The sequence below is a fragment of the Ranitomeya imitator genome, chromosome 2 (assembly GCF_032444005.1).
Source record: "Ranitomeya imitator isolate aRanImi1 chromosome 2, aRanImi1.pri, whole genome shotgun sequence".
NCBI lineage: Eukaryota > Metazoa > Chordata > Amphibia > Anura > Dendrobatidae > Ranitomeya > Ranitomeya imitator.
The window spans coordinates 510,602,566-511,057,565 of record NC_091283.1 but is presented as its reverse complement, the minus strand read 5'-3'; the positions used below and the strand labels follow the sequence as shown (position 1 = coordinate 511,057,565).

Genomic DNA, 455,000 nt, shown 5'->3' with positions numbered 1-455,000 from the left:
GGACTAACGGATCCAACAACTCCTGGACAGTCTGTGGTGCAACGTGACGCTGGTGGATGGTGCGAGACATGATGTGTTCAATCAGATTCAGGTCTGGGCAACGGGCAGGCCAGTCCATAGCTTCAATGCCTTCATCTTGCAGGAACTGCTGACACGCTCCAGCCACATGAGGTCTGGCATTATCCTGCATTAGGAGGAACCCAGGGCCAACCGCACCAGCATATGGTCTCACAAGGTGTCTGAGGATCTCATCTCGGTACCTAATTGAAGTGAGGCTACCTCTGGCGAGCAAATGGAGAGCTGTGCGGCCCTCCAAAGAAATGCCACCCCACACCATTACTTACCCACTGCCAAACTGGTTATGCTGAAGAATTTGCAGGCAACAGATCGCTCTCCACGGCATCTCCAGAATCTGTCACGTCTGTCACATGTGCTCAGTGTGAACCTGCTTTCATCTGTGAAAAGCACAGGGTGCCAGTGGTGAATTTGCCAATCCTGGTGTTCTGTGGCAAATGCCAAGCGTCCTGCATGGTGTTGGGCTGTGAGCACAACCCCCATCTGTGGATATCGGGCACTCAGAGCATCCTCATGGAGGCGGTTTCTAACCGTTTGTGCAGACACATGCATATTTGTGGCCTGCTGGAGGTCATTTTGCAGGGCTCGCATTGATGTGCCATCATGGATGAGCTGCACTACCTGAGCCACTTGTGTGGGTTGTAGAGTCCATCTCATGCTACCACGAGAGTGAAAGCACAACCAACATTCAAAAGTGACGAAAACATCAGCCAGAAAGCATTGGTACTGAGATGTGGTCTGTGGTCCTCACCTGCAAAACCACTCCTTTGAGTGTGTCTTGACAATTGCCAATAATATCCATCTGTCGTCTATTCTATTTGCACAACAGCATGTGAAATTGATTGTCAGTGTTGCTTCCTAAGTGGACAGCTTGATTTCACAGAAGATTCCCTTTATTTTTTTGTGCAGTGTGTGTATATATATATATGTATATATATATATATAACACACACACACCATTCCAGCTGTGAATAATAAAAAGAAAACAATGCCTTGCGCAGGCGTGTACTATGGAGGACAGAGAATGAACTTCAATCCAATATTGCAGCCAGCGGGTAAGGAAAGGGTGAATCAAACACCCGAAAACCCCGCCTCTATGGCTGAAAATTGTTCCCTCCAAATTCAGGTGACAGAGTCCCTTTAAATGGGATGACCAATTGTTCATGCAGTCTTCTAAAACCCCACAAATTAGCGTGTATTCATACAAATAGAAAGAACAACATAGGCGTAGACTATGCTGTTGTCCAGTAAAAAAGATGGATGGGAACTGCTGGAAAGAAGGTCAAATGGAGTCCAAAGTTTCATATTTTAGACTCCGTTTACCAGATGAATGGCTCAGTTGCGCAAACAACTGAATAGAGCAGAATATTATGTGAACCTGCTTGACCACCTTTAGACATCTGATAATGTGTCACCTTCTCTTAAAGAATATGTACACCTTTCCACATTGTTTTATGATTCATTTGTCTCCTGAATGAAAAGATGACGCTTCGCTTCAGGTAAGGGGCAGGTGCTGCGGCAGTGACCACAGCCTCTGCTCTCAGATGACGCTTCTTTTTAGTAACCCAGCATGCACTGTGAATCTCAAACAGTATGTCGTCAAAAAGGAAGTAGAAAAAGAAAAAATATGTTAGTGTAGTTAGGGAGCCATAGTGAATTTTTAATGCAAGTATATTAGAAAATAGTTTAGATCATGGCATCAAATAGATATGGATTTAGGATCAGCCCTTTAACTAAAAGTAACCACTGACATTTAAAAAAAATGCTTTTCCTTGTCAGAGGTGTCCATAACCTGTTAAGAGATTTCAAAATTTGATCCTCATGTTTTTAGTTTGTGTCAGCAACAAAATGCTAGTGTATAGTGTATTTGCAAGTGTAATCACAAAGATTGTTCCTACAAGAAATGAAAACAGACTCATTGATCACACTTCGATCCGACTGTCATGTTTTTCTTTTAAGTGGAGAAAAAAAAATGTTTCTCCACATTCTCCTTTGTTGCAGTCCGCGAAAATTGAACCTCACTCAGATGGCATCTGAGTGCAGTCTGATTTTTTGCACAGATCCTCCATAGACTTTCCCATGACCCCATAGACTATCATAGGTATGAGTGCTATGGATAGCACTCATACACAAAAATCGGACTTCTGAATGAAGGCTAACCTCAAACTGTGGGCCTGCAATGTACTCTAAATGATCTCATACATGGTTTGGAAAATCATTAAGCTATGTAATGCACAAAATTACCACACGAAATCCGACCTCCTAGTGCTTTACTTAAATCAAAACATACACTAAAATATTTTTAAATATGTACAAGCTAATTATACACTATATAGTACACATGCATTATGGAATCATACTTGTAAATGCTAAACAGGAAATAAACAGTAATTATTTTATTTTAGCAGCATGGGATTAATTAATGGATGTACATTGGATATAAACCCAGCCTGCCTGAGAAAACAGCTCTCTCTAGTGTCTAATCCTGCACTCTACCTCCTTGTATGCTGCCCTGTATCTCATTAGAAGCTATCTTTGGGGAAGATTATAAATTTATGACTAACATAGCTGAAGCCTAAAGGTACCGTCACACTAAGCGACGCTGCAGCGATACCGACAACGATCCGGATCGCTGCAGCGTCGCTGTTTGGTCGCTGGAGAGCTGTCACACAGACAGCTCTCCAGCGACCAACGATCCCGAGGTCCCCGGTAACCAGGGTAAACATTGGGTTACTAAGCGCAGGGCCGCGCTTAGTAACCCGATGTTTACCCTGGTTACCATCCTAAAAGTAAAAAAACAAACGCTACATACTTACCTACCGCTGTCTGTCCTCGGCGCTCTGCTTCTCTGGTCTGGCTGTGAGCGCCGGGCAGCCGGAAAGCAGAGCGGTGACGTCACCGCTCTGCTTTCCGGCCGCTGTGCTCACAGCCAGACCAGAGAAGCAGAGCGCCGAGGACAGACAGCGGTAGGTAAGTATGTAGCGGTTGTTTTTTTTACTTTAACGATGGTAACCAGGGTAAACATCGGGTTACTAAGCGCGGCCCTGCGCTTAGTAACCCGATGTTTACCCTGGTTACCAGGGAAGACATCGCTGAATCGGTGTCACACACGCCGATTCAGCGATGTCTACGGGGAGTCCAGCGACTAAACAAAGTTCTGGACTTTCTTCCCCGACCAGCGACAGCACAGCAGGGGCCTGATCGCTGCTGCCTGTCACACTGGGCGATATCGCTAGCGAGGACGCTGCAACGTCACGGATCGCTAGCGATATCGTCTAGTGTGACGGTACCTTAAGGCTAGGTTCCCATTGCGTTAATGGGACCGCGCTAACTGACAGCGTTGCACGGCGAAATTAACGCCGTGCAACGCGTCCGTTAGCGCGCCCATTATCCGCAATGGAGACGTGCATCACTAGCGCGTGCCATTTTCGGCAGGTGCTAGCGATGTGCTGGTGTTTTGTGACGCGCCGTGGACGCTGCTTGCAGCGTCCGAGGCGTGCCCGAGGTCCGTTCCCCGCTCTCGCAGATCGGAGATGTGCACTAGCGGGGACGTTTAACGCGACCCCTTAAAAAACATTGCGTTAGCGCAATCCGCTAGCGCTAGGCGCTAAACGGATTGCTCTAACGCAATATGAACCTAGCCTTAGGCTATGTGCACACGTTGCGGATTTTGATGCATTTCCACAGCGATTTTGGACACGCCGAATTACAGCAAATCCGCAGTGTAGTGCACAAGCAATGTTTGTCAATGGGAAATTGACAATTGGTGTGCACATGCTGCAGAAAAAAACACGTGGATTTGCTGCGTTTTGTTTTTCACAGCATGTCAATTCTTTTTGCGGCAGCTCCCTTGGACTTCAATAGATTCAGTCAAATCCACAGCAAAACTGCTGGTTTAAAAAGATCTGCGGTTTTGCTGCGGAGTTGGGTGCAAGAAACGCTGCCGATCGGGAGAAGGAAGAGTGTGTGGGCGGAGACTGTGTGTGTGGGCGGAAACTGTGTGAGCAGAGAAGATGTGTGGGTGTGTGTGTGGGGCTGTGTGTGTGCGGGTCTGAATGTAGGCAGGCATCGTCCGATGGGACTACTAGTCCCATCCGGCTATGCCTGCAACAGTGACAGCTAGCCAATGATGGGACAGCAGTAGTCCCATCATCCGGCTACTGTGTTCAAGTGTAAAAAGAAAACAAACACATACAGTACATACAAATAGACATACAGTACATATAGTTCATACCATACAGCTAATCCCCGACGCCCTCAATCACCTGTAAAAAAAAAAAAAAATAATAGATCAACAGTATACTCCCTGTTCCGATGTAATCCATTTAATAATGAGTATCCCACGGCGATCTCCCGTGTAGTGCTGTCACATCGGCTGATGTGCCGCTCTCCAGGGTCTCCTGTGATACAATGATGGCAGGTATCCTCCCGCACTCTATCACTCCGCCGTCAGAGGTCGTTGTCACTTGCGGCACCGCTGCATGAGAAAATTCTCACGCAGGATAGCTGTAAAGTGAGAGCCTGAACTCAGGTAACCTCTTCAGTGATGCACTGTAGGAGCCATTACCTCCTGTCAGTGCATCGCGGGAGGTCTATAGAGCAGTCACATCTCCTGAAGTGACAGCTCTATAGGGGAGATCGTCATGAAACACTTGTTATTAAATAAACTACATTGGACCAGGGAGTATTTGGGTTGGTTTATTATTTAAATTTTTTTGCAGGAGATCCAGGGTGTCGCAGGAATTAGGCGTACAAGATGGGAAAAATGTGTAGTGTTTTATTTCATTAAATACTTTATTCTAACTGTGTGGTGTTTATTTAACCCTTTAATATCTATAGGCGGGGCGGCTATGAGCTGGTGTTTGTATCCATGGCCCCTTCCTAGGCTATGAATATCAGTCCACAGCTGTCTGCATAGCCCTTTCTGGCTATTTTTATAGGGAGACCCCACTTCGTTTTTTTCGGGGGGAGAGGTCCCCTTATTTTAATAGCCAGTAAAGGCTAAATATACAGTTGCGAGCTGATATTAATAGCCCGGTAAGATCCATGGGTATTAACCCCTTCCTAGGCTATAAACATTGGTCCACAATCGCTGGCTTTCCCTCTCTGGAGCAAAAAATTTCACGAGTGCCCATGCCATTTTTTAAAAAAAAATTACCGTAAACAGATAATGCTTTTAAGGCCAGGGTCACACTTGCGAGAAACCTCACGAGAGTCTCTCGCATCAATACCCGACAACACTGTTGCCAGCACTCGGGACTGGAGTGTGCAGCTGCATGTATTTCTACGCATCTGAACGCTCCGGTCCCAAGTGCCGGGTATTAATGCGAGAGACTCATGCGAGTTTCTCACAAGTGTGACCCCGGCCTAATGCAGATTTTGTGTGTCTCTTTATTTAACAATTTATGTACCATTTTATTCTGTTTATTACTAAACATCGGGCTTGGTATTATCTATCTATTTATCTATCTATAGATATAACTAGCCATCTATCTAACATCAAAAAAAGATAGAGGCAGCACACCATATTAATGTTGAAAAAAGGTGCTCTTGCACCCTACCTTAACTGTGCTGTTCTTCTTATCTATCTATAGATATATCTATCCATCTATCTATAGATATATCTATCTATAGATCTATCTATTGATCTATCTATAGATAGATATATCTATAGATAGATAGAATATCATCAACAAGTTAATTTATTTCAGTTCTGCAATACAAAAAGTGAAACTCATATTAGAGACATTACAAATAGAGTGTCTATCAATGATGGTTTCAGGAGCCATGTCATCTGTTGGTGTAGGTCAAGACCAAAGTCAGCACAGCCGTCTACCAGGAAATTTTAGAGCACTTGATGATTCCCTCTGCCGACAAGCTGGACATGGCACCTGCCCACACTGCCAAAAGTACCAATATCTGGTTTTAAAACAACAGTATCACTGTGCTTGACTGGCCACCAAACTCATCTGACCTTAACACCATAGAGAATTTATGGGGTATTGCCAAGAGGAAGATGAGATACACCAGACCCAACAATACAGACGAGCTGAAGGCTGCTATCAAAGCAACCTGGGCTTCCATAACACCTCAGCAGTGCCACAGACTAATCACCTCCATGCCACACTGCATTGATGCAGTAATTGATGCAAAAGTAGCCCCGACCAAGTATTGAGTGCATTTACCAAACGTACATTTCAGATTTTTAAATCATTTTTCAAGCTGATGTTATAAAGTATTCCAATTTACTGAGATAATGACTTTTGGGCTTCCATTGGCTGTAAGCCATGATCATCAACATTAATAAAAAGAAACACTTGAAATAGATCACTCTGTTTGTAATGACTCTATACAATATGAGATTCACTTTTTGTATTGAAGAACTGAAAAAAAAAATAAACTTTTTGATGATATTCTAATTTTGGGAGATGCACCTGTATCTATAGATAGATGGATATATCTATCTATAGATAGATAAATAAATCTATCTATATATCTATCTAGAGAAAAAAAAACAGCACTCCTAATGTGAACACGTGCAAGCTGCAATATAGATAAAATAGAACACAGCAGGACATGTACAGGAATCTAGGCCATGTGAAAAAACAAACAAACCTACAATATATCATATATTGTAGGTTTAGCCCAGAGTGACATGTTTTGTCCATAGTTGTAGACTGGTGGCCCAAAAGTGGCATGTATGGTAGAGTAGGACCCATCAGAAGGAGATCACCTTGCCGTGGTTGATGGGCACACATGAATTGGCCAATTTATGCGCTAAGAATCTTCATTTCATCTATTACTGTCAGTTTTATGAAAAAAATTTTTTTTTAAAAATTTGTGAAAAAAGTATTTTTGATAATTATAATTCATATTGAATATTTGTCTGTGTTTTCACATGGCCTAGATTCATGTACATGTGCTGCTGTGTTCTTTTTTTATCTATAGATCTATCTATAGAGCTATCTACTTTATCTATATCTATCTGTGTGTAAACATTATTCTTCAATGGAGTATGTAAAAGAAGAGGTTGGACAAGGAAATTACATCACAAAGAATTGAGCGTTCTGTAATTTTTATCATGGGTACGCTTGAACTGCGAGAGACAGAATCTTAAAAAAAAAATCCTGAAAATCACATTGTATTATTTTTACATAACTTGCATTTTGTTGCATGAAATACATATTTGATGCAATAGAAAAGCTTAATATTTGTACAGAAACCTTTGTTTGTAATTACAGAGCTCAGACACTTCCTGTAGTTCTTGACCAAGCTTGCACACACTGCAACAGGGATTTTGGCCCACTTCTCCATACACATATCCAGATCTTTCAGGTTTCGGGGCTGTCACATTGGGTTTCAGCTCCCTCCAAAGATTTTCTATTGGGTTCTGGTCTGGAGACTGGATAGGCCACTCCAGGACCTTGAACTGCTTGTTACAGAGACACTCCTTAGTTGCCCTGGCTACGTGTTTTGGGTCATTGTCATGCTGGAAGACCCTGTCTTCAGTGTTCTTATTGAGGGAAGGAGGTTGTTGGCCAAATTCTCACGATACATGACCCTATCGATCCTTCCTTCAATACGGTGAAGTCGTCCTGTCCCCTTTGCAGGAAAGCATCTCCAAGGTATGATGTTTCCTCCACCATGCTTCACGTTCTGGATGGTGTTTTTGAGGTTGTACTCATCCTTCTTCTTTCTCCTAACACAGCGAGTGAAGTTGATACAAAAAAGTTCTATTTTGGCCTCATTTGACCACATGATCTTCTCCGATGCCTCCTCTGGATCATCCACATGGTCACTGGCGAACTTCAAACGAACTTGAAAATGTGCTGGCGTAAGCCTTGAATGTCCTGCTGGATTTTAATCCATGATGCCAGTTCTCTTCAGGTAATTGACCAGGTCCTCCCGTGCATCTCTGGGCTGATTCCTAGCCTTTCTCAGAATCATCTTAACCCCACAAGGTGACATCCTGCATGGAGCCCCAGACGGAGGATGATTGGCAGTCATCTTGTGTTTCTTCCAATTTCTTATAATTGTGCCAACAGTTGTTGCCTTCTCCCCAAGCTGCTTGCCTATTGTCCTGAAGCCCATCCCAGCCTTGTGCAGAGCTACAATTGTGTCCGTGGTGTCTTTAGACAGCCCTTTGGACTTGGCCATGGTGGCGTGGTTGGATTGTGATTGAGTGCGTGCACAGGTCTCTTTTATACCGGTGATGAGTTCAAACAGGTGCAATTAATACAGGTAATGAGTGCAGGGCAGGATGGCTTCTTAAAGAAAGACTAACAGGTCTGTGAGAGCTAGAATTCTTGCTGGATGGTGATCAAATACTTATTTTCTGCAACAAAATTTCATTATTTAAAAATCATACAATGTGATTTTCTGGGTTTTAATTTTTTATTCCATGTCTCACAGTTGAAGTGTACCTACATTTACAGAAACAGGTGGGAAAACTTGCAAAATCAGGTGTGTATCAAATACTTATTTTTCCCCACTGTATATAGCACTAGCCCCACATATCCTCCCTATACACAGCATAACCCTCCCATTGCCTCCCAATATATAACATGAGCCCCCTATACAGTGGCGTAACTACCGCGGTCGCAGCGGTCGCCAGTGCGACCGGGCCCGGCAGGTCAGGGGCCCGGGCCCGGCAGGCAGGCTCGGACTGGCAGTGCCTCCCCCCGCTCCAGGGCCCCCCCCGCCGCCGCCGCCGCCGCTGCCTTGAATACTCACCCTGCTCCAGCGATGGTCTCGGCGTCTGCACTGCAGCTCGTTCCTGCTTGAGCGGTCACGTGACACCGCTCATTAAGATCATGAATATGCGCATATTCATGATCTTAATGAACGGTGTCACATGACCGCTCAAGCAGGAAGAAGGTGCTGCGCCGGCGCCGCCGCCTGGAGTCGGGACAGAGCGCGAGGGATGTCGGCACGGCCGTGCAGTGGGAAGACAGGTGAGTATGAGGGCCGGGGGGACGGGGGATGAAGGAGGACATAAGCCGGCGCGCCGAGCAGGAGCGGAGAGATAAGCCTGCATACAGGGGGGAATATAAGCCATGCAGGGGGGAATATAAGCCATGCAGGGGGGAATATGAGCCATGCAGGGGGGAATATGAGCCATGCAGGGGGGAATATAAGCCATGCAGGGGGGGATATGAGCCATGCAGGGGGGGATATGAGCCATGCAGGGGGGAATATGAGCCATGCAGGGGGGAATATGAGCCATGCAGGGGGGAATATGAGCCATGCAGGGGGGAATATGACTATGAGCCATGCAGGGGGGAATATGAGCCATGCAGGGGGGAATATGAGCCATGCAGGGGGGGATATGAGCCATGCAGGGGGGGATATGAGCCATGCAGGGGGGAATATGAGCCATGCAGGGGGGAATATGAGCCATGCAGGGGGGGATATGAGCCATGCAGGGGGGAATATGAGCCATGCAGGGGGGAATATAAGGCATGCAGGGGGGAATATAAGCCATGCATACGGGGGGGGGGGGGGAATATAAGCCATGCATACAGGGGCGGAATATGAGCCATGCATACAGGGGGGGAATATGAGCCATGCATACATGGGGAGATATGAGTCATGCATGCAGGAGGGGTAATATGAGCTATGTATATGGGATAGGAGGGAGATGAGCCATGCATACAGGAGGGGGGTCATTATACAGTATTGAGCATCATGTGTGGCCGTTATACAGTATGGAGCATCATTTGTGGTCATTATACAGTATTGAGCATTATGTGGGATCATTATACAGTATGGAGAACTGTGTGGCCGTTATACACTATGGAGCACTATGTGTGGGTGGTCATTATACAGTATGGAGCACTGTCTGGCCATTATACAGTATGGAGCAATGTGTGGCCATTATACACTATGGAGCATCATGTGTGGCCATTATACACTATGGAGCATCATGTGTGGCCATTATACACTATGGAGCATCATGTGTGGCCATTATACAGTATGCAGCATCATGTGTGGTGGCCGTTATACAGTATTGAGCATCATGTGTGGCCATTATTCTATGGGGGTTACATTGAGTTGTATGGCAGGGCTGCAGGGGGGGGGCCCCATTTGGAAGTTCGCACCGGGGCCCCTAACTTTGTAGTTACGCCACTGCCCCTATATACAGTGTGCAAAAAATATTTTCCTGTACACAGGGCAAATAATGGGCCTGTCTGATGCATAATTTGCAGGGGGTTTTCTTAAAGGGAATCTGTCACCTAATTTTTTGCATATAAGCGGCGGCCTCCACCATTAGGGCTTATCTACAGCATTCTATAATTCTGTAGATAAGCCCCTGATGTAACCTAAAAGATAAGAAAAACAAGTTCCAGGTGCGGTCCGGGTCCGATGGGCATCGCAAGTCCAGGTCCAGCGCCTCCTATCTTCATACGATGTTGTCATCCTCCTTGTTCGTTTCACGCTCCTGCGCAGGCGTACTGATTTGCCCTGTTGAGGGCAGCGTAAAGTACTGCAGTGCGCAGGCCCTGGGCCTCTCTGAGCTTTCCCGACACCTGCGCACTGCAGTACTTCTATCTGCCCTCAACAGGGCAGAGAATTATGCCTGTGCATGAGCCGCGACAGAAGCAAGGAAGAGGACGTCATCGCATGAACATGGGAAGCGCTGGACCCGGACCGCACCAGACCGCCCCTGGGTGAGTATAATCTAACTTTTTTTTCTTATCTTTCAGGTTACATCGGGGGCTTATCAACAGCATTATAGAATACTGTAAGATAAGCCCCTAATGGCGGTGGCCGCAGCTTATATGCGAAAAATGAGGTGACAGATTCCCTTTAAAGGAAAGGTGCCATAAAAAAAATTTGTCTTTCAACAATTGCCAAAATGTAAAATATTAGTTTTTTTTTTTTTTTAAATATTTGTTTTAGTTAAGTAAAATATGAAGAATAATTTTGAAAGGTTTTATATTTTCACTTTTAAACACTAGGGGGAGCAGCTGCTGAAATTTGCCATGAAAACCTAATATACAACAAGCTCACAGTGGGACTACAGTAAATGTGGACGGGATCTACTCTTGTGTGTGTGTGTGTGATGTCACCCCTCTCCTTCCCTTCTGGGTGTTTGCAAAAGGACAAGAAAGGACGAAGTTTAAGATCACAGTGAGGAGCCATTTTGTTGGTGACTACAAAGTGATACTGACAAGCAAACAGTGTCACAGAGGACGGCTGGCAGCACCGATTCTGTTTGTTGGTGCTTCTCGCTGTATCATAAGCTGGGGTTAGATTCGTGGAGTGTATCACATGCTGGGATTAGATACAAAGCTCAGCGCAGTGTATCACATGCTGGGATTAGATCTTGAGCTCAACGGAGTGTATCATATAGGATGGGATTAGATACACAGTAACTGTGTGACACCTTTCCATCTAGTTCTATGGGAGCAGTGGTGTAATGTGTGATGCTGCTCCGTTCACTAGAATGCTACTCCCATAGAAGTAGACAGAGCAGAATCACACATTACACCACTGCTCCTATAGAAGTGGACAGAGCAGCGCACATGTTACACCACTGATCGTATAGAAGTGGATGACATTAATTCCCCCCGTCACCATCTGCGAACATGAACAAGAAACTATTCAGTGGGGTCACGGAAGAGCATATCACATAACTTTGCAGTGATTACAAAGTAATTTTCATCCAATTGAACCACCTAGATTCCCAATATAGTACACTGGGCCTCACATTGCCTTCCATATGTACAATGGGCCTAAAATACTGCTCCACAGTATAATTGCTCCATATATATAGTAAGAATAGACAGATATCCTGTAGGTATATAATTTCACAATCCCCTCTACATATAATAAACTTGCACCCTTTAGTGCCTTTCATATGGCACTAAAGGGTGTTTAGCTTTGTTTAACCTAATAAATTAAATAAATAAATGAAAACAAAAAAAAGTGTTTTTCCCCCCAATTTTGATAACCAGCAAAGGTAACCAGCTGTAAGTTGATATTATCATGATGGAAAGGTCGTTTGATTATTAGGCCCTTCCCAGCTTAAAAATAACAGCCCGCCCAACCACAGAAATGGTGCATCACATTAAACGCGCCAATTCTGGCATTTTTCCCCGGCTCATCTCAATTGCCCTGGAGTGGCAATCGTGGTAATGGTAGATGAGGTTGATGGCAGCTGTAAAGTGTCAAAAATCACAGGTGGCATCAAGCCCTGGTGTTAGTAATAGAGAGGTGTCTATCAGACACCCCCATTACAAACCCAGTAATTAGGGGGAAAAAACAGCCAAAATAAATTTCTTTGAAAACCACTTCCCACACTTTCCTTGGTCCCCCAATTTATTTATTTTTTTAAAAAGCCATGCAGGTCTGTCGTAGTCCAGGGAATTTGCCATCGTCCACAAATGGAAACCTGAAAAACATACAAAGAGTGAAATAAAGACAAGACACTCTCTCTCGTTCACCAATTTATTAAAAAACAAAAAGTTGTCATGCAGGTCCGACGTAGTCCATGGCTTCCCAAGACGATCCCCAAATCCGTTGTCCAAAGGCTATGGAGCCTTGTTCAGAGAACAAATCTCCAAAAGCTGTAACAGCAGCTACTCTTGGTCCTACTGTGCTTAGCGAGACCCGACGTCTCTGATGAGCGGTGATGTCAGTAACTACACCGCTCATCAGTCGTGCTGCCCTCTGTATAGTGGCCCCACATAGTGCTCCACAGTATAATGTGCCCCACATAGTTCTCCGCAGTAATAATGTACCCAATATTGTGCTCCATACAGTACAGCGCTCTAATATATTAGTTTATACTGCAGAGCTGTGTGAACGTGTTCAGAGCACAGCAGCGTGATGATTTCCCTGCTGTGTTCTGAACACGTCGGCGGTGAGCGATGAACAGCACAGGCTGCGATCACCTCACCCCAGCAGCTCCTCTCCTCTGCAGATTGGAAAGTGTAGCCCACAGCATATGCTGTGGGCTACACAAAGATGGTGCTGCTCTCTTCCAACAGATGTGACCTGGACAGCTGTGGGGGAGTGCTAATGTTACAGCAGGAGGCAGCACAATACAAGAGATGCAGTTGGATGGCGACTGCAGACTCCCATGTACAGGGGCTGCCGTATTTGCAATCTGTCATTACACACCAGCAAATGCAAATGGCAGCTCCCGATGGTTGCAGAAAATAATAATTAAAAAATAAACTATTAAAACAGTGAATTTAATTTTGTATTAAAAATAACTGATTATATAATCAACAATTATTAATACAAAAATAAAAATTGTGGCACTTCCCTTTTTAAATCCCTTTTCTCTTTTTGCATTTGCTGATATTTTTTGTGCCGAATTCATGGCATATGATGCACATGGTTCATGTTCTTTTAGAGCAAAAAGTCACATGTTTTGCAAAATGTTGTTCTGTACATAAAATCACTCCAGGGGGGATATTGAAGTACATTTGCAACAAATTTTGTGACTTTTTGAAACGTCACAAATAATTAGGTGAAAACATCTGAAAACGCTAAACCCTGTCCACAGTAGTGAACTAAAAATAAAAACAGGCTAACACATAACGGAGACTAAAAAATAAAAATGGTGCAAATGGAAAGATTAATTTGTTTAAAACCAAAAAAGGTGCAAAACACCAAGAACTAAACAAAAAAATAAGTTAGTCCCAATGTCCCTATGTGTTATTACAACACTGGCACACCTTACTCTATTTTTGTTATACAGCTCTGGCAACAATTTAGAGACCACTGCAAAATGTTCAGTTTGTCTGATTTTTCTCTTTATAGATATATTTTTATGTAAAATGTAAATTGTTTATTTATTCTATAAACTTCTGACAACATGTCTCCGAATTTCCAAGCAATAAATTTTGTATTTTTTTCTGAAAGAAGTGGTCAAAATTACAAAAAAAAACCCCAGTGCTTTCAGACTTCAAATAATCAAAGAAAACAAGTTCATAATCATTTAGAAACAACAATACTAATATCTTAACTCCTAAAGAGTTCAGAAATCAATATTTTGTGGAATAACTGATTTTTAAAAACGGCTTTCATGCGTCTCAGCAGGCTTTCACACTGCTTCTGGCGCAAAAATGTAAGCAGTGACTTATGTAAATGTAAGCAGTGACAGTGACTTTGTTTGATGGCTTGTGATGAGGGCTGCCACTAGAAATTTCAGGGCCCCATACTGGCAAAATTTTCGGGGCCCCCTTGAGACTCCGCCCAAGTTCCACCCCAGCCCCGCCTCCACGCTACACCCCTCGAACTGTCCACAGTCCCACTGCTCTCTCTTGGAAAAACTCCACTTCTCACCTATCACACATTAACAGTTCCCATCACCAGATCACACATATAGCCGGCAGCTTTTCTTTTGGCCAAAAGATTTTTTTAAGCCGCCACCATAACACAGTATGTATGTAAGTAAAGAAGCTGCGGAGACACCATCACGTGTTTCTCGACGCAAGCAGTGAATAGCTAGGCCTTTCCCCGGGAAGGAACAACCACGGGAAGGGCAGCATCCTATGAAGGAAAGCCACCTATGCCAAGCATGGTATCCATCCACAGACAGCTGTTTCGGGGTTTTTGCCCCTCATCAGTGTGGAGTAGGAATCTGGCTATTAGGAGCAGTGCCTAGTAAAAAGGCTATAAAGGCACAGATGATTGGCCTCGGGGAGACCAAAACATCCAACACCGCGGAGACACCATCACGTGTTTCTCAACGCAGTGATTCCAGAACACTTTATAACCATAACACAGTAGACACCTTTGGCCGGGCCCTACACCACTGTAACCTATTAAATATTTGTTAAAATATGCAATACAATTTAGGTATATTTTTATTTTTCAATTTTTAAAATGGCCAATAATATCACATTCAAAGAACAAATACCGCTACACCATGTCCAGACCAAATATTACCACCATAGTGATCGAATAATATCAAATACAGGGATCAAATACCACAACACCATAACCAGACCACATATTACCACCAATGACGGAATAATATCACATACAAGGAACAAATACCACCGCACCATGACCAGACACCACATTACCACCACATAGTGACCAAATAGCACATACAAGGGACAAATACCGCATCACCATGTCCAGACCACATATTACCACCACATAGTGACTGAATGCTACAATACTGATGAGTAATAAAAAAACCAAAACACAATACTATCACCATCAGTGCCATTATACACAGGAGATCTGTACTTAGTATGCAGTGTCTGTGTACAGGTAATAGTGATCACTGGTGGTATTATGCACAGGAGCTCTGTATATAATGTATAGGTAATAGTGATCACTGGTGACATTATACACAGGAGCTCTGTATATAGTATACAGTGTATGGTGTCCGTGTATAGGTAACACACTGACTCACCAGTGACATCTCTAGGTGAAGTCCTTCATCTTTGTTTTTCATCGAGCACAGATCGCCATCACTTATTCCAGCCAGGACTTGTCTCTGCAGGAAATAACACAGTTATCTCGAGCTCCGCTTGTAGAACACATTAATTAATTTTTCCCAACTTCTACCTTACACCACATGAAGAAAAAAAGGCGACATAGTATCACTCTACACCGTAACAGGACCGCCCCCATTTAAAACAGTATACTCAAAAAAATAAAATAAATACATCACTGTAGTAATAATATCCATTAATTAGCCCCTATGGTAATAACATTCGCCATCCTAGCCCCCGTGTGTCTCATTCCTGGCGTCAGATATATGTTCTCCCATCCTGCCCTCATGAGTATCCATTCTGCCCCATATGATCTCCCCATCCTGCCCCATCTGTCTCCATCATATCCATCCTGCCCCATGAACCAATCATGCCCCGTATCTCCATTCTGCCCTCTGTCTCCAGCATTTTGCCCCAATGTGTCTCCTGCATTCTGCCCCAATGTGTCTCCAGCATTCTGCCCCAATGTGTCTCCAGCATTCTGCCCCAGTGTCTCCAGCATTCTGCCCCAATGTCTCCAGCATTCTGCCCCCAGTGTGTACAGCATTCTGCCCCAGTGTGTCCAGCATTGTGCCCCCAGTGTGTCCAGCATTGTGCCCCCAGTGTGTCCAGCATTGTGCCCTCAGTGTGTCCAGCATTGTGCCCCAGTGTGTCCAGCATTGTGCCCCCAGTGTGTCCAGCATTGTGCCCCCAGTGTGTCCAGCATTGTGCCCTCAGTGTGTCCAGCATTCTGCCCCAGTGTGTCCAGCATTGTGCCCCCAGTGTCTCCGGCATTGTGCCCCCAGTGTCTCCAGCATTGTGCCCCCAGTGTCTCCGGCATTGTGCCCCCAGTGTCTCCGGCATTGTGCCCCAGTGTCTCCAGCATTCTGTCTCCAGCATTCTTACCTGGCCGTGCTCCTGCGGCGAAGGCGAAGCTCCCTCCACTCAGCTGAGGCGCGCACTCGCCGGTGACTGACAATGACGTCAGACGCCGGCAACGTGCGCGCTGCGGCTGACGTCAGCTGCCAGCCTCCAATTGGCTGGCGGCTGTTAACTATTGAAATGCAGGCACGGGCCCGCACATCAATAGCTTTGCTGCCGCAGCGCCGCTAGGGGCCCAGTTTAGCCTGCCGGTAGGGGCCCGTTGAGCAGATGAGACGGGGCCCGATGCGGGCCCCCTCTGCCCACCGGGCCCCATACGCCAGTCAGGGCAGTAATGCCCTGATGGCGGAACTGCTTGTGACTATCCATCATCCTCTTGATTACATTCCAGAGGTTTTCATTAGGGTTCAGGTAAGGAGATTGGGCTGCCCATGACAGGGTTTTTGATGTGGTGGTCTCATAATTCTTGCCAGAGTTGTATAATTAACGAGTTATGGACTCGATATTTAAGGTTATGAGTAATATAGATTGTGCAAAGGGACTATTGAACTAGGCTCAGATTTTGCCATAATATTTTCTAACTTATTTTAACATGGATAGACCTGACAAAAATTAGCAGTGCAACTATAGCCTCTTTCATAGCAGCTTGTGTACAAAGTGTTTTACATGTGAGATAAGATATTGGCAGACTTCAAGAATTTAGATGCTGATTTGCAAAGACTAATCTTTACAATATGGCTACTATTTAAGTTTCCCATTTTTTTTTTATTTTTATTTTGTAGGTAAACAAATGTGCCAACATCACCAAGACATACATGCAGTACCTTAATCCACTGTGTGTTAGAAAAGTGTCTGGAACACAGCAGGATGATGGGAGTTGTGGACTAAGAAAAACAAGTGACCAAGATGAGTGTAAAGCAGGAGATAGCCCAGTGATTAAGCCACATCTAAAATGTAAAAGTTTACTACATTTCATGGATCGATGACCATACACAATAAATGCAACTAAAAACAAATGTTTTTCTACCTGAAAACTGCAATTGAGCAAACTGCTGCCTGGTATTATATATGTTGCTGACATACGGTAATTTTGGTTTAACCCCTTAGTGACAGAGCCAATTAGGTACTTAGTGACCAAGCCAATTTTTACTATTCTGACCATTGTCACTTTGAGGTTATAGCTCTGGAACACTTCAACATATCCCACTGATTCTGAGATTTTTTTTTCATGACATATTGTACTTCGTGTTAGTGGTAAAAATTTCTTCGATATAACTTGTTTATTTCTGAAAAAAATGGAAAAATGTCAAAAATGTTGAAAATTTGGGAATTTTCAAACTTTTAATTTTTGTACCCTTAAATTAGAGAGTCATATCACACAAAATAGTTAATAAATAACATTTCCCAAACGTCAACATTACATCAGCACAATTTTGGGAACATAATTTTTTTTTGTTAGGACGTTATAAGGGTTAAAAATTGACCAGCGATTTCTCATTTTTCCAACAAAATTTAAAAAACCATTTTTTTAGGGACCACCTCACATTTTAAGTGAGTTTGAGTGGTCAATATAACAGTAAATACCCAAACGTGACACAATTCTAAAAACTGCACCCTTCAAGGTACGCAAAACCATATTAATAACCCTTCAGGTGCTTCACGAGAACTAACGCAATGTGGAAGGAAAAAATGAACATTTTACTTTTTTCACAAAAAATTTAATTTGAAACCAAAATCTTTTATTTTCATCAGGGTATCAGGAGAAAATGAACCATAAAATTGGTTGTGCAATTTTCCTGAGTACGCCAATACCCTGTGTGTGGGTGAAAGCCAATGTTTGGGCGCATGGCAGAGCTCAGAAGGGAGGGAGCACCGTTTGACTTTTTGAACGCAAAATTGGCTGGAATCATTGGTGGCGCCATGTCGCATTTGGAGACCCCCTGATGCACCTAAACAGTGGAAACCCCCAATTCTAACTCCAACCCTAACCCCAACACACCCCTAACCATAACCCTAACCCTAAAACACCCCTAAACCTAATCCCAACCCTAGCCCCAACCCTAATCCTAGCCTAACCCTAACCCTAATGGAAAAATGGAAATAAATACATTTTTTTATTTTATTATTTTTACTTAAGGGGGGTGATTAAGGGGGTTTGATTTACTAATTTTGTTTATTTTGATCACTGTGATAGGGTCTATCACAGTTATCAAAATAAACAAATAGGAAAAATTTCCTATCGTTGCCGGGTGCCGGCCGGCAGATCTCTGCAGGCACACTGTGCATGCGCCCACCATTTTTTTCCTGGAAGAAGACGCCGGGGCACAGGACTGTGGGAAGACAGAGGAGGGTCCAGGGACACCAGAGGTACCGGGTGGGGGGATCGGGGGACCCAATTTCTCTCTCCTTTGATGTGCAAATGGGAAATTGGACTTTTTTTTTTTTGCAATACTGGGGTTGGTAAAAACCAACCCGAATCATGTTCTCTGGGGTCTCGGCTACCCCCGGTAGCCGAGACCCCAGAGAATTTCCAATGCTGGGGGGCGCTATACACTTATTTCTCAGCACAGTTAAAAAGCAGCGCTGTTGAATAAGTAACTGCCACCGTTAAAAGGCATATAAGCGATCATTAAGGGGGTAAAGTATCAGTAAATACTCAAGCCTAAATTCATAATACATTTTTGGGTCATGTTTTCATATATACTGGGAAGTTCTCCAAATGTACCAATATAATTGACAAACTTATGCCAAAAAGGTTTCCTTTTGACATACATTTTGTCAATATACAGGTGCTTGTCACAAAATTAAAATATCATCAAAAAGTAAATTTTTCAGTTTTTGAATACAAAAAGTGAAACTCATTATATAGTCATTACAAACAGAGTGATCTATTTCAAGTGTTTATTTCTGTTAATGTTGATGATTATGGCTTACAGCCAATGAAAACCCCAAATTCATTGTCTCAGTAAATTAGAATAATTAACAAAAAACACCTGAAAAGGCTTCCTAAGAATTTAAAAAGGTCCCTTTGTGTGTTTCAGTAGGCTCCACAATCATGGGGAAGACTTCTGAATTCACAGATGTCCAGAAGGCAGTCATTGACACCCTCCACAACAAGGGTAAGCCACAAAAGGTCATTGCTAAAGAAGCTGGCTGTTCACAGAGTGCTATATCCAAGCATATTAATGGAATGTTGAGTGGAAGGAAAAAGTGAGGTTGAAAAAGGTGCACAAGCAACCGGGACAACCGCAGCCTTGAAAGGATTGTTGAGAAAAGGCCATTCAAAAATTTTGGGAGATTCACAAGGAGTGGACTGCTGCTGGGGTCATTGCTTCAAGAGCCACCACAGACAGATGTATCCAGGCCATGGGCTACAAGTGTTACATTCCTTGTGTGAAGCCACTCATGACCAATAGACAACGCCAGAAGCGTCTTACCTGGGCCAAGGAGAAAATGAACTGGACTGTTGCTCAGTGGTCCAAGGTGTTGTTTTCAGATGAAAGTAAACTTTGCATTTTATTTGGAAATCAAGGTCCCTTGAGATCTAGTGTGAAGTTTCCACAATCAGTGATGGTTTGGGGAGCCATGTCATCTGCTGGTGTAAGTCCACTGTATTTTATCAAGACCAAAGTTAACACAGCCATCTACCAGGAAATTTTAGAGCATTTCATGATTACCTATGCCGACAAGCTTTTTGGAGATGGAAATTTCATTCTCCAGCTGGAATTGGCACCTGTCCACACGGCCAAAAGTACCAATAAATGGTTTAAAAACAACAGTATCACTGTGCTTGATTGGCCAGCAAGCTCGCCTGACCTTAACCCCATAGAGAATCTGTGAGATATTGTCAAGAGGAAGATGAGACACCAGACCCAACCATGCAGACAAGCTGAAGGCTGCTATCGAAGCAACCTGGGCTTCCATAACACTTCAACAGTACCACAGGCTGATCGCCTCCATGCCACACCGCATTGATGCAGTAATTGATGCAAAAGGAGCCCTGACCAAGTATTGAGTGCATTCAGTGAACATACATTTCAGTAGGCCAACATTTCGGATTTTAAAATAATTTTTCAAGCTGTTGTTATAAAGTATTCTAATTTACTGAGATAATGACTTTTGGGGTTTTCATAAGCTGTAAAGCCATAATCATCAGCATTAACAGAAATAAACACTTGAAATAGATCATGGTTTGTAATGATTCTATATAATATGAGATTCACTTTTTGTATTGAAGAACTGAAATAAATTAACTTTTTGATGATATTCTAATTTTGTGAGAAGCACCTGTATATTAGGATCCCTCAGCCATAAATGTATTACAAAATGCAGTTAAAAACTGTCTTGCCAATTACACTCCCTTCAATACACTCCTAAACATTAAAATTGCAAGGAAAAGTCATGTAATTATGGAAATCACCGGATCTGTAGACATGTTAATGATGAAAATGAAAACCAAATGTTTATAACTGATTTATTTAGTACAGAGTATGACCACCAACTTCAGAATTCCCCCCCCCTTACGTGCATTTTGCTGCTTTCACTAGGGTTATTAATGGCTGTCTGAGGAATGTTCTGCCTCGCTGAATACACTTTGGTAGCAAATCATCAAGATCCGCTGCTGACAGCTCCCCAATGCATTCCCAGATGCGCTCAATGGGAGACATCTTGCTTCTGGGACACTTTGGAGAAAAGGCCATGCTAGTAGTTTCATGAGCAAATCAATGTAACACCAAGCTGCTAGTGTACCTTGAATAAAGACTACAGGGGTCCTGCTACTGCACATGATGCCACCCCACAACATAATCATGGGAGTAGGATTACTGTAAGTTTCCCCATGAAGGTCTCTTCATGGCGTTGTTCACATGGTCTCCAGACCAATCTATGGCTATCATTTTGTCCAAGACAAAAATGGGACTCGTAGCTGGAGGACAGACCTACATTCCAGCCTCCATTGCTGTCTTGGCCTGCACCATGATAGCCTTTGAAAGACCGAGTCAATGGAACACCAGTGGTAGGACATCTGGCTCATAGCCCAATGTCTGTTGGTTTGTTCAGACACTGACAAATTAGACTTGGTATGTAACATGCAAAAAAGCAACAATTGTGGAACCAGTGATACGTCCCTAATACACAGCTGTCAACTGATGATAGTTTGGCCAAAAGCTATCTTCCCGACTCCTTCTTCTCTATGAAAGAGCTGCTACCAGAACAAGAAGATCAGCAGTCCAAATTGTACATGATATAAGGTCCTCTACACATCAGACTGCTGGACAAGCCTGCTGATATTGGCAGGTTCAGTGGATGTTAATCTAATGTATAGAGGGGCCCTTAGGGTACCGTCACACAGTGCAATTTTGATCGCTACGACGGCACGATTTGTGACGTTCCAGCGATATATCCGTGACGTTCCAGCGATCTCGCAGTGTCTGACACGCTCCTGCGATCAGGGACCCCGCTGAGAATCGTACGTCGTAGCAGATCGTTTGAAACTTTCTTTCGTCGTCTAGTGTTCCGCTGTGGCGGCATGATCGCATGGTGTAACATATATCGTATACCAACGGCTTCTACATCGCACATACGTCATGAAATTATCGCTCCAGCGTCATAGATTGCAAAGTGTGACAGCAGTCTACGACGCTGTTGCGATATTGTTACGATGCTGGAGCGTCACGGATCGTACCGTTGTAGCGATGAAAATTGCACTGTGTGACGGTACCCTTAGTCTAAGGGGAAATGTTTATCCTTAAATGGTTATTCCCATCTTTGTCAGGAGCACACCTCAACAAGCAGGCTCTCCATGCATGTGTTGCGACTGTTACATAGCCGCAACATATGCAGCTGCGGCGCCGAGCAGCTGATTATCGGGACTGTTCCAAGTATCCAGGTGCCCGATGCAGCTATTCGGTAAATGCTACAGCTATTCAGATAAGGAGTTATCCAAAGCTATTCGCTCATCCCTACTGAACAGCATAGTCATAAGCAGACTATGTAACAAAGAGGAAATTCGAATTCTGGACAATATTTTCTAAAGAATGAAGCTTTGAGTAGTTCCTCTACGATTCCTCTTGAAAATGTATGAATAAAGCTGGAGATCTTGGCAGCATACTGTGTGTTGTGTTCAAAGTAATAGTGTGCCCACAGCTTTAACTGACCATTATCATTTTATTGTCAAAGGGCTGTATCCTTACATGCTGACAAAAGATAAGATAACGCCAGCGTATTTAAGGCTAGGGGGTACAAAAAACTATTTGTATAAATACTGATTGATTTAACTATTGAGTGACAACTACTGTACACAAGACAGCAAGCAATTCAATATTTTCTGTGTACAGCAGCTGCTACTTAGTTAAAATTAATTAGTCGTCCTACAAAAAATCTCTTTGTAGGCCAGGCCTTATTCATATCTTTCTAGTAGGGATATCACAACAGAATTATTATCTAATGGATAATAAAAGGATTTCCTACAATAGACATGCCAGGAATATAATAGGTCCAGTATTCTACAAGTTCTGTCTTCAGTGATTATTTATTATAGCACCATTTATCCCATGGTGCCTTACATATGAAAAGTGGTATACATAATAAAAAAGTACAATAATCATGAACTATTCAAGTCACCGACTGATATAGGAGTAGAGAGAACCCTGCCAGCGAGGGCTTACAGTTTACAAAACTGTAGATATCATCTTTCCTTTTCTTCTCCATCCCGCCCAGACAGTGATTACGACCACAGTGTTTGATGCACATATTTGCTTCTGCATCTATTTCAAGCATATAGCAACATAAAAATTCAGACCCCCGATAAGACACTAAAATTACGGTAAGTCAGAACGTCATTCAGTTGTCATGGTTGTGGGCAGGATTCCCTTTCCTGTCCTCTCAGGGTTAATTTTGCATGGCCTCCTTTTGGTTTGGGGAGGGCTATATTTACCCGCCTCAATTTGGGGATCCTTTTCAGTGATACATTCGTTCTTGACTGTGTGTCTGACCCCTGGTGTGCTTGCATACTGTTTCGTCCATTTGCCTTTTAGTGTATGATCCTGGTGTGCTTGCATACTGGTTTGTCCATTTGCCTTTTAGTGTATGGTCCAGTTTGTTTTCTTGTCTGTGCATTTGCCTAGTGACTCTGTCCTTGTTACCAATTTCTGGCTCTGATTCTTGGCTTGGTGCTCTCTCTTCCCGTCTGCCTGCCCTGTTTGTACTGCGTCGCTATCTCCGGCTATGTGACCTCTTGCTACATCCTGACCACCCTTTACCTCTCACCCTTTTGTACTACTCTGTCCTGCCAGATTGACTTCGGCCCTATCTGACTACCCTCCGGCATCTATAGCCACCGCTGCCACTCGGTGTTTCAGGTCCTGCACGCCGGCAGGTATGCTTGCCGCAGCTCTCCGCACACACACTCGGTTAGTTTGGAACACATGCGCAGACTCCTGCTGTACATCTGCAGCTGGGTTCCTGATATTATCACTGACCTACCAGTACTTCTTCCTTCTCTGGAGTGGGAGTTCTGTTTTGCTATGCACCCGTTGCATGCACTTTCTGAGCAAGTGAGTAATCTCACTCAAATGATGCAAAAACTGTCTGTGGAACAGAGAACCCTGGTTCAGTCGCATCAACAGGTTCAGAAAAGAGTTGCTGAAGCCATGCAGGGTTCTTTTTCTTCTGGGGCTCGGGATGAGGGTGCCACAAATGTTTCCTTAGTTTCGCCCGAACCACCTGTTAAGTTACCCAACACCTTTTATGAGGATAAAAAATTATTTAGGGTATTCAGAGAGGGGTGTAAATTGTTTTTTTTCCTCTCCGAGCACGTGCCTCTGGGAATGAAAGCCAGAGGGTGGGGATTATTATTTCTTTATTAAGGGGGGCTCCACAAGCTTGGGCTTTCTCTCTCCCGCTGCTCTGGAACGCATGTCTGTGGATCTGTTTTTCTAGGCTCTTGGGCATATTTATGATGAGCCTGATAGAGTTCGTCTGGCTGAGTATATGGTGAGTGTGACACAGGGGAAGCACTCAGCAGAATGGTTTTGTTCCGAGTTCAGATGCTGGGCAGCTGAGATTTCCTGGAACAATGCCGCTTTACGAGTGTTGTTCCGCAGGGGCCTGTCCAACCATTTGCAGAATGCACTGGCGTTGCATCCTCCCCCGGTTACCCTGGAGGACGCTATGACTCAGGCTGTCCCTAAGGACTGTAGGCTCCGTGCAAGAAGGGTGATGCAGCAGGAAACCCCTTAATACTTCAGCCCAGGGAACACCCCGTCTACTATGGAACAAATGTCAAGGAGAGAGAGAGGAGATGCCGCAGAAATAATCAGCTGTGCTTTTACTGTGGAGCCTCAGGACACTGGAAAAAAGACTGTTCTTCTTGTCCCTCTCCATCTAAGATGTCGGGAAACACCTAAATCTGGGTAACAATAGAGGAGGTTGCCCAGACTCCCAGATACAACTTTCCTCATTTGCTAAAATCCTTCTCCAGGTGGAGTTGGAGGCTGTTAGTGGCCCATTTTTGACTACCACTTTTGTTGACTGTGGATCTACCATCAATTTAGTTGACTCTCGTATTGTGACTCTTTATCACATAGGGACAGTTAGGCTTGAGTCCCCAGTCAAAGTGGTGGCCATTGACTCCTCTCCTCTCACCTGAGAGGGAATCTGTTTTGTGTCTGAGGTCTTCTCTCTAAGGCTGGTTTCAGACTTGCGTACGGGAGGGCTGCGGATAGCAGAATACTTCCTCACTTCTTCCTCACTGAAACCCTGCACACGCTCAGCCTACTTCTCTTTGCGTACCTATCTTTAACATTTGGTACGCAGAGACGTGGGCTGTATGCGGATGCCTCCGCATGCGCCATTTGGACGCTGCGCAGAACTGCGCCGAACGAAACATGTTGCATTTTGTTGCGGTCGGTGCGTCAAAACGGCGCATGCGGAGGCATCCGCATACAGCACACGTCCCTGCGTACCCAATGTTAAAGATAGGTACGCAAGGCACCGCAGGACGCAAGGAGAAGTAGGCGGGGTTTCAGGGAGGAAGAAGGGAGGAAGTATGCTGCCATTCGCAGCCCTCCCGTTCACAAGTCTGAAACCAGCCTGAGAGTGGGCTCTGCTCATGTGGAAAACATAAGCGGTTTTGTTTTGAATAATTTGCCTGCGGGTCTTGTTTTAGGTGTGCCCTGGCGTCAACGCCATAACCCTGTTAGTGATAGGGTAACTAGGGAAATTGTCCAATGGGGGTCCAATTGTTCCAGTCTGTGTTGCAATTCTGTGCCGTTGTCCACCTCTTTAAAATCTCTCTCTGTGTTGTCTGTCGGGCTGGAGGGTATTCCAGAGTACCTAAAAGACTTTGTAGACATGTTCTCCGAAAGCGGCTGAGGCTGAGGCGTTACCACCACATAGACCTTTCATTAATGCCATTGACTTAGTTCCTGGCGCTAAACTGCCCAAGGCTCGTTTGTTTAATTTGACTGGGCCTGAATGCCAAGACATGAAGGAATACATTGCAGAGAGTCTCCGCAAGGGGCATATTCACCCTTCTGTCTCGCCTGTAGCCGCTGGGTTTTTCTTCATTAAGAATAAAGATGGTGGTTTTCGGCCGTGCCTCGACTTTCGGAAACTCAACAAGATTACCATGAGAAACACTTATCCACTCCCCCTCATTCCAGATCTGTGTAACCAACTTTCTGGGGCCAAATGGTATTCCAAGCTTGATTTACGGGGAGCCTGTAACCTGATAAAGGTTCATGAAGGGGATGAGTGAAAAACGGCGTTTCTCACGTCTTGGAGGACTGTTTGAGAACCTGGTCATTCCCTTCGGGCTGAGTAACTCTCCTGCTGTTTTTCAAAACTTTATTAATGTCATTTTTTTTCTGATCTGATTGGGCTCTTTGTGGTCATTTATCTTGATGACATTTTAGTATACTCCTCTGATAGTCAAAACCACTTGCACCATCTGCGTACTGTTCTTCTGAGACTTGGAGAAATCCATTTGTATGCTAAGCTGGAGAAGTGCTCATTCTTTGTACAGGAATTATCTTTTTTGGGTTTGTTTCTTGTGAGGGTTTTCGTATGGATCATAAGACGGTCCAGGCTATTACTGAATGGGTTCATTTTCATGATTTAAAGGGTTTGCAATGCTTCCTAGGCTTTGCAAACTACTATCAGAAGTTCATTAACCCCTTTCTGACCTTGGACGTACTATCCCGTCTGCAGATCCCCTGCTTTGATGTGGGCTCCGGCGGTGAGCCCACATCAAAGCCGCGACATGTCAGCTGTTTTGAACAGCAGACATGTGCGCGCAATAGCAACGAGTGGAATCGCGATCCACCCGCTGCTATTAACTAGTTAAATGCCGCTGACAGCAGCATTTAACTACCATTTCCGGCCGCACGGCCAGAAATGCGCTCATCGTCGCCCCGTCACATGATCGGGGTTAGCGATGCGTCGGCATAGTAACCAGAGGTCTCCTTGAGACCTCCATGGTTACGGATGCCGGCTTGCTGTGAGCACCACTCTGTGGTCGGCGCTCATAGCAAGCCTGTAATGAAGCTACATAGGAGCGATCTGATGATCGCTGCTATGTAGTAGAGCCGATCAGGCTATGCCAGCTTCTAGCCTCCCATGGAGGCTATTGAAGCATGGCAAAAGTAAAAAAAATGTTTAAAAAAATATGAAATAAATAAAAAATATATAAAAGTTTAAATCACCCCCCTTTCGTCCCATTCAAAATAAAACAATAAAAATAAAATCAAATATACACATATTTGGTATCACCGCGTTCAGAATCGCCTGATCGATCAATAAAAAAAGGATTAACCTGATTGCTAAACGGCATAGCGTTAAAAAAAATTTGAAACGCCAAAATTATGTTTTTTGGTCGCCGCGACATTGCATTAAAATGCAATAATGGGCGATCAAAAGAACGTATCTGCACCAAAATGGTATCATTAAAAATGTCAGCTCAGCACACAGAAATTAGCCCTCACCCGACCCCAGATCACAAAAAATGGAGATGCTACGGGTATCGGAAAATGGGGCAATTTTATTTTTTTTTTGCAAAGTTTGGAATTTTTTTTCACCACTTAGATAAAAAATAACCTAGACATGTTTGGTGTCTATGAACTCATAATAACCTGGAGAATCAGAATGGCAGGTCAGTTTTAGCATTTAGTGAACCTAGCAAAAAAGTTAAACAAAAAACACTCATGGGATTGCACTTTTTTCCCCACACTTGGAATTTTTTTTCCCATTTTCTAGTAAACGTCATGGTAAAACCAATGATGTCGTTCAAAAGTACAACTCTTCCCACAAAAAATAAGCCCTTACATGGCCATATTGACGGAAAAATAAAAAAGTTATGGCTCTGGGAAGGAGGGGAGCGAAAACGAACACAGAAAAACGGAAAATCCCAAGGTCATGAAGGGGTTAAGAGTTTTTTGCAGGTGGGAAGCCCCTGACTGATGTCATACTCAAGGGAGCTGATGTTAGGAATTGATCAGCGTCTGCGAAAAATTATTTTCTGACATTAAAAAAGTGTTTTATTTCTGCCCCAGTGTTGGTCTAGCCAGATTTGTCTAGACCTTTTATCGTGGAAGTGGACGCTTCTGAGGTGGGAGTGGGGGCAGTGTTGTCTCAGGGGCCCGCTACTCTGACCAACTATAAACCTTGTGCCTTCTTTTCCAGAAAGTTCTCTTCTGCCATGAGAAATTACGATGTGGGTAATAGGGAGCTTCTGGCGATTAAGTTGGACTTTGAAGAATGGAGGCATTTTTTGGAAGGGGCTGTTCATCCTATCATCATGGTCACCGATCACAAGAATGTAGCTTACATCGAGTCTGCCAAAAGGCTGACCCCCAGGCAAGCCCGGTGGTCGCTTTTTTTTCCCGATTTCAATTTTCTATCACCTTCCGTCCAGGATCAAAGAATGTTAAGGCAGATGCTTTGTCCCGAAGCTTTGATCCAGTGCCTCTTCCTGAACCTCCATCCTCCATTCTCAACCTGGGGTGGTGGTGGCCGAAATCTCCTCTGATTTGAAGAGAGATATATTTGAGGCCCAAACTCTGGCTCCCAGTAATAAACCTGATGGTAAATTGTTTGTCCTGTAACATTTCCATCTTAGACTCCTGCGGGAGTTTCATGAGTCTTTGTTGAGTGCTCATCCTGGGATTTCGGTCACCCAGGAGGCAGTTACTAGAATTTTCTGGTGGCCCTATTTGGTTGCGGATGTTAAAAGGTTTGTGTCTGCATGTGGAGTTTTTGCCTGCTCCAAGAGTTCTCATTGTCGGCCGGCCAGGGAATTAGTGCCATTTCCATATAGACCATGGACACATTTGTCCATGGACTTTATCACTTATCTCCATCCATCCAGTGGTAACGCTGTGGTGTGGGTGGTGGTGGATAGATTTTCCAAACAGGCTCATTTTGTACCTCTGCCCGCTTTACTGTCTGCGGAAACCTTGGCCAGGTTGTTTGTGCAGCATGTGGTTCGGCTGCATGGGGTGCCTATGAATATGGTGTCTGACAGAGGTGTGCAGTTTGTGTCCAAGTTTTGGAAGGCTTGTTGTAAAAAGTTGGAAATTACACTGTCTTTTTCCTCTGCTTACCATCTGGAGTCTAATTGGCAAACCGAGTGTATGAATCAGTCCCTGGAGCAAATTCTCAGATGTGTGGCTTCTTCGAGACAGGATGACTGGTGTGATGCGTTGCCAGTGGCAGAATTTGCTTTCAACGGTTGTTTTAGTCAGTCCACAGGAATGTCTCCCTAGTCAGCTATGGGTTTTACCCTCATTTATCCTCATTTTTCTCGCATGGACTCAGGTTGTCCAGGAGCGGAGGGTACTGTGCGACGCTTAAAGACTCTGTGGGGGGAGGTTCAGCAAAACATCACCAAAGCCCAGGAAAAGTACAAATTTTTTGCAGACGAGAAGGTGGTTGGGTCCTGCGTTCTTAGTGGGCGAGAAGGTATGGTTATCCACTCGCAATATTAAGCTCAAGGTCCCTTCAGCCAAACTGGGTCCTAAGTTTATTGGCCCATATAAAATTGTTGAGGTGGTCAATCCGGTGGCCTACATGTTGCAGCTTCCCGCTTCCTTCAAGATATCCAATGTTTTTCCCAGGTCCCTTTTGAAACCATTGGGAGCAGTCGAGGAGGATTCCTCGTCCATCACTTCTCCTGTGTTGGTAGAGGGCTATCTTGAGAATGAGGTAGGGCGCATCGTTGATTCTCGGTGGGTCCGCCGGAATCTGCAGTATTTGGTACACTGGAAGGGATATGGTCCAGAGGATCGGTCTTGGGTCTCGACCAGTTCGGTGCATGCCGATCGGTTGGTTCGAACTTTTCATGCCAGGCATCCTGAGAAGCCTAGGGTCCAGTGGCCCCCATTAAGAGGGGGGTACTGTCATGGTTGTGGACAGGATTCCCTTTCCTGTCCTCTCAGGATTAATTTGGATGGCCTCCTTTTGGTTTGGGGAGGGCTATATTTACCCGCCTCCGTCTGGGGATCCTTGTCAGTGATACATTCGTTCTTGACTGTGTCTGACCCTGGTGTGCTTGCATACTGGTTTGTCCATTTGCCTTTTAGTGTATGGTCCAGTTTGTTTTCTTGTCTGTGCATTTGCCTAGTGACTCTGTCCTTGTTACCCGTTTCTGGCTCTGACTCTTGGCTTGGTGCTCTCTCTTCCCGTCTGCCTGCCCTGTTTGTACTGCATCACTATCTCCGGCTATGTGACCTCTTGCTACATCCTGACCACCCTTTACGTCTCACCCTTTTGTACTACACTGTCCTCCCGGCTTGACTTCGGCACTTTCTGACTACCCTCCAGCATCTACAGCCACCGCTGCCACTCGGCATCTGGCTCCGCCTCCAGTCACTCCACGGTGGTCACGTGTTTCAGGTCCTGCACGCCGGCAGGTAAGCTTGCCGCAGCTATCTGCACACACTCTCGGTCCGTTTGGAACACGTGCGCAGACTCCTGCTGTAAAGGTACCTTCACACATAACGATTTCGTTAACGATATCGTTGCTTTTTGTGACGTAGCAACGATATCGTTAACGAAATAGTTATGCGTGACAGCGACCAACGATCAGGCCCCTGCTGGGAGATCGTTGGTCGCTGGGAATGATCAGGACCTTTTTTTTGGTCGCTGATCACCCGCTGTCATCGCTGGATCGGCGTGTGTGACGCAGATCCAGCGATGTGTTCACTGGTAACCAGGGTAAATATCGGATTACTAAGCGCAGGGCCGCGCTTAGTAACCCGATGTTTACCCTGGTTACCATTGTAAAAGTTAAAAAAAACAAACAGTACATACTCACATTCCGGTGTCTGTCACGTCCCCCGGCATCAGCTTCCCTGCACTGACTGTCAGCACTGGCCGGCCGTAAAGCAGAGCACAGCGGTGACGTCACCGCTGTGCTCTGCTTTACGGCCGGCCGGCGCTGACGCAGTGCAGGGAAGCTGACGCCGGGGGACGTGACAGACACCAGAATGTAAGTATGTACTGGTTTTTTTTTTAACTTTTACAATGGTAACCAGGGTAAACATCGGGTTACTAAGCGCGGCCCTGCGCTTAGTAACCCGATGTTTACCCTGGTTACCCAGGGACTTCGGCATTGTTGGTCGCTGGAGAGCTGTCTGTGTGAAAGCTCTCCAGCGACCACACAACGACCTAAACAGCGACGCTGCAGCGATCGGCATCGTTGTCTATATCGCTGCAGCGTCGCTAAATGTGACGGTACCTTATGTCTGCAGCTGGGTTCCTGATAAGTGTCAAAATAGGAAATTGGGCCAAATGGACATTTTTCTCTTTTCTGCCCCTCCTCCACTGTCTGCAAGCAGCATTCAAGTTGCATTGCTTGCCCTTCCTGACTAGATGCAGAACTTACCCTCTTTCTCTATCCCACTCAATGCAGTATTTCCCCTTTCCCATCGATCTCCTAGTGGATGCAGCATTCTCTCCATTTCCACATCATTGCATGCAGCATAATTAATTCACTTTCTTTACCGTAAGAAGAATTCTCTCCCAATACACCACTCCCCCCATTGGTAATAGCTTAGTCAACACCTCAACTGACAACTGATTTAATTTCATTACTATCCATCTCTCCCACTAATAGTAGCATGTTTCACTTCTTATCCCTCACAAAGGCAGCAGCTGTTTCACTAGAACGACCCTTCCAGGATTCTCTCTTATCTCCTTTATGGTGCCACTTTCTAAATGACAGATTGCTGTTGTGTTCAGGAACTGTGTACCTATGGACATATAACCATGATGTCGTAACAGGTACTCCACCTGTTCAAATTACTGATTTCTGAAGTCCGGGAAGAGCTCTGCCGGCTCACATGCTTTTGCCCTTCTAAGGCTACATTCACATTAGCGTTGTGCGGGGCAGCGTCAGCGACGCAACGCACAACGCATGCGAAAACGCATGCACAACGCAACGTTTTGTGACGCATGCATTCATTTTTGCATGATTTTTGGTGCAGAAAAAACTGCATCATGCAGCGTCCTCTGCGCCCTGACAGTTGCGCCAAAATGACGCAAGACAACGCATGTCCATGCGCCCCCCCATGTTAAATATAGGGGTGCATGACACATGCGTCACCGCGGCTGCGCCCGACGCTGCCCCGCACAACACTAATGTGAACGTAGCCTAATGCCCCCTTCTTGTGCTGCACCAAGCATGTTCCTGGAGAGAATGTGCAGTGTGGAGATGTGTATTTGGTAGGTCAGGTCCTGAGAGTGTTGGATTTGCACAGTTAGACAGCCAGAATCAGTATGCAGTATAGTGGAGAATTCAAGAGGGTAATTGGGATAATTAGGCCACATCCATAAAGTTTAAATGCATGAATCATGGAATCAAATACCTACAGCATATCTAGAACTAAGGATGGAGTAGTGTCACTTTAAATACACCTCCTGTCATTCTGTTGGAGGAAAGGCCACTATGCATCAAGACTTATTGGCAATGAAATGTGGATTGTTAAGTACAGGACACAACAGTTGCCATTCATCCCTAGATACACATTGGTGGGTTTAATTAACTAATATATACGAGAAAAGTCAACTGTCCATTGACATCTGGCATATAAATATGCCTCAGGCTTATTCACTCATCATTATTTTATTCAGTGTTTCATTATTATTTGTAAGTCAAGGAAGGAGTGGGTAGTGGGTACAAAACATGGAAGACAGGCAAATCATACCAATTGTGGTTTACAAATATTGATGTGTAGACAAGGCTTTAGTCTGACATTGCTGTATCTGCTAAGTGTTTCACAACCAAATAAAACACAGCAAAATATTATTTACCTTCAGTTTACGGATTGGGATTTCTGAAATATATATTTTTATGCAACCCTCATATCTTTGAAAAATAAGAGGAAGTTTTATTTGCCTTTTTTAACTGCTGCCTTAGGATGCATACGTACACTATCATCTATATCTTATAAAATGTATCCTTTTTACCACATAATTATACCAAAGTCATCAGTAAATAAAAAAATTACGTTAGAACGTTTCATAGTCTTTATTTTGTCTCCATTGACAAGGCATACATTTTCTGAAAGTGATGATACGCATACACTCATATAGCTATATATTACTATACTTCTTATGAAATGCAGGCTATTTGTACAGTGCAAATGAAGTAGTTCAACAACCAAATGACACCAAAAAGAGCAGAATAACACTGGTATTAACATAGCTCCATTAATAAATACTCATAACTAAGCTTTGTGTTCATTGTAAATTTACCCGTTCTATTAATCAGTGTAGTTGAAATGCCTACATGAAAAACTACCGTACTTAGAAAAAAACCTCAATGCTAACATTAAAGAAATTCTGAATAGAAGTTACCTAAATAGACAACTCGCTATTAATAATTAAAATATTGGGAAATTTTATCTTTGCATTCACTTTAAATTCACCAATATAAGGAAATTTTGTATTGAGTAAAAGTTGGCCAGAGAATATTAAAAATATAATAGTTTGTGCCTCCAGCTACTATTCTAGGAAAGAACCTGTGAGTTATTCACTTGCCCCATATTGATATAAGGGTATGTATCATGCTTATGAAAATGTCTCTACATTCTGCCATACTGTTCGATCTCCGGCATAAGTGGCAATTTCACCATCACATTACAACTGCTGGAAACCTTTTATTTAAGAACTTGCAAGGATCTCAATTTTTTTCTCAGACAGAAGTAGAGTTTAGTGTCAAACAGAGGACCTCTTTGTGGAAGTTTGCCTGAGCATTAACCAGATGGAATAGATTTAGAAAGCCACTGTCTTCTTCATTGCGTTCCCCTGCAAAAAAAAAAAAAAAAATCTGCAGTACTGTGGTGTATACATTATTTAAAGACACTTTCTTAAATTTGAAAGTTATACACTATCAGTGAGATAGGAGATAACAGCCGTCAACTGGGAACACCATCGATCCCTAAAAAACCCTCATGTATATGGGGCAGAGTTCAATCGTGCGCAAAGCATTCCTTCTTATGGGAGTGCCGAAGACCAGCTTAGTGCAGATAGCTTTAGGGTATGGGCACATGTTTCGGATTTGCCTGTGGATCTGCAGCGGATTTGACGCTGCGGATTCGCAGCAGTTTTCCATCCGGTTTACAGTACCATGTAAACCTATGGAAAACAAAATCCGCTGTGCCCATGCTGCGGAAAATACCACGCGGAAACACTGCGTTGTATTTTCTGCAGCATATCAATTCTTTGTGCGGATTCCGCAGCGTTTTACACCTGTTCCTTTATAGGAATCCGCAGGTGGTAAAACACAGGTGAAATCCACCCAAAAAACGCTGGAAATCCACGGTAAATCCGGGGGGGGGGGGGGGTAATCCGCAGGTAAAATACAGTGCGTTTTACCTGCAGATTTTTCAAAAACTGAGCGGAAAAATCAGCACAGAAATCCTTAACGTGTGCACATAGCCTTAGACCCCCAGTGATCAGGAAATTATCCACACTCTAATTAATGTGGAATAACGTTCAAATTATAAAATATACGTATTCTATGATGATACCTGGTTTTGGAACAAATAGACATTAAAAGTTAGGCAAAAAAAAATTTTCTTCAGTGCACAAAGTATTGAAAACTTCGGAAGACACCAGTACTATAAGTGTTGGTCACAGTTACAGATTTTGCATGAAGGCCCAGGATCTTTTTGACTCTGGCTCTAACAATAATTGGCAATAAAGGCATAGAAAGATGATAAAACAATTGTTTATATAATGTGTATATTGTTATGCCTTTCATTTATTTCAGTGGTCTTAATAGTGGCTATTCCCACTTCACATACATGAGAAAGTTTCAACGTTATGGATAGGCAGAATTCAATGAAATTCTAAGGTTAAGTTCCCATAATGAATTGTTTGCTGAGTTTTTGATGCTGCTTATTTTCACAGAATCTTGTAGTTCCAGCAAATATGGGATGGGATATATAGTAATATTCTGCAATGCGTGTTTCAAATCTGCATCATGTCAATTTCTCCTTTGAGTACGTTGAGTTTCATGTGCAGACTGCAGAATTGCATTAGATGCGTAAAATCTGCAGGCATAAAATACATGTAATCCACAAATGACTGTATCAATAAAGTTTTGTCATAGCCAAATACTAGGAAGTATCAAAAACATTTAAAACATGATGTATCAAAAACAGAAAAAAGTGTCAAAAACATTATAAAAATGCCATAAAAATGCAAAGAATAAACGCAAGTAAGCTAATTTATCTAATTGATGCATAAATGCTGCAAAAAATCTACATCAAAACTCACCAAATACTCATGAACGAAATGAAGCCCATTTGTTTTCAGAGATAAATATAAGGGATTGAGGGTAATGGATGTTAGTTAACCCCTTACCGGCATCGGACGTACTATACCGTCCGATGCCGGCTCCCCTGCTTTGATGCAGGGCTCCGCGGTGAGCCCGCATCAAAGCCGGGACATGTCAGCTGTTTTGAACAGCTGACATGTGCCCGTAATAGGCGTGGGCAGAATCGCGATCGGCCCGCACCTATTAACTAGTTAAATGCCGCTGTCAAACGCAGACAGCGGCATTTAACTACCGCTTCCGGCCGGGCGGCCGGAAATGACGTCATCGCTGACCCCCGTCACATGATCGGGGGTCGGCGATGCTTGTGAATGGTAACCATAGAGGTCCTTGAGACCTCTATGGTTACTGATTGCCCGTCGCTGTGAGCGCCACCCTGTGGTTGGCGCTCACAGCACACGTGCAATTCTGCTACATAGCAGCGATCACCAGATCGCTGCTATGTAGCAGAGCCGATCGTGCTATGCTTGCTTCTAGCCTCTCATGGAGGCTATTGAAGCATTGCAAAAGTTAAAAAAAAAAAGTTTAAAAAAATGTGAAAAAAATAAAAAAAACATAAAAGTTTAAATCACCCCCCTTTCGCCCCAATCAAAATAAATCAATAAAAAAAATATCAAATCTACGCATATTTGGTATCGCCGCGCTCAGAATCGCCCGATCTATCAATTAAAAAAAAGTATTAACCTGATCGCTAAACAGCGTAGCGGGAAAAAAATTTGAAACGCCAGAATTACGTTTTTTTGGTCGCCGCGACAATTGCATTAAAATGCAATAACGGGCGATCAAAAGAACGTATCTGCACCGAAATGCTATCATTAAAAACGTCATCTCGGCACGCAAAAGATAAGCCCTCAACCGACCCCAGATGATGAAAAATGGAGACGCTACGAGTATCGGAAAATGGCGCAACCTTTTTTTTTTTTTAGCAAAGTTTGGAATTTTTTTTCACCACTTAGATAAAAAATAACCTAGTCATGTTTGGTGTCTATGAACTCGTAATGACCTGGAGAATCATAATGGCAGGTCAGTTTTAGCATTTAGTGAACCCAGCAAAAAAGTCAAACAAAAAACCAATGTGGGATTGCACTTTTTTTGCAATTTCACCGCACTTGGAATTTTTTTCCCGTTTTCTAGTACACGACATGCTAAAACGAATGATGTCGTTCAAAAGTACAACTCGTCCCGCAAAAAATAAGCCCTCACATGGCCAAATTGACGGAAAAATAAAAAAGTTATGGCTCTGGAAAGGAGGGGAGCGAAAAACGAACACGGAAAAACGAAAAATCCCCTGGTCATGAAGGGGTTAAAATAATTACTAATCAACATTTTGAGTCTGTGAGAATAAAAGAAAGAGACACTAACCTGAGATGACTGATTGCAGCAAATCCATGATAATACGAGCAAATGAGTTTTCTATGTTCTGCAGGAAGGTTTTTCTCTCTTGCTGAGTGCTAAAAACTTTACTAATTCTCTGCATCATTTTCACTGCCCAGTCCATACAGTACAAATCCTTTTCACAAACCTGACTTGCACATAAAAAAAGAAGTGTGCTAAGAAATGGTTGGGCTGATGAGGGGAGCTAAGGAGCAATAAACATCTTTAAATAACTTATACAATCTAGACATTAGCCAGCTAGCATACTTGCTTAACAGTGCACCAAAACTCCCCTTCACTAAACCAAAATACAGCACATGCTATATGGAAACCTCTAAGGAATAGTTCCATACATTTTTTCTGACAGGGCATCTACATTAGTTGTCTTGTTAATGTTGCACTAATACAATTAGTTCCTCTTTAACCAGTAGCATAGCTACCGGGGGGGCGGAGGGGGCCATCGCCCCAAGCCTCGCGCTCTGAGGGGGCCCACCCAGAGCTATGCTACTGTACCGGCACGTGCAGAGTGCCAATACAGTTACATTCTGCGGCAGAGCAGGGAGAATTGATCTCCCTGCTCTGCCACCCAGTTGCTATGGGGCCCCTGAGCAGGTGATGGGGGGCCCGGTGCCAGCTGTGGCCCCCCCACCCATCATCGCAGGTTCAGCTGTGTCGGCATTTAGCCGATACAGCTGACCGCATTGATGAGAGAGGGAGGGTTACGCTCCCTCTCCCATCATCCCCCTGTCAGGATCTGACATCACCGACGCCGACACTGACAGGGGGTTGCGATGACGTCTCTACTCAGTGCCCACGGTCCGGAGACATACGGGCGCTCAGAGCAGCGGAGGAACCAGGAGGAAGAGAGGCGAGTATTGGATTTTTTTTTTATGGGGGTGCATCATGCTATAGAGTCTGCCTTTGGGGGTGTTTTATACTGTAGAGGCTGCCTATGGGGATGCAATATAGTATACCGGCTCCTATGGGGATGCAATATAGTATATTGCACCCCCATAGGCAGCCTGTATAGTATAATGCACCCCCATAGGCAGCCTGTATTATACTATACAGGCTTCCTATTGGGGTGCATTATACTATACAGGCTAACTATGGGGGTTCGATTTACGATACAGGCTGCCTATGGAGCTGCATTACACTATAGAGGCTGCCTATGGGGGTGCATTATATTAGGGGCTGCATTATACTATAGAGGCTGTCTATGGGGTGCATTATATTAGGGGCTGCATTACACTATAGAGGCTGCCTATGGGTAGTGCATTATACTATATAGTCTGCCTATCGGGAGTGCATTATACTATATTGAGGATTGTTTGGTGCATTATACTATATGGAGGCTATCTAGGGGGTTATCATACAGTGTGGAGATTAGTGTTAGAGCTATCAAACCGTTTGGGGAATACTAAGGGGTCAGTGTATATATATGTAGTGAGGGCATTAGACTGTATAAGAAAGCATCATATTGTGTAGAGGGGAGCTTTAAAGGGGGTAGACTCGGGACATTATTAAATGTAAAGTGGGCACTTATTGTTATAGGGGAACCTTCAGGTTACTGTAACTGTCAAAGGAGCACACAGGGCATTATTACTTTTTAGGGGACAGAACGTGGGCACTATTTTCTAACGCAATTGCACCCGGCATTACTACACTGCTCAAAAAAATAAAGGGAACACTAAAATCCCACATCCTAGATATCACTGAATGAAATATTCCAGTTGTAAATCTTTATTCATTACATAGTGGAATGTGTTGAGAATAATAAAACCTAAAAATGATCAACGTAAATCACAACTAACATCCCACGGAGGTCTGGAGTTGGAATGATGCTCAAAATCAAAGTGGAAAATGAAGTTACAGGCTGATCCGACTTCAGTGGAAATGCCTCAAGACAAGGAAATGATGCTCAGTACTGTGTGTGGCCTCCACATGCCTGTATGATCTCCTTATAATGCCCGGGCATGCTCCTGATGAGGCGGCGGATGGTCTCCTGAGGGATCTTCTCCCAGACCTGGACTAAAGCATCCGCCAACTCCTGGACAGTCCGTGATGCTGGTGGATGGTGCGAGACATGATATCCCAGATGTGTTTAATCAGATTCAGGTCTGGGGAATGGGCGGGCCAGTCCATAGCTTCAATACCTTCATCTTGAAGGAACTGCTGACACACTCCATCCACATGAGGTCTGGCATTATCCTGCATTAGGAGGAACCCAGGGCCAATCTCACAGCATATGGTCTCACAAGGGGTCTGAGGATCTCATCTCTGCACCTAATGGCAGACAGGCTACCTCTGGTGAGCACATGGAGGGCTATGCAGCCCTCCAAAGAAATGCCACCCCACACGATTACTCACCTACTGCCAAACCGGTCATGCTGAAGGATGTTGCAGGCAGCAGATTGCTCTTCACGGCATCTCCAGACTCTGTCACGTCTGTCACATGTGCTCAGTGTGAACCTGCTTTCATCTGTGAAGAGCATAGGGCGCCAGTGGCGAATTTGCCAATCCTGGTATTCTGTGGAAAATGCCAAGCGTCCTGCACGGTGTTGGGCTGTGAGCACAACCTCCATCTATGGACATCAGGCACTCAGACCATCCTCATGAAGTTGGTTTCTAACAGTTTGTGCAGACACATGCACATTTGTGGCCTGCTGAAGGTCATTTTGCAGGGCTCTGGCAGTGCTCCTCCTGTTCCTTGCACAAAGGCTGAGGTAGCGATCCTGCTGCTGGGTTATTGCCCTCTACGGCCCCCTCCACGTCTCCTAGTGTACTGATCTGACTCCTAATAGCGCCTCTGTGAAGAAAACTGGTTCCTCCCACGTCACCAATACGTGACGTATCTACACAGGCACAGCTCTCCGGCACCCCCTTTGTCTCTCAGGTCAATAAGGGAACTGCACCTAGAGCAAATGGCCGCCGGGGAGACTGCCCTGTTACCCACGCTGGGTATCCTAAGATTCGCGATCAGAATAAAAGGATCACCCCAAATTAATTTATGGTTTAATTGCCTTAAGGGCGCACTAGATAATTACAAGAAATATACAGTAAAAATATACCAAGAGTTAGTCAGAGTAAAATATAACAATAATAGTACAAGGCTTAGAGGTATAAAGCTGGAAGTCAATTTACCAGGTTGAAGGTCGCTTGTGGAGGCCGGGGAGCTCTGCGTTCCACAGGTACAAGACTTCTGGTTTCCGGGCAGCCCCCAAAAAGCATGTGCTTGCTCCCCTCTGGCTGGCATATGCCCTGTTCCTTATTTCATCATCATTTTCTTCTATTGTGTCTGACTCTCCATGTAGCTCTTAATCCTTCTGTGTCCCTCCCCCTGTACCTGGGTGGGCTAACAATCTCCACCCTTCAGCTTCCCTGTAGAATCTATTCCCAATACCTAATAAATGGAATAACTTCTCTCAAGATGAACGGATCAGTACACGGGCGGTACCAGCGCATGTGGTTTGTTCTTCTGGTTGTACAGAGATCAAACCTGGACCCATTCGATCGCTGTGGGAGGCTGATCTCTATATCTCAGTTTCCAGAACTCTCACTGACCCGGGAGTTGCACTGTCAGATGCGCAATTTCTTCAGGGTTATGAGGATATTTTTTATGAGCCTGTACCTCGGATGATGCGTCCATAATTCATAATTTCATGTTGTAGACAGTCCGGCTGGGAAGACAATAGATGTGTCCTCCTGTAGCCATCTGACATGTATGCTTTAATTGAGCCCCCAGGCACCTCCATGCCCCCTGCTGGCATGGCTTCCTTATTCAAGCTTTGAAGTGCCCTCTGACTGCTACACTGGTCTCAGTCCATTACCTGTTGTGAATTCCGCTCTTGGGCTCCCTCCGGTGGTTGTAAGTGGCACTTTTGTGAGTTCTGCTCTTGGTCTCCCTCTTGTGGTTTCTAGTGGTATGGCTGCTCCTTGGAGTTAGCTGTCTTCAGCTGCCTCCACTTATTGTCCGCTATTTAACCCCTTCATGACCCAGCCTATTTTGACCTTAAAGACCTTGCCGTTTTTTGCAATTCTGACCAGTGTCCCTTTATGAGGTAATAACTCAGGAACGCTTCAACGGATCCTAGCGGTTCTGAGATTGTTTTTTCGTGACATATTGGGCTTCATGTTAGTGGTAAATTTAGGTCAATAAATTCTGCGTTTATTTGTGATAAAAACGGAAATTTGGCGAAAATTTTGAAAATTTCGCAATTTTCACATTTTGAATTTTTATTCTGTTAAACCAGAGAGATATGTGACACAAAATAGTTAATAAATAACATTTCCCACATGTTTACTTTACATCAGCACAATTTTGGAAACAAAATTTTTTTGTTAGGAAGTTATAAGGGTTAAAATTTGACCAGCGATTTGTCATTTTTACAACGAAATTTACAAAACCATTTTTTTTAGGGACCACCTCACATTTGAAGTCAGTTTGAGGGGTCTATATGGCTGAAAATACCCAAAAGTGACACCATTCTAAAAACTGCACCCCTCAAGGTACTCAAAACCACATTCAAGAAGTTTATTAACCCTTCAGGTGCTTCACAGCAGCAGAAGCAACATGGAAGGAAAAAATGAACATTTAACTTTTTAGTCACAAAAATTATCTTTTAGCAACAATTTTTTTATTTTCCCAATGGTAAAAGGAGAAACTGAACCACGAAAGTTGTTGTCCAATTTGTCCTGAGTACGCGGATACCTCATATGTGGGGGTAAACCACTGTTTGGGCGCACGGCAGGGCTTGGAAGGGAAGGAGCGCCATTTGACTTTTTGAATCAAAAATTGGCTCCACTCTTTAGCGGACACCATGTCACGTTTGGAGAGCCCCCGTGTGCCTAAAAATTGGAGCTCCCCCACAAGTGACCCCATTTTGGAAACTAGACGCCCCAAGGAACTTATCTAGATGCATAGTGAGCACTTTGAACCCCCAGGTGCTTCACAAATTAATCTGTAAAAATGAAAAAGTACTTTTTTTTCACAAAAAAATTCTTTTAGCCTCAATTTTTTCATTTTCACATGGGCAACAGGATAAAATGGATCCTAAAATGTGTTGGGCAATTTCTCCTGAGTACACCAATACCTCACATGTGGGGGTAAACCACTGTTTGGGCACATGGTAAGGCTCGGAAGGGAAGGAGCGCCATTTGACTTTTTGAATGAAAAATTATTTCCATCGTTAGCGGACACCATGTCGCGTTTGGATAGCTCCTGTGTGCCTAAACATTGGCGCTCCCCCACAAGTGACCCCATTTTGGAAACTAGACCCCCCAAGGAACTTATTTAGATGCCTAGTGAGCACTTTAAACCCTCAGGTGCTTCACAAATTGATCTGTAAAAATGAAAAAGTACTTTTTTTTCACAAAAAAATTCTTTTCGCCTCAATTTTTTCATTTTCACATGGGCAGTAGGGTAAAATGGATCATAAAATTTGTTGGGCAATTTCTCCCGAGTACGTCGATACCTCATATGTGGGGGTAAACCACTGTTTGGGCACTCGGCAGGGCTCGGAAGGGAAGGCGCGCCATTTGACTTTTTGAATGGAAAATTAGCTCCAATTGTTAGCGGACACCATGTCGCGTTTGGAGAGCCCCTGTGTGCCTAAACATTGGAGCTCCCCCACAAGTGACCCCATTTTGGAAACTAGACCCCCCAAGGAACTTATCTAGATGCATATTGAGCACTTTAAACCCCCAGGTGCTTCACAGAAGTTTATAACGCAGAGCCATGAAAATAAAAAATAATTTTTCTTTCCTCAAAAATGATTTTTTAGCCTGGAATTTCCTATTTTGCCAAGGATAATAGGAGAAATTGGACCCCAAATATTGTTGTCCTGTTTGTCCTGAGTACGCAGATACCCAATATGTGGGGGTAAACCACTGTTTGGGCGCACGGCAGGGCTCGGAAGGGATGGCACGCCATTTGGCTTTTTAAATGGAAAATTAGCTCCAATCATTAGCGGACACCATGTCACGTTTGGAGAGCCCCTGTGTGCCTAAACATTGGAGATCCCCCAGAAATGACACCATTTTGGAAACTAGACCCCCAAAAGAACTAATCTAGATGTGTGGTGAGGACTTTGAACCCCCAAGTGCTTCACAGAAGTTTATAACGCAGAGCCATGAAAAAAAAAAAAAATTATTTTCTCAAAAATGATCTTTTAGCCTGCAATTTTTTATTTTCCCAAGGGTAACAGGAGAAATTTGACCCCAAAAGTTGTTGTCCAGTTTCTCCTGAGTACGCTGATACCCCATATGTGGGGGTAAATCACTGTTTGGGCACATGCCGGGGCTCGGAAGTGAAGTAGTGACGTTTTGAAATGCAGACTTTGATGGAATGCTCTGTGGGCGTCACGTTGCGTTTGCAGAGCCCCTGATGTGGCTTAACAGTAGAAACCCCCCACAAGTGACCCCATTTTGGAAACTAGACCCCCAAAGGAACTTATCTAGATGTGTGGTGAGCACTTTGAACCCCCAAGTGCTTCATAGAAGTTTATAATGCAGAGCCGTGAAAATAATAAATACGTTTTCTTTCCTCAAAAATAATTATTTAGCCCAGAATTTTTTATTTTCCCAAGGGTTACAGAAGAAACTGGACCCCAAAAGTTGTTGTCCAGTTTCTCCTGAGTACGCTGATACCCCATATGTGGGGGTAAACCACTGTTTGGGCACATGCCGAGGCTCGGAAGTGAAGTAGTGACGTTTTGAAATGCAGACTTTGATGGAATGCTCTGCGGGCGTCACGTTGCGTTTGCAGAGCCCCTGATGTGCCTAAACAGTAGAAACCCCCCACAAGTGACCCCATTTTGGAAACTAGACCCCGAAAGGAACTTATCTAGATATGTGGTGAGCACTTTGAACCCCCAAGTGCTTCACAGACGTTTACAACGCAGAGCCGTGAAAATAAAAAATCATTTTTCTTTCCTCAAAAATTATGTTTTAGCAAGCATTTTTTTTGATTCACAAGGGTAACAGGAGAAATTGGACCCCAGTAATTGTTGCGCAGTTTGTCCTGAGTATGCTGGTACCCCATATGTGGGGGTAAACCACTGTTTGGGCACACGTCAGGGCTCGGAAGTGAGGGAGCGCCATTTGACTTTTTGAATACGAGATTGGCTGGAATCAATGGTGGCGCCATGTTGCGTTTGGAGACCCCTGATGTGCCTAAACAGTGGTAACCCCTCAATTCTACCTCCAACACTAACCCCAACACACCCCTAACCCTAATCCCAACTGTAGCCATAACCCTAAACACAACCCTAACCGCAACACACCCCTAACCACAACCCTAACCCCAACACACCCCTAACCATAACCACAACCCTAATTCCAACCCTAACCCTAAGGCTATGTGCCCACGTTGCGGATTCGTGTGAGATATTTTCGCACCATTTTTGAAAAATCCGCGGGTAAAAGGCACTGCGTTTTACCTGCGGATTTTCCGCGGATTTCCAGTGTTTTTTGTGCGGATTTCACCTGCGGATTCCTATTGAGGAACAGGTGTAAAACGCTGCGGAATCCGCACAAAGAATTGACATGCTGCGGAAAATACAACGCAGCGTTTCCGCGTGGTATTTTCTGCACCATGGGCACAGCGGATTTGGTTTCCATATGTTTACATGGAACTGTAAACCTGATGGAACACTGCTGCGAATCCGCAGACAAATCCGCACCGTGTGCACATAGCCTAATTCTAAAGGTATGTGCACACGCTGCGGAAAACGCTGCGGATCTGCAGCAGTTTCCCATGAGTTTACAGTTCAATGTAAACCTACGGGAAACAAAAATCGCTGTGCCCATGCTGCGGAAAAACTGCACGGAAACGCAGCGGTTTACATTCCGCAGCATGTCACTTCTTTGTGCAGATTCCGCAGCGGTTTTACAACTGCTCAAATAGAAAATCGCAGTTGTAAAACCGCAGTGAAATGCGCAGAAAAACCGCGGTAAATCCGCAGCGGTTTAGCACTGCGGATTTATCAAATCCGCAGCGGAAAAATCCGCAGAGGACCAGAATACGTGTGCACATACCGAAACCCTAACCCTAGCCCTAACCCTACCCCTAGCCCTAACCCTACCCCTAGCCCTAACCCTAACCCTAGCCCTAACCCTACCCCTAACCCTAACCCTAACCCTATTCTAACATTAGTGGAAAAAAAAATTTCTTTATTTTTTTATTGTCCCTACCTATGGGGGTGACAAAGGGGGGGGTCATTTATTATTTTTTTTATTTTGATCACTGAGATATAATCTATCTCAGTGATCAAAATGCACTTTGGAACGAATCTGCCGGCCGGCAGATTCGGCGGGCGCACTGCGCATGCGCCCGCCATTTTGGAAGATGGCGGCGCCCAGGGAGAAGACGGACGGGACCCCGGCTGGATCGGTAAGTATGATGGGGTGGGGGGGGACCACGGGGGGGGGGGGATCGGAGCACGGGGGGGGGGGGAATCGGAGTGCGGGAGGGGTGGAACGGAGCACGGGGGGCGTGGAACGGAGCACGGGGGGGCTGGAATGGAGCACGGGGGGTGGAACGGAGCACCGGGGGGGGGGGTGGATCGGAGTGCAGGGGGGGTGATTGGAGCACGGGGGGGCGATTGGAGCACGGGGGGGAGCGGAGCACTGGACGGAGGGGAGCCGGAGCAGTGTACCGGCCAGATCGGAGGGCTGGGGGGGTGATCGGAGGGGTGGGGTGGGGGCACACTAGTATTTCCAGCCATGGCCGATGATATTTCAGCATCGGCCATGGCTGGATTGTAATATTTCACCCGTTATAATGGGTGAAATATTACAAATCGCTCTGATTGGCAGTTTCACTTTCAACAGCCAATCAGAGCGATCGTAGCCACGAGGGGGTGAAGCCACCCCCCCTGGGCTAAACTACCACTCCCCCTGTCCCTGCAGATCGGGTGAAATGGGAGTTAACCCTTTCACCCGATCTGCAGGGACGCGATCTTTCCATGACGCCGCATAGGCGTCATGGGTCGGAATGGCACCGACTTTCATGACGCCTACGTGGCGTCAAAGGTCGGGAAGGGGTTAAGTCTGGCTCTTTATTCAGCCTGTGCCACTTGTCAATGTTCCTAGCTGGATTCACATCTCTGCTTGGATTCTCCTGGTTTCCTGACCAGTTCTGCAAAGATAAGTTCTGGCTTTGCTCATTTCAGTCCACATGTTGTGGACTTATTGTTCTGTGCATTCTATATTTGTCCAGTTGTCATTATGGATTTTTTCTGTTAGCTGGAAGCTCTGGGAAGCAGATTTACCCTCCACACCTTTAGTCAAGTGTGGAGATTTTGTAAACTCTGTGTGGATTGTTTTGTAGTTTTTATACTGACCGCACAGTATCCTTTCCTGTCCTATCTATCAAGCTAGACTGGCCTCCTATGCTAATATCTGATTTCATTTCTGCGTATGTTATTTTCCCCTCTTCTCACCGTCAATATTTGTGGGGGGCTATCTTTCCTTTGGGGATTTTCTCTGAGGCAAGATAGGTTTCCTGTTTCCATCTTTAGGGGAAGTTAGATCTTAGGCTGTGCCGAGGGTCTAGGGAGCGTCAGGTACCCCCCACGGCTATTTTTAGTTGCGCTGCTAGGTTCAGGGTTTGCGGTCAGTACAGATACCACCTCCTTCAGAGCTTGTTTCATGTTGTTCCTAAACCACCAGATTATAACAATTACCATACTAAAGGGTCTTCATTCAAGTAGGGAAAAGGTGGGGGCCAGGAGTGATCATGTCCCTGCAGACGAGTGACCAGGTGAATTCTGATATGAGACAAAATGGAGTCAGGCCAATTTTTGATAGGAGGCCAGCATTATGCCCCATATCCAAGATGGCGGCTGCTCCCTCTTCACACCTCCAGCCTCTGGACACTATGCTGACAGACACAGCAAACCTTTTAGCCACAGCTTGCATTGATGTGCCATCCTGGATGAGCTGCACTACCTGAGCCATTTGTGTGGGTTGTAGAGTCCATCTCATGCTACCACGAGTGTGAAAGCACAACCAACATTCAAAAGTGACCAAAACATCAGCCAGAAAGCATTTGTACTGAGATGTGGTCTGTGATCCCTACCTGCAGAACCACTCCTTTATTGAGTGTGTCTTGATAATTGCCAATAATTTCCATCTGTTGTCTATTCCATGTTAATTTGATTGTCAAACAGTGTTGCTTCCTAAGTGGACAGTTTGATTTCACAGAAGTTTGATTTACTTGGAGTTATATTCTGTTGTTTAAATTTTCCCTTTATTTTTTTGAGCAGTGTATATTCTAGAGGGTTGCTTTAGAATTTAGAGGGCACAGAGAACCACACAGCAGGTGCAGTAATATGGACACATACGGCAGCAGAGGCTCAGTATTTGGGGTAAGAGCAGGATGACGAGTTTGTGCAGGTTGGAAATAGTCCCATTGGGAACAGTGCTGAAAATGTTAGAAGTGAAATGTGTCTTTGTTGCATTCTCTGCAGCCGAGTCCTGGCTGGAAGAAGTTGTCATGTTGGTCTGGGCCAGATGGAAAAGTGAACGATTCCATCAGAAAGAACCTCAGCGGTAAGTCACAATCTATAAGTGTGCTGTAATCTTACATGTTCTGACTAGTATCTACCAATGACCATATGGCAGTAATATCATTATTGGTCTTTATATAGAGATTATTTTCAGCAACAGCATGGTCATCTGCTGAGGTTCTCCTCCACTATTAGGGTGCGTCACCCAGTTGTAATCAGGGTTACCTGGTTAGGGGCCCTCTCAGAAGTCCCTCTCCCCCCGAACCAAAACCCTAGCTACGCCTCTGTCTGTAAGAAACTATGTTTAGAAAAATTAAGGTAAAATAATCCATAATTCCCTTCTATCCCATACAGCTCTAACTACAATTCATTTCTATGGCAGTGACTGAAACAGAACAGTCAATTAGCTCTATTAAACTATTGGAGTGACTCAGAAGCCGAATTTAACCAACTCAAATGCCCCACGATACTTTTACATACTTCTCTTATACTTTTACTCTTCTCTTATTAATGCACTACCCCAGCAGTTTTTTTTTTCACCGCTGGAGTGGTGCTTAAAATCCACATCCCCTGCCCTGTTGTGAATTCTGTTGTCGAACTCCCTCCTGTGGTCGTGAATGGTACTTCGGCGAGTTCTGTCTATGGGCTCCCTCTGGTGGCTATGAGTGAAGCTGCTGCTTCTGAGGTTCCTTACACAGGTGACGTGGTTTATCCTTTGGTTGGCTGCTCTATTTAACTCCTCTCAGATCGTTACTCCATGCCAGCTGTCAATGTTTTTGCATTGGTTCAGTTCGCTCCTGGATCTCTCTGGTGACCTGCCTTCTCCTGCAGAAGCAAAGTTCCTGATAGTCATTATTTGTTCACTGTTTTCTTGTCCAGCTGGTTATCATGATTTTGTCTTGCTAGCTGGAAGCTCTGGGATGCAGAGTGGCCCCTCCGCACCGTGAGTCGGTGCGGATGTTCTTTTTGCATACTCTGCGTGGTCTTTTGTAGGTTTTTGTGCTGATCGCAAAGTTACCTTTCCTATCCTCTGTCTATTTAGTAAGTCTGGCCTCCCTTTGCTGAAACCTGTTTCATTTCTGCGTTTGTGACTTTCATCTTTACTCACAGTCAATATATGTGGGGGGCTTCCTTTACCTTTGGGGAATTTCTCTGAGGCAAGGTAGGCTTTATTTTCTATCTCTAGGGCTAGATAGTTCTTAGGCTGTGACGAGGCGCCTAGGTCTGGTCAGGAGCGCTCCACGGCTATTTCTAGTGTGTGTGATAGGATTAGGGCTTGCGGTCAGCAGAGCTCCCACATCCCAGAGCTCGTCCTGTATGAGGTTTAACTATCAGGTCATTCCTGGTGCTCCTAACCACCAGGTCATAACACTGCCCCATGTCTGATACTCACCTTCCAGTGTTGGCATCTCTCTCTCTCCACAGCTGCAGCGGTCTGTCTCCTGCAGTTTGTGACCTGCTGGCTGCTCCAGAGTTTCATGGAGTGAGCAGGATGTCACTAATCAATGTAAGTCTAAGGCTACTTTCACACTTGCGTCGGTACACGGCCGTCGCTAAGCGTCGGCGCGACGTACCGACAAATGTTGTGAAACTTCGGCACAACGTGGGCAGCGGATGCAGTTTTTCAACGCATCCGCTGCCCATTGTAAAGTCCCGGGAAGGAGGGAGCGGAGATTCGGCCGCGCATGCGAGGTAGGAAATGGCGGATGCGACGTTCGAAAAAACGTTACATTGAACGTTTTTTCGTGACGACGGACCGCCAAAACACGATGCATCCAGTGCAAGATGGACGCGACGTATGGCCATACAGCACATCGCGATCCGTCGGCAATACAAGTCTATGGGAAAAAACGCATCCTGCGGGCACATTTGCAGGATGCGTTTTTTCCCCCAAAATGACGCATTGTGACGGATCTAAATGACGCAAGTGTGAAAATTGTAGTTACTTACCGATAACGGTATTTCTCTGAGCCCATGATGGCACCACGGAGAGAGAGGGGATCCACCCACCAAGGACAGGAAACCTACAGATAAAAAGGCGGTACCTCTCTCCCGCATCAGTTGTTTACAGAGCATGATGGGAGCTTAAGTTAAAACAGAATCTAAATCAACGGTACTTGAGGACTTTAGCCGAGATACAGCGTGACTATTTACTTAGGTGTTTAGCATAGGTACATTCTATCAATGTGTGCACTCCTATGTGAAGGGAGGGAATGTACGGGTGCCGTCATGGGCTCAGAGAAATACCGTTATTGGTAAGCAACTACAATTTTCTCTGTCCCCCATGACGGCACCACAGAGAGAATTGCAGTGACTGTACATTTAGGGAGGGACCACAGCTTACAGAACCCTTTTCCAGAAGGTGAGATCTGAGGAAGAGATAAGGTCCAATCTATAGTGCTTATAGAATGTTTAGGGTGTAGACCACGTAGCAGCTCTACATATCTGATCAATTGAAGCACCGGCCCTCTCCGCCCAGGAGGTCACTACGTCTCTCGTTGAGTGTGCTCTGATTTCTTCTGGAATTGGTACCCCACTTGATGAGTACGATAGGCTGATGACATCTCTGATCCATCTTGCTATGGTGCTTTTTGATGCTTTCTTTCCCTTTCGGGGACCCTAGAAACAGATAAAAAGAGATCCATCCTCCCTACACTCCCTAGTGGCTTCCATGTAGTGTATCAAGCATCTCCTAACGTCCAATGTGTGTAAGGATTCTTCCTGCTCGTTTTTGGGGTTAGGGCAAAAGGAGGGAAGGGATATCTCCTGAGCTCTATGGAATTGGGAAGCTACTTTTGGGAGGTAGGCTGGATCACTTTTGAGGACTATCCTGTCGTCCAGGATTTGAGTGAAAGGAGGGTTGACAGATAAAGCTTGCATGTCACTAACCCTACGTGCTGAGGTGGGGGCAAGCAATAGTGAAGTTTTAAGAGATAAGATTTTTAATGGGATATCTGCTAAGGGTTCAAAAGGAGGTTTAGTCAGGGCCATAAGGACTAGATTTAGATCCCACTGAGCGATACTGCGTGAGGTCAGAGGTCTTCACCTCCCTGCTGCTCTGACAAATCTAGAAACCCAACGGTTCCCTGCCAAGTCGTAGTTAAACAGTGCCCCCAAAGCTGCTATATGTACTTTTAGGGTGCTCGTGGCCAGACCCCTTTCTAACCCTTTTTGTAGGAACTCCAGAATGGCATTCAGGGGAATTTCTTCACTTATTGAGGCGCCTGAGGATGAAAGGAATTTTTTCTAGATTTTCCCATATTGTTTAGTTGTCACAGGTTTTCTACTTTGTAGTAGGGTAGATATTAGCCCTGATGAAAACCCTCTGTGTTCTAATAGCCCCCTTTCAAATTCCAGGCTATCAAGTGTAAACTTGCAACCGGTGGGTGTTGTTCTGGTCCCTGGATGAGGAGATCCAGAATATACGGAAGTACCCAGGAGATGGAGACGGACATCCTCCTCATCCATGCAAACCATGGTCTTTTATGGCCAAAATGGAGCTATCAGTATTACACGAGCTCTGTCTTCACGAATTTTCTGGAATTCCTTAGTATGTTTTCTGTAGGTCTCCCACCAAGGACAGGAAACCAAACTGATGCGGGAGAGAGGTACCGCCTTATTATCTGTAGGTTTCCTGTCCTTGGTGGGCAGATCCCCTCTCTCTCCGTGGTGCCGCCATGGGGGACAGAGAAAGTAGCCTAAAGGTACCTTCACACATAATGATATCGTTAACGATATCGTTGCTTTTTGTGACGTAGCAACGATATCGTTAAGGAAATCGTTATGTGAGACAGCGACCAACGATCAGGCCCCTGCTGGGAGATCGTTGGTCGCTGAGGAAAGTCCAGAACTTTATTTCGTCGCTGGATCTCCCGCTGACATCGCTGGATCGGCGTGTGTGACGCCGATCCAGCGATGTCTTCACTGGTAACCAGGGTAAACATCGGGTTACTAAGCGCAGGGCCGCGCTTAGTAACCCGATGTTTACCCTGGTTACCAGCGTAAACGTTAAAAAAACAAACACTACATACTTACCTTCAGCTGTCTGTCCCCGGCGCTCTGCTTCTCTGCACTCCTCCTGCATCCTGTGTCAGCGCCGGCCAACCGGAAAGCAGAGCGGTGACGTCACCGCTCTGCTTTCCGGCTGACCGGCGCTGACAGTGCAGAGGAAAGCAGAGCGCCTGAGGACAGACAGCTGAAGGTAAGTATGTAGTGTTTGTTTTTTAAACGTTTATGCTGGTAACCATGGTAAACATCGGGTTACTAAGCGCGGCCCTGCGCTTAGTAATCCGATGTTTACCCTGGTTACCTGGGACCTCGGGATCGTTGGTCGCTGGAGAGCTGTCTGTGTGACAGCTCTCCAGCGACCAAACAGCGACGCTGCAGCGATCGACATCGTTGTCGGTATCACTGCAGCGTCGCTTAGTGTGAAGGTACCTTTAGAGATACTCGTTCTGGCTCTCATAGACCTGCATTGAGAGCTTGTGACATAGCTTCTGAGTTTCGGCCACTCAGGAGCTGCGCTCACAAGAGGGTGCTGTGGGATCAAACCGGCGCATAAAAACAGTGAAGATGCCAGAGGGTGAGTATATGACCGTGGGCAGAGGACTTACGTTTAAAGCACCACTCCAGCAGTGAAAAAACCCCCCGCTGGAGTGGTGCTTTAACAAAAAACTAATTCTTAAATGTTTGTTAGAACTGATTACCCCCTCATTACAGGAATTAATAACTAAACTAAAACACCTTATTGAGGTGAAGCCAGATGATTCTATCAGCAAAGAGTCACAAGCAGGCAAATGTCTTCCAATATGGAAGCAGTTTATTATAAAGTTTTGTACATCTGAGAAATTAAGAAATGTTGTAGAACCTTTCATCAATACTGCATGGTATATCTTAGAAGACCTAAAAAACAACCCAGGCCAACTTCGCATTAATATTTACTGTAAGCACTAAAGGGATTATAGATCTAATGCTTCAACTGGAAATGTTCTCCTTGCACCCTTTTCTTTGATGATGGCTTTTTATATATTTTTGAATTTTAATTTTAATTTTTTTTAAATATTTTACCTCCCATACATATGTTAATTGACATTTTCTTAATAATTATGGTCATCTTTAATCAGATATTTATATATCATATTAACAATACCAACGTGGTTAGTTGCCCAGTCTGCATACTGGATGTGGTTCACTCACTTTGAAAATGTTGTTATTTAGCAAAAATATCAATAAAAATGATAGATTTAAAGGGAACCTGTCACCAGCTTTGGCTGATATGAGGTAAGGCCACCACCTTTCACTGCTTATATACAGCATTCTAAAATGCTGTACATATGCCCCAACCCGACCTTTTATTATACTCACCCGCGGGCCGGTCTGGTACTAGGGGTGTTGCTGGTCTTGGTCCGGCGTCTCCCATCTTCCTATGATCGCTGTTCTCCTGCTTCCTTCATGTGGATGATGCATCCCCTACGTCATCCACACAATCTCCTCAGCATCGCACTCCTGTGCAGGCATTACTGACTAGGGTAGAGTTAAGTACTAGTTTTACCAGAGTAGTCCAATAATTGCTATACATAAAGGCACTTCATAAGTCATAATTTAAACAGTTTTCGATCCAATAAGGGTCGAACACAGAAGAGATCCTTTTTAAAAGATATACAGTGGGGAAAAAAAGTATTTAGTCAGTCAGCAATAGTGCAAGTTCCACCACTTAAAAAGATGAGAGGCGTCTGTAATTTACATCATAGGTAGACCTCAACTATGGGAGACAAACTGAGAAAAAAAAATCCAGAAAATCACATTCTGTTTTTTTTTAACAATTTATTTGCATATTATGGTGGAAAATAAGTATGTTACTTGGACCCTCTTCCTTATTATAAGTACTATATTGGGCAGGGCCGCTTGCTAGTGCTATATCCGAATGCACATGCACTTTATGATTAGATGGATTATTTTGCACTAAGGGACAGACTCTGTTTGTGATTCCTGGTTCCCCCTGTTTTGTATCTGCACATGTGTCACTTTATTTGATTGCTGTATTTATTAAAATCTATTATATGTAATATGAATTATCAATAAATTTTGACCTTTTTACTCTTATTACCCAAGAAAACTCGTTTTCCTCCTTATAAATATGTATGTTTGAGTGGGTATATCCTTTCTCTCCTTTCTTGGGCTAACTGTAGCCTTCTATGTTGACAGAATTATGTCAAAGAGGTTGTGGTGGTTACTAGTTATTATTTACAAAAAATGTAGCCAAAAAATGTATAATTTAACACCAAATGTATCCAAATACAATACCAATACCACTATTTTAGAAAGATATCAATAAATCATCCATTTTGTCAAAAGGTATTATCTAATCATGCTTTATATATAGTTAGTAATGTATCCAATAGGTGCCAAATACAAAAATATGTAGTTCTAAAATATATGTCCCAACATGGGTAAGTATCAACAAGTTGTTTTTTATTTTAATGCTCGGTAAATAATCTTTTGGATAGGTACGGCAGCAAATATTCTTTATGACAAAATACAATTGTTTCTTGGTTTTACTCCAATCAAAGTTACTGCAGCCATGTATATACAGCAAAGAAACTTTTGCTTCAGTGGATCAAATGCAAAGGAGCTACAGAAAAAATATGTAAACATATACTGGTACCGACATGCTATAATGAGATGCCTTCTGGTATGACTAAGTTGCTGTAAATCCTAGCCATACTAAAGTGCCGTCCAAAAAAAGTGCTGTGCATCAATAAATACCTGAGGGCTCTGTATGTCTCTATCGTTCCGGGTCCATGTAGCGATATCCCTTCACCCCGACCAAGCCTATGGTTCTGACACTTCCCTCGTTTATCAAGGATACTAATCAAGCACTACAGAGAATGGATCAAATATCCTTGGAGGACAACATGATACTCGTTACAGCCGATGTCGAGGCTTTATACACCTCTATAGGACATGCGGATGGATTGGAGGCTGTCTCTTGGTATCTACATTCTAGCAATTTGGATGGTGAGTTGGCAGACTTGATTATAACGCTCTTGGAATTTATATTGAATCACAATATTTTTATTTTTGATCAGAATATTTACTTACAATTAAGAGGTACTGCGATGGGGGCCTCTTGTGCCCCCTCGTATGCAAACCTCTTTATGGGATTTTGGGAAAGGGAATTATTTTTGGGAGAACAGATACCAGAGGTCAATAAAGTCCATAACTGGATTAGATACATCGACAACGTCCTATTCATATGGGAGGGTACTACGAATGAACTGTAGTCCTTACCATACTTACCTATGTTGGGACATATATTTTAGAACTACATATTTTTGTATTTGGCACCTATTGGATATATTACTAACTATATATAAAGCATGATTAGATAATACCTTTTGACAAAATGGATGATTTATTGATATCGTTCTAAAATAGTGGTATTGGTATTGTATTTGGATATATTTGGTGTTAAATTATACATTTTTTGGCTACATTTTTTGTAAATAGTCCGGTTCCTGGCGGTATTCCTTACTGTGACACATTTTTTGCTTTTTGTACCATTTTAAATTTCGCTTAATAAAATATATATCTTTTAAAAAGGATCTCTTCTGTGTTCGACCCTTATTGGATCGAAAAGTGTTTAAATTAGAGTTAAGTACTGCAGTGCGCATGCGCCAGGGCTCTTTGACCTTTCTCAACACCTGCGCACTGCAGTACTTTGCTCTGCCCTCAACAGGTCACAGAAGTACACTTGTGCAGGATTGTGGTGCCGAGGAGATTGTGTGGATGACACAGGGACGTGTCATCCACATGAAGCAAGCAGGAGGGCGGCGATCGCAAGAAGATGGGAGGCGCCAGACCAAGACCTGCTACACTCCTCGGACCGGACTGCCCCGCAAGCATAAAAAAAAGTTATTTTTCTTCTGTTATAGGTGGGGTTGGGGGCAGATATACAGCAATACAGAATGCTGTATACTAGCCCTGAAAGGTTGTGGCCTTAGGCTACGTTCACATTAGCGTTTCCCGACGCTGCGTCGGGAAACGCAGCGGCGACGCACGCGTCATGCGCCCCTATGTTTAACATGGGGGACGCATGCGTTTTTCTTGTTGCGTTTTCCGACACGTGCGTCGTTTTTGACGCTAGCGTCGGACGCAAGAAAATGCAACAAGTTGCATTTTTCTTGCGTCCGATTTTCGTCAAAAAACGACGCACGCGTCGAAAAACGCAGCGTTTTTGCGTGTGTCGTGCGTTGCGTCGCCGACGCAGCGGCGCGCAACGCTAGTGTGAACGTAGCCTTACTTCACATTGACCAAAACTGGTGACAGGTTCGCTTTAAAACGATTCTGCTATTGGAATTTCAACAGTCGATACTTTTGTTTGGTAGGGAGATAAGCTGCTGTCATGAGTCTCCTAGTACCTCTTTCAGAAAACCCAGGCGCTTGGCTGAGCATTCCTGTGTATGAGTGAGACTGGAGAGATAGCAGTTTTTCAAGCAACAGTTATCTAATATGTACGGGAACTTTTAAAGGGAACCTGTCAGGTCCCCCCTGGCCTGCAACCCAGCAGCATTGACATATGTATTATTACATATTATTCCCTGGCTGACAGGCCCTTTATAAAGTTATTCCCTTACATCCATGTTTAAAAAAAAAAAGTATTTAGAACCTCTGCTTTTCCTATGCTAATTAGGCCTTTGACTAGTCGATGGGGTGTAAAGGTACCGTCACATTAAGCGACGCTGCAGCGATATAGACAACGAGCCGATCGCTGCAGCGTCGCTGTTTAGGTCGCTAGGAGACGTCAAACACCAGCAACAGCAGAACGATGCAGGAGCGATCCAGTGACGTACTTATCGTTCTCGCTGGTTGTTAGCTCCATGAAAAAACATTGCAGGCATCGTTGCTTTTGCTGTCAAACATGACGAATCACGCCGACCTGACGACCAAATAAAGTTCTGGACTTTCAGCTCCGACCAGCGATGTCACAGCAGGATCCTGATCGCTGCTGCGTGTCAAACACAACAAGATCGCTATCCAGGACGCTGCAACGTCACGGATCGTTGTCGTTCTCGTTGGAAAGTTGCTCAGTGTGAAGGTACCTTTAGTTTCCCCAGACTATTTGGCCCTCTTTGTATGTTATCATGCCCCTGTGGGTGTGATAACATGATTTGCAAGAGCCAGTGTCATTACCAGCTCCCTGCAAATTTTTCTCATATGCGTGGCTCTATTACGCAGCATCATTACGCCTCTGAAGCGAGGTATACGCTTCCTGGCTTCAGAGGCGACCTGTGCATGACTGAAAGTGCAGAAGATGCAGTCTTCTAAATCTCTGGTCATTTGCAGTGTGCCTCTGAAGCAGGAAAGGATAGATGCAAAGAGGAATGACTAGTCTAGAGAAAACAACAGTAATACCGCATCAACTAGTCAAAGGACTAATTAGCATAAGAAAAGCAGAGGTTATTATGGATTTAAGTGAATAACATCATAAATAGCTGGTTAGGCAGGGAATTTAGTGATACATAGTTGCTGGGATGGAGGGCATGGGGGACCTGACAGGTTCTCTTTAAGATGTGGTGAGACCACATAGAGAGTTGCATCTTATTTTAATACCCACTGGCAAAAAATCCTTTTTTTAGTAGTAGTAACATGCTACTTATACTAAGCACTCACCAGAGCAAGAAAGACTACCATTCTGGCTAGATCTGCTGTCCACCCATTTATTGCCTTGCTGGCCATGAAAGTAAAACAGATACTGTTTCCGCTTAGGATGAGAAGGCGGGCATCGTTTTCTAGTAGCCATTCAGCAGGAAGCACTGACGATGGAAAAAATAAGTAATGTTAACAATAGAAGTAAAGCTTCAAGTCTGCTGCCATATGGTGATCCAGTTTGTATGAAATTGAAGGCATATGAGGGTACAGCAAGGCCTCATATATTCCTATGGGCGCTGTATTATGGCTTCAAGCAACGTGGAGATTCACAATATAGCCATGTGGGGCCCAAAGATCCATTCACGCTACAAGATTATTGTGAAGCCACCTTGCTAAGAACACTTGTTTCATGGTAATCTTGCAGTCTTAGGCCTCTTTCACACGTCAGTGTCTCCGGTACGTGTACTGACAGTTTTCTCACGTACCGGAGACACTGACACACGTAGACCCATTCAAATGAATGGGTCTATGCACATGTCTCCGTGTTTTCACGGACCGTGTGTCCATGTTGAAAACACGGAGACATGTCCGTTTTTCGCCAGCAGCACGGTCCGCAAAGCGTCCCGCACACGTGCACATGGAGAACAGTGTGCACGTACCACCCGCAGGAGAGACAGCGCTACAGTAAGCGCTGTCCCCGCTGCGTGTGGTGTTGAAGCCGGAATACATTCCTTCTTCCCAGCAGCGTACGCTTTTTTTTCTTTTCCCTTAAAAATAGAGTTTGTGCATCCCCTCCCACCTCCCATCCCCTGTGCGCAAACCCCCCCACCCCCCGCTTGCCAGGAAATACTCACCGACACCCAGCTCCAGCGATGTCTCCTCTCAGCGCCGGCAGCAGGCCCTGTGTGAGCGGTCACATGGTCCCGCTCATTACAGTGAGGAATATGCACATATTCCTCACTGTAATGAGCGGGACCACGTGACCGCTCACACAGGGCCTGCAGCCAGCGGCCGCTGAGAGGAGACATCACAGGAGCTGGGTGAGTATTTATTTCCCGGCAGGCAAGCGGGGGTGGGGGTGGGGTTTGGGGGGTGCACAGGGGATGGGAGGCATTTGGGGATGCACAAACTTTATTTTTAACCCCTTAGTGACAGAGCCAATTTGGTACTTAATGACCGAGCCAATTTTTGCAATTCTGACCACTGTCACTTTATGAGGTTATAACTCTGGAACGCTTCAACGGATCCCGCTGATTCTGAGATTGTTTTTTCGTGACATATTGTACTTCATGTTAGTGGTAACATTTCTTCGATATTACTTGCGATTATTTATGAAAAAAAACGGAAATATGGCGAAAATTTTTAAAATTTTGCAATTTTCAAACTTTGTATTTTTATGCCCTTATATCAGAGAGATATGTCACAAAAAATAGTTAATAAATAACATTTCCCACATGTCTACTTTACATCAGCACAATTTTGGAAACAACATTTTTTTTTGTTAGGGAGTTACAAGGGTTAAAAGTTGACCAGCAATTTCTCATTTTTACAACACCTTTTTTTTTTAGGGACCACATCACATTTGAAGTCATATTTCTATATGATAGAAAATAACCAAGTGTGACACCATTCTAAAAACTACACCCCTCAAGGTTCTCAAAACCACATTCAAGAAGTTTATTAACCCTTTACGTGCTTCACAGGAACTGAAACAATGTGGAAGGAAAAAATGAACATTTACATAACATAGTAACATAGTAACATAGTTAGTAAGGCCGAAAAAAGACATTTGTCCATCCAGTTCAGCCTATATTCCATCATAATAAATCCCCAGATCTACGTCCTTCTACAGAACCTAATAATTGTATGATACAATATTGTTCTGCTCCAGGAAGACATCCAGGCCTCTCTTGAACCCCTCGACTGAGTTCGCCATCACCACCTCCTCAGGCAAGCAATTCCAGATTCTCACTGCCCTAACAGTAAAGAATCCTCTTCTATGTTGGTGGAAAAACCTTCTCTCCTCCAGACGCAAAGAATGCCCCCTTGTGCCCGTCACCTTCCTTGGTATAAACAGATCCTCAGCGAGATATTTGTATTGTCCCCTTATATACTTATACATGGTTATTAGATCGCCCCTCAGTCGTCTTTTTTCTAGACTAAATAATCCTAATTTCGCTAATCTATCTGGGTATTGTAGTTCTCCCATCCCCTTTATTAATTTTGTTGCCCTCCTTTGTACTCTCTCTAGTTCCATTATATCCTTCCTGAGCACCGGTGCCCAAAACTGGACACAGTACTCCATGTGCGGTCTAACTAGGGATTTGTACAGAGGCAGTATAATGCTCTCATCATGTGTATCCAGACCTCTTTTAATGCACCCCATGATCCTGTTTGCCTTGGCAGCTGCTGCCTGGCACTGGCTGCTCCAGGTAAGTTTATCATTAACTAGGATCCCCAAGTCCTTCTCCCTGTCAGATTTACCCAGTGGTTTCCCGTTCAGTGTGTAATGGTGATATTGATTCCCTCTTCCCATGTGTATAACCTTACATTTATCATTGTTAAACCTCATCTGCCACCTTTCAGCCCAAGTTTCCAACTTATCCAGATCCATCTGTAGCAGAATACTATCTTCTCTTGTATTAACTGCTTTACATAGTTTTGTATCATCTGCAAATATCGATATTTTACTGTGTAAACCTTCTACCAGATCATTAATGAATATGTTGAAGAGAACAGGTCCCAATACTGACCCCTGCGGTACCCCACTGGTCACAGCGACCCAGTTAGAGACTATACCATTTATAACCACCCTCTGCTTTCTATCACTAAGCCAGTTACTAACCCATTTACACACATTTTCCCCCAGACCAAGCATTCTCATTTTGTGTACCAACCTCTTGTGCGGCACGGTATCAAACGCTTTGGAAAAATCGAGATATACCACGTCCAATGACTCACCGTGGTCCAGTCTATAGCTTACCTCTTCATAAAAACTGATTAGATTGGTTTGACAGGAGCGATTTCTCATAAACCCATGCTGATATGGAGTTACACAGTTATTCTCATTGAGATAATCCAGAATAACATCCCTCAGAAACCCTTCAAATATTTTACCAACAATAGAGGTTAGACTTACTGGCCTATAATTTCCAGGTTCACTTTTAGAGCCCTTTTTGAATATTGGCACCACATTTGCTATGCGCCAGTCCTGCGGAACAGACCCTGTCGCTATAGAGTCACTAAAAATAAGAAATAATGGTTTATCTATTACATTACTTAGTTCTCTTAGTACTCGTGGGTGTATGCCATCCGGACCCGGAGATTTATCTATTTTAATCTTATTTAGCCGGTTTCGCACCTCTTCTTGGGTTATATTGGTGACTCTTAAGATAGGGTTTTCATTGTTTCTTGGGATTTCACCTAGCATTTCATTTTCCACCGTGAATACCGTGGAGAAGAAGGTGTTTAATATGTTAGCTTTTTCCTCGTCATCTACAACCATTCTTTCCTCACTATTTTTTAAGGGGCCTACATTTTCAGTTTTTATTCTTTTACTATTGATATAGTTGAAGAACAGTTTGGGATTAGTTTTACTCTCCTTAGCAATGTGCTTCTCTGTTTCCTTTTTGGCAGCTTTAATTAGTTTTTTAGATAAAGTATTTTTCTCCCTATAGTTTTTTAGAGCTTCAGTGGTGCCATCCTGCTTTAGTAGTGCAAATGCTTTCTTTTTACTGTTAATTGCCTGTCTTACTTCTTTGTTTAGCCACATTGGGTTTTTCCTATTTCTAGTCCTTTTATTCCCACAAGGTATAAACCGCTTACACTGCCTATTTAGGATGTTCTTAAACATTTTCCATTTATTATCTGTATTCTTATTTCTGAGGATATTGTCCCAGTCTACCAGATTAAGGGCATCTCTAAGCTGTTCAAACTTTGCCTTCCTAAAGTTCAATGTTTTTGTGACTCCCTGACAAGTCCCCCTAGTGAAAGACAGGTGAAACTGTACAATATTGTGGTCGCTATTTCCTAAATGCCCAACCACCTGCAGATTTGTTATTCTGTCAGGTCTATTAGATAGTATTAGGTCTAAAAGTGCTGCTCCTCTGGTTGGATTCTGCACCAATTGTGAAAGATAATTTTTCTTGGTTATTAGCAGAAACCTGTTGCCTTTATGGGTTTCACAGGTTTCTGTTTCCCAGTTAATATCCGGGTAGTTAAAGTCCCCCATAACCAGGACCTCATTATGGGTTGCAGCTTCATCTATCTGCTTTAGAAGTAGACTTTCCATGGTTTCTGTTATATTTGGGGGTTTGTAACAGACCCCAATGAGAATTTTGTTACCATTTTTCCTTCCATGAATTTCAACCCATATGGACTCGACATCCTCATTCCCTTCGCTAATATCCTCCCTTAAAGTGGACTTTAGACAAGACTTTACATAGAGACAAACCCCTCCTCCTCTCCGATTTTTACGATCCTTTCTAAACAGACTGTAACCCTGTAAGTTAACTGCCCAGTCATAGCTTTCATCTAACCATGTCTCGGTTATTCCCACTATGTCAAAGTTACCTGTAGATATTTCTGCTTCTAGTTCTTCCATCTTGTTTGTCAGGCTTCTGGCGTTTGCGAGCATGCAGTTTAGAGGATTTTGTTTTGTTCCAATCTCCTCACTGTGGATTGTTTTAGAAATGTTCTTACCTCCCATCTGAGTATGTTTTCCTGGGTCGTCTTTGTTCGAGTCTAATGTTTTTCTTCCCGTCCCCTCTTCTTCTAGTTTAACGCCCTCCTGATGAGTGTAGCGAGTCTTCTGGCGAATGTGTGTTTCCCAGGTTTGTTGAGGTGTAGTCCGTCTCTGGCGAGGAGTCCATCGTACAAGTAATTCACACCGTGGTCCAGGAATCCGAATCCTTGTTGTCTGCACCATCGTCTTAGCCAGTTGTTTGCATCAAGGATCCTGTTCCATCTCCTGGTGCCATGCCCATCTACTGGAAGGATAGAAGAAAAAACTACCTGTGCATCCAGTTCCTTTACTTTCTTCCCCAACTCTTCAAAGTCCTTGCAGATTGTCGGTAGGTCCTTCCTTGCCGTGTCATTGGTGCCAACATGTATCAGAAGAAATGGGTGGACGTCCTTGGAGCTGAAGAGCTTTGGTATCCTATCGGTCACATCCTTGATCATCGCACCTGGAAGGCAGCATACTTCTCTTGCAGTTATGTCCGGTCTGCAGATGGCTGCTTCTGTGCCTCTCAGTAGTGAGTCTCCCACCACCACCACTCTTCGTTGCTTCTTGGCTGTACTTTTTGCTGTCACTTGTTGCTGTGTGCCCTTTTCTTTTTTGCTTGCTGGTATTGCTTCATTCTTAGGTGTGCCATCTTCATCCTCTACAAAGATTTGATATCGGTTCTTCAGTTGTGTGGTTGGTGATTTCTCCATGGTCTTCTTGCTTCTTTTGGTCACATGCTTCCACTCATCTGCTTTTGGAGGTTCTCTGACACTTTTTGCACCTTCTGTGACCAGTAGAGATGCTTCTGTTCTGTCTAGAAAGTCTTCATTCTCTTTGATGAGTTTCAAAGTTGCTATTCTTTCTTCCAGACCCCGCACCTTTTCTTCTAAAAGGGCCACTAGTCTACACTTCTGACAGGTGAAATTGGATTCTTCTTCTGGTCGATCTGTGAACATGTAGCACATGCTGCAGCTCACCATGTAGGTTGTCACATCTGCCATGTTGCTCCTAGATCCTGCTGACTTGCTGTGTGTTTTCCTTCTTGTGTAATCTACTCAGCCAAGCTCTCTTGCAATAATGTCCTACAGGCAAAAATTCGGCGCGCGGTTTGGTGATGCTTTCGAAGCAGCTGGTCCCGGCTGTACCCAACGATCTTCTTGCTTAGGGAGACTTCGCTTCTCCCAGAAGGCACCTGGAATATGCAAATTAGCCTCCTGAAGCTTGAATCCCTGGTTTGGTGATGCTTTCGAAGCAGCTGGTCCCGGCTGTACCCAACGATCTTCTAGCTTAGGGAGACTTCGCTTCTCCCAGAAGGCACCTGGAATATGCAAATTAGCCTCCTGAAGCTTGAATCCCTGGTTTGGTGATGCTTTTAACATTTAACATTTAACATTTAACTTTTTTTTGCAAACATTTTAATTCAGAACCATTTTTTTTATTTTCACAAGTGTAAAAACAGAAATGTAACCATAAATTTTGTTATGCAATTTCTCCTGAATACGCCAATACCCCATATGTGGGGGTAAACCACTGTTTGGGCGCACCGCAGAACTTGGAAGTGAAGGAGCGCCGTTTGACTTTTTCAATGCAGAATTGGCTGGAATTGAGATCGGACGCCATGTCACGTTTAGAGAGCCCGTGATGTGCCTAAACAGTGGAAACCCCCCACAAGTGACACCATTTTGTAAACTAGACCCCTTAAGGAACTTATCTAGATGTGTGGTGAGCACTTTGAACCCCCAAGAGCCTCACAGAAGTTTATAACGTAGAGCCGTGAAAATAAAAAATCGCATTTGTTTACACAAAACTGATCTTTTCGCCCACAAATTCTTATTTTCACAAGGGTATCAGGAGAAATTAGACCACAAAAGTTGTTGTGCGATTTCTCCTGAATACGTTGATACCCCATATGTGGGGGTAAACCACTGTTCGGGCGCACCGCAGAGCTTGGAAGTGAAGGAGCGCCGTTTTACTTTTTCAATGTAGAATTGGCAGGAATTGAGATTGGACGCGATGTCGCGTTTGGAGAGCCCCTGATGTGCCTAAACAGTGGAAACCCCCCACAAGTGACACCATTTTGGAAACTAGACCCCTTAAGGAACTTAACTAGATGTGTGGTGAGCACTTTGAACCCCCATGTGTTTCACAGAAGTTTATAACGTTGAGCCGTGAAAATAAAAAAATCGCATTTTTTTCTACAAAAATGATTTTTTTGCCCCCAAATTTTTATTTTCACAAGGGTAACAGGAGAAATTAGACCACAAAAGTTGTAGTGCAATTTCTCCTGAGTACGTCGATACCCCATATGTGGGGGTAAACCACTGTTTGGGCGCACTGCAGAGCATGGAAGAGAAGGAGTGCCGTTTTACTTTTTCAATGTAGAATTGTCTGGAATTGAGATTGGACGCCATGTCGCGTTTGGAGAGCCCCTGATGTGCCTAAACAGTGGAAACCCCCCACAAGTGACCCCATTTTGGAAACTAGACCCCCCAAGGAACTTATCTAGATGTGTGGTGAGAACTTTGAATGCCCAAGTGCTTCACAAAAGTTTAGAATGCAGAGTCGTGAAAATAAAAAAATATTTTTTTTCCACAAAAAAGATTTTTTAGCCCCCAAGTTTTTATTTTCACAAAGGTAACAGGAGAAATTGGACCCCCAAAGTTGTTGTCCAATTTATTCCGAGTATGCTGATGCCCCATATGTGGGGGTAAACCACTGTTTGGGCGCACGGCAGAGCTCGGAAGGGAAGGAGCACCATTTGACTTTTTGAGCGCAAAATTGGCTGTTGTGTTTGGAGACCCCCTGATGTAACTAAACAGTGGAAACCCCCTAATTCTAGCTCCAACCCTAACCCCAACACACCCCTAACCCTAATCCCAACCCAATCCATAATCCTAATCACTAACCCTAACGATAATCACAACCCTTAACCCAAAACAACCCTAATGTCAACCCTAACCATAACCCTAATCAAAACCCTAAATCCAACACAACCCTAATCCTAATCTCAACCCTAACCTCAAACCTAGCCCTAATCCCAATACACCCCTAATCACAACCCTAACCTTAACCCTAATCCCAAACCTAACCCTAATCCCAAGCGTAACCCTAATGCCAACCCTAACCCTAATACCAACTCTAATCCTAACCCTAATCCCAAATCTAACCCTAACTTTAGCCCCAACCCTAGCCCTAACTTTAGCCCCAATCCTAACCCTAAAGCTACTTTCACACTTGCATTGTTTGGCATCCGTCGCAATCCGTCGTTTTGGACAAAAAACGGATCCTCCAAATGTGCCCGCAGGATGCGTTTTTTGCCCATAGACTTGTATTGCCGACGGATCGTGATGGATGGCCACACGTCGCATCCGTCATGCACTGGATCAGTTGTGTTTTGGCAGACCGTCGGCACAAAAAACGTTCAATGTAACGCTTTTTTGTATGTCGCGTCCGCCATTTCTGACCGCACATGTGTGGCCGTAGCTCCGCCCCCTCCTCCCCAGGACATAGATTGGGCAGCGGATGCGTTGAAAAACTACATCCGCTGCCCACGTTGTGCACAATTTTCACAACGTGCGTCGGTATGTCGGGCCGACGCATTGCGACGGCCCCGTACCGACGTAAGTGTAAAAGAACCCTAACCCTGAATTTAGCCCCAACCCTAACCCTAGCCTTAGCCCTAACCCTAGCCCTAACCCTAGGCCTAACCCTAGCCCTAGCCCTAACCCTAGCCCTAACCCTAGGCCTAACCCTAGCCCTAACCCTAGCCCTAACCCTAATTTTAGCCCCAACTGCTGTTCTCCTGCCGGCCGGCAGATGGAGACAGATGGCGGGCGCACTGCGCATGCGCCCGCCATTTTCTTTTGCCGGCGGCCAGGAGGAGCAGCAGGAGGACCCAGGGACACAGCTGAGTATGGCAGGGTCCCCGAATCCCCCTATTTCTCTGTCCTCTGATGTGCGATCACATCAGAGGACAGAGAATTACACTTTGACTTTTTTTTTTTTTTTTTTTTGCGGTCGCCGGTAAACAGTTAATTACCGGCGATCGCAAAACAGGGGTCGGTAAAACCGACCCCGATCATGCTCTTTGGGGTCTCGGCTACTCCCGGCAGCCGAGACCCCAAAGATTCTCCCGGGGCCGGCCGGCGGGTGCACTGCGCATGCGCCCGCCATTTTGAAGAAGGCGGCGCCCACCGGGAGCCACGAGGAGCACCGGGGGAGATAGGTGAGTATCGGGGGGCGATCGGGGACCCCCTTTCTCTGTCCTCTGATGTGCGATCACATCGGAGGACAGATAAATTAAAAAGAAATCGCTTTTTTTTTTGCGATCGCCGGTAAACGGTTAATTACCGGCGATCGCAAATGCGGGGTCGGTACAAAACCCCCCGAATCATGTTCTCTGGGGTCTCGGCTACCCCCGGCAGCCGAGACCCCGGAGAAAATCCGACTCTGGGGGGCGCTATTCACTTTTTCCACAGCGCCGTTAGTTAACGGCGCTGTGGTTTAAGTACCCTTAGCGGCCGCCGTTAAAAGGCGTATCGGCGGTCGCTAAGGGGTTAAGGGAAAATAAATAAAAAAACATTGATTTTTCATTCCTTCTCTCCATCGAACGCTGCTGGGGAGAAGGGATGAATACCGGCTTCAGCACCGCACGCAGGGGACAGCGCTTAACTGTAGCGCTGTCTCCTGCACGGTCCGTGTGGTCCTCAGTCGGCACACGGGCAGCACACGGCTGCCGCACGTGTGCCACACTGATGTGCTAGGTGAGCACACGGACACGGATAATTCCGGTACCGATTTCTCCGGTACCGGAATTATCTGGACGTGTGAAAGAGGCTTTAACAAGCTGCTGATCACTAAAAGAACACCCAAACACTGGTTCACTGCATGAAATGATGTTTTGTGCTGCACAAACATGATAAACAGAACTCACACTGCCAAGAACAATGGCATCCTATGTGCACTGAACGATCTTTTACTGATCATTCAGTGCACATCTGAAGCGCAGTCTTCTGGGTAAATATTTACTGATCAATGGTCATTTTGCAAAGCAAAATTGGTTGATTTTGTCAAATCCGTGAATTGACAAGAAAAACTTATCAGAATGTTAGATTTTTGTTACTTTCAAATGGCATTTGCAGATAAACTTTAAAGACATTGGGGCAGATTCATCATTGCTTTTGCACTTTTTTTGTCTAATTCTGTGTATTTTTCACCTGCTTTTCATTTGTGTCATATTAATCCTTTAATTTGCGCCTTCTTTTTTTTACGAGTTCAACTGTTTGCTTTTTTTAATTTGCCATTGTAGTTTAGGCATTCTAGGTGTACTTGGTATATGTGTACTGCCCAATAGCACATTCACACTGTGGCCATTTTACAAAGTTCAAGAAAAAAATCAATCTTAGCCTGTCTCTAGTATTAAAACCTCATCTTGTGTCAGGCAACCTCAATGTGAATAAGGGCAGAGCAGGACAGGGGTCCTAACTGTTCAGCCACCTGTGCATAGCAAGGTTTTAGGCCATGTTCACACGTAGTGGTGTTTACCGAGGATCCGCTGCATTTTTGACGCTGTGGATCTGCAGCAGTATTCCATGCGGTTTACCGTACCATGTAAACCTATGGAAAACCAAATCCGCTGTGCACATGCTGCGGAAAAAAACGCATGGAAACGCAGAGTTGTTTTTTCCGCAGCATGTCAATTCTGTGCGGATCTGCAGCGTTTCTGCACCCATTGACTTGCATTGAGTCGGGCACATCCGCAGCAAAACCGCAGATGTAAAAAAGATCTGCGGTTTAGCTGCAGGTGAAAACGCTGCAGATAGGGATGGGGGAGTATGTGAGCGGAGTGTGGGTGGAGACTGCGTGTCTGTGCGGACTGTCGGGGTCTGTGCGAACTGTCGGGGTCTGTGCGGGCCTGTCGGGTCTGTGCGGGACTGTCTGGGGTCTGTGCGGGACTGTCTGGGGTCTGTGCGGGGGTCTGTGCGGGCCTCTCGGGGGTCTGTGCGGGTCTCTCGGGGGTCTGTGCGGGCCTGCCGGGGGTCTGTGCGGGACTGCCGGGGGTCTATGCTGGCCTCTCAGGGGTCTGTGGGGGTCTGTGCGGGCCTGCTGGGGGTCTGTGCGGGACTGCCAGGGGTCTGTGTGGGGCTCGCGGGGTCTGTGCGGGCCTGCCGGGGGTCTGTGCGGGCTTCTTGGGGGTCTGTGTGGGCCTGCCGGGGGTCTTTGTGTGTGTGTGTGTGCAGGCATCGTCCGATGGGTTATGGCTGCTACAATGACAGTGATTGACACATTAGCCAATGATGGGACAGTAGTAGTCCCATCATCCGGCTAATGTGTTGAGTGTAAAAAAAAGCACAAACATACAACAAACAACATATAACAGAACATACAACATATAACAGAAATATAACATACAACATATATAACAGAACATACAACATATAACATACAACATGTAACAGAACATACAACATATAACACACAACATATAACAGAACATACAACATATAACACACAACATATAACAGAACATACAACATATAACATACAACATATAACAGAACATACAACATATAACATACAACATGTAACAGAACATACAACATATAACACACAACATATAACAGAACAAACAACATATAACATACAATATATAACAGAACATACAACATATAACATATAACCTATAACAGAACATACAACATATAACAGAACATATAATATAACATACAACATATAACTGAACATACAACATATAACTGAACATACAACATACACCAGAACTTATAACATACAACATACACCAGAACATACAACGTATAACATACAAAATATAACAGAACATACAACATATAACAGAACATACAACATATAACAGAACATAAAACATATAACATACAATACATACATTACATACAATACATACATATAGACATACAGTACATATAACAGAGTACATACTCACCATCACCTTGTCACTTTGATCCCCAAAGCCAGTGTCACCTGTAAAAAATATTAAAATAATAAACAAACAACATACTCCCTGATCCGCAGATATCCAATTAAAACGAATGTCCCACGACGATCTCCCTTGGAGAGCAGCAGCATCAGCTGATGCGACCGATCTCCAGGGGCTCCAGGAATACAATGATGGAAGGTATCCTTCCGCACTGTATTCCTCCGCCACTGTAAAAAATAGTCCCTACTCTCACTTGTGGCACTGCTGTGTGAGAAAGTTCCCACGCAGCAATGCCATAAAGTGAGATTCTGAATTCAGGTAACCTCAGTGATGCACTGCAGGAGCCTATGTCTCCTGTCAGTGTATCACTAGAGGTCCTATAGAGCAGGGGTCCCCAACTCCAGTCCTCAAGGCCCACCAACATGTCATGTTTTCAGGATTTCCTTAGTCTTGCCCAGGTAATAATTGCATCACCTGTGCAATGCAAAGGAAATCCTGAAAACATGACCTGTTGGTGGGCCTTGAGGACTGGAGTTGGGGACCTCTGCTATAGAGCAGTGACATCACCCGATGTCACTGTTCTATAGGGGAGATAGTCGTAGGACACTCGTTATTAATTGGATTGCGTCAGACAGGGAGTATACGGTTTATTATTTTTAATTTTTTTAGAGGCGATCGAGTATGGTAAGTATGGTTAAATTAAGAATATTAAAATACTTTTTTCTGACTGTGTCTTTATTTTTTTAACTCTTTCACTTCTCTAGGATTAATAATGGATAGGTGTCTTATTGACACCTCTCTATTATTAACCTGGCTTAATGTCACCTTACAATAGCAAGGTGACATTAACCTCTTATTACCCCATATCTCACCGCTACTCGGGAGTGGGAAGAGAGGGGCTAAGTGCCGGAATTGGCGCATCTCATAGATGCTCCATTTCTGGGGCGGCTGCGGGCTGGTATTTGTAGCCTGGGGGGGGGCAATATCCATGGCCCCTCTCTAGGCTATGAATATCAGCCCGCAGCTGTCTGCGGAGCCTTTCTGGCTATAAAATATAGGGGGATCCCACGTCATTTTTTGGGGGGGTCCCCCTATTTTAACCCCTTCCCGACCTTTGACGCTGCGTATGCGTCATGAAAACCCGTGCCAATCCGACCTGTGACTCATCATATGCGTCATGGCCGGATTGGGCTCCTGCAGGCCGGGTGAAAGGGTTAACTGTAATTTCATCCGGCCTGCAGGGACAGGGGGAGTGGTAGTTTAGCCCAGGGGGGGTGGCTTCACCCCCCCGTGGCTACGATCGCTCTGATTGGCTGTTGAAAGTGAAACTGCCAATCAGAGCGATTTGTAATATTTCACCTAAAAATCTGGTGAAATATTACAATCCAGCCATGGCCGATGCTGCAATATCATCGGCCATGGCTGGAAACACTTTTGTGCCCCCACCCCACCGATCGCCCCCCCAGCCCCCCGATCTGTGGTCCGCTCCCCTCCGTCCTGTGCTCCGCTCCCCCGTCCTCCTGTCCGCTCCCCCCGTGCCCCAATCCCACCCCCGTGCTCCAATCCACCCCCCCTGCACACCGATTCACCCCCCGCACACCGATCCACCCGCCCGCACACCGATCCACCCCCACGCACACCGATCCACCCGCCCGCACACCGATCCACCCGCCCGCACACCGATCCACCCCCCATGCTCCGATCCACCCCCCCGTGCTCCGACGCCCCCCCGTGCCCTGATCTCCCCCCCTTATACTTACCGAGCCTCCCGGGGTCCGTCCGTCTTCTTTCCTGGGCGCCGCCATGTTCCAAAATGGCGGGCGCATGCGCAGTGCGCCCGCCGAATCTGCCGGCCGGCAGATTCGTTCCAATGTGAATTTTGATCACTCTGATAAAACCTATCACAGTGATCAAAATAAAAAAAAACAGTAAATGACCCCCCCTCCCTTTGTCCCCCATAGGTAGGGACAATAATAAAATAAAGAATTTTTTTTTTCCACTAAGGTTGGAGTTAGAACTAGGGTTAGGGGTAGGGGTAGGGTTAGGTTAGGGTTACGGTTAGGGGTAGGGTTAGGGTTTCGGTATGTGCACACGTATTCTGGTCCTCTGCGGATTTTTCCGCAGCGAATTTGATAAATCCGCAGAGCTAAACCGCTGTGGATTTATCGCGGTTTTTCTGCGCATTTCACTGCGGTTTTACAACTGCGATTTTTTATTGGAGCAGTTGTAAAACCGCTGCGGAATCCGCAGAAAGAAGTGACATGCTGCTGAATGTAAACCGCTGCGTTTCCGTGCAGTTTTTCTGCAGCATGTGTACAGCGATTTTTGTTTCCCATAGGTTTACATTGAACTGTAAACTCATGGGAAACTGCTGCGGATCCGCAGCGTTTTCCGCAGCGTGTGCACATACCTTTAGAATTAGGCTATGTGCACACGGTGCGGATTTGGCTGCGGATCCGCAGCGGATTGGCCGCTGCGGATCCGCAGCAGTGTTCCATCAGGTTTACAGTACCATGTAAACATATGGAAAACCAAATCTGCTGTGCCCATGGTGCGGAAAATACCGCGCGGAAACGCTGCGTTGTATTTTCCGCAGCATGTCAATTCTTTGTGCGGATTCTGCAGCGTTTTACACCTGATCCTCAATAGGAATCCGCAGGTGAAATCCGCACAAAAAACACTGGAAATCCGCGGTAAATCCGCAGGTAAAACGTAGTGCCTTTTACCCGCGGATTTTTCAAAAATGGTGCGGAAAAATCTCACACGAATCCGCAACGTGGGCACATAGCCTTAGGGTTGGGTTGGAATTAGGGTTGTGGTTAGGGTTAGGGGTGTGTTGGGGTTAGGGTTGTGGTTAGGGGTGTGTTGGGGTTAGGGTTGTGATTAGGGTTACGGCTACAGTTGGGATAAGGGTTAGGGGTGTGTTGGAGTTAGAATTGAGGGGTTTCCACTGTTTAGGCACATCAGGGGGTCTCCAAACGCAACATGGTGCCACCATTGATTCCAGCCAATCTTTTATTCAAAAAGTCAAATGGTGCTCCCTCCCTTCCGAGCCCCGACGTGTGCCCAAACAGTGGTTTACCCCCACATATGGGGTACCAGCATAGTCAGGACAAACTGCGCAACAATTACTGGGGTCCAATTTCTCCTGTTACCCTTGAGAAAATAAAAAATTACTTGCTAAAACATCATTTTTGAGGATAGAAAAATGATTTTTTATTTTTACGGCTCTGCGTTGTAAACGTCTGTGAAGCACTTGGGGGTTCAAAGTGCTCACCACATATCTAGATAAGTTCCTTGGGGGGTCTAGTTTCCAAAATGGGGTCACTTGTGGGGGGTTTCTACTGTTTAGGCACACCAGGGGCTCTGCAAACGCAACGTGACGCCCGCAGACCATTCCATCAAAGTCTGCATTTCAAAAGTCACTACTTCCCTTCTGAGCCCCGACGTGTGACCAAACAGTGGTTTACCCCCACACATGGGGTATCAGCGTACTCAGGAGAAACTGGACAACAACTTTTGGGGTCCAATTTCTCCTGTAACCCTTGGGAAAATAAAAAATTCTGGGCTAAAAAATTATTTTTGAGGAAAGAAAACGTATTTATTATTTTCACGGCTCTGCGTTATAAACTTCTGTGAAGCACTTGGGGGTTGAAAGTGCTCATCACATATCTAGATAAGTTCCTTTTGGGGTCTAGTTTCCAAAATGGGGTCACTTGTGGGGGGTTTCTACTGTTTAGCCACATCAGGGGCTCTGCAAACGCAACGTGACGCCCGTAGAGCATTCCATCAAAGTCTGCATTTCAAAACTTCACTACTTCACTTCCGAGCCCCGACGTGTGCTCAAACAGTAGTTTACCCCCACATATGGGGTATCACCATACTCAGGAGAAACTGGACAACAAATATTGGGGTCCAATTTCTCTTGTTACCCTTGGGAAAATTAAAAAATTCTGGGCTAAAAAATTATTTTTGAGGAAAGAAAACGTATTTATTATTTTCACTGCTCTGTGTTATAAACTTCTGTGAAACACTTGGGGGTTCAAAGTGCTCACCTCACATCTAGATAAGTTCCTTTCGGGGTCTAGTTTCCAAAATGGGGTCACTTGTGGGGGGTTTCTACTGTTTAGCCACATCAGGGGCTCTGCAAACGCAACGTGACGCCCGTAGAGCATTCCATCAAAGTCTGCATTTCAAAACTTCACTACTTCACTTCCGAGCCCTGGCATGTGCCCAAACAGTAGTTTACCCCCACATATGGGGTATCACCGTACTCAGGAGAAACTAGACAACAAATATTGGGGTCAAATGTCTCCTGTTACCCTTGGGAAAATAAAAAATTGCGGGCTAAAAAATCATTTTTGAGAAAAGAAATTTTTTTTTTTATTTTCATGGCTCTGCGTTATAAACTTCTGTGAAGCACTTGAGGGTTCAAAGTGCTCACCACACATCTAGATTAGTTCCTTTGGGGGTCTAGTTTCCAAAATGGGGTCATTTGTGGGGGATCTCCAATGTTTAGGCACACAGGGGCTCTCCACACGCGACATGGTGTCTGCTAATGATTGGAGCTAATTTTCCATTTAAAAAGCCAAATGGCGTGCCTTCCCTTACGAGCCCTGCCGTGCGCCCAAACAGTGGTTTACCCCCACATATGGGGTATCTACATACTCACGACAAACTGGACAAGAACATTTATGGTCCAATTTCTCCTATTACCGTTGGCAAAATAGGAAATTCCAGGCTAAAAAATAGTTTTTGAAGAAAGAAAAATTATTTTTTATTTTCATGGCTCTGCGTTATAAACTTCTGTGAAGCACCTGGGGGTTTAAAGTGCTCAGTATGCATCTAGATAAGTTCCTTGGGGGGTCTAGTTTCCAAAATGGGGTCACTTGTGGGGGAGCTCCAATGCATAGGCACACAGGGGCTCTCCAAACGCGACATGGTGTCCGCTAATAATTGGAGCTAATTTTCCATTCAAAAAGTCAAAAGGCGCGCCTTCCCTTCCGAGCCCTGCCGTGTGCCCAAACAGTGGTTTACCCCCACATATGAGGTATCAGCATACTCGGGAGAAATTGCCCAACAAATTTTATGATCCATTTTATCCTATTGCCCATGTGAAAATGAAAAAATTGAGGCGAAAATAATTTGTGAAAAAAAAAGTACTTTTTCATTTTTACGGATCAATTTGTGAAGCACCTGAGGGTTTAAAGTGCTCACTAGGCATCTAGATAAGTTCCTTGGGGAGTCCAGTTTCCAAAATGGGGTCACTTGTGGGGGAGCTCCAATGTTTAGGCACACAGGGTCTCTCCAAACGCAACATGGTGTCCGCTAACGATGGAGATCATTTTTCATTCAAAAAGTCAAAGGCGCTCCTTCCCTTCCGAGCCTTACCATGTGCCCAAACAGTGGTTTACCCCCACATGTGAGGTATCGGTGTACTCAGGAGAAATTGCCCAACAAATTTTAGGATCCATTTTATCCTGTTGCCCATGTGAAAATGAAAAAATTGAGGCTAAAAGAATTTTTTTGTGAAAAAAAAGGACTTTTTCATTTTTACGGATCAATTTGTGAAGCACCTGGGGGTTTAAAGTGCTCACTATGCATCTAGATAAGTTCCTTGGGGCGTCTAGTTTCCAAAATGGGGTCACTTGTGGGGGAGCTCCAATTTTTAGGCACACGGGGGCTCTCCAAATGTGACATGGTGTCCGCTAAAGAGTGCAGCCAATTTTTCATTCAAAAAGTCAAATGGCGCTCCTTCCCTTCCAAGCCCTGCCGTGCGCCCAAACAGTGGTTTACCCCCACATATGAGGTATCAGCGTACTCAGGACAAATTGGACAACAACTTTCGTGGTTCAGTTTCTCCTTTTACCATTGGGAAAATAAAAAAATTGTTGCTGAAAGATCATTTTTGTGACTAAAAAGTTAAATGTTCATTTTTTCCTTCCATGTTGCTCCTGCTGCTGTGAAGCACCTGAAGGGTTAATAAACTTCTTGAATGTGGTTTTGTGCACCTTGAGGGGTGCAGTTTTTAGAATGGTGTCACTTTTGGGTATTTTCAGCCATATAGACCCCTCAATCTGACTTCAAATGTGAGGTGGTCCCTAAAAAAAATGGTTTTGTAAATTTCGTTGTAAAAATGAGAAATCACTGGTCAAATTTTAACCCTTATAACTTCCTTGCAAAAAAAATTTTTGTTTCCAAAATTGTGCTGATGTAAAGTATACATGTGGGAAATGTTATTTATTAACTATTTTGTGTCACATAACTCTCTGGTTTAACAGAATAAAAATTCAAAATGTGAAAATTGCGAAATTTTCGCCAAATTTCCGTTTTTATCACAAATAAACACAGAATTTATTGACCTAAATTTACCACTAACATGAAGCCCAATATGTCACGAAAAAACAATCTCAGAACCGCTAGGATCCATTGAAGCGTTCCTGAGTTATTACCTCATAAAGGGACACTGGTCAGAATTGCAAAAAACGGCAAGGTCTTTAAGGTCAAAATAGGCTGGGTCATGAAGGGGTTTCTGGCTACTTTCACACATCAGGTTTTTGCCGTCAGGCACAATCCGGCGAGTTTTGAAAAAAACAGATCCGTGTTTTTTTCCGCCTGATCCGTTTTTTTCTCATAGAGTTATGTTAGCACCGGATTGCGCCTGATGGCCTCACGTTTCATCCGTTTTTTGCCGGATCCGTCAGAAAAGCAGTTTCCAGTGGACGGAGAAAACATACAGAAGAACAGTTTTTCTGTCCGACAAAAAAACGCGCAGCGATGGATTTGGCGAAAAACGTATGAAACTGAGATGTGACATGATGAATCCGGCCTCTGAATCCGGTTTTTCATGCATTTTTTTCCATTGAAATCATGCACATTTTCCATTCTCTCTCTCTCAAAAAAACGGATCAGTTGCATCAGTTTTTCACTATTTGCAACGGATCCGTTTTTTCAAAAATTCACCGGATCCTGCCTGATGGATAGATGTAGATGGATATATGGATAATTAGGCTACTTTCACACATCAGTTTGTTTCCGTCAGGCAGGATCGGGCGAATTTTTGAAAAAACGGATTTATTGCAAATAGTGAAAAACTGACGCAACTGATACGTTTTTTTTTTTTAGAGAGAGAGAACGGAAAATGTGCATGATTTCAAAGGAAAAAATGCATGAGAAACCGGATTCGGAGGCCGGATTCATAATTTCACATCTTAGTTTCATATGTTTTTCGCCGGATCAGTCGCTGGGCGTTCTTTCACCGGACAGTAAAAACTTTCCTCTGTACGTTTTCTCCGTCCACTGGAAACAGTTTTTTTTTTATGGATCCGGCAAAAACCGGATGAAACATGAGGCCATCAGGCGCAATCCGGCGCTATTACAACTCTGTGAGAAAAAAACGGTTCCAGCAAAAAAAAAAAAAACGATTCTTTTTTTCAAAACTCGCCGGATTATGCCTGACGGCAAAAACCTGATGTGTGAAAGTTGCATAACTATCTATCTACATCTATCTATCTATCTATCTATCTATCTGTCTGTCTGTCTGTCTGTCTGTCTGTCTATCTATGTGTGTAATTGAGTGTGGGTTGGACAAATGTAAAAGAGGAGGTTGGACAAGACATCACAAATCTTTTTTTTTGTTCAATAATACATCTTTATTTAGCTTTCAAAAATGCATACAAAACCGCATCAAAACCACTCAAAAAAAACGCATCAAAAACGCACCTGCGTTTTCTGCCAAGAGCTGCGGATTTAGTGCAGAAAAATCCACAGACAAATCTGCAACGTGTGCACATAGCCTCAATACTAGACACAGGCTAGGACCATCCCGATTTGGTACATCTTATAGCAGTGGGATGGCTTTTATGATTTTTTTCTCAAAATAGTGTTAACTAAGTACCCTATGCTATTTACATCTACTATCAATGTTCACTTATTTACGTACTATAGTACTATATGGTATATACTCAATTTGTATTTTCTTGGGATTTGTCTGTAAAATGACAACAGCAATACCAACTTATGCTCTGGCTCATTTCTTGGGTTTTGCTGCATTTTTTTTGTACTGTGTACAAACAGGGGCATGACCCTCCTTTCTGAGCTAGGCATGTATCTATATATAGCTTCTCATGGACAGGTGGCTAAACAGTCGGACCCTGTCTTGCTCTTCACTTATTCACTTTTAGGTCGGCTGACACAACGTAAGGTTTTAATAAAAGAGACTGGCTAGGATCACCTCGATTGGGTACACATTGTAGCAGTGGGATGACTTTTATGTTTTTTTAAAATCAAAATAGCATTAACTATGTACCCAATGTTATTTACATGTACTATTACTGTTTAATTATTTACTTATTATAGGGTATACTGTATGCTCAATTTCTTTTAACTTGTTTTTTTTCTAGAAGTACTTGCCTTATTCATCATTTGCAACAAGGTACTCCAGTTCCCCAGAAGTTACTTTATGCATGCCAAAATATTTTGTGAAATATGCAATGCTTTAGTGCAAAAAAGTCACATATTTTGCAAAATGTCACACGAATTGTGCAAAAAATGAGTTAGACAAAAAAAGACAATTTCTTTTTACTTTGCTCAAAATTCACAAATTGTGAGCATCCATTAGAAAAATTAGGGGCAAGAAAAGTCAATGGAGGACAAGACATGATAAAGTGACTTAAAAAATAGCAAATTATGAATTGCGACCTATATGTAGTGTTCTGTGGAACAGTAAAACAGCCTAACTTTTCTTACGTTATTTTTTTCTCTGTGAAGCCAATATTAATAGGAATAATTGTTATAAAGATTATCCAGTTTATTTTATAATTATATTAATATAATGGTATAATGAGTTTACTCTGTATTGTCAGCATTCATGATTGCCAAAAGATTAATGATATTAGGTATACTGACACTCAAAGATCATAATCGTCAGATCTGATTGTTATTGAGAAATTATAGAGCAGAGGACATCTATCCCCACACAAGCAAGGCCCAAGCAGTGCAAGAAATTAGTAAAATTGATATAGTTCTGTCTTCAGTCTCTGGGATCATTAAATGCTGGAATCCTTGATTGATCATAGTCTGATATTTTAACATAGAAATATAATCCAGTCCTATTATAAAACTTGACTAGCATCTCGATATTATTAGGAGTTATTCACATTTACAATGTTGCCTTTAGCCAAGCCAAAAAAAAAACAAAAAAAAGTATACCATGTTTACTACACTTCTAGAAAATACCCTTTTAGGGTTTATAGACGTTCTAGACATGCTTGCTCAGCTGATGCAGACATTGTAGTGTGACCAGCCCGCTGCAGTGTCCACTGTAGTGGAGGAGACTCGTTCATGCTGCCGTTATAATACCGTATGTGTACATCAGCTATACCATCCACATGTGATACAGAGCATCACTACTAACCTCAGCTTCCAGCACAGAATTGTGCAGCATGCATCATTCACAAGTACACATGCTATTTTGCCTAAATTTGGGGAGGCAGTGGATGACACACAAACATCACCTAATTGAGTGAACCTGTGTATGTTACTATACCTGACAGTTCATCCACCAGACTGATGACATCATCAGCGGTCCACTCTTTGGACACTGTGTCATGTAGCAGTTTAATGGCATCAGCTAGACCCTTAAGACTGTTCTCATCTGCCAGCCCTTCTGTCATCTTCAGCCATGATATATATCCTAAAGACATATAGAGAGCATATTAAATGTAAGCAGCGACCAGATGTCTCAGAAACATGTATATGCTGTTTCTTTGGAAAGTAGGTTATTTTTGTGAAGTACTTTTTAACCACCTCTAGGTGGTGATAAGTGCATTGCTAAGTATGAACCGTAGTTTATAAGCGCCAACATCTTAATAGTCAATGTCAGCCTCATAAGAGCATGTCATATGTCTCACATATTTCTACAGGTACATGTAGCAGTAGTTGCCTTTGAAGGTAAATCTGCTTTTTACCTACAGAAAAAAATACTGCTATTGCCAGTGAATATAGCTGAGGTCTGTTTTTTTTTTTTCCGGCTGCTATTCATAATAGTACTGGATTAACTTTCTGACCCAAAAAGCAGTAGGGACATTTTTACTCTACAATCACCAACATTTAGAAGGTTACGTTTTCTTTCTAGCACAAAAAAAACCCCAAAATTTAGGGTAGTAAGAAAATACAGAAAAAAAAAAAAGAAAAGAAAAGAAAAATTAAGATTGAGTCTGGTGCGACCCCGGCCACTACCTATGTGCGCATAGAACTGTCAATCAACTGGGGAGCAGGGAGAAAAGGGCTGAGACGGCACAGGACCAGTCACGTCTCTTACTATGGTCCCCAGCCTGCTTTTCAAAGTAAGTTTTTAAGTTTTCTCTGAAACAAAGGCATGACTTGCTGCAATCAGGCAGTCAAAATCTGATTCATGCTGCTCATGGTTCGTGCAGCGTGAATTTAGTGACAGGTTCCCTTTTAAAGCCAGTTTAGTAAATCAGAAAATAGTATCAAGTGTAAGTTGCAAGAATATTTCTAATTGCATACTTTAAGGTGCCTTCACACACACAATCTATTTTTTTTATTTAGAAAACACATTTTATAACATTTTTCATAACTGCCATTTTATTTTGCGGCATCTAAATCATTTTTTTGTTCCAATTATAGTCACCTATTTGAAAAACATCAGTAAATTACAGTAGTGCTTAAATAAATCACAGTAGCTGTTGTGTAAAATTGCAAAGTGCTTGTAAAAATAAGCAAGGTATTTGTTATTAAAAATCCTCTCCATTCTCAAGAATGAAGGGATTTTTAATTTTGTGTACAGCTTGTTGCCCAGACTATCGGTCACTTTTGCAGTCTATTATTGATGGCCGGTCTCCTAGGCAAGAAGTGCAGCACTTGCACACTCTTCACGGCCAGTCTCACACGTCCAGATAATTCCGGTACCGGAATTATCCGTGTCCGTGTGCTGGTGCGTTTCTGTCGCACATCAGTGTGGCACACGTGCGGCACGTGTGCCCACTGGGTACCACACGCACCGTGCCAGAGACAGCGCTAAAGTTTAGCGCTGTCCCCTGCATCTGGTGCTGAAGCCCCATTCATATCTTCCCTGCAGCAGCGTTTGCTGTAGAGAAGATATGAATAATTGTGTGTAAAATCAAGATCCAGGTCCCCATCCTCCTCCCACCCCCTGTGCGCCCCCTCCCCGCTGTGATTAAAATACTCACCCGGCTCCCTCGCAGCGTCCTGTCCTGGCCGCACCTTCTACTGTATGAGCGGTCACGTGGGGCCGCCGATTACAGTCATGAATATGCGGCTCCACCTCCCATAGGGGTGGAGCCGCATATTCATTACTGTAAATGAGCGGCCCCACGTGACCGCTGATACAGTAGAAGGTGTGGCCAGGACAGGACGCTGCGAGGGAGCCGGGTGAGTATTTTAATCACAGCGGGGGGCGCACAGGGGGTGAGAGGGGGGTGGGGACCAGGATCTTGATTTTACACACGATTATTCATATCTTCTCAACAGCAAACGCTGCTGCAGGGAAGATATGAATGGGGCTTCAGCACCAGTGGGGGGGACAGCGCTTAATGTAGCGCTGTCTCCTGCACGGCACACGGACTGCACACGGACAACGTCCGTGTGCGGTAGGTGTTTTACACGGACCCATTGACTTTAATGGGTCCGTGTAATCCGTGCGTTCCCACGAACACTGATATGTCTCCGTGATTGGCACACGGAGACACGGTCCGCAAAAAAAATCAATGACATCTGCACAGATGCATTGATTTTAATGTGTCTACGTGTGTCAGTGGCTCCGGTACGTGAGGAAACTGTCACCTCACATACCGGAGCCACTGACGTGTGAAACCGGCCTACTATAGAGCCTGTAAGCACTGCTCTGAGGCTGGCTGGATCCCTGGAGGGCACTGTTAGCTCCAGATCCCAACCAGCTTCAGAGCCTCTGTGCTTCTCCCGTGCTGTAGCAACAATGTTGATTTAGCCTGCACAATCGGATAGCACACACTTCAGATCAGCGATGCTATAATCCATCTGGTGTGCACCATCCTCAGACAAGCTGGTAGTCAAAAGGCAGGGGAGCGGTTCGCTCCTGATTGAGAACCTGGTACAAACCCATTAAAGCAGCAATTTAGAAATCAGTTTGGTTGGGTAATATAAGAATCAAATGGATATTATATTAGTTTGCAGGGCCTTATATGCAGAAGCCAGACATATCAAAGACTATTTCATTAGTTGTGATATATCCATAACTAACAATATGTGTAGCAAGCAGGGATGATGTAAATTGTAACTGAGTTAGTTAGGGGACGCTACACCCTTGCTCCAGAGTTGGGAAGTTACAAGCATGTTAACTCATGTAAATCACTCTACAACATTTAATAAGAAAACTTAGTTACTTTTATACCAAGTTTATGTTATTGGTACATATCATAGCAGTTTCTCACCATCTAGAGTAGAGACTGGTCCAAAAAGAATGTAAAGTAGGCGAGCCTGGTTAACCATTGGCCATGGCTTTAATAGTCTAGTAAGCCAAAAAGCTGAGTCAGTGCGTTGGGTCCAATGGTCCAGTAGTACATGACGACAAAAAAGACGCACACAAAGTTCCAATTTATATGATGACCCTGAAATTGTTACAAGTCCATTTAAAGTAATGTGGAAAGTAAAGAATATCTGCTATAGAAATTTTATTTATTACTAGATGGAGGCCCGATTCTAACACATCGGGTATTCTAGAATATGTATGTAGTTTATTTATGAAGATTTAAGAATAATGCAATGAATACACAGGATTCTCCGGGTAAAATATATACATTATCGGTGAAGCGGTGTTTAAATCCTGCACCAATATCACTGTCGCTTATTGGTCGCGGGCAGTTGGCGAGACCAATCAGCGACGTGGGATTTCCGTTACAGACAAATAGAATTAGACGATTATATAGTAGATACCCGATGCGTTAGAATTGGGCCACCATCTAGTATTCATATAAACATTGGTGCTTACATTTATGTTTTAACTAGTGATGAGCGAATATACACGTTACTCGAGATTTGCCGAGCACGCTCGGGTGACCTCCGAGTATTTTTTTTAGTGCTCAGAGATTTTCATCGCCGCAGCTGAATGATTTACATCTGTTAGCCACTATAAGTACATGTGGGGGTTGCCTGGTTGCTAGGGAATCCCCACATGTAATCAAGCTGGCTAAGAGATGTAAATCATTCAGCTGAGGTGAGGAAAACTAAATCTCCGAGCACTAAAAAATACTCATCACTAGTTTTAACCCATTGGACACACTGCCATTGTTTTTCTCCTGTCTTTATTTTAAGAGTCAAAACTTTATTAGTCATCTATCGCTGTATGACAGCTTGTTTTCTACAGGATGACTTATAGTTTTCAAAGACACCATTTATTTTACCATATGATAAACTTAAAAACGTGGAAAATTTTTATTCTCTCCCTTACACACTGTCCTCCATTTTATTCTCTCCCTCACAGACTGTCAATGTTATTCTTGCCCTCACAGACTGTCCTCCATGTTATTCTCTCCCTCACAGACTATCCTCCATGTTATTCTCGCCCTCACAGACTGTCCTCCATGTTATTCTCTCCTTCACAGACTGTCCTCCATGTTATTCTCTCCCTCACAGACTGTCCTCCATGTTATCCTCTCCCTTGCAGACTGTCCTCCATGTTATTCTCTCCCTCACAGACTGTCCTCCTTGTTATTTTCTCTCACACACTGTCTTCCATGTTATTCTCTCCCTCACAGACTGTTCTCCATGTTATTCTCCTTCTAGAATATGTATGTAGTTTATTTATGAATGCTGATTGGTCGAGGTCAGCCGGGCGCGAACAATCAGCGACGCAGGATTTCGGTTACAGACAAACAGACCCTTAGACAATCTAGTATATAATTGTCTAAGGGTCACTTCCGTCTTTCTGTCAGTCTTTCTGTCTGTCTGTAACGGAAATCCCAAGTCGCTGATCGTGGCAAAACAGCCACGACCAATCAGCGACGGGCACAGTCCAGCGGCAAAATGGCCGCTCCTTACTCCCCGCAGTCAGTGCCCCCTCCATACTCCCCTCCAGTCAGCGCTCACACAGGGTTAATGGCAGCATGAACGGACCGCATTATGCCGCGGTGTAACGCACTCCATTAACGCTGCTATTAACTATGTGTGACCAACTTTTTACTATTGATGCTGCCTATGCAGCATCAATAGTAAAAAGATCTAATGTTAAAAAATAAATAAATAAAAAATAGTTGTATACTGACCGTCCGTCGGCCCTTCGGATCCAGAACAGGCCTTTCCCGCTCCTCGCGACGCTCTGGTAACCGCTCCATGCATTGTGATCTCACGAGATGATGATGTAGCGGTCTCGCGAGACCGCTACGTTATCATCTTGCAAGACCGCAATGCACTCTTGAGACCGGAGCGCGCGAGGACCATCGGTAAACGCTTCGCCTGGATCCGGGGGCCAACGGAAGGTGAGTATGTAACTTTTTATTTTCATTCTTTTTTTTTAACAGAGATATGATGCCCACATTGCTATATACTACGTGGGCTGTGCAATATACTACGTGGGCTGTGCAATATACTGCGTGGGCTGTGCAATATGCTGCGTGGGCTGTGCAATATAATACGTGGGCTGTGCAATATATTGCGTGGGCTGTTTTGAGTTCCGTTCTGGAGCTCCCTCCTGTGGTTGCTAATGGTATTTTTGCGAGTTCTGCCCTTGGGCTCCCTCTGGTGGTTTCAAGTGGAACTGCTGCTCCGTTAGGTAGCTGTGGCAGCTGCCTTCACTAATCGCCATGCCTGGGTTTGTTATTTAAACCTGCTCTGGGCTCTAGTCCATGCCTGCTGTCAATGTTCTTGGTTGGATTTGATTCTTCCCTTGGATTTCTCATATGGCCAGTCCTTGTCTGCAAAAGATAAGTTTTGCTAGTTTTGTTTGTCCATTTGCTTGGACTCTATTGCTTTGCGTTTTGTCTCTTTTGTCCAGCTTGTCACTATGTCTTATTCAGGCTAGCTGGAAGCTCTGGGAAAGCAGATTTGCCCCTCCACACCGCGAGTCGGTGTGGATTTCATTTTTGTAAACTCTGCGTGGATTTTGTAGTTTTTAATACTGACCGCACAGTATCCTTTGCTCTCTGTCTATCTAGTTTAGTTTTGGCCTTCCTTTGCTGAAATCTAATTTCATTTCTGTGTTCGTCATTTCCCTCTCCTTTCACAGTCAATATTTGTGGGGGGCTGTATTTCCTTTTGGGGGTTTCTCTGAGGCAAGATAGCTTTCCATTTCCTTCTTTAGGGGTAGTTATATCTGAGGCTGTGACGAGGTGTCTAGGGAGTGTCAGGAACATCCCACGGCTATTTCTAGTTGTGTTGTTAGGATTAGGGACTGCGGTCAGTAGAGATACCACCTTCTCAGAGCTCGTTCCATGTTGCGTTTTAGCCACCAGGTCATTTCAGTGTGGCCTCTTAACCACCAGGTCATAACAGTACAGCAGGCCAAGAATGACTTGAATGCATCTCAAAAGAAGGAAAAAAGAAGAGTTCTGAACCATTTTTTTCTGTGCTCTGTTCTGTCTTCTTTTTCCTCTTGATATCTGGGTGGTGCTGGATATATGCTCTGGTATGGAGGTTCAGGGTTTGTTTTCTCGTGTGGATCAACTTGCTGCAAGAGTCCAGAGTATCCAAGATTATATTGTTCAGACTCCGGCTCTAGAGCCAAGAATTCCTACTCCTGATTTGTTTTTTGGAGACAGATCCAAGTTTTTGAACTTTAAAAATAGCTGCAAATTGTTTTTTGCTTTGAAACCCCGTTCTTCTGGTGATCCCATTCAGCAAGTGAAAATCATCATATCCTTACTGCGTGGTGATCCTCAAGACTGGGCATTTGCTCTTGAAACAGGGAATCCAGCATTATTGAATGTAGATGCATTCTTTCAGGCGCTCGGATTGTTGTATGACGAACCTAACTCTGTAGAGCATGCTGAGAAAACACTGTTGGCCCTGTGTCAGGGTCAGGAAGCGGCAGAGTTATATTGCCAGAAATTTAGAAAATGGTCTGTGCTCACTAAATGGAATGAAGAGGCGCTGGCAGCTATTTTCAGAAAAGGTCTTTCTGAAACCCTTAAAGATGTTATGGTGGGGCTTTCCTACACCTACCGGTTTGAGCGAATCTATGTCTCTAGCTATTCAGATTGATCGGCGCTTGCGTGAGCGCAAGGCGGTGCACCATATGGCAGTGTCCTCTGAGCGAAGTCCTGAGCCTATGCAATGTGATAGGATTTTGACTAGAGCAGAAAGGCAGGAATTCAGACGTCAGAATGGCCTGTGTTTTTACTGTGGTGATTCAGCTCATGCTATTTCTGACTGCCCTAAGCGTACTAGGAGGGTCCCTAGGTCTGTTACCATTAGTACTGTGCAGCCTAAATTTCTCTTGTCTGTTACCCTGATTTGCTCATTGTCATCCTTTTCTGTTATGGCATTTGTGGATTCTGGCGCTGCCCTGAACTTAATGGACTTAGAATTTGCCAAGCGCTGTTGTTTTTCCTTGGAACCTTTGCAGAGTCCTATTCCCTTAAGGGGGATTGATGCTACGCCATTGGCCAAGAATAAACCTCAGTACTGGACACAGTTAACCATGTGCATGGCTCCAGCACATCAGGAAAATATTCATTTTTTGGTGTTGCATAATTTGCATGATGTTGTTGTGCTGGGTTTTCCATGGTTACAGGTACATAATCCAGTGTTGGATTGGAGATCTATGTCTGTGACTGGTTGGGGTTGTCAGGGGATACATAGTGATATTCCTTTGATGTCCATTTCCTCGTCCCCTTCTTCTGAAGTTCCTGAGTTTTTGTCGGATTTCCACGATGCATTTGATGAGCCCAAGTCCAGTTCCCTGCCTCCTCATAGGGACTGCGATTGTGCCATTAATTTGATTCCTGGCTGTAAGTTCCCTAAGGGCCGACTTTTCAATCTGTCTGTGCCAGAGCATGCCGCTATACGGAGTTATGTAAAGGAGTCCTTGGAGAAAGGGCATATTCGCCCGTCTTCGTCACCGTTGGGAGCGGGATTTTTTTTTGTTGCCAAGAAGGATGGCTCCTTGAGACCCTGTATAGATTATCGCCTTCTCAATAAGATCACTGTCAAATTCCAGTATCCGTTACCTTTGCTTTCTGATTTGTTTGCTCGGATTAAGGGTGCTAGTTGGTTTACTAAAATCGACCTCCGAGGGGCGTATAATCTTGTGCGTATTAAACAAGACCATGCCCCAGTTTTGCTCTCCCTTCGGCTGCCGAGCCTTTCTCCGAGAGAATGGACCTGGTCCTTAAACCCTGGTCTCCTTGGAGATCCAACGTGTCAGGCGGCCGTGCGAACAGCAATCTCAGACTTTCTAGATTTTCACAAGCATGACCCCACGGCCATCCCATACCAATGGGAGGCTCTGAAGGGAGTAATACGGGGAGTATTTATACAACAGGGGGCCCGACTGAAGAGAGAGGGAGACTAACATTGTGGGTTTGTTGACTCGTATCCAAACTCTGGAGTTGGATCATAAACGGACTAGAGATGCTGGGGTGCTGGCTGATCTCCTCCGGGCACGCTGTGAGTTGAGTGCCTTGTTGGACACGACGTTAGCACGACAGAGGGACCGCTTTCATAAATTTCTGTATAAGTACTCTGATAAACCCGGGAGAGCTCTGGCGAGGTTTTTGCACCCCCGTGCCCCCACCACTTATATCCCTACCATGAGGTCTGCTACGGGTGAACTGGTCCATTTTCCTGAGGAGATTGTGGACTCATTCAGAGCATATTACGACTCTCTCTACAATTTAAGCGGCCCGCTGTCTGATATGTCCCCTTCCGAGTTTCAAGCACGGGTGGACGACTACATCCGGGACACTGAGCTCCCGCCTATGTCGGTGGAGGAGTCTGAGGCCCTGGAGAGTCCTCTCTCGGAACAGGAGGTTTTAGACACGATAAAATCTTTGGTAAAAGCCCTGGTCCTGACGGATGCTCCGCCGCCTTCTATAAGTTATATGCGAATTCCCTGGTCCCCTTCATGACCAAACTGTTTAACTCCATCTCGGCCAGCTGCCCCTTTGCCCCCCAAAAGCTGATGGCCACAATCACCGTGATTCCTAAACCGGGAAAAGATCCCCTATTGTGTGCAAGCTATAGGCCCATATTCCTCATTAATGTGGATGTGAAGGTGTTCGCGAAAGTGTTAGCTGGTAGACTGAACCCTATTCTCCCTGGGTCCATCCATAGTGATCAGGTGGGCTTTGTGCCGCACAGGGAGGCCAGGGATAACACGGTGAAGACGTTGCTTCTGACCTCGTACATGCGCACAGGAAAGGTACCAGCATGTTTATTATCTATTGACGCTGAGAAGGCGTTTGATCGCCTAGGCTGGACCTTTCTACGTGCCTCCCTGAAGCAATTGGGAGTGGGACCTAACATGTTGGAGAGGATTTTTGCTCTGTATCATAGGCCTACGGCCCGTCTTAAAGTGAACGGTACCCTTTCCCCGCCCATTGACATAAGAAACGGGACCCGTCAGGGTTGCCCCCTTTCCCCCTTACTTTATATCCTTGCGATGGAGCATCTGGCAGTGGCATTACGGAAGACTCCCGATATTGAGGGTCTGCGGATTGGCCAACATGAGTTTAAGATATCCCTGTATGCGGATGATTTATTGCTGTACATTACCAACCCGACCTGTTGTGAATTCTGTGGCCAAGCTCCCTCCTGTGGTCGAGAGTGGTACTTCGGCTGGTTCTGTCTATGAGCTTCCTTTGGTGGATGAGAGTGGTACTGCGGCTTCTGAGTTTCCTTCCTCAGGTGATGAGGTTAAGTCATTAGGTGCTGCTCTATTTAACTCCACCTGGTGCTTTGATCCTGGCCTCCAATCAATGTTCTAGTATTGGTCTTGCTTCCTCCTGGATCGTTCCTGTGGCCTGTCTTTCCTGCATAAGCTAAGTTTTGCTTGTGTTATTTTTGTTTGCTATTTTTTCTGTCCAGCTTGCTATATTGGTTTTTCTTGCTTGCTGGAAGCTCTGAGACGCAGAGGGAGCACCTCCGTACCGTTAGTCGGTGCGGAGGGTCTTTTTGCCCCTCTGCGTGGTTGTTTGTAGGTTTTTGTGTTGACCGCAAAGCTATCTTTCCTATCCTCGGTCTATTCAGTAAGTCGGGCCTCACTTTGCTAAATCTATTTCATCTCTGTGTTTGTATTTTCATCTTACACACAGTCATTATATGTGGGGGGCTGCCTTTTCCTTTGGGGAATTTCTCTGAGGCAAGGTAGGCTTATTTTTCTTTCTTCAGGGCTAGTTAGTTTCTCAGGCTGTGCCGAGTTGCATAGGGAGCGTTAGGCGCAATCCACGGCTACCTCTAGTGTGGTGTGTTAGGATTAGGGATTGCGGTCAGCAGAGTTCCCACGTCTCAGAGCTTGTCCTTTGTTTTTGGTAATTGTCAGGTCACTTTGTGTGCTCTGAACTTCAATGTCCATTGTGGTTCTGAATTACCTGTTCATAACAGTACTGGAGGCCCAAAGTACTAATGCTTCTCAATAGAGGGAAAAGAGAAGTTCTGAGACCATTTTTTTTTTCTTTGCACTGTGTTCTGTCTTTCTTTTCCCCTTTACATCAGGGTGGTTCAAGGTCTGTTCTCTTTGATGGATAATCTCGCTATAAATGTACAGAATATTCAAGATTTAGTGGTTCAGAATCCTATGTTAGAACCTAAAATTCCTATTCCTGAGTTATTTTCTGGAGATAGAGCTAAGTTTTTGAATTTTAAAAATAATTGTAAACTATTTCTGGCTTTGAAACCCCGCTCCTCTGGTGACCCAGTTCAACAAGTTAAGATCATTATTTCTTTATTACGTGGCGACCCTCAAGACTGGGCATTTTCCCTTGCGCCAGGAGATCCTGCATTGTGTAATGTTGATGCGTTTTTTTCTGGCGCTCGGATTGCTGTACGACGAACCAAATTCAGTGGATCAGGCAGAGAAAAATTTGCTGGCTCTGTGTCAGGGTCAGGATGAGATAGAGATTTATTGTCAGAAGTTTAGAAAGTGGTCCGTGCTCACTCAATGGAATGAATGTGCGCTGGCAGCTATTTTCAGAAAGGGTCTCTCTGAAGCCCTTAAGGATGTCATGGTGGGATTTCCTATGCCTGCTGGTCTGAATGAGTCTATGTCTTTGGCCATTCAGATCGGTCGACGCTTGCGCGAGCGTAAATCTGTGCACCATTTGGCGGTATTATCTGAGCATGAACCTGAGCCTATGCAGTGCGATAGGACTTTGACCAGAGCTGAAAGGCAATAACACAGACGTCAGAATGGGCTGTGTTTCTACTGTGGTGATTCCACTCATGCTATCTCCGATTGTCCTAAGCGCACTAAGCGGTTCGCTAGGTCTGCCACCATTGGTACGGTACAGTCGAAATTTCTTTTGTCCGTTACTTTGATCTGCTCTTTGTCTTCCTATTCTGTCATGGCATTTGTAGATTCAGGCGCTGCCCTGAATTTGATGGACTTGGAGTTTGCTAGGCGCTGTGGGTTTGTCTTGGAGCCCTTGCAGTGTCCTATTCCATTGAGAGGAATTGATGCTACGCCTTTGGCCAAGAATAAGCCTCAGTATTGGACCCAGCTGACCATGTGCATGGCTCCTGCGCACCAGGAGGATATTCGCTTTCTGGTGTTGCATAATCTGCATGATGTGGTAGTGTTGGGGTTGCCATGGCTACAAGTCCATAACCCAGTATTAGATTGGAAATCAATGTCTGTGTCCAGCTGGGGTTGTCAGGGGGTACATGGTGATGTTCCATTTCTGTCTATCTCATCATCCACTCCTTCTGAGGTCCCAGAGTTCTTCTCTAATTACCGGGATGTATTCGATGAGCCCAAGTCCAACGCCCTACCTCCGCATAGGGATTGTGATTGTGCAATCGATTTGATTCCTGGTAGTAAGTTTCCTAAGGGTCGACTGTTTAATTTATCTGTACCTGAGCACACCGCTATGCGGAGTTACGTGAAGGAGTCTTTGGAGAAAGGTCATATTCGCCCGTCATCGTCGCCATTGGGAGCGGGGTTCTTTTTTGTGGCCAAGAAGGATGGTTCGTTGAGACCTTGTATTGATTACCGCCTTCTAAATAAAATTACGGTCAAATCTCAGTACCCCTTGTCGCTGCTGTCTGATTTGTTTGCTCGGATTAAGGGGGCTAGTTGGTTCACCAAGATAGATCTTCGTGGTGCGTATAATCTTGTGCGTATTAAACGGGGCGATGAATGGAAAACAGCATTTAATACGCCCGAAGGCCACTTTGAGTACCTGGTTATGCCATTCGGACTTTCTAATGCTCCATCAGTGTTTCAGTCCTTTATGCATGACATCTTCCGAGAGTACCTGGATAAATTCCTGATTGTATACTTGGATGATATTTTGGTCTTCTCGGATGATTGGGAGTCTCATGTGAAGCAGGTCAGAATGGTGTTCCAGGTCCTGCGTGCTAATTCTTTGTTTGTGAAGGGGTCAAAGTGTCTCTTTGGTGTTCAGAAGATTTCATTTTTGGGGTTCATTTTTTCTCCTTCTACTATTGAGATGGACCTTGTTACAGTTCAGGCCATTTATGATTGGACTCAGCCAACATCTTTGAAGAGTCTGCAGAAGTTCCTGGGCTTTGCTAATTTTTATCGTCGCTTCATCGCTAATTTTTCTAGCATTGCTAAACCGTTGACTGATTTAACCAAGAAGGGTGCTGATGTGGTCAATTGGTCTTCTGCTGCTGTGGAAGCTTTTCAGGAGTTGAAGCGTCGTTTTTCTTCTGCCCCTGTGTTGTGCCAGCCAGATGTTTCGCTTCCGTTCCAGGTCGAGGTTGATGCTTCCGAAATTGAAGCAGGGGCTGTTTTGTCGCAGAGAAGTTCTGATTGCTCGGTGATGAAACCATGCGCCTTCTTTTCCAGGAACTTTTCGCCTGCTGAGCGAAATTATGATGTTGGCAATCGAGAGTTGCTAGCCATGAAGTGGGCATTCGAGGAGTGGCGTCATTGGCTTGAAGGAGCTAAGCATCGCGTGGTGGTCTTGACTGATAACAAAAACTTGACTTATCTCGAGTCTGCCAAACGGTTGAATCCTAGACAGGCTCGTTGGTCGCTGTTTTTCTCCCATTTTGACTTTGTGGTTTCGTACCTTCCGGGCTCTAAAAATGTGAAGGCGGATGCCCTGTCTAGGAGTTTTGTGCCCGATTCTCCGGGTTTGCCTGAGCCGGCGGGTATTCTCACAGAGGGGGTGATTTTGTCTGCCATCTCCCCTGATTTGCGGCGAGTGCTGCAAAAATTTCAGGCTAATAGACCTGACCGTTGCCCAGCGGAGAAACTGTCCCTGATAGGTGGACGAATAAAGTTATCTCTGAGGTTCATTGTTCGGTGTTGGCTGGTCATCCTGGAATCTTTGGTACCAGAGATTTGGTGGCTAGATCCTTTTGGTGGCCGTCTCTGTCACGGGATGTGCGTTCTTTTGTGCAGTCCTGTGGGATTTGTGCTCGGGCTAAGCCCTGCTGTGCCAGTGGGTTGCTTTTGCCTTTGCCGGTCCCGAAGAGGCCTTGGACACATATCTCTATGGATTTTATTTCGGATCTCCCCATCTCTCAAAGAATGTCGGTCATTTGGGTGGTTTGTGATCGCTTCTCTAAGATGGTCCATTTGGTGCCCTTGTCTAAATTGCCTTCCTCCTCTGATTTGGTGCCGTTGTTTTTCCAGCATGTGGTTCGTTTACATGGCATTCCAGAGAATATCGTTTCTGACAGAGGTTCCCAGTTTGTTTCGAGGTTTTGGCGAGCCTTTTGTGCTAGGATGGGCATTGATTTGTCTTTTTCCTCGGCTTTCCATCCTCAGACAAATGGCCAGACTGAACGAACCAATCAGACCTTGGAAACATATCTGAGATGTTTTGTTTCTGCTGATCAGGATGATTGGGTGTCCTTTTTGCCTTTGGCTGAGTTCGCCCTTAATAATCGGGCCAGCTCGGCTACTTTGGTTTCGCCGTTTTTCTGCAATTCTGGGTTCCACCCTCGTTTCTCTTCAGGGCAGGTTGAGTCTTCGGACTGTCCTGGTGTGGATACTGTGGTGGATAGGTTGCAGCAGATTTGGACTCATGTAGTGGACAATCTGACTTTGTCCCAGGAGAAGGCTCAACGTTTCGCTAACCGCAGGCGCTGTGTTGGTCCCCAACTTCGTGTTGGGGATTTGGTTTGGTTGTCGTCTCGTTATATTCCTATGAAGGTTTCCTCTCCTAAATTTAAGCCTCGTTTCATTGGTCCACATAGGATTTCTGAGGTTCTTAATCCTGTCTTTTCGTTTGACTCTTCCAGCTTCTTTTTCCATCCATAACGTGTTCCATAGGTCATTGTTGCGGAGATACGTGGCACCTGTGGTTCCATCTATTGATCCTCCTGCTCCGGTTTTGGTTGAAGGGGAATTGGAGTATATAGTGGAGAAGATTTTGGATTCTCGTGTTTCGAGACGGAAACTCCAGTATCTGGTTAAGTGGAAAGGTTATGGTCAGGAAGATAATTCCTGGGTCTTTGCCTCTGATGTCCATGCTGCCGATCTGGTTCGTGCCTTTCATGTGGCTCATCCTGGTCCGCCTGGGGGCTCTGGTGAGGGTTCGGTGACCCCTCCTCAAGGGGGGGGTACTGTTGTGAATTCTGTGGCCAAGCTCCCTCCTGTGGTCGAGTGGTACTTCGGCTGGTTCTGTCTATGAGCTTCCTTTGGTGGATGAGAGTGGTACTGCGGCTTCTGAGTTTCCTTCCTCAGGTGATGAGGTTAAGTCGTTAGGTGCTGCTCTATTTAACTCCACCTGGTGCTTTGATCCTGGCCTCCAGTCAATGTTCTAGTATTGGTCTTGCTTCCTCCTGGATCGTTCCTGTGGCCTGTCTTTCCTGCATAAGCTAAGTTTTGCTTGTGTTATTTTTGTTTGCTATTTTTTCTGTCCAGCTTGCTATATTGGTTTTTCTTGCTTGCTGGAAGCTCTGAGACGCAGAGGGAGCACCTCCGTACCGTTAGTCGGTGCGGAGGGTCTTTTTGCCCCTCTGCGTGGTTGTTTGTAAGTTTTTGTGTTGACCGCAAAGCTATCTTTCCTATCCTCGGTCTATTCAGTAAGTCGGGCCTCACTTTGCTAAATCTATTTCATCTCTGTGTTTGTATTTTCATCTTACTCACAGTCATTATATGTGGGGGGCTGCCTTTTCCTTTGGGGAATTTCTCTGAGGCAAGGTAGGCTTATTTTTCTTTCTTCAGGGCTAGTTAGTTTCTCAGGCTGTGCCGAGTTGCATAGGGAGCGTTAGGCGCAATCCACGGCTACCTCTAGTGTGGTGTGTTAGGATTAGGGATTGCGGTCAGCAGAGTTCCCATGTCTCAGAGCTCGTCCTTTGTTTTTGGTAATTGTCAGGTCACTTTGTGTGCTCTGAACTTCAATGTCCATTGTGGTTCTGAATTACCTGTTCATAACACCGACCGTGGCTTTTCCTGTACTCCTCCGAGAGTTCCGTAGGTTCGGGGAGGTTTCAAACTTTAAAGTCAACTACTCCAAGACGGAGGCGCTCAATATCTCCCTGCCTGATTATCTAGTCTGTCAGCTCCAGGTGTCCTTCTCTTTTAAGTGGAAGACCGATGCCTTAAAATATTTAGGAGTCTTAATACCTGCTGACATTAGCGCAACATATGCTCTGAACTACGTCCCGCTCCTGCAGAAAACTATCTCGGACCTTAAACGGTATGGCAGACCTCAGCTATCTTGGTTCGGACGGGTGGGAGTGGTCAAAATGGATATTTTACCCCGATTCCTCTATCTTTTTCAGACTGCTCCAGTGCAGGTTCCGGATTGCTTTTTCAGGCGCCTGCAGTCAGCTATCAATAGCTTTATTTGGGGAACTAAGAAGCCGCGGACTCGATTCTCAGTGTTAGTGAGACTGAGACCCAAGACTAAAGGGGGGGTAGGCCTTCCTGATTTTAAATGTTATTATCAGGCAGTTTTGCTCTCTAGGATTGTCGACTGGAGGTTCGGTGATGCTCATAAACAGTGGGTGCTCCTGGAGAAACTTTTATCGCCCTCTTCTTTGTACTGGCTGCCTTGGCTGGGGGGGACCGGATGCCCACCTGTGTCGAGTTTTGCTCCACTCACACAGATTGTTTTGAGGTTCTGGGATAGATCCTATGTGAAATTACGCCTGACCTCCCGATTGAGCAGACTGAGTCCCCTTTTTGACAATCCGGCCTTTCCCCCAGCAGTGAATAGATCTACGTATCTGTGTTGGTCACGACTTGACGGGGTGGGACTGGGTCAGGTGAAGGATAAGCTTGCGGGGCTCTCCGGCATGCGGGGGTTACGAGGTTCTGATCTTACGACTCCGCTGTCCTGGCTGGAGTTTCTGCAATTGCGGAGCTTTCTTTCCAGTCTGCCGATGGGGGCGCTGACACCATTTGAGTCCCTGATGCTCCCTACCGAGGGTCCCTCCCACGTGGTTTCGGTGCTCTATGGCCTGGTCTTGAATTCACTTCCCCCTACTACGCTTGGATTTATGGAGGCTTGGGAGAGGGACCTGGGGATCACCTTTTCTGAGGTGGATAGTCTAAAAATCTTCACTCTTGCACATAAGATGACAATGTCCAGTCAGGCACAGGAGAGGAATTATAAATTACTGACACGCTGGTATAGGTGTCCCGTCCTTCTCCACAGGATTAACCTGGAGATCTCGGACGCCTGCTGGAGATGTGGCTCTGCCACGGGCTCTATGCTTCATGTTTGGTGGTCCCCTGCAACCCTTCTGGAACTCAGTCTTCGATGCCTTTCATTTGATGACTGGGGTCCGCCACGAGCCCTCCCCCCAAATGGCCCTACTGTCCCTGATACCCAGTTCGATAGCTTCCGTTAAAAAGGGGATCCTGAGATTTTGCCTCATAGCTGCTAGGGCAGTTATTCCCCGACATTGGAGGTCCACTGAGGTCCCCTCCACGGAGGAATGGATAGCTGAAATGGATAGATTACATCGTCTAGAGTCGCTGGTGGCGGGTGATGGTGATGCTGCATATGTCCAGGGACGCACCTGGTTCCTCTGGCAATCCTTCAAGGAAAGCACAGGGTTCCTGACTTGGCTGCGTACATACTCATAATTCTCAATACGTGGGCGTATACATTGCTGGGTCTCTCTTAATCCCCCCTTCTTCCCCATTCCCCCCCTTTTTTTCTCTCTCTTCTTCTCTTTCTTTCTTTTTCTCCTATCTCTACAATTGCTTTTCTTACAGGTTCTGTATCCTGTATCCATGTCCCGAGGTGATTCTCAAGATGAGAAGCATGTACCCTTTATGTGCCAGAGTCCTTGTTCAACTACACTTGTGCTGTGTTCTCAGAGGCGTAATGTATAGCTCTGGACATTGTAATGATTCGTTTTATTGTTTTTCCTGTTTAAAATTTCAATAAATATATTTACTGAAGAAAAAAAAAAAAAATTAAACAAGGTGATGAATGGAAAACAGCATTTAATACGCCTGAAGGCCATTTTGAATATCTTGTAATGCCATTCGGGCTTTCTAATGCTCCATCGGTATTTCAGTCCTTTATGCATGATATCTTCCGGAATTATCTGGATAAATTTATGATTGTGTATTTGGATGATATTTTGGTTTTCTCCGATGATTGGGAGTCTCATGTGAAGCAGGTTAGGATGGTGTTTCAGGTCCTTCGTACTAATGCGTTGTTTGTGAAGTGGTCTAAGTGCCTCTTAGGAGTTCAGAGGGTTTCTTTTTTGGGTTTCATTTTTTCTCCCTCGGCTATTGAAATGGACCCTGTTAAAGTCCAGGCCATTCATGATTGGACTCAACCTACATCTGTAAAGAGCCTTCAGAAATTTTTGGGCTTTGCCAATTTTTATCGTCGCTTTATTGCTAATTTTTCTAGTGTGGTGAAGCCTCTGACCGATTTGACGAGGAAGGGCGCTGATGTGGTGAATTGGTCCTCTGCGGCTGTTGAGGCCTTTCAGGAGCTTAAACGTTGTTTTACTTCTGCCCCTGTGTTGCATCAGCCAGATGTTTCTCTCCCTTTTCAGGTTGAGGTTGATGCTTCTGAGATTGGGGCAGGGGCCGTTTTGTCTCAGAGAAATTCTGATGGCTCTTTGATGAAACCTTGTGCCTTCTTCTCCAGAAAATTTTCGTCTTCTGAGCGTAATTATGATGTCGGCAATCGGGAGTTGTTGGCTATGAAGTGGGCATTTGAGGAGTGGCGACATTGGCTTGAGGGAGCCAAGCATCGCGTGGTGGTCTTGACTGATCACAAGAATCTGATTTACCTTGAGTCTGCTAAGCGGTTGAATTCTAGACAGGCTCGGTGGTCTTTGTTTTTCTCACATTTTGATTTTGTGGTCTCGTATATTCCTGGATCTAAGAATGTGAAGGCTGATGCCCTTTCTAGGAGTTTTTTGCCTGATTCTCCGGGAGTTCTTGAGCCGGCTGGGATCCTCAAGGAGGGGGTGATTCTTTCTGCCATCTCCCCTGATTTACGGCGGGTACTTCAGGAGTTTCAGGCTGATAAACCTGACCGCTGTCCTGTGGGGAAATTGATTGTTCCTGATAGATGGACTAGTAGGGTAATTTCTGAGGTTCATTGTTTGGTGTTGGCTGGTCACCCTGGGATTTTCGATACCAGAGATTTGGTGGCTAGGTCCTTTTGGTGGCCTTTCTTATCGCGGGATGTGCGTTCGTTTGTGCAGTCCTGTGGGACCTGTGCTCGGGCTAAGCCTTGCTGTTCCCGTGCCAGCGGGTTGCTTTTGCCTTTGCCTATTCCTGAGAGGCCCTGGACGCATATTTCCATGGATTTTATTTTTGATCTTCCTGTTTCTCAGAAGATGTCTGTCATCTGGGTGGTTTGTGACCGGTTTTCTAAGATGGTCCATTTGGTGCCGTTGCCTAAGTTGCCTTCCTCTTCTGATTTGGTTCCATTATTTTTTCAGCATGTGGTTCGTTTGCATGGTATTCCAGAGAATATTGTGTCTGACAGAGGTTCCCAGTTCGTTTCTTGGTTTTGGCGGTCCTTTTGTGCTAGAATGGGCATTGATTTGTCTTTTTCTTCTGCATTCCATCCTCAGACAAATGGCCAAACGGAGCGAACCAATCAGACCTTGGAAACCTATTTGAGATGCTTCGTGTCTGCTGATCAGGATGATTGGGTGACCTTTTTGCCGTTGGCCGAGTTTGCCCTTAATAATCGGGCTAGTTCGGCTACCTTGGTTTCACCTTGTTTTTGTAACTTTGGTTTTCTGTTGTGAATTCTGTTGTCAAGCTCCCTCCTGTGGTCATGAATGGTACTTCGGCTGGTTCTGTCCATGGGCTTCCTCTGGTGGTTGCGAGTGGAGCTGCGGCTTCTGAGTTTCCTTCCACAGGTGACGAGGTTAATTCGTTAGCTGGCTGCTCTATTTAACTCCACTTAGATCATTGCTCCATGCCACCTGTCAATGTTCCAGTATTGGTCTAGTTCTCTCCTGGATCGTTCTTGTGACCTGTCTTCCCAGCAGAAGCTAAGTTCCTGCTTGTTTTTCTCTGGTTTGCTATTTTTCTGTCCAGCTTGCTATTTTGATTTTTGTCTTGCTTGCTGGAAGCTCTGGGACGCAGAGGGAGCGCCTCCGCACCGTGAGTCGGTGCAGAGGGTCTTTTTGCGCCCTCTGCGTGGTCTTTTTGTAGTTTTTTGTGCTGACCGCAAAGTTACCTTTCCTATCCTCTGTCTGTTCAGTAAGTCGGGCCTCACTTTGCTAAATCTATTTCATCTCTGTGTTTGTAATTTTCATCTTTACTCACAGTCATTATATGTGGGGGCTGCCTTTTCCTTTGGGAATTTCTCTGAGGCAAGGTAGGCTTTATTTTTCTATCTCTAAGGCTGGCTAGTTTCTTAGGCTGTGTCGAGTTGCATAGGGAGCGTTAGGAGCAATCCACGGCTATTTCTAGTGTGTGTGATAGGATTAGGGATTGCGGTCAGCAGAGTTCCCACGTCTCAGAGCTCGTCCTATATTATTAGTAACTATCAGGTCATTCCGTGTGCTCTTAACCACCAGGTCCATTATTGTCCTTACCACCAGGTCATCTGTCATGATCCCAATGGCAGGGGATTACAAAAAGGACAAGCACAGATACAAACAAGCTCTAGGGCGATGGAACCTGAGCTGACCGCGACCCTGAACCTAACACACAAATAAAAGTAGCCGGGGAACGTGCCTACGATGATCCTAGACGTCTCGCTCCAGCCGAAGATCTAACTTCCCCTATCAGAAGAAACACAGACCTCTCTTGCCTCCAGAGAAATACCCCACAGCAAATAGCAGCCCCCCACATATAATGACGGTGAAATGAGAGGAAAGCACATACGTAGTATGAAAACAGTTTCAGCAAAATGAGGCCCGCTAAAGCTAGATAGCAGAGGATACAAAAGTGAACTGCGCGGTCAGCGAAAAACCCTTCAAAAAACCATCCTGAAATTACTTGAACTCATGTGCCAACTCATGGTACATGAAAAGCAATTTCAGCCCACTAGAGCAACCAGCAGCAGAGAATCACATATCTGCAGGCTGGACTAAAAACCAAATAAAGCAAAACAGAAAACAGGAAAATCCAAACTTAGCCTGTCCAGAAGGTTCTAGGAGCAGGGAGCAGAGGTAACAAGACACACTGGATACATTGATAACCGGCGAGGAAATGCCAGCAAAGCCAGGTTAAATAGGAAACTCCCATATGCTGATGGAACAGGTGGAACCCAGAAACCCAGGAAAGACAAGTCACCCAGTACCATCAGTAACCACCAGAGGGAGCCCAAAAACAGAACTCACAACAGTACCCCCCCCCTTGAGGAGGGGTCACCGAACCCTCACGAGAACCACCAGGGCGACCAGGATGAGCCCTATGAAAAGCGCGAACCAAATCATCAACATGAACATCCGAGGCAACCACCCAAGAATTATCCTCCTGACCATAACCCTTCCACTTGACCAAATACTGGAGTTTCCATCTGGAAACACGAGAATCCAAGATCTTCTCCACAACATACTCCAATTCTCCCTCCACCAGCACTGGAGCAGGAGGCTCAAGAGAAGGAACAACAGGTACCTCATACTTCCGCAACAACGACCGATGAAACACATTATGAATAGCAAACGATGCCGGGAGATCCAAACGAAACGACACAGGGTTAAGAATTTCCAAGATCCTATAGGGACCGATGAACCGAGGCTTGAACTTAGGAGAAGAGACCTTCATAGGAACAAAACGAGAAGACAACCACACCAAGTCACCAACAAGAAGTCGAGGACCCACGCGGCGACGGCGATTAGCAAACTGCTGAGCCTTCTCCTGGGACAACTTCAAATTGTCCACCACATGACTCCAAATCCGATGCAACCTATCCACCACCATGTCCACTCCAGGACAATCAGAAGGTTCCACCTGACCAGAGGAAAAACGAGGATGAAACCCCGAATTACAAAAGAAAGGAGAAACCAAGGTAGCAGAACTAGCCCGATTATTAAGCGCAAACTCGGCCAGCGGCAAAAAGGTAACCCAGTCATCCTGATCAGCAGAAACAAAACACCTTAAATAAGTTTCCAAGGTCTGATTAGTTCGTTCAGTCTGGCCATTCGTCTGAGGATGGAATGCAGACGAAAAGGACAAATCAATGCCCATCTTAGCACAGAAAGTCCGCCAAAATCTAGACAAACTGGGATCCCCTGTCAGAAACGATGTTCTCAGGAATCCCATGCAAACGAACCACATTCTGAAAAAACAGAGGGACCAACTCAGAGGAGGAAGGCAACTTAGGCAAGGGTACCAGATGAACCATTTTAGAAAAGCGATCACACACAACCCAGATGACGGACATTTTTTGAGAGACAGGGAGATCCGAAATAAAGTCCATGGAAATGTGCGTCCAAGGCCTCTTCGGGATAGGCAAAGGTGACAACAATCCACTGGCCCGAGAACAGCAAGGCTTAGCCCGAGCACAAACCTCACAAGACTGCACAAAAGAACGCACATCCCTCGACAAGGAAGGCCACCAAAAAGACCTGGCCACCAAGTCTCTAGTACCAAATATTCCAGGATGACCTGCCAACGCAGAAGAATAGACCTCGGAGATGATTCTACTGGTCCAATTATCCGGAACAAACAGTCTCTCAGGCGGACAACGATCAGGTTTAGCCACCTGAAACTCCTGCAAAGCACGTCGCAAGTCTGGGGAGACAGCAGACAAAATCACCCCATCCCTAAGGATACCAGAGGGCTCAGAATTTCCAAGGGAGTCAGGCACAAAACTCCTAGAAAGAGCATCCGCCTTCACATTCTTTGAACCTGGCAGGTATGAAACCACAAAATTGAAACGAGAGAAAAACAGTGACCAACGAGCCTGTCTAGGATTCAGACGCCTGGCAGACTCAAGGTAAATCAAATTTTTGTGATCAGTCAAGACCACCACACGATGTCTAGCACCCTCTAGCCAATGACGCCACTCCTCAAATGCCCACTTCATGGCCAAAAGTTCCCGATTACCAACATCATAATTCCGCTCAGCCGGCGAAAACTTTCTAGAAAAAAACGCGCATGGCTTCATCACTGAGCCATCGGAGCTTCTCTGTGACAAAACCGCCCCCGCTCCAATCTCGGAAGCATCAACCTCAACCTGAAAAGGGAGCGAAACATCTGGCTGACGCAACACAGGAGCAGAAGAAAACCGGCGCTTAAGTTCCTGAAAGGCCTCCACAGCCGCAGGAGACCAATTAGCAACATCAGCACCCTTCTTAGTCAAATCCGTCAAAGGCTTAACAACACTAGAAAAATTAGTTATAAAACGACGATAGAAATTAGCAAAGCCCAAGAACTTCTGTAGACTCTTAAGAGATGTAGGCTGCGTCCAGTCACAAATAGCCTGAACCTTGACGGGATCCATCTCAATAGTAGAAGGGGAAAAAATATACCCCAAGAAAGAAATCTTCTGGACTCCAAAGAGACACTTTGAGCCTTTTACAAACAAGGAATTGGCCCGCAGGACCTGAAACACCTTCCTGACCTGCTGAACATGAGACTCCCAGTCATCAGAAAAAACCAAAATATCATCCAAATACACAATCATAAATTTATCCAGATATTCACGGAAAATATCGTGCATAAAGGACTGGAAGACTGAAGGAGCATTAGAAAGTCCAAAAGGCATTACCAAATACTCAAAATGGCCCTCAGTGTTGTGAATTCTGTGGCTGAGTTCACTTCTGTGGTCACAAGTGGTATTGCAGTCTCTGGGCTTCCTCCCTCAGGTGTTTTGGTGAGCTCGTTGGCTGCCTTGCTATTTAGCTCCACCTGAGTCTGTCTTCCTTGCTCCTTGTCAATGTTCCAGTGTTGGATCTGAGCTACTGCATCTTTCCTTGGGCCTGCTGCTCTGCTAGATAAGTGCTTCTAGTTTGTTTTCTGTTTTTTCTGTCCAGCTTGTTATTATCTTTTGCTGGAAGCTCTGAGAAGCAAAGGGGTGCACCGCCGTGCTGTTAGTTCGGCACGGTGGGTCTTTTTGCCTCTTTGCGTGGTTTTCGTTTTAGGGTTTTTTGTAGACTGCATAGTTCTCTTTGCTATCCTCGCTCTGTCTAGAATATCGGGCCTCACTTTGCTGAATCTATTTCATTCCTACGTTTGTCTTTTCATCTTGCTAACAGTCATTATATGTGGGGGCTGCCTATTCCTTTGGGGTATTTCTCTGAGGTAAGTCAGGCTTGTATTTCTATCTTCAGGCTAGTCAGCTCCTCAGGCAGTGCCGAGTTGCATAGATAGTTGATAGGCGCAATCCACTGCTGCTTCCAGTTGTGTGAGGATAGATCAGGTACTGCAGTCTACAGAGATTCCACATCTCAGAGCTCGTCCTATTGTTTTGGGTTATTGCCAGATCTCTGTATGTGCGCTGATTACTGCACGCTGTGTTGCCTGATTGCCAGCCATAACAGTACAAGGAGCCATTCAATGATTTCCAATAGAGGGAAAAAAGAAATCCTGACATCATTTTTTTTTCTTAGCTCTGTCTTCAGTCTTTTTTTTCCCCTAGACATTAGAGTGCTTCAGGACACAGCTGTGGACATGGATATTCAGGCTCTGTGCTCCTCAATGGATAATCTCGTTGTAAATGTACAAAAGATTCAAGATACTATTGATCAGAAATCGATGCTAGAACCAAGAATTCCGATTCCTGATTTGTTTTTTGGTGACAGAACTAAGTTCCTGAGCTTCAGAAATAATTGTAAGCTATTTTTGGCCTTGAAACCTCATTCTTCTGGTAATCCTATTCAACAGGTTTTGATTATTATTTCTTTTTTGCGCGGCGACCCACAGGACTGGGCGTTTTCTCTTGCACCAGGAGATTCTGCATTGAGTAATGTTGATGCATTTTTCCAGGCGCTGGGATTGCTTTACGATGAGCCTAATTCAGTGGATCAAGCTGAGAAAAATCTGCTGGCTTTATGCCAGGGTCAGGATGATGTAGAAGTATATTGTCAGAAATTTAGAAAATGGTCAGTACTCACTCTGTGGAATGAATCTGCACTAGCGGCTTTGTTCAGAAAGGGTCTCTCTGAAGCTCTTAAGGATGTAATGGTGGGATTTCCTATGCCTGCTGGTTTGAATGAGTCTATGTCCTTGGCCATTCAGATCGGTCGTCGCTTGCGCGAGCGTAAATCTGTGCACCATCTGGCGGTATTGTCTGAGAGTAAGCCTGAGCCTATGCAGTGCGACAGGACTATGACTAAAGTAGAACGGCACGAACACAGACGTCTGAACAGACTGTGTTTCTATTGTGGTGATTCTACTCATGCTATTTCTAATTGTCCTAAACGCACTAGGCGGTTCGATAGCTCTGCCGTTATTGGTACTGTACAGTCCAAATTCCTTTTGTCCATTACCTTAATGTGCTCTTTGTCATCATATTCTGTCATGGCGTTTGTGGATTCAGGCGCTGCCCTGAATCTGATGGATTTGGATTATGCTAAACGTTGTGGATTTTTCTTGGAGCCTTTGCGGTGTCCTATTCCGTTGAGAGGAATTGATGCTACACCTCTGGCCAAGAATAAGCCTCAGTACTGGGCCCAGCTGACCATGTGCATGGCTCCTGCACATCAGGAAGTTATTCGCTTTTTGGTACTGCATAATTTGCATGATGTGGTCGTGTTGGGGTTGCCATGGCTGCAAACCCATAATCCAGTATTGGATTGGAACTCTATGTCGGTAACCAGCTGGGGTTGTCAGGGAGTACATGGTGATGTTCCATTTTTGTCTATTTCGTCATCCATTCCTTCTGACATCCCAGAGTTCTTGTCGGACTTTCAGGATGTATTTGAAGAGTCCAAGTCTGATGCCCTTCCTCCGCATAGGAATTGTGATTGTGCTATCGATTTGATTCCTGGTAGTAAATTCCCTAAGGGTCGTTTATTTAATTTGTCCGTACCTGAACACACCGCTATGCGCAGTTATGTGAAGGAGTCCCTGGAGAAGGGACATATTCGCCCATCGTCGTCACCATTGGGAGCAGGGTTCTTTTTTGTAGCCAAGAAGGATGGTTCGCTAAGACCGTGTATTGATTACCGCCTTCTTAATAAGATCACTGTTAAGTTTCAGTATCCCTTGCCATTGATTTCTGACTTGTTTGCTCGGATTAAGGGGGCTAGTTGGTTTACTAAGATTGATCTTCGTGGTGCGTATAATCTGGTGAGAATCAGGCAGGGAGATGAATGGAAAACGGCATTTAATACGCCCGAGGGTCATTTTGAGTATCTGGTGATGCCGTTCGGACTTGCCAATGCTCCATCTGTTTTTCAGTCTTTTATGCATGACATTTTCCGTGAGTATCTGGATAAATTCTTGATTGTTTACTTGGATGACATTTTGATCTTCTCAGATGATTGGGAGTCTCATGTGAAGCAAGTCAGAATGGTTTTCCAGGTACTGCGTGCTAATTCCTTGTTCGTGAAGGGATCAAAGTGTCTCTTCGGTGTGCAGAAAGTTTCATTTTTGGGGTTCATCTTTTCCCCTTCTACTATCGAGATGGATCCGGTTAAGGTTCAGGCCATCCAGGATTGGACTCAGCCGACATCTCTAAAAAGTTTGCAGAAATTCCTGGGCTTTGCTAATTTTTATCGTCGCTTCATCTGTAATTTTTCTAGCATTGCCAGACCATTGACCGATTTGACCAAGAAGGGTGGTGATTTGGTTAATTGGTCTTCTGCTGCCGTGGAAGCTTTTCAGGAGTTGAAGCGTCGTTTTTGCTGTGCCCCTGTGTTGTGTCAACCTGATGTTTCTCTTCCGTTCCAGGTCGAGGTTGATGCTTCTGAGATTGGTGCAGGGGCGGTTTTGTCACAGAGAGGTTCTGGTTGCTCAGTGTTCAAACCATGTGCTTTCTTTTCCAGGAAATTTTCTGCTGCTGAGCGTAATTATGATGTGGGCAACCGAGAGTTGCTGGCCATGAAGTGGGCATTCGAGGAGTGGCGTCATTGGCTTGAGGGTGCTAAGCATCGCGTGGTGGTTTTGACTGATCATAAGAACCTTACTTATCTTGAGTCTGCCAAGCGCTTGAATCCTAGACAGGCCCGTTGGTCGTTATTTTTTGCTCGTTTTGATTTTGTGATTTCATACCTTCCGGGCTCTAAGAATGTGAAGGCGGATGCTCTGTCTAGGAGTTTTGTGCCCGACTCTCCGGGGTTATCTGAGCCGGCGAGTATCCTCAAGGAAGGAGTCATTGTGTCTGCCATCTCCCCTGATTTGCGGAGAGTGTTGCAGAAATTTCAGGCTAATAAACCTGATCGTTGTCCGGCCGAGAAACTGTTCGTCCCTGATAGGTGGACTAGTAAAGTTATCTCTGAACTTCATTGTTCGGTGCTGGCCGGTCATCCAGGAATCTTTGGTACCAGGGAGTTGGTTGCTAGATCCTTCTGGTGGCCATCTCTGTCACGGGATGTGCGTGCTTTTGTGCAGTCCTGTGGAATTTGTGCTAGGGCTAAGCCCTGCTGTTCACGTGCCAGTAGGTTGCTTTTGCCCTTGCCGGTCCCGAAGAGGCCTTGGACACATATTTCGATGGATTTCATTTCTGACCTTCCCGTTTCTCAAAAGATGTCTGTCATTTGGGTGGTCTGTGATCGCTTTTCTAAAATGGTCCATCTGGTGCCCTTGGTTAAATTGCCTTCCTCCTCTGATTTGGTGCCTTTGTTCTTCCAGCATGTGGTTCGTTTACATGGCATTCCTGAGAATATTGTTTCTGACAGAGGTTCCCAGTTTGTCTCGAGGTTCTGGCGAGCCTTTTGTGGTAGGATGGGCATTGACCTATCTTTTTCCTCGGCCTTCCATCCTCAGACTAATGGCCAGACCGAACGAACCAATCAGACCTTGGAAACATATCTGAGATGTTTTGTTTCCGCTGACCAGGATGATTGGGTGTCATTTTTGCCGTTGGCTGAGTTCGCCCTTAATAATCGGGCCAGCTCGGCTACCTTGGTCTCTCCATTTTTCTGCAATTCTGGGTTCCATCCTCGTTTCTCTTCAGGACAGGTTGAGTCTTCGGACTGTCCTGGTGTGGATTATGTGGTGGACAGGTTGCAGCAGATCTGGACTCAGGTAGTGGACAATTTGACCTTGTCCCAGGAGAAGGCTCAGCTTTTCGCTAATCGCAGACGCCGTGTGGGACCCCGACTTCGTGTTGGGGATCTGGTTTGGTTATCTTCTCGTCATATACCTATGAAGGTTTCCTCTCCTAAATTTAAACCTCGTTTTATTGGTCCGTATAGGATTTCTGAGATTCTCAATCCGGTGTCTTTTCGTCTGACCCTCCCAGACTCCTTTTCCATACATAATGTATTCCATAGGTCGTTGTTGAGGAGATACGTGGCACCTATGGTTCCATCTGTGGAGCCTCCTGCACCTGTTTTGGTGGAGGGGGAATTGGAGTATATTGTGGAGAAGATTTTGGATTCTCGTGTCTCTAGACGGAAACTCCAGTATCTGGTCAAATGGAAGGGTTATGCTCAGGAAGATAATTCCTGGGTTTTTGCCTCTGATGTCCATGCCCCAGATCTTGTTCGTGCCTTTCATGTGGCTCATCCTGGTCGGCCTGGGGGTTCTGGTGAGGGTTCGGTGACCCCTCCTCAAGGGGGGGGTACTGTTGTGAATTCTGTGGCTGAGTTCACTTCTGTGGTCACAAGTGGTATTGCAGTCTCTGGGCTTCCTCCCTCAGGTGTTTTGGTGAGCTCGTTGGCTGCCTTGCTATTTAGCTCCACCTGAGTCTGTCTTCCTTGCTCCTTGTCAATGTTCCAGTGTTGGATCTGAGCTACTGCATCTTTCCTTGGGCCTGCTGCTCTGCTAGATAAGTGCTTCTAGTTTGTTTTCTGTTTTTTCTGTCCAGCTTGTTATTATCTTTTGCTGGAAGCTCTGAGAAGCAAAGGGGTGCACCGCCGTGCTGTTAGTTCGGCACGGTGGGTCTTTTTGCCCCTTTGCGTGGTTTTCGTTTTAGGGTTTTTTGTAGACTGCATAGTTCTCTTTGCTATCCTCGCTCTGTCTAGAATATCGGGCCTCACTTTGCTGAATCTATTTCATTCCTACGTTTGTCTTTTCATCTTGCTAACAGTCATTATATGTGGGGGCTGCCTATTCCTTTGGGGTATTTCTCTGAGGTAAGTCAGGCTTGTATTTCTATCTTCAGGCTAGTCAGCTCCTCAGGCAGTGCCGAGTTGCATAGGTAGTTGATAGGCGCAATCCACTGCTGCTTCCAGTTGTGTGAGGATAGATCAGGTACTGCAGTCTACAGAGATTCCACATCTCAGAGCTCGTCCTATTGTTTTGGGTTATTGCCAGATCTCTGTATGTGCGCTGATTACTGCACGCTGTGTTGCCTGATTGCCAGCCATAACACCTCAGGCGTATTAAATGCGGTTTTCCACTCATCACCTTGCTTTATTCGTATAAGATTATACGCACCCCGAAGATCAATCTTAGTGAACCATTTAGCCCCCTTAATGCGAGCAAACAAATCAGTCAACAATGGCAAAGGATACTGATATTTTACGGTAATCTTATTCAAAAGACGATAATCTATACAAGGCCTCAAGGAACCATCTTTCTTGGCCACGAAAAAAAAACCTGCTCCCAAAGGGGACAAAGATGGACGGATATGTCCCTTTTCCAAGGACTCCTTAACATAATCCCGCATAGCAGTATGCTCTGGCACTGACAGATTGAACAAACGACCTTTAGGAAATTTACTGCCCAGAATTAAATTTATAGCACAATCGCAATCCCTGTGAGGAGGAAGCGAACTGAGCTTAGGCTCCTCGAAAACATCCCGATAGTCAGACAAAAACACAGGAATCTCAGAAGGAGTAGATGAAGCGATAGAAATCGGAGGTGCATCATCATGAACCCCCTGACAACCCCAGCTTAACACAGACACTGATTTCCAGTCAAGGACTGGATTATGAGTTTGTAACCATGGCAGACCAAGTACTAGAACATCATGCAAATTATACAGTACCAGGAAGCGAATCACCTCCTGATGAACGGGAGTCATACGCATGGTCACTTGTGTCCAGTACTGAGGTTTATTCATAGCCAAAGGTGTAGAGTCAACTCCCTTCAAAGGAATAGGGACTTCCAGAGGCTCCAGACTAAACCCACAGCGATTGGCAAATGACCAATCCATAAGACTCAGGGCAGCGCCTGAATCCACATAGGCATCGACGGAAATGGATGATAATGAACAAATCAGAGTCACAGACAGAATGAACTTAGACTGTAAAGTACTAATGGCAACAGACTTATCAACCTTTTTTGTGCGTTTAGAGCATGCTGATATAACATGAGCTGAATCACCACAATAAAAGCACAACCCTTTTTCCCGCCTATACTTTTGCCGTTCACTTCTGGACTGAATTCTATCACATTGCATTATCTCAGGTGACGGTTCAGACGACACCGCCAAATGATGCACAGGTTTGCGCTCCCGTAAACGCCGATCAATCTGAACAGCCATAGTCATAGACTCATTCAGACCAGCAGGCGCAGGGAACCCCACCATAACATCTTTAATGGCCTCAGAAAGGCCATCTCTAAACTTTGCAGCCAGAGCGCACTCATTCCACTGAGTAAGTACCGACCACTTCCGAAATTTTTGACAATAAATTTCTGCTTCATCTTGCCCCTGAGAGAGGGCCAACAAAGCTTTTTCAGCCTGAATCTCTTGGTTAGGTTCCTCATAGAGCAAACCCAATGCCAGAAAAAATGCATCTGCATTAAGCAACGCAGGGTCCCCTGGTGCCAATGCAAATGCCCAATCCTGAGGGTCACCCCGCAGGAAAGATATAATTATCTTGACTTGCTGAGCAGGGTCTCCAGAGGAGCGAGATTTCAAAGAAAGAAACAACTTGCAGTTGTTCCTAAAATTCAGAAAACGAGATCTATCTACAGAAAAAAACTCTGGGACAGGAATTCTAGGTTCAGACATAGGAGCATGTACAACAAAATCCTGTATATTTTGAACCTTAGTGGCAAGATTATTCAGGCTGGAAGCCAAACTCTGGACGTCCATGATAAACAGCTGAGATCAGAGCCATTCAAAGATTAAGAGGAGGAGGAAGTAGCCAGGCTGCAATAAGGCTAGGCAGCAAACTCTGAGGGGAAAAAAAAAAAAAAAAACTTCCTCAGACTACTTATCCTCCTACTTCAGCCAATACAATTAACACTTTGTGGGCCGGTTATACTGTCATGATCCCAATGGCAGGGGATCACAAAAAGGACAAGCACAGATACAAACAAGCTCTAGGGCGATGGAACCTGAGCTGACCGCGACCCTGAACCTAACACACAAATAAAAGTAGCCGGGGAACGTGCCTACGATGATCCTAGACGTCTCGCTCCAGCCGAAGATCTAACTTCCCCTATCAGAAGAAACACAGACCTCTCTTGCCTCCAGAGAAATACCCCACAGCAAATAGCAGCCCCCCACATATAATGACGGTGAAATGAGAGGAAAGCACATACGTAGTATGAAAACAGTTTCAGCAAAATGAGGCCCGCTAAAGCTAGATAGCAGAGGATACAAAAGTGAACTGCGCGGTCAGCGAAAAACCCTTCAAAAAACCATCCTGAAATTACTTGAACTCATGTGCCAACTCATGGTACATGAAAAGCAATTTCAGCCCACTAGAGCAACCAGCAGCAGAGAATCACATATCTGCAGGCTGGACTAAAAACCAAATAAAGCAAAACACAAAACAGGAAAATCCAAACTTAGCTTGTCCAGAAGGTTCTAGGAGCAGGGAGCAGAGGTAACAAGACACACTGGATACATTGATAACCGGCGAGGAAATGCCAGCAAAGCCAGGTTAAATAGGAAACTCCCATATGCTGATGGAACAGGTGGAACCCAGAAACCCAGGAAAGACAAGTCACCCAGTACCATCAGTAACCACCAGAGGGAGCCCAAAAACAGAACTCACAACAGTCATCACAGTACAGGTGGCCCAAAGTATTAATGCATCTCAATAGAGGGATAAGAGAAGTTCTGAGACCATTTTTTTCCTTTGCAGTGTGTTTTGTCACTTTTTTCCCCATTACCTCTGGGTGATTCAGGATACAGGAGTAGATATGGACATTCAAGGTCTGTTCTCTTGTATGGATAATCTCACTGCAAGGGTACAAAACATTCAAGATTTTGTGGTTCAGAATCCGATGTTAGAGCCTAGGATTCCAATTCCTGATTTGTTTTTTGGGGATAGATCTAAGTTTCTGAATTTCAAAAATAATTGTAAATTGTTTCTTGCTTTGAAACCTCGCTCCTCAGGTGACCCTGTTCAACAAGTGAAAATCATTATTTCTTTGTTACGTGGCGACCCTCAAGACTGGGCATTTTCCCTTGCGCCAGGAGATCCGGCATTGCGTGATGTTGATGCGTTTTTTCTGGCGCTCGGATTGCTTTATGATGAACCTAATTCAGTGGATCAGGCAGAGAAAATTTTGCTGGCTCTGTGTCAGGGTCAGGATGAGGTAGAAATATATTGTCAGAAGTTTAGGAAGTGGTCTGTACTCACTCAGTGGAATGAATGTGCCCTGGCAGCAATTTTCAGAAAGGGTCTCTCTGAAGCCCTTAAGGATGTCATGGTGGGATTTCCCATGCCTGCTGGTCTGAATGAGTCTATGTCTTTGGCCATTCAGATCGATCGACGCTTGCGTGAGCGTAAAGCTGTGCACCATTTGGCGGTATTATCTGAGCATAGACCTGAGCCTATGCAATGTGATAGGACTTTGACCAGAGCTGAACGGCAAGAACACAGACGTCGGAATGGGCTATGTTTTTACTGTGGTGATTCCACTCATGCTATCTCTGATTGTCCTAAGCGCACTAAGCGTTTCGCTAGGTCTGCTACCATTGGTACGGTACAGTCGAAATTTCTTTTGTCCGTTACTCTGATTTGCTATTTGTCATCCTATTCTGTTATGGCATTTGTGGATTCAGGCGCTGCCCTGAATTTGATGGACTTGGAGTTTGCTAGGCCCTGTGGTTTTTTCTTGGAGCCCTTGCAGTGTCCTATTCCATTGAGAGGAATTGATGCTACGCCTTTGGCCAAGAATAAGCCTCAGTACTGGACCCAATTGACCATGTGCATGGCTCCTGCACTTCAGGAGGATATTCGCTTTTTGGTGTTGCATAATCTGCATGATGTGGTCGTTTTGGGGTTGCCATGGCTACAGGTCCATAATCCAGTATTGGAAATCTATGTCTGTGTCCAGCTGGGGTTGTCAGGGGGTACATGGTGATGTTCCATTTTTGTCTATTTCGTCATCCACCCCTTCTGAAGTCCCGGAGTTTTTGTCGGATTACCGGGATGTATTTGATGAGCCCAAATCCAGTGCCCTACCTCCTCATAGGGATTGCGATTGTGCTATCAATTTGATTCCTGGTAGTAAGTTTCCTACGGGCCGACTGTTCAATTTATCTGTGCCAGAGCACGCGGCTATGCGGAGTTATGTAAAGGAATCCTTGGAGAAGGGTCATATTCGCCCGTCGTTGTCACCATTGGGAGCAGGGTTCTTTTTTGTGGCCAAGAAGGATGGTTCTTTGAGACCTTGTATTGATTACCGCCTTCTTAATAAGATCACAGTCAAATTTCAGTACCCTTTGCCGCTGCTGTCGGATTTGTTTGCTCGGATTAAGGGGGCTAGTTGGTTCACCAAGATAGATCTTCGTGGTGCGTATAATCTTGTGCGTATTAAACAGGGCGATGAATGGAAAACAGCATTTAATATGCCCGAGGGCCATTTTGAGCACCTGGTTATGCCATTCGGGCTTTCCAATGCTCCATCAGTATTTCAGTCCTTTATGCATGACATCTTCCGAGAGTACCTGGATAAATTCCTGATTGTATATTTGGATGATATTTTGGTCTTCTCGGATGATTGGGAGTCTCACGTGAAGCAGGTCAGAATGGTGTTCCAGGTCCTGCGTGCTAATTCTTTGTTTGTGAAGGGGTCAAAGTGTCTCTTTGGAGTTCAGAAGGTTTCATTTTTGGGTTTCATTTTTTCCCCTTCTACTATCGAGATGGACCCTGTTAAAGTTCAGGCCATTTATGATTGGACTCAGCCGACATCTGTGAAGAGTCTGCAAAAGTTCCTGGGCTTTGCTAATTTTTATCGTCGCTTCATCAGTAATTTTTCTAGTGTTGCTAAACCGTTGACTGATTTGACCAAGAAGGGTGCTGATGTGGTCAATTGGTCTTCTGCGGCTGTGGAAGCTTTTCAGGAGTTGAAGCGTCGTTTTTCTTCTGCCCCTGTGTTGTGCCAGCCAGATGTTTCGCTTCCGTTTCAGGTCGAGGTTGATGCTTCTGAGATTGGAGCAGGGGCTGTTTTGTCGCAAAGAAGTTCTGATGGCTCGGTGATGAAACCATGTGCCTTCTTTTCTAGAAAGTTTTCGCCTGCTGAGCGCAATTATGATGTTGGCAATCCAGAGTTGTTGGCCATGAAGTGGGCATTCGAGGAGTGGCGTCATTGGCTTGAAGGAGCCAAGCATCGCGTGGTGGTCTTGACGGATCACAAGAATTTGACTTATCTCGAGTCTGCCAAATGGTTGAATCCTAGACAGGCTCGTTGGTCGCTGTTTTTCTCCCGTTTTGATTTTGTGGCTTCGTACCTTCCAGGCTTTAAGAATGTGAAGGCTGATGCCCTGTCAAGGAGTTTTGTGCCCGACTCTCCGGGTGTTCCTGAGCCGGCGGGTCTTCTCAAAGAGGGGGTAATTTTGTCTGCCATCTCCCCTGATTTGCGGCGGGTGCTGCAAAAATTTCAGGCTGATAGACCTGACCGTTGCCCAGCGGAGAAACTGTTTGTCCCTGATAAATGGACTAGTAGAGTTATCTCTGAGGTTCATTGTTCGGTGTTGGCTGGTCATCCTGGAATCTTTGGTACCAGAGATTTGGTGGCTAGATCCTTTTGGTGGCCGTTTTTGTCGCGGGATGTGCGTTCTTTTGTGCAGTCCTATGGGACTTGTGCTCGGGCTAAGCCCTGCTGTTCTCGTGCCAGTGGGTTGCTTTTGCCCTTGCCGGTCCCGAAGAGGCCCTGGACGCATATCTCTATGGATTTTATTTCGGATCTCCCTGTCTCTCAAAAGATGTCGGTCATTTGGGTGGTTTGTGATCGCTTCTCTAAGTTGGTCCATTTGGTACCCTTGTCTAAATTGCCTTCCTCCTCTGATTTGGTGCCATTGTTTTTCCAGCATGTGGTTCGTTTACATGGCATTCCGGAGAACATCGTTTCGGACAGAGGTTCCCAGTTTGTTTCGAGGTTTTGGCGAGCCTTTTGTGCTAGGATGGGCATTGATTTGTCTTTTTCCTCGGCTTTCCATCCTCAGACAAATGGCCAAACCGAACAAACTAATCAGACTTTGGAAACATATCTGAGATGCTTTGTTTCTGCTGATCAGGATGATTGGGTGGTGTCCTTTTTGCCTTTGGCTGAGTTCGCCCTTAATAATCGGGCCAGCTCGGCTACTTTGGTTTCGCCGTTTTTCTGCAATTCTGGTTTCCATCCTCGTTTCTCTTCAGGGCAGGTTGAGTCTTCGGACTGTCCTGGTGTAGATACTGTGGTGGATAGGTTGCAGCAGATTTGGACTCATGTGGTGGACAATTTGACATTGTCCCAGGAGAAGGCTCAACGTTTCGCTAACCACCGGCGCTGTGTGGGTCCTCGACTTTGTGTTGGGGATTTGGTTTGGTTGTCGTCTCGTTATGTTCCTATGAAGGTTTCCTCTCCTAAGTTTAAGCCTCGTTTCATTGGTCCGTATAAGATTTCTGAGGTTCTCAATCTTGTGTCGTTTCGTTTGACCCTTCCAGCTTCTTTTGCCATCCATAATATATTCCATAGGTCATTGTTGCGGAGATACGTGGCGCCTGTGGTTCCATCCGTTGATCCTCCTGCCCCGGTGTTGGTTGAGGGGGAGTTGGAGTATGTGGTGGAGAAGATTTTGGATTCTCGTATTTCGAGACGGAAACTCCAGTACCTGGTCAAGTGGAAGGGTTATGGTCAGGAAGATAATTCCTGGGTCTTTGCCTCCGATGTTCATGCTGCCGATCTGGTTCGTGCCTTTCATTTGGCTCGTCCTGGTCGGCCTGGGGGCTCTGGTGAGGGTTCGGTGACCCCTCCGCAAGGGGGGGTACTGTTGTGAATTCTGTTGTCAAGCTCCCTCCTGTGGTCATGAATGGTACTTCGGCTGGTTCTGTCCATGGGCTTCCTCTGGTGGTTGTGAGTGGAGCTGCGGCTTCTGAGTTTCCTTCCACAGGTGACGAGGTTAATTCGTTAGCTGGCTGCTCTATTTAACTCCACTTAGATCATTGCTCCATGCCACCTGTCAATGTTCCAGTATTGGTCTAGTTCTCTCCTGGATCGTTCTTGTGACCTGTCTTCCCAGCAGAAGCTAAGTTCCTGCTTGTTTTTCTCTGGTTTGCTATTTTTCTGTCCAGCTTGCTATTTTGATTTTTGTCTTGCTTGCTGGAAGCTCTGGGACGCAGAGGGAGCGCCTCCGCACCGTGAGTCCGTGCGGAGGGTCTTTTTGCGCCCTCTGCGTGGTCTTTTTGTAGTTTTTTGTGCTGACCGCAAAGTTACCTTTCCTATCCTCTGTCTGTTCAGTAAGTCGGGCCTCACTTTGCTAAATCTATTTCATCTCTGTGTTTGTAATTTTCATCTTTACTCACAGTCATTATATGTGGGGGGCTGCCTTTTCCTTTGGGGAATTTCTCTGAGGCAAGGTAGGCTTTATTTTTCTATCTCTAGGGCTAGCTAGTTTCTTAGGCTGTGTCGAGTTGCATAGGGAGCGTTAGGAGCAATCCACGGCTATTTCTAGTGTGTGTGATAGGATTAGGGATTGCGGTCAGCAGAGTTCCCACGTCTCAGAGCTCGTCCTATATTATTAGTAACTATCAGGTCATTCCGTGTGCTCTTAACCACCAGGTCCATTATTGTCCTTACCACCAGGTCATAACAGTTTTCATCCTCGTTTTTCTTCAGGGCAGCTTGAGCCTTCTGACTGTCCTGGTGTGGATTCCGTGGTGGACAGGTTGCAGCAAATTTGGACTCATGTGGTGGACAATTTGACGTTGTCTCAGGAGAAGGCTCAGCGTTTTGCTAACCGTCGTCGGTGTGTTGGTCCCCGGCTTCGTGTTGGGGATTTGGTCTGGTTGTCTTCTCGTCATGTTCCTATGAAGGTTTCTTCCCCTAAGTTCAAGCCTCACTTTAATGGGCCTTATAAGATTTCTGAAATTATCAATCCAGTGTCTTTTCGTTTGGCGCTTCCAGCTTCCTTTTCCATTCATAATGTGTTCCATAGATCCTTGTTGCGGAGATATGTGGTACCTATGGTTCCCTCCGTTGATCCTCCTGCTCCGGTGTTGGTTGAGGGGGAATTGGAATATGTGGTAGAGAAGATTTTGGATTCTCGTTTTTCGAGGCGGAAGCTTCAGTATCTGGTCAAGTGGAAGGGTTATGGCCAGGAGGATAATTCTTGGATTGTTGCCTCCGATTTTCATGCTCCTGATTTGGTTCATGCTTTCCATTTGGCTCATCCTGATCGGCCTGGGAGCTCTGGTGAGGGTTCAGTGACCCCTCCTCAAGGGGGGGGTACTGTTGTGAGTTCCGTTCTGGAGCTCCCTCCTGTGGTTGCTAATGGTATTTTTGCGAGTTCTGCCCTTGGGCTCCCTCTGGTGGTTTCAAGTGGAACTGCTGCTCCGTTAGGTAGCTGTGGCAGCTGCCTTCACTAATCGCCTTGCCTGGGTTTGTTATTTAAACCTGCTCTGGGCTCTAGTCCATGCCTGCTGTCAATGTTCTTGGTTGGATTTGATTCTTCCCTTGGATTTCTCATATGGCCAGTCCTTGTCTGCAAAAGATAAGTTTTGCTAGTTTTGTTTGTCCATTTGCTTGGACTCTATTGCTTTGCGTTTTGTCTCTTTTGTCCAGCTTGTCACTATGTCTTATTCAGGCTAGCTGGAAGCTCTGGGAAAGCAGATTTGCCCCTCCACACCCCGAGTCGGTGTGGATTTCATTTTTGTAAACTCTGCGTGGATTTTGTAGTTTTTAATACTGACCGCACAGTATCCTTTGCTCTCTGTCTATCTAGTTTAGTTTTGGCCTTCCTTTGCTGAAATCTAATTTCATTTCTGTGTTCGTCATTTCCCTCTCCTTTCACAGTCAATATTTGTGGGGGGCTGTATTTCCTTTTGGGGGTTTCTCTGAGGCAAGATAGCTTTCTATTTCCTTCTTTAGGGGTAGTTATATCTGAGGCTGTGACGAGGTGTCTAGGGAGTGTCAGGAACATCCCACGGCTATTTCTAGTTGTGTTGTTAGGATTAGGGACTGCGGTCAGTAGAGATACCACCTTCTCAGAGCTCGTTCCATGTTGCGTTTTAGCCACCAGGTCATTTCAGTGTGGCCTCTTAACCACCAGGTCATAACAGTGGGCTGTGCAATATACTGCGTGGGCTGTGCAATATACTGCGTGGGCTGTGCTATATACTATGTGGGCTGTGCAATATACTGCGTGGGCTGTGCAATATACTGCGTGGGCTGTGCAATATACTGGTGGGCTGTGCAATATACTGCGTGGGCTGTGCAATATACTACGTGGGCTGTGCTATATACTACATGGGCTGTGCTATATACTACATGGACTGTGCTTTATACTACATGGGCTGTGCTATATACTACGTGGCCTGTGTTATACACTACGTGGCCTGTGTTATACACTACGTGGGCTGTGTTATATACTGCGTGGGCTGTTATATACTACGTGAGCTGTGTTATATGCTACGTGGGCTGTTATAAACTACGTGGCTGTGTTATATGCTATGTGGGCTGTTATACACTCCATGGGCTGTCCTATATACTACGTGGCTGTGCTATATACTAAGTGGGCTGTTATATACTACGTGGCTGTGCTATATACCAAGTGGGCTGTGCTATATAGTCCGTGGGCTGTGCAATATACTACGTGGCTGTGCTATATACTACGTGGCTGGCCACGAACAATCAGCGACAGGCGCAGTCCGGCCGCGAATTGGCGCAGGATTTGAACCACGCTTCGCTAATTGGTCGAAGCCGGCCAAATCCTGTGTATTCAATGTATTATTCTAAAATCTTCATAAATAAACTACATACATATTCTAGAATACCCAATGCGTTAGAATCGGGCTACCATCTAGATATATATATATATATATATATATATATATATATATACACATATTAGCTTCAGAACCAATTTGGATTTAGTCTGGATATCACATTGCCTTTATTACCACTTTCTGTGAAAGAGTGAGGATGAATTAACCAATTCATGGGAGACCAAAGCTAAACATATACACACTAATTACGGTAGCAATAGTTGTGCATTCTAGTGCAAGTAATTATGCTTTTTACATAGGGAAATCGTGTTTGACATTGACACAATTTACTGTCACAGGATCAGACTGATATACAGATGCGCTTTGCTGCAAGTGCTTTGTGATGAAATATCATCAGAGAGGCTTCTGATTGGCTCCAAATGTATTCCACAGTAGGACAATGACCCCAAACATACAACCAATGTCATTAAGAACTACCTTCAGTGTATACAAGAACAAGCAAGTCTTGAAAGTGATGATATGGCTCATACCTAGCCCTGATCTCAAAATTAGTACGAGTATCTCTGGGATTACATGAAGAAACAGATGGAATTGTGCTGTCTACATCCACAGAAAGCTCACCAAGATATTTGAAACAACCTCTATGCTGAGTTACATCAAAAACTGTCTACAAGTGTACATAGAATTGTTGCTTTAAAGGGGTTGTTCAAGTTTGGGATGATAGTCTGCAATCACCTTAAATAACTACAGGCTTAGGAATCCATTGCACGCTGTCAGGATTCTCCGGTGCCATCAACGAAAGCAAGCAGTTACGTGACTAAAAGTTTGTCATTTCAATACATGCGGTTATGTGCTGGACCTGCATTGAGTAACGCTGCACAGGTCTAGTCAGAATGTATCCGGAAATATGCAAATCGCAAACTTGCGGTTGCTTGACCGTCCTCTTTCACCACCGCGACTGGAGAATCCTGACAGCATGTGATGCACACTCTAAGGATTCAGAAATCTGCAGTCACATAGAATGACTGCAGACTTTCATCCAAAGGTTGGACAAACCCTTAAACCCCTTCCCATTCATATATTGCTCTGCAAGAGCTCCATTCCCGCAAAGAGAAGTATATGTACGGTGCCGCTTACACTGAGTGCCGCGGCGATCGGGTGCGGGTGTCAGCTCTATGTGAGAGCTGATAGTAACATAGCAACATAGTAAGGCCAAAAAAAGACATTTGTCCATCCAGGTCAGCCTATATTCCATCAGAATAAATCTCCAGATCTACGTCCTTCTAAAGAAGGATACCCTGCAACAATGCCCACGATCGTGATAGCACCGAAAGCAGGTGTTTAACCCTTCTGATGTCAATAGTGACAGCGACATTGAGGAGCATCACACAGGGAGTGGGATCCCCGTCTGCTCCCATCAGCACAACGCGATGCAATAGAGCTGTACTGATGGTCTCCATGGTGACCCCCCGGCTGCCAGATGGCTGCAGGGTCCTGCACGGAAGGTGGTTTGTGAGCACCAGCTAAGAGAAGGAGCTGACACGTCTCCTTCCCTGCCTGTCAGAAGTGGATCTGATGCTCTGAAGTGCAGAAGCATTGCACAGGATCAGCTCAGCGATCTGTTACTATACAATGATGTCCCATCATGGGACAATGTGTAAAAAAAAAAGTTATTACACAGTGTAAAAATATATACACTGCGTGCAGAATTATGAGGCAAGTTGTATTTTAGAGGATTATTTTTATTATTGATCAACAACTATGTTCTCAATCAACCCAAAAGACTCAGAAATATCAAAGCTTAATATTTTTGGAAGTTGGGGTGTTTTTTTTTAAATTTGGCTATCTTAGGAGGATATCTGTTTGTGCAGGTAACTATTACTGTGCAGAATTATTAGGCAACTTAGGCTACTTTCACACTTGCGTTGTTAGGTGTACGTTGCAATGTGTCATTTTGGGAAAAAAAAACGCATCCTGCAAAGTTGCTCGCAGGATGAGTTTTTTCTCCATTGACTTGCATTAGCGACGCATTGCGACGTATGGTCAAACGTCGCATCCGTTGTGCGACGAATGCGTCGTGTTTTTGGTGGACGCAACGCACAAAAAACGTTCAATGTAACTTTTTTTGTGCGTCGTGACCGCCATTTTTGACCGCCCATGCACGGCCGAAACTCCACCCCCTCCTCCACACTCATCGCAATGGGCAGCGGATGCGTAGTAAAACTGCATCTGCTGCCCACGTTGTGCTACATTTAACACAATGTCCGCCGGTACATCGGGCCGACGCATGGCGACGGCCCCGTACCGACGCAAGTGTGAAAGTACCCTTAATAAAAACCAAATATATTCCCATCTCACTTGTTTATTTTCACCAGGTAAACCAATATAACGGCACAAAGTTTAGAAATAAACATTTCTGACATGCAAAAATAAAACCCCAAAAATTAGTGACCAATATAGCCACCTTTCTTTATGATGACACTCAACAGCCTTCCATCCATAGATTCTGTCAGTTGCTTGATCTGTTTACGATCAACATTGTGTGCAGCAGCCACTACAGCCTCACAGACACTGTTCTGAGAGGTGTACTGGGTCATTCCACATCAAGTGGACCAGTTTTAAAAATCGTCCCCACTCGACCTTCTCCGATTTTGCTGAAAATTTATAAGGATGTACATGTATGTTTGAAAAGAGGTTCTGTAAATTTTTAGGGCCAGATCTCAAATACATTGGGCACTGTTGACCTTTCACTGGAGGTTCCACCAAGCCTGCGGTTTCAGCTAAGTGGATTTTGCAAACTTTGGCACATAGCCATTAGAGTTCTATACTGGCTATGATGCTGAAATTTGGCATACTAGCTCAACTTTTGGTGCTAAATGCGATAAAATTATTACCGGCTAGGACAAAACAATATTTCGGCCGCAATTTTGTGTCAAAGTAGCTTGAAAAACGCGTTGCATAAAATTTATGCCGAACTTTGCCCATATATAACTCAAGACCAAAAACCAATAGTAACTGGTGCTTTGCCCTGTACACCAAACATGTACATGACTTTGCACTGCTGCAATATCACGGTCAAAGCATATGTATTTGTGGAAATATTCACTCACATATGATGAAAAACTTAAAAAACCCAAATTTTACCTATTTTTAGGTCAAATTTCTCAAAAAGGGTACCCCTAAAATATATTAATTCTGATATCATTAGAAAGAGCACATTTTTCTCTACAAGGATCATTGTTTGTTTTTTTGGAGTCTCTCAGTTTAAGAAATGAAAAATGCCACTGAACATGGTGTTATTTATTAATACGCAATGAAAGGTAACTGCACTATTCAAACCCTTGCGTTGGTCCATGGTGGTTATACCACAACCAATTCCCTAAGAATTGGTATTATAATCCTATTAAGGTTTGTAATAATGCTGTCTTTCGAGAATTGGCAGCCCCATCGCCTAGGAGCCATGGCTGATAGCCGTGCAAGGCGAGCCTCGGGTGGTCTCTTTATCGCAGGTTCCGAAGCCTGAGGGTGGGTGTCTTTGCCTAGGATCCCAAGCCTAATATTGGGTATCTTTTGTTGGTTCCCTAGCCATAATGTTCAGTCTAAGTGGTCTGGAATTGTTGCTGAATTTGCAACATAATCGGTTCAGAGAAGCTGTATTGTCGGCCCATTGCTGTTGCAGCTGGTGCTGAAATTATTGCAATGATTGACTGCTCGGGAATCCAGCATGTATCATCTCTCACAGGCCAGTGAAAGAAGCTAGCTGGTCCATGAGGATGCATAAAATTTATTAATGCATCATGCTCGCTGACTGAAATTTCAGAAATATTTCCAATCCACCAGTTCCTATCGTAAATGCAGGCAATGTATTGCCCTGGCTGGAGGTTTGCAATTGGCACAAAAGGCATTTCTGATCTGACAGATCTATCTACATGGGCAATGAAAGATGATGGGTCATTTGACACCCTTGAAATGCGAATCTTTTTGTCATCAATTGGCACAAACTGGTGATTTTCTCTTGTTCCAGCAATTGTATGTCCATCTTTGAACCTTTCCTCTTGAACTACCCGTATTTTGTCAATTTTTTCTTTTGAAACAAAAAAAAACTTGATTCCTTGCATTTGCTCGTTGCAAAAGTTGAATAAATCCACCGGGGTCAGTATTTGGTTTTCAGTTGGGTGTTGAAGACTGGCACGAGCTGCCAACCTCTTTGCTGTCCCTCCAATCCCATCACAGGGCGACTTTCCATGACTGGTACCAAAAAAATTCCATTCAGAGCTGATATTGAAATCAGCATTGTGGTGGCACAAGTTGAGAAAATTTTTGAAATTTTTGTACTGGGCTGCAGATCCATCACTGAAGTAGTGGATATGACAAATCCCATAGATGAGAGTCTTGAGATACTCCACAATTACGGTTAAGAAAGTGTGGACTGCAATTGTGTCATGTCGTGAGCAATTACTGATTATGCACAAGCTGATGTTCTGCGCAGCTTCACCATTTAACTCCTTGAAGTAAATTACAAATGGGTGTACTGTAGCGTGACTATTTTCCCAGTGGCATCTTCAATAATAAATGAGTAATTTTCAGCAAAGTCCATAAGGATCACAAGCTCTCCAGGTCTCAGATTTTTCTTCAACGAAATACGGGTAGTTCAAGAGGAAAGGTTCAAAGATGGACATACAATTGCTGGAACAAGAGAAAATCACCAGTTTGTGCCAATTGATGACAAAAAGATTCGCATTTCAAGGGTGTCAAATTACCCATCATCTTTCATTGCCCATGTAGATAGATCTGTCAGATCAGAAATGCCTTTTGTGCCCATTGTAAACCTCCAGCCAGGGCAATACATTGCCTGCATTTACGATAGGAACTGGTGGATTGGAAATATTTCTGAAATTTCAGTTGACGAGCATGATGCATTAATAAATTTTATGCATCCTCATGGACCAGCTAGCTTCTTTCACTGGCCTGTGAGAAATGATACATGCTGGATTCCCGAGCAGTCAATCATTGCAATAATTTCAGCACCAACTGCAACAGCAATGGGCCGACAATACAGCTTCTCTGAACCGATTATGTTGCAAATTCAGCAACAATTCCAGACCACTTAGACTGAACATTATGGCTAGGGAACCAACAAAAGATACCCAATATTAGGCTTGGGATCCTAGGCAAAGACACCCACCCTCAGGCTTCGGAACCTGCGATAAAGAGACCACCCGAGGCTCGCCTTGCACGGCTATCAGCCATGGCTCCTAGGCGATGGGGCTGCCAATTCTCGAAAGACAGCATTATTACAAACCTTAATAGGATTATAATACCAATTCTTAGGGAATTGGTTGTGGTATAACCACCATGGACCAACGCAAAGGTTTGAATAGTGCAGTTACCATTCATTGCGTATTAATAAATAACACCATGTTCAGTGGCATTTTTCATTTCTTAAACTGAGAGACTGCAAAAAACAAACAATGATCCTTGTAGAGAAAAATGTGCTCTTTCTAATGATATCAGAATTAATATATTTTAGGGGTACCCTTTTTGAGAAATTTGACCTAAAAATAGGTAAAATTCGGGTTTTTTAAGTTTTTCATCATATGTGGGTGTGAATATTTCCACAAATATATATGCTTTGACCGTGATATTGCAGCAATGCAAAGTCATGTACATGTTTGGTGTACAGGGCAAAGCACCAGTTACTATTGGTGTTTGGTCTTGAGTTATATATGGGCAAAGTTCGGCATAAATTTTATGCAACGCGTTTTTCAAGCTACTTTGACACAAAATTGCGGCCGAAATATTGTTTTGTCATAGCCAGTAATAATTTTATCGTATTTAGCACCAAAAGTTGAGCTAGTATGCCAAATTTCAACATCATAGCCAGTATAGAACTCTAATTACTATGTGCCAAAGTTTGCAAAATCCACTTAGCTGAAGCCGCAGGCTTGGTGGAACCTCCAGTGAAAGGTCAACAGTGCCCAATGTATTTGAGATCTGACCCTAAAAATTTACAGAACCTCTTTTCAAACATACATGTACATCCTTATAAATTTTCAGCAAAATCGGAGAAGGTCGAGTGGGGACCACTGGTCCACTTGACATGGAATTACCCTACTGTTTTTCCTCCCTGTAGATCTCACATTTTATGAGGGACCACAGGTTCTCTATGGGGTTCAGATCAGGTGAACAAGGGGGCCATGTCATTATTTTTTCTTCTTTGAGACCTTTACTAGCTAGCCACGCTGTGGAGTAGTTGGAGGCATGTGATGAACAATACCGACTTTTTCCTGTACCACTGCTTGAAGAAGTTGTCTTCCAGAAACTGACAGTAGGTCTGGGAGTTGAGCTTCACTCCATCCTCAACCTGAAAAGGTCCCACAAGTTCATCTTTGATGATACCAGCCCATACCAGTACCCCACTTCCACCTCTGAGTCGGAGTGGAGCTCTCTGCCTTTAACTGATCCAGCCTCTGGCCCATCCATCTGGCCCATCAAGTGTCACTCTCATTTCATCAGTCCATAAAATCTTTGAAAAGTCAGTCTTAAAGGGAATGTGCCATCAAAAAATTTTTTTTTCAGAAATTGTAAAAATGTAAAGAATTAATGATTACATTTTCTTAAAAAATATTATCATTTGTTTATAATTTAGTAAAATATGAAAAATAATTTGAAAAGTTTTGGAATTTCCACTTTTAAACACTAGGGGGAGCAGCTGCTGAAATTTCAGAAAAACCTAGTGTACAACTAGCTCACATTACTGCACTGCAGTAATTATGGGCGGAGTCTGCTGACCTGTGTGATGTCTCCTCTCCTCCCCTTCTGGGTGTTTGCTAAGGGATTAGAGAGGATGATATTCAGGAACCCAGTGAGCAGCCATTTTGTTGGTGACTGCAGAGTACGGCTGCCGTCACACTCGTAGTATTTTACCTCAGTATTTGTAAGCCAAAACAGGAGTGGAACAATTAGAGGAAAAGTATAATAGAAACATATGCACCACTTCTGTATTTATCACCCACTCCTGGTTTTGGCTTACAAATACTGAGGTAAAATACAAACCAAATAATGATAGTGTGAAGGCAGCCTTATACTGACAAGTAGACAGTCACCAAGGATGGCAAGCAGCAAGGATTCTGGGAGATATGTGGTGGAGGGAGCAGGGTGACAGCAGCACAGAGTATTTCAGGAGAGCAGTGTGCTGGTCTATGGGGGCCCCCTGTTTGGTGCGCGAGCTGCCAGGGATTGTACATAGGGCGCTGTCTTTTATACACATGGATGGACCGTCTGCTCCACAGAAATCCAGGAAACATTTCTGCGGATTGATGGCCTGGTCTGATCCAGACTTTGCATGCAGACCCCATTCCCCTCCTCAGATCCTGTCTTCTCCATCCTGTCCTGGCGATGTGTGAAAGCGAGGCGACAGGCGAAGTACGGGGTGACGCTGGGAAGGAAATGTAGCCATATAGTAACGATAAAAATGAGACCCCTCTCTTCAGCTGCCTCACCAGCCCTCCCCTGACTGCACCTAACTGGAGGTCATGCTGCCCCCTCTATTACCCCAGACCCGCGTGCAGGTGCTCAGCCAGAACCACCATAGAATGGGTCCGCTTTCTGAAGGTAATACTGCCATAGTGTTCTCAAATAATACCGCCATATAGATCACACACAATACTATCAAATAGATCACACAATACTGTCATACAGTTCTCACATAATACCACCATATAGATCACACATAATACCGCCAGTGTTCTCACATACCGCCATATAGATCACACATAATACCGCCAGTGTTCTCACATACCGCCATATAGATCACACATAATACAGCCAGTGTTCTCACATACCGCCATATAGATCACACATAATACCGCCAGTGTTCTCACATACCACCATATGCTTCTCACATAATACCGCCATATAGATCACCCATAATGCCGCCACATAGATCTCACATGTATTGTAAATAAAGACTCGGCCAGAATAAAGTCCTTTATTAATCTTTTTTATACCATAACGAACGCATAATCCTCAACTCCCTCATCTCCCACAACAAAAATAATAAACCACAATGGGGAAAGACACGCAGGGGGGAGAGGAGTGCATAGGAGAGGATTAGATACTGACTGCTGCGCCGTGTATCTAATCCTATCTTGTGTGATACTGTACACAGGACAGGATTAGCTACACAGGACTAGATTAGCTACACAGGACAGAGGTAGCAGTGGTAGATGGTATATAGAGGCAGGCAGCAGTGGTAGATGGTATATAGAGGCAGGCAGGAGTGGTAGATGGTATATAGAGGCAGGCAGCAGTGGTAGGTGGTATACAGAGGCAGGTGGCGGTGCTATACAGAGGCAGGTAGCGGTGCTATACAGAGGCAGGTAGCGGTGCTATACAGAGGCAGGCAGCAGTGGTAGATGGTATATGGAGGCAGGCAGCAGTGTTAGGTGGCATACAGAGGCAGGTAGCAGTGGTATACAGAGGCAGGTAGCGGTGGTAGGTGGTATATAGAGGCTGGTAGCAGTGGTAGGTGGTATATAGGGGCTGGTAGCAGTGGTAGGTGGTATATAGGGGCTGGTAGCAGTGGTATATAGGAGCAGGTAGCAGTGGTATATAGGAGCAGGTAGCAGTGGTATATAGGGGCAGGTAGCAGTGGTATATAGAGGCAGGCAGCAGTGGTATTTAGGGGCTGGTAGCAGTGGTATATAGGAGCAGGTAGCAGTGGTATATAGGGGCAGGTAGCAGTGGTATATAGGGGCAGGTAGCAGTGGTATATAGGAGCAGGTAGCAGTGGTATATAGGAGCAGGTAGCAGTGGTATATAGGGGCAGGTAGCAGTGGTATATAGGGGCTAGTAGCAGTGGTATATAGGGGCTAGTAGCAGTGGTATATAGGGGCTAGTAGCAGTGGTATATAGGGGCTAGTAGCAGTGGTATATAGGGGCTGGTAGCAGTGGTAGATGCATAAGAAAATAAAAACTCTGTACTTACCTTCAGTCCTCTTCCAGGAAGTGCTGAGTCATGTTCAGGGCAGAGCAGTGTGACGATCTCCCTGCTCTGCTCTGAACAGGTCGGCAGTGAGCAGTGATTGCAGCCTGTGCTGTAATAATAAGTACAGGCTGCAATCACAGCTCCTGGCTGCAGATACTCACCCCCTACCTCGCTCCCAGCAGCAGCTTCTCCCTGGCAGCTCCTGCTATGATCGCACACACTGAGCTGTGTGTGCGATGACAGAGGAAAAAACAAAATGGCCGCGATCTCCTCTCACAGCTGTGACGTAGCAGCCCAGGGGGCGTGCCCAAGTCACAGCTGAGAGGCAGGAGGAGCGGTCGGAGTCCGACTGTTGGCTCCTATGCCCATGGCTGCCGTAAGTGAGGTGTGCAAGTGTCGTGCCCAGACACTTACACCCACACTAATGAAAATGGCGGCCTCCAGTGGCAAAAGTAAAAATGAATAAATAAAAAAGTATTAAAGTAGTACATTTACTTTTGTATTAAAAATAATTGATTATATAATCAATAATTATTAATACAAAAACTAAAATCACGGCACCCTCCCTTTAAGATATTTCTTTGCCCAGTCTTGACGCTTTATTTATTATTATTATTTATTGTTATAGCGCCATTTATTCCATGGCGCTTTACATGTGAGGAGGGGTATACATAATAAAAACAAGTACAATAATTTTAAACAATACAAGTCATAACTGGTACAGGAGGAATGAGGACCCTGCCCGCGAAGGCTCACAATCTACAAGGGATGGGTGAGAATGTAGGTGAGGATAGAGCTGGTCATGCAGCGGTTTGGTCGATCGGTGGTTACTGCAGATTGTAGGCTTGTCGGAAGAAGTGGGTCTTCAGGCTCTTTTTGAAGGTTTCAATGGTAGGTGAGAGTCTGGTATGTTGTGGTAGAAGGTTCCAGAGTAGGGGTGATGCGTGAGAGAAATCTTGTATGCGATTGTGGGAAGAGGAGATAAGAGGGGAGTAGAGAAGGAGATCTTGTGAGGATCGGAGGTTGCGTGTAGGTAAGTGCCGGGAGACGAGGTCACATATGTATGGAGGAGACAGGTTGTGGATGGCTTTGAATGCCATGGTAAGGGTTTTGTACTGGAGTCTCTGGGTAATGGGGAGCCAGTGAAGGGATTGACAGAGGGAAGAGGCCGCTGATGAACTACTGCTTGTTTCTGGAAAACACCCATGAAGTCAAAATTATCACTACAACTGTATATAATGTCCCAAAGGGGAATAATTTCCAAAATGGTGTCACTTGAGGGGGAATTCTGCTTTTCTAGCACTTTGGGTCTCTATTTATGTAGTACACAAACTATTATAGGAAAATCTACGCTCCAGGAGGCAAATAGTGCTCCGTTCCTCCCGAGTCTCGCTGTATGTCTAAGCAGTACTGTACAGCCATATATAGGGTATTTCTACATTCAGCAGAAATTGTGGGACATATTTTGGTGCCATTTTTACCCATTTCGCTGTATGAAAATGTAAAATTTGGGGCTAACACATAATCTTGGTTGTAAAAATGTTAATTATTTTTTCTTCACTGCACAATGGTACACAATTATGTGACACACCTGTGGTGTAAATGAGCACTGCACCCCTAGATTAATTCATTGAGAGATGCAGTTTGCAAAATGGAGCCACTTGTGGGGGGTTCTGCAGTTCTGGCACGTCAGGGGCTCTGCCAATGTACATGGCACCCTCAAACCAGTGCAGCAAAATCTGCACTGTAATAAGGCGCTCCTTCCCTACTGAGCTTTGCACTGTGCCTCAAAAGTAGTTTTCAATTACATGTAGGGTATCAGTGAACTCGGGAGAAATTGCACAACAAATTTGAGGGTCCATTTTCTCATGTTACCTTGTGATAATACAACATTTGTAGCTAAAAAACATTTTTGTGGGAAAAATTTGTTTTTGCTTTTTTATTTTCACGGCTCAACGTTATAAACTTCTGTGAAGAACCTGTGGGTTCAAGGTGCTCAATACACATCTTGATAAGTTCCCTGAGGGGTCTAGTTTCCAAAATGGTGTCACTTGTGAGGGTTTTCCATTGTTTAGGCACATCAGGGGTTCTCCAAACGAGACATGGAATCCACTAAATACCGTATATACTCGAGTATAAGCCGAGATTTTCAGCCCAAATTTTTGGGCTGAAAGTGCCCCTCTCGGCTTATACTCGAGTCAATGTGGGTGGCAGGGTCGGCGGGTGAGGGGTTGAGGGCGCTGAGGTATACTTACCTAGTCCCAGCGATCCTCGCGCTGTCCCTGCCTTCCTCCCCGTCTTCTGTGCTGCAGCTTCTTCCTCTCTTCAGCGGTCACGTGGGACCGCTCATTAGAGATATGAATAAGCGGCTCCACCTCCCATAGGGGCGGAGCCGCCTATTCATTCCTCTAATCGGCGGTGCCGGTGACCGCTGACAGGAAGAGCTGCGGCACCGAAGACCAGGCAGAGGGACAGCGCGAGGATCGCCAGGACTAGGTGAGTATGTCATATTCACCTGTCCTCGTTCCAGCCGCCGGGCGTCGCTCCATCTTCCCGGCCGGCGCCTCCATCTTCCCGACGTCTGCGCTCTGACTGTTCAGCCAAAGGGCGCGATGACGCATATAGTGTGCGCGGCGCCCTCTGCCTGATCAGTCAGAGCAGAGACGCCGGGAAGATGGAGGCGCCGGAACGAGACGCCGGGAGCTGCAATCAAGGGAGGTGAGTATGTGGTTGTTTTTTTTTATTGCAGCAGCGGCGGCGGCAGAGATTTCTATGGGGCACAATGAACGGTGCAGGGAGCAGAGCTGTGTATATATGTGGGACATGCAGGGAGCAGAGCTGTGTATATATGTGGGACATGCAGGGAGCAGAGCTGTGTATATATGTGGGACATGCAGGGAGCAGAGCTGTGTATATATGTGGGACATGCAGGGAGCAGAGCTGTGTATATATGTGGGACATGCAGGGAGCAGAGCTGTGTATATATGTGGGACATGCAGGCGGCAGAGCTGTGTATATATGTGGGACATGCAGGGAGCAGAGCTGTGTATATATGTGGGACATGCAGGGAGCAGAGCTGTGTATATATGAGGGACATGCAGGCGGCAGAGCTGTGTATATATGTGAGACATGCAGGCGGCAGAGCTGTGTATATATGTGGGACATGCAGGGAGCATATGGCACCGTATATGGCACAGCAATGGGGCACAATGAACGGTGCAGAGCACCGTATATGGCACAGCAATGGGGCACAATGAACGGTGCAGAGCACCGTATATGGCACAGCAATGGGGCACAATGAACGGTGCAGAGCACCGTATATGGCACAGCAATGGGGCACAATGAACGGTGCAGAGCACTATATGGGGCACAGCTATGGGGAAATAATGAACGGTGCAGAGCACTATATGGCACAGCTATAGGGAAATAATGATCTATTTTTATTTTTGAAATTCACCGGTAAATGCTGCATTTCCACCCTAGGCTTGTACTCGAGTCAATAAGTTTTCCCAGTTTTTTGTGGCAAAATTAGGGGGGTCGGCTTATACTCGGGTCGGCTTATACTCGAGTATATACGGTATGTCAGCAAATTTTACATAAAAAAAAATCAAGTTGTGCTCCTTCTCTTCTGAGCCCAACAGTGTTTTCCCCCCACATATGGGGTATCAGCATACTCAGAAAAGATTGCACAACAAATTGTATTGTACAATTTTGGAGCTGACAAACATTTATGTTGGAAAATTATTTTTTATTTTCACAGCTCAACATTATACTTTTGTGAAGCACTTGGGGGTTCCAGATGCTCAATACACATCTAGATAAGTTTCCTGAGGGGTCTAGTTTCCTAAATGGTGTCACTTGTGGGGGCTTTCCACTGTTTAGGCATGTTAGGAGCTCTCCAAATGCGACACAACGTCCACTAATTATAACAGCAAATTTTACATTCAAAAAGTCAAATGGTGCTCTTTCCCTTTCAAGCCCTGCTGTGAGCCCAAGCGAAATTGCACAAGTAATTGTATGGTCCATTTTCTACTGTTACCCTTGTGAAAGTAAAAAAAATCGGGTCTAAAGGAATTTTTTTTTTTGTGAAAAAAGTTAAATGTTTATTTTTTCCTTCCACATTCCATTAATTCCTGTGAAGCACCTGAATGGTTAATAAACTTCTTGAATGTGATTTTGAGCACCTTGAGGGGTGCAGTTTTTAGAATAGTGTCACTTTTTGGTATTTTCTGTCATATAGGCTCCTCAAAGTAACTTCAAATGTAATGTGGTCCCTAAAAATGGTTTTGCAAATTTTGTTGTAAAAATGAGAAATTGTTGGTCAACTTTTAACCCTTATAACTTCCTAACAAAAAAAATTGTTTAAGAAATTGTGCTGATGTAAAGTAGACATGTGGGAAATATTATTTATTAACTATTTTGTGTGACATGACTCTGATTTAAGGGCATAAAATTTAAAAAGTTTGAAAATTGCAAAATGTTCACCATTTTCGGCAAATTTCCATTTTTTTCACAGATAAATGGAAGTAATATTAAAGAAATTTTACCACTATCATGAAGTACAATATGTCACAAAAAAAAAACTTAGAATTAATGGGAACCAATGAAGCTTTCCAGAGTTATGACCTCATAAAATGACAGTGGTCAGAATTGAAAAAATTGGCCTGGTCAGGAAGGTGAAAACAGGCTTCAGGGGTGAAGGCAAACGTTTTCAAACCAAATATTGATTTGCTGTACATTTCTCTTTTGTTAATTTAATTTGTATTTTGATAATTGATAAAATAAACTATTAACACTTCTATTTTTGTAAGCATTCTTACCTCGCAGCATGTTTTCCCCACACCTGCCTAAAACTTTTGCACAGTGCAGTATAACCAAGCATTTTCACAAACCGTTTATTTCAGGAAATATTTTACGTTGCATTTAAAGGGGTTGTTCACTACACGGCAACCTCTTCTTAATCACCATATTCCCCCATGTAAAACAAAAACAGCTTACACACATTTCCAGCGCCAGCACCATATCAATGACTTCAGAGTTTGGTCTGCCGGTACATTATGTCTCGTGAGCCCTGCAGCCAATCAGCGACCACTAACGGGTCTATCCACCCTCACTTTTTTGGGACAAAACTGACATCCAGAAAAAGAGCTGCTGCTGTTCTCAAACTTCCTATGGATGTTAGTTACAGTACATCTGAAGGAAGTTAGAGTGAAGCGACCCATTAGTGGTCACTAATTGGCTGCAGGGGGGTCATGTGACATAAGAAAGTCATGCAAGCCCTGGCACTGACATCGATGAAAAAGCTCCATCACAAGAGGTGAATAGAGGCTGTTATTATTTTACATGGGGGAATACGATGATTGTGAAGTCGTTGTTAGAATAGACCACCCCTTTAATTTTCTGGGGTGCCAATAATGGTCACTACAATTATAATTAAAGCAAATCTGTCAGCAGGATTTTGCTAAGTAAACTTCAGTCATTGTCATGTTGCAGCTGTTACACTGATTAAAATGATAGATGCTGTGAAGACATCTGTCTTGTGGTTCTTGTGTAAACAGTATTAGAAGTTTTCATTTAATGATATCCTGGTGCTCCGGGGCGGGACTATAGGCAGAGCCTTATCCTTCCTGCTCTAAACTGGAGAAACCTGCTCACAGGCTGCCCAAAAGCACTAACAGTCTGTCTCAAGGTTTTGGGCGGCCAGTGGGCAGGTCTTTCCTTGGTTTCTCTGGCCTAGTATACCAAGTTAAGACTCTGCCTACAGTCCCACCCCGGAACATGAGGATATCATTAACTAAAAACTTCAAACACCGACTACACAATATGGATTTATTCACCCCAGGTATCATTTTAATCAGTGTAACAGTGGCAACATGACAATGCCTGTAGTTTAACCTTCACTTTATACAGCACATTATTATACTATAAAACTATATGGCAATAGGGAGAATGATGTCTGGTAAAAATTACATTTCTTAATTATTATTACATATTTGTAAAACTGCAATAAAAAAAAATAATCACAACACTGTTCACTCCATGGCCCCAATTTATCAAAGCGTTTACGCCCCAAATAAGAGGTGTTGAAGCTTTGAAAAGTTACTAAATTTTGGCACAACTCAGACTTGGCCTAAAATATTGTGGCTTTTGACATTTTCATGCAAGTTTATCTCAGATCCACCAAAACAGGCAGGGCTGGAGCAAGACTGGAAAGCGGCGACGGTAAGGTCTTAATGAGTCAGGAGTATTTGACTTCATAAAATCCCCCTCATCAAGACCAGCGAGAAAATCACCAGTCAGGATGAATCAGGATCCATATCTAATAGATAATAACAATAATGAAAATTCATTATTAAAATATGATTATGATGCGATAAAAATGGATGTCCCGCCTTTTTCCTGTATATTTTCTAGACCATTCCTCTAATTCCTCCTCCTTCTTCCAATCAGCCATCTCGAGATTTGTGTGTGTGTGTGTGTGTGTGGGGAAGGGGTGTTAGACCCCAGATCAGCATGGGTACTTTATATAGGCACAAAGGCTTAGGGGGGCAATTTCAAATGGTATCACACAGCTGTTGACACACATGCTAGACTTGGCAGTACCACAGTTCAGGCAAAGAATGGGTCGGAATAGAACAAGATAGCTCTAAAATTCCACTCCATAACCTCCCCTGGATCAGCCCTAAAAGTAGAGGTCAATTCAGTTCTGAAGCTGACCTCCTTAAAGATACACTTAGAGGATGGGATCTGGAGACCCGCAGAGGTTCTCTGTCCTTAGGCAGTGGACCGCTTACGCCTCTCTTCTCTAATCTGGAGTTTCTCCCTGGAGTGGAGAGGGATCGTTTTCTTGGGTGGGAGAGAAGGGACAATACTAGATGCTTTCATGTTCTCAAGGGATCTGCCATGCCCGCTTTCGAATCAGTGCAGCCGATAGAGGCCGGGGGCCCTACTGATTGGTTGGAATACCTCCAACTAAAATCCTTCCTCTCGTCTCCAGAGGGCGCAGGCTCATACTCCTCCCTTCCTATGCCATTTGAAAAGCTTTTCCTGTTGGGGTCACCGCCTGCACATGCTGTCTCCTTAATATATGCTCTTTTGAACCGAAATGCCAAAGACGAGTTCCCCAAGTACATGGAGAAGTGGAGGGGTGAGTTGGGAGTTGATATATCGGAGGCAGAGTGGAGGAAGGTGTTCGTATGCTCACATAAATTCTCTATTGCCTGTGCCACACAGGAAAAGAATTACAAAATTCTCACCAGGTGGTATCACTGTCCTGATGTCTTACACGCTGCTTTTCCCTCAGTCTCCGATAGGTGCTGGCATTGTGGAGTAGAGAGAGGTACCATGCTACACATTTGGCGGGGATGTAAGCATATTAAGCCATTTTGGGATTCAGTCTTTTCCGCTTATCAAGCCATTAGGGGTCATTCGGTGACCAACTCCCCCCAGGTGGCTTTATTATCTATCCTCCCGGGCTCTTTTCACTTCCAGAAAAAGGGGCTCCTAATATTCTGCTTACCTGTTGTGCGCACTGTGATCCCAAGACATTAGAAATCCTCTCAATCTCCGAATATGTCTGAATGAGTTAAGGAGATGACAAGCCTTCAAAGTATGGAGAAATTGTCCGCTGAGGTTAAAGGTTCAATGGAGAAATACCTGCAGGTTTAGAGTCCTTGGATTTTGTATATGCACTCTCAGGATTTTCAATCCCTCTTTTCTAAGCCATAAGGAAGATAGATTGAACAATACGGGTTAGACGGACGTCATTATAGGGGTGCAAGTTACCCCCTTTTATATCAGACTCCATGGTTCCTCCCCCCTCCCCCTTTTTTCTATCTCTCTCCTCCCCCCCACCATATTCTTCTTCTTCGTCTCATTCTTTCCTTTAGTGTTTATACCATTATTTCTTGGAGTGACTTAGCTTCTCTTGTTTGGGTTGCTCTCTTTCATTGGATACTCCATGTGTATCGCCAAAGGTCATACAGTCTCCCTGGACAGGAGATACCTACATCTGCCATGGATTTTTTTTTTCTTTTCAGATTTTGTTGAACTTGATTGAAAATGACTTTTGACCTGAAAGTTCTAGAATTTTGGGACTTGTTGGCTACAGGTCTGTTATGACCTGGTGGTAAGGACAATAATGGACCTGGTGGTTAAGAGCACATGGAATGACCTGATAGTTACTAATAATATAGGACGAGCTCTGAGACGTGGGAACTCTGCTGACCGCAATCCCTAATCCTATCACACACACTAGAAATAGCCGTGGATTGCTCCTAACGCTCCCTATGCAACTCGACACAGCCTAAGAAACTAGCTAGCCCTAGAGATAGAAAAATAAAGCCTACCTTGCCTCAGAGAAATTCCCCAAAGGAAAAGGCAGCCCCCCACATATAATGACTGTGAGTAAAGATGAAAATTACAAACACAGAGATGAAATAGATTTAGCAAAGTGAGGCCCGACTTACTGAACAGACAGAGCAAAGGAAAGATAACTTTGCGGTCAGCACAAAAAACTACAAAAAGACCACGCAGAGGGTGCAAAAAGACCCTCCGCACCGACTCACGGTGCGGAGGCGCTCCCTCTGCGTCCCAGAGCTTCCAGCAAGCAAGACAAAAATCAAAATAGCAAACTGGACAGAAAAATAGCAAACCAGAAAAAAACAAGCAGGAACTTAGCTTCTGCTGGGAAGACAGGTCACAAGAACGATCCAGGAGAGAACAAGACCAATACTGGAACATTGACAAGTGGCATGGAGCAATGATCTAAGTGGAGTCAAATAGAGCAGCCAGCTAACGAATTAACCTCGTCACCTGTGGAAGGAAACTCAGAAGCCGCAGCTCCACTCACAACCACCAGAGGAAGCCCATGGACAGAACCAGCCGAAGTACCATTCATTACCACAGGAGGGAGCTTGACAACAGAATTCACAACAGTACCCCCCCCCCCCCTTGGGGAGGGGTCACCGAACCCTCACCAGAGCCCCCAGGCCGACCCAAATGAAAGGCACGAACCAGATCGGCAGCATGAACATCGGAGGCAAAGACCCAGGAATTATCTTCCTGACCATAACCCTTCCACTTGACCAGGTACTGGAGTTTCCGTCTCGAAATACGAGAATCCAAAATCTTCTCCACCACATACTCCAACTCCCCCTCCACCAAAACCGGGGCAGGAGGATCAACAGATGGAACCACAGGTGCCACGTATCTCCGCAACAATGACCTATGGAATACGTTATGAATGGAAAAAGAATCTGGAAGGGTCAGACGAAAAGACACAGGATTAAGAACCTCAGAAATCCTATACGGACCAATGAACCGAGGTTTAAACTTAGGAGAGGAAACCTTCATAGGAATATGACGAGAAGATAACCAAACCAAATCCCCAACACGAAGTCGGGGACCCACACAGCGTCTGCGATTAGCGAAACGTTGAGCCTTCTCCTGGGACAAGGTCAAATTGTCCACTACATGAGTCCAAATCTGCTGCAAACTGTCCACCACAGTATCCACACCAGGACAGTCCGAAGACTCAACCTGCCCTGAAGAGAAACGAGGATGGAACCCAGAGTTGCAGAAAAACGGCGAAACCAAGGTAGCCGAGCTGGCCCGATTATTAAGGGCGAACTCAGCCAAAGGCAAAAAGGACACCCAGTCATCCTGATCAGCAGAAACCAAGCATCTCAGATATGTTTCCAAGGTCTGATTGGTTCGTTCGGTCTGGCCATTAGTCTGAGGATGGAAAGCCGAGGAAAAAGACAAGTCAATGCCCATCCTAGCACAAAAGGCTCGCCAAAACCTCGAAACAAACTGGGAACCTCTGTCAGAAACGATATTCTCTGGAATGCCATGTAAACGAACCACATGCTGGAAGAACAATGGCACCAAAGCAGAGGAGGAAGGTAATTTAGACAAGGGTACCAAATGGACCAACTTAGAGAAGCGATCACAAACCACCCAAATGACTGACATTTTTTGAGAGACGGGAAGATCTGAAATAAAATCCATAGAGATATGTGTCCAAGGCCTCTTCGGGAGCGGCAAGGGCAAAAGCAACCCACTGGCACGAGAACAGCAGGGCTTAGCCCGAGCACAAATCCCACAGGACTGCACAAAAGAACGCACATCCTGTGACAGAGATGGCCACCAAAAGGATCTAGCCACTAACTCTCTGGTACCAAAGATTCCAGGATGACCAGCCAACACCGAACAATGAACCTCAGAGATAACTTTATTCGTCCACCTATCAGGGACAAACAGTTTCTCCGCTGGGCAACGATCAGGTTTATTAGCCTGAAATTTTTGCAGCACCCGCCGCAAATCAGGGGAGATGGCAGACACAATTACTCCCTCTTTGAGAATACCCGCCGGCTGAGATAAACCCGGAGAGTCGGGCACAAAACTCCTAGACAGAGCATCCGCCTTCACATTTTTAGAGCCCGGAAGGTACGAAATCACAAAGTCAAAACGGGCAAAAAACAGCGACCAACGAGCCTGTCTAGGATTCAACCGCTTGGCAGACTCGAGATACAGTAAGTCAAGTTCTTATGATCAGTCAAGACCACCACGCGATGCTTAGCTCCTTCAAGCCAATGACTCCACTCCTCGAATGCCCACTTCATGGCCAGCAACTCTCGATTGCCAACATCATAATTTCGCTCAGCAGGCGAAAACTTCCTGGAAAAGAAGGCGCATGGTTTCATCACCGAGCAATCAGAACTTCTCTGCGACAAAACAGCCCCTGCTCCAATCTCAGAAGCATCAACCTCGACCTGGAATGGAAGCGAAACATCCGGTTGACACAACACAGGGGCAGAAGAAACACGACGCTTCAACTCTTGAAAAGCTTCCACAGCAGCAGAAGACCAATTGACCACATCAGCACCCTTCTTGGTCAAATCGGTCAATGGTTTAGCAATACTAGAAAAATTGCAGATGAAGCGACGATAAAAATTAGCAAAGCCCAGGAACTTTTGCAGACTTTTCAGAGATGTCGGCTGAGTCCAATCATGGATGGCTTGGACCTTAACAGGGTCCATCTCGATAGTAGAAGGGGAAAAGATGAACCCCAAAAATGAAACCTTCTGAACACCAAAGAGACACTTTGATCCTTTCACAAACAAAGAATTAGCGCGCAGGACCTGAAACACCGTTCTGACCTGCTTCACATGAGACTCCCAATCATCCGAGAAGATCAAAATGTCATCCAAGTACACAATCAGGAATTTATCCAGGTACTCTCGGAAGATGTCATGCATAAAGGACTAAAACACTGATGGAGCATTGGCAAGTCCGAATGGCATTACTAGATACTCAAAATGGCCCTCGGGCGTATTAAATGCAGTTTTCCATTCATCGCCTCGCTTAATACGCACAAGATTATACGCACCACGAAGATCTATCTTGGTGAACCAACTAGCCCCCTTAATCCGAGCAAACAAATCAGATAACAACGGCAAGGGGTACTGAAATTTAACCGTGATTTTATTTAGAAGGCGGTAATCTATACAAGGTCTCAGCGAACCATCCTTCTTGGCGACAAAAAAGAACCCTGCTCCTAATGGCGACGATGACGGGCGAATATGCCCCTTCTCCAAGGACTCCTTCACGTAACTCCGCATAGCGGCGTGCTCAGGCACAGATAAATTAAACAGTCGACCCTTTGGGAATTTACTACCAGGAATCAAATCGATAGCACAATCACAATCCCTATGCGGAAGTAGGGTATCGGACTTGGGCTCATCAAATACATCCTGGTAATCAGACAAGAACTCTGGAACCTCAGAAGGGGTGGATGACGAAATAGACAGAAATGGGACATCACCATGTACCCCCTGACAACCCCAGCTGGACACAGACATGGATTTCCAATCTAATACTGGATTATGGACTTGTAGCCATGGCAACCCCAACACGACCACATCATGCAGATTATGCAACACCAGAAAGCGAATAACCTCCTGATGTGCAGGAGCCATGCACATGGTCAGCTGGGTCCAGTACTGAGGCTTATTCTTGGCCAAAGGCGTAGCATCAATTCCTCTCAATGGAATAGGACACTGCAAGGGCTCCAAGAAAAACCCACAACGCCTAGCATACTCCAAGTCCATCAAATTCAGGGCAGCGCCTGAATCCACAAATGCCATGACAGAATAAGATGACAAAGAGCAGATCAATGTAACAGACAGAAGAAATTTTGACTGTACCGTACCAATGGTGGCAGACCTAGCGAACCGCTTAGTGCGCTTAGGACAATCAGAGATAGCATGAGTGGAATCACCACAGTAGAAACACAGCCCATTCAGACGTCTGTGTTCTTGCCGTTCAACTCTGGTCAAAGTCCTATTGCACTGCAAAGGCTCAGGTTTATGCTCAGGTAATACTGCCAAATGGTGCACAGATTTACGCTCACGCAAGCGTCGACCGATCTGAATGGCCAAAGACATAGACTCATTCAGACCAGCAGGCATAGGAAATCCCACCATGACATCTTTAAGGGCTTCAGAGAGACCCTTTCTGAAAATAGCTGCGAGCGCACCTTCATTCCATTGAGTGAGTACGGACCACTTTCTGAATTTCTGACAATATACCTCTATCTCATCCAGAGCCAGCAAATTTTTCTCTGCCTGATCCACTGAATTAGGTTCATCGTACAGCAATCCGAGCGCCAGGAAAAACGCATCGATATTACTTAATGCAGGATCTCCTGACGCAAGGGAAAATGCCCAGTCCTGAGGGCGGCCACGTAAAAAAGAAATAATGATCCTAACTTGTTGAACTGGGTCACCAGAGGAGCGAGGTTTCAAAGCCAGAAATAGTTTACAATTATTTTTGAAACTCAGAAATTTAGTTCTATCTCCAAAAAACAAATCAGGAATAGGAATTCTTGGTTCTAACATAGAATTCTGGACCACAAAGTCTTGAATATTTTGTACTCTTGCCGTGAGCTGATCCACACATGAAGACAGACCTTTAATGTCCATCGCTACACCTGTGTCCTGAACCACCCAAATGTCTAGGGGAAAAAAAGGCAAAACACAGTGCAGAGAAAAAAAAAATGGTCCCAGAACTTCTTTTTTCCCTCTATTGAGAATCATTAGTACTTTCGGCCTCCAGTACTGTTATGATCAGGTAATTCAGTACCACAATGGACATAGAAGTCAGAGCACATACAGTGACCTGACAATAACCCAAAAAATATAGAACGAGCTCTGAGACGTGGAAACTCTGCTGACCGCAATCCCTAATCCTCTCCAACCACACTAGAGGCAGCCGTGGATTGCGCCTAACGCTCCCTATGCAACTCGGCACAGCCTGAGAAACTAGCTAGCCTGAAGATAGAAAATAAGCCTACCTTGCCTCAGAGAAATACCCCAAAGGAAAAGGCAGCCACCACATATAATGACTGTGAGTTAAGATGAAAAGACAAATGTAGAGATGAAATAGATTTAGCAAAGTGAGGCCCGACTTTCTGAACAGAGCGAGGATAGGAAAGGTAACTTTGCGGTCAACACAAAATCCTACAAACAACCACGCAAAGGGGGCAAAAAGACCCTCCGTACCGAACTAACGGCACGGAGGTACACCCTCTGCGTCCCAGAGCTTCCAGCAGGCAAGAAAAAACAAATAAGCAAGCTGGACAGAAAAAACAGCAAACAAAATAGCAAAAGCAGAACTAAGCTATGCAGAGCAGCAGGCCACAGGAACGATCCAGGAGGAAACAGGTCCAATACTAGAACATTGACTGGAGGCCAGGATCAAAGCACTAGTTGGAGTTAAATAGAGCAGCACCTAACGACTTCACCACATCACCTGAGGAAGGAAACTCAGAAGCCGCAGTACCACTCTCCTCCACCAACGGAAGCTCACAGAGAGAATCAGCCGAAGTACCACTTGTGACCACAGGAGGGAGCTCTGCCACAGAATTCACAACACAACACCAAAAAGCGAATATCCTCCTGAAGTGCAGGAGCCATGCACATGGTCAATTGGGTCCAGTACTGAGGCTTATTCTTGGCCAAAGGCGTAGCATCAATTCCTCTCAATGGAATAGGACGCTGCAAGGGCTCCAAGAAAAACCCACAACGCCTAGCAAACTCCAAGTCCATCAAATTCAGGGCAGCGCCTGAATCCACAAATGCCATAACAGAATAGGATGACAAAGAGCAAATCAGAGTAACGGACAAAAGAAATTTCGACTGTACCGTACCAATGGAGGCAGACCTAGCGAACCGCTTAGGACAATCGGAGATAGCATGAGTGGAATCACCACAGTAAAAACATAGCCCATTCCGACATCTGTGTTCTTGCCGTTCAGCTCTGGTCAAAGTCCTATCACATTGCATAGGCTCAGGTCTATGCTCAGATAATACCGCCAAATGGTGCACAGCTTTACGCTCACGCCAGCGTCGATCGATCTGAATGGCCAAAGACATAGACTCATTCAGACCAGCAGGCATGGGAAATCCCACCATGACATCCTTAAGGGCATCAGAGAGACCCTTTCTGAAAATTGGTGCCAGGGCACATTCATTCCACTGAGTGAGTACAGACCACTTCCTAAACTTCTGACTATATATTTCTACCTTATCCTGACCCTGACACAGAGCCAGCAAGATTTTCTCTGCCTAATCCACTGAGTTAGGTTCATCATAAAGCAATCGAGCGCCAGAAAAAACGCATCAACATCACGCAATGCCGGATCTCCTGGCGCAAGGGAAAATGCCCAGTCTTGAGGGTCGCCACGTAACAAAGAAATAATGATTTTCACTTGTTGAACAGGGTCACCTGAGGAGCGAGGTTTCAAAGCAAGAAACAATTTACAATTATTTTTGAAATTCAGAAACTTAGATCTATCCCCAAAAAACAAATCAGGAGTTGGAATCCTAGGCTCTAACATCGGATTTTGAACCACAAAATCTTGAATGTTTTGTACCCTTGCAGTGAGATTATCCATACAAGAGGACAGACCTTGAATGTCCATATCTACACCTGTATCCTGAACCACCCAAAGGTAAAGGGGAAAAGAGAGAAAAAACACACTGCAAAGAAAAAAAAATGGTCTCAGAACTTCTCTTATCCCTCTATTGAGATGCATTAATACTTTGGGCCACCTGTACTGTTATGACCTGGTGGTAAGGACAATAATGGACCTGGTGGTTAAGAGCACACGGAATGACCTGATAGTTACTAATAATATAGGACGAGCTCTGAGACGTGGGAACTCTGCTGACCGCAATCCCTAATCCTATCACACACACTAGAAATAGCCGTGGATTGCTCCTAACGCTCCCTATGCAACTCGACACAGCCTAAGAAACTAGCTAGCCCTAGAGATAGAAAAATAAAGCCTACCTTGCCTCAGAGAAATTCCCCAAAGGAAAAGGCAGCCCCCCACATATAATGACTGTGAGTAAAGATGAAAATTACAAACACAGAGATGAAATAGATTTAGCAAAGTGAGGCCCGACTTACTGAACAGACAGAGGATAGGAAAGGTAACTTTGCGGTCAGCACAAAAAACTACAAAAAGACCACGCAGAGGGCGCAAAAAGACCCTCCGCACCGACTCACGGTGCGGAGGCGCTCCCTCAGCGTCCCAGAGCTTCCAGCAAGCAAGACAAAAATCAAAATAGCAAGCTGGACAGAGAAATAGCAAACCAGAGAAAAACAAGCAGGAACTTAGCTTCTGCTGGGAAGACAGGTCACAAGAACGATCCAGGAGAGAACAAGACCAATACTGGAACATTGACAGGTGGCATGGAGCAATGATCTAAGTGGAGTCAAATAGAGCAGCCAGCTAACGAATTAACCTCGTCACCTGTGGAAGGAAACTCAGAAGCCGCAGCTCCACTTACAACCACCAGAGGAAGCCCATGGACAGAACCAGCCGAAGTACCATTCATGACCACAGGAGGGAGCTTGACAACAGAATTCACAACACAGGTCTTGATATACAGTTGAAAATGAGATTTCTTTTTGTACTCAGTAATTGTTATGCTGCTGAATCCTTTGTTACTTGATTTTTCTGAATTTCTTTTCAATAAAAACCAGATTAAACATTAAAATATGATTATGCAACTTTTAGTTTAGCTATCTATAAATGTCTTTTTTTTATGCCCTGCAGCCAATCAGCCAACATTAATCGGCCACTTCACTCTAACTTCCTTCAGATGTAACTGACATTCAGAGAAAGTCAGAGACCAGCAGCAGCTCTTCTTCCGGATGTCAAGTTTGTCCAAAGCGACCCATGGTTACTGATTGACTGCAGGGATAATATATACTATAACAACGTCCTGCCAGAACAGACACCGAAGATGCTAAAATGACAACAGCAACAGAGGTGAGTATAATGTGAGTATAAGCTATTATTGTTTTACATGGGGGAATGTTGATTTTTCATCACGTAAAATATCTCGTGAAATATGATAACACAAATCAAAATTTTGCTGTCTATAAATATCATACAAATGTTATAGAACTTTTAATGTTACTATTCTGCAGTTACGTATACTTTTGCTCCAAACACAATGCTTAAGACTATAATTCAGTATCAGGAAAATCATAATTTGTCAATTAAAACATTTTCCAGCATATGCTATTTCTGGCCAGTACATGAATTCGAAAAGGTTTTAACAGAAAAAAAATCCTATTACTACAATTTTGTGTAATTTAGAGGTGAAATTACTTGAAGACTGCAGTAACAGAATGGTGTTCACACTAATGGATATAAAAACTATGTCAGAAGTCTGCCGAGGTGCTAAATAGTTTTAAGATTAACACGTATCTTTTAGAGGAAACATATGCTTGATCTATTCTTTTGCATCTGGGGCCCCAGACACAAACCTGTTGTGAATTCTGCTCTTGGGCTCCCTCCGGTGGTTATGAGTAGTAGTGCTGCAGTCTGTGGATCGCAGCATTTATCAGGTGTACAAAGAAGATCCAGGAAAACATACTCAGAAGGGAGGTAAGAACATTTCTAAAACAATCCACAGCGAGGAGATTGGAACAAAACAAAATCCTCTAAACTGCATGCTCGCAAACGCCAGAAGCCTGACAAACAAGATGGAAGAACTAGAAGCAGAAATATCTACAGGTAACTTTGACATAGTGGGAATAACCGAGACATGGTTAGATGAAAGCTATGACTGGGCAGTTAACTTACAGGGTTACAGTCTGTTTAGAAAGGATCGTAAAAATCGGAGAGGAGGAGGGGTTTGTCTCTATGTAAAGTCTTGTCTAAAGTCCACTTTAAGGGAGGATATTAGCGAAGGAAATGAGGATGTCGAGTCCATATGGGTCGAAATTCATGGAGGGAAAAATGGTAACAAAATTCTCATTGGGGTCTGTTACAAACCCCCAAATATAACAGAAAGCATGGAAAGTCTACTTCTAAAGCAGATAGATGAAGCTGCAACCCATAATGAGGTCCTGGTTATGGGGGACTTTAACTACCCGGATATTAACTGGGAAACAGAAACCTGTGAAACCCATAAAGGCAACAGGTTTCTGCTAATAACCAAGAAAAATTATCTTTCACAATTGGTGCAGAATCCAACCAGAGGAGCAGCACTTTTAGACCTAATACTATCTAATAGACCTGACAGAATAACAAATCTGCAGGTGGTCGGGCATCTAGGAAATAGCGACCACAATATTGTACAGTTTCACCTGTCTTTCACTAGGGGGACTTGTCAGGGAGTCACAAAAACACTGAACTTTAGGAAGGCAAAGTTTTACCAGCTTAGAGATGCCCTTAATCTGGTAGACTGGGACAATATCCTCAGAAATAAGAATACAGATAATAAATGGGAAATGTTTAAGAACATCCTAAATAGGCAGTGTAAGCGGTTTATACCTTGTGGGAATAAAAGGACTAGAAATAGGAAAAACCCAATGTGGCTAAACAAAGAAGTAAGACAAGCAATTAACAGTAAAAAGAAAGCATTTGCACTACTAAAGCAGGATGGCACCATTGAAGCTCTAAAAAACTATAGGGAGAAAAATACTTTATCTAAAAAACTAATTAAAGCTGCCAAAAAGGAAACAGAGAAGCACATTGCTAAGGAGAGTAAAACTAATCCCAAACTGTTCTTCAACTATATCAATAGTAAAAGACTAAAAACTGAAAATGTAGGCCCCTTAAAAAATAGTGAGGAAAGAATGGTTGTAGATGACGAGGAAAAAGCTAACATATTAAACACCTTCTTCTCCACGGTATTCACGGTGGAAAATGAAATGCTAGGTGAAATCCCAAGAAACAATGAAAACCCTATATTAAGGGTCACCAATCTAACCCAAGAAGAGGTGCGAAACCGGCTAAATAAGATTAAAATAGATAAATCTCCGGGTCCGGATGGCATACACCCACGAGTACTAAGAGAACTAAGTAATGTAATAGATAAACCATTATTTCTTATTTTTAGGGACTCTATAGCGACAGGGTCTGTTCCGCAGGATTGGCGCATAGCAAATGTGGTGCCAATATTCAAAAAGGGCTCTAAAAGTGAACCTGGAAATTATAGGCCAGTAAGTCTAACCTCTATTGTTGGTAAAATATTTGAAGGGTTTCTGAGGGATGTTATTCTGGATTATCTCAATGAGAATAACTGTTTAACTCCATATCAGCATGGGTTTATGAGAAATCGCTCCTGTCAAACCAATCTAATCAGTTTTTATGAAGAGGTAAGCTATAGGCTGGACCACGGTGAGTCATTGGACGTGGTATATCTCGATTTTTCCAAAGCGTTTGATACCGTGCCGCACAAGAGGTTGGTACACAAAATGAGAATGCTTGGTCTGGGGGAAATTGTGTGTAAATGGGTTAGTAACTGGCTTAGTGATAGAAAGCAGAGGGTGGTTATAAATGGTATAGTCTCTAACTGGGTCGCTGTGACCAGTGGGGTAACGCAGGGGTCAGTATTGGGACCTGTTCTCTTCAACATATTCATTAATGATCTGGTAGAAGGTTTACACAGTAAAATATCGATATTTGCAGATGATACAAAACTATGTAAAGCAGTTAATACAAGAGAAGATAGTATTCTGCTACAGATGGATCTGGATAAGTTGGAAACTTGGGCTGAAAGGTGGCAGATGAGGTTTAACAATGATAAATGTAAGGTTATACACATGGGAAGAAGAAATCAATGTCACCATTACACACTGAATGGGAAACCACTGGGTAAATCTGACAGGGAGAAGGACTTGGGGATCCTAGTTAATGATAAACTTACCTGGAGCAGCCAGTGCCAGGCAGCAGCTGCCAAGGCAAACAGGATCATGGGGTGCATTAAAAGGTCTGGATACACATGATGAGAGCATTATACTGCCTCTGTACAAATCCCTAGTTAGACCGCACATGGAGTACTGTGTCCAGTTTTGGGCACCGGTGCTCAGGAAGGATATAATGGAACTAGAGAGAGTACAAAGGAGGGCAACAAAATTAATAAAGGGGATGGGAGAACTACAATACCCAGATAAATTAGCGAAATTAGGATTATTTAGTCTAGAAAAAAGACGACTGAGGGGCGATCTAATAACCATGTATAAGTATATAAGGGGACAATACAAATATCTCGCTGAGGATCTGTTTATACCAAGGAAGGTGACGGGCACAAGGGGGCATTCTTTGCGTCTGCAGGAGAGAAGGTTTTTCCACCAACATAGAAGAGGATTCTTTACTGTTAGGGCAGTGAGAATCTGGAATTGCTTGCCTGAGGAGGTGGTGATGGCGAACTCAGTCGAGGGGTTCAAGAGAGGCCTGGATGTCTTCCTGGAGCAGAACAATATTGTATAATACAATTATGTTCTGTAGAAGGACGTAGATCTGGGGATTTATTATGATGGAATATAGGCTGAACTGGATGGACAAATGTCTTTTTTCGGCCTTACTAACTATGTTACTATGTTACTATGTTACTATGTTAGGTGTGTTCAATTTGGACTCCGCTATTTAGTCCTGCTTGATCCTTTAGTCAGTGCCAGTTGTCCATTGTTTTTGGAGGATTCACATCCCTTCTGGTCTCTCCTGTTTGCTGTGCTTTTCTTCGAAGATAAGTCCTGGCTTTGTTTTTGCTGTCCACCTACTGTGGACCTTATAGTTCTGTGCATTTTCATGTTTTGTCTTGTCCAGCTTTGTCTGTGAAGGATTTTTTGCAGCCAAGCTGTGTCTCTGGAGATGCAGATATACCCCCCATGTCTTTAGTCAGATGTGGTGATTTGTATTTTCTGTGGTGGATATTTTCTAGTGTTTTAATACTGACCGCATAGTACTCTGTCCTATTCTTTCTTTTTAGCTAGAAAGGCCTCCTTTGCTAAATCCTGATTTCAGTCTGCGTATGTCATTTCCCTCTCCTCTCACATTCAATATTTGTGGAGGGCTGTCTATCCTTTGGGGATTTTCTCTGAGGCAAGATAGGTTTCCTGTTTCTGTCTTTAGGGGTAGTTAGTTCTTAGGCTGTGTCGAGGGGTCTAGGGAGTGTTAGGTACCCCCCACGGCTACTTCTTGTTGCGCTGCTAAGTTCAGGGTTTGCGGTCAGTACAGGTACCACCTTCTCCAGAGTACGTCTCATGCTGCTCCAAGGCCACCAGATCATAACAGTACAACTGGCCAACAATGAGTTAATTGCATCTCAGAAGAAGGGAGGAAAGGTTTTGAGCCATTTTTTTTTCCTTAGCCTGTTCATCCCTCTTAATCTCTGGGTGGCTGCGGAACCTAGTAATAACATGAGTGTTCAGGAGTTAGTTTCTCGTGTGGATCAGCTTGCTCCTAGGGTGCAGGGTATTTCAGATTATATTGCTCAGACTCCTGCCTTAGAACCTAGGATTCCCACTCATGATTTATTCTTTGGTGACAGATCCAAATTTTTTTTCCCTGGAAACTGGCAATCCTGCTTTGCTTAATGTTGATTATTTCTTTCAAGCATTGGGGTTATTGTATGATGAGCCTAATTCTGTGGATCATGCTGAGAAAATCTTGTTGGCCCTGTGTCAAGGTCAAGAAGCGGCAGAATCGTATTGCCAGAAATTTAGAAAATGGTCTGTACTGACTAAATGGAATGAGGATGCCTTGGCGGCAATTTTCAGAAAGGGTCTTTCTGAATCCGTTAAAGATGTTATGGTGGGGTTCCCCACGCCTGCTGGTCTGAGTGATTCTATGTCTCTGGCCATTCAGATTGATCGGCGCTTGCGCGAGCGCAGAGTTGTGCACACTGTGGCGTTGTCCTCTGAGCGGAGCCCTGAGCCTATGCAGTGTGATAGGATTTTGTCTAAAGCTGAACGTCAAAGATTCAGGCGTCAGAATAGGTTGTGTTTTTACTGCGGCGATTCTGCTCATATTATTTCTGATTGCCCTAAGCGTACAAAGAGAATCGCTAGTTCTGTTACCATCAGTACTGTACAACCTAAATTTCTGTTAACTGTGACCTTAATCTGCTCATTATCATCATTTTCTGTCATGGCATTTGTGGATTCAGGCGCCGCTCTGAACTTAATGGACTTAGAATTTGCCAGACGTTGTGGATTCCCCTTGCAGCCTTTGCAGAACCCTATTCCTTTAAGGGGCATTGATGCTACACCGTTGGCTAAAAATAAACCTCAGTTTTGGACACAGCTGACCATGCGCATGGCGCCAGCCCATCAGGAAGATTGTCGTTTTCTGGTGTTGCATAATTTGCATGATGATATTGTGCTGGGTTTTCCATGGTTACAGGTACATAATCCGGTGTTAGATTGGAGATCTATGTCTGTGACTAGTTGGGGTTGTCATGGGGTTCATGGTCACGTTCCTTTGATGTCAATTTCCTCTTCCCCTTCTTCTGAAATTTCTGAGTTTTTGTCAGATTTCCAGGATGTATTCGATGAGCCCAAATCCAGTTCCCTTCCACCGCATAGGGACTGTGATTGTGCTATAGACTTGATTCCATGTTGTAAGTTCCCTAAGGGCCGACTTTTCAACCTGTCTGTGCCAGAACATGCCGCCATGCGGAGCTATATTAAGGAGTCTTTGGAGAAGGGGCATATTCGGCCATCTTCTTCACCATTGGGAGCAGGTTTTTTTTTTGTTGCCAAGAAGGATGGCTACTTGAGACCCTGTATTGATTATCGCCTCTTGAATAAGATCACGGTCAAATTTCAATACCCTTTTCCTTTGCTTACTGACTTGTTTGCTAGGATTAAGGGGGCTAGCTGGTTTACTAAGATTGACCTTCGAGGGGCATATAATCTTATTCGTATTAAGCAGGGTGACGAATGGAAAACTGCATTTAATACGCCCGAAGGCCATTTTGAATACCTTGTGATGCCATTCGGGCTCTCTAATGCCCCATCTGTGTTCCAATCCTTCATGCATGATATCTTTCGGAGTTATCTTGTCAAAGGTCAAAGTGCCTCTTTGGAGTGCAGAAGGTTTCTTTTTTGGGCTTCATGTTATCTCCCGCATCTATAGAAATGGATCCGGTTAAGGTTCAGGCCATTCATGATTGGATTCAGCCCACATCTGTGAAGAGCCTTCAGAAATTCTTGGGCTTTGCTAATTTTTATCATCGTTTCATTGCCAACTTCTCCAGTGTGGTTAAACCTCTGACCGATTTGACGAAGAAAGGCGCTGATGTGACGAATTGGTCCTCTGCGGCTGTTTCTGCCTTTCAGGAGCTTAAACGCCGATTTACTTCTGCCCCTGTGTTGCGTCAGCCGGACGTTTCTCTTCCATTCCAGGTTGAGGTTGACGCGTCTGAGATTGGGGCAGGGGCCGTTTTGTCTCAGAGGAATTCTGATGGTTCCTTGATGAAACCGTGTGCCTTCTTTTCTCGGAAGTTTTCGCCTGCGGAACACTATTATGATGTCGGCAATTGGGAGTTGTTGGCTATGAAGTGGGCATTTGAGGAGTGGCGACATTGGCATGAGGGGGCCAAGCACCGTATTGTGGTCCTGACCGATCATAAGAATCTGATTTACCTCGAGTCTGCCAAACGGCTGAATCCTAGAAAGGCTAGATGGTCCCTGTTTTTCTCCCGTTTTGATTTTGTGGTCTCGTACATTCCTGGTACTAAGAATGTTAAGGCGGATGCCCTCTCTAGGAGTTTTTTTCCTGATTCCCCTGGGGTTCTTGAGCCGGTCGGCATTCTGAAGGAAGGGGGTGATTCTTTCTGCCATCTCCCCTGATTTACGACGGGTTCTTCAGGAATTTCAGGCTAATAAACCTGACCGCTGTCCAGTGGGGAAACTGTTTGTTCCTGATAGATGGACTAGTAAAGTGATTTCTGAGGTTCATTGTTCTGTGTTGGTTGGCCATCCTGGGATTTTTGGTACCAGAGATTTGGTTGGTAGGTCCTTTTGGTGGCCTTCTTTGTCGCGGGATGTGCGTTCTTTTGTGCAATCCTGTGGGATTTGTGCGCGGGCTAAGCCTTGCTGTTCCCGCGCTAGTGGGTTGCTTCTGCCTTTGCTGGTCCCTGAGAGACCTTGGACGCATATTTCTATGGATTTTATTTCAGAGCTTTCGGTTTCCCAGAGGATGTCTGTTATCTGGGTGGTTTGTGACCGGTTTTCTAAGATGGTTCATTTGGTACCTTTGCCTAAATTGCCTTCCTCTTCTGATTTGGTTCCGTTGTTTTTTCAGCATGTGGTTCGTTTGCATGGCATTCCGGAGAATATTGTGTCTGATAGAGGTTCCCAGTTTGTTTCTAGGTTTTGGCGGGCCTTTTGTGCTAGGCTGGGCATTGATTTGTCTTTTTCTTCCGCATTTCATCCTCAGACAAATGGCCAAACCGAGCGAACTAATCAGACTTTGGAAACTTATTTGAGATGCTTTGTGTCTGCTGATCAGGATGATTGGGTGGCTTTCTTGCCATTGGCAGAGTTTGCCCTTAATAATCGGGCTAGTTCTGCTACCTTGGTTTCGCCTTTTTTTTGTAATTTTGGTTTTCATACTCATTTTTCTTCAGGGCAGGTTGAGCCTTCTGATTGTCCTGGTGTGGATTCTGTGGTTGACAGGCTGCAGCAGATTTGGGCTCATGTGGTGGACAATTTGGTGTTGTCTCAGGAGGTGGCTCAGCGTTTTGCTAACCGTCATCGGTGTGTTGGTTCCCGGCTTCGGGTTGGGGATTTGGTCTGGTTGTCTTCCCATCATGTTCATATGAAGGTTTCTTCCCCTAAGTTCAAGCCTCGGTTTATTGGTCCTTATAGGATTTCAGAGATTATCAATCCTGTGTCTTTTCGTTTGGCCCTTCCGGCCTCTTTTTCCATCCATAATGTTTTCCATAGATCTTTGTTGCGGAAGTATGTGGTGCCCGTTGTTCCCTCTGTTGATCCTCCGGCTCCGGTGTTGATTGATGGGGAGTTGGAGTACGTGGTTGAGAAGATTTTGGATTCTCGTTTTTCGAGGCGGAAGCTTCAGTATCTGGTCAAATGGAAGGGTTATGGCCAGGAGGATAATTCTTGGGTTGTTGCCTCCGATGTTCATGCTGACGATTTGGTTCGTGCCTTTCATTTGGCTCGTCCTGATCGGCCTGGGGGCTCTGGTGAGGGTTCGGTGACCCCTCCTCAAGGGGGGGGGTACTGTTGTGAATTCTGCTCTTGGGCTCCCTCCGGTGGTTATGAGTGGTAGTGCTGCTGTCTGTGGATCGCAGCATTTATCAGGTGTGTTCAATTTGGACTCAGCTATTTAGTCCTGCTTGATCCTTTAGTCAGTGCCAGTTGTCCATTGTTTTTGGAGGATTCACATCCCTTCTGGTCTCTCCTGTTTGCTGTGCTTTTCTTCAAAGATAAGTCCTGGCTTTGTTTTTGCTGTCCACCTACTGTGGACCTTATAGTTCTGTGCATTTTCATGTTTTGTCTTGTCCAGCTTTGTCTGTGAAGGATTTTTTGCAGCCAAGCTGTGTCTCTGGAGATGCAGATATACCCTCCATGTCTTTAGTCAGATGTGGTGATTTGTATTTTCTGTGGTGGATATTTTCTAGTGTTTTAATACTGACCGCATAGTACTCTGTTCTATTCTTTCTTTTTAGCTAGTATGGCCTCCTATGCTAAATCCTAATTTCATGTCTGCGTATGTTATTTCTCTCTCCTCTCACAGTCAATTTTTGTGGAGGGCTGTCTATCCTTTGGGGATTTTCTCTGAGGCAAGATAGGTTTCCTGTTTCTGTCTTTAGGGGTAGTTAGTTCTTAGGCTGTGTCGAGGGGTCTAGGGAGTGTTAGGTACCCCCCACGGCTACTTCTAGTTGCGCTGCTAAGTTCAGGGTTTGCGGTCAGTACAGGTACCACCTTCTCCAGAGTACGTCTCATGCTGCTCCAAGGCCACCAGATCATAACACAAACCATGGCGATTACTAGGCCTCACTAATGGATGATGTCCAATATGTTCAACTGATATTTTTTATTCATTTCTTGAACACAATATAAACATGAAAGGGAGTGTGTCATCGGAAAATGATCTTATGTTTGATTCACGTTTTAATGCTAAACACATACAGAACTTTTTTTTTCTCCATGTCCCCTAGAACTAGTATTTTTTTCCTTTCTGGCAATTGAGCCTCAAAATAAACTGCAGAAATCTCTTTTCAGCAGTCTTCTCATTATCATTATTAGCAGGATTTCAATGACTGGTAACATCTTTAGATAACACAGGACCATCCATTCACAGTAGGTGATAATTGAAGAACAATGCCTGGAAATCTGCCATAAAAAGTCAATATTATTTCCTGAGGTTCATGTAGCTAGTGTAGATTAGCTAAACTAAAGAATACTGCAACACAAGAGATCATCATACAATCACTTCTGTCACTTTATCCCCAGATACATGTCATTAGTATTAGTATTAGAATGCTCCTCCTAGTGTAGGACTTCACATGGTTAGAAAGTTGGAAAAACAATAATAAAAAGAAATTGATTAATCACGACCTGCAATATAACAATTAAAAAAAAAAAGAATCAGAAGGACTGGGAATGAGTATTACAATAGTGATTAAAGGGAGCCTGTCAGGCAATTCATACTATCCAAACCACATGCACCATAAATCACATCCTAGCTACACAATTACAACAAGGTACATTATTCTCTTAACCCCTTAACGACCGCCGATACGCCTTTTAACGGCGGCCGCTGAGGGTAATTAAACGGCACTGTGGAAAAAGTAAATAGCGCCCCCCAGAGTCGGATTTTCTCCGGGGTCTCGGATGGCGGGGGTAGCCGAGACCCCAGAGAACATGATTCGGGGTTTTTTTTACCGACCCCGCATTTGCGATCGCCGGTAATTAACCGTTTACCGGCGATCGCAAAAAAAAAACCAAAAACGTGATTTCTTTTTAATTTCTCTGTCCTCCGATGTGATCGCACATCAGAGGACAGAGAAATGGGGTCCCAGGTAGCCCCCCAATACTTACTCCCCCGGTGCTCCTCGTGGCTCCCGATGGGCAACGCCATCTTCAAAATGGCGGGCGCATGCGCAGTGCACCCGCCGACCGGCACCGGGAGAATCTAGAAATAGGGGGATTCGGGGACCCTATTATACTCACCAGTGTCCCTGGGTCCTCCTGCTGCTCCTCCTGGCCGCCGGCATCTTCTTGGCAAAAGAAAATGGCGGGCGCATGCGCAGTGCGCCCGCCATCTGTCGCCATCTGCCGGCCGGCAGGAGAAGAGCAGTTGGGGCTAAAATTAGGGCTAGGGTTAGGGTTAGGGCTAGGGTTAGGGCTAAATTTAGGGTTAGGGTTGGGGCTAAATTTAGGGTTGGGGCTAAACTTAGGGTTAGGGTTGGGGCTAAATTTAGGGTTAGGCTTCTTTCACACTTACGTCGGTACGGGGCCGTCACAATGCGTCGGCCCGACATACCGACGCACCTTGTGAAAATTGTGCACAACGTGGGCAGCGGATGTAGTTTTTCAACGCATCCGCTGCCCAATCTATGTCCTGAGGAGGAGGGGACGGAGTTACGGCCACGCATGCGCGGTCAGAAATGGCGGACACGACGTACAAAAAAAGTTACATTGAATGTTTTTTGTGCCGACAGTCCGCCAAAACACAACTGATCCAGTGCACGACGGACGCGATGTGTGGCCATCCGTCACGATCCGTTGGCAATACAAGTCTATGGGCAAAAAACGCATCCTGCGGGGACATTTGCAGGATCCGTTTTTTGTCCAAAACGACGGATTGCGACGGATGCCAAATGACGCAAATGTGAAAGTAGCTTTAGGGCTAGGGTTAGGGTTGGGGCTAAAGTTAGGGCTAGGGTTGGGGCTAAAGTTAGGGTTAGAGTTGGGATTAGGGTTAGGGTTTGGATTAGGGTTGGTATTAGGGTTAGGGTTGGCATTAGGGTTACGCTTGGGATTAGGGTTAGGTTTGGGATTAGGGTTAAGGTTAGGGTTGTGATTAGGGGTGTATTGGGATTAGGGTTAGGTTTGAGGTTAGGGTTGAGATTAGGATTAGGGGTGTGTTGGATTTAGGGTTTTGATTAGGGTTATGGTTATGGTTGACATTAGGGTTGTTTTGGGGTAAGGGTTGTGATTATCGCTAGGGTTAGTGATTAGGGTTATGTATCGGGTTGGGATTAGGGTTAGGGGTGTGTTGGGGTTAGGGTTGGAGCTAGAATTGGGGGGTTTCCACTGTTTAGGTACATCAGGGGGTCTCCAAACACGACAGCCAATTTTGCGCTCAAAAAGTCAAATGGTGCTCCCTCCCTTCTGAGCTCTGCCGTGCGCCCAAACAGTGGGTTACCCCAACATATGGGGCATCAACGTACTCGGGATAAATTGGACAACAACTTTTGGGATCCAATTTCTCCTGTTACCCTTGTGAAAATAAAAACTTGGGGGCTACAAAATCTTTTTTGTGGAAAAAAAAATATTTTTTTATTTTCACGACTCTGCATTCTAAACTTCTGTGAAGCACTTGGGCATTCAAAGGTCTCACCACACATCTATATAAGTTCCTTGGGGGGTCTAGTTTCCAAAATTGGGTCACTTGTGGGGGGTTACTACTGTTTAGATACATCAGGGGCTCTGCAATCGCAACATAACGCACACAGACCATTCTATCAAAGTCTGCATTCCAAAACGGCGCTCCTTCCATTCCGAGCTCTGCTGTGCGCCTAAACAGTGGTTTACCCCCACATATGGGGTACCAGCATACTCAGGACAAATTGGACAACAACTTTTGGGGTCCGATTTCTCTTGTTACCCTTGTGAAAATAAAAAGTTGGGAGCTAAAAAATCTTTTTGTGGAAAAAAAAATATTTTTTATTTTCACGACTCTGCATTCTAAACTTCTGTGAAGCACTTTGGCATTCAAAGTTCTCATCACACATCTAGATAAGTTCCATAGGGGGTCTAGTTTCCAAAATGGGGTCACTTGTGGGGGGTTTCCACTGTTTAGGCACATCAGGGGCTCTCCAAACGCGACATGGCGTCCGATCTCAATTCCAGACAATTCTACATTGAAAAAGTAAAACGGCACTCCTGCTCTTCCAAGCTCTGCGGTGCGCCCAAACAGTGGTTTACCCCCACATATTGGGTATCGACGTATTCAGGAGAAATTGCACTACAACTTTTGTGGTCTAATTTCTCCTGTTACCCTTGTGAAAATAAAAATTTGGGGGCAAAAAGATCATTTTTGTAGAAAAAATGTGATTTTTTTATTTTCACGGCTCAACGTTATAAACTTCTGTGAAACACATGGGGGTTCAAAGTGCTCACCACACATCTAGATAAGTTCTTTAAGGGGTCTAGTTTCCAAAATGGTGTCACTTGTGGGGGGTTTCCACTGTTTAGGCACATCAGGGGCTCTCCAAACGCGACATCGCGTCCAATCTCAATTCCTGCCAATTCTACATAGAAAAAGTCAAACGGCGCTCCTTCTCTTCCAAGCCCTGCCGTGCACCCAAACAGTGGTTTACCCCCACATATGGGGTATTGGCGTAGTCAGGAGATATCGCACAACAACATTTGTGGTCTAATTTCTCCTGTTACCCTTGTGAAAATAAGAATTTGTGGGCGAAAAGATCATTTTTGTGTAAACAAATGGAATTTTTTATTTTCACGGCTCTACGTTATAAACTTCTGTGAAGCTCTTGGGGGTTCAAAGTGCTCACCACACATCTAGATAAGTTCCTTAAAGGGACACCGTCACCTGAATTTGGAGGGAACAATCTTCAGCCATGGAGGCGGGGTTTTGGGGTTTTTGATTCACCCTTTCCTTACCCGCTAGCTGCAATATTGGATTGAAGTTCATTCTCTGTCCTCCGTAGTACATGCCTGCACAAGGTAATCTTGCCTTGCGCAGGCGTGTACTATGGAGGACAGAGAATGAACTTCAATCCAATATTGCAGCCAGCATGCAGCCAGCGGGTAAGGAAAGGGTGAATCAAAAACCCCCAAACCCCGCCTCCATGGCTGAAGATTGTTCCCTCCAAATTCAGGTGACAGTGTCCCTTTAAGGGGTCTAGTTTACAAAATGGTGTCACTTCTGGGGGCTCTCCACTGTTTAGGCACATCAAGGGCTTTCAAAACGTGACATAGCGTCCGATCTCAATTCCAGCCAATTCTGTATTGAAAAAGTCAATTGGCGCTCCTTCACTTCCAAGTTCTGCGGTGAACCAAAACAGTGGTTTACCCCCACATATGGGGTATTGGCATATTCATGAGAAATTGCATAACAAAATTTATGGTTACATTTCTGTTTTTACACTTGTGAAAATAAAAAAAATGGTTCTGAATTAAAATGTGTGCAAAAAAAGGTTAAATGTTCATTTTTTCCTTCCACATTGTTTCAGTTCCTGTGAAGCACGTAAAGGGTTAATAAACTTCTTGAATGTGGTTTTGAGAACCTTGAGGGGTGTAGTTTTTAGAATGGTGTCATACTTCATTATTTTCTATCATATAGACCCCTCAAAATGACTTCAAATGTGATGTGGTCCCTAAAAAAAATGGTGTAAAAATGAGAAATTGCTGGTCAACTTTTAACCCTTATAACTCCCTAACAAAAAAAAATTTAGTTTCCAAAATTGTGCTGATGTAAAGTAGACATGTGGGAAATGTTATTTATTAACTATTTTTCATGACATATCTCTCTGATTTAAGGGCATAAAAATACAAAGTTTGAAAATTGCAAAATTTAAAAAATTTTCGCCATATTTCCGTTTTTTTCATAAATAATCGCAAGTAATATCGAAGAAATGTTACCACTAACATGAAGTACAATATGTGATGAAAAAACAAACTCAGAATCAGCGGGATCCATTGAAGCGTTCCAGAGTTATAACCTCATAAAGTGACAGTGGTCAGAATTGCAAAAATTGACTCGGTCATTCAGTACCAAATTGGCTCTGTCACTAAGGGGTTAAATGCGCTAGCAGTTCAGAGAATATATACTTTAGATGGGTTTTCTGGGACTATTTGGTTTTTTTTTCCTATTGGATTAAGGACAGACTAGCAGATCTTACCAACCACACATTTAGCGTTTCCTATTCCCATACTACCTCTTCATCTCGCCCCCTCTCTATTGGTGTCCCTCAAGGCTCTATTCTAGGACCCCTTCTCTTCTCAATCTATACCCTTGGCCTGGGACAACTCATAAAGTCCTATGGCTTCCAGTACCATCTATATGCTGATGACACTCAGATCTACCTCTCTGGCCCAGATGTCACTTCTCTGCTCTCCAGAATCGCAGCAGAATATCTTCTCCTCTCGCTTCATCAAACTCAATGTGGACAAATCTGGACTAATTATCTTTCCTCCATCTCGCATACTCTCCCTACCTGATCTATCTATCACAATAAATGAATTCACATGTTCCCCTGTAGCGGTAATCCGCTGCTTAGGAGTAACCCTTGACTCTGCCCTGTCCTTCAATCCTTCAAGCTCTTGCCGCCACTTGTCGCCTCCAACTCAAATTTCCAGTATCCGTCCTTTCCTCAACCCTCACTCTACCAAAATGCTTGTGCATGCCCTAATCATCTCCCGCCTCGACTATTGCAACATCCTCCTCTGTGGCCTACCTTCTAACACTCTCGCACATCTCCAGTCTGTCCTTAACCCTGCTGCCCGATTAATCTCTCTCCTGCTTCCCCTCTATGCAAATTCCTTCCCCAGAGTATCCGGTTTAAACTACTAACACTAACCTACAAAGCCATGCATAACCTTTCTCCGCTGTACATTTCCGAACTAATCTCTCAATATCTTCCCTCACGTAATCTCCGGTCCTCCCAAGACCTCCTTCTCTCCTCCACACTTATTGGCTCCTCACCCAATAGCCTCCAAAACTTCTCCCGAATATCCCCCATCATCTTCACAGGAATTTTTGCAATGTGGAAGGAAAAAATGAACATTTAACTTTTATTCACAAAAATGTTACTTTAAACCCAAATTTAATTATTTTCACAATGGAAACAGGAGAAAATGGACCCCAAAATTTGTTGTGCAATTTCTCCTGAGCATGTCGATATCCCATATGTGGGGGAACAGTACTTTTTGACTCAAAATTGGCCAGGAATTGAAAGCGGATGCCATGTCCCATTTGGAGAGCCCCTGATGTGCCTAGGTGGGGCCATTTTGGAAACTAGACTCCTCAAGAAACTTATCTAGATGTGTGGTCAGCACCTTGAACCCCCAGGTGCTTCACAGAAGTTTATAACGTTGAGCTGTGAAAATAAAAAATACAATTTTTCCCACAAAAAGTTACCGTATTTTAGTCCCAATTTTTTTTCCAAGAGTAACAGGAGAAATTACACCATACAATTTCTCCTGAGTATGCCAATACTCAATATGTGGGGGAAAAGTACTGTTTGGGAACACGGCAGGGCTCAGAAAGGAAGGAGTGACATTTTGGAACGGAGACTTTAATGGAATTATGTGCGGGTGTCATGTTGTGTTTGGAGAGCCCATGGTGTGCCTAAACAGTGGAAACCCCCACAAGTGACCCCGTTTTGGAAACTGGACCCCTCAAGGAATTTATCTAGACATGTGGTGATCACCTTGAATCCCCAGGTGGTTCACAGAATTTTACAATGTTGATCTGTGAAAATGAAAAAAAATTCCCACAAAACGGTTTTAGACCAATTTTTTTTTCATTTTCACAAGGATAGCAGGAAAAAATAGCCTCCAAAATTTGTTGTGCAATTTCTCCTGAGTACACCAGTACCCCATATGTAGTCGAAAACTACTTTTGAGGCACAGTGCAAAGCTCAGAAGGAAATAAAGTGCCATATTAGAGTTCAGATTTTGCTGGAATGGTTTAAGGGTGCCATGTCACATTGACAGAGCCCCTTAGGAGCCAGAACAGCAGAAATCCCCCATATATGAGCTCATTTTACAAACTACACTCCCCCGATGAGTTCATCTAGGGGTGCAGTGATCATATTGACACCACACGTGCCTTACAGAATTTTAGACTATCGGGCAGTGAAGAAAGAATAATTACATTTTTACCACTAAAATGTTGTTTTAGCCCCAAGTTTTCAATTTTTCTAAGGCATTATAATAGGAAAAACATTACCTCAGTTTGTTATAAAAACTTCTCCTGAATGCAAAGTTCAGAATGGAAGGCGTGCCATATTATAGTGCAGATTTTACTCTTATGGTTTGTGGGTGCCATGACCCACTGGGAGAGCCACTGAGGTGCTAGAACAGTAGAATTCCTCATAAGTGACCCCATTTTACAAACAGAGCTTTAAGGTTTAGAATGAAGCAGAGCGGAGAAAGCTGCCCCGGCCCACTGCAGGCTCTCTGTGTACAGATGTGTAGGATAAGCTGTCCCATGTGTCTATACAAAAGTATTCATACCCCGTGAACTTCTCCACGTTTCTTCTCGTGACACCCACAAACTTAAATGTATTTTATTGGGATTTTATGTGATATACCAACACGCAGTAACAGGTATTTGTTAAGTGTAAAGGAAATGATACATGGTTTCCTAATTATTTAAAAAATATAAATTTGAAAATTGTGACATGCATTTGTATTCAGCCCGCTGTAGTCCGATATCCCTAAATAAAATCCTGAGTGATCAATTGCATCAAGAAGTCACATCATTAGTAAATTGAGCCCACATGTTCTCAGTATAACTACAGATGTTCTATGAAGGCTTCAGAAGTTTGTTTGAGAACATTGGGATAAAACTTCATCATGAAAACCAAGGAACACACCAGACAGGTCAGGGATAACATTGTGGAGAAAAGTAAAGCAGAGTTAGGCTATAAAAAATAGACCAAGGTCTGAACATCTCACAGAGCACTGTTCAAGCCATCATTCAAAACTGAAAACATACCAAGACATGGCCATTCACCCTAAACTGATATTCCAAGCAACGAGAGGAATAATATGCAGTGCAGCTTGGTTTATGGTGGGAATTCCCATTGGTTTGTGGGTTATGAAATAAAATGTTATCACTGTACAATAACATAACTGGTAGCAGAGTCACACCCTCCCTCTAAATAGGCCTACTTCACTCCAGATTCAGTCTCAAAGGCAAAGAAACATATTTTAGTCATTTTCTAACAGCTGTTAAGTCAATTATTCCACCTAACTAGAAATCCACAAAAACTCCCACTTTGAGAGAATGGGTTGAAAAGGTTAACAATATTATGAACATTTATTCAACACCTGTCTTAAACAGTACCAGGGCACTTCACAATACTATACCTAACTAATCCCACATCATTACATGTGAAAAGAACAAGAGATCCCATGTAAATTAAAACCAATGTTTATTAATACTTATTAAAATACAATAAAAAAGCAAAATAAACCGTAGGGGACACCACCATGCAAGGCTATAACTCAACAATCTATACTAAATAGCCCCCCGAGGAAGCTCACAACGCGAAACGCGCGTCGGGGCTATCTAGCTGACACCTCCTGAGGGAGACCACATCATGGGTAAGCATTATTAGCGGTAGCTTTATTGGCTTTAGTTGCACTTCACAGGCTAGTGCATAGTAAGTGGGGTTAGTAGTTACCTTATGGAGTTACATAGAGGAATTTTTTAGCAAGTGAGCTGATGGTTGATGTAGTATCTTGCACGCCATTATATCTTTGCCCCACCAGTGAAGCACTTGCTTCACGTGCCGCACTATTTTTGCACCTTAACATTTTTTGTATGTGTTTCCTTGTGGACATGTCTTTTAGTCATCTACCTTATCCTCATCACTAGTACTAATTGTTGTTTTATTTCTGTAGTTTTTTCAATAAAATTTGTAGGTTTTATAATGAAACGGTGTATGTTTTACTATCAATGGGGCAGCATGCTCTCAGTTGATTCTTAGGATCTTATGTATGAGGGAGTATTGCCCCTCTTTTTCGCCCCCGTTTGAGGTGCAATGGGCACCTCATTTAGAAGGGTTGGTTATACTTACAATTACATCCGTTGGATTGGTTTTTGTTATAAATCTATACTAAATAGTAGCTTGACAAAACAGATAGATATCCACGCCGATGAATAGATAAGTGCAGCAACCACGGATGGTACTACAGCATAAACCTGAGAGTGGCCAGCCAATACAACCCTTCTGGTGTATTCACTGCCTATAATAAAATAATAATACCCAGCACAATGGCTTTATAACAGGCAGCAATGCTAATGAGAATACAGATGGCCAGAGCCACTCATCCACAGTGAACCAGTGTGAATTCCCATATCATACCAAGCAAACAAAGTATTACCTTGCGGTAGTGGCGTCCCCTCACCCCGACGCGCATTTCGCCTCCTGCTTCTTCCTGCTTTGGTTTTAATTTACATGGGATCTCTTCTTCTTTTCACATGTAATGATGTGGGATTAGTTAGGAAAATTATGAACATGCAAAACATGATTGCACTTGAAAATCACGACAAAGCTTCTCCTCACCAATTAATATGTTGGATATTATTCAATTAGGGGAATAACCTGGCAATTTGGTTGTTGTAAAATAATACTCCTTTCCTTACCTGAGCATTAATGCTCAATGTATTTTTCTATGCAGCTGTCAAGTTTAGGTCAGGAGAGCAGACAGCCAGTAAGAGGTTTACCATGCAATCCTCACTCGAGTTATACAGCTATCTGTCTCTGCCCTTAACCACTTTATCCCCAAGGGTGGTTTGCACGTTAATGACCAGGCCAATTTTTACAATTCTGACCACTGTCCCTTTATGAGGTTATAACTCTGGAATGCCTCAATGGATCCCAGAGATTCTGACATTGTTTTCTCGAGACATATTGTACTTCATGTTAGTGGTAAAATATCCTTGACATTACTTGAGTTTTGTTTGTGAAAAAAAACAAACGGATATTTGGCGAAAATTTTGAAAATTTCGCAATTTTCCATCTTTGGATTTTCATGCCCTTAAATCACAGAGGTAAGTCACGCAAATTACTTAATAAGCAACATTTCTCATATGTCTACTTTACAACAGTACAATTTTGGAACCAATATTTTTTTTGTTAGGGAGTTCTAATGCTTAAAAGTTGACCAGCCATTTCTCATTTTTACAACACCTTTTTTTTTTTAGGGACCACATCACAAATTTACTTCTGATCCATTTTGTTTTATTTTACCAAAGGGTAACAGGATAAATTGGACCCCAATTTGTTGTACAATTTGTCCTGAGTATGCCGATACCTCATACAGTACAGACCAAAAGTTTGGACACACCTTCTCAGTTAAAGATTTTTCTGTATTTTCATGACTATGAAAATTGTAAATTCACATTGAAGGCATCAAAACTATGAATTAACACATGTGGAATTATATACATAACAAAAAAAAGCGTGAAACAACTGAAAATATGTCTTATATTCTAGGTTCTTCAAAGTAGCCACCTTTTGCTTTGATGACTGCTTTGCACACTCTTGGCATTCTCTTGATGAGCTTCAAGAGGTAGTCACCGGAAATGGTCTTCCAACAATCTTGAAGGAGTTCCCAGAGATGCTTAGCACTTTGTTGGCCCTTTTGCCTTCACTCTGCTGTCCAGCTCACCCCAAACCATCTCGATTGGGTTCAGGTCTGGTGACTGTGGAGGCAGGGTCATTTGGCGTAGCACCCCATCACTCTCCTTCTTGGTCAAATAGCCCTTACACAGCCTGGATGTGTGTTTTGGGTCATTGTCCTGTTGAAAAATAAATGATGGTCCAACTAAATGTAAACCGGATGGAATAGCAAGCTGCTGCAAGATGCTGTGGTAGACATGCTGGTTCAGTATGCCTTCAATCTAATATATAAAGCTGAATGTGTGTATGTATGGATGTATGTATGTATGCATGTCCGTGATTGGCATCTGCACCGTCGCAGCTACAGCCACAAACTTTTGCACACTCACACGTCTGGACCCTGAGAGCATCATAGGCTATGTTGTGAGGTGAAATTTTAACTCAGCGCTTTCCAATTCACCAAACAATTTTGCCCCTATCTACATAATGGGGAAAAAGTGAAAGGAAAAGTGTTGGAGGCAAATTAACAGCTGCCAGATGTGAACAAGGGGGACTTAAAGAGTGAGAGCGATGGCACCAAAGAGTATATACCGTACAGATGCTAAGGTGGGGCCCCGACATGGAATACTCACCACACACGGGGATATGAACACACACACAAAAGGCGCCACAAACTACCACGTGCTTGAACGCATATACCACCCTTAGCACACATTTCACCACACATACACCAACCTCGCCACATAAAAGTCAAACACACAAACGTTGCCGCTCAAAACTCACCACATGCAAAACTCACCTCATGGAAAACTCGCCCCACGCAAAACTTGCACAAGCGGAAAAATTGCCACATGCACAAAAGTTGCAACACATGCAAAAGTTGCCTCACTCAAAACTTGCACATACTGAAAACGCACCACACATAAAACTCGCCATGCGCAAAACTTGCTACACACAACTTGCTACACTAACCTGTCACATGCAACTCGACACACAAAAAGTTGCTACACGCATGTCGCCACACAAAACTCATCTCACAAAAGTCGCTACATGCATTTCGCTACATGCATGTCGCCACATGCAACTCAACACACACAACTTGACACATGAAACTCGCCCTAAAACACACACAAGTCTGGTATTATCCTTCAAAAAAAAAAAATCTGATTAATAAGCAGACAAACTACAAGAGCAACAAATGTACCATATAGGAAATACGGCAGCTGTCAGTTACATGATCTGTCTATTATGTGTATGTGTAGCTAATATATACTGCCAGGGGGGAGGGCTTCCTGTTGGCTGGGGATTTATCAGGCTGCCAATTCAGTACTATATACAGGAGAGATGACACACAGGTATATACTATATACAGGAGCAGATGACACACAGGTATATACTATATACAGGAGGAGATGACACACAGGTATATACTATATACAGGGGAGATGACACACACAGGTATATACTATATAAGGGGAGATGACACACAGGTATATACTATATATAGGAGGGGATGACTTACAGGTATATACTATATACAGCAGGAGATGACACACAGGTATATGCTAACTACAGGAGGAGATGACACACAGGTATATGCTATATACAGGAGGAGATGACACACAGGTATATACTATATACAGGAGGAGATGACATCCTGGTATATACTATATACAGGGGAGATGACATACAGGTACATCCTATATACAGGGGCGATGACACACAGGTATATACTATATACAGTGGAGATGACACATAGGTATATACTATATACAGGTGGAGATGACACGCCGGTATATACTATATACAGGGGAGATGACACACAGGTATATACTATATACAGGAGGAGATGACTTACAGGTATATACTATATACAGGAGGAGATGACACACAGGTATATACTATATACAGGAGGAGATGACACACAGTATATACTATATACAGGAGGAGATGACACAGGTATACACTATATACAGGAGATGACACACACATATTTACTATATACAGGGGAGATGACACACAGGTATATACTATATACAGGAGGAGATGACATACAGGTACAGTGGGGCAAAAAAGTATTTAGTCAGTCAGCAATAGTGCAAGTTCCACCACTTAAAAAGATGAGAGGCGTCTGTAATTTACATCATAGGTAGACCTCAACTATGGGAGACAAACTGAGAAAAAAAAATCCAGAAAATCACATTGTCTGTTTTTTTAACAATTTATTTGCATATTATGGTGGAAAATAAGTATTTGGTCAGAAACAAAATTTCATCTCAATACTTTGTAATATATCCTTTGTTGGCAATGACAGAGGTCAAACGTTTTCTGTAAGTCTTCACAAGGTTGCCACACACTGTTGTTGGTATGTTGGCCCATTCCTCCATGCAGATCTCCTCTAGAGCAGTGATGTTTTTGGCTTTTCGCTTGGCAGCACGGACTTTCACCTTCCTCCAAAGGTTTTCTATAGGGTTGAGATATGGAGACTGGCTAGGCCACTCCAGGACCTTGAAATGCTTCTTACGAAGCCACTCCTTCGTTGCCCTGGCGGTGTGCTTTGGATCATTGTCATGTTGAAAGACCCAGCCACGTTTCATCTTCAATGCCCTTGCTGATGGAAGGAGGTTTGCACTCAAAATCTCACGATACATGGCCCCATTCATTCTTTCATGTACCCGCATCAGTCGTCCTGGCCCCTTTGCAGAGAAACAGCCCCAAAGCATGATGTTTCCACCACCATGCCTTACAGTAGGTATGGTGTTTGATGGATGCAACTCAGTATTCTTTTTCCTCCAAACACGACAAGTTGTGTTTCTACCAAACAGTTCCAGTTTGGTTTCATCAGACCATAGGACATTCTCCCCAAACTCCTCTGGATCATCCAAATGCTCTCTAGCAAACTTCAGACGGGCCCGGACATGTACTGGCTTAAGCAGTGGGACACGTCTGGCACTGCAGGATCTGAGTCCATGGTGGCGTAGTGTGTTACTTATGGTAGGCCTTGTTACATTGGTCCCAGCTCTCTGCAGTTCATTCACTAGGTCCCCCCGCGTGGTTCTGGGATTTTTGCTCACCGTTCTTGTGATCATTCTGACCCCACGGGGTGGGATTTTGCGTGGAGCCCCAGATCGAGGGAGATTATCAGTGGTCTTGTATGTCTTCCATTTTCTAATTATTGCTCCCACTGTTGATTTCTTCACTCCAAGCTGGTTGGCTATTGCAGATTCAGTCTTCCCAGCCTGGTGCAGGGCTACAATTTTGTTTCTGGTGTCCTTTGACAGCTCTTTGGTCTTCACCATAGTGGAGTTTGGAGTCAGACTGTTTGAGAGTGTGCACAGGTGTCTTTTTATACTGATAACAAGTTTAAACAGGTGCCATTACTACAGGTAATGAGTGGAGGAAAGAGGAGACTCTTAAAGAAGAAGTTACAGGTCTGTGAGAGCCAGAAATCTTGATTGTTTGTTTCTGACCAAATACTTATTTTCCACCATAATATAAAAATAAATTGTTAAAAAAACAGACAATGTGATTTTCTGGATTTTTTTTTCTCAGTTTGTCTCCCATAGTTGAGGTCTACCTATGATGTAAATTACAGACGCCTCTCATCTTTTTAAGTGGTGGAACTTGCACTATTGCTGACTGACTAAATACTTTTTTGCCCCACTGTATATACTATATACAGGAGGAGATGACATCCTGGTATATACTATATACAGGGGAGATGACATACAGGTACATACTATATACAGGGGCGATGACACACAAGTATATACTATATACAGGTGGAGATGACATAAAGGTATATACTGGAGGAGATGACACACAGGTATATACTTTATACAGGAGCAGATGATACACAGGTATATACTATATACAGGAGGAGATGACTTACAGGTACATACTATATACAGGAGATGACACACTTATATACTATATACAGGAAGAGATGACATACAGGTATATACTATATAAAAGAGGAGACATACAGGTGTATACTATATATAAGGGAGATGACAAACGTATATACTGAGGTGAAAATGAGGGGTGTGAGGTGAAAATGAAAAGGTGTGAGTGCAAAATGAGAGGAGTGAGGGAAAATAGTTGAGTGATCAGAAAATGACAGATGTGAGGTCGAAATGACAAGTGTTAGGGGGGAATGAGAGGAGTGAGGGGGAAAATGAGAGGCATGATGGGAAAATAAGAGACATGAGGTGCTATAACGAACCACAGACATTTACTATGCCCAGGCAACACCGAGCTCTTAAGCTAGTTTTGAATAAATCCCCAACAATGTCACCAGCAAAGCACCCCAACACCATCACATCTCTTCCTCCATGCTTCACGGTGGGAACCAGGCATGTAAAGTCCATCCGTTTGCCTTTTCTGCGTCGCACAAAGACACGGTGGTTGGAACCAAAGATCTCAAATTTGGACTCATCAGACCAAAGCACAGATTTCCACTGGTCTAATGTCCATTCCTTGTGCTTTTTTAGCCCAAACAAGTGTCTTCTGCTTGTTGCCTGTCCTTAGCAGTGGTTTCCTAGTAGCTATTTTACCATGAAGGCCTGCTGCACAAAGTCTCCTCTTAACAGTTGTTGTAGAGATGTGTCTGCTGCTAGAACTCTGTGTGGCATTGACCTGGTCTCTAACCTGAGCTTCTGTTAACCTGCGATTTCTCAGGCTGGTGACTCAGATAAACTTATCCTCAGAAGCAGAGGTGACTCTTGGTCTTCCTTTCCTGGGGCGGTCCTCTTGTGAGCCAGTTTCTTTGCAGCACTTGATGGTTTTTGCAACTGCACTTGGGGACACTTTCAAAGTTTTCCCAATTTTTCGGACTGATTGACCTTCATTTCTTAAAGTAATTATGGCCACTCGTTTATCTTTACTTAGCAGCTTTTTTCTTGCCATAATACAAATTCTAACAGTCTATTCAGTAGGACTATCAGCTGTGTATCCACCAGACTTCTGTACAACACAACTGATGGTCCCAACCCCATTTATAAGGCAAGAAATCCCACTTATTAAACCTGACAGGGCACATCTGTGAACTGAAAACCATTTCCGGTGACTACCTCTTGAAGCTCCTCAAGAGAATGCCAAGAGTGTGCAAAGCAGTCATCAAAGCAAAAGGTGGCTACTTTGAAGAACCTAGAATATAAGACATATTTTCAGTTGTTTCACACTTTTTTGTTAAGTATACAATTCCACATGTGTTAATTCATAGTTTTGATGCCTTCAGTGTGAATGTAAAATTTTCATAGTCATGAAAATACAGAAAAATCTTTAAATGAAAAGGTGTGTCCAAACTTTTGGTCTGTACTGTATGTGGGGTTAAAGCACTGTTTGGGTGCATGGCAGAGCTCAGAAGGGAAGGTGCGCCATTTGACATTTCAATACAAAATTAGCTGGAATTGAGATAGGACGCCATGTCGCGTTTGCAGAGCCCCTGATGTGCCTAAACAGTGGAAATCCCACAAAAGTGACACCATTTTGGAAAGTAGACCCCCTAAGGAACTTATATAGATGTGTGGTGAGCACTTTGAACCCCCAAATGCTTCACAGAAGTTTATAATGTAGAGCCGTAAAAATACAAAAACCTTTTTTTTTTCTTCAGAAAAACGATTTTTCGTCCCAAATTTTTTATTTTCCCAAGGGTATCTGGAGAAATTGGACCCCAAAAGTTGTTGTGCAATTTGTCTTGATTACGCTGATACCCCATAAGTGGGAGAAAACTACTGTTTGGGCGCATGGCAGAGCTCGGAAGGGAAAAAGTGGTGTTATGGAATGCAGACTTTGATGGAATGGTCTGTGGGCGTCACATTGCATTTGTAGAGCCCCTGATTTACCTAAACAGTAGAAACCCCCCACAAGTGACCCCATTTTAGAAACTAGACCCACAGGGAACTTATCTAGATGTGTGGTGCGCAGTTTGAACCCCCAAGTGTTTCACTAAAGCTTATAATGCAGAGTCTTGAAAATAAAAAATCTTTTCTTTTTCCATAAAAATGATATTTTAGCCCCCAGTTTTGTATTTTCCCATGGTTAACAGGAGAAATTAGACCCCAAAAGTTATTGTCCAATTTGTCCTGAGTACGCTGATACCCCATATCTGGGGGTAAACCACTGTTTGGGCACATGGCAGAGCTCAGAAGGGAAGGAGCATCGTTTAACTTTTTCAACGCAGAATTGTATGGATTGAGATCAGACGTCATGTTGCGTTTGCAGAGCCCCTGGTGTGCCTAAACAGTGGAAACCTCCCAATTCTAACTCCAACCCTAACCCCAACCACACCCCTAAGCCTAATCCCAACCCTAACCACACCCATAACCCCAACACACCCTTAACCCCAACACACCCCTATCCCTAATCCCAACCCTAACCACACCCCTAACCCTAAGATCAACCCCACACACCCCTAACCCCAACACACCCCTAATCTTAATTCCAAACCTAACCATACCCCTAACCCTGACACTCTCCTAACCCAAACGTAAATGTAATCCAAACCCTAACCCCAACTCTAGCCCCAACCCTAACTTTAGCCCTAACCCTAAGCCTAACTTTAGCCCCAACACTAACCCTAACTTTAGCCCCAACCATAACCCCAACTTTATCCCCAACCGTAACTTTAGCCCCAACCCTAACCCTAATGGGAAAATAGAAATAAATACATTTTTTTATTTTATTATTTTTCCCTAACTAAGGCGGTGATAATGGGGGGTTTGATTTACTATTTATAGCGGGTTTTTATGTTTGGCAACTGTCAGACACTAAAAGACGCTTTTTATTGCAAAAAAATATTTTTTGCGTTACCACATTGTGAGAGCTATAATTTTTCCATATTTTGGTCCACAGAGTCATGTGAGGTCTTGTTTTTTGTGGGACGAGTTGACGTTTTTATTGATAAACCTACAAGGGGGGCAGTAAATATAAATACTCCGCCATCCTCTCAGCGTCGCACGGCTGGCCCCTCCCACTGACGCGTCAGTGCGGGGCGCGGCCGTGTGACGTGGGACGCTGAACCCACTGCTTCCGGCCATCGCTATGCCAGGGCAAGCGCCGCCATTACCGCTCAGCGGTCTGCTATTTTATATAAAAGGACCCCCATTTCTTCCTTCACTAGCGCCCCCCGAGGAAGCAACGTATGCGAAACGCGCGTCGGGGCCTTCCTTTTCCACGCACGAGCAGCAGGTTGGTTCACTGCCTTTACTTTTACTCCTAATTTTCATCCTTATTTTCTACTACCCTGTAAAAAAAATTCTGGCCTTACTTACTATACACTTATATATGGGACTTCCCGAAAAATATCGGTAGATATACGGTTGTGTATAAGGTATACAGGGTTCCTCATGGTATTCGTAGTGCAGTATACTTTGTATATGTACGCTTAGGCTTTGAACCTCCTTATGAATATATGATGCTTTGGAGCCGTACATTGGTGGTGTGGCTATTTCTATGCTCTATTAACTATTGATATTATCATCTGATTGTATATAGTGTTATCAGGTCACCAACTTGGATTTCCTATTAAGCATTTATCAACATATTTATTTATATATATATATATACAGGTATATGTTGTACGGCTCACCTGCTTAGTCTTCTTGTGCGTGGCACTAGTGTTGCCTTTCTTCTATCTTTTGCATCGTTTTTATTGTTGTCTGTATTAATGTATTTATATACTTTTTTAGAATTTTGTCTTCAATAAAATTGCTTATTTTTAGCTCCTGTGTCCATCTTTTTTGGTTTTCTGACGCTTTTATTGGTATCATTTTTGGGCACATGACATTTTTTGATCACTTTTTATTCGATTTTTGTTAGGCAAAAAGAAACAAAAACCAGCAATTCGTGAATTTCTTTTTTTTGGGGGGGGGGGGGGGGGGGGAGGGCGTTTATACCGTTCCGCGTTTGGTAAAATTGATAAATCAGTTTTATTCTTTGGGTCAGTATGATTACAGCGATACCTCATTTATATCTTTTTTTTTATGTTTTGGCGCTTTTAAACAATACAAACTATTTTATAGAAAAAATAATTATTTTTGCATCGCTTTATTCTGAGGGCTATAACTTTTTTATTTTTTCACTGATGATGCTGTCATTTTTTACGGGACAAGATGACGTTTTCGGCAGTACAATGTTTATTTATATCCGTCTTTTTGATCGCGTGTTATTCCACTTTTTGTTCTGCGGTATGATGATAAAGCATTGTTTTTTGCCTAGTTTTTTTTTTACGGTGTTCACTGAAGGGGTTAACTAGTGGGACAGTTTTATAGTTCGGGTTGTTACGGACGCGGCGATACTAAATATGTGCACTTTTATTGTTTTGTTGTTTTTAAATTTACAAAAAGAAATGTATTTATTGGAACAATATATTTTTTTTTTATTTAGGATTTTTATTTTTATTTTTTTTACACATGTAAACATATTTTTTGTTTACTTTTTTACTTTGTCCCAGTGTGGGACATCATGTTATAGTGTCAGATCGCTGATCTGACCCTTGCAATTCACCATGTCAGAGGCACTGCAGGAGGCTTGCTGGCGCCTGCCCTGAGCAGGCGCTTGCAAGCCATCTCCCTGCAGGACCCGGAAGGAGCCACGCGGCCATCTTGGATCCGGGGCCTGCAGAGAGGAGGACGGAGGAGATGCTCAGGGCAACGCGATCACAGCATGTGCGCGTCAACTTTTGGGGTCACGAACAGGATTTCGTGCCTTGGCATCGCCGGGTACTGTGCGCCATGGATTACAATGGACTGTGTTATACTGTGTGAAATTGAAATATGGCCGCCATTGCTGTACCACGAGGCGGACAGAGAACAGGAAAAGATGTGTTGCTATGGGTGGAGTTCAAGCACCGGCATGAAAGCTGGATCCACCCCCTACAAAGACTGTAATGCAAAAACAAAGAGGTTCGTCACCAGGACGAGTCCGCCCCAAAAGGAGCTGGCGGGAAAGTGCGTGAGGCACAGAAAGAAGAAGTGCGGCAGCAGGATGGCTGCGTGTAACCTGGTCAAGACCCTGGTAAACAGCGAAGAAGCGCTGCCAGAACAAAGAAAAACCCCGAAAGATGTCTCCGGTCAAGTGGAACTGAAACACAGACCCAGGCTACACAAACTTTGGAACTTGAACATTCTTCTAAGGAGTCACCTGCTGACCCCTGTGTTAATAGACTTCCCCAGTCAGGAAGCTGTACACGCCAGGACCTGCCCTGGAAAAAGCAAATGTAAAAGACATTGACCTGCATGAAGTAACTGATGTACATATGTTTTGATGTTTGTTTTCTTGCAGTACTTATGGACAAAATGTTTTCCTGGAAACCAATTTTATAAATAGTTGGCACCTGTTCTCCCCACTTGCTGGTGTGGGTAGGACCTTGTTTACCTTATTTCTTTACAGACTCAAAGCAGAATTGTTTATGTACCGGTTTTGCTTTTCAGGACTGGAGCAAAACTACCTGGCACAGCAGAGAGCAGGATTGGTCAATGCTCCTTGTTGATTTCATAAGTTTGCATTTTAACCTGTGTGCACTTGTAATAAAAGAGTTATTTTATTGTTATGTTATGCAACGTTCAAGAACTGTGCCTCCCATAAAGGGATGTTTCAGTTTTTCACGTGTTGACATGCATGGTTGGGGGGGGGGGATGTACAGCACCCCAGGTTACCGGTTGCTGCAATTATATTGCTTTTCGTTCGGGGGAAGGTAATGTCATACTCAGCGGCAAAGGTGTTCTCTTCACCAGGTAAGGCACACACATGCAACACATTCTGAATCCAGGCCAGGAGGGAGAGCTCAATACCCAGATTCAAGGGAGCTTCCCTAGGCTTTATGTTTCCTGAACTGGAGTAGGAGCTAGTTAGTTGGTCCGGGTAGACCAAGCAAGGAGTTGTTCAGAGACACAGAAGGAGAAGGAGGTCTGCAACTAAGAGCAGACAGAGAGGCCTGGCAGCCACCAGGGAGCTGCAGCCTCTGGGAAGGAGTAACCTGTTGGGTTGCATGTGGAGCAGCTGGAAGGGAAGGAGCACAGGAGAGAGGCAGAGCTCAGAGGGGAACTGTGGCAGGGCACCCTCAGAGCTGAAGCGCAGAATCGAGGAACTGGGAGCCTGAGGCTTTCGTGGACTCTAGGACACAGAGCAGAATCGGAGGGCACTACACTATATGTCACCTGCCCGCACCACGCCTGAGACGCAGCAGCACTTGAGGAGCCCGGGGCATCTGATAGTCCCTGTAAAAAGGCTCAAGCTGCCCGTCGTGCAGGTACCTGTCCCAGGTCAGGGGGAAACTAGAGAACCTTGTAGAGAGTTTAAAGCAGCAGGGACCTCACTTAGAAAGGCGCAAGTAGGAAAGGCTCATGGACCTCTACTGGGAAAAGAGAACTCTAATTTGCCTCCGAGTCGGCCACCATCATCCGTGCCTGGTACCCTGGACTGTGGCCTGTCACCCACAAGTAAACTAGGTAAAGACTTATCCCCTGTCTCCTCCATTTATTCACGGGCTACACCATCTATGCCACACACCATAGGACTCCTGGGGACCCTGCTTCACCTGTGGGAAGTGTAACATCTGGGCTGCCGCAACATCCCCCAGGGGACCCCTTTAACCCCTTAGTGACCGAGCCAAACTTTTGAAATCTGGCCAGTGTCACTTTATGTGGTAATAACTCTGCAACGCTTCAACAAATCCCAGTGATTTTGAGATTGTTTTTTCGTGACACATTATACTTTATGATAATGGTAAATTTTGTTCAACTTTTTTGTGTTTATTTATAAAAAAATATCAAAAATTTGAGAAAAATGTTAAAAAATTAGCAATTTTCTAAATTTGAATGAATATCCCTTTAATCCAGATAGTCATACAACAGCAAACCATTAATAAATAACATTTCCCACATGTCTGCTTTACATCAGCACCATTTGTAAAATGTTATTTTATTTTGTTAGCATTTTAGGAGGTTTAAAAATGTAGCAGCAATTTTTCATTTTTTCAAAGAAATTTACAAAATTTATTTTTTTAGGGACTTATCCATGTTTGAAGTGACTTTAGGGGTCCCATATATTGGGAAACCCACAAACGTGATACCATTTTAAAAACAGCACCCCTAAACATATTGAAAACTGTTGTCAGGTAGTTTATTAACCCTTCAGGTGCTTTACAGGAATTAATGCAAAGTGGTATGATAGAAATGAAAATGTGTATTTTTACCACCTAAATTTTGCTAACTTCTAAACAGATTACTACAGCCGTCAGACTTTAAGGCCACTATTTGGTCATGAATTGCCATGGCAAACATCAGGACAACAAAATCATGATCTGAGGGCACAAATTGTGACAAAGAAGAAGCCCCCACACTCTGTTAACCATTTATAATGATGTAGTAACTATTGACAGCAGCATCTAAGGGGTTAAACAGATTTAGATGGTGCAAATACTGATCGTGGCTGGTACAGCAAGTTGTCAGCTATAGTGTACAACCGACAGATGCTGGATTGTCATCTGTATGGGGAGGCTATTCTCTTATATCTCAGGTCAGTTAAAAGACGTATTGGCGGTCATTAAGGGGTTAATGCGTCGGTCCAACTACTGACCGAACTCCACAAGTGGTGTCATGACAAAGTTTGAACATTTAACCCCCTTTAACGTTGATGCCACAGGGTCGCAGCCACCGTGACATCCCCCTTTGCGACCGGACCCGGGGCCGAGTACCCTTTGCCCTGTGGGCGCATCACATCCACGTTCAGTTAAAATCTACTGCCGTGAATGGCTGCACGTCAATGGTTAAAAGCCGTCAGCCAATCACAGGGCGGCAGCTGATGTCTGTGCACAAGTCCGCTCTTCAAATGGATGGAGGAGACTACGACGCTGGACTGCAGCCATGTATGGAGAAAGCTTTTTTTTTCTGAAAGTGGCAAGCCGCAATATGTGCACAGACTGGGAAGGATCATGAGACAGATGGGGCAGGAGGATGGAGATGTCAGATGGGGCAGGATGGGACATCACATGGGGGGCAGAATGTAGATACATCAAGGCAGGATGGGAGAACATATAGCTGGAGCCAGGAATGAGACACAAGGGGCTAGGAATGAGACACAAGGGGGACAGGATGGGGGATATTAGTACCCTAGGGGGCTAATTAAGGGATATTATTACTGCAGTGATGTTTTTTATTTTTGAGTATACTGTTTGTAATGGGGATGCTGGTACTGTGCAAGGCGGCAATATGTATTTTTTTTTTCATTTGGTGTAGTGTAGAAGTTTGGAAAAAAATTAAGTAATGTGCTCTATAAGCGCTGCTCTAGATAACTGTGTTTATTTTCTGCAGAGACGAGTCCTGGTTGGAAGAAGTGATGGTGGTCTGAGCTGGATGAAGAAGAAAAGCGAAGAACTTCAACTACAGACGTTACTGGTGGAAGTGTGTTACCTGTAAACTATATAGTATATACAGAGCTCCTGTGTATAATGTCACTGGTAATCCCTGTATTACCTGTACATTGACACTATATACAGACCTGTGGTGTATAATGTTACTGGTGGTCACTGTATTTCCTGGACACTGCACTATACAGGGTGGGCCATTTATATGGATACACCTAAATAAAATGGGAATGGTTGGTGATATCAACTTCCTGTTTGTGGCAGATTAGTATATGGGAGGGGGGAAACTTTTCATGATGGGTGGTGACCATGGTGGCCATTTTGAATCCAACTTTATTTTTTTCAATGGGAAGAGGGTCATGTGACACATCAAACTTATTGAGAATTTCACAAGAAAAATAATGGTGTACTTGGTTTTAACGTAATTTTATTCTTTTATGAGTTATTTACAAGTTTGTGACCACTTATAAAATGTGTTCAAAGTGCTGCCCATTGTGTTGGATTGTCAATGCAACCCTCTTCTCCCACTCTTGACATACTGATAGCAACACTGTAGAAGAAATGCAAGTCTAAGGGGGTCAGATTCTTTGTAGGAATGCTCAGACCTGACCCTCATAATGTGCTGGAAAAACTCAGGGAATGTGCCATCTTCAATGTATAAAGAGGGCAACACATCATCATGTAGCAATTTCAGATATTCAGTGGCACTGAGGTCTCCATTGATGAAGAATGGCCCCACTATCTTTGTACCCCATATACCACACTATACCATCAATTATGGGTGTCAGGTCCATGCACTCCTACATGAACAGTTTCCTGGAAAGTGGATTGGTCGTTGTGGGCCACTTGAATAGCCACCAAGGTCTCCCGATCTGTAAGATCTTTCCTAACCCAACCCAATTCCCCTAAACCCCTTTCATCCCCTTTTTGCCCCCTCCCTACCCTATTCTGCCGCAGAGCACTGACCAGTCCTTGATCGTTCAATTTTTGGCAGCTTTTTCTTTTTTGTGTGTCCTGCAGCCACCGAGCGCTGTTCAGTGATGCAAATCACTCATCATCGTCTATGCTCACTGTTTTCTACATATATATATATATATACATACAAGTATATTGAGAGAGAGAACATTGTATATAGTCCTTGGCAGGGAAATTCCCATAAAAACAGTGGAGTCTGGAGTATATAAAATTGTTGCGAACACGTGTATTAATTAAAATAATCACTTTACGTACAATTCACACTAGTTGCAATATCTCAACATACATATTTTTATTTTATGGCTTTGATTAGGGTATATAAAATGAGCGTATTGTCATTTTCAGACAACATTCATGTATAGGTATTATTATTAATAATATGTTAGGAACAAGTCTCCCAAAGCCAAATCAATGATCTGTTGCCAGCTTTCCTTAGGTCTAATACAATTGCTCAGTAATTATCACATTGAAAGTCACTAAAGATTTTTTCGAAACCTAAACAAGTTTTGTGCAAGCTTTCCTGCAGTATTATTAACACATTATTTTATAGTATTATTAATTTTATCACTTAATACTAAGCAAAAGTACTGTATTCTTTGCACCATAAGACACTTTTTTCCCACAAAATTTAGGAGGAAAATGGGAGGTGCGTTTTACGGTGCGAACGCAGGTTTACCAGAATCGGTGGCGGCAGCAGAGGTGTGGCGATGCTGCGGCGGTGGGTGGTGCGGAGTGCACCTGAGCAGGGTCCCTTCCTCAGGATCCAGGTGGCAGAAATGTGTCCATGCTGCTGTCCGGTGTCCACGCTGCTATCCGGTGTCTCCATCTCGGCTTCAGGAAAATGGCTGTCGAGATCTCAATCTGCACACACGCGGCCTCTGGCGGTCATTTTCCTGAAGCCTCCCGCGGCCCACAGCTTCAGGAAGATGGCCGCATGGAAACCGGTGATGCGCTCGACGTGGACACCGAACAGCAGCGTGGACACATTTCTGCAGCCGGCATCCTGAGGAAGGGACCCTGCTCCAGTGCTCTACCTCACTGCCGACACCGGACCCACAGCATCGCACCCCAGGACTGCAGCATTGCCCCACTTCTGCTGCCGTTGGCTTCCTTAAGATGGGACCATGCCTCCTGTGAACCCGCTGTATCACCATCCCTCAGGTAAGATACATTAAATTCAGACAATAAGATGGACCCCAATCTCATAAAAATCTTTTTTCTGCTATTTTCCACCCCAAAATTTGGGGTTCGTCTACTGGTCCGGTGCATCTTATAGTCCAAAAAATACGGTAAATATGACGACTATCTGCTACTGCTAATACATGTTTACAATAGAGCATATTGTAACATATTATAGAAGTGGCTAATCAAAACCATAGAATTTACAGGTTTTTATAAAGTTTATATAAAGCAGTAAATCAAACTGCTCCTGTTATTCAGCTAATGTACATTGATCATCAGCTCTCCTCACATAGTATGATGCCTCAACAGCTGCCCAAACCCTAGTGTTACAAACAGTATGATCCCTCCACAGACTTCCCACACAAACAATATGATGGCCAACCCAGTATGATGGCCCCTTCACAAAGTGTAATGGCCCACAAATCCTCACACAGTATGATGGCCCCCAAAGAACCCCACACAGTATAATGCCCCTACAGCCTCCTAGATAGCATGATCCACCACATCTCCCACACAGTATGATGGACCCCACAACCAGGATCGGACTGGCCCACCAGGGGCCCCCAGCCAGTGGCGTGTCGCTAATTGTGGCACACTATGCAGCTGCTACGAGGCCCGTAAGGGGACCCACCTAGTGCCAGCGGAGCAGCAGCAATAAGGCAGCGGGTGACAGGATGGAGGAGCCGGCTGCTGTGGCTAAAGTCTGTGCCCTCCGCTAAAGAGAAATGAATATTCACTGCTCCTCACCCCCATGAGCATGGAGAGGAGTGAATATTCATTTACTTTACTAAAGAGAATGAATATTCCTTCCTCTCTACGCCCATGGGTGTATGGAGCAGTGATTATTCATTTCTCTTTAGCAGCATGCACAGACTTTAGCCGCAGCAGTCGGCTCCTGCCTCCCGCTGCTCCACCGCTGCTGCCCCCAGCGCGCAGCGTATTCAACTGTATCGGCATCATAAATGCTGATACAGTTGAAAACAATAATGGAGGAGAAGGTGTCTCTCCCTCCTCCATCTTTCCCCTCTGCCACAACCGATGCGCGATGATGTCACTTCATTGCGACGACAGTGCAGCTGCTGAGACCAGAGCAGACCCGGGATCAGCAAGGGAATGAGGAGGAAAGTTGAGTATTGTGTTTTAAAAAAAATATATATCAGTGAGTGAGTACTGATGGCAATAATACTGTGGAGGGGGTTACATTACATTCTATAGAGGGGGGCTGCATTATACTCTATGAGGGTCTACATTATATTCAATGGGGGGTTGCATACTATATGAGGAGGGCTGTATTATACCCTAGGAGGGGCTACATTATATTCTATTGGGTGTTGCATTATACCCTATGAGGGGGCTACATTATATTCTATGGGGGGCTGCATTATACCCTATGAAGCTTAATGATAGGGAGTGGTCAGCGTCTTGTTCTATTTCACCATTGTATTCAACTGTATCAACATCCTGAGGAAACAGGTACAGTTGAAATTGACATGCTGGGCAGAGTTATCATCATGACAATCGGCACTGGGCTCCCACAACTCACAGGTGGCGAGCCATTGTTTCCAGCCCTTTGGCTGCCCCAGCCAGCAAAATGGACCAGAACAGCCAAATAGCAGCATGTAGCCCGCAGGTCACAGTTTGGCAGGGTCTGCTTTATAGGATAATTGAGGCAGCTATAAGACTGACCCATGAGTGCATCCTCACTATGTCCCCAAGCTTTGTTATGCTTTGAGAACTGAACATAAATCATAAAGAACTTTGGGCATAGAAAAATAATTTTTCTTTTGGATAGGATGGTATGTTTAAGATCACGCTGCAGCTCATATTCCTTACAACACAATTCCTTGTAGAACTAATATTAACATTTTTCAGAGACAACTGATGTAATAAACTGTAAAGAGTCAAGTACATTTACTTGCCTAAAATGGGAATACGTATAGCTTGTATGGTGGTCACATTTCTACACATGAAATTATGTCTAAAGACTGTAATTTCAAATTGCACAAACATAAGTTCATAAGAAGTGATGTATAAAAAAGGGAAACGCTGGGGACAGTTTATCGTCAGTTAACACTTTATCACTCCTTTCAATTCATTCCACCATTAAAGGTAAAATATCAGCGGAAAACTGACATCAATATTATTAAATCTGGTTGATCATGAATTCACGATTACTTCTCGGACTAGATTAGTTGGAAAAAATGTGTCAGACTGTTTTATTGTACATAGATTTTAATTATACAAATACATTTTGTGCCTTTACAAGCACATAAAGCTTTACATATGGTGATTTCAAAAATCCTCCCCCTATCTTATCTGGAATAGATCAAGGCACAAAGGCTTTTGGAAGCAATATCAGAAAGTAATAAATGATGTTGCAAGAGTTTCCGCCCATCTTAAAACCTTCATATGTCTCTTGGGAGACACTTTCAATATAAGACTGCCAAAATACTCACAAGACAGTCTGTGAACCTCTAATGTATGCCTGCAGTGTCTGTATCTGTATCTTGTACATCTCTCTTCTCCCACATGCTCAACTGTGTCTGAGAATTGTATGCAGCTTATTCACATGCTGTTATATGGATAGTGTATTCATGGTCAGAACATACTGCATGATGTAAAAATATTTAGAATTGAGAGTCCTCAGTGGTTGATACCTTTTAATGGCTAACTGAAAAGATGGTAACAAATTGCAAGCTTTCGAGACTACACAGGTCTCTTCATCAGGCAAAGACTAAAAGAAATTCTGAAGAATCACATATTTATGCACAACATAGCACTGAAAAAAAAAGGAAAAACCATGGATAAGACAGGTGATATGAAGCAGAATTACCAGGAGTGATAAACAGTTATGTCCATAAATATTGGGCCAGTTCTTAGATAAGGATTGTTTTATTGACCTCTGATTGGGGTCTGGTTATGTTGTGATGACCCCTCATAGTCTGAGGGGCAAGTTCCTTAGTTGATGAAAAAAGACATAAATCCGTGCAACACATTCATTCCTACAGTGAGACTGTCAAAGGTCGTCATCAGTTTATATTCCCATACTCTTCTGTCTCTCTTAGATTTGAAGCTACCTTTTAACACAAGTAATTTCATGTCCATAATGTTATGATTTGGGAGGCAAAAATGTATTGCCACAGGTAGATCCATTCTTTTTTCTCTTATTGTGTGGCGGTGAGAATTCATTCTTGTTCTAAGCTTTTGCCCTGTCTCCCCCACATACAGACCCCCCCAGTTGGACATTTAGTACAAATAATTAGGTACACCACATTAGAAGTGTCGCAGCTGAAAATACCTAGTATCTTGTAGTCCTGATGTGAATTGGGGATCTTTATCTTGTCCGTGGTCATTATAAATAGTACTGCATGATGTGTAACTCAAAGATAATACACATTTAGTGAACTTTCTTCTGGAAGATGTAAAGAACCCTTTAAGAAGCACTGATCCTTAAACAACATTACGTTTTACTGAAATGGCGAAGAGCAACAAACATAGCATTTTTCATGCAATAACAAAATCTGAAATTTGTTATAAAATAATGCAAGATTTTCAGATACTGTGTTCTCTGTTGACATCATATAGTGCCTTGCGAAAGTATTTGGTTCCCTGGAACTTTTCAACCTTTTCCCACACATCATGCTTCAAACATAAAGATACCAAATGTAAATTTTTGGTGAAGAATCAACAAGTGGAACCCAATTGTGAAGTTGAATGAAATTTATTGGTTATTTTAAATTTTTGTGGAAATTCAAAAACTGAAACCAAAAACAACTTACATAGCAAATGGATAAATGGCTGCACTCAATTGTACTAAAGCAAGGGAATGTGTGATAACATGAAATGTGAATAGCATAATGGCTTCAAAAATCTATGAAAAAACACATGAGATGCTTAGCACAAAATTTGGTCAAAAAATGTGAGTCCATCCACCAACGTCAAGGTAATCTCGTGGATCGGATGGGTCCCTGGCCTGACTGCCTAGTGTGAACCCTTACCTCTGGCTAATATCATGGTAAAGCCTACATTTATAGGAAGGTCGGAATCACACATTCCCTTGCTTTAGTACAATTGAGTGCAGCCATTTATCCATTTGATATGCAAGTTGTTTTTGGTTATGCACCAGTTCAGACTAGTTCTCTGTTCAGTCAGTTTACCATTACTTGCTATGTACTATTTTTTCTGACTTGAACACCCTGTCCTTCACGATGCTGTGATTTTAATTACATCCAAACTCATTTGGTTCCGACCTTCAGTAGATTTCACAAGCCATTATGCTATTCACATTTCATGTTAACTTATCACACATTCCCTTGCTTTAGTACAGTTGAGTGCAGCCATTTATCCGTTTGCTATGATCTACACGTAACACAGTCTGGCACGAATAATCTGCTGCTGATAAAAAAAATAAAAAAAACTGGTTGCATTAAAACTACATCACACAGACTAGTAAGTGACACAACCCTGGAATCAGTGTCTCAGCAGCAGGGCAATCTTGGAGGAGGAAATTATTTTTTTCTTCTCTAGCAAGATGGCACCGCCGATGTCTGCCCAATAGCAGCTATTGGTGATCACTATAGCGCAAGAGGCACCTTCTTGGAGGAGGAAAGTTTTTTCTTTAGCAACATAGCACCACCGAGGTAGCCGCTATCAGTTCATCGATAAAATCTGAATAAAATCCATCCTTGCCAAGTTCGGAAAATGTTGTCTGAGCTAATTTTATTATGAGCAGAGAGTCTTTCCATTCTACGCAAAAAATCAATTTCAAGAGACCATTCTTGGATAGATGGAGTGATTCTAGAATGCCAGTGTCTGGGAATGACTGTTCTAGTAATGGATAAATAGCGTCTTAGCAATCCTCTTTTGATAGATTTCAAAGACCCTGGTATCATAGAAAGAAGTCAGATATGGGGAGTTCTAGTTGGTGATTCCCCTATAATTTGTTTGTGAACATCAATGACTTTGCTCCAGAGGCCACTTATTTGAGGGCATTCCCATCAGATATTAAGCATAGTGCCTTCAGCATTTTCACATCTCCAGCATTTATTGGAGACAGAGGGAAATATCTTATGTAAATCCGCTGGGCAACGATACCATGTAGTTATGATTTTGTAGTTTTTTTCTTGAGATTTACAAGCCAATGGAAGTCTGTGTGTGCAAAAAACTTTTGTTCCATTGCGCCTCCGAGAAGGTCATCCCATTGTCTCCCATTCTTTCTTGAGCCATAGGAACTTTGCATTAGTCTGAGATGACAAAAAATGATATATTTGGGAGATTGCATGCTTGGGTGCAGCTTCTCCGATCAGCAGTGAATCAAACTGAGAAGAGTCGGGTTTGAGCACCGAGAACAGCTGAAGGGAATCAATGAATGAACGGAACTAGAGGTATGAAAACCAAGGTATGGTTTGATCAGGGTAGAGAGCTTTAAGTTTGTTTAGCGAAGGTAGATGAATGAAATCTGCATGGACCCGATGGAGTCTAGTTTTATAGCTGAAGACCAGAAATTTACTCACTCCAACTCCAGGGGGGAAATTTTGGATTGTCAATGATCGGTGTCATAGGTCCTGGAATCTTAGAAAGTTTATTTACCAATTGGTACCAAACTCTGGAAAGATCAACTGATAATAGGGGGAGTGGTCCCTTTGCAGAACAAAAGTGCTTAGAAATCCAGGGTAGAGAAGTTAAGTCAAGGCATGATAGGAATGACTCTAGTGTGACTCAATGCTTCTGATTTGCACCATGAAACCAGTCAACCACCTGCCTCCGCACAGCCAAAGCATGATACAGTTGTAAATTCAGGAGGCCGGCTTCCCCTTGATATTTAGATCTAGCCAAAAATTTAGTGGCCAGTCTTGATCTTTTTGATCTCCAAATGAAATTGTTACAGACTGTATTAAGTAAGTACTGCAGTGCGCAGGTGCCGGAAAAGGTTAAAGAGCCTCGGCAACTGCGCACTGCAGTACTTTGCTCTGCCCCCAACAAGGCAGAGAAGTAAGCCTACGCAGGAGCACGATGCAGGGGAGCCTGTGTGGATGATGCAGGGTTGCGTCGTCCACACGAAGCAAGCAGGAGGGCGGCGATAATAAGAAGATGGAAGGCGCCGGACCAAGACCAGCAACACCCAGCAGACCAGACTGCCCCGCAGGTGAGTATAATAAAACTTATTTTTCAATTCTTTTAGGTTGGGTTGGCGGATTATATACAGCATTATAGAATGCTGTAGATAAGTCCTGGAAAGTGATGGCCGAATTTTATATCGGCCAAAACTACTGACAGGTTCCTTTTTAATACGATAATTCAACCGAACCAAGGTTTTATCCTAAGCCTTGAGCTCTGCCTTGACACGACTGAGTAAAGGCTCAAGATTCTGATGGAAGAGCTGGGACCAGTCTGAGGACAATTGGACCCGAAGATATTTCATAGAACCATTACAACAACTGAAAGGAAAGGACCATTTGAACACTTGTGCCTCATCCTGTGTGATATACATGTCCAAAATCTCTGACTTTGAAAGATTTAACTTAAAATTACTATAGTTGATTGTTATGAAAGGTAATTCAGTACCACAATGGACATAGAGGTCAGCGCACATACAGTGACCTGGCAATAACCCAAAAAACAAGAACGAGCTCTGAGACGTGGGAACTCTGTTGACCGCAATCCCTAATCCTCTCCAACCACACTAAAGGCAGCCGTGGATTGCGCCTAACGCTCCCTATGCAACTTGGCACGGCCTGAGAAACTAGCTAGCCTGAAGATAGAAAATAAGCCTACCTTGCCTCAGAGAAATACCCCAAAGGAAAAGGCAGCCCCCACATATAATGACTGTGAGTTAAGATGAAAAGACAAATGTAGAGATGAAATAGATTTAGCAAAGTGAGGCCCAACTTTCTGAACAGAGCGAGGATAGGAAAGGTAACTTTGCGGTCAACACAAAACCCTACAAATACCACGCAAAGGGGGCAAAAAGACCCTCCGTACCGAACTAACGGCACGGAGGTACACCCTCTGCGTCCCAGAGCTTCCAGCAAACAAAAAAAAAAAAATTGACAAGCTGGACAGAAAAAAACAGCAAACAAATAGCAAAGAGGAACTTAGCTATGCAGAGCAGCAGGCCACAGGAATGATCCAGGAGGAAACAGGTCCAATACTAGAACATTGACTGGAGGCCAGGATCAAAGCACTAGGTGGAGTTAAATAGAGCAGCACCTAACGACTTCACCACATCACCTGAGGAGGGAAACTCAGAAGCCGCAGTACCACTTTCCTCCACCAACGGAAGCTCACAGAGAGAACCAGCCGAAGTACCACTTGTGACCACAGGAGGGAGCTCTGCCACAGAATTCACAACAGTACCCCCCCCATGAGGAGGGGTCACCGAACCCTCACCAGAGCTCCCAGGACGACCAGGATGAGCCATATGAAAGGCACGAACAAGATCGGGAGCATGGACATCAGAGGCAAAGACCCAGGAATTATCTTCCTGAGCATAACCCTTCCACTTAACCAGATACTGGAGATTCCGCCTTGAAACACGAGAATCCAAAATCTTCTCCACAATATACTCCAACTCCCCCTCCACCAAAACCGGGGCAGGAGGATCAACAGATGGAACCATAGGTGCCACGTATCTCCGCAACAATGACCTATGGAATACGTTATGTATGGAAAAAGAATCTGGAAGGGTCAGATGAAAAGACACAGGATTAAGAACCTCAGAAATCCTATACGGACCAATAAAACGAGGTTTAAACTTAGGAGAGGAAACCTTCATAGGAATATGACGAGAAGATAACCAAACCAAGTCCCCAACCCGAAGTCGGGGACCCACACAGCGTCTGCGATTAGCGAAACGTTGAGCCTTCTCCTGGGACAAAGTCAAATTGTCCACTACATGAGTCCAAATCTGCTGCAACCTGTCCACCACAGTATCCACACCAGGACAGTCCGAAGACTCAACCTGCCCTGAAGAGAAACGAGGATGGAACCCAGAGTTGCAGAAAAACAGTGAAACCAAGGTAGCCGAGCTGGCCCGATTATTAAGGGCGAACTCAGCCAAAGGCAAAAAGGACACCCAGTCATCCTGATCAGCAGAAACAAAGCATCTCAGATATGTTTCCAAAGTCTGATTGGTTCGTTCGGTCTGGCCATTAGTCTGAGGATGGAAAGCCGAGGAAAAAGACAAGTCAATGCCCATCCTACCACAAAAGGCTCGCCAAAACCTCGAAACAAACTGGGAACCTCTGTCAGAAACGATATTCTCTGGAATGCCATGTAAACGAACCACATGCTGGAAAAACAATGGCACCAAATCAGAGGAGGAAGGCAATTTAGACAAGGGTACCAAATGGACCATCTTAGAGAAGCGATCACAGACCACCCAAATGACTGACATCTTTTGAGAGACGGGAAGATCTGAAATAAAATCCATAGAGATATGTGTCCAAGGCCTCTTTGGGACCGGCAAGGGCAAAAGCAACCCACTGGCACGAGAACAGCAGGGCTTAGCCCGAGCACAAATCCCACAGGACTGCACAAAAGTACGCACATCCCGCGACAGAGATGGCCACCAAAAGGATCTAGCCACTAACTCTCTGGTACCAAAGATTCCAGGATGACCAGCCAACACCGAACAATGAACCTCAGAGATAACTTTATTCGTCCACCTATCAGGGACAAACAGTTTCTCCGCTGGGCAACGATCAGGTTTATTAGCCTGAAATTTTTGCAGCACCCGCCACAAATCAGGGGAGATGGCAGACACAATTACTCCCTCTTTGAGGATACCCGCCGACTCAGATACACCCGGAGAGTCGGGCACAAAACTCCTAGACAGAGCATCCGCCTTCACATTTTTAGAGCCCGGAAGGTACGAAATCACAAAGTCAAAACGGGCAAAAAACAGCGACCAACGAGCCTGTCTAGGATTCAACCGCTTGGCAGACTCGAGATACAGTAAGTCAAGTTCTTATGATCAGTCAAGACCACCACGCGATGCTGAGCTCCTTCAAGCCAATGACGCCACTCCTCGAATGCCCACTTCATGGCCAGCAACTCTCGATTGCCAACATCATAATTTCGCTCAGCAGGCGAAAACTTCCTGGAAAAGAAGGCGCATGGTTTCATCACCGAGCAATCAGAACTTCTCTGCGACAAAACAGCCCCTGCTCCAATCTCAGAAGCATCAACCTCGACCTGGAACGGAAGCGAAACATCTGGTTGACACAACATAGGGGCAGAAGAAAAACGACGCTTCAACTCTTGAAAAGCTTCCACCGCAGCAGAAGACCAATTGACCAAATCAGCACCTTTCTTGGTCAAATCGGTCAATGGTTTAGCAATACTAGAAAAATTGCAGATGAAGCGACGATAAAAATTAGCAAAGCCCAGGAACTTTTGCAGACTTTTCAGAGATGTCGGCTGAGTCCAATTATGGATTGCTTGGACCTTAACAGGGTCCATCTCGATAGTAGAAGGGGAAAAGATGAACCCCAAAAATGAAACCTTCTGAACACCAAAGAGACACTTTGATCCCTTCACAAACAAAGAATTAGCACGCAGGACCTGAAACACCGTTCTGACCTGCTTCACATGAGACTCCCAATCATCCGAGAAGATCAAAATGTCATCTAAGTACACAATCAGGAATTTATCCAGGTACTCTCGGAAGATGTCATGCATAAAGGACTGAAACACTGATGGAGCATTGGCAAGTCCGAACGGCATTACTAGATACTCAAAATGGCCCTCGGGCGTATTAAATGCAGTTTTCCACTCATCGCCTCGCTTAATACGCACAAGATTATACGCACCACGAAGATCTATCTTGGTGAACCAACTAGCCCCCTTAATTCGAGCAAACAAATCAGATAACAATGGCAAGGGGTACTGAAATTTAACCGTGATCTTATTTAGAAGGCGGTAATCTATACAAGGTCTCAGTGAACCATCCTTCTTGGCTACAAAAAAGAACCCTGCTCCTAATGGCGACGATGACGGGCGAATATGCCCCTTCTCCAAAGACTCCTTCACATAACTCCGCATAGCGGCGTGCTCAGGCACAGATAAATTAAACAGTCGACCTTTTGGGAATTTACTACCAGGAATCAAATCGATAGCACAATCACAATCCCTATGCGGAGGTAGGGTATCGGACTTGGGCTCATCAAATAAATCCCGGTAATCAGACAAGAACTCAGGAACCTCAGAAGGGGTGGATGACGAAATAGTCAGAAATGGGACATCACCATGTACCCCCTGACAACCCCAGCTGGACACAGACATGGATTTCCAATCTAATACTGGATTATGGACTTGTAGCCATGGCAACCCCAACACGACCACATCATGCAGATTATGCAACACCAGAAAGCGAATAACCTCCTGATGTGCAGGTGCCATGCACATGGTTAGCTGGGTCCAGTACTGAGGCTTATTCTTGGCCAAAGGCGTAGCATCAATTCCTCTCAATGGAATAGGACACTGCAAGGGCTCCAAGAAAAACCCACAACGCCTAGCATACTCCAAGTCCATCAAATTCAGAGCAGCGCCTGAGTCCACAAATGCCATGACAGAATACGATGACAAAGAGCAGATCAAGGTAACAGACAGAAGAAATTTTGACTGTACCGTACCAATGGTGGCAGACCTAGCGAACCGCTTAGGGTACGTTCACATTTGCGGTTTGCGCCGCAGCGGCACCGCCGCAACAAAACGCATGCGTCGTGCGGCCCTATCTTTAACATTGGCGCCGCATGGGGCCGCATGTGCATGCGTTGTGTTGCGTTTTACGCCGCATGCGGCGTTAGGGCGCACCTGTCTGGGCGCGGCAAACGCAACATGTTGGATTTTTTGTGCGGCGCCGACCTTTTAAAAAACGCATGCGTCGTGCGGCCCTATCTTTAACATTGGCGCCGCATGGGGCCGCATGTGCATGCGTTTTGCTGCGTTTTTGTTTGCGTTGTGCGTTGCGGCGACGACGCTGCGGCGCACAACGCAAATGTGAACTTAGACTTAGTGCGCTTAGGACAATCAGAGATAGCATGAGTAGAATCACCACAGTAGAAACACAGCCCATTCAGACGTCTGTGTTCTTGCCGTTCAACTCTGGTCAAAGTCCTATCGCACTGCATAGGCTCAGGTTTAAGCTCAGGTAATACCGCCAAATGGTGCACAGATTTACGCTCGCGCAAGCGTCGACCGATCTGAATGGCCAAAGACATAGACTCATTCAGACCAGCAGGCATAGGAAATCCCACCATGACATCCTTAAGGGCTTCAGAGACCTTTTCTGAAAATAGCTGCGAGCGCACCTTCATTCCACTGAGTGAGTACGGACCACTTTCTAAATTTCTGACAATATACCTCTATTTCATCCTGACCCTGACACAGAGCCAGCAAATTCTTCTCTGCCTGATCCACAGAATTAGGCTCATCGTACAGCAATCCGAGCGCCAGGAAAAATGCATCGATATTACTTAATGCAGGATCTCCTGACGCAAGAGAAAATGCCCAGTCCTGAGGGTCGCCACGCAAAAAAGAAATAACGATCCTAACTTGTTGAACTGGGTCACCAGAGGAGTGAGGTTTCAAAGCCAGAAATAGTTTACAATTATTTTTGAAACTCAGAAATTTAGTTCTATCTCCAAAAAACAAATCAGGAATAGGAATTCTCGGTTCTAACATAGAATTCTGAACCACAAAGTCTTGAATACTTTGTACTCTTGCCTTGAGCTGATCCACACATGAAGACAGACCTTTAATGTCCATTGCTACACCTGTGTCCTGAACCACCCAAATGTCTAGGGGAAAAAAAAGGCAAAACACAGTGCAAAGAAAAAAAAATGGTCTCAGAACTTCTTTTTTCCCTCTATTGGGAATCATTAGTACTTTTGGCATCCAGTACTGTTATGATAGGTAATTCAGTACCACAATGGACATAGAGGTCAGCGCACATACAGTGACCTGGCAATAACCCAAAAAACAAGAACGAGCTCTGAGACGTGGGAACTCTGTTGACCGCAATCCCTAATCCTCTCCAACCACACTAAAGGCAGCCGTGGATTGCGCCTAACGCTCCCTATGCAACTCGGCACGGCCTGAGAAACTAGCTAGCCTGAAGATAGAAAATAAGCCTACCTTGCCTCAGAGAAATACCCCAAAGGAAAAGGCAGCCCCCACATATAATGACTGTGAGTTAAGATGAAAAGACAAATGTAGAGATGAAATAGATTTAGCAAAGTGAGGCCCAACTTTCTGAACAGAGCGAGGATAGGAAAGGTAACTTTGCGGTCAACACAAAACCCTACAAATACCACGCAAAGGGGGCAAAAAGACCCTCCGTACCGAACTAACGGCACGGAGGTACACCCTCTGCGTCCCAGAGCTTCCAGCAAGCAAAAACCAAATTGACAAGCTGGACAGAAAAAAAACAGCAAACAAATAGCAAAGAGGAACTTAGCTATGCAGAGCAGCAGGCCACAGGAACGATCCAGGAGGAAACAGGTCCAATACTAGAACATTGACTGGAGGCCAGGATCAAAGCACTAGGTGGAGTTAAATAGAGCAGCACCTAACGACTTCACCACATCACCTGAGGAAGGAAACTCAGAAGCCGCAGTAGCACTTTCCTCCACCAACGGAAGCTCACAGAGAGAACCAGCCGAAGTACCACTTGTGACCACAGGAGGGAGCTCTGTCACAGAATTCACAACAGTTGATTATATGTATCAAATTCTTTCAGAATAGTGGGCAGTGATGTTTTAGGATTAGTGATGTACAATAGGAGCTCATCTACATATAGCGCCAGTTTATGAGATTCTTGCTAGACTGGGATTCCTTGAGCACTGGGATTTTTCCTGAAGGCCATTGCCAAATGTTCCATCACATGTACAACAACTTAGAGAGTTGACACCCCTGTCTCGTTCCATTTGACACTCCAAAAGATTCTGACTAGGTGCCATTGCAACGGACCTTGGCAGAGGGGCCTTAATTAGTGATGAGCGAATATACTCGTTACTCGAGATTTCCAGAGCACGCTCGGGTGTCCTCCGAGTATTTTTTAGTGCTCGGAGATTTAGTTTTCTTCGCCGCATCTGAATGATTTACATCTTAGCCAGCTTAATTACATGTGGGGATTCCCTAGCAACTAGGCAACCCCCACATGTACTTATGCTTGCTAACAGATGAAAATCATTCAGTTGCGGTGAAGAAAACTAAATCTCCGAGCACTAAAAAATACTCGGAGGACACCTGATCTTGCTCGGGAAATCTCGAGTAACGAGTATATATAAAGCCATTATCTTGTTGAGAATGTTAGGACCTAAATTGATTTGTTTAAGAGCACTATGTAAAAATGGCCAGCTAACCCGGTCAAATGCTTTTTCAGCATCAACTGATACAATGCATGCTGGGATCTTTTTTAATTTATACCTTGTGGGAATAAAAGGACTAGAAATAGGAAAAACCCAATGTGGCTAAACAAAGAAGTAAGACAGGCAATTAACAGTAAAAAGAAAGCATTTGCACTACTAAAGCAGGATGGCACCATTGAAGCTCTAAAAAACTATAGGGAGAAAAATACTTTATCTAAAAAACTAATTAAAGCTGCCAAAAAGGAAACAGAGAAGCACATTGCTAAGGAGAGTAAAACTAATCCCAAACTGTTCTTCAACTATATCAATAGTAAAAGAATAAAAACTGAAAATGTAGGCCCCTTAAAAAATAGTGAGGAAAGAATGGTTGTAGATGACGAGGAAAAAGCTAACATATTAAACACCTTCTTCTCCACGGTATTCACGGTGGAAAATGAAATGCTAGGTGAAATCCCAAGAAACAATGAAAACCCTATATTAAGGGTCACCAATCTAACCCAAGAAGAGGTGCGAAACCGGCTAAATAAGATTAAAATAGATAAATCTCCGGGTCCGGATGGCATACACCCACGAGTACTAAGAGAACTAAGTAATGTAATAGATAAATCATTATTTCTTATTTTTAGTGACTCTATAGCGACAGGGTCTGTTCCGCAGGACTGGCGCATAGCAAATGTGGTGCCAATATTCAAAAAGGGCTCTAAAAGTGAACCTGGAAATTATAGGCCAGTAAGTCTAACCTCTATTGTTGGTAAAATATTTGAAGGGTTTCTGAGGGATGTTATTCTGGATTATCTCAATGAGAATAACTGTTTAACTCCATATCAGCATGGGTTTATGAGAAATCGCTCCTGTCAAACCAATCTAATCAGTTTTTATGAAGAGGTAAGCTGTAGACTGGACCACGGTGAGTCATTGGACGTGGTATATCTCGATTTTTCCAAAGCGTTTGATACCGTGCCGCACAAGAGGTTGGTACACAAAATGAGAATGCTTGGTCTGGGGGAAAATGTGTGTAAATGGGTTAGTAACTGGCTTAGTGATAGAAAGCAGAGGGTGGTTATAAATGGTATAGTCTCTAACTGGGTCGCTGTGACCAGTGGGGTACCGCAGGGGTCAGTATTGGGACCTGTTCTCTTCAACATATTCATTAATGATCTGGTAGAAGGTTTACACAGTAAAATATCGATATTTGCAGATGATACAAAACTATGTAAAGCAGTTAATACAAGAGAAGATAGTATTCTGCTACAGATGGATCTGGATAAGTTGGAAACTTGGGCTGAAAGGTGGCAGATGAGGTTTAACAATGATAAATGTAAGGTTATACACATGGGAAGAGGGAATCAATATCACCATTACACACTGAACGGGAAACCACTGGGTAAATCTGACAGGGAGAAGGACTTGGGGATCCTAGTTAATGATAAACTTACCTGGAGCAGCCAGTGCCAGGCAGCAGCTGCCAAGGCAAACAGGATCATGGGGTGCATTAAAAGAGGTCTGGATACACATGATGAGAGCATTATACTGCCTCTGTACAAATCCCTAGTTAGACCGCACATGGAGTACTGTGTCCAGTTTTGGGCACCGGTGCTCAGGAAGGATATAATGGAACTAGAGAGAGTACAAAGGAGGGCAACAAAATTAATAAAGGGGATGGGAGAACTACAATACCCAGATAGATTAGCGAAATTAGGATTATTTAGTCTAGAAAAAAGACGACTGAGGGGCGATCTAATAACCATGTATAAGTATATAAGGGGACAATACAAATATCTCGCTGAGGATCTGTTTATACCAAGGAAGGTGACGGGCACAAGGGGGCATTCTTTGCGTCTGGAGGAGAGAAGGTTTTTCCACCAACATAGAAGAGGATTCTTTACTGTTAGGGCAGTGAGAATCTGGAATTGCTTGCCTGAGGAGGTGGTGATGGCGAACTCAGTCGAGGGGTTCAAGAGAGGCCTGGATGTCTTCCTGGAGCAGAACAATATTGTATCATACAATTATTAGGTTCTGTAGAAGGACGTAGATCTGGGTATTTATTATGATGGAATATAGGCTGAACTGGATGGACAAATGTCTTTTTTCGGCCTTACTAACTATGTTACTATGTTACTATGACATAAGCAGCATCATTTTAATTGTGCAACCAAAGAAGACACTCAAACAAGACAGAATAAATAAATAAAAGGACGAAAGTAGAAATAAATTAAAATACCATTATTAATAGCGGTACTAGTACTATACACACAAAGGTGTCCGCACTAAAAATATAATAATAATCAAAAAAATGAATAAATAAAAATATTAAGAGACAACACAATACCAGGAAATTTAATAAAATATAATAGTAGAAGGTAAAAAGCAATCCGCCATATGCATCAGCCAAACTGAACAGAAATCAAGGTGAAACAAAGTGCAAGAGTGATAAACAAAAAGTCATAGTAATTACTAGTATAAATAACCATTGGTGAACTGTGTACACCAAAATATGAGTAAAAAAAAATAGCACTCTAAACTGTGTATATAAGAAGTGCAAAGTGTAAAATAGTGATAAAAACACGTGTGTATGAAAAAGTTGGACACACTAAGTCGTTGGAGCAGAGAGACAGTGAATATGGGTTGATTGTTCTAATAGATACAAGAGGACACAAAAGATATTACACAGAAAAATATATTACAGTAGCTGGCAAAGCATATACTTATAAATCTTTATGATAGCTTTAACTGCAATGCGCCAGCCTATAGATTATGGGCAATACAGTAAAAGGTACGCCCCTTTCACCCTGAAGCCTGTTTTCAATTTCCTGACCAGGCCATTTTTTTCAATTCTCACCACTGTCACTTTGAGGTCATAACTCTGAAAAGCTTCAACGGATCCCAGTGATTCTGACAATGTTTTCTTGTGATATATTGTACTTTATGATACTGTCAAAATTTCTTCGATACGACTTGCATTTATTTGTGGAAAAAACTGAAACTTGGCAAAAATTTTGAAAATTTTGCAATTTTCAAGCTTTTAGTTTTTATGCCCTTAAAGGGAACCTGTCGCCCCCAAAATCGAAGGTGAGCTAAGCCCACCAGCATCAGGGGCTTATCTACAGCATTCTGTAATGCTGTAGATAAGCCCCCGATGCATCCTAAAAGATGAGAAAAAGAGGTTAGATTATACTCACTGTCACGCTCATGCCCTGACTGCTTGGCGTGCGCCAGGGAGTTGTGGCCCCACTGTGCCACAAAACAGACTACCCTGGGGGGGGCATGACTAGGACAGCTGCCTTGGTGTTCGCTGAAGCCTCTGATGGTGAGGTCAGGCATGTGCGGTAGGCAGCTGCCAGGTACCACTCTAGGGCGGTGTCTGGCTGTGGCTGCTGATCCCACTTGGAGAACAGGAACACTAGAACAGGTGCAGGCGTCAGGCACGACTGGCAGATGAGCACAGCTGAAACTCGGACGAGTAGGCTGGCACGGTTGAGACTCGGGCTGGCAGGCACGGCTGAGACACAGGGCTGGCAGGCACGGTGTATGAAGGAACAGGTAGAGACCTGTTCACACAGAAGATGCTAGTACTGGAACTGACAGGAAAGAGTAGAGTATGATGGAACAGGTTTGGACCTATTCACACAGGAGGAGCAGGTACGGATGCAAGCAGGAAGGAATAGGTTGAGACCTGTTCACACAGGGGGTGAACCGCAAGGTATGCGGAGAAGAGCTGCAGCAAGAGATTCTGCAACAGCGAGAGCAAAGCAGAGCGAAATCTCAAGGTATGTGAAGAGGGGCTGCAGCAAGAGATTCTGCAGCAGCAAGAGATTCTGCAGCAGCAAGAGATTCTGCAGCAGCAAGAGCAGAGCGAAACTGCGAGGCATGCGGAGAGGAGCTGCAACAAGAGATTCTTCTCTTGCTGCTGTAGAGCAGAGCAAAACCGCAAGGTATGCGGAGAGGAGCTGCAGCAAGAGATTCGGCGGCAGCAAGAGCAGAGCGAAACCACAAGGTATGTGGAGAGGAGCTGCAGCAGCAGCAAGAGATTCTGCAGCAGCAAGAGCAGAGCAGAGTGAAATCGCAAGGTATGCGGAGAGGAGCTGCAGCAAGAGATTCTGCAGCAGCAGAGTGGAATGGAGCAGAATCGCAGGAGTGCAGAGCAGAGGTAGAAAAGTGATTCAGAGTGAACACAAGGACACAGTAGGGAAAGAAGTACAGACAAGGAGACAGTTGTAGGACAGAGTTCAGACAAGGTAATGGAACGAGATATGGTACTGGAACAAAGACACAGGGAGCAGGATATTCAGCCTCCTGGAGGGCAGACAGACAGGTACAAGGCAAAGCAAGGAGAACAGCCTTCAGAGAAGACAAGACACAGACCAAGGCCTGGCAGCTCAGAAGCAAAACACTAACTGAGTTAACACATTGCACAGGCTCAGTCCACAGGGTGGAGCTACCCTAAATACTGGAGGCTTCTTGGTAATTGGTCAGGAACAGATTAGACAGGTGCACCCTGATTCCTATAAGAACCAGAGAGTTCTGGCAACGCCCCCCTATGCACACAGCCAGGAAGAATGCAGAGAGCAGGCAGAAAGCAAGAGACACAGAGCACGGAGCCGGCAGCAGACAGAGACCACATCATGACCTGGAGCAGTGGGTAAGATGGTGTGTGAGGGATGGGAGGCCATGCAATGATGCCGGCAGAGTTGTTACACTCACCCAAGGGCGGTCCTGATCCCGGTCTGATGGGCGTCGCCATCCGGTCCGGCACCTCCTATCTTTATCAGATGACGTCCTCTTCTTGTCTTCACCCCTCGGCTCCGGCACAGGCGTACTTTGTCTGCCCTGTTGAGGGCAGAGCAAAGAGCTGTGTGAAGTTGGCACCCCATGTTCTCAAAAGATGAATAAAAATACACCATTCGTTTGTGCTGCGTTTGTGCTGGTTTGTGCCGCAAAAATGAACGTTTGCGCCGCTTTGGTTCCAGAGATATTGCGCGTTATATTTTTATGAAGCTCCGCCCACTTTCCACCCCATGTTCTTAAATTTTAAAAATGAATACACCATTCGTTTGTGCTGCGTTTGTGCTGGTTTGTGCTGCAAAAATAAACGTTTGCACCGCTTTGGTTTCCGAGATATTGTGCGCTCAATTTGCTGAAACTCCGCCCACTTTCCACCCCATGTTCTTAAATTTTAAAAATGAATACACCATTCGTTTGTGCTGCATTTGTGCTGGTTTGTGCTGCAAAAATAAACGTTTGCACCGCTTTGGTTTCCGAGATATTGTGCGCTCAATTTGCTGAAACTCCGCCCACTTTCCACCCCATGTTCTAAAATTTTAAAAATGAATACACAATTCGTTTGTGCTGTGTTTGTGCTGGTTTGTGCTGCAAAAATAAACGTTTGCACCGCTTTGGTTTCTGAGATATTGTGCGCTCAATTTGCTGAAACTCCGCCCACTTTCCACCCCATGTTCTTAAATTTTAAAAATAAATACATCATTCGTTTGTGCTTTGTTTGTGCTGGTTTGTGCTGCAAAAATGAATACACCATTCATTGGTGCTGTATTTGTGCTGCTTTGGTTTTTGAAATCTCGCACTGAGTTTGTGCCTCAAATCACTGTAACTGATATATGGATAAAGGGAGATAAAAAGAAATGAAAAACACCGGCTAGCCATAGCAATTTTATAATAAAAAAAAAATGTATAAATTGTTCCTTACTAGACCCCATACTTCATTTTGATTTCCTGCTTGTGATGCCCCTCCCCCACACACTGTAACTTGGGGAAAGGCCTAAGCAAATGTATGCCTAACAATTTGACTACTAGCTGAGAGACTCCCAGGGTAAATCAAGTGTACTTACTTATTTGAACTGAAAATGTGCTAAACTGTCTTGGTAGATTTCTGCAAAGCTATTACCTGAGCAAATAAACTTTAGTTCAATCATGGAGTTGTACTTTTATCTGTCTACAACAGTGTTTCCCAAGCAGGGTGCCTGCAGGTGTTGCAAAACTACAACTCCCAGCATGACCGGACAGTCAAAGGCTGTCCGGGTATGCTGGGGGTTGTAGTTCTCCAACACATCAAGTTGTTTGTAATTACAGTAATGCTTTAACCCATTAAAAGAGTACTCTGCTGCAAAACTTATCCCCTATCCCACCCCACTGGGGGGGGTTGGTACCGACCACTGGGACCCCCTGCAATCTCCTGCAGTGGCCCTCAGTGCTCCCCTGCATGGAGCAATCACCGCCCTGTGCAGAGTGACTGCCAACCACAGGGCTTTGCTGTGGCAGGCACGCCCCCACCATTTATTACTATGGGAGAGGCAGAGATACACAATACACTTTTCATCTGTAAAAGTAGAGAGAAGTGAGCGTGCTAAGAATAGGATTATTTAATCTCAGTACAGTGATCCCTCAACACATACAATGGCCCCAACATACGATCATTTCAACATATGAAGGACTCTGTTGAATGCAGCCTCACCTGCTGCTCCAGTATGGTTTTAACATACGATGATTCACCTGGAACTAATTACCATTGTATGTTGAGGGACCACTGTATCTTAACTATTAAAAATTATGTAATCAATTATTTTCCATATAATACACTGCATGTAAAACTAAAAAAAACATTTTTTGTTTTGATCAGATGCCCAGGAAGCCAGCCTGTGACTATGATGACATTATAAATGTCATCTGTTCTTCACATGAAAAAATTATTACAGGGCAGGCAATAGCATTCCCCTCAGAAAAAGTATGGGTAGACTTGTGTCAAAAATTAAATAACAAAATTTCACCAAAAAACCTTTACACGTTTGTAAAGACAAATCGGCACAATGTATGGGAAGCCCTTGGTCTGTACAAAGATGTTACAAATATCCCAAAACAACCTTCCAACAGTGAGAGCTCAGAAGGAACAGAGAGTCATTCATCAGTTCAGTGCTATGACATTCAGTTTGAGTTCAGTCTTTCTTTTCAGAGCTGGATCAAAATTTGGCCTGAAAAAGTAATTTACAATGACAAATCTATGTATGCTGATAAAAGAGAATACACAATCTTAAAACCTGGTACATGGACTCACATATTGAATGAGGAGATCTGGAAAAATATCAAGTCATCGTGCACACTTAAATTCAGGAGGGCAAAGGTTTATCCAAATGTTGTATCTAACTACATAGATATAACAGGGTGCTGCACAGAGTGTGATGCACAACTATCCATAAAAGTTGAAGAAATACCAGAGATTGCTAAGCCAGTAGTGCTTAAGTGTATGATCTGCAATATTGATGACAGTCTCCACACAGGAAAATCAAAACGTAAATTATCAGGAGATTTAAGAAAAAGGTTGTCAAAAGAACTCTGGGAAGGACGAAAACAAGCACATGTATGGCGAGCAGCTGAGGCTTATAAAGTTATGGATGTTGGTGACCCTGAGCCTAGCCATCTACCAAATCTAGCAACGTTAAGAAAAGCCAAGCAAGAGATTGGCAAAAGAGAGTTAATGCACAAGGACCCAATTCTTTCATTACATCTCCTGAAATACAGTGTTCCTCAGACTGGAAGCATACACAACATTGGTCTAGATAAATTTTTTTGCCATTACTGGACCCCGTCTCAGATGCAAGTGTACCAAATAAAGTCAAAGAACTTGGGTTCCTATGTAAGTTTTGATGCAACAGGTTCAGTAGTGAGAAAACTAAAAAGACCTGTTGGCATTTCTGGACACATCTTTTTGTACCAAGGGGTTTTGTGTTCGAGTGGAGATCATATCCCAGTAGTGCAGATGCTTTCTGAGAGCCATACTATTAATTCTATAGCGCAATGGCTGACAGAATGGAAACAAGCAGGTGCTACTGTTCCAAAGGAAGCAGTTTGTGATATCTCCCTTGCTTTGCTTGGAGCTCTAGTTAAGGCTTTCACTCCTTACCCCGACTTGAAGACATATATAAATCAGTGTTTTGGAGTGTTGACCAGGAATGTTGCATCAAAACTACCACCATGCTTTATTAGAATTGATGTTGCGCACTGTATCAAGCTTATTAGCCGATGGGAATGTCTGAGGCAAGCTGGAAACAGAGTAAGGGAATTCTATCTCAGAGCAATGGCACAACTTCTACAGTCTACATCACTTGATGATGCGAGAGAACTCATTCATTCAATTTCAGTTGTTGCTTTTAGTGAATCAGAAGGGAATGATGACAGAGGCACACCAGTTTTATCAGAGACTAGCAAAGTTCAACTGAAGAGACGGATTGCAGAGGGACGTGTTTTACCCACTGTCACTGAAGAGGACTATGGAGTAGAGATGAAAGAACAAGAGGATGAGCCAATTCAACCATGCCAAACAGACCTGAAAATATGGGCAACAGAAATTTGTGAAAGGAGTAAGATGCTTGCAGCAAATCATGGTGACCGAGGCAATACATTTCCTTCCAGAACTTGTTCCAAATCTTTTAAGAATGGCATGTTACCTTCCACTTTGGACAGCCATAATGGTTCCACACTTTAAAAGTGTGAACATGACAGCAAGTTCTGCAAATGTTGAGGCTGAATTTAAGAACATAAAAAATGGACTCTTTAAACATGAATGTCTCCCTATTAGAACCGACCGATTTGTAATTTGTCACCTTGAATTTATGGAAGGCAAAATGAGACTTTCCTCAGTTCCCATAAAGAAAACCGAAAGCAGTGAAAATATGAGCCAAGAGAATGGGCAAAAAAACAGCAACTGTGAGGAGGATTCACAAGTTCACATAAAATTGGGTGATGAAAGTAGCTTGCAGGAGCAGCCTGTTGAAAATTGGAAAGGTCTCAGTATTCCTCCAAAAAAGAGATTGTCCTACCTAACCCCATGTTCCGAGTTGCTGCACATGGACACAAAATTTAACCGAAAAAAAAGGTGAGCATTTTGAAAAATGGTAACCATCTAGCTAAAAAACCAATACAAGTAAACAAAAAGCTTATAAGTATCATTAATACCTGTGCATTTGATTCATTTTGCCAGTGTCTTTGTTGTGCATTCTGGGACAGTGGATTATTTTGCAATTATGTCAACAAAGAGAACACCGTTGAAATTTTTGAATTGGTGCAGACAATTGTGACAAAGGGAGTTGGAAAGGAAGTTTATACAATGAGGGCTAAAATACTGTCTGGAATATTTGAATATGTTCAGCTGAAGTCAGGTGTGAGGCAGGTCAATGCTGAATGTAATGTTGCACACATAATCTCAATGACAATGAGACAGGTACCAAGTGTAATAATTAAAACACAGTGTTCTTCTGTGTACTGCAATAGAAATATAGCTAATTCAAGAGCAATCCCTCTTCTGCCAATCAATATACATATTTTAGAAACTAATGGACTTAGTAAACTTCAGCTAGCATTGGAAGATGGGCTACACCTAAATGTTTCAAAATGTCTAAAGCCATTAAATTCACCTCAAGAGTGTCCAGATGGCTTGAAAATTCAGGATGCATCTTCATTGAAATTCCTTTGCAGTGGTTCGGTCACGCACAGCTGCACCACTGGACAAGTACTTTGTATTTAAATAAGTGCAGAAACACAGTATACACTGTCCGAAATACCTGTGAACATACATCTGGACAGTCATTCATTTGTGCTACGAGGGGTTGTTGCCTTCATTCCAGGAACTGGCAATATGTCTCTTGGTCATTATGTTGCCTATTGTAGAAGAAAATTTAATGGCTGGGAGAAATATGATGACCTGTGTGACTTTATTACAACAGCCTCTGCAAAGACCAAGATACAACCCCATGTTGTAATATTTACAAAGGAGGAGTGAATATGTGGAGAATCTGTCTCATCATGAGTCCCGTGGCAAGTCACAGGCTGCAAGATTGTTGTGGAAAGTTTAAAAGTATCCTGGCACCAAACAAAGTGTTAGTAATGCTTTCCTCTAAGGTTGTTTTGGTGCTTTAGGCCTCTTTCACACTTCAGCCTTTCGGCGTCAGTCAAAAACCGCCATTTTCGTGAAATGGCGGATCCGCCATTTTTTTTTTGGCGGATCCGCTATTTTCCCATTGACTTGCATTAGAGACGGATTGTGGCGGATGGCCGTCCGTTCCATCCGCCATGCGACGGATCCGTCGATATTTGGCGGACGTTGTCTAGACATTGACGGACTTTGTAACGTTTTTTGGCGCCGCCGAAAAGGCGGACCGCGGCAGATCCGTCGTGTCCGCCTTTTTTTAGAATGGGCGCCTATGGGCGACGGATCCGTCGCGATCCGCTTTTTGGCGGATCCGTCGCCTCAATCCGCTTTTTTTGATTGAGCATGCTCCAAAAAGTGGATACTTTGCCCAGACAACCCAAAAACTATATAAAGAGGACAGGTCATTCCCAAATGTACCAGCCAGCAAGACAGACCCTTCAATGCAAGAGAGACCCAGCCAGACCCTGCCAGCAAGACCTTGCCAGCCAGCCAGAGAGGCCCTGCCAGCCAGCCAGAGAGGCCCTGCCAGCCAGAGACACACTGCCAGACCCTGCAAGCAAGACCTTGCCAGCCAGGCCCTGCCAGCCAGCCAGAGAGGCCCTGCCAGCCAGCCAGAGAGGCCCTGCCAGCCAGCCAGAGAGGCCGTGCCAGCCAGACCCTGCTTGAGACAGCCATGTGAGTACTGACATCCAGCGTGCATGTGTGTGTGTGTGTGCGCATTTGTGTATGACGTACTGAGTACAGCAAGAGCTTTTAAAACCTGAATCCAACCTGAGGCCCGCCGTCGTCCTGCAACAGCCAGTGCCCTGCTACAGTCCAGATCCACCCCGAGGCCTGCCACTGTGAATATATCAAGCTCCAGCTGGAGGACTGATGGCCGTGTGTGTGTGTATTTTTGTACTGCTGTGTGCTTTTGTATGTATGTGTTCATGTGCCTGCACCTTATTATGCCTTCGTCAATATTACGCCTGTTCATGTGTTATGCTTGCGTTATGACTCTGCTTGCAGGTATGTTTGTGTGCATCTTGTTGGTTGCATGTGCATTTGTCAATGCCATATTGGTTAATGTTGATTTTTGATGTATTTACTAAAGGTACCGTCACACGCTGCAGCGATACCGACAACGATCCGGATCGCTGCAGCGTCGCTGTTTGGTTGCTGGAGAGCTGTCACACAGACAGCTCTCCAGCGACCAACGATGCCGGTAACCAGAGTAAACATCGGGTTACTAACTGCAGAGCCGCGCTTAGTAACCCGATGTTTACCCTGGTTACCAGTGTAAAAGTAAAAAAAAAAAAAAGGTAAATTCCGCTGTCTGTCCCCGTGCTGTGCTTCTCTGCATTGTGAGCGCCAGCCAGCCGTAAAGCAGAGCACAGCGGTGACGTCACCACTCTGCTTTCCGGCCGCTGTGCTTACACAGGGCAGAGAAGCAGAGTGCCGAGGGACAGACAGAAGGTGGCTGTGTGTGCGTGCGTGCGTGCGTGCGTGTGCCTGCCTGCCCTGTTTATATGTTTTTCATACTATGCTGGTATTTTGAATAGCTGTGGTGTAAAATTTGTTTTGTGTGTGTGTATAAATGATGTGTGATGTGTTCTGCATCTTTGTTGTTTTCCATAATGTACTTGTATTTCAAATAAAGAGCAGTGTAGTTCCTACTGTACCCTAAAAAAAAGAAAATTTAAAAAAATATAGTAATAAAAATTTCACAAAACTGTCAGTAGTCTCATTTCAAGATAAATGTAATATTGGGTAAACATGCAGTAAAGGTTATATATACAAATGTGTAATGCAAATCTTTGCTATAGAATATGTTATCTGGTTTTAGAAAATACAAACTGTAGGGTAATCATAATTAACAATTTTGGGGATTGGTATTTTAATTTCGAATGAGGAACATTTTTTATAAGGTTAAACTTTGTTTAGGTGGGTTTTACCAGCATGCGCATTGCGCATATCAAGTTCTAAGTAGTTTTGGTGTTGTTTTAAAGGGATTTTTTGGGGGGTTTTTTTGTGGGGAAACAGGAGGTAGAGGGTTTGGCAGCTTGTGCATCAAGTTTGACGGAAGAATTTTTTTTTTTCTTTTGTGGTGGGGGAAATCAAAAATAAGTTGGCACTGTAGGTACTGTAGTAGGTACTGACCCAAGACGTACACAAGCAGGCTCCCCATTTTTTTTTAAAAGTTGTAAGTGTAAAGTCCCTACAGCTGCATCTATCCTTTTGTATAGTAGCTTAGAACTCTCTTTATGCTTGCAGATTCTAGGGACCAAGAGGACCCAAGCAAGGGACCGACCGACCCAAGCTATACGCAAGCCCCAAGTTTTGGAAACAGATGTAAGTGTAAAGTCCTGAAAGCTGCATCTATCTATCTATCCTTTTGTATAGTAGCTTAGAACTCCCTTTATGCTTGTAGATTCTAGGGACCAAGAGGACCCAAGCAAGGGACCGACCGACCCAAGCTATACGCAAGATCATAATGTCTTCTTCTGAGAGCCCCCCAGCACATCATCAGCAAACTGAGGTGTTAATTTTTTTTCTTCATAAATTTTTTATTTTGGTGCAACAATGGCAATTGTATTTTAAGCCTTTATGTGTTTATTCTGTATTCACAGGAATATGAAGCAGAGGGGCAAACAGAAGGAGACGGACAGGGTGGAGAAATACAAGGAGCGGGAGCGCATAGTGTAAGTTTTGAACAGACCGATCCTCACATACAATGCACTACACCCAACACAAACATTCAGCACAGCACACAATACATATGCCTCGATCAAAGAACATTATTAATTTTATTTTATTTTTTAAATTAGTCTTCACAATCCGGGGCTCGACGTAGAGTTCCTCAAAGCACCTCCCATAGTCGTCGGAATGATAATCGCGGCGGTCGCCGAAGAGTAAGTTCCTTTTTGGTTTGGTGTTTAGTAAAATGTAAAATTCATGTGTTGTAATCTTTCCCTTTTTATTCTTATCTTTTTGTTAGGCTTCACAGCGTGCTCCCGAACAAGATGATGAAGAGGAGGGCATCGATGTGAACACCCTCATCGAAGCAGTACAAAGTCGGGAGCCGCTGTGGAACATGTCGGACCGCCGCCATGCTGACCAGTTAATCACCCGACGGCTATGGGAGGAAGTGTGCAGTGCTGTTATGGATAACTGGGAGGAACTCGATGCTGGGGCCCAGGATCTAGCGCGTAAGTATTCACACTTCATAACCTTATGTTAGGCATGATTTAATGTGGTGTATAGTAACCAATTTTTGCTTTCTCTTTCCAGGTAACAGGATTATCGTGCGATGGCGGTCACTCAGGGATCGCTTCAAGAGGGAGTTTAATAAGGAGATGCAGGCCCCGAGTGGATCTAGAGGACGCAGGAGCAGATACAAACATGCCAGAGCCCTGTCGTTCCTCCGGTCGACGCTGCTGAGCAGAAGGTAAATATTCAACACCACATATTTTCAGTCAAACTGTAAAAATGTGTAACCTTCAATTTTTTTTGCAGCAAGGGCAATTGTAATATCCAGATACTAATTTTTTTTTTCTTCTTTAACAGCACTTTCTGCAGCACTCGGGAGCCTGCATCAGAGTTGCACCCCTCTGGAGCGATCCCTCAAGAGTCCGCCTCCGGGGACCACGTCGACCCCTCTGTTTCTGCACCTTCCCTTTCGTTTGATCCCTCAGCCTCATCCACCAGCGCTGGAGCAGCAGGGCGGACTTCGTCACTTGAAGCTGCAGGTGATGAGTTAGAGTTCCCTTTACCCCACCCCTCTGCCACTGCCGCAACATCTAGACCAACTTTGTGGTCAGGACGGCAGCGCCAGAGAGGTCAGGAAAGGAGCTATGCGCCTGACTTTTTGCAGCTGAATGCATCTTTTCACAGTGCCATCAAGCTTTTGAGTGAGCAAACGTCTGCTGGGTACAATATGCTTAACAAAAGCATACTTGAACTCAGCAGTCGTCTTGATAGGATGCAATCAGATGCAAATCAGTCACCAAGGCACTGTTTTTTTCAGTCGGTCCTCAGGCACATGGAAAATCTAACTCCTGACCTGCAGATGCATGTGATGCAAGGCTGCCACACTGCTCTAGCGCAGGCGATGTCCCATGCCCCTCCACCTACCCTTCATGTGTCAACACCTTTCCCCTCTCAATCCACCGTCTATCCTCCCGTCCGTCCTCCTCCTGTCCGTCCTCCTCCCGTCCATTCTACTCCTTCGTCATTTGTTCCTTCCCCCCTTAGTCTTTCCCAGTTTTTACCGTCCCCCTTCCATTCTTCCCCTTTAACTTCTCCGTTCCCAATCCCACCAACACCTTCAAACCTCCCACACACCACATCTGCACCTCAACTCTCTACACAACCTCATGTTTTCACCACCCATTCTACTACTGTTCCTCCCCGTGATGTCCTGTCCCCCACTCTCGACGTGGTCCGCCCTGTCAGCCCCTCCGCTACTATCTCCACCCCAAACTATGAGAATCTGTAAATAAATAAACAGTTTTTTGGTTTAAAAACAATTTTATTGTCTTTCTCTTTTTTTTTTTGTAAAGTTTTTAAATCACCAAGGTTATGGCAATAGTAACAATAACAGTGTTTAAAGGGTACCTTTGCAAAACATACAATGCTGCATTAAAGTACAAAGATTTTGTAAGCAAACAAAAAATGGTATTTTTACAAGTGTAAAAAGAATAAATTTTTTACACCATTTCATACTGCCAGTCAACTGATCCTGCAGGAGACATGAAGTAGTCTGCAAAACTGTCCCGCATTCTGGAGACTGCTACTGGACTGCGAAAAGTGGGGTTTTGGTAATCCCGTAAGGTGCTTTCAGAAACATTATCCTCCAGGGAAACTTGTTCTTTTGATAAAACAAAATTGTGCAGGACAACGCACGCTTTGACCACATCATCGACAGTTTCAGTCTGCAGTTTAATTGCAGTTAGCAGGACTCTCCATTTGGCAGTTAAGATGCCAAAAGCACATTCCACTACTCTTCGTGCTCTGGTTAAGCGGTAATTGTAAATTTTTTTCCTCTGGGTCAGTCCACTACTTCCAAAGGGTTTCAGCAAGTGTGGGGAAAGCTGGAAGGCATCATCTCCAACACAAACAAATGGTAATGGTGGACTAGTGGTTCCAGGGAGAGGTCTAGGGGGCGGAAAATCAAATGTCTCTCCATATAAACGGTGCCCCATTGGTGAATTTTTAAAGATTTGTGAATCATTTGCGCGTCCATACGCACCGATATCAACAGCGATGAACTTGCATTGTGCATCGGCTATGGCCATCAACACAATAGAGAAGTACTTCTTATAGTTATAAAACTGTGATCCAGAGCCTGAAGGTTTGACGATCCGTATGTGCTTTCCATCAACTGCTCCAACACAATTTGGAAACTGGCAAATTTGATGAAAATTTTGGGCGATCTCCAGCCACCTCTCCTGTGATGGCTCTGGGATGTATTCCACTTGTAGGCACTCCCACAATGCCCGGCAGGTATCTCTGATGATCCCCGAGATGGTGGATATCCCAAGTCGATACTGAAAATGGAGGGATGAGAACGACTCTCCAGTTGCAAGGAATCTGTTAACAAAACGAAAAGACAATAATTAATAAAAAAATTCAAAAAACAACATTACAGTTATAAGTCTGATGAATGAGAATCATTTAAAAAAAAAAAAATTACTTACCGAATAGTCACCATGAGACGCTCTGCTGGTGATATTGAGAATCGCATCTGGGTGTCTCGTCTACGTATACAGTCTTCCACATAGCCCAATAAAAACTCGAAATTTTCAGCTCTCATCCTCACATAATTGAAGAACTTTTGAGGGTTTTCCCTTAGTTCCATGTAAAGCGTGGAATAAACACCACGGGTCATACGTTGTGCTGTGATGGGATGGATCCACAGCCTTCTCTTCCGCCGCTGCCGTAGGATGCGCAGTCTTTGTTCCTCCCTCTCTCGAACGCTGACTGCCAACTGATTTGCCTCAAAAGTAAAATCCGCATAGATCTTTGCAATGTTCGCCAGGACTCCTTCCATTTCTGCCACTTTCTCTACAACCTTTCAAAGATGTGGTGTAAATACACGCTATATATAGTTTTGCAGTAGTATCCAGTAGCCAATCACATTGAAATCCTCCCCTTTTAAAAAACGGATCCGTCAAAAAACGGTTACAACGGATGTAAAAACGGTCGCAACGGTTCTAACGGATCCGTTTTTTAAACGGATCGGGGCAGCTGATCCGTCAAAAAAACGGATCCGTTAGAACCGTTTTTCCACCAAATTTGACGGATCCGTCGATCCGCCACGATGTCGGACCTAACTGACGCCACACAACTGAAGTGTGAAAGAACTCTAAAGTGTATGTTTAAAATAACCTAAAATATGCCTTACCAATATTTTTTTATTCTGTTAACATTTTGTTAACGTGGATTTCCCATTATGATTAAACCGTTTCATGGTTCTTTAAACAGTTCTGCTGTCTACAAAGTTTCATCTGTTATTGGTAATTCCATTTTTATCTGTGTTTGATTTGCAAAGATTTATTAAGCTCTGAAGGTCCTGTTTAGTTGGACAGCTATATTAAAATAACAATACTTTTGTTTTGAGCCAGACACAAAATCATGGTCTACCACGGTTTTGAGTCCAGCAAGAAAACCGCATATGGAGCAAAAATGAGCCAACTAGAGTCACTTGCGGACCCCAGCCAGATCATAGAAATGAATGGAGCGTATGCCCAGTATGCCCAAATGTAATGTTAACCCAGCCATATTCACACTGCAATCCAAAGCCATCACACACAAAGTGGTGATGTCTACGGTCATTGCATATTTATGCAAAGATTTTCATAGAAGATGACAGTCACTTTACATAAACTGGCCAACGTCAAAAGTAATCACAATCTTTTTTTTCCCTGGAATTCTTTTTATAGTGCAATGTAATTTGGCTAAAGCATTAAGCCACTTACTGGTAGCGGCATTTTTCGGAGGCCCATGACAGCACTACGAGAGAGGGGATCCGCCCTTCAGGAACAGGAAACCTACAGATACAAAAGGGCGGTACCTCTCCCCATGCATCAGTTGGTTTGCTGTTCCTGGAGGGACAGGATCCTACAGATTTCAATGTTTGCTAGGTATAATGGGCTTCAGGGCTGGTGCAAGGGTTTTTGCCACCCTAGGTGAAAGCTAATTTTGCTGCCCCCTTGACCCCGCCCATTGGCTCCACCCATTAACACGCCCTGCCTTACTACTGGGGTGAAAATAAATGAATGACTACAACCAATGGCACTCGTGCTTAGCTGTAGAGGTTATAAATCCAGGAGTAACCTGACCTTGTTCCTCAGTGATGGTGCAAACTCTTTACTAGTCTGCGGTTCCCTCCAGGGTGAATGGTCTGGTGTCACGAATATGGTGGAAGCCGAAACTATCCCCACTCAATAGGTGAGAGTGTCAACTAATGCTGCTCAGGCAATAACCTCGACTCTGCATAATTAAATGTAAACAGACATTAGCCGACACAGAATGCCGACCCCTGGCTTATGACATCACTATGACATCGCTGGAGGTAGCAGAGATGTATATACAGACATTAGCCCCCACAGAATGCCGACCCCTGGCTTATGACATCACTATGACATCGCTGGAGGCGGAGTTACAACTCAGGTAGCAGAGATGTACATACAGACATTACCTCCTCTGCCAGGTATAACCTCTTCCCATCACTGACCAGTCATGGTGTATGAAGTATTAACCCTGTGTATGTCATAATAAACCATGTATGCTACTGTAATCCCTTAATGCTAAATTAACTTCTCTGATGACCACTATGTTTTTTGATGCAACTAAAATGGGGCATTAGCAAAGCTAGCACTCAATGTCTCAGGAACCAAAGCAACACAAACATTGATTTTTGCGGCACAAACCAGCACAAACGAATGGTGTATTCATTTTTAAAATTTAAGAACATGGGGTGGAAAGTGGGCGGAGTTTCAGCAAATTGAGCGCACAATATCTCGGAAACCAAAGCGGTGCAAACGTTTATTTTTGCAGCACAAACCAGCACAAACGAACGGTGTATTCATTTTTAAAATTTAAGAACATGGGGTGGAAAGTGGGCGGAGTTTCAGCAAATTGAGCGCACAATATCTCGGAAACCAAAGCGGTGCAAACGTTTATTTTTGCAGCACAAACCAGCACAAACACAGCACAAACGAATGGTGTATTCATTTTTAAAATTTAAGAACATGGGGTGGAAAGTGGGCGGAGCTTCATAAAAATATAACGCGCAATATCTCTGGAACCAAAGCGGCGCAAACGTTCATTTTTGCGGCACAAACCAGCACAAACGCAGCACAAACAAATGGTGTATTTTTATTCATCTTTTGAGAACATGGGGTGCCAACTTCACACAGCTAGAGCAAAGTACTGCAGTGCACAGGCGCAGGGCCTCTCTGACCTTTCCAGATGCCTGCGCACTGCAGTACTTTGCTCTGCCCTGAACAGAGCAGACTAAGTAAGCCTGCACCGGAGCCGCAGCGTGAAGACAAGAAGAGGACATCATGGTAAGAAGATGGGAGGCCCTGGACCGGACCGCAATGCCCATCGTTCCGGGACCGCCCCTGGGTGAGTATAATCTAACCTCTTTTTCTCATCTTTTAGGATACATCGGGGGCTTATCTACAGCATTCCAGAATGCTGTAGATAAGCCCCTGATGCTGGTGGGCTTAGCTCACCTTTGATTTTAGGGGTCACAGGTTCCCTTTAAATTTGAGAGTCATATCACACAAAATAGTTAATAAATGACATTTCCCACATGTGTGCTTTACACCAGCACAATTTTGGAAACATAATTTTTTTGTTAGGAAGTAATAGGGGTTAAAAGTTGACCATCGATTTCTCATTTTTACAACAAAATTTGCAAAACCATTTTTTATAGGGACCACCTCACACTTGAAGTGACTTTGAGGGGCCTATATGACAGAAAATGCCCCAAAGTGATACCCCTCAAGGTACTCAAAACCACATTCAAGAAGTTTATTGACCCTTCAGGTGCTTCACAGGAATTTTTGGAATGTTTAAAAAAAATAAATATTTAACTTTTTTTTCACAAAAAAATTACTTCAGATCCAATCTGTTTTATGTTACCAAGGGTAACAGGAGAAATTGGACCCCAAAAATTTCTGTAAATTTGTCCTGAGTACGCCGATACCCTATATGTGGGGGTAAACTACTGTTTGGGCGAATGGCAGAGCTCAGAATGGAAGGAGTGCCGTTTGACTTTAACACAAAATTTTCTGGAATTGAGATCGGACACCATGTCGCGTTTGGAGAGCCTCTGATGTGCCTAAACAGTGGAAACCCCCCACAAGTGACACTATTTAGGAAAGTAGACCCCCTAAGGAACTTATCTAGAAGTGTGGTGATCACTTTGAACCCCCAAGTGGTTCACAGAAGTTTATAATATAGAGCCGTAGAAATAAAAAAATCATATTTTTTTCACAAAATTTTTTAGCCTGCAATTTTTTATTTTATCAAGGATATCCAGAGAAATTGGACCCCAAAAGTTGTTGTGCAATTTGTCCTGAGTAGGTTCATACCCCATATGTGGGGCGAACCACCGTTTGGGCGCATGGCAGAGCTCGGAAGGGAAGGAGCTCCGTTTTGGAATGCAGACTTTGATGGCATGGTTTGCAGGTGTCATGTTGCGTTTGCAGAGCCCCCCTGATGTACCTAAACAGTAGAAACCTCCCACAAGTGACACCATATTGAAAACTAGACCCCCCAAGGAACTTATGTAGATGTGTGGGGAGCACTTTGAACCCCCAATTGTTTCACTAAAGTTTATAATGTAGAGTCGTGAAAATTTAAAAATCATTTTCTTTCCACAAAAGTGATCTTTTAGCCCTCAAATTTTTATGTTGCCAAGGGTTTCCAGAGAGATTGGATACCAAAAGTTGTTGTTCAATTTGTCCTGAGTACGCTGATGCCCCATATGTGGGGGGAACCACCGTTTGGGCGCATGGCAGAGCTTGGAAGGGAAGGAGTGCAGTTTTGGAATGCAGACTTTGATGGAATGGTCTGCGGGCGTCACATTGCGTTTGCAGAGCCCCTGATGTACCTAAACAGTAGAAACCCCCCACAAGTGACCCCATATTGGAAACTAGACCCCCCAAGGAACTTATCTAGATGTGTTGTGAGAACTTGTGGGGTTAAAAGTGTTTCACTAAAGTTTATAATGCAGAGCCGTGAAAAAAAATCTTTTTTTTTCCATAAAAATGATTTTTTAGCCCCCAAATTTTTATTTTCACAAGGGTAACAGGAGAAATTGGACTGCAAAAGTTGTTGTCCAATTAGTCCTGTGTACGATGATACCCCATATGTAAGGGTAAACCACTGTTTGGGCACACGGCAGAGCACGGAAGGGAAGGAGCACCGTTTTACTTTTTCAACACAGAATTGGCTGGAATTGAGATCGGATGCCATATCGTGTTTGGAGAGCCTCTGATGTGCCTAAACAGTGGAAACCCCCAAATTCTAACTCCAACCCTAACCCCAATACACCCCTGACCCTAATCCCAACCCTAACCACACCCCTAAACCAAACACACCCTTAACCCTAATCCCAACCCTAACCACACCCCTAACCCCATCACACCCCTAACCCTAATCCCAACCCTAACCATAACCCTAACCACACCCCTAACCCTGACACACCCCTAACCCTAATCCCAACCCTAACACCCTAACACCAACCGTAAATGTAATCCAAACCAGTACCCTAACTTTAAGCCCAACCCTAACCCTAATGGGAAAATCGAAATAAATACTTTTTTAAAATTTTATTATTTTTCCTTAACTAAGGGGGTGATAAAGGGGTGTTTATTTTACTATTTATAGTGGGTTTTTATAGTGAGTTTTTACTTTTGGCTGCTGTTACACACTAAAAGACGCTTTTTATTGCAAAAAAAATTTTTTTTGCATCACCACATTTTGAGAGCTATAATTTATTCATATTTTGGCTCACAGAGTCATGTGAGGTCTTGTTTTCTGCAGGACGAGTTGATGTTTTTATTGGTACCATTTTCGGGCACATGACATTTTTTGATCGCTTTTTATTCCGATTTTTGGGAGGCAGAATGAATAAAAACCAGCAATGGCTGAATTTCTTTTGGGGGGGGGGGGTGTTTATACCGTTTCGCTTGTGGTAATATTGATAAGGCAGTTTTATTCTTCGGGTCAGTATGATTACAGTGATACCTCATTTATATCATTTTTATGTTTTGGCACTTTTACACAAGAAAAACTATTTTAAATAAAAAAATAATTGTTTTTGGATCGCTTTATTCTGAGGGCTTTAACTTTTTTTTATTTTTCTGCTGATGGAGCTGTATGGCAGCTTGCTTTTTGTAGGACAAGATGACGTTTTCAGTGGTACCATTTTTATTTACACCCGACTTTTTGATCGCGTCTTATTGCACTTTTTGTTTGACAGTATGATGATAAAGCATTGTTTTTATCACCTCTTTTTTTTGTACGGTATTCACCGAAGGAGTTAACTAGTGGGATAGTTTTATAGTGCAGGTTGTTACCGGACGCAGCGATACGAAATATGTGTACTTTTAGGGTATGTTCACACGTTCAGGATTTCCATCCTTTTTTTTTCAGGACAGTTTTTTTTAAAAAACTGCAGCTCTTGGCAGAAAACGCAGGTCCTTTTTTTGGTCCTTTTTTTGTCCTTTTTTGATGCGTTTTTTTATCCTTTTTTTATGCAGTTTTCTATGCAGAGACTGTGTGTTTCCTAGGAAGCTTTTTAGGGCTAAAATGGCTGAAAATACCCTAACCCTACCCCTAACCCTAACCCTACCCCTAACCCTAACCCTACCCCTATTCTAACCTTAGTGAAAAAAAAAAAAAAAAATTCTTAATTTTTTTATTGTCCCTACCAATGGGGGTGACAAAGTGGGGGGGGGGGTGTCATTTACTATTTTTTTATTTTGATCACTGAGATAGGTTATATCTCAGTGATCAAAATGCACTTTGGAGCGAATCTGCCGGCTGGCAGATTCGGCGGGCGCACTGCGCATGCGCCCGCCATTTTGCAAGATGGCGGCGCCCAGGGAGAAGACGGCCGGACGGACACCGGGACGCCGGGTAAGTATAAGGGGGGGAGATTAGGGCACGGGGGGGCATCGGAGCACTGGGGGGGGGGCATCGGAGCACGGGGGGGGGGGCATCGGAGCACGGGGGGCGGGATCGGAGCACGGGGGGGCAGCCACACTCCGCCCACGCACTTCCGCCCGCTCCCCCGCACTTCCTGCTGCAGCGGTTCTGCACATCAAATCGCAGTAAAACCCGCAGATATATTTTTGATCTGCGGGTTTTACTGCGATTTTGACCTCACAATGGAGGTCTATGGGTGCAGAACCGCTGCGGTTCAGGAAAAAGAAGTGACATGCTCCTTCTTTTTTGCCGCAGCTATTCTGCGCGGCTTTTTAAACGAAATTACGGACCATGTGCACAGCAGTGACTGTTTTCCATAGGGTTACATTGTTATGTACCCTGCATGGAAAACTGCTGCGGACCCGCAGCGGCAATACCGCTGCGGTTCCGCAGTAAAAAACGCACTGTGTGAACATGGCCTTATTGTTTTTTTATTTACATAAATAAATTGATTCATTGGGGAAAAAAAATATACTGTATATATATTTTTTATATTTTTATACATTCAATTTTTTTTTAACTATATAACATTGTCCCAGGTTGGGACATTACTATATGAAGTCAGATCGCTGATCTGACACTTTGCATAGCACTGTGTCAGATCAGCGATCTGACAGGCAGTTTAGGAGGCTTTCTGGAACCTGCTCTCATCAGGCGCTGACAAGCCACCTCACCAAAGGATCCAGAAGGACCCCACAGCCATTTTGGATCCGGTGGGAGAGCACCCTCCCTGTGTGATTGTTCTCTATGCTTCTGTCACTACTGACAGCGGCATCAGAGGGGTTAAATTCCCACGATCGGCACTAGCAGCGACCGTGGGCATTGATGCGGGGTGTCAGCTATCTCATACAGCTGACACCCACACGCGATCGCCGCTGCGCTCACCATGAGACCACGCGATTGTGCCACCATACTAGTACTGCGGTTTGCGGGAATGCACTTCCTGCAGAGCAGTACTAGTACGGCGCATGTCAGGAAGGGGTTAAGGAGCGTCGAAAGTAGAGCTCATGGTAAAATTAGATACCGTATATACTCGAGTATAAGCCGAGATTTTCAGCCCAAAATTTTGGGCTGAAAGTGCCCCTCTCGGCTTATACTCGAGTCACGGTGGGCGGCAGGGTCGGTGGGTGAGGGGGAGAGGGCGCTGAGGCATACTCACCTAGTCCCGGCGGTCCTGACGCTCCCTTTGCCCGTCACACGGTCTTCGGTGCTGCAGCTCTTCCCCTGTTCAGCGGTCACGTGGGACCGCTGATTAGAGAAATGAATATGCGGCTCCACCTCCCATAGGGGTGGAGCCGCATATTCATTTCTCTAATCAGCGGTATCGGTGACCGCTGATAGAGGAAGAGGCTGCGGCACCGAAGACCGTGTGACAGGCAGAGGGAGCGGGACGCCGGGAGCAGGTAAGTATGTAATATTCACCTGTCCGCGTTCCACACGCCGGGCGCCGCTCCGTCTTCGCGTCCTCTTGCTCTGACTGTGCAGGTCAGAGGGCACGATGACGCATATAGTGTGTGCGCCGCCCTCTGCCTGATCAGTCAGTGCGGAGAGACGCCGGGACCGGACGCCGGGAGCTGCAAGCAAGAGAGGTGAGTATGGCATTTTTTTTTATTGCAGCAGCAATGGCACAGCTTTATATGGCACAGCTATGGGGCAATAATGAACGGCGCAGAGTACTATATGGCACAGCTATGGGGCAATAATGAACGGTGCAGAGCACTATATGGCACAGCTATGGGGCAATAATGAACGGTGCAGAGCACTATATGGCACAGCTATGGGGCAATAATGAACGGTGCAGAGCACTATATGGCACAGCTATGGGGCAAGAATGAACGGTGCAGAGCACTATATGGCAGCTATGGGGCAATAATGAACAGTGCAGACCACTATATGGCACAGCTATGGGACAGTAATGAACGGTGCAGAGCACTATATGGCACAGCTATGGGGCAATAATGAACGGCGCAGAGTACTATATGGCACATCTATGGGGCAATAATGAACGGCGCAGAGTACTATATGGCACAGCTATGGGGCAATAATGAACGGTGCAGAGCACTATATGGCACAGCTATGGGGCAATAATGAACGGCGCAGAGTACTATATGGCACAGCTATGGGGCAATAATGAACGGTGCAGAGCACTATATGGCACAGCTATGGGGCAATAATGAACGGTGCAGAGCACTATATGGCACATCTATGGGGCAATAATGAACGGCGCAGAGTACTATATGGCACAGCTATGGGGCAATAATGAACGGTGCAGAGCACTATATGGCACAGCTATGGGGCAATAATGAACGGTGCAGAGCACTATATGGCACAGCTATGGGGCCATAATGAACAGTATGGAGCATCTATTTTTATTTTTGAAATTCACCGGTAGCTGCTGCATTTTCCACCCTAGGCTTATACTCGAGTCAATAAGTTTTCCCAGTTTTTTTGTGGCAAAATTAGGGGGGTCGGCTTATACTCGAGTATATACGGTACTTGGTTATGGACTGAATGCTTAAAATAAACCAAATTACCTGGATAGTGTTGTGACCCAGTGCTGAATGGTCTGCCATGCACAACGAATGTCTTGTTCACACCAATTCCATTAGTGATTGACAGCTGTTGTCTTTATCTAGTGTTTTGAATCTTTTTAATTGTGTTGTCTCTTGCCTCCCTTTCATCGAAATATGGGCTTCCAGAGTGTGTCTGGGAAAAGGGTTTGAAGTAAAACTGAATTAAATACTTTGGTTAAGAATGATGTTAATTGCAAATGAAGTTGGGTTGGTGACATATCTATATATTGTCCCTCAATATTGTACAGGGAGCTATAACATGCTTTAAATGCCTCAGCAATTTGATTACATTGATTGATTACGGATCCTGTATCGATTGGATACATGTCTTTGAGGCTTTAGGATGAATGTTTCTAGCTAGTTTGCCACCACAGTTTTCTGCAAATCCATAAAAGAACTGCTGCAACCTTTCTATATGTTTTGAGTAGCTTTGGTCTAGAAGTCCCTTCAGGTTATCTCTTTGCTTGTTCAAATTAATCAAGATATCAGCTGATGGATTTTTTATGGGATTGTTCAAGAGAATGTATTTGCTTCAAAAGATTTTCTATTGCATGGGTTTTTGCTTTCTTAAGTCTAGTGCCTTCTTTGATTAGGACACCCCTAATTATGCGTGTTAGAGCTTCCTATTGGATGGAGAGGGGGGTTTCATCCGTTCCGTGCAAAAACTCAGAGATTGCTTGTTCTATAGCATTTTTGGTGTTAATGTCTTAAAGAAGGTTTTTTAAACGCCAGTGCCATGGGTGTGGGACAGAGACAGGTTATGGCTTGCTTTTTGCCGGACGAGCTGACATTTTTATTGGTACTATTTTTTTATCGCTTTCTATTACGATTTTTTGGAGACAGAATACCCAAAAACCCAAAATTCAGGAATTGCCTTTTGTTTTGTTTTTTTTATACCATTCCGTGTGTGGCAAAATTGGCAGCTAAATTTTTCGAGTCAGTACGATTACAGCGATATCCAATTTAGATTGTTTTCTTGTGTTTTGCCACTTTTACACAATAACAACCATTTTATAGAAAATTTTTTAATTATTTTTCCATCGCTTTATTCTGAGAACCATAACTTTTATTTTTCTGCTGATGGAGCTGTATGATGGCTTGTTTTTTTTGCCGGACAAGATGACGATTTCAGTGGTACCATTTTTACTTACATTCCTATTTTAGATTGCGTTTTATTGCACTTTTTGTTCGGCGGTATGATGATAAAGCATAGTTTTTTGCTTCGTTTTTTTATTTTTACGGTGTTCACTGAAGGGGTTAACTAGTGGGACAGTTTTATAGAGCAGGTCCTTATGGATGCGGAGATACCAAATATGCTTTTTGTTTTTTCTTTTTCACATACCGTATATACTCGAGTATAAGCCGACCCGAGTATAAGCTGACCCCCCTAATTTTGCCACAAAAAACTGGGAAAACTTATTGACTCGAGTATAAGCCTAGGGTGGAAATGCAGCATTTACCGGTGAATTTCAAAAATAAAAATAGATCATTATTTCCCCATAGCTGTGCCATATAGTGCTCTGCACCGTTCATATTTCCCCATAGGTGTGAACCATATAGTGCTCTGCACCGTTCATTGTGCCCCATAGATGTGCCATATACGGTGCTCTGCACCGTTCACTGTGCCCCATAGCTGTGCCATATACGGTGCTCTGCACCGTTCACTGTGCCCCATAGCTGTGCTGTGCCATATACGGTGCTCTGCACCGTTCACTGTGCCCCATAGCTGTGCCATATACGGTGCTCTGCACCGTTCACTGTGCCCCATAGCTGTGCTGTGCCATATACGGTGCTCTGCACCGTTCACTGTACCCCATACATAGCTGTGCTGTGCCATATACGGTGCTCCGCACCGTTCACTGTGCCCTATAGCTGTGCTGTGCCATATACGGTGCTCTGCACCGTTCACTGTGCCCCATAGCTGTGCCATATACGGTGCTCTGCACCGTTCACTGTGCCCCATAGCTGTGCTGTGCCATATACGGTGCTCTGCACCGTTCACTGTGCCCCATAGCTGTGCCATATACGGTGCTCTGCACCGTTCACTGTGCCCCATAGCTGTGCTGTGCCATATACGGTGCTCTGCACCGTTCACTGTGCCCCATAGCTGTGCCATATACGGTGCTCTGCACCGTTCACTGTGCCCCATAGCTGTGCTGTGCCATATACGGTGCTCTGCACCGTTCACTGTGCCCCATACATAGCTGTGCTGTGCCATATACGGTGCTCTGCACCGTTCACTGTGCCCTATAGCTGTGCTGTGCCATATACGGTGCTCTGCACCGTTCACTGTGCCCCATAGCTGTGCTGTGCCATATACGGTGCTCTGCACCGTTCACTGTGCCCCATAGCTGTGCTGTGCCATATACGGTGCTCTGCACCGTTCACTGTGCCCCATAGCTGTGCCATATACGGTGCTCTGCACCGTTCACTGTGCCCCATAGCTGTGCTGTGCCATATACGGTGCTCTGCACCGTTCACTGTACCCCATACATAGCTGTGCTGTGCCATATACGGTGCTCCGCACCGTTCACTGTGCCCTATAGCTGTGCTGTGCCATATACGGTGCTCTGCACCGTTCACTGTGCCCCATAGCTGTGCCATATACGGTGCTCTGCACCGTTCACTGTGCCCCATAGCTGTGCTGTGCCATATACGGTGCGCTGCACCGTTCACTGTGCCCCATAGCTGTGCCATATACGGTGCTCTGCACCGTTCACTGTGCCCCATAGCTGTGCTGTGCCATATACGGTGCTCTGCACCGTTCACTGTGCCCCATAGCTGTGCCATATACGGTGCTCTGCACCGTTCACTGTGCCCCATAGCTGTGCCATATACGGTGCTCTGCACCGTTCACTGTGCCCCATAGCTGTGCTGTGCCATATACGGTGCTCTGCACCGTTCACTGTGCCCCATACATAGCTGTGCTGTGCCATATACGGTGCTCTGCACCGTTCACTGTGCCCTATAGCTGTGCTGTGCCATATACGGTGCTCTGCACCGTTCACTGTGCCCCATAGCTGTGCTGTGCCATATACGGTGCTCTGCACCGTTCACTGTGCCCCATAGCTGTGCTGTGCCATATACGGTGCTCTGCACCGTTCACTGTGCCCCATAGATGTTCCACATAAATTTGTGCCGCCGCTGCCACAATAAAGAAAAAAAAACACATACTCACCTCCCTTGATTGCAGCTCCCAGCGTCTCGTTCCGGCGCCTCCATCTTCCCGGCGTCTCTGCTCTGACTGATCAGGCAGAGGGCGCCGCGCACACTGTATGCGTCATCGCGCCCTCTGCCTGATCAGTCAGAGAGCAGAGACGCCGGGAAGATGGAGGCGCCGGCCGGGAAGATGGATCGGCGCCCGGCGGCTGGAACGAGGACAGGTGAATATAACATACTCACCTAGTCCTGGCGATCCTCGCGCTGTCCCCTCCTGTCTTCGGTGCCGCAGCTTCTTTCTCTATCAGCGGTCACCGGCACCGCTGATTAGAGAAATGAATAAGCGGCTCCGCCCCTATGGGAGGTGGAGCCGCTTATTCATTTCTGTAATGAGCGGTCCCACATGACCGCTGAAGAGAGGAAGAAACTGCAGCGCCGAAGCCCGTGGGACGGCAGGGACAGCGCGAGGATCGCTGGGACTAGGTAAGTATACCCCAGCGCCCTCACCCCCTCACCCGCCGACCCCACCGCTACCGTGACTCGAGTATAAGCCGAGGGGGGCACTTTCAGCCCAAAAATTTGGGCTGAAAATCTCGGCTTATACTCGAGTATATACGGTAGTTAACCCCTTAATCCCATATGACGTTGGATCGCCCCCACGTAAGGGCAATGGGGTACTCAGTACCGGGTCCTTCAGTTCCCTCAGCAAGGATGTCACGGTGGCCCGACCCGGACCGTGGCCCTATGAGGGGCGCCCAATAAAAGGCAGAGTTCATAGATAACGGTAGTGTTCGTGACGCCACCTGTGGTATTCGGTCAGAGTGACCGACGCTGCTTAGGGGTCCGCTGGGGTGATGTTATGGCAGCTAGATGGCATACCTTCCCACAGGTGGAGTATATCCCCAGGGCTTCCCAGAAGTGTAGATGTTGATGGTGGATGGTGCAAGGCGCGGCAAATAACGAGGACACAATGGGTGCAGTCTCTTTACCTTTACTGAAGGCTTCAGCATCCACAGTCCAGAGTGCCGGATGACAGGGTAGGCAGGGTCCGGCCGGTCTGATGGCAATTCCAGAGTCCACTTATCCAGGTGGAAATCAGTAGCTTTCCCCTTGCGCACAGTAACGTAGGTCCCTACTTCCATTAGCTACCATAAGGTCCTCACTGTTGTTACTTCTCTCTCTCTGTCCCCCAGATGGATAGGACAAACCCGTATGACGGTGGTGGCCTGAGGCTATTTTATAGGGACCATAGTGACGCCCCTCCTCCGCTATTGCCACCGTGTTGGCTTAGGTGTTTAGGTCGGACAGCCAACTTGGAATCGACTGCCCTGCCGGTCTCTGAAGTAAAGCGTAGAGTCTATTACTCCCTCGGTATTCCGGCCACTGGATTTGCGCTTCAGATGGAGGCAGCCTGCTTCTAGCTGGTCTCCCAAGGATGTTTCACTCCTGTTGCTGTGACTTCTTTTCTCACTCACTACTGCACAATTCCTTTCGTGTCCTTTCTTAGGAGGCTGCCGCATGGGTTGCAGGTGCAGCTCCGTGTCCTTCTTTCCTTCCTCCTCAGACTTCAGTCTGGATCTGACCAGTGATCACCCCAGCCAGCTCGACCTGGAGACCTTTTCTCGTTGGCCCCCAGCCAGGAGCTCTCCTCTCCTATGACTCCCTCTGACTGACTAACTTCCTAACCAACCCACCAGTTTTACCCTATGTGAGGAGTGGCCTAGTGAACAGAACCCTTAGCTCCATCTGGTGGACCGGTGTGTGAAGTGTGTGGCTGTGATACCTGGCAGGGTGAACTCTTTTGGTGCCATCAGACCGACATTACTGCAATGACCAGGACTCTGGGGCGCTGCAACGTACTATCCCATCAAGGTGACCTGGGACTTAATTCCCAGGGACGGGATAGTACGTCATAGTGATCGGCCGCGCTCTCGCGGCGAGCGCGGCCAAGTGTCAGCTGACTATCGCAGCTGACATCCGGCACTATGAGCCAGGAGTTGTCACTCACGGACCGCCCCAGGCACATTAACCCCCGACACACTGCGATCAAGCATGATCGCAGCGTTCCGGCGGTACAGGGAATCATCGCACAGGGAGGGGGCTCCCTGCGTGCTTCGCTGAGACCTTCGGTACAAGGCGATGTGCTCACCTTGTACCGAGCGTCTCCTCCCTGCATGCCCCAGAACCAAAATGGCCGCGGGGCTGCATCCGGGTGCTGCAGGGAGGTGGCTTACCAGCGCCTGCTCAGAGCAAGCGCTGGTAAGCCTGCAGCCCTGCATGTCAGATCGCTGATCTGACACAGTGCTCTGCAAAGTGTCAGATCAGCGATCTGACCTTATAACATAATGCCCAAAGGCAATGTTATAAAGTAAAAAAAAAATGTTCAGATGTGTAAAAAAAAACAAACAATAAAAGTACACATATTTAGTATCGCCGCGTCCGTAACAACCCCACCTATAAAACTGTCCCGATAGTTAACCCCTTCAGTAAACACCGTAAAAATAAAAGAAAATGAGGCAAAACACAACGCTTTATTATCATATCGCCTAACAAAAAGTGGAATAGCACACGATCAAAAAGACAGATATAAATAACCATGGTACCGCTGAAAACGTCATCTTATCCCGCAAAAAACAAGCCCCATACAGCGTCATCAGCAAAAAAAATAAAAAAGTTATAGTCCTCAGAATAAAGCGATGCAAAAATAATTCTTTTTTCTATAAAATTGTTTTTATCGTATAAAAGCGCCAAAACATAAAAAAAATCATATAAATGAGGTATCGCTGTAATCGTACTGATCCGAAGAATAAAACTGCTTTATCCATTTTACCAAACGCGGAACGGTATAAATGCCCCCCCCAAAGAAATTCATGAATAGCTGGTTTTTGGTCATACTGCCTCACAAAAATCGGAATCGCGATCACAAAATGTCACGTGCCTGAAAATGTTACCAATAAAAACGTCAACTCGTCCCGCAAAAAACAAGATCTCACATGACTCTGTGGACCAAAATATGGAAAAATTATAGCTCTCAAAATGTGGTAACGCAAAAAAATATTTTTTGCAATAAAAAGCGCCTTTTCGTGTGTGACAACTGCCAATCATAAAAATCCGCTAGAAAACCTGCTATAAATAGTAAATCAAACCCCACTTCATCACCCCCTTAGTTAGGAAAAAATAATAAAATTAAAAAAATTTATTTCCATTTTCCCATTAGGGTTAGGGCTTTGGTTAGGGTTAGGGTTGGGGCTAGGGTTAGGGTTAAGGTACCTTCACACTGAGCAACTTTACAACGAGAACGACAACGATCCGTGACGTTGCAGCGTCCTGGGTAGCGATCTCGTTGTGTTTGACACGCAGCAGCGATCAGGATCCTGCTGTGACATCGCTGGTCGTAGCTGAAAGTCCAGAACTTTATTTGGTCGTCAGGTCGGCGTGATTCGTCATGTTTGACAGCAAAAGCAACGATGCCTGCAATGTTTTTTCATGGAGCTAACAACCAGCGAGAACGATAAGTACGTCACCTGCATCGTTCTGGAGTTGCTGTGTTTGACATCTCTACAGCGACCTAACAGCGACGCTCCAGCGATCTAGTTTAGGTCGGATCGTTGTCTATATCGCTGGAGCGTCGCTAAATGTGACGGTACCTTTAGGGTTGGGGCTAGGCTTAGGGTTGGGGCTAGGGTTTGGATTACATTTACGGTTGGGATTAGGGTTAGGGGTGTGTCAGGGTTAGGGGTGTGGTTGGGATTAGGGGTGTGTTTGGGTTAGAGTTTCAGTTAGAATTGGGGGTTTCCACTGTTTAGGCACATCAGGGCTCTCCAAACGTGACATGGCGTCCGATCTTAATTCCAGCCAATTCTGTGTTGAAAAAGTAAAACAGTGCTCCTTTCCTTCTGAGCTCTCCGTGCACCCAAACAGGGGTTTACCCCAACATATGGGGTATCAGGGTACTCAGGACAAATTGGACAACAATTTCTGGGGTCCCATTCTTGTTACCCTTGGGAAAATAAAAATTTGGGGGGCTAAAAAAAACATTTTTGTGGGGAAAACCGGTTTTTACGTACCGGTAATAGGATTTTACGGAGCCACGACAGCACCCCTACGAGAGAGGGGATCCGCCCACCTTCCGGACAGGAACCTACAGGATTTAAAGGGGCGGTCCCCCTCACCACTCCAGTTTGTGTTTCAGAGTATAAGGGACACCGCCGTTGAGTTAGTACATAAACATATATACTTAAACATTACTAAATACCATCACCTACTAAAGAGTGATTTTTTAAAAAGCACACTTTCCCCAAAGGGTGCAGAAACCAGTGAATAACTACAGGGGGGGAATGTGCGGGTGCTGTCGTGGCTCCGTAAAATCCTATTACCGGTACGTAAAAACCGGTTTTCCTATCGCCACGACAGCACCCCTACGAGAGATTTTCAAAGATCAATCACCTGGGAGGGACTACAGCACAAAGTACTGTACGGCCAAAAACTAAATTGGCCTCTGAAGATAAATCAAGGCGATAATGTCTATAAAAGGTGGAAGGAGATGACCAAGTTGCCGCCTTACATATTACGTCTATGGAGACGTCCGCTCTTTCCGCCCAGGATGAGGCCATGGCTCGAGTGGAGTGGACCCTGATGCCATCTGGTGGTGTCTGGCCTTTAGCAGTATAAGCAAGATATATGGCATCTCTTATCCATCTGGCGATAGACGCTTTAGTTACACTCGCCCCTTTCCTTGGATTCTGAAAGGAAACAAACAGAGCCCTACTCTGCCTCCATGGTTCTGTTCTGTGTAGGTACTCTAATAGAGTTCTTCTGACATCTAACATGTGATATTTCTGCTCGTCAGCTGAATTCGGATTTTCACAGAAAGATGGTAAAATTATTTCCTGACTTCTATGAAATTTGGAAGCTACTTTTGGTAGGTATGCTGGATCAGGTTTTAACACTACCCTGTCCTGAAAGACCATTAAATAAGGAGGGTCTATCGACAAAGCTTGTAAGTCACTCACTCTCCTAGCAGAGGTCAGGGCTACTAGGAAGGCTGTTTTTAAAGTTAAATTTTTTATGGAGACAGAATCTAATGGCTCAAAGGGGGGTTCTGTTAAGGCGTCTAAAACCAAATTTAGATCCCATGGTGGTAATCTAGGAATATACACTGGTTTACTACGTTCAGTGGCCCTGATAAATCGGGAAATCCATCTATTTCCCGCCACATCACTGTTATATAACGCTCCCAAAGCTGATACTTGGACTCTAAGGGTATTCACCGCCAAGCCCAATTCTCGGCCTTTCTGTAAAAACTCCAGAATAACCGGAATTGGAACCTTACCAGAAAAGGGATTTTGGTAGAAGGCAAGGAACTTTTTCCAAGTTTTAGCATAGATTTTAGTGGTGACTTCTTTCCGGCTATTTAAAAGGGTAGATATGAGAGCCTCTGAAAACCCTCTTCTCCTCAATAACTCCCTCTCAAATTCCACGCCGTCAGATGCAGGGATTCCACATTGGGGTAACTGAATGGACCCTGAGAAAGAAGCTCCGGGCTGGTCGGCAGTACCCAGGGGTCGGACACAGACATTGCCCTGAGTAACGAGAACCATGTCCTCCTGGGCCAAAAGGGGGCAATCAGGATCACTCTCGCCCTGTCCTCCCTGATCTTCCTGAGGACTAACGGGATCAGACACATTGGAGGGAACGCGTAAGCTAGAGGAAAATTCCAGTGTATTTGAAGGGAGTCTATTATACAGGGCTTGTCCGCCACCTGAAGAGAAGCGAACTTCCTGGTCTGCCTGTTCTCTCTCGTTGCGAATAGATCGATAACAGGCAATCCCCACAGGTCCACTATCTGTCTGAACACCCGTCGATCTAGAACCTATTCTCCCTGACGTAGAGAATGACGGCTGAGGTAATCTGCCTCTGTGTTGAGCTCTCCCCGAATGTGCACAGCTGATAGAGAGCGAAAGTGGGCTTCGGCTATTTTGAGTATGTCTGTGGCGGTGTTCATTAGGGATCTTGACCTTGTACCCCCTTGATGGTTGAGATACGCCACTACTGTTGTGTTGTCTGTCTGGACTCTTACATGTGAATCCTGCAGAGATGGAAGCAACCTGAGTAAGGCCTTCTTCACTGCCGTGAGCTCTTTCCAGTTTGAGGACTCTTGAGCCTCTAAGAGAGACCATTGCCCTTGAGTCCAGACATCTCCTATGTGAGCTCCCCAACCTATTGGACTGGCATCGGTTGTGACCGTGTTGTCTGGTACTACACTCCAGCGTACTCCTTTCCCTAAATGTCTTCTGTTTAACCACCATCTCAGACTGTGTAGAGTGGCGGTGGACAGCCTGAGTCTTCCGCCTAATTGCCCTTGAAGACTTCTCTCTGTATCCAAGACTTGGGCCTGTAACACTCGAGTGTGGAATTGAGCCCACTGGACGGCTGGTATGCAGGACGTTAGAGATCCCAGAAGGGACATAGCGTCTCTTAAAGTCAGATCTGGCTTCCTTGTTACCGTACTGACTTTGTGCACAATCCTCTGCTTTTTCTCCTCCGGAAGGAAACATTGTTGCACTTCCGAATCCAGCAGAATACCTAGGAAAGTCTGAGTTGTTGATGGGTCGAGTCTTGACTTCTCCATATTGACTATCCAACCCAAGTCCTGTAAGGAAGATATTACATGATTTAGGCGAGTACTACACTGGCAAAAGGAATTCCCCACTACCAGGAAGTCATCCAAGTAGGGTATAATTAACGTATCCTGTTCTCTGACATAGGCTATTACTTCTGCCATGACTTTAGTAAACACCCTCGGTGCCATAGATAGACCAAAGGGCATTGCAGCAAACTGAAAGTGTCTGACCTGGTCGTTTAAGCGCACCGCCATTCTGAGGAATTGTTGATGATCCTGGTGAATGGGCAGATGGTAATACGCATCTTTTAAATCCAGGACTGTCATATAACATCTGGGAAAGAGAAGTTTTGTTGCCGCTTTAATCGATTCCATCTTAAAGGCATGATACTCTAGATGTTTGTTTAATCTCCGTAAGTTTATGATGGTTCTAAAGGATCCATCTGGCTTGGAGATTAAAAATAAAGGGGAATAGAACCCTTTCCCCTGTTGATGTTTTGGAACCTCCACTATGACTTTCTTCCGTCTTAACATTTGGACCTCTTTCAAGGGCCTTTTGTTGGTCTAAGGAATCAGGGGCAGTCAAGATATAAAATTCAGAAGGTCTTTCCCGGAACTCTAATTTTAACCCTGAATTGATTATACCCAGAACCCAATTGCTCGAAGTTATTTTGGCCCACTGAGCATAAAAGAATTTTAACCTGCCCCCTACTGGAAGATCTCTATTAACGATAGTTTCTTCTTCTTCTTGAGGAAGATGACGAAGAATTAAAGTCCGAACCTTTCTTTTTTGGGTCTGATGGTTCCCAGTCTCGGTTGTGGTAAGGTCTTCGGTATTGGAAGCGTCTCCTGAAGGTATTCCTAAAGGTAGGATTGAAAGCTTTAGGAAAACCTTTCTTCCTATCCTCAGCCTTAGCTAGGATATCATCCAATACCGGGCCAAACAGGTACTCACCCCTACACGGTATTGTACACAGTTTAGCTTTCGCCTGGGCATCCCCTTTCCAGGTCTTAAGCCATAGGGCTCGGCGAGCAGCGTTTGAGAGGCCTGCTGATCTTGCCGCCAATTTTAAAGAATCCACTGACGCGTCCGCTAAATACGCCACCCCTTCACGTATTTGCGAAAGTGAGTTCAACATCTTGTCTCTGAGCACCTTGGACTTCAGCTGTTCTTCCAGTTGGGATATCCACACCATGACGGATCTAGCCGTACACGTGCTAGAGATAGCAGGTTTAAACGCCCCTGCAGTTGATTCCCATACTTTCCTCAAAAACATGTCCGCCTTCCTATCTGATGGATCTTTCAGAAGGCCCACGTCCTCCAGCGGCAAGGTACCGGCTTTAGATGTAGAAGCCACCGCTGCATCCACTTTCGGGACTTTCATCCACTCTGCCAGCTCATTATCTTCAAAGGGATACCTTCTTTTAGCTGATGACGGAAGGAAACCCTTATCCTGCTTATCCCATTCTCTCTTTATAAGAGTCTTAACCGTATCCACCACCGGGAACGCCTTACGAGTCCTCTGGCACAAGCCCGCAAACATTATGTCCTGTGCGGACCTTGGTTCCTTGCTCTCTGCAACACCCATGGTAGCTCGGACTCCTTTAACTAACATGTCCATGTTGTCCACCGAGAAGCAAGGCCTTCCCTCTTCATCTGAGGAGGATGGAGATGAGGAGCGGGAACATTCCCCTTCTTGCAGGGACAGACTAGATCCTGGCGATATGTCCCTGCCCGACCTTTCCTGGCGGCTGCCTCTAAAGGAATAGCTAATTTCCTCCCTGATGACCGCTCTAAGGTCTGATGACCGAAGGGGAGCTTCCTCTTCTAAGGTCTGAGATATGCAAGCCTGACACAGCCTTTTGGTATAACTGTCAGGCATTGGAGTCATGCATAGAGCACATTGCTTGTGCTTAGATTTTGTGGTCTTTTTTCCCTAAAATAAAGCACAAATAACAGACCATATCAGCACCAGGTGTCTGATTTAACACTCACCATAAGGCTGATCCTGTGAATACCGGTTCTGGAGGAGTAGGATCCAAATGTGACACTGGGGCGCTCGCACGCTGCTGCCCCCGTACCACGCTGCTGCTGCTTCTCCTTGAGCGGCCGCTACCGCTCTTACTGCGCTGTTCCGTTCCCTCTCCATGAGGGTGCTCGGCGTCCCCTACTGAGGACATGGTTGCGCGCCTCCTACCCTAGGCGTCGCTCTTTTACAGCGCTGCAGCGCTCCTCCCCCGGCTTACCCCGGAAGCGTACCAACTGCTTCCGGGTTCACCAGCGCCGGTGTGGACGCTGCACACCGCGCTCAACCGCGGACCAGGACGGCACTGCCCGACTCCTGGGACGTGCTTCCTCATGGCCAGACGAGGGGGGGTCTGCACGCAGAACACCCCCGACGCTGCTTCCGAGCCCCCGATTCCGCCGTTCCTAACAGATACCGCGCGGAGGCATGGAGGCCCGGGTAAGACTGCTGCTGCAGGCTCCCGCCGTCCGGACAGGAACCCAAACAGGAGTGGTGAGGGGGACCGCCCCTTTAAATCCTGTAGGTTCCTGTCCGGAAGGTGGGTGGATCCCCTCTCTCGTAGGGGTGCTGTCTGTTGTGAATTCTGTGGCAGAGCTCCCTCCTGTGGTCACAAGTGGTACTTCGGCTGATTCTCTCTGTGAGCTTCCGTTGGTGGAGGTGTCATGATTCCAATGGCAGGGAATCACAAAAGGACAAGCACAAACGAGCTCTAGGGTGATGGAACCTGAGCTGACCGCGACCCTAAACCTGAACACACAAATAACAATAGCCGGGGAACGTGCCTACGTTGATCCTAGACGTCTCGCACCAGCCGAAGATCTAACTTCCCCTATTAGAAGAAACACAGACCTCTCTTGCCTCCAGAGAAATACCCCACAGAAATAGCAGCCCCCCACATATAATGACGGTGAAATGAGAGGAAGGCACATACACAGTATGAAATCAGATTCAGCAAAATGAGGCCCGCTAAAACTAGATAGCAGAGGATACAAAAGTAAACTGCGCGGTCAGCAAAAAAACCCTTCAAAAAACCATCCTGTAATTACTTGAACTCATGTTCCAACTCATGGAACATGAGGAGCAATTACAGCCCGCTAGAGCAACCAGCAGCAAAGAAACAATTATATGCAAGCTGGACAAGACAAAAATAAATCAAAACGTGGAACAAGAAAATCAAAAACTTAGCTTGTCCTGAAGATTACTGAAGCCAGAAGCTGAGGTAACAAAACACTCTGATAACCTTGATAGCCGGCGGGGAAATGACAAGAAAGCCCGGTAAAATAGGAAACTCCCAAATCCTAATAGAACAGGTGGACACCAGAGACAGCAGAACACAAATCACCCAGTACCATCAGTAACCACCAGAGGGAGCCCAAAAACAGAACTCACAACAGTACCCCCCCCTTGAGGAGGGGTCACCGAACCCTCACGAGAACCACCAGGGCGACCAGGATGAGCCCTATGAAAAGCGCGGACCAAATCATCAGCATGAACATCAGAGGCAACCACCCAAGAATTATCCTCCTGACCATAACCCCTCCACTTGACCAAATATTGGAGTTTCCGTCTGGAAACACGAGAATCCAAGATCTTCTCCACAACATACTCCAATTCTCCCTCCACCAGCACCGGAGCAGGAGGCTCAGGCGAAGGAACAACAGGTACCTCATACCTCCGCAACAACGACCGATGGAACACATTATGAATAGCAAACGATGCCGGGAGATCCAAACGAAACGACACAGGGTTAAGAATTTACAAGATCCTATAAGGACCGATGAACCGAGGCTTGAACTTAGGAGAAGAGACCTTCATAGGAACAAAACGTGAAGACAACCACACCAAGTCCCCAACACGAAGTCGAGGACCCACGCGGCGACGGCGATTAGCAAACTGCTGAGCCTTCTCCTGGGACAACTTCAAATTGTCCACCACATGACTCCAAATCTGATGCAACCTATCCACCACCATGTCCACTCCAGGACAATCAGAAGGCTCCACCTGACCAGAGGAAAAACGAGGATGAAACCCCGAATTACAAAAGAAAGGAGAAACCAAGGTAGCAGAACTAGCCCGATTATTAAGGGCAAACTCGGCCAGCGGCAAAAAGGTAACCCAGTCATCCTGATCAGCAGAAACAAAACACCTCAAATAAGTTTCCAAGGTCTGATTAGTTCGCTCCGTCTGGCCATTCGTCTGAGGGTGGAATGCAGACGAAAAGGACAAATCAATGCCCATCTTAGCACAGAACGTCCGCCAAAATCTAGACACAAACTGGGATCCCCTGTCAGAAACGATGTTCTCCGGAATCCCATGCAAACGAACCACGTTCTGGAAAAACAGAGGGACCAACTCAGAGGAGGAAGGCAACTTAGGCAAGGGTACAAGATGAACCATTTTAGAAAAGCGGTCACACACAACCCAGATGACGGACATTTTTTGAGAGACAGGGAGATCCGAAATAAAGTCCATGGAAATGTGCGTCCAAGGCCTCTTCGGGATAGGCAAAGGTGACAACAATCCACTGGCTCGAGAACAGCAAGGCTTAGCCCGAGCACAAACCTCACAAGACTGCACAAAAGAACGCACATCCCTAGACAAGGAAGGCCACCAAAAAGACCTGGCCACCAAGTCTCTAGTACCAAATATTCCAGGATGACCTGCCAACGCAGAAGAATGGACCTCAGAGATGACTCTACTGGTCCAGCTATCCGGAACAAACAGTCTCTCAGGCGGACAACGATCAGGTTTACCCGCCTGAAACTCCTGCAAAGCACGTCGCAAGTCTGGGAAAACGGCCGACAAAATCACCCCATCCCTAAGGATACCAGTGGGCTCAGAATTTCCAGGGGAGTCAGGCACAAAACTCCTAGAAAGAGCATCCGCCTTCACATTCTTTGAACCTGGCAGGTATGAAACCACAAAATTGAAACGAGAGAAAAACAGTGACCAACGAGCCTGTCTAGGATTCAGACGCCTGGCAGACTCAAGGTAAATCAGATTTTTGTGATCAGTCAAGACCACCACATGATGTCTAGCACCCTCCAGCCAATGACGCCACTCCTCAAATGCCCACTTCATGGCCAAAAGTTCCCGATTACCCACATCATAATTCCGCTCAGCGGGCGAAAATTTTCTAGAAAAGAACGCACATGGCTTCATCACCGAGCAATCGGAGCTTCTCTGTGACAAAACCGCCCCCGCTCCAATCTCGGAAGCATCAACCTCAACTTGGAAAGGAAGCGAAACATCAGGCTGATGCAACACAGGAGCAGAAGAAAACCGGCGTTTAAGTTCCTGAAAGGCCTCCACAGCCGCAGGAGACCAATCAGCAACATCAGCACCCTTCTTAGTCAAATCCGTCAAAGGCTTAACAACACTAGAAAAATTAGTTATAAAACGACGATAGAAATTAGCAAAGCCCAAGAACTTCTGCAAACTCTTAAGAGATGCAGGCTGCGTCCAGTCACAAATAGCCCGAACCTTGACTGGATCCATCTCAATAGTAGAGGGGGAAAAAATATACCCCAAGAAAGAAATCTTCTGGACTCCAAAGAGACACTTTGAGCCCATTACAAACAAGGAATTAGCCCGCAGGACCTGAAACACCTTCCTGACCTGCTGAACATGAGACTCCCAGTCATCAGAAAAAACCAAAATATCATCCAAATACACAATCATAAATTTATCCAGATATTCACGGAAAATATTGTGCATAAAAGACTGGAAGACTGAAGGAGCATTAGAAAGTCCGAAAGGCATTACCAAATACTCAAAATGGCCCTCAGGCGTATTAATTGCGGCTTTCCACTCATCACCTTGCTTTATTCGTATAAGATTATACGCACCCCGGAGATCAATCTTAGTGAACCATTTAGCCCCCTTAATGCGAGCAAACAAATCAGTCAACAAAGGCAAAGGATACTGATATTTTACGGTAATCTTATTCAAAAGACGATAATCTATACAAGGTCTCAAGGACCCATCTTTCTTGGCCACGAAAAAAAAACCTGCTCCCAAAGGGGACGAAGATGGACGGATATGTCCCTTTTCCAAGGACTCCTTAACATAATCCCGCATAGCAGTATGCTCTGGCACTGACAGATTGAACAAACGACCTTTAGGAAATTTACTACCAGGAATTAAATCTATAGCACAATCGCAATCCCTGTGAGGAGGAAGCGAACTGAGCTTAGGCTCCTCAAAAACATCCCGATAATCCGACAAAAATACAGGAACCTCAGAAGGAGTAGATGAAGCGATAGAAATCGGAGGTGCATCATCATGAACCCCCTGACATCCCCAGCTTAACACAGACATTGTTTTCCAGTCAAGGACTGGATTATGAGTTTGTAACCATGGCAGACCAAGTACTAGAACATCATGTAAATTATACAACACCAGGAAGCGAATCACCTCCTGATGACCGGGAGTCATACGCATGGTCACTTGTGTCCAGTACTGAGGTTTATTCATAGCTAAAGGTGTAGAGTCAATTCCCTTCAAAGGAATAGGGACTTCCAGAGGCTCAAGACTAAACCCACATCGCTTGGCAAATGACCAATCCATAAGACTCAGGGCAGCGCCTGAATCTACATAGGCATCGACAGAAATGGATGATAATGAGCAAATCAGAGTCACAGACAGAATGAACTTAGACTGTAACGTACTAATGGCAACAGACTTATCAACCTTTTTTGTGCGTTTAGAGCATGCTGATATAACATGAGCTGAATCACCACAATAAAAGCACAACCCATTTTTCCGCCTATAGTTTTGCCGTTCACTTCTAGACTGAACTCTATCACATTGCATTGTCTCAAGTGCCTGTTCAGAAGACACCGCCAAATGGTGCACAGGTTTGCGCTCCCGTAAACGCCGATCAATCTGAATAGCCATAGTCATAGACTCATTCAGACCCGTAGGCGCAGGGAACCCCACCATAACATCTTTAATGGCCTCAGAAAGGCCATCTCTGAACTTTGCAGCCAGGGCGCACTCATTCCACTGAGTAAGCACTGACCATTTCCGAAATTTTTGACAATATATTTCTGCTTCATCTTGCCCCTGAGAGAGAGCTAATAAAGCTTTTTCAGCCTGAATCTCTTGGTTAGGTTCCTCATAGAGCAAACCCAATGCCAGAAAAAACGCATCCACATTAAGCAACGCAGGATCCCCTGGTGCCAATGCAAATGCCCAATTTTGAGGGTCACCCCGCAGGAAAGATATAATAATCTTAACCTGCTGAGCAGGGTCTCCAGAAGAGCGAGATTTCAAAGAAAGGAACAGCTTGCAATTGTTCCTAAAATTCAGAAAACTAGATCTATCTCCAGCAAAGAACTCTGGAATAGGAATTCTAGGTTCAGACATAGGAGCATGTACAACAAAATCTTGTATATTTTGAACCTTAGCAGCAAGATTATTCAAGCTGGAAGCTAAACTCTGGACGTCCATGATAAACAGCTAAGGTCAGAGCCATTCAAGGATTAAGAGGAGGAAAAAAAAAAAAAAAATCAGCCAGGCTGCAATTAGGGCTAGGCAGCAACCTCAGAGGAGAAAAAAAAAAAAAAAAACTTCCTCAGACTACTTTTCCTCCTACTTCAGCCCAAACATTTTTTGGCCGGCTATACTGTCATGATTCCAATGGCAGGGAATCACAAAAGGACAAGCACAAACGAGCTCTAGGGTGATGGAACCTGAGCTGACCGCGACCCTAAACCTGAACACACAAATAACAATAGCCGGGGAACGTGCCTACGTTGATCCTAGACGTCTCGCACCAGCCGAAGATCTAACTTCCCCTATTAGAAGAAACACAGACCTCTCTTGCCTCCAGAGAAATACCCCACAGAAATAGCAGCCCCCCACATATAATGACGGTGAAATGAGAGGAAGGCACATACACAGTATGAAATCAGATTCAGCAAAATGAGGCCCGCTAAAACTAGATAGCAGAGGATACAAAAGTAAACTGCGCGGTCAGCAAAAAAAACCCTTCAAAAAACCATCCTGTAATTACTTGAACTCATGTTCCAACTCATGGAACATGAGGAGCAATTACAGCCCGCTAGAGCAACCAGCAGCAAAGAAACAATTATATGCAAGCTGGACAAGACAAAAATAAATCAAAACGTGGAACAAGAAAATCAAAAACTTAGCTTGTCCTGAAGATTACTGAAGCCAGAAGCTGAGGAAACAAAACACTGATAACCTTGATAGCCGGCGGGGAAATGACAAGAAAGCCCGGTTAAATAGGAAACTCCCAAATCCTAATAGAACAGGTGGACACCAGAGACAGCAGAACACAAATCACCCAGTACCATCAGTAACCACCAGAGGGAGCCCAAAAACAGAACTCACAACAGGAGGAGAGTGGTACTGCGGCTTCTGAGTTTCCTTCCTCAGGTGATGTGGTGAAGTCGTTAGGTGCTGCTCTATTTAACTCCACCTAGTGCTTTGATCCTGGCCTCCAGTCAATGTTCTAGTATTGGACCTGTCTCCTCCTGGATCGTTCCTGTGGCCTGCTGCTCTGCATAGCTAAGTTCCGCTTTTGCTATTTTGTTTGCTGTTTTTTCTGTCCAGCTTGCTTATTTGTTTTTTCTTGCTTGCTGGAAGCTCTGGGACGCAGAGGGTGTACCTCCGTGCCGTTAGTTCGGTACGGAGGGTCTTTTTGCCCCCTTTGCGTTGTTGTTTGTAGGGTTTTGTGTTGACCGCAAAGTTACCTTACCTGTCCTCGCTCTGTTCAGAAAGTCGGGCCTCACTTTGCTAAATCTATTTAATCTCTACGTTTGTCTTTTCATCTTAACTCACAGTCATTATATGTGGGGGCTGCCTTTTCCTTTGGGGTATTTCTCTGAGGCAAGGTAGGCTTATTTTCTATCTTCAGGCTAGCTAGTTTCTCAGGCTGTGCCGAGTTGCATAGGGAGTGTTAGGCGCAATCCACGGCTGCCTCTAGTGTGGTTGGAGAGGATTAGGGATTGCGGTCAGCAGAGTTTCCACGTCTCAGAGCTCGTTCTATATTTTTGGGTTATTGTCAGGTCACTGTATGTGCTCTGACTTCTATGTCCATTGTGGTACTGAATTACCAGATCATAACAGCTGTCGTGGCGATAGGAAAAAAATTATTTTTTATTTTCACGGCTCTGCATTATAAACTGTAGTGAAATACTTGGGGTTCAAAGTTCTCACAACACATCTAGATAAGTTCCTTGGGGGTCTAGGTTCCAATATGGGGTCACTTGTGGGGGTTTCTACTATTGTGACGCCTGCAGACCATTCCATCTAAGTCTGCATTCCAAATGGAGCTCCTTCCCTTCCGAGCTCTGCCATGCACCCAAACAGTGGTTTATCCCCACATATGGGGTGTCAGTGTCCTCAGGATAAATTGTACAACAACCTTTGGGGTACAATTTATTCTGGTAACCTTGGGAAAATAATAAATTTGGGGCGAAAAGTTCATTTTTGTGAAAAAATATTATTTTTTATTTTTACGGCTCTACATTATAAACTTCTTTAAAGCACTTGGTGGGTCAAAGTGCTCACCACACATCTAGATAAGTTCCTTAGGGGTTCTACTTTCCAAAATGGTGTCATTTCTGGGGGGTTCCAATGTTTAGGCACATTAGTGGCTCTCCAAATGCAACATGGCGTCCCATCTCAATTCCAGCCAATTTTGCATTGAAAAGTCAAATGGCGCTCCTTCCCTTCAGAGCTCTGCCATGCACCCAAATAGTGGTTTACCCCAACATATGGGGTATCGGCAGGGCCGTATTTAGAGTTTCTGCTGCCCTAGGCACTTTTCGTGCTGCCTCCCCCATTGGTGAGTATGACACTATCGGCAGTGACTTCGGGTACTTTAACATCAGCGATTTTTGACATTTGCGGCAGTTTTTCCACATCTGTAACGGATCACTTACGGCAACATTCATTCCCTATGGGACTTGGACATGTGCGGCGCGGTACTTGCGGTTTTGCCGCGATCCGGCAAATGCGGTACTTGCAGCAACAGGGAAAAAAAATGCTGCTAGCCGTGTTTATTTGTCTCGCCTCAAGTGCAAAACCTCAAGTGCCGCACATGTCCGCAAGTCCCATAGGGAATGAATGAGGCCGAACGCAGAGTTGCCGGCCCGTAACTGATACGTTACGCGGCAGATGCGGAAAAACTGCAGTATTTGCCGCGAACGGAGAAAATTGCTGATGTGAAAGTAGCCTTAGCAAACCTTTCCAGTTGTCATGTGAGAATCTGGTGAATCTCATACACATTACATGGTCAGTTGATTCTGCCATGGTTGCAAGGTTTGACAGATTTCTAAAGGGAACCCCCTCTTCAGCCTCACCCTGTTGGATGCAGGACGCAGACTTCCCTCAGCAGCCTCTCCTCACTCCCGTAAGCAGCCTCCACCTGCCAGATGCAGCCTCCACCTGCCGAATGCAGCCTCCACCTGCCGAATGCAGCCACCTCAGCAGTCTCATCTCACCAGCCTCTCATCTCCTCACCAGCCTCCCCTCACAGCCGCTCATCTCCTCTTGAGCCTCTCATCTCCTCACCAGCCTCTCATCTCCTCAGCAGCCTCTCATCTCCTCAGCAGCATCCCATCTCCTCACCAGCCTCCCATCTCCTCCCATCACCAGCCTCTCCTCTCCTCACCAGCCTCTCTTCCCCTCACCAGCCTCCCTTCTCTCCTCACCAGCCTTCCCTCTCACCAGCCTCTCCTCTCACCAGCCTCCCCTCTCCTCACCAGCAGCCTCTACTCTCCTCACCAGCAGACTCTCCTCTCCTCAACAGCCTCCCATCTCCTCACCAGCCTCTCTTCAGCAGCCTCTCATCTCCTCCCCAGCCTCCCCTCTCACCAAGCCTCCGCTCTCCAGCCTCCCCTCTCCTCACCAGCCTCTCATCTCCTCAGCAGCAGCCTCCCCTCTCATCTCCTCACCAGCCTCTCCTCTCATCTCCTTTCAGCCTCTCATATCCCCCCTTAGCAGCCTCCCCTCACCAGCCTCTCCTCTCCGCTTAGCAGCCTCCCCTCTCATCTCCTCTCCAGCCTCTCATATCCTCCCCTTAGCAGCCTCCCCTCACCAGCCTCTCCTCTCCCCTTAGCAGCCTCCCCTCTCATCTCCTCTCCAGCCTCTCATATCCCCCCTTAGCAGCCTCCCCTCACCAGCCTCTCCGCTCCCCTTTGCAGCCTCCCCTCTCATCTCCTCTCCAGCCTCTCATATCCCCCCTTAACAGCCTCCCCTCACCAGCCTCCCCTCTCCCCTTAGCAGCCTCCCCTCTCATCTCCTCATATCCTCCCCTTAACAGCCTCCCCTCACCAGCCTCTCCTCTCCCCTTAGCAGCCTCCCCTCTCATATCCCCCCTTAGCAGCCTCCCCTCACCAGCCTCTCTGCTCCCCTTTGCAGCCTCCCCTCTCATCTCCTCTCCAGCTTCTCATATCCCCCCTTAACAGCCTCCCCTCACCAGCCTCCCCTCTCCCCTTAGCAGCCTCTCCTCTCATCTCCTCCCCTTAACAGCCTCCCCTCACCAGCCTCTCCTCTCCCCTTAGCAGCCTCCCCTCTCATCTCCTCTCCAGCCTCTCATATCCCCCCTTAGCAGCCTCCCCTCACCAGCCTCTCCGCTCCCCTTTGCAGCCTCTCATCTCTCCTTTGCAGCCTCTCCTCACTCACATCAGCAGACTCCCGTCTCCTCTCTCACCTCACTCCTCTCTGCAGCTTCCTCTCACACTGCCCGCCTCCTCTCCCTGCTCCCCGCCGACTTCAGTATCTTCTCCCACAAACATGGCATGCTGCTCAGCTTTGCAGTCTGCTCCAGTGCTCCTACATTAAGAAGAGCGCGCAGCATGTCACATGACCGGCGTCAGGACCATCATGCACTTGGGCCTGCCTGCTGCTTAAAGGTACAGCACCCATTTCTGGACGCCAGATGCACACTAACAAGTAATGCCCGGATAGCGGGCGGCCCTGCGCCCGAGACCCCCTCCCCCCGCAGCAGCCGTGGCTGAGGTAGGTGGGTGGGCGGGGTGACCCCCGAAACGTAAAAAAAAATAATTATTATTTATTTATTTTTTTTAAAACTTGCTCAGGTGCCGCCCCCTTCACATTGCCCCGCCCTAGGCACGTGCCCTCAAGTGCCTAGTGGCAAATACGGCCCTGGGTATCTGGGTACTCGTGACAAATTGTACAACAACCTTTGGGGTCCATTTTCTCCTGTTACCCTTGGTAAAATAAAACAAATTGGAGCTGAATTAAAATTTTTGTGAAAAAAAATTAAATGTTCATTTTTTTTTTAAACATTCCAAAAATTCCTGTGAAACACCTGAAGGGTTAATAAACTTCTTGAATGTGGTTTTGAGCACCTTGAGGGGTGCTGTTTTTAGAATGGTGTCACACTTGGTTATTTTCTATCATATAGACCCCTCAAAATGACTTCAAATGTGATGTGGTCCCTAAAAAAAAATGGTGTTGTAAAAATGAGAAATTGCTGGTCAACTTTTAACCCTTATAGCTCCCTAACAAACAAAAAAATGTTGTTTCCAAAATTTTCGCAAAATTTTTTTTTTTTCACAAATAAACGCAGGTAATATCAAAGAAGTTTTACCACTATCATGAAGTACAATATGTCTCGAGAAAACAATGTCAGAATCACCGGGATCCGTTGAAGCATTCCAGAGTTATAACCTCATAAAGGGACAGTGGTCAGAATTGTAAAAATTGGCCCGGTCATTAACGTGCAAACCACCCTCGGGGCATAAGGGGTTAAATGTATTTATTGATAAAATATTTGATTCTTTTTTTTTTTCTTTATTTGGATTTTTTTTACACATTTTAATATATATGTATTTTACTTTTTACATTGTCCCATTATGGGACATCACTGTATGGTGTCAGATTGCTGGTCTGATCCTCTGCATTGCAGAGTATCACATCAGTATCGGACAGGCAGGGAAGAAGGCATGTCAGCAGGCGTTCACAAGTCACCTTCCCTGCAGGACCTCGAAGGACCCCGTGGCCATCTTGCAGCTGGGGGTCTCCAGGGAGATATATATAACACAGCCCACGTAGTATATAGCGCAGCGAATGTAGTATACAGCACAGAGACGCAGTATATAACACAGCCCATGCAATATATAACACAGCTACATAGTATATTGCCCAGCCACAGCCACGTAGTATATAGCACAGCCCACGTAGTATATAGCACAGAGACGTAGTATATAACACAGGCCACGCAGTATATAACACAGCCCATGCAGTATATAACACAGCCCACGTAGTATATAGCAATGTGGGCACCATATCCCGTTAAAGAAAGAATTAAATTAAAAAATAGTTATATACTCACCTTCTGGCGGTCCCCGGATCCAGCCAATGCGTTTAGATATGCTCTTTGCGACGCTCCGGTCCCAAGAATGCATTGCGGCAATAACACGTGATGATGTAGCGGTCTCGCGAGACCGCTACGTCATCATCTCGCGAGACCGCTACGTCATGTCCGGTTATTGCCGCAATGCATTCTTTGCCCCGAGCATTGCGAGGAGTAGGAAAGGCGCTGGAAGGTGAGAATATAATGATTTATTTTTTTTATTATTTTTAACATTGGATCTTTTTACTATTGATGCTGCATAGGCAGCATCAATAGTGAAAAGTTGGTCACAGGGTTAATAGCAGCGTTAACAGACTGCGTTACACCGCGTTATGCCGCAGTGTAACGCAGTCCATTTAACGTACTGCTAAACCGCTATGGGGGCAATGACTGGGGAGTAGGGAGAGGGCACTGACTGGAGGGGAGTAGGGAAGGGCGAATTCACGGCCAAACTGCGCCCTTCCGGCCGCAACCAATCAGCAACGCGGGATTTCCGTTACAGACACACAAACACGGAAGTGCCCCTTAGACAATTATAAATATAGATAAGGAAGAGACGGTAGATGGAAACATTACAGCTGATAAATGAAGTAATTCCATTAATAGCTATGTGGTATGGAAGTACAGCACAAACAAACATCTAATTGACATTTTCTTGTCATCGATAAGATGACAAACATTTCCCCCGTTCCCACTGTGATTTTATAGCCTATTAAACTTCTTCATATATCCAATATATAAAGGTGTGTGTGTGTGTGTGTGTGTGTGTGTGTGTGTGTATGTATGTCCGGGATTGGCATCTGCACCGTCGCAGCTACAGCCACAAATTTTTGCACAGTCACACGTCTGGACCCCAAGAGCATCATAGGCTAGGTTGTGAGGCGAAATTTTAACCCCGCACTTTCAAATTCACCAAACAATTTTGCCCCTATCTAAATAATGGGGAAAAAGTGAAAGGAAAAGTGTTGGAGGCAAATTGACAGCTGCCAGATGTGAACAAGGGGGACTTAAAGAATGAGAGCGATGGCGCCAAAGAGCATATACCATACAGTTGCTAAGGTGGGGCCCCGACATGGGATACTCACCACACTCGGTGATATGAACACACACACAAAATGCGCCACACACTACCACGTGCTTGAACACATATACCACCCTCAGCACACATTTCACCACACATACACCAACCTCGCCACATAAAAGTCGAAACACAAAAGTCACCGCTCAAACTCGCCATGCGCAAAATTCGCCACATGCAAAACTCGCCACATGCAAAACTAGGCTCACGCAAAACTAGCCACACGTGCAAAACTGACCTCATGGAAAACTCGCCACACGCAAAACTTGCACACGCGGAAAAATTGCCACATGCACAAAAGTTGCAACAAATGCAAAGGTTGCCTCACACAAAACTTACACATACTCAAAACGCACCACACATAAAACTCGCCATGCGCAAAACTCGCCATGAGCAAAACTTGCTGCACACAACTTGCTACACTAACCTGTCACATGCAACTCGACACACAAAAAGTTGCTACACGCATGTCGCCACACAAAACTCATCTCACAAAAGTCGCTACATGCATGTCACCACATACAACTCATCACACACAACTTGACACATGAAACTCGCCCTAAAACACACACAAGTCTGGTATTATCCTTTAAAAATAAAAATCTGATTAATAAGCAGACAAACTACAAGAGCAACAAATGTACCATATAGGAAATACGGTAGCTGTCAGTCACATGACCTGTCTATTATGTGTGAGCTAATATATACTGCCAGGGGGAGGGCTTCCTGTTGGCTGGGGATTTATCAGGCTGCCAATTTAGCTTACAAATACTGATGTAAAAACACTGAACAAATAACGTGCGAACGAGGTCTAATACAGGAGAAGATTACATACACAGGTATATACTATATACAGGAGCAGATGACACACAGGTATATACTATATACAGGAGGAGATGATTTACAGGTATATACTATATACAGGTGGAGATGACACACATGTATATACTATATAAAAGAGATGACACATGGATATATAGAGGAGGAGATGACACACGTATATACTATATAGGAGGAGATGACATACAGGTATATACAATATACAGAAGAGATGACATAATAATAATAATAATCTTTATTTTTATATAGCGCTAACATATTCCGCAGCGCTTTACACTTTTGCACACATCATACAGGCATATACTATATACAGGAGGAGATGACTAGAGATGAGCAGTGTTCGAGTCGAACTGTTCGCCAATTTCAAATTCGAGCTGTTTTGGGCGGTGTTCGTGTCGTTCGACGAACCCGAACAATTTGCTTAAAATTCGGCTGTTCGAGTTTCTGTTCGATAACTGTTCGTTCACCAAAAGCCTAGCTTGATTTGCACATTAAAACTGTTTATCATTGTTAATAGACTGTTTCAGTGTATAGTGGGCGGGGGATAGATCTGTGCTGAAATAACGCTGATCTCCATTGTTTTTTCTTTCTCGCATTTACAGTGGGGCGGCGCAGTCTCTCAGCTTATCAGCAGTGCGCACACACAAAGCAATGTGCATGTGATGCACACAAGCAAGGGCATGTGTCATTGGCTGTGTATGTCACATGTCCTCCTTGCCCTATAAGAACCAGCCATTTGCCCCATCGCCACCATTTCCTCACTGCTGCAGCTTAGTGTTAGATGGCACCACTGCTGCTGTGGGCGCTATACAGACTAAGGCTAGTTTCACACTAGCGTTCCCCTAATGTGCGGCGGGCTGCGGACTTCCTCCATGAAGCCCCGCCCTCGGCCGCTAGCTCCGCCTACATCTGTATGCGGCCCGAATGCGACCTGCATACCTATATTTAACATTAGGTACGCAGGTCGTGCGGCTGTATGCGAATGGTGCCGCATGCATCGTTTTGACGATGCGGCGACCAGCGGAGATGCAGCCATGTAGCTTTTTTTTTTTTCCGCATCGTCAAAGCAATGCATGCAGCACCATCCGCATACAGCCGCACGACCTGCGTACCTAATGTTATATATAGGTACGCAGGTCGCATGCGGGCCGCATGCAGATGTAGGCGGAGATAACAGCGGAGGTGCGGCCGAGGGCGGGGCTTAACAGAGGAAGTTCGCAGCCCGCCGCACATCAGGGGAACGCTAGTGTGAAACTAGCCTAAGACTGTTTTTTTGGAGCGAATTGTCAGAGAGATAGGTTTAGGGAGTCGGGACTAGTTGTAATATCAGCCCTTTTCAGGGTAGGTTACAGCAGTTCATAGCACTGTTTGCCAGGCAGGTCCGTGCCAGTGCTGTGCAAGTGTTTGTCACAGCATTTGGTGTAATTTAGCTCAGCCAATCCTTTTGGGCTAGTAGCATTGTCTGATAGTCATCTGAGTAGCCCGCCTGTGAAGCTAGCTACACCGCCTGTGTATCTCAATTTTAACTGCATCTAACCCCGTTAATAGATTTGGGCCTAGGAGCAGTGTCTGCACGTCAGCAGAGAAACCTGCCCATGAAACTAACTACACTGCCTATGTATCTCTGTTTTCACTGCATCTAATCCAGTTATTAGTTTTGGGCCTAGGAGCAGTGTCTGCACGTCAGCAGAGTAGCCCGCCTGTGAAACTAACTACACCCCCTGTGTATCTCAATTTTCACTGCATCTAATCCACTTATTAGTTTAGGGCCTAGGAGCAGTGTCTGCACGTCAGCAAAGTAGCCCGCCTGTGAAACTAACTACACTGCCTGTGTATCTCTATTTTTACTCCATCTAATCCAGTTAATAGTTTTGGGCCTAGGAGCAGTGTCTGCACGTCAGCAGAGTAGCCCGCCTGTGAAACAAACTATACCGCCTGGGTATCTCAATTTTCACTGCATCTAATCCAGTTATTAGTTTTGGGCCTAGGAGCAGTGTCTGCACGTAAGCAGAGTAGCCCCCCTGTGAAACTAACTACACCGCCTGTGTATCTCAATTTTCACTGCATCTAATCCAGTTAATAGTTTAGGGCCTAGGAGCAGTGTCTGCACGTCAGCAGAGTAGCCCGCCTGTGAAACTAACTATACCGCCTGTGTATCTCAATTTTCACTGCATCTAATCCAGTTAATAGTTTAGGGCCTAGGAGCAGTGTCTGCACGTCAGCAGAGTAGCCCGCCTGTGAAACTAACTACACCGCCTGTGTATCTCTGGTTTCACTGCATCTAATCCAGTTAATAGTTTAGGGCCTATGAGCAGTGTCTGCACGTCAGCAGAATAGCCCCCCGGGGAAACAAACTATACCGCCTGTGTATCTCAATTTTCACTGCATCTAATCCAGTTATTAGTTTTGGGCCTAGTACCACAGTTTGGCCACTCAGTTCTGCTCGGTTTTCATCCATCAGTTGTTGTGCCAATAACTACAGATACAGAGTTGCCAATTAGTTAAGCACTAAAATGAGTAGCAAAAGGCCTGCTGCTGGTGGAAAGGGGAATAGGCGTGTTGGAAAGGGAAAAAAAGGTTGTGTCCGTGGGGTAGGTGGTAAAACAACAGTAACATCTGCAGAAGAAAGACCTACAAGAATCGCCAAAAATTCCAGATGAGGCACAAAAACAGCAGGTGCTTGAACATATATCAAGTGCTTGTTCAAGTGGACTCTCCTCCATGTCAACTTCAACATCACAACTACTCCAGTCCTCAGAGTTGTCACCCCTATCGCACTTGCTTCCTCACAGCTCCCAAGTCTCCAGCTGTCTGTCTGAGCATGGGGTAACACACATGGTTGAGTCTGTAAAGCGATTAACGCATACAATAGCCTGGGAATCAGAAGTCTGCTCCAGAGCTTCTGTGAATCCAGACGAGGAAATGATCTGCACTGATGCCCAGAATCTTTACGAGTCGGATCCAGGCCCAGATGAAGAAGGTTCTGAGCATAATGTAGACCCTCGTTCCCAAGCTGTAACTCCTGTTGGTGGAGACAACGAGGAAGATGATGACGAGTCTGAGATACCTGATTGGAACGAAAACTTGACTTTTTCGGTCGGGGCAGGAAGAGGTTGGCTCTGAGGTCGACGGGTGTGAGAACACACAGGATGATGATGACAATGTTGTAGACCCCACTTACTGTCAACTGCCAGTCCATGAGGTCAGCAGAGGAGGTGGAGGAGGATGCTAGAGACGAGTCTGACAACGAGGTAACGGTGCGCCCTCTTGGACAGAAACGGAGCACTGGAAGCACGTCAACAACTGCATCCTCAACCGCAACTGTGCCACAGACCAGAAGTCGTGGTGGTTACCTTGCATAGCCTGGGCATTTTTTGACATTGCAAAGGATGACCCAACTCATGTTGTCTGTAAGATTTGTCAACAAAATCTCAGTAGAGGCCAAAAAATCACTAGCTTAAGTACTTCATGCATGAACCGTCACATGGATATGAGGCATAAGTTGCAGTGGGAAGCTCACTGTGCTACAATGCGGCCTAGTGGGCCGGCTCAACCACCGTCTGCCCCATCAAGTGCATCCGCGTCCTCTTCATCCTCTGTGACTGTGGGGACAGCAGTCGTACATGGTTTTGGATGCAGACCTTCCACCTCTTTACCCGCAACAGCCAGTGTGATTGACAGGTCGTCAGGACATTTGCAAGTGGAAACACCTGCTGGTGTTGAGCGCTCTCCGACATCGACACCACATTTTGAACAAGGCAACATAACATCTCCGCCTGCAACTTCCTCACAGACTGGCAGTTTGCCGGGGACATCCTATTCAAATCCATCTAAGCACAGCAGCCAGCCCTCAGTCCCTCAGATGTGGACAAGTAAAAGACCATTTCCTCCTAGCCATGACAAAGCTAAGAGGTTGAGTTTCTCCATCTGCAAGCTGTTGGCTACAGAAATGCTGCCTTTCTGCCTGGTGGACACAGAAGATTTTCGAGACCTTATGTCCGTCGCAGTGCCCCAGTACCAGATGCCCAGTCGCCACTACTTCTCAAAGAAAGCTGTGCCTGCGCTACACCAGCATGTCGCACCCAACATCATCGCTTCCTTGAGAAACTCTGTGTGACAGGGTGCATTTCACCACAGACACTTGGACGAGTAGACATGGACAGGGGTGTTACATGTCGGTGACTGGGCACTGGGTAACTACGGCGACATCAGGAGAAGGGGCTGCTGTCTAAGTCTTGCCGTCGCCACGAGTTGCTCGTCGATCTTCTGTATCTAGAAGTTCCTCCACTGCTTCTGCCTCCTCAACCTCCTCTCGGTCCTCCACCTGCACCCAAAGCCTGTCTGGTAATGCCACCCGCGCTGTAACTGCGCAGAAGGAATCCTGCACACCTCCTCACTATGCTGTCACCAGGGCTCAACGGCATCAGGCAGTGTTTACATTGAAATGTCTCACACAACTGAGGAGTTGTGGTCAGCTCTGGAGACCGAGTTACATCAATGGTTGTCTCCACTCAACCTGCAGCCAGGGAAGGCTGTGTGCGACAATGCTGCAAACCTGGGTGCGGCCCTTCACCTGGGCAATGTCACACACGTGCCTTGTATGGCTCACGTTTTGAACCTGGTTATCCAGCAATTTTTATCCCACTATCCTGGACTAGATGGGCTTCTGCAGAGGTCACGGTCACTGTGTGCTCACTTCCACTGTTCGCATCCCGCAGCTCGACGACTTGCATCTCTACCGAAGTCGTTGGGCCTGCCAGTTCACCAGCTGAAATGCGATGTGCCCACACGGTGGAATTCAACTCTGCACATGTTGCAGCGACTGTGGCAGCACCGACGACCCCTGGTGCAATACGTTATAACGTATAGTCTGGGCCAATGAGATCAAGAGGTGGGGCAAATCACGCTGCAGGAGTGGTCTCAGATCAGGGATCTATGCACCCTTCTGCACAGTTTTGAAATAGCGACGAAGATGTTTAGTGCTGAAGATGCCATTATCAGCATGACCATTCCGGTGATTTACATGCTGGAGCACACCTTACACATTGTTCGGAGTCAGGTGGTGGAACAAGAGGAGGAGGAGGAAAAACAGGAGGAGTCATATGCGGAAGGGATCATACAGTGCCTACAAGTAGTATTCAACCCCCTGCAGATTTAGCAGGTTTAATAAGATGCAAATAAGTTAGAGCCTTCAAACTTCAAACAAGAGCAGGATTTCTTAACAGATGCATAAATCTTACAAACCAAAAAGTTTTGTTGCTCAGTTAAATTTTTATAAATTTTAAACATAAAAGTGTGGGTCAATAATTATTCAACCCCTAGGTTTAATAATTTTGTGGAATAACCTTTGTTTGCAATTACAGCTAATAATCGTCTTTTATAAGACCTGATCAGGCCGGCACAGGTCTCTGGAGTTATCTTGGCCCACTCCTCCATGCAGATCTTCTCCAAGTTATCTAGGTTCTTTGGGTGTCTCATGTGGACTTTAATCTTGAGCTCCTTCCACAAGTTTTCAATTGGGTTAAGGTCAGGAGACTGACTAGGCCACCGCAACACCTTGATTTTTTGCCTCTTGAACCAGGCCTTGGTTTTCTTGGCTGTGTGCTTTGGGTCGTTGTCTTGTTGGAAGATGAAATGACGACCCATCTTAAGATCCTTGATGGAGGAGCGGAGGTTCTTGGCCATAATCTCCAGGTAGGCCGTGCTATCCATCTTCCCATGGATGTGGACCAGATGGCCAGGCCCCTTGGCTGAGAAACAGCCCCACAGCAAGATGCTGCCACCACCATGCTTGACTGTAGGGTCGTATGCAGTGCCATCCAGTCTCCAAACGTCACGTGTGTGGTTGGCACCAAAGATCTCGATCTTGGTCTCATCAGACCAGAGAACCTTGAACCAGTCAGTCTCAGAGTCCTCCAAGTGATCATGAGCAAACTGTAGACGAGCCTTGACATGACGCTTTGAAAGTAAAGGTACCTTACGGGCTCGTCTGGAACGGAGACCATTGCGGTGGAGTACGTTACTTATGGTATTGACTGAAACCAATGTCCCTACTGCCATGAGATCTTCCCGGAGCTCCTTCCTTGTTGTCCTTGGGTTAGCTTGACTCTTCGGACAAGCCTGGCCTCGACACGGGAGGAAACTTTCAAAGGCTGTCCAGGCCGTGGAAGGCTAACAGTAGTTCCATAAGCCTTCCACTTCCAGATGATGCTCCCATCAGTGGAGACAGGTAGGCCCAACTCCTTGGAAAGGGTTTTGTACCCCTTGCCAGCCTTGTGACCCTCCACGATCTTGTATCTGATGGCCTTGGAATGCTCCTTTGTCTTTCCCATGTTGACCATGTATGAGTGCTGTTCACAAGTTTGGGGAGGGTCTTAAATAGTCAGAAAAGGCTGGAAAAAGAGATAAATAATCCAAACATCTGAAGCTCATTGTTCTTTGTGCCTGAACTACTTCTTAATACTTTAGGGGAACCAAACATAATTCTGGTGGGTTGAGGGGTTGAATAATAAATGACCCTGTGAAAAGACTTTTCACAATTTAAAAAAAAAATAAACAAAGAAATAACATTCTTTTTTGCTGCAGTGCATTTCACACTTCCAGGCTGATCTACAGTTCAAATGTCACAATGCCAAGTTAATTCCAAATGTGTAAACCTGCTAAATCTGCAGGGGGTTGAATACTACTTGTAGGCACTGTATCTCCAAGGTCAAGAAGGTTGGCAGCACCAAGGCGGATGGCATTGGAGGCTGGGGGAAAGGGATTACCGAGGGCACATGGTCAAACTGTTGAGGAAGGTGCAGAAGGCGAGGAAGAAGTGGAGGACGAACTGGTGCTGGGCATGGAAGACTCATCAGATGAGGGAGACCTTGATCAAATTTCTGCTGTGCCACCACCAAGACAACAAGGACTTGGTCCTCCTGGATGCGCAAGACACATGAGTGCCTTCTGGCTGCACTACCTGCAACATGACCCTCAGATTGTCAGAATCCGAAGTAATGCCGACTACTGGGTTGCCACACTCTTAGATCCCCGGTACCAAAGTAAATTTGGCGAAATAATTCCTGCCATAAAAAGGGATTCACGCATGCAGGAGTATCAGCAGAGACTGTTACAGAATCTAACATCTGCTTTTCCACAAAACACCAGTGGTGCACGTAGCGAATCTCTGAGTTCTAACTTGCCAACCGTGGGACTATCGGGTCATCACTCAAACCGTAACAGTAACATCATATCTGGTGTTAACAGTAATTTTTTCCAATCGTTTCAAGATTTTTTAGACCATCCTTTGCAAGGCACAGGAGACAAGAAGTCTGACGCACAGCCAACGCCTAGAGAGGATGGTACAAGAGTATTTCCAAGTTAACATCGATGCCATGACTGTGGAACTGAACGTTTGCTCATTTTGGGCTTCCAATCTTGAAAAATGTCCTGAGCTCGCCACTCTCGCCTTGGAGATCTTGTCTTGCCCCGCAGCCAGCGTTCTCTCTGAACGTGTGGTCAGCGCTGCTGGTGGTGTGCTGACAGATAAGCGCACACGGCTGTCCAGTGACAATGTAGACAGACTAACATTCATCAAGATGAACAAATCCTGGATCCACAAGAACCTTTCTACCCCTGTGTCATCTTGGGGAGACTAAAAGCTTGATGATTTTTCAAAATCACCTCACCAACCATTTAAAAAACTTTGGCGAAATTGATGCCACTTAAGTGGTGTCTGTGGCCGAATTTTTGGAAAAAATGGAGACTCTTATTTAGTCCCCTTGCTGAGTTTTACATAACGTTGACATCGTCAATTCCAGGTGGGTGGGGTCGTCTGCAGAGTTGTTTCCTCATACTATGGCCTGGGATTCAGAGGTCTGCTAGTCAGCAGAGTAGTCCAGCCACCCACCACCTGCTTACCTAAGTACTATTTTTAACGGCATCTGGCCTGGGAAATCCTTTTGGGCCTAGTAGAATTTGGTGCTAATCAGCAGCGTACTTCACCCATGAAGCAAGCTACACCGCCTGTTTACCCAAGTACTATTTTTTAACGGCATCTAGCCCAGGAAATCATTTTGTACCTAATAGCATTTTGTGCTACTCAGCACAGTACCCAACCCATGAAGCAAGCTACACTGCCTGTTTACCTAACTACTATTTTGTAACAACATCTAGCCCAGGAAATCCTTTTGGGCCTAATATAATTTGGTGCTACTCAGCAGCGTACTTCACCCATGAAGCAAGCTACACCGCCTGTTTACCTAACTACTATTTTGTAACGGCATCTAACCCAGGAAATCCTTTTGGGCCTAATAGAATTTGGTGCTACTCAGCAGCGTACTTCACCCATGAAGCAAGCTACACCGCCTGTTTACCTAAGTACTATTTTGTAACGGCATCTAGCCCAGGAAATCCTTTTGGGCCTAGTAGAATTTGGTGCTACTTAGCAGCGTACCCCACCCATGAAGCAAGATACACCGCCTGTTTACCCAAGTACTATTTTTTAACGGCATTTGGCCCAGGAAATCCTTTTGGGCCTAGTAGCAATTTCCGCTACTCAGCAGAGTACCCCACCCATGAAGCAAGCTACACCGCCTTCTTTCTTTCTCAATCTAACCCCTCGGCTCTGGGGTGTCCACTCTCCCTCCAGCTCTCTCCTTCTCACAGGTGGACTACCACGTGTTTTCACACTGTGGCGAATCTTTTGGGCCCAGGCATAAGAAGTCGTCGAGGTAATGGATAATACGTCCATGACGATACATTCGAGGAAGCAACTAAACGCCTCAAATAGTGAGCAGGATATGGAGCACCCCATGGGCAAACAGCGATCTATGTAGTATGCTCCTTCACAGAAGCAGCCCAATGGGAGGACACTATTCAGAGGCACAGGTAGTAACCGGAACGCCCCCTCAATGTCTGTTTTGGCCATTAGGGTGCCCCTTACCAACTTCTTGACCCACCTGATTGCCTCGTCAAAGGAGGTACAGTACATAGTACTGTACTTGGTTCCGCGTCGATGTTGTCGTTTACTGACCTGCTCCTTGGATATGATAAATGGTGGCAGGGCCGGCGTCAGCAACCGGCGCACCCGGACAAGTGCCGGGGCCCTGGCGAGACAGGGGGGCCCACTCATGCTGTCATAGATACAGCTGGCATGGCACAAGCATCTTCTCACTCACTCAGCCAGGCAGGCAGGCACATAGGGGTTAAGAGAACGTAGCCAGCCGTGACTGTTTGTGGGCGGAGAGAGCACGTTCTCCTGCTCTGCTCTCCGCCCCTGGCTGGCTACAGTGAGTGCATGCAGCCTGCTCTCCGCCCCTGGCTGGCTACAGTGAGTGCATGAACTTATCAGGCAGATTCCGGAGGAGCTCCTACCGGCGCCTGAGTGACTTAGTGCAATGGTATCCCTGTATTCTGGGGTTCTGGGTGAGCTGGGCGGCTGCAGGTTGCAGCTGAGATGCTGAAGTACTGTATATACACTGTACAGTACCACTCCTCCTGTATATATACACTGCACAGCAGCTCTCCTGTATATATACACTGCACAGCACCTTTCCTCCTGTATATATACACTGCACAGCACCTATCCTGTATATATACACTGCACAGCACCTTTCCTCCTGTATATATACACTGCACTGCACCTCTCCTGTATATATACACTGCACAGCACCTCTCCCCCTTGTGAGGCAGTGACCCCTGTTACAGCTAAGGGGCACTGTATGTGCTCTGCATAATGTGCATGGAAGCGTAGTGAGGCCATGAGGCCGTATTACAGACACATGTGTGGCTGTAACTAGAATGATGAAGCAGCGACTGATTAAAAAGCCCTGTAGTAGTGGGGGAGCTTCAACGATATAAAGTGGAGACCTCTAATGTGAGGGGTGAACAGCAGAGTCCTGAAGAGACCCCAAAGGTAAGGGGCGATCATTGGGTGGACCAGTGGTCCTATGTAGAGACTCAGTCTGCCAGGTCTCAAGCAAGTGACTTGTTGCAATTGGTGAGTAGTGGCTCCAGCCTGAGTTCTGTTCTCCGTATGAAATGATGGAGAGAATCGTGGCTGATCGGATGGTGAGGTCTCTGCCGGCCGCCATGCAGCGTTGGGTCGGGCTGAGGGACCTAGGCCACCTGGAACTGCTGATAGAATTGATTGAGCGGTATAAGTCCACTCAGGACGTTGCACCAGAGCCCGGGCATGGGGCTAGTAACTGTTCAGTAACATCTAAGCCTGTGGACTGTGGGAACAATGGTCAGGAGTTTGTGTGCCCAGCCTGTCTGTATCACCACTAGGGGCACAGCTGGCGGCGAACCAGAGCTGTGCCAGGTACTTGTGAATGGGTGCCGAACAGAGGCTCTCCTGGACACGGGGAGTAAAGTGACTCTGGTCCATCGTTCCCTTGTTGCTGTGGACAACACCAACGGACAGAAAGTGGAGGTGATGGGTATCCATGGGGAACTCCGAGAGTACCCGACCGCGGAGGTCAATGTTTCTACACCATGTGGAGACATTAGACATGTGGTGGGAGTGGCAAAGACCCTTCCCTATGGGACTGTGTTGGGAAGAGATTTTCCCCTGTTTTGGTCTCTGTGGGAGACCAGGGTAAACCCTCTCATGGAAAAAGTTATACCGGGTGCAGAACCCAAAGATGTTGAAATACCTGCCATAGGGGTCGCCAACCTAGGGACAGAGTGTAATCCCGATAGGCTCCCACTAGAGGTAATGGCAGGAGAAGCTAAAGATGTTTCGGGCGTAGAACCCGAAGATCATAAGATGTATGCCACAGGGGTCGCCAATTTAGGATTAGAGTGTAATCCCGATAGGCTCCCTCTAGAGGTTGTGGCAGTAGAGGTTGTGGGGACCCCATTGAACCCTGAGCTGGAGGTGTTCCCTGGTAAGGTTGGGACAGCTCAGATCCAGGGTCTTTTCCGGAGACGCAGATATAAAAGACGCAGGTATGAGAAGAGCCGAGAGTGTATGATCGCAGAGGCGACTGGGGACGTGCGCACGAGGAACTCTATGGCACCGGTCAAGGATGGGGCCGGGGGTCAGGGTAAATTAGAAAGTGCGCTCGCTAGACAGCAGTGTCGAGAGGCTCCGGTTCGGGTGCGGCGTCCGGTTCGGGTGCGGCGTAGTACAGATATATGCCAGCGCGGTTTGTGGCGTTTCAGCGTGATATAGTCACTGAGGCACAGGTAAGGGTACAGAGGAAACGGTACCAGGGGCCTGAAAGCAGATATGTAGGTGACAGGATGACCCGTGGGGTTAGTGAACCTGAAGTAAAGTAAAGACCACCCAAAACGGGCCCAAATCTGCGGTTAATCAGAAAAGAAGATTTGACTTCTGCAATGGAGATCGGGGTGGGTGGTCCCGTAATGAAATATGGAGGAGAAACGCAAAGGGGAGGGATGCGTGCGTTGATCGATGGTTCCGGTCCCTACTTTGGTTTCTTAATGTAGTGAGCGCGGATGTCAGGGGGGCATACCGATGCCCTGTCTTTCGCCCTTACGGGGTAACAAATGTTCAACCCCACAGGTATGAACAGGGGGGGAGGATATGTGAGGCAGTGACCCCTGTTACAGCTAGGGGGCGCTGTATGTGCTCTGCAGAATGTGCATGGAAGCGTAGTGAGGCCATGAGGCCGTACTACAGACACATGTGTGGCTGTAACTAGAATGATGAAGCAGCGACTGATTAAAAAGCCCTGTAGTAGTGGGGGAGGTGTGTCAGTGTGTTCTTGGAAGAAGACAGGGCAGTTGACTGCAGAGCCATCTCTGTGTGGAGCAGCACAGAGGCTAAAGGAAGCAGAGAGACAATTTACAATAGCTGTCAGTCATGTAAGAAGTGAAATCTGGCATTGTACTATACATTTCTCTGCCGTATCTGTGCATCATAAATCGCGGTATGTATTAAAGGGGGGAGGCTACTGAGACACTTTCGCCTGTGGCCCTGGAGCCGGCCCTGAATAGTGGATTAGTCTGAATGTATTGGGTTCATTTTTTGGCACAGCTCCCAACGGGGGTACAACTACGTCTTCTAAGGAAAGTGTTCTGAATTGACCCGCCACCATTCTACCTAAAGATATTTCTTTTTTTTCTTTTTTTTTTGTCAAGACGTCTGGGTGTTGGTAGAGTGAGTTTACATTTTTACTCCAGCCTTTCTTGATTTTAGAAGGGCATGACATGCCTATATCTGTCTCTCCTCCACCTTATACTCCTCCACCTCTTTTCTTTTCTCATGACTATATGTAGTTGTGACTTTTCCATGTGTTTGTTGTGTCTTCTGAGCAGTTTGTCAGCTTTTGGACACCTTTTAAGGTGTTTTCTATGTGTTTTCCATGTGTTTGTGTTTGCCTGCCATTGGTTTCAATGGGGTTCGACGGTGTTCGTCGAACGTTCGACGAACATTTCGTCGAACACGTCCCTGTTCGACGAACCGAACAGGGACGTGGCTCAACACTAGAGATGACATACAGTAGGTATATAATATTTACAGGGGAGATGACATACAGGTATATACTATATACAGGGGAGATGACATACAGGTAAGAACTATATACAGGAGATGACATACAGGTGTAAACTATATATAAGGGAGATGACAAACATGTATATGCTTAGGGGAAAATGAGAGGTGGAATAATAGCCAAATAATAAGGTGTATCCACATATGGTACCCCTATAAGGTCCTCTAATAGAGAATATGTATAAAGCCAGGAGAAACCTAATAAATCTAAAACATAACCTTTAATGGCAACCTTCTAAAAACGATTTTTTATGGACAAAACGGTGATAAAGTGCATATAGTGCTCAAAATAACCAGTGCTCAATTAAAAAATGGTTTTATCTCACCAAATCAGTCGTTTTTCCGGCGGGAGCGTCCTCATATGTTTTTTAGGGGGAGGGGAAACAAGCAGTAACTATGCTACCCAGTCGTGCCCCTGTATTGCTCCCGCCCTGACAAGGGCAGTCCCCAAGTCAGGCTAAATTGTTGTACCCACCACAACCAAGTCAATTTCCCTACGCGTTTCCTCTCCCATAGGGGAGATTCATCAGGGGAACGAAAAAACGGGGGTATGAATATAATGGGGTATTCTATTTAGGAAGATAGAGCACCTGCATTGGCAGGTAGCTCCTATGTGTCCAGTGAACCTGGCTTTGGGTGTGGACTATGGTAAGGTGAGATGAACAGCGGAACCGCACTCCCTAATATACTTCCTCCCCCTCTCCGCCTGATTGTATGGCGTCCTACCTCATTTCCGGCCGGTCAATATGGCCGCCTAGCTTATTGAACATCCCTGGCGTTATATTGCCATCTTTTTTACAGGTCATGTGTCTATGCCTCTCCGGGATCCGGATTGATCTTCATTGCGCATGAGGACCGCAGAGCCAGTGAATCCGTGCTCTCGCCGGCCTCCTCTTCCGGTTCACATTCCCCAGTGTATCCGCTATTGCGCAGTGCCGGTTATGGCCCGACTCTGCCGTCTGCCTGCGTCTCTGTTTCCCTGGTTACCTACATGCTCCCGGTTTTCTACGCTAGTGCGCATGCAGCCTTTTTGCCCGCTACTCTGTGCTATACAGGCCGGCACCTGGACTCCCCAGTACCTCCGCTATTGCGCAGTGTCGGTTCTAGTCCAGCTCTGCCGTCTACTGGCGTCCCTGTATCCCTGGTTCTCACTCTGCTCCCAGTGTTCCACACCGATGCGTCTGCGGCCTTTCTGCCCGCTAATGCACAATATAAGAGCAGATATACGTCGATATCCTGGTATCCCAACAAGGATCCTGGTACTGGCGCTGGAAATGATTGCACCGCTGGTTCATTTGTTGGTAAATACACAACCTCACTGTACCTGTATACATATTATGTTGTTGGATGTTATCATACGAGGGGAAGAAGCTAACCAAAGGGGGAAACGCATCCCTCTGGAAAAATCCATAAAAAAAAATCAAACATTCTCAGTTTAATACCCAAAATAATAAGGTCAGAGATACAGATATATCCATAAGATATGGCAGTGGCCCATACCCTAAAAATCATAATAGATAGTAAATATCCTGTTTTTTTGGCTTAATGCCCCCAAGAGACAGTGACCCAGATTCCAACCTATTTAAAACCAACAGCAATAAACCCCAATTTCTGGGGAAAAGACATATACACCCCTAATAATTTCAGAGAAAGCAGCTATAGCTCAATTGTTCATTCACACCCTGCGGATGGCAGGTCAGAAGACGGAATATCCACCTTGACTCTTTTTGAAGTAACATCCTATCAAAGTCACCCCCTCTTCTTGGCGGTCTGACTCTCTCGATACCCATGAACTGTATGGCCTTCAAATCCCCATTGTGCATAACATTAACGTGTCTGGCCACCGATGTATCTCTTTTATTCCGAATATCGCCTAGATGCTCTCCTATCCTCCTTCTTAGCTCCCTTATTGTTTTGCCTACATAGGCCTTACCACATTTACAGGTGATGCGGTAGATGACGCCTTTGGTTCTGCAATTGATGAAGTCCCTGATCTCAAATGACTCACCAATACCATCAAATTTTTTACCCACTAGTATGTATTCACAAGCCATACAATCACCACAACGATAGCAACCATTGATTTTAACAGGTAGCCAGGTCTCTCTAGTCACAGGTGTAACAAAGTGGCTATGTACCAGGCGATTTCCAATCGTCTTACTTTTTCTATACGTAATATGTGGTCTTTCACCTACAAGGTCTCTTATATCATCATCCATCCGAAGGATGCCCCAATGTTTTTGGACTATTTGCCTGACCATTTGGGCCCCATTATCAAAGGTACAGATAAGTCGAGCTTTTCCATTCGGGTTCTCAGTTCTCTTTTTGGGTACCATCAGTTCTCTCCTATCCTGTTCCTTCGCATATTTAAATGCTTCTCTCAATATTCGGTCAGGGTAGCCTTTAGTAAGAAATCTCTGACGCAAGTCATCCGCCTTGCTTTTAAAGTCTTTTGTATTTGAGCAGTTCCTTTTTAGCCTCAGGTACTGACCCTTGGGTATACCCCTCTTAAGGGAATAAGGGTGATGACTCTCCCATTTCAGCAAAGAATTAGTGGAAGTTGGTTTTCGAAAAATGGTTAGTTTCCAACGTATCCCCATTTTCGGATTTGGTAATTAAGACATCGAGAAAGGCCAATCTATTAGGATCCACTTCATATGTGAGCCTTAGGCCTATCTCATTCTGATTTAGTGAGTCAATAAACTCCTGGAACTCGGCCACGGTGCCCCGCCATAGGATGAAAACATCGTCTATGAATCTGACCCAAAGGTCAACCTTACTTATCAGATGCGTAAATTGATCAGAGAATACGATGGTGTCCTCCCACCAGCCCAGGAACAGATTTGCGTAACTTGGCGCACATGGATTGCCCATGGCGGTGCCCCTGAGCTGGTGGAGGACCTTACCATCAAAGGTGAAGTAGTTATTCTGCAGGACAAATTCAAGAAGGGAGATAACCAACTCATTATGGGGGGCACATTGGCAGCCCCTCGTACTCAGAAAGTGTTTGACACCCAGGATTCCAAAATTATGTGGAATCGATGAATAAAGTGCCTCAATATCAATGCTTGCCAGAAGTACTTCTGGTTCCACAATGATATTGTCCAGTTTATTCAAGAGATCAACTGTATCTCTCAAGTATGGGAACACTGGGAGCAGAGTGAGAACCAGGGATACAGGGACGCCAGTAGACGGCAGAGCTGGACTAGAACCGACGCTGCGCAATAGCGGAGGTACTGGGGAGTCCAGGTGCCACCCTGTATAGCGCAGAGTAGCGGGCAAAAAGGCCGCATGCGCACTAGCGTAGAAAACCGGGAGCATGTAGGTAACCAGGGAAACAGAGACGCAGGCAGACGGCAGAGCCGGGCCATAACCGGCACTGCGCAATAGCGGATACACTGGGGAATGTGAACCGGAAGTGGAGGCCGGCGAGAGCACGGATTCACTGGCTCTGCGGTCCGCATGCGCAATGAAGATCGATCCGGATCCTGGAGAGGCATAGACACATGACCTGTAAAAAAGATGGCGATATAACGCCAGGGATGTTCAATAAGCTAGGCGGCCATAATGACCGGCCGGAAATGAGGTAGGACGCCATACAATCAGGCGGAGAGGGGGAGGAACTATATTAGGGAGTGCGGTCCCGCTGTTCATCTCACCTTACCATAGTCCACACCCAAAGCCAGGTGCACTGGACACATAGGAGCTACCTGCCAATGCAGGGGCTCTATCTTCCTAAATAGAATACCCCATTATATTCATACCCCCGTTTTTTCGTTCCCCTGATGAATCTCCCCTATGGGAGAGGAAACGCGTAGGGAAATTGACTTGGTTGTGGTGGGTACAACAATTTAGCCTGACTTGGGGACTGCCCTTGTCAGGGCGGGAGCAATACAGGGGCACGACTGGGTAGCATAGTTACTGCTTGTTTCCCCTCCCCCTAAAAAACATATGAGGACGCTCCCGCTGGAAAAACGACTGATTTGGTGAGATAAAACCATTTTTTAATTGAGCACTGGTTATTTTGAGCACTATATGCACTTTATCACCGTTTTGTCCATAAAAAATCGTTTTTAGAAGGTTGCCATTAAAGGTTATGTTTTAGATTTATTAGGTTTCTCCTGGCTTTATACACACACAGAAAATGAGAGGTGTGAGGTGAAAATAAGAGGTGTGAGGTGAAAATGAAAAGGTGTGAGTGCAAAATTAGAGGAGTGAGGGAAAATAGTGGAGTGATCCGGAAATGACAGATGTGAGGTCGAAATGACAAGTGTTAGGGGGGAATGAGAGGAGTGAGGGGGAAAATGAGAGGCGTGATGGGAAAATAAGAGAAGTGAGGTGATATAACTAACCACAGATATTTACTATGCCCAGACAACGATGGGCTCTTCAGCTAGTAATCTATAAAGTTTTAACCATAACCTTTTTTTATATGCCAGGACTGAAAATTTTTCTATGAGGTGGCTATGTCGACAATCAAGCAAACAGAAAAACAGCATGAAGCTTCCAGGACACACAATGCACATAGAGATATGTAATACTCATGGAGGGAATGCATATGTATATTATATTATGTATATTATTATTTTAGACCACTCAGCATCTTACCTGGCTTGCTACTAACCAGACTTTGTATTTTCCGAGGTAAATTGGTCACATCACAAAGAAAGATGTAGACTCGGTGACACTCTAGTTCATCCCAGCCAGCTGTTAGAATCTGAAGCAAAGCATTAAATTTGTTTATAAAACATTATCAATAGCAAAAGTTAATCTGATATAAACTACATATAATTTCGTAGGAGGAATAACAGAGGAATCGCACAATTGAGAACATTAAAAATATGTATTATTTACTAAAACCGACATATCCAGACATATCCTCTTTAATCACACCTTAGTATTCCCCTGTAAAATGTTATATTTCTCTCTATAGCGATACTTAAGCTTAGCAGCGATATTGGTAAGGCAGGCATGATGGCCGGACTCTACGAGACGATGCTCCCCTGTTTATGACCCAAAGACCATCAGCATATCTCCTTATAACTATCTTTCTCACCCTTTAGGCATCCTTTTTCACTCCCCTGCCACTGTTGGGCACAATAGGGCAGACAGGGAGATCCGCCGCCGAGTGGGGGCGCCAGAGCGCAGGACATAGTGTGCCAACCTCCGCTGTCAGGCAGGGTGAGAGAGGTTATACATAGGGACAGGCACCTCCCCTGGGTGCCTCTGTATATGTGTTTTTATTAAGTTGGTGGTGGTGTTTATTCACAATTGGGTATTTATTGTATTTGTATTATTTTAGAAGTATCAAATAAAAGTTGTACTTTATACTGATATATTAGAGGTTAGCGGTGACTACATGATTATATACTCTAATTGACCATATTTATACTGTGAAATATATTTCTCCCTACTAGAGTAACTATCATTTAAATTTTTATACGATATGATACACTTTATTGATCCCGGGGGAAATTACGGCATTACAGCAGCAATACAAACAGCAGTACTTGAAATATTAGAACACAAATCTTGCACAAGTATATCAACATTACATAACAAATAAATGTGGGTTGGTGGTTCAGGTATATAAGTCACTGTTAATTGACATTAGTACACCTGCAATCAGACATTGTTGTCTACCACCCTTAGGAAATTATTATACACTAGATGGTGGCCCGATTCTAACGCATCGGGTATTCTAGAATATGTATGTATATAGCAGCCACATAGTATATAGCACAGCCCACGTAGTATATAGGAGCCACGTAGTATATAGCAGCCACATAGTATATAACACAGGCCACGTAGTATATTGCACAGCCACCTAGTTCATAACACAGCCCACGTGGTATATAGCACAGCCACGTAGTATATAACACAGCCACGTAGTATATAATACAGCCCATGTGACTACCCCTGGACGAAGCTTTCTCAGCAAAACGCGCGTCGGGTGTCGTGGGTCCCTGGCTGGTGGTCTACATTAGGTAAATACGTTCCTTCCATCTGGTATGTTTTGATTGTACTGTTGTACATCCCCTGATGCTGCCGCTCACAGTGATTTTGCACTCCTAAAAACCTAGATATATACGATTTTATGCTGCGAGTTGCACACCTATGCTAAATTACTGACTTACCTTTATGATACATATGCACTATTTTTGGGTGCATTTTTCACTGACGGCTGCAGCGTCGGGTGGTGTGGTAACTGCTTTCTTATGGTTTTTCTTGAATGTATGGTTAAATTTATTGATAATAATATTGTTACGGTAAAGGTAATGCTACATGGACTATTACCACTTATTTCCAGCCATACCTATTGGTTGCTCCTGCATTTTGTTTGGTTTTCCCTGATTTTATATTTGATCTTTATATATTTTTACATTTGCTTATGAATAAAATTTATACATTTTTTATTAGTGTCGCCTAGTGCTTCTTTGGTGTTATAGATTGATATTGCTTGGCGTTATAGTTATTGAGTAGCGATATATAGGTGTTAATTAATTGCCCAAATAGTATATAACACTGCCCACGCAGTATATAACACTGCCCACGTAGTATATAACACAGTCCACGTAGTATATAATACTGCGCACATAGTATATAACATTGCCCACGTAGTATATAACAGCCCACGCAGTATAACACTGCCCACGTAATATATAGCACAGCCCACTTAGTATATAACACTGCCTACATAGTATATAGCAGTCACGCAGTATATAACACAGCCCAAGTACTATATAGCAGTGTGGGCACCATATCCCCATTAAAAAAAAAAAAAATTAAAATTAAAAATAGTTATATATTCACCCTCCGGCGGCCCCCGGATCCAGGCAAGGCGTTTAGCGATGCTCCTCGCGACGCTCCTGTCCCAAGAATGCATTGCGGTCTCGCGAGAGAGCTACGTCATCATCTCGCGAGACCACAATGCATGGCCCGGAGCATCGCGAGGAACGGGAAAGGCGCTGGAAGGTGAGAATAGCAAGATTTTTTTTATTATTTTTAACATTAGATCTTTTTACTATTGATGCTGCATAGGCAGCATCAATAGTAAAACGTTTGTCACATAGGGTTAATAGCAGCGTTATGCCGCGGTGTAACGCAGTCGGTTTAACGGACTGCTACAACGCTATGTGGGTGGCGGGCGCTGACTGGGGGGGGGGGGGGGGGAGTATGGAGGGGGCACTGAGTGCTGGGGAGTAGGGAGCGGCCATTTCGTGGCCGGACTGTGCCCGTCGCTGATTGGTCGCGGCCAGCTGGCAGCGACCAATCAGCGACTTGGGATTTCCATGACAGACAGACAGACAGACAGAGAGACAGACAGACAGAAAGACGGAAGTGACCCTTAGACAATTATATAGTAGATCCCTATAGCAATAGGTACAAACAATTTCCCTAATTTCTCCTTCTTACACCTTAGTAGATTAGACGGCTGCTGAATGTGCTCTTCTCCTTCAAGAACAGCTCGTATAGTGGGTGTGTATTATTGATTATAGCCCTACAGTTCTTCTGAATTCTATCCTCAATACCTCCACAAGAGTCCAGATGGAGGCCAACAGCCGCGCTTGCCTTCCTGATAAGTTTGAGCTTATTAGCGTCAGCTGCTCGCACACTACTGCCCCAGCATATGATAGCAAAAAAATGGCGCTTTCCACAACTGACTGATAGAACATTTCCAGCATTTTACTGTACACATTGAATGACCTGGGCTTCCGAAGAAAGTAGAGTCTGCTCATTCCTTTCTTGAAAACCTTTTCTGTATGACACCTCCAATCGAGTTTACTGTCAAAGTGAACCCCCAAATATTTGTAGCTCTCAACAATCTCAACCTCCTGGCCAGCAATATTGATCGGTAAGTAATCCTCCCTTTTCCTTCTATAACTCACCACCAACTCCTTGAGTTTCTTTACATTTAGTTCTGTAAAGTTAGTCCGGCACCAATCCACAAAGTCAGAAATCACCTTTCTATATTCCTCTTTCTCCCGGCCCCCCACAATGCCCCCTACAATCACTGAGTCATCTGAGAATTTCTGGAAGTGACAAAAATCTGAATTATACTGAAAGTCAGCTGTATACAATCTGAAGAGGAAGGGCGACGGCACTGTACCCTGAGGGGCTCCAACACTGCTCCATACACTGCCAGATACCACCTCCCCCATCCTTACAAACTGTGGCCTGTCTGTCAGGTAGTGGTTTCATAAATCATTAGCACACAAGAAAATTAGAAACTTTGTAAGATATTTTATCAGAGATTTTATCCTCCTGGTTTGATCATTCCTTTTCAAAATTCTCAATTCTCAGGGAAAATGTGTATTTGCTGAAGAGATTAAGTTAACTGAGATACTACAACCCCTGGCAAAAATTATGGAATCACCGGCCTTGGAGGATGTTAATTCAGTTGTTTAATTTTGTTGAAAAAAAAGCAGATCACAGACATGGCACAAAACTAAAGTCATTTCAAATGGCAACTTTCTGACTTTAAGAAACACTAAAAGAAATCAAGAACCAAAAATGTGGTAGTCAGTAATGGTTATTTTTTTTTTAAATCAAGCATAGGGTAAAAATTATGGAATCACTCAATTATGAGGATAAAATTATGGTATCACCCTGTAAATTTTCATTCCCAAAACTAACACCTGCATCATATTAGATCTGCTCGTTAGTCTGCATATAAAAGGGAGTGATCACACCTTGGAGAGCTGTTGCACCAAGTGGACTGACATGAATCATGGCTCCAACACAAGAGATGTCAATTGAAACAAAGGAGAGGATTATCAAACTCTTAAAAGAGGGTAAATCATCAGGCAATGTTGCAAAAGATGTTGGTTGTTCACAGTCAGCTGTGTCTAAAATTTGAACCAACTACAAACAACATGGGAAAGTTGTTAAAGGCAAACATACTGGTAGACCAAGGAAGACATCAAAGAGTCAAGACCGGAAACTTAAAGCAATATGTCTCCAAAACAGGAAATGGACAACACAACAAATGAGGAACGAATGGGTGTAAACTGGAGTCAACGTGTATGACCGAACTGTAAGAAACCGCCTAAAGGAAATAGGATTTACATACAGAAAAGCTAAACGAAAGCCATCATTAACACCTAAACAGAAAAAAACAAGGTTACAATAGCCTAAAGAAAAGCAATTGTGGACTTTGGATCACCGGATGAAAGTCATATTCAGTGATGAATCACAAGTCTGCATTGGGCAAGGTGATGATGCTGGAACTTTTGTTTGGTGCCGTTCCAATGAGATTTATAAAGATGACTGCCTGAAGAGAAAATGCAAATTTCTACAGCCATTGATGATATTGGGCTGCATGTCAGGTTAAGGCACTGAGGTGATGGCTGTCATTACATCTTCAATAAATGCACAAGTTTATGTTGATATTTTGGACACTTTTCTTATCCCATCAATTGAAAGGATGTTTGGGGATGATTAATTCATTTTTCAAGATGATAATGCATCCTGCCATAGAGCAAAAACTGTGAAAACATTCCTTGAAAAAAGACAAAAGAGGGGAGAAGCCAGCGCTGCCTAAGGTTAAAACGCAATTCACAAAGTGCAAATGCACATATTATTTTCTAACTGTACTTTCAAAATGAGACATTTAGCAAACAATTGATCAATTCTTTGAGCCACCCTGCCACTTCACGGCATTCTCATAATGGGGCAGTCCTACTCTACGTTTTTTATATTCGCTGTGCCATAAAGGCCTCCTAAATGAATTAAAAGCAAGACCACATTAAGTGCAAGCTGTACCTGGAGCATTACTGAATCACTCCCATGGCGCCAGAGGGGCAAGCGGGGATAAAGGTTGACCAGGTCCAGGCATAGACATTTCAGGTCCAACCTCCACACTGCCCAGCCAGCACCACAGATAAAGGGTGAGACAGGCTGAGGCAAAGGTGCATAATTAAACAAAGCCTAGGGCAGGGCAGTTATTGTGCACCTGTGTCTCAGCCTGTATCAAATATAAATAGTAAAGCCGCACCCTATAATGGCAATGTCTCTATGGACAGCAGAGTGCACGTCCTCACCAGGGGATCCATCCTAGTAGGTAAATCCAGAAGCACATGAAGAAAAGGACAGCACCACAGCAATTGTGAAAAGACAGCTCCAAAGTTTATTCTGCCATCTGCAACGTTTCGGTCCGTGGACCTTTTTCAAGCATGCTTGAAAAAGGTCCACGGACCGAAACGTTGCAGATGGCAGAATAAACTTTGGAGCTGTCTTTTCACAATTGCTGTGGTGCTGTCCTTTTCTTCATGTGCTTCTGTGTCTCAGCCTGTCTCACTCTTCATCTTTGGTGCTGGTTTGGCAGTGTGGAAGCCAGATCTCAAATGTCCGCACTGGATCTGATTGGCCTTTACCTGCGCTTGCCTTTCCAGGCACCAAGGGAGTGATTCTGAAAATGCTCCAGGTACAGTTCGCATGTAATGTGGTCTTTCTTTTTATACTCTTTATACATTCAGGAGGCCATAATGGCACAACGTAAATAAAATACGTAGAATAGGACTGCCCCATTACAAGAATGCCGTGAAGTGGCGGGGTAGCTCAAAGAATTGATCAATTGTTTGCTAAATGTCTCATATTTGAAATACAGTTAGAATTTATTATGTGCAATTGTACTTCAGTTATTGCGTTCTGACGATAAGCAGTGCTGGCTTCTTCCCTTTTTTTTTGCTTGAAAAAAGACACTTAAAGTCAAATGTCATGGCCTGCAAATAGTCCATATCTCAATCCAATTGAAAATCTTTGGTGGAAGTTGTAGAAAATGGTCCATGACAAGGCTCCAACCTGCACAGCTGATCTGGCAAAAGCAATCAGAGAAAGTTGGAGCCAGATTGATCAAGAGTACTGTTTGACCCTCATTAAGTCCATGGCTCAGAGACTGCATGCTGTAATAAAAGCCAGAGGTGGTGCAATGAAACAAAATACTAGTGATGTGTTGGAGTGTTTTTTTTTTTTTTTTCATGATTCCATAATTTTTTCCTCAGAATTGAGTGATTCCATAATTTTTTCCCTATGCTTGGTTAAAAAAGTAACCATTACTAACTACCACATTTTTTGTTCTTGATTTCTTTTAGTGTTTCTTAAAACCAGAAAGTTACAATTTGAAAAGACTTTAGTTTTGTGCCATGTCTGATCTGCTTTTTTTCTACAAAATTAAACAACTGAATGAACGTCCCCCAAGGCCGGTGATTCCATAATTTTTGCCAGGCGTTGTAGATGGCAGTTGGTACTCATCATGTTCTATGTACACGGGAGGGGGTTGACATCTACATAAAATCTTATATTAGCAACTGATACATACATGCTAGCCACCTAAGGTGGCTAGCATGTATGTATCGCTTGCTCACCGAGCCCCACTCCATACAGCCAACCAATTCCAGCCCTGTGCTGATGAGGGCCTAAAGCCCGAAACACGTGTCCACAGGTAGGAATTGGTTGGCTGTGCAAATTTAGAAACTAATCCGCAGCATTGCACGCTTGGCGGTTCCAAGCGCTGTGGATTAGACAGGGGTGGAAAGAGATGATTTGCATAGCTCCGCCTACTGCAAAGGATTCTGGGTAAACCTGCTATTCTTTGTATTATGCTGCTTGCAAGTACTTTCCGTTTCAGGAAAGCATCCACTATGCATTTCCTTTAAGTAGAGGGCTTTTCGGTCTCTTTCGTCCCGCTACATTTAGCCCAACTTGGGTCTCTCCCTAAGGTGGCTAGCATGTATGTATCGCTTGCTCACCGAGCCCCACTCCATACAGCCAACCAATTCCAGCCCTGTGCGGAGGAGGGCCTAAAGCCCGAAACACGTGTCCACAGGTAGGAATTGGTTGGCTGTGTAAATTTAGAAACTAATCCGCAGAATTGCACGCTTGGCGGTTCCAAGCGCTGTGGATTAGACAGGGGTGGAAAGAGATGATTTGCATAGCTCCGCCTACTGCAAAGGATTCTGGGTAAACCTGCTATTCTTTGTATTATGCTGCTTGCAAGTACTTTCCGTTTCAGGAAAGCATCCACTATGTATTAGCAACTGTCATCTTCTATCTCAGTAACATATGTGAACAGATTTTACTTGTGAATTGAGAATTTTGAAAATGAATGATCAGTTCTATAGAAGAGAAAAGCAGATTTCTCTGAAGATATTTTGTAAAGTTTCTAATTTTCATGTGTACTATTGATTTATGAAATGAAAATTGAAATGACAGAAACTCAATAACCCCTTCCCTCTGCTCACAGTTTCCTTTTTTGCATTATATATTTTTTCTTCTCCTTCTTTAAAATGGACATAATTTATTTTTCCACTGACAGAGACCTGTGACTTTTTTTTTAAAGGGAAAATTACCAAAAAAATCATGTGTGGTGAAATAGTGAAAAAAAACGCAACTCTACCATTGTTCTTTTGGGTTTTATTTTTACGGCGTTAATTGAGCAGGAATAATTTCCTGGAAACATATTTTCTCAGGTCAATACGATTATGGAGATACCAAACATATACTGTATAGTTTTTTCTGTTTTATTGGCTTAAAAAAATTCTGAGTTTTGGAGAAAAATAAAATTAATTGGTTTGTGTCAGCATTTTTTTGAGACCTGTAACTTTTTTTTTACATTACCATCATTCGAGCTGTGTGGGGGCTTGTTCTTTTAGAATGGTTAGCTAGTATTTTTATCTATGCAAATTTTTTACTTTGATTGCTTTTTATTGCATTTTTTAGCATTTTGTGGTGCCCGAAAACAAAAATTTTGGTGTTTTGATTATTTTTCTTGTTATAGTATTAATTTTATATGTTGATAGATCGGACTTTTCTGGGTACAGCAATACCAAATATGTATTTTTTTATTTCCTACATTGTTTTATTGTTATCTGGGAAAAAGAGGTAATTTGAGTTCTTACATTTTTTTTTTTCACTTTTTACTGTTTTTTCGTCCACTTAGGGGACTCGACCTTGCGATCGTTTGATCACTTGCAATATATACAGCAATGCCACCATATTGCTGTATATTGTGAGAAGAACAGTCCTCTATGTCGCTCAGCCATAGACTAAAAGTCACAGATGAGATCCCGTGACAAGCCTCGAAGCTTTCAGACGGCCCCTGGCTGTCAAGGAACCCATTGGCTCCCCATGATTGTGACATGGGGAGAGGAACAATGGAATGGAAGTCTGTATTAATGTCCAGATTGCAGCACTTAAATGCTGCTGTCAATCACTCAATTGCATTTAAGAGTTTAACAGAAGCAGTTGGCAGGAGCACCATTTCCTGATGTTAGAGGCAGATGTCAGTGATACAACATAGTTGGCATCTGCCTTCTGTGGAGCTCTGCTTCTGAAGTCCCTGGCAACACTCCATGATACAGTGGGGCAAAAAAGTATTTAGTCAGTCAGCAATAGTGCAAGTTCCACCACTTAAAAAGATGAGAGGCGTCTGTAATTTACATCATAGGTAGACCTCAACTATGGGAGACAAACTGAGAAAAAAAAATCCAGAAAATCACATTGTCTGTTTTTTTAACATTTTATTTGCATATTATGGTGGAAAATAAGTATTTGGTCAGAAACAAAATTTCATCTCAATACTTTGTAATATATCCTTTGTTGGCAATGACAGAGGTCAAACGTTTTCTGTAAGTCTTCACAAGGTTGCCACACACTGTTGTTGGTATGTTGGCCCATTCCTCCATGCAGATCTCCTCTAGAGCAGTGATGTTTTTGGCTTTTCGCTTGGCAACACGGACTTTCAACTCCCTCCAAAGGTTTTCTATAGGGTTGAGATCTGGAGACTGGCTAGGCCACTCCAGGACCTTGAAATGCTTCTTACGAAGCCACTCCTTCGTTGCCCTGGCGGTGTGCTTTGGATCATTGTCATGTTGAAAGACCCAGCCACGTTTCATCTTCAATGCCCTTGCTGATGGAAGGAGGTTTGCACTCAAAATCTCACGATACATGGCCCCATTCATTCTTTCATGTACCCGGATCAGTCGTCCTGGCCCCTTTGCAGAGAAACAGACCCAAAGCATGATGTTTCCACCACCATGCTTTACAGTAGGTATGGTGTTTGATGGATGCAACTCAGTATTCTTTTTCCTCCAAACACGACAAGTTGTGTTTCTACCAAACAGTTCCAGTTTGGTTTCATCAGACCATAGGACATTCTCCCAAAACTCCTCTGGATCATCCAAATGCTCTCTAGCAAACTTCAGACGGGCCCAGACATGTACTGGCTTAAGCAGTGGGACACGTCTGGCACTGCAGGATCTGAGTCCATGGTGGCGTAGTGTGTTACTTATGGTAGGCCTTGTTACATTGGTCCCAGCTCTCTGCAGTTCATTCACTAGGTCCCCCCGCGTGGTTCTGGGATTTTTGCTCACCGTTCTTGTGATCATTCTGACCCCACGGGGTGGGATTTTGCGTGGAGCCCCAGATCGAGGGAGATTATCAGTGGTCTTGTATGTCTTCCATTTTCTAATTATTGCTCCCACTGTTGATTTCTTCACTCCAAGCTGGTTGGCTATTGCAGATTCAGTCTTCCCAGCCTGGTGCAGGGCTACAATTTGGTTTCTGGTGTCCTTTGACAGCTCTTTGGTCTTCACTATAGTGGAGTTTGGAGTCAGACTGTTTGAGGGTGTGCACAGGTGTCTTTTTATACTGATAACAAGTTTAAACAGGTGCCATTACTACAGGTAATGAGTGGAGGAAAGAGGAGACTCTTAAAGAAGAAGTTACAGGTCTGTGAGAGCCAGAAATCTTGATTGTTTGTTTCTGACCAAATACTTATTTTCCACCATAATATGCAAATAAAATGTTAAAAAAACAGACAATGTGATTTTCTGGATTTTTTTTTCTCAGTTTGTCTCCCATAGTTGAGGTCTACCTATGATGTAAATTACAGACGCCTCTCATCTTTTTAAGTGGTGGAACTTGCACTATTGCTGACTGACTAAATACTTTTTTGCCCCACTGTATATATGTTTATTATGGATCGAAGAGGGGTTTAAGAACTTGCAGATAAATATTTATTTCTTAAGCTTTTCATGACATGTGCTATATATATATATATATAGCGCAAGGCAGAAGTGGGTGTATGGAGCGGGTTCACACAGCGAGCCCACCCCCAAACCTGGCAGGCAATGTTTGAGTATTACAGCCTAGACCTGTCGCTAAATATCGTGGGTAGACCTTCAAAGGAGACTGTGATTTCTGCTATATTCAGCGATGCTATTGCACAAGTGATCGGACTATTGCATCTTCAAGCACCCTAAGGTAGGGGGGTAACAAAAACAGTAAAAAAAAAAAGTTTTAAAAAATATAAAAAAAACACTAGAAGTTTAAATCAACTCTTTTTCCCTCATTGAAAATAAAGATATTACTTTTTTTAACCTCTTTCTGACCTCGGATAGGATAGTACGTCCGAGGTCAGATACCGCGCTTTGATGCAGGGCTCCGGCGGTGAGCCCGCATCAAAGCCGGGACATGTCAGCTGTTTTGAACAGCTCACATGTGCCCGCAATAGCGGCGGGTGAAATCGCGATTCACCCGCCGCTATTAACTAGTTAAATGCCGCTGTCAAACGCTGACATGGGCATTTAACCGGCGCTTCCAGCCGGGCGGCCGGAAATGAGCGCATCGCCGACCCCCGTCACATGATCGGGGGTCAGCGATGCTTTTGCATTGTAACCATAGAGGTCCTTGAGACCTCTATGGTTACTGATGCAGGCCTGCTGTGTGCGCCCCCCTGTGGTCGGCACTCATAGCACACCTGCATTTCTGCTGCATAGCAGCGATCTGATGATCGCTGCTATGTAGCAGAACCGATCGAGTGGTGCCAGCTTCTAGCCTCCCATGGAGGCTATTGAACCATGGCAAAAGTAAAAAAAATAAAAAAATATAAAAGTTTAAATCGCCCCATTCAAAATAAATCAATAAAAAAAAAAATCAAACCTACACATATTTGGTATCGCCCGATCTATCAATTAAAAAAAGGATTAACCTGATCACTAAACGGCGTAGCGAGAAAAAAATTCAAAGCGCCAGAATTATGTTTTTTTGGTTGCCGCGACATTGCATTAAAATGCAATAACGGGTGATCAAAAGAATGTATCTGCACCAAAATGCTATCATTAAAAACGCCAGCTCAGCACACAAAAAATAAGCCCTAAAAAATGGAGACGCTACGTTTATCGGAAAATGGCGCATTTTTTAACCCGTTAAGCCCCGAGGGTGGTTTGCACGTTAATGACCGGGCCAATTTTTACAATTCTGACCACTGTCCCTTTATGAGATCATAACTCTGGAACGCTTCAATGGATCCTGGTGATTCTGACATTGTTTTCTCGTGACGTATTGTACTTCATGTTAGTGGTAAAATTTATTCGATATAACTTGCGTTTATTTGTGAAAAAAAACGAAATTTGGCGAAAATTTTGAAAATTTTGCAATTTTCCAACTTTGAATTTTTACACCCTTAAATCACAGAGATATGTCACGCAAAATACTTAATAAGTAACATTTCCCACATGTCTACTTTACATCAGCACAATTTTGGAACCAATTTTTTTTTTGTTAGGGAGTTAAGGGTTAAAAGTTGACCAGCAATTTCTCATTTTTGCAACACCATTTTTTTTTTTAGGGACCACATCTCATTTGAAGTTATTTTGAGGGGTCTATATGATAGAAAATACCCAAGTGTGACACCATTCTAAAAACTACACCCCTCAAGGTGCTCAAAACCACATTCAAGAAGTGTATTAACCCTTCAGGTGTTTTACAGGAATTTTTGGAATGTTTAAATAAAAATGAACATTTAACTTTTTTTCACACAAAATTTATTTCAGCTCCAATTTGTTTTATTTTACCAAGGGTAACAGGAGAAAATGGACCCCAAAAGTTGTTGTACAATTTGTCCTGAGTACGTTGATACCCCATATGTGGGGATAAACCACTGTTTGGGCGCATGGCAGAGCTCGGAAGGAAAGGAGCGCCATTTGACTTTTCAATGCAAAATTGACTGGAATTGAGATAAGACGCCATGTTGCGTTTGGAGAGCCCCTGATATGCCTAAACATTGAAACCCCCCACAAGTGACACCATTTTGGAAAGTAGACCCCTTAAGGAACTTATCTAGATGTGTGGTGAGCACTTTGACCACCAAGCGCTTCATAGAAGTTTATAATGCAGAGCCGTAAAAATAAAAAATCATATTTTTTCACAAAAATAATCTTTTTGCCCCCAATTTTTTATTTTCCCAAGTGTAAGAGAAGAAATTAGACCACAAAAGTTGTTGTGCAATTTGTCCTGAGTACGCTGATACCCCATATGTGGGTGTAAACCATTGTTTTGGCGCATGGCAGAGCTCGGAAGGAAAGGAGCGCCATTTGACTTTTCAATGCAAAATTGACTGGAATTGAGATGGGACGCCATGTTGCGTTTGGAGAGCCCCTGATGTGCCTAAACACTGAAACCACCCAAAAGTGACACCATTTTGGAAAGTAGACCCCCTAAGGAACTTATCTAGATGTGTTTTGAGAGCTTTGAGCCCCTAAGTGTTTCACTACAGATTATAACGCAGAGCCGTGAAAATAAAAATTCTTTTTTTTTTCACAAAAAATGATTTTTAGTCCCCAGTTTTGTATTTTCACAAGGGTAACAGGATAAATTGGACCCCAAAAGTTGTTGTCCAATTTGTCCTGAGTACGCTGATACCCCATATGTGGGGGGGAAGCACTGTTTGGGCGCATGGCAGAGCTCGGAAGGGAAAGAGCGCCATTTGGAATACAGACAGATGGATTGGTCTGCAGGCGTCACGTTGCATTTGCAGAGCCCCTGATGTACCCAAACAGTAGAAACCCCCACAAGTGACCCCATATTGGAAACTAGACCCCCCAAGGAACTTATCTAGATGTGTTGTGAGAACTTTGAACCCCCAAGTGTTTCACTGCAGTTTACAACGCAGAGCCGCAAAAATAAAAAAAATCTTATTTTTCCCACAAAAATGATTTTTAGCCCACCACATTTTTATTTTCCCAAGGATAACAAGAGAACTTGGACCCCAAAAGTTGTTGTCCAATTTGTCCTGAGTACGCTGATACCCCATATGTTGGGGTAAACCCCTGTTTGGGCGCACCGGAGAGCTCAGAAGGGAAGGAGCACTGTTTTACTTTTTCAACGCAGAATTGGCCGGAATTGAGATCGGACGCCATGTCGCGTTTGGAGAGCCCCTGATGTGCCTGAACAGTGGAAACTCCCCAATTCTACCTGAAACCCTAACCCACCCCTAACCCTAATCCCAACGGTAACCCTAACCACACCCCTAACCCTGACACACCCCTAATTCTAATCCCAACCGTAAATATAATCCAAACCCTAACCCTAACTTTAGCCCCAACCCTAACCCTAACTTTAGCCCCAACCCTAACTTTAGCTCAAACCCTAACCCCAACCATAGCCCCAACCCTAACCCTAGCCCTAACCCTAGCCCCAACCCTAACTCCAACCCTAGCCCCAACCCTAGCCCTAACCCTAGCCCTAACCCTAACTCCAACCCTAGCCCCAACCCTAGCCCCAACCCTAGCCCTAACCCTAGCCCTAGCCCTAACCCTAGCCCTGATGGGAAAAATGGAAATAAATACATTTTTTTAATTTTATTATTTTTCCCTAACTAAGGGGGTGATGAAGGGGGGGTTTGATTTACTTTTATAGCGTTTTTTTATATCGGATTTTTATGATTGGCAGCCGTCACACACTAAAATATGCTTTTTTTATAGCAAAAAAGTTTTGCGTCTCCACATTTTGAGACCTATAATTTTTCCATATTTTGGTCCACAGAGTCATGTGAGGTCTTGTTTTTTGCGGGACGAGTTGACGTTTTTATTGGTAACATTTTTGGACACGTGACAGTTTTTGATCACTTTTTATTCCGATTTTTGTGAGGCAGAATGACCAAAAACCAGCTATTCATGAATATCTTTTGGGGGAGGCGTTTATACCGTTCCGCGTTTGGTAAAGTGGATGAAGCAGTTTTATTCGTCGGGTCAGTACGATTACAGCGATACCTCATTTATATCATTTTTTTATGTTTTGGCGCTTTTATACGATAAAAGCCATTTTTTCTTTATTCTCAGGACTATAACTTTTTTATTTTTTTGCTTATTATGCTTTGTCGCAGCTCGTTTTTTGCGGGACAAGATGACGTTTTCAGCGGTATCATGGTTATTTATATCCGTCCTTTTGATCGCGTGTTATTCCACTTTTTGTTCGGCGGTATGATAATAAAGCGTTGTTTTTTGGCTCGTTTTTTTTTTTTCTTACGGTGATCACTGAAGGGGTTAACTAGTGGGCCAGTTTTATAGGTCGGGTCGTTACGGACGCGGCGATACTAAATATGTGTACATTTATTTTTTTTTTGTTTTTTTTAGATAAAGAAATGTATTTATGGGAATAATAATTTTTTTTTATTATTTAGTTTTGTTGTTTTTTTTTACACATGTGGAAATTTTTTTTTTAACTTTTTTACTTTGTCCCGGGGGGGGGGGGGGGGGGAGGGGGGACATCACAGATCGCCGATCTTACAGTTTGCACAGCACTCTGTAAGATCGGCGATCTCACTGACATCGCTGCAGGCTTACCTGCACCTGCAGGCGACCCAGAAGTACTCCCTGCAGGACCCGGATGCAGCCCCGCGGCCATTTTGGATCCAGGGCCTGCAGGGAGAAGACGTTCGGTACAAGGTGAGCACATCACCTTGTACCGATCGTCTCAGGGAAGCACGCAGGGAGCCCCCTCGCTGCGGGAAGCTTCCCTGTACCGCCGGCACATCGCGATCATGTTTGATCGCGGTGTGCCGGGGGTTAATGTGCCGGGAGCGGTCCGTGACCGCTCCTGGCACATAGTGCCGGATGTCAGCTGCGATAGTCAGCTGACACCCGGCCGCGATCGGCCGCGCTCCCCCCGTGAGCGCGGCCAATTGCATATGACGTACTATCCCGTCACTGGGAATTAAGTCCCAGGTCACCTGGACGGGATAGTACGTCATATCGGATTAAGGGGTTAAATTTTTTTTAGCAAAGTTTGGAATTTTTTTCACCACTTAGATAAAAGAGAACCTAGACATGTTTGGTGTCTATGAACTCGAAATGACCTGCAGAATCATAATGGCTGGTCAGTTTCAGCATTTAGTGAACCTAGTAAAAAAGCCAATCAAAAAAACAAGTGTGGGATTGCACTTTTTTTGCAATTTCACTGCACTTGGAATTTTTTTTCCCATTTTCTAGTACACGACATGCTAAAACCAATGGTGTCGTTCAAATGTACAACTTGTTTCGCAAAAAATAAGCCCTCATATAGCCATATTGACGGAAAAATAAAAAAGTTATGGCTCTGGGAAGAAGGGGAGCAAAAGACGAACACGGAAAAACAGAAAATCCCAAGGTCATGAAGGGGTTAAATACACATATGTGGTATCGCTGCATTCAGAAGAGTCTGATCTATCAAACTATAAAAACAATTAAACCGATCGGTAAATACCGTAAACTCAAAAAAACATAATTTTTGGAGTTATTGAATTTTTTCTGTCACCACAATTCAACAAAAAATGCTGTACCAAACCATCAAAAAGTCACATCTATCCCAATATGGTACTAATAAAAGTGTTGTCTTGCTCTGCAAAAAACGAGCTATCACACAGCACCATCGGGTGAAAAGTAAAAAAGTTACGGGTTTCGGAAAATAGGCACACAATTCCATAACTTATTTTTTGCAAACTTCAGATTTTTTTTCACTACTAAAATAATTTAAAAAAACTGGACATGTTTGGTATTGTCATAATCATATTGATGAGGAGAATCATATTTCAGGGTCACTTTTACCATAAAATGTACACCGTAAAAACAATTCCAAAAACAGATTTTTTTCATAATTTCACTGCACTTGGAATTTTTTTTCTGTTTTCGAGTTCACTATATGGTAAAATGAATGGTGTCATTCAAAAGTACAACTCGTCCTGCAAATAACAAGCCCTCATATATCTATGTGAACAGTAAAACGGTGGCGCAGTGGTTAGCTTTGCAGCGCTGGGGTCCTGGGTTCTAATCCCACCCAGGACAACATCTGCAAAGAGTTTGTATGTTCTCTCCGTGTTTGCGTGGGTTTCCTCCGGGCACTCCGGTTTCCTCTCACATTCCAAAGACATACTGATAGGGATTCTAGATTGTGAGCCCCATCGGGGACAGTGATGATAATGTGTGCAAAACTGTAAAGCGCTGCGGAATATGTTAGCGCTATATAAAAATAAAGATTATTATTATAAAATAAAAGAATTATGGCTCTGGGAAAAAATGGAAACGAAAAAACTAAAATGGGCCCCGTCATGAAGGGTTTAATCCATTATCAATACATATGTAGTGTGCATGCGTTCAAATACTTACGAATCTTTGACTTCTCTAGTACCTAGAACCCAATATTTACCCTGGTTACCATTGTAAAAGAAAAAAAACAACAACAGTACATACTCACATTCTGATGTCTGTCACGTCCCCCGGCGTCCACAGGGTTAAACCTGCTTTCGGCAGGAGCGCTGCTAATGCACGCGCTCCGGCCGAGAGCTTCCCTGCACTAACTGTCAGCGCCCGTAAAGCAGAGCACAACGGTGACCTCACCGCTGTGCTCTGCTTTACGGCCGGCGCTCACAGAGTCAGTGCGGGAAGCTCTCGGCCGGAGCGCGTGCATTAGCAGCGCTCCTGCCGAAAGCAGTTTTAACCCTGTGGACGCCGGGGGACGTGACAGACATCAGAATGTGAGTATGTACTGGTTTTTTTTTTTACTTTTACAATGGTAACCAGGGTAAATATCGGGTTACTAACAGTGGCCCTGCGCTTAGTAACCCGATATTTACCCTGGTTACAAGTGAACACATCGCTGGATCGGCGTCACACACGCCGATCCAGCGATGACAGCGGGTGATCAGCGACCAAAAAAAGGTCCTGATCATTCCCCACAACCAACGATCTCCCAGCAGGGGCCTGATCGTTGGTCGCTGTCACACAATAACGGGATCGTTAGCGGGATCGTTGCTACGTCACAAAAAGCGTGACGTTGCAACGATATCGTCAACGAAATCGTTATGTGTGAAGGTACCTTTACCGTCACGTGGTTCAGAAGAGGATTGGAATGGAACTGAGAATGGGAGAAAACAGTGATCGGTAAATATTTGAACACATGTGCAAAACACTACTGTCATTTTGCTAAGGAACACAAATTTGTCCATAAGTTCTTCATTAAGGCCACGTTCACACGGTCATTATTTAGTCAGTATGTAACCCTAGGTTCACATTAGCTTTTCTGTGCGCAGCGTATCATCTGCATGCGCAAACGCATGCCAAAACGCATGCAAACACATGTTTACGCAGCGTTTTTATTTGCATGATCTTACGCATGACGGCCAAAAAACACTGCGTTTGTATGCGTTTGCGTTGTTTATACGCATGCGTACGGTCTTTCACAATGGGCAGGGCTTATGGGATTTCTATATATAGACCCTGCACAGATGAAATCCTCTTCTTTTGATGCTGTATGGTGGTGCAAGATGGATCTTAGCGTGGAGAGCTTCAATCTGAATCTGGATTTATCATTGAAATTGGCTTTTGCTGTGGCTTGTGAGGAAGAAAGGAAAAGAAAAAGACGGAGAAGATGTCGTCGTCGCTATTGGCAACACCCCATTGTTGAAGTCTGAGAGAGCCTTGGGGCCTACCACTCAAATTGTACACCAAGCTTCGTGAAAACCCGCAAAAGTTTTTCGAATACACGAGGATGTCTGAACAGAGCTTCCAAGAATTGCTGCAACGTGTCAAAGGATCCATCACCAGGCAGGACACGCAGCTACGTAGAGCAATTCCTGCTGAAGAACGTCTGTTGGTGACCCTAAGGTACGTAATTTTGAAAATCAAACACCTGTCATTAATTATCTTGTTATAAAAGCCATCTACACGGTGGCGCAGTGGATAGCACAGCAGCCTTGCAGCGCTGGAGACCTGGGTTCAAGTCCCACCAAGGACAACATCTGCAAAGAGTTTGTATGTTCTTTCCGTGTTTGCGTGGGTTTCCTCCCACATTCCAAAGACATACTGATAGGGAATTTAGATTGTGAGCCCCATCGGGGACAGCAATGAAAATGTGTGCAAAACTGTAAAGCGCTGCGGAATATGTTAGCGCTATATAAAAATAAAGATGATTATTATTATTATCTACAGATTTTCTTTTCCACAGATTCCTGGCTACCGGAAAGACCTTAAGATCTTTACATTTTCAATTTTGGATTGGATTGTCCACCCTTTCTGGGATTGTCGGAGACACCTGCCGTGCATTGTGTGACGTTCTACGTGCAGAATTCCTCCCCCAATCAACAACTGAACTCTGGCTGAAAAATGCTGAAAAGTTCAAGGAAATTTAAAATTTTCCAAACTGTGTGGGGGCTGTGGACGGCAAACATACATTCGGATTCTAAAACCTGCTGGAAGTAAATCTGAGTACTTCAATTATAAAAAATACTTTTTCATTGTTCGCATGGCGATTGCGGATGCTGAATGCTGATTTGTTGACGTTGGCTCATTTGGACGAGCAAATGACTCACAGACTTTCAAAAACTCTGACATGGGACAACGTTTGTATGCTAATAATTTTAATTTTCCACCGCCAGAACCTCTTCCAAACACTGAAGGACCGCCAATGCCATTTGTTGTTGTTGGGGATGAGGCGTTTCAAATGTGTGCCAACCTCTTAAAACCATACTCAAGTCGGGACTTAAATCACACCAAAAGGATTTTCAGCTACAGACTGACAACCTTTGGTTTGCTGGCAGCTAAATGGCGCGTATTGGGAACCCCAATACATCTTAAGGCCGGTTTCACACGTAGACATGTCAGTGTTCGTGGGAGCGCACGTATTACACGGACCCATTAAAGTCAATGGGTCCGTTCAAAGCACGTACCGCACACGGACGTTGTCTGTGTGCAGTCCGTGTGCCATGCAGGGGACAGCGCTACATTAAGCGCTGTCCCCCCCACTGGTGCTGAAGCCACGATTCATATCTTCCCTGCAGTAGCGTTTGCTGTAGAGAAGATATGAATAAGTGTGTTTAAAATAAAGATCTATGTGCCAACCCCCCTCTCACCCCCCGCTGTTCTGAAAATACTCACCCGACTCGCTCCCTCGCCGGCTGCGTCCTCTCCTGGCCGCATCTTCTCCTGTATGCGGTCACGTGGGGCCGCCGATTACAATCATGAATATGCGGCTCTACCTCCCATGGGGTGGAGCCGCATATTCATTACTGTAAATGAGCGGCCCCACGTGACCGCTCATACAGTACAAGGTGCGGCCAGAACAGGACGCTGCGAGGGGGGGGGGGCACAGGTGGTGGGAGGGGGTTGATGACCTGGATCTGCATTTTACACACTAATATTCATATCTTCTCTACAGCAAACGCTGCTGCAGGGAAGATATGAATGGGGCTTCAGCACGATGCCGGGGACAGCGCGAAACTTTAGCGCTGTCTCCGGCACGGTGCGTGTGGTACCCAGTGGGCACACGGGCGGCACACATGTGCCACAGAAACGCACCGGCACACGGACACAGATAATTCCGGTACCGATTTTTCCGCTACCGGAATTATCTGGACGTGTGAGACTGGCCTAAAGTGGAGACAATTGATGAGGTTGTGAAAGCGTGTGTTGTTCTGCATAATTACATCCTGGCAAAGGAGCAACCCCACTTTGAACTTGAGGAACCTGTTAATACCACATTGCCGGATTATCGTGCTCACCCTCTGAGTACTACAGTGGAAGTTGACCAAATGAGGGTTAATTGGCTGCCTACTTTGCCTCTGATATTGGACATGTGTCATGGCAAGATGAAATGGTTTAGTCAAATGTACCTGAAATGTTATGTACCTGTACTTTTTTCTGACTGTAATTTTGACACCTTGAATGTAACTTTAATAACACCTTAACTGTAACACCCGGTAATACTTCACTCAACAATACACTCAACAATACACACATCTACTATATAATTGTCTAAGGGTCACTTCCGTCTGTCTGTCTTTCTGTCACGGATATTCATTGGTCGCGGCCTCTGTCTGTCATGGAAATGCAAGTCGCTGATTGGTCGTGGCAAAACGCCCAGGAAGCAACGGGCACAGTCCGGTGGCAACATGGCCGCTCCTTCCCCCCGCAGTCAGTGCCCGCTCCATACTCCCCTCCAGTCAGTGCTCACGCAGGGTTAATGGCAGCGCTAATTGACCGCGTTATGCCACGGTGTAACGCACTCCATTAACGCTGCTATTAACCCTGTGTGACCAACTTTTTTTTTTACTATTGATGCTGCCTATGCAGCAGGGTGGATTTGATTTAAATCTAACTGATTTAAATCACGATTTAAATCACTAGTCAGTAAGGCTTGATTTAAATCAGTGATTTAAATCAAAGTTTCTACCTAACTGAATTTGACTCCGCAGAGGTCCCCAGCCTCTTCTTCACGGCAAAAATGTTACAACATGAACAGAGTTGAGAAAAAGACCTTAATCCTATTGTTCTACAAACCTATGAATACAGAATCAACCCCTTCAGTGCCAAGTCCAAGAAGTTAGACAATATGTTTCTGATTGTTTGGAGTGGAATAGATCTGCACAACACAAGAAGAATGTGAATCTAAGTGTGAGGAGGAGGAAGGGCAAGCAGACAAGAAAATGAAAGTGAAACTTTGAGCACAATACTGCAGCATAGCCACAGACAGACAAGTCTGGATCTGTTTGTGTGTACGATCTGAGGTTTATTACATTCTTTCCTTACAATGGCAGCAGGCCGTAAAAGAGACCCAGTTTGGGAATATTTTAATGAAGCTCCTTCGCCTATCGGTAAGGCAGGCATGCGTGCAAAATGCAAACGATGCAACAAAGAGATGCAAGGCCTGGTGGCGCGAATGAGGCAACATCATGAGAAGTCTTCATCACCGCACTTCTCATGATGTTGCCTCATTCGCGCCACCAGGCCTTGCACCGTAAGTAAAGCGAGCGTCTGTGATAATATAGGAGAGAAACTGCCCACTAATCCTACAGAAACCTCTGGAAGAGCATGGCATTGTAAATGTTACACATATACAGCCTTTATTCTACTGAGTTAAACAACTCAGCTTTATCTCATGATGGAAGAACCTTTGGATGGTAAAATATTTTCCTCAAAAAGCAGTTTATTGAAAAAAATCCGATTTAAATAAAAAAAATCCGATTTAAAAAAAAAAAATTCGATTTTTTTGATTTAAAAAAAAAACCAACATTGTTTTTTATCCACCCTGCTATACAGCATCAATAGTGAAAAGATCTAATGTTAAAAATAATAAAAAAAATTAAAAATCATCATATACTCACCTTCCGGCGCCTTTCCCGCTCCTCGCAACGCTCCGGTGACCGATCCATGCATTGCGATCTCGCGAGATGATGACGTAGCGCGACGCGAGGAGCGTCGGTAAACACTTCCTGGATCCAGGGGCCAATGGAAGGTGAGTATAGAACTATTTTTTATTTTAATTTTTTTTTTTTTAACAGGGATATGATGCCCACATTGCTATATACTACGCGGGCTGTGCTATATACTACGCAGGTTGTGCAATATACTACGCGGGCTGTGCAATATACTGCGCTGCGTGGGCTGTGCTATATAATGTGTGGGCTGTGCTATATACTGTGTGGGCTGTGCTATATACTGTGTGGGCTGTGCTATATACTGTGTGGGCTGTGCTATATACTACGTGGGCTGTGGAATGTACTACGCGGGCTGTGCAATGTACTACGTGGGCTGTGCAATGTACTACGTGGCCTGTGCAATGTACTACGTGGCCTGTGTTATACACTACGTGGCCTGTGTTATACACTACGTGGCCTGTGTTATACACTACGTGGCCTGTGTTATATACTGCGTGCATGGGCTGTTATATACTATGTGAGCTGTGTTATATGCTATGTGGGCTGTTATACACTCCGTGGGCTGTGCTCTGTACTACATGGCTGTGCTATATACTCCATGAGCTGTGTTATATACTATGTGGCTGTGCTATATACTACGTGGCTCTGCTGTGTACTCCGTGGGCTGTGCTATATACTCCGTGGGCTGTGCTATATACTACGAGGCTCTGCTATATACTACGTGGCTGTGCAATATACTATGTGGCTGTGCTATTTACTACGTGGGCTGTTATATACTACGTGGCCGGCCGCGAACAATCAGCGACAGGCGCAGTCTGTCTGCATATTGCATATGCAGCATCAATAGTAAAAATATCTAATGTTACAAATAATAATAATAATAAAAAAAGGTTATTCTCACCCTCCGACGTGGCGCGCTGTCCTCAGCAGTGCAAGCGGCAGGTTCCGGTGCCAAGGATGCTATGCGAGAAGGACCTGCCATGACGTCACGGTCATGTGACTGCGACGTCATCACAGGTCCTGCGCTCATATCAACCCTGGGACCGGAAGCTGCCAGGTGCACCACACACAAGCGCCAGGACTACAAGGGCCTTCGGAAGGTGAGTATGTCTATTTTTTATTTTAAGTCTTTTTTAACCTGTTACATACGTGGCTGGGCAATATACCAAGTGGCTGGCCAATATACTACGTGTCTGTGCTGTATACTACGTGGCTCTGTGCTGTATACTACGTGGCTCTGTGCTGTATACTACGTGGCTGTGCAATATATACTACGTGGCTGGGCAATATAGTACGTGACTGGGCAATATAGTACGTGACTGGGCAATATAGTACGTGACTGGGCAATATACTATGTGGCTGGGCAATATAGCTACATAGTTATTAAGGTTGAAGGAAGACTTTAAGTCCATCTAGTTCAACCCATAGCCTAACCTAACATGCCCTAACATGTTGATCCAGAGGAAGGCAAAAAAAAAAACCATGTGGCAAAGAGTAAGCTCCACATTGGGGAAAAAAATTCCTTCCCGACTCCACATACGGCAATCAGACTAGTTCCCTGGATCAACGCCCTATCAAGGAATCTAGTATATATACCCCGTAACATTATACTTTTCCAGAAAGGTATCCAGTCCCCTCTTAAATTTAAGTAACGAATCACTCATTACAACATCACACGGCAGAGAGTTCCATAGTCTCACTGCTCTTACAGTAAAGAACCCGCGTCTGTTATCATGCTTAAACCTTCTTTCCTCCAGACGTAGTAGAGATGCCCCCTTGTCCCTGTCTCAGGTCTATGATTAAAAATATCATCAGAAAGGTCTTCGTACTGTCCCCTCATATATTTATACATTAAAATAAGATCACCCCTTAGTCTTCGTTTTTCCAAACTAAATAGCCCCAAGTGTAATAACCTATCTTGGTATTGCAGACCCCCCAGTCCTCTAATAACCTTGGTCACTCTTCTCTGCACCCGCTCCAAATCAGCTATGTCTTTCTTATACACCGGAGACCAGAACTGTGCACAGTATTCTAAGTGTGGTCGAACAAGTGACTTGTATAGAGGAAAAATTATGTTCTCCTCATGAGCATCTATGCCTCTTTTAATGCATCCCATTATTTTATTTGCCTTAGTAGCAGCTTCCTGACACTGGCCACTGAATATGAGTTTGTCATCCACCCATACACCCAGGTCTTTTTTATTGACGGTTTTGCCCAGAGTTTTAGAATTAAGCACATAGTTATACATCTTATTACTTCTACCCAAGTGCATGACCTTACATTTATCCCCATTAAAGCTCTTTTGCCATTTATCAGCCCAAGCTTCTAGTTTACATAAATCATTCTGTAATATAAACTTGTCCTCCCCTGTATTGATTACCCTGCAGGGTTTAGTGTCATCTGCAAATATTGAAATTCTACTCTGAATGCCCCCTACAAGGTCATTAATAAATATGTTAAAAAGAAGAGGGCCCAATACTGACCCCTGTGGTAACCCACTGCTAACCGCGACCCAGTCTGAGTGTGTTCCATTAATAACCACCCTTTGTTTCCTATCCCTGAGCCAGCTCTCAACCCACTTACACATATTTTCCCCTATCCCCATTATTCTCATTTTATGTATCAACCTCTTGTGTGGCACCGTATCAAAAGCTTTTGAAAAGTCCATATACACTACATCCACTGGGTTCCCTTGGTCCAGTCCGGAACTTACCTCTTCATAGAAGCTGATCAAATTAGTCTGATATGAACGGTCCCTAGTAAACCCGTGCTGATACTGGGTCATGAGGTTATTCCTCTTCAGATACTCCAGTATGGCGTCCCTTAGAATGCCCTCCAGGATTTTACCCACAGTAGAGGTTAAGCTTACTGGCCTATAATTGCCAAGTTCAGTTTTTGTCCCCTTTTTGAATATTGGCACCACATTTGCTATACGCCAGTCCTGTGGCACAGACCCTGTTATTATGGACTTTTTGAAGATTAAAAATAATGGTCTATCAATGACTGTATTTAATTCCTGCAGTACTCGAGGGTGTATCCCATCCGGGCCCGGAGATTTGTCAATTTTAGTGATTTTTAGACGCCGCCGCACTTCCTGCTGGGTTAAGCAGGTTACATTTAATTGGGAATTTTTATCACTAGTCACTTTGTCTGCCATGGGATTTTTTTGTGTAAATACTGATGAAAAAAAGTCATTTAGCATATTGGCTTTTTCCTCATCCTCATCCACCATTTCACCTAGACTATTTTTAAGGGGGCCAACACTATCATTTTTTAGTTTCTTACTATTTATGTATTTAAAGAATATTTTAGGATTATTTTTACTCTCTCTGGCAATGAGTCTCTCTGTCTCAATCTTTGCTGCCTTGATTTGCTTTTTACAGAATTTATTTAATTTTCTGTATTTAATTCCTCATCACTACCTACTTCCTTTAATTCTCTAAATGCTTTCTTTTTGTCACTTATTGCGCCCCTTACAGCTCTATTTAGCCATATTGGTTTCCTCCTATTTCTAGTATGTTTATTCCCATACGGTATATACTGTGCACAGGTCCTATCCAGGATGCAAATAAACGTCTCCCATTTTCTTTGTGTATTTTTGTGTCTCAGGATATCATCCCAGTTAATTGCACCAAGATCCTTTCTCATCCGTTGGAAATTTGCCCTCCTGAAGTTTAGTGTCCGTGTAACCCCTCTATTACACATCTTTTTAAAGGATACATGAAAACTTATTATTTTGTGATCACTATTCCCCAAGTTACCCCCAACCCTTATATTTGATATGCGGTCTGGCCTGTTGGTTAATATTAGGTCTAGCAGTGCCCACCTTCTTGTTGGGTCCTGAACCAGTTGTAAAAGGTAATTGTCTCTCATAGTTGTCAAAAACCGATTACTTTTGCTGGAACTGCAGGTTTCTGTTCCCCAATCTATTTCAGGGTAGTTGAAGTTCCCCATAATAATGACTTCTCCTTGAGTTGCAGCTTCATCTATTTGCTTTACGAGGATATTCTCCATTGCTTCCATTATTTTTGGAGATTTATAACAAACCCCTATCAGTAATTTATTATTTTTCCCCCTCCCCTTATTTCCACCCACAGGGACTCTACATTTTCATTAAATTCACCTATATTATCACGCCCGATGGGTTTTAAGGACGATTTTACATACAGACACACCCCTCCCCCTCGCTTATCCATTCGGTCATTTCTGAACAGACTATAACCCTGTAAATTAACAGCCCAGTCATGGCTCTCATCCAGCCACGTTTCAGATATCCCCACCATGTCATAATTATGCTCCAACAACATTAATTCTAATTCGTCCATTTTGTTGGCGGGGCTTCTTGCATTAGTATACAAACATTTTATGTATCTCTCTGCACCTCTATTCTTTCTTAAATTAACAACTGTTCTAACCCCACCCCCATGCCACCGCCACCCCCATCTTCCTTATTTGTGCCCAGGTCTCTATCTGCACTATCTTCCCCTCCTATAAAATTAATACTTTCCCCCTCAATTCCTAGTTTAAACACTCCTCCAACCTTCTAGCCATTTTCTCCCCCAGCACAGCTGCACCTTCCCCAATGAGGTGCAGCCTGTCCCTAGCGTAGAGCCTGTAGCCAACTGAGAAGTCGGCCCAGTTCTGAAGGAACCCAAACCCCTCCTTCCTACACCAATTCTTGAGCCACTTATTAACCTTCCTAATCTCCCGTTGCCTCTCTGGTGTGGCACGTGGTACAGGCAGTATTTCGGAAAATACCACGTTGGAGGTCCTTGCTTTCAGCTTGCAGCCTAATTCCCTGAAATCGTTTTTAAGGACCTTCCACCTACCTCTAACTTTGTCATTTGTGCCAATGTGCACCATGACCGCTGGGTCCTCACCAGCCCCTCCCAGTAATCTGTCCACCCGATCAGCGATGTGTCGGACTCAAGCTCCAGGTAGGCAGCACACCGTTCGACGATCCCTGTCTTTGTGACAGATTGCCCTATCTGTTCCCCTAATAATTGAGTCCCCCACTACCAGAACCTGTTTGGCCTGCCCTGCTGTCCTATTTCCCTCCTTACTGGAGCAGTCACTCCTCCGGCTTTCAGAGGACATGCCTGGCTGCAGCAGTGCTACCCCTGCACTGGCACCCCCCTCATCTGCCAACTTACCAAACTTATTGGGGTGTGCCAGATCAGGACTAGCCTCCCTGGCACTCTTCCCTCTACCCCGCTTCCTAACTGTCACCCAGCTTGCTACTTCACTGTCCTGCAGCTCCATCCTACCATCCCCTCCCTCATCTATCCCATTGAGCGTCTGCTCAGTGAGCAGAAGACTCCTCTCCATATTATCTATGGATCTCAGTGTTGCCAGCTGCACATTTAGATCCAGAATCTGGGTTTCCAAATGCACAACGTGCTCACATCTCGCACAGCAGTATGCACCCTCGACCGGCTGCTCAAGGACTGCATACATGTGGCAAGATGTGCACTGGATGGCATTAACCCCTTCATGACCCAGCCTATTTTGACCTTAAAGACCTTGCCGTTTTTTGCAATTCTGACCAGTGTCCCTTTATGAGGTAATAACTCAGGAACGCTTCAACGGATCCTAGCGGTTCTGAGATTGTTTTTTCGTGACATATTGGGCTTCATGTTAGTGGTAAATTTAGGTCAATAAATTCTGCGTTTATTTGTGATAAAAACGGAAATTTGGCGAAAATTTTGAAAATTTCGCAATTTTCACATTTTGAATTTTTATTCTGTTAAACCAGAGAGATATGTGACACAAAATAGTTAATAAATAACATTTCCCACATGTTTACTTTACATCAGCACAATTTTGGAAACAAAATTTTTTTTTGTTAGGAAGTTATAAGGGTTAAAATTTGACCAGCGATTTGTCATTTTTACAACGAAATTTACAAAACCATTTTTTTTAGGGACCACCTCACATTTGAAGTCAGTTTGAGGGGTCTATATGGCTGAAAATACCCAAAAGTGACACCATTCTAAAAACTGCACCCCTCAAGGTACTCAAAACCACATTCAAGAAGTTTATTAACCCTTCAGGTGCTTCACAGCAGCAGAAGCAACATGGAAGGAAAAAATGAACATTTAACTTTTTAGTCACAAAAATTATCTTTTAGCAACAATTTTTTTATTTTCCCAATGGTAAAAGGAGAAACTGAACCACGAAAGTTGTTGTCCAATTTGTCCTGAGTACACTGATACCTCATATGTGGGGGTAAACCACTGTTTGGGCGCACGGCAGGGCTTGGAAGGGAAGGAGCGCCATTTGACTTTTTGAATCAAAAATTGGCTCCACTCTTTAGCGGACACCATGTCACGTTTGGAGAGCCCCCGTGTGCCTAAAAATTGGAGCTCCCCCACAAGTGACCCCATTTTGGAAACTAGACGCCCCAAGGAACTTATCTAGATGCATAGTGAGCACTTTGAACCCCCAGGTGCTTCACAAATTAATCCGTAAAAATGAAAAAGTACTTTTTTTTCACAAAAAAATTATTTTCGCCTCAATTTTTTCATTTTCACATGGGCAGTAGGGTAAAATGGATCATAAAATTTGTTGGGCAATTTCTCCCGAGTACGTCGATACCTCATATGTGGGGGTAAACCACTGTTTGGGCACTCGGCAGGGCTCGGAAGGGAAGGCGCGCCATTTGACTTATTGAATGGAAAATTAGCTCCAATTGTTAGCGGACACCATGTCGCGTTTGGAGAGCCCCTGTGTGCCTAAACATTGGAGCTCCCCCACAAGTGACCCCATTTTGGAAACTAGACCCCCCAAGGAACTTATCTAGATGCATATTGAGCACTTTAAACCCCCAGGTGCTTCACAGAAGTTTATAACGCAGAGCCATGAAAATAAAAAATAATTTTTCTTTCCTCAAAAATGATTTTTTAGCCTGGAATTTCCTATTTTGCCAAGGATAATAGGAGAAATTGGACCCCAAATATTGTTGTCCTGTTTGTCCTGAGTACGCAGATACCCAATATGTGGGGGTAAACCACTGTTTGGGCGCACGGCAGGGCTCGGAAGGGATGGCACGCCATTTGGCTTTTTAAATGGAAAATTAGCTCCAATCATTAGCGGACACCATGTCACGTTTGGAGAGCCCCTGTGTGCCTAAACATTGGAGATCCCCCAGAAATGACACCATTTTGGAAACTAGACCCCCAAAGGAACTAATCTAGATGTGTTGTGAGGACTTTGAACCCCCAAGTGCTTCACAGAAGTTTATAACGCAGAGCCATGAAAAAAAAAAAAAATTATTTTCTCAAAAATGATCTTTTAGCCTGCAATTTTTTATTTTCCCAAGGGTAACAGGAGAAATTTGACCCCAAAAGTTGTTGTCCAGTTTCTCCTGAGTACGATGATACCCCATATGTGGGGGTAAATCACTGTTTGGGCACATGCCGGGGCTCGGAAGTGAAGTAGTGACGTTTTGAAATGCAGACTTTGATGGAATGCTCTGTGGGCGTCACGTTGCGTTTGCAGAGCCCCTGATGTGGCTTAACAGTAGAAACCCCCCACAAGTGACCCCATTTTGGAAACTAGACCCCCAATGGAACTTATCTAGATGTGTGGTGAGCACTTTGAACCCCCAAGTGCTTCATAGAAGTTTATAATGCAGAGCAGGTGAAAATAATAAATACGTTTTCTTTCCTCAAAAATAATTATTTAGCCCAGAATTTTTTATTTTCCCAAGGGTTACAGAAGAAACTGGACCCCAAAAGTTGTTGTCCAGTTTCTCCTGAGTACGCTGATACCCCATATGTGGGGGTAAACCACTGTTTGGGCACATGCCGAGGCTCGGAAGTGAAGTAGTGACGTTTTGAAATGCAGACTTTGATGGAATGCTCTGTGGGCGTCACGTTGCGTTTGCAGAGCCCCTGATGTGGCTTAACAGTAGAAACCCCCCACAAGTGACCCCATTTTGGAAACTAGACCCCCAAAGGAACTTATCTAGATGTGTGGTGAGCACTTTGAACCCCCAAGTGCTTCATAGAAGTTTATAATGCAGAGCCGTGAAAATAATAAATACGTTTTCTTTCCTCAAAAATAATTATTTAGCCCAGAATTTTTTAATTTTCCCAAGGGTAACAGGAAAAATTTGACCCCAATATTTGTTGTCCAGTTTCTCCTGAGTACGCTGATACCCCATATGTGGGGGTAAACTACTGTTTGGGCACATGCCGGGGCTTGGAATTGAAGTAGTGACGTTTTGAAATGCAGACTTTGATGGAATGCTCTGCGGGCGTCACGTTGCGTTTGCAGAGCCCCTGATGTGCCTAAACAGTAGAAACCCCCCACAAGTGACCCCATTTTGGAAACTAGACCCCGAAAGGAACTTATCTAGATATGTGGTGAGCACTTTGAACCCCCAAGTGCTTCACAGACGTTTACAACGCAGAGCCGTGAAAATAAAAAATCATTTTTCTTTCCTCAAAAATTATGTTTTAGCAAGCATTTTTTTTGATTCACAAGGGTAACAGGAGAAATTGGACCCCAGTAATTGTTGCGCAGTTTGTCCTGAGTATGCTGGTACCCCATATGTGGGGGTAAACCACTGTTTGGGCACACGTCAGGGCTCGGAAGTGAGGGAGCACCATTTGACTTTTTGAATACGAGATTGGCTGGAATCAATGGTGGCGCCATGTTGCGTTTGGAGACCCCTGATGTGCCTAAACAGTGGTAACCCCTCAATTCTACCTCCAACACTAACCCCAACACACCCCTAACTCTAATCCCAACTGTAGCCATAACCCTAAACACACCCCTAACCACAACCCTAATTCCAACCCTAATTCCAACCCTAACCCTAAGGCTATGTGCCCACGTTGCGGATTCGTGTGAGATATTTTCGCACCATTTTTGAAAAATCCGCGGGTAAAAGGCACTGGGTTTTACCTGCGGATTTTCCGCGGATTTCCAGTGTTTTTTGTGCGGATTTCACCTGCGGATTCCTATTGAGGAACAGGTGTAAAACGCTGCGGAATCCGCACAAAGAATTGACATGCTGCGGAAAATACAACGCAGCGTTTCCGCGCGGTATTTTCCGCACCATGGGCACAGCGGATTTGGTTTTTCATATGTTTACATGGTACTGTAAACCTGATTGAACACTGCTGCGGATCCGCAGCCAAATCCGCACCGTGTGCACATAGCCTAATTCTAAAGGTATGTGCACACGCTGCGGAAAACGCTGCGGATCCACAGCAGTTTCCCATGAGTTTACAGTTCAATGTAAACCTACGGGAAACAAAAATCGCTGTGCCCATGCTGCGGAAAAACTGCACGGAAACGCAGCGGTTTACATTCCGCAGCATGTCACTTCTTTGTGCGGATTCCGCAGCGGTTTTACAACTGCTCAAATAGAAAATCGCAGTTGTAAAACCGCAGTGAAATGCGCAGAAAAACCGTGGTAAATCCGCCATAAATCCGCAGTGGTTTAGCACTGCGGATTTATCAAATCCGCAGCGGAAAAATCCGCAGAGGACCAGAATACGTGTGCACATACCGAAACCCTAACCCTAACCCTAACCCTACCCCTAGCCCTAACCCTAACCCTACCCCTACCCCTAGCCCTAACCCTAACCCTACCCCTAACCCTATTCTAACATTAGTGGAAAAAAAAAAATTTCTTTATTTTTTTATTGTCCCTACCTATGGGGGTGACAAAGGGGGGGGGGGGGTCATTTATTATTTTTTTTATTTTGATCACTGAGATATAATCTATCTCAGTGATCAAAATGCACTTTGGAACGAATCTGCCTGCCGGCAGATTCGGCGGGCGCACTGCGCATGCGCCCGCCATTTTGGAAGATGGCGGCGCCCAGGGAGAAGACGGACGGGACCCCGGCTGGATCGGTAAGTATGATGGGGTGGGGGGGGACCATGGGGGGGGGGATCGGAGCACGGGGGGGGGGAATCGGAGTGCGGGAGGGGTGGAACGGAGCACGGGGGGCGTGGAACGGAGCACGGGGGGGCTGGAATGGAGCACGGGGGGGTGGAACGGAGCACCGGGGGGGGGTGGATCGAAGTGCAGGGGGGGTGATTGGAGCACGGGGGGTGATTGGAGCACGGGGGGAGCGGACAAGAGCACGGGGGGGAGCGGAGCACTGGACGGAGGGGAGCCGGAGCTGTGTACCGGACAGATCGGAGGTCCGGGGGGGCGATCGGTGGGGTGGGGGCACACTAGTATTTCCAGCCATGGCCGATGATATTTCAGCATCGGCCATGGCTGGATTGTAATATTTCACCAGTTATAATAGGTGAAATATTACAAATCGCTCTGATTGGCAGTTTCACTTTCAACAGCCAATCAGAGCGATCGTAGCCACGAGGGGGTGAAGCCACCCCCCCTGGGCTAAACTACCACTCCCCCTGTCCCTGCAGATCGGGTGAAATGGGAGTTAACCCTTTCACACGGCCTGCAGGGACGCGATCTTTCCATGACGCCACATAGGCGTCATGGGTCGGAATGGCACCGACTTTCATGACGCCTACGTGGCGTCAAAGGTCGGGAAGGGGTTAACAATAGTGGAGCACATTCCCTAATGGGGATAGCAACAGACAAAAGCTTTAAATAAAAATACAAAGTATTAATAAAATACAGACAGCAATTCCTCCCTTGGAAACTCCCTAAATCCAAAGTCACTGAATCACAAGTCACACTTACCGCCGTTCACACTTATGCTCAGCTCACACTCAGCTCGCTCACACTCGCTAAGCTGGAGATTTAAAGATTTTTTTTTCTTTTTCCCCTCAGCTGCAATCCACCTTGCTGCTCAAAGCACTTCCACTACGTGGCTGGGTAATATACTACGTGGCTGGGTAATATACTACGTGGCTGGGTAATATACTACGTGACTGGGCAATATAGTACGCGACTGGGCAATATACTACGTGGATGGGCAATATACTACGTGGGCTGTGCAATATACTACGTGGACATGCATATTCTAGAATACCCGATGCGTTAGAATCGGGCCACCATCTAGTGTTTAAATAAAGAGCTAAAGAAAACACAGTTAGGCTATGTGCAAACGTTCAGGATTTCTCGCAGAAAATTCCTGAGAAAAACCGGACATTTTCTGCAAGAAATCCGCAAGAAAACCGCATGCGTTTTTGCCGCGATTTTGCAGTGGTTTTTTCCGGACATTTCCCAATGCATTTTGTAGTGCGAAATCCGCAAAAAACCCGCAAAATTAATGAACATGCTGCGGTTTTTATCGCGATACGTATTTTTCGTGGAAAAAAACGCATCATGTGTACAAAACATGCTGAATTCATTCTAAATGATGGGATGCTTATTGTATGCGTTTTTTTTGCAGTTTTATAGCATTTTTATCGGGAAAAACCACGAAAAAAATGTGAAAAAAATGCAATGTGTGCACACAGCCTGAGACAGTTATTGTGAATCAAAAGAATTTTATTAACAAAAATAAAAACTATTTTAATTTTTTTTAAATGAAAACATGATTACTTTCGGATTCTAATTTCGGAGGGAGTGACATGGTGGACCTGGGGGGTGTCAGGCTGTGATGGTAGGCTTGGAGTGGTTGGGGAAGTAGGATAAGTGGAAGTGGCAGACAATTGAAGGATTGGGTCAGAAACATTTGCAGAGGACACCTTGGGGAAAGGACACATTAGGAGTGGAAAACAAATTGGAAGGGATTGACACATTGGATGGGAAAGAACCAAGGGAAGGTGTGGACAGACTGGAAAAAAAAGACACATTCGGAAGTGAGGGTGAAGGGGGTGGTTAATGTTTTTTGGCAGTTTTACGTTTCCTGGACTTGGTTTTGCCGCTTCCTCTGCCTTTTCCTTCCTGTTGCTGGGTGGTGGGAGTGGAAGTCTGGGCTGCTGCACTCGGCTGCATGGTAGAAGTGGAAGGGTGGGCTGGCGGACTCAGCTGTGTGGTTGAAGGGGAAGGCTGGGCTGCTGCATTCGGCTGCATGGTGTAGCTGGGTACTGTTGGAACACTCCTAATGTTCAGCGATGGTTGTGGTGGTGGTGGATAGTGCCACTGATGCTGTCCTGGAGCTTGTTGCCCTGTAGGGAAAGAACTTGGTGCCTGCTGCTGATATCGGGACCGCTGTATAGCCTCGGTGTAAGCATCCTGACAGGCCTTCATCACATAAAGCTGGAGATCAGGACTAAGGTTTTTCGTCACGCCCCGTCCTATAGAGGAAAAATGATGTTGAGCCGGTCTATTAAGGTCAGCTTCCAGGCGGTCAAGGCGTCTGTGGACGTCCTGGAAAAGTGTGTTCACGTGAGTGAAACCACTCGCCAGTCTTTCTACAACCGCCTTCATCCCAACCTGGAAGACCGAGCTTAAGTGAATAAACTCGGGCATGACTGACCTCTCCCAGGCCCTCTGCCGCTGGCGAGCAGACCAAGAGTAGTGGCAGAGGGCTGAGAGAGGGGAAAACCAGATGGACTGGCTTCCTGTTCCCCAGCCTGTGAAGTCTGCCTGGTTGCTTCATCGCTGGTGGATGATTGGGATTGGGCCTGTTTGTTGGCTGGTCGATGAGGGGCCTCTCCAACTGAGGACGATCCAGGTTCTGTGGTGCTGAACAAGGTTCTCTGTGGAAAATAAATGAAAAACATGAGTAAAAAAATTAAAAGTTTAAATAATAGTAAGACAACACAAAAGATACTAACGTTCGTTGAGCAAGCGCAGGCCTCAGAAAAAAAAGCCACTGATGGTACTATTTTGTGACTTCTTGAGCAGCACCACTTCGAACCCGAATCTCCTCTCTCGTGTCCTTATTGAAGCGATCCTTCATCGAGCACCAACGAAGTTTTACTCTCTTCACTGTGAAGGGGAAGAAAAAAAAAATATTGTAAAAAGACACCAACATTTACAGCAAAACCGATGCGTGAAAGACCATGTTGCAATACTTATGAAAATCCATTCTGACTTGTGGCCTTGCATGGTCCCAATCATCCAACAGCGATCTGGCCACTTTCAGTAAAACTGAAAACAAATTCAATTACAACTATGATAAAGGCTATTTACACCCCGTCTTTCCTCCTTAGCAACTTGAGGCCGTTGACCCTGGGAAGAATCATTTCCACTAGACTGCTCCTGCTATTCTGCACTGTCGGGTACCTGTAAAGAAAATACATGGTTTAACACATGTCTAGTATTGACAGTCAATACATACCAATCAGTAAATCAAATGTGATTACATAATCTGTGTCATGTCCACTTTCGGAAGCTTCAGTGGAGGACATGTTGTATGGGTACCGTCTCACAGTGGCACTTTGGTCGCTACGACGGCACGATCCGTGACGTTCCAGCGATATACTTACGATCTCGCTGTGTCTGACACGCTACTGCGATCAGGGACCCCGCTGAGAATCGTACGTCGTAGCAGATAGTTTGAAACTTTCTTTTGTCGTCAAGTGTCCCGCTGTGGCGGCATGATCGCATCGTGTAACAAAGGTGTGCACGATATTGTATACGATGTAATGGGTGGAGGAGCTTGATACGTAGGAGCGCCAAATTCTCCACCTCCTGTGTGCTGATTGGGCGGTACAATACTGTGCGCTCATTCGACAGACGTGGTACTATTGTTCCCGGCCGATAAAACCGCGGCTCTCGAGCGCTGTATTCTTTTGAAAGCTGAGGTGGCGTCGGGAACAATAGCGCTCAGGTGACAATTTTTCCAACCAATTCGCGCACAGTAACCAACGGCCAATCAGCACATTACAGGTGTAGTTAGCTAGCAGCACAACACGCCCCTCGTGAACAACGTCACACATAGATTATGCAAAATGTGCTCTGAATTGTGAGAGCACCTCCTGTGTGACATCCCCGTATGACTTCAACATCGCAAATACGTCAAGAAATTATCGTTCCAGCGCCGTGCATTGCAAAGTGTGACCGCAGTCTACGACGCTGGAGTGATAATAGAGCGACGCTGGAGCGTCACGGATCGTGCCGTCGTAGCGACCAAAGTGCCACTGTGAGACGGTACCCTATGAGCAGGCAGCAGTCAAGTGAAACCTTAGAGAAAACAACAAATAAGAAAAATGTATCTTATTAAGAGCCAAACACAATGTAGCACAAAAAAAAAGAACAATTGACACCAATACCTACATTACAGGCAGTAGTCCAACAGTACAGCAGTGAGGCAGCACCAGGACAGCAGAAGCACCAGGACGGCAGTAGCACCAGGACTGGAGCAGCAACCAGTCTACAAGGAACAGAAAACAACTAGTACAGAGTACAGACTACAAAGCGAAACAGACATTTTCAAAGCTTCTACACTTACATCCAGCACAAGGACGGCAGCACAAGAAAGGCGGCAGCAACAGGACTGCGGCAGCACTAGGACGCCAGCAACAGGACTGGAGCAGCAAACAGTCTACAAGGCACAGAAAAAAATTAGTACAAACTGCAAAGACAAACAGACATTTTCAAAGGTTTTGTACTTACATCCAGAGTCTTGTCCAGAGTCTTGTGCTTCCATCCAGATTCTTGAGAGTAATGGACTACCTGTCTCCAGACCTCCTTTTATACATCAATGATTTTGCAGTGATTCAACATAATTTCCTGGACATGATTAGTGTGAAGTACGCATGCGTATCGAACACATACGTACACATGTCCTTGCGTACCAATGCGTTCCCATGAACAGTAATGCTTTTTTTTTTACGCAATCATCTGCAACCGTCCGCATGCAAACAATTGCGCAATATTTGACGGGTCAAAAATGCAACATGTCGCGTTTGCCAGACACCGCCGCACACCGTGAAACGACACATGTCCCTGCGTACACCATGTTAAAGATATGTACGCATGCTGATGTATGCGGTTCATACACAGCGCACAGAAACAGTAATGTGAACCCGGCCTTACATTAGTATTTATAAGCCAAAACCAGGAGTGGGTGAGAAATACAGAAATGGTGACGTATTTCTATTATACTTTTCCTCTGACTATTCCATTCCTGTTTTTGGCTTACACATTCTGAGGTAAAGAACTCACCAAATACTCAACATGTGAACATTGCCTTATGGTTCAATGTTCTTGAAAATCTTATTCACGTGCAGTGAGAAGAAATTATAATGAATTTGATTATTGAAATCTGCTGCAAATCTTCATGTTGTTAATATATAATTCTTCAGAGTTTTACCCAGTTACTAATAGCATGCTACTAAGTACTTTGCTGGATACAATATTTTCCTGTTAAGTAAATAAGGCAGCTCACTGTAGCGCTAGAACATACAAACTTGAAAAACGAAATTTGAACTGCATTACTGCACTAGAAATATGAAAAATGAGAGCTTTTAGCGCATAAAAATGGCCAATTTTATGTGTACCTGGCAGCCCCGTTACGGCATCTCTCTTATACCAGGTCCTAAACTTGCCTTACCTCGCTGAGAACAAACGTCTCCATCTGAATGGGTACATGTGAAAACCTCTTACTAGACTAAAATTCTCTCTTTCTGTGGAGGGGTATTGGACCTGCTGTAATTAAAACACCTGAAGCTAGGAGGCGGCGTGCACGATCAGAAGGCTAAAGAATACATTTCAAAAACTTGACCGGCACATCCAAACATAGACTCAGTGTGAACAGATGCTGAACCTAGAGTCGCCTTATTTACTTAACTATATACGAGTTGGCGACTCTAGGTTCAGCACCTGTTCACACTGAGTCTATGTTTGGATGTGCCGGTCAGGTTTTTGAAATGTATTCTTTAGCCTTCTGATCGTGCACTCCGCCTCCTAGCTTCAGGTGTTTTAATTACAGCAGGTCTAATACCTGTTATGAACTGGTGATTCAGAACCACAATGGACCTGGTGGTTAAGAGCACACAAAGTGACCTGATAGCTACTAATAACATAGGACGAGCTCTGAGACGTGGGAACTCTGCTGACCGCAATCCCTAATCCTATCACACCACACTAGAGGTAGCCGTGGAACGCTCCTGACCAGACCTAGGCGCCTCGGGCACAGCCTGAGAAACTAGCTAACCCTGAAGATAGAAAAATAAGCCTACCTGGCCTCAGAGAAATTCCCCAAAGGAAAAGGCAGCCTCCCACATATAATGACTGTGAGTAAAGATGAAAATACAAACACAGAGATGAAACAGATTTTAGCAAAGTGAGGGCCGACTTACTGAATAGACCGAGGATAGGAAAGATAGCTTTGCGGTCAGCACAAAAACCTACAAACAACCACGCAGAGGGCGCAAAAAGACCCTCCGCACCGACTAACGGTACGGAGGTGCTCCCTCTGCGTCCCAGAGCTTCCAGCAAGCAAGAAAAACCAATATAGCAAGCTGGACAGAAAAAATAGCAAACAAAAGTAACACCAGCAGAACTTAGCTTATGCAGTGAAGACAGGCCACAAGGACGATCCAGGAGAGAGCAAGACCAATACTGGAACATTGACTGGAGGCCAGGAACAAAGAACTAGGTGGAGTTAAATAGAGCAGCACCTAACGACTTAACCTCGTCACCTGAGGAAGGAAACTCAGAAGCCACAGCCCCACTCACATCCACCAAAGGAAGCTCATAGACAGAACCAGCCGAAGTACCACTCATGACCACAGGAGGGAGCTTGACCACAGAATTCACAACAGTACCCCCCCCCTTGATGAGGGGTCACCGAACCCTCACCAGAGCCCCCAGGCCGACCAGGATGAGCCAGATGAAAGGCACGAACCAAATCGGCAGCATGGACATCAGAGGCAAAGACCCAGGAATTATCTTCCAGACCATAACCCTTCCACTTAACCAGGTACTGGAGTTTCCGTCTCGAAATACGAGAATCCAAAATCTTCTCCACTATATACTCCAACTCCCCCTCAACAAAAACCGGGGCAGGAGGATCAACGGATGGAACCACAGGTGCCACGTATCTCCGCAACAATGACCTATGGAATACATTATGGATGGAAAAGGAAGCTGGAAGGGTCAAACAAAAAGACACAGGATTAAGAACCTCAGAAATCCTATACGGACCAATGAAACGAGGCTTAAACTTAGGAGAGGAAACTTTCATAGGTATATAATGAGACGACAACCAAACCAAATCCCCAACACGAAGTCGGGGACCCACACAGCGCCTGCGGTTAGCGAAACGTTGAGCCTTCTCCTGGGACAATGTCAAATTGTCCACCACATGAATCCAAATCTGCTGCAACCTATCCACCACAGTATCCACACCAGGACAGTCGGAAGACTCAACCTGCCCTGAAGAGAAACGAGGATGGAAACCAGAATTGCAGAAAAACGGCGAAACCAAAGTAGCCGAGCTGACCCGATTTATTAAGGGCGAACTCAGCCAAAGGCAAAAAGGACACCCAATCATCCTGATCAGCAGAAACAAAACATCTCAGATATGTTTCCAAGGTCTGATTGGTTCGTTCAGTTTGGCCATTTGTCTGAGGATGGAAAGCCGAGGAAAAAGACAAATCAATGCCCATCCTAGCACAAAAGGCTCGCCAAAACCTCGAAACAAACTGGGAACCTCTGTCAGAAACGATATTCTCCGGAATGCCATGTAAACGAACCACATGCTGGAAAAACAATGGCACCAAATCAGAGGAGGAAGGCAATTTAGACAAGGGTACCAAATGGACCATCTTAGAGAAGCGATCACAAACCACCCAAATAACCGACATCTTTTGAGAGACGGGGAGATCCGAAATAAAATCCATAGAGATATGTGTCCAGGGCCTCTTCGGGACCGGCAAGGGCAAAAGCAACCCACTGGCACGAGAACAGCAGGGCTTAGCCCGAGCACAAATCCCACAGGACTGCACAAACGAACGCACATCCCGCGACAGAGACGGCCACCAAAAGGATCTAGCCAACAAATCTCTGGTACCAAAGATTCCAGGATGACCAGCCAACACCGAACCATGAACTTCAGAGATAACTCTACTCGTCCATTTATCAGGGACAAACAGTTTCTCCGCTGGGCAACGGTCAGGTCTATTAGCCTGAAATTTTTGCAGCACCCGCCGCAAATCAGGGGAGATGGCAGACAAAATTACCCCCTCTTTGAGAATAACCGCCGGCTCAGGCAAACCCGGAGAGACGGGCACAAAACTCCTAGACAGGGCATCCGCCTTCACATTTTTGGAGCCCGGTAGGTACGAAACCACAAAGTCAAAACGGGAGAAAAACAGCGACCAACGAGCCTGTCTAGGATTCAACCGTTTGGCAGACTCGAGATAAGTCAAGTTCTTGTGATCAGTCAAGACCACCACGCGATGCTTAGCTCCTTCAAGCCAATGACGCCACTCCTTGAATGCCCACTTCATGGCCAGCAACTCTCGATTGCCAACATCATAATTACGCTCAGCAGGCGAAAACTTCCTGGAAAAGAAGGCACATGGTTTAATCACCGAGCCATCAGAACTTCTTTGCGACAAAACAGCCCCTGCTCTAATCTCAGAAGCATCAACCTCGACCTGGAACGGGAGCGAAACATCTGGTTGGCACAGCACAGGGGCAGAAGAAAAACGACGCTTCAACTCCTGAAAAGCTTCCACAGCAGCAGAAGACCAATTGACCACATCAGCACCCTTCTTGGTTAAATCAGTCAACGGTTTAGCAATACTAGAAAAATTATTGATGAAGCGACGATAAAAATTAGCAAAGCCCAGAAACTTTTGCAGATTCTTCAGAGATGTCGGCTGAGTCCAATCATAGATGGCCTGAACTTTAACAGGGTCCATCTCGATAGTAGAAGGGGAAAAAATGAAACCCAAAAATGAAACCTTCTGAACACCAAAGAGACACTTTGACCCCTTCACAAACAAAGAATTCGCACGCAGGACCTGGAACACCATTCTAACCTGCTTCACGTGAGACTCCCAATCATCCGAGAAGACCAAAATATCATCCAAGTATACAATCAGGAATTTGTCCAGGTACTCTCGGAAGATGTCATGCATAAAGGACTGAAATACTGATGGAGTATTAGAAAGCCCGAATGGCATAACCAGGTACTCAAAATGGCCCTCGGGCGTATTAAATGCTGTTTTCCATTCATCGCCCGGTTTAATACGCACAAGATTATACGCACCACGAAGATCTATCTTGGTGAACCAACTAGCCCCCTTAATCCGAGCAAACAAATCAGACAGCAGCGGCAAGGGGTACTGAAATCTGACCGTGATTTTATTTAGAAGGCGGTAATCAATACAAGGTCTCAGCGAACCATCCTTCTTGGCCACAAAAAAGAACCCTGCTCCCAATGGCGACGACGACGGGCAAATATGACCCTTCTCCAAGGATTCCTTTACGTAACTCCGCATAGCGGCGTGCTCAGGCACAGACAAATTAAACAGTCGACCATTAGGAAACTTACTACCAGGAATCAAATCGATAGCACAATCGCAGTCCCTATGCGGAGGTAGGGCACTGGACTTGGGCTCATCAAATACATCCCGGTAATCCGACAAGAACTCTAGGACCTCAGAAGGGGTGGATGATGAAATAGACAGAAATGGAACATCACCATGTACCCCCTGACAACCCCAGCTGGTCACAGACATAGATTTCCAATCCAACAACCAAGAGAGATGGTGAAGTAAACACGATCAATAATTAATAGAAATAACAAATCTTTATTAATATATTAGAAAATACATACAACAATGACAGTTCGTCAGGACGAAGCTGCAGGACAGCGAAACGCGCGTCGGGGTCACCTGGGTACCGCGTATTCACCTATGCCATGGCTGCAGGTAATGGACACACATGATTTTTTTGATATGGTAGATGGGTCATAGGTCCGATTGGGTACTGCCATTTTATATACTTTATATAGGTATGGGCCTATATGTTGTAGTACCATATTGGTGATCATGTATATGTCTATGGCCCATCCCTGGGAGTATATATTGGGTGATAGTCTACCGCAGCACTATTATCAGCTCTAGTATTTTTTTGGATATCATACTCTATTTACATAGGTGTCTATGGGTGCTTCCAGTTTTGTGTGTCTCTGTTGTTGTAGTACATAGTCCATTGACAGCAGAGGTTTAGGATTTCCACCTCTGTTGTGACTATTTATTACATTAGTCTTTATATCTGAATATATACATGTGCACTGTCATTGTTGTATGTATTTTCTAATATATTAATAAAGATTTGTTATTTCTATTAATTATTGATCGTGTTTACTTCACCATCTCTATTGGTTGTAGTTGTTGAGTTGTGGAGAGGATCGTTTTACCTAAGTTAGAGGAGTGGTTTTTTGGTGGTATAGATTTCCAATCCAATACTGGGTTATGGACCTGTAGCCATGGCAACCCCAACACGACCACATCATGCAGATTATGCAACACCAAAAAGCGAATATCCTCCTGATGCGCAGGAGCCATGCACATGGTCAATTGGGTCCAGTACTGAGGCTTATTCTTGGACAAAGGCGTAGCATCAATTCCCCTCAATGGAATAGGATACTGCAAGGGCTCCAAGAAAAATCCACAGCGCCTAGCAAACTCCAAGTCCATCAAATTCAGGGCAGCGCCTGAATCCACAAATGCCATGACAGAATAGGATGACAAAGAGCAGATCAAAGTAACGGACAAGAGAAATTTCGACTGTACCGTACCAATGGTGGCAGACCTAGCGAACCGCTTAGTGCGCTTAGGACAATCGGAGATAGCATGAGTGGAATCACCACAGTAAAAACACAGCCCATTCCGACGTCTGTGTTCTTGCCGTTCAGCTCTGGTCAAAGTCCTATAACATTGCATAGGCTCAGGTTTATGCTCAGATAATACCGCCAAATGGTGCACAGTTTTACGCTCACGTAAGCGTCGATCGATCTGAATGGCCAAAGACATAGACTCATTCAGACCAGGAGGCATAGGAAATCCCACCATGACATCCTTAAGGGCTTCAGAGACCCTTTCTGAAAATTGCTGCCAGCGCACATTCATTCCATTGAGTGAGCACAGACCACTTCCTAAACTTCTGACAATATATCTCTACCTCATCCTGACCCTGACACAGAGCCAGCAAATTTTTCTCTGCCTGATCCACTGAATTAGGTTCATCATAGAGCAATCCGAGCGCCAGAAAAAACGCATCAATATTACATAATGCAGGATCTCCTGGCGCAAGGGAAAATGCCCAGTCTTGTGGGTCGCCACGTAATAAAGAAATAATGATCTTAACTTGTTGAACTGGGTCACTAGAGGAGCGGGGTTTCAAAGCCAGAAACAGTTTACAATTATTTTTAAAACTCAGAAACTTAGCTCTATCTCCAGAAAACAAATCAGGAATAGGAATTCTTGGTTCTAACATAGAATTCTGAACCACAAACTCTTGAATATTTTGTACTCTTGCAGTGAGATGATCCACACAAGAAGACAGACCTTTAATGTCTATCACTACACCTGTGTCCTGAACCACCCAAATGTCTAGGGGAAAAGAAAGACAAAACACAGTGCAGAGAAAAAAAAAAATGGTCTCAGAACTTCTCTTTTCCCTCTATTGAGAAGCATTAGTACTTTGGGCCTCCAGTACTGTTATGAACTGGTGATTCAGAACCACAATGGACCTGGTGGTTAAGAGCAAACAAAGTGACCTGATAGCTACTAATAACATAGGACGAGCTCTGAGACGTGGGAACTCTGCTGACCGCAATCCCTAATCCTATCACACCACACTAGAGGTAGCCGTGGAGCGCTCCTGACCAGACCTAGGCGCCTCGGGCACAGCCTGAGAAACTAGCTAACCCTGAAGATAGAAAAATAAGCCTACCTTGCCTCAGAGAAATTCCCCAAAGGAAAAGGCAGCCCCCCACATATAATAACTGTGAGTAAAGATGAAAATACAAACACAGAGATGAAATAGATTTTAGCAAAGTGAGGCCCGACTTACTGAATAGACCGAGGATAGGAAAGATAGCTTTGCGGTCAGCACAAAAACCTACAAACAACCACGCAGAGGGCGCAAAAAGACCCTCCGCACCGACTAATGGTACGGAGGTGCTCCCTCTGCGTCCCAGAGCTTCCAGCAAGCAAGAAAAACCAATATAGCAAGCTGGACAGAAAAAATAGCAAACAAAAGTAACACCAGCAGAACTTAGCTTATGCAGTGAAGACAGGCCACAAGAACGATCCAGGAGAGAGCAAGACCAATACTGGAACATTGACTGGAGGCCAGGAACAAAGAACTAGGTGGAGTTAAATAGAGCAGCACCTAACGACTTAACCTCGTCACCTGAGGAAGGAAACTCAGAAGCCACAGCCCCACTCACATCCACCAGAGGAAGCTCATAGACAGAACCAGCCGAAGTACCACTCATGACCACAGGAGGGAGCTTGACCACAGAATTCACAACAAATACCCCTCCACAGAGAGAGAGAATTTTAGACTAGTAAAAGGTTTTCACATATACCCATTCAGATGGAGACGTTTGTTCTCAGCGAGGTAAGGCAAGTTTAGGACCTGGTATAAGAGAGATGCCGTAACGGGGCTGCCAGGTACACATAAAATTGACCATTTTTATGCGCTAAAAGCGCTCATTTTTCATATTTCTAGTGCAGTAATGCAGTTCAAATTTCGTTTTTCAAGTTTGTATGTTCTAGCGCTACAGTGAGCTGCCTTATTTACTTAACTATATACGAGTTGGCGACTCTAGGTTCAGCACCTGTTCACACTGAGTCTATGTTTGGATGTGCCGGTCAGGTTTTTGAAATGTATTCAATATTTTCCTGCTCATTCTTGGGACAGAGCTATAACTCAGCTGAAAGTGAAAACAAAACAAATATACTGTTTTCCCCTCGTTAGGGAGGGTAAAGTTTTTCCAGATTTCCACTGTGGGGCGATCCACAATAGTGTTTGCAGTTTTGACACTTTCAACTGGCTTGCCAAACTGAATAGCACTGAAATTTGTTTCTTACTTCAGTGGAAAAAGACACATCATTTTCTGGATGTGGAAGATTGTTCATATATTTACAAACTGAGCAATGTCAAAATCAAGGCCAGACATTAAGTGTGAAATATTTCTGTTCATAAAATAAAAACCTTATTGGGCACATACAGTTGTTCTGTACTTGAATCTAGTTTTTAGATAATCTAATACTTTCCTTTCCATTAACCCCTTCACGACATGCCCCGTACTAGTACGGCGCATGTCGTGTCTCCCCCTTTGATGTGGGCTCCGGTGGTGAGCCCACATAAAAGTTGCGACATGTCAGCTGTTTTGTACAGCTGACATGTGCGCGCAATAGCGGCGGGTGAAATCGCTATTCACCCGCCGCTTTTAACATGTTAAATGCCGCTGTCAAACGCAGACAGCGGCATTTAACCGGCGCTTCCGGCCGGGCGGCCGGAAATGATGTCATTGCCGACCCCCGTCACATGATCGGGGGTCGGCGATGCATCAGGAAGGTAACCATAGAGGTCCTTGAGACCTCTATGGTTACTGATGCCGGCCTGCTGTGAGCGCCCCCCTGTGGTCGGCGCTCACAGCACACCTGCATTTCAGCTACATAGCAGCAATCTGATGATCGCTGCTATGTAGCAGAGCCGATCAGGCTATGCCAGCTTCTAGCCTCCCATGGAGGCTATTGAAGCATGGCACAAGTAAAAAAAAAAATGTTTTTAAAAATATGAAAAAAAATATAAAAAATATAACAGTTTAAATCACCCCCCTTTCGCCCCATCCTAAATAAAACAAAAAAAAAACCTACACGTATTTGGTATCGCCGCGTTCAGAATCGCCCGATCTATCAATAAAAAAAAGCATTAACTTGATCGCTGAACAGCGTAGCGAGAAAAAAAATCCGAAAAGCCAGAATTACATTTTTTTGGTCACCGTGACATTGCATTAAAATGCAATAACGGGCGATCAAAAGAACGTATCTGCACCGAAATGGTATCATTAAAAACGTCAGCTCGGCACGCAAAAAATAAGCCCTCACCCGACCCCAGATCACGAAAAATGGAGACGCTTCGGGTATCGGAAAATGGCACTTTTTTTCTTTTTTTTTTTAAAGCAAAGTTTTGAATTTTTTTTCACCACTTGGATAAAAAATAACCTAGACATTTTAGATGTCTATGAACTCGTAATGACCCAGAAAATCACAATGACAGGTTAGTTTTACCATTTAATGAACCTAGCAAAAAAGCCAAACAAAAAACAAGTGTGGGATTGCACTTTTTTTGCAATTTCACCGCACTTTGGAATTTTTTCCCGTTTTCTAGTAAAAGACATGGTAAAACCAATGGTGTCGTTCAAAAGTACAACTCGTCCCGCAAAAAATAAGCCCTCACATGACCATATTGATGGAAAAATAAAAAACTTATGGCTCTGGGAAAGAGGGAAGTGTAAAATGAAAACGCAAAAACGAAAAAGGGCCACGACTTGAAGGGGTTAAGTCATTACACATAATGAATGAATAACATTGAAACACTCTCATACAGCACTTATTTGTTTGTGATTTAGTTTCTGTATTGTCTACATACATGTGTGTTTGTTTATATGCACATGTCTCATTAACACTATATATAGAAGTGCTGTCCATAGCTGATAAGGACGATAAGAATCGGTTAATATTAACTAACAGAAAAACACCTTTAAAAATGCACCATAGCAGAGGAGACCCAGACACTGTGTTGGAGATGGACAGCCACACAATTTAAAACAAGAAATCTGTAAAAGAAAGCAAAGGTAAATTTGTTAAACACCCTAAAGGGCCCAAACTCAGTAAGCTTCTGATTTCACATGACATGCAATCTTGTCATTCACTTCTGGGTGCTATAATATTCAGGCATTCACAGTATTAAGGTACCATAATATGACGCAAAAAGAAGCTGCCAAGTGGCTGTTTAGCCTACAGTATATTTGTTCTGCATTTGCCCCCACATTGTTCCTCCCCCTGGTTGTCATTATCTATTATAGTAATGAAAACCTTTGGCACTCAACAAGTCCACAAATCTTTGTTCTCAATTCTCAATTTAGGCAGCCAGCAAAAATTGTATGACAGACCAATAATCCAGAGCGAGAGGCCACGGGACACGCGCCAGCTCTCCTATCCTTGCAGTTATGCGTCCTTCCTCTATGCCATGCTGGCAACTAATGAATTAGGATCGCTGCTCATTATATACAGACTACCTTGAAAAAGGCAATGTATGCCGAAACGTTGGATTATTTGTCTGTCATACAATTTTTGCTGGCTGCCTAAATAAATTTGAAAATTGAGAACAAAGATTTGTGGACTTGTTGAGTGCCAAAGGTTTTCATTACTATATTTGTTTTTTTCCTTTGAGCACCACACTAGCTGTTGAGTGCACCACTCTTGACCTGACTATTTGTCATTATCTATTGCTATAAATAATATGCACTTGCTTCCATTGTGAACCGAACTTGAAATTCCATAAATGATTTCCAGGCAGTAATATTTCCATAAAGGAATTTCAATCTAGCAAAACTCTTAAAAGGCCACAACTCATTTTTATCACGGTTGATTGTCAGAGATAGATAACTGGCTTCAAAGTAATAGCAATTATCCAGATGTAAAAATGACAAGAAAATTTCCAACATTATATTAAAATAATATTTTCCAACATAAAATATCCAGATAAAAGTAAAGTGCAAAATATAGAAAAAATATAATAATTTCACGTTTTACTTTGTGAATGCAAATACATTGAGTGCATTAAATTAAGGAAACCTCCCACATCCAAAAATTATATTTAACTGCAGATATAGTGGTATTCTGAAAACAAAATTTCAGTTTAAACTCTGTATAATCGACTTCCTGGAAGTTTTTGGCTATGTGTGCAAGTTGAGTATTTTATAGCAAAAATTTCTGCATCTCTTAGTAGGAAAAACACTGCGGCAAAAATATGCGTTTTTGCTGTGTTTTTGTACAGCAATGAAGTCTATTTTGAGCTAAATAAAGATTTTTTTTTTTTAAAGTTTTATGATGTAACTTTTTCATGCTTATGCAGTGGCATCAGAGTAATGGAATTAGGGCTTGATGTCAGCAGCTGTCATTGACACCTAGCCCTAGGCTTAGTAATGAAATGGTGTCAGCCCGACACCCTTAGGCTATGTGCACACGTTCAGGTTTTTTCGCGTTTGTTTCACGCTAAATAAGCTATAAAAACTCATTAAAAACACATACATTATGCATTCTATCATTTAGAATGCATTCTGCATGTTTTGTGCACATGGATGCGTTTTTTTCCACACAAACACATCGCGGTAAAAAAATGAGCATGTTCATTATTTTTGCAGATTTTCTGCGTTTTTCCCGCAATTCTATGCATTCGGGAAAAAACGCACCAAAAACACGTCAAAAACGCATCAAAAACGCGTGAAAAATGTGGTAAAATTGCTGTAAAAACGCATGCGGATTTCTGGCAGAAATGTCCGGTTTTTGTCAGGAAAATTTCTCCAAGAAATTCTGACGTGTGCACATACCCACTTATTACTACGCCGATAAGTAAACACAAACATACACACAAACCTACACACATTGTCATCAGCCTATGTAAGAGCATTAACAGAACGAACGTACAAAGGCTGTAACCAAACCTCAACTGTTAATTTGTCTACCTATCCATTAGTAACCCCATAGTGATTGTATATAAAAAACATACACCCAGAATAAAGTCCTTTATTTCAAATAATGACACAGATTCCTTTAATGAATCTTAATTAAACCATACTTACCGAACACCTAGTCCACCGACACCAACGTCTCCTGCAGCAAAAATAAAATAAACCACAATATTCCTCACCTGTCTGCAGAGAAGATAATCCATAATGTCCCACGACGATCCACATGACAGAGCAGTCACTAATGTGACTGCTGTCTAAGACAGCCAGTGCTACACTGACAGGAGGTAATCGCTCCCACACTCTATCACTGAGCTGCCGTGAGAAAGTTCTCATACAGCGGTGGTGCCATAAGAGCACCGGAGCTGATCAGTTGATGAACTCCGGTGAACTCTCTCATGGCAGCTCAGTGATACACTGCGGGAGCGATTACCTCCTGTCAGTGTATCGCCGGCGGCCTGGGTAGAGTAGTCACATCTCGCGATGTGACTGTTATACAAGTGAGATCGCCGTGGGGCACTCAGGATTATGTGGACTATGGCGGACAGGTGAGTATATGGTGGTTTATTATTTTACATTTTTTCTAGGAGACGAGGGCATTGGGGATTTGGTGTTAGGTGAGTATAACGTTTTATTTTTTTTTTTATTTGAACAGGTATATAATTATTTTACTTTTTTTTTTTTTTTTTTTTTTTTTTTTAACGGTGAGCACTGCAGCCAGCAGATGAGACTATGTCTCCCATCAGCGGTAGCAGCTATCATTGTTATCAGTGACAGCAGATGTAGCCCGATGGGAGCAGTAGTCTCATCAGCCCATGTCTGCGAACCTGTGGTAAGCTATTTACTGCAGGTCACCACTGCTTGTCACCCTCACAGCTGGGGGGTCACGCTAACATCTGACAACAGCGCTTTGACTGACGGTCTTACCGGTGGTAGCGTTACCGTTGATAAGAACCACCGCATTGGTGTTTCCCATGTTGTCACACAGATGACAGTGTGGGAAACACCATAGGAAGCCGGAAAAAAACGCAAACAAAAACTCAGCAAGTATGCAAAAATGTACATACCTGCTTTTTGCTGACTTATTTGAAGTCAATGGATGAAAAACACTGCAGAAATGCACAAAGAAATGACATGCTGCAGGAAAAAAAAACCCCACCGCAAATACTTAAAGGAAATGTACTGATCTTGGGCACAACACTTCCGAATTATCATTGAATTAGCTTGCATAAGGATTCCATAGGTTTTTTTTGGCCCATTTCCGGCCGGGAAAAAACGCAGAGAAAATGCATCAAAAACGCACTGTGTGCACAAAGCCTTAGGCCGGTTTCACACGTCCAGATAATTCCAGTACCGGAAAAAAATCGGTACCAGAATTATCCGTGTCAGTGTGCCCCTACGTTTTTGTGGCACACGTGCGGCACACGTGTGCCGCCCGTGTGCCCACTGGGTACAACACGCACCGTGCTGGGTACCACACGTACCAGCATCTGGTGCTGAAGCTGCGATTCATATCTTCCCTGCAGCAGCGTTTGCTGTAGAGAAGATATGAATAATAGTGTTTAAAATAAAGATCTATGCGCCCCTCCCCCCCCCCGCTGTTCTGAAAATACTCACCAAGCTCCCTCGTTGGCTGTCGCTGCTTCCTGTTCTGGCCGCATCTTCTCCTGTATGCGGTCACGTGGGGCCGCCGATTACAGTAATGAATATGCGGCTCCACCCCTATGGGAGGTGGAGCCGCATATTCATTACTGTAAATGAGCACATAGATCTTTATTTTAAACACTATTATTCATATCTTCTCTGCAGCAAACGCTGCTGAAGGGAAGATATGAATTGCGGTTTCAGCACCAGTGGGGGGGACAGCGCTTAATGTAACGCTGTCTCTTGCACGGCACACGGACTGGAGACGTTGTCCGTGTGCGGTACGTGTTTTACACGGACCCATTGACTTTAATGGGTCCGTGTAATACGTGCGCTCCCACAGATGCATTGATTTTTATGTGTCTACGTGTGTCAGTGTCTCCGGTACGTGAGGAAACTGTCACCTCACGTACCGGAGACACTGACGTGTGAAACCGGCCTTAAGGTACCTTCACACTAAACGACGCTGCAGCGATCCAGACAACGATCCGGATCGCTGCAGCGTCGCTGTTTGGTCGCTGGAGAGCTGTCACACAGACAGCTCTCCAGCGACCAACGATGCCGGTAACCAGGGTAAACATCGGGTTACTAAGCGCAGGGCCGCGCTTAGTAACCCAATGTTTACCCTGGATACCATCCTAAAAGTAAAAAAAAACAAACGCTTCATACTTACCTTCGGCTGTCTGTCCTCCGGCGCTGTGCTTCTCTGTACTGTACTGGCTGTGAGCACAGCGGCCGGAAAGCAGAGCGGTGACGTCACCGCTCTGCTTTCCGGCCGCTGTGCTCACAGTGAGTGCAGGAAAGCACAGCGCCGGAAGACAGACAGCTGAAGGTAAGTATGAAGCGTTTTGTTTTTTTTTTACTTTTAGGATGGTATCCAGGGTAAACATCGGGTTACTAAGCACGGCCCTGCGCTTAGTAACCCGATGTTTACCCTGGTTACCAGCGAAGACATCGCTGAATCGGTGTCACACACGGTGATTCAGCGATGTCTGCAGGAGGTCCAGCCAACAAATAAAGTTCTGGCCTTCTAGCCCCGACCAACGATATCACAGCAGGATTCTGATCGCTGCTGCGTGTCAAACTGAACGATATCGCTAGCCAGGACGCTGCAACGTCACGGATCGCTAGCGATATCGTTTAGTGTGAAGGTACCTTTAGTCTCCCTGCAGCCACTCAGAGTTCCAAAGTGAGAAACACACTTTTCAGCAGCTCTCCACTCTTGATTAGAAATGAGGGTCCTAAAGAGGGACGCACTAGAAATTACTAAGAGGGTGTATAAAAAGATGTTATTATATCCCTTCCTATATAAAGAACTTGTATAAAGACGTGAATTAACATCTCAGGAAGTGATCCACATGTGTGGAGGGGCTCAGGAGCTGACTTCCCTCCACACGTTACACAGCTAATGCCAGCTACAGTTAGGGCCAGAAATATTTGGACAGTGACACAAGTTTTGTTATTTTAGCTGTTTACAAAAACATGTTCAGAAATACAATTATGTATGTAATATGGGCTGAAAGTGCACACTCCCAGCTGCAATATGATAGTTTCCACATCCAAATCGGAGAAAGGGTTTAGGAATCATAGTTCTGTAATGCATAGCGTCCTCTTTTTCAAGGGACCAAAAGTAATTGGACAATGGACTCTAAGGGCTGCAATTAACTCTGAAGGCGTCTCCCTCGTTAACCTGTAATCAATGAAGTAGTTAAAAGGTCAGGGGTGGATTCCAGGTGTGTGGTTTTGCATTTGGAAGCTGTTGCTGTGAGCAGACAACATGCGGTCAAAGGAACTCTCAATTGAGGTGAAGCAGAACATCCTGAGGCTGAAAAAAAAGAAAAAATCCATCAGAGAGATAGCAGACATGCTTGGAGTAGCAAAATCAACAGTTGGGTACATTCTGAGAAAAAAGGAATTGACTGGTGAGCTTGGGAACTCAAAAAGGCCTGGGCGTCCACGGATGACAACAGTGGTGGATGATCGCCGCATACTTAATTTGGTGAAGAAGAACCCGTTCACAACATCAACTGAAGTCCAGAACACTCTCAGTGAAGTAGGTGTATCTGTCTCTAAGTCAACAGTAAAGAGAAGACTCCATGACAGTAAATACAAAGGGTTCACATCTAGATGCAAACCATTCATCAATACCAAAAATAGACAGGCCAGAGTTAAATTTGCAGAAAAACACCTCAAGAAGCCAGCTCAGTTCTGGAAAAGTATTCTATGGACAGATGAGACAAAGATCAACCTGTACCAGAATGATGAGAAGAAAGGGAACGGCACATGATCCAAGGCACACCACATCCTCTGTAAAACATGGTGGAGGCAACGTGATGGCATGGGCATGCATGGCTTTCAATGGCACTGGGTCACTTGTGTTTATTGATGACATAAGAGCAGACAAGAGTAGCCGGATGAATTCTGAAGTGTACCGGGATATACTTTCAGTCCAGATTCAGCCAAATGCTGCAAAGTTGATTGGACGGCGCTTCATAGTACAGATGGACAATGACCCCAAGCATACAGCCAAAGCTACCCAGGAGTTCATGAGTGCCAAAAAGTGGAACATTCTGCAATGGCCAAGTCAATCCCCAGATCTAAACCCAATTGAGCATGCATTTCACTTGCTCAAATCCAGACTTAAGACGGAAAGACCCACAAACAAGCAAGACCTGAAGGCTGCGGCTGTAAAGGCCTGGCAAAGCATTAAGAAGGAGGAAACCCAGCGTTTGGTGATGTCCATGGGTTCCAGACTTAAGGCAGTGATTGCCTCCAAAGGATTTGCAACAAAATATTGAAAATAAAAAGATTTTGTTTGGGTTATGTTTATTTGTCCAATTACTTTTGACCTCCTAAAATGTGGAGTGTTTGTAAAGAAATGTGTACAATTCCTACATTTTCTATCAGATATTTTTGTTCAACCCTTCAAATTAAACGTTACAATCTGCACTTGAATTCTGTTGTAGAGGTTTCATTTCAAATCCAATGTGGTGGCATGCAGAGCCCAACTCGCGAAAATTGTGTCACTGTCCAAATATTTCTGGCCCTAACTGTATATTACATAGCCAACATCTATCTCTAACAACGGGGGAACAATCTCTGATAGCGCTATTTAAATAGATGGTGCACTGCTACATACAGTATGTGCACCAGCTCCCATTGGTCTCCCGCCTCACATTTGCGGAGGACCGATGGGCTACAATGGCAGCTGGAGTCCTGCTGAAGGTTTACACTATATACGGCAGTATATACTGTAATACTGCAATACCGTGCAATATATAGTACAAGTGATAGCAACTTGAAGTTCCCTAAAGGGACTAAAAAATAATGTAAAATAAAAACAAACATTAGTGGACCACTATCCTTATATGGAAGGGGTCCTGGACAGGATAAGCTTTTGCATATAATTGTATGTTTTTGTGCAGACAAAAAAGTGACGCTTAAACAAATGCAATCTCTGCTCGGGCTTTTGGTTTTTGCTTGTTGGGTAATGACCATGGACAGAGTTTTTTTTCTAGCTGCTGTCTTTGGTCACCAAGGGTATTTCTAGACCTTTGCATCAAATTTGAATATCAAGATCCATGAAGGACGATTGAATATTTGGAAAATGTTTCTCATTAACGACAATGGTCATAAGTATTGTCAATCGACCGACATGTTTAAAGTTGAGTTAGAGTTATTTATTGACTCTGCTGGCTTCGGTGCTATTTTCAGCATCGAGTGGTGTGCATATTCCTGGCCGGAGTCTTTGATCAGCTCCAGACTGTGAAGTAACATCTCCTTCCTTGAGCTATTTCCCATCATGGTAACCGTCGAACTTTGGGGCTCCAGACTCGCAAATCGGAAGGTGTGTTTCTGCACAATCAATTCTGGTGTAGTAAGCTGCATAAACAATCTCACATCATCTTTTTTGCCAATTTTAGCTTTGCTCAGGCATTTGGTACTTCGGTGCCTTCAGTTTAACAATTGGTTTAGATCACGTCATGTTCTTGGGGTTTAAGAATGTCTGTGCTGATGCTTTGTCACGTTTTCGTTGGCAGGATTTTTGGGAACTCATGTCGGAAACTGCCAGGGAACACTGAGCCCCCCGGAGCTATGGGAGGTACCGATGATCTTTGATCAGGTCTTCTTTGGCTCCTGCTACATGGAACAACAATGGTAAGGCATGGAACGACTGGTGTCTTTTTGTTGGACCAAGGTTTTGTGAAAAAGATGTTTTTTCCCTTCTAGGTAAAATGGTTTAGTATTTTTTATTCGTGAGGAACATTGGTGTTTCCTCTACGGTAGCGCAGATCAAATTAGCGGGCTTAAGTTTTCATTTTTGTTTTTGGGGTATTGTTGACCTCACTAAGTCCTTCCTTATTCGCCAAGCGTTGAAGGGCTGGAAAAATGTAGTCAGAAAACAATGTTGGCGCCCAATTACCTATTAATTGTTGGGCCGGTTGATCTCTGCAATCCATACAGTATGCAAGGATAAATACGAGGCGGCTTTATACAGTGCGGCTTTTTAATTAGCCTTTTTCGAGGCCCTTTCGGGTCAACAAGCTTGTTGCGCCCTCTAAAGAGAAGTCAGAGTGTTTACAAAAAGATGGCATTTTGCTAGTAATGATTCCATCCGTCTACGGATCTGGCTATCTAAAATGGATAATTTGGTTGTGGATTTTAGATCCCTTTAAAACGGTTCTATGGTTTGGTATGCCCTATCCGTATGGTTGTTGATTATTTGCAGAAAAGCATAGTGCCAGCTTACCGTTGAAGTTTATAGGAGTCCAGCGTGCACGGAACCACGAGCCAACCACTCATGTATAGCAATTACAGGAAAAAGAAGAAATATTCCAGCTTCTGGTTTTCCAGAAGCTGGAACATTTCTTCTTTTTCCTGCAATTGTTGATTATTTGTTCTTCTGTCCAAAGAATAAGAATGTTTTATATAATTTTGACAGTAGTTCTCTGACTCGTTTTTAAATTAAGTCCATTCTAAAGCGTTGTCTAGCTCTGATGGGTGTTTCTCCCAATGATTTTGCCGCTCATTCATTCAGGATCGACCCAGCTACGGAAGAGTCCAGGGCAGGCATATCAAATAAGGAGATTCAGGGAATTGGGCATTGGAAATTAGAATGTTTTGCAAGTTACATTCGCTCTGAGCTGTTAAACTAACATATATATCTTTTAGGTTCTCCGAGGCCAACATTATGATTCCTATGTCTTTTTTTTTTTTTTTCAAATCTGTTTATTGAATTTTTACATTTCCAATACAAAGTAACCAATTCCAATTCAAACAAGACAATGGAAATAACAGTAACCCAGATCCCACTCCCTCCCAAAAACTCTATCTCTGCATGTGTATAATCAACGAGCTGTATTATGGAATTGGTGTGTTGCCGCCTATCCGCTGTAGTAAATACCATTGGGTATTCTCAAATTGCGTTCTTAGCCTCTCTCTAGTCTCTAGAGGAAGAGACGGAATGAATGTAGCCCACGTGGATAAAAATTTACCCACCAATTTCTCCCTGTTAGTCAGTGCGTCCATCCACTCCATTCTAAATATGAATTGGATTTTGGTGCGGATAAAAGAGAGCGATGGGACTGTTGGACTCAACCACTGATGTAGTATACTTTTCCTAGTCGCTGAAGCCCATATCGTGAGCGTTGCTTTGGTGTATCTGGGCAGTTTGTGAGATGCCTCGTCTAGAATATTAAAAATAGCCCATTGTGGAGTAAGTGTGAAGTTGACTCCACACAATCTCTGCAGTTCATCATAAACATAACCCCATGACTCTTGAATTTTCGGGCAACTCCATAAGTGGTGAAATATGTCAGTGTTGCGAGATTTGAATTTAGAACATAGGTAAATGTTGGAGGGAGACATCCTAGATTGTAAGCAAGGTGTAATGTAGGCTCCGTGTAATATTAAGAGTGTCATGTCAGTGTAGCTGCTGTATGGCAGAATTTTCCTTTGTGCCGAAGTAGCGTCAAGGAGGTCCTCCACCCTGAGACATGGCAAGTCCCTCAACCATCTCGCCACTCCCGTGGTTTTTCCTTCCCAAGACCACTTTTTGCGAATCGTCGAGTAAATGCTACTTATAGAGGCCGGTTGGGATTTGGCATTTCTAATAAACCCATCCAAGTTGATTCTCCCCTCTACCGTCCCCCCCATCGACTGACACTTCTGTGCTAAGCTACGTGCCTGAAGAAATAGGAAAGGTCTATTACTAAATAATGAGAAGCGCTGTGACGCCGCTTCAAAGGATAACACCGAGAAGTTGAAATCCAATAGATCAATTACCTGCCCACAGCCCCGGGAAGCCAAAAGTTTATAAGATGATGGTGCAGAACCCCTCAAGAATCCAGGGTTACCCAGAAAAGACTGATATGGGGATAAACCAGTCTGTAGTTTACAGATTTTTCTACAGCGTCGCCAGGTCTGTAACGTTTGCCATAGTGACGGGTGTTCCTGTATCCCCTTTGGAAGGTCCTCCCCATGTAAGTCTAACAGAGCCAACAACGAGATATGTGGGTAGATTTGTTGTTCCAGGTTGACATTAGCGAAGTGAGAGACACCCCTTATCCAATCAATAGCATATCTAAAATTAGCCGCCAAGTTATATCTTCCCAAATCAGGAAGATTGACCCCGCCCTCCATTCTTGTCGCCTGCAGTCTTGCAAGACTTATGCATGTTCTACCTCCAACCCCCCAAATAAATTTACGAAAGTTTGAATTCAATTGTTACGGCCGCTACTCACCTTTGCGGCTCCGTCCCTGGCTCTCGTCGCGCCGCTCCTTCCGCCGGTGCTGCGGCTTCCGAGTTCCGGCGCGCTTCCTCCTCGGCGTCGCGAACTCCCGCCTTCAGTGCACGCTCCCGCTGTCCTACTGCTGGTGGGCGGCGCGCTCGTTCCCGGCACCTTGTCTAGCTTCTGTGCAGGTGCACAGGGATTCGCAGCTGACGCTGATCCTCTGTTTCCGGATACCTTCTGTCTCGGCCAATCCTGGGTAGGTTCGGGGTATTTCAGGCCACCTCCTCGGTTAGGAGGTGCCTGAGTATCATTTGCTATTTTGCTTCTGTCTCTGGCCCTTCTGCTTTGTGCTACTGTGCTTCAGTCAACTCCGAGTGTTACTCCTTTGCTCTCGCCCTTTTGCTCGCCACTTTCCCGTTTCTTTTGGTGCTTTCTCTTCCTCTGTTCCGCTCCTGTTCCAGTCGTTCTTCAGCTCTAGCTAGTCGTCCTCTTCCATTCTCCGTTGCCATTTGTCCCTCCGCCTCTGTACTCCAGTTTGTGTCTTTTTCTTTGTCCTCCGGAGCCGTCCCTCTTGGTATCTGCTACCGTGGATTAGCGACCTCTGGGCCTGCTCCTGACAGTCCCTGTATAGGGGTTGGTTACCATTAGGTCTGCTCGCCCAGGGGTAGGTCTCTTCCACGGTCCAGAGGGTCCACTCTCTTTTCACCTTGAACGTAATAGAATACTCAGGCCATGGACCCCGCAGGTGCCACGTTTTCGGCTCAGAAAGAATTGGCGCATCTGCGCGATAATCAGCAGCGCATCATGTCTTTCTTAAAAACCTTGGAGACTCGTCTGACCGCTCTACAAACCTCCGACCCAGCTAATGCTTCTCAAATTGCGGGTCTGAAGCAAGAGCTCTCCCAGCAGTGCGATACGCAGACACGCATGCTTTCTTATATGGCCTCTATTGATGACCGTTTACTTAACTTGCAATCGCTCTCCGCTCAGGTAGCCCCTCAGGATCCTAATTTTACGGTTTCACCCCATCCGCCACCTCGCTTAGGCAAACCTCCCAGGTATAACGGGGATCCTAAACTCTGTAGGGGATTCCTAAACCAGTGCCGTCTCCACTTCGAACTCCTCCCTCAGCAATATCCTACCGATAGAGCCAAGGTGGCTTTTATTGTGTCTCATTTAGAGGGAGAGGCTCTGGCTTGGGTCAATCCCTTGTGGGAGCGGGATGATCCCATAGTTTCTCAGTTAGTTATTTTTCTTGAGACTTTCCGCCGAGTTTTTGACGAGCCCGGACGCTTAGCTTCCACTACTGAGTCGCTTTTCAACCTACAACAGGGCTCCCAAACAGTAGGTCAGTATGCCATCCGCTTTCGCACACTAGCCTCTGAGCTTGGGTGGAACAATGAGGCTTTGGTAGGTGCGTTCTGGCGAGGCCTGTCCTCTCGGATAAAAGATGAGTTGGCAGGAAGAGATACCCCAACCTCTTTAGAGGATCTTATAGCCTTGTCTACATGCATAGACCTGTGCTTCCAAGAGCGAACTCGTGAGTCCATAAGAGAGATGAGGTCCGTTCGCTCTTTACCCTCCGTTCGCAGGTCAGGGAGCCCACGGCCCCTGTTGTCTTCTACTGCATCCGTACCAGAGGCTATGCAAGTAGATCGCGTCAAATTGGCTGAGCAACGTCGTCAGGAGAGACGTTCCCAGGGACTCTGTTTCTACTGCGGTAGTGCTTCGCATTTACTACGATCTTGCCCTGAGAGACCGGAAAACTCCTACGCCTAGGACAGGTAAGAGAGGCCTCCCTAGGTGATTCTGATCCCTCTCAACCCCTGTTTCTGTCCGTCTTGCTTATTTTTAAACTGAAGCGTTTTTCCGAGGTAGCGTATGTGGATTCGGGTGCGGCAGGCAACTTTATCAGCCTTGAGGCGGTTCGGAGGCTTCGCGTTCCAGTGCTCTTTGGATTCTCCTCATTTGATCGCCTCCGTAGATGGAAGACCTTTGCAAGACGCCATCACCCTGGTAACGGAAGAAATTGAACTTCAGATCGGAGCCCTACATCATGAGAAGATCTCTTTCTACGTTCTCCCTAACCTCGCCCATGCTCTTCTGCTTGGATTACCATGGCTCCGAACTCATGAACCTACTCTTGACTGGCGTTCGGGTGACGTGCTTCGTTGGGGTTCTTCTTGTCATAGACAATGCCTGCAATCAGTTCGTCCTGTTTCTCCACCTCCGGCAGTTTCCGTTCCCTCTGATCTACCTTCTCCATACTGGTCGTTCTTAGATGTTTTCGATAAAAAGGAGGCCGAGAGCCTTCCTCCACATCGTGCCTATGATTGCCCTATCGAACTTCTCCCCGGTTCCACCCCACCTAGGGGGAGAATTTATCCACTTTCTCCGGCTGAGACCAAAGCCATGTCTGAATACATCCAAGAGAACTTGTCTAAGGGTTTCATTCGTAAGTCTTCGTCTCCCGCAGGTGCGGGATTCTTCTTCGTCAAAAAGAAGGACGGTTCACTTAGACCTTGCATCGACTACAGAGGGTTGAACAACATCACGGTCAAGAACAAGTACCCTCTACCTCTCATCTCTGAGCTCTTTGATCGTCTCAGAGGGGCGCGAATTTTCACCAAGTTAGACCTTCGTGGAGCTTATAATCTTGTCCGAATCCGCGCCGGTGATGAATGGAAAACCGCTTTTAATACTCGAGACGGCCATTATGAATACTTGGTCATGCCATTCGGCCTCTGTAATGCTCCCGCAGTCTTCCAAGAATTCGTTAATGACATTTTTAGTGACCTTCTCTATTCCTGTGTTGTGGTATATTTAGACGACATCCTGGTGTTCTCAGCAGATTTGCCATCCCACAGAAGAAGTGTTCGCCTGGTCCTGCAGCGGCTAAGAGAGAACCGTCTTTACGCTAAATATGAGAAATGTCTATTTGAACAAACTTCTTTGCCCTTTCTTGGATATATTGTTTCGGATTCCGGCCTCAAGATGGACCCTGAGAAAGTGAATGCCATTCTCAATTGGCCACGTCCCCATGGAATAAAAGCCATCCAGCGGTTTGTGGGATTTGCCAACTACTACTGCTCTCACCCACAAAGGTTCCAACCCGAAGACTTGGACCCCGGAGGCCAAGAATGTCTTTTTGCTCTTGAAACAGTCCTTTTCCTCCGCTCCAGTGTTACACCATCCTGAGATTAACAAGCCATTCGTTCTCGAGGTGGACGCCTCCTCCACGGGGGCTGGAGCAGTTCTCTCCCAAAGGTCCTCAGTGTGTCATCTGGTTCCTTGCGGATTCTTTTCCAAGACGTTTTCTGCATCTGAACGTAATTGTACCATTGGAGACCGAGAACTCTTGGCTATTAAATTAGCCCTAGAGGAATGGAGGCATCTTCTCGAAGGAGCAGTTCATCCATTCGTAATTTTCTCTGACCACAAGAATTTGGCCTACCTTCAAACCGCGCAAAGACTAAATCCACGGCAGGCTCGTTGGTCTCTGTTCTTTGCTCGCTTCGATTTCGAGCTTCGTTTTCGGCCCGGTGACAAAAATGTCAAAGCAGACGCTCTGTCCAGGCTTTCGCAGCCGGAAGACTTGGACGAAGAACCATCACATATTTTGGATCCCTGCAAGATCATCACGGTGGCACCTTTGAGGATGACCTGTCCCCCTCCTGGTAAGACACTGGTGGCTGAAAACGACAGAGAGAGAGTTCTTCGTTGGGGACACTCCCCTAAATTAGCAGGCCATGCAGGGATAAAGAAGACCTTCCTTCTCATCTCTCGCTACTATTAGTGGCCTTCGTTGCGTCTTGATATTAAAGACTTTGTCGCCTCCTGTCCTTCCTGTGCTAAATACAAAAGTTCCAAGACAGTTACCTCATGGAGGTCTGCTTCCTCTTCCAGTACCTTCTAGTCCGTGGCAGCACATCGCCATGGACTTCATTATCGACTTACCAAATTCCTCTGGTTGTACAGTCATCCTTACGGTAGTGGATCGGTTTTCCAAGATGGCTCATTTTGTACCCCTGCCTGGTCTACCTTCGGCTCCAGAATTGGCGAAGATCTTCATTTCTAATATCTTCAAACGTCATGGTTTTCCTCAAAACATTGTGTCCGACAGAGGGGTACAGTTTACTTCGCATTTTTGGAGGGCACTATGCAAACTCCTGAAGATTTCTTTAGATTTTTCATCTGCCTATCACCCTCAGACTAATGGTCAAGCTGAACGAATAAATCAGATCGTGGCTACTTATCGTCGTCATTTCTCTAACGCCCATCAGGATGATTGGGTTAACCTTCTGCCATGGGCTGAGTTTGCCTATAATAACCATTCCAATGAGTCTTCTGCTAAGTCTCCATTTTTTATCGTTTTCGGACAACATCCTAATATGCCTCTCCCGATCTCCTCTACGTCTGGAGTACCGGCAGCAGATACTTTGACTTCGGACTTTTCGTCTGTTTGGGGACAAGTTAAAAGCGCTCTCGATAAGGCATCTGTGAGGATGAAGAGATTTGCCGACAAGAGGCGATTGGATATTTCTCCGTTTCTACCCGGCGACAAAGTCTGGCTCTCCTCACGTTACATTAGACTCAAGATACCTTCCTGCAAGCTTGGTCCTCGCTACATCGGTCCCTTTGAGGTTCTGAGTCGAGTCAACGATGTCGCTTACAAGCTGAAGTTGCCTGCTTCGCTCCGTGTTCCCAATACCTTCCATGTGTCCCTACTCAAACCGGTTACGTTTAATCGCTTTCACCCTTCTTCCTGCGCCTCTCCTCTGCCTGCCTGTGCCGATAATATCTTTGAGGTGAGGGATATTTTAGCTATGAAGAGGGTTCGTGGGAGAAAATATTTCTTGGTGGATTGGAAAGGGTTTGGTCCTGAGGAGAGATCGTGGGAGCCTCTGGAGAATATCAATGCACCTCGCCTTCTAAACAAATTTCTCTCCAGTTTTGGAAGGGGGGATTTTAAGGAGGGGGGTACTGTTACGGCCGCTACTCACCTTTGCGGCTCCGTCCCTGGCTCTCGTCGCGCCGCTCCTTCCGCCGGTGCTGCGGCTTCCGGGTTCCGGCGCGCTTCCTCCTCGGCATCGCGAACTCCCGCCTATAGTGCGCGCTCCCGCTGTCCTACTGCTGGTGGGCGGCGCGCTCGTTCCCGGCACCTTGTCTAGCTTCTGTGCAGGTGCACAGGGATTCGCAGCTGACGCTGATCCTCTGTTTCCGGATACCTTCTGTCTTGGCCAATCCTGGGTAGGTTCGGGGTATTTCAGGCCACCTCCTCTGTTAGGAGGTGCCTGAGTATCATTTGCTATTTTGCTTCTGTCTCTGGCCCTTCTGCTTTGTGCTACTGTGCTTCAGTCAGCTCCGAGTGTTACTATTTTGCTCTCGCCCTTTTGCTCGCCACTTTCCCGTTTCTTTTGGTGCTTTCTCTTCCTCTGTTCTGCTCCTGTTCCAGTCTTTCTTCAGCTCTAGCTAGTCGTCCTCTTCCATTCTCCGTTGCCATTTGTCCCTCCGCCTCTGCTTCGGTACTCCAGCTTGTGTCTTTTTCTTTGTCCTCCGGAGCCGTCCCTCTTGGTATCTGCTACCGTGGATTAGCGACCTCTGGGCCTGCTCCTGACAGTCCCTGTATAGGGGTTGGTTACCATTAGGTCTGCTCGCCCAGGGGTAGGTCTCTTCCACGGTCCAGAGGGTCCACTCTCTTTTCACCTTGAACGTAATATCAATAAACCCAGATCTGTTCTAGACAGGAGAAGGGGCAATGTTTGAAAAGCATATAGCAGTTTAGGAAACACTATCATTTTAATTAAATGACATCTCCCGGAGAATGACAGTGTGAAATGTTTCCACGAATGGAGGAGGTTAATTATGGAGGAGATTAATGGTTTATAGTTAGCTCTATATAGAATGGATGGGTCCGCCGGCAACCTTATCCCCAGACATTTGATTGATTCCTGGCTCCAATGGAATGGGAACGAGGGATCGCCCGACCTCCCAGACCTGAAAACCGCCAAGGTCTCGGATTTACTATAGTTAACCTTAAATCCGGAGCAAATGCCAAATTTCTCCAAGATATTCATAATGGCCGGGATTGCTTGAGCTGGATTGGCAATGAATAAAAGAACATCATCAGCAAATGCTGAGATTTTTATGGATGTAGCTCCCATTTTCACTCCTTCAAATGTCACCTCGTTTTGCAACGTCCTCAGGAATGGATCTAATGCTATATTAAACAAGAGGGGAGACAAAGGACAACCCTGACGCGTCCCCCGCTGGATCTCAAAGGACTTAGACAATATGTTATTTACAGACATCCTAGACATCGGCTTTCTATAAATTGATTTAACAGCTTCACAGAACCACGGGCCAAATTCTCTAAACGATAGCAGCTCATATAGGTAATCCCACGAAACCCTATCGAACGCTTTATCGGCGTCGAGGCTAACCACGATAGTTTTCATAAGTTTCTGCGCTCTACTATAAGATATGGCGCCCAGAGCTGTCCTGATGTTGTACGTAATGGATTTCCCATGCACAAAGCCAGTTTGCTGTGGCAAGATTACATTTGGGAATATTCTTTGTAGTCTGTCGGCCAGAATTTTAGTAAAAATTTTGAAATCCGAATTAAGTAGTGAGATGGGCCTATATCCCTCAACTTGCAAGTGATCTTTGCCCGGTTTTGGAAGGACAATAACCACCGCCTCATTAAACCGATCAGGGAGATGACCGCATTTGACTATGTTGTTAGACAAGTGAGGGGCCAGGTGTGTCCCTAGAATCTTATAGTGTTCATTGCTGAATCCATCTGGGCCTGGTGCCTTAGATAATTTAAGTTTATTTATGACTTGTAAAATTTCTGAGGGTGTTATGGGGGAATTAATGGCCTCCCTCTCTTCCTCCGTGAGTGCAGGTGCAAGGTGCTCCCTGAGAAACTCCCCACTCTCCCCTCCTCCCCCCGTATCTGATCTGTACAACTCGCCAAAAAATGATCTAAATTCATTCACTATCTCCTCATTGCTTGTTAGAATGTGACCGTTGCGTTGTTGTATTTTATTTATTCTTGTTGCTTTCCTGTACGGTCGTGTAAGGGATGCCAGTACCCTCCCCGGTTTGTTGCCCCATTTAAAATATTTGTGTTTTTGGTAATCCAAATTGAACATAGCTATCTCATGAGCTAGAGAGTCCGCCTCCTCCTTAGCCTTTAAGAACTTTTCCCTTGTCAGTGGGGTGTTATTTAGTTTAAAATCCTTGTAGGCTAGGGTTACTAATTTTTGTGTTTCCACCATTCTTTTCATTATATCTTTTCTCTTGTGGCTGACATAGGAGATAATTTGACCTCTCAGCACGGCCTTAGAGGCCATCCAAAATAAATGTGTGTCGTCACAATGAACGTGGTTGTCATTTTTATAGACCTCCCATGACATCTGTAAATGTTTTTTAAAGTCATCCGACTGGTAGAGGTATGAAGGGAAGCGCCATTTCATCTCTTGGTGAACCGGGGATGTTAGTTTAGATTGAAACGTTACTGGGGCATGATCCGATATGTGAATATTTTGGATGTTTGTCTTTGTTATTAGGGGTATTAATGACTCATGTATTAACCAGCAGTCAATCCTGGCATGGGAATCATGTACGTGGGAATAATGAGAATAGTCCCGCTCCAGGGGGTGTTGCATTCTCCATATATCAATCAAGTCTAGGTGGTCTAACAATGGTTGAATCCTATTTCCCTGTACTGGACGATGAGTATCCTTAGAGCTAGATCTATCCATGGAAATGTCTGTTACCTCATTGAAATCACCTCCCATGACCACCCGGGATGTATCCCACCCCGCCAAACTCTCCATTAATTTAACCTGAAACTGTACCTCGGGCATGTTAGGAGCATAGATGTTGACCAGGTTAAAACACATTCCCTCAATCACAATTTTAACCAAGAGAAATCTGCCTTGTGGATCCTCTAAGGTGTCAAGTATCTCATAATTAAGGCCATTATATATTAGAATGGCTACCCCTCGCTGTTTTTTTGTGTACGAAGCCTCTGCACAGAGAGGGATGGTTATCCTTAATCCAGTGTGTTTTCTGAAGGAAAATGACATGGAAATGTTTTTGTAAAAAATGTAAAACCTTTTTCCTCTTAATTGGAGTATTTAACCCATTGACATTCCACGAGCACCATTGTAGGGAGCGGATAGTGGTATCTTTAGAGCTGGCCTGATCAGCCATTAACCCACACCTTTTCGAGTAGTCACATGACCCACATGTAAATGTTGTAAATGGGATCCCCACCCATCCCAGCGAGTGAGCATGAGACCCCTTAGGACCAAAGTGTTATATGTGCACATGCAGAGACCCTCCCCCCCACCCATCTCCCCGTCCCAATGAAACTTTATAACTATAACAGATGTGCTCAACCACAGAGTGAGCACTATATAGATAGTAAACATGCCTTCTAAAGGCAAAAAAAAAAGGGTATCAGCATAAACACGACATCACTGAGTAGTGATAAATTAAAGCAGCTCTACTCGTTCAGGTGCCGTCCGAATTAAGAAGTGCCCTGGAATCCTCCCGAAGAAATTTCAAAGCCTTTTCTGGGTCACTGAAAGACCAATTTTTCCCCCCTATGCCAAATCGCAAAATTGAAGGATATTGCAGGCCGAAGCGAATGCTATTATCCACCAAGAGTTTGCATGCAGGGTTGAAAGCTTTGCGCCTGGCAGCCAGGGCGGCCGAATGATCCTGGAACAGGAGTAGTTTGTGGTTCTCATACGACAGGGAGCGTTGTTTTCTGTACGCTGACAAAATGCGGACTTTGTCTTGAAAGTCCAGGACTTTAAAGATGACTGGTCTTGGTCTGTCACCCTCCCCTCCTCTCGGGGGCCCCAGCCTGTGTGCTCTCTCAATGGCCATTACACCTGAAGCTGGCAATACCCCAAGAGATTTTGGCAACCATTCTGATGCTATTTTGACCAGCTCCGAGGGAGGGATAGACTCTGGGAGGCCTATAAGTCTCAGATTATTACGTCGAGACCTATTTTCAAGGTCATCTACTTTCTCCATAAGGTCTGAGATGTCCTTTTCTTTGCCATCTAGTTTGTCTTTGAGGGCCTTGGCAGAGTCCTCCAGGTCTGAAATTCTTTGTTCCGCTTCTGCTATGCGTGCTCCCTGAGTATTAACTTGGGAGACAATTGTGTCCAAGGAGGTTTGAAAAGCTGCTAAACGGTTGTCTATCTCAGGCATCAACCGATCTATGATAGCAGTTGCAATTGATTGTGGGTTCTCGGTGTTAACGTCAGCGTTTTGAGACGTGGGAGATGTGCCTGCCTGGTTACGTGTGGAACTTCTGCCAGACTTGGCGTTTTTACCCACAAATTTGTCCATGATGAGATAGATGCCTGAAGTAGTTAGTAAAGTTGTCAGTGATATCGCTATGTGCATTAGTTACATCTGAGAATAGATTGGGAAGTCTTGTAAATTGTCACAGCTTTGCTGCCAACTTCCACGTTGTGCAAGTTTTTCCTCAATCTCTCGCAATTATTGTGCCAGAGGGATTTATAGAGCTTCTCTCAAAGATATTACAAATAAACTTCAGCCAGTATATGGCTGTGATTAGAGTCTGTGCTGTTCTGAATTGTTTGGCTGTAAGGTTTACCCAGCAGAGAATTAATGGTGTTGGCGCACTTTTCTGCAAAATGGTGATGGCTCTCTGTCTCTTCTCTCACCTTCCCCGTCTAATGTCACTATTATCACCTCTGTCCTTCTCAGACCCCGCTCACCTTCCTCCAAAAGCAATTGCCAACCCACTCTGTCTCCTGCAGTAGGTCTTCAGTGTGGTGCAGCCTGCAGCCTGTGACAAGAGGACTCAGCACGCTCTCTAGCAGGACGGTGCCGGACTGATTCCTGCTCCCACACCTTCTTATCCTGCCGCTCCTGAGGTACTGCCACTTCCCCCGTCACTGCTCACCCTATATCAGCGGCAGCAGCAGTGACATGGCTCTCTCTCCCGGCCTCTGGTGTGATGGGGCTTGGCGCGCTTTTCGGCAATATGGCGCCGGTTCACCTGCTCTTCCCGCGCTGTCTCTCTTCTTCACCGCCGCCGCTCATGGGCAGGGACACCGCAGGACTCCACCGATGCTTCTCACCCTCCTCCTGGAGCTATCCGGTGAGTCTGCTCAAGCTTCTGATGGGGCGCGCTGCTCGCCCTTCCCCCACCGGCTCCTTCTCTGTCCCAGACCTTCGGCTGTTGTTTATGAGCGGCGCTGCTTGCGGCACAGACTGTGCCCTGTGATTCCGAGGGAAGTCCGGAGAGCTGGGTCAGTGTTTGATGACCCTTGTCCGGCCCTTATCCTGGCCTCTGTATGATGGAATATGACGCTAATGCACTTTAAAAGCGTCCACGGTCCAGGAGCTCTTGTTAAAAAGCGGCCATCATCAGGCTCCACCTCCCGGAAGTCTTCCTATGTCTTTTTACTGACAAAGAGGTTTTCAGAATATGGACGTGATGTAGAGATGTCCCAGGTTTTATCTGAGGCTGTGGAGACCAGCAAGATGTCTGGTTCTCCAGTAGTTTTGATTATACCAGTGGCAATGACGTTTGCTTTCTAAAAATGGCTGAACTCATGGCCTAGATGCGGGCGGATCTCAAGCGTTTTTCCCAGAAATAATTGTAGGTTGGTCAAAAATCATTCCGCAGGTCACTTGGCAAGGTGATTTAGCTGTAAAAAGTAAACATAATTGCCAGATTTCACATTTTGCTACATCCAGGGTGGGTGAGGTAATTTGTCACAGGCAGCTGGAAGAGAAAAATCAGCACCTGATGTCCCAAGATGGGGTTCACCTAAACAATATAGGCCTGGATATATTTCTTTCCGGCCTTCAGGACGGAGTTGAGCAGGCTCTATTTTTAAGTTGGTATCGGGGCTCGGTGTAGGTTTACACGAGCTCCTCCTTGGTGGTAAAATTACATGGTTGCAGTTTTATACAAACTGAAGAATGACTTGCCCTTCGGGAGTCCGCTGGTGCATAACGTTTCAGCTCGACGATGGTTAGATAAAAGAAATACAGTTCGGTTAAATTCATCTTAATAAAGCTGTGGCCGACTCCATCCATAAAAGAAGTTACATTTGTGTCAGTGTATTTTCTAAAGGGGGGGGTATGTTCATGGGGCTTCTGTTTTCATATCAATAGTCTTGGTATCACCGTGTTCATGAAAGTCTGCTCTATCTAATTAATTAACCACTGCGGTAAACACTGCAAAGAGGAAAAAAATTCAAAATGCAAGAAGTGTTTTTCTGGTCACCTCACCTCCCTAAAAATAAGCACTGAATGAAAGCTATGTTGGCATCAACAAAAATGTCAGCTCACTGCACAAAAAACAAGCCCTCATTGTGCACCAGCAATAGAAAAATAAAAATGTTATGGGTTTTGGTAAATGATGACACCAAGCAAAAAAAATAAATAAAAAAATTGGGGCAAAATTCTAAAAAAAATTTTCATTACTTAGGTGGGAAAAAAATACCATATGTTTGGTATCGCTGTTATTGGACTGACCTAACCAATCATTTTTCCAGGTCATTTTTAATGCATAATGAATGCAATAAAAACAAAAAACAGTCAATTTCAGCCTATTCAGATTTTTTTTTAGACAGTACAGTAAAACAAAAGCGGAAAACAATTCTATGGTCCCTAAAGGGTTAGGCTAGGCAAACTGCACACTGAAACTACTGGTATGTAAATATTTTCAAAGAGTTTTCTGGAAATTTGATGGTCCATCCTTAATATTATGTCTGGTGGAGGTCCAATTCTTGACACACCTCATGATCAGCTAATCAAAAATCTTTGATGGTCCAGAGGTACACGGCATCAATTTCACTTCTTAGCAGCACAGCTCTGTAGACATCTGAATAAGCATAAGCTGCAGTACCAAGAAATAAACTGAATGTGGCACTCACCAGACTACTACAAATTATTAGCTGATCAGTGGTGTTGCTGGGAGCCAACCCCACACAAATCTAACATTGATGGACAATCTTGCTACCACTATCAGTCACGTTGGGTGAGCGGAGACTGAATATATTCAGACCCATGAGCTTTTCACTTCTTTACTGGACTTTAAAATGCTCATCTTAATATCAAGATTATACAATCATTCAAAGATTGATTTTCCATGAAAGTACATCAGCCTCATCAGGTCTATGTGCTCTATTTAATAATGTGTACAGTCTGTGTTCTAACAGTAATTCTGAAACAAAATATTTGCAAAAAAATATTACAAGAGTCTTACTTCAGAAACAATCTTATGAATATACTTGAGCCTTTCTCTGGTGGGTAGTAGCAGTGTACACCTCTTAAACAACAAACCTGCAAAATAGAAGAATACACTGAATAAGTCTCAGTAAATCAGGGTTAGAAGGGTTAAGCTAATTTCTTTAATTAAAGTAATTGTGTCCTGTGCAATAAAAGTTTAAATGTTTGATACATTTGTAAAAAAAATATTTTTTTTCGTACTTTTGCCATGTTGTTTTCCAGACAGATGGGCTTTGGATATTATCCACAAGGTGCAGGGTATATATTTTTTCAAAATACTTCTTTCAATCACTTGTGTAATTAAAAGTTAAAGCCCACAAACAATGGAGTAAATTAACCTGTTAGCAATAGTTTACAAATGACATCCACAGTATACGGTAATAAAAACCGTGTTTACAATTTAGAACTATTAACAAATAGATTGTTTATGGCCATGCAGTTTTTAAAGTTTGATAAATACATTCTTTTATATATTTCTTGATCAATTTTTCTCTCCCACTGTTACGAACTCAAGCATGGCTTCTATGGTCAGACATAGTGCAATCCGCTACACGTAGCACGCTTTCAATCTTTTACAGAGATTTGGTGTTGGATGCAAAGGCCTCTAAGTTGCGTTTTTATAGTAAGGGTGCTTTCACATTGCCTTCAGGCACCTGTTCATTGGTCGTGTCGGGACTCATGTCAAAACACCTTGCAAAACGTATGTGCCGACGGTGCCATAGACTATGATCGTTCCGGCAGAGCGAAAGTGCACTCTGACGCGCATAATTTTCTAGCGTGTATGCCTACTGGAGGCAGACACTCAGACTGTTAAGGACTGACCTGGTTTGGAGTAGTGACATTGCAATCATTAGGGGCAGCAGGTAGCGTAGTCAGGGATAGCCAAGGAGTCGCTACACAGGAACCGCAATGTAGTTTGAAGAAATAAGCAGGAATCGTAGTCAGGAAAGCCACAGGTCGATATCAGGAACAGCAATGTAGTTTGAAGAAATAAGCAGGAATCGTAGTCGGGAAAGCCAGAGGTTGATATCAGGAGCAGCAATGCCATATGCAGACGCAGCAGGTGGAAGGAAGCTTGACTAGAGGCTGGTAGCTCAATAATCATGCAAGGAAAGAAGAGCAAGGCCAGGTTTAAATAGCATGTTCAATCAGGATGGAGGCAATCAGAAACTCAGGGTGGAGACATCAGCAACAACATAAGTACAAGTATTTGGGATAGCACAGAACTGTCCAGCGAGCAGAATAGCTCATAGGGAAGAGCTGGCGTCTGGTGCACAGGAGCTGCTGGGTTCAAATCCTGACACAGACATAGTAGACTGCATCTGGGTGTCTCTCTCCAGTAGACATAGGAGGCATGCCCGAAAATGATGCACGTCAGTCGACGCATATGCCTGAATCCCGGTTTAAGTGGGAATTCCGATGTAAGGCCCGACGGGACAAATGAATAGGTGACTGAATGCAATGTAAAAGCACTTTTAGATGTCCTTCTGTGCAAAAGGTCAAAGATCAAAATCCTCTTTATATAGATCAATGCCTATATTAAATTCTTACCCCTGCACACACTGACATTGCAGGAACCAAGAGATTTTACAATGTCAGTTTGAGCAGACACCCTCTGATATCCCTGTTCCGTTTGCAGCAGTAGCCGCTCACTGCATACAGGAGTGCACAGCAGCAAGTTGCCAATGTGGTTAAAAAGAGGGAGATGAGAATGTGTTCTTGTTAGAATCTGTTTAGTTTGTGACTATGTGCCATTTTCTTGTGGAGTTCTGGCTGCTGGTCTTCTTCCTCTGGTGCTGGGTTTGTCTTGGGTCAGGTATTTGTATCACTCTTTATTAACCAGCACCTGCCTCCCATTCCTTGCTGGACAACAATGTTAATCTGCTTGAGCTCTAGCTTGGTGCTTTGCTTTGTCTTCTGTGTGTGTTATTTGTGCAGTGCTGGTACCTCTGATTCTGCTACCCTTAGTTTCTGTTTTCTATTGGTTTCTGCAGCCTTCTCTATGTTTTCTATTAGGAGGTGACCCGTTTTTGTACCCAGTCCTTAGTTCTTTTAGGGAACCCCTTCCCCTTATCTATAGGTCTTCGCTTTAGATTAACCTAGGATCGTCGGTGGGTCTATTCGCAAGGAATGGGTCGCCCACTCCATCGCAGGGTTTCAACCTAGTCATAGTGCAGGGTCAGTTTTCCCCCTTCTACCTTAGGCCTGTGTTGCAGATCCGTTTGTTCAGCCAGAAAGAAGTGTTAAAAAAAAAAAAAAAAACCCTCCCGGGTTTCTGCAATATGAACAGCGTTCAAGATCTTGCTCAGCGTCTGCAAGAGTTAACGTTGGAAGTTGCCAGCTTACAACAGCACGTGAGTAATTGCCCTGGCATCCGCTCTGAAGAACCTAAGGTGGGTTTGCCTGAATGTTTTTCTGGTAAACGGCAAGAATTTACTTTACTTTATTTTCGGCTTAGACCCAGGTCTTCAGGGGCTGAATTACAGCGTGTGGGGATTATGATGTTGTTAATGCGAGGTGAGCTGCAATTTCGCACATTTTTATTGCGTCCGGATGACCCTTGTTTGATGTTAGTAGAAGCGTTTTTTTCTGCTATGGGGTATTATATGATGTATGATGATCCTGATCGGGTCACTACAGCCAAGGCAGAACTCAGGCGGCTGAAACAGGGTTTTGGCGACGCTGAGAGATATTGTACCCTGTTTAGACCGATCCAGCACTCAAGAGTCAGTTTTTAGCAGGTTTGAATGACAGGGTTAAAGATTTGCTCATGCAATTAGCTATCTGGGTCAATACAAGATTGAGAGGTAGACAGAATGAGAAAGTTTCAATTTTGCTCGTTGACTGTGGGGAGCAGATGCAACTTGGGGCAATGTCCTCTCGTTCCCAGGAAAGGCAGAGAAGATTTTCTGAGAGGCTATGCCTTTATTGTGGTAAAGCTGAACATTTTATTAAGCAATGTGAAGGACACATAAAAGAAAAAAAAAAAAAAAGGTCAATCACAATAACCCTCCCTTTCGCATTGCATTGATTCCGTACCTTTATCATGCCCTTTTCCTGTAGTGGCGATTGATAACACTCCTCTAGAGCATGGGTGCGTTTCTGGAAAGGTCACCGGGTTTCCACTCACTGTGAGTATGGAACACCAGGAATCTTTAGATTTGTTTGTACTTCATAAATTGCCTTTTCCAGTTGTCCTGGGGTTACCCTGGTTAAAAATGCACAATCCTGTACTTGACTGGTCGTCAAGTACGATAATATCCTGGGGTCAGGAGTGTTATGGGAAATTTGTGATGTACACATTGCTGCTGTTGTGAAAAATTAGCTACCTGAAGCCATTCAGGAATTCTTGAAAGTATTTTCAGAAGTGGAGTCACAAGCTCTACCACCCCATAGAGATTACGATTGCGCTATTGAGCTCGTCCCAGGTGCTACTCTCCCTAAGGGCCCCTTTCCACTTGCGAGGAAAACGGACGAGTGCAATCCGATAAAAAAATCGGATTGCACTCGGACCAATGTTATTCAATATGTAACATTCCATTTGTGATTTTTTTTTTTTTTTCTCAGCCGAAATCGGACTGAGAAAAAAAATCGCAGCATGCTGCGTATTGCCGCGATTCTAGGACGAGACTCGCCAATGCAAGTCAATGGGTGCGAGAAAAAAAAAGCACAGCACTCGCACCATGCGAGTGCTGTCCGATTTTTACGCACCCATGTCCTTAGAAAAGCCGGCAATTCAGCGCAGAGTACAGTAAAATCACACTGACAGGTTAGATTAGAGTAGATATATATACACATAGAACAGGTATATATACATATATATATATTTTACAGGCAGGAGCTCTGCTATAATGCAGCTGTGCTCGTGCCTGTAAAACCCCGGGGAATTAAGGTAATGTAGGTCAATGACCTATAGTTACCTTCATTCGCGGTGATGCGCCCTCTGCTGGATGTCCTCAAATGACCTCTAGCATGGGAACTTTCCTGAAAAGCTCCCAGGCTCGAGTTAATATGCTTGAGAAAGGTCCACACCTTGGACTGAAACGTCGCACATGGGCCAATAAAATACTCTTATTTTTTTCTACTGGAGTGCTGCCTTCATCTTTCTGGACAATATATATATATATATATATATATATATATATATATATATATATATATATTATTTATTATTATAGCGCCATTTATTCCATGGCGCTTTACATGTGAGGAGGGGTATACATAATAAAACAAGTACAATAATCTCGAACAATACAAGTCACAACTGGTACAGGAGGAGAGAGGACCCTGCCCGCGAGGGCTCACAATCTACAAGGGATGGGTGAGGATACAGTAGGTGAGGGTAGAGCTGGCCGTGCAGCGGTTTGGGCAATCGGTGGTTACTGCAGGTTGTAGGCTTGTCGGAAGAGGTGGGTCTTCAGGTTCTTTTTGAAGGTTTCGATGGTAGGCGAGAGTCTGATATGTTGTGGTAGAGAATTCCAGAGTAGGGGGGATGCACGAGAGAAATCTTGTATGCGATTGTGCGAAGAGGAGATAATAGGGGAGTAGAGAAGGAGATCTTGTCAGGATCGGAGGTTGCGTGCAGGAAAGTACCGGGAGACGAGGTCACAGATGTATGGAGGAGACAGGTTGTGGATGGCTTTGTATGTCATGGCTAGACTTTTGTACTGGAGTCTCTGGGTGATGGGGAGCCAGTGCAGGGATTGACAGAGGGGAGAGGCCGGGGAATAGCGGGGGGACAGGTGGATTAGTCGGGCAGCAGAGTTTAGAATAGATTGGAGGGGTGCAAGAGTGTTAGAGGGGAGGCCACAGAGCAGGAGGTTACAGTAGTCAAGGCGGGAGATGATGAGGGCATGGACTAGGGTCTTTGCAGATTCTTGGTTTAGGAATGTGCGGATCCTTGAAATATTTTTGAGTTGGAGGCGGCAGGAAGTGGAAAGGGTTTGGATATGTGGTTTAAAGGAGAGATCAGTGTCAAGGATTACCTCAAGACAGCGGGCTTGTGGGACTGGGGAGAGCGGGCAGCCGTTTACTGTAATGGATAGGTTCGTTGGGGAGGTCGTGTGAGATGGGGGAAAGATGATGAATTCTGTTTTCTCCATGTTAAGTTTTAGAAATCTAGTGGAGAAGAAGGATGAAATAGGAGACAGACATTGAGGGATTCTGGTTAGTAGGGAGGTGATATCTGGTCCAGAGATGTAGATCTGTGTGTCATCAGCGTAGAGATGATACTGAAAGCCGTGAGATTCTATGAGCTGTCCCAGGCCAAAGGTGTAAATGGAGAAGAGCAGGGGTCCTAGAACTGAACCTTGCGGGACTCCGACAGATAGGGGGCGAGGTGAGGAGGTGGTGTGTGAGTGGGAGACGCTGAATGTACGGTCAGTTAGGTATGATGAGATCCAGGATAGGGCCAATTCTGTGATTCCAAGGGATGAGAGGGTCTGCAGCAGCAGGGAATGGTCCACTGTGTCAAAGGCAGAGGACAGGTCCAGGAGGAGGAGGATAGAGTAGTGTCGCTTGCTCTTGGCGGTTAATAGGTCATTGGTGACCTTAGTTAGGGCAGTTTCAGTGGAGTGGTGTGACCGGAAGCCTGATTGAAAGCGGTCGAAGAAGGAGCAGGAAGATAGATGGGAGGACAGTTCAAGATGGACATGTTGTTCCAGTAGTTTTGAGGCAAAGGGGAGAAGTGATATAGGGCGATAGCTAGATACAGAGGATGGGTCAAGAGAGGGCTTTTTGAGGATAGGTGTGACTGAGGCATGTTTAAAGCTTGAGGGGAAAATGCCAGTTGTTAGTGATAGGTTGAAGAGATGGGTTAGGGTTGGGATGAAGACTGTGGTGAGGTTTACATATATATATACAGTGGGGCAAAAAAGTATTTAGTCAGTCAGCAATAGTGCAAGTTCCACCACTTAAAAAGATGAGAGGCGTCTGTAATTTACGTCATAGGTAGACCTCAACTATGGGAGACAAACTGAGAAAAAAAATCCAGAAAATCACATTGTCTGTTTTTTTAACATTTTATTTGCATATTATGGTGGAAAATAAGTATTTGGTCAGAAACAAAATTTCATCTCAATACTTTGTAATATATCCTTTGTTGGCAATGACAGAGGTCAAACGTTTTCTGTAAGTCTTCACAAGGTTGCCACACACTGTTGTTGGTATGTTGGCCCATTCCTCCATGCAGATCTCCTCTAGAGCAGTGATGTTTTTGGCTTTTCGCTTGGCAACATGGACTTTCAACTCCCTCCAAAGGTTTTCTATAGGGTTGAGATCTGGAGACTGGCTAGGCCACTCCAGGACCTTGAAATGCTTGTTACGAAGCCACTCCTTCGTTGCCCTGGCGGTGTGCTTTGGATCATTGTCATGTTGAAAGACCCAGCCACGTTTCATCTTCAATGCCCTTGCTGATGGAAGGAGGTTTGCACTCAAAATCTCACGATACATGGCCCCATTCATTCTTTCATGTACCCGGATCAGTCGTCCTGGCCCCTTTGCAGAGAAACAGCCCCAAAGCATGATGTTTCCACCACCATGCTTTACAGTAGGTATGGTGTTTGATGGATGCAACTCAGTATTATTTTTCCTCCAAACACGACAAGTTGTGTTTCTACCAAACAGTTCCAGTGTGGTTTCATCAGACCATAGGACATTCTCCCAAAACTCCTCTGGATCATCCAAATGCTCTCTAGCAAACTTCAGACGGGTCCGGACATGTACTGGCTTAAGCAGTGGGACACGTCTGGCACTGCAGGATCTGAGTCCATGGTGGCGTAGTGTGTTACTTATGGTAGGCCTTGTTACATTGGTCCCAGCTCTCTGCAGTTCATTCACTAGGTCCCCCCGCGTGGTTCTGGGATTTTTGCTCACCGTCCTTGTGATCATTCTGACCCCACGGGGTGGGATTTTGCGTGGAGCCCCAGATCGAGGGAGATTATCAGTGGTCTTGTATGTCTTCCATTTTCTAATTATTGCTCCCACTGTTGATTTCTTCACTCCAAGCTGGTTGGCTATTGCAGATTCAGTCTTCCCAGCCTGGTGCAGGGCTACAATTTTGTTTCTGGTGTCCTTTGACAGCTCTTTGGTCTTCACCATAGTGGAGTTTGGAGTCAGACTGTTTGAGGGTGTGCACAGGTTTCTTTTTATACTGATAACAAGTTTAAACAGGTGCCATTACTACAGGTAATGAGTGGAGGAAAGAGGAGACTCTTAAAGAAGAAGTTACCGTTCTGTGAGAGCCAGAAATCTTGATTGTTTGTTTCTGACCAAATACTTATTTTCCACCATAATATGCAAAAAAAATGATAAAAAAACAGACAATGTGATTTTCTGGATTTTTTTTTCTCAGTTTGTCTCCCATAGTTGAGGTCTACCTATGATGTAAATTACAGACGCCTCATCTTTTTAAGTGGTGGAACTTGCACTATTGCTGACTGACTAAATACTTTTTTGCCCCACTGTGTATATATATATATATATATATATATATATATATATATATATATATATATATATATATATATATATATATATATATATATATATATATATATGTCTCCCTGACATATATATATGTATATATACCTGTTCTATGTGTATATATCTACTCTAATCTAACCTGTCAGTGTGATTTTACTGTACATTGTGCTGAATTACCGGCTTTTCAAAGGAGACCCATGCGTAAAAATCGGACAGCAATACGATGTCATACGGATGTTGCGATAAAAAAATCGCATGACACTCGCAGACATTACATCCGTTTTTTCGGTCCGTAATTCGGACCTTTTTTTTCTCTCAAGTGGAAAGGGGCCCTAAGAGTCATTTATTTAATCTGACGATTCCAGAGAGAGAGGCCTTAAAGGAATACCTGCAGACTAGTCTTGCTGCAGGTCATATAAGACCCTCTAAGTCCCCTGTGGCTGTGGGGTTCTTTTTTGTAAAAAAAAATGGGGTTCTTGGACAGTGTCTGGATTTCAGGGAGATTAATAAGATCACTGTTCGCAATCCTTACCCCTTGCCGCTAATTCCGGATTTCTTTATCCAATTAGTTGGAGCCAAGTGGTTCTCTAAGATCGATCTCCATGGGGCATATAATTTGCTGCGGGTTAACCCCTTTCTGACATTAGACGTACTATCCCATCGAGGTGGGGTGGGCCCGTATGCCCACCGACGGGAATGTGCGTCATAGCGATCGGCCGCGCTCACGGGGGAGCGTGGCCGGGTGTCAGCTGACTATCGCAGCTGACAACCGGCACTATGTCATGGACCTCTCCTGGCACATTAACCCCCGAAACACTGCGATCAAACATGATCGCAGTGTTCCGGGGCATAGGGAAGCATCGCGCAGGGAGGGGGCTCCCTGCGGGCTTCCCTGAGACCCTCGGTACAACGCGAGCACAGCGTCTCCTCCCTGCAGGCCCCAGATCCAAAATGGCCGCAGGCTGCATCCAGGTCCTGCAGGGAGGTGGCTTACCAGTGCCTGCTCAGAGCAAGCGCCGGGAATCCTCTCTGCAGTGCACGTCAGATCGCTGATCTGACACAGTGCACAGCAAAGTGTCAGATAAGCGATCTTACACTATAACATGATCCCCCCCCCCCCCCCAACCCGGGGCAGTGTTGTAGTGTAAAAAAAAAAAAATATTCAGATGTGTAAAAAAAAAAAAAGAAAAAAAAATCCCTATAAAAGAAAAATATAAATACATTTCTTTATCTTATTAATTAGAAAAAAACAATAAAAGTACACATATTTAGTATCGCTGCGTACATATTGACCCGACCTATAAAACTGTCCCACTAGTTAACCCCTTCAGTGAACACCGTAAAAAAAGGCAAAAAACAACGCTTTATTATCATACCGCCAAACAAAAAGTGGAATAACATGCGATCAAAAAGACGGATATAAATAACCATGGTACCGCTGAAAATGTCATCTTGTCCCGCAAAAAATGTCATACAGCATCATCAGCGTAAAAATAAAAAAATTATAGTCCTCAGAATAAAGCAATGCAAAAATAATTAATTTTTAAATAAAATAGTTTTTATTGTATAAAAGCGCCAAAACATAAAAAAATGATATAAATGAGGTATCGCTGTAATCACACTGACCCAAAGAATAAAACTGCTTTATCCACTTTACCAAACGCAGAACCGTATAAAGGCTTCCCCCCCCCCCAAAAGAAATTCATGAATAGCTGGTTTTTGGTCATTCTGCCTCACAAAAATCGGAATAAAAAGCAATAAAAAAAAGTCACGTGCCTGAAAACGTTACCAATAAAAATGACAACTCGTCCCGCAAAAAACAAGACCTCACATGACACTGTGGACCAAAATATGGAAAAATTATAGCTCTCAAAATGTGGTAACGCAAAAAATATTTTTTGCAATAAAAATCGTCTTTTCGTGTGTGATGGCTGCCAATCATAAAAATCCGCTAGAAAACCTGCTATAAATAATAAATTAAACCCCCCTTCATCACCCCCTTAGTTAGGGAAAAATAAAAAAAATGTATTTATTTCCATTTTCCCATTAGGGTTAGGACTAGGGTTGGGGCTAGGGTTAGGGTTTGGATTACATTTACGGTTGGGATTAGGGTTAGGGGTGTGTCAGGGTTAGGGGTGTGGTTAGGGTTATGGTTGAGATTAGGGTATGGGGTGTGGTTAGGGTTGGGATTAGTGTTAGGGGTGTGTTGGGGTTAGGGGTGTGGTTGGGGTTAGGGTTTCAGTTAGAATTGGAGGTTTTCACTGTTTAGGCACATCAGGGGCTCTCCAAATGCAACATGTTGTCCCATCTCAATTCCAGTCAATTTTGCACTGAAAAGTCAAACGGCGCTCCTTCCCGTCCGAGCTCTGCCATGCGCCCAAACAGTGGTTTACCCCCCCCCCCCCCCCACATATGAGGTATCAACATACTCACGACAAATTGCACAACAACTTTTGGGGTCAAATTTCTTCTCTTACCCTTGGGAAAATAAAAAATTGGGGATGGAAAGATCATTTTTGTGAAAAAAATATGATTTTTATTTTTACGGCTCTGCATTATAAACTTCTGTGAAGCACTTGGTGGGTCAAAGTGCTCACCACACATCTAGATAAGTTCTTAGGGGGTCTAGTTTCCCAAATGGTTTCACTTGGGGGGGTTTCAATGTTTAGGCACCTCAGGGGCTCTCCAAATGCAACATGGCGTCCCATCTCATTTCCAGTCAATTTTGCATTGAAAAAATCAAATGGCGCTCCTTCCCTTCTGAGCTCTGCCATGTGCCCAAACAGTGGTTTACCCCCACATATGGGGTATCGGTGTACTCAGGGCAAATTGTACAACAACTTTAGGGGTCCAATTTCTCCTGTTACCCTTAGTAAAATAAAACAAATTGGAGCTGAAGTTAATTTTTTGTGAAAAAAGTTAAATGTTCATTTTTTTTTAAACATTACAAAAATTCCTGTGAAGCACCTGAAGGGTTAATAAACTTCTTGAATGTGGTTTTGAGCACCTTGAGGGGTGCAGTTTTTAGAATGGTGTCACACTTGGTTATTTTCTATCATATAGACCCCTCAAAATGACTTCAAATGTGATGTGGTCCCTAAAAAAAAAAATGGTGTTTTAAAAATTTGAAATTGCTGGTCAATCTTTAACCCTTATAACTCCCTAACAAAAAAAAAATTGGTTCCAAAATTGTGCTGATGTAAAGTAGACATGTGGGAAATGTTACTTATTAAGTATTTTGTGTGACATATCTCTGTGATTTAAGGGCATAAAAATTCAAATTTGTAAAATTGCGAAATTTTCAAAATTTTCACCAAATTTCCATTTTTTCACAAATAAACGCAGGTAGTATCGAAGAAATTTTACCACTATCATGAAGTACAATATGTCACAAGAAAACAGTGTCAGAATTACCGGGATCCGTTGAAGCGTTCCAGAGTTAAAACTTCATAAAGGGACAGTGGTCAAAAATGTAAAAATTGGCCTGGTCATTAACGTGGGAGTAAAGGGGTTGAAGAAGGCGATGAATTGAAGACAGCTTTTAATAACCTGGAAGGTCATTTTGAGTGTCTAGTTATGCCTTTCGGCCTTACAAATGCTCCGGCGTCCTTTCAAAATTTCATTAATGACATCCTGAGGCAGTTGATCGGTAGGAGTGTGACCCCGTGAAGGTTCAGGCAGTATTGGGGTAGCCTAGACCTGAATACTTGAAGTCGATTCAGAGATTTTTGGGGTTTGATAATTATTATAGAAAATTTATAAAGAATTGTTCTGTTATCGCAAAACCCCTTACTGATTTCACTAAGAAGGGTTCCAATACTGTCCAATGGTCCCCTGAGGCTGTTAAGGCTTTTGAGCATCTCAAGGAGAGGTTTAGCTCTGCTCCTGTTTTGATACAGGCAGATGAGACTAAACCCTTTCTGGTAGAGGTTGGCGCCTCATCAGTAGGAGTGGGGGCTGTTCTGTCCCAGGAGGGAGAGGATGGGGTGCATCCCTGTGCTTTCTTTTCCAATAAATTTTCAGAGGCGAATCTCAACTACGATGTTGGGAACCGAGAATTGCTGGCTATTAAGCTTGTGTTTGAGCATTGCCGACATTTTTTGGAGGGCGCTAGACATCCTATACAAGTCTTTACTGATCATTAGAACCTGATCTATCTGGATGCCAATAAATGTTTGAATGCCTGTCAAGCTAGGTGGGCATTGTTTTTTGCCCGGTTCCATTTCTCTGTGACATATATCCCTGGGACAAAAAATGTTAAAGCTGATGCTTTCTCTTGAAGTTTCTCCCCAGCAGTTAATACTGAAAAGGAAGAATCTATTCTGCAGAGAGGGGTGGTGGTGGCATCATTAGGTTCTGAGTTGGAAAATAGCATTCTTAAAGCCCAGGATGCGGCACCAACTAACACTCCGTATGTGAAATTATTTGTGCCAAAAGCCCTGAGGAGAGTTTTGTTTACGGAATGTCATGAGTCTTGTTTGGCAGGTCATCCAGGGATTGCCAAAACAAGAAAGTCAATTGGTCGGAGTTTCTGGTGGCCGGGGAGGCTAACAGAAATTGTCAAGTGGGTGGGTCAGTGTACCATGTGCGCTAGGTCTAAGGATTCTCATGCTCCAGCGGCAGGGTTGCTTTGCCCGTTAGAGGTTCCCAGTTCTCCATGGACACATCTTGCAATGGATTTTATCACCGACATGCCGGTTTCTGAGGGTTTTTCTGTTATTTGGGTTGTTGTGGACCGGTTTAGTAAGATGTGTCATCTGGTGCCTTTCAATAAATTACCCTGCGCTAAGACACTTGCCAGGGCATTTGTGAAAGAGATTGTCAGACTCCATGGTGTTCCCACGGACATTGTCTCCGATAGGGAACCACAGTTTGTGGCTCGCTTTTGGCGTGCCTTTTGTGACAGACTTAAGGTTCATTTGTCATTTTCATCGGGCTCTCATCCGAAGTCCAATGGACAGACCGAGAGGAAGAACCAGAATGTTGAGCAGTTTTTGAGATGTTTTGTAGCGGACAATCAGGAGATGTGGTCGGAATATCTACCATTAGCTGAGTTTGCTCTCAATAATCGTACGTCTTCAACTGGGTGTTCTCCTTTTTTTGTTGCACTGGGAAGAATCCATTTTTCGGTCTTTTTTCTAGGATTGGGGCGGCGGTGCCTGAGGAGGAGAGTTTTTCTGGAAATTTGGAAAGGGTTTGGACAAGTGTGCGCCATGATCTTGAACAGGCTAATAGGAGGTCTAAGAAATATTTTGACAAGAGAAGAAGGGAGGCGAGGTTTGTTGTTGGGGACATGGTTTGATTGTCCTCTAGGAAGCTGCATTTGAAGATCCCTTCTAAAAAGTTGGGGCCGAAGTTTGTTTGACCTTTCAAAGTGGTTCACATTGTCAACTCGGCAGCAGTGAGATTAGACATTCCTTCGTCCTGGAAAATTAATTCAGTTTTTCATGTATCTTTGCTGAAGAAGGTTGACACGCCAGATAAGGTGGTTATGCCTTCTGCTCCTCCAACTGATGAGGACTGCGAGTTTGAGATTGTACACATTCTTGATTCCAGGTGGCATAGAGGAGGGTTAAAGTATCTTGTGTCCTGGAATTGTTTCGGTCCCGAGGACAATTACTGGGTGAAAGCTGTGGACGTCTCAGCTTCAAGGTTAATTAAGGCTTTTCACAGGAGATTTCCAAATAAGGCTAAAGGGGAGGTACTGTTAGAATCTGTTTAGTTTGTGACTATCTGCCATTTTCTTGTGGAGTTCTGGCTGCTGGTCTTTTTCCTCTGGTGCTGGGTTTGTCTTGGGTCAGGTGTTTGTATCACTCTTTATTAATCAGCACCTGCCTCCCAGTCCTTGCTGGACATCAGTGTGAATCTGCTTGAGCTCTAGCTTGGTACTTTGCTTTGTCTTCTGTGTGTGTTATTTGTGCACTGCTGGTACCTCTGGTTCTGCTAGCCTTAGTTTCTGTTTTCTATTGGTTTCTGCAGCCTTCTCTGTGTTTTCTATTAGGAGGTGACCCGTTTTTGTACCCAGTCCTTAAAATAAGGAAACGTTTCGGTCCTACAAAGACCTTCATCAGTCAGACAGGTTGCAGTGTGCACAGGGTTACCGGCAGAAACGAACGCTCAGGATTTGCAGCATATGCTGCAGTGTCAGAGAGTGCTTTCATCCCTGCTCCCATTAGTGTCAGACAACCGCTGTTATGTGATCTTGTGTACAGAAGCAGCCGCTTCAGACAGTACAATGTGGGGGGGAGGGGGTGTCAGGGAGCGTCCTCACGCGTTGACATTGTGTGAGTTCTCAGTTACTGCAATGTCACTACGTGCGGGGTTGAGGATTCAATAGAACCAGCGCTGCAATCATAATGAAAGGCGTAAAAGATGATTGGGGTGGAACAGTTCACCAAGCACGTAGCCATGCCAACGGTGCACCTAAGCCCCCTCATTTAAATATATAATAAAACTGTATTCAGATAAATCAAAATAATTAAAATCTGTACCACAAATATGATTTTTATGTGAAAGTAGAAATGGTTTAATTTCAATTTTCAGGGTGACTGATTCCTTTTTGAATGAGCTCCACCTCTTTTTTTTTTTTTTTTTTCACCAAACTCATTTCTAATTTACAGTACCTGTAAACCATTAACTATTTCAATGTATCTGGTGCGTAAAGGAGTTGTCCCCCCCAATACATATTTATTTTGTCTGGACCCTCTTCTACATGGGAAGGTGAAACCAGCTATTGGCACGTCAGGCCATACAAATCAGTGCTAGAAGATGCTTCTTTCCACCATCACTGAACATATAAGGTGGAAGTTTGGAAAGGAAATAATTTTTGTTAAAAAGTTACCATATCTAACAAAGTGAATAGTTTGTACAGTCTTCAAAGGATAACTGTCCTTTCAAGTAACTTTTCAAAAGGAATAACACTAATTCTAGAAATGATATGACTTGTAGCTTATATTTTACCAGATTCCCTTCTCTATGCCATAACTTAAATTTGCAATCCACTCTGAGCTGCTGGGAAGAGATAAGCTGCTGTGATCGCTGCCATAAACATCACATCACACAGAGAGGGATTCCTGCTTTTCCTTCCTTTTCTAGCACAATGAAACAAGCCGAAGCAACATGGAGGACATTAGATAGTACCAGTGCTCAGTATAGAAATTAATCTAGCTCAACACTAAGGTAAAAGATGTGTTAGAAAACTCAGCATGACCTTTATATGTCTCCCTCTGTTTCCTCACTATTCTCCTCACTCCTCCTCCACCCTACCCTATTTATGAAGTGTAATGAGCCTCGTCACATGATACCACAGGTGGCTGTCAGTCCGTCCTGTCTGAGCAAGATGGATTTGAGCAGTTTGGTTTTAAAGGTGCTTCTCACAAAATTAGAATATCATCAGTTAATTGATTTCAGTTCTTCAATACAAAAAATGAAACTCGTATATTATATAGCCATTACAAACAAAGTGATCTATTTCAAGTGTTTATTTCTGTTAATGTTAATGATTGTCTTACACCCAATGAAAATCCAAAAGTCATTATCTCAGTAAATTAGATTAACAAAAAACAGCTGCAAAGACTTCCTAAGCATTTAAAAAGGTCCCTTAGTCCATTTCAGTAGGTGCAACAATCATGGAGAAGACTGCTGACTTGACAGAGGTCCAGGAGGCAGTCATTGACACACTCCACCAGGAGGGTAAGTCACAAAAGGTCATTGCTAAAGAAGCTGGTTGTTAACAGAGTGCTGTATCCAAGCATATTAATGGAAAGTTGAGTGGAAGGAAACGGTGGACATGAGCTATAAGTGTTGCATTCCTTGTGTCAAACCACTCATGACCAATAGACAACGCCAGAAGCATCTTACCTGGGTCAAAAAGAAAAAGAACTGGACCGTTGCTCCATTGTCCAAGGTGTTGTTTTCAGATTAAAGTAAATTTTGCATTTAATTTGGAAATAAAGGTTCCAAAGTCTGGAGGAAGAGTGGAAAGGCACATGATCCAAGCTGCTTGAGGTCTAGTGTGAAGTTTCCACAATCAGTGATGGTCTAGGGAGCCATGTCATCTGCTGGTGTAGGTCCACTGTGTTTTATCAAGACCAAAGTCAGCACAGCCGTCTACCAGGGAATTTTAGAGCACTTCATGCTTCCCACTGCCGACAATCTTTTACGAGATGGAAATTTCATTCTCCATTTGGCACCTGTTCATACTGCCAAAGGTACAAATATCTGATTTAAAAACAAAGGTATCACTGTACTTGATTGGCAATCAAACTCACCTGACCTTAATCCCATAGAGTATCTGTGGGGTATTGTCAAGAGGAAGTTGAGAGACACCAGACCCAAAAATGCAGACGAGCTGAAGGCTGCGATCAAAGCAACCTGGGCTTCCATAAGACCTCAGCAGGGCCACAGGTTGATCGCTTCCATTCCATGCAGCATTGATGCAGTAATTGAAGCAAAAGGAGCCCTGACCAAGTATTGAGTGTATTTACTGAACATACATTTCAGTAGGCCAACATTTCAGATTTTATTATTTTTTTTTATAAAGCACTATTAATTCAATGGTGCTGTACATGAGAAAGGGGTTATGTACAGAGTTATAGATATCGTTTACAGTAAACAAAAAATCACAATGACAGACTGGTACAGAGGGGAGAGGACCCTGTCCTTGCAGACTTACATTCTACGGGATAATGGGGAAGAGACAGAAGGTCGGGGTGCAGCAGCTCGGGTGGGGGTGAGGCAGCAGCTCGGGTGATGGTGAGGTGGCAGCTCAGGTGGTGGTGAGGTGGCAGCTTGGGTGGTGGTGAGGCGGCAGAATGGTCATTGCAGGCTGTAGGCTTTCCTGAAGAGATGGGTTTTCAGGTTCCTTCTGAAGGATCCGAGGGTGGTGGATAATCGGACGTGTTGAGGTGTGGAATTCCAGAGGATGGGGAAATTCGGAAGAAACCTTGGGGGCGTTTGTGTGAGGAACGAATAAGTGTGGAGGAGAGTAGGAGGTCTTGGGAGGATCAAAGATTACGTGAGGGAAGATATTGGGAGATTAGTTCAGAGATATAGGGAGGGGACAGGTTTTGGATGGCTTTGTAGATCATTGTTAGTAGTTTGAACTGGATTCATTGGGGAATTGGGAGCCAGTGGAGGGATTTGCAGAGGGGAGAATGTTATGATCTGGTAATTCAGTACCACAATGGACATAGAAGTCAGAGCACATACAGTGACCTGACAATAACCCAAAAATATAGAACGAGCTCTGAGACGTGGAAACTCTGCTGACCGCAATCCCTAATCCTCTCCAACCACACTAGAGGCAGCCGTGGATTGCGCCTAACGCTCCCTATGCAACTCGGCACAGCCTGAGAAACTAGCTAGCCTGAAGATAGAAAATAAGCCTACCTTGCCTCAGAGAAATACCCCAAAGGAAAAGGCAGCCCCCACATATAATGAATTTGAGTAAGATGAAAAGACAAACGTAGAGATGAAATAGATTTAGCAAAGTGAGGCCCGACTTTCTGAACAGAGCGAGGATAGGAAAGGTAACTTTGCGGTCAACACAAAACCCTACAAACAACCACGCAAAGGGGGCAAAAAGACCCTCCGTACCGAACTAACGGCACGGAGGTACACCCTCTGCGTCCCAGAGCTTCCAGCAAGCAAGAAAAAACAAATAAGCAATGCTGGACAGAAAAAACAGCAAACAAAATAGCAAAAGCGGAACTTAGCTATGCAGAGCAGCAGGCCACAGGAACGATCCAGGAGGAGACAGGTCCAATACTAGAACATTGACTGGAGGCCAGGATCAAAGCACTAGGTGGAGTTAAATAGAGCAGCACCTAACGACTTCACCACATCACCTGAGGAAGGAAACTCAGAAGCCGCAGTACCACTCTCCTCCACCAACGGAAGCTCACAGAGAGAATCAGCCGAAGTACCACTTGTGACCACAGGAGGGAGCTCTGCCACAGAATTCACAACAGGAGAAACAGGGGAGTATCGAGGAGAGAGGTGGATTAGCGGGGCAGCAGAGTTGAGGACAGACTAGAGTGGTGCAAGAGAGTTAGCGGGGAGGCCACTGAGGAGGATGTTGCAGTAGTCGAGGCGGGAGATGATGAGGACATGCACAAGAGTTTCAGTAGATTGTGGGCTGAGGAAGGGACAGATTCTGGCAACATTTTTGAGTTGGAGGCGACAGGAGGTGGCAAGAGTATGGACGTGCGGTGTGAAAGACTGGGCAGAGTCGAGAGTTACCCCGAGGCAGCGGATTTCAGGTGCGGGAGAGAGCGTGGTGCCGTTTACCATAATAGATAGATCAGGTAGGGGGGATACGCGAGGTGGGGGAAAGATGATGAGTTCTGTTTTGTCTACATTGAGTTTTAGGAAGCGAGAGGTGAAGGAGGATATAGCTGATAGACACTCTGGGATTCTGGACAACAGAGAGGTGACATCTGGGCCAGAGAGGTAGATCTGAGTGTCGTCCGCATACAGGTGGTACTGGAAGCCATGGGACTTTGAGTTGTCCTAGGCCAAGGGTATAGATGGAAAAAAAGTAGGGGCCCCAGGACAGGACCTTGAGGGACTCCAACAGAGAGAGGGTGGGATGACGAGGTAGTGTGGGAGTGGGAAACGCTAAATGTGCGGTTGGAAAGGTATGAGGCAATCCAGGACAGTGCAAGGTCTTTGATGCCAAGGGAAGAAAGAATCTGTAACAGTAGGCAGTGGTCGACTGTATCGAAGGCAGAGGACAGGTCGAGAAGGAGATGGATGGAGAACTGTCTGCTGGCTTTGACTGTAAGTCATTATTAATATTGGTCAGGGCAGTTTCGGTGGAGTGGTGGGGGTGGAATCCAGATTGGAGGTTGTCAAGAAGAGAGTTACGTGAGATGTGGGAGGAAAGTTGAGCATGGACATGCTGCTCAAGGAGTTTTGAAGAAAACGGGAGCAGTGTTATGGGGCGATAGCTGGGCATAGCAGTTGGGTCAAGATTAGTTTTTTTTGAGGATGGGTGTGATTGTGGCATGTTTGAAGGCAGAGGGGAAGGTACCAGAAGATAGCGATAGGTTGAAAAGATGGGTTAGGGCTGGAATGATCATGTTATTGAGGTTGGGGAGGTTGAAATCATTCCTATTTACTGAGATAATGACTTGGGTTTTCATTGACTATAAGCCACAATCATCAACATTAACAGAAATAAACACTTGAAATAGCTCACTCTGTTTGTAATGGTTATATAATATATGAGTTTCACTTTTGTATTGAAGAACTGAAATAAATAAACTTTTTGATAATATTCTAATTTTGTGAGAAGCACCTGTATTTTCCACAGTTGATGGAAAATTTAGGGGGTGGAGTGAGGAAGAATTGTCTAATATGTGAGAAAGGAAGCATATTTCTCTGATAAGATATATTAGAGTTTCTTATATTCACCTATTTTGTTGATTAGTGGAAAACCTGTTGAAAGTACAGTTCACATTTAACACTGATTTCTGGTATTTAGGACACAGGCAACAGCACCATTTCCAGGAACAAGCAAATAAAATAACAATGCCAACATGAAACAATAAAACTATTATTGTTCCTATTTTTGTATGTATTAAAATAAAACTGTTAGGAAAATATCCAAGAAGTTCCTTTTGTGTTTTCATGGCTAACAGCCACACAATTTGAAGCCTAAAGTGAAAATTCATGTTAAGGACAGTGTTTGTTTACTTTTACAATTAATGAAATTTCATTAGGCTAGATTCATATAGGCGTTTTATTTTCAGATTTTATTTTTGCATTTAAACTAATCCAATAATTCATCCAGTATTCATCTATTTTTTTTCTCGGCCGTTTTCAACGTGCGAGTGAAATCGCAGCATGCTGCGATTATCACCGACATTCGGCCGAGTCTCGGCTCACTTGCACCCATATAAGCCTATGGATGTGAGTGAGCCAAAGCACATCACTCGGATATCATCCGAGTGATGTGCGATATACGCTAACCACGGCAATGGAGGAGATGGAGAAATTAATTTCTCCGCCTCCTCTGCAGCTGTGCCAGAGGCTTGGAGCACAGACAAATGACACTTGGCTCCCGCTCGCAGTAGAGCAGGAGCCGAGGGTCATTAGCATATTGCATCCGATGCCTTCGCATCGGATACCATATGCTAGTCTGACCCCGGCCTTAAAAAGATGCACTAAAGTGCATTTTAAATTTTTGTTTGTTTGTTTGTTTTTACATTGTTTAGTGTAGAAAAAAAACTGTTGCTGCCTGGAATCCATCAAATAGCAGGCTACCAATATTCTAACTGTATCTTGTGTGAACATCTATTGGTAAAAAAAAGCTTATTTTTTTTGTAGTAAAACCCCCATCGTGTCCTCAAACTGTCTTTATTCTCCACCTGTCTCCAGGCCTGCTCTTCCAGCAGAAGATAATATGAAAGCTGCAGTGATGAACAAATCATCAGAATGTCTATACAATCAGAAACTGAACAAGATGAAGGGGAATGGGCATGGTTAATGAGGTTTGTTTGTTTTAACAACAAACTGCTAGACAAACCCTTTCATCTCTAAAGGTTTGGACTGCCTGGCCTACTCCCACCTTACCAGTTATCTCTCCACTCACTCTCTCCTAGATCCATCACAATCCAGCTTCCGCCCCTACATTCTAAAGAAACCGCACTCATCAAAGTGACCAATGACCTTCTGACAGCAAAATGTAATGGTGACCACTCTCTGCTCATTCTTCTAGATCTCTCTGCAGCTTTTGACACTGTTGACCACTATTTCCTACTTTCTATGCTCCAATCACTAGGCATAAAGGACACTGCCCTCACCTGGTTCTCTTCCTATCTTTTGGACCGCTCCTGTATTGTTTTGTTTGCTGGCTCCACCTCGTCCCCTCTTCCTCTCAATGTTGGAGTCACTCAGCGCTTAGCCACTTTCTCTTCTCTCTGTACTGTAATGCTGTATTAATTGTTCTTCCCCCTCACTCGACTTTCCCCTCTCCAGTCCATCCTTAATGCAGCAGCCAGGGTCGTCCATCTGGCTAATCGGTACGCAGATGCGTCTGCTCTTCGCCAGTCATTACACTGGCTGCCCATTCATTATAGGATCCAATTCAATCAGCTTGTTCTCATCCACAAAGCTCTCCACAGTGCGGCACCCCCTCACATCTCCTCCCTCATTTCTGTCTATCGGCCTACCCGCTTGTTACACTCTGCAAGCGACTTTCGACTAACCTCTGCACTAATCCGTACCTCCCACTCCCAGCTCCAAGACTTCTCCCGGGTAGCGCCACTCCTCTGGAATGCTCTACCCCAAGAATTTAGGATTATCCACAATTTACACAGTTTTAGGCGCTCCATAAAAACACATCTGTTTAGGGTGGCCTATCATGTTCCCTAATTAAAGTGTGTGTGTGTGTGTGTGTATAGCCCATTCACTATCTGAGAATAACACTCCATCAAACTCCACTGCACCCAATAGCACCACAAATACTGGCTGGTGACTACTTCATGCAGCCTGTTTATCTATCTCCCACTCCCTCAAGATGGCTGTACCATCATTTTAAATAAGCCCCTGTACTTTGTCTCCCCCCCCCCCCCCACCTCATTGTAGATTGCAAGCTCTCACAAGCAGAGTTGTCTTATTTTTACTTAATTATTGTGTTATTATTAACTTTGTTTCTTATGACTTGTGTATGAATTGTTAAACTGTAAAGCGCTGCAGAATATGTTGGCGCTATATAAATAAAAGTTATTATTATTATTTATTATTATTATTCATTTATATAGCACCATTAATTCCATGGTGCTGTACATGAAAGGGGTTACATACAGGGTTATAGATATCGCTTACAGTAAGCAAGTTTACAGTGACAGACTGGTACAGAGGGGAGAGGACCCTGTCCTTGCGGACTTACATTCTATGGAATAGTGGGGAAGAGGCAGAAGGTAGGGGGTGAGGCGGCGGCTATGGTGAGGCGGCGGCTCTGGCGATGGCGAGGCGATGGCTCTGGCGATGGCGAGGCGGCTCTGGCGATAGTGAGGCGGCGGCTCTGGCAATGGCGACGCGGCGGCTCTGGCTCTTGCGAGGTATTTAAAGATAACTTTTCACCAAATTGTTCATATTGAAATGGACACACAATGTAATAGTGGCTGCAAAGTGGCCTAAAACTTTTTTTTTTAGTTAATCTCTGATGTGGAGATATTGGCAATTGAAGTGTTTCTCGCTTAATGAGTTAATTTTTGTTAAGTCCAAGCGGTTGTTATCAGAGAGTTTTCACTGGGGACCTGTACTTCTTCCCCTTGTATGAAGTTGCCCAATCAGAAGCGGACAGCAGGAAAAAGATGACACCACAATAACTTAGAGAAGCTACTTAGCTCCTTAGAGATGTCCAGGCCTAGCCTCCTGCATAACTAAAGTGTTAGTAAAGCATAGATAACTAATACCTGGCTCCAGAAGCTGTGTAGGGAACTGTTCTGTGTCACATTACAATCTATCAGTTCTCTTTCTCTCATAGCTCTGTCACCGTTTCCATATAATTTTGAACTACGCCATTGGATTTACCATATCGTGAACTGGAAAGCGGGAAAAATATTCAAAGTGAAGTGAAATTGCCAAAGTGCAATTCCACAATTGTGCTGTTTTTTATTTAACATGTTCACTAAATGCGAAATCTGACCTGCCATTCTAATTCTCCAGGTCATTACGAGTTCACATATACCAAACATGTCTAGGTTCTGTTTTATTTAAGTGGTGAAAAAAATTTCAAAGTTTTAAAAAAATGTGCTATTTTTCGAAACCCGCAGCATCTACATTTTTCATGATCTGGGGCTCGGTGAGGGCTTATTTTTTGTGTGCCGAGCTGTTTGTATTGATACCATTTTGGTGTAGATATGATGCTTTGATTGCCTGTTGTTGCATTTTATTGCAATGTTGCGACGAATAAACGTAATTCTGGAGTTTTTACTTTTTTTCCCGTTAAGCCGTTTACCGATCGGATTGTTATTATATTTTGATACATCGGGCGTTTCTGAACTTGGCGATACCAAATATACATTTCTTGTATTATTATTTTTGTTTTATTTTGAATGGGGGGTGATTTCAACTTTTATATTTTATGTTTTTAATATTTTTAAAAACATTTTTTTACTTTTCACTGGCTTTAATAGTCTCCATGGGAGACTAGAAGCTGCAGTCATCTGATCGCCTGTACTACACACAGCAGGCTTCAGCGAAATGCTCAATCTGCTATGAGCGCCATCTACAGAGCAGGGGTCATAGCAATCTGGCACTGACAACCACAGGGGTCTTCTGCAGACCCAGGGTTGTCATGCCAACTCATTGGCGACACAGGTGCCGATGGGCGGGGTTTGTGACGCGCTTCCGGAGCAAGCAAGTTAAATGCCACTGTCAGGCCGGCTTCACACTTGCGAGTTTTACGGACGTAAGAGCGCAGAAACTACGTCTGTAAAACTCGCAAAAAATACGGCACAATTATTCTCTATGCCTCTGCTCCTATCTGCCGTATTTTACTGATCAGTATTATACGGCTTTCTACGGCCGTACAAAATCGCAGCATGCTGCGTTTGTCACCGTACTGCGCAAGAAATACGCCAATGAAAGTCTATGGAAGCGTGAAAAATACGGATTACACACGGACAAGCAGTGTGACTTGCGAGAAATACGCAGCGCTGTTAGAGAGAAAAGCCGGCAATTCAGTGCGGTGTACAGTAAAATCACACTGACAGCTTACAGTAGAATAGGTAGAATAAATGTGTACACATAGAATAGGTATATATATATATATATATATATATATATATATATATATATATATATATATCAGTGAGACACATATATGTATATATATTAATATTTATTCCAGCGCTATACAGCTTGAAAGCCGGTAATTCAATTACCGGCTTTTTCTTTCTCCTTCCTAAAACCCGACATGATTTGAGACATGGTTTACATACAGTAAACCATGTCTTCTCTCCATTTTTTTTGCATATTCCACACTACTAATGTCAGTAGAGTGTATCTGCAAAATTTGGCCGTTCTAGCTCTTAAAATAAAGGGTTAAATGGAGGAAAAAATTGGCGTGGGCTCCCGCGCAATTTTCTCCGCCAGAGTAGTAAAGCCAGTGACTGAGGGCAGATATTAATAGCCTGGAGAGGGTCCACGGTTATTGGCCCCCCCCTGGCTAAAAACATCTGCCCCCAGCCACCCCAGAAAAGGCACATCTGGAAGATGCGCCTATTCTGGCACTTGGCCACTCTCTTCCCATTCCCGTGTAGCGGTGGGATATGGGGTAATGAAGGGTTAATGCCACCTTGCTATTGTAAGGTGACATTAAGCCTAATTAATAATGGAGAGGCGTCAATTATGACACCTATCCATTATTAATCCAATTGAATGAAAGGGTTAAAAAAAACACACACACATTATTAAAAATTATTTTAATTAAATAAAATCAAAGGTTGTTGTAATATTTTATTTAACGCCCAATCCAATCACTGAAGACCCTCGTTCTGTAAAAGAAAAAACATAATAAACCAACAATATACTTACCCTCCGCAGATCTGTAACGTCCAACGATGTAAATCCTTCTGAAGGGGTTAAAACATTTTGCAGCAAGGAGCTTTGCTAATGCAATGCTACTCCTCGCTGCAAAACCCCGGGGAATGAGTCTAAATATAGATCAATGAGCTATATTTAGCTTCATTTGCGGTGAGGCGCCCTCTGCTGGATGTTCATAGATCGTGGGAACTTACCTAGAAAGCCTGGAAAGCTTTCTAGGTAAGTTCCCACGATCTATGAACATCCAGCAGAGGGCGCCTCACCGCAAATGAAGCTAAATATAGCTCATTGATCTATATTTAGACTCATTCCCCGGGGTTTTGCAGCGAGGAGTAGCATTGCATTAGCAAAGCTCCTTGCTGCAAAAGGTTTTAACCCCTTCAGAAGGATTTACATCGTTGGACGTTACAGATCTGCGGAGGGTAAGTATATTGTTGGTTTATTATGTTTTTTCTTTTACAGAACGAGGGTCTTCAGTGATTGGATTGGGCGTTAAATAAAATATTACAACAACCTTTGATTTTATTTCATTAAAATAATTTTTAATAATGTGTGTGTGTGTTTTTAACCCTTTCATTCAATTGGATTAATAATGGATAGGTGTCATAATTGACGCCTCTCCATTATTAATTAGGCTTAATGTCACCTTACAATAGCAAGGTGGCATTAACCCTTCATTACCCCATATCCCACCGCTACACGGGAATGGGAAGAGAGTGGCCAAGTGCCAGAATAGGCGCATCTTCCAGATGTGCCTTTTCTGGGGTGGCTGGGGGGAGATATTTTTAGCCAGGGGGGGGCCAATAACCATGGACCCTCTCCAGGCTATTAATATCTGCCCTCAGTCACTGGCTTTACTACTCTGGCGGAGAAAATTGCGCGGGAGCCCACGCCAATTTTTTCCGCCATTTAACCCTTTATTTTAAGAGCTAGAACGGCCAAATTTTGCAGATACACTCTACTGACATTAGTAGTGTGGAATCTGCAAAAAAAATGGAGAGAAGACCTGGTTTACTGTATGTAAACCATGTCTCAAATCATGTCGGGTTTTAGGAAGGAGAAAGAAAAAGCCGGTAATTGAATTACCGGCTTTCAAGCTGTATAGCGCTGGAAAAAATAGTAATATATATACATATATGTGTCTACTGACATATACATACATATATATATATACAGTGTATATATATTTTTTTCTTTTTGGGACACATGGATCATTTCTATAGCGGTATGTTGGTTTTGCAAGCCTGCGAGAAAACTACGCAGTACGGATGCCATACGGATTACATACGGAGGATGCCATGCGCAAAAAACGCTGACACACCCTGCCTACGGAGGAGCTACGGACCACTATTTTCGGGACATTTCAGCGTATTACGGCCGTAATATACGGACCGTATTTTCATACGCTGAGTGTGAAGCCGGCCTCAGAGATTGACGGCATTTAACATGTTAACAGCCGCGGCTGACATGTGCTGGAAAACCTGTAGGCTCAGCATCGGAGTGCAGGGATATGACATATGATGTATATATATGTCAAATGACATGAAGGGGTTAACAAATATTGCTGTGAAATGCTGCATTGACATATTCGTGAATCACAGTCTGTGATACATGGACCAAGCAGATGGTCTCCTGACCCGAACTAAACAGCCTCATAAATATATACTGTATAGGGCTTGTGAGGCAGTGATGGTGTCAAAGGTTTGTTCTCCCCAGGATACGTTTGTTCTCCCCAGGAAGCGAAAGGAGGCGTAGTGAGGCCATGAGGGGGGATTACATTCGCAGGTGTAGCGGTGATTGAAAAGTTTGAAGCAGTGACCGATGTCACAGGTAGGGGTCATAGTGTGTTCTCCCCAGGTTGTGCACGGAGGCGTATGAAGGCTATAGGAGTGCATGGCAGTCACAAGCGTAGCGGTGGCAGCAATGCAGACTAGAAAAAATAAAAGTAAGTGTTAGTCTAAGACATGCTAGTGTCCAAGGCAGATGTAGGGGAAATCTGTATTGTGAAACAGACCGCAGGATGGTAGTTGTGCAGTCCATTTCATTCCAGGCCCGGGTTTTCCAGGTGGCTGAAGGCCACAGGTTTCTTTGTTAGAAGCCCTGCAGTAAAAAGGTTTGAGTGTGTCAGGGCCAGTTTCAGTTCTGGTGTAGGTGAGTGCAGAGCTGAGCCTCTGCAGATCTTTGTCTGTGTGAAGAGACACAGGACAGAGCGGAGCCAATAGGCCTGGCACCCACAGTGTACACAGCGGTGCTGCCGTCCACGGTAAATGGTCTCGGAGGTGGACTGTCTTGTGCCCAGAGGTGAAACGGAGGTAGACTGTTGTGAATTCTGTGGTCAAGCTCCCTCCTGTGGTCATGAGTGGTACTTCGGCTGGTTCTGTCTATGAGCTTCCTCTGGTGGATGTGAGTGGGGCTGCGGCTTCTGAGTTTCCTTCCTCAGGTGACGAGGTTAAGTCGTTAGGTGCTGCTCTATTTAACTCCACCTAGTTCTTTGTTCCTGGCCTCCAGTCAATGTTCCAGTATTGGTCTTGCTATCTCCTGGATTGTTCTTGTGGCCTGTCTGCCCTGCATAAGCTAAGTTTTGCTTGTGTTACTTTTGTTTGCTATATTTTCTGTCCAGCTTGCTATATTGGTTTTTCTTGCTTGCTGGAAGATCTGAGACGCAGAGGGAGCACCTCCGTACCGTTAGTCGGTGCGGAGGGTCTTTTTGCCCCCTCTGCGTGGTTGTTTGTAGGTTTTTGCCCTGACCGCAAAGCTATCTTTCCTATCCTCGGTCTATTCAGTAAGTCGGGCCTCACTTTGCTAAAATCTATTTCATCTCTGTGTTTGTATTTTCATCTTAACTCACAGTCATTATATGTTGGGGGCTGCCTTTTCCTTTGGGGAATTTCTCTGAGGCAAGGTAGGCTTATTTTTCTCTCTTCAGGGCTAGCTAGTTTCTCAGGCTGTGCCGAGTTGCATAGGGAGCATTAGGAGCAATCCACGGCTACCTCTAGTGTGGTATGATAGGATTAGGGATTGCGGTCAGCAGAGTTCCCACATCTCAGAGCTCGTCCTATGTTAGTAACTATCAGGTCACTTTGTGAGCTCTTAACCACTAGGTCCATTGTGGTTCTGAATCACCTGTTCATAACAGTACTGGAGGCCCAAAGTACTAATGCTTCTCAATAGAGGAGAAAGAGAAGTTCTGAGACCATTTTTTTTTCTCTGTACTGTGTTTTGTCTTTCTTTTCCCATAGACATTTGGGTGGTTCAGGACACAGGTGTAGTGATGGACATTAAAGGTCTGTCTTCTTGTGTGGATCATCTCACTGCAAGAGTACAAAATATTCAAGACTTTGTGGTTCAGAAGTCTATGTTGGAGCCAAGAATTCCTATTCCTGATTTGTTTTCTGGAGATAGAAGCTAAGTTTCTGAGCTTTAAGAATAATTGTAAACTGTTTCTGGCTTTGAAACCCCGCTCCTCTGGTGACCCAGTTCAACAAGTTAAGATCATTATTTCTTTATTACGTGGCGACCCTCAAGACTGGGCATTTTCCCTTGCGCCAGGAGATCCTGCATTATGTAATATTGATGCGTTTTTTCTGGCGCTCGGATTGCTGTATGATGAACCTAATTCAGTGGATCAGGCAGAGAAAAATTTGCTGGCTCTGTGTCAGGGTCAGGATGAGGTAGAGATACAGTGGGGCAAAAAAGTATTTAGTCAGTCAGCAATAGTGCAAGTTCCACCACTTAAAAAGATGAGAGGCGTCTGTAATTTACATCATAGGTAGACCTCAACTATGGGAGACAAACTGAGAAAAAAAATCCAGAAAATCACATTGTCTGTTTTTTTTACAATTTGTTTGCATATTATGGTGGAAAATAAGTATTTGGTCAGAAACAAAATTTCATCTCAATACTTTGTAATATATCCTTTGCTGGCAATGACAGAGGTCAAACGTTTTCTGTAAGTCTTCACAAGGTTGCCACACACTGTTGTTGGTATGTTGGCCCATTCCTCTATGCAGATCTCCTCTAGAGCAGTGATGTTTTTGGCTTTTCGCTTGGCAACACGGACTTTCAACTCCCTCCAAAGGTTTTCTATAGGGTTGAGATCTGGAGACTGGCTAGACCACTCCAGGACCTTGAAATGCTTCTTACGAAGCCACTCCTTCGTTGCCCTGGCGGTGTGCTTTGGATCATTGTCATGCTGAAAGACCCAGCCACGTTTCATCTTTAATGCCCTTGCTGATGGAAGGAGGTTTGCACTCAAAATCTCACGATACATGGCCCCATTCATTCTTTCATGTACCCGGATCAGTCATCCTGGCCCCTTTGCAGAGAAACAGCCCCAAAGCATGATGTTTCCACCACCATGCTTTACAGTAGGTATGGTGTTTGATGGATGCAACTCAGTATTCTTTTTCCTCCAAACACGACAAGTTGTGTTTCTACCAAACAGTTCCAGTTTGGTTTCATCAGACCATAGGACATTCTCCCAAAACTCCTCTGGATCATCCAAATGCTCTCTAGCAAACTTCAGACGGGCCCGGACATGTACTGGCTTAAGCAGTGGGACACGTCTGGCACTGCAGGATCTGAGTCCATGGTGGCGTAGTGTGTTACTTATGGTAGGCCTTGTTACATTGGTCCCAGCTCTCTGCAGTTCATTCACTAGGTCCCCCCACGTGGTTCTGGGATTTTTGCTCACCGTCCTTGTGATCATTCTGACCCCACGGGGTGGGATTTTGCGTGGAGTCCCAGATCGAGGGAGATTATCAGTGGTCTTGTATGTCTTCCATTTTCTAATTATTGCTCCCACTGTTGATTTCTTCACTCCAAGCTGGTTGGCTATTGCAGATTCAGTCTTCCCAGCCTGGTGCAGGGCTACAATTTTGTTTCTGGTGTCCTTTGACAGCTCTTTGGTCTTCACCATAGTGAGTTTGGAGTCAGACTGTTTGAGGGTGTGCACAGGTGTCTTTTTATACTGATAACAAGTTTAAACAGGTGCCATTACTACAGGTAATGAGTGGAGGAAAGAGGAGACTCTTAAAGAAGAAGTTACAGGTCTGTGAGAGCCAGAAATCTTGATTGTTTGTTTCTGACCAAATACTTATTTTCCACCATAATATGCAAATAAATTGTTAAAAAAACAGACAATGTGATTTTCTGGATTTTTTTTTTCTCAGTTTGTCTCCCATAGTTGAGGTCTACCTATGATGTAAATTACAGACGCCTCATCTTTTTAAGTGGTGGAACTTGCACTATTGCTGACTGACTAAATACTTTTTTGCCCCACTGTATATTGTCAGAAGTTTAGGAAGTGGTCTGTGCTCACTCAATGGAATGAATGTGCGCTGGCAGCAATTTTCAGAAAAGGTCTCTCTGAAGCCCTTAAGGATGTCATGGTGGGATTTCCTATGCCTGCTGGTCTGAATGAGTCTGTCTTTGGCCATTCAGATCGGTCGACGCTTGCATGAGCGTAAAACTGTGCACCATTTGGCGGTATTATCTGAGCATGGACCTGAGCCTATGCAGTGCGATAGGACTTTGACCAGAGCTGAACGGCAAAAACACAGACGTCAGAATGGGCTGTGTTTTTACTGTGGTGATTCCACTCATGCTATCTCCGATTGTCCTAAGCGCACTAAGCGGTTCGCTAGGTCTGCCACCATTGGTACGGTACAGTCGAAATTTCTTTTGTCCGTTACTTTGATCTGCTCTTTGTCATCCTATTCTGTCATGGCATTTGTGGATTCAGGCGCTGCCCTGAATTTGATGGACTTGGAGTATGCTAGGCGCTGTGGGTTTTTCTTGGAGCCCTTGCAGTATCCTATTCCATTGAGAGGAATTGATGCTACGCCTTTGGCCAAGAATAAGCCTCAGTACTGGACCCAGCTGACCATGTGCATGGCTCCTGCGCATCAGGAGGATATTCGCTTTTTGGTGTTGCATAATCTGCATGATGTGATCGTGTTGGGGTTGCCATGGCTACAAGTCCATAACCCAGTATTGGATTGGAAATCAATGTCTGTGTCCAGCTGGGGTTGTCAGGGGGTACATGGTGATGTTCCAGTTCTGTCTATTTCATCATCCACCCCTTCTGAGGTCCCAGAGTTCTTGTCGGATTACCGGGATGTATTTGATGAGCCCAAGTCCAGTGCCCTACCTCCGCATTGGAATTGTGATTCTGCTATCGATTTGATTCCTGGTAGTAAGTTTCCTAAAGGTCGACTGTTTAATTTGTCTGTGCCTGAGCACGCCGCTATGCGGAGTTACGTAAAGGAATCCTTGGAGAAGGGTCATATTCGCCCATCGTCGTCGCCATTGGGAGCAGGGTTCTTTTTTGTGGCCAAGAAGGATGGTTCGCTGAGACCTTGTATTGATTACCGCCTTCTAAATAAAATCACGGTCAAATTTCAGTACCCCTTGCCACTGCTGTCTGATTTGTTTGCTCGGATTAAGGGGGCTAGTTGGTTCACCAAGATAGATCTTCGTGGTGCGTATAATCTTGTGCGTATTAAACAGGGCGATGAATGGAAAACAGCATTTAATACGCCCGAGGGCCATTTTAAGTACATGGTTATGCCATTCGGGCTTTCTAATGCTCCATCAGTGTTTCAGTCCTTTATGCATGACATCTTCCGAGAGTACCTGGATAAATTCCTGATTGTATACTTGGATGATATTTTGGTCTTCTCGGATGATTGGGAGTCTCACGTGAAGCAGGTCAGAATGGTGTTCCAGGTCCTGCATGCAAATTCTTTGTTTGTGAAGGGGTCAAAGTGTCTCTTTGGTGTTCAGAAGGTTTCATTTTTGGGTTTCATCTTTTCCCCTTCTACTATTGAGATGGACCCTGTTAAAGTTCAGGCCATTTATGATTGGACTCAGCCGACATCTCTGAAGAGTCTGCAAAAGTTCCTGGGCTTTGCTAATTTTTATCGTCGCTTCATCAATAATTTTTCTAGTATTGCTAAACCGTTGACTGATTTAACCAAGAAGGGTGCTGATGTGGTCAATTGGTCTTCTGCTGCTGTGGAAGCTTTTCAAGAGTTGAAGCGTCGTTTTTCTTCTGCCCCTGTGCTGTGCCAACCAGATGTTTCGCTCCCGTTCCAGGTCGAGGTTGATGCTTCTGAGATTGGAGCAGGGGCTGTTTTGTCGCAAAGAAGTTCTGATGGCTCGGTGATGAAACCATGCACCTTCTTTTCCAGGAAGTTTTCGCCTGCTGAGCGTAATTATGATGTTGGCAATCGAGAGTTGCTGGCCATGAAGTGGGCATTTGAGGAGTGGCGTCATTGGCTTGAAGGAGCTAAGCATCGCGTGGTGGTCTTGACTGATCAAGGGTTACAGTCTGTTTAGAAAGGATCGTAAAAATCGGAGAGGAGGAGGGGTTTGTCTATGTAAAGTCTTGTCTAAAGTCCACTTTAAGGGAGGATATTAGCGAAGGAAATGAGGATGTCGAGTCCATATGGGTCGAAATTCATGGAGGGAAAAATGGTAACAAAATTCTCATTGGGGTCTGTTACAAACCCCCAAATATAACAGAAACCATGGAAAGTCTACTTCTAAAGCAGATAGATGAAGCTGCAACCCATAATGAGGTCCTGGTTATGGGGGACTTTAACTACCCGGATATTAACTGGGAAACAGAAACCTGTGAAACCCATAAAGGCAACAGGTTTCTGCTAATAACCAAGAAAAATTATCTTTCACAATTGGTGCAGAATCCAACCAGAGGAGCAGCACTTTTAGACCTAATACTATCTAATAGACCTGACAGAATAACAAATCTGCAGGTGGTCGGGCATCTAGGAAATAGCGACCACAATATTGTACAGTTTCACCTGTCTTTCACTAGGGGGACTTGTCAGGGAGTCACAAAAACACTGAACTTTAGGAAGGCAAAGTTTGACCAGCTTAGAGATGCCCTTAAGCTGGTAGACTGGGACAATATCCTCAGAAATAAGAATACAGATAATAAATGGGAAATGTTTAAGAACATTCTAAATAGGCAGTGTAAGCGGTTTATACCTTGTGGGAATAAAAGGACTAGAAATAGGAAAAACCCAATGTGGCTAAACAAAGAAGTAAGACAGGCAATTAACAGTAAAAAGAAAGCATTTGCACTACTAAAGCAGGATGGCACCATTGAAGCTCTAAAAAACTATAGGGAGAAAAATACTTTATCTAAAAAAACTAATTAAAGCTGCCAAAAAGGAAACAGAGAAGCACAATGCTAAGGAGATTAAAACTAATCCCAAACTGTTCTTCAACTATATCAATAGTAAAAGAATAAAAACTGAAAATGTAGGCCCCTTAAAAAATAGTGAGGAAAGAATGGTTGTAGATGACGAGGAAAAAGCTAACATATTAAACACCTTCTTCTCCACGGTATTCACGGTGGAAAATGAAATGCTAGGTGAAATCCCAAGAAACAATGAAAACCCAATACAAATATCTCGCTGAGGATCTGTTTATACCAAGGAAGGTGACGGGCACAAGGGGGCATTCTTTGCGTCTGGAGGAGAGAAGGTTTTTCCACCAACATAGAAGAGGATTCTTTACTGTTAGGGCAGTGAGAATCTGGAATTGCTTGCCTGAGGAGGTGGTGATGGCGAACTCAGTCGAGGAATTCAAGAGAGGCCTGGATGTCTTCCTGGAGCAGAACAATATTGTATCATACAATTAGGTTCTGTAGAAGGACATAGATCTGGGGATTTATTATGATGGAATATAGGCTGAACTGGATGGACAAATGTCTTTTTTCGGCCTTACTAACTATGTTACCATGTTACTATGTATGTTACTCGAGTCTGCCAAACGGTTGAATCCTAGACAGGCTCGTTGGTCGCTGTTTTTCTCCCGTTTTGACTTTGTGGTTTCGTACCTTCCGGGCTCTAAAAATGTGAAGGCGGATGCCCTGTCTAGGAGTTTTGTGCCCGACTCTCCGGGTTTGTCTGAGCCGGCGGGTATTCTCAAAGAGGGGGTAATTTTGTCTGCCATCTCCCCTGATTTGCGGCGGGTGCTGCAAAAATTTCAGGCTAATAGACCTGACCGTTGCCCAGCGGAGAAACGGTTTGTACCTGATAAATGGACGAGTAGAGTTATCTCTGAGGTTCATTGTTCGGTGTTGGCTGGTCATCCTGGAATCTTTGGTACCAGAGATTTGGTGGCTAGATCCTTTTGGTGGCCGTCTCTGTCACGGGATGTGCGTTCGTTTGTGCAGTCCTGTGGGATTTGTGCTCGGGCTAAGCCCTGCTGTTCTCGTGCCAGTGTGTTGCTTTTGCCCTTGCCAGTCCCGAAGAGGCCCTGGACACATATCTCTATGGATTTTATTTCGGATCTCCCAGTCTCTCAAAAAATGTCGGTCATTTGGGTTGTTTGTGATCGCTTCTCTAAGATGGTCCATTTGGTACCCTTGTCTAAATTGCCTTCCTCCTCTGATTTGGTGCCATTGTTCTTCCAGCATGTGGTTCGTTTACATGGCATTCCGGAGAATATCGTTTCTGACAGAGGTTCCCAGTTTGTTTCGAGGTTTTGGCGAGCCTTTTGTGCTAGGATGGGCATTGATTTGTCTTTTTCCTCGGCTTTCCATCCTCAGACAAATGACCAGACTGAACGAACCAATCAGACCTTGGAAACATATCTGAGATGTTTTGTTTCTGCCGATCAGGATGATTGGGTGTCCTTTTTGCCTTTGGCTGAGTTCGCCCTTAATAATCGGGCCAGCTCGGCTACTTTGGTTTCGCCGTTTTTCTGCAATTCTGGGTTCCATCCTCGTTTCTCTTCAGGGCAGGTTGAGTCTTCTGACTGTCCTGGTGTGGATACTGTGGTGGATAGGTTGCAGCAGATTTGGACTCGTGTGGTGGACAATTTGACATTGTCTCAGGAGAAGGCTCAACGTTTCGCTAACCGCAGGCGCTGTGTGGGTCCCCGACTTCGTGTTGGGGATTTGGTTTGGTTGTCATTTCGTTATATTCCTATGAAAGTTTCCTCTCCTAAGTTTAAGCCTCGTTTTATTGGTCCGTATTGGATTTCTGAGGCTCTTAATCCTGTGTCTTTTCGTTTGACCCTTCCAGCTTCTTTTTCCATCCATAACGTATTCCATAGGTCATTGTTGCGGAGATACGTGGCACCTGTGGTTCCATCCGTTGATCCTCCTGCCCCGGTTTTGGTTGAGGGGGAGTTGGAGTATATAGTGGAGAAGGTTTTGGATTCTCGTATTTCGAGACGAAAACTCCAGTACCTGGTCAAGTGGAAGGGTTATGGTCAGGAAGATAATTCCTGGGTCTTTGCCTCTGATGTTCATGCTGCCGATCTGGTTCGTGCCTTTTATTTGGCTCATCCTGGTCGGCCTGGGGGCTCTGGTGAGGGTTCGGTGACCCCTCCTCAAGGGGGGGGTACTGTTGTGAATTCTGTGGTCAAGCTCCCTCCTGTGGTCATGAGTGGTACTTCGGCTGGTTCTGTCTGTGAGCTTCCTCTGGTGGATGTGAGTGGGGCTGCGGCTTCTGAGTTTCCTTCCTCAGGTGACGAGGTTAAGTCATTAGGTGCTGCTCTATTTAACTCCACCTAGTTCTTTGTTCCTGGCCTCCAGTCAATGTTCCAGTATTGGTCTTGCTATCTCCTGGATCGTTCTTGTGGCCTGTCTGCCCTGCATAAGCTAAGTTTTGCTTGTGTTACTTTTGTTTGCTATATTTTCTGTCCAGCTTGCTATATTGGTTTTTCTTGCTTGCTGGAAGCTCTGAGACGCAGAGGGAGCACCTCCGTACCGTTAGTCGGTGCGGAGGGTCTTTTTGCCCCCTCTGCGTGGTTGTTTGTAGGTTTTTGCGCTGACCGCAAAGCTATCTTTCCTATCCTCGGTCTATTCAGTAAGTCGGGCCTCACTTTGCTAAAATCTATTTCATCTCTGTGTTTGTATTTTCATCTTAACTCACAGTCATTATATGTGGGGGGCTGCCTTTTCTTTTGGGGAATTTCTCTGAGGCAAGGTAGGCTTATTTTTCTCTCTTCAGGGCTAGCTAGTTTCTCAGGCTGTGCCGAGTTGCATAGGGAGCGTTAGGAGCAATCCACGGCTACCTCTAGTGTGGTATGATAGGATTAGGGATTGCGGTCAGCAGAGTTCCCACGTCTCAGAGCTCGTCCTATGTTAGTAATTATCAGGTCACTTTGTGAGCTCTTAACCACTAGGTCCATTGTGGTTCTGAATCACCTGTTCATAACAGTAGACCGTCTTGTGCCCATAGGAGGACTGGCGTGTGTAACAACTGCAAACCGGAGGATATTTAGGACTGTGTATGGCTGTGAGTAAGAGACACTGACACGCGGTGCAGTCGCCCACGACTACTAGTCAAAGGGAAGGCCAGCGTGTTTAGTGACTGTAAACCGAAGGATGCCATGTAGTATGTAGTGCGGTGAAAGGGACACTAATACTATGCACTGAGATTATATGCACTTGTGTGAATTGGGACATTTAATGCTGTGAAGAAACACATTAAATGAGTTTTGTGTTTGAACTTTGCGGGTCACTGCATAAGTGTGCTACAGCGGCACATATACATACATATGGCTGGAGAATGCGGGGCAGTGTGAACTGAGGCATACCCCGGTTGAAAAAATGGAGGGCTTTGGAAACAGGTGGTCCTCATTCAGCAGCAGGTGCTGCAGTTCCAGCGGCAGCAGCAAGAGGCTGTGTTCCAGCGAGATGAGACCACTAAGGTGAGGGGCAATCAGCAGTGTAAAGAGGAGACCCCTAAGGTGAGGGGAGATCAGCAGGTATTTATTAAGTGTTGGTGGTGTCAAGGGTACGGATATGTGGCTATCAACTGCCCTCTGAAATCTGAACCCATGGACTGTAGGTATACCCGCTGTGTGTCTATGTATGCCCAGCCAGTCTGTTCCACCGACAGCAAACTCCAGCTGTGCCAGGTACTTGTGAACGGGTACCAAACAGAGGCTCTCCTCGACTCAGGGAGCATAGTGACTTTGGTCCATGTGTCCCTTGTTGCCGGGGACAACCCCAAAGGACGGAAAGTGGAGGTGATGGGTATCCATGGGGAAATCCAGGAGTACCCGACCACGGAGGTTAATTTTTTTACATCGTATGGGGACATTAAACATGTGGTGGGAGTGGTGAAGAAGACCCTTCCATATGGGGCTGTGTTGAGAAGAGATTTGCCCCTGTTCTGGTCCCTGTGGGCGACCAGGGTCAACCCTCTCATGGTAAAGGTTGTGTCGGGCGTAGAACCCAAAGATGTTGAGATATCTGCCACAGGGGTCGCCAATTTAGGGGCAGAATGTAACCCCAATAGGCTTCCCCTAGAGGTTGTGGCGGTAGAGGTTATGGAGACACCATTGAACGCCGAGCTGGAAATGTCCCCTGGTAAGTTCTGGACAGCTCAGTTCCAGGGTGTAATGTATTGAATGCAGTCTATATAGAGTCTTGTGCTTGGGTGCGAGGAAACATAGGCTTGTTTAAGAAGTGCTTGTATTACTTCATACAAGTAAGTATGCCACAGGGGAAAGGTTTTACACAATTGTAGGTACAGAGGCAGGAGACATGACAAGCCAGAATAAACCTTAAGTTCAGCATAAATTGCAGCAATAGGTTCAAAGTCTCTCTCTTAAGGTACCGTCACACTAAGCGACGCTGCAGCGATACCGACAACGATCCGGATCGCTGCAGCGTCGCTGTTTGGTCGCTGGAGAGCTGTCACACAGACAGCTCTCCAGCGACCAACTATGCCGGTAACCAGGGTAAACATCGGGTTACTAAGCGCAGGGACGCGCTTAGTAACCCGATGTTTACCCTGGTTACCAGCGTAAAAGTAAAAAAAAAAAAAACACTACATACTTACCTTCCGCTGTCTGTCCCTCGGCGCTCTGCTTCTCTGCCCTGTGTAAGCACAGGTAGGTAAGTATGTAGTGTTTGTTTTTTTTTTACTTTTACGCTGGTAATCAGGGTAAACATCAGGTGACTAAGCGAGGCCCTGCGCTTAGTAACCCGATGTTTACCCTGGTTACCAGCGAAGACATCGCTGAATCGGCGTCACACACGCCGATTCAGCGATGTCAGGAGGAAGTCCAGCGACGAAATAAAGTGCTGGACTTTCTGCAGCGACCAACGACATTACAGCAGGATTCTGATCGCTGCTGTGTGTCAAACTGAACGATATCGCTAGCCAGGACGCTGCAACGTCACGGATCGATAGCGATATCGTTTAGTGTGACGGTACCTTAACTTCCATTGCAAATGTTGATGGAAAACAGAGGGATTCCTGTGTCCACATGTGCTCCAAAGATCCGCAGTAGGAGATGGCTGGAATATTATGTACAAGACTTCCAGGAGCCAGGTCACAAGCGAACTGCAGACATGATTCAGAAGCACTGATTGAACAGCTGAGGCTGCTTTAAAAGGCAAGTGGCAGAGAACAGGGTGAAAACATGAAAACTGAAAACTCTATACTGAATGAGGCAAGGTAGCTGCAGCAGGACAGAAAGCATAATGGCCGATGGGAAAAACTAGGTTTCAACAACAAAAAATAACAATGGATATGGCAAAAAGACTGATAACCATACCTTACTCTCCCCCCCCCCCCCTTAGGGACAGCCTAGACCAGGCTTGTCTGGGTAACTCTGATGGAAGTGGCGGAGTAGGCGAGGGGCATAATTATTATTAGCTGGTTCCCATGAGTTGTCTTTAATTGGGTAGCCCTGCCATTTAGTCAAATATTGTAGATGATTTCTATGCAACCTGGAATCCAGAATCCTTTCTACCACAAATTCCTCCTGACCATCAATGAGCACTGGATCAGGACGGGGAGAAGAAAATCCAGGAAACGTATTGGGTGCTGCTGCCTTTAGTAGGGAAACGTGAAAGACAGGGTGAATTCTCATTGTTCTAGGTACTGTAGTTGAAGATGACAAGAAACGGCACTTACAATCTTACTGATCTTATAGGGTCCAATGTACTTATGTCCCAATTTGGATGATGGGATTCTCAACTTAAGGTTTATAGTAGACAGCCAGACCAATTTTCCTATCTTGAAGGCTGGTACAGGGTTACGAAACTTATCTGCTGCTTTCTTATACCTTTCCTGAGCCGATTCCAGATTCTCTTTTAGAAGATCAATATTCCATTGTAGAGAAGCGATTCTGTTGGCCACAGATAGCAAAGGCAAATCTATGGGAAATCGAGGAAGGATGTTAGGATAATAACCCAGATTGGTGTAAAAAGGAGACTGCTTAGTGGAAGCGCTCTGAGAGTTATTGTAAGAGAACTCAGCCAGTGGAAGTAGATCCACCTAATCATCCTGTAGGTGGCAGATAAAGCAGTGGAGATACTGCTCCAGGGTCAGGTTGGTCCGTTCAGTCTGTCCATTAGTCTGGGGTTGAAAAGCAGAAGAAAGGTTTACTTTAATATCCAATGCGGTACAGAAATTCTGCCAAAACGTTGAAGTGAATTGCACCCCTCGATCAGAAATTACCTCATCTGGTACTCCATGCAAGCGAAACACATTTTGGATAATTAAATCTGATGTCTGTTTAGCAGTGGGAAAGCCGACACAGGGAATAAAATGAGCTGCCTTTGTTAAACTATCCACCACCACTAGAATGGTGTTCTTCCCTTGAGAGGTTGGGAACTCCACAATGAAGTCCATAGAAATGGATCCTCACGGACAGGATGGGATGGGTAGGGGTTGTAATAGACCCGTCGGCAAGGAACGTGGTGTCTTGCATCTCACACAAACTTCGCATTAAGTGACATAATTTAGAACATCTCTTCTGTGAATGGGCCACCAAAAGAAACGAGAAAGAAATTCTTGTCTTTAGAACTCCTCTATGCCAAGCTATCTTAGAGTTGTGGATGAGTTGCAGTATTCTAAATCTGACCGTTTCAGGTATATACAAGCATTGCCCCTGAATCCACACACCATTCTTATAGACAAGACTTATGTCACTACGTCACTAGAAGGTTGTGCCAGCAAGGGATCCGAATGGTATGCCTCCTTGATGTCAGTAAGTAGGTTCCGATTATGAATCACTCCCAGAAACCTAGAGTCAGGAAGAGTAGTCTTAGGGAAAGTGGGTGGAAAGGTCTCAGTTGAATGGATCCTAGAGAGTGCACCATCCTTTCCATTGCGTAATCCTAGTCTAAGAGATTACAAAACTGAATTGGTTTAAGAAAAAACTCCAATGAGCCTGGCGAGGAGTCAGGCACTTAGCCGACCTGATAAATTCAAGATTGCGGTGGTCGGTCAGGACGATTAGCTGCTGTGCAGCTTCCTGAGGAAGGTGTCTCCACTCCTTGAAGGCAGCAATAATGGCCAACAATTCTGTACATCCTTTCTGCCAAAGACAAACGCTGGGAAAAGCACAGGGATGCAAGGCATTCACCTCTATTATGAAGGCGAGTTCAGGATTGGGATGCACTAGGATAGGTGCTGTGATAAATTTACTCTTCAGATGGGAGAATGCTTCTTGGGCTTGAGGGGTCCAGGTAAAGATAGCCCCTTTATGGGTAAGTTGTGTGTTGGGTGCACTTCCTTTACATTCTTAGGAACTGGACAATTCTTGATGGCTTGGGTCTTGCTTTCATCCATACTAATTCCTTGTGAAGACATTACATACCCCAAAAATTGATTTTCGGTCCTATGGAATTCGCACTTTTCAAGTTTAATATAAAGATGGTTTTGTCATAAGTGTTCTAAGACCATTCTCACATGTTCATGATATTCCTGTGTGGATTTAGAAAAAATCTAAATATCATCTAGATAAATCACTACAAATGTATCCAAGAGATGCCTGAAAAGGTTGTTCATTAAATGTTGGAAAGTTGTTGCGGTGTTACACAGACTGAATGGCATTACCAAATATTCAAAATGTCCGTAGCGTGACCTGAATGCCGTCTTCCATTCATCCCCAGGTCTAAAACGGACCAAATTATAGGCCCCGTGGAGATCCAGTTTTTAGAAAAAATTGAACAGCACTGATTGAACAGCTGAGGCTGCTTAAAAAGGCAAGTGCTCCACATGTGCTCCAAAGATCCGCAGTAGATGGCTGGAATACTATGTACAAGACTTCCAGGCGCCAGGTCACAAGCGAACTGCAGACATGATTCAGAAGCACTGAATGAACAGCTGAGGCTGCTTTAAAAGGCAAGTGGCAGAGAACAGGGTGGAAACATGGAAACTGAAAACTCTATACTGAATGAGGGTAAGGTAGCTGCAGCTGGACAGAAAGCAAAATGGCCGATGGCAAAAACTAGGTTTCAACAACAAAAAATAACAGATATGGCAAAGAGACTGATAACCTTACACAGGATCCTATGCAGAGAAGCAGGTGTAAAAAAACGCCGGGAATATCCGGGAGTGTGTGGTCACGGAGGCGACTGAGGACGTATGCACAAGGAACCATCTAGTAGCGGCCAAGAATGTGGCCGGAGGTCAGGGTAAAATAGAGAGAGCACTCGCTAGACAGCAGTGTCGGGAGGCTCAGGTTCGGATGCTACGTAATACGGATGTATGCTCGGAGTTGCCGGGGAGGACCACGGCATATCATCATGATGCAGTCACCGAGGCATGGGTAAGGGTACGGAGGAAACTGTACCAGAGGCCCAAAGGCAGGTACTTAGGTGACAGGATGAGCTGCGGGGTTAGTGAACCCAAAATAAACAAGGGCGAGACCACCCAAACTGTCCCAAATCTATGGATAATCAGAAAAATGGGCATGTCGTCTGCAACGGAGAACGGGGAGGTGGTGGTCCGTAATGAAGTATGGGGGAGAAACGCAAAGTGGAGGGATGCATATGGCAATCGATGGTTCCGGTCCCTACTTTGGTCATGCAGATCCCCTGTCTCGTGCCCATATGGGGTGACAAGTGTTCAACCACACAGGTATGAACGGGGGGATATGTGGAGGAGTGACTGGTGTCACAGGTAGGGGTCGCTGTTTATTCTCCTCTGGATGTGCATGGAGGCGTAGTGAGGACATGAGGGGGCATTGCAGTCGCAGGTCTAGCTGTGATTGCAATGGTGAAGCAGTGACCGATAGGTAGGGCTCACTGTTTGTTCTCCCCAGGTTGTGCACGGAGGCATATGAAGGCTATAGGAGTGCATGGCAGTCACGGGCGTAGCGGTGGCTGCAATGCAGACTAGAAATAATAAAAGTAAGTGTTAGTCTTGGACAAGCTAGTGTCCAAGGCAGACGTAGGGGAAACCTGCTCTGGATGTTGTGTTGTGAAACAGGCTGCAGGATGGTAGTCGTGCAGTCCGTTTTATTCCAGGCCCCGGGTTTTCCATGTGGCTGAAGGCCACAATTTTCTTTGTTAAAAGCACTGCAGTAAAGGGTTTGGGTGAGTCAGGGCCACTTTCAGTTTTGGTGTAGGCGAGAGTGCAGAGCAGAGGCTCTGCAGATCTTTGTTAGAAGCCCTGCAGTAAAAGAGTTATGGTGTGTCAGGGCCAGTTTCAGTTTTCATGTATGTGAGAGTGCATAGCAGAGGCAAATCTTTGTCTGTGTGAAGAGACACAGGACAGAGCGGAGCCAGTAGGCCTGGCAACCACAGCAGACCGTTCTGTGCCTGAAAGAGGGCTGGCGTGTGTAATGACTGCAAACAGGAGGATATCAAGGACTGTGTAGTGCTGTGAGTAAGAGACATTGACAAAGCTGTGCAGTCGCCCACGACTACTAGTCAAAGGGAAGGCCAGCGAATTTAGTGACTGTAAACGGAAGGATGCCATGTAGTACTGTATGTAGTACGCTAAAAGGGACACTAATGCTATGCACTCAGATTATATGCACTTGTGTGAATTGGGGCGTTCAATGCTGTGAAAAAACACATTAAAGGAGTTTTGTGTTTGAACTTTGTGGGTCACTGCCTCACTGCATAAGTGTGCTACTGCGGCACTACAGGCTGTTGACTTCAGGTCAGGAGACCCATGGTCAGTTCGTGAACTACAGATTTGTACTTGGACTGTGACTCTGGCCTAAAGGTGAAATATGAGCCAATGTACTTTGTCAGATTATCGATATATACATGAGTCACATGAGCTTTTGGACAAATGTCAGGAAACAATGGATGTTATTTACTGTTTGCACAAAGAAAACAAAACTAAAAAATATTCCAACTCGCAAAGAAGGCAATGAGCATATTTTACAAAATGCAACATTTTATATTTCACAAACTGGTGTGCTCATTTGCCCTTGCAGCCTAATGGGCTCCAGCACGCCAGCACTTATGGTATACTGAGCAAAGGCAGCATTTTGTTCGACAGTTAGAAGGGATGTTATACTTTTCTATTTTATGTTGTTTACAAAAACTCCCCCACAAGCCACATGAGATGAGAGTTCTCAGTACAAAAAGAGAAAATTATAACAGAAAGCCAAAACCAGGATTTTCTTTTCCTTCTTTATCGTAGTTATTGCTCACAGCTGTGAGTTAGTGTAGGCAGGTTGGAAAAACTGCAAGATGTGCTAGTAAGACTTTGTTTATCCATGACATCTTGGAAAACAAAGCTCTAGTGGATTTTTCAGTGAAACCATATGCTTGCTATATAGATTGCCACAAAGTTCTGTTTTATCTAAATCATGGCTTCCATGATAAATTAATACAGCGTCACATTTTGTGTGTATCTTTTCCAATGACCTGCACATCTTACAAATTTGTTTTCTTGGCAGTAGCAATTGTTTATTACTAAAGTGGCTTGATCTCTAACAAGACATAAACCAAAATCGAAATCATGTGAATTTGGTGCAATACTACTTTTTAGAAATTAAGCTTCCAGCATCCAGTTTCTGTAACTACTGGGAGAATTAGACAGCGTTATGACTAATGATGAATAGGGGGAAAACCATTAGTAGGGTAGCGGAAAGAGCACTGGTTGGCTATAAGGCAGGGCTGCAACAAAAAATGAGCCCTGCAACACAAACCCCACCAGCCCATCTATATATATAATTGTCTAAGGTCCACTTCCGTCTGTTTGTCTGTCGCGGAAATCCCACGTCGCTGATTGGTCGCGCCCAGGCAGCTGCGACCAATCAGCGACAGGCACAGTCCGGCCGCGAATTGGCCCCTCCCTACTTCCCTCCAGTCAGTGCCCCTCCATACTCCCCTCCAGTCAGCGCCCATATAGTGTTTTAGCAGTCCGTTAACACTGCCACTAACCCTGTAAGTGTGACCAACTTTTTACTATTGATGCTGCCTATGCAGCATCAATAGTAAAAACATATAATGGTAAAAATAATAATAATAATAAAAAAAATCATTATATTCTCACCTTCCGGTGTCCACGGCAGCCTTTTCCGCTCCTCGCAATGCTCCGATCCCAAGAATGCATTGCGGCAATGACCCCAGATGACGTAGCGGTCTCGCAAGACCGCTACATCATCACGGGTTATTGCCGCAAGGCATTACTGGAACGGAGAGTCGCGAAGAGCATCACTAAAGGCCTGCGCTGGATCCGGGGGCTGCCGGAAGGTGAGTATATAACTATTTTTTATTTTAATTATTTTTTTAACAGGGATATGGTGCCCACACTGCTATATACTATGTGGATGTGTTATATACTACGTGGGCTGTGCTATATACTACGTGGGCTAATATATACTGCGTGGGCTGTGCTATATACTACGTGGGCTGTGTTATATTCTGCATGGGCTGTGTTATATACTACGTCGCTGTGCTATATAGCACAGCCCACGCAGTATATACTACGTGGGCTGTGCTATATACTACGTGGGCTGTGTTATATACTGCGTGGGCTGTGCTATATACTGCGTGGGCTGTGCTATATACTGCATGGGCTGTGTTAAATACTGCGTGCGCTGTGTTATATACTACATGGGCTGTGTTATATGCTACGTGGACTGTGAGACTCTTTCGCCCGGGGCCCTCAAAAACCTGGAGCTCGCCCTGGCTTCACTGACTGGTCACGCCCGGCTGGCCGCGAACAATCAGTGACAGACGCAGTCCGGCCGCAAATTGGCGCGGGATTTGAACCACGCTTCGCTAATTGGTCGCGCCCGACCGGCCAAATCCTGTGTATTCATTGCATTATTCTGAAATCTTCATAAATAAACTACATACATATTCTAGAATACCCGATGCTTTAGAATCTGGCCACCATCTAGTATAGTATAATGCCCATCAGTCCCGATCAGTAAATTTTGCTTTTACCTTGTCATGCCCCTCAATACTCTCTTAATGGAGATATTTTAAGAACTACATGTGAATGAAGGGCGTATTATCGACCACAGCTCCAATTTTATGGTACTTTTCAGAGCTACGTTTCTCAGATTCGTGTTGGTCCAAGCGGTCAGATCCACAACAAACGAAAGGTCATCCCCTATCCAGAAGATAGGGGATGAATTCCAAACTTGAGATAACCCATTTAAACACGTTTTTCAAGATTTATTTTTACTTGCCCATAAGAAGAAAAAAATAAAATGATAATGACAATCCAGTAGTCCAATGCCGCCAAGGGCTTGTGCAAACAAGCGTATAAATCAGGAGTGTGCGATATTTTTTTTTTTTTTTTTTAGCAGACAGCACACTGACTGATGTTATGCAAAGAGGCCACGCAGAGAAACCGTTCTTTTCTCAAACTGATTCGGTGAGCCCCATATATTACTCCATGCCATAAAATGGGCCCCATGTATCACTGCATACAGTATAATGGGCCCTATGTATTACTCCATACAGTATAAAGGGACCCATATATTACTCCAAACAGTATAATGGGCCCCATATATTACTCCATATAGTATAATAGGTCCTATATAATGTTCCACAGATAAAAAATAAATAATCAAATGCTCACTTCTATACCGTTCCCAGCTGCTTGGGCTCCTTAGTGTCTTCTGACCTTCTGCTCTGCACTGCTTGGGAAAGAGGATTCGCTGTAGTGATGTCATCGCACGATCTACGCTTAGACGTGACAGAGCTCCGACACAGAGGAGGAATGATGGGAGAGGGAGCAATAACGGACGGCTGCCTCGCTCATCATTGTTTTTAACTGTTGGCGCTGGCACCGGGCCCCCACGACTCAAGAGTCCCATAGCATGCCATGTCCCTGACAGATTGTGGACCCGCATGCCCCAGGTGGTGACTACTGTTGAGCCACCTCCCTAGTGTTCGGGTTCAGTTCGGTTCGTCAAACAGGGACGTGGTCGACGAATGTTCATCAAACGTTCGACGAACACCGTCGAACCCCATTGAAACGAATGGCAGGCAAACACATAGAAAACACATAGAAAACACCTTAAAAGGTGTCCAAAAGCTGACAAATTGCTCAGAAGACACAACAAACACATGGAAAAGTCACAACTACATATAGTCATGCGAAAAGAGGTGGAGGGGTAAAAGGAGGAGGAGACACAGATATAGGTATGCCCTTCTAAAATCAAGAAAGGCTGGAGTAAAAATCTAAAATCACTCTACCAACACCCAGACGTCTTGACCCAAAAAAGAAAAAAAGAAATATCTTTTGGTAGAATGGCGGTGGGTCCATTCAGAACACTTTCCTTAGAAGACGTAGTGGTACCCCCGTTGGGAGTTGTGCCCAAAAATGAACTGAATACATTCAGACTAATTCACCATTTGTCATATCCAAGGGGAAGGTCAGTAAACGACAACATCGACGTGGAACCAAGTACAGTACTATGTACTGTACCTCCTTTGACGAGGCAATCAAGCGGGTCAAGAAGTTGGTAAGGGGCACCCTAATGGCCAAAACAGACATTGAGGGGGCGTTCCTGTTACTACCTGTGCCTCCGAATAGTGTCCTCCCATTGGGCTGCTTCTGTGAAGGAGCATACTACATAGATCGCTGTTTGCCCACGGGGTGCTCCATATCCTGCTCACTATTTGAGGCTTTTAGTTGCTTCCTCGAATGTGTCGTCATGGACGTTTGTAAGGCGGCACATATTATCCATTACCTCAATGACTTCTTATGCCTGGGCCCAAGAGATTCGGCACAGTGTGAAAACACGCGGTAGTCCACCTGTGAGAAAGAGAGAGCTGGAGGGAGAGTGGACACCCCAGAGCCGAGGGGTTAGATTGAGAAGAAAGAAGGCGGTGTAGCTTGCTTCATGGGTGGGGTACTCTGCTGAGTAGCACCAAATTCTACTAGGCCCAAAAGGATTTCCTGGGCTAGATGCCGTTACAAAATAGTAGTTAGGTAAACAGGCGGTGTAGCTTGCTTCATGGGTGGGGTACGCTGCTGAGTAGCACTAAATTCTACTAGGCCCAAAAGGATTTTTCAGGTCAGATGCCGTTAAAAATAGTACTTAGGTAAACAGGCGGTCGGTGGCTGGGCTACTCTGCTGACTAGAAGACACTGAAGCTTTGGAGCAGACCTCTGAATCCCAGGCCATAGTATGAGGAAACAACTCTGCAGACGACCCCACCCACCTGGAATTGACGATGGCAACATCATGTAAAACTCACCAAGGGGACTAAATAAGAGTCTCCATTTTTTTCCAAAAATTTGGCCACAGACACCACTTAAGTGGCATCAATTTCGCCAGAGTTTTTTAAAACGATCGGTGAGGTGATTTTCAAAAATCATCAAGCTTTTAGTCTCCCCAAGAAGACACAGGGATATAAAAGTCCTTGCGGATCCAGGATTTGTTCATCTTGATGAACACTAGTCTGTCTACATTGTCACTGGACAGCCGCGTGAACTTATCTGTCAGCATACCACCAGCAGCGCTGAACACACGTTCAGAGAGAACGCTGGTTGCGGGGTACGACAAGATCTCCAAGACATGAGTGGCGAGCTCAGGCCATTTTTCAAGATTGGAAGCCCAAAATGAGCAAGGGTCCAGTTCCACAGTCATGGCATCAATGTTAACTTGGAGATACTCTTGTACAATCCTCTCTAGGCGTTGGCTGTGTGTCAGACTTCTTGTCTCCTGTGGCCTTGCAAAGGATGGTCTAAAAAAATCTTGAAACGATTGGAAAAAAATGCTGTTACCACCAGATACGATGTTACTGTTACGTTTTGAGTGATGACTCAATAGTCCCACGGTTGGCAAGTTAGAACTCAGAGATTCACTACTTGCACCACTGGTGTTTTGTGGAAAAGCAGGTGTTAGATTCTGTAACAGTCTCTGCTGATACTCCTGCATGCGTGAATCCCTTTCTATGGCAGGAATTATTTTGCTAAATTTACTTTTGTACCGGGGATCTAAGAGTGTGGCAACCCAGTAGTCGGGATTACTTCGGATTCTGACAATCCGAGGGTCATGTTGCAGGTAGTGCAGCAAGAAGGCACTCATGTGTCTTGTGCATCCAGGAGGACCAAGTCCTTGTTGTCTTGGTGGTGGCGAGGTGAGAATCATGCTTCCTTCATCTGCCCTCTCCCCCGAACCTCGCACAACAGAAATTTGATCAAGGTCTTCCTCATCTGATGAGCCTTCCATGCCCAGTGCCAGTTCGTCCTCCACTTCTTCCTCGCCTCCTGCACCTTCCTCAACAGTTTGGCTGCTACCATGCGCCCTCGGTAATCCCTCTCCCCCAGCCTCCAATGCCAGCCGCCTTGGTGCTGCCAACCTTCGTGACCTTGGAGATATTATCCCTTCCGCATAAGACTCCTCCTGTTCCTCCTCCTCTCGTTCCACCACCTGACTCCGAACACTGTTTAAGGTGTGCTCCAGCAAGTAAATCTGATAATGGCATCGTCAGCACTAAACATCTTTGTTGCTATTTCAAAACTGTGCAGAAGGGTGCATAGGTCCCTGATCTGAGACCACTCCTGCAGCGTGATTTGCCCCACCTCTTGATCTCATTGGCCCAGGCTATACGTCATAACGTATTGCACCAGGGCTCGTCGGTGCTGCCACAGTCGCTGCAACATGTGCAGAGTTGAATTCCACCATGTGGGCCCATCGCATTTCAGCCGGTGAACTGGCAGGCCCAATGACTTCTGTAGAGATGTAAGTCGATGAGCTGCGGGATGCGAACGGCGGAAGTGAGTACACAGCAACCGTGCCCTCTGCAGAAGCCCATCTAGTCCGCGATAGTTGGATAAAAATTGCTGGACAACCAGGTTCAAAACGTGAGCCATACAAGGCACGTATGTGATATTGCCCCGGCGAAGGGCCACACCCAGGTTTGCAGCATTGTCGCACACAGCCTTCCCTGGCTGCAGGTTGAGTGGAGACAACATTGATGAAACTCATCTCCAGAGCTGACCACAACTCCTCAGCTGTGTGACTCACATTTCCCAGACATTTCAATGTAAACACTGCCTGATGCCGTTGAGCCCTGGTGACAGCATAGTGAAGAGGTGTGCAGGATTCCTTCTGCGCAGTTACAATGCGGGTGGCATTACCAGACAGGCTTTGGGTGCAGGTGGAGGACCGAGAGGAGGTTGAGGAGGCAGAAGCAGTGGAGGAACTTCTAGATACAGAGGATCGACGACCAATTTGTGGGGACGGCAAGACTTAGACAGCAGCCCCCTTCTCCTGATGTCGCAGTAGTTACCCAGTGCCCAGTCACCGACATGTAACACCACTGTCCATGTCTACTCGTCCAAGTGTCTGTGGTGAAATGCACCCTGTCACACAGAGTTTCTCAAGGAAGCGATGATGTTGGGTGCGACATGCTGGTGTAGCGCAGGCACAGCTTTCTTTGAGAAGTAGTGGCGACTGGGCATCTGGTACTGGGGCACTGCGACGGACCTAAGGTCTCGAAAATCTTCTGTATCCACCAGGCGGAAAGGCAGCATTTCTGTAGCCAACAGCTTGCAGATGGAGAAATTCAACCTCTTAGCTTTGTCATGGCTAGGAGGAAATGGTCTTTTACTTGTCCACATCTGAGGGACTGAGGGCTGGCTGCCGTGCTTAGACAGAGTTGAGTAGGGTGTCCCCGGCAAACTGCTGGTCTGTGAGGAAGGTGCAGGCGGAAATGTTATGTTGCCTCGATCAAAATGTGGTGTCGATGTTGGAGAGCGCTCAGCAACAGCAGGTGTTTCCACTTGCAAATGTCCTGACGACCTGCCAATCACACTGGCTGTTGCGGGTAAAAAGGTGTAAGGTCTGCATCCAAAACCATGTGCGACTGCTGTCCCCACAGTCACAGAGGATGAAGAGGACGCGGATTCACTTGATGGGGCAGACGGTAGTTGAGCCGGCCCACTAGGCCGCATTGTAGCACAGTGAGCTTCCCACTGCAACTTATGCCTCATATCCATGTGACGGTTCATGCATGAAGTACTCAAGCTAGTCATTTTTTGTCCTCTACTGAGATTTTGTTGACAAATCTTACAGACAACATGAGTTGGGTCATCCTTTGCAATGTCAAAAAATGCCCAGGCTATGCAAGGCTTAGAGCCCCTGTGACCTGAAGAGCCACCACGACTTATGGTCTGAGGCACAGTTGGGGTTGAGGATGCAGTTGTTGACGTGCTTCCAGTACTCCGTCTCTGTCCAGGAAGGCGCACCGTTACCTCGTTGTCAGACTCGTCTCTAGCATCCTCCTCCACCTCCTCTGCTTACCTCATGGACTGGCGGACTGGGGGTTGACAGTAAGTGGGGTCTACAACCTCGTCATCATCATCCTGTGTGTTCTCACACCCGTCGTCCTCAGAGCCAACCTCTTTCTGCCCTGACCGAAAAGTCAAGTTTTCGTTCCAATCAGGTATCTCAGTCTCATCATCATCTTCCTCATTGTCTCCACCAACAGAGTTACAGTTTGGGAACGAGGGTCTACATTATGCTCAGAACCTTCTTCATCTGGGCCTGGATCCAACTCACAAAGATTCTGGGCATCAGTGCAGATCATTTCCTGGTCTGGATTCACAGAAGCTCCTCTGGAGCAGACCTCTGATTCCCAGGCTATAGTATGCATAAACAGCTATACAGACTCAACCATGTGTGTTACCCCATGCTCAGACGGGTGGCTGGAGACTTGGGAGCTGTGAGGAAGCAAGTGCGATTGGGGTGACAATTCTGAGGACTGGAGTAGTTGTGATGTTGAAGTTGACATGGAGGAGAGCCCACTTGAACGAGCACTTGATATCCGTTTAAGCACCTGCTGTTTTTGTGCCTCATCTGGAATTTTTGGCGATGCTTGTAGCGATGGTCGTAAGAACGGGATCATATCAGATTGTCCACGAAAAGAAGTAGACATCTTACTTTGGCTGGAAGATGGTCTTTCTTCTGCAGATGTTACTGTTGCTTTACCACCTACCCCACGGACACAACCTTTTTTTCCCTTCCCAACACGCCTATTTCCCTTTCCACCAGAAGCAGGCCTTTTGCCACTCATTTTAGTGCTTAACTAATTGGCAACTCTGTATCTGTAGTTGTTGGCATAACAACCGATGGATGAAAACCGAGCAGAACTGAGTGGCCAAACCGTGGTACTAGGCCCAAAACTATTAACTGGATTAGATGCAGTAAAAATAGAGATGCACAGGCGGTGTAGTTAGTTTCACAGGCGGGCTACTCTGCTGACGTGCAGACACTGCTCCTAGGCCCACAACTATTAACTGGATTAACACAAAAAGCCCAAATTGAAAGATATTTTATCAAGTTTCTCCACCATGCTCACACCCCAGTGGGGGAGCTTCCCAAGGAGATAACAACTTACTAGTACCAAAAGGACACTCCAAACAATTGGCAGCATAAAGAGGCAAACGGAGTTAATGTCCATAAAAAATAACAAATTTTATTGGTAAATAAGCCATATAAATATACATATCATAATCATAATACATAGAATTACATACAGAAAAAAGAGGGGTGGAGGTAGCAGAGATGGAAGAAACACAGCCTGGATCCTCCTGAATGCCATATATTTCTATTTAAAGTGCATAGTGCTAATCAAAATTAGGCCTAGGACTAGTTGTTTACATATTGTCAAAAGGTAATATACCAGTCACTCATAAAGTAAAAGGAGCCCTGCGCACAGGCTCAACTACTGGCATTAGAGTCAATAATAGAGACAAAAATCAAAAAGTAAGGGGAAATAGAGAACCCACACTAGTCCTTACCCAGGTGCTGGCAGACGGGATGTTCCACGCTGTCTGCCAGCACCTGGGTAAGGACTAGTGTGGGTTCTCTATTTCCCCTTACTTTTTGATTTTTGTCTCTATTATTGACTCTAATGCCAGTAGTTGAGCCTGTGCGCAGGGCTCCATTTACTTTATGAGTGACTGGTATATTTATTACCTTTTGACAATATGTAAACAACTAGTCCTAGGCCTAATTTTGATTAGCACTATGCACTTTAAATAGAAATATATGGCATTCAGGAGGATCCAGGCTGTGTTTCTTCCATCTCTGCTACCTCCACCCATCTTTTTTTTGTATGTAATTCTATGTATTATGATTATGATATGTATATTTACATGGCTATTGTTATTTACCAATAAAATTTGTTATTTTTTATGGACATTAACTCCGTTTGTCTCTTTATGCTGCCTATTAACTGGGTTAGATGCAGTAAAAATTGAGATACACAGGCGGTGTAGCTAGCTTGCTTCACAGGCGGGCTACTCAGATGACTATTAGACAATGCTACTAGCCCAAAAGGATTGGCTGAGCTAGATTACACCAAATGCTGTGACAAACACTTGCACAGCACTGGCACAGACCTGCCTGGCAAACAGTGCTATGAACTGCTGTAACCTACCCTGAAAAGGGCTGATATTACAACTAGTCCCGACTCCCTAAACCTATCTCTCTGAAAATTCGCTCCAAAAAAAACACTCTTAGACTGTATAGCACCCAGAGCAGCAGCGGTGCCATCTAACACTAAGCTGCAGCAGTGAGGAAATGGTGGCAACGGGGCAAATGGCTGGTTCTTATAGGGCAAGGACATGTGACATACTCAGCCAATGACACATGCCCTTGCTTGTGTGCATCACATGCACATTGCTGTGTGTGTGCGCACTGCTGATAGGCTGAGAGACTGCACCGCCCCACTGTAAATGCGGGAAAGAAAAAACAATGGAGATCTGCGTTATTTCAGGACAGATCTATCCCCCCCCTCTGCCCACTATACACTGAAACAGTCTACTAACAATGATAAACACTTTTAATGTGCAAATCAAGTTAGGCTTTTGGTAAACGAACAGTTATCGAACAGAAACTCGAACAGCCGAATTTTAAGCAAATTGTTCGAGTTCGTCGAACGACTCGAACACCGCCCAAAACCGCTCGAATTTGAAATTGGCGAACAGTTCGACTCGAACACCGCTCATCTCTAGTGGTGACGTCAGCCCTGATATATTGTGTCATAACTGAGCACCACCAAATATTAAGCAGTGGGTGAAATGCTTTTAGAACACATACCCTTAAATCAAAGGGATTTATAAAAAGAAAATAAGCAGCACACTGATTAAATATGAGAAAAGTGGAGGTCTCTTTATTAGCCCATGTGGTAACATTTCATTTCCATAGCAGAGAAATGTTCTGTTATGGATCTGAAGTGTTGCCACATGGGCTAATAAAGCGTCCCCCACTTTTTTCCACAATTAATCTGTGTGTTGCTTATTTTCATATATACACACCTACATACACAATTATAGCAGATACTTATACTTACACCAGGTATACAGAACAGAAGTATACACAACGTACAGAGCTCCACTATATATACTGTGTTAAGGAATATAGAATGGAGTGGTGCGACCATACGGCCTGTCATCCAGCAGATGACAGATTCACTGTGAACTCCTATTACCTATTTGAGGGTTCCGTGAGCCTGAGAAAGTTCTCCTGCTCGTGGTGCCATCAGATAGGTCCTGAGAGTTCACAGCCAATAGAAAAGTGAAGTGAGTTCATTGGCTTTAAACTCCCAGGACCTGTCTGACGGCACCACGAGCAGGAGAACTTTCTCATGCTTGCGGTGCCCTCAGACAGGGAATAGTATTTCACAGGGAGACACTGAGCCCATGGTGTCTGTGTTTTCACACAATGTGACTACCACCAACTACCACCCCACTTGCCACCGCTACAGGGCAAGTGGGAAGAGCGATGCTAAGGCCACATTCACACTATCAGTATCTGGTCAATATTTTGCCTCACCATTTGTAAGCCAAAACTAGGAAAGGAACAATCAGAGGAAAAGTAAAATAGAAACACATCACCACTTCTGTATTTCTCACCCACTCCTGGTTTTTGCTTACAAATACTGGTGTAAAATACTGACCGAATACTGATAGTGTGAATGTGGCTTAAGTGCCAGAACTGGCGCATCTTGGAGATGCGCCTTTTCTGGGACGGCTGAGAGCTGATGTAATTAGCCTGGGGGGCAGTAACCATGGCCCCTTCCTAGGCTATTAACCCCTTTCTGACATATAACGTACTATCCCGTCGAGGTGGGGTGGGCCCATATGACCACCGACGGGATAGTACGTCATACGCGATCGGCCGCGCTCCTGGGGGAGCGTGGCCGATCGCGGCTGGTTGTCAGCTGACTATCACAGCTGACATACGGCACTATGTGCCAGGAGTGGTCACGGACCGCTCCCGGCACATTAATCCCCGGCACACCGTGATCAAACATGATCGCAGTGTGCCGGCGGTACAGGGAAGCATCGCGCAGGGAGGGGGCTCCCTGCGGGCTTCCCTGAGACGATTGGTACAAGGCGATGTGCTCACCTTGTACCGAGCGTCTCCTCCCTGCAGGCCCCGGATCCAAAATGGCCGCGGGGGTACTTCCAGGTCCTGCAGGGAGTACTTCCAGGTCCAGAGCAGGCGACTGTAAGACTGCAGCAGGGCACATCAGATCGCTGATCTGACACAGTGCTCTGCAAAGAGTCAGATCAGCGATCTGTCACTATATAGTGATGTCCCCCCTGGGACAAAGTAAAAAAAGTAAAAAAAATTTTTTTAGATGTGTAAAAAAAAAAAAAAAAAAAAATTGTTCCCATAAATACATTTCTTCATCTAAATAAAAAAACAAAACAATAAAAGTACACATATTTACTATTGCTGCGTCCGTAACGACCCGACCTATAAAACTGTCCCACTAGTTAACCCATTCACTAAACACCGTAAAAAAAAAAAGAAACGAGGCAAAAAACAACGCTTTATTATCATTCCGCTGAACAAAAAGTGGAATAAGACGCGATCAAAAAGACGGATATAAATAACCATGGTACTACTGAAAATGTCATCTTGTCCCGCAAAAAACAAGCCGCCATACAGCATCATCAGCGAAAAATAAAAAAATTACAGTCCTCACAATAAAGCGATGCAAAAATAATAATTTTTTCTATAAAATAGTTTTTATCGTATAAAAAGCACCAAAACATAAAAAAATGTAAATGAGGTATTGCTGTAATCGTACTGACCCAAAGAATAAAACTGTTTTATCCATTTTACCAGACGTGGAACAGTATAAATGCCCCCCCCCCCCCCCCAAAGAAACTCATGAATAGCTGGTTCTTGGTCATTCTGCCTCACAAAAATCTGAATAAAAAGCGATCAAAAAATGTCACGTGCCCGAAAATGTTACCAATAAAAACGTCAATTCGTCCCGCAAAAGACAAGACCTCACATGACTCTGTGGACCAAAATATGGAAAACTTAAAAGTCTCAAAATGTGGTAACAAAAAAAATATTTTTTGCAATATAAAGCGTCTTTTAGTGTGTGACGGCTGCCAATCATAAAAATCCGCTAGAAAACCCACTAGAAAAGTAAATCAAACCCCCCTTCATCACCCTCTTAATTAGGGAAAGAAAAAAAAAATAAAAAAAAATGTATTTATTTCCATTTTCCTATTAGGGTTAGGGTTGGGGCTAGGGATGGGGTTAGGGTTGGGGCTAGGGTTAGGGTTGGGGCTAGGGTTAGGGTTGGGGCTAGGGTTAGGGTTGGGGCTAGGGTTAGGGTTGGGGCTAGGGTTAGGGCTACAGTTAGGGTTAGGGTTGGGGCTAGGGTTAGGGCTACAGTTAGGGTTAGGGCTGGGGCTAAGGTTAGGGTTGGGGCTAAGGTTAGGGTTGGGGCTAAAGTTAGAGATGGGGCTAAATTTAGGGTTGGGGCTAAATTTAGGGTTGGGGCTAAAGTTAGGGTTTCGATTACATTTACGGTTGGGATTAGGGTTAGGGGTGTGTCAGGGTTAGGGGTGTGGTTAGGGCTATAGTTGGGATTAGGGTTAGGGGTGTGTTTGAGATAGGGTGTAGTGAAACACTTGGGGGTTCAAAGTTGTCAAAACACATGTAGATAAGTTCCTTGGGGGGTCTAGGTTCCAAAATGGTGTCATTTGTGGGGGGTTTCTACTGTTTAGGAGCATCAGGGGCTCTGCAAATGCAACGTGACCCCTGCAGACCAATCCATCTAAGTCTGCATTCCAAATTGCGCTCCTTCCCTTCCGAGCTCTGCCATGCACACAAACGGTGGTTCCCCCCACATATGGGGTATCGGCGTACTCAGGACAAATTGGATAACAACTTTTGGGGTCGAATTTCTCCTATTACCCTTGGAAAAATACAAAACTGGGGGATAAAAAATAATTTTTGGGAAAACAAAAATTTGTTTTCACGGCTCTGCATTATAAACTGTAGTGAAACACTTGGGGGTTCAAAGCTGTCAAAACACAGATAGATAAGATCCTTGGGGGGGTCTAATTTCTAAAATGGTGTCACTTGTTGGAAATTTCAATGTTTAGGCCCATCAGGGGCTCTCCAAACGGAACATCGTGTCCCATCTCAATTCTAGTAAATTTTGCATTAAAAAGTCAAAAGGCGCTCCTTCCCTTCCGAGCTCTGCCATGCGCCCAAACAGTGGTTTACCCCCACATGTGGGGCATCAGCGTACTCAGAACAAATGGCACAACAACTTTTGTGGTCCAATTTCTTCTCTTACCCTTGGGAAAATAAAAAATTGGGGGCGAAAAGATCATATTTGTGAAAAAATATGATTTTTTATTTTTACGGCTCTGCATTATAAACTTCTGTGAAGCACTTGGTGGGTTAAAGTGCTCACCACACATCTAGATAAGTTCCTTAGGGGGTCTACTTTCCAAAATGGTGTCACCTGTGGGGGGTTTCAATGTTTAGGCACATCAGGGGCTCTCTAAACGCAACATGGCGTCCCATCTCAATTCCAGTCAATTTTCCATTGAAAAGTCAAACGGCGCTCCTTCCCTTCCGAGCTCTGCCATGCGCCCAATCAGTGGTTTACTCCCACATGTGGTACTCAGAACAAATGGCACAACAACTTTTGTGGTCCAATTTCTTCTGTTACCCTTGGGAAAATAAAACAAATTGGAGCTGAAGTAAATTTTTTGTGAATAAAAGTTAAGTGTTAATATTTTTTTTTAACATCTTTAACCCCTTAGTGACAAAGCCAATTTGGTACTTAATGACCGAGCCAATTTTTACAATTCTGACCACTGTCACTTTGAGGTTATAACTCTGGAACGCTTTAACGGATCCCGCTGATTCTGAGATTGTTTTTTCGTGACATATTGTACTTCATGGTAGTGGTAACATTTCTTCGATATTACTTGCGATTATTTATGAAAAAAACGGAAATATGGCAAAAAATGGTGGTCCAATTTCTTCTCTTACCCTTGGGAAAATAAAACAAATTGGAGCTGAAGTAAATTTTTTGTGAATAAAAGTTAAGTGTTAATATTTTTTTTTAACATCTTTAACCCCTTAGTGACAAAGCCAATTTGGTACTTAATGACCGAGCCAATTTTTACAATTCTGACCACTGTCACTTTGAGGTTATAACTCTGGAACGCTTTAACGGATCCCGCTGATTCTGAGATTGTTTTTTCGTGACATATTGTACTTCATGGTAGTGGTAACATTTCTTCGATATTACTTGCGATTATTTATGAAAAAAACGGAAATATGGCAAAAAATTTTAAAATTTTGCAATTTTCAAACTTTGTATTTTTATGCCCTTAAATCAGAGAGATATGTCATGAAAAATAGTTAATAAATAACATTTTCCACATGTCTACTTTACATCAGCACAATTTTGGAAACAAATTTTTTTTTTGTTAGGGAGTTATAAGGGTTAAAAGTTGACCAGCAATTTCTCATTTTTACAACACCATTTTTTTTTAGGGACCACATCACATTTGAAGTCATTTTGAGGGGTCTATATGATAGAAAATAACAAAGTGTGACACCATTCTAAAAACTACACCCCTCAAGGTTCTCAAAACCACATTCAAGAAGTTTATTAACCCTTTACGTGCTTCACAGGAACTGAAACAATGTGGAAGGAAAAAATGAACATTTAACTTTTTTTCCCAAACATCTTAATTCAGAACCATTTTTTTTATTTTCACAAGTGTAAAATCAAAAATATAACCATAAATTTTGTTATGCAATTTCTCCTGAATACGCCAACACCCCATATGTGGGGGTAAAGTACTGTTTGGGCGCACCGCAGAGCTTGGAAGTGAAGGAGCGCCTTTAGACTTTTTCAATGCAGAATTGGCTGGAATTGAGATCGGACGCCATGTCACGTTTAGAGAGCCCCTGATGTACCTAAACAGTGGAAACTCCCCACAAGTGACACCATTTTGGAAACTAGACCCCTTAAGGAACTTATCTAGATGTGTGGTGAGCACTTTGAACCCCCAAGTGCTTCACAGACGTTTATAACGTAGAGCCGTGAAAATAAAAAAATCGCATTTTTTCTACAAAAATGATCTTTTTGCCCCCAAATTTTTATTTTCACAAGGGTAACAGGAGAAATTAGACCACAAAAGTTGTTGTGCAATTTCTCCTGAGTACGTCGATACCCAATATGTGGGGGTAAACCATTGTTTGGGCGCACCGCAGAGCTTGGAAGAGAAGGAGTGCCGTTTTACTTATTCAATGTAGAATTGGCTGGAATTGAGATCGAACGCCATGTCGCGTTTGGAGAGCCCCTGATGTGCCTAAACAGTAGAAATCCCCCACAAGTGACCCCATTTTGGAAACTAGACCCCCCATGGAACTTATCTAGATGTGTGGTGAGAGCGTTGAATGCCTAAGTGTTTCACAGAAGTTTAGAATGCAGAGTCGTGAAAATAAAAAAATATTTTTTTTTTCCACAAAAAAGATTTTTTAGCCCCCAAGTTTTTATTTTCACAAGGGTAACAAGCGAAATTGGACCCCAAAAGTTGTTGTCCAATTTGTCCCGAGTATGCTGGTACCCCATATGTGGGGGTAACCCACTGTTTGGGCGCACGGCAGAGCTCAGAAGGGAGGGAGCACCATTTGACTTTTTGAGCGCAAAATTGGCTGTCGTGTTTGGAGACCCCCTGATGTAACTAAACAGTGGAAACCCCCCAATTCTAGCTCCAACCCTAACCCCAACACACCCCTAACCCTAATCCCAACCCGATCCATAATCCTAATCACTAACCCTAACGATAATCACAACCCTTACCCCAAAACAACCCTAATGTCAACCCTAACCATAACTGTTGTGAATTCTGTTGTCGAGCTCCCTCCTGTGGTCGTGAATGGTACTTCGGTGAGTTCGGTCCGTGGGCTCCCTCTGGTGGCTGTGAGTGGAGCTGCTGCTTCTGAGGTTCCTTACACAGGTGACGTGGTTTATCCTTTGGTTGGCTTCTCTATTTAACTCCACTCAGATCGTTTCTCCATGCCAGCTGTCAATGTTTTAGCATTGGTTCAGTTCGCTCCTGGATCTGTCTGGTGTCCTGTCTTCTCCTGCAGAAGCTAAGTTCCTGATTGTTATTATTGTTCTTGTTTCTTTGTCCAGCTGGTTATCTTGTTTTTGTCTTGCTAGCTGGAAGCTCTGGAATGCAGGGTGGCACCCCCGCACCGTGAGTCGGTGCGGAGGACCCTTTTGCACACTCTGCATGGTCTTTTGTAGGTTTTTGTGCTGACCGCAAAGATTCCTTTCCTATCCTCTGTCTATTTAGTAAGTCTGGCCTCCCTTTGCTGAAACCTATTTCATTTCTGCGTTTGTGACTTTCATCTTTACTCACAGTCATTACATGTGGGGGGCTGCCTATTCCTTTGGGGAATTTCTCTGAGGCAAGGTAGGCTTTATTTTCTTCTCTAGGGCTAGCTAGCTCTTAGGCTGTGACGAGGTGCATAGGGAGCGTCAGGAGCGCTCCACGGCTATTTCCAGTGTGTGCGATAGGATTAGGGCTTGCGGTCAGCAGAGCTCCCACATCCCAGAGCTCGTCCTGTATGAGTTTAACTATCAGGTCGGGTGCTCCTAACCACCAGGTCATAACACATAACCCTAATCAAAACCCTAAATCCAACACACCCCTAATCCTAATCTCAACCCTAACCTCAAACCTAACCCTAATCCCAATACACCCCTAATCACAACCCTAACCTTAACCCTAATCCCAAACCTAACCCTAATCCCAAGCGTAACCCTAATGCCAACCCTAACCCTAATCCAAACCCTAACCCTAATCCCAACTCTAACCCTAACTTTAGCCCCAACCCTAGCCCTAACTTTAGCCCCAACCCTAACCCTAAGGCTACTTTCACACTTGCGTCGTTTGGCATCCGTCGCAATCTGTCGTTTTGGACAAGAAACGGATCCTGCAAATGTACCCGCAGGATGCGTTTTTTGCCCATAGACTTGTATTGCCGACGGATCGTGACGGATGGCCACACGTCGCGTCCGTCGTGCACTGGATCAGTGTTTTGGCGGACCGTCAGCACAAAAAACATTCAATGTAACGGTTTTTTGTACGTCGCATCCGCCATAGATTGGGCAGCGGATGCGTTGAAAAACTACATCCGCTGCCCACGTTGTGCACAATTTTCACAACGTGCGTCGGTATGTCGGGCCGATGCATTGCGACGGCCCCGTACCGACGTAAGTGTGAAAGAAGCCTAACCCTAAATTTAGCGCCAACCCTAACCCTAAATTTAGCGCCAACCCTAACCCTAAATTTAGCCCCAACCCTAACCCTAAATTTAGCCCTAACCCTAACCCTAGCCCTAATTTTAGCCCCAACTGCTCTTCTCCTGCCGGCCGGCAGATGGAGACAGATGGCGGGCGCACTGCGCATGCGCCCGCCATTTTCTTTTCCCCGGCGGCCAGGAGGAGCAGCAGGAGGACCCAGGGACACCGGTGAGTATGATAGGGTCCCCGAATCCCCCTATTTCTCTGTCCTCTGATGTGCGATCACATCAGAGGACAGAGAATTACACTTTGCTTTTTTTTTTTTTTTGTAGTCGCCGGTAATTACCCCCGGTAGCCGAGACCCCAAAGATTCTTCCGGGGCCGGTCGGCGGGCGCACTGCGCCCGCCATTTTGAAGATGGCGGCGCCCATCGGGAGCCACGAGGAGCACCGGGAAAGACAGGTGAATATCAGGGGGCGATCGGGGACCCCTTTTCTCTGTCCTATGATGTGCGATCACATCGGAGGACAGAGAAATTAAAAAGAAATCGCTTTTTTTTTTTTTTTTTTTTTTTTTTTGCGATTGCCGGTAAACGGTTAATTACCGGCGATCGCAAATGCGGGGTCGGTAAAAAAAAACCCTCGAATCATGTTCTCTGGGGTCTCGGCTACCCCCGGCAGCCGAGACCCCGGAGAAAATCCGACTCTAGGGGGCGCTATTTACTTTTTCCACAGCGCCGTTAATTAACAGCGCTGTAGTTTAAGTACCCTTAGCGGCCGCCGTTAAAAGGCGTATCGGCAGTCGCTAAGGGGTTAAACATTCCAAAAATTTCTGTAAAACACCTGAAGGGTTAATAAACTTCTTGAATGTGGATTTGAGCACCTTGAGGGGTGCAGTTTTTAGAATGCTGTCATACTTGGTTATTTTCTATCATATAGACCCCTCAAAATGACTTCAAATGTGATGTGGTCCCTAAAAAATATTGGTGTTGTAAAAATGAGAAATTGCTGGTCAACTTTTAACCCTTCTAACTCCCTAACAAAAAAATGTTTTGGTTCCAAAATTGCTGATATAAAGTAGACATGTGGGAAATGTTACTTATTAATTATTCTACATGACATATCTCTGTGATTTAAGGGCATAAAAATTCAAAGTTGGAAAATTGCAAAATTTTCACCAAATTTCCATTTTTTTCACAAATAAACGCAAGTTATATCGAAGAAATTTTACCACTATCATGAAGTACAATATGTCACGAGAAAATAATGTCAGAATTGCCAAGATCCGTTGAAGCGTTCCAGAGTTATAATTGTTGTGAATTCTGCTCTTGGGTTCCCTCCAGTGGTTGTAGGTGGGAATGCAGTTGTCTCTGAGTTGCAGTCCTGGCCAGGTGTATTGTTGTGAATTCTGTTGTCAAGCTCCCTCCTGTGGTCATGAATGGTACTTCGGCTGGTTCTGTCCATGGGCTTCCTCTGGTGGTTGTGAGTGGAGCTGCGGCTTCTGAGTTTCCTTCCACAGGTGACGAGGTTAATTCGTTAGCTGGCTGCTCTATTTTTGTCTTGCTTGCTGGAAGCTCTGGGACGCAGAGGGAGCGCCTCCGCACCGTGAGTCGGTGCGGAGGGTCTTTTTGCGCCCTCTGCGTGGTCTTTTTGTAGTTTTTTGTGCTGACCGCAAAGTTACCTTTCCTATCCTCTGTCTGTTCAGTAAGTCAGGCCTCACTTTGCTAAATCTATTTCATCTCTGTGTTTGTAATTTTCATCTTTACTCACAGTCATTATATGTGGGGGGCTGCCTTTTCCTTTGGGGAATTTCTCTGAGGCAAGGTAGGCTTTATTTTTCTATCTCTAGGGCTAGCTAGTTTCTTAGGCTGTGTCGAGTTGCATAAAGAGCGTTAGGAGCAATCCACGGCTATTTCTAGTGTGTGTGATAGGATTAGGGTTTGCGGTCAGCAGAGTTCCCACGTCTCAGAGCTCGTCCTATATTATTTGTAACTATCAGGTCATTCCGTGTGCTCTTAACCACCAGGTCCATTATTGTCCTTACCACCAGGTCATAACAGTGTATCTGCTGATTGCAGTTCTGACTGGGATATTTAGGTGTGCAGGATTCATTAGTCCTTGTCAGTTGTCAATGTTTCTTGCGAAGTGTTCGATCACTTTCTGGCTTCTCCTGCTTAGCTGTCAATTCAGCAAAGATAAGTGTCTGGTTTTTGTTTTTGTGGCACACATGCAGTGTGCTTATATTTTGTGCTATTCATTTGTTTTTCTCTTGTCCAGCTTAGACTGTGTCAGTGTTTTCTCAGTCTTGTTGGATTCTCTGGAGTTGCAGATATATGCTCCACATCTTTAGTTAGATGGTGGATTTTTTGGTATTTTCTGCTGTGGATATTTTTGGAAGGATTTTTAATACTGACCGCTTAGTATCCTGTCCTATCCTTTCCTATTTAGCTAGTGTGTGCCTCATTTGCTAAATCCTGTTTTCTGCCTGTGTTTGTCTTTCCTCTCCTATACACAGTCATTATTTGTGGGGGGCTGCCTATCCTTTGGGGTTCTGCTCTGAGGCAAGGTAGAAATTCCTATTTCCATCTATAGGGGTATTTAGTCCTCCGGCCGTTTGAAATGCAGACTTAGATGGAATAATCTGCAGGCGTCACATTGCGTTTGCAGAGCCCCTGATGTACCTAAACAGTAGAAACCCCCACAAGTGACCCCATATTGGAAACTAGACCCCACATGGAACTTATCTAGATGTGTTGTGAGAACTTTGAACCCCCAATTGTTTTACTACAGTTTATAACACAGAGCCGTGAAAATAAAAAATCCTATTTTTTTTCCACAAAATTATTTTTTAGCCCTTGGTTTTGTATTTTCCCAAAGGTAACAAGAGAAATTGGACCCCAAAAGTTGTTGTCCAATTTGTCCTGAGTTTGCTGATACCCCATATGTTGGGGTAAACCCCTGTTTGGGCGCACGGGAGAGCTCAGAAGGGAAGGAGCACTGTTTTCCTTTTTCAACGCAGAATTGGCTGGAATTAAGATCGGACGCCATGTCGCATTTGGAGAGCCCCTGATGTGCCTAAACAGAGGAAATCCCCAATTCTAACTGAAACCCTAACCCAAACACACCCCCTACCCTAATCCCAACCCTAACCATAACCCTAACCCGAACATGCCCCTAACCCTAATCCCAACCACACCCCTAACCCCAACCCACCCCTAAGCCTAATCCCAACCCTAATCCCAACCGTAAATGTAATCCAATCACCAACTTTAGCCCCAATCTTAACCCTAACTTTAGGCCCAAAAATTTTAAATAACCAATAAATTTCGTTCAACTTCGCAATTGTGTTCCGCTTGTTGTTGATTCTTCACCAAAAATTTACATTTGGTATCCTTATGTTTGAAGCATGATATGTGGGAAAAGGTTGAAAAGTCCCAGGGGGCACTGTGTATGAATGTATATATATATATATATATATATATATATATATATATATATATATATATATATATATATATATATATATATATATATATATATATATATATATATATATATATATATATATATATATATATATATATACATATATATACATATATATACATACATAATATACATACATACACACACATATATATATATATTCCGTATATACTCGAGTATAAGCTGAGACCCCTAATTTTGCCACAAAAATACTGGGAAAACTTAATGACTCGAGTATAAGCCTAGGGTGGAAGATGCAGCAGCTACTGGTAAATTTCAAAAATAAAAATAGATACCATTAAAGGTAAAATTAATTGAAGCATCAGTAGTTTAAGTGTTTATGAATATTGAATCAAGAGCCCCAGATAATGCTCCATACAGTTTATGATGAGCCCCATAAGATGCTCCATATTAAATATGCCCCATATAATGCCTCACAAATGTTGATTATGACCCCATAAGATGCTCCATACAGACATTTGCCCCATACAATGCTGCACAAATGCGGATTATGGCCCCATAAGATGCTCCACACAGACATTTGCCCCATACAATGCTCCACAAATGCGGATTATGGCTCCATAAGATGCTCCATAGACACATTTGCCCCATATAATGCTCCACAAATGCTGATTATGGCCCATAAGATGCTCCATAGACACATTTGCCCCATACAAGGCTGCACATAGCCCCATAAGTTGCGCCATACAGATATTTTCCCCATATAATGCTGTACATGGCCCCATACAAATAATTGCCCCATATAATGCTGCACATGGCCCCATACAGATATTTGCCCCATATAATGCTGCACATGGCCCCATACAGATATTTGCCCCATACAATGCTGCACATGGCCCCATACAGATATTTGCCCCACATAATGCTGCACATGGCCCCATATAATGCTGCACATGGCCCCATACAGATATTTACCCCATATAATGCTGCACATGGCCCCATAAGATGCTCCATACAAACATTTGTCCCATATGCTGTTGCTGCGATTAAAAAAAAAAAAAGACATACTCGCCTCTCAGGCCCCCGGCACTTGCTATATTCACCGATCCGCGTTCCACCGACTGCCGCCGCTGTGTCTTCCCTGTCCTGTGCACTGACGTTCAGGCAGAGGGCGGCGCACACTAATCGCGTCACCTCACCCTCTGACCTGAGCGTCACTGCAGAGGATGGGGAAGACGCAACGGCGGCCGTCTGTGGAACGAGGAACAGGTGAATATCGCGCACAGCGTTATACTCACCTGCTCCTGGCGAGGTGCAGTCCCTGGTTCTCCGGGTGCCGGCAGCTTCTTCCTATAGTGAGCGGCCACATGGTACCGCTCATTACAGTAATATTCCATTGGGGTGGAGCCGGGTCCATATTCATTACTGTAATGAGAAGTACCATGTGACCGCTCACTACAGGAAGAAGCTGCCGGCACCCGGAGAACCAGGGATGTGCAGAGCCTGCGCCAGGAGCAGGTGAGTATTATTACACAGCTGCCGCTCCCCCTCCCCTGCCGACCCCTGGGTATGACTCGAGTATAAGCCGAGAGGGGCAATTACAGCCTAAAAAAATGGGCTGAAAGTCTCGGCTTATACTCGAGTATATACGGTGTGTGTGTATATATATATATATATATATATATATATATATATATATATATATATATATATATATATATATATATATATATATATATACACACACACATACATACATACTCACTCACTCAATAAAGGAGTGGTTCTGCAGGTGGGGATCACAGACATCTCAATACCAATGCTTTCTGGCTGATGCTTTGGTCACTTTTGAATGTTGGTTGTGCTTTCAAGGTCCACTGCTTTGGTCACTTTTGAATGTTGGTTGTGCTTTCAAGGTCCACAGACTCATGGACCACAGACTGTGCAGGAGTTGGCAGATGCTTTAGTCCAGGTCTGAGAGGGGATCCCTCAGGAGACCATCCGCAGGCTCATCAGGAGCATACCAAGGCGTTGTAGGGAGGCCATGGATTTGGAATGATACTCAAAATCAAAGTGGAAAATCAAATTACAGGCTGATCCAGCTTCAGTGGAAATGCATCAAGACAAGGAAATGATGTTCAGTTGTGTGTGTGTGTTGCCTCCATGTGCCTGTATCACCTCCCACAATGTCTGGGCATCCTCCTGCTGAGGCGGCGGATGGTCTCCTGAGGGATCTCCTCCCAGACCTGGACTAAAGCATCCACCAACTCCTGAACAGTCTGTGGGGCAACATGACGTTTGTAGATGGTATGAGACATGATGTCCCAGATGTGTTCAATCGGATTCAGGGGAACGGGCGGGCCAGTCCATAGCTTCAATGCCTTCATCTTGTAGGAACTGCTGACACACTCCAGCCATATGAGGTCTGGCATTGTCCTGCATTAGGAGGAACCCAGGGCCAACAGCACCAGCATATGGTCTAAAAAGGGGTCTGAGGATCTCATCTTGGTACCTAATGGCAGTCAGGCTACCTCTGGCGAGCACATGGAGGGCTGTGTGGCTCTCCAAAGAAATGCCACACACCATTACTGACCCACTGCCAAAACGGTCATGCTGAAGGATGTTGCAGGCAGCAGATCACTCTCCAGGGCATCTCCAGACTCTGTCACGTCTTTCGCATGTGCTCTGTGTGAACCTGCTTTCATCTGTGAAGAGCACAGGGCGCCAGTGGTGAATTTGCCAATCCTGGTGTTCTGCGGCAAATGCCAAGCGTCCTGCACAGTGTTGGGATGTGAGCACAATCCCCATCTGTGGACGTCGGGCACTCAGACCATCCTCATGGAGTCTGTTTCTAACCATTTGTGCTGACTCATGCACATTTGTGGCCTGCTGGAGGTCATTTTGCAGGGCTCTGGCAGTGCTCCTCCTGTTCCCCTTTGCACAAAGGCTGAGGTAGCGGTCCTGCTGATGGGTTGTTGCCCTCTTACGGACCACTCAATGTATCCTGGTGTACTGGCCTGCCTCCTGGTAGTGCCTCCAGCCTCTGGACACTACGCTGACAGACACAGCAAACCTTCTTGAAACAGCTCGCATTGATGTGCCATCCTGGATGAGCTGCACTACCTGGGCCACTTGTGTGTGTTGTAGAGTCCGTCTCATGCTACCACGAGTGTGAAAGCACAACCAATATTCAAAAGTGAATAAAACATCAGCTAGAAAGCACCGGTACAGAGATGTGGTCCCCACCTGCAGAACCACTCCTTTATTGAGTGTGTCTTGATAATTGACAATAACTTACATCTGTTGTCTATTCCATTTGCACAACATCATGTGAAATTGATTGTCAAACAGTGTTGCTTCCTAAGTGGACAGTTTGATTTCACCTGACCGCGACGTCATCGAAGGTCCTTCACTCACTGCATTCTTAGGAACGGAGGCAGACGCTTGCAGCGCTGAGAGCCAGGGTCCGTCGGAGGGGTGAGTATATAAATATTTTTTATTTTTATTCTTTATTTTTTACATTAATATGGATCCCAGGGCCTGAAGGAGAGTCTCCTCTCCTCCAGACCCTGGGAACCATACGCCGTATAAGATGACTGGGCGTATAAGATGACCCCCGTCTTATACGGCGGGTATATCCCAAATTCCATACTTTATATGGAAAAGTTGGGGGTCGTCTTGTACGCCCAGTCGTCTTATACACCAGAAAATACGGTGTATATATATATATATATATATATATATATATATATATATATATATATATATATATATATATATATATTATATATATAATTAGAATATCATCAAAAAGTTAATTTATTTCAGTTCTTCTATACAAAAAGTGAAACTCATATTATACAGAGTCATTAGGAACAGTGATCTACTTCAAGTGTTTATTTCTGTTAATATTGATAATTATGGCTTACAGCCAATGAAAACCCAAAAGTCATTATCTCAGTAAATTAGACTAATTCACAAAAACTGCTGTTAAGGCTTCCTAAGCGCTTAAAAATGTCCCTTAGTCTATTTCAGTCTGTTTCACAATCATGGGGAAGACTGCTGACTTGGCAGAGGTCCAGAAGGCAGTCACTGACACACTCCACAAGGAGGGTAAGCCACAAAAAGTAATTGCTAAAGAAGCTGGCTGTTCACAGAGTGCTGTATCCAAGCATATTAAGGGAAAGTTGAGTGGAAGGAAAAAGTGTGGTAGAAAAAGTTGCACAAGCAACTGGGATAACTGTGGCCTTGAAAGGATTAAGAAAAGGCCATTCAAAAATTTTGAGGAGATTCACAAAGAGTGGACTGCGGCTGGAGTCATTGCTTCAAGAGCCACCACACATAGCCTCATCCAGGACATGTGTTACATGTGTCGCATTCCTTGTGTCAAGCCACTTATGACCAAAAGACAACGCCAGAAGCGTCAAACCTGGGCCAAGGAAAAAAAGAACTGGACTGTTGTTGCTCAGTGGTCCAAGGTGTTGTTATCAGATGAAGGTAAATTTTGCATTTTATTTGGAAACCATGGTCTCAAGAGTTTGGAAGAAGAGTGGAAGGCACACAATCCAAGCTGCTTGAGGTCTAGCAGCTTCAATCATTGATGGTTTGGGGAGCCAAGTCATCTGCTGGTGTTGGTACATTTTGTTTTACCAAGACCAAAGTAAGCACAGCAGTCTACCAGGAAATTGTAGAGCACTTTATGCTTTCCTCTGCCGACAAGCTTTTTGGAGATGGAAATTTCATTGTCCAGCAGGACTTGGCACCTGTCCACACTGCCAAAAGTACCAATATCTGATTAACCCCTTCCCGACCTGTGACACAGCGTATGCGTCATGAAAGTCGGTGCCAATCCATGGCTGGAGATCGCGATCTGCCCCCCCCCCCATCGCCACCGATCTGCTCCCCTCCGTCCTCTGTACGGTCATCTAGTGTCCTCCGCTCCCCTCCGCCCTCCTGTCCGCTCCTCCTCTGTCCGATCTCCCCCCCGCTGTCCGATCCTCCCCATCATACTTACTGACCTCCATGTCCCTCCCGATGTCCATCCGGCTGCTGCATGGGCGCCGCCATCTTGTAAAATGGCGGGCGCATGCACAGTGCGCCCGTCGAATCTGCCGGCCAGCAGATTCGTTACAAGTACATTTTGATCGCTGTGATAGAACCTATCACAGCGATCAAAATAAAAAAAATAATAAATAACCCCCCCCTTTATCACCCCCATAGGTAGGGTAAAAAATAAAATAAAGAAAATATATATATTTTTTCCCCACTAGGGTTAGGGCTAGGGTTAGGGTTAGAACTAGGGTTAGAATTGGGCTGGGTTCACATTGCGTTAGTGGCAGTCCGCTAACGGAATCCGTTACATAGCGCCACTATTGCAATGTAACGGATCCATTAGCGCAGCCATTGACCGCAATGCATCTAACGCATCGCTAACGTATGCCATTTTTGGCATGCGTTAGCGATGTCCCGTTATTTTCTGACGGACCTCGAACGCTGCTTGCAGCGTTTTGGGGTCTGTTCTCGCTAGCGCAGATCGGGCATCTTCGCTAGCGGGATCGCTAAACGCAATCCCTTTTTGTACATTGCGTTAGCGCATTCCGTTAGTGCAATCCGTTTAGCGCATATGCTAACGCAATGTGAGCTTAGCCTTCTGCTATGTGCACATGGAGCGGATTTGGCTGCGGATTCGCAGCTGCGGATTCGTAGCAGTTTTCCATCACGTTTACAGTACCACGTAAACCTATGGAAAACCAAATCCGCTGTGCCCATGGTGCGGAAAATACCACGCGGAAACGCTGTGCTGCATTTTCCGTAGCATGTCAATTCTTTCTGCGAATCCCGAAAGCGTTTTACACCTGTTCCTCAATAGGAATCCGCAAGTGAAATCCGCACAAAAACACTGGAAATCTGCGGTGAATCTGCAGGTAAAACGCAGTGCCTTTTACCTGCGGATTTTTCAAAAATGGTGCGGAAAAATCTCACACGAATCCACAACGTGGGCACATAGCCTTAGGGTTGGAATTAGAGTTAGGGTTGGAACTAGGGCTAGGGTTGGAAATAAGGTTAAGATTAGACTGTGGTTAGGGTTATGGTTAGGGGTGTGTTGGGGTTAGGTTTGTGGTTAGGGTTATGGTTAGGGGTGTGTGGGGTTAGGGTTGTGGTTAGGGTTGGGATTAGGGTTGGGTTTAGGGTTACGATTAGGGTTAGTGTTGGGATTATTGTTAGGGGTGTGTTGGGGTTAGGGTTGTGATTATGGTTAGGCTACAGTTGGGATTAGGGTTAGGGGTGTGTTGGGGTAAGTGTTGGAGTTAGAATTGAGGGGTTTCCACTGTTTAGGCACATCAGGGGTCTCCAAACGCAACATAGCGCCACCATTGATTCCAGCCAATCTTGCATTCAAAAAGTCAAATGGTGCTCCCTCCATTCAGAGCCCTGACGTGCGCTCAAACAGTGGTTTACCCCCACATATGGGGTACCAGCATACTCAGGACAAACTGGGCAACAATTATTGGGGTCCAATTTCTCCTGTTACCCTTGCGAAAATAAAAAATTGCTTGCTAAAACATCATTTTTGAGGAAAAAAAATTATTTTTTATTTTCACGGCTCTGCGTTGTAAATTTCTGTGAAGCACTTGGGGGTTCAAAGTGTTCACCACATATCTAGATAAGTTCCCTGGGGGGTCTAGTTTCCAAAATGTGGTCACTTGTGAGGGGTTTCTACTGTTTAGGCACATCGGGGGCTCTGCAAACGCAACGTGACGCCCGCAGACTATTTCATCAAAGTTTGCATTTCAAAAGTCACTACTTCCCTTCGGAGCCCCGACGTCTGCCCAAACAGTGGATTCCCCCCAACATATGGGGTATCAGCGTACTCAGGACAAACTGGCCAACAACTTTTGGGGTCCAATTTCTCCTGTTACTCTTGTGAAAATAAAAAATTGCAGGCTAAAAAATAATTTGAGGAAAGAAAAATGATTTTTTATTTTCACGGTTCTGCGTTATAACCTTCTGTGAAGCACTTGAGGGTTTGAAGTGGTCACCGCACATCTAGATTAGTTCCATGGGAGGTCTAGTTTCCAAAATGGGGTCACATGTGGGGGAGCTCCAATGTTTAGGCACACAGGGGCTCTCCAAACGCGACATGGTGTCCGCTAACGATTGGAGCTAATTTTTCATTCAAAAGTCAAATGACGCTCCGTCCCTTCCGAGCCTTGCCGTGTGCACAAACAGTGGTTTGTGACGACATATGAGGTATCGTTGTACTCAGGAGAAATTGCTTAACACATTTTAGGATCCATTTTATCCTGTTGCCCATGTGAAAATGAAAATATTGAGGCTAAAAGAATTTTTTTGTGAAAAAAAAGTACTTTTTTCATTTTTACGGATCAATTTGTGAAGCACCTGGGGGTTCAAAGTGCTCACTATGAATCTAAATAGGCTCCTTTGGGGGTCTAGTTTCCAAAATGGGGTCATTTGTGGGGGAGCTCCAATATTTAGGCACACAGGGGCTCTCCAAACACAACATGGTGTCCGCTAAAGATTGGAGCCCATTTTTCATTGAAAAAGTCAAATGGCGCTCCTTCCCTTCCGAGCCCTGTCGTGCGCCCAAACAGTGGTTCCCCCCCACATATGGGGTATCGGCGTACTCAGGACAAATTGTACAATAACTTTTGGGGTCCAGTTTCCCTTTTTACCTTTGGGAAAATAAAAAAATTGTTGCTAAAACATCATTTTTGTGACTAAAAAGTTAAATGTTCATTTTTTTCCTTCCATGTTGCTTCTGCTGCTGTGAAGTACCTGAAGGGTTAATAAACTTCTTGAATGTGGTTTTAAGTACCTTGAGGGGTGCAGTTTTTAGAATGGTGTCAGTTTTGGGTATTTTCAGTCATTATAGACCCCTCAAACTGACTTCAAATGTGAGGTGGTCCCTAAAAAAAAATGGTTTTGTAAATTTCGTTGTAAAAATGAGAAATTGCTGATCAAATTTTAACCCTTATAACTTCCTAGCAAAAAAAAAATTTTGTTTCCAAAATTGTGCTGATCTAAAGTAGACATGTTGGTAATGTTATTTATTAACTATTTTGTGTCACATAACTCTCTCGTTTAACAGAATAAAAATTCAAAATTTGAAAATTGTGAAATTTTCAAAATTTTAGCCAAAATTCAATTTTTTTCACAAATAAAGAATTGCAAAAAATGGCCAGGTCATTAAGGTTAAAATAGGCTGGGTCATGAAGGGGTTAAAAACAACAGTATCACTGTGCTTGATTGGCCAGCACACTCGACTGACCTTAACCCCATAGAGAATCTGTGGAGTATTGTCAAGAGGAAGATGAGACACCAGACCCAACAATGCAGACGAGCTGAAGGCTGCGATCAAAGCAACATGGGCTTCCAAAACACCTCAGCAGTGCCACAGGTTGATCGCCTCCATGCCATGCAGCATTGATGCAATAATAGCAGTTTTTGATGATATTCTAATTTTGTGAGAAGCACCTGTTTAAAAATATATATATATATATACAGTGGGGCAAAAAAGTATTTAGTCAGTCAGCAATAGTGCAAGTTCCACCACTTAAAAAGATGAGAGGCGTCTGTAATTTACATCATAGGTAGACCTCAACTATGGGAGACAAACTGAGAAAAAAAAAATCCAGAAAATCACATTGTCGGTTTTTTTAACATTTTATTTGCATATTATGGTGGAAAATAAGTATTTGGTCAGAAACAAAATTTCATCTCAATACTTTGTAATATATCCTTTGTTGGCAATGACAGAGGTTAAACGTTTTCTTTTCGTCTTCACAAGGTTGCCACACACTGTTGTTGGTATGTTGGCCCATTCCTCCATGCAGATCTTCTCTAGAGCAGTGATGATTTTGGCTTTTCGCTTGGCAACACGGACTTTCAACTCCCTCCAAAGGTTTTCTATAGGGTTGAGATCTGGAGACTGGCTAGGCCACTCCAGGACCTTGAAATGCTTCTTACGAATCCACTCCTTTGTTGCCCTGGCGGTGTGCTTTGGATCATTGTCATGTTGAAAGACCCAGCCACGTTTCATCTTCAATGCCCTTGCTGATGGAAGGAGGTTTGCACTCAAAATCTCACGATACATGGCCCCATTCATTCTTTCATGTACCCGGATCAGTCGTCCTGGCTCCTTTGCAGAGAAACAGCCCCAAAGCATGATGTTTCCACCACCATGCTTTACAGTAGGTATGGTGTTTGATGGATGCAACTCAGTATTCTTTTTCCTCCAAACACGACAAGTTGTGTTTCTACCAAACAGTTCCAGTTTGGTTTCATCAGACCATAGGACATTCTCCCAAAACTCCTCTGGATCATCCAAATGCTCTCTAGCAAACTTCAGACGGGCCCGGACATGTACTGGCTTAAGCAGTGGGACACGTCTGTCACTGCAGGATCTGAGTCCATGGTGGCGTAGTGTGTTACTTATGGTAGGCCTTGTTACATTGGTCCCAGCTCTCTGCAGTTCATTCACTAGGTCCCCCCGAGTAGTTCTGGGATTTTTGCTCACCGTTCTTGTGATCATTCTGACCCCACGGGGTGGGATTTTGCGTGGAGCCCCAGATCGAGGGAGATTATCAGTGGTCTTGTATGTCTTCCATTTTCTAATTATTGCTCCCACTGTTGATTTCTTCACTCCAAGCTGGTTGGCTATTGCAGATTCAGTCTTCCCAGCCTGGTGCAGGGCTACAATTTTGTTTCTGGTGTCCTTTGACAGCTCTTTGGTCTTCACCATAGTGGAGTTTGGAGTCAGACTGTTTGAGGGTGTGCACATGTGTCTTTTTATACTGATAACAAGTTAAACAGGTGCCATTACTACAGGTAATGAGTGGAGGAAAGAGGAGACTCTTAAAGAAGAAGTTACAGGTCTGTGAGAGCCAGAAATCTTGATTGTTTGTTTCTGACCAAATACTTATTTTCCACCATAATTTGCAAAAAAAATTATAAAAAAGCAGACAGTGTGATTTTCTGAATTTTTTTTTCTCAGTTTGTCTCCCATAGTTGAGGTCTACCTATGATGTAAATTACAGACGCCTCTCATCTTTTTAAGTGGTGGAACTTGCACTATTGCTGACTGACTAAATACTTTTTTGCCCCACTGTATATATATATATATATATATATATATATATATATATATATATATATATATATATATATATATATGTATATATGTATATATATGTATATATATATATATATATATATATATATATATATATATATTTTTATATATATATTTTTATATATATATATATATATATACTAGATGGTGGCCCGATTCTAACGCATCGGGTATTCTAGAATATGTATGTATGTATATAGCAGCCACATAGTATATAGCACAGGCCACGTAGTATATAGGAGCCATGTAGTATATAGCAGCCTGTGTTATATACTATGTGACTGCTATATACATACATACATACATACATATTGTAGAATACTCGATGCGTTAGTACAGGCCACGCAATATACAACAGTGGCCACGCAGTATATAACACAGCCCAAATAGTATAGAACACAGCCCACATACTATATAACAAAGCCCACGCAGTATATAATACTGGCCACGTAATATATAGCACAGTCCATGCAGTACATAACACAGCCCACATAGTATGTAACACTGGCCAGGTAGTATATAGCAGCCACGCGGTGTATAACACGGCCCACATAGTATATAACAGTGTATCCCTGTAAAAAAAAAAAAAAAAAATAGTTCTATACTCACCCGCCGAGATCCAATCCAGCGAAGCTCTGGCGATAAGTGTTGCTGCCGCGATCTTTCGTTCCCAGGATGCATTGCGAAATTACCCAGATGACTTAGCGGTCTCGCGAGACCGCTAAGTCTTCTGGGTAATTTCGCAATGCATCTCTAGGAACGGAAGATGGCGGAATCCGCGCGCGGCTCGGCAGACTACGGAAGGTGAGAATAGCAGGTTTTTTGTTTTTGTATTATTTTTAACATTACATCTTTTTACTATTGATGCTGCATAGGCAGCATCAATAGTAAAAAGTTGGGGACACACAGGGTTAATAGCAGCGGTAACGTAGTGTGTTACCCGCGGCATAACGCGGTCCGTTACCGCTGGCATTAACCCTGTGTGAGCGGTGACTGAATGTCGCACCGGCTGGGCACGATCAATCTGCGAAGAGGGATTTAAATCCCGCGCGGCAATGTCGCTGATTGGTCACGCCCATCAGCGAAGTGGGATTTAAATCCCGCGCCAATGTTGGCTGGGCACGACCAATCAGCGAAGCGGGATTTAAATCCCGTGGCCATGTCGCTGATTGGTCACGCGGTGCCTTGCGGTCTCGCGAGATGATGACGTAGTGGTCTCGTGAGACCGCCATGTCATCATCTCGCGACATCGCAATGCATGGAGTGCTCACCGGAACGTCGCGAGCAGCGGGAAAGGCCTGTTGTGGATCCAAGGGGCCGACGGACGGTGAGTATATAATGATTTTTAATTTTTTTTATTATTTTTAACATTAGATCTTTTCACTATTGATGCTGCATACACAGCATCAATAGTAAAAAGTTGGTCACTCATTGTTAATAGCGGCGTTAATGGAGTGCGTTACACCGCGGCATAACGCGGTGTAACGCAGCCATTAACCCTGTGTGAGGAGTGAGCACTGACTGCGGGGAGTAAGGAGCGGCCATTTTTCCGCCAGACTGTGCCGGTCGCTGATTGGTCACGGCAAAACAGCCATGACCAATCAGCGACTTGAATTTCTATGACAGACAGAGGCCGCGACCAATGAATATCTGTGACAGAAAGACACAGACAGACGGAAGTGACCCTTAGACAATTATATAGTAGATAGATATATATATATATATATATATATATATATATATATATATATATATATATATATATATATATATATACCGTATATACTCTAGTATAAGATGACCCAAGTATCAGCCAAGGCATCTAATTTTGCTACAGAAAACTGGGTAAGCTTATTGACTCGAGTATAAGCCGGGTAAGCATTGTCCCCTCATACCTGACCTGCTTTGTGGCACCCCCGGTCTCCTAGTTGTATGCATTGCTTGGCGTCCTCCCCCTTGAATGCATGGCTTGGCATCCTCCCCCTTGTACAGTATGTACGCATGGCTAGGTGTCTTGCCCCGTCCTCCCCCTTATATGTATGCATGGCTCGTGTCCTCCCCCGTGTATGCATGGCTCGGCATCCTCCCCCGTCATACTCACCCTCCTTGCGCGGTCGCTGCACATCCCTGCATCTCCGTTGTCCCGGCGCGGATGCTTGTCCTGTGCTGAGCGGTCACTTGGTAACGCTCATTAAGGTAATGAATATGCGCTCCACGTCTATGGGAGTGGAGACACGTGCATATTCATTACCTTAACCCCTTTCGGCCAGCTGACGGAATAGTACATCAGCTAGCAGTATCCTCCGCTTTGAAGTGGGCTCCGGCGGTGAGCCAACCTCAAAGCCGCGACATGTCAGATGTTTTCAACAGCTGACATGTGCGTGCAATGGGCGCGAGTGGAATGGCGATCCGCCCGTGTCCATTAATTACTTAAATGCCGCTGTCCTTCTCTGACAGCGGCATTTAACAAGCGCTGCCGGCCGTGCGGCAGGAAATACTCACACCGCTGACCCCTGTCACGTGATCGGGGGTCATCGGTGCATTGACATCACAGCCAGAGGTCCTCGAGACCTCTATGGTTGTTGATGGCAGATTGCTATGAGCTCCACCCTGTGGCCGGCACTCATAATAAGCCTGTAATTCTGCTACATAGAGGTGATCTGTGCATCACTTGTGGGAGGGGCTTCTAGAAGCATGGGGAGAAATTTCTCCAGATTACCTCAGCAAATTAACTGCTAGAATGCCAAAGGTATGCAATGCTGTAATTGCTGCAAAGGGAGCATTCTTTGACGAAAGCAAAGTTTGAAGGAGAGAAAATTATTATTTCAAATAAAAATCTTTTTTTCGAACCTTGTCAATGTCTGGACTAGATTTTAAATAAATTTGGCAACTCATCTATATATATAATTGTCTAAGGGTTTTTCCGTCTGTCTGTCTGTCTGTCCTGGAAATCCCGCGTCTCTGATTGGTCGAGGCCGCCAGGCCTCGACCAATCAGAGACCGGCACAGCATCGACGTAGAAATCCCGCGTCTCTGATTGGTCGAGGCCGCCAGGCCTCGACCAATCAGCAACGGTCACAGCGACGATGATGTCATAATGGTTGCCATGGCGACGATGATGTCATAAAGGTTGCCTCGACCAATCAGCGACGGGCACAGTCTGCCGCGAATTCTGGAATCATCATTGTCCATATACTACGGGGACATGCATATTCTAGAATACCCGATGCGTTAGAATCGGGCCACAGTCTAGTTTGATTAATAAAAGTATGAGTTTTCATGGAAAGCACAAAATTGTCTGGGTGACCCTAAACTTTTGAACGTCAGTTTATACGGTGTATATATATATATACACACACACAAACACAGTACAGACCAAAAGTTTGGACACACCTTCTCATTTAAAGATCTTTCTGTATTATCATGACTATGAAAATTGTACATTCACACTCTCTGGGAACTCCTTCAAGCATCTCTGGGAACTCCTTCAAGATTGTTGGAAGACCATTCCTGGTGACTACCTCTTGAAGCTCATCAAGAGAATGCCAAGAGTGTGCAAAGCAGTCATCAAAGCAAAAGGTGGCTACTTTGAAGAACCTAGAATATAAGACATAATTTCAGTCGTTTCACACTTTTCTGTTAAGTATATAATTCCATATGTGTTAATTCATAGTTTTGATGCCTTCAGTGTGAATGTACAATTTTCATAGTCATGAAAATACAGAAAAATCTTTAAATGAGAAGGTGTGTCCAAACTTTTGGTCTGTACAGTCTGTGTGTATATATATATATATATATATATATATATATATATATATATATATATATATATATATATATATATATATATATATATATACACACACACACAGACAGTACAGACCAAAGATGGTGGCCCGATTCTAACGCATCGGGTATTCTAGAATATGTATGTCCACGTAGTATATTGCCCAGTTACGTAGTATATTGCCCAGCCACATAGTATATTGCCCAGACACGTAGTATATTGCCCAGCCACGTAGTTCACATAGTATATTGCCCAGCTACGTAGTATATTGCCCAGTCACGCAGTATATTGCCCAGCCACATAGTATATTGCCCAGTCACATAGTATATTGCCCAGCTTGCCCAGTCACATAGTATATTGCCCAGCCACGTAGTATATTGCCCAGCCACGTAGTATATTGCCTAGCTACATAGTATATTGCCCAGCTTGCCCAGTCACATAGTATATTGGCCAGCCACATAGTATACAGCACAGAGTCACGTAGTATACAGCACAGAGCCACATAGTATATTGCCCAGCCACGTAGTATACAGCACAGAGCCACGTAGTATACAGCACAGAGCCACGTAGTATACAGCACAGAGCCACGTAGTATACAGCACAGAGCCACGTAGTATACAGCAGAGCCACGTAGTATACTGCCCAGTCACGTAGTATATTGGCCAGTCACGTAGTATATTGGCCAGTCACGTAGTATGCACCATATCCCTGTTAAAAAAAAAAAAAAAAAAAAAAAGAATTAAAATAAAAAATAGTTACATACTCACCTCCTGGAGCCTCCGGATCGAAGAGGCCGGTTCCCGATGCTTGTCGCGCGCTCCGGTCTGAAGATTGCATTGCGGTCTCGCGAGACCGTACGTCATCATCTCGTGAGACCGCAATGCATGCAGTGGTCACCGGGGTGTCGCGCAGAGCGGGAAAGGCCGGTTCCTGATCCGGGGGGGCCACCGGAGGGTGAGTATGTAACTATTTTTTAATTTTTTTTATTATTTTTAACATTAGATATTTTTACTATGCATAGGCAGCATGAATAGTAAAAAGGTGGTCACACAGGGTTAATAGCAGCATTAACCGAGTGCATTACACCGCGGTCAACGCTGCCATTAACCCTGTGTGAGCGGTGACCGGAGGGGAGTATGCGGACGCCGGGCACTGACTGCGGGGAGGAAGGAGCAGCCATTTCCTTCCGGACTGTGGCCGTCGCTGATTGGTCGCGGCAGCCATGACAGGCAGCTGCCGAGACCAATCAGCGAATGAATAACCATGACAGAAAGAAAGAAAAAAGAAGGACATATATATATATAAAATATAAATATAAAATCAGTATGAGGGCTTTTTATGTTTTTTTTCCATTCTGTATTTAAATTTTCAGATTTAACGAACAAACAGCATTACAAGTGCTGTAGGGCGATACAAACAATACAAAAACAAAATCAGGATCACAAGTCGCATCATAAAGAAATGCATAACATGAAACCCTAAACAATAAAGGAGGTGGGAGGGGAGGTCATGTGGGAAGAAGGGGGGAGTGATCTGACCAATAATCACTGAAAATATATCTGATCAGGTAAAACAAATATAAAGGTTCAAAGACTTAAGCTACTTTCACACTTCCGTCGGCCCGACGGACGTTGTGCTAAATTTAGCACAACGTGGGCAGCGAATGCAGTTTTACAACGCATCTGCTGCCCATTGTGATGAGCAGGGAGGAGGGGGCGGAGTTCCGGCCACGCATGCGCGGTCGGAAATGGCGGATCCGACGGACAAAAAGTTACATTGAACTTTTTTTGTCATGACGGACCGCTAAAACACGACGAATCCATCGCACGATGGATGCGACGTGTGACCAATCTGTCGCAATCCGTCGTCCATTAAAGTGTATGGCAAAAAAACGGATCCTGCGGGCACGTTTGCAGGATTCGTTTTTTTGCCATAACGACGGATTGCGACGGAGGCAAAAAGACGGAAGTGTGAAAGTAGGCTTAAATAGAAGAAGGTGGGAGGAGAGTGGCATATTTAGAAGAGGACCACAGTTTCCACATCTTGAAGATTTTGGATCTGAATATATGGTTTTGAGCAATACGAAACTCCATATTAAAATGAGTGTTAATTTTATCACAGAGATGAGAAAGGGATGGAGGATGGCACCGCTCAGTTTGACATGAATTAAACTAGAAATTAAAAAAAAAAAAAAAAGGAGAAAATAATTCAAAGTAAAGAGACATGGGGAAAAAAAAGAAATTCTGCCACTGTTTTGAAGCTGTCATTGTTATGGTGTTCATTGTGCAGTAAAAACAACATGGCAATATGAATCTAAATGTCAGTAAAATTATGATAATACCAAACTTGTATAGTTTTAGATATTTTTTTAGTGGCTAAAAAACAACTAAACTTTGCAACAACAAAAAGATTGGTTTGTCACCATTTTTCATGAACTCTAGTTTTTAATGGTACCATGTTAGGGTACATATGACAGTTTGATACCTCTTTAATGCATTTGTTGTTAGAGAGGTGTTGACAGAAAAAAATTGGCAATATATGGGCATTTACGGTACATTCTTTTTTTACCAAGATGTTGGCAACAGGACCTTCAGCAGTTCCCCAGCTGCTAAAGCAATCCATTGGCACCCTGAGGTTGCAGGGAGTGATGAGCATTGGAAGCTACTGTTCTCATTCCTAATCTCTTCAATGCTCCTAAATTCCACTGTTATGATTGACAGCGGCATACATCAGGTTAAACTACTGTAATCAACACCTCCTCCTGGTGTCAATGCCCCAAAACCAGTGGGGAACCAATGCAGAGGAGCTGCGCCAATATAGGGGTGGTGAGTATAGGATTTTTTTAATTATCTTTTAGGTAAAATTTTTATGATAAGTATTTGGTGTGCTTCTGGCCTTGCGTATTTTCACTGGGCAAAAAACTCTGCATATTGCAATTCCAGCAAAATTAATATGCAAATTGCCTCTTCTGAGAAAAAGAAGACACTGTGTCTGCGAATTGAGATACTGATTTGGCTTTAATCCTAAGTCATATTGCACGACTCGTTAAAGAGTTGATTGTGACATGTAGGATCGCTACTTCCAACAGATGGCGCTATAGAGTTTAAGTCCTCTTTTTCTCAGAAGAGGCAATTTGCATATTTAATTTCCCAGAGGAGCATTGCACGGCGAATAAGCCTCCTTACCTTGACAAGCCAGAGATGGTATGTCACTCTCCATAAGGAGAAACGATACCCCTTAGACCTCAGTCCAGAGCCTCTCACCTAGCCAAATCAGTTCTCATGCTTCGCACTGACGAGGGCCAACAGCCCGAAACACCGTGTCTGCGAATTGAGATACTGATTTGGCTTTAATCCTAAGTCATATTGCACGACTCGTTAAAGAGTTAAAGAGTTGATTGTGACTTGTAGGATCGCTACTTCCAACAGGTGGCGCTATAGAGTTTAAGTCCTCTTTTTCTCAGAAGAGGCAATTTGCATAGCAAAATTAATGTGATTTATAGAAATATTATGCCCAGTGTGCTTTTCTTTTATACAGCTTAAAGTGACCTGAGGTGCATTTGTTTTTAACTTGTTTTATTGAACACTATACAACATAACAAGGTTACAACATACGACAACAGAGGAAACGAACAAAGAGGACTTCCATTGCTCTTTAATACTGTCTGGTAAAGTTAACCTTGCCCTTAAAGGGAACCCGTCATGTTCCACATGCCCTCCAACCCAGCAGCATTCACATATGTATCACTAAATTCCATGCCTAATCAGCCTTTTACGTCTATGTTTTAAAAATGTATTTATAAACTCTGTTTTTCTTATGCTAACTAGGGCTTTGACTAGTCGATGGGGCATTAGTGTGGCCAGACTATTTGGCCCTCTTTGTATCTAATCACTGTGGGAGTGATAACAAGATTTGCAAGAGCCAACATCATCACCAGCTCCCTGCAAATCTCGCGCATGTGCGCGGCTTTATTTGGCAACATCATTGAATCTCTGAAGCCGGGTGTAAAAGTCCCGGCATCAAACGCGCACTGCACATGACCGAAAGTGCAGACGATTTAGGTAAAACAGGAAAGAAAGAGATATATATAAAATGTGTTAGTACATACTGGAAAATACAATATCCTTAGATCTCAGAATCACGTGAGAAGCGCATGATGAACAGAACTGCAATACCATCATAAAACATATAGTAGAAGTATGGAAAAATAAGTTTTGAATAGAATTATAGATAATTTACTTACTTTTGTTTTAAATGGTGTCTGGTTCATTAGCGATCAGCCCTGGTCCAGGTTTCAGCACTTCCACTTTCATGTTCATGTGTTTATAACAGGAAATTTAAAGTAATTTCATAGATCGACATAGGATCTGGCTTAGCTACTGCAATTAACAAGTATCCAGCCCCTTCATACACAGCAGTAATGATGTGCTGACACAGGAACTGCTATCCTGTGTCATGCTCATGGAGAAGCCAAAATAAGAACCAAGGCTGAAAGTTAATGATTGAGGCACCTCTGAAAATAATAGTACCGGTATATAAGTTGGTTCTTTGTAATCCCAAAATGAACACATCTAAAATTAATTTTTTTGGGAAGTAGACATCCCCTTCAAAGCACCTCATAAAATTAAAATGGCCTTCATTCCCTGATACATCTTCATTGCCAAGACAGATTCACCACCAATTCCATAATAATTTGCATGTGTTACCACTAAGAAATCTGTGCATCGTGTATTAAAAGATGACAAGCACTAGAACTGTCATCTGAAAGAATGCGGTTTCTTCTCCATATTTTGTCCTGTTCCTTATTACCACAATGCTCATACACATTTTGTACAGAAGAATGTGCAGAGCTCAGAAAGAGAAGAAACAGTCTTGTGCTTGGCGCATTATCGAATTATGTTAATTTCCTGCATTTTTTTATGTTACCACAATAAATTAGTTTAGTGTCAGAGAACAATATGAGCACAAGGCCTCCTAACATTATATTAACGGCTATATCTGCTAACTGTAAAAGGATTATTTCACTGGTATCATACTCATCTTTGACTGGTGCAGACAAACTGTATTATGCTGTGAATAAAAGTTTGATACCAATAAATTAATTAACCCAATAGTGACCAAGCATTGTCAATTTATAACACTTGGTCCTGGATTTCAGCCTCGCGCCATTGCAAATACATACATATAAATAAATAAATATATATATAAATAAATACATGTATATGGCACAGGGTTAAAACTTCTGCAATCTAGCAAGAGCAGGTTCAGTGCCTGGGTACCAGACACAACTAGGGACCCTAAGGAGGAGATTTAAAGGGAAGGTACCGCGTTTGTAGGTCATTAATAAATCACTGTAATGTAGCATAACATGCTGCTATAAGCAAGTTTGAAATGCATGTGAAACAGATTTCATGTGTTATGAGTTTAAAGTTTAAAGAATGCACTGGGGGCTGACATCTTGGTTTTGCAGCAGTAGCAGGGCACTATCCGTGTCAGATTACGGCACCCCATGGACATAGGGTCAGCGCCGGTCTATTGTCTCCTATCTGTAACATTGCAGCAGCATTAGCAGTGAGCTGGGCACGCCTCTGTGGGCTGCCCAACTCACTGCTGTAGGTGTGACTAGCTGCCATTTTATTATAGCCCTGTGCTATGTGCCGAGCTCCACTTACTCTCCATCGCAGGACAGAAGAAGCGCTCACTGCTCCTCTGTACTCCAGTCCAGGCATGTCCTGGGGCAGACATCCTCTGCTCATATGCTGCCCTGTGTGCTTCTCCTGCTGTGTCTCCGCCTCCCCCTCACACACAGTCCCTGTGATCTCCAGTAAGCTGCACTCACAGCCTGCAGAGAGGGAGGTGCCACCTTGAGAGAGAGAGCAGGGCAGCTGACAGGACAGGGATTAAGATGTGGAAGGGGGATAGCAAGAATGTTATTCACAAAAAATGCTGCTGAGTCCACTGCTCTGCTCCTCTGTAAACAAGCTGTGCCTCTGATGCAGTAACTGCTGGTGATAGCAGGTCACAGGGCAGTCACACACAAAATGGCGCTGCCCTGTGATGCTGCTCTTCATTCTGCCCCAGGGATATTAGACCACCCAAAAGGGGAGGGAAATGGTGATATCAGCAGTTACTGCCCCAATTTTGCTGCTGGTAAATCTTACTATAGCTGCTTGAGGTCTAAAACGGAAAATGCTCCCCCTAGTGGTAAATATGTATATTTGTAGAAAAATATATAATATTTTTCATATAGAAATGTTTGCAAACAGTGCAAACATTGCATTAATACATTTTAATTACTATTTTAAGCTTAATTTCACAAAAAAAAAAAAAATACAAGAAAACTGGTGGCACCTTCCCTTTAAGTGGTTGATACTTATGAGGCCTGGTTTGGCACATGGAGAGGTAGGACATATAGAGGTTAGGGGCAATTCATATTTAGGTACTTCTTGACATGGTTGGATCGCTTTTGTGATCTTTGATCAAAAAACGTTAACTAAGTACCCTACATTTTTAACCCCTTTATCCCCAAGGGTGGTGTACGCGACAAATGAATTGCCAGCTTTTCAAAGGACATCGGTGTGTAAAAATTCAGACGGCAATCGCATGGTTCGAGTGCCGTGCGATTTTTTTTTTTTCAAATCCATTGACAAGCAGTGGAGAGTCTGTCCGAGATACGAGGACAATCGCAGCATGCTGCAATTTTTTTCTTAGTCCAATTTCAACTGAGAAAAAAATTGCAGATGAGCTGTAACACATAGCTTAACATTGGTCAGAGTGCAGTCCGATTTTTTATCGGATTGCACTCATTCGTTTCCTGTGTAGATGAGTATGAGCCCTTAGATACTGAATGCGCCATCTGTAATTGTAATTTTTTTTTACAATTTCTCAACATTAGGGCTATCTCAGGCTGTCCTCACGATAAGCTTTAGGTGAGTTTTTGATGTTGTGTATTTTTGCTATGTCAAAAACGCAACATTTACGGTTCCATCAAAGTGGATGTGATTTCTAGAAATCTCATGCTCATTGTGCTTCTCTTTTGCTCAGCGTAAATTGACCTGCGATGCGAGCTACAAATCTGCAACACGTCAATTTCTCTTGTGGGTATGCTGAGTTGTATGTGCAGATTTTTCCCATAGACTTGCATTAAATGCAGAAAATCCACATGTAAAAACGCATGTGCGTTTTTGCTGCTGAAATGCACTAAAACCACATGTTTTTAGATGCAAACAACTAATATTTGATTACCAGAGGGATTAATCATAAATGTCTCACAGGTATCCACTCTATTTATTTAAAATTTAACCTTTATTAGACCTTAATACATATAATAATAAACAACACACCAAGCACCACGAGAAAGAAAACAACCAGGGGTGTGCCTACCCCTACACTGGCCTAGCTGACCTTACCTATTTGCGGAGGTTGGCACCCTAAAAACCTGCGCAATGGCGCCCCCGCTCCTCGACGGCTCTCCCTGCTCACCCTATAGGGCCCTATAGTGGCAGGAGGTGACAAAGATAATGAATAGGCAGGTGAGAAAGAGAAGAGGTATAGATCTAATCAATAGGTGTATAGACTGATTCTGATGTATGCAATCGTTAATTTAGTCCTCAGGTGGAGATGTTAGATCCTATTTGCAATTACCCTCAATATATATATAGTTAGAATAAACAGTTGTAATAGATAGCTAAATCTTCCAGTGAATATACTAGATGGTGATTGTAGTGAACCTAATAGATTTCACTGATGTAGCCCATCATAATGGCTAAACTAATATTTCTGATATAACACCGATACACTATAATTATAGCTATCTATTTTATTAAAGTGATGTATCTAAAGATCTTGATATATCTACAGTATGCAAATCAATATCAAGGACGTACACATTATTAGTCTATATATACCTCTCTCCTAGTGGTATTAATATATATACATAGGCCAGGAAAATCAACTTATCTAATAAAGACAAAACAAAAACACACACCAACCACCCTAAAAACTGTATTAAACAATCACAGACAAATGGCAACTTAGGACAACCATTATATCCTTTGTCCAATATTAAAGTCCACTGTCGACTTCCAGGGCATATTGCCCATATAAATCCTATAACGATTATAAATAGATAAATTGTACCAAGTTACAGTTAGTTACTCGACGCGTTTCCCCTCTTTGCCGAGGTTCATCAGGAGGAGGATATACACAAGGTACTTATCTGCAGGTACTGGTATAGGTGCGTAAATCCAGTAGCGTGGTCGGGACAATCCCCTGCCTCAGTGTGATACCATGGAGCCGAACCGCCCATACCCCACTCTTATATAGAAGCACTCACCCTAATCTCAATGGCATTCCCATCATGTTTCCGGTCTCTGGCGGCGCCAAGAGATGACACAAAAGCATGCGTCTCAAGCCGAAGATATGCGATCCACACCTCACTCTGGTGCTTCCTGCCGGCTGCACCAGAAGATGACGATACAGGAAACCAGCATGTCAAGCCATTGTGTGTCAGAGGTGTGTGCTCCGCCCCTAGTTCTTTTGTGTCACTATTTACCATGCAACCTGGGTAGCCGCCCTGTTTATCGTTATAGGATTTATATGGGCAATATGCCCTGGAAGTCGACAGTGGACTTTAATATTGGACAAAGGATATAATGGTTGTCCTAAGTTGCCATTTGTCTGTGATTGTTTAATACAGTTTTTAGGGTGGTTGGTGTGTGTTTTTGTTTTGTCTTTATTAGATAAGTTGATTTTCCTGGCCTATGTATATATATTAATACCACTAGGAGAGAGGTATATATAGACTAATAATGTGTACGTCCTTGATATTGATTTGCATACTGTAGATATATCAAGATCTTTAGATACATCACTTTAATAAAATAGATAGCTATAATTATAGTGTATCGGTGTTATATCAGAAATATTAGTTTAGCCATTATGATGGGCTACATCAGTGAAATCTATTAGGTTCACTACAATCACCATCTAGTATATTCACTGGAAGATTTAGCTATCTATTACAACTGTTTATTCTAACTATATATATATTGAGGGTAATTGCAAATAGGATCTAACATCTCCACCTGAGGACTAAATTAACGATTGCATACATCAGAATCAGTCTATACACCTATTGATTAGATCTATACCTCTTCTCTTTCTCACCTGCCTATTCATTATCTTTGTCACCTCCTGCCACTATAGGGCCCTATAGGGTGAGCAGGGAGAGCCGTCGAGGAGCGGGGGCGCCATTGCGCAGGTTTTTAGGGTGCCAACCTCCGCAAATAGGTAAGGTCAGCTAGGCCAGTGTAGGGGTAGGCACACCCCTGGTTGTTTTCTTTCTCGTGGTGCTTGGTGTGTTGTTTATTATTATATGTATTAAGGTCTAATAAAGGTTAAATTTTAAATAAATAGAGTGGATACCTGTGAGACATGTTTTTAGATGCATTGAATCTATCAATAAAGTTTTGTCAAGGTCAAATGCCAGGAGATATAAAAAACAAGTCAGCTTTATTTAACCCCTTCCCGACCCATGACGCCACGTAGGCGTCATGAAAGTCGGTGCCAATCCGACCCATGACGCCTATGTGGCGTCATGGAAAGATCGCGTCCCTGCAGATCGGCTGAAAGGGTTAACTCCAATTTCACCCGATCTGCAGGGACAGGGGGAGTGGTAGTTTAGCCCAGGGGTAAACTACCCCCACCCCCTGTGGCTACGATCACTCTGATTGGCAGTTTCACTTTCAACAGCCAATCAGAGCGATTTGTAATATTTCACCTAAAAAACTGGTGAAATATTACAATCCAGCCATGGCCGATGCTGCAATATCATCGGCCATGGCTGGAAACACTGATGTGCCCCCACCCCACCGATCGCCCCCCCAAGCCCTCCGATTTGTGGTCCGCTCCCCTCCGTCCTGTGCTCCGCCCCCCCGTCCTCCTGTCCGCTCCCTCCGTGCTCCAATCCACCCCCCGTGCTCCTACGCCCCCCCCCGTGCCCCGATCTCCCCCCCTAATACTTACCGAGCCTCATGGTGTCCGTCCGTCTTCTCCATGCACGCCGCCATCTTCCAAAATGGCGGGCGCATGCGCAGTGCGCCCGCCGAATCTGCCGGCCGATTCCTTACATGTACATTTTGATCACTGTGATATAACCTATCACAGTGATCAGAATAAAAAAAATAGTAAATAACCCCCCCCCCCCCCCTCTTTATCACCCCCATAGGTAGGGACAATAATAAAATAAAGAAAAAAAAATTTTCCACTACAGTTAGAACTAGGGTTAGGGTTAGGGAATGTGCACACATATTCTGGTCCTCTGCGGATTTTTCCGCAGCGGTTTTTATAAATCCGCAGTGCAAAACCGCTGCGGATTTATCGCAGATATACCGCGGTTTTTCTGCGGATTTCACTGCGGTTTTCTATTGGAGCAGTTGTAAAACCGCTACGGAATCCGCAGAAAGAAGTGAAATGTGCGGAATGTAAACCGCTGCGTTTCGGCGCAGTTTTTTCTGCAGCATGTGCGCAGCGTTTTTTGTAAACTCATGGGAAACTGCTGCGGACCCGCATCGGCTGAAAAGCTGTGGATCCGCAGCGTTTTCCGCATCGTGTGCACATACTCTTAGAATTAGGCTATGTGCAGCCGCTGCGGATTCGTAGCAGTTTTCCATCAGCTTTACAGTTCCATGTAAACCTATGGAAAACCAAATCCGCTGTGCCCATGGTGCGGAAAATACCGCGCGGGAACGCTGTGTTGTATTTTCCGCAGCATGTCAATTCTTTGTGCGGATTCCGCAGCGTTTTACACCTGTTCCTCAATAGGAATCCACAGGTGAAATCTGCACAAAAGACACTGGAAATCCACGGTAAATCCGCAGGTAAAACGCAGTGCCTTTTACCTGCGGATTTTTCAAAAATCGTGCGAAAAAATCTCACACGAATCCGCAACGTGAGCACATAGCCTTAGGGTTAGGGTTGGAATTAGGGCTAGGGTTGGAAATAGGGTTAAGATTAGGCTTGTGGTTAGGGTTATGGATAGCGTTAGGGGTGTGTTGGGGTTAAAGTTGTGGTTAGGGTTGGGGTTACGTTTAGGGTTGGGATTAGGGTTAGGATTAGGGTAGGGTTAGGGTTGGGATTAGGGTTACGGGTGTGTTGGGGTTAGGGTTGTGGTTAGGGTTATGGCTACAGTTGGGATTAGGGTTAAGGGTGTGTTGGGGTTAGTGTTGAAGTTAGAATTGAGGGGTTTCCACTGTTTAGGCACATCAGGGGTCTCCAAATGCAACATGGCGCCACCATTGATTCCAGACAATCTTGCGTTCAAAAAGTCAAATGGTACTCCCTCCCTTCCGAGCCCCGACGTGCACCAAAACAGTGGTTTACCCCCACATATTCGGTACCAGAATACTCGGGACAAACTGGGCAACAAGTATTGGGGTCCAATTTCTCCTGCTACCCTTGTGAAAATAAAAAACTGCTTGCTAAAACATAATTTTTGAGGAAAGAAAAATTATTTTTTTTATTTTCACGGCTCTGCATTATAAACTTCTGTGAAGCACTTGGGGGTTCAAAGTGCTCACCACATATCTAGATAAGTTCCTTTGGGGGTCTAGTTTCCAAAATAGGGTCACTTGTGGTTTTTTTTTACTGTTTAGGCACATCAGGGGCTCTGCAAATGCAACGTGACGCCCGCAGACTATTCCATCAAAGTCTGCATTCCAAAACGTCACTACTTCCCTTCTGAGCCCTGAAGTGTGCCCAAACAGTGTTCCCCCCTTCATATATGGGGTATCAGCGTACTCAGGACAAACTGGACAACAACTTTTGGGGTCCAATTTCTCCTGTTACTCTTGTGAAAATAAAAAATTGCGGGTTAAAAAATAATTTTTGAGGAAAGAAAAATTATTTTTTATTTTCATGGCTCTGCGTTATAAACTTCTGTGAAGCACTTGGGGGTTTAAAGTGCTCACCTCATATCTAGATAAGTTCCTTGGGGGGGGGGGTCTAGTTTCCAAAATGGGGTTACATGTGGGGAAGCTCCAATGTTTAGGCAGACAGGGGCTCTCCAAACGCGACATGGTGTCCGCTAACGATTGGAGCTAATTTTTCATTCAAAAAGTCAAATGGAGCTCCTTCCCTTCCGTGCCCTGCCGTGTGCCCAAACAGTGGTTTACCCCCACATGTGAGGTATCGGTGTACTCAGGAGAAATTGCCAAATAAATTTTAGGATCCATCTTATCCTGTTGCCCATGTGGAAATGAACAAATTGAGGCTAAAAGAATTTGTGAAAAAAAGTACTTTTTCATTTTTACGGATCAATTTGTGAAGCACCTGGGGGTTCAAAGTGTTCACTATGCATCTAGATAAGTTCCCTGGGGGGTCTAGTTTCCAAAATGGGGTCACTTGTGGGGGAGCTCCAATGTTTAGGCACACAGGGGCTCTCCAAACGCGACATGGTGTCCGCTAAAAATTGGAGCCAATTTTTCATTGAAAAAGTCAAATGGCACTCCTTCCCTTCCGAGCCCTGTCGTGCGCCCAAACACTAGTTCCCCTCCACATATGGGGTATCTGCGTACTCAGGACAAATTGTACAATAACTTTTGGGGTCCAGTTTATCTTTTTACCCTTGGGAAAATAAAAAAATTGTTGCTAAAAGATCATTTTTGTGACTAAAAAGTTAAATGTTCATTTTTTCCTTCCATGTTGCTTCTGCTGCTGTGAAGCACCTGAAGGGTCAATAAACTTCTTGAATGTGGTTTTGAGCACCTTGAGGGGTGCAGTTTTTAGAATGGTGTCACTTTTAAGTATTTTCAGCCATATAGACCCCTCAAACTGACTTCAAATGTGAGGTGGTCCCTAAAAAAAATGGTTTGGTAAATTTTGCTGTAAAAATTAGAAATCGCTGGTCAACTTTTAACCCGTATAACTTCCTAGCAAGAAAAAAATTTGTTTCCAAAATTGCGCTGATGTAAAGTAGACATATGGGTAATGTTATTTATTAACTATTTTGTGTCACATAACTCTCTCGTTTAACAGAATAAAAATTCAAAATTTGAAAATTGCGAAATTTTTAACATTTTAGCCAAATTTCCACTTTTTTCACAAATAAACGCAAAAATTATCGACCTAAATTTACCAATAACATGAAGCCCAATATGTCACGAAAAAAACAATCTCAGAACCGCTAGGATTCGTTGAAGCGTTCTTGAGTTATTACCTCATAAAGGGACACTGGTCAGAATTGCAAAAAACGGCCAGGTCATTAAGGTCAAAATCGGCTGGGTCATGAAGGGGTTAAAATCTAGCACACCAACAAGTGAAAAAAAAAGCAGCTTAAAAAATATGATAAAAATGCACTAAAAATGCAGTGAAAAAAACGCAAGTAACCTAATTTATTCAAACCTATGTATGCTTGTCTATCTCTATAACATATTAAATACCTGTCTTTTACCATGGCAAATGATCCAGAATCACACTGATAAACACCAAATGGTCACACCACAGGTACAGGTATGGCTATCTTCATGCAGCTATTGTTTTTGCCAAGGTTAGAGCTTGAAAAAGGAAATTAACTATCTCACCAATACAGAACTCAGGAGGTATGACCTAGAAACCAGCTCAAGTATAACAATCATTTTTTTTAAGCTGTACACGAGCCTGACAACGTAATCTGTCCTTCTCTTTGCCACAAGCAATCTTAAAGGGGAAAAACTAATTTAGTATGGAAATGTGTGTCAAATAATTTTAATAAATTTTTTGCGCATTTTCTAATTTATTTGGAGGCAATTTGTATTTTTAGAATATAATTAATTAGAATCTAACGTTACACTGCAAGTCACTTTTCACCAACTTATTTTCATTGCAAAATGCTTGTTTATCAGGCAGGAGACTTCTATGACCACTGCATTAGTTGACTAGGGGTATATTCATATGAAGCAATTTTACTGCATTTGGAGTTTTCTTTCTGCAATTTTCCAAAATGTCAGTTAAAATGCATAGTTTTTGTTACACTTTTATATGTTTTAATTTAATTTTGGAAAATCACAGCAAAAAAAAAAAAGTGTGATTACATTGTGTAAACAAACCCTTAGGCTGTGTGCCAACGATTTTTCACAAGTTTTGATGCCGTGTAAAATTGCAACCTCTTACAGTTCCAGTAAAGTGGATGGGAATTAAAGAAATCCAATGCACACTGTGCATCTTTTTCACTCAGCAAAAACTGACCTGCGATGCAAGTTTACAATCCGCAACATTTCAATTTCTCTTGCAGGTGCGCTGAGTTTTATGTGCAAAATTTTTCCCTAGAATTGCATTAGATGTAGAAAATTTGCATTTAAAAAAAACACACATGCGTTTTTAGTGCATTTCTGCAGCAGAAAGGCATAAAAAAATGCATGTAATCCGCACATGACTATCGCAATAGAGTTTTGCCAAAGCCAAACACTGGGAAGTATCAAACACAAAGCAGCTTTGACATACATGACATACCAATAATGCAAGTAGAAAATCGCTATAAAAAAACAAAATGAAAAATGCAAGTAACCTACTGTAAATTTACTTAATAGGTGAAGAAAATCTGCAACATCAAAATTTACCAAAATCTCATTGTGAGAACATACCCTAAAGCCAGTGAGACAACACTAGTGCATTATTTCTAACAGTTGCAAGATAACCAGTTTGTTGTTTTGGACTTTCCTGCAGCCCATGATACTCTGCAAAGCTTACCTTATGGAATCCTTGGATAAGATTCAATTATATCAGACCTTTCAATATTTTTAAGCAAACCTAGAGATATACAGTGACTTTGCGTGTGATGTTTTCACATAGTAACATCATAGCTTGTTGTAGTCACATGTAACGTGATGATATCATAGGTAGACTAAGCAAAAACAAGCATTTTAAAATCTCCAGACGCATTATATGCTTTCTATCCTACAGCAGCATTGCTTCCAGTATCACTGGAGAACTTTACAGTCAGCCTTCCCAAATATGAGATTACACCAAAATATACGGTAGGTCTCTTTCAGAGCCATATTTCAACCTTGTGCATGAAGTCCACATGATGCTTTTTCTTTACTGCAAATGTAGATGATAAAAAAAATAGTTGGTGGTGATAACATTTAGGCTGATGTATGGTGACACAGGTCATGTGTCCGAACATCGCAGGATGTTGCTGCTACAGCGCAGGGTAGTGCAAGTGAATGGGCTTACATTGCTACAAGCAAAGTACCACAACAACGACAAGCAAATCACAAAAGTGTAACTGGATTAAACTTTTTGCAATTTGATTGTCACTATGCTGTAATGTATAAGCGGCATACAGCAATCTTTTGCCACACGACCTGTGTCGTGGACAAAATTGCCGTGTAGCCTCCAGCCGTAATGGGCGATTTAGTAAAAAATACCCTACTTTTTGTAAAGAACTAATTTTAGAATGTAGAATACTGTTCACCTAATGTTCTGTAATGTTCCAGTATTGGAGCCTCGCTATTTCCTTCCACAAAACCAGCACAGTGGAAGTTCTGGCACAACAGTCGCTGATTTCCTGCTGCTGAGGAGATGTAGCCGATAAGCTGCCCGCTGATGGCTTTAGAAACAATGCTCATTACGCTGATATCCTTTACTGTAACACATAAAAAAGACAATTAAAGTAATGTAAAGTAATTCATACAACACAAGCAAAACCTACATGTATTCATTTATTCGATGAAAAACAAATATGGTAACATAGTAACATCGTTATTAAGGTTGAAGGAAGACTTTAAAGGGAACCTGTCACCCCCAAAATCGAAGGTGAGCTAAACCCACCAGCATCAGGGGCTTATCTACAGCATTCTGTAATGCTGTAGATAAGCCCCCGATGTATCCTGAAAGATGAGAAAAAGAGGTTAGGTTATACTCACCTGGGCGGGCGGTCCGATCTGATGGGCGTCGCGGTCTGGTCCGGGGCCTCCCATCTTCTTACGATGACGTCCTCTTCTTGTTTTCATGCTGCGGCTCCGGCGCAGGCGTACTTTGCCTGCCCTGTTGAGGGGAGAGCAAAGTACTGCCGTGCGCAGGCGCCAAACCTCTCTGACCTTTCCCAGCGCCTGCGCACTGCAGTATTTTGCTCTGCCCTCAACAGGGCAGATAAAGTATGCCTGCGCCGGAGCCGCAGCGTGAAGACAAGAAGAGGACGTCATCATAAGAAGATGGGAGGCGCTGGACCGGACCGTGACACCCATCGGACCGGACCGCAGCGGGAACGCCCCTGGGTGAGTATAATCTAACCTCTTTTCTCATCTTTCAGGATACATCGGGGGAATTATTTACAGCATTCCAGAATGCTGTCGATAAGCCCCTGATGCCTTCGATTTTGAGGGTGACAGGTTCCCTTTTAAGTGCATCTTGTTCAACCCATAGCCTAACCTAACATGCCCTAACATGTTGATCCAGAGGAAGGCAATAAAACCCCATGTTGCAAACAGTAAGCTCCACATTGGGGAAAAAAATTCCTTACCGACTCCACATACGACAATCAGACTGGTTCCCTGGATCAACACCCTATCAAGGAAACTAGTATATATATATATATATAAACTGTAACATTATACTTTTCAAGAAAGGCTTCCAGTCCCCTCTTAAATTATGTCTTATATTCTAGGTTCTTCAAAGTAGCCACTTTTTGCTTTGATGACTTGGCATCTTCTTGATGAGCTTCAAGAGGTAGTCACCGGAAATGGTTTTCACTTCACAGATGTGCACTGTCAGGTTTAATAATAAATGGGATTTCTTGCCTTATAAATGGGGTTGGGACCATCAGTTGTGTTGTGCAGGAGTCTGGTGGATACACAGCTGATAGTCCTACTGAATAGACTGTTAGAATTTGTATTATGGCAAGAAAAAAGCAGCTAAGTAAAGAAAAACGAGTGGCCATCATTACTTTAAGAAATGAAGGTCAGTTAGTCCGAAAAATTGGGAAAACTTTGAAAGTGTCCACAAGTGCTGTTGCAAAAACCATCAAGTGCTACAAAGAAACTGGCTCACATGAGGACCGCCCTAGGAAAGGAAGACCAAGAGTCACCTCTGCTTCTGAGGATAAGTTTATCTGAGTCACCAGCCTCAGAAATCGCAGGTTAACAGCAACTCAGATTAGAGACCATGTCAATGCCACACAGAGTTCTAGCAGCAGACACATCTCTACAACAACTGTTAAGAGGAGACTTTGTGCAGCAGGCCTTCATGGTAAAATATCTGCTAGGAAACCACTGCTAAGGACAGGCAACAAGCAGAAGAGACAGGTCTGGGCTAAAGAACACAAGGAATGGACAATAGACCAGTGGAAATCTGTGATTTGGTCTGATGAGTCCAAATTTGAGATTTTTGGTTCCAACCACCGTGTCTTTGTGCGACGCAGAAAAGGTGAATGGATGGACTCTACATGCCTGGTTCCCACCGTGAAGTATGGAGGAGGAGGTGTGATCGTGTGGGGGGTGCTTTGCTGGTGACACTGTTGGGGATTTCTTAAAAATTGAAGGCATACTGAACCAGCATGGCTACCACGGTACCTTGCAGCGGCATGCTATTCCATCCGGTTTGCGTTTAGTTGGACCATCGTTTATTTTTCAACAGGACAATCACCCCACACACACCTCCAGGCTGTGTAAGGGCTATTTGACCAAGAAGGAGAGTGATGGGGTGCTACGCCAGATGATCTGGCCTCCACAGTCACCAGACCTGAACCCAGCCGAGATGGTTTGGGGTGAGCTGGACCACAGAGTGAAGGCAAAAGGGCCAACAAGTGCTAAGCATCTCTGAGAACTCCTTCAAGATTGTTGGAAGACCATTTCCGGTGACTACCTCTTGAAGCTCATCAAGAGAATGCCAAGAGTGTGCAAAGCAGCCATCAAAGCAAAAGGTGGCTACTTTGAAGAACCTAAAATATAAGACATATTTTCAGTTGTTTCACACTTTTTTGTTAAGTATATAATCCCACGTGTTAATTCATAGTTTTGATGCCTTCAGTGTGAATGTACAATTTTCATAGAAAATACAGAAAAATCTTTAATTGAGAAGGTGTGTCCAAACTTTTGGTCTGAACTGTATTTATACATTAAAAAAAGGTCACCCCTTAGCCTTCGATTTTCCAAACTAAATAGCCCAAAGTGTAATTTCCTGTCTTGGCATTGCAGACCCCCCAGTCCTCTAATAACCTTGGTCGCTCTTCTCTGCGCCCGCTCTACTTCAGTTATGTCTTTCATGTACACCGGAGACCAGAACTGTACAAAGTATTCTAAGTGTGGTCGAACTAGTGACTTGTATAGGGGTAAAATTATGTTCTCCTCATGAGCATCTATGCCTCTTTTAATGCATCCCATTATTTTATTTGTCTTTTTTGCAGCTGCCTGACAATGGCCACTAAATGTGAGTTTGTCGTTCACCCATACACCCAGGTCTTTTTCATTGACAGTTTTGCCCAGTGTTTTAGAATCTATATATATAATTGCCTAAGGGTTTTTCCGTCTGTCTGTCTGTCCTGGAAATCCCGCGTCTCTGATTGGTCGAGGCCGCCAGGCCTCGACCAATCAGCGACGGGCACAGTATCGACGTAGAAATCCCGCGTCTCTGATTGGTCGAGGCCGCCAGGCCTCGACCAATCAGCGACGGGAACAGCGACGATGTCATAAAGGACGTAGACATCCCGCGTCTCTGATTGGTCGAGGCCGCGACCAATCAGCGACGGGCACAGCGACGATGATGTCATAAAGGACGTAGAAATCCCACGTTTCTGATTCAGTGACGGGCACAGTATCGACGTAGATGTCATAATGGTTGCCATGGCGACGATGATGTGATAAAGGTTGCCTCGACCAATCAGCGACAGGCACAGTCTGCCGCGAATTCTGGAATCATCATTATCCATATACTACGGGGACATGCATATTCTAGAATACCCGATGCGTTAGAATCGGGCCACAATCTAGTTAAGCACATAATTATACATCTTATTTGCTCTACCCAAGTGCATGACCTTACATTTATCCCCATTAAAGATCATTTGACATTTATCAGCCCAAGCTTTTAGTTTACATAAATCCTCCTGTAATATAAAATTGTCCTCTTCTGTATTGATTACCCTTAGTTTAGTGTCATCTGCAAATATTGAAATTCTGTATGCCCCCTACAAGGTCATTAATAAATATGTTAAAAAGGGGGCCCAATATGGACCCCTGCGGTACCCCACTGCTAACTGTGACCCAGTCCGAGTGTGCTCCATTAATAACCACCCTTTGTTTCCTATCCCTGAGCCAGCTCTTAACCCACTTACACATATTTTCCCCTGTCCCCATTATTTTCAGTTTATGTATCAACCTATTGTGTGGCACCATATCAAAAGCTTTTGAAAAGTTCATATACACTACATCCACTGGGTTCCCTTGGTCCAGTCCGGAACTTACCTCTTCATAGAAACTGATCAGATTAGTCTGACAGGAACGGTCTCTAGTAAACCCATGTTGATATTGGGCCATGAGGTTATTCCTCTTCAGATACTCCAGCATAGCATCCCTTAGGCTGGTTTCACATTTGCGGTTGTGTCCGCAGCGTTTCTTCCGCAATAATCCGCATGCGTTGTGTATTCCTATATTTAACATTAAAGACGCATGTGTCTGTGTTTGGTTGCGTTTTGCCGCGTTTGACGACACATGCGTCGTTTCGTCGTCTGCGGTTTGGCGCGGTAAACGCTACATGTAGTATTTTTACGTATGCGGTTGTTAGCGGATGGAATGCGGCAAAAAAACGCATTGCTGTCTATGTGAACGCATGCGGACGCAAGCACAAGCGTTTGCTTGCGTGTGTGAACGCATGCGTTGCACCACAGGAAAACATGTCTAGACACTGATTAGCCACCCCCCACATAAAAAGTGATAAAGAGAGGGAGTGGACACTTGCAGGTTACTATACAGCAGACAGGGAAGCAGACCAGACAAATGAAAGCACCTTAGAGGAAACAAGACTGAACAATGTGAGTATATCCTAGCCAATGCCTTTATTTCCTATTTTCTGTCTCTACATGTCCTAATTTCTGCCATTTCTTTCTTTCTGCATGCATCAGAATGTCATGTTCTTCTGATGAGGAGCAACGTCCTGGGCCTTCACAAGCCGAACATGTCAGTGAAGTGAGTACTCAACTCCTCAGATTGGTAAGTATTCACTATCACATCTACACATGTGACAATTGTTTTTTCCTTTTTTTAGAGCACTTCTTCCACTGCGGCAGAGGGTGAGCAGGAGCAGCGGGTTCACAGTCGGGTGGCAAGGCGGCAGCGTGTAAGTATACCTGGCTGACTGTGTACTGTATCCTCACTTTAGTATTCTTGAATCTTCCTTTCTTTACTTTCCTCTTTCTTTACATTTTTCTTCTGGACTCCTTTTTTATCTTGACTTTCATTATTCATGTCATTTCTCTGCCTCTGTTTTCTTTCTTTTCCTTATGTTAATGTATCCAACATTAATGTCTTCATTTATGTTTTAGGTTCCAGAATGGGATTAGGACCTCATTGACAACGATATCCTCATCTCCCTGGTCCATGAGCGAGTCCCGTTGTGGGACACCCGGGTTCCCCAGCACTCGGACAACGTGACGATCCGGCGGCTATGGAATAAGGTGGCCAAAGCGATGTGGGATGGCTGGGACAACGCCCCGACTCTGGTCCCAAATGCATTTTGTAAGTATTGCAATGCAGTGTGATGCAGCAGAGACATTGGCCGTGCTCACTAAAACTCTCAGGAGTTTCTCTCACCACACACAGTTGTGTGAGCACGGCCAAAAGTCCATTGTCTAACCATTATTTTTTGTTTTTTCAACAGTGTTCAAAGTCAAAACACATTGGCGTTCGATGAAGGACAGTTTCAATAAGGACCTGCGTCAAGAGAGCCGTGTTCCCAGTGGTTCTGGATCTGAAAGTATAAATACCACCGCATTCTGGCATTTTTAAGATCGGTCCTTGCCCACAGAACGTAAGTATTTTTTCGGTGTATTAGGTTGTGTTGTATTGCCATAATCTGTATGTTTCTATTCAACAGAAGTTGGCTTTTGGACATTTTTGGTATTATTATTTTTCCTTTTTTCACAGCACATGGAGCAGCACTGTTGACCCAGGTTTTGGAGCGGTCCTTCATCAGACAGCCACGGACCCGTGCCAGCCATCCAGCAGCGCTGCAGCAAGTGGGCCTGCCACACTAACTGGAGACCAGGAAGCTGTTCCCCTTTCCCAGTCCTCTGCCCCTTTTTGGGGGGGGCTCCTCCCGGCAGCGGTAGAGGGCATCGAACAGGTCACTCATGCCCGAGTTTTTGCACTTGAGCTCGGTTTTTCACGATAGACTCAAGGCTTTGGGTGACCGACTGGATACTGCCATTAGCCATATGAATACACATATCCAGGAGGTCACCAAAAGCCTTGACCAAGTAAAAGCCGACCTCCAGAGGCCAGCACATAATTTTTTTAATCAAATTGAACAGGGCATGTCGGAACACCTTACTCCTGATCTCCAGCTTAGTGTCATGCAAACCTGCAATGCTGCTTACGTGCAGGCTATGCAGCAGAGACTGTATTTTCAGCAGACAGTGGCAGCATATCCACCTGTGCCTACAATGTCACGCTTGACCTCAATGCTGATATCTGCTGCATACCACTGCACGGCCACCTCCATTCCAAGCACTGCCGGACACCAGGCGGTGGGCTGTCCAACAGCACTCGGCAACCTCCATGACCACAGCTGCTCCTGCTTGGACTTCTTCCACTGCCAGCACCATGCAGCAGCAGGACCCTGGCATGGCCTTCCGCTCCACTACCACCACGATGCAGCAGGACCCTGGCATGGCCTTTCACTCTACGAGCACTATGGACTCTGGCATGGCTGCCCCCTCTACGAGCACAATGGACCCTGGCATGGCCTTCCGCTCTACGAGCACTATGGACTCTGGTATGGCTGCCCGCTCTACGAGTACTAGCAGTCCTAGGGTCTATATATAGATATCCCATAATACACGCCCTCTGTAGTCCCATTGGCGGTGTCTGGTTATCTAGATTTTTCTCCTGTAAAATTTTCCACCATGTGCACAAAAAACGCAAACGCATGACAAAATGCATGATAAAGCGTGAAAACGTGACGCTTTATTAACCGCATGTGTTCCCGCATGCGTCTAAAAAACGCTGCGTTTGTACGCGTTTTTTCCTGCACTTGCGAATGCGGATTAAATGCTGCGGATTCAAACGCAAATGTGAAAATAGCCTTAGAATGCCCTCCAGGATTTTACCCACAGTAGAGGTTAAGCTTACTGGCCTATAATTTCCAGGTTCAGTTTTTGTCCCCTTTTTGAATATTGGCACCACATTTGCTATACGCCAGTCCTGTAGTACAGACCCTGTCATTTTAGAATCTTTAAAGATTAAAAATAATGGTCTTTCTATGACAGTACATAATTCCTGAAGTACTCGGGGGTGTATCCCATCTGGGCCCGGAGATTTGTCAATTTTAGTGATTTTTAGACGCTGCCGTACTTCCTGCTGGGTTAAGCAGGTGACATTTAATAGGGATTTTTTTTATCACTGATAATATTGTCTGCCATGGGATTTTCTTGTGTAAATACTGTTGAAAAAAGTCATTTAGCATATTGGCTTTTTCCTCATCCTCATCCACCATTTCACCCAGACTGTTTTTAAGGGGGCCAACACTATCATTTTTTAGTTTCTTACTATTTATGTAGTTAAAGAATATTTGGAGATTATTTTTATTCTCTCTGGCAAGGAGTCTCTCTGTCTCAATCTTTGCTGCCTTGATTTGCTTTTTACAGAATATATTTAATTTTCTGTATTTATTTAATGCCTCATCACTACCTACTTGCTTTAATTATCTAAATGCATTCTTTTTGTCACTTATTACGCCCTTTGTGTTTATTTTTCCTGTTTTATCAATAAGAAAAGTTTTATGTTTATATTTTCTTATACTTTTGCCAAGCACTGATTAGCACTGCCCAGTATGGTGTCTGCATAAGACCTGGTCCGACCACCAGCACTGATTAGCAGCTTACTGTCCATATACAATGTACACAGAAGGTTGTGGTGTAGGCAATGTTAGCTTTTTAAGCTCCCTTACATTGAAAAACTCTGATTGTATCACAACCACTGCACCCAGTAAACTAAGTGATACATCACTGGAATCAGGGTCTCTTTTCCTACATTATGGCTGTTTCAGATGAGGTAGCAGAAACCTTGTGTCAAATTCCATTTTATTTCGCACAGGCATATTTTTGGACATGTGCATAAAGAACAAATTTTAAGCCAATTTACCAGTGTACATAGGCTATTTTTCACACATGCCTCAGGTCTGCATGGGAAATATCGCAGAATACGCTAGTTTGGCTTGAATTATGGACCAGACTAAGGCATAACATGTGATATTCTTCATATGACCTTAGGTCAGCATGTGAAAATTTGCAGCATTCGTTAGTCTGGTCTAGCTTATTCACTAGAAAAGTGCATGTACTGTAAGTAGGCTATGTGGGACATGGAGCTGCACCATGGAACCAGTCATGTCTGCAATGTTTAGTGCCGTGCATGTGTAGATTACTTTTTATCTATCTCTATCTTTGCACATCTAACACCTAAATGTCTGTCATTTCTCTTCTGCATTCTATTCCAGTACATGTCACATGAATGGTGAACACAGATGGCACACGGATGCCACACATAGATAGAACCGGTACTGTTTATTCCAGTACCTGAAAAATCATTACATGTGAAGGGGGCCTAAGGCTGGTTTCACATTTGCGTTTTTTGCTGCTGCGATTGTACCGCATATAAACGCATGCGTCGTGTTTTCCTATATTTAACATTAAAAACGCATGCGTTTTTTTGTTCGCGTTTGGCCGCGTTTGACGACGCATGCGTCTTTTTGTCGCTTGCGGCTTGGCGCGGAAATGCAACATATAGTATTTTTAGAGGCGTCTATTTGCCGCCAGGAAACGCATGCGTTCAATTGCGCACGGTTTGCGTAAAAAAAAAAAGCATTGCTGTCTACGTAAACGCATGCGTTTTTAAGCACATGCGTTGGGTTGCGTTTTTGAACCCATGCGTTTCCATAGAGAAAAACAAGTCTAGACACTGATAAGCCACCCCCCACCATCAAGGTGATAAAGGGATCCAAACCCTAACCCTAATGGGAAAATGGAAATACATTTTTTTAATTTTTCCCTAACTAAGGAGTTGATGAAGGGGGTTTGATTTCTATTTATAAGGGGTTTTCTAGTGGATTTTTATGATTGGCAGCTGTCACACACTGAAAGATGCTTTTTTTTCCAAAAAATATTTTTTGAGTTACCACATTTTGAGAGCTACAATTTTTCCATATTTTGGTCCACAGAGTCATGTGAGGTCTTGTTTTTTGCGGGACGAGTTGACATTTTTATTGGTAACATTTTCGGGCACGTGACATTTTTGATTGCTTTTTATTCCGATTTTTGTGAAGCAGAATGAACAAAAACCAGCTTGTGAAATTTCTCATCATGCGTACCAAAAGCGCAAACGCAGGAAAAAACACATGTAAACGCGTACAAATGCGGCTTTTTTTAACCGCATGCGACAACGCATGCGCCTAAAAAACACAGCGTTTGTACGCGTTTACATGCGTTTTTTTCACCACTTGCGGATGCGTTTAAAACGCTGCGGATTTAAACGCAAATGTGAAACCAGCCTAAGGCAGATGCTAATTGCCCCACATTAGTGATTTTCATCCTTTTTTTTTCTCCCTGAAGCAGGCAGACTGTCTAAACTTTTGAGTGAAACTGAGAACCTCTGAAGGTCACGTTTGAGTCTCAAAACAGATGAGAATCCTTTTTTGAGTCTCCTGGACTTATGATATGGACCCTTTTTTATCCCCTTTCTGGCACTGGACATACTCTTCCGTCCATGTGACCTTGGACTTAATTCCCATGGATGGGAGCGCGGCTGATCGCGGCAGGGTGTCAGCTGATTCTTACAGCTGACATCCGGGTCTCCAGAGCTGAGAGACTTCCTGTCATGCACAGAGCATGTCAGGAAGTTTCTAATGTCAGTGCACAAAAGCTGCAGCGCTGACAGCTTCTTTAGCGTGCAGATCTGCATGCTATAGAAGCGATCAGCCTGCACAAAATGAGTGTCCCATAGCGGGACAAAGTGTAAAAGTTAGAATGCATTTAAAAAAAAATTTTTAATAATTGTATAAATATAAATAAAAATAATACAAAATAATAAAAAAAATCAATATTTATTCCATCCATATGAAACAAATGTTTTAAACAATAAAAGTACACACATTTAGTATCGCCGAATCTGTAACAACCCGACCTATAAAACGGTCCCACTAGTTAACCCCTTTAGTGAACACCATTTAAAAATTTATAGTCCCATCAGACGATGCCTGCACACACACAAACCGACCCAACAGCCCTGCACAGACCCCCGGCAGCCCACAAAGACCCCCGGCAGCCTGCACAGACCCCCGACAGCCCCGCACAGACCCCGCCCGCACACATACACGCACAGTCTCCGCCCACACTCCACCTACACACTTCCCCCCTCCTGATCTGCAGCGTTTCACCTGCAGCTAAACAGCAGATCTTTTTTACATCTGTGGTTTTGCTGCGGATGTGCCCGACACAATGCAAGTCAATGGTGCAGAAACGCTGCAGATACGCACAAAGAATTGACATGCTGTGGAAAAAAAACAATGCTGCGTTTCCGCGTGTTTTTTTCCGCAGCATGTGCACAGCGGATTTGGTTTTCCACAGGTTTACATGGTACTGTAAACCGCATGGGAAACTGCTGCAGATTTGCAGCATCATAAACGCTGCGGATCCGCGGTAAAAACTGCAACGTGTGAACATGGCCATACAACGACAAAGCTGCTGGTATTTTAGTTTAAATTCAGCTTCGGAAGATGATGACCTTGTTTTTTTTTCACTTCTTGCTATTTCTTGACAATAAACAGATAAAAGCAAGAATAATATTTATTTCCTGCACCTTTCTCTGTATATCAAATTTTTTGCTATATACCATACTGGGCACTCCCAAAAGTGCTATGATGTGCCACATGCCAAACTTTTTGCTCAAGACTTCCAATTGTCTATTTGCCATACCAGCACTGTTAGTTCTGCCTGATATTGACATTTTGCATGTTCTTTAAGCAAAGTGGAATGTTACAGAGCTAAGCGGTTTTAATAATCCTTTTTTCTATTTCATCTGTATTTAATAAACTGAGCCATGAACCAGATTATTGGCTTAATTTATTCTTAACATTTTAGAGAAGCATGAATAATGTTTGGACAAATACTCTGTAGCATAAGAATCTATTACTCCACCGCTGATCAGACTGTTAACTAGAGATGTGCGAATTTGATCTGGTCAGGGCTTATTCGGCAAGCTATAGCGCTTACCAAATAAGCTGCAGAGGGAATCTGTATCTGGGTACAGGGAGCGCTCCGCAGCTGCATGTGTCACGGCTGTGTGACAGTCATGACACATGCATGAAGACCCTGTTTGTTGATACAACGCGACCTATAAAACTGTCCCAACCCCTTTAGTGAATATCATTAAAAAAAAGAGGCAAAAAACTATGCTTTATCAACATACCACCGGAATAAAATACAATCAAAAAGCAAAATGTAAATAAATGTTATCTCTGAAAATGTCACCTTGTCCCGCAAAAATCAAGCTGCCATACAGCTACATCAGCGGAAAAATAAAAAAGTTATAGCTCTCAGAATAAAGCGATGCAAAAAGTTATTTTTTTCTAAAAATAGTTTTTATCGTGTAAATATTTTATCATGTAAAAGCGCCAAAACATAAAAACATAATATAACTGTGGTAATCAGACTGACCGAAGAATAAACCTGTCTTATGACTTTTAATCACACGTGGAACGTCATAAAAAAAAACTATTCCTGAATTGCTGGTTTTTATTCATTCTGCCTCCCAAAAATTGGAATATAAAGCAACCAAAAAATGTCATGTGGCCAAAAATGGTACCAATAAAATACCAACTCGTCCTGCAAAAAACAAGCCCTTGCATGACTGTCAGGCAAAATATGGAAAAATTATAGCTTTCAAAATAGGGTGGTGCAAAAACTAGTTTTTGGGGAAAAAAAGTGTTTTTTAGTGTTTGACAGCATGAAAACATAAAAACCCAATATAAATCTGGTATCTCTGTAATCGCACTGACCTGAAGAATAAAGTTGTCTAATCATTTATACTACACAAGAAACGGCATAAAAAATGAAAAAAATAATTCTTTACCTGCTTTTGATTTGTTTATTCTGCCTCCCAAAGATCGCAGTAAAGCTCGGCTCATGTTTATCCTGCGCTCTACGCTGAGCACTTACACTGGGGTTTCCATGTAAATCTCTGAAATATGTGATTCAGACAGAACACCAGGCGGAATGTTCGCTATGATGAGGCAGATGGAGGCACTGTGGACGCCGCCGTCTGGCCTATGATCCAGAGGTGTCCGTCTTTTTAGGCGTGCATAAAAGTGCTATCGGCCACAGTTTTGTGCAGTTCTGGAAAAAGGACAATGCTGAACAGAGGCCAGAAGGAGTCCAGAATAACTCTGCTGTCTCATTATAGAAAGTGGCTTATTTGGGAGTTTCATCTGAATCACATCATTTGGAGATTTAGATGGAAACCCTGATGTAAGTGCTCAGCGTAGAGAGCCAGATAAATGTGACTCCAAAAGTTATGTAAAATGTTCCCAATAAAAGCTTCAACTCACTTCACAAAAAAAAGTCCTCATTTAGGTCAGTCATCAGAAATATAGGGGGCTTCAACGTTACTTGTAGTGCAAAGGCTCTGGAAAAGCGAAATTCCTCCTTGTCCCCAAAACAAATTCAGCAAATTCTGCGCTCCTAAATCCAAGTGCCCCCTTCCTTTCTGAACACCACAGTGTGACTAAAAAACAGTTAGCATACACATGTTTGGCATTTCTCTAGTAATGCGAGCCTGCCTAATATACAGGTGCATGAGCTGAGTACAATGTACGGGCACTACAACGTACTGGTCACCACAACATACTGGTCATTACAACACATACTGGTCACTTCAGCATACTTGTCACTACAACAGCAGTTTGCAATTTTCTCTTATCAACATCCACTGCTGCTTGCTTCTGGAAAACTCCCATGGCGTCAAAATCGTCACTACACCTGTGGAGTATAATTTCCAAAATGGGGTCACTTGAGGTGGGATTCTGCTCTTCTAGCACTTAGGGGCTCTGAATATGGACTCCGCATATTAACCCCTTTACCCCCAAGGGTTGTTTGAACGTTAATGACCGGGCCAATTTTTACAATTCTGACCACTATCCCATTATGACATTATAACTCTGGAACGTTTCAACGGATCTTGGCGATTCTGACATTGTTTTCTCGTGACATATTGTACTTCATGATAGTGGTAAAATTTCTTCGATATAACTTGTGTTTATTTGTGAAAAAAAAACGGAAATTTGGCGAAAATTTTGCAATTTTCCAACTTTGAATTTTTATGCCCTTAAATCACAGAGATATGTCATGTAAAATAATTAATAAGTAACATTTCCCACATGTCTACTTTACATCAGCACAATTTTGGAGCCAAAATTTTTTTTTGTTAGGGAGCTATAAGGGTTAAAAGCTGACCAGCAATTTCTCATTTTTACAACACCAATATTTTTTAGGGACCACATCACATTTGAAGTCATTTTGAGGGGTCTATATGATAGAAAATAATCAAGTGTGACACCATTCTAAAAACTGCCCCCCTCAAGGTGCTCAAAACCACATTCAAGAAGTCTATTAACCCTTCAGGTGTTTTCCAGGAATTTTTGGAATGTTTTAAAAAAAATTAACATTTAACTTTTTTTTTTCACAAAAAATTTACTTCAGCTCCAATTTGTTTTATTTTCCCATGAGTAACAGAAGAAATTGGACCCCAAAAGTTGTTGTGCCATTTGTTCCGAGTATGCAGATACCCCACATGTGGGGGTAAACCACTGTTTGGGCGCATAGCAGAGCTCGGAAGGGAAGGAGCGCCGTTTGACTTTTCAATGCAAAATTGACCTGAATTGAGATGGGACACCATGTTACGTTTGGAGAGCCCCTGATGGGCCTAAACATTGAAACTCCCCACAAGTGACACCATTTTGGAAAGTAGACCCCCTACGGAACTTATCTAGATGTGTGGTGAGCATTTTAACCCACCAAGTGCTTCACAGAAGTTTATAATACTGAGCCGTAAAAATAAAAAATCATAATTTTTCACAAATCTGATCTTTTCGCAGCAAATTTTTTATTTTCCCAAGGGTAAGAGAAGAAATTGGACCCCAAAAGTTGTTGTGCCATTTGTTCTCAGTACGCCGATACCCCACATGTGGGGGTAAACCACTGTTTGGGCGCATGGCAGAGCTCGGAAGGGAAGGAGCGCCATTTGACTTTTCAATGCAAAATTGACTGGAATTGAGATGGGACACCATGTCACGTTTGGAGAGCCCCTGATGGGCCTAAACATTGAAACCCCCCAGAAGTGACACCATTTTGGAAAGTGGACCCCCTAAGGAACTTATCTAGATGTGTTTTGACAGCATTGAACCCCCAAGTGTTTCACTACAGTTTATAATGTAGAACCTTGAAAATAAAATTATTTTTTTCACAAAAATTATTTTTTAGCCCCCAGTTTTGTATTTTCCCAAGGGTAACAGGAAAAATTCGATCCCAAGAGTTGTTATCCAATTTGTCCTGAGTACACTGATACTCCATATGGGGGGGGGGGCGGGAACCACCGTTTGGGCGCATGGCAGAGCTCGGAAGGGAAGGAGCACCATTTGGAATGCAGACTTAGATGGATTGGTCTGCAGGCGTCACTTTGCATTTGCAGAGCCCCTGATGCACCTAAACAGTAGAAACCCCCCAGAAGTGACACCATTTTGGAAACTAGACCCCCAAAGGAACTCATCTAGATATGTTGTGAGAGCTTTGAACCCCCAAGTGTTTCACTACAGTTTATAACGCAGAGTCGTGAAAATAAAAATTAATTTTTCTCCCATAAAAATGTTTTTTTTAGACCCCCCACATTTTTATTTTCCCAAGGGTAACAAGAGAATTTGGACCCCAATAGTTGTTGTGCAATTTGTCCTGAGTATGCTGATACCCCATATGTTGGGGTAAACCCCTGTTTGGGCGCACGGGAGAGCTCGGAAGGGAAGGACCACTGTTTTACTTTTTCAACGCAGAATTGGCTGGAATTGGGATCGGACGCCATATCGCGATTGGAGAGCCCTGATGTGCCTAAACAGTGGAAACCCCCAATTCTAACTGAAACCCTAACCCCAACACACCCTTAACCCTAATCCCAACCATAACCCTAACCACACCCCTAACCCTGCCCCACCCCTAACCATAATCCCAACCGCAAATGTAACCCTAACCCTAACTTTAGCCCCAACCTTAACTTTAGCCCCAACCCTAACCCTAACTTTAGCCCCAACCCTAGCTCTAACTTTAGCCCCAACCCTAACTTTAGCCCCAACCCTAACCCTAGCCCTAGCACTAACCCTAATGGGAAAATGGAAATAAATACATTTTTTAAAAATTTTTATGTTTCCCTAACTAAGGGGGTGATGAAGGGGGGGGTTTGATTTACTTTTATAGCGGGTTTTCTAGCGGATTTTTAGGATTGGCAGCCGTCACACACTAAAAGACGCTTTTCATTGCAAAAAATATTTTTTGCGTTACCACATTTTGAGACCTATAATTTTTCCATATTTTGGTCCACAGAGTAATGTGAGGTCTTGTTTTTTGCGGGACGAGTTGACGTTTTTATTGGTAACATTTTCGGGCACGTGACATTTTTTGATCGCTTTTTATTCTGATTTTTGTGAGGCAGAATGACCAAAAACCAGCTATTCATGAATTTCTTTTTTGGGGGGGCGTGGGGGAGGGGGGCGTTTATACCGTTCCGCGTTTGGTAAAATGGATAAAGCAGTTTTATTCTTCGGGTTAGTACGATTACAGCGATACCTCATTTATATCATTTTTTTATGTTTTAGTGCTTTTTATACGATAAAAACTATTTTATAGAAAAAATAATTATTTTTGCATCGCTTTATTCTGAGGACTATAATTTTTTTTTTTTTCGCTGATGACGCTGTATGGCGGCTTGTTTTTTGCAGGACAAGATGACGTTTTCAGCGGTACCATGGTTATTTATATCCGTCTTTTTGATCGCGTGTTATTCCACTTTTTGTTCGGCGGTATGATAATAAAGCGTTGTTTTTTTCCTCGGTTTTTTTTTTACGGTGTTCACTGAAGGGGTTAACTATTGGGACAGTTTTATAGGTCGGGTCGTTACGGACGCGGCGATACTAAATATGTGTACTTTTGTTTTTTTTATTTAGATAAAGAAATGTATTTATGGGAACTATATATATATGTGTGTGTGTGTGTGTGTGTGTGTGTGTGTGTGTGTGTGTGTGTGTGTGTGTGTGTGTGTGTGTGTGTGTGTGTGTGTGTATATATATATATATATATATATATATATATATATATATATATATATATATATATATAGATAGAAAAAAAATATTTTATATTTCTTTATTTAGGAATTTTTTTTGTATTTTTTTTTACACATCTAAAAAAAATGTTTTTGAACTTTTTTACTTTGTCCCAGGGGGGACATCACTGTATAGTGACAGATCGCTAATCTGACACTTTGCAGAGCACTGTGTCAGATCAGCGATCTGGCGTGCCCTGCTGCTTAATTACCAGAGCCTGCTCTGGACCCGGAAGTACTCCCTGCAGGACCCGGAAGTAGCCCCGCAGCCATTTTGGATCCGAGGCCTGCAGGGAGGAGACGCTCGGTACAAGGTGAGCACATCGCCTTGTACCGAACGTCTCAGGGAAGCCCGCAGGGAGCCCTCTCCCTGTGCGATGCTTCCCTATACCGCCGGCACACTGCGATCATGTTTGATCGCGGTGTGCCAGGGGTTAACTAACTGCGGCAAGGAAAACTAAAGGTACCGTCACACTGGACGATATCGCTAGCGATCCGTGACGTTGCAGCGTCCTGGCTAGCGATATCGTCCAGTGTGACAGGCAGCAGCGATCAGGCCCCTGCTGTGATATCGCTGGTCGGGGCAGAAAGCCCAGCACTTTGTTTCGTCGCTGGATCTCCCGCTGACATCGCTGAATCGGCGTGTGTGACGCCGATTCAGCGATGTCTTTGCTGGTAACCAGGGTAAACATCGGGTTACTAAGCGCAGGGCCGCGCTTAGTAACCCGATGTTTACCCTGGTTACCATCGTTAAAGTTAAAAAAACAACCACTACATACTTACCTACCGCTGTCTGTCCCCGGCGCTGTGCTTCTCTGCTCTGGCTGTGAGCGCCGGGCAGCCGGAAAGCAGAGCAGTGACGTCACCGCTGTGCTTTCCGGCCGCTGTGCTTACACAGGGCATAGAAGCAGAGCGGCGGGGACAGACAGCAGTAGGTAAGTATGTAGTGGTTGTTTTTTTTACTTTAACGATGGTAACCAGGGTAAACATCGGGTTACTAAGCGCGGCCCTGCGCTTAGTAACCCGATGTTTACCCTGGTTACCGGCATCGTTGGTCGCTGGAGAGCTGTCTGTGTGACAGCTCTCCAGCGACCAAACAGCGACGCTGCAGCGATCCGGATCCTTGTCGGTATCGCTGCAGCGTCGCTTAGTGTGACGGTACCTTAAATCTCCAAGCAGTCGCAAATAGTCGGAGACCACCAGAGTGTGCTCGGGATAACCCGAGCAACGAGTATACTCGCTCATTACTAATAGTGAGCAATTTGATCCCACAAGTACAACACAGAATTTGCTAACATTAGGTCGTCATATTGAAAAATTCATTTTTTTTTCACAAAAATTTTGTTTTAGACCCAAATTTCTCACTTTAAGCAGAGATTACACCAAAAAGTGGACCCCGCAGTTTGTTACCCACTTTCCTACGAGCGCAGTGGTACCCCATATGTAGTCAAAAAGTTCTGTTTGGACAAACGGCAGGGCTTGGACAGGAAGGGGCACAATGTGATAAATTTGGCTTTATTTAAAATAGATTGTCATATTTGCAGAGCCTATGTGGTTCAAGAGCAATAGAAATCACCCATGAATGTATTTTTTGTAAATTATATCGTCTAATCTATTTATCTAGGAAGGTAGTGAGTAGTTTGATACCATCATTTTTTATGCAGCTGATGCAACACAAGTTTGAACATTTACAATTTATTTCACTGTCTCTTTTATGATTCTTTTTTGTACGTTCTGAGGAACACACCTCAAATTTTATTGCAGTAGTTTTTATGTATTCAGAAATATATCCAATATGGCACCAATGTGAGTACTGGACACACAGCTTTGCCTATAATAATAGATAGCACATTATTTGGTATTTAAGGTAAAATTGAACAAATTCCAGGACCCATTCAAAGCTTACAGAGACACTGAGTAAACAAGGAAATTCTTCCAGGAATTATTACTCACAGAGGGAGGAAGGCTCCTAAAAACACATTGGAGCAGGAAGAATAAACTGTATTGTAATGAAGTGCAAAATGTGGAGGGAAATGCATTCAACTATGTGGCAAAGCTGAGTTTGTTCCAAAAATGAAAGGACACAAGCAGGGCTAGAATTACAGAGACTTTAGCTCCTTCAATCCCTGAATGAGAGACGAATGTGCCAATAGACGTAGTACATCATAGCAAGCTCCTGCCCGCCAAGGTAGGAACCACTATATGCATAAAACAACCAAATTCCCTTCAGAATCCGTAAAGTATTTTCTGGTACCAGAGGTTTGGCAAGAACCATACAGTAAAGGTACCTTCACACTGAGCGACTTAAAGATATCGCTAGCGATCCGTGATGTTGCAGCGTCCTGGATAGCGATATCGTTGTGTTTGACACGCAGCAGCGATCTGGATCCTGCTGTGACATCGTTGGTCGGAGCAGAAAAGCCAGAACTTTATTTCGTCGCTGGATCTCCCGCAGACATCGCTGAATCGGCGTGTGTGACGCCGATTCAGCGATGTCTTCACTGGTAACCAGGGTAAACATCAGGGCCGCGCTTAGTAACCCGATGTTTACCCTGGTTACCATTGTAAATGTAAAAAAACCCAAACAGTACATACTTACATTCCGGTGTCTGTCCCCCGGCCTCAGCTTCCCGCACTGACTGTGAGCGCTGGCTGGCCGTAAAGCACAGCGGTGACGTCACCGCTCTGCTTTATGGCCGGCTGGCGCTCACAGTCAGTGCAGGAAGCTGAGGCCGGGGGACAGACACCGGAATGTAAGTATGTACTGTTTTTGTTTTTTTTTTACATTTACAATGGTAACCAGGGTAAACATCGGGTTACTAAGCGCGGCCCTGCGCTTAGTAACCCGATGTTTACCCTGGTTACCAGGGGACTTCGGCATCGTTGGTCGCTGGAGAGCTGTCTGTGTGACAGCTCTCCAGCGACCACACAGCGATGAAACAGCGACGCTGCAGTGATCGGCATCGTTGCCTATATCGCTGCAGCGTCGCTTAATGTGACGGTAGCTTAACCCCTTTCTGACATCAGACGTACTATCCCGTCAAGGTGGGGTGGGCCCCTATGACCACGGACGGGATAGTACGTCCAGCGCGATCGGCGGCGCTCACGGGGGAAGCGCAGCCGATCGCGGCCGGGTGTCAGCTGCCTATCGCAGCTGACAACCGGCACTATGTGCCAGGAGCGGTCACGGACCGCCCCCGGCACATTAACCCCTGGCACACCGCGATCAAAGATGATCGCGATGTGCCGGCGGTGCAGGGAAGCATCGCGCAGGGAGGGGGCTCCCTGCGGGCTTCCCTGAGCCCCCCACAGCAACGCAATGTGATCGCGTTGCTGCGAGGGTCTTACCTCCCTCCCTGCCTGCTCCAGACCCGGATCCAAGATGGCCGCGGATCCGGGTCCTGCAGGGAGGGAGGTGGCTTCACAGAGCCTGCTCAGAGCAGGCACTGTGAAGCAGCCTGCACTGCTATCAGATCGGTGATCTGACAGAGTGCTGTGCAAACTGTCAGATCATCGATCTGTGATGTTCCCCCCTGGGACAAAGTAGAAAAGTTAAAAAAAAATTTTCCAAATGTGTAAAAAAAAATAAAAAAAAATATTCTTAAATAATGAAAAAAAAATAAAAAATTATTCCCATAAATACAATTCTTTATCTAAATAAATAAAAAAAAAAACAATAAAAGTACATATATTTAGTATCGTTGCGTCCGTAACGGCCCGACCTATAAAACTGGCCCACTAGTTAACCCCTTCAGTAAACACCGTAAGAAAAAAAAAAAACGAGGCAAAAAACAACGCTTTATTATCATACCGCCGAACAAAAAGTGGAATAACACGCGATCAAAAGGACAGATATAAATAACCATGGTACCGCTGAAAGCGTCATCTTGTCCCGCAAAAACGAGCCGCCATACAGCATCATCAGCAAAAAAATAAAAAAGTTATAGTCCTGAGAATAAAGCGATGCCAAATAATTATTTTTTCTATAAAATAGTTTTTATCGTATAAAAGCGCCAAAACATAAAAAAATGATATAAATGAGGTGTCGCTGTAATCGTACTGACCCGAAGAATAAAACTGCTTTATCAATTTTACCAAACGCGGAACGGTATAAACTCCTCCCCCAAAAGAAATTCATGAATAGCTGGTTTTTGGTCATTCTGCCTCACAAAAATCGGAATAAAAAGCAATCAAAAAATGTCACGTGCCCGAAAATGTTACCAATAAAAACGTCAACTCGTCCCGCAAAAAAAAAAGACCTCACATGACTCTGTGGACCAAAATATGGAAAAATTATAGCTCTCAAAATGTGGTAACGCAAAAAATATTTTTTGCAATAAAAAGCGTCTTTCAGTGTGTGACGGCTGCCAATCATAAAAATCCGCTAAAAAACCCACTATAAAAGTAAATCAAACCCCCCTTCATCACCCCCTTAGTTAGGGAAAAATTAAAAAAATGTATTTATTTCCATTTTCCCATTAGGGCTAGGGCTAGGGTTAGGGCTAGGGTTAGGGTTAGGGCTAGGGTTAGGGCTAGGGTTAGGGCTACAGTTTGGGTTGGGGCTAAAGTTACAGTTAGGGTTTAGATTACATTTACAGTTGGGAATAGGCTTGGGATTAGGGTTAGGGGTGTGTCAGGGTTAGAGGTGTGGTTAGGGTTACTGTTGGAATTAGGGTTAGGGGAGTGTTTGGATTAGGGTTTCAGTTATAATTGGGGGGTTTCCACTGTTTAGGCACATCAGGGGCTCTCCAAAATCCAAAAAAAATGGTGTTGTAAAAATGAGAAATTGCTGGTCAACATTTCACCCTTATAACTCCCTAACAAAAAAAAATTTTGGTTCCAAAATTGTGCTGATGTAAAGTAGACATGTGGGAAATGTTACTTATTAAGTATTTTGTGTGACATATCTCTGTGATTTAATTGCATAAGAATTCAAAGTTGGAAAATTGTGAAATTTTCATAATTTTCGCCAAATTTCCGTTTTTTTTTCACAAATAAACGCAGGTACTATCAAAGAATTTTTACCATTGTCATGAAGTACAATATGTCACGAGAAAACAATGTCAGATTCACTGGGATCCGTTGAAGCGTTCCAGAGTTATAACCTCATAAAGGGAGAGTGGTCAGAATTGTAAAAATTGGCCCGGTCATTAACGTGCAAACCACCCTTGGGGGTAAAGGGGTTAAAGCCCATATTGTATAAATATCCCCATTATTAGTGATCCTCCAATAAAATGATCATGCCCGTATCACCAACATAAATATATAAGCAATATACGGTAAATGGAAACAAAAGTTTTGTGTAGCAAGACATAGTTGTAAAAACAGTCAAAGTTAGGTAAATGGTCAAAAATGTTTGTGCGTAATCAAATACTAGAATCATTTTTTTTAGATTACCTGACTTTTGAATAACATTTTCTGGGGTCTACACTGTGGGGTATACAGATGTGTGTATGTGGACGAGAATTTGTAATTGGAGGAGGGGGTTTGAGGACGTAGAAATGATTTTTGACGCTTTTTCGTTTCTGACAAAGCAGCAATTGGACGTAGTGTATCTCTCTTCTCTCCCAGAACAACTGCAAGGACAGAAGAGAGAGGCACAGCCCAAGTGCTGCCATATTTACAAATATTGGAGCTTTCGATCACTGTGATAGGGTCTATCACAGTAATCAAAAGCCAGCAACCAATGAGAAAATTCTCGGTTGCCGGGTGCAGGCAGGCAGATCTTGGCGGGCGCACTGCGTATGTGCCTGCCATTTTCTTTCTGCAGAAGAAAGCAGGGGAACCGGGAGATCACTGATCCGCTACCTATATCACCGTGGGGGGGTTGGGGGCCCCATTTCTCTCCTCACTGATATGTCAGATCATATCAGAGGAGAGAAAAAAGGATTTTAAATACGATTTTTTTTTTAATGCGATCGCCGTTACTTAGTGAATAACAGCAATCACGATAAAAACTGTGTTCGAATAACGGTGACAAAATACATACCATGAGATACGGCCTTCCCAAAACCCTGTCTGATGACAAATGCACACTAAGCAGGATGCAGCAGGCCTCCACTGATGAAGGCTAGGGGCGGCACAGGTGCAAACTACTTGATAAAAACAGCCACCCCAACCAAACATTGCAGGGGTTGGCTGCCTAGCAGAAAAAATGCACATTGATATGACTCACATAGGACGCCAGTCACACTGATAAGTGTAGTGCACAGTGTCTGTATGCAACCTATTGATGACGCCCCTTGTATTAACAGGCAGGCTGCCCAGCACTAAAAAAATGCAGCACACAGTGACAGACGCCCCAGAAAAACCTAGCCAGCATTTTTTCTGCTAGGCAGCCAACCCCTGCAATGTTTGGTTGGGGTGGCTGTTTTTATCAAGTAGTTTGCACCTGTGCCGCCCCTAGCCTTTATCAGTGGAGGCCTGCTGCATCCTGCTTAGTGTGCATTTGTCATCAGACAGGGTTTTGGGAAGGCCGTATCTCATGGTATGTATTTTTTCTGAATTTTTTCGAATAACGGTGACTGCAAAAAAATATATAATGATATAATCTAGCATACCAGAGGAGAGAGAAATGGGGTCCCCTGAGATCCCCCTGGTACCTTCGGCATCCCCCGATCCTTAAGGCTCTGTCCCCCGGCGTCTTCTTCCGGTAAGAAAATGGCAGGCGCATGCGCAGTGTGCCCGCCGATATCTGCCAGACGGCACCTGGCAACGATAGGAGATTTTTCCTATTGGCTAATTTAAAGCACTCTGATAGGCCCTATTAAAGTGATCAAAATAAAAAAAAATATATTATTTTGCATTTTTCCATTTATCATCCCTGTACTAAACTTACGCTCATCATTTTTTCCTGCCCATGATTGGTGGCCGTTGCTGTACGCATGCGCTGTCTGTGTCCCATTGTTTGTGCGTCCCGGGTCCCTGTTACCTTGGTGGCCCTTTGCTGCCGGTTCCAGGCATTGGGTACCGCACACCCCTGGGTCCACCTGATGACGCATGCTCCGCTCTGCTTCTGCTCCCTCATCGACAGTTAGTATACGTTTTCCTCCGATGATTTGGGGCCGTCGCTGTGCGCATGCGCCGCTCGTGTCCCTCTTGTTGCGCGTCCTGCGTCTCCGCTGCCATGGCAACCTTTTCTTGCCGGGTCGCGTGACACGGGCTCCGCGCACTTCCGGGTCTTTCGGGTGACGCATGCGCCGTCCTAGCGTCTGCCTCTCTCATCGGCGGTATGTTCCTCCACATATATATAGACCCCCGGTTCCTCCTGTACGCCACCCCCTGACGAAGGACACAGTCCGAAACGCGCGTCGGGGTGCACTGTACCTGGAGGATCGGACACTTAGTTGGTAGAGGTATTTATCTATTTTGGCCGCATTGTATTCTCTGCACTTAGCAGTTTTTGTGACCCTGGGCTCACCCTTCACTATTCTTACACGTTGTGTGTATATTTATGTTTGATTACTTAGGAGCCCTTTTCAACCTCTGCTCACACTAGTTTGGATTATTTTCTCCTGCACTTTCATTGCACCTTATTGCCATTGTGCACACATTATACTTATAGTGTTTTTAATAATCTACACGTTTTTACTTATTACACTTTTTTAAATTGTTCATGTAGCCCTCACTTGGCTTGCTGAGTGCCCCTTTTTTTACGGCCATTTTATGACATCTACATATATAACAATTTTTACCTGTATTGCCATCTATAAACAGAGTATATATATATATATATATATATATATATATATATATATATATATATATATATATATATATATATATATATATATCTATCCTTTATTTCTATTATAATAATATTTTTTTAATAATTTTTTTTTTACATACACCCAGTCCTCTCTGTGTCCGTTACAGTATTTGCTATTTTTTGCAGCTGTTCATTTTTTTATATACATTCTGTCCTCCAGTTACAGGCACACTTTTGTGATTGCCTATTGTTGCCCTGTATATATATATATATATATATATATATATATATAATTATATATTAAATGTAATAAAGGCATTTTATTATACCGTACCTTTCCTTGTTTTTACTACTTTTAATTTGGGTATTAAATATACACTCATACAAGTTTTTATCATATAAATTGATCTCCATACTTCAGGTTCTTCGTTTTACTATTTTTCGGTTAGGGTTAGGGTTGGGGCTAGGGTTAGGGTTGGGTTAGAGCTAGGGTTAGGGTTGGGCTAAGGTTAGGGCTACAGTTAGGGTTGGGGCTAGAGTTAGGGTTGGGCTAGGGTTAGGATTGGGGCTAGGTTTAGGGTTGGGGCTAGAGTTATGGTTGGGATTAGGGTTGTTTTGGTGTTAGGGTTGTGGTGTTGGGGTTAGGGTGGTGTTGGGGTTAGGGTTGTGGATAGTGTTATGGTTAGGATTAGGGGTGTGTTGGGGTTAGGGCTATGTTGGGGTTAGAATTGGTGGGTTTCCACTGTTTAGGTACATCAGGGGGTCTCCAAATGCGACATGGCACCTGCCATTGATTCCAGCCAATTTTGCGTTAAAAAAGTCAAACAATGCTCCCTCCCTTCTGAGCCCTGCCATGCGCCCAAACAGTGGTTTTCCCCCACATACGTGGTTCTCGTGAAGCACCTGAAGGGTAATAAACTTCTTGAATGTGGTTTTGTGCACCTTGAGGGGTGCAGTTTTTAGAATGGTGTCACTTTTGGGTATTTTCTGTTGTATTGACCCCCCAAACTCACTTCAAATCTGAGGTGGCCCCTAAAAAAAATGGTTTTGTAAATTTTGTTGGAAAAATGAGAAATCGCTGATCAACTTTTAACCCTTCTAACAAAAAAAAAATTTGGTTCCAAAATTGTGCTGATGTAAGGTTGACATGTGGGAAAGGCTATTCATTAATTATTTTGTGTGACATGACTCTGATTTAAGGGTACAAAAATAGGGATTTTTGTGTAGTCACCATAAAATCCTTTTCTCCAAGCCAATCATTGGGGGACACAGACCATGGGTGTTATGCTGCTGCTACCAGGAGGCTGACACTAAGTAATACAAAGAAAGTTAGCTCCTCCTCCGCAGTATACACCCTCATGCTGGCTCCCAGAGAACCAGTTCGGTGCAAAAGCAGTAGGAGATCAATAACATATGAGAGTATAACATGTCAAATTACAGAACAAGCACAAAGCCATTAACAGGGTGGGTGTTGTGTCCCCCAATGATTGGCTCAGAGAAAAGGATTTTACGGAGTACACAAAAATCCTATTTCTCCATCGCCTCATTGAGGGACACAGACCATGTGATGTCCCAAATCAGTCCCTGGGTGGGGACAACATGATAGATCAGGCCCTGCGTAACCGCTGCCTAAAAATGCACTACAGCGGCCTGAAGAGTCCGCCTGCCAAGACTCACATCTGCGGAAGTCTGGATGTGAATATCATAGAGCTTCAAGATAGTGTGCAGACTGGACGAAACCACAGCCTTGCAGGCCTACTGTGCCGATGCCAGGTGCCTAATGGCCGAAGAATCCTCTATCGACCACGTGGAGTGTGCCCTGATCCCCACTGGGATAGGCTGACCTCTGACGCGGAAAGACTCCTGGATGGTGGAACAAATCCATCTGGCGATCATAGTCGTTAAAGCGGCTAAACCCTTCCTGTGACCATCAGGAAGCCCGAATAAAGCGTTCTACCTTCGGAATGATGTCGTCCTTGATACGTACCTTCTGAGAGCTCTTACTTCGACCACAGTATGGAGAACCTGTTCCACTTTGTGGACTGGTGCAGAACAAGACGAGGGAAGAACGATGTCCTCATAACAGTGGAAGTACGATACCACCCCAAGGGACGGGAACTGCCTGAGGACAACCTTGCCTTGATGGAAATAAGGAAAGGAGTATGAAATGACAGAGCAGTTATCTCCGAAAAGTCGCCTGAATGATGTGACTGCAGAGAAAAAAGGTGACCTTCCATGACCGTAAAGTCAGTCCGGATCAAAAGGAGTCTCCTGTAAGACCCCCAGGACCAATGAAGGTCCGAAAGATCTAGCGGTATGCGATAGGGAAGTACCACATGAAAAACTCCCCATGTGAATGTCCTTACTTGCAGTTTTGTTGCAATAAGACCGATCAGCCCAAAATCTGGACTTTCAGCAAAGTGAGCGCCAGACCTGAATGCAGATTGATTTCAAGGAAAAAAGGGGGTGGCATCTGTGATTCCTGCCCTAAGCAAAATGCGTACTGAGGCGGGTTTACAGCACTAGTCGCTCACAACTTATTGTGAGAGTCCCACCGGGGTCAGAACTCGAGTACTTTGGCATTCAGTCTGGGTGCCATCAGATCTATATTGGCGTTCCCCAGCGAAGGCAGATTTGTTGGAAGACTTCTGGATGAAGTTCCCACTCGCCTAATGCGAGACCCTGACGGCTGAGGAAGCCTGTCACCCAGTTTTCTACTCCTGGAATATGCCCTGCCAAGATCATCAGAATTCGAATGGGGTGACCTGCCAGCAGACAATCGAACTTTTGTAGGGCTAGCCATAATGCTCGGATCTCCAGAACATTGATCGGGAGCCTGGATTCCTGAGTTGACTGGTGGCCTTGAGCAGTGTGGTGAAGACTGGCATCAGTAGATACTATTAACCATTGAACCGGGAGAAAGTATCTCCTCTAATTGATGGAGGAGCTCAAAGTCCACTATCTGAGAGACTGTTTGACCCACAGAGACAAGTGGAGAGAAGGGGACAGCATCCATTGCCATCCCCATTTTTCCCGGAACCCTCATAGCAACTCACAAGGAAGAGGAGACAAGGGACAAAGCTCCCTGTTGGAGGACCAAGGCCTTGTCTCGAGGGAGAAACACCAACCCTCAGGAGGTGTCCAGTACCATCCTCAAAAACGGATATCTGCTGGTCTGGAAATGGGGAAGACTTACTTAGGCTTATCAGCCAGCCCAGGCGAGACAGGATATAGCAAGTAATACAGACGGACTCAGCGAAGTCCTGGAAGTACGGTCCCTTGACTAGAAAGTTGTCCAGATAGGACAGGACAACAAGGCTCCGAGAGTGCAAGATGGACATGACAGCCGCCATGACCCTTGTGAACCCTGTTGGAGCGGTAGCAAGGCCGAAGGGCGAAGCTGTGAACTGAAAATGCTGTTCGCAAATGGCGAAGCACAGAAATTTTTGGTGAGGGAAAAAAAAAAATCGGAATGTGGAGGTAAGCATCCCAAATGATGATGGATGTTAGAAACTCCACCCTTTTCTATTGAGGTAATAACCGAACGGAGGAATTCCATCCGAAAAAGGCAGACCCCGATAAACTTGTTAGAAATTTGAGGTCCAGGATCGGTCTTACTTTTCCGTCCTTTCTTGGGACCCAGATCCCTTAAATCTATACTGTCTTGGACAACCCTTCCACTGCTGATTAGGTCCATAGGAAACGTGCGATCCTTTGTTCCTGCGTGGGGAACCCCCTGATTGGAAAGAAGTAGTAGTCGAGCCTGGATTGGTTCCAACTTCTCGGGGAATAACTGACCACTCTAGTAAGGGAGTGATGTCAGAGACCTTTTTTTTCTTTTTCTTTGGACACAGCGTCCGCTTCCCATTCTCTGAGCCATGATGCCCTTTTGATTATGATGGTATTTGCTGACAGCGCCACGCAACTAGTGACATCCAAAGAGGCGTGGACTATATAGTCTCCCACTCAAGAGGTTTAATTGGCTAGCTGTAGTGTCTCCGCGAGCAGGTTACGATTTTCAGTCAGGATACTGGTGTGTCTACTACAGGAGATTTGGCCCAATCTTCCCTCAGATCTCTCTCTTTTTTTTTTTTTACACTTATCCGGAGAAGTTTCCAGGTGTTAGAATGTGCAGCTGTATCCAGCACATCAGGATAAACCATCTCTCGCTGTCGCTGCAGTCTTTAGATGGTGCAGAGTTAAGCTGATGAACCCTCGATCCACCATCGGTGGAGAGGGACTGTCTGCCTCCTTGCATCATCCGCTAAACAGTGGTGATGCAGTGGGGGCTACGCGGATGCCAAAAGTGGGGAGCCTCTTTACATCCACAAAGTTTAAGCCCCTGTGTGGACAGGGCTAGCTGTCTGGCTATGGCCTGGCTGCAGAAGAGGATACATGGAGGTGACACTTCATGTGCTCGTCTGTTGATGTGGTGGTGTGGGGAGATTGGTGCCTTTAAGGGACCTGTCGCCCCTAAAAATCCACTCCAGCATGGCATCCCACGTCACAGGAGAGGATACACGGAGGCGACACTCCGCGTACTCGCTTGTTGTTGGTTTGGGGAGATCTAAACCTTGAAAGGATCCGTCACCCAATCATCTGATGAAAAAGATGAAAAATGAAAAGGATTGAAATGAAAAAGGATTTTTGGTCTGAAAACCAGACCCGGCATGGCATCCCATGTTGCGGGGAAAGATACATGGAGACGACACTGTCATGCTCACCTGTTGGCTGAAAAAGGATACCGCGCTGGCTTCCCGAGTGAATCGCTTATCCGGACGCTCCTGGTCAAAAGGAGTTTAGACATTTTGGAGGGAGTTTAGTCATTTTGAAGGACACTGCGAGATCCGGAGCAGAATCGGGTCCTCGTCAACCTACAGAGGTTGGTTGACGGCCTCAATAAGTGAATCCACCGCTTCCTGGAAAACTGGCAAGACCAGATCCAGTAAACTACCGAATAATACTGAAAATCATGTTCGCTACACACCTCTGGTGAGAGAGAGTGAGAAGCGGTGCTCGCAGATGCCAAGGCACTTGATAGCTTGGTAGACGCACTACAGATCCATTTTCTAGATGCCTGCACATTTCTCGACTGCTTGCGGCCCCTGATAGCTGACGGCTCCCTTGTAAGGGGAGGATCCATCTACCTCAGTCATGAGAGTTGCCCAAATTACAGAGGGACGCTTCAGCCAGAGAAGTCATGAATTGCGACAGTGATGAAGCCCACTTAGGAGACCTAAGTACACTGGGCTCGGTGATGGTGGAGGGCTCCTGGACGTATTAGTGGTCGCAGGCCGCATTTGCGTACCCTGCAAGGAATGCTAGATACCAGCTCAGGTCTAAGACAGCGCAGCTCTGCAAAGGCCGAAGCCGGGGACTGAATTTTTCGGCACCAGCCGGCACCGACGCAGTAAAGGGCCAATACGCGCCCCCCGCTGCCAGGATGGGCCCCCTTATCCAGCGCCACCAGCATGAGGAAAGGAGAATGATGGGAGCGGTCTTAAGCACCAGGCGCCAGGGAACAGCCAAACAGTACTACTGCTTCCCAGGCGCTGGTATGTGTCACACTGATGACACACGGATGTCATCCGGGTGTCATCAGTGTGCACGTGTGCAGGGACATTTTGCCGCCAGTGCTGCTGTTAAAAACAGACATGTCAGCGTATCTTGCCCACAGAAACACAGTCCGTGGGGAAACACATTGACATGTGCACAGACCCATTCAAGTGAATGGGTCTACGTGTGTAAGTGTAATTCGGTACATGTGAAAACAAGTGGACAAACTGACTTGTGAAAGAGCCCTTAAGCAGAATACAATAGAACACACTTAAGGTATGTGTGTGCAGCGCCCCAGGGTCCTGGTCATTGCAGTAATATCATTCTCCTCTAGGGGGAGTGATGTTACGTTTGGTGGCAAAGAAGGACAACTGCATCCAGGTATCACAAACATGCAACACATTTCACACTCCAGGCCACCAGGGGGAGCTTTGCTCCTATTTATTAGGTCACTTCCCACACTTAGGTAAAACTGGTGACCTGTAGGAAAAGTTAATTAGTTGCTGGCTGAGATTCGATCAGGTAGTTGGTCCCTGGCAGGGGTGGGATCCTGTCAGAGATCGAGGAAGAAGGACACGGAGCTGTGCATGCCCTGAGAGCTGCAGCTTCTAGAAAGAGACACTGAAGGAGAACTGTATTGCAGAGAGGGTGAAAGAAGTCGTAGCAAAGGAGTGGATACCAGAAGGGGATCAGCCCTACACAGGCTGCCTCCTTCTGAGGACCAGGATCCCGGTAGCCGGAACACCAAGGGAAGTATTTCGCTGTGTTACGGGACACGCCGGCGCATGCGCACTAATGCTTTTCGGCTTTGCCCGCAGTTGGGCAAAGCATACTGCGCGTGCGCAAGGCAAGATTGCCTTGCGCACGCGTGAGCTACGGAGGAAACCTACTGAAATTCAAGAAAATATTGAGGCCAGCGGGAAAGGAAGGGGTGAATGAAAGAAGAGGAAACATCTCCCATCGGACCGGACACAGGGCATTTACATAGCCCGCCAAATTCAGGTGAAAGAGTCCCTTGAAGTCTTCAGTAAAGGTAAAGAGACTGCAACCTTGTGTCCTCGTTCTTCACTGCGCCTCTCACCATACCACCATCTACACACCGGGAAGCCCTGGGGATACACTTCACCTGTGGGAAGGTATACCATCTAGCTGCCATAACATCACCCCAGCGGACCCCTTAAAGCAGCGTCGGTCATCCTGACTGAATACCACAGGTGGTGTCACGAACATTTCCCCTTTAAAGACCTTTCCCTTTAAAACGGACGTCCCAGGGCCACGGATCGGGTCAGCCACCGTGACATCCCCCCTGTGAACCGAAGGACCCGGTACCGAGTACCCGCTGCCCTTGGGGGCGCTCCATGTGCACAGTGTATTTTAGATGCCGGCACACCCATGTCATTTTTGATGTACTGTAGAAAGCCGCCTGAAGAATGGACCTGTCACTTCTTTTGGCTGATTAATTATCACTACTTTCGAAGTGTGGAGCGGTTAAAAGAGTGGCAAAAAAAGAACATCTGCACAGTAAGTCGTTTTGACACAACTGTACACATGTTCATTCATTCTGACATATTTACGGTAAGTGTTTTTTGCACGCATATTCCAGCCTGAATCCTACAGAAAAATATGTTGTGTGCAGATATATGTATTTCATTTGGTTCAATAACTCTTGAATAAGCATGCCTATTTTTATCTTTATCTTTGATAAGCTACCTAAATAGCAAGGAAATTGCCAGTTTTAGATTGTGGTTGGAAAAATTGCCTGCAAGAAACAAAAAAAAATTTGATTTATAGGAAGCAGTACTTCAGTTCCAAAAACTTGGCTATCATTTGTTTAGGTCAGATAAAAGTAACTTAACCTGAAAACGTTTTCAGATTGTTGTTTTTTATCTAAAGGGGAGCTTCAATTTAATATTGGATATAGCAATGAACAATCATTATTGATATTGGTATGTGTAACGAGGTGAATCTTTCAAATAACTCAGCACAAATCTCAAGATAAGGCTTGGCTAGACAAGAAGATGGCAAATGCACCCCATGCCCTATTTTTATCCAGACATTTAAAAAGAAAACAGGCTTAGGGTATGTGCACACGTTGCGGATTCTCTGCGGATCCGCAGCGTTTTTTGCAGTGCAGAAACGCTGCAGATCCGCAATTAATTTACAGTACAATGTAAATCAATGAGAAAAAAAAATGCTGTGCACACTTTGCGGAAAATCTGCTGCGGTTTAAAAGAAGTAGAATGTCACTTCTTTTTTGTGAATCTGCAGCGTTTTTGTACCCATTCCATTATAGAAAACCGCAGGGGTAAAAAACGCAGCAAATCCGCAAGAAAACCACAGCAAAAACGCACAAAAACCGCTGCGGAACCGCACAAAAAATGCGACAAATCCGCAGGTGCGTTTTCTGCCAGGAGAGGCAGAATCCACACCAGAAATTCCTAAGGGTACGTGTCCACGTTCAGGAAGGCCGGCGGTTTTGACGGAACGGCAAACTCGCTCCGCCCCTTTCTGGAGACGCGATGATGCCGGATGTGTTCATTGCACACATCCGGAATCATCGCACCCCACACATAGGGCCCCGTGTTATACCTTGCAGCGGCGCAGCGTCGCCGCAAGGTAAACGGACATGCTGCGATCTAAAAAGACGTGCCGCATGTCCGGAATCGCAGGGCCGCCGGATGCGTGTTACCACGCATAGTGGAGACGGGATTTCATGAAATCCCCTCCACTATGCTGTAACATCTGGACGCTGCGTGTTTGACGCTGCGTCTCTATGCAGCGTTAAACACGCAGCGTTTCCTGAACGTGGAAACATACCATTAGCCTAATCCGCAACGTGTGCACATAGCCTTAAATTACTTTCACTGCTGCTAACATCATATTTCCAGAGCAATTCTTGCTGTGAAGCTGATGATAAGCATTTAATGTGTGCAAATAGAAATTAGGCAGAAATGTACATGACGCTGCAGGTCTTCATAGCAGCAAGAATGAAGACCCTCCCCCCCCACCCGGTAAAGCGTAACCGTCATTTTAATTTTTATTTCATAAATCAATAGTGTACATTAATGTAAGAAACTGTTTAATATATCTTATCAGAGAAATCTGCTTCTTTCTCCACCAGCATTGATGTAAGAAACTGTTTAATATATCTTATCAGAGAAATTTGCTTCTTTCTCCACCGGCATTGATTATTGATTTTCAAAATTCTCAATTCCTGGCTAAAACCTGTATTCAGTGAAGACAGATTGTTACATTACTGAGATAGAACCTTATCAGCAACTGCCATGTGCAATGTAAAGGGGAAGGGCTAGAGGCAGAACTCCTCCCTTTCCCTTCAATATAAAATCTATTCAGTAGCAACTGCCATCTCCTATCTCAGTAATTATTAACAATCCCGCTTCACTGAATACAGATTTACTCAGGAATTGAGACATTTGAAAATCAATGAGCAGTCCAGGAAAACACTCCTTCTTCGGCCGTGCCTGCTGCCGGGACCACCCCCGCTCATACTTACCCGCTGCGGCGCGCTCCTCCTGCAGGCGCGCGTCCTCTTCTTCATTCTTCTCCGTTTCCTGGTCCTCGTTGGGTGCGCGTGCGCGCCGCCCACTCCAGCACTTCCTCTTTCTGATTTACAGGCGCTCTGTATCTCCTCTCTGTGATCCTGAAAGACCGTGACCCGGAAGTCCTTCAGCACTCCATGTATTTAAGGCGATTCCTTCCTCTGCTCCTTGCCAGTCTGTCATTTGTGCTTCTGTGACTCAGGTCCACCTTTGTCTTTGCACTGCCTGTTCTGAGTCTCCGCTCTGTTCCGCCAGTTCAGCTTCTCTGCCTTTCCCAGGCTTCCTTGTCCAGTCCAGCCTTCCCAGTGTCCGCTCCGTACTCTGTTAGTCTGGTGTCTCAGTCCTGTCCTGCTTCCTTTGTGTCTTCCCCTTCCCAGTGCTCCTTTGGTCTCGCCTGTACTCAGCTCTTACTAAACTGTACTTCATCTTACCCCGCTCTGTCCGTCCTACGCCCAGCTTCTCTATTTTGTACCTCCTACTACCTGTCTCCGGGTTCCTGCTTCTGTGGCAATAGTCTCCCTTGGGTCTGCACCTAACGCTCCCTGTATAGGGGGTGGTCTACCTGGTCAGCTCACCCTTGGGAGGTTCGTTGTCGTGGATCTGCAGGTCCACTCCAGGTGTTCCAAAAGATCTCACACCTATGTTCTTACATGTTACTTTTTATCCACTTACTGCAGTTTGCGTCCATTTATCGTATTAAGTACATTATGGCGTGTGGCCGCCTCCTTGGGCTGTGCACCTAATATTCTGTTCCCCCAGATATAATTACTATCCAGCTGTTCGGTTTGCAAGTCTTAAGGTACCTTCACACATAACGAGTTCGTTAACGATATTGTTGCAACGTTACGCTTTTTGTGACGTAGCAATGATCCCGCTAACGATCTCGTTATGTGTGACAGCGACCAACGATCAGGCCCCTGCTGGGAGATCGTTGATCGTTGGGGAATGATCAGGACCTTTTTTTGGTTAGTAACCCGATGTTTACCCTGGTTACCCGGGGACTTCGGCATCGTTGAAGACAGTTTCAACGATGCCGAAGTCGTTCCCCGGATCGTTGGTCGCTGGAGAGAGCTGTCTGTGTGACAGCTCCCCATCGACCACACAACGACTTACCAACGATCACGGCCAGGTCGTATCGCTGGTCGTGATCGTTGGTAAGTCGTTTAGTGTAACGGTACCTTTAGAAAATTAGTTCTGCATTTTTTTGTTACCTGCTAAATCTATTATCTTGCTAAGCTGCCATCTGCTGGTATTTACCACTCTTGTTTGTTCCAATTAAGTTAGTTCAAACTGGGCGTGGCTCCTCATGGCAGTTGGTGGGTCACTTGCTCTAGGCAGCCATTTTATAGCCCCAGTTGTTGTGAGACAGAGACCACTTGTGCTGGGCTTGCAAAGTTATCAATTTCTGACCATCAGAAATCAATATCATCGGCTACAGAGAAAGTTACAGCATTGTGCAGACAAGTATTATTTCTGTATCCGGTTTCAATAAACCAAGTCTTTAATTGTACACACACTGTGGTTCTAAATTTGAGTCTATGGATGCTTGAGTTTGCACTCGTTCTGTCTGCTCCTCATTTTGGATACGGAGGTAGGAACATCTCACAGCATCCATCTTATCAGTCAGCTGTACCTCTATTCGCCTTATGTGGAGACAGAACACCTAATATCCGCTTTCCATAGGCAGATGTTAAACACAGCCAGGCACAAGTCCGACTCTGCACCAGTCTATTTTGAGGCCTGCTGGTGCATAGCGATGTACTAGAGATAGGGACCATCCTTACGCTTTGTAGAGGTGGGATCGCTTTTATGCTTTTTTACATCAATAATTGTCAACTAAGTAGCTTATTTCTTTTACATTTTTTACTTACTTCACAATTTCTACACATAAGGGACGAAATATCAAAGGTTTTTTGCCAAAATTTTGACAGAAAAAGCGTTGAAAAGTCACAATTTATTTGTGCCAAAAGCTGAAACTTCTGGCATATTCACGCCATTCTCACCCCAGCTCCAACAAAGTGGACGGACTTGGGGCAGACAGACCCCCACTCATCAAAGTGGCAGTGTTTGATATGCCACAAATCTTAAGGTACCGTCACACATAATGATATCGTTAACGATATCGTTGCTTTTTGTGATGTAGCAACGATATCATTAACAAAATCGTTATGCGTGACAGCGACCAACGATCCGGCCCCTGCTGGGAGATCGTTGGTCGCTGGGGAATGATCAGGACTTTATTTTGGTCGCTGATCTCCCGCTGACATCGCTGAATTGGCGTGTGTGACGCCGATCCAGCGATGTCTTCACTGGTAACCAGGGTAAACATCGGGTTACTAAGCGCAGGGCCGCGCTTAGTAACCCGATGTTTACCCTGGTTACCATTGTAAATGTAAAAAAAAAAAAACACTACATACTTACATTCCGGTGTCTGGTCACGTCCCTCGCCTTCAGCTTCCCGCACTGACTGTGAGCGCCGGCCGGCCGTGAAGCAGAGCACAGCGGAGACGTCACCGCTCTGCTTTACGGCCGGCGCTCACAGTCAGTGCGGGAAGCTGAAGGCGAGGGACGTGACCAGACACCGGAAAGTAAGTATGTAGTGTTTTTTTTTTTTTTACATTTACAATGGTAACCAGGGTAAACATCGGGTTACTAAGCGCGGCCCTGTGCTTAGTAACCCGATGTTTACCCTGGTTACCCGGGGACTTCGGCATCGTTGGTCACTGGAGAGCTGTCTGTGTGACAGCTCTCCAGCGACCAAACAGCGACGCTGCAGCGATCGACATCGTTGTCTATATCGCTGCAGCGTCGCTTAATGTGACGGTACCTTTACTCCAGCAGAGTCTGATTCATTAAGAGGTGTGTTGGAGAATTGGAGGTCTTGAGGAATCACCCAATTGTTTACTTTCTAGGTTATATTTGTCTGTTAGTGACCAGAGTGTATATGTGTACCTACATATTACACTTATAGTAACAGGTGTGCTAGCCCTTGTATTTGATAGAATCTTATTACTAGCGACTGCAATCTCATATCTCAGTAATGTAAAAATCTGTCTTCAATTAAAACAGATTTCACCGTGAATTGGGAATACTGAAAAGAAAGATCAGTCCAAGAGAAGAAGGAAGCAGATTTCTCTGAAAAGATATAATATAATGTTGCTTATTTTCACATGTACTATTAATTTACGGTAAGTAAAAATTAAAATGACGGTTACTCTTTAATAAAAAAAAAAAAATCACAGAGACCCCAGACAATATTTTTGAAATTCAGATGCAAGAAATAGTATAACTAAACATTAAATATTACATTTTTGTATCAGTATATTAGTCACCTGATAGATACTGTAATAACATGTGAAAAATCTCTATAGGCAAGACTCTGAAATGACCCGAAGTTGATGCATCTGCAGTATCTGTGCCCTCAAATATGGGCACTGCAAGGCGTCGGTTACTTCTTTTAAACTTCGGGTTAGGAATGGCAGTAAAAGAGCCGATGGAGGAGACTGCCATTGGTACTAGTCCTAACAAAATGATTCTGAAAAACATATAAACACATCTGGTTAGCACAAGAACTTTTGCGTAATTTTTCTTTCCATTAACATTTTCTATTTGTTACATACATGTCAATGTAATGCAACACAAATAATGCAAATATTTATTACAACCTTTGAAAATTTATACCTTAGTACTTTTTATAAAATTATCAATGGCAAAGCCTTTCATAATTGAAATATTGATGGAACATTCCAAAACACCTTCTTAAAGAGAATTATATATATTATTATGATTAAACTGATACCTTTGGAGGTGTTGTATAACTATGTTTATCTTCTATATATGTATAACCATATGGAAAATTAGCAAAGATTATTTTGGAAATAAAAAAAATGCCAAATTCTGCTGACAGGTTCTCTTTAACCCATAGTGACCGGGCCAAATTGTTCAAATCTGAACAGTGTCACTTTATGTGATAATAACTCTGGAATTCTTCAACAGATCTAATCAATAAAAATATCAGAAATATCAAAGAATTCCAAAAATTAAAATTTTCAAACTTTTAACCCCTTCATGACCGGGGGATTTTTCGTTTTTCCGTGTTCGTTTTTCGCTCCCCTCCTTCCCAGAGCCATAACTTTTTTATTTTTCCGTCAATTTGGCCATGTGAGGGCTTATTTTTTGTGGGACGAGTTGTACTTTTGAACAACATCATTGGTTTTAGCATGTCGTGTACTAGAAAACGGGAAAAAAATTCCAAGTGCGGTGAAATTGCAAAAAAAGTGCAATCCCACATTGGTTTTTTGTTTGGCTTTTTTGCTAGGTTCACTAAATGCTAAAAATGACCTGCCATTATGATTCTCCAGGTCATTACGAGTTCATAGACACCAAACATGGC

General features: G+C 44.5%; 1 protein-coding gene across 1 annotated transcript; it reads right to left on the bottom strand.

The window, feature by feature from the left end:
- Positions 1 to 32,913: 32,913 nt before the first annotated feature.
- FBXO47 (F-box protein 47) lies at positions 32,914 to 454,136 on the bottom strand. Its single transcript, XM_069751683.1, has 10 exons — positions 453,940 to 454,136; positions 417,634 to 417,804; positions 324,950 to 325,026; positions 302,300 to 302,377; positions 255,863 to 255,971; positions 80,911 to 81,087; positions 78,006 to 78,152; positions 56,799 to 56,941; positions 36,604 to 36,763; positions 32,914 to 33,707 (listed from the first exon to the last, which is right to left on the bottom strand). The coding sequence occupies exons 1-10, from the start codon at positions 454,115 to 454,117 to the stop codon at positions 33,595 to 33,597; spliced, it is 1,353 nt and encodes a 450-aa protein (XP_069607784.1). The 5' UTR covers positions 454,118 to 454,136; the 3' UTR covers positions 32,914 to 33,594.
- Between the last annotated feature and the right edge of the window lie 864 nt (positions 454,137 to 455,000).

Bases quoted from the DNA above. Each gene is read 5' to 3' on its own strand.
- FBXO47 (XM_069751683.1), bottom strand. From the start codon at position 454,117: ATGGCAGTCTCCTCCATCGGCTCTTTTACTGCCATTCCTAACCCGAAG. The intron at 417,805-453,939 runs GTGACTAATATA...TATGTGTTACAG, and splicing joins GTTATTACAGTATCTATCAG to TAAAGGATATCAGCGTAATG. The intron at 56,942-78,005 runs GTATAGTAACAT...TTCCATCGTCAG, and splicing joins TCTGGTGGATGAACTGTCAG to TGCTTCCTGCTGAATGGCTA.